The 425,183-nt window shown below is 46.4% G+C and overlaps 4 protein-coding genes, 2 long non-coding RNA genes, 1 other non-coding gene and 1 pseudogene across 17 annotated transcripts; 3 read left to right on the forward strand and 5 right to left on the reverse strand.

Moving 5' to 3' along the window:
* The first annotated feature begins 8,008 nt into the window (after window positions 1-8,008).
* On the forward strand, window positions 8,009-97,149 carry Slc22a3 (solute carrier family 22 member 3). The gene is made up of 11 exons (NM_019230.1): window positions 8,009-8,813; window positions 53,638-53,741; window positions 58,681-58,835; window positions 59,954-60,122; window positions 60,932-61,049; window positions 83,247-83,344; window positions 83,466-83,680; window positions 89,614-89,722; window positions 91,002-91,114; window positions 92,828-92,927; window positions 95,645-97,149. Exons 1-11 carry the CDS (start codon window positions 8,400-8,402, stop codon window positions 95,703-95,705), a joined length of 1,656 nt encoding a protein of 551 aa, NP_062103.1. The 5' UTR covers window positions 8,009-8,399; the 3' UTR covers window positions 95,706-97,149.
* Window positions 97,150-97,717: 568 nt separating this feature from the next.
* Plg (plasminogen) lies at window positions 97,718-140,197 on the reverse strand. The gene is made up of 19 exons (NM_053491.2): window positions 140,112-140,197; window positions 136,081-136,216; window positions 133,834-133,940; window positions 129,613-129,727; window positions 127,914-128,053; window positions 126,346-126,466; window positions 124,094-124,212; window positions 121,516-121,678; window positions 120,592-120,734; window positions 119,013-119,172; window positions 114,490-114,674; window positions 113,594-113,742; window positions 112,454-112,547; window positions 108,702-108,825; window positions 107,141-107,218; window positions 106,402-106,542; window positions 103,657-103,763; window positions 98,296-98,441; window positions 97,718-98,120 (listed from the first exon to the last, which is right to left on the reverse strand). The coding sequence occupies exons 1-19, from the start codon at window positions 140,158-140,160 to the stop codon at window positions 97,959-97,961; spliced, it is 2,439 nt and encodes an 812-aa protein (NP_445943.1). The 5' UTR covers window positions 140,161-140,197; the 3' UTR covers window positions 97,718-97,958.
* Dut-ps (deoxyuridine triphosphatase pseudogene) lies at window positions 141,302-142,162 on the reverse strand (annotated as a pseudogene).
* On the reverse strand, window positions 167,300-202,649 carry LOC120099124 (uncharacterized). Of its 2 annotated transcripts, none has more exons than XR_005497992.2 (2): window positions 173,362-202,649; window positions 167,300-167,730 (listed from the first exon to the last, which is right to left on the reverse strand). It is a non-coding gene; the product is annotated as an uncharacterized LOC120099124 (long non-coding RNA). The 2 variants fall into 2 exon arrangements; XR_010059149.1 differs by having other exon boundaries at window positions 167,300-172,908.
* Window positions 202,650-202,660: 11 nt separating this feature from the next.
* On the forward strand, window positions 202,661-291,908 carry Map3k4 (mitogen activated protein kinase kinase kinase 4). Of its 7 annotated transcripts, none has more exons than NM_001401453.2 (27): window positions 204,391-204,674; window positions 241,187-241,377; window positions 248,518-249,875; window positions 257,232-257,474; window positions 259,841-259,987; window positions 261,391-261,548; window positions 264,005-264,121; window positions 265,279-265,378; window positions 265,462-265,545; window positions 266,850-267,116; window positions 268,224-268,373; window positions 269,970-270,131; window positions 270,583-270,716; window positions 271,704-271,782; window positions 272,461-272,527; window positions 274,780-274,876; window positions 275,571-275,732; window positions 278,466-278,566; window positions 279,094-279,174; window positions 280,418-280,609; window positions 281,576-281,646; window positions 282,673-282,789; window positions 283,485-283,644; window positions 285,504-285,626; window positions 286,014-286,120; window positions 289,988-290,167; window positions 291,400-291,908. In NM_001401453.2, exons 1-27 carry the CDS (start codon window positions 204,544-204,546, stop codon window positions 291,418-291,420), a joined length of 4,800 nt encoding a protein of 1,599 aa, NP_001388382.1. In that variant the 5' UTR covers window positions 204,391-204,543; the 3' UTR covers window positions 291,421-291,908. The 7 variants fall into 7 exon arrangements, with proteins under 7 accessions (XP_063144502.1, XP_038966502.1, NP_001388382.1 ...); XM_039110561.2 differs by lacking the exon at window positions 204,391-204,674 and adding an exon at window positions 206,343-214,968; XM_039110574.2 differs by lacking the exon at window positions 257,232-257,474 and having other exon boundaries at window positions 204,347-204,674.
* On the reverse strand, window positions 222,189-222,323 carry LOC120100432 (small nucleolar RNA SNORA17). Its single transcript, XR_005500188.1, has one exon. It is a non-coding gene; the product is annotated as a small nucleolar RNA SNORA17 (small nucleolar RNA).
* Window positions 291,909-299,871: 7,963 nt separating the features above from the next.
* On the reverse strand, window positions 299,872-406,339 carry Agpat4 (1-acylglycerol-3-phosphate O-acyltransferase 4). Of its 4 annotated transcripts, none has more exons than XM_006227857.5 (9): window positions 406,191-406,339; window positions 372,957-373,214; window positions 320,708-320,877; window positions 309,842-310,003; window positions 309,431-309,584; window positions 306,377-306,479; window positions 304,362-304,437; window positions 302,792-302,990; window positions 299,872-300,475 (listed from the first exon to the last, which is right to left on the reverse strand). In XM_006227857.5, exons 2-9 carry the CDS (start codon window positions 373,132-373,134, stop codon window positions 300,381-300,383), a joined length of 1,137 nt encoding a protein of 378 aa, XP_006227919.1. In that variant the 5' UTR covers window positions 373,135-373,214; window positions 406,191-406,339; the 3' UTR covers window positions 299,872-300,380. The 4 variants fall into 4 exon arrangements, with proteins under 4 accessions (XP_006227919.1, NP_596897.1, XP_006227918.1 ...); NM_133406.2 differs by lacking the exon at window positions 406,191-406,339 and adding an exon at window positions 405,636-405,762; XM_006227856.5 differs by lacking the exon at window positions 406,191-406,339 and adding an exon at window positions 377,929-379,508.
* LOC108349099 (uncharacterized) lies at window positions 353,314-364,373 on the forward strand. Its single transcript, XR_001835612.3, has 2 exons — window positions 353,314-353,847; window positions 363,806-364,373. It is a non-coding gene; the product is annotated as an uncharacterized LOC108349099 (long non-coding RNA).
* Window positions 406,340-425,183: the final 18,844 nt, after the last annotated feature.

The raw sequence follows: 425,183 nt of genomic DNA on the forward strand, positions 1-425,183 counted from the left end.
GTGCTGGTAGGTAGGGGTTCATTCCTAACATCCCACGTCATCTTTAGCTCTTCCCAGGCAAATATCGGACTTTGAAAGCCATTGCATTGCATGGTTTTCAAGTGTTAGAAACACTCCAAATCTTTACTTTTGCAACATGAAGCTTCCATTATTTTTCCACAAAAAAAAAAAATTACTGTTTTTACTGACAGTGTTCTTGTGACTGAAGACTGAGTCAGTTTTCTTTATAGTCAACACAGAATAATTTTAGCAAACCATTTTAAAGAGATTCCTACAGTGTATTATACTTTTAACTGAAAGAATGAACTGGAAGTGAAAGGTTCTAACAGTTAGCGTGAGCTGAGGGATTTGTAATTCTGTGTGAGCCTAGGTCCACATCCCACTGCTGCTACCAAGTCAAGCAAAGCCATTTAAGCTGCAAGCAAGTCTCTGGTCCTTCATTGGTTGGCTGTAAAATAAGGATGAGAGATTGATGTGGCTTTTAAATCTCCTTTTAGTTCTGAAAATGAAAAATTCTTGATGGTTTAATGACAAAATTATTATATATTGAAAGCATAAAATGTTTTTATTTAACAATGAAATAAACAAAAAGGGGGCTGGAGATGTGTCTCAGCAGTTAAGATCTCTTACTGCTAGATTGGAAGAGTGGAGCCATATTGTATGGCTTACAGACACCTGTAACTCCAACTCCAAGAGATACAGTGCCCCCTTCTGGTCTTCTTGGGCAACACACACACACACACACACACACACACACACACACACACACACACACACACACCACCTGAATTGAATAAAATAAAATAAACTTTAAAAAAAGATGGGACACAAGCGAAGGTTTATATTTATATTTTATAAAACTTCTTCATAGAAGACGTAATGGAAAAACATTCCACGGGAGTAGCAGTGATGAGAACTCCCACAGGTACTAAGGATGGGGAGGAGGGTATCCTGGTCTGAATTCCCGGAGCTAACTACATAGAGTGGCCTCCGGTCAGTAACTCTCTCCTTCCCAGGAGGTACCTGCTAGTGTGGCTCTGAGGATGAAAAGTGACACACTGTATAAAGCACAGAGCAACACCCCTGGCAAGGGGCCTCATGCCGTGAGTGTGAAGAGGCAAGGTAATGCTGAACTCTGACCTGGAATGTTCTCTGGGAACCCAGGCACAAAAGCTTAGTCCTCATCCTTGTACCATTAGAGGGTCAGAAACCTTCAAGAAGAGCCTAGTAGGAGGTCTTAGGTAGTTGGAGGAGAGAGAAGCAACATACGACGTCCCTTCCTTTCTCTTTGGAGTATAGACCATGAGGTGACAGCATCTCCAGCTACGTGGCCCCGCATGATGTGCTGTTTCTCCACTGGTCCACAGCAACCTGATCAAACAACAGTGAAGGAAGAAAACTGTCAACCTGTGACTCCCACCTCTCTTTAAGTTCATTGTCTCAGGCTTTTGGTCACAGTTGCAGAAATCAAACTTCTACAAATTTGGGAGGGAAATGAAGTAAAAGCATGGAAGCTAAAATTGAATCAGCTGCCTTTACCAAAGTGTGAAATCTCCTGATTTCAGCGAATACCTGAGGAGGAGAGCATAATTCAGTATTGTTTGCTTTTGATGGTTGGTGGGGACGGCAGAGTAATAATAATCACAAAGGTGTTCTGCTGTATATACAGATTGTTAGCCAATGTTAGCCAGCGGCTGTCAGGGGGAAGGTGTTCCATTGTATATAGAGATTGGTAGCCGACGACTGTCAGGGGAATAAGATAGGACCAGAGTCACCATAGCTCTCAATCTGTGACATTCCACCTCTCCATAACCATGAGGTCCCAGTCAGTCAAGCCTCTTAGATCTCTGCCACAGAGGTGGCTTCCTCAAAGAATGTCAATCTGCAGCACAAAGGTGAACCACGGGGTCCTCAAACCTGTCTTTCGAAGAAAAAGGAGCCCGTCCCACATGACTCCATCTCACTGTAGATTTGAGGAAAGAATTCTGACTGTGCATTCTAGAGATGGTCTATCTGAGACACCCTAATCTGAAACCAAGACAGTGGTATGTTCCCGCCCCACTCCTTACAGCTTACAGCTCCTGAGAGATGAACATCTTCTCCCCTGGCTTTCTTCTCTGGCTAGTGCTCACAAAGGTAGCCTCTACTTGCTACAGTCAGGACTGTTGAATATAAAATCTGCCAGCATTCTCTGGCCTGCAATAGTAAACAAATCACAATAAATTCAAGGAAGTTGCACTAAAAGTGACCTGAGCTACCATACTGTCTACATTGTATTTGTATGTAAAGAAAAAGGCACTTTGAATCCATGGTATATTACAAACAGGAAATAGTCTTACATTGGTTACTTCACGTTATACTGTGACCAAACAACCAGTCAGTTAGCAATTTAAGGGAGGAAGGAGATACAGGCCATTGTGGTAGGAAAGGCATGCTTGCCAGAGAGGGAGACCTACTGGCCACATTGTATCTATGATCAAGAAACAGAGAGAGGAGAGAACAGGAAGTGGGTCTCAGCCATAAAACCTCAGAGCCTACCCCCAGTCAGAGCAGCTGAGGACCAAGAGTTCAGGAAGACTAGTGGCTCCTGGGCTGGGGCCATGGGCTTAGCATAGGCTTAGCATGGGCAGACACCCTGCAGCTAAGGTTGGAAGATGGAAGGCTGGGCACTCCCAGAAAAAAAGCTAGTTTCTTCCAAGTGTGACTCGAGCCCTTATATGGTATCATTCACACAGTGGTCCACCGAGCCTGGAAGAGAGATTCCATATTGTACTTTGTGATTATTTTCAACACAAATTAGCACATAGGCTTTTAAACTATTATAAACTCACTCTCTATTGCCGGTGGTGGACAAAATCCTAATTGAGGAACATTTTTCCCCATTAATATCACCATCTCCCATTTGAGGGCATTTACCGCTTTGTGGGCTTTACACAGGGAAGGTAGGGCGTCACTCTGCAGCCTTCCTCTAATTGCTCGATGTTCTTGCTGGAAGCCACTAGGTGCCAACCATCTCAGTCTGCTTGGCTGCTGGAATGGAGCACCACCAATGGGGACCCTGAAGGACAGGGATGGGTTTTTCCCATGATTCTATAGCTGGAAGTCCAAGTGGTAACAGCTTGGCTGGGGCAGTCCCTTCTCTCACTCTGTTCCTTTAAAGGGACACAAATCCTTTAAAGGAGGACACTTCATTCATCATTGGACCCCATCCCCATAATTTCACCTAATTATCTACCAAAAGGTCAGTTTTTAAATACTATTCCAGTGGAAGCTCAGGCTTCAAGAGATGAACTTGGTGGGCACATTTATGTGGAAAGTGTCAACACTGGCCCAAAGCAGAGTTAGACCAAGAAAGTGTAGGTTGGGAGCTCATGAAGGCAATAGGAGAACAAGAGGACCAGGGCCAGAAGGTGTGTCTCCTGCACAGAGGAGAAGCCAAGGAACAGGAGTCACATGAAGGGCACATGCAGAGCTGGTCCCAGAAAGGCTAGTTTAGAGAAAGCCTTCATTTTGAAAAAAAGTTAAAGTGTCAGTAGTACTCTACTCGAAGCACAAACTTTCTTCTAGGGGCTAATGGAGATCAATCGATAAGGGAAAGATGATAATGGCTGCTGGTCAATTAAGTTGGGATTTGGGTCCATAAGTTGGGATTTGTCCATCTGTCCGGACAGTCACAGCAGCGCAGGGGGAGTTCTTGCTACCTTAACACGTGACCAAACTGCCGATAGAGAGGTTATTTACTCTCTGATGCCAGATGTGGTGAAATGCCTCTGGGACATTCTTAGCCACTCCTTGAAAACAGGGGTCCTTTTGATCTCTCGCCTGGGGACTTGCTGGTACCAGTTCACCTGCCTGGTTTACATCGATGCTTTTTTTTTTCTTTTTTTGGTTGTGAGCCTAGCCTTTAACGGCTGAGCCATCTCTCCAACCCAATCATCGCATTTTTTAATAGAAAGGTTGAATTTTAACATTTATCATAGTTTCCCAAAACAAACAAATGTATATGTGTATGTGTGTGCTGCATGTGTGTAATGTGTGTGTGTGTGTGAGAGAGAGAGAGCATACGTGTGTGCTTTACTTTGTCCAACAGAATAAATGATATGTATGTATGTATGTATGTATGTATGTATGTATGTATGTATGTATGAAATATATATATTCTTCATCTATCCACTGATACATATTTTCTTCATTCATCTATGGTTGGAAATCATGGTTGATTCCATAGCTTGCTTCTTAGAAATGGTGTCACGGGAAACATGGGAGTGAAAGTGTCTTCATGATATGATTTTATTTCTGTTGTAGATTTGTGGTGGTGGGGTGACCAGGATTTCTGTTTCCAGTTGTTTTTGGAAACTCCAGTGAGCATTAGTTGGTCACAATGCCTAGGTCAGTAATATGCCCCACAATATCCTCTGATGATGGGAGAAGTATTCACTTTCTGCAGAGACCACATTAGCCACTAAACCATGTGGCCATGAGGAACACAGCTTGTCATCTTTTCCTTTAATGAATGTGAGTTTAAGAATGCATGTGTGGCTGTGCCACATTGGATGGGACAGGTACGAGCAGTGGGCGGTGGGTTTATTGTTGTTGTTGAGACAGGTGTCTTACTGTATAGCCCTGACTGGTCAGAACTCATCATGTAGACCAGCCTAGCCTTAAACTTGTGGCTGTTTTCCTGCCCGTGCCTCTCAGGTGCTAGGATTACAGATGTGCTGCAGCACACCCGACTGTTTTCAGTGTTTGAAGGTAAAGAGATCGAGGGCTGGCAGTGTGGCAGAACTCTTGTCTGACACAACTGAGGCCCAGGCTTCCATTCCAGTACTGTAATATATATGTATAGTACATACACACACACACACACAAATATACATCATATATACATATAGAATATATTGTATATATGTATACATATACATGTGTGTATATGTGTATACATGTGCACATATGTGAGTATGTGTGTGTGAGAGAGAAAGAGAGAGAGATTTGTTTTCTCTCTAACTCCCTTCGAAGCAGAGGGAAAAATAAACTGCACGTATGACTTTCAATAAAAGTTCCAGTCAACAGTCAAATATGTGTGGAATTCATCAAAATGTAAAACGCATCTGGAAGACAAGAGCCCCAGCAATGGCTAAGTTCATTCTTAAGAGGGACAAGATAAGTAGGGGAGGAGAGGTGGGATTCACTCTCCAAGATACTAAGACTGTGAGAGAGAGGCGTTGATGAACAATGGCAGTAGCTTGGGACAGACAGCTGCAGGACAGGTTAAAGGACACAGGTCTTCCTGCCCAGCTGAGAGTCTCAGACAGACAGAAACAGAGCTGTAAATCCAGGCAAAGTTACCCAATGCATCCTGGTAGCTGCTTGACCATAAGATGTAAGTAAAATTAGAACCTCTCATACTCTATCCAGAATTAACTCCAGGGATGTTAAAATTCAATGTGAAAAATACAATCCAATAAAGCTATGTAAAGGGCAAGGGCATAGCTCAGTGCAGACTACCATTTGCAAGGCAGGATATATGTATGTGTGTATGTATATGTGTGAATGTATGTGTGTGAATGTATGTGTGTGTATATGTGTATGTGTGTATATGTGTATGTGTATATGTATGTGATATGTATATGTGTATGTATGTGTATATGTGTATGTATATGTATATGTGTATATATGTATATGTATATGTGTATTTGTATGTGTGTATGTATATGTATTTATATATGTGTGTATGTGTCTGTCTGTATGTATGTGTGTATATGTGTTGTGTATATGTACGTGATATGTATATGTGTATTGTATTGATATGTATACGTGTATGTGTGTATGTGTATTGTGTGTATATGTATGTATGTATATGTGAATGTGTATATATATGTGATATGTATATGTGCATTGATATGTATATGTGTATGTGTGTATGTATATATGTTTGTATATGTGTGTGTATATGTATGCATGTGTATATATATATGTGTATGTGAGTGTGTATATGTATGTGTGTATGTGAGTGAGCATGTATATATATGTAAGTATGTATGTGTTTGTGTATGTATGTGTGTATGTGTGTGTGTATGTGAATACAGGAAAACATTTAACATCTTAGTAAAACATGGGTAGGCACCAAAAGCAGCAGCTATGAAAAATGTACACTTTATCCCATCCAAATTGAGATTTCTCACAGGGAGAGAAATCATACATTAATCCACAGACTAAGAAGAGAACACTGGAGTTATCATACAAGTTTATCAATGAGCAAAACACAAAAATATACTAACAATGTCTTCCAAACCCAGCAAGTCCCAAGAAGCAGAGAGAATGAAAGCAGGGGACAGAAAGAGAAGTAGGTGAGGACTTTGAAGAGCACTGAGCAATGTGGGCTTGCTTTGGAGATCAAGGCGAGCCACTGCAGTGGAACATCCAAGCTGCCTCACGGAAAGTCATCCAGCACGATGGGCTGCCCAGAGGGCAGAGGACCCCGTGCCTAGAGGGCACTGAGGGTTGATTGAAGTAAGAAAAGAGGAAGGCGGGGCACACTTAGAAGTCGTGGAGCACAACAAGCAGCCCACTCTTACCACACAAACTTGCTAAGCACCTACTGTGCACTGCCTTTGTATAGGAGTGAAGGCCCAGAGTGCAGGTTTCTCCCTACATGAAACTTTACGATGTAGGGGGGGGGCACAGTTGAGGTGACCAAGTGAGCAAGTAAACCTGTAAGGGATTAGCTGGTGTGAGGGCTTTGAAGACAAGACAGAAAGGGGAGCTGGGGATGTGCTTGTGTAGGGAAAGGGGTTGGGTGTCACCAAACCTCACAGGTTAAGGGAGTTAAAGGGAGAGTACTGGAATGTTACTGAGATTCTGAGTCTGGGCAGGGAGGATGTGCTTGTACCAAAAGCCAGCTCAGGAGAGGGGAGACCTAGTCTGGGGGTTCAGCAGGCAATTACAAATGGGACCAGAGGAGCATGTGAGAAGATATGCAAATATAGAACACAGTGAGTGAGGTAGGTGGTTTGTGCATTTGTATGTGTGTGGGTGCGTGCATGAATGTGTGTGTGCGTGTGTGTGTGTGAGAGACAGAGACAGAGACAGAGACAGAGAGAGACAGAGAGACAGAGACAGACAGAGAGAGGGGGAAAGGGAGGGAGAGGGGAGGGGAAGGAGAGGGGGAAGAGGGAGGAGGGAGGGAGAGAGATGACCATTTTTGCTGTATGATTTTGGCAATTCTTGGGCCCGCCTGTGGTTGTCACTTGCTCAGTAGCAAAGAGCAGTTGTGGTAATGATTATTGAATGAAACCCTGAGTACTTTTCTGGTACTTTCCTCCTGCTAATCCATTTAGTCTTCATGGGGACCCTATGATGTAGGTATGTTAAAAGGTGGGAAAACAGGGAGTGGCGGGTTAAATTTCTCGGCATCCAGAGTAGTAAGGACAAAAAGAGAAGTTGGAGCAAGGCAGCCTGGCTCTAGCTGTGGGGACGGGGACTAAATCTGTGCTCTTTGGATCTCTCGAGAAAGTTAGCTAAGGGTGGCTGAGGGCACGAGCTGGGGACCAGGAGAAGAGCTGGGTGCAGAGATTGGAATACGTGGGTAGAGCACAGTATCACAGGTCGCTCTGCAGTCTGACAGCTGATTGGTAACCGGCTATGCCAGGCGATAGGAACCACACATGATATGCATCCTACAGGCTCTGTAGATTTTTGAGGGGCAAGGAAGACACTGTGATGATGGATTCAAACCAACTAAGCACCACTGTTCCCAGAGACTTGGGATGCGAGTGTACACAAAGGTCTTTGACTTGATGTGCTCCCTTCTCCTCTTGAACTTTGGGACTAAGCAAATCTTTTAGCCCTGTAGGCTATCTGTGGGCTGTCCCTCTGTCCCATTGTAATAGTCTGTTTCTACTACATTGCCACCATCCCACCCAGAGCTCTAGGAATGTGATGACGCAGGTTCAGGTGCGGGTGCAGGTATGAAATTCTGTTCCCGGAGGTAATGACTGTCACTTTTGGGAGCACAGCGGCTTGGACCCCTGCAGCCTAAGAGCACTGGAGGCTATTCCTGCAATCAGCAGAGTCCTGAGTCTGGCGAGTCTGGGTGATCCTAGAACTCAGTGAACTCCAACTTGGAGTGACCCTTTAGGGCAGGCTATAAGTCTGGGTCCTTGGTGCACGGTGACACTGCTGTGAAACCACCCCAATCCGCTCTCCGGGTTTACGCCGGTCCCGGGCGCATACGGGCAGGAGGCCGGGAGCTTGGAGCAGGAGGAGCAGCCCGGGGCGGGCTGCCAGGGCGAGCAAGCGAGCGAGGCGGGGGCGGCGGGTGCAGAACTGCGGGCGGCGGCGCCCGCGGGTCACTCTCAGGCCGGGCAGCAGCGACAGGGCGCAGGGTGGTGGGGCGCACCATGCCCACGTTCGACCAGGCGCTGAGGAAGGCGGGCGAGTTCGGGCGCTTCCAGCGGCGCGTGTTCCTGCTGCTGTGCCTGACGGGTGTCACCTTCGCCTTCCTCTTCGTTGGTGTGGTCTTCCTGGGCAGCCAGCCCGACTACTATTGGTGTCGCGGGCCCCGCGCCACCGCGCTGGCCGAGCGCTGCGCCTGGAGCCCTGAGGAGGAGTGGAACCTCACCACGCCGGAGCTTCACGTCCCAGCTGAGCGCCGTGGCCAAGGCCACTGTCACCGCTACCTGCTGGAAGACACCAATACCAGCTCAGAGCTCAGCTGCGACCCACTCGCTGCCTTCCCCAACCGCTCCGCTCCTCTGGTGCCCTGCAGCGGCGACTGGCGCTATGTGGAGACCCACTCCACCATCGTCAGCCAGGTAAGCCTGATTCTGTGCACCATCTTCGTCACACAGCAAGTGTAAGAAGGTGGCCTCCAGACTAGGTTCCTGGAGTCTTCATGACTTGGAGACCCCACCACCTTTGGCGATCTGCTAGGTTCTAACCCAGGCTTGCAAGTGCTGCCTTGCAGATCGTGGGAAAAGCCTTTATTTATATCCCTGTCCTAAAGAGCAGGCTAAGAGATGATCTGGCTTTAGGTAAAAAAAGGAAAACTTTCCTAGAAGCCAACTTGGAGAAGCTTCATATGCACCTGCCTCCACGGTTGTCACTGAGATATGTTGGCACAGTGATTGGAGATTATGGCTGGGGAGTTCTCTGCCTTCGGGCGGGCGGGGTTGGACGATGTTGGCACGCCTGGGTTGGCTTTTCTCCAGGGGGCACAGGAGAGGGGGGATCGATCAACTTTGAGTTCTTGAAGATAGTGCAACTTCTTTCCAGTGTCCAAATGATTATCTGACAGGCAGGGGACAAAGGTCAAGGCTCTCCCAGGCAATAATTTTGGTAAAACTGCTTTGGGTACAAAGAGCAGCAATTTAAGAGAAGTCAGGACAGCTGGAACATTGGACAAGAGTTTATTTTTTTTCTCCTGATAGTAAACTATAGGAAGGCAGCAGGAGGAGGCATCTCCATTTATTGTGGTAGCTGCTGGAGTCTGGGAAGGAGGAGGCAATCTCCATACTCTTGGGGGGGGGTGGTCTCTCACTCAGACCCTAGCCGATTCTGCACCTCCCCCACTGTGAGCTGTAAGGCTGTTTGTCGCTTTCACTTTTTAAGTCACTTCAGAAACTGCTTCAGAGGCACCTGGTCACAGAGGAATCGTTTGGCTGAGTTTTACCTACAGTCAAAGCCCTATTTAATCTTTGCAAGACAATTGCGTGTACTCAGGTAAATGGGGAAGGAAACACGCTTGTCTCTTAGTTCTTGTCCAAAACACTTGTTTAGATAACAAGCGAAGTGCGTTGTCAGGAGGCAGAAATGTCTCCCATGTAGGGACTCACCTCCATGAAGCTGTTCTTTCTCGTAAGACCGTATATGGGCGTGGTAACCTACTCAGTGAAGTTCCAAAGACCTTGCCTCAAAAAGTAAGACACACATATGTAGGAACACATCAGAATACACATGCACCCTCCTCCAATGTACATGCACGCATACTTGGGTGCATGCACATACTATATTAAAAAATGAACATTAAAAGAAAACCTCCAAACACAAAATGTATACCCACTCTAGAAAGGTTGGCATGACTGAAGGTGATCCTTGGGTATCCAAGAAGAGGCTCATAGACATCTGTGAGCAAATACTCTAGCAGGTGCTTCGGGAGGAGGCTGGAGTTCTGGGACTGATAGGACACTGTCAGAGTGGCAACCTTCCTCAAACCTGGTACAGAATGAGGGGAAGTCAAAAGATGGTCCTGACAGGGTCTCTAGGGAGCTATGTGGTTCTGTCTGTCATTTAACTTTCTCATCCCATGCATGCCAGTTTCATCACTAGCAGGTGACGGCTCAGTGTGCCCAGAATGGTGACCAGACTTCTTCAGGGGGCAAACTGAAGTGTTGTTTAGGATGCCTTCCCTAAAGATGCTGATGAGGGTTTGAAACTTCCTGGAAAGATTTCCCTTTCCAACACCAAATGATTTTAGTTCATGTGTTGCTCTCAAGAGGAAGTTCTCCATGTGTTCTGGAAGCCACGCCCACCACCCAAAGTAACTCAGAATCTCACAGAAGCCTCATAGAATTCGGAGTGCTTTCCTTGACTTTGAAATTGAACAAAGTCAGTGTTGTTATTTTAAATACTATCAAAGTAATGAAACAAAACCTGTAGTTCCCGCTTCAACTACTGTTATATACGGAGTGTATTGATATACAGAGAGTACACGTTGGGAGAAGCTGGAGGCAGAAGTGGACAGGCTGCTTACAATACTTGGTCCTTAAACCAAAGCAGGAGTTAGGGGGATAAGATGTCTTAGCTTTACAGCAGGAAGAGCTGAGGCTGGTGATGTAAGGGATCCCGCTAGGTTCCCATCCTGTCATGGAGGTTGCCATGGGTCAACCTTAGTTCTGTGTCACTTTCGAGGTCCTCTAGTCAACGGACCCTTTGTTTCGTTTGGTGGCATCCGAAACCCAACCAGCCAGGCTGGCTGCTGGGGAAATGGACTTCATTTGGTGCGGTGGGTCCTTATCCTGATGTGAACATGGAATGCGGGTCACTTGGAACTTATCCACCCTTGGGACACCTTCATAACAACTGGAAGGAATTCCAAGGAGCTGACTGGCAATTGTTCCAAGCCACCTCACCTACGCTAGGGGATTTCCTACCTATGCTGAACACCATCAATGCAGCCTTTTCTGCCCGGGTTTCAACCTCATCTGTTTATTAGACATTGGACAGAATCAAACCTGACGGAATGCAGACATTGAGTCAGAGCCCTTACCCCGGGATGCTTCCCCTTTAAGATTGATGGAGGGATTTTTGGAAGGAATGAAAGACCATCTCTCTACTTCAGGGTGCTTCCACACTCAAAACAACTGCTTCTCCTTCACTCTTCTTCTAAAATAAAAGGAAGGTCAGTTTGAGGGATGTGGGCTGCTTCATCCTCAGGCTTCCTCCTCTTCCTCCAAGTGCCTGTTGTGATTCTTGTACAATTGTCTTAGAATGTAGACCAACTAGGTAGGGCAATCCCCCATAGTGCCAGCCTAATGCTGCTCCCTCTAAGGGTCCGCTAAGCATGCTATTGGGCTTTTGTATGTGCTGGAGAAGGGAGTTAGCCAAGCCAGGATTCCAGCTAGGCGGTGTCTCTAATTTGCAATGAGCACTTTAGAAATAAGTACTGGGGCTGGAGAGGAAACCCAGTGGTTCGGAGCACTGGATGCTCTTCCAGCTCAGGTTCAAGTCCCGGTACCGCATGGCTGCTATAACAATCTGTAAACCCAGTACCAGGCGATCCAAATCCCTCTTCTCATCTCCATGGGTACCAGGCATGCGTGTGATATACAAGGAGGCAAAAATAGACATTTAAATTTTCTAGAAAGAACATCTTATGGTATTGTTTGAGTGTGTAATGTCGTTAGCACCTTCCCTCTTTCTTGCAGAATTAACTTGATCACTGGAGTATGCAACTTGGTCATCTGCTGCATTATTTCTGTAAATATTCAATTAAGTATCGTCTCTCCTCCACTGTATCACTGTCTCCTCTTTACTGGGAGTTGGTGTGTTTTCCCCAGTGTAAGCGGAATGCTCAGCTCAGTTTTTCTAGCCTTTTTAAAATTATTATGGTATAACTATTTAAAGCTATGAATTTGCTTCACGAACTCCCTTGGCTGCACTTCAACGAGTTTTTTTTTTTAATGTATAGTTTCAAAAGTAGTGCCTAGATTTAATCTGCGAGCAAACACAGATGTGTGTTGTTGTCTGAGCTCTATCTCTCTATATGCAGAACGAAGGGTGACTTACAAAATGTGGTGTGCCTCACCGAATCCAAGCAGCAATAAAAAGTTAACTTTTTCATGTCTAGTTCATATCTGGGGAGCAGAGTCAATGCTGTGTGTGCCAACAGAGCCATTGTGACGAGAGTTCTAGTCAACTTTCCCTGACCGTGTCACACAGGAGAGGAGTAAGAATTCTAGGGGTTTTAAGGAATGAAATTTTATCAAGAAGACTTTTCCTTACTTGCATTTAAAAAAATGATGAGGCTTAGCCAGGTGTTTAAGTGCACACCTTTAATACCAGCTACTTGGATTCTGAACCCAAGTGTTTAAGTCAAAACAGCAAAACTCCATCTTAAAACATAAAATTACATCAAAGTGTCCATAGCCCTAAAATGCCCCACTGGAAGATAGGCATCTTTTTAAAGCATGAGTATTCATTCTGTATGTATGTGTATCAGTTCTCTCTTTCCAATATATGGGTCCTAGTCCTGGACCTCAGGCTAGGCAGCAAGTACTTAAACTCTGAACCACCTCACTGGCCTTGAAGGAATATTTAGTTAAGCTATTCATTTAATTAAATTAATTATTAATTAATTAAGCTATGTAATGTCCCAGCACAAAAAACACAAGGATAAGTAATTATTATGAAGTCATAAAGATGGTCCAGCTTGCTGGGCGTGGTAGCACAGGGCTGTAACCTTTGCATTCAGGGAGGCTGAGGCAGAAGGATCAGGAGTTCAAGCCACTTCATGTTACATAGATAGATAGATAGATAGATAGATAGATAGATAGATAGATAGATAGATAGGCGGACGGGCAGACAGACAGAATTTAAAAATAAACATTAGTGTCTCTTCTTTTTCCACATTCTTACCTCTAGTATCCAAATTCTAACTCCAGTGGCCTAGAAAGCAGGTTGGTAACTTACATCTATGCACAAAAGCTCCTAAGTAGACGCTAGATTCTTAGTGATTCATGAACTGTCCCAGAGTGCAGGCCCTAGGAGCTGTAATTCTACAACTCAGGAGTGGATGAAGGAAATTATTAATTGGAGTCTAGCCTGAATATGCTATAACTCTCTGCCTCAAAGCAACCAAGGAAAGAAAGAAAGAAAGAAAGAAAGAAAGAAAGAAAGAAAGAAAGAAAGAAAGAAAGGAAGGAAGGAAGGAAGAAAGAAAGGAAGAAGGAAGGAAGGAAGGAAGGAAGGGAAGGGAAGAGAAGAGGAGGGGATGAGAGGGGAGGGGATGAGAGGGGAAGAGATGAGAGGGGAGAGGAGGGGAGGGGAGGGGATGAGAGGGGAGAGGATGAGAGGGGAGAGGAGGGGAGGGGAGGGAAGGATCCTGGAGACACATGCCTTTAGGTACAATATCTTCAGAGCCTCTGATGTTGCTGCAGCTAACAGAGGAACATCTGGATGCCGTGTTTAAACATAAGGCACTTTTCCCACACTGGTTCATCACACAGAAGCTGCTTGAGAGTTGTAGAAGAAGGAACTACAAATTCTGTTATCTTTCAACCTATACATTCCCCACACATGAGAATACGGGCTGTCCTTGGTCCAAGATGACGAGACTGCCCAAGACAATGAAGGAAAGAGCGATTAAAACATCAGGACAGTGCCTCTGTGGCGTTGGCCCGAGCTCCCATCAGCCCTCTCTGCTGTGGGCAAGAATTCCACCTCTGTCATTCTTAACTCTACACCTTCCTTCTGGGTGGTGACCTGTGGCCTTTCCTCTGCTCCTCTTCATCTTCCTGCACAGTCTCCGATAAACGCTCGCTCTCCTCTGCAGCCGGTGACCTGCCCTTGGTCCTTCAGAGGACTCCAGGCCTCTACTGCCTCTGGAGAGACCACTCCTGGCGGCTGTTCTCATCTCTAGATGAGCCTTTTGCTTTTCCTCATCCAGACTCCCTGCCCCAACCACCACATCTGCCCTGTAACATTAACATGAGATGTGTATGTTAATTATTATTCTTAGTGATTTAAATTCTCATTGTTATTCCATCTTTGACCCATATTTTATTCTTAGAGGCTTATTATTAACCTAATTTAAGCCGACTTTTTAAAATCTGCGTTCTTTTTCATTGTGGTATGGTCAGAGAATGCGATTTGTAGGTTTGTGTGATACTGATTTTTTTTTTTTGGACTTTTATTAACCTTACTCTGTAGACCTGCCAGAAGTCAAGTGTCATAAATGTTTTCATGCTTGGGAAGAATGTTTGGGTCTCTAGCTATAGGTGGAGTAGGGTTTTACAGACATTCAAACTGAAGCTAGCTAGTTCTTCTGTTAAAATATCCCATATTTGAGTTAACCTTTTGTATAGTGATGATCAGAAATTACAAAGACTTGTTATTTTGCAGGGTCTTTTAGTTTCTAGACTTAAGATTTTTTATACGAGATATAATTGTACGTGTGCATGTAACTGTAGAGTTTTAAAATTCCTCATAATGAATCAAAGCATCAACGCTTTCAGTATTAAGACCTGATCTAAGGTCTAGGGTATATTCTGTCTTAATATTATCTGCTATTGATACAGCAATTCCAGTTTTCCTTTGATTAATATTTTCTTATAATTAATTTTTTGTCACCTTGAATTTAAAATTCCCTGTGTCCCAATGGTTTTGTGGAACTCATAAAATGCACACAAGAAAATTTTGCTTTTGTTGAATGGCTTTACTGTCCATGTATTAGTCAGCTTTCTGTTTCTGTCACAAAATACCAGAGTCAAGCAACTTATAAAGTAGAAAAGCATATTTTGGCCCATGGTTTCGGAGGATTCAGCCCTATGAAGTTCTGCCCTCATCATAGCAGAAGTCTGTGCATGTCGCCACCTTGTGGTGGTCTGGAAGCAGTGTGGACAGGTATCCTAATGTTGCCTTCAAGGGTACTCTCTTGTACAAAGCTCCCCCTCATTAAGTTTCCAGTGTGGCCCGGTAGAATCCTGGGTTGTCAGGGTAGCATCCATGGCCCAAGCCTTAGTACCCCTAGAGTTATGTGACACCTGATTTCTTTAAATGTGTTGAGATAGTGGGTGGATTTGGGCTCGCTAGACCTCCCCAACCCTCTTAATGTTGATCTTTATGTGTTTTCCCTTCTGTAAAATAAAATTAGTTAGACTTGTTTTACCCACTTGGTTTTGTTCCTTCTTTTGTTTGTTAGGAATTTGGCTCCTTTATTACAACTTTTCTAGAGCGTAACTGTAAAGCAGGGGACCCTCCTTAAAAATAGATCGTTTGTGTGTATGTATGTGTACCCGAGTGAGTGTATATGTGTCACTTGCATGCTTCAGAGTATACTTGTAGCTAGTAAATGTGTGTGGGTTTTGCTTAGATTTAAATCTTTATTCCACCATTAGTCTTGAAAGTCAGCTTTGCCAGTGAGTGGGCTCCTGTTATCAGTTGTCCTTCCTCCGTCCTTCTGCAACTGAAGTCCTAGGCCAGAGGGTCACCTTGATGGGTTCCAATCTGTCAGGTCCAGCCACTTGTGATGAAGAAAGCAAACGCAAACAGGATAGTATAATGACACACGTGGGTGGCGATGCCACAGTGGGACCTGTGACTCTGCATGATAACCACAGAAGTTAATAAGAAGGAAGAAAACTTAATGGTGAAATAACCAGAAAAGAGTTTAACTGATATGAAAAGGTGGGGAAGATAAAGCGTATTTCAGCTCATTATCAGTGTCCTGGCATGCGCTGTCAGTTTAAGCAGGAAGAGTCTGGGCGGGGCTGAGAAGGCTGCAGACGAGCAGCCTCCACCAGAATCTCGTTGCCCGTGTCTCACGTCTGGTCCTTGGAGAGGCCTTACTGTTTGAAGATCCAGACCAGTTCCTACAAGGTGCTGCTCCTGCTTGGGGGTGACCTCATCAAGGGGTGATCTGCGAGGCCTCTACGGCCCAAGGCGACTACAGTGCAGGACGGGTCACCTTTTCAGGCTTCTAGAACAGGATGTTATAAATGCTGATATTAAAATACCTTAGTCTTGCCTTCATGCCATCAACCTTGAAGAGTCCAGATAGGTCCTGAACATTCTCGTGTTTGTAAACTCACACACCCTGAGGGCTTAAGATGGCTGTGCAGACTTAGACAGGTGAGCAGACCAATGCAGAAGAACTGGATACCAAGAATGTGGTCAGGAGCACAGTCATCCATCCGGCTTTCGAGTACCTTGAGGGTCCAGAGGATGACTCAGTGTTTCTTAGAAGAGGCCATTGCTTAATCCTCGCTCTCCTGTGAAGAGTGTGGACCTGTCACACAGCTTCCATTTGCTCTGGGGAAAGAAGTCTGTTTTCACTCCGGCTGTCCTGGTGTGGGCAATCCTATGTTCTCCCAGGGAGAGTTCTCTAAAACCCAGCAGGCATGCATCAAGGGCTCAATAAATGATTCTCGAGTGAACGGGTGCATTTTCTCTGCATTCAGCCCTTAAAGCACTTCTAAGTGGTGCCCCACCATTTCCTCTTCTGCGTGGCCTTTCATCCTCTAGCCTCTCCCATTGAGACATGTCCTACTTAGACATAGTTGGACTTGCTTTATCTTTCCTCCACGACGTCCTCTCATATCATCCATTTCTATATCTATAGGCATAGTTTGGGTTCCACTATCCATTCAACAGAGTCAAAAATTGTACTTAACCCATCCATTGAACTTTTTTATTTTAATGAGATTTTTTTTAATCCATAATGTCTGTACTATTTCAGAGCATGGCTGATCGTTCACAGGTGGTCCTTCTTGCTTTCTATTTTACCAATCTTTTTAACTCATTTTCATTTACTTCATTTCAAATAAAACTGCTCTTATTTCATTCGTGGTCACTACCTGATGCCATTTTTGTTCTAACTCTTGTTTGTAGCTCATTGTGCGTTTGATGATTGTTCTCTGTCCTCTCTGTGGGAGCTTGGTTCCTTCCAGGCAGGATTTCCCCTCACCTCTTTGGAAGCTTGGAGAAAGCAGGCTCCTGGAACTTGGCCTCCCTTCTAGACTGTCTGGCTAGCCACACTGGCTAGACAGTCTGGAGAATGGCAGAGGCTGTTATCTGTTGTTATTGAGAAGTATGAACTTTCTCTCTACTTCCTGAAACACTTCAGCATACGTCCGTCATAGTAACTATTCCTTTCAGCCAATGGCAAATGTGCTTTAGTAGTTTATTTTTTTTTAATGGAGTAAAATTGGGACCCTAACAAGTGGGGCCACCCCATGAAGTGTCTGCTCTGAAGGATAGGTAGGAAGACCAAACAGACGCACCATCCAGCCTTACTCGTGGGACCCAGAACAACCAAGAAAGTGTCTGCAACAGGGGCTCCATTGTGGGACTTGTCCTTCCTGCTTCCTCTGACAGCCGGCATTCTGGATTATCCACAGTGGTGCCCTGTGATTATTTACATTCAGTGCACGCCAGGCTCCAGGCCAGGCTGGAGATACAAAGATGAGTGTCCTCCCTCCCAGGCCTGGCAGAGAAACCGTACTGAGAAAACAGTGGCATAAGTGGAGTGGATCGGTGCTTCTTCCTCATGGGTCCCAGGTGACCCAGGGCAGAACACATGTTGACCTTGATCTCAGCCTCGGATGACAAGGAAGTGTCCAAGATGGGAACGACAGTGAATGGGGCGTTTGGTTTTTCACCTTCCCTTTAGCTTGTCATCCTTTGCTCTGGCTTGAGAGCCCCTGAGCAGGGCTAGCCATGCATTCCTAGGTCCCACCCATAGAGTTTGGAATCCAAAGATGGGGCTGGGCTTAGAACTCTTCCTTTCTTTCAAGCGTCCTAGGCCTGTGCAGGTGGTCCATGGACCTCCCAAGGAGACATGCTCAGTGTTTCTTAATGAGGATCGCGATGAGACCCACGTGACTGGAAGATAAATCAGCAATAGATTCCCTGCAGACTTTGGGGCAGACGTCCTGTCCAGTAATCTCCTGGCAGAAGTGCTGGGTCTTATCTGATGAAATACATTTGTTTATCCTGTAAAATCATTGTATTCCCCAGAGATGCACAACCCACTGGAAGACTCTTTGACTTGACCTTTGGGGTGAGGCATAGCTGACCCACACCCTGAGAATCTTGAGAAAACTTAGAGGGATTTTTTTTTTTTTTTGGACAAGGGCACTGCCACATGCATTATCAGTCAGGTGCGGCCTCTTCACGATCTATGGCTGTCTATGCCATTCTTGTTGTTGTGTCAAATGCCAAAGCCAAGAATGGTTTGCTCTGGGTCACAGTCTGGGGGTTGCCGGTTTAGTTCCACAGATCACCGTGGTACAGTACTTACAGAGGCAGGAGCGGGAGGCAGCTCGTCCCATCACATGTGCAGTCAGGAAGCAGGGAGCGATGGACACTGGTACCCACCTCATCACCTTATTATTCACCCTAGGCCCCTAGCTCAGAGAAGGGTGCTACCTACATTCAGGGCGGGTCGGAATTAATTCAATCTCGAAGATTCCTTACAGACATGCCCAAGGGTTTGTCTCCCGGCTGATTCTAGATCTTGCTAAATTGACGGTAGTAAGCATCACCACGGGTTAAAGAGTTTTGTACCTACATCTTAGTAGACTGGAAAAGGCAGATATATCTTTGAGGATCAGATGCCTCTGGGCCTGAATCCCAGCTCTTCTCTCTACCTACTTTAGCAGTAAGTCCAGCGACTACCCAACTCGTCTTCTTGCCTTTGGAGTGGCTATGTTAAAATTTCCATGTGAAACTTTCCTTAAAGGCCCATGTGTCTGAGTGTCCGACACCCAGCTGGCAGACCATTTGGGGAGATTGTGGAACCTTTGGGGTGTGGGGCTTAGCTGATAGAAGTAGATCATTAGGGGGAAGTCCTTGAAGAATAGACCTGCTGTCGATAATATCTGCTGCCCACTGTAGCCTGAATTCTCTGCTTGCTGTCCTATACCACAGTGTGAGGGGCTCCAACTGCCACATTAACCCTCTCTGACTTAATGAACTAAAGCTTGTGAGTCAGTGAACCAAAATAAATGCTTCCTTCCTTGTGTGGCTTCTGTCTGCTCCTTGGTTACAATGACATAAAAGTAACTAACTAGTGACCAACTGAAAGTAACTAGCCCTTCCTTAGTGTTTGTCTGATGTGAGCAGGCAGGGTGGCTACCATTGTATCTGGACACTGATCCAGTTGCTCCCAAAAGTTGCTTCACCTGACCTTGTAAGCTTGTTTGAGCTAAGCAGAACCTAAGGGAAAGGAACAGATGGGTAATAAGCTGGAATTGTAGTTTGTGGACTCCTGGTCTGACATCATACATCACTAATAAGCTCTTCCTTAAAGAATAGAAGTCCACCAATTTCTTAAGCAGTAATTTGCATCTGAAGCTCAGAATACCAGGACTTTCCTTCTGGGATATGTAGCTGAATCACATCCTCTAAGTCTCTTTGTGGCTTGTAGGGCAACGTGACCAAGTATTGGTCAGTGATGTTGGAGAGATCTCAAATGAGCCAAACAAACCTTTCCCTGTGCGCTTGCATCCGACCTGTCTTTCTTCTGGTACTTGGTATCGGTGAACCTTGAAGCCTTAAAGGCTGAGGGACCACTTAGATGGAAAAGAACCTCTGAGTATGCAGGAATGGCAGCCCCTCCCCCAACTCTCTCTGCCCCGCCAATAAACCTGAATGGGAATATGAGACTATGGATGAGTTAAACTTTAAGTAATTTTTTTCAAGGCAGGGAAGGTCTCGTGTATATCTGGCTGGCTACAAACTCTATGCTGCCTTGGCTGACCTTAGAATTCTGATACCTCTGCCCCCACCAACTCCCCCCTCCCAGCCCTCACCACCCACTCAGTTCTGATATTCTAAGAGCACATCAGCACATCTAGTTCATGTGCTGTCAGGGATTGAACCCAGGGCTCTACACATGCTAAACAAATACTCTGCCATCTGAACTGCATTCCCAGACACAACAGACACATGCTCAGATATAAACCATTGTCAGTTATAGCTCTTCTTGTGAGCCAGTTCTGGCTATGGCATTTTGGTCCATTTCTTTTCAGAGGGATGCTCGTACAGTTTTAGGCTCTAGAACAACAGCAGGGAAGTTGGCTCTTGTCCTCCCTTGTCTGGCGTACAGGACCCTGGGTGATCCCGCTCACGCACTACCTCTGGGGCTCCTCTCCTTTTGGGGTTGTTAGTGACTCTGGACACACGAGGCACACTGACCCTCATAAAGTTCCTTGCATGTGTCTTTTCCATTTCTCAAAATGCCTCTCTTCTTTCTTCCCGGTTCATTCCAGGTTTTACCTTAGCATGCACTCTAGAGTTGCTTTGCATGGAAAGCGTGGACCCTCACCTCCAGCCTGGGACTAGGGTTGGGTTTCATTCTCTGCCCCATATTCCCCACTGTGTGTTGATGGGATGAGCCTTCCTCATCAAAAAAGGAACAGGCATTCTGAACCCTGTGTTCTACACAGCACCTAATAAATATTTGTGAGGTAACTCATGAGTGAAATAAAAAGAGACCGAATGGCAAATTCAACCCTTGTTATAACTATAGCCAAGCTAACCCCAAAACCTAGTGTCGCAGATTGACGGAAGCCATTTTGTCCTGACACAGATCCCTTGCGTGTCTCTCTGCACCTTGGAACTGTGAGGTGTGGCTGCTCATCAGGTGGTCGAGACTACGCACAAAGTCTGCATCAGGAGGCTCAGGTCCTCACTTGACTGCCTGCATGTGGACTCCTTCGTCTGTGGGAGCTTCATTTGAGGGATGTGACCTGGCACATGAAAGGAACAGGGAGAAAGGAACTGTTGGCTTCCCGGGCCCATCATTCTTATGTGCTGACGTCCATTGTGCAGAAAAGACTTTTCTCAGCTGTCTTGGCCGTCCTCGGCGGGCCTGTGTCGTCAGCAGAGCCTGCTGCAGGGGAAGCTGGGCACAGGAGCAGGGCAGGGCAGAAGCAAGGGCCACGTAGGAGCTGGTGTTTACAATGCCAAGGCACAGCTAGACCCTCTGTCCTCTAAGGAAGGCAAAAACACACTACCCAGCCTTCACAGCAAAGGGGACATTTCTAATGCTCTCTCTACCCATCCCACTCCCCTAAAGAACAGCCAACAAAGGAGTCGATTTCTGTTGTGTGAGGGGAAGCAAACTCCTTGGTGGTTTTGGTATAGTGCTTTTAGAGAGATAAATGATGGGTAGAGGGAGCAGGTGGCTGCTTTATCTGAAGGAGGGATCTGAAAGACTTCTAAGGGGCTATCGCCTCTTGTTTTCCTTCTGTGTCTATAATAAAAACAAAAACCGCTTTGGGGCTGGTTTCTCTGTGTTAATGGAGAGCTACAGTGAGAACAGAGTTTAGGTGCTTCTAAGAAAGGAGGTAGATATAATTTTTAAAAAACCTTAAGCTGTACATAGATTTTTGTTGGTGGATGGGAAGTGTCTGACACAGCCTTCAAAATCAAGACTGATTTAGCATTTCACTCTTCAAAACTGAGCTCAGGGAGGGAAAATGAAAGTCAGGAACATGGGAACTATTATGGGAGAGCTTCTAAGATCTCTGATGCCAATCTGACTAAGGAGGTAGATGCTGTGGTGGGAAGGCTACACATTCCCACAGGTTACCTGTGTGTGGGTGCTAGCTTCTCTCTATTCCCTTGAGGTAACTGGTCATTTGAAAGTTGGCCTGAGGCTCCACTCATTCCTCTGAGAGCTGAGTCAGTTTTCAGGTTCCTGAGGTATTTAATCCCCAGCCCTGATCTCAGGGATACCAGATCTATGTGCAATTGGGAAGATGTCTTAGGATGTTGCTAACCTAAGCCATGGAGGTGCTGAGTTTCTGAAATCAATGTTGGCTTTGCCCTTTCCTCCTGGTGGGTTTGCTGGGCCACTCATGGTATTGACAGGAGATTTGGCATCTCTGCTAGGCATCTATGCCCTCATAGATAGCAAAGGGAGAACCTGGCACAGGCCATGTACTCAGTGGAAAATGCTATGTGTAGGCAGAACAGGCTCAGGCCCCCGCTTCACAAACATAGATGTTTGTTCTTCTATCAAGCCCAGTCCTCAGGGGTGAGGCTCCAGGATACACACACATAAAGCTCTGAGTTGGATCTCCAGCACTAAATAAACTGGGTGAGGGAATACATGCCTGTAATCCAAGAACATTGGAGGTAGACATAGGGCATCACAAGTTCAAGGCTACATAGGGGATTCAAGGCCAGCCTTCAATAGAAGATCCTGCCTTAGAAACCAAGCAAGGACAGAAACTCCAAGTAAGCAAATAAACAACCCAGTTCTGGGAAGTAGATGATTGCCATAGTTGAGTGGAGATAACTGAGTGACAGGCAAGGTGACAATGGTGGAGACAGGGCAGTTGAGACTGTATTGTGAAGAACTGTATCAGAACCTCAGAAGTCAATCCACACCCACAGGCTTTCACTGTGGGAGTGATCTTCATTCATGGAGGCACACCTTTGCATGTGTCTGAGACACACGTTTCCAGAGTCACTTAGATCACAATGGATCAGCCCCGTCATAGCTTCATATGATGGCAGCATTAGGAGGTAGGGGTAAGCTGGAAGACAGAGATCACCACAGGTGTGCGCTTGGGATCCATGTCCTGCCCTGCTTCCTTCCTCTGTCTGTCTCTCTACTTTCTGTCTACCACAAAGTAGTTTCTTTAGCACTGGCTCCCACTGCCATATTGATCCATCCAACCCTATGGTGCTAAGTGACCATGGACTGAACGCTCTCCGACTGTAAGCCAAATATGTAATTCTTTCTGTTGAATTAGTCTGCTTGGTATTTAGTTCACAGCAGTGCAAAAACAACCAATCAATATTTAACTTGCATTTCCCTTCCCTGGTATAACACTCAGTATCTTAGTAGTATTTTGGTAATTGTTTAGGGGTAACTGTGACATTTTGGTAGGTTTGGTTTGCTAATTTTTATTTATGAGTAAGAAAAATCTATAAGCATGGGATACTATGTTTTCCTGTTGCTCAGAGATAGTTTGGGATGAAATTTGGGAACATGGACTAATGTTCAACACCCCCCCTTCTAGGCATGTTTGCTGTCCCTGCGTAGGTAGATAGCATGTGGGAATCATCTTCCTTTCCTACCCAGAAGACTGCAGAGTTCTAGAGCAAATCTCTTGCTAACCCCTGCTGCTTTGGCAGCTCTGTATTGAGCCGAAACTCTCCCATTTTCACATGGCTTCTTCACATATGTAGAAAGAACAGGGTTTGCACATAGACCTCATTGAATCACTGTAGCATGGGGTAGGCTTGTCCTCCACCGCTTCAATGGATTCTTAAGAGAGTGTTTCTTATGTTTCCCCTTGAGATGTGGAGACAGACTGGGTGACATGGTGGCTTACTAGGAAGTGTACGGTGGTACCTAGAAACCAACATACAGAGGAAGGCACGGGACTCAGATGGGATTTTGAGGTTCCCTCCTAGAAGACAGAATAGAACACGCAGGATATCACAAATGCTCAGACAGACTGGGCTCAGTTCCTTTGGTTTCTGGAATCATGGACCTGGTCACACACTGAAGGAGCTGAAGGTGCTGTGGGACCCTTCTGAGAGAAGCCTGGACCACCATTGTCAGGGCCTCACTTCCTGAGTATCTTACAAACCATTGTGAGGTGTCTGATACCCTCGTCCAGTACAGGCCGCATCCTCTGCTCCACCGTGTCCCATGTATCAGATGCCTTTCCCAGTCAGTGCTCAGCCCAGTGTACGCACAGGATGGCTCTGATTTCATGATGTTTCTGCCAACTGGAAGCGATGGGCAGCCAACTGCTCAAGATGAAAGGCGATGTGTGCGTCTCCAGCTCCACAGGGAGATGCACGGGTAAGTCGATACCTGTGAGTCACAAACAGAGGGGATCAGGTGCCAGGACTCCTGTCTGAAAACTGATTGTAGCACATGGCAGGAGAAGGAAAAGTTAAAAAAAATCACTATTTTTTTAAAGTGATGCCTCACAGATGCTATCGAGAAACAAGTTTCTCGTCATTGCTAAGGTGAGTTTTCAAATTATAGACTCATAGGGAAGTCATGTGGCTTGTCCAAAGTATTAAATACTTACAATAGAAAAGTAGATTGAAAGTAATTTTAATTAATTCTGCATCGACTTTTAAAAGTAATTTAAAACCTATATGTGTGGGTATGCACAGGTGCTTACAGAGGCCCTAGGAGGGTGTAGGACCCCCAGAATTTAGAGTTTACAGGGGATTTTGAGCTGCCCAGCATCCATGCTGAGCCTCTAACTCTGATCCTCTGGAAGAGCATCCAACCTTGGCATCAACTTTTTAAAAGTTAATTAAGGAAATAAATTTCAGTTCTAGAGCATAAGAATGTGTATCAAAACCCTTTCCTACTGAGACATCTGTCTATGTGTCTTAGTTAACAGTGACCTACTTATCTCGTGACCAGTTGATCACGTGACCAGTTAATCAGATGCCTCTTTTTGTTAGTGTGTCTATAGGATCAATAGGACCCACTATCTAGTATATATGTTGATGGGGTTTATCTAGAAGAATCTAAAATTTTAAACCTAACCTATAATATGATATGATATATGATATGATATGATATGATGTGATATAATATATAACTGTCTTTGAATAGTTGAAGTGAGTAATAATTATTTGCTGGTACAAACTTTTACAAATAAATGATAGACTTTTACAGGAGGGCAGATACAATGTAGCTCATCACTGAGGCAGCAAAGAGGCTAAGAGCTTAGGCTTACTGGTTGTGGGAACCCAAGAGCGGACCTTTCTTGGGGGTTTCGTGAGCCCCAGTTTGTACCAACTGGACATCGCTTTGTATGGAGTCCATTGATGGAGGTTGGTATAAATAACTCATGCAAAATGCTTGCTGGTTAGATGGCACAGCGAAGTGCTCGGTAAGGTGACAATTGTCCCTGCTGGTGACAGGGTGAAGAAAGGAGCTGGGACAGGCAGCTGTAGTATGGAGATGGGCACAGACGGCAGCCCCTGGCTTGAGAGGACATTTGCTAATCACGGTGCCAAGCTCCCAGTGTAGGAACCTGGCACCACCTACTCTGGAGCTGTCACACTGGAGCGTAGCAAATGCCTAAAGAATGACCCAGGGATGGAGCTAGGGAGACAGCTAAGCGTGTAAAGAGTGCTTGTCACCCAAGCATAAGGACCTGAATTTGAATCCCCAGGACCCTAGGCATAGCTAGATATGTGCATAACCTGAGCACCCTGGGGAGCACATACATGATACATACATGTATTTGTTACATGTGCTCACACATACAAAAGAAAGATCCAGGATTGAGAGAGCCTCAGCTGGCAGTCCCTCCTCTCCAGATGGCTATAATGGCTGAATGAAGAGTGCATGGGACGTGATTGTGGCAGACACCGCCCCATGTCCACCCTTCCCTCACACAAACTCACTCCCCTTTTTTGCTCTCTGTCACTTAAGGTGGCTCCCAGCTCCTTGCTGCACCTAATCTGCTCTGGGGCTGCCGAATCCAGACTTGTCCAGAGCCCCAAGTGATGCTCTGACTGGAGAGTGAATAGAGGGGAAAAGCCAGGGACGTCAGGAGAGGGACGATGCTGTAGTCACAGTTCAGCGGGGCTTGAAGAGTGGGCTGTGGGCTGTGGGCTGTGTGGGAAGCCTGTAAGGGAATGTGACAAAATGAACATTGGCTTTCTTTCTTTATTTCTTTCTTTCTTTCTTTCTTTCTTTCTTTCTTTCTTTCTTTCTTTCTTTCTTTTTCTCTTCTCTTTTTTTCCGGAGCTGGGGACTGAACCCAGGGCCTTGTGCTTGCTAGGCAAGCACTCTACCACTGAGCTAAATCCCCAACCCGAACATTGGCTTTCTGCTTGACAGCCACCATGGCTGGAGATAAGCAGAGGACTCCCTGTACTGATAGGCACTAAGCATTGTGAGGGCAAGCCTGTGCTACTCACCGTAGTTGTGTATGCTATCCACATTTGATTCCCCACTGCCCCAGCACCTCACAAACTCGACTCTTAATCCTCTCCAAAGAAGCCAGTGCTGACTGGGCCCAAGAGGGGCCTGAGCCAGGGCTTAGATCTCTGTGCTGGTCTAGCTCTAGCTCACCCTTAGGCCTCACTTACTGCTCCTGCCCAGTTAGAAGAACCAGTTCACTGATAGCTAGAATTGGGAAATGGGGGAGGGGCGGTGCAGATCCTCACCCAGCGGCTTTCACAGTGGTGAGTCTCAGGAGAGGAGCCCAGCAGCATCGGAATGGCAGTAACAAACACCCATCTTTCAGAGCCCGAGAGTTATCAGCCCATGATGAGTGGACTGGTGTCTGTGTTTGCATGTGTCCTCTGACGTTAAGTTGAGGTCAGTTCCAGGTCTCCCTTGCCACTGCTTGAGCCATATCCTGAGTAAGAAACTAAGCAGGAGAAAGGTCTGAGTAAATCCATGGGAAGGGAAAGGCCATAGAGGACACAGGCCTGAGCCAAGCCCTCCGACCTCACAGCTGCCTACCACTTCAGTGTTCCTGAAGAGGTTTGATCTCCACAGGAGACGAGTCCATCGGCTGACTCCTAAAATAATTAATCTTTCCGGATCCTTTCTTCTTCTGTCTGCTTGGTCATCCCTTTTTCTACACTTCGGCCACCATGCTCAGAAAAGGCCCCAAACCTTGTGAAATTGTCCTGCACATCTGATCCAGGAAGTCATCCCTCAATCTTCCTGAACTCTCCTCTCCATCTCTGTAGCCGCTTCTGTAAATCAGGTCCTCACTGGAGCACCAGCTACTGCCCTACGTGCCACCGGCACTGTCTGTTTTCCAGGGTTAGAAAGGCCAGAGTAAAGAGTAGTAGCTGTATGTGTGTGCGTGTGCGTGTGTGTGTGTGTGTGTGTGTGTGTGTGTGTGTGTGTGTGTGTGTATGTATGTATGAATGTATGTATGTGTTCGAGATCACATGACAACCAAGGGAGCTAAGTCCACTAAGGGATTTGCACCAAAGCTCAGTCTGGTGCCCACTTTGGCAATTCTGTGGCCTAAATTGGCTTTGCCTTCTCCATGGTGTGGCCAATGCATGTCATAGCTCATTGGGTGATTTGGAACCTTTGCCCTTCCCCCAAAGGATATGATGATGACACACCATAATGCTCATTATCTATACACAATGGTACCTCGACGTTTCCAGAGTTCACTGGGTTCAGTTCCAGGTAGGCTTTGAACTTCTTCTTCTGTGTCATTAGCTGAGCCTTCGTCACTGAAGTGAGGCCTGAGCTGAGCAGCACGCTGGGAGCTGGTGCATTCAGAGACCCAGAAGGAGGGTTACAGCCCAGCAGTTGATTGGAGAATGGAGCCAGCACATGCACCGAAGCCCTCTGGTCCAATGCAGAGTACAAGGCATCTTTGGACAATTGCTCAGTACCAAGCCACAGCCTGGCATCATTTTCTCTGGGGCTGTGAGGACCCAAGAGGGTTAATGTCCCCAGTGGCTCAAGGGCAACACATCATACCTCACTGCCCACCCTGCCTGCTCCCAGGTTCTGTGCCCACTTTGGAATGAGGATATAATTTTGACAGGAAGCTTTTTCCACTGGATAATATCCCCACAAGTGCCCTTTTCATAAATCTGTTGGGCACAGGCACACCAATATACCAGTATAGCTCACACCTTATTATTCCAGTTTGGTGAATAGGAAAAGCTTGTATCATATTTTGCTTGCAGTAACGATCAAAATATCCCTTTGTGCATGCAATTCTCAGGCATGGTAATGCATGAATGTAATTCTGTTAGTTAGAAAGTCACGGGCAGGTGAATCACCAGTTTGAGACTAAAGCCCTGGGTTTGATCCCTGGCATAAAAACAAATACCACCACCACCACCACCACCACCACCACCACCACCACCACCACCATCACCAAAACATTCCTACTGTAATGGTGGGCATTGATTGTGAACATTGAGATTTAGGATAGGACTGAGCTGAATTTGCTAAACTTTAACTTTTGGAAGTAGCTTAATAGGAGCAGGAGAGATGGCTCAGAGATTAAGATCACTGTCTGTTTTTCCGAGGACTTCGGTTTGATACCTGGAGCATGGTAACTCAAAATCATCTGGTGACTCCATTCCAAGGGATCTGAGGCCCTCCTTTAGTCTCTGTGGGCAACCAGGCAGACATGTGCTGCATAGCACCTGTCTACACGGAACTGAAACACACGTAATAAATGAAAAACACCCACAAACAGGCAAGCAAATAAAAGTAGCTTAATAGCCAATAGAGATTAAAACATACTATAACATATAACTCCACTTAACCTTGCAGTTGATTTCATGCTTAGAAGTTGCTTTTTAAAATCAGTTTGGGGATTTATCTTATCTTGTGTGTGTAAATGTTTTGCTTGCATGTGTATGTGTGCACCATGTGTGTGACCAGTGCCAGCAGAGGTCAGAAGAGGCCATGGAATCCCCTGCAACTGGAGTTAGGGGTGATTATGAGCCATGATGTGTGCCAGAAACGTCTTTCTTAATTATTAGAAAACATAAAAGCCATAAGTGTAATGTTAGACTATACTAAGTCTTAGGGGCAGAGACTGCATTGTTCAATAGAAAAGAAACTCTCCGAAAAGGTATCTTTCTACATGAAGGTTTGAACTGGAAGAAAACCCCCACAGTGTAATTAGTGGAGTTACCCTAGCAGGTCATATCACAGTGCAACAGGGGCAGCAATTAAATCCAGCCTGCACGGTTTGACAAGTCATGATCTCAAGAAATAAAACACTTAGAAAAGCAGCGATAAGGGTGAAGCCCAGCCTCATGCAGAAGGGCGGATGCTGACCTCTGCCCTAGATTCTGTGCTTAAGCATACCGTGTGCATTTGAACAGTGACATTTTATTGCATGTGAAGATGATCTGGCAGGAATGGCAATAACGTTGTCAAACAAAGCTAAGCAAGGTTAATCCCTGGCCCTTCCGAACTGCATTAAAAAGGAGTGACCTTTGGTTGCTCACGTTGCTAGGTCTCCTAGGAGAGTAGTAAAAATGTTTCTTATACTTTTGAGTGTTTGTAACTGTAGTGGGTTTTTCTTTTCTTCTTGTGTAATCAGTTTCCCATCTCATTTAATAGCATGTTATAGAGACATTTCTCCTTAGGAAGTTTTATGGCCATTTTACCCATGATAGCCACAGAATCTGTCAGTGTCAAAACATTACGCAGGCTAGTAACTATTTGAAAATGTTAAGTAGCTGTCTTTAGACTGTCTTTTCCATTCACTCTGATTCTCTGTAACATCTTTGCTTAAGAAATTAAGTCACTATAAAAGCTCTGACCTTCCAGTTGGAGTCAGATTTGAATATTGTCCCAAGCAACACTTTCCTTGCCAGTCACAAGAATGGCCATCCCCTTGAGTTAATTCTAATATTGAATATGTGGTTAACACGTTTCATCTATTCACTTGGTTCTAAAGAAATGTAGCCTTTCACCTTATCATCATTGCCTTGATGACAGACCATAGGGTAGACAGTGAGCTGGGTCATGTGTCCCTATTTATCATCAGTTTTAAGAAGAAGAGGAGGAAGAAGGGAAAGAGGAGGAGGAGGAGGAGGCAGCTAGGCATGATGGGTCAAACTTGTACTCCCTGCCTTCAGGAGGTTGAGGTAGGAGGATCAGGAGCTGAAAGCCAGCTTGGGATATGGGAGTTCTTATCTCATAACCCACAACAACCAAGGGGAAAAGGAGGGAAGAAACAAGTATAAAATTTGAATATTTATCTGGGAGAATAAAGGTCTACGAAAAAGTAAGTCACTCTGAACGGCGGTAGATAAGAAGTTAAGAGAGTAAGCATAGGGTCAGAACAAGAGCAGCAAAAGAGCTAATGAGAAGAAATGACTATGGAAACTGGCCCCAGCCCAGAGACACATCATACAACTATGAGGACCCCATGATCCAAAGGGGGAAAGCCTGCACTGTGTGGTAGACAGTGGTAAAGCAAACCCCATCGATAATCAGATACAGATATAAAGAATCTCTCTCACACTTTGTTCAAAGATGGACTTGAGGACTTAAGAGCCACATGGAAGTCACTGAAGGAAATAGAGGCAGGCATGACAAAGTCAAGGGAGGAGTTTTTAATTAATTAATTAATTTAGTGTATATGTACACACATGTGTTCAGAGTGTGAGTGGGTTCTGGAGATTGACATGGTGCCTTCTATGGAACCTGGAGCTGCCCTGGTCAGCAAGACTTGCTGGCCAATGGGCTGTAGAGTTCCTCTTGCCCTTGTCTCCCAGCTCTGGGATTACAGCTCATCATCACACGTTTTATGTGTGTAGCGGGGTTGAATGCAGTTCCTGATGCTTGCTTGGCGAGAACTTGATCAATGGAGCTATTTCCTTAGCCTCAAGGAAAAGGTTTTAAAAACGAGACTCTAAAAAGTGGAAATTATAATTCAAAAGTCAATTATCTAGATATTGAAAGATTAGATTCTAATTTTTTAATGACAGTGAAGAACATGGCTGATGATAGACTAGCGTTAGGTAGAAACAGACCCTGACATCCGTACCATTGTATGCCGTACACATCCAGCACTTTAGGGACTATGCTACCCAGGATGGCACACACTTCATGAGTGCCCTGTGATGGCTCAGGCTGAAATATCCATTTTGTAAGGGAAGGAATGATATATTTTGCCTTTGGAAGCCCTGGGGTTGGTGTAGGAGAACTGGAAAAAATACCTACAAGGTCTGAACTTGTATGTGCTTACAGATGATTCTAGAATATAAAAGGAACTTCTGTAAACTTACAAGAAAGCCTTGAGAGTGGGCATAGGAAGAGAGATGGCAACAGAGTGTCTTTCTCGTAAGGTCCCTCTGCATGCTGATATACTGTAGTTGATAATGACACCGTGTACCCTGAGCCTATGATAAACTTAGTGCCCAGTGTCCTGAAGCTGCAAATGTCCTGATCCTCCATAGCCCACTCCTTGACCATCCCAGGAGCTGTGTGGTGGGTGCATCCCACTGCTTCAGGACAGCACAGATCCCAGACAGGTGAGATTATCTGGGCGCCGCTTGCCCAGACCCTGACATGGCTTTGTATGTCAGCAGGTGTCACTCAGGATAGCTGTTAAGTCTGGACTTTTAGTAGCTGTGTTACCTGAATTTTTTTGGGTAACACAGGATTTTGTTTTTAAAGGAGTGTGTGTGTGTGTGTGTGTGTGTGTGTGTGTGTGTGTGTGTGTGAATGTGTGTGTCTGTGAGTTTGTGCATCTCTGTGTATGTTTGTGTGTGTGTGTGTGTCTGTGTGAGTATAGTTATATGTGTGTGAGTTTGTGTGTCTTGGTGTATGTGTTTGTGTGTCTGTGTGTGCCTGTGTGTGTATCTGTCTATCTGTGTGTGTATGTGTACCTCTGTGTGTGTATCTGTCTGTTGTCTCTCTGTGTGTATCTGTGTATATATATACATCTCTGTGTGTGTATCTGTGTTGTGTCTTTGTGTGTGTGTGATTTTTATCACATATGAATTTTCAGGCACTGATTTGTCTTTAAAGGTCACAATGGCAATGGATGGTACTCAAAACCTTTGTCAGACCAGATTCTCAAAGTCCTCTAGGTGGGCAAATCTGCACAGCACCCTGGGACAAGATTGCTGGCTCGGCATGTCTTCCCTCCCTTCCCTGTTTACTTGCTCTTTCCACCATCCTCTCAGTCCTGTGGACCCAGAAAGCAGGATCTTGGGCAGGGGTGACCTGTGAGATCACTTACTAGGTCATGGAAACCAGGAGGGATTGAAAAGTGAGAGCTAAGGAAAGGGAGTCCTTCCTCTGCCTGTCCTGGCAGCTGCTACTCAGGGCAGCGGATTGACAGAGCTCTGGGGAACTCCCAAAGGTTTTTCTCTCCTAGCGATCCAAAGTTCTCCTCAGGCATTAGCTTCCTCATGCTGGCAAATGGCCTAAACACAGGTGCCTAGGGCAAGACACAGCAGCAGCAGTGTGGGAAGCAGAGGTACTCAGTGGGCAAAAGGCCTACAACTACTGGGTGACAGAGGTAATAGGATTTCCTACAGGGCTGGGTTTGCAGGTAAGGGAGGCAGCCAGAATCCTTGCCTGTTCCCTCCAGGATAGATTGTACACATATCTGTCCCAAGTCTGACTGGGCCTATATTCCCAAGCCTTGCCTTCCCACCTCCAAAGTCCTCTCTGCCACAGGTTCCCTTTCACCATCTTTAATCCGCATCAGTGGGCAGCTTCACAAACTTCCCACTAGCTCTATGCCCCAGCCTCCTCCAGAACTGGATGCCTTGAATGGCCCTTTTTGAAGAGGCTTCCCATGGGATGCTGTGCCCAGCCTCTGGACCCCAGTTTCTTCCATTGCCTCCAGCTGAGAATCTCCTAAGGTGACAGGCCAGCTACCCTGATTTTTGCAGAACTGAGGGAATTTCCTGACAAAGATCCATTAAAGTAAACTAGGAAAGTCCCTGGCAATTGAAGAACAATTGGTAACCGCATAGACCCCACAAAGAGGAAAGAAAGATCCACAAGATATAAAATAATGAAACACATTCATGCAGACAGCATGGGTGCTGCCTAATAGAGAAGAAGATTCAAATATTATAGGCAGCCATTGGATGCATTCACTACAGAGATAATATAAACTTTATAAAATACCGGTTCGGAAACACTGATGGCATCACATCAAGTTAAAAAAAAAAAGAGGCTGGGGTGTAAATTTGTGCATGTCACGTGACATCAAACATGTTTTACCTGTGTGGTAGATTGAGGAGAAGAGGACACTGTCTGCCCGCAAGGAGGCCTTGAGGGGGACACTTATTAGTCCTGTAGCTTGTAGCTTCAGACCAAATTGATAGCCTTTTACCAAGCACAGAGCTAGAGAAGGCATGAAGCAGACACGTGGCCATGAAAAGCACCTTGCTGAACATGGATAGCAGAATGCATTTCAGTAACTGCAGCTATGCTCGACCTGTGGAGTTTCTGAGCAGTGAGTTGAAGATGTCTTCCCTGAAGCATACAGAGGTCCCTCCGTTCCTTGCAGAGGCTCTGCACAAGAGGCCTTGGGACCTTTGACTCAGAGCACATCAATGACCAATGACCTCTGCAGCCCTTACAATATGCTCTCAAGAAGGAGAGGGTTATCTACAGGGGCAGCCAGGTGGGGCTTGTGGTTGTCAGATTAACTAAAGGCATCTGGGTAAACCCAATGGTTCAATCCTTTACAAAAGAAAGGGATATACACATCCCCTGCCTCCTACCATACGATACTCTTTGTCACCTGATGACAAAAGGCCATTGCAAGATATGGGCCCTTGATTCACTAGAACTGTAAGCAAAATAGTCCTAATCATCTCCCTACTCTTCCTCCCTCTTACCCTCCCTCCCAACTGAGCCATCTCTCCAGCCACGAGAACTCATTTCATCATAAAATTGTCTAGACTTTAGATAATTATTGTAGTAATGAAAGACAGGTTAACACACGGCTAAAATCATTTCCCTCAAAATTGAAAAGGAACTTGTGTCATTTAGCAGAAATTAGTATTTTAATATGACCTATAGTTTTTAATAACTATGTATAGTTATTTATAGTTTTTAAATGCCCTGATCACATTGTGTTTTCTTTCATTTAGTGTATTTTCATTTAGTGATGACTGGAGATGGAATACAGAGCCTCACCCATGCTGGACAAGTGATGAATACCCCAGGTTTATATAGAGTTATTATCGGTGGATTTTTTTTTTTTTAGCTGTGTCCTTGTCAGGGTTTCTATTCCTGAACAACAGCAACAACAACAGCAAAACCATGACCAAGAAGTAAATTGGGGAGGAAAGGGTTGATTCAGTTTACACTTCCACATTGCTGTTCATCACCAAAGGAAGTCAGGACTGGAACTCAAGCAGGGCAGGAAGCAGGAGCTGACGCAGAGGCCATGGAGGGTGCTGCTTACTGGCTTGCTTCCCCTGGCTTGCTCAGCTTGCTTTCCTATAGAATCCAGGACTACCAGCCCAGGGACAGCACCACCCACAAAGGACCTTCCCACCCTTGATCACTAATTGAGAAGATGCTTTATAGCTGGATCTCCTTGGAGGCGTTTTCTCGAGGGAGGCTCCTTTCTCTGTGATAACTCCAGCTTGTGTCAAGGTGACACACTAAACCAGCCAGTACAATTGTGGAATAAGATTTATTTACTTATTTGTTTGTTTATTTATTTATTTGATATTAATAGATGTTTATCTGATTTTTGAGTCAGTCATTAACTTTTTAGCTGGGTGAGACAGTATTTGGGGTTTTCTTGAGTACTATGAACTGTCACAAAAACGTAATGGTGACTTATGTTCTAAGTGCTTAAAATGTAAATTACCTTTAGCATCAGAATAGCTAAAGGCATGGCAGGGTTAGGAGTATAGCTCAGTTGATAAAGCACAAGCACAAGGACCTGAGTTTGAATCCTTATCACCCACATGAAAAAGCAGATGTGGTAGCGTCGTATTCCTGTATTCACAGCACCAGGAAGGCTGAGACAGGAGGATCCCTGGATGTAGCCAGTCAGTGAGTTCAGGTATGAACATTCCTGCTTCAAAAGAATAAGATAGAGAACGACTGAGAAGGACACTGTACATGGGCTTCTACCTCTACACACCCCCCACATGAGCAAGTATACACACACACACACACACACACACACACACACACAGAAACACACAGACACACACACAGACACACACATACACACACACAGACACACACAGACACACACAGACACACACACATGCACATACACACACATACACACACATACACACATACACACACACATACACACACACACACTCACACATATACACACACATACACACAGACACACACACATACATACACACAGACACACACACATACATACACACAGACACACACACATACATACACACAGACACACATACACACACATGCACATACACACACATACAAACATATACACACACATACACACAGACACACACACACAGACACAGACACACACACTCACACATATACACACACATACACACAGACACACACAGACATACATACACACAGACACACACAGACACACACACTCACACACACAGACACACACAGACATACATACACACAGACACACACAGACACACACACTCACACACACAGACACACACAGACATACATACACACAGACACACACACAGACACACACACTCACACACACAGACACACACACAGACACACACACAGACACACATACAGACACACACAGACACACACACATACACACACAGACACAAACACACACACACACACACACACACAGAGCTAATGGCGAGGAAAGAACATAATTAGGTTTCCGTTTTCCAAAGCATGGAAATGTGACTGGGAGCAGTTTGTATGGCCTCCATAAGACATACAACGTGAGAACTGGTTCCTCCCCCCCCACACAGTGGTCTCTTCTCAGACCATCTGCCTTGACTGCAGGATCACCTCGAGGCTTCCCTAAGAGGTTGTGTGGACTCATCAGGTCTGGGTAGGGTCTGAGGATCTCCAGATCTGGCATCCACCTTCCAGAGGGCTCTGACTGACACTTGTACCACTAGCCTAGATATGGGATTGCTTCTGACAACCAGTTTTCATAGCAACAATGACTAGCTGGCTATTCTTACACTGGAGTGGCTATCTGTAGTAGCATCTCTCTCCTTCTACTCCAGATGTGTACTTTTGGGGCTTCTTGGGTAAGCACTATGGACCTTATATGGGGTACTGGTTTCTTCTCCCTGTATGTGGAGTCTTAATGTAGTTGAAGTCTTCTCTCATTAACAGAAGGCCCTCTGTCTACCAAGCCAAGTTTCTGCTCAGTGTTCTGAGCTGTATTCCCAGAGGCCTTCTAGTCACCCCAGAGGCCATCCTTGGCCAGTACCTGTCCCTTAGGCTGGCACCTGACTTCAGTCCTGATCTTCCCTTTTGGGAGGAAGATTTATGAGACCATTTTGGAGGAAGACCACCCCCCGCTTCCAAGAGACACTAAACTTGCCACCTTTACCATGGGGGTGACCTTCCTTCTGTCCTCTGTGTTCTCTCACAGTCCAGTCAACCTTCCATACACCTGCCTCAACCCTGTGTGGCCTCCTCCAGAGCATCAGCGCATGCCCAGGGCTCCAATAAGCCTCACTGTTCTTCATGTCCCTCCTTATTCTTGGTCTTCCAAGAGAAAGGAGTAGAAGCCAAGCTCAGGGAATACTGCAGCTCACCCAGGCTGTGCGTCCCACCAACCTCTTTCACCTTTGCTCATCCTGCGCTTCCCGATATACTTCCCTTCCCAGACAGTCTAACAAACACATCCACACAGACAGGTATCCCTGGTCCAGCTTCAGCTGACTGGTGCCCAGGAAGGCTTTCACGAACCACCCAGAATCTAGAGATCACCTACAAAGAAGGCCCTGTTTAGTAGGATGCGGAAAGAACTTTTGGTAACTATTATGCAAATACAGATGTCCTCTGGGCTTTCTGTGTTGATGATTTCACTTTTCCTGTTGCTTGCGATCTTTCCAATAACCCTCCATCTATATTTGACCAAACCCAACCCAGATAATATGAGTAAATTATCCCGAAATGTCTGTGCTTACTGTAACCTTCTACACCCGGCCAAAATCTATTAGCATTTCTGTTTTTTAATTTTATTTATTTATTATATATAAGTACGCCGTAGCTGTCTTCAGACACACCAGAAGAGGGCATCAGATCTCATTACAGATACTTGTGAGCCACCATGTGGTTGCTGGGATTTGAACTCGGGACCTCTGGAAAAGCAGTCAGTGCTCTTAACCACTGAGCCATCTCTCCAGCCTCTATTAGCATTTCTAAAACTTATATAAGTAGCACTGTGGCAGGATGCTAAGATATTCTAGATGACTATACAATTTTATCTCATTTATAAGTCATATGAAAAGTGTCAGCTTTTCCACTCTGTGGGCAAACATGTTATGATGGTGTTGCACGGCTTCCTGAGGAAACATGAAAGAATATATCTTCTCAAAGAGGCCACCAAAAATAGAAAAAAAAAAGAGAAACAGTTCTACCCAATTCTTTCTTGATGAACCAATGAGTTCATCAGATTTATTCACAGAAATGTGGGTGACCCAAATGTAGTTGCATTATTGAACCCAGCCCAGGATGGTCAGGAGCTCATGAAAGCTGAGTCCCTGGATCTTAAATGCTGTTTCCAAAAGGCTGTCCTGACCTGTGCCTCCCAGCAGGGTTCAGCTTTCTCTCCTCTGTGCTTGAAACACAGCCCATGATTCTCTTGCAGCATTTAAACACACCTGCCTCTATACCCATTGCATATACCACATCCCTAATTCTTAGGCAGAGCTGAGGCCAGTCTAGACCCCTTCTACATGTACAGTAAAGTGTCTTCCTTCATGGGGGTAATTTATGAACCTTTTTAATGAATTAATGAATGGATAGATGGATGAATAATAAATGAACCATTGTGGGTTGATGTCTATATGCAGGTGAGGGCAGGCACAAGATAAGGCAAGACCTGTGATTGGGCAGTGAAAAAGAAAGGCGGGCTGAGAATTTTAGAAATGGGACAGACAGTACGGATGAAGAGAGAGAAGAGCCAAGATGGAGGAGGACGACACAGATAGGTGTGGCCTTAAATAGCCTATAAAATATGGTACCTATAAATATCTTATAAGGGATGGATAACTACAGGACAATTTGTCTTATCTAGGTGGGCGGTTTATATCAATATCAATTGGCTCTGAGTTTGCTGTGTGGACGTTTTGTGGGGCGAGAAGTTACTGATATAAATCTGCTTGATAAATTACAAGCCTCAAGAGTTGTAATTTTTGTCAGGTTAGTGGGAATTGTGACTACAACCACAAGGGGCAGATGGCCACATGGGGCTGGTGTGGTAGTGACCGGCGGTGGGAACTTGGCAAGATGGACAGTCGCTGCTGGGGCTAGCCATGGAGGCAGTAAGCGCTGGGGCCAGAGAATAGCCAGCAGTAGCGTGGCTTGATGCCTTGTTTTTAGTATTCCTCACAACAAACCATCTTTTTGTCCAATAGGGCAGGAGTTCAGTGATAGCCACCGCACAGGGCATCCTGCGTCCTTACTCATCTGAGCACGTCAGTGCGCGCAGTGTAGACTTCTAATTGCTGAGTCTTGCTGTCTGGGTTAGTATGAGTTGGGAGCAAAAGCTCTGACAGCACAGGGCAGCATGAAGTCCGTGCCCAATTCATGGTGTTTAATCACTCATTTATGTTGTGATACTAAGATTTACCCCAGGGCACTGAGGAGGCTAAACAGGGCTTTCCTTCCTGTTTGTTTCAGAAACTCCAAAGCATCACAGTGAAAACAATTTGTATGCGAAATGCTTTAAGAGACAAATATTTTCCATCTAGAACCTTGTGTAACTGTTGGTCACAGGTCCCATGTGACTCCAGGGTCTGTGACAAGTGGTGGGAAATCTGCATACTACATTAACTTTCCCTAGGACTTGGCAGAACAAGTGTGTCGGAAAAGACGAAGTCTCTCTCAACATGCTCACACCTGAACAAGAACATGGTGGTATATCCTACAGAAAGGGAAAGACTCTGCTAAGGGGTGTGGGGTCCTATAGATAATGTCTTTCCACATTAGGGACTATTCGGAGTTTGCGATTTGGACCGCTTGAATTTAAGCAAGACTGCTTGCAAAGCTATGACCTCTGCATATCATTCACTCAATGACTCCATTGTCTCTGGCTACCCTGGATTGTCCTTGAAGCGGTCAGTCTCCAAGCCTGCCCAGTGCTGCGCTGAGATGAAATGTTTTCCTGATCGCATGCAATTCATTCGAAATGTTATAAAAACAATTCTGTTGTCAGTCCTGCTTTCGCTATCAGCCGCAAAGCAGAAAACCACCGTGAGAACAATAAACAAAGTCAAATGAAGGAGGAGGAGGAGGAGGAGGAGGAGGAGGAGGAGGAGGAGGAGAAAGAGGAAGAGGAGAAAGAGGAGGAGGAGGAGGAAGAGGAGGAGAAAGAGGAGGAGGAGGAGGAGGAGGAGGAGAAAGAGGAGGAGGAGGAGGAGAAAGAGGAGGAGGAGGAGGAGGAGGAGGAGGAGGAGGAGGAGCTGGAGCTATATACACAATATGCTACAAACACTGGAGCATGGCCCAGAGGTTGTCTGTTTGAGTCAGGGGACAGATTTTATTCCTGTGGTCATTTGTTGCGTGACTCTAATTACAGGAAAGAGGCTTTCCTTTCCTCTCCAACTCTTTTCAACTGTGTGTTTTGTTTCTAATAGCAATCATCTCGGTCACATAGGGACCATTATGTTTGTGTCTGACGATCCCTCGTGTTTCCATTAACAGAAGTTACCAGGTCACAGGATTAATCTCCGTTCTTTAATTTGACATTCTAGAACATGTCTCAAAGTAAAAACTAAGGTAGCTTTTTAACATTCTTCTCAAATCCAATTGTTCTGTGAAGTTTTAAAAAAGCAAAAACACCCGTTAAACCAGGGAGAGATCAAAGATTTTGACTCTGAAGGCTAGTATCCATATTCTGGAACAGTCAGATTCTTCTAGGACACAGGTAATGGTGTCACCAGCTTGGCTCCTTGTGTCCTAATGGCGTGTTCTTGATAGGAAATGTGGTGCTCTTTCCTGGCTTCTGACACAATTACGTCTCCCACACAGAGAAAAGGCTGTGGATAGTTTTGGAAGACAGAAAGTGAAATCCAGTAGCTTCGCTGGCTCTCATGCTCCAGTCTGCGGTTCCTGTGGGCTGTGGCTGGAGAGGTCCTTGGTCCTTCGTGGCGGCAGACTTCTGAGCTCACGAGTCTGAATGCTGAAGACGCATCTCCAGCACTCAAAGCAAACCGTATCTATCACGCCCTCATCCAGAGGCAGGGGACAGGCAGAGAGAAAAGAGCAGAGCTTTAAGAGTAAACAGAATTGCTTTGTTGTAATTACTGCCTGTAAATCATCACAAAGCTAGACTGAGGCAGCCACGAGACACATGCGTAAATTAGACAAGACTTTAACATGCGTTTGCTTTTTAAGTACTTTTCCTCTGCCTGTTTCATTCTCTCTTGATACTCAACTGGCAGCCGCAACCTTGTGTATGTGAGCGTGTGCACGCACACGTGCATGTGTGTGTTTGTGTGTGTGTTTCTATGTATATGTGTATATGTGTGTGAGTGTGTGTATGTGATTGTGTGTGTGTGTGTGTGGATGTGGATGGGTGAATGTGTGTGAGTGCGTGTGTATGTAAATGTGAGTGTGTATGTGAGTGTGTATATGTATGTATGTGTTTGTGTGTGAGTGTGTGGATGTGTATGTGTGTGCGTATGTGCATGTGTGAATGTGCATGTGTGTGTGCCCCTGTGTATATGTGTGTTTGTGCGTGAATGTATGTGTGTGTTTATGTGTGGGTGTGGTGTGTATGTGGATACGTGAATGTGTGTGTTTATGTAAATGTGAATGTGTGTGTGTGTGTGTGTGTGTGTGTGTGTGTGTGTGTGTGTAGGCCAGAAGTCAACCTCAGGAGCTGCCTACCTTGTTTTTTGAGACAGTGTCACTCAATGGCCTGGTCACTCAAGTTAAGCAGGGAGCCCCATGTAGCCCTGGGATCTGCCTTCCCCTGTAGCCCTGGGATCATAAGTGTTTTGAGCAATGCGTAGCTCTTTGTGTGGGTCCTGGGGATCCAACTTCAGGCCTCACACTTGCAAGGCAAGGTCTTTACCGATCAAGCTGTCTCCCCAGCCAGCTTTGTTCCTTTTGTTTATTGTTTGTGTTGTTGTTGTTGCTGCTGCTGTTGTTGTTTCTATCATGTATGTTGTTCTATCATGTAGCCCTGGCTGACCTAGAACTTTCTATTGAATCCAAGCTGACCTGGAATTTACAGGTGATCCCTTTAGTGTCTGTCTTCTAAGTGCTGGGATTACAGGTGTGTGCCATGATAACCCGATTCTGGAGTTCTAGCATGTTCAGGGTATATCAGAACTCGTGTGTGTTTAAGGAGATTTACAGCAGATAAAGTATCTCGAGTGATGTTTTCAAGGTGCTGAACACAAGTAGTAGAGTGAAAGTTGGGTGCTAGATGTCTGTCTTCCTGATGGGCTAACTTGGTTCCTTCCTTTGTGCTTCTTTGAATTGTTAGGATCTTCACAAGTGGTTAAAGGTGTTTGCCAAAGCCTGACAAACTGAGTTCAACTCCCAGGGCCCACATGGTGGGAGGAGAGGAACAACGCCTGCAATCTGTGCTCTGATTCCCACATGCATGCTGTGGCATGTGCACGCCCAGACACATGTACACACACGTGCACAAAATAAATAAACGTAATAAAAAACTAGCAGCTAGTAAAAGTATAACAAAAATGCATAGAACAGACACATGATACACATTGATATGCACACATATACAAAAACCTTCTATGTGCACATGTTCATTCAGTGATGGGACTGAGTGGCCTCTATGGAGAAGTAAGACATTTATGAGTGGAAATATTGAGAATATTAAAGCAGTCTGAAAATGGTTGTGATTTTTCCACTTATCACACACAAAGTTTAGTGCAAGGTTTTGAAAAAATATTTACCTTTAGTTATGTCTCTGCATGGCCATGTGCACTATGTTCAGGTTCCTGCAGAGACCAGAGGCTCCCCTGGAGCTGGGGTTAAAGGATGCTGAGGACTGCCCAGGTCCTCTGCAGTGCACAAAGCCATCCCTCAAGCTGCTAATGCTAAGGTTTTTTTTTTTTTAACTAAACAAAGCTAACACAATATTTATCTGGAAAACTGCATAATTAAGAACAAACAGTGGTAAGGAAAATATTGATCTTTCTGACAAATGATCTCTCCTGTCAGGTTTGAAAGCCACTTTTAAAGTTAAAATGATTTAATCTGATGGTGCAGAAAGGTAATATTGAGAACGCTGTGATAAAACAAACAAACAAACCTCAGAGAAGTGATGGACAGAGCACAAGAGCAAGACCGGCAGAGTCAGTTGACTGGGACTCATGGGGACTTGCAGAGATCAGGAAGCCTGGAGTCTGACCTAGGTCCTCTGCATGTAGGCTACAGTTGAATAGCTTGGGGCTCTTGTGGAAATCCTAACAGCAGGAGTGGGGCCTGCCCTAGACTCTTTTGCCTTCTTGTGGGACCCTTTTCTTCCTACTGGGTTGCCTTGTCCAGCCTTGGTGAGATGGAATGTGCCTGGTCCTATTGTAGCTTGTATCCCTGGGGGGCCTAATCTTTTCTGAGGGGAAGCAAAAGAGGGGGAGTCTGGGGGAGAGGGGAGGTGGAAAGGTGAGGAGGGGAGACAGTAGAGAGGGGAGAGAGGGGACCCTGATGTTGGAAGGTAATATATGAGAGCAGAATACAAAAGAAAAATTCTCAATAAAAATGTAATTTTACCCCCCCCCCCAAATCACAGACATGTTCTGAGAAGTAAAATCTTCTGTCAGTCACAAGTAAAATGATAGAATTGAGACTTTTCTGGAAAAGACAGGATGTGTGGTCAAAATTAAGTGTTTCGTACCAGAGCTAAGCAATGTCAGCATCTGCAAAGGCTGGGACTGGAGACAGGGCCTCTACCCCAGGGACTGTGTGTTTCCGAGGCCTTGAGCGATGGTTTGAGAAACAACGGAAAACTGGTGTTGCAGACAGAGAAGTTGGGACTCGGAAAGGGAAGAGTGATGTGATCATACCACATCGCTGAGGCAGCGAATAGTGTTGGGCCGCAAGCTTGGAGGCTGTGTCAGGGCATTCTGGGAAGGGCCTTGCACTGACTGCAAGGGTTAGGGTCATCATGAATCTTCTGTAGTGATTCCTCTGAAGCGAGAGCCAGCTTAGATCACAGCAGATGTCTCCGATTTCTATCATAACCTCAAGAAACTCACCGGTTCATCGAGGTAGACTTGGATAGAATCATTTCTTTGGCCCGTCATCAGCACCTTATCTGATTATCAAACATTTATCTGTACAAATACAGGCCCTGTAACAATCGCTCCTCTTTAAGAACCAGGTGAGAGCTATTGCTTTACACGGATTCTAATGCATACAGCGCCCATGGGTCCCCTCTCTCAATATTGATATAGTAGATTTTAAGCATATCAGGAGACCTAGGTGCCTTGGCTTTGAGCTTTGCATACTATGGAAATACAGTAGAACTAGCAGACAGCTCTTCTCCAGTATTCAAGGTGATCTTGGCCTTTGAGACTGAGAATATTATTAAAAGCATGAGTGAGTATTGTGTATGATTTTAAGTGAATACTGTGTTAAAGCGAAGTTTAGAATATATTTCTCAAACCCTAAGGTTTGGGTTATCCTACACCGTCTTGAGAGTTCACACATAAACCTATTGGGATACCAACATGGTTGGGCGTCAAAAAATGCTTTAATGTAATTCATTCACTTATTGTCCTCAGATATACTTTGCAACTGTGAAGAATAGTAGGTCCTTTTTTTTTTTTTTTTTTTTGGTTCTTTTTTTCGGAGCTGGGGACCGAACCCAGGGCCTTGCGCTTCCTAGGCAAGCGCTCTACCACTGAGCTAAATCCCCAACCCCCAGTAGGTCCTTATTAGTCGTAATTTGTCCACCAATCTGGGACGGTGAAGCCAAACCCTACCTAGCATAATGTATTGGCCTTGGAGGCAAAGAGAGTTCTAGAACACTACTCTTACCTCCGTAGTTCCAGCATCGTCCCGGTGACAATAACATTTCATTCAATTGTGTTTCCGATCAATTCTGTGAACTCAAGAAAAGTTGAAATTCTCAAAGTATGCACTCATAATTCAAGCATTATTCCCCTTTTCTTTAAAACACAGAACACTCATTTTTAAATAAATCTGTCATCTAAAAGTATTTTTCATGTGATCTTAAAGTATAGAACAGAGTAATATTATCGTGTAGGTAATATTTTACAAAAACCAAAGTATGCACTTCCACCCACATTGATTTGTCTTAGATAAAAAAGGAAGTCTTTATTCAGATGGACACAGAGTGTGCTCCCCTAGCACATGGACATCACGGGATCAGTAAGCAGGTTTGAGCTAGAGGTACTAGAACAGAACCATAAACTGGTTGGCCAACAGGAAATTAGTTGGTAGACCAACAGGAGGTTAGCTTGTAGACCAACAGGAAATTAGTTGACAGACCAACAGGAAGTTAGCTGATAGACTAACAGGAAATTAGCTGATAGACAACAGGAAATTAGCTGATAGACAACAGGAAATTAACCTAGGGTTTGACATTGAAGGGAGACTGGACAAGGAGTGAAGGAATTCTTATGTTCAGTTCCCCAGTAAGGGGTGCTCAGGTCCTACACATTGGGTGGCAGCAGGGCAGTGTCTCCCTGGCTCTGCTCACACATGATCTGCTTTCTGGTGAAACCTCTAAGAGGTGCTGGCCCATGGACAGAGGATCCATTTCCTGATGTGCTTCAGGATTTTCTTCATTGGGGTCTTTTATCTGGAAATTGGGAAAGAGAGGACGCTATAAATCCATGACTCTAAGACGCTTAGGTATTAGAAGCCAGCCCCCTTTTCTCTTAATTGAAAGAATTTAGTTTCTTCTTTTTATTGGTGTATGTTGGGGGGTCTGAGGAGCCCGCCGAGACCCTCAGGCTGGCTCAGCACATGCCCTCATCCACTGAGCCATCTCTCGGGCCCTGCCAGTCAGTATTTATGTCTCTGGATGTTGTATTAATTACTTTTGGCTGTGGCAAATCCTGACAGAAACACAACATGGGAGGAAGGACTTACCTTGGCTCAGGGTTTGAGAAGGAAGAGTCTGTAAAGGGCGGGAAGGCGTGGTCAGGAGAAGAGTGTGACATAGCCGGTCAGTCCCACAATAGGCATGTGCAGTCAGGAGGCGGGGAGATGCATGCTGGTGCTCAGCTGGACTTCTCCATTACTCCTTTTTACTCAGTTTGAGACCCCAGCCCATGAGAGGGCGCTGCCCACACTCAGGGTGGACTTGCCATCCTCAGTTAATATCCTTAGTAAATACCTTCGCAGACCTGTCTGGGGGATGTCTCCCAGGTGATTCTTGATGCAGTCGAGCTAACAATTACCACTGTCAAATTAACTGTCCTTGTCACGTTTCCAGAAGCGTATAGCAGTGTTTCTCGGCTCATTAAACCAGGTCCCTGCAAATTCGCACTGCCCACTGTGCTCTGCATCCTGCCTGCTGACACAGGCCCAGGGGTCTCCAGGCCAGTGCCTGCGTGGACACAGTCCACCCTTTCAATGCAGCAGTAGATCAAGTCCTCGAGATCGTCGAATTTCGTAGTGGTGTGTTTTGTTTTCTGCCTTCTGGGCCTAGCTCTTCAGCCCCCTTACCCCATTTTTTTGTTTTTTTTTTTGTTTGTTTGTTTTTTAATAAGACCCACCCTTTCCCCCTTTAGAGGTGAACCCTGAGGAATTTTGAGAAAGGAAAATGAAAAGAGAAGAATTTATGAGAGCAAGAGGGCGTGGCGCTGAAGGATGTTTGTGGCTCTGTTCTCAGTCTGTCCTTCCAGCTAATACTCTCCTCCAGCTCTTCTTTAAGTGTGATTATCTTCAAACCTGGTTCTTATTCTAATAAAATGTATGTGTGTGTAAGAGCGTGCCCACATGTATCTATTTATACACATGCACGTGTAGGTCAGAGGACAACCTTATCTGTCATTCCTCTCATGTCTTCCAGCTTTTGTTTGAGACAGTCTCTCACTGACCTTCATCAACTATGGAGTCTTGCTGGGCAGAGGGCTGCAGAGACGGTCCTGTCTCTGCCTCCATCTCGGCATCCCTGGGATTAGAGCCTACACTGCCATGCCCAGCTTTTTGCCTGGGCCCTGGAGACCCTAACTGAGGTCCTTGCACTTTCCAGTGCTCTGCTGGGACTTTGCCTCTGTCCTCTAATGAAGCCTTGTGCTGTCCCACAGCTCCCAAGCCTGACAACAGATGAAGACACAGAGTGTTCTAGCACACGGAGGTGGGATGGGGTGAGGGGAAGAGCAGAGAGGTGGGAAGGTGGGTATACTTCCTGTAGGGAATCGCAGACCCTGAGGACCCTGCTGTGCGGCCATGTAAACCCAAGACCCCTGCTCTTCCAGAATACAGAGGTCCAGGAGGTGGCAGGCACTTTACAAAGCGTTCTGTCCTGGAAGCTTTGAAGCATCCCATGGAAAGGAGTCTGTGGATGACTCAGAGCAGCTCATCCAGAACTGCGCTGCCCACTGTATCTTGACCCCCATCTTAACAGTCCATGACGCTGAGGAACGTTTCAAGCTTCCCTCTGAGCACCCAGGCAGCTGAACCCTGCTCAGAATGCAGAGTCTCCATGAGCCAGTCAGGGGTGGGTGCCTTTCCTTCACCAGACACTGGATTCTTCACCAGCCCCTACTGCAGGACAGGCTGGGCCAATTTTCCTCCCAATCCCTTAGCCCTCACTACTGGAAGAAAAGGCTGTTTCCCAGGGAAAATAATAGAAAAGACAGGCCAAGGTTTGGATTGTCCTAATAATTTACAATAAACTAGGTCACTAAAAGTCCACACGCGGGGTGTCTATAGGACTATGATATCTATGGCTACAGTGGCCTTGATGTGTGAAGATGTTCAGGACACAGTGTTAGCAGATAGGAGAGGTCACGCTGTGTCTGCAGGAGTGCAGGGCCATGCTGTGTCTGCAGGAGTGCAGGGCCATGCTGTGTCTGCAGGTGTTCATGTCCATTCCTGTAAGAATACTCCATGTTCCCTGTCTGCAGCCCTCACAAAAGGCTTCCTTCCAAGTCTCTCTCCTGGCTCTGTGGGTTTCTGCAGGCCATGGCTTTTCTTGGCTGGTAGACATATCTATTGCCATTATTGTTTATCAGCACAACCGTGCCTAGATTAGGGCCTAGTGTTGCTTCATTATAATGAAATTACATCTGCAGATGATTCTGAGATTCCAGCTGATATGAGAGTTGGGGGCAGACACTGTCAATGCAGTAGTCGGTAGCCTCTGCACATCTGTTACACACGGGGTTAGATTCTGATTTAGCTGGTCTGTAGTGGGGCTCATGCATTTTTCTGTTAAGCCAAGTAATCACAGGGCACACTTAGTGACAAAATCCACTTAGTGAAACCATCAATTCTGTCATTTATTATCAGCATCACGTTCACTGATTACAGTGTCATTAGCATCCTTTATTGAAGGCTTCTCACATCTCAGGCATTGGATTAAGTCCATCTCATCTCCTCAGCACATTATAGGGTACAAAGGTTTAACAAAACTCACCAGAGGATGCAGAGCTGGAAGAGAGGACAGAGACAAGTCCTGCAGAGCATCAGACCCCAGAACATCACCTCTCTTCCCTGAGCCCCAGTAGGAACTGAGAGTCCTTCACCTTTCATCCTTAAAGCCTGCTATTTAGAGAAATTATAAACACGTCAAGATGAGTAACGCATGTCTTCACTGCCAAGAAATAAAACAGAGGGATGACTAATATGTCCTCCATGATGGGAGGGCACAGGTTAGCTTGCCAGGGGGTATGCAAGTTGTCAAATTGGGCTAATAATTAGATTTCTCCCAGTGTCACAAGCTCAGGCCAAAAGCCACACATTCGAGACATCTCTACATATCATTTCATTTTGTTAATAATGCCTTGACTATGCCTGGGATAAGCTGTGGAGGAGGGATCAGGGACCAGCAGGTTCTATAAACCTCTGTCCCTCGGGGAGCCTCTCTGCACTGAGTTTTGTCACTGGACGCTGGGCCATCACCACAGGCCCTTCTAGCTGCAAGTGAGGTGATTACACTTTGGGTTCAGCACCGGACCCTCCAGCCCTGACTGCACAAACCCTCCCTGATGATTCCCACCTCGCTGCCTGCACTTCTTCTACCCCAAGTGGCCTTCATCATCATTTATTTTAATCCAATTCCAGCTTGGGGTAAGCCTGACTCCTGTGCCCACCAGTCACTCCTCTGAATCTCTCCCATTCAGTTCCTCCATTTGGGTCTCAGTTGGTGTATTTTTGCTTCCCATAAGTTGACCTTGGCTTTCCAATGCGTAACAAGCTGCTCACAAAGACAGAAAGTAGACCGGAACATTCACAGTGTTCCTCCCCAGCCTCAGCTGCTTAATGCATTAAGGCAAGGTTGCCAACTTCAAGTTAGCTAGAAATACCTGTGACTCATTTTTATACCTGCAGCTTGTCATACTGGTTCATATCTTATATAAGGAAGCATTTCCTTGCTATTATTAAATGATGATCTCCACATAGTTCCACCAGATCTTATTAAAGATGTATTTATTATGGCTATAAGAGTTGGAGTTTCAACCCAAAGTGTTTTCTTCATTAGTATATCTTCATCAATGCATGGCTCTGTTTTGGTGCCTCTCTGTTGATTTAGAACTTGTCTGTGCAAATCGATGTGTGATTGCTTTGGACTGTGCCAGTCATAGCAGGGGCATACTACACCCAACAATGACGCTGAGACTGCCATTGGTGTTGGCAACAATGAAGAGTTTAGTGGCTCCTGCCTTTGGGCCCAGTGCTGATTAGGAGTGGTTCCATTTATAACGTGTTTGTTGTTGTTACTAGAACAGAATTCCTGAAACTTGGTGCTTATGAAGAAAAGAGGTTTATTCAGCTTACAGACTTAGAGGTTGAAACTCCCAGATCAGGTGATTCCATCTGATTGGCTTCTGCTAAGCACCTCAGGATGGACAGCACCACAAAGGCATGCAGGAGGACCCATTGGCAAGAGAGGGAGTCAGAGATCACCTCATTTCCTTTTATAGCAACCCACTCTGGACGGAACTGTGGTTAATGTCTCCCCTAGATATTCCCCCTCCCCCTGATTATACAACCATCTCCCAGAAGACACTGCTCTTAATGGTTTCACCACCACACTGGAGACCAGTCGCCAAAGGAGCCAGGTCTAAAGGCTAACACTGCTCAGTTGAGAAGGAGGCACTTAGTGTGGCTTGACTTTGGAGATCTCCCCCTCCCCCTTCCAAATGCAGCTGACCAATGGGCTATCTCTCATGACTTATGACTGAAGTCCTTTGACTATCCTGTCTCTAGCATGAGACTTGGGTCAAGATAGCTAAGTTAGACCTTCGTGGGAAGTTCAGCTGGTGATCAGAGGCCCATCCCCCATGGTTTGGGGAGCAAGCAAGGCCTTCTAAATATTTGTGTTATTTATAACCTTAGATTTGACATTCGTGTACCAGAAAACTTCCGTTGTTTTCACTTTTAGAAAACTTGGAGATTTGCAACTTTCACATATATCAATATCTTATCCAGGCGTTGAACCATTAAACTCAAAGCAACATAATATCTCTTTGGATTTTAACAGCTGGGAAGTTCAAAGAAAAAGGCCTTAGTTGGAAATCCTTCAGATACTTAATTTCCCTACAGTGGCCCATGCTTTCTGCAGAACGAGGTGTACATGGTCCTTCCAGCCTTCCAAGAGAGCTGCCTGAAACTTTTTATCAGACTGACTTTCTGCCCATGCCAAGGAAAGCTACTGTCAGTATAAAGTGGCTTTGAAGATTAATAAGTAACAGACAGCCACACATAGATTTATGAGGGGTAAGAATATTTAAATGTTTCTGATATATACACTTCGGAAAATCAAATTGAATATGGCTCACTTGCTTTGCATAGGTTGTCTGAAGAGACAGATGTACACATTTGTTGTCTCTGATGACAATGTCAGTAAATTTGGTGATCTGAGTTATGATCAGTGTCGGGTTTAGGTCTCCTGAGGAGACCTAACTGTCAAATGAACCTGGTACTTTATTGGGGGGAGCTTAGACTATGCAGCCCCCAGGTGCTACTATCTGCTGCCCTTTCTTTAAACACAGTAAATGTAGCTCAGCCATCTATTACAACAGCATGTAGGGAATGCAGAGAAGATTCAGAGGCTTGGAGTGGCCACCTCAGGATGCTGAAATGTGCTACTCACCATGAGCAAGCTGTCACACAGAGCACATGAGTCTCAAGTGCTCCCCATACAAGAAACTACTGACACTTAACAAAAGAAATCAGCCTTGTGGGAGGTTACTTTTAAATGTGCCTCATTAGGAAAGACTGTATCCTGACCACAGGCACCCGAGAGTGACCAGTCCTCAAGTAGGGGAGGATGAGGAGGGAGAGCCATCACAGGTGTGATGGGCGTCCTGTAGGGAGGCACCCTTCAGTTCCCAGGATTAGGAGAGTTCACTGATTGCCGGCAGCTCTGTATGTTCTTGAAGACACAGAGAGAGCTTCAACCCTCAGGTTTGGCCCTAGTGTGTTACAATGTATAAAACAGAGTAGGATCCGCTGTTGAGATGGCTCAGCAGGCAGAGATGCTCGCCCTGCAAGCCCAACAGCCTGAGTTTGAGCCCTGGAACCCCTATCAAGATCAAAGGAGAGAACTGACTCCATGACATTGTCCTCTGACCTTCACCTGGCACGTATGTGCCCCCAGCATGAGTGCACATACCCCCACCTGCACACTAGTATGTTTTTAAAATATAAGAATGAAAGAAGTTCATAGGAAGGAAGGCTAAAACGAATTGCCCTTCAGGAGATAGATAATCACAGTGAGTCCTGGGGGAATTTAGAGAGTGTTATTAGTCAGGGTTCTCTAGAGGAACAGAATTGATAGAAAAAAAATATAGAAAGAGAGAGAGAGAGACAGACAGACAGACAGACAGACAGACACAGATACAAACACACATATCATATAAATTCAATTTCCCATATATACATATATCCAATGTTTATATGGGATATATAATATTTATTATATATATATTATTATTCCTACAATGATTTATTAGAGAGGCTTACATGCTGTGGTCCAACTACTCCAACAATAGCTGTCTCCTGATAGGAAAGTCCAAGAATCCAGTAGTTATTCAGTCCGTGAGGCTGGATGTCTCAGCTGCTCTTACATTTGAATTGGGACCCCAAAGAGGCGGGCTCTCATGCCAGTGAAGAATGAACTTGACAGTGAGAATGAGGACAAGCAGGCACGGAGCAAGCGCTTCCTCCTTGCGTGTTCTTTATAGAGTCTGCCACCAGAAGGCGTGGCCCAGATTTAAGGCGATCTTCCTACCTGAAAAGATCCATATGTAGGGTTAAGTCTTCCCACTCAGTCAAGAAGGATTCTGCACAGGTGCACCTAGCTGCTTGGGTTTTAGTTAATGCCAGATGTAGTCAGTTGTGACAGCCAAGAACAGCCATCACAGAGAGCGAGCGCCACCTCACAGTACCATGCCGATGTCTTGCACAGACAACCTTCAGATGCCCAGCACAAAGGGAGTTTCTGACTCTTGCCAGTTTTCAGAGGAGAAAGGGAAGAGGTTCCATGTGAAATAGCCTGTGTGGCCTCTGGCAGGGAAGAAGGCTGTAGACAAGAGGATAAATTTACAATGGAGGGTTCTCTCAGGCTGGGTTAATCATGGGGGAGCTGTAAACAAGAGGGAAGAAACTGGAAAGCCACGATGCAGGAGGCTTCCTTGTTAAATGTCCAGGAATGGAAGGGTTGGGGCATGATTTCTGGGCAAGAGAGGGGCAATTACAGGGTCTCTGTGCTCGCTTCGGCAGCACATATACTACAGGGTCTCTGATCCAACAGACACAGAAGTACATCCGTGCATTTGTTCAATACACGTGTTGTTGACACTTATTTTGTACCTTTGCAAGCCAGCATTGTCCCAGCCATAAAAATAGAAGCCAGGCTAGATGTGTTAGGCTGGGCTAGACCTAACTAAATGATTCTATTGAACTAATTTGGAAGGACCAGAAAAAGGTAGGCAGTGCGGTCTTGGTAATGAGCCCCTGCCCAGCTGATGACCAACTTTGACATCCCATCAGTATACTACATGTGGGCACCCCAAAGACGTGAGCTCTGATGCCAGGGAAGGAAGGGACTTGCTGGTGGCAGTGGGGGCAAGCAGGCAGAGGCAGAGCTTTCTTCCATGTGCTTTACATAAGGTGCCACAGAGGGAGTGGCCCGGGTTTAAGGCAGATCATCCCACCTCAATCAGTGGGGTCAGAGATCCCTTGCCCACCTGTGGATATGCCAGGGCTGTAAACACTGAATGGCACCTCCAGCCACCTGCCACCAGCCTCCAGCCACCAGACACCAACCTCCAGACACCAGCCACCAGTCACCAGTCACCAGTCACCAGCCACCAGTCACCAGTCACCAGCCACCAGCCTCTAGACACCAGACTCCAGCCATCAGCCACCAGACTCCAGCCATCAGCCACCAGCATCCAGCCACCAGTCACTAGCCTCCAGCCTCCAGCCTCCAGCCTCCAGACACCAGACTCCAGACTCCAGACACCAGCCTCCAGCCTCCAGCCTCCACTATCACAGCCGCAATGGGAACAGAAGTTGTGTCAAGACCAGAACGGAGCCCTTCTTTCTGATCTCACCTTAGCTCCCTACACCCAAGCAGCTCCACACTGGCAAAAGGGCCCGAGAGAGGCAGAATCTATCATTGGTCCCTGGCATGCAGAAAGCACGGAAAAGCAGGCGTTATCCAGCCTGGACGGCCTTCAGAGTATTTCAGAAAATGTGACTAGGCATCTATTTTTAATTAATCCTCTATAAATACAGGATATAAAAATGCTTTCTGACTGCCGTTCTTATGGAGGAGTAAGGAAGAGAACCAGTTTTATAATCGAGGAAATATGTGGATTTAAAGACAATTTGGGGGGTATTTAAATTCATACAGCGTAAGGGAAGCCACCACACCTTGTTAAGAAGGCGGCTCCTGTCAGGGGCCATGTGCCTGTCCCTACCCACCCTGCCCAACTCAGCTATGTAAAGCTCAGCCATGAGAAGCAAACCCTACTGTGTGGGCTTTTATATCTGACATTGCTTGTCTCTTCTCTAAAGCAAAACGTTGGCTTTTCTGGTAACAATCTGTTTGCTTTCCAGGCTTCTTTGTGCATTTCTCTAGATGTCTTTGTTACAGCTCTAACGCCAGTGGGCAATTATTCCAGATAACCGCACATATGCTTACAGAATTAGAACCATGCCTTTGAGAACTTGAATTAATGATAAACATCCTCTTACGGGTCAGGGCCAGATTGTCCCAGAAAGCTTTTAAAAATTGAATGCCGATTTCTGTATAGCTCACTGCAAGTGGAAGTGTAAAGCTCATTCTGCTCGATGATTGGCAGGTGGTTGTCGCAGCACTAACATGCCACACTCACACATCATAGATTATTCTGACAGCGTTATTTGTAGAATGCCAGTATTCATAGTATACTAGGAATTCGATCCCCTGCAGGCACTTAAAATGACCACGGAAATACGTCCAGATCAATGTATATAAACATGCATGTGACCCATCTTCTAGTTTTGTGTGAGGCATGTGTAAACTAAGCTCTTGGAAAGGTTGTTGGTATATTAGAGAGCCCATGCTTTGAAGACGAGCCTCCCCGGGTATCTTCATGTGCGTTTCTTTGTTTCCCCAGTTTGACCTTGTCTGCGGCAACGCCTGGATGTTGGACCTCACCCAAGCCATCTTGAACCTTGGCTTCCTGGCTGGGGCTTTTACCTTGGGCTATGCAGCGGACAGGTAGGTATGGGTAAGCTAACCAATTACTTTATTATACCATGGTGCCTAGGTATGGGTAGAGAAACGCTTTCTATCAACTACGGATGTAGATCGCTCCTGAGAGACACAGCCAGAATACAGCAAATACAGAGGCGAATGCCAGCAGCAAACCACTGAACTGAGAATAGGCCCCCGTTGAAGGAATCAGAGAAAGAACTGGAAGAGCTTGAAGGGGCTCGAGACCCCAAAAGTACAACAATGTCAAGCAACCAGAGCTTCCAGGGACTAAGCCACTACCTAAAGACTATACATGGACTGACCCTGGACTCTGACCCCATAGGTAGCAATGAATATCCTAGTAAGAGCACCAGTGGAAGGGGAAGCCCTGGGTCCTGCTAAGACTGAACCCCCAGTGAACTAGACTATGGGGGGAGGGCGGCAATGGGGGGAGGGTTAGAAGGGGAACACCCATAAGGAAAGGGAGGGGGGAGGGGGATGTTTGCCCGGAAACCAGGAAAGGGAATAACACTTGAAATGTATATAAGAAATACTCAAGTTAATAAAAAAAAAAAAGAAAAAAGAAACAAAAAAAAAGAAAATAATCACCAAATAAGAAAAAAAAAAAAAGCCTGAGAAACGCCTGTGACATCATCATGCACAGGCTAAAGAAACAATTAAGATTCATCACAGGACTGTAGAGAAAGAGCCCTAGGGTGTACTAAAAAGCAAAGAAAAAAACATAAAACACCAGCAGACAAACCCACGGCTTGAACAGGTACAGCACACATCAGAACCAGACATGAGCATGGAAAGGGTGTCTAAACTGTTAAACCAGAAAAATGTAGAACCATGGTCAACATGGTAAGTGGTTAACCGGTAAAATGCAGTGGGAAGAAATAAATGGTATGAACACAGATGGAAATTCTAAGAATTGAAAAGAAATAGCAAATACCAAACACTATGTGTTTTAGTTAGGGTTTTACTACTGTGAGCAGACACCATGACTAAGGCAACTCTTATAAGGACAACATTTAATAGGGGCTGCCTTACAGATTCAGTGGTTCAGTCCATTATCATCCAAGGTGGGCGCATGCAAGGCCCAGGCAGGCATGGTGCAGGAGGAGCTGAGAGTTCTACATCTTCATCTGAAGGCCGCTAGGGGAAGACTGGTTTCCAGGCAACTAGGACAAGGGTCTGAAAGCCCATGCTCACAGTGATACACCTACTCCACAAAGGCCTTACCTACACCAACAGGGCCACAACTCCTTATAGTGCCACTCCCCGGGCCAAGCACATACAAACCATCACACTGTGAAAGGAAGACCCATTAATGGGTTTATTAGAAGATCAGAAAAGGGGTGGGGGAGATGGCTCAGTGGGTAAGTGCTTGCTGTCCAAGGACAAGGACTTGATTTGGATCCTCAACACACATATAAAAACTGAGCAGGGCAGTACATACCTGTAACTCTAGTGCTAAAAGGTGGGACAGAGAGGAAAGGCTTAATGACCTCTGCTACTGGCTAGCTTAGATGACTTGTCAGATTCTAGCTTCAGTGAGGTTTTCAATGAGGTAGCTCAAGTTAGCTTGACTTCTATTTAGTCAAGAATGACTTTGAATGTCTGGTTGTCCTAAGCTTACCAACTAAGTGCCAGGATGTAGACACATACCACCGTTGTAGGGTTTCATGCATTCCAGACAAGAATTGTTATTACCTGAGCTATACCCAGCCCAAGACTCAACAGAACAAGCAATTTTTAGAATGGAGCAAAAGACCCAACAATACGTTGTCTACAAGAAACTCACTTTATGTATAGAGATGAACACAGTGACAGGTAAATGAATGGACAAACGTCTACCATGCTAATAACCAAAGTAGAACTCATTATGTTAATACCAGGCAGGGCAAACCTCACAAGGAATACGCAGAGTTAATTATAATCATTCAACAACACACAACAATCTTTAACAACAGAGTATCAAAATGCAGGATGCAAAAATTGATGGAGCCATAGGAGAAAGAGATGAGTTCCTCATTGTGGAGACTCTAATACTTTGTATCTAAAAATGTATCCAATCCACAGATTATTACAACCAAGATGTAACTGAATTCAACAGCACTGATCAACTGGATATATAATAGCAAAACACAGTTTGTTCTCAAATACAAACAGACCTTAATAAAGCTAATATTCTGGGCTATAAAATAATTTTAGTGAAATTGGAGGAATAGAAAGTCATACCACAGTTGGTTTTTGTCTTCAAGGAATTAAACCATAAATCTGTGACAGGAAACTGGAAACCCCCAAAACACTTAAAAATTAAGCATTATACATCTGCTAACACAAAGAAGAGATCTCAAGAGAAATGTAAAGTATTTTAAACCCACTGCAGATAAAAATACAATGTACCAGGCTTTATGGGTGCATAAAAACAATGCAAAGGGGGACTTATAACATTAATATGTTTACTAGAACATAAGATTTCTCTAAAACTCAGCATTTAAGTTTTCATGCTAAGTAACAACAACAAAGATGACCAAATTAAATCCAAAGTAAACAGAAGAAAATTAATAATACAAATCAGAACAAAAAATCAAATTGAAAACAGTGAGTCAATAGAGAACATTAGTAGAGTCAAGAGTTGGATCTTTAGAAAGCCTTAGTAACCTTTTAGCTAAGCCAACTAAGAGACAAAAATAGGACTCAAATGAATGATGCCTTTAAAAAATGGCTTCACATCCCATAGACTTTAAAAGGATAATAAAGGAACAATAGAAATGACCTTATCTTCCCAGATTTAACAGCCAAGACCAAGTGGGCCTGCTCCTAGAAAGACATAACCCACCCGAACTCACATAAGAAATAGATCATTTTAATAGGTCTATGTCTATTAAATAAATAGAGTCAATAATTCACCTTCCCAGACAGGAAGTGCCAGGTTGAGATTTGGGGCAGGTAAATTGTACCACAGAGACAATAAGTTACACCAAGTTGCTTCTATTTCTTTCAGATGATAAAGATTAAAGCACATCCTCAGGTTGGGGATTTAGCTCAGTGGTAAGAGTGTTTGCCTAGCAAGCGCAAGGCCCTGGGTTCGGTCCCCAGCTCCAAAAAAGAAAAAAAGAAAAGAAAAGAAAAAAGAAAAAAAAAAGCACATCCTCACTTATTTTTGTGAAGACAGCCTTACCTTACTGCCAGTGAACATACTAGGAGAAAAATAAAACATTAGCTTTCAAAAACACAGATGCAAAAACACGGGGTAAAGGTTGGAGAAATGGCTCAGTGGTTAACAGCACTGGCTGCTCTTCCAGAGGACCCAGGTTCAATTCCCAGTATACTTGGGGTAGCTCACGATCATCTGTAACTCCAGTTCTAGGGGGGGGCATCTGATGCCCTATTCTGACCTCTGCAGGCACTGCACATATTTAGTGCAGAGATACATTGATACAAAACACTCCGGCATGTAACAATTTTAAAACCAAATGAATACAGGGTAATATATGAACAAGCATGTAGAACCACAGAAACAGTTGTTCATTGCTGGTAGGACACATAATGGCACAGAAGTGGGGAAGTCAGTTTGTCAGTTTCTTGCAAAACTAAATGTACAAGACTAGCAATTACAGTTTTGGTATTTACCCAACAAAGCTAAAATGTACAGCCACACATAAACTCTTGTGTGGACCTTACAGCAGATTTATGGATAGAATTACTAGCATCTGGAGAGGAGCATGTTTTGCAGTAGGTGAATGGACTTAGGAACCATGATATGTTCAGACAGTGAGATATTCTTCTTTACTAAAAAGCTCAAGTTAGGAACCCTGAAAAGATATCCAGGAAACTTAAGCCCATATAGCCAGGTTCAGGAAACCAATCTGAATAAACGACAAGTTGTAAGATCCCATCTTTAGAACATTCTAGAAAGTTGCCAAGTAGGGAGACAGTGGGAAACCCTAGTGTGAACTGTAGACTTGGGTGATGACATCTGCAATGATGTCACCTTATTAATTATTACAGGGTAGGATAAGCTGCACGTGTGTGAAAGGGGAGGTTGTCCACGGGAACACTATATGTTTCTGTTTAAAGTCTGCTCAAACCTAAAACTACCTTAAAAACTAAAGTTGACTTTTAAAAACATATTGGTAAACTAAGGCTGCTTCTGTCTCTGCCCTTGATGCAAAAATACAGAAGTGAGGATGCTGTTTCGGATATTTGTAGGGAAAATGACAGAGAATGAAAGCTCTCACGGGTCACTGACAATGAGCACCCAAAAGCCATTCATCTGTCACTACAGGAAATCTATTTGTGCCAGACTGGGAAACCGACCACAGTACCCTGAGCTTTGTTTGAGCTATTTAACTATTTGTTTGAGTTCTCTAACTCATGGAAAAAAAATCAATACCAACACACATTGACTAGGAACCTTACAAAGAGTTTTCACGTTAGAACTTTATTTATTCTTTGCCACCTGAACTAGAAAAGAGGGGGTAAGTGGGGGAACAAACAGAATCGGAGTCTTAGAGAGCTCAGGAGTTTGTGCAAGGTCATGACTGGCAGCTGGATGGGACAGGGTTGTAATGGAGGCTTCTGGAATGCTCCAGGGCTGCTTCATCCTGTCTCCTCCCCCTCCCCAAGACTCCACCCACAAAGATGGCAGCAAGGTCAGGAGCAGGTCAGCAGGGAACCTGTATTACAGAGCAGCATTGCAGAGGTGGTCACCACCGGAGAACCTTCAGTCTTAAAGCCATGCGGGGTGTTAATTTTATCACATCACTCTGGAGACAAGTTCCATTATCTCTGGTTTCATAGGTAATATTATCAATATTGTTTACTGCAGTGGTGAGTTACACGGGACATGTTTTTCTTTGAACATTTAACGTCTTCTTGCACTCCGTCTATCTCCACTGCGTTGACGATGGTGTTGAAGGTTCTCTTTCTTCTCTCTTTCTCTCTCCTCAAGATACGGCAGGCTCATCGTTTACTTAATATCCTGTTTCGGCGTTGGCATCACGGGAGTTGTGGTGGCGTTTGCACCGAATTTTTCTGTGTTTGTGATCTTCCGCTTCCTGCAAGGGGTGTTTGGAAAGGGGGCCTGGATGACTTGCTTTGTGATTGGTAAGACTTGTCCCGTGACAGCCACTCATCTGTGGGAAAATTAGCATGCTGGGGGAGGGGTCTGGCTCAGCCTTCCCCAACGCTAAATCTTGGACACCTCCTAGCAGTATCCCACGAGTCAGACAAGGGTTTAGGGTGGAATTCTGGTTGCGTCAGAGACTGGGATCCTGCTTTAAATTAGGATACGGGATACTAAACAGTGTCCCTTGCTTATGTTCCTTTGGTCCAGGCCGTTCCCTTTTGTCTCTAATTGGAGTCCAAACCAGCCACCTACTTCAAGTGGTGGAGGATTCATGGCCAAGAAAATGAGGGAGGTCATCTGATATCACTGTCCCCGATGTTCGGACTTCCAATCTTTCCCACGACTACTGTATGGGACCCTAGCAAGTGTGCTTTAGATACCCAAAGCTCTCTGTATGGTGGGAAAAGGAGAGAAGGTACAAGGAAGGACTGAGAGCCTGGCTGGAACAGAGGGATTACTCAAGTGTGTGGCATTTTTAACATGAACCAAGTCTATGGGGATGTTTGAAATCATGATGTTAGGGCAGTTGCAAGGCAGTGAGTGTGTCTCAGGGTACTGAGGACAACAACAACAAAACAGTTAGTAGGAATGAGCAGAGGAGGTCAGGATTCCAGCAACAAAATTTCCCAGGTGGATTTTAGAGATCTGTCACATCCACGAAGCGTCAAACAATGAGATTCATACTCTATAAACCATCTCAGGATGGAAATCATTGGCCCATGGTAACTGTTCCAGAGAGACTACAATGTACAAATCCTTAGAGCTTCCGTGATGACTAGCTAGCTTGCCATGTTTATCTTGATACTTACAATGACCCTTACAGCAGTATGCTGAGGTGTCCTGAAACCAGCATAGGTTTATGGCATTTTTCATTTGTACCCAGAGGGTGCTGGCTTGGGTCCCTGAGGATCAGAGCAAAGGAAAGTGAGTGTAAGGAACTGGGAAAGCTAGCTCCAGCACTTCTGCACAGGTGGAAGCCTCCATGTCCTCACGTTCTAGAACATTCCAGTGATGCCAATAGACTTTTAACGGGTGTCAAGTCTGTTTGCTTTGATGCTGAGAACTTCCCTAATCTCCTGTGTCTGTTTCCTTCTAGTGACAGAAATAGTTGGTTCGAAACAGAGGAGGATTGTGGGAATAGTGATCCAGATGTTCTTCACCCTCGGAATCATCATTCTGCCCGGAATTGCCTACTTCACCCCCAGCTGGCAGGGCATCCAGCTAGCCATATCGCTGCCTAGCTTTCTCTTCCTCCTTTATTACTGGTAATGGGATTTGGGTCACTGCCGTATTTATCCTATTGCACATGAATGTAGAATCCAAAGCAGCCCACGTGCGAGAGAAAGCAACAGAGGGGATTTCCTCAATCTCCAGAAGGCCCATGGCTTAGAGCATTTCTAGAGAAATTTGACAACCTAGAGAGATGATTGGCTGCTTTACTGACGGTTGTCACTACAAACAGTAAAATGCCCCAATACTGAATTCCAGGTTAGGTGATCGTGTTATGATTTGTCCCTTTACAATGCTTTCATCAGAACTATGAGGTAGCAAACTCGGCATTCAACATGCAGAGTAAAAGCAAAAAGATCCACTAAGCAAATCGACACTCTTTGATGAATGAGACGTTAAGAGTGTCAGAGAATTAAATTATCAAGATGTTCCAGATATATGCATTTTGCTCTTACGGGGGTTTGGATATAATTTATTCTCTTCACTGAATTTTAATGTATGGTCAAGCCAAGCTCTATAAATACGGTAAAGACTTTGCCTTTTCCTAAATACTGACTAGTCCCCAATCCATTTCATATTTGTAATCAGAGATGTAGGACTGTAGGGTTCCCTGCTCTTGCAAAACCTATGTGCCATAGAGAATTTTTTATAGCCAAGTTACCGGTTTTGCCATTTCCTCATAAATTTGAAAAAAAACTTAATTTCCAAGAGCCTGTTTTCAATTCTGAGACCTATCCTAACTTGTAAGCTCATTGTTGCAAGATCTTTTTTGGCCGGGGAAAAACCACCCAAGCTTCCAGGATTCCAGTTTTCTAACCTAATTCAAGAATCATCTCCCTCACAGGGTGGTCCCTGAGTCTCCCCGCTGGCTGATCACCCGGAAGCAGGGAGAGAAAGCCTTGCAGATCCTGAGGCGTGTGGCTAAGTGCAATGGGAAACACCTCTCGTCAAATTACTCAGAGGTAACGTCATTCATCGCTGGTAGGAAACTGTTTAGTTGGGTGAATTAATTCTTTATGACTTCCATGTTTCATGCTCCTTCTTAAAATTATACATATATATATGTATATTTATACATGTATAAATATATGTATACATACATATATTTTAAACACCCGACTAAAACATTTTTAGTTGAGGTTAATTGATCATTTCAGGCCACATTTTAATACTCTCACTGAGGTACTTGAACTATCATTCTTTACTGTAGATGTTTCTCGACATCAGGGTCTTTCCAATGAATCAGACTCTGCTGCTGCTGTTACTCTTCTGTTTCTTTCTTCCTCCCCGCCATCTGGGGTATTTGGGATCGAATCTTACACATGCCAGGCAAGCTCTCTGCCACTGAGCCACCTGCGTAGCCTGAAGACTTGTCTTTAAAAGTAGCCTTAGAAATGCCATTTATTCATGTAAGATCTTAAGTGATAATTTTTTAGTTTTCAGACTTAACATTTTCTTTCGTCCCTTTGTCCCTCCCTTTCTTTCTTCCTTTCTCCCCTTCCCCACTACCCACCCTACCTTAATATCTCTCTCTCTCTCTCTCTCTCTCTCTCTCTCTCTCTCTCTCCCTCTTCTTTCCCCTACAAAAGTCTTTGGATGCCTCTGCCCAGCCCCGTCCACCCCCACCCCTAACTCCCTCACCTCTAAACTCCAGCACTAAACAGAGAAAGCAAGCAGATCACTGTCTGCCCTTTGGAAGGTGTGAGAAATGACTGAAGACACAGCACATATTTAAAATAACCTCTTGATAGTAAACATGTAAAGCAAAGACCAAGCGAGCGCAGTGTAACGAGGGGTCATCACTAAAGGAACAGTAGAGAACAGTTTTTAGAAGGCGTGAATCTCAGCGTGAACCTTAAGCCTGTTAACATTGTTGTCGATACTGCGTTGCTCTTGTTTTGATAGGAACATTCTGATATTCTTTTTTTTTTAAAAAAAATCTGCTAAGAAAAATGGAATTGGTTGGTTCATCATCCTCCCTAGAGTGTCCAGGAGCTTGGAAGGCATTCCCAGATCTCTGACTCCTCCCTCTCAGAGGAGGTGAGAAGCCGTAACTGCTGTGCCTATGAATGCTTGAAAAGACCTGCTCTCAGTGCTGCACACTGGCTAAGAACGAGTCTTCAGGTCTACTCATCTGAAATGTTAACCAAAGGGACAGCATGGCCTTTTGGAACCACCAATATGTCTTCACTTTTGTTATTCTTTGGAGGGAACATTTGAGATGGGAATTCCTTATAGGGAAGAAGTAGTCCATCCACCACTCTCCCAATCTCCTTTTATCTCACCATAGGTCCTCACAGTTGGATCAAGGTGGTGATTGTGTATGTTTAAGGTTTTGCGTGTGACTGTGTGTCTGCATGTGTCTACACAGATGCACATGCATGTGGACGAATGTGTGTGCATGTTGATGTCAGATGTTTTTCCTGTGGCACCTGAATACTCTTCTTTTTGAGACAAAGTCTCTTACTGGCCTGGAAGTTTCCAAAGAGGTTGTGCTGGCTGTCCAGAAAACCCCCAGGGATCCACTCGCTTCTGCCTCTCCAAAGCTAGAATTACAGGCCCAACTTTTTCTACCTGGGTCCTGGGGATGAAACTCAGTTCCAAATACTTGGGAAGCAAAGCTAGAACTTGACTGACTGAGCCATCTCTCTAACCCCCAGTCTCAATGGTCGAGTAAATATTTTTCCATCCCCTTAATCAGGAGGCTGAAGACACTCCACACACAGTCCCAGGCGTGTACGCTCTAGATCAAGGTTTGTGAGAGTGTAGAAACCACAGCTGCCGGTGGCTAACGAATGCTACCGCCATCTAAGGGTGAGCAGAGGTGCTGCTCCACATGCAGTGCTCTCAGAGGCTCACAGTAAACATGGTGCTAGCACGGAAAACTCAGCATCCAGCATGACTGTGTTTGTAAAGGATCCTGAGCTTGGATCCGGCGGCCTCTGAGTCATCACAGCTAAATAGGCAAGAGTTTTCCATCCAAAGCCAGACCTGACTCGCTAAGGAGTTGATTGGCCAGCATCTTGCTACCAAAGCTGCATCTATTGCTTCTATGTTTCCGTCTAATGATGGTTTTCTTTACTGATTGTTTTCTTTAAAACTTTGTTTAAAAAACAAACAAACAAACAAAGGTTTATATGTCTAGATGTTTTGCCTATATATGTCTGTGCATCATCTGCATGCAGTGCCCACAGAGGCCAGAAGAGGGCATCAGATCCTCTGGGACTGGAGTTACAGGTGATTGTGAGGCGATACCTGGGTACTGGGGATTGGACCTGAGTCCTTTGGAAGAGCAAACTTCCAAACTTCTTATCTTCGAAGCCATCTCTCCATCCCCTAAGCGTAAAAAAATTAGCATAAAAATTTAAAACATACTAAGATAGGAAAAACAAGTGAATGATTCTGTCCACGTTTTCACAGAGACCCCCTAGTTGCTGGCTTGTCATTAAACTTGACGTCTCTCTCCTCTACCTTCTCCAATCCCCTGGATGGCTATCCTGGCTCTCAGGGTACTGCATCTTATGACGTTTCTCTCTGATGTAGAAGCATAAACACATTGACTCAACTCTGGGATCACAGTGCTGTCCTCAGGACATTGCTGAATGAACACTGAGAAAGAGGCTCACGTGACTCTCAGACTCAGTGCAAATAATCATAGCTATGACCCAGCTTCTGGGGATGATAGTTATGGGGAGAGCACGTGGGGAGAGGGGTAGGATCCAAAATAGAACCTCAGGACTGTCACTCTAAGAATCAATGATTAAACCTACTGTGGTGCTTACTGGGCACCAACTGGACACCCTGGAGGGCACACCCATGAGGGATTGAGTGTCTAGATTAAGGTTAGCCTCTGGGAATGTCTGTAGGGGGTTGTCTTGATGGGGAAAAACTATCTTAACTGTGGGCAGGACTACGCCCTGTGTGGGCATCCCTGACTGTAGAAAATGAGAAGAGTAAGTTGAGTGCTTGCATGCAAGAACTCATTGCTGTCTGCTCTGTCTGTGGGCATAGTGGGACCAGTTCTTCTGAGTTCTTTGAGCTGCCTTGACTTCCCTGTCATGATAGGCTGCAACCTGGAACTGTGGGTTAGGTTAACCCTTTCTTCCCAGAAACTGCTTTTTGCCCCAGGGTATTTCATCTAACAATGGGGAAGAAACTAAGGTATCAGCCAGCAAGGTGGCGTTTCCCATTCCCCGATTGCCTTACAATGGCTCATAGCTCTGTGCTCGTGACATTCATGTATTGTGATGGTTGATGTGCCTCTTTTTCTCTTCGGCTGCTTTTCCTTAAAGCTCTAGGAATGAAGAGCCTTAAGCAGCTTTTTTTTTTAGTTATGTCTGACATGTGGCTAGTCCATGGGCTGCCTGTGGCCAAAGGAGAACTATGAATAAATACCTCTAACACACGAATTGTGAACTCACTTAAATATTATGAGCTACGCGTGTGGTTTTTCTTTTGTAACCCAGTTGCCCTATTCTCTGAAGATGACAACCTCTATTGATTCCATTTCTAAGAACCCACCAACACGATCCTCCCCTGCCTTTGTATTTCCTTCAAGCTCAGTAGTCAGAGCTAGAGTTTAATTGAGTTCAGGTTTGATATTTTTGGCAAACCTACTTCTGAGGTGGCCCAGCACATTTCCAGCGGAGATGCCTCCTGCCTGCTCCTCTCTTTGGGGATGTCGCTGGGACTGACAGCCATTGCCTGGGTGGATGAGCTCATCAGGAGTTACAAATAACTTAATTCCATTTCACCCTTCTTGCTACATCTATTCTTGGGGTATTTATATAGGTACTCAGGTTTCTTACCAACTTTCGGTTGCCCTCGCATAGGGTTGTCTAGGAAGGGAGGCTGCGAGTTTAACTCTTCCTTTACCCAAAAGTGAATTGGTCCCCTACATGTGTTCAATGAGCTGCATTCTTTAGTCTCCTTGTCAATCAGTTCTCCGATGTCCAGGAAGCTTAATCGTGTGCAAAATGCAGCTCACGATAACCCAGAAGTAACGAGCAGCAGCCCAGATGTTTCACTTGAATGCCAAGATGGAGGCAGGACCACAGTCAGTCATAGTTTGTGTTCCGTACTAAGGTGCCCCGTCGCTCACTCAGCTACCAGCCACTCAAATTAGTATTGATGGTGCCCATGCTAGCACCGCCTTGAAACCATGTTTACACAGTTCTCTCACACGTCACTGGTCGCCTGCATTTCACACTCAGCATATAAACTCAAGGACACTCAGAGGCAGGACAGGGTTGGACGATGCTTTCCTATCTGCAATCCCCATTCCTTTAAGTTATCATTTGGTAAGCTGCCTTGTACTTAGAGCCCTGTCTGTTTCCTGCCTCGTCCTCAGGGTGCCGCCACAGGGAGCAAAGAAAGGTTAGAACTGGTAGGAAAGAGTCTGGCTGGATTCAGAGTGGCCAGAGGCACTTTAGCAGCTCTGTTCTCTTTGAAACCGCCTTGGCCGCCTGCCAAGTCCAGCCAATCCCTCTGTTGACAGCAGGGTTCCTGCAAACCTTGCTTAGGGCTCCCCATGCACGCTCTAGATTACAGAAGATAACCTAAGTTCAGTACAAACAGAAGTCGCCCAGTCCCAAGACATTAGCCAATGCAGAAAAGAAATGGAAGAAAATGGCCACTTGGGATTCAATCCAACCCCCTTAGGCGAGGGGATATGTGATGTTCAGAGGGGATATGCAATGTGGGCAGGCTGTTCAGAGTATCTTTTCAGGTGTCTGGAAGTATTTCCTTGTTTGTTGTTTAATTTTTCATTGGTATGTATTTGCTGTACACAGTGACAGGTTTCGTAATGATGCTTCTGTCCACGTGTATCATGTAGCTTGACTACATTCACACGCACATAACTGCCTTCCGTTACATCTCAAATGAATGCCACTCAACTCTGAGCTCATAATTGATATCAAAGGCCCCAAGAGGGAAGGTTCAAACCTTCCCATGTCAGTTACTACACAGACTTCTAGCTCTTGAGCCCCGTGCTCGCTCTTGTGTGCTAGTGAACTCCTTCATGGATGTTAGTGTTTCTGTGGGAAAGGACCTTTCAGTTTGAGAAAGCCAGGGCAGTCCCTCTCTGCGGTAGTGTGGACGTGTCTCTCAAAGGGAGGTCTGTGTCCTCAGAACCTTGGCTCTTTACAAAGGAGAGCTGGGTAGTGATTCTCACTTCCGTAGAACCCATCGGGGCTCTGTGGTATTTTTCTGTGCTCTTGGTATGAAGGTTCGTTTTACTTTTAATTTTGTGTACATGTGGAGAGAGGAACATGCATGTGGTGCCTGCGGAGATCAGAGGTGTCCGAGATTCCTCCAGAGAAGGAGTTATGGGTGGTTTGTGAGCTGGGAACCAAACTCGAGTCCTCTGGGAAAATGGAGTGTCCTCTGAACCACGCATCCAGCCACACTGCCTTTTTTTAAAAAAAACACTGATGTGTTCAGTTGTTGGCTCCAAATGGAGATACAAATATTCTCGTGTGAAATGCTGGAGAGTCACCAGGCCAGTCCTGTTTCAGCTCAGGGATGAACTTACAAAGCAGTGAAGGTATTGGAAAGAAACTCCTGGAAACCCACCCAGAGCTAGTCCCTCCACAGAGCTAATAGCACTGGTTCCACACAGAACGCCCTCATCCCTACAATGCTTCCTGACATCGACAGCTATAGCGTGCATACTTATCACCCTCAGGTATTCCTAGGTTCGTGAAAAGTACTAAGGAAGTTGACAGCACACACAACATAAAACAGACTTTCAGCCATGGATTCGCTTAACGTGCTTCAAACGTTACGGAATGGTCTGGGTCCTGTGAGTACTTTGCATTGACGTGAATCTCTTTAGTTCCCACACCATTTAATGTTTTTAAAGTAGGACAGCCATACAGCATACTGTAGGAAAGTTGGCGTGTTTTAGCATGATGAAATAACCATGCAGACACAGACGGCTCAACTGAGATGTCAAGAGTAAGTCAGGCTCCCTGTGCTTCTTTCCCGAGCTTGACAAATAATAACCTCACGTGGAGGGCGGGGAGTCTGCCCAACAGCTTCTAGACATTGGACTAGGGAGGACAGCATCCTGGGGCACTCAGTGAATGGGAGATGCATGGCCTGCATTGAAGGAGTTAGGGAAGGCTTACAGAGACATAGGCACAGTGTTGTGAGCTGCAGTCAAGTAGCATGGGCCCTCTCTACAACTCAAACTCATTTTCCATTTGGAAGTAACTGGATCCTGTAGCCAGACTTGAACTACTTTGTGTGTTCTTCTTCCTTCCATCCTTCTCCACTCATTTTCTTCTACCCTTTCAACCCCCATAATACTAGATAGGAGAACAAAAAGAATAGAGGAGAAAGGGGGCAACCATTTATCACCAGACTTCCTGTTTGTCACCAGACTTCCTGCTGCTGATCAGGGGCATCAAATTCCTTTTAGCAAGCTTGACTTTCACCATCAGGATATCTAATTTCTTCTTCTCACGTCTTTGCACATGACTACTTAACAAACTAACCAACAGCCAACAACAGCCTACTAACTGCAACGGCAATCAACAACTCTCGCTAGCATTTACATCCCCTCTGGAAAGTCCCCAGAAGTACGCATATCACACAATCGCAGAAACTATCTGCAGCTGGCAAAATCGCACCCCTGCTAGAGCATGAGGCAAATCATAGTCAGCTGCTGTGGACAGTCTGAATCACACCTGGGACTAAAACAAAACATACTCCCACAATATTTCTGTGTTTTTCAAAGAAAACAATTTCTCACAACAAGATCTCGTCTCTGCCAACTTTTAACAGAGCCCAAGGCAGGTAGTAAGCCCATAAGGAGGGTAAAGGTGACCACCAGTCCCCACTCTCCTAGGATTTGGCTATTCTTGGATCTGGATGGATCTTGGATCTAAGGTCTCAGGCAGCTATAGGAGTGTCATCCACACTCCTACAATATGTGGAAGTTTGTATATGTGTATGAATATGGAGGTCAGAAGTTCACCTTGGGTATCGTGCCTTAGGTGCTGGACCACCTTGTTTTATTTTGTTTCATTTTTCAAACAGAATCCCTCATTGGCCTAGAGTTTGCTAGTTAGACTGGTGGCCACCGAACCCCATGGATTCAGTTGTTTCTTTCTGATAGGCAATGGGGATACAATGGGGATACAAGGGTGCGCCTCCATGACTGGCTTTTTTCTAAGGGTACTGGGGGTATAACTCAGATCCTTATGCTTGTTGGTTAGCACTTTACTCGAGCTACCTTTCCTATAATCTGTCCTTTTTGGAGATAACTATTATTGACTACTATCTTAGTAATAGTAGTATTGCTATGAAGAGAAACCATGACCAAAGCAACTCTTATAAGGACAACATTTAATTGGGGATGGCTTACAGGTTCAAAGGTTCAGTCCATTATCATCAAAGCAGAAAAATGGCAGCATCCAGGCAGGCATGATGCAGGAGGTGCTGAGAGTTCAACATCTTCATCTGAAGGCCACTAGAAGACTGGCTTCCAGGCAGTCAGGACAGGGCCTTAAAGCCCAGACCCACAATAACACACTTCTTCCAATAAGACCACACCCACTCCAACAAGGCCACACGCCCTAATAGTGCCACTCCCTGGGTCAAGCATATTCAAACTACCACAATTAGGGGCTCACTTACAGTTTCATAGGGTTAGTCCATTGACATCAAGGCAGGAAACAAGCAGGCCTAGCCCTGGAGCAATAGCTGAGAGCTTTATATCCTGATCCACAGGAAAGGGGAAGAAGGCAACTGGGTTTTTGAAACCTCCAAGCTTACTGACAATGTATGAACCTATGGGGGCCATTTTCACTGAAACCACCACAAATGCTCACTCTCTAGAGGAGTTCTGGCTGTAGACAGCAGTTTTCACCCAGAAGAACTAGGGAATGAAGTTTTTCTTCTCACTTCCTCTGCTCTGTCTAGTGAAGCTCACTGGCAGGCAAGTGGATTGAGTTCTAAGCTTTACCTTGAAACAGTACACTTGGTGGGCGGTCATTCATTAGTTATGTAATCTGGGAGTAAGGGGTCACCCTTTGTTCCTCCTCAATGGCTGACCTTGGCTTTGTCCTTCAGGAGCAGGATCCCTTTTACTCCCAACATCTTTGTGTCTGGGTCTCTGCCTAATGGGATAGAAGGAGGTTTGTTTGCCTTTCTTTTTTTCTGTTTTCAAGCACTCTAATCCTGTCTTTGATTCTTTATACTCATACTGTGAGAGAGAAAGACGGTTGGCTTTTTCAAGTGTCTTGTTCCTGTGCCATTTGGTCAGCCTTTGTGTTTTCTGCAAAATCACTTTCTGCAATCCAAATCATTGTGCTTCCTACTGTGAGGGAATGAGAGTAGGTGCCTCTCTGTGAATACATTGCCCAACGGAGGTGAGAGATGAACACAGTCTCCACAGCAATGTGCTGCCCTGTCCCTGGCAGGTGGTCCGTGGCATTCATAATCCCAGGCTCCGGTTACCATGACAGCACTGCTCGCTCCCTCTCTAACCCATCAGGACGAGTGCCTTTCTTCATGAACTCTTTCTAAGATGTGTGTCCTGGGAGCAGGTGAAACCTACTGTGCTCCAGAGAGCTAGAGGGGACACTGATCCATGAGGGTAGTTCCCACCATGCAGACACAGCAGTGGGGAATTATACTACAAGGAGCAAACACAGCCAAATCTAACCTCTCAAAGTCCCACCAGGAAGATAGCAAAGGAGGAGTGGAGTGCTGAATTTTCACTCTTCTCAGAGAATACTTAAGCTCAAGATTCCTGTGATAAATAACTGAATTATTTGCATAGCAGCATGTGGGCACTAATCATGATCCTTCCTGCCCATGACAACAGGACCTCGTTTAATACTTGGCTTGGAATTAGAAACAAGTAATATGGACCACACTGTGTTCTTCATTTGGATTCAGTGTTTGTGGAAGGAGAAAGATATACTTTAACACATGCGTAGGAAAGGAGACTGAGCCTTCCTTTTCCTCATGATAAGCTTGCCTTGTTTCAAGGGTCTGAATAAAGAAAATCTTAGAAGAGATCTCTAAATCCTTTCTCAAAAGAAAGACTTAAGAACTCTTAGGAAAAGTGGCCAGAACCAAAGGCTTTTATCCTATTAAAGACAAGGTTCACGCAACAGCAAATCTTTGTCACCCTCTGCAGGGACAGCCATGGAAAGTAGGTTAAGAGGGACACCTGGGTGAGTGGTTGAAGTGTTTTTCTTCACTTGTCTCCTGTCTCCTAGACGAGTCATGTGGCTACTCTGTCCCAGTGGTCTGGACCCTGGATGTTCTACATGGGTCCGCAAGCCGTTTGCATCCATGCCTTGTCTGTACAATGAACAGATGTCTAGCATAAATGTCTATTTCTTCAGGTGAAGGTAAATGCTATTATAGTAAATAATTGCTAGGGAGCTGGCTGTAATTAGAGCATTTGTATCCTTACATAATCTCAGTAACCAGAAATTAGAGCCTAGATCCTACCAACCTTTAAATGTTTTGACATTAAATCCTCATATTCAGATAGGATTAAAATCGCTGTCTTGGACGCACACACAGGGCACTTGCTATCACATATAGGACATGGATAGGCACATACAGGGCCTGGAATCACACACAGAGCACATGTAAGCACACACAGAACATCTGGAAGTACTCACAGGGCACTTGTGATCACATTTAGGACATGGGAAGGCACCTGGAGGCATATACTTGATTGTGTGTGCTTATGGGATGGGTAGTGGCCTGACTATTTTTATCACGTAAACCGAAGTAGAGATTAAGCATGTACTCATGTGTTTCCAGGAGCATATATAAGTCAAGACTTAGCCATGTCTCTGGGACCTGACACAGACAGCGCACTAGAAGCCAGTTTACATATTCACTGTGCAGGTCAGAGCAAGCTGCTCAGATGTCAGTTGACCGAGCTATAGAACTACCTCAGGCAGGACCGCTTCCGGTCTCCTGTCTTATCATTTGCTATACTCCATGGTCTAAGGATTCCTAACCTCTCAAGTTCAACAAACTGAGTAGTAACTGTAGAGGCAATCCTTTTCACATTAAAAGCTGAATCATAGCGAATACAGTCTGATGGCACACACCCGAATGCCCCATGAGTGTAGCTTCCAGGAGGTTGTCTCAGAGACGTATATTGAGACATACACTGTAATCTGAGCATCCATGTATTCAGAGAGTTACAAGGCTCTGAATTGGACGCACTCATTTCTAAAATAACCTGCATAACATTTGCTCTCAGAACTGTCTCCCCACAAACATCCAGCGTCCTTGTATTTTCTCTCGTCCAGTATTAGGCCTTCATTCATTATTCATTTTTATTCTGTCTCATCAGTAATTACTCTCTTTTGTTCTTTAACGATTTAGTTGATTGCTTCTGTATTGCGAATGTGTGTTACGCACGGGAGGAAGGGTAAGCGCCCACCTGTGCACGTGGAGGCCAGATAAAGGGCATCAATGCTGTCCTCCATCTCTGCCCACTTGCTCCTTTGAGAAGGGATCTCCTTGAGCCTGGGCTTGGATAGTATTAGTTAGGCTGAAACTCAGCCAGCTCGGTTGTTGTCCTGTCCTACTCCCTTTGGAATAAGGCATGAGCAAGAAGCCCAACCTGTTACATGGGTCCTGCAGTCTGGTCTCATGACTGAACAGCAAGCTCTCCTAACCACTGAGCCATCTCGCCTGTCTCTTGATAACCGCTCTTCATTCCACTATGCTTTCTTTCCTCGTATAGCTATGTTTAAAACAACCAAATGTAAGCTTTTCTTTTGGTTTGTGGACAACGTGAATCCTGGCATGCTTTAGTTTTGAGTGTTTTGTGAATAATCAGAGGCTTTTGAGGGGTTGGGGGGGGATGGCTCAGTCAGTAACGTACCTGCTGTGAGGACTAGAGGACCTGAGTTCAGATCCCAGCACCTATGTGGAATTCAGGCACGGTTTCACATATCTGTAACTCCAGCATTGGGGGTCAGGAGACAGGCACCCCAACTGTTGGATAGGAGGAGATTAGTGCCAACCAAGGGCTGAGAACATGGTAGCAGTAGTAGGCAGGGAATGTAGGGTCTCCTGTCTGTAAAAGCTGCAGGAGGGGGGGAGGGGGGAGCCCTGGCCCTTCTTGTGAGATCACTCTGGGGTTTCCTGGGCAACCAGTCTTGTCAGTCAGTGGTCTATAGATTTAGTGAGAGATTCTGTCTCATAAAATAAGGTGGAGAACAATTTTGAAAGACACCTGCTATCAAACTCTGGCCTCCACTTGCATGCATATGTACACACACACACACACACACACACACACACACACACACGGAAGCGATTCTAATTGAATTCCAGGCTGGTACAATTATTAATTATGAAAACTAACTATGTATTTGTTGGGCTGCTAGTAAATCAAATCACAGCTCAGAAAGTCAGGAACAGGCACAGTATGACATCGACGCACATTACCGTGGTGCCGACCATGGTGCGAATCCTCGCAAAACGGTTGACACACTTCACTTTTAACACAGTTCCGATCTGGAATCCCAAGGATGGTGTCCCCCACCTGCTCAAGGCTCGCACACAAAAGCATTGCTTCTTTCCTTAGAAACGGTTCTCCTGTAAGCAACAAGGAACAGGCCGGCAAACAAAGCTACCGTGTTCAGAGTACTCTGAAAACTGAGAGCCAGAAAGAGGAGCAGCTGGCCAGTCTCGGACCCCATCAAAGGACTAGGACATCCATGTGGAGCATGTAAACTGTTCTCCACGCTCCTCCATCATACTAGAATGTCTTGGGTAATTTCTCCACACTCCCAAATGGAAGACTGAAAACGGAGGTGGCCTGAGCAGACCTCTAGGGGTCCCTGTGAGGGTATCTGGTGACGTATTCTCAGGCTCAGGGCGGAGTTAGTTGTTTTTTCTCTGCACTGGTATTATCATCTGAGTCTGCGCTGAGGGTGAAGAACGGGTCCTCCAAACCGTCCCGTAACTGAGCCAATCTGAGGACCAGTTGATACGCAGACACGCTGTTGTACCTTGCTCATTTCTGAGTCGAACATAATTTATAAACTAGGATCTGCCACCCATTCCAATTCTCAATGAGAGTCAGCGGGGGCACTGACGGGCTGCAGGAGTTCTCAGGGAATGGTGCCTGTCTTAGCTTTATCCTGTTGCAGTGAAAAAAATGGCAGCAACTTAAGGGAGCAGGGTTTGACTCCCAAGTCCAGACTGCAGTCCACCACTGCAGAGAAGTCCCAGCAACACGAGAGAAGTGGTCACTTCACACCCACAGTCAAGAGCAGAGAATAATGAATTGACTCATGGATGCTCGTACCTGACACATGGGGGCTCAGGTCATGGTCTCCCTTTCAAACAGTCCATGACTGAGGAGCCCCCACCAAGACTCTCAATGAGCCAGAAAGGCCAGGTTATATCTGTAATGAACACTATCACAAATTCCAGGGTTTAATCCACCCAGGCTTAATCCCTGCCTGTGCCCTGGAGGTGCACAGAGGAGAATGAATGGAGGGCATCATTTCCTGTAGTCCTGAAAGCCACTGCCTGGAGCACCAAGGAAAAGATTAGTTGTAGAGAGTCCTGTAACAGCAGTTTTTTGTCACAACCCAAGCAGATCTGCAGAACTGGCCCCACCTTGCCAGATGGGACAAAACTGCGCATTGTAATGGGGTGGAGAAGAAGAAGGGACTCAAAAATATTCAGCAAACGATACTGGTGATGATTAGCCAGGGCCTATCATAGCAAACAGAAAAGAAAGGGGAAAAAAACCCAAACAAACTAACAAAAACCTACTGAGAATATAGGAAGATTCCATTAAGTAACAATGACCGGAAGATAAACTCCTCTATCATTATGGCCAAGAATATACAAATATTGTGGCGATAACTTAAAAAAAACCGTGGCAGAGCACAAACCCAATTTTAATGTTCCCACAGAGGCAAATATGAAGACCTTTTCCTAGGTGGAGCAGCCCCAGATTCCCCAGCACACCTAGGAGAGAGGGGAGGACTGTGCATTAAGAAATGAGACTCACTTGAACAAGAAATTCAAGGGAACCAGCAGGGACCCAGCTCAGATCCAGGCTTGAGGGGACGTGGCACCTCGGCTGTTGGATAGGAGGAGATTAGTGCCAACCAAGGGCTGAGAACGTGGTAACAGTAGGAGGTAGGGAATGTAGGGTCCCCTGTCTGTACGAGCTGCAGGAGGGGGGAAGGCGGGGAGTCCTGCTCCTTCTTGTGAGGAGATTGCTGACCCTGATACCTCCCCTGCCACTCTTAGTGAACGCCATCCTGGTGCCATTGCCCTGAGTGCTGTGTGAGCAGTGTCTCATCCTGTCCTGCTGCTCTCCCAGCACAAGTGTGAGAGAACCCTGGTGGTGGTGTGGATGCCCTCAGCTACTGAGCCAGTAATTCAACAAGTTTGCTTTTCAAGGTATCAAAGGCCGCATTGTTAGGACAATGACTCCTGTAGAATCAGGGGACTAAGAACCAGTGACAATAGAAATTCCGATGGGGTGGGTGTGGGGTATTGAGATTTATATGTAGTACATGGTGCCTTTTCTTGCTCTCCCCAAACCAAACAGCACACCCTTGTCTAGCATCTTACCCGATTTGCTTCTTCAGAACTGAAGTCTGCAAGTAGCCGGGCAGGTTATCGTCCTTGGAGACGCTGGGCATTATTGAACTTTGACATTGAGAACTTTACTGTTTCTAGGGTGGTTGTGGGCACCTATGGGAGCCCTTGGTAAGTTCTTTAGTCTAAGTCAGTTCCCTTAACATCAACCTCTGTGTTTCCCATACATTCTATTTATTGTGGATGTTAGAGTTTAAGAAGCAAGTACTTTCTCCTGTTCCTGGAAGAATTTTCTCATATTCATATGCCCCGGCAAAGAACACAAATAAAAATGTTCCCAGCTTTGTTTCTAAGAAATAGAGAAATATATCCACGTGTGACTCACAGTTGCAGCTGTGGGCTTTCGTGAGGCTGAGGCTGAGGCTGCATCCCCCGTCCTTCGGAGGGCTCAGATGGGAGGCACTATGGTATTTCTATTGTGCAGGAGGCCAAGTTACATAGGTGGAGACTGGGACTCCTTTAGGGCTGAAAAGCTTCCAGAGTCCATGCTCACCATGGAGGGCCTAGGTTAGATCCCCAGGTCTAGAGTGTCAGTCCCTTCTATCCAGTACCACAGCCCCTGGCTTCATATGCATCGGGTCGGGGGATTCAAATTGTCCATCCTGAGATGTACCAATGGAGAAAACCACACAATGGATCCACAAGATGTGTTCCAAAACAGTATACACATGCCTCGAAAATAACTTCATATGGAGGACATGTGGGAATGATAACATTGGAAGAGATTAGAGTCAATAAAGCATATCAGTGTGATTAATTCCACCTGTTTTTTTCCACCACCACCCCTGCTCCTTTTTTAATTTATTTTTTAAAGGAGGCATCATCAGATCCCAGTTTAGATGATTGTGAGCCATCACATGGTTGCTGGGAATTGCTGGGAATTGCTGGGAATTGAACTCAGGACCTCAAGAGCAGCCAGTACTCTTAACCACTGAGCCATCTCTCTAGCCCTAAATCCACCTTATTTTTATTATTCGTGACACAAACACTAGGCAGTGCCAACTTACCTGTGTGACTCACACTTTATTTTGGCTGAGCAGCCCTAGTCCTGGGGACCAGGATTCATTTTTAATTTTTATAAGCACTGTTCATTCAAAAACATCTTGTCACAGATTTTTCTTTGTTATGTCTGATTTTTAAAAAAAAAACCTGTAAGCATCATTAAAGAGATAGAAGTAATTTTTAACTTTTTATTGATTCTTTGTGAATTTTATATTCTGCACCCCAATCTCATTCATCCCCCCATCCCTCCATATCCACCCTTTTGTCCTCCCCCAAAAGAAAATGGAAAAGTAAAAATAAAAATAGACAAATAAGTAAACGTTTCTCCACGAAAGCTGCCATGTGTCACAGTGTGTCACACAGTATACCCTTTGGCCAAACATCTTTACTTACAAATGTTCGTTGGGGTGAGTCATTGGTCTGGTCCGAAGCCTCTGGGTCCACTATCAATACTGGATCCTCACTAGGACTCCTCTCAGATGTCCTGTTGTTGCCATGGAGATCCTGCAGCTTTGGTTCCACAGGACCAGCGCCTTCATGTGCTTCAGCCCTCTCTTACTCCTCCAAACCCCTTCTCAAATCCATGGCTTCCTAATCTTGAAGTATTATTGTTTTATTACACACACACACACACACACACACACACACACACACACACACACACACACACACTTTATAAATACAATCTGTTCATTTAGTGTTGTTCGAGTGTATATGATCAGTTAGGTTGGGTTCTTGTGGCTGGGGCACACTTACTCTCTTCTCTCGGCCGTGTGTAACTCTTCTACTTCTGGTAGGAATTTGTGAGGTTCCTCCATCCAGGTTGGCATATCAACTGTTGTCATTGTTCGGGTCCTGTACAGGTGGCCATGCTGTTGAGATTTCATGGGTGTGGCTTCCCGGACACTCATTGAAGGCACTGTCTTTGGCAGGATTTCTGAGCCCCTGGCTCCTACAGCCTTCCCTCCCTTTCCCTCATGACATTTCCTGAGCCTTCGGAATAGGACTACAGAGATAGCTCTTTATGTACATAGTAAATGGTTTACTTGCTCCTGCTTTCTAGTTTAAGTGTCTCCAGGTACTGCAGGGAACTTGGCACCTCTGCCGTCAGTGTGTATCGTGTAGCTTGGAGCAATGCTGTCTTCAGTGGAGAGGAGTTGGTGTTCTCCCTGCCCAGGAGTTAGCTCAAGCTCTTTCATGTCAGATACCAGAACCTCTGGTGCTTCTGGGGCAGGCCTTTGTCTGAGTAATGAGGCCACCCATTAAGCAAGTATGCCAGTCCCTCCGTACCCACACAACCCCACCAGTCACTGGCCACCCTTCCAGCCCTCCAAGCCCTCCTTTGGGATCTTGTCTGTAAGACTTGGGAGTTTAGCTTTGAGGTTGTTCCTGGCTGCTCAAAAAGGTAAGCCTCGAGTCTTCAGGTGAACTTTGCTTCACACTGACTTAGAGAATAGAAGCTTCTGGAAGGTAGAGGCTGTAGTCAACTTATGATGACTTCATCATTAAATATGTCATGGTGGTGAAAGGCTCATGGCCATCCCAATGGATAGGAAATCACCTACTAAGATCTACCAAGTGGATTTACAAGGTGCAGCCACCAGCCCTGTGTTCTCCTCTGATCCAGAGGCAGATCCTACATTTAAGAGGTGTTCTTCCCTCCTGCACCTGGGATACTCAACCCTTCAACCCAGAGCTCTGGGACGAGCTAAGGCTCAGGAGTCAGCAGATGAGCTGGGACTGTCCACTGGGTCAGTTTCTTCTGCTAGTTCCCCAAGGAACCTGAGATAAGGATTCAGACCCAAGGCCTAGGGCAGGGTGTACTTAGTGAGCCCCCCCAGGTATGACGGGCTGCTAATACACTCCTTATACTAAGTCTCTTGGACCCGCTAGCTTGTGTATACATTTTAAAACAGTTGAACCTACTTCATTTCAGCCTGGGATGAAACACTGAAATGAAATAGTGACAAAGTGATATAAAAATACAGTTGTTAGATTCAAAATCCTGCATAGAAATGTGAACTTTAAAAACGAATGGTGACAGTTCACATTGGAAAGGGCTTCATGTCATTTTGAAGCATCTCTGTTTGTGTGACATCAGTAGCTGTAAGGGGTGAATGAATGATCCCTTACAAGTAAATGCCTCTTAAATGTTTATATATATATACATATATATACACACATATATATATATACACATATACATATATTCCAATCCCCATATACATTTATACATATACATATGTAGAATGTATGTATGTGTGTGTGTCATATATACAGCCTAACACTAACAGCACCCAGCATCGAATGTTTAGATGTGCACCTGTCTACATGTTATAGCATCTAACTGTATCTTCAAAATAATAATGTGTTAGTATCCTTGTGCTGCTGAAGAGACATCCAAAGTCTCCTAATGGTTCAATAGCACATTGAGTGAGAATATATCCACATTGAGCAAAATACCACATCTCTAGCATGACCCTGCGGGGTGTTCACCTGAAAGTCACTCTCCATTTGGGAGGCTCTTAGCACCACTTTTTATAGCATAGTTATTTATAAAGCCTTTCCCTTTCTTGGCAATTTAAGATAAAAATTCACCCTGAAGAAATTTATCAGAAAGGTACCAGGAAGACAGACTTGTAAAGGCAACATAGCTCATCAGAGAGAACCCTTAACATAGCCTGCCTGCCTGTGGGTGGCCAATAAGGCCCTGATAGAATGGTAGGATGGAGAGATGGTTAGAGTAAGTAGCACTTTGGTTTGGTGGGAGGTGAGGAGTCCCACACTCATAGCTGAACCTTGGAGGATGCCTTTTTTGAAGAGAGCATTGCTAGGCACCAGGCCTCTAAAAAGACAGGCAACTCCCTAAATCAGTCTGTCCCACTTGGACCTTGTAGAAATATGACAAAGTAGAGAGGCAAGCAGGGCACAGAAGAAGGGACCGCTCCAGATTCTGTCTATCATAGTTCTAAAGAAAGAAACGCTGTCCCAACAGAGAGCAAATGAAGGCTACCCTCACCCAGAGTAGAGAGAATTTGAGAAAATCGTGAAGGAACTTCCAAATCATGGCCATGTAAATTGTTATATGATTGTAGACAGATCAGCACTCACAGAGGACTCCATTTTTAATTACTGGTTTTTACTATATAGAGGCTACAATTTTTTTAAGTGTGTTTTTTTCAAACAAGTAACATCTGGAATAGCATTTCAGATCTTTTGTTTCTGACGCAGACTAGGCAAAAGTCTAATAACCCTTGGCAATAGAAAAGAAACACAGCTAGAGCTGTGTTTGTGAGAAGTTACATAAAGGGACAGTAGCCACAGCCACCATGTGCATGAGCTAGCAGGACTCAACTCGATGCACTCCATCTAAGACAGGGCTCTCCGTCTCTCGAGGTCTTTGGACACCCAGAAAGTGGGTCATCTTTCAGAAGACCTGCGTCACTGGGGAGACGAAGCTAGTAAGTCGAAGACCAGCTGGGTTCGTTCTGCACTGTAACAAAATACTTACCTGCTTGGCAGTTCTATTAATCTTTCCAGTCGCTGTGCAGGGAAGGATCGTGGTGCTGTGGTCCTGACTGCTTTTCCCTGTTCCCAGGACTTCACATTCTTCTGTCAGATGCTTATAGAGCTGCATATTAAACTTGCACTTTGGAAACACAAGGTTGAGTCACGATCTCAAGAATTTTGACATCGAATCAAGGATGTTTACAATGAGCTGTAGTTGGAGCGAACTGGAACGTTGAGGCAATTATTTTTAACAATAAAATTATTTCACCTAAAATAGTGATCGAAACAAGGGAATTTTATGGACTGGAGTTCGGGCATCAAGTAACAGAAACCCAAGTTAAATGCACTTGGACAATAGGGACACTCGTTGGCTCACGTGTCTGTAGTTCTAGGTCCAGCAGTGTTCAGAGGTGTCCTAGTCAGGGTCTAAGCAAGTCATCAAAGCTGCTTGCCCCTCTCTTCCCACGACCAGCCATCTGCATTCTCAGCCTGGTTCCCTGTGGATATAAGTGTCTGCTAAAATCTATTTGTGTCTATTACTTTGTTTTTAACTTTTTGAGGTGAGAGAGAGAGAAGTTTCCTTTGGGTATCTCTGAATTAAGAGAAGTGGAAGACGTTTTTCTGGAATGTTTTGATGGTTGGTCCAAACTGAGCCACAGGCTCATTCTCTCATTGGCTCGGGTTGGGACATATGCCCATTTCTAATTTGCTCAAATTAAGACTCAGGTTTCTTATTGGCCCAGGTTGGGTAATATGCCCATTTCTCATTGGTTCAATTGGGATACATGCCCAGTCAGAGGATAGAGTTACCTTGAGAAGATCATGCCCCCCCTGTAACTAGAAGCAGACACAGGTCCACTGAGAACATGGTTTGATGGCTGAGAGAGTGTGTGTGTGTGTGTGTGTGTGTGTGTGTGTGTGTGTGTATGTGTGTGTTAATGTGCGTGCACATGCACGCGCATGTGCATGCATGAGCATCTATGTGCACACAGAGAAAGGGGTCTGTTGTGAGATAGGCAAGTACCGTGGTATTTAATTTAAATTTATCAATTCTAAATATTATCTCTTGTTACAAGATTAATATGTTTTTAAATTTTTATTCTTGTGTATGTATGTGAATGTGTGGGCACATTTTCTGGAAGCCAAAAATTAACCCTGGATGTCATCCTTCAGGACTCATTCACCACCACCACCACCACCACCATTACCATCCTACCCACCTTTTTTTTCTTTTTTGAGACAGGGTCTTTTGTTGACCTGGAGCTCAAGCATAGGCCTCCCAACACTAGAATCACAAGCATCCAGCGCCATATCCAGCTTTTTTATGTGGGTTCTGGGGAATGAAGTCCAGAATCTTGTGCTCACCATGAGTCACCAAATGAGCTATCTGCCCAGACCTAGCTGTTTTTAAGAGGATGTTTAAGTAGTAATAGGAGGAGGAGGAAGAGGAGGAGGAGGAGGAGGAGGAGGAAGAAGAAGAGGAGGAGGAGGGGGAGGAGGAGGAGGAGGAGGAGACAAAAAATTCACTCTAGTGCCACTAACTCATAAGAACTATGAATAAGATGATCAATCTCTTTCGACTGAAGAGATAAAAGTATTCTACATACTGCAGACTACAGCAGTTAAAATGCAGAGTTGGGACTTCCATCTCCAGATTCATGTACTTGCTGTCTAGGTATCCTCCTGGGGTCAGATTCTCAGTTTCTTCTTTAATGACAGTTAAATTGGTCTGTGCGAGTTCTACCAACATCAACCCTACAACTCCCGGGTCATCAAATGACAGCTCACAAGCCACACACCCAGCTTGCTCTGTCTCCATAAGTAAAGGTTTATTAAATCTATGTGTGTCTTCTCCGTGCCACTTCTACACCACAGTGGCAGAGTCAGTAGTTTTGAGAGAGAATTGGAAGCTTGCAAATCCCAAAGTACCCACTATGTGACCCTTTGCTAAGGGACATTGGCTGATCCCTCCCATCTTTCACCATCTGATGTCATCATTCTTTGCTCACATGCTGTCAAGAAGAAACAGACATCTACATAGCTGAAGACATCCAGGGGACAGATGCCCCATTGTTACCAGTTAGAGACAATTACAGATCTATGATGCGTGGATCTCTTGCTAATGTTGAGCCTGGGCAAAAAAAAGATGTAGTGGACAGGAATCATAGCTGTGGATAGCATACTAGAAGGCTGGAGAAGAAATAAAAAGGGCTCGTGCATATTGCCTTTGAAAGGCCTGTCTCCAGTGTGCAGATGTGGAGACGGTGAGGTAAGAGTAGAAGCGTTGAGCAGGGTGAAACCTGACTGGTGGGAAGTCTGACCTGAAAGAAATATTGACTCCTGCTACTTAATCCTTGTGGTCCTGAACTTGGTTTTTGTTCATTTCTTTGTTTTTTCATTTATCAACTTGAATTCATAAAAATACTTTGATGATAACTAAATGAAATACTCCATGTGCTTAGTCCAGAATTTAACATATATACATATATATATACATATATATATACATATATATATATGTCCCTTCCTGCATATTGGTCATTTTAATGTGGATAATGTTCCTAGCTTTCAGGAATCGGCTGGCTGATGTTGGGTTTCTTGGTCTCTTATTCAAAGAATTAGAAATAGGGGCTCTCATAGATTTGCAAAAGAAGCAAGGTAATTTTATTTGCAGCAAAGAGACAAAGAGTATAGATGAAAGAGCTATGACCATCAAGATAGACAACAGGAGTTAAGATATTCAGGGCTCTGGCCATTGCTTGGCACTCTTTTGATGGGGTTCATAAAAAGGAGGAGTTGGTTTTTATGGGTGTAGCTTGGGTGGTTCTCTATTTTGACTGGTAGGATAGATTATGTAATCATTTCTCTACTGCACATGTCCTTCCCCATAATTCATCTGGTCAATCATTTCCATGTCTGATTAGGCATGGGCATAAGATGTTGAACAGAAGATTCTCTATAAAAGGTTACTAGAAGACACTGCAATGTGCCCCAAACTGGTTCAGGACAGATCGACCCATCTGTTCTTCATACCTGAATATATTGTAAATACATTTCAATAGAAACTGTCTAAATTTCACCAATAACATGGATGGAGAACCTTCCACCATTGTTCAGAGATGGAGACACAGGCGGGAGGCTGAGAGATACTAAGGTTACTAGGTCAAAATATATGTACACGCACGGTGTATGGTGTGGAGGAACAGGGCTGCATTATTGCAGGAGCCAAGCATACATGAACCAAAACCAAATGGGAGACTACATGCTAAACTGTCTCCTTTGCTTGCCTGCCTCAGACAATGTATAGGAACCCCTTGGGAACCATTGTGTCAGTGAACCATTGAAAAAAACACATTGTTGTCATCTGTTCCTGCTATCTTCTACGTGATTCCCTGGCCTCACTTTGAAGCCGTAAGGATGAGAATAGATCATCAGTGCCTGTTCTGGTTCCATTTCTGTTGCTGCGACAAAACGCCCCAACCACTTAGACAGAAGGGTTTCCATCTGGCTCACCATTCTAACTTACAATCCATCAATCTGGGGAAGCCAGGACAGGATCCCAAATAGCTGGTCACATGATATCCACAGTCAAGAGCAGATAGAATAGATGTGTCCTTGTTTTGCCCTTGGCTTCCTTTCTGTGTCCTTAGATCAAGTTGACAGCTGGCCCAAACAGCAGAACACCTTTAAGTTTAGAAAGTTTTTCTTTTTAGAGGAAAGGAGTTGTATTGGCGAGGGTGCTGACTGGAGAGATACACAGTGATATAAAGGAAATATGATCTGAGGCAGCTTAGCTCATCCCTGAGTTTTTCCTCAGATGTTTACCCGAGTTAACCGCATCTTTGCGGGTCTGATGTATTAAAAATGCTGGAAGACAAACTCCTGCCCAGGTCAGAAGATGGGACTGCGAAGGGCCCAGAAGTTCAGGAAGATCTTTCTAATTTCGTACAGTTAGTAAGTTTACACTGTGCCTGTGTGTCCTGCATATCATGCAACTGAAGTCTGTCTTTCTTGTCTAGATCACAGTTACAGATGAAGAGGTCAGTAACCCATCCTGTTTAGACCTTGTGAGGACTCCCCAAATGAGGAAGTGCACACTCATTCTCATGTTTGCTTGGTAAGTTGACTCGGGCTGGAGCTCAAAGCTGGCGTCAAGTGCGTGCTTGTCTTTCCCTTTTGTGCACAGGGCTTCCCTGCCCCCTCTTACTTGGCTTCCCTGGTATCCTGATGCCCTGCAGGTTCACAAGTGCCGTGGTGTATCAAGGACTTGTCATGCGCCTGGGACTCATCGGAGGCAACCTCTACATGGACTTCTTTATCTCGGGGCTCGTGGAGCTGCCCGGAGCTCTCTTGATCCTTCTGACCATTGAGCGCCTTGGACGACGCCTTCCCTTTGCCGCAAGCAATATAGTGGCAGGGGTGTCGTGTCTGGTCACTGCCTTTTTACCAGAAGGTAATCTTCCTTCACACTTAGTTGACAGTTCCCAAAGAACTTGACAAAAAATGTAAATGCATATAAATGGTGGAGGGGGTAGGGAGTCACTTGTCTTTATGAGCTGTGCGGGCTTTCCTTCAAAAGCCTGCCCCCATGCATGCTGGGTAATGCCCTGCTATTTTCTATCTCATGAATAGGTCTTTATGTTGATGCCTTTCTTCACTGAAACGTTCAGTTTGTTTATTGGTGGAAAGGCGATTATGCCGGATCTGGTGCATAGGGATGCGATGAGGCTGACATTGTTTAACATATTTCCCAAGCATCTGCCATCTTGCAAATGCCAAGCTGCGCCAAGCTTGGGCAGGGGCAGAAGGAAGCTCTGACTCTTGGCTTCATATTGTTCACAGCCTATTAAGAGACACGGACATTTAAATAATGTCGCAACAATAATGTGGTAAATTAATAGACTCAGGAAAGGTGGGCGGATGGGGTAGGGGGAGACGTGCTGTGGAGGCCCAAGGGAGGAGTCAGAGTTCTTCACTGAGAGCCATTTCTTTCTACCCATTATTTTCCCCAAATGATGGGAAGTTTTATGAGTTTAGGAACTAAGGCTTCTGTGTTATCGCTAGAATCTGTGTGAGGAAGGGATGGGAAAGACTATTCCTCTCTGAGATGCTGCAGAAGTCAATATTCTGGAGCTTGAAGGGCTGGTGAGTGGAGTTGAGGAGGAGGAATGGCTAGAGACTCCAGATGCTCAGCGAACAGCACAGGCAACCTCTGCGGCAGAACACAGCTGGAGTTACAAAGAGGAAGCCACTTAAACTCCCCCAGCACGGTGTGGACTAGGGCAGAGGAGTCGTTTTCTGTGTTCTGGGTGGGCAGTGGAGGTTGTGTAGGAAGCCAGGTTCTCTCCAGTCCCCATGCCTACAAAGGAAGCAGTCTGTCTTTGAGAAAAGCAAGGATCGGGAAAACCACTGCTCATGTTGGAAGACATCAGAGCAGACACTCAAGGCCGACGCCATTTATCAGACAACGGTTTATGAATTCCCACGGTAGCACACAGAAATAGCAGATAGCAGATACTTGAATAAGACTGCAGATATGCCAGGCTTCAGAACAGGAAATGAAGTCGATGTGCAAATCCGTCCCCCTTGTGATGGCTGATGAAAAGCAGAAACTCAGGTTTCTCTCATTTTCCTCAAGGGCATCCAATCCTCAGGGCTGCAACAATTTGCCCGCACCAGCTGGGTGGTTGGATGGTACTCACTTCCCCTCCTGACTGGAGGCTGCACCTTGTAGTGTAGGGCGGCTCCTCCCACAGCCTCTGAGCTAGGAGTCTTCTAGCACCTCTCTGTTCCCCTCATCACTTCTTGGTGTCTCTCCAGTCTCTCTGCCTCTATCTTCACGCGACGCTCTCCCTCTTGGTCTCTATCCCCAAATAGGTTCAGATTCCAAGTAAATGTGAATTTGAAGGGACACAAATAGCCCACTACATAGTTAGCGTAGCTTAAAAGCTATCAAAGCTGGGGCTGGAGAGATGGCTCAGTAGTTAACAGCACCAGGCTGCTCCTGCAGGATCCTCAGTTCCCAGCACCCACATCTGGTGGCTCCCAGTCACCTGTAACTCCAGCTCCAAGGTATCTAATGCCCACTTCTGATCTACACACACACACACACACACACACACACACACACACACAGAGAGAGAGAGAGAGAGACAGAGAGACAGAGAGACAGAGAGACAGAGAGACAGAGAGACAGAGAGACAGAGAGACAGAGAGACAGAAACAGAGACAGAGAGAGTTTTTTAATGAGAAATAAAAATAGAGTTATGGAAGGTGGAAAATAGGCAGTCATCAGTGTGTATCTATTTAATATTGATTAATTACTTGCTGGCCACTAAACAATTCAAAGGATTAGAGAGGAACAATAGAAACATAATTGCTTCCCTCAGACTTATGTAGTTATAATTAAAAGTTGAAAGCTTAAGAATGTTGTGGAGTGGGGCTGGGGATTTAGCTCAGTGGTAGAGCGCTTACCTAGGAAGCGCAAGGCCCTGGGTTCGGTCCCCAGCTCCGAAAAAAAAGAACCAAAAAAAAAAAAAAAAAAAAGAATGTTGTGGAGTGGGCTGGAGAGATGGCTCAGTGGTTAAGAGCACTGGCTGCTCTTCCAGACATCATGAGTTCAATTCCCAGCAACCATATGGTGGCTCACAACCATCTGTAATGTAGGATCCGATGCCCTCTTCTGGTGTGTCTGAAGACGGTGACAGTGTACTCATTTTAAAAAAAGAATGCTATAGACTTCTGTGCTTCAGAATTCTCCCTCTCACCCTCCCTCCATCCCTCCCTTCCTCTCTCTCATTCTGTGTGTGTATTTATGTGTGTGCAGGTGCACATGTTAGTATGGGTAGTCAAACGCAGACCAGAGGTTGGCATGGCCTGTTTCTTAGGACAGGGTCTCTCACTTAGCCTGCAGTGTGCTAAGGAATCTAGGCTGCTTAGCCATGAACCCCAAGGCCCCCCATCTCCACTTCCCCAGGGCTGGGGTTTCCATACCCACCACCACACTTGGCTCCTTTGTGTGGGTTCTAGGGGTCAAGCCCCGGTCTTTGTGCCTTTCTACTCAGAGGTCTGTTATGATTGGATGGGCCAGAATAAGTTTCAAATTCCAAAACTGAATTCTCTATATGAATAAAGGCCCCTCCCTTGAGCAACCATGTCTTCCAATTTAAAAAGCTCTTGGCCTTGACTGCATGGACAGCCTGTGAAGTTAACCTTAGGAAAGTCTTGCCTCTCAGCTGGGCTTGATGTCACCCTCGGTCCCTAGCTAAAATGCTGTTGAGACTTTTGGAAAGGGTCAGCTCTGAAAATCACTTCTCTGGAAACCTTCCTTTTTATGGTCTGAGGATGAATTCACAAAAAGAAAAGATCTTCTCAACTGCTTCTTCTTTTATGGTTCATGGTCTAAAAAGCAAACTTCTGAACTAGAGCTTGGAAAGAAAGCACTTTCTCTATGCACGCCCGTCTGCAGTTGTGTCCGCTTGGCGCAGCTACAGACCTAGCAATAGGGCAAGTCTTCCTTCCAGACAAGATTATTCTTTACTTTTATTTCTAAGTGAAAAATCCGCACTCTAATTTACATATCCTTATTAGGACTTCTCTCTAAACTTTATTTCGGAGCAGATGGTGCATCCAAGAGAAAGTGAAAGTTGCATATTTTTAAAATCCTGCATCTTTTCTCTAAAAGCTGAGATTTTTAAGACTCTAGCTGTCTGAGCAAGACCCCATTTATGGAGGAAGATCATTTCCCTGTGTTCTTTTACATGAGTCTAGAAAACGGCTTTAATGTAGTGGTCATTTTTCATCTATGTGAGCACATGTGGAAAGAGAGGGAGGAAAGAGACAATGAGGAGAGGAGGGAAGAGGGAGGGAGAGGGAGGAGGTATTGTGTGTGTTTTGTAGCCCAGGCTAGCCTCAAACATGCTATAGAGCTGAGTGTGACCTTATCTTTTCAATCCTCCTGCCTTCACCTCCTGAGGGCTGGGATATCAGATGCACCCCACTATGCTCAGTTTGTATGTTTGGGATAGAACCCAGGGCTTTGTCCACTGGGCAAGTGCTTTACTAGCTGAACTGCATCCACTGTCCTTGATATAGCTAGTTTTTAAATTTGGTTTGATCGAAAAAAACAAAAGCAGTGTCTGTTATCAGGCGATCATGGTTCTCTTGTCCATACATAACTACACGTAAATTACATCTGCTAATGAACTATCTTCAAGTTAATATAGCTTAATACCTTTGGGGCTTCTCCCCCACCCCTTCTCTCAAAAGCTCTGCCCAGTGGGAAAGAGCTGAACTGAAAGTCTTTAAGGTTAGCAGCGTGTATGTAGGGCAAACCATTTCTCCTACCAGGGTGTCAAACTGATAAAGCTTCCTTTGTCACTGAATTGCCTAGTTATTTTTGAGTTAACCGTATACGTTTAATGATGGTGGTAGTAGTGATGTGTGTAGAAAGACCATGTATGTGGTTTAATTTGGTTTCTTAGTTTTAATTTTTTCCCCCATTGAACCATTTAAGCCTCAGTTGTAAACCTAAAAAGACACTGAACTTATTGATGGGGCTCTCAATACCAACCCTGCTATGGTAAAAACTAACTCTGCCTGATGCACATACCCTGGAGAGTGGTTTCCATGGAGGCAGACGGCCTCCTCAGTGGCTCATCAGCTGTGACCCAGGGCACCTGGCTGAACCCCCGTTTTCCATCTCCAGCAGCACCTGCTCACTGACAGACAAGAGTGGAATGCATTTCCTAGTCCCCTCCTGGCTCTCATGAAAAAGCAAGGCCTAAATAAAACACATGTTTACAGCTGCTGCAAGCCAGAGCAGGTGGCAGCCCAGCACATGAGCTCAGCTCTGACCTACATCACTCCTTGATTTAACCACTGCTGGGGCAGCTGCGGGTGTCCCATTCTCCAATACATCAAGAGCTCTGGGAAGTCCTTGGCCAGCTTGTCACTAAATCTTAATTAACTGGAGCTTCCCAGAAATGATCTGGGCTCTTTTGAAACCTCTCTCTCTGCTTGTCTTTCTGACAGTTGCTTGTAGTTTATTTTTTAACTTGTTGAATATTCTCTGGAGTGAGCACACATTAATGAGCTTCCTATTTTTTTCTTTCATCATCCTCATTCATGGCTACTTTTCTACCAAAAGAATCATGCCTTGTGTGGTGGTGTGTTCCTAGAATCCAGCACCCAGGAGGATAACAAAGGGTTGAGAGTTCAAGACCAACTTGGACTTGACCTTGTCTCAAAAACCAAGGGCTGCTATATAAGTCAATGGTGAGCACTTACTTGCCTTGTATAAGGTTCAACCCTCAGCCCAACAAGAAGATATAATGCCTAATTATAACTTCAAGAAGGTGCAATGTTTGCCTAGGAGACAAGAGAATTATCTAGTGCTGTGTAAAGTTCTGCATTCAGAGATGCTGGTACCTTTAACTGTGCATTGACTAGCAGATACACTGTGTTCAGTCCCTTGACTTCCTACAGGTCTTCTAGGATAGGATGAAGTATTGCATAACTCTTTGTTGAGACAGAGTATCTCTTTGTAGCCTTGGTTATTCTGAAACTTGCTCTGTCCAACTCACAGAATACTGCCTGCCTCTGCTTCCTAAGTATTGGACTTAAAGGTGTGAGCCGCCACGCCCGGCTAATTGCCCAGTTTTTAAGATGTTCAGAGGCCTGGAGTTTTAGAATTAAAATGATGAATTCTATCTGCCCTTAAGACCAAAGAAAGAAAATGTTTCCTGGAGAGTATTTGCCATGACGCATTATTACTGGAGAGTTGGGGGGCTTTCTTGATCAAGCGAGAGCAGTTGGTCCTAAAGCAGTCGATTGTTTTAAAGTGAGCCAGTGTGTGTGTCCAAATCTGGCTCTATCTTGATAACTTCCTGGAGGAGGTAGTGTGGCCCCCACTGTGGGGAGAACACAGAACTGAGGTCTCTTTCCAAACACCCCACTTCTCAAAGCCTTGCTTCTCACAGGAAACCACCTTAGCTGAGAAGAACAGCTTTCTGGACCCGTGCAGAATAAAGATGGACATCTGACCACAGCCTTGGTTTTCAAGGGGACAGAGATCCTTCTGTCCCCCGGTGGGCCTGGGCTCTATAGGAAAGCACTTCCTGGGACGTTATTTGGTGTAGCAATTGCTCAGCAACCAGGTCTTCAGTTGTATTTTTACAGCCTTTCCCCACTCAGAAAAGCACCCGCCTTTCACTAAACGTTTGCTTTTGAGTGGACATTAGTGTAATCTGTCTATCGTCTTAACATTTGTGCTTAAATTACCAAAGAGTTAAATTGGAGGAACCCAATGAATATTTTTCATTGTTTTGTAAAACATTGATGAGATCATACCCCCTGACTCTTCCCTTCCAAACATTCTATTCACAGGGATACCGTGGCTGAGGACCACAGTCGCTACCTTGGGAAGACTAGGAATAACCATGGCCTTTGAAATTGTTTATTTGGTAAATTCAGAGTTGTACCCAACGACATTACGGTAATTCTGACATATATTGCCATTTCTTCTAAGTAACCATAGCCAAATGTTTCCAAGCTGGATGACATAGTAAACTGGGCTCAGTTCAGCCCCTAAAGACAGCTTTAAGCTGTAGCTTCTGCCCGTTACCTGCTGCATTTGGTGACAAAAGTCTTGTGACATTATCTGACACAGCCAGAGCTGTGATTTTTGTGAAAAGATGCTAATTGGGAATAGAAAGCCTAAAACCCTCTCCCTCTCCCTCTCCCTCTCCCTCTCCCTCTCCCTCTCCCTCTCCCTCTCCCTCTCCCTCTCCCTCTCCCTCTCCCTCTCCCTCTCCCTCTCCCTCTCCCTTTCCCTCTCCCTCTCCCTCTCTCCCCCCGACATAGTGGCATATCTTGCTTTTTAAGCAGCTGCTTATGTAAGGAGTGTTTGTGGGTTCCTGCACATTGGCTTTCTTGACTAATACAATATTCCTAGGAGTGTACCTTGCAGTGTACCTGTTGCATGTAACTTTTACTACCTCTCCTTAAGCTCCGGGCAGACCATGCTACCGGTCCCTCCCAGGTTTCCTCTGATCAGAGGATGAAAAACACACACACACACACACACACACACACACACACACACACACACACACACCCCTTATTTTCAACCTGCCTTATTGGCTCAATTGCTGGGCACTTCTAATCTCTCACAGCTAGTGTGCCCTTCCCAATACTCTTAGCTACACACCTCTTAATCCACCCTCAGCTATAGTTGCTCAGTTATCTTTAGTCCCAGCTCAACACCCTAAATCTGCCTGAGATCTCACATGGCTGGTTACCTTCTCTCTCTCTGAAGTATGGTGAAATCTCCCTTCCTCCCCTGCATCTCGTAGCCTGCCTCCAGGGACCCAGAAGTCCTGCCTCTTTTCTTTGACCCAACAATTGGCCCCTGGCATCTTTATTGATCGATCATAAACCAATTGTGGAACAGGAACTTAGCATCAGAACCACCCTCTGCAGATACCAAAGTAGCCTGTGAGTGTCATGGACTGGCAGGGCTATCAAGCTTCTGATGGAGAAACATCTTTTCACCAACACTGGGAGCTCCCTCATGAATCGAACATTGAAACAGTGCAGAATGAAAATGGTTTGCTTGCAGCATGAGGCAGTACTAACTTTCAAAGCTAAAAAAAAAAAAATGGTAGAAATAGAAAATATTGACACAACTTCTGTAACTTAGGATGTCAGAATGCTTTTACTTTTCTGAATTTGTTTTTAAAATCTTTATCTAAAACTGTTGTTTTAATCTGAAGGAACTTTGGGGTTTCACTCTGCTCAGGCCTGTGTGACTTTGGGGGGATCATAGCCCCATTTCTGCTCTTTCGACTAGCAGCCATATGGCTAGAACTGCCTCTGATCATCTTTGGTAAGAATTCATTTGTACGGGAGGGGGTGTCCACGTGTGGGTGAGCAGGTGAACTGTGAATGTGGGTGCATGGCCACGTGTGTGTACATGGTTGCAGGGGCCACAGAGCAATCTCAGGCTTGTCTCTCAGGAGCTCTCTACCTTGTTTATCAGACAAGGTTTCTTCTTGGAACATGGGACTCACTGATTAGCCCAGGCTAGCTGGCCAGTGAGTCTCGGAGATCTACCCATCTCTGGTTCACCACACTGGATTTACAAGTTCATGCTCAGCTTTTTTGCTTGGATTCTGCAGCTAGACATCAGGTCCCATGCTTGAGGGGTAGATTCGTGGCTGCCTCGTTTTAGGTGCTAGCCTCGGGTCATCAGGCAGAACCTGTAATGGTCACCGGATTTGATACCCATGACATCTGTTCCTTCCTCCTATGACTGTGTCAGTTGTAAAGAGCCAGTCAGATCATCCAACATGCTAGATGGCATTTACGTCACTTTACATTAGCAGGTGGGATAAGCAGTGTTCATGTCAGCCCCCCCTTGTTAGGTTCTAAGTTAAAATCAAACACGGAAATCCTTCTAAGGTATTGGAATTTCCAGGGACCAAATTTTTGAAACTCTGCTGTCTTACATTTAAAGGTGGGCCTAAAAACTAATTATATTTCTTAAAATATTCACTATATAAATTTGCTTTTGATATGACAAATGGTGTGTTTAAAAAGAATAGATGACGAAAGATTACTTCTACACATACCCTGATCATCTCTGTCCCTCATGTATCCTGTGTGGAAATGGTGTAGAACAGAGGCTCTCTGCCCATCTTTTTCTAGTACGTTATGTATTGGAGTTAGGTTAGGTGGCTTGAAATGTGTACACAGGAGCATTGGCACCAGGGTGTGAGCAATGTTAGCCTTTGTTTTCAGGAGCCAGGGGTTAGCATTTACCTGCACATGTGCTAGTCTGTGGCGATGGAGAAGAAATAGTAGCCAATGTTCTTTTCGGAAGTTTGAATGTAAAGAAAGGCAAGGAGAGGAGATTATCACGGGGTGATGTGGGGCCAGAGGCTCACAGAAGAAGAGGGTAAATGTATTCAATGCTTCTGAGGACAAACCGAAGGTGCCTGGGATGTTGATTAAACACTTTCATGGAGAATCCCCAAAGACAGGCATAGACAAGGCCTTACCCTGAGGCAGAGAGTGATCCAAAGTGTAATGTGTCAGGAAGGTCATAGGAAGTGAATACAGCTGAGTTCCAGGGCTGGAAAACAGAGGCAGAGGGGCTCCTATCCACGATCTGTCTTCCCAGTGGAAGAGGTCTGGAGTGGCTGGCACTTGCCAGGTGCTCTGTAAGCCCAGTCTTATAGCACTGGCAGCCTCGCAGCCAACCCGGTGGCACCTATAAAATTGTATCGCCTAGTGATGTCATCGCTGTCTTAGTTATCTGCATCCACGTCATGGTGGTTATGCAACAATGATATCACCACATTGCTCAGCATGTGTCCCTGTCACTATGTGACACCTGACTGACCCTCAGTATGCAAGAGCACAGGGACCGAGAGCTGTGCAGAACTGAGGAAGATGGAGAACGGGCAATGAGCAGGGCAATCTGGTTATGCTGAGCCACCTTGGAATGAGGTTGTTGTCGGCAGGTTAGGTCATAAAGTGAGCATCAAGGCGGGAAGGGTGTGTACCTGGGTAGTCATGCCTTTCCCTCTCCCCACAGGGATCCTGGCATCTGTCTGTGGTGGCCTTGTGATGCTTTTGCCTGAAACTAAGGGCATCGCCTTGCCGGAGACGGTGGAAGATGTGGAAAAGCTTGGCAGGTACTGCGCAAGATTCAACGCTCCCTACATGTTAAGGCACGGGGCATTGATTACCCATGGGGGAAATGACGTTGAGTCTTCAGTTTGTACCTTAAAACAGTCAAAAGATTAATCCGGTTAATGTAAAAAGAACTTAGAGCTATAAAAAGCATGTGGGCTATTTTTAAATTGTGACTGAGGAGCATTTCCTAGTAAGGTGCTAAAACCCAGAAGTGATTTAAACCAGGGGCTGAGGGTGAGACATGAAAAGCTCTGACAGGCATCAGAAAGACGGCAGTGCGTCAGGACACGAACTACCCTCCAAAATGAAGAGAGGCGGCCCTGTCTCGCGGGATGACACAGGCTCCTCAGGGTTTGTTAGGAAGAGAAGCAAAAGCACAGGGTCACAGTATCAGCTCAGAAGAATCCAACAGTAATCGGTCTCTGTAGCTACACAGGGACGTATATGATAGACGAAAGAGCTGGGTTACCGACAAATAGCAAGAGTAAGATAGGTAACGATGCACCGAAATTTGATGAGGAGATAAGACAGTGGGTGAACAGTTACTAGATAAATACGGAGGTTAGAAATAAAGATAAGAAAGACACAATGGATCGATACATGATAAATAAGAAGTTGATGGGTGGATAGTCAGACAGACAACAGGAGAGAGAGAGAGAGAGGTCAAGTTTTGGAGGGAATAGCTATATTGTTTTCTATTGCGTACTGATTAATTTCCAACCAATACATAAATTTGAAGAGTTATGGCAGCAAAAAAATTTTATGTACACTTTTTTTTACCATTTCCTCCAAAATCTCTCTCAATAGAAAGAAGAGTGTAGTATGATTTTTAAAAATGATCAAATAATCGAATAATCAGTAATCCCCCACCCCCCAGTGAAGAAGGTTGTGGGAGGGAAGGGCATGGATGGGAAGGCCAACCTCTTTCTGTCTATGTAATTCTGTAGTGTTTGTTAGGTCTCAATTAGATGACATGGTTTGAAGTTATTTGCATAATTAAAAATAATTTAGTGCTATATTCGAGTAAAATTTCTTGAAGGCAAATAACTAAACTTAGCGAGGCAGAAATTAAGGGTAGGCATCTAACTTTTAAAAGTTATCAAGCATGGATTTTTAAAAGGATGAATGGTGGTCATCTCAAGGGTTTTATTGTCTTTGCTCATATAGAATTTGATATTTTAAAATATCTATGTGCTTCATTGCTTTAACATATGCTCTCTCATTTAATACTCAAAATGATTTTGTGAAGTAGAAATGTTTTTATCCCCACTGGAAAATCAGAAGGGCCTTACAACATAGCTGTATATAGCTGCTGGGCTATGTGTGCCTCACTTAGGCCAAGGTTATGGGTCAACAGTAAGAAAGAACTCTGTGCTCTGCATTCTTCCCTGCGAGGTATCCTGCACTCTGTGCTCTGCATTCTTCCCTGTGAGACATCCTACTTATATCTGCCTATTTAATGCCAGACAAAGCACTTGTTCCTGATTTTAAACCACCAGAGGTCAGGCTTTCTAACCAGGGAGCTTTGGAGAATTGTAAGAGAAGATCATTTGAGTTCAGGACCCTTCCACCAGCTCCTTCATACTAACATTAGGTTAAAGTACAAAAGAAAGAGTGAGATTTTTAGGGGCTAGCAGGATCTGAAAGGTTTGTGAGAAAACCTTTGAATTGTATATAGAGAGCATGTTGCATTATATACGTATATGTGTGTGTGTGTGTGTGTGTGTGTGTGTATGTATGTATGTATTTGTATATTTGTTGGTATATATTTTTGATTATATGTATCAACAAAAAAAATTTAACCGGGCACAAATTCTCACTTTTTCATGCTCATAAATTTCATAACAGAAACTAGAGTTAATTAATTATATCTAGTCCCCATTTTGGAAAACAATATTGTGGGGCTGGAGAGATGGATTAGCAGTTAAGAGCACTTGTTGCTCTTGCAGAGGTCCTGGGTCTAGGAGGACCAGAGGTTCCTGGCATCCCTATGATAACACTCCAGTGAGCTCCAGTTCCACCATATCCAATCTCCTCTTCTGGCTTCCTCAAGCTCCAGGAATCTGTGTACGCTTATACACATGGAGGCAGAACACCCATACACATAAAATAAATCTAAACTCTTTGTACAAAGAAAAGCCCATTAGAATTTATGGCTCTACAAATTAAGCACGCATAGCCCATAGTTGTATGCTATGAACTAAGACCAGGTTATTAAATCCTGCGAGCACACTTCCTTCTGGAACTGCTCAAGATCCACAGTCTTTCCACATCAACAGCTCAGCAAACCATGTCACTTAGTAGGAACTTTTAAGGAACTTGTGTAAACCTTAATTGGAGAGTGAGAATAGACTTGTTTCTTATTTTTGCAGTGGGAAAGTTAGGAGGCTGCATGGGTGTGTTTTATAGACAAGAAAAATACTGGGAAGGTTTCTTCTAGTGGTCCTTAACCTTCCTGATGCTGCAGCCTTTAATACAGTGCCTCATGATGTAGTGACCGCCCAACCATAAAATTATTTTGTTGCTACTTCACAACTGTAATTTGGCTACCGTTATGAATCAAGATTTAAATGCCTGATATGCAGACGCTCTTAGGCGATCCCTGTGAAGGGGGTCAGTCAACATCCCCAAAGGGGTCATGAGGCATAGGTTGAGATCTTAAGTCATGGCATGATCTTTCACAAGACCTTTCCCTGTTTGCCTTTTGTCTCATCAGTTCACAGTTGCACCAGTGTGGCAGAAAAAAGAAAACCCAGGTTTCTACTTCTAATGTCTGAGGCCCCTGAGTCTGCCTGGAAGACCACAGAAGCTGAGCTTGGAATATGCCTTGCAGTGTGCTTCACCTCCTCTAGGTGGCGCCGTTCCAAGGAACCGTAAAGATTCCAGAGTATTTTATATGGAATAAGATAAAGATTTATCATGCTACCCAAGCTTCTGGGAACACATAACCTTTGACCTCTTTAGCAAAGATCCAGTAGGTACACAGATTCTGCCTAGGTTCTCTTTCATTGGGACCAATGTCTCTGACCCACTGGGGAGGAGATATGAGAAGGTCCCAACCAGTTCTCCAGTTCTCAGGACAGTCCCATCCAGGAAGCAGGATGAACATATCAAGGCCTGGCAGTGAACGGAAGTGTACTCAGCTGATCTGATCAAGACTGAGCAGTGAGGAGTGTTCTGAAGAGTCTGAGAACTGCTATTTCTGATTCGCTTAAGCTCCGAATACATGCCTTCAGAGAGCCGACATGCCTGGTGCCCCTCCCCTTCTGTCCCCAAAGCCACTGAGGTTCCAGGCCCCAGGTTAGGCACAGTTCCCTAAATGCAACACATCCAAGGACCCAGCTACATTATTGTGAAATCACACTGCAGTCCCCACACCCCAATATTTTGTCTCCTCCTTCAGTGGACCGCTATAATCACAGATTCTTAATTGAGGAAGAAAAAAAAAACATGGATTTTGATTTCCCGGGCCTTAGAATTTGAAAAATAAAGGGGTAATTATGTCATATTTGTGAATTCCGTTTCAGTGGTGCCTGTGGCTGAGAGTCCAAAGAATAGACTTTCTTCATGCCATCTGGGCACTTCCGACTTATCTTGGGAGAAAAACAAAACACCAAAAACAAATACAAATACAGTTGTTGTCACTTCATGATAAAAGTCAATTGTATTCATACTTTAAAGGATTGGCGACCCATTTATAAGGGATGTAGGAGATACTAATGAGGGACTGAATTTTTTTTTTATTAGATCAAGACTCCTCAAGCAAAGACTCAAATGTAAACACGGTATTCTACGTGGTGTGCAGTTCTTGATAAATTTTCGGACTCAGTGTGTATGTTAGACTGAAAGTTTCTTAAACTTCAAACTCAGTGTGGACAGGCAAAAGTAGCCTCAAAGGGAAACCTTACCGATGTGGAAGAAAGAAATGCATATGTGGAGAACATAAGACATGTGTGCCACCCCAGAGAAGATGTGCGTGTGACTGTAAAACATCGTTTCACCCTGACGCATGTGAGAACCGAATGTGAGTGTTCAGACTCTTGACAGCCTTTTGGGTATTCATTGCCACACCCACTGTGCGTGCCCGGCATCTGTGGCCTGGTTCCCTGTGTGTTTCATGGCTGTAGCGCGGCTCTTGTCCACTCTGCTGCCTTTGGATTGCATTTCAAGTTGGAAGTTCTGTTTCATAACAATAAACAATTTTTAAACTGTTTTTAAAAATATCTATCCTTTCTCCTCCCTCTGAACATGTGCCACAGTCAAACACTATCCCACACAACACGTGTGCGTCGCTTACGGTCTCCAAACTGGGGAATAACATCATTCCGTGGTGGCTGGTTGTTCCTTTACAGGCTCCTGGCCCTCTCTGTCTGGCACTGGGATGTGACCCACGATAACGTTCAGACTCTCGGCTGCTCTCATATTAAGTTTCCATCACCTAGCCTATGCCACGGACTCAGCTAGCAAGTCAGCGTCACATCCCTGAATCTGGGCTAAAGCCCAGTTGTCAGTACCAGAATAGAACCCAGTCCCCTGTCTCCTCATACATGAGGCAGCTTTCAGTATTCTCAGTGTCAGAAAGGGAGACATTGAAGATGTGTGTCAGACTGTTGTTAGCTGACGAGGTCAATATACAAGTGACTCGCCGAGACCTTCGGTTCTCTTGGTGCAGCTGGCCCTTGGGAAAACAAACTGAACCCCTTCAGTTGGTTGCTTTTACACTGTTAGGGTGAACAGAGCATATGAAAATATTGACGACTTCCCTTCCCCCCAAAAACCAACTCAAATCAAAGTAAGTATCGAGTTTATTTTCAACAAAGGTCACAGAAGTGATGGTCTATTGTCACAAAATCCAGAAGTCCAGGGACAGGAAAATTTTACCCACAATAATACAAAAAGAGGGAGGAGCTGAGGGGTGACAGGAAGTAGTGGTCCAGTGTAGTGTCTTTGGTTTGATTGCTGTCAGGTTTTTTTTCAAGCGCCCTAATCCCCTCCCCATATTTAGTAGTTTTGTTCTGCCTCCCACCCAATTAGTCATTCCTCATCTCCCTTTCAATCCAATTAACGTACCGGGAAACACGAACATAGACACCAGGCTTATTGGGGCGAGCACAGCCAAGACCCCAAGAAGTGACTCCTTGTAAAATATACTTGTCCTTCTCGAAGCAAACCAGAGGTCCTCCACTGTCGCCCTAGATGAAGGAGGGAAGAATCCACATGAGAAGTGAGCTACACCGGTGGGATGTTATGGGATGCCATCTTTGTGTTGGATTCCTCCCCGGGCCATGGGTCGTCAAATCCTCTCGGACTGAAAGTCCAAGGGGCAGAGATGGATCAACCCAAGACCATCTGGGTCTCTTCTCTTACCTGGCAACTGTCGATGCCACCAGCCAGATGCCCGGCACAGAGCTCGGTGGATTTGACTCTGTTGTTTAGATACTCAGCGCGGTTGCACACCTTGTTCTCGATCACGGGCAGCTGGGCCTCCTTGAGACGGCCGGCACCTGGAGTCCCTGTGATGACCGGTAGAGATGTGGTTTAAAATCCTAAATGGATCCACAGGAAAGTTCCAGAACAACAGAGCAGTGGGTATAGAGCTCTTGTCTGTGTGGTTTCGTGGCACAGGGCAGCAGTGTTAACACCTTTTGAGCCCTTAAAGTTGTGAGCATTACACACGATGTTAAAGAGGGTTCCTAAGACCTGCCGCAGCATTCTGGCTTCTTCACGGCATTTGCGGCTTTGATATTTGTCCACATGCTATTTCCAGTTTAAAACAGAAGGCGAATACATTTAAAGAGAGGGGGCTTTAAAACCTCTATTGCTACTATTGTAATGTGTTCTTTTTCAGGCTTTCTATGTGATATTTACCACCTATATTCTATTGCTCCACTTCGAATCCCTCCCCTACCTGCTCATTATAGATGCACAAAGAGGCATGGCAGGGGATGGGCAGAGAACAACCTCAGGTCTTATTCATTCCTCAGGCACTGCCCACCTTCCTTTTGAGACCAGGGCTCTCTCCGGCCTAGAACACACCGCATAGGCTAGGCTGGCTGCCCATCAAGCCCCTAGGGACCAGCCCGCCTCCACCTCCCCAACACTGGGATTACAATGGGGCTACCATGTCTAGATCCTTTTATTTTACATGGGTTCTGGGGTCAGATAGACACATCTGAGACTTCTCTGTGTTTTCACGGAAAAGACCATTTTCTATTTGGCAGGCCCCAGCGTGTGTGTGTGTGTGTGTGTGTGTGTGTGTGTGTGTGTGTGTGTGTGTTTGTGTGTAGGGCAGAGGTCAATCTCGGACCTCATTCCTTGGGATAGACAGGGTCTCTCCCTGGCCTCAGGGGGGCTATTCTGGATAGCCATTGAGTTCCAGAGATCCACAGGCTTCCACCTCCCTAGAACCAGTATTACAAATATACACCACAGGTCTGTGTTTATGGTTCTGGGGATCCAAACCAAGTCTTCATGCTTATAGGGCAAGCCCTTCACCAATAGAGCCATTTCCCCAGCCCCTAGGACATTTTAATAATGCTACAATCTCCCTGACAACCTAATGAACAATGGTTGCTTAGTGATCATGGGATTTTTTTTTTCTCTTGCCATGAGGGAACTGGTTTGGAAATACAACGGTCGCTCCACATTGTCAATGGGCCTCAGGCATTTTAGACAGTCCATTTTTGTGTTGTGTATATTAATGGCCTCCCCAAAGCTGTAAAAATTAACTATCTTTTACTAATCAAGGAACAGCTGGTGACATAGTATAATTTCATTTAGTTCATCTAATTAATTCATTTAATTCTTGCACCAGTTCTAGGAAGTAGCTACTTCTACGATTCCTCAAAGGCCATTAAGGAAACCAAGGCTTAGTGTGGACATGGTGCTGACCTTGAACTTGAAGCTGTGTGTTCAGTGCCCACTTTACCATGGCCCCTTGGCCCTTCCCTGCTCACAGAGGCTCCACACCTCTCTCCCTGCCGTTTGTTTTCATCCCATGATATCTCCTTAAGTCTAAGTTCTCAGAAACAACATACACACATTTATACTCAGAATATTTTCGAGACAGATGTGATGATAAAACACACCAGAAAACATCAGTCCGTGACGCACCTTCATGAGTGTCCACATCGCACTATTTATAAAATATTGTGACTTTTTAAATAAATTATCTAATGTAATAGGTGTAAATTAAATTGTTCTGACTCGTTTTCTAATCTATATTCCTTCGGCAATGAGGGAAAGGGAACATTCATTCCCTTACTTGATTTATGAGTTGTATTTCTTCTTTAATATTAAAAAAAAAGCCTGCTTTTGTGTGCCAGACTGAGGCAGAACACTTGCAGATAGGCCAGAGGAAGGGCTGTTGACCAGATGGATCCACCCAGGACCTAGCAATGTTGCCGAGAACCCAGCTTACCGGTCTGCAAGCACGGCTTTTTCCATAGTCTTGTAGCATGCGATTGCTTTGCTAGCACAGAGCAGCCAAGAAATAATGAACAGTGCCTTCCCCCAGACACTTGGACTAGACTTGTCTTAGGCTCAGAAAATGTGTAATCCGTCTGGTGATTACAGGAAATACAAGAGACAAGTCTTAAGGTCATGGGATCAGATGAGACGGCGGGAATTGCTCGAACTAAGTCCAGGAGAGGAGGCAACATGTCTCTGAAAATACTCGGCTGAAATTGAATCTATTCCCAGGTCGCCGCTCTTGTTCACTTTCTGAGCCCCGAGGAAACCACCTCTGGGTGGATCACAGGACGTTTATGTGGTCTATGAAGATATGCTGCCATCTGGTGGCCAAAGGAGAGAAGACAGCTCTAGAGGCCTGAGGGCCACGTGTAAGTGGCCTAGGGGCAAAAGCCCTGCTGTGAGGGGGCCACCAGGCTAAGTCTAGCAGTAGCCAGGCCCCCTGAAAATCCAGAAAGACAGCAAAGAGCCAACCTGGAAGAGTCCTCAGTCTCAACACGAGCTCACCATTGGAATTTGAAAACCTGAGAAAGCCTGGGGCACAAAGTGAAGAGAGAGAGAGAATTTTATCTAGGAAGCTAAGAACACTGATTGACTAGACGTCATTATTAACATCTAGGAATGGTGAGGTGGGAATGTTGTTGATGGGGATGGGGATGACTGTGATGATGGAGATGTTGATGATGTCAGTGATGGAGACAAGTCTAGTCACAGTGTCTGGAGAAGGGACCGTCAGTTATTTCTTGGGATGTTCTGTACTAGCCAAGCAAAGGCATGCTACAAAACCCTGGAGAAAGATGGGCTCGCCATCCAGAAAGCTGGGTTTCTTTTGGATTATGGTTTTGGTATAGTCTAGCATGTCTGCAGTGTGCAACTATAGCAGAAGGGTGTTTACTCATGTCTTCATGGATCGGGAAACAGAGATGGGGGTTCTGGTGCTCTTTACCCTTTTATTTAATCTGGGCTTCTAGGTGTGGGTGGTTCTTCCCTCCTCAGTTCACCCTCCATGATATGTCCAGGGCTATGTCTGCTAGGTAAGTCTAGTCCAGCTGACAATGAAGACCAATCACAAAGTTGATTTTTGGGGTGGGGTGGAGGGGTAGAAACCTTCCTCTCTACGCTCCAAGGGCCGCTGAGGGATCAGCTCCTGCTCTTTAGGTGCATGCATGGGCCTTGCCCCCAGTTGCAGAGCAGACCATGATCTGAGCCAGACATGACTGATTCAGAAGTGGCTCATGACCAGAGTCTGAGCTTTCCAAGCAAGGCAGGTTATTGTTCCCACTGTGGGGAAAGTGACAGCCTTTATTCCCACGGACAGAGCCAAAATTAACACAGCATCTGCAGCCTCCAGGAAGGCAATCCTCGTGTGACCTGAATGACACCCACATGGTGGCTGGACAGAGTCTGAGGCCCCGGGCCAGCACTAGAGGGGACTGACTTTCTAGATCACTAGAAATCTCTCTTGGTCTGCTTAATTCAGTTGGAACTGTATTTTCTGTCACTTGTAGAAGAGTCACATGGAAACAACCGTGCTCCGTGTTTGAGAATGGCATCTATGATGTACGGGACACAAGTGACAAGTCATTCTATCATTGCCTCTCCCACCACAGCCCTAAGGCAGGCTAGGAGACCATTAGCCAGACCTGCCTAACTATCACAGCTGGTGAGCGGGGGAGGGGAACCTGGGTTCCTCCCCAGGTCTCTGCAGTTAGCAGCAGGCATGCTGTTCCCGCTGTGCCACCCCCTGTGTCTGAGCATCAGGAAACTCATCTGCCCAAAGGAACAATATCTAACTCCTACAAGTCTGTAGCACGCAGATTTTTTTTTCTTAAGTACAAAACACTTAAGAACAACCTAGCATTTCCACAGGGGAAACATCAAGGTTCTGAAGCTCCCCTTCTAGGACTCCATGCTACAGAATCGGAAGTGGGGAAAGGGAGACAGGAAATCTGGGAAATGGGAGAAGCCAGGATTGGAAATGATCTACACTCTGTGTGTGTGTGTGTGTGTGTGTGTGTGTGTGTGTGTGTGTGTCTGTGTCTGTGTATGTGCATGTGTGTGTGCATGTGTGTATACACGTGTGTGTGTCTGTTTGTGTGCATGTGTGTATGTGTGTTGTGCATGTGTGTCTGTGTGTGTGCGTGTGTGTCTGTGTGTGTGCGTGTGTGTGTGTATGTGTGTGTGTGTCTGTGTGTGCGTGTGTGCATGTGTGTATGTGTGTGTGTGTGTCTGTGTGTGTGCATGTGTGTCTGTGTGTGTCTGTGTGTGTGCATGTGTGTCTGTGTGTGTCTGTGTGTGTGCATGTGTGTCTGTGTGTGTGCATGTGTGTATGTGTGTGTGCGTGTTTGTCTGTGTATGTGTCTGTGAGTGTGTCTGTGTGTGTGTCTGTGTATGTGTCTGTGTGTGTGTCTGTGTGTGTGTCTGTGTATGTGTCTGTGTGTGTGTATGTGTGTGTATGTGTGTGTATGTGTGTATGCATGTGTATATGTGTTTGTGTGTGTGTCTGTGTGTGTGCATGTGTGTGCATGTGTGTATGTGTGTGTATGTGTGTGTGTATGTGTGTATGTGTATGTCTGTGTGTGTCTCTGTGTGTGTCTGTGTATAGGTATGTGTGTCTCTCAAAGAAGACAGAGCCAGCCAGCACGGTACTCAACCCTTCTGAGAGGGAGGCCATCCTTGTAAGGCATTCTTACTGTGCCCACAACTGAGAGGTTGAACTTGCTGGATTTCATTATTATCAGGCATATGCAGAGAGAGAAGCAGGAGTTGCCGGAGTAGTACAGATTGCGATAGTGGAGCCTGCATGGAGCGCTCTGCCTACCCCTTGCCTCATCAGCTGTACCAGGGCACCTGGGGCCTTTCTCTCCCCTCTTGGTTATCAGCTTGTCCCACACTAATGGCCTCTCACGCATATTAATCATATGAGTACTTGGAAAGACTGGTTTAGCTATAGTTGTGATTCTGTTACCACCATTTTTGAGAACTTAAAATAGTAAAGTCACATGAAAAGTCCAGGCTACTCTGTGGGTTGTGGGAAGCCCTCTCCCCGGGGGAGAAGACATTCCTATTGCAATAGTAGGTCAGAGGAGTCTAAGGGATGTGTGTGTGCATCTCCTGGCAACCAATTATGTAGATATAGTAAGTGCCCAGACAAATCTAGAAAGGGGCTGGGCCACATTCACATGCAGGACTTGCTACAACTCACTCCAAATGGTTCCTTTTGCCATAACGCCTGTAGTCAAAGCCGGTTTGTCTCACCTTTCGTTTCTCCCCAGCCGGTGATGTAACACAGTGTCCGGTCGGCAACCACATAATTTGGAGATGGCAGACAAGCTGGGATGACATTATCTGTGATGGTGGCTGGGCTGAAAGGAGCACAGCAAATGTTACATCAACTACTCTGTGGGAGACCCCCACCCTTCACTGAAGATCACCCACAGCCAAGGTACCCACCTCAGCATCCCAACAATTCCCTGGGCCAATATCTCTTTATTTTATTGATGCAGAACAGTATAGAAAACCCTTCATTCTCACAGTGCCCTACAGTGTCCTAGGAGCTAAAGAATCCCCTATGGGAGGGGATGTATGTCTTCGTGTGTGTGCCCATGCAGGAACCAAATGCACACTTGTGCATATGCACAAAGAGGCCACGGGTCAATATCAGGTGTCTTCCTCAGTTGTTCATCTCCTCAGTTTTGGAGACAGAGTCTGTCCCAGAACCTGGACTTCATTGAGTCAGTGAGACTGTCAGTAATCTCTAGGAGTCCTCCTGTCTCTCGCTCCCCAGCCCTGGCCACAGTGTTGGGGTTACCCTCATGCCCAGCTTTTGACATAATGCTGGGTATTTGAACTTGGGTCCCCATGCCTGTGTGGCAAGCGCTTTACCAACTGAGCCCTGTCCTGTGCTTTAGGATTTACTATTAAGTGTAAGAGGGTGCCATTCTGTGGGTGGACCATCCTGAAGCTATCCAGCGACACTACGATCAAAAGATATTTGGCCAGGACTATTTATTCCACCATTCTGGGTCCCAGATCTTCTCATCTGAAAAATGCTAAAATGGTTACAAGAATTCAGGCAAAGGTGTACACCAAGAGAGAGTGTGATTTGGAAGTGAATTCTTCACACGAGTGAACCAGCCCTGTTTTCAAAGAACTTGCACCTGCAAAGAGTTCCATGGATTCACATGCATTCTAACTTTGATTTTTCAAACCCAAAGTCTTAGTGCATTCAGGAGATTTTAAAAAAAGAACAGAAAAAAAAGACTGGAAATGAGAAATGCCCTGTTTTCATTGAGAATCCACTCTTTCCAGCTTTGCAGCAGACACCTTTTCCCAGAATGACCAAAACAGACCCAGCTTCTCACAGGGGTGTCATGCACAGGTTCCTTTATGGGACACCAAGACCTTTGGTCCTCGATCTTTGGGGTATGGAAATAATATGGTAAAAGCCAAGATATGTTAGGCTGTCAGAGAACAGCCTATTTGCTGAATGACTTGTTCAAGCCATTAGATCACTCTAATGAATCTAAGGGAACACACATGGACGGGAAGTCTTGTGTTTGCTCATTTGCTGGGACGCAAGGGAAGGTTCTGGGAACATGAGGGAGATGAACTGATTTACTGAGTAACTCCCCTCCCTCCTCCCTCCCTCCCTCCCTCCCTCCCTTCCAGCACATCAGAATGTCCCAAGACATCACCTCTCCATTTACAGCCCAGTAACATGGCCCAGTGTTTGAGACCAGCAGCCTGCACTGGCTGGACCAGCCTTTGTCTCTGCCAGAATCATCTCCCTGTCATCTGGAAGCCATCAGGCACAGCTGATGTGCTCCAAGTGCCTTTTGCCTGTCCCAAATGTCTAGTTCTCAAAATAGCTGACCATTTGTGTGCTGTGTCCATGGGAAGGGACCTGTTTCCAAACATTCCTAACTCTATGGAACAAACCTAATTACCCAGTGCCTGGCTTTAAAAACTACACTTCAGCAGGGAAAATGCAGACAAAGACCAGTGAGGGAACTTGTGTTTGTGAATTGTTTCTTGTTTCTTTCTGTTCTCTCCTACCTTGGTTTGTTGTTTGGTTGGCTGGTTTTTGCTTCTCTCTCTCTCTCTCTCTCTCTCTCTCTCTCTCTCTCTCTCTCTCTCTCTCTCTCTCTCTCTCTCTTAAATGTATGTGTGTGTCCAGAGCTGAAATTACAGGTAGTTGTGAACCACTTGATAGAGATTCTGGGAACCAAACTCAGGTTCTCTGAAAAAGCAGCAAGCTCTTAACTGCTGATCTCTCTCTAGTCCCCGCCTCTCCCCTGTATTTGTGGGATTTTACTCTTATTGTTTTGGTTTGGGGCTTTGGTTTTTTGAGCTAATGTCTCTCCCTGTAGCCCTGGCTTTACTGGAACTCACTGTGTAAACCAGGCTAGCCTCAAACTCAGAGAGTTCCACCTGCTTCTGTCTCCCAAGAGCTGGGATCAAGGCATGTGCAACCATGCCAGGCATATGTCTGTAGCTTTTAAAAGTGCTTTGAAGTAATCAAATAATCTCATTTGATTCTTTCATTATATTAGGAGGAGCTTTGTCAGCCTGGAGTAACTAATGGAGTAGCTTTGTCAGCATGGAGTATCTGATGGAGTAGCTTTGTCAGCCTGAAGTAACTGATGGAGTAGCTTTGTTAGCCTGGAGTAACTGATGGAGGAGCTTTGTTAGCCTGGAGTAATTATCAGTGAATTCATATTATTAGCTGGTGGGGGAGACATGGAGGTGACTCTGTACTTTATATTTTAATTCTTTTTCTATATAAGGAAACTGAATCTGGCTTCCTTTTTAAGGAATGTGCCTGGGGTATGCAGAACTGGGCTGAATCCTGGTTTTCTGATGAGATTTATCCCCATTGTTTCCTAAACTCCCATGCTTTGCATACTAGACAGCTCTGCCCCATAGTTGTGGCCCATAAGACCCTGCCATGAAGCTGCTCTCTTTACTCAGCTTGGGATCCAAACCCAGGGGCACCCGTACCGGCTTAGCTTCAGCAGGGCAATGTCAGCGTCGTTGGGTTCCAAGACCAGTTTGGTTACTGCTATTTGCTGAACATCTGACCCAAGGATTCGTTCTTCGTGTGCTCCCAGGATAACCTTGTAGAATTCAGGTCTCGAAGATCTAGAAAGGATGGTGACATTAGGAGTCAAACATAGTCCAGACCCTTCCCTGGTGCCTTCCTGTGCTGTGCACATCACAAGGACTTCCAACACATGTAGCCATCAGGATCTTCAGCAAGACACAAATTCCTAGATTTGTCTGACCCTGGAATGTTCTTGACCTTGAGAGGATCAATGCCTGCCATTGAGCAGACCTGTTTCCCCAGACCTGCACCCCACTCTGTGTCCTCAGATTTTCTCTAGAACTATTTCCCTCTTGCCTAGTTGTCCCAGTGGCTCTTCTGGGTCCCCGATGTTACTACCATGGAAGGCAGGCAGGGAGGTAGTAGGGGAGGAAGAGGGAGGAGAGGAGGGAGGGAAAGAGAAGGATGGGAGGAGGAAAGGAAGAGGAGGGAGAAGGAAGGAGGGAAGGAAGGAAGGAGGAAGAAGGGGAAGGGGGAGGGGAGGAAAAGGGGGAAACAGGAAGAGGGAGGGGAGGACAAGGGAGGGGAAGAAGAGGGAGGGGAGGAAGAGGGAGAAGAGGGGCATGAAGGGGAGGAGAGGAAGAGAGAGGTCGGTCTTTAGAAGGAGATGTCATGCCAGTTACCCATGGAACGTACTTCTCCAAGCAGTGAGCGGCAGTCAGCACCCACTCTGGGGATATTAAAGTACCGCCACAGAAGTGCTGTCCAGAAAATCTGGGGGACAGAAAACAAGAATTTACATTTAGTACAGCTGCTTTGTCCCAATCAGTTGCACAGAAAATCAGAAAGAAGTGTCCATTAGCTCTTTGCTTTGTTGTTTCTATTCCCAGCAGAAAGGACTGCCAGCCCATGTGCAGGACGGTAGAGACACAGTGCCATCTATCCACACCCTTCTTAAGATATCTTGGAGAGCCTTGGATGCCTCCTGCACCACAGAGCAGAGGTGGAGACTCCAGCACGAAGTCCTGTATCTGCACTGTGTCCTATTAACCCTGGACCCCAACACAAACCACCAGTCCAAACCTGCCCTTGAGGCTGCCTTGAATTCCTTATTGGCTAGGGCTTTGCAAACGGTCTCCACCAATCATCCTTTACGGAGGCCAAATGTGACCCCAAGAGCAGTAGTGCAGGCTAATGAGGTCACCAACTCCCAACCAGGGTGCAATGGCTAGAATACAAATGCAAATAACTTCCTATGTAGGGTCGGTCCGGAAAAAGAAAGGGGAAAAACAAAACAGCCAGAAAATAAACCGCCGTTCAATCTCAGAAGGAAAAAAAATCTATTTGGCAGGTAAAGATCATACAGCAAGGAGTTAAGTACTTAAACCAAGAAAGAAAGAAAAACAAAACAAAACAATTCTGTGGCTGGAGATACGGCTCAGAGGTTAAGAACACTGACAGCTCTTCCAGAGGATCCAGGTTTGGTTCCCAGCAACCACATGGTGGCTCACAACCATATAGATCCGGTTCCAAGGGATCTGGTCTCCAAGGGCACCAGGCACACACATGGTGCACATTTGTACACTCGGGCAAGCACTCATATAAGTAAAATAAATAAATCTTAAAAACAAACTCCGAAACAGAGACAGTTCAGCCAGTCAAGCGCACAACTGTTAGTGGCCCTCTGGCGAGCTCACAGAGGGCACGGTGAACAGCAACGGAGTGTGCACGGTGCTGTGGAAGTGAGCCGAGCAAGCTGACAAGCCCACGAGGAGCCTGCTCCCTACGGGTATTTCATAAGTCAGGCCCAGGAAACGTGAATTAAGGATTGCAGATGTGCTCTGCCACATGGGGCCCTGCTTCTGCAGGTTCAGATGCATCTCTTAAACTAGGGCAGTCACAAGCTGGCTTGTCCGTGTGTTTATGAACACACAAGCAGCCTCTGTGTTAAATTCAAGGGGTTTCCATGTTTTCTGGGGATGTCATCATTTTACACAGTTTGTTACATTTACAGAATTTAATGACAACAGCCCAGATCCCCTTTGTTCTATTTTGTTTTGTTTTCCTTAAGTACCATTTTTGGTCATTTTCAAAGTAGAGACCCTAAGAAGATATCTTATGCAACTTCACGTAGCTGCATTAGTTCCTTACATTAGAGAACAGGAAGGTAGGTAGTGAGGCTCAGCGGTGTTGACTTAGCATAAAGAGTCTGTGAAGCTCACACAGAAAGGTGGGAAATGTTTCTGCAACTCCTTACCTTGTTCTAAGGCTGATTTGCCAGGGCCAGGAGTGAGGGTTGGCCACACAGCCACCCACCACCCTCCCAGGGCATTTCTTCGGCTCCACCTGAGGCTTCCCACATTCAAAGGACGATAATGATGCTGTGAAGGGGATATGGGAGGAGGTCACACTTCAGCAGATGCACTGGCTCTGTCATATGGCCCTGATCAATTCATGGCCAATGGCCAGGAGCTGAGTTTGTCACGTTTCCAAGGTCATAGGCAACCTTTGGAACAGTTCCTCTGGGTTTCAAAAGTAGCAGCAGACAGCACAGAACCCTATCTCCAGAAGGGGCCATATACTCTAATCATTTAATTATACCAGTGTAGCTCAGAATTAAAATAAGAGCTTCTCTTGGTGGACTTCGATGGACAAATGTGGTTATTTGTAACGGTTGCCTAGCCTTGATATAATCTACTTAGAACGCCACGCTGCGCTTGTCAACACCATCTGTGTGGCACGGCCAGCCTGCAGCCCACAAGAATCTCAGGACAGCTATAAACATGGCCCAACACATCTGTAGATGACAGCACCATGTTGCAATGTCAAAATTTCCTGAACTGTGGAAGGTCTCCTGAAGTCCATAGCTCTTATCCCCTTGGAAGACAGTATGGTATTTTTTTTTCTTGTGAGTCTGTGCAGGTTGTGTGTCTGTCTGTGTTTATCTGTCTATGTAGACATCAAGTGCAACCGTCCGGTTTTACCTTCTCTCTGCTGGTTTCAGCCTAGACCTGACCCTCCTTTCCCTGCCCTCCTCTGCCCTGCCCTGCCCTGCCCTGCCCTGCATACACCCCAAATACTATAACCAACTATAACTAACAATCAACCCACTTGCCCCACCTGCCTCCTCTCCATTTACCTCCAGTATGCATTCCCTCACATCAGCTAGCCTGTCACCGTACTGGAGAGCAGGGTCTGCATCCCATCTTTGGTAATTCCCTCTAACAGAGATGCAGGGGATATTCAAAAATGCTCCATTGGGGCCTGAAGGCCCAAAGTCTTCAGAAAGGTAACCGTAAGCATTGCTCATGGCATCCCTAGAAGAAACTCCTTCCCTCTTAGTCAACCAGAGAGTGCACACTCTGAGGTAGCTGGAACCCGAATTTTCCACTGTCTATTTGCCATGGCCTGTTCTGAGAAAGCATGCAAGGAAGGCTTTCCAAAGAGAGATGTGTGTTGTGGTGGGACAGTCCTCTCTAAAGCTCAGCTCAGTGCCTATTGCTTCATGCATGTGCATGTGCTAGTTAGTGTTGGTCATCTTGACAGAAAGTACATTCACCCGGGAAGAGGGAACCTGAGCGAGGAGTTGCCTCCACCAATAAGCCTTTAGCCAAGTCTGGTGGGGGTCAGGGGATGCATTGTCTTGGTCAGTGACTGATGTAATACAGCTCAGCCCACTGTAGGTGGTGCCATTCCCTAGGCTGGTGGTCTTGAGTGGCATAAGAAGGCAGGATGAGTCTGTTGTCAGGAGCAAGCTGGTAAAAGCATTCCTCCATGATCTCTGCTGGCCTTCAGGTTCTACCCTTGAGTGGCTGCCTGGCTTCCCTCAGTGACCAACTGTGATATGAAAAGTAGGCCAAACAACCTGTTTTCTTCTCCTGGTTGCTCTGGGTCATGGCATTTTACCATGGCAACAGAGAAACTAACTAGACCATCATTTGGTACCATTGAGCAGGCTATCGCTATGACAGACTTGCCTGCGTTGTTCTGGGGAGGGCTGTTGAAGGATTTTGGAGATCTGTGTGGGAAAAAAAATCATCAGGTGCACAGGACTTTATGAGTTATTCTGTGGGAGCTTTGGAGACAAGAATGTTGAGAAGAGGGTTGGGGATTTAGCTCAGTGGTAGAGCGCTTGCCTAGCAAGCACAAGGCCCTGGGTTCGGTCCCCAACTCCGAAAAAAGGAAAAAAAAAAAAAAAGAATGTTGAAGGCCTGGCTTGTGACATTTCAGATGGGAGTTTGAGGGTCTCTTCAATGACACTACTGGCCCTATTTTATTTATGGGATGTTTTGAATTAGGAATCTGTGAGGTGGAACATTTGCTTTGCTGGGATAATTGATGCTGAAAAATTAGCTGTAATTAACAAGAGACCAGCATCACTTGGTGGAATCTTCTGGAAACTCATTTCCTTAGGGTCAGCATACAGGAACTGTAGTCCATTTGGGGTGGGAGTGGGGCAAAGATGCACACGACAGTGGCAATGGAACTTGGCAAATTGTGTTTAAGCATCTCCCGTGTGGTATTGCTTTTGAAGGTATGGAGGACAGCTGAGGCTTGGCCTCACGGGATACGGCCGTTGGATGCCAAGGCTTGACTCCCTGAGAAAAGTCAGACCCTCTGGTACCCACAGCTGCTGCAGAAGTCAGAGCCCTCTGAAGCCAGGACATGGAGCCCCAGGCATGAAAGCGAGGGCAAGCACCATTTAGGGGCAGCCTGTGCAGGGCAGGTAAAGACAATGGGGTGGGAGAGGGGCAAGGGATAGAAACTGAGTGTAGAGATTGAAAGGGAGACACTGAGACCCTAATGTCTCAGTGGCCAGATCCAAGTAGAGAGGCTACCAAGACAATTTCTTCCCAATATAAAAAAATGCTCCCTAGAGAAAAAGGTCACTCTCCCCTTCTCTAACGCTGGCAGCCTCCGTGTTAACCTACTGTAAAATGGGCCTGTAGAAGTCTGCCTATTACCTTTCCTTCTCCTCCCACCCCAAGAGCCCAAGAGCCACCTAACCTGCTCCTAACCACTGTCCCCCAAATACTGGGAACACAGCCCTTAAGAGCTTTGCAAGCTAAGCCCCTCCCTCCAGTCCCTGGCATCCCAAGTTTTGACTGCAACGTTGGTGAGCACAGAGCAGAAGCAGCCTCACTTTGCAGACACAGCCGTTGACTTGCCATCCCAATACCAAAAACCAATGTCAACCTTCCTTTCCCAGATCCAAGCCCCTTCCTCCCAAAAAAAGAGTCTCAAATCCCCCACGAAGGAGCCTGACATGTTATCTCTAAGTTAGGTGACTAGTGAATAGGAAATCTGGAGGTGGGAGGGGCGGTGGCCAGCAGAAATATGTGAATTAGTGGATGTGAGCACTTGGTCCCCAGGTAGGATAGCTTCTTGGGTAGGCCATGGAACCATTTTGAGATGTGGAGTCCTGCTAAAGGAAGTACATCGCAAGGGCAAGGCTTTGAGAGTTTATAACCTCTTCCCACTTACAGGTCTCTCTCTGTTTCTCTGGGTGCAAATCTCTTGATGGGATCCCTCAGTGTAACTGTTCTAGCTGTTACACTTCAGTCTCTGCCATTGTGGATGGATACCTAGCTCGTGCTTCCTCGAGCTGCTTTGACCACCGCATTTTAATGCAGCAGCCACATGTGGCTAATACACATCCTATCCCTGTGGCTCTGAACTTATTTGACAGGCATCTCAAGCCAGCTGTGGAACCAGTTCAAGGGGAGCCTCCAGGAGACGATTAGTTCCCTTCTACACTTTGAGGCATTGGTGTTTAGTTGGTATGAGGCAAGGACATTAACAGGCCAGGCTCAAGATGCCGGTATGAAAGAGGGCTCAGGGTGAGAGGCAGCCATTTTCTCCTCAGAGGCTCAAAGCCTTTCTGTGGTGGGTGGTTGTTTTGTGTTAGTCCTTGTGAAGAAGTCGCTCCATCTATTGGAAAGTAGTTTTCTTACAAAAAAAATGAAAGAGGAGAAAAAGAAGGGGGATTGGAAAGAGGGAGAAACTCACCACAAAGGGGAATGTTACAATAGTCGTAAAGTTTTCTGGGGTTCATTGTATAGCACCAGGGCCCATTGACATCCCCATCCGGGTTTCGGCAGTACTGAAAAGAGACAGGCATTTGAGAGGAGGCTCCCCAGGATGGAGGGGGGACCAGATTTAGAGAGATAGACCTTCATATGGGATGGAAGGCAGCGTCCCTTTGTTTTCTGACCTCATGTTCTTGGTTTTGTTTTGGTTTGTTTGCTTTTTGGCAAGTTGGTTTAAGGTGCTTATAAGGCCTCCACTGCAGGATGCCAGTGAGCCTCTGTCTCTGCCCAAAGTAAATTCCAACCAGAAAGCCACTCTCTGGGCCAGATGTGGGAGAGCCAGCCATCAGGGACAGTGGACATTACTGGCTGTCATATCATTGGTTGGCTTCAGTAATCCTGGTCCCCAAGAGGCCTTGTTGTTGATTTAAAATGTTTGCACCCTCCATGGGTCAAGACAGAAGGGCAGCGTTTTCTCCAATGCTGGGATATAATAAACGTGGTCTCTGCTCCATGGTCCCTGATTGAAGAGCATCAAACACAGCTCCTAAATCCTGTGGCATCCTGAGGGACAAGAGCGTCTGTGTTCTAACTAAGTGACCAAGAGAGCGTCTAGAGGAGCTCAGGGTGCGGGGTGGAGGGTGTTCAGCAGAACCAACTGTGAGCAAAGAGAATGTCATCTCTATCCTCTGACCCCGGCAGAGGGCCTAATGGTTGCACTGCACCAAAGGCCAAAAGTGTGGACAACCTCGTCAACATAGCAAAGCTTCCAATTAAAACAGAAGATTCCAAGAGATTCCTGGGAGTATTGGAGAGTGCCCAGGGAGGGCAGGACTCTCCTCCTCTCTCCACTCTCCTCCCCATGCAGGGTCTACCACGTCTCTTCACAACAGTGAGCCCCGATGTCTGTTCCCAGACAGCTTCAGAATTGTCAGCTGTAGGACACCCAGCTGTGGCCTCGGCTTTCCCCCTCCCCACCCCAACCTACTTCAGTTTTCCCCTCCCTTCCTTCTCCCTCAACACCAAAGATCAGTCCTGGTGGGTTGCTGTAACCCAAGACTAAATCTGTTCAAACGGTTGGTCAGGAAAACATAACAGACCTTGAACCAGAGGGGCTTACATTCTTTTCCAGACCTGCCCGTGGGTTTGTCTGTGGGGTGAAGATTCTGTGACTGTGGGGCTCCTGGGCAGCCCATTCCTGGCAGGGGGTTCCAGCTGCAGTGACGGCCGTTTTGCCCCGATATTCTTTGCCATTCCCATACATGCAGTCTGTAGGAAGGGAAGAGGAAGGTTACGTGCCCCCAGGCAGTCGAAGCACGATGAAGCGTAGTTGCATCAACGTTCGCTTGCTCCAATATGGTGGTTCTCAACCTTGCTAATGCTGCCAACCTTTAATACAGTTCTTCATGGTGCGGCGACCCCCAACCCTGGTTCTTTCCATTGCTACCTCATACCTGTAATTTTGCTACTGCTATGAGTCATAATGTAAATATCTATACGCCTGATGACTGATGTAGGACTCCTGTTGAAAGGGTCGTTTGATCCGCCCCCAAAGGGGTCTCAACCCACAGGTTGAGAACTACTGCTCTATTACGTGACTATTGGGCTGCTCTCTAGTGGCAGGCCCAGTGACTCAGCCCTCCGACACTGGGGTGCTGGCAGTGAGCAAGGATTGCTGCCTGGTTCTGGAAGTTGCCAGTGATGTTCACAGGCTTGGAAGTGATCCCAACTTTGGTAGGCTGTTTTGGAAGGGAAACTCAGACTGGGACATAGGAAAAGCCCAGCTTCAGAACAGTGTAAATAGTTACAACACTCGAAGGGATTACAGGGCGCCTTGGGAAACTGTTTCCCCACCTTCTGTCAACCACCTCTCTGCTTCCCCAAGGTAGAGCTAGGGCTCATTCTGCGCAGCAGGCCCTCAGCCCACAAGGGTACCCCATGCAGTGTGGGAGCTTCTACATCAGTAACACTTCCTCCTCTGGGTCCAGTGTCCACAGCTGCCCACTCGCTCCTTACCTGTCTCAGAGGTGCCTGGCGCACTGGGAACTTGGGGGACTATGGCTGATTCCGCAACACCCCCTCCTGTCTCCGAGCACCGCTTCAGGTTGCAGTATTCCCACCTGACGCTCGGGTCAGTGGTGAAGCACCAAGGGCCCCTCTGGTCATTATCTGGGTTCCTGCAGTAGTTCATCTCCAAGCCACTGTAAATCCCAAAGCAGTGTGGTCAGCAGGGGTGGGAGAATTCAGCTCCCTCTCAAGTTTGTTTCCAACAAAAGCGTTAGCAAAATTCTTTTGAAACATCCCACTGAGGATATTAACAGTCACAAATGGTCCTCTTAACCAAAACTGAGACAATGGAATATAATATATTGACAATGTATTATATTATTATAATGTATACATACTATATATAACACATATATGATATTGTAACTATATATATGTATATATATATGTTGTATAAATTTAAAAGCAAGCATCATAATATTCTCCTTTAACACCCTGACAAATACTTCTTCCCAAAGTAGTTAAAAGAAATTGGGAGAGATAGGGAAGATGATAAAGTCTTTTGTGGGGGTCAAAAAATCATATTGAGTGAGGGCACTGGGGAACACTGGAGAATTCAACCCTCCTTCAACTCTACTCAAGAACATTGTCTCGAGCTCCCAGAACCCTCACCCCTGCTGTCAACTTAGTTAGAGTCGTGATCTATATCTCTGTGGGAGCTAGAACCCAATGCCGTTTGGAGACACTGAAGACAAGTGACTTTGTCTCAAGCCTGTGCCCACAGCTACAAAAGACCAATCAATGGGATCCTAAGGCACTAGATACGCTAGTGGATACCTGCTTTCTTTCAGTTGAAATACGCTGTACTTCTGGTTGTGGGTGTGAATCAGAAATGTCTCCCACAGGCTCATGTAGTAAACACTTGGTCGCCAGTGCTGTATGAGGAGGTTCTGGTAACTACAGCAGGCAGAGCCTAGCTAGAAGGAGGAGGTCCCTGGGCCAGTCCTTAATACAATATTATACATAATACATCATCATCTGTGACCACTTCCTGTCACTTGCTCAGTCTGCTGTTATGTGTATAGCTTCCTCTGCCTCATGCTCCAGCCACTGTGATGTTCTGCACAGGTGCATGAAGTGATAGATGGCACTCTCTATCTGGAACGATAAGCCAAGAATAAGATTTTCCTTAATTGTGCCTGTCTGGTACTTTGGTCACAGTGGTACCAGAGTAACTAGTATGCCCCATGAGAAGAACAGATCTGAATCTAGGTCGATACGTCTGATAAACATGCTTGTGTCATAGAGCATTTTCATTAACCCAGAAGTCCCGTCTCCACCACCTCCTCCTCCTCCCAGAGGCCAACATCACAGTCTATTCTGTCCCAAGTAGTTTAGCATCTCTTCTCAATAAGAGGATTCCCACAGAATGTGCACTTTTACATAGTCTTTCCTTGATATAAAATTTTCGAGCTCCTTTCCGTGCATGATTGGATCAAAGAGTATTAATTCACACTTTTCTGTTGATGACCATTAGTGTTATTCAGCTTTGGGATATCATAAGTGAGTGAGTATTCTTCATAATAGCCTTCATAAATAAGCAAATCTATGAATAGTTTTCTTGAAGAAGAAAAAAGAAAACTATGTACCAAGGTGTCGTGGCTTTCCCCCCCTAACTCCAGCACTTAGGAGCAGAAGCAGGTGGGTGTTCTGTGAGTTCCAGGCCAGGTCTGGGCCAGCCAAGGCTACATCACTAGGCTAGGTTAGATGACGACTTTGTCGAGTCAGCTCTCTCCTTCCCTCTTGACACCGGCTCAGGGGAGCCGACTCGGGTTGCAGTGTCTGGATAGGAAGTGCCTTTGCCCACTGAGCCATCTCATCAGGCCCCCCCCGTGCATATTCTTAAAGATTTCTTTGAGGAATAGTGATTCTATCTCGTGAGGTAAATATTTGGGGAGTAGAATTGCAATTTATAGGGTAAACGCATGTCTGCTTAGCCTTATGAGAAGCCATAGGCTGACTTCCAGAACGGTCGCGGTGTTTACCTTTAAGTAAGTACGTGTGCTGATCCCACATCAATTACTTTAGCCACCTTCTTTATTTTAGTTTATTTTGTTTTTATTTGTACTAGTGTTTGCCTGAAGGTCAGTGTGTTATATTTATGCAGTGCCTATAGAGACCAGAAGAGGGATGGTTCCCCTGGGACTGCAGTCACAGCCAAGTGTGAGCTGACGAGTAGGTATTGGGATTTGAACTTGGGACCACTGAAAAAGCGACCAGTGCTCTTAAGCACTGAGATATCTCTCCAGCCCCAATCTATCCCTTAAATACCTTGGACTTGCAGTAAGTGCATAGGACAGCTCAGGTATTTCAATGGTTTTATGTTTTAATTAATGTGTTACTTTGTGTGTGTGTATAAATGAATTACTCTGTGTTTGTGTACCTGCATGTGTATGTGTGTGTGTCTGTGTGTGTCTGTGTGTGTGTGTCTGTGTGTGTCTGTGTGTGTCTCTGTGTGTGTGTGTGTGTATCTGTGTATGTCTGTGTGTGTGTGTGTGTGTGTGTGTGTGCGCGCGCGCGTGTGTGCAGGTAAATATGTTGTGATGTATGGTAGTCAGTTCTCCCTTCTCACGGGTCTGCTTCAGCAAAAAACCATCCTCTCATAAGACAGTTTCAGAACATTACATGATACAACTGAGTCTCCAAAGAACCCAAAACTTTCCACTCCACACATCTTTCTCCACTCCCTGATCACCCCTTACTCCTGTCTTTTTACAGGTAGCCATGTCTACGCTGTGCCTGATGGGTTTTCCTGTAGTTATTATCCCTAGTTCTTTGATGGCCTATGATGCTAAACTTTCTCAGTGTTTCTCAGGCTATTGGCCATCTGTGTGTCTTTCCCTGAGAAATACCTATTTGTGTCTATTGCCATTTTTTACAATATGGGCAGGGGGCACTTATATATCTGTACTTGAAGCACCTATGAACTGAGAATAATTTTTCTCCCAGTCTCCAGTCTCCAGTATCTGTTTTCTCAACGGTGATACTTGTCAAGTTTCCGTTTTTTAAAAACATAAATTATCATTCTATAAAATATTTTGCTTAAAAGATTTCCCTTTCCCCGGGTTATGAAAACACTTTCCTCTTTTCTCCCCTCAGAAGTTTCACATGTCAGCTTTAGTTAAAGCTTCTACGCTGAGGTATGACAGTTAGTTATGGCATATCTATTTTGATATAAAACATAAGTCAGGAATGCCCACTCTGAGTTTGCTGGGTTTGGGGTTTGGGTTTGCGGGGTTGGAGGTGTTATACACAGTATCTGCTATTCCTTTACTGTTCCGGAAAAAGATGGCCTTTGAGCTCTGAGCTGCTCTGCTGTCTGCACTGGGAACACGGGGCTTATTTCTGCACCGTTCTCACTTCCTTTCTGTCCGTGCCCCTTCCTGCTGACACAGGACACTCAATGATCTTCATTGCTGTCTGTGGGCCTCACCAAGTAGTTTGTGGTTTTTATAGTATGGCTGGCGATGTTTATAATTTTATGGTTCAGTTGCGTGTAGCTAGTCTAGAAGATATACAATGACTGGTCCGCTGACCTCATGTGTACCTCCTGCTCTTTGAACATGTCAGTTCACTCAGTCATTATGGCTGTCTATGTCCACTGGTCATGTGCCTGTGAACCAGGATGCCTGTACTTCATTTCAGAACGTGAGCCCCTCCCTTCTGTCTTTTGTTCATTTCCTCCTTCTCTTCTTCCCTTTTTCCTTCTGTCCCTCCCTTTATTCCTTCTTTTTTTTTCTTTTCTTTTTTTCGGAGCTGGGGACCGAACCCAGGGCCTTGTGCTTGCTAGGCAAGCGCTCTACCACTGAGCTAAATCCCCAACCCCCTTTATTCTTTCTTACTTTCCTCTCTCCCTCATAGCCTCCCTCCTCTCCTTTCCCTTCCTTCCTTCGCTCCTTCTTCCCCTTCTCCCTCCTTAATTAACTCTCTTGCTTCCTTCCATTGTCTTACTGCAATGGTTCCCAACACTCTTACTCTCTGACAACCCATATCCCTTGAGAGCACTGGGCTTCTGTCTAATAAGGCTTCCCAGGTGAGGTTACTAAAAGGAATGGAAATGCAGATTCCATTAGAAATATTAGCCTGTGAACCAAACACAAAACTCCACTCCAGTGGTTTGCAGTGGAAGGACCCAGCCCAATGCTGATAGCCAGCCTCATCTTTAACACGGAGGAGTTATGGTACTAGTTCTAAGCTTTATGGTGACTTGTTCTCACAAGGATTTCACCAATGGGACCTTACCACCTCCACAGGTTTCCCCTTGCTTCTACAAAATTTCTCAGGAAAGGGAGCCAATTAAGGGCTTCTCTTCTTTTAGGCCCATTTCTCAAAAGCCAAGTCCCTGTCATATTCTGCCCCATGTGGTAAGTAATCTCAGAGAAACTTAGTCCAGACATATTAGCCTAAAGCATGGGGCATGTGAAAACCTAAGCTAGCTATTGATCCTCTCATGGTTAAAATCAAAGACATACGCATCTGGGAAGTTCGCTGGGGTCTTCGAGTGACTATGTGGAGTCATAGATACCCAGGACTGGCACTTCTTCCCTGTGTTGGTAGTGGACGATGTGCCCCGATAGCTCTTTCCATTGCCCTGGTAGCACTCCTGGACCACAGGTGTTTGCTCCGGAAGAACTGAAATCAAAGCAGAAGAAATCGAGACAAATAAGATCCGGAGCAGGCAGGCCTGATCACTATTTACGACACATGCAGTAAACACTCTATGGGAAATCCCAGTGTGTGTGTGTGTGTGTGTGTGTGTGTGTGTGTGTGTGTGTACGCAAGTATGTGTGTATATGCTCTCACACAACAAGTATACCATTTACAGTGTTGTACAACAAAAACCTCGGAAGATGAAAGATGAATAAAAGAGGCCAGAGTGTTGTACACAATGGCGTTTCCAGTTATCAAGTTATTTTTATGAATCACTACCTGATGTTCATGAGAACAAGAGGCCAGGATGTTCCACAGTGAGGAGACCAGGCAGGATGGGACCAGACCTGACCCTCTTGCATACTTCCTTAGACTCTCTTTGGTCATAGGATACCAAAGCCTTGAGCTTCTGGGGATGGGGCAGAGGGGGACCTGCCTCTAGGACACAAGAAAAGACCATTGGTTCTCGAAGATGACCTCAGTGGGACACTAGCAGGTTGGGATGGTAGAATAGTCTTGTTAGTTGTGAATGGATCCTCTGGTGAAGACACTAATATGTATGGATGAAGGGAGGACTTCGGCAGAGGCAGGAACGTCTAAAACAAGAACAAAATAGAAACTCGGGGAGCAAAACACACAGCATCAGAGATGAAGAATTCCTGCAAGGGATTGATCAGCAGACGACACAGTTAAGTGAGCAGTCAGTGAGCTCCAAAGTACTTGGGTAAGGAAACGCTGGATGGCGGCAATGAGACTGTGGACAGAACACTACCTCAATAGTGGACTTCAAGCCAACCACGCACAATTCTATTAATGCAAATATCTCAGTTAGAAAACTAATAAGATACATCACACGAGCATTAATGTATGTAGGCAGAGCTGCAAAGTCTCTGTTCACATCAGTAAAGAGAAACCTCAGAGTTTCAGGGACAGAAGGAATGTTTTCAGAAACAGTGGCATAACCAGGAGACATCCCCTCAAGAAGATAAGGATGTCTTCAATGCGTACGCACCTACCAATAGAGCTTCACAATACAGAAGGCAAACAGAAGCAAAGGGAACATAGACTAATCTGCAATTGAAGCTGGACACGTGAGCAACTACAGTAGGAATACAGAACCCTAATAGTATTTGTTCCAGTTGACTTTTATAAGAAACTTCCTAAGTACAACAGAAGTCAAGACTTCAAAAGCTTGGGACTTGCTCACAGAGACTGTATCCTGAGGCACAGGGCAAACAACAGGCGAAAAATACTATAAAGGAAATCATACAAGCCTCACTCTGACCCACAGCCAGATTGGGCGAAGCAAAGGTGCCACACCCTGACACACTGTGAAGAAACCGCTAGAGAACGAACTTGATTGGAGCCTCTGCTCAGTGGGCTCTCGAGACCCACTCTCACCTGAGGAATCTGACTGGTCTGGTGATACCGAGGACCCGCAGGACGGAATCTCACAGTACTCCCACCTCAGCTGGCTGTCAGTGGTATAGCACCAGGGAGCAGTTTCTCCATCTGGGTTCCGGCAGTAGTTCTCTTCCAGATTTCTAGAAAGGACGTATGAGTTTTACTCTTCAAAGACTTTCAGTAAGCAAGGTGCACATGTTAGAGGGAGCACTGTTCATGTCTAATATGCTAGAATCGTGCTTGCTGAATGATTGACAGGTACCAGGAGGAAGCTTAAATTGGGCTTAGATATCACATGGCATGGCAAGTAATCCAGCATAGAGGAAGCAATGGCTAAAATGTATTCCTTGAGCTGGAGAGATGGCTCAGCAGTTAAGAGCACTGGCTGCTCTTCCAAAGGTCCCGAGTTCAACTCCCAGCAACCACATGGTGGCTCACAACCATCTGTAATGGGATCTGATGTCCTCTTTTGGCATGAGGGGTACATGCAGCACTTATATGCATAAATTAAATAAACAAATCATACACACACACACACACACACACACACACACACACACACACACACATACATATTCCTTGACTCCCTGTGATGGAATAAAATAAGTCTTTAGTTCTGGGTCAGGCACTGTGTTGTATGCTGGAGCAAAGAGGATTTTTCCCCACTCTGTCCTCCAAGTCTCAAACTTACTAAGTCTAGAGTAGAGCCCTAGAGTTTCCGTCTCTAGTATCACTGATGGTATTGGTGGGGCATACTTTGAGAAAGATTGTAACAGGTAAAACACTGTCGAATGTCTCTTTCCTTGCATGTGATCTAACCAGTCTTCATTCTTGATTTTTTTTATATCACAACCAAGATGAAGTCAATGGGCTCCACAGCCCACGGCAACAGGGGTAAGGAAGGAGACGGGAAGGACATACTTGCAGGGGAAGTTTTCTGGCGTCCTGTTGTGCCTATGAGGTGTTTGCTCACTCCAGCGCTGACAGGTTTTCCCAGACGCAGTGACAGACACGGTCCCTCGGTAATTTTCACCTCTCCCCTTCAGACATTGGTAGGTTGGGCCCGGTGGGGGTGGGGGTGTTGCTTGAATAGAGGAAAGAATTGATTGTGAATGGTTTTCCATTATGAATGCATCGACAGATGTTTTGGAAGGGTGAAGGCAGGGTCTCTCTGTTATGCCCTCTCCTACTCCTCTTGGGATTTTATACCTGGGGACAGCCTAGTACTTTCAGTTTGGTAGTCTATATATCTACACAGCCATTTCAATCAGGAATGTCTCTAAAGATGGACCCTGGGGCCAGATGCTTCTGTCTCTAGTGTTTTGTGTTACTTCATCAAGCATGTCAAAAATCAGCCTAAGTTCTCCCCCACCTCAAATCTTTACATACACCTTTGACCCAGGCCCTTTTGAGAAAAATACGTAATTCACTAGGTAAACACAACTGACCACCACCCATCTCCCATAGAGGCACAAGGCTGAGAAAGAGACCATGGGAAAAGATGAATGTCTTGGATACATATGCACCTACCAACAGAGCTTCAAAATACAGAAGGCAAACAGTTAAACCCTAAGGGGAATAGATTAATCTACAGTTAACCAATGACTCAATAACCAATAAAATAAAAATACAGAAAAAAAACCACTAAAACCAAATATCTTTAAGAAAAAGTATGCATCTAGAAATTCAGACTTTGTTGAGGGGTTGGGGGCATGACCCATGAGGAGAAACTGGTGTTGTAATGAGGAAGACAGTCTGAGGAATCTCTGCTTTTCAATGATGGCAGAGCAAAGAAGGGAGACTGTCCCTGTATGTCTTTTTCTAGCATTTACTTGCTCATGGCCTGTCTACCCTTTGAGACTTTTCCATTCCAATTGCCAAGAAGAAGCAGTGTGAAGTTTTTCCCATGTGTCACTTCTATGAGCTCTACTTCTCTTGAGCATCCCCAAGTCAGACAGCTGAAACAGCTGGGTGCCTGCTGACATCTGTTAACAGCTCAACAATTAGGGAAAAAACTCTGTTAATGAAGTTCATGAGACAGCCATGCTGTCAGGCTCCTTCAGCTCAGAGAAGATTGAAATAGCAGAGCTACAGTCCAGAAATCTGCATTTGAGCAGGCTTATGAAGAAGGATGTGACCCAACTAACTCTATGTGGTCCTTTTGTTTCTGTTTTTGTTTTTTTGTTTTTTCTTTTCTTTTTTTAGGAGCTGGGGACCGAACCCAGGGCCTTGTGCTTGCTAGGCAAGCGCTCTACCACTGAGCTAAATCCCCAACCCCGGTCCTTTTGTTTCTAGTTTGACTCTGACCCTTCCTAGCTCATGTGTTTCTGCAGTCACCTTGGATTTGAGAAATGACTGGAGGGATGGATAAACAGCTTTGTGTATGTGCATGTGTGCACATGTTCATGTGCCAGGGGACTACCCCAACTGTCACTACCTAGACATTTTTATTTTTTCTTTTTGAGACAGGGTCTTTTACTTGGAAGTGACCAAGTAGGCTAGCTGGGCAGCAAGACCTGGGTAGAGATCCAATTGCTTCCACCTATCTTGGCCCGCTTCCACCTCCCCACTGACACCACCATGCTCAGTTGAGTTTTGTTTGTTTCTTTCTTTCTTTTTTGATGTTGGTTCAGAAGGTTGAACTCAGAGCATTAGGCTTGTGGGGCAAGCACTTAGCCTACTGAACCATCTCTTTGGCCTCTGGATTTTGACAAAAGGGTTCACTCAAACACTGGGCCTTCAAGACAGATCATCCCCAAGTTAAGGCAGTTACCCATGATGGAGAGGCTACATTACGGGTGAACAGTCAGCTTCTGGGAACCAGACTGCTCCCCTTAAGTGGTAGTGGCATCATGATGATGAAGATGATGATGATGAAGATGAAGATGATGAAGATGAAGATGATGATGACGATGATGACAATAATGACAACCACAATAGCTTCCCCAGCAGAAGCAGAGCTGACATAATACAACAGCCTACTGATAACCAAGGCCTCCTACTCCATCAGCTATATGAATCCCAAGCCCTTCTTTTGTTTCCCCCTTTCTAGAAAGTCCAGAGCTCCTGTCCACACCTGAAAGATGAACTTGGCATCACTGAGCCCCTTCGTGAGGCCACAGTGATTACATCATTCTCTGCTTGCCTGTCTATCTGCCAATTACACCATCTCTCTGCCTTTCACCATTCCTGCATCTTTAATGGACAGACAGGACATGGGTGCGGGGGTCCAGTCTGTTAGGGCTCCTGGAGCTATGGCTTTCCTTTGAAGTGATAATATTCACAAAAGGTAGAAATCTCTGGGCAGGGAGCAATAAATAAATAGATAGCCTTACCAGTTACCTAAATAGCTAATAAGTTGGATGAAAGGGGTCAAGAACATCCTACAGGCCTGTAGAATGACTCTTTAGGACCTCTACTCAGCTACCAACAACATTCCAAAGGAAGGCAGGTGGGGGTGGGGTAGCTCCCAGAGTATCGGGTATGAAGATAAACTTACTGCAGCGGGGGATGTCACAGTATTCCCAGCGTTTGTTGGGGTCTGTGGTGAAGCACCAGGGCCGCGGCTCCCCGTCAGGGTTGCGACAGTAATTCATCTTCAAGTTCTTGCTTGGAAATCTGGGCAGACAAGAAGGATTTTTTTTTACCCTTGTTCTCTTTCATTTTATCATTTGCTGTGATAACATACCAATAATTTAAGAATTAAAAAAATCATATAATTCATCATGTACTTCTTTTTACTTTTCTAATTTTTTATTGTTCTCTTGTTTATTACATCTCGACTGGTTTCTCCTTCTTCCCCTCCTCCAGTCTTTCCCTCTCACCTCCCTTCTCCCCCAGATTTACTTCCCACCCTTTGCCTTCCCTCGGAAAAGAGTAGGCTTCCCAGGGACACTAAAAAGCTTCTGCAAAGCAAAAGACACTGTCAATAGGACAAAATGGCAGCCCAGTGGATGGGGAAAGATTTTCACCAACTCTACATCTGACAGAGATAGATCTACACTAACGAGCTTGAGAAACTAGACATCAACAAACTAAACAATCCAATTAGAAAAGTGAGGTGCAGATCTAAACAGAGTTCTCAACAGAGGACTCTTAAATGGTCAAGAAATACTTAAAGAAATGTTCAACATCCTTAGCTATCAGGGAAATGCAAATCAAAACGACTGAGATTCCACCTTATGGCTATCGGAATGGCTGAGATCAAAAACGCAAGTGACAGCTTATGCTGTTGAAGATGGATTTTTTTAATAGCAATAAACATTCATGCAGATTCATGAGAATCTTTGAGAATGAGCAACCGCTTAGCACCTGCCATTAGAGTTAGTCTTCTGCTGGTAACCCAGGAAGAAAGATAGGCTTGGTCTTCCAAGGACTACATTTCTAGAGGTTTCCATGTGCAAGACATATAGAAGAAGATGAGAAACTAACCATCCAGAATATTGAAGCAAGCAAACTTCAGTTATCCAGCTGCAAATAATAGCAATCTTCAAAGAACAAAGTGCTCACTGTCTTCAGACAGTCATGTGGTAGAGGCAGGAAATTGATGCCTGGTCCTACTGGTCTACCAGGCTCCCGGCCCATTACCAGGAAGCTTAGAGAATCCAAGATTGGGAACTATGTTCCTTCAAGGACCTGGCCAGGGAGTCCTACTTGGCAAGGACCCAGGGGTTTAACTGGGAGATTGTCTCTGTGCCCAGTTCCTTTCTGAGACTGGGCGTTTAGAACAAAGAGAAAAGCTAGCAATGGTCTAATTGCCCCTCTTCTGATTTCTACAGTTGGCTTGACCTAGTCATACTTTAAGGACACTATTGTGCTTGCCTTTGAAAGGCAATGGCAGGAGCCATGTTTTAAGTTCTTTGGAATGGAAAGATGCAAAACTCAGCGATGTCACCATTCACAGGGACAGCTGTGGCTTAGCCACACTACTGAGAGTCTTAGTAGCCTTGTTATGACACCAGGGTCATCACAGAAAAAGTAAGAGCATGACATCTGTGGGGAGATGTTTTCCTGTGAAAAAATACGACCTTGAACCCTCACAAGTGCTTGCTCTGAAAACCATCACTGCCTTCTGCAACAGGGAGCCCCTGGTCCTGTTCTTAAACTCACAGTCACCTTTGAGAACATGGTAAGAGCTGTGAATGGCACAGTATAAATATACATCAAATATCGGGGATCTGTAAGACGCTTGATACCTATAGATCACAGTTAGAATGTCTAGACTATACTGGTATAAAAAGAAAGGAATGGGGGTTGGGGATTTAGCTCAGTGGTAGAGCACTTGCCTAGGAAGCTCAAGGCCCTGGGTTTGGTCCCCAGCTCCGAAAAAAAGAACCAAAAAAAAAAGAAAGAAAGAAAGAAAGAAAGAAAGAAAGAAAGAAAGAAAGAAAGAAAGAAAGAAAGAAAGAAAGAAAGGAGGGAAGGAAGGAAGGAAGGAAGGAAGGAAGGAAGGAAGGAAGGGAGTCAAGCCAAGTGTGTTTCTCAGTTTTATCAGAAATACAAATTGGCTGTGAATTTTGTTATAACTCGAATTCTATTTGAGAAAGGCTTGGATGCTGCCTTTCTAGCAAGTACCCATGATACCTCTGGATCATGGGATAAGTAACAAGAATATATACTTTATAAGCAGCCTAGTGGGAAAGATGCCCTCCTTGAAAATCAAAACTACCCAGCCTTCAATTCCTCAGATGTTTCATGCCTTCAAGAGGCGTGCATATCTAAAAAGCCTCAGGCTTGGCTGCAGGACCTTACTTGGCAGGGATGTATCCGTGAGCATGTGGGCTCTGAGAATCCCAGGACTGGCAGTCGAGTCCAGACATGGTCTTGGAGATTTTGCCCTCGTACTTTTCTCCACTGCAGTACATGCATTCCTCTGTGCAGCGTGAGAAGAGAAGGGGGAGAGAGAGAGAAACTGACATGAAGCACAGTGAAACAGAGACTGGAGTCCCTCTAGAGAGGTCTCCAGTGTTTCCTGTCACCCATCAAACCTGACTCCCGGTAACCACTTGGCAGTAAAGACTTGAAATGTTCTGAGGCAGTTAGGGCCCTTTTTCTAAGAAATTTATTTGAACTTTTTGAGTCTGTGCCACCTTAACTATCTATGATGGTCAGAAACTCCGTAATACACAGCCTCGAACTGGGAGGCACCCATGGGGAAGGCTCATGTTCTCAGAAGCCTGTATGCCCTCTGTTTTAATTTTTGCATAGTGGACAGCATCATTTCTAGAATGATCTTTTAAAATTCGATGAACTTATTCTGATCACTTGATGACTGACAGATATATGAGAACCACCGGGATCTTTCTGCTGGTTTTTTGTTTGGTTGGTTGGTTTTTGGTTTTTGGTTTTGTTTTTGTCCCCGGTGACATTGCAGTCATTGGAGGATCCCACTCAACCTCAAGCAGCCAAACTTCTGTTTGCCTATTGTTGAGAAACATGACTGACCGGGGGCATGTATGGGGGCAGGGAGGTGCTATATTTGTTTTTCTTCTTTTTTCTTTTTTCTTTTTTCTTTTTTTTTTTTTTTTGCTCTCTAATTTATTTCAAAACTAAGACTTTGACTTGGAATCATCAAAGTCCCATGCTGAAGAGAAATAACACACAACTGGAATTTTTATGATATCGTTTAAAAAGAAAAAAACAGCCGTGAGGTGGATATAAGTAGCATGTATTCATGGGACGTAAAAACCAAATAACCTGTGACTGTCCATATCCAAACAGGAGCTCCTCTGTCCACACAGGGAAAGTGAGGAGAAAAGGAATCGACCCCTGAAACCTGCCCACGTTACCTCATAAACACCACTTGGCTCTTGCTCTAACCAACGTAACTAGAAATTCGAAATGGAGATGTTTTCCCAGGCTGATGATTCAGTGCTGTTTTAGCACTGACCTTCAGGGTTCTTTGGGAAGCTGATGGGCCCATCAGAAGAAGGCAATGCCGACACACCAACTGGTGTGCTGCTTAACCTCACACTCAACGGAACCGCCCACGTGAAATCATTCCTCCTGTGTGCTTGAACTCCACTGGTTCCCTGATTTTAATTTAGCTATTTAATGGCAACCATCTTTGGAGTTCTACACTGTGTGGGGTTTTAGCCAAAGAAATCTGCATCCAAGTCTTGGATCTGGATATACATGTGCTCGTGTTGAAATAACATTTTGCTAAAGATAGTTCATGTCAGAACTGGGACTCCTTCACGAGGGGCAAGCCCATTACTCGGTGCTGTAGTGGACAATATGAATTGATGTCCCTGGGAAATGGCTGTAGCGCATATGCCGGTGACAAGCAGACAGGAGGGGCTTTCTAGAGCCACCCCTACCTTCGCATTCGGGGATGTTGCAGTACTCATATCTCTGGTCCGGGTCTGTTGTGTAGCACCAGGGCCCTTGTTCATCATTGTCTGGGTTCCTACAGTAGTTCTCCTCTAGTCCCTCGCTGGGGTGTGTGCTGGGGGAGTATCTGCAAGACGGAAAAGAAATGTGGTGAGCACGTCATGCAGAACGGCGCACTAGCGAAGTAGGAGATGCTGTGCCTCATACTGAGGGCTTGGTTCTGTCATTGAACGTGTTTCAGCTGCTGGTTGTCACTCCTTTATCTATGGATGGGAAGGCTCGTGTCACACAGCTCACTCTGCCGTCATTACTCTTGGGGCAGCTAAGTCTTGGGTCTAACCAAAGAATGTATACTGAGCAGGCAGGAGAACGCCAGCACCTCGGAGGCCAGTGGTCCTCCCCACACATCCACAGCACCGATCGCTCTTCTGTCTGTGTGACCTCCGCCCCTAGCCTTCTGCTGAAACCTTCTACATTCTGTCACTTGCTCTTAATGAAAAGAAAACCTGTTACTGATGGGAGAGCCTTGTGTAGTGAAACAGGAGAAAAGCAGATGGAGGCTAACAGCCAGCAGCGGGTGAAGGCTCTGAAGTCTATTGTGTAATCGCAGAGACTGGCCGAGTTTTCTTTGAAACGCAGCCTACGTGATCAAGGTTGGGGAAAGCGGAGCTCATCTTCTGCTCTGGAAATGAGCTACTGCAAAGATAGCTAGATAAAACATGCAAGAACTTGCAGTTTGAAAAGGCAAGCTTAATTTCTGGCTCCTCCATGTCCCGGTTTGGGGGGCCGTCTACCAGATTAGAAGCTTAGCTAGTTCATGAAAGAGTGTGGCCCCTGGAGTCATCATAGAGAACCCAACTTAATGCTATGGTGGGGGACACACACAGAATGACCCTACAATAACACACAAGCTGCAAAGTTCCTATTTGTTTTTCATGGTTTATATCCTCATCGGGTCACAGTGGTGAGGTGGAGGGCACGCTGTGCAGGCTCCAACCTGGCATTCAACCGAGACACACCCATCTCTAAACGAGCATCATTTTCTGATACTTGGTCTCTGTTACAGTTGTGTGACTGTCAACATGCCGTGAACTAGACTCACCTAAGAAAAGAATCTCAGTGAAAAAATCTCTTGATGCCTGTGTGCAGCCCTGTGAGGGTATTATCTCATTACATTAATATATGTGGGAAGATCCGGCCCACAGTGGGCATCACCATTCCCTATGTAGGAGATCCTGGAGTGTGTAAGTACAGAGGAGCTGAGCACCAATAAGCATGCATGCACTTGTTCCCTGTCACTCGCAGGGTCAAGCTATTGCTGCTGTAACTTTTCCATAATAACAGACTGTAATTTGTCATTAATTGTCATCTAAAGTAAATTCCCTTTCTCCCTGAGTTACTTTTTTGCCACAATATTTTTATCACAGGAACAGAATGAAAACTAGGACAACCTAAAATTCAGTGGTTCTTTTGACATGCCTCCTACTATGTTTTAAGACTTCTCAGATATTATATAATGAGATTAATAGAAACCAACCATTTTTTCCCTTCTGCATTGTGAATATTCAGCTGCCCAGAATCCACACCAAAAGGGTCTCTGCTCACACTACCAGGCAGTGGAATTTGGAAACAGCGGAACTGTTCTGAATACACTCATGAACACCAACATGAAATAGCAGCGCTTACTTGGGTACGTGGGGGGACGTGTCACTCCACTTTTGACAGGTAACACCAGTCTTTGTCTTGGACATGGTTCCTCTGTAGCCCTTGCCGATGCCAGTCTTACACTCTGACAGATACACTGAAAGAGATCCACACAGGGGTTCAAAGTCCAGCAAACAACTTTCAGAAGGTGTGCCCGGCACAGTTCCAACACAGGGAAGACATCTACCCAAGCCTGTCTTCTTGTTCTCTGAAAGGCAGGCCCTAGGAAGGACAGCTGCAAATGCTGTTTGACATTGACCCTGTGATAGTTTTGACTGTTGCCGTGACGCACCTAGAATCTTCTGGGAAGGATGCTGATAAAGGAATTGTCTAGATCAGCTTGGCCTGTGGGAGGATTTCTTAATTGAGTTAAATGAAGTGGAAAGACAGCACCATTTCATGGGCTTGTCCCGAACTCTCTGAGGGTGAAGTGAGCTGGCTGAGCATAGGTAGCAGGCAAGTAAGGTTGTGCATGTTTTATCTCCGCTCTTGACTGAGAATGTGATTGGCTAGCTGCTCTAGTTCCTTCCTTGACCTCCTCTCAGAGATGGACTCGACCTAGAATTCAATGTGAGCCAATCCTTTGGCTGCCCTAAGTCGATTCCAGTCAGAGCATTTTTAATACAGCACTGAATGAAACTAGAACAGATGTGTTTATTCAGAAGTTCTTTCCTCAGGTCCTCTGTGCCTAATCCATGCCACGGCTGGACCACAGGAGAGCACAAAATAGGCACAGGCCCACTTTCCCGGAGCATAAATCTTAATGGAGTCAGGACAGTGACAAAAGGAATTGAAAGAAACAGTTTGTAAGGGGATGACAGTACAACATCACGTGTCAGAGGCATGTGGTGAGACAGAGACAGACAGAGAAGGGAGATGTTCAGACAGAGAGGAGAGAAGTCTATGCAGAGGCCCACAAGAGTCCATCCAGTCCAGGTGTTTCATTTCTTATACAGCTCTCAATATACAAGGTATATTGAAATGAGGGTGACCACAGTGTCTACAATAAATATTCCCTCTACTTACCAAATCTCTAGCTGTCCAAGGCACTCCATTCTGTCTTAGAAACACACTTGAATGCCCACTGTGGTTTACAAGCGACAGGTCACCCCTAAGTGGGAGGCCCCCCAGTGTACACTCGCTTCTGTCCTCACCGAGTAATAGAAAAAGATCCCAGGCATCATCTATCTGTATTATCTAATTATTAAGTTAGACATGAATGTGGAACCAGCAGTGCTCATCGTTCTTAGTTCTTAGATTGAGTTGAGTATCTTTTGGTTCATTGGTCCATGACAGGGTTTCACTGTGCAGCATTGGGTAGCTTAGGACTGTCTATATAGACCAAACAGACCCTGAACTCATAGAAATCCACCTGCTTTTGCCTCCTGAGTGCTGAGATTAAATGTGTGTGCTACCATGATCAGCCAGTTGGAGATGTTTTTATGTGTATTTGTGTCATATAGTGTGTTGTGTATATATATTGTATGTTACTTGTTGTTACGGGGGATGTGTATCTGTGAGTGCACCTGGAAGCCAGAGGTTAACAACAGGTGTCTTGATCACTCTCTCCCACGGTCTCTGAGTGAGCCTGAAGCTGATTGATTTGGCTAGACTGGTTGGCCAATGAGCTTTGGGTATTTTCCAGTCTTTGCTCCCAGCTGGCACCAGGGTCACAGACACACAGCACTGTCGACATTTTATGCAGGTTCTGGAGATCTGAACTCAGATCCCTAGGCTTCAGCTTCAGGCACTTTATAGACTGAGCCATCCCCTAATCCCCAAGCTGAATACCTTTAAGAGATGAATTATTTTTAAATTGCTCTCAGATCCAATGCAGACAACATACTCATATAACTGACTACATGAGTTTGGGGGTTGGGGGAAGGTGAGTCATAAAGATTGAAAGACATTGCAGAATCACTGGGCTACCAAGACTGTCAAGATGAAGAGACTGATGTTGGAAATGACACATTGGAGCCCAGTGCAGAGAGGCCCCAGTGTGGTCCCAAATCCCAAGCAAAAGGTCTCTGCTTGGGTTGGCGATTTAGCTCAGTGGTAGAGCGCTTGCCTAGGAAGCGCAAGGCCCTGGGTTCGGTCCCCAGCTCAAAAAAAAAAAAAAAGGTCTCTGCTCTACATCACCAGCCAGCTTGGGTTTTCAATAAAAGCACACGATAGTGTTTCCCATGTATTTGTGCTGTCAAGATTCCCCACTAAGGCCTAGTTTTTAGTTCTTCAACCCCTAGGAAGTACTCCTAACAAGCACCAGCAAACCAACAGCTTCACAACATCATAAACAAAAGGCCCACTACAGCTTCCTTGGGACACATTATGCCAGGAGTGGTATCCATAACACACAGCAAAGGTAGAAACTTGTAGCACACTGAGAAAGGGGGAGCCAAGGTCAAGGAAAACTTCTAAAAAAACAGTGCTCTGTCACAGCAGGGTGGCTATACCTTACAACTGTGTACTGTGTTTTTTAAAGAGCTAGAAGAGTACATTTTAAGTTTCCCAGCACACAGAAATTATGTATGTTTGAGGAGATGTGCTTATAACCACTCTGATTAGAACACATACACATACATGCACACACATGGCTTGAATTATTACACTGTACCCTATAAATATACAAAACTATGTAATTAAAAAAAAAGAAAAAAACTATGTAATGGATTTTTTTTCTAGACAAGTTATTGCCTTATATCTCAGGCTGGCCTCAAATATTCCATTCTTCTGCCTCAGCTTCAGAAGTATTAAGATTACTGGCCAGATTTTATCTAATTATACCAGAATGGTTTTAAGCTAGGAAGGTCCATTTCTTAGCAGCCACATGTACAGCTACACCCAGGGTTCCAGTAACTGCAGAGGCCAACCAAGATGGCGGCTAGGTTCTAAGAGTGGCAGTGGAGATAGTGCCACACAGGGAGCATAATGTCACCTGATACTGGCAGGTCCTAGCAAAATCCCTGGCTGATAAATTAGCGGCCAGTCCAGAGTCACAGTAGATAAATTGGGACCAAACACTGACCGACTTTTGACTTTTCTCCTCTCTTGTTTGTTTGTACCCAGCATTGGTGTATATAACCTTTTGATCCACTGAAAACAAGCAAAACCAGCCTTCAAACTTCAGACTTCAGCCTTGCAACTCAGCTCTCATGTTGCTCCTGGTTAACGATTTACAGGTGTCATATTTAAATGTTAGCAATTCGTCAAAGGAATCCCACCCCATTCCCTTCTCTATAAAAACCTGGGCAATGGTAGGCTGGCCTGGCTATCCTGCCCTTCCTGCTGTGTAAGAGCTAAAGGCTTCACTTGAAAGTTAAATTTACTTGACACGTGAATCTCAAGACTTGAAGACACAGGGAGGCAAGGGAGGAGACAGCAGGGACACCTCTCATTTGAGTCTAAGAAGGGGGATGTATTGGGGGGGGGATAATCCCAACCTAAAGGAAGAGGTTAACCATTGTGGTTTTGTGTGAGACATTATCAAGAGTACAAGGAGTCAGATATTTCTCATACTAGTACTTCAGCACTCCGATACAAAATGTTTAGAGAGACAAATTGGGTCTATTAATAGTCTTATTGCACTGCCCAACCAGTCACAGAGTATTAAAGAGGCTTTTAGGTGTCCATAAACAGTCATACACACTTAATAATACTTGGGGCCTTCTAAAAGACACTCCTTTGACATCCAGGCCACCTCAGGCCTTAAATGATGGGTTTTCTGGCCTGTTATGAAGGAAGCTGGAAAAGGAATCACAACTTTTATTTATGCAGCTTCAAAATTTAAAGTGAGGAAAATATAGCCCTTGAACAAGAAAGAAGTGGGAAATTAACCAGAGGTAAGATGTTTTGTCCTTATCCAAAGGTTACTGAGGATTGAAAATATCATTGACTATTATGCCTGGGGTTAGTTCCAAAGTGGGAGCCCAGGAGCATGGTCACCCTATAAAGTAGATGCCAGCATCGTAGGGAGCATTTAGACTCCTTTTCTCCCCTTCCAAGCAAGACCAAGTCCTCCTCTTTCTCAGGCCACAGATAGAAATAATTGTGTAAATCTCATTCCTGTGAGGAAACAGGCTCATGCTGACACTGGCCAAATAGCCAATCCCGACCTAATCAGAACTCAGGGTCTCTGTGGTAATCTCTGGTCTTATGAATCAGGGATATAAAAGAGGAAAGAGGGAGGGGACGGGGCTCACGGACCTCTCTTTTCGAATAAGATGACATCTCTCATCCGGATGATGGAGGAAGTCTTGCTGTTCTCGGCCATGATCACGCACTGCTGCTCTTTGCTGTGGTACTGGAATGACCTGCAGGAGAGAGGGAAGACGCTAATGAGTGCGCCTCTTGCTGGATCCTGGAGCTCAGAATGTCTGCCTCTAATCAACTCTGTCACAGTGTGTGTGTGATACAGTCCTAAAGATAAGCAAGCGTATCATCAAGGCAGTCACACTCATGTCCTAAACTTCCACACTCTCCCTTTCAGCCATTGTGATGTTTCTGTGCTCCTTCTTCCTTATCTTTCCTCTGTGTGTCCTCCCTTCTTTTCTTCTTCTTTCCCTCCTTCCCTCCCTCCCTCTTTCATTTAGAGACAGAGTACCTATTGGGCCTGATACTCTCTTATAGCCCAGGACGGCCTCAAATTCTCAATCCTCCTGCCTCGGCCTCCAAAATACTGGAATTACAGGAGATGCCACCGTGTCTGACTGCTTCTTTTCCAAGTGATAGGCATTCGTTTTGTGCCAGGGAGAAGCGACTCTGTGTTGAGCTCTCTCTGAGATGCTCTGTGTACGAGACTTCCAGACGTCTGTCATTTCCCAGACTGGTCCTTGCCTTGGTGTTCCTCCCTGCCCCTCTCACCTCTCCCTTGGTGTGTTTACAGCCAAGTTCAGAGTACTTACTACCTGCTCTCCACTGTAACTGTGCTAAGAGGTGCTGTGGTGGCCTTCGGGAGCTGATGGAGCTTAGGACTAAGTTCCTGAAAGGGTGGCTCAGGTCTGGGCAGTGAGAACTCATTCCTGCCCTGCTGGGCTGTTTACTGCCTGCTTTATAAACAGAACATGGCCGTTCCTGCCCTCTGTGTGGCACCTGTCTGTTCTTCCTTCTATTTTCCTGCTTTGTTCCAACTCGCTAAAGCCCGAGCTGCCTGGCCTTAGACTTCAGCTTCTAGAACCACCTATATGACAAACTTCTTTCTTTTATAAATTGCCAAGTTTTGGGAATTCTGGTATAGCCACAGAAAACAGCCTAAACTTCCAACCTCTCTTCCCCTACATGACCCTACATTGGAGGCTTGGCTCCGCATTCTGTGCCAATGGCAGCCGTCTTTCAGGCCAGATCTCCTGCCTGAAGTCCTGTGATCCTATCACAGCTCTGGCCCTCTCTCCCCTCCTGGAGCGCCTCTCCATGTTCCTGAAGCCTTGTAAAACTCCCTCTCCCTAGCTCACGGGGATCACCTGCCTCCACTCCCTGGTGACACTTTCTCAACTCCTCCCAGTGCGTGCGCTGGGCAGTGCCTCGCAGTAGCCGTCTTATTCTTTTACATGATTATTGCTTCCTTTGACTATTGACGTAAATACAGAAGGACAGATGCCAGACTGTGTAGGTGTGAGTCTCTGCTCCTCATGTCTGTTTTCTTCATGTGGTCTGTAGTAAATAGTTAATGCTGGTGCCTGCAACTGTAGCTCACAATAGGAAATGCTAATGCTCCTGTGTCACCCTGGGCTCTGTGTGTGTGTGTGTGTGTGTGTGTGTGTGTGTGTGTGTGTGTGTAGGCCAGATGTAAGCCTCAGGTGTCCTCCTCAGTCTCTCTCCATTGTGTTTTTTAGTGCAGGGTCTCTCACTGGACCCTGAGCTCTCCCATTGGCTAGATTGGTAGCCAATGAGCTGCAGGGATCTGCTTGTTTCTGCCTCCACTGTGCTAAGACAATAATCACTTCATGTTGCTCCCACAGCTGTGCTGAGAATCAAACCCAGGTCCTTGTGTTTGCAATGTAAGCATTTTACAAACTGGGCCATCTTTCTGGCCCCTTTTCAGAGATTTTATTTTAAGGGAACACTAATAAACCTTAATAAGGCCTTGTTATATGGTCCTCAGATATCATAAGCAAACTCCAGCCCTATAAACTACCTTTACCTCAAATTTTTTTAATTTCCATTTTAATTTAACTTTTATTTTTAAAGTTAGTATTGCTGTGTGTGTGTGAAAGTACAGGCACATATATACCACCACAGGTATGTGGAAGTCAGAAGACAACTTTGTGGTTCTCTTTCCATTTTATGTGGACTCTAAAGATAGAACCTCTTAGGGTTATAGAGACAAAGACTTTTCATCACAGCTCCACCTCTCCGGCCCTCCCTTTCCCAGTTAATAAACTGAAAGATAAAGAATCTATTCTTTAGAGCCTCAGGCGACCAGAGTTCTGCTTGAGACCGTGATGCCAATGATACCTGCAGATGAAGTCTGTTTCCCCTTCACATTTGGCCAAACAGTCTGCTATGCTTCCTGCCGCTAGCTGCTTCTTGGTGAGGCTATGCAGTGAAGCCCCCTGTGTGCTTACATAGCCATCCAGTGAGTCCCCTTGTCCTGAAAGAAAAGTGAAAACTGAGTCAATTGGCTGACAACATTGTTCATTATCATGGCTGTGGTGTGCATGCATGTATGTGCATGTGTGTGTGTATGTATGTGTGTATGTCTGTATGTGTGTGTATATGTGTGTGTATGTGTGTGTATGTGTGTATATGTGTGTGTATGTGTGTATGTGTATCTGTGTGCATGTGTGTATGAATGAGTATATGTGTGTATGTGTGTGTATGTATGTGTGTATGTGTGTGTATGTGTATCTGTGTGCATGTGTGTATGAATGAGTATATGTGTGTGTATGTGTGTGTATGTGTGTGTATGTGTGTATGTGTGTGTATGTATGTGTGCATGTGTGTATGTGTGTGTGCATGTGTGTGCGTGTGTATGTGTATGTATGTGTGCGTGTGTGTGTATGTCTATATGTGTGTGTATATGTGTATATGTGTGTATGTGTGTATGTGTATCTGTGTGCATGTGTGTATGAATGAGTATATGTGTGTATGTGTGTGTATGTATGTGTGTATGTGTGTGTATGTGTATCTGTGTGCATGTGTGTATGAATGAGTATATGTGTGTGTATGTGTGTGTATGTGTGTGTATGTGTGTATGTGTGTGTATGTATGTGTGCATGTGTGTATGTGTGTGTGCATGTGTGTGCGTGTGTATGTGTATGTATGTGTGCGTGTGTGTGTATGTCTATATGTGTGTGTATATGTGTATATGTGTGTATGTGTGTATGTGTATCTGTGTGCATGTGTGTATGAATGAGTATATGTGTGTGTATGTATATGTGTATATGTGTGTATGTGTGTGTGCATGCGTGTGTATGTGTATGTGTGTACATGTACAAGCACATTCATGCATATATCTCATGGCTTTTTAATTTATTTGTTTTTTTTAATCAACCAAATAACACTAGCTGTTACTTTTGTGGCTGAATGCATTGTGGTAGAAGAAGAAGGAGAAGGGGGGAGGGGAGGGTAGGGGGACCTAGAGGTCCTGAGTTCAAATCCCAGCAACCACATGGTGGCTCACAACCATCTGTAATGGGATCCCATGCCTTCCTCTGGTGTGTCTGAAGACAGCTACATTGTACTTATATATAATAAATAAAATAAATCTTTTAAGGAGGAAGAGGAGGAGGAGGCAGAGAAGGAAGAAGAAGAAGAAGAAGAAGAAGAAGAAGAAGAAGAAGAAGAAGAAGAAGAAGAAGAAGAAGAAGAAGAAGAAGAAGAAGAAGAAGAAGAAGAAATCCTTATTCAGATCATCAGTTCCAGTAGGTTATAATAGATTGAAAGCACAGTTAGACTGGAAGATTGGTAACGGAGGCCCATGTAACCACCTCTCAGAACTCTACCAAACTTTAAAGAGTAAATTATACCACTCAGTGTTGTTTGCCCCGTGATAAGCCAGTGAGGCCCCAGCAATGAAATTTGATTTTCATTTGATCTTCAGGAGAGAGAGTGGCATGAGGAGGCTGTTGATCAACTGCCAGTGATGTATGCTTTTCAATGACATATGACTTTTATTCTTGATGATGAAAGTATCTGGCATTTCAGAGGAAGTCATTAAAAAGTAGAGCCTGATACAGATACTGGCTTCACTGTTGTTGTTGTAGTTGTTGTTGTTGTTGTTGTTGTAGTTGTTGTTGTTGTTGTTGTTGTGGCAAAGTCTTTCTAAGGAGCCCTACTTGGCCTAGCACTCAAGCCATCCTCCTGCTTCAGCCTCCCAAGTACAGAATTACACAGGTGTGCTACCATGCATGGCCTGCCTCTGATTTTTGTGAGATGCATTCTAAGACAAAGTCCCTTGCTTTCTCCCTTGTCCCCATAGAAGTGGTCACAGCTGCCGGGTGTCCCCTGGGCTAAGGAGCTACAATGCTGGCTTAAGCTCAGATGACTCTGCTCTGAGCCTGAGTCCCCACTACTACATTTTTGTGTGCGTGTAAATGCTCACGATTTCCATAGAGGTTAGGGGACAAAGAGGTTAACGAACACAGCAAAGTCTTCATGGAATTAGGCAACATAGCAACCTTGACCTCTGGAGGGAAAGCAAAGCCAGATCCAGCAAGTTAACAAATGACCAGGATCGGAAGCAGGGAAACTTGAGAAGACAGTTGGTAAATACAGACTCCTCTTTGAAAGTCTACCCTCTCTGGTGACTTCAGCCTTCCTCAGTGCTCCAAACTGGAAGGCTGGGTAGGAAGTGGAAAGTCGGCCAATGCCTTTTCTGTCATCAGAGTTGATGTGGGTGTAAGAGATTATGGAGAAATGGAACATTTTAGGCTTGTGTTCTATTCAATTCAAACTCTCACTTTGAGAAGACTCAAGTTTTGGGAATCTGTAGAGCTGTATGTGATTTGGAAGACTCACGGCCACTCTGCACCGTGTGTCTACACAGAGTTGGGTTAGCGCTGCAGAGAGTTCTTGGGAGTGGCCGAGGAAGGTTTCAGATGACGATGGAGAGGAGAGCCCTCTGTCTGGATCTCCAGCTTTGGTCATGTTTAATGGTACACAGCCACCCAAGGAGGGGCTGCCATTCCCAATAAAATTTCCCCAAGGATGATTGACTCTTCTCTTTTGTATTTGAAAATTTTCTCCAAGTCTTTATCTCTTCTATTTACCTCCAGGGCTCTTGTAGAAATAAGGTTTACTATAGTATATTGATAAGGAGACTTGAAACAAATCCTTTAGTAGAAAAATTATTTCTATTTCTCTGTTAGAGATGAAATATAGATGTGTATAATCATCAAAGCAAAGACACTTTTTCCATCACTGTGGTGTGTGTGTGTGTGTGTGTGTGTGTGTGTGTGTGTGTGTGTGGTGTGTGTATATATGTGGGTGTGTGCACTTGAGTGTGTAAAATTAAATCTCTGCTGAGCTTGAGGGATGATACTTTTTGTCCTAACACTTGGGAAGCAGATGTAGTCCTCTGAGAATTAAAGGCTAGCCTGGTCTACATAGCAAGTTTTAGACTAGCCAGGACTACATAATATGACTTTGTCTTTTAAAAAAATTAGTAGTTTGTACACAGCTGTGGAAGAAGCTTTCTTACCCTCTCGCTGGCTATCTCTATGCAATAGGAAAATGAAAGTCAAGCCATTTCTGCAGATAATGACAGTAAGTGCTTTGACAAAGACCTTATGACACCCCCCCCCGCATTGGCAGAGACACACGTTAGTCCTGCTGCAGGGGAGTTGCTTCTAACATTTCGGTGTGACCCCTAAGCTTGTAGTGTCCCAGTGCTAATTTCTATGGGCCGAAGTAGGACACACACACACACACACACACACACACACACACACACACACACACACAATGTGTCTAGCACCCTTGACCTCTGAAGAATAGGTATTTGTTTAATTACTGCATACATATGTCACTTTGAAATTGACCCGTGAGACTCATGGAAGCCTCAGACCCATGCAAACCCTTCCTTCAACCAAGCAGAAAATCCCAATGGGAACAAGATGGATCAACAAAAGCTTCTAGTGAGTCACACTGAAAATGAGGCAAAGAGGTAGGCCATCTAACCCCAGTAACTACCGCCACCAGGAACTGAACCCAGGGTTTCAATTATGCTGGCCAACTGCTCTACCATTGAGCCACATCCCCCTCTAACTAGAGTCCTTAGTCATACCCTGCTGCAGTGCCAAAATCCCCCATCAATTAGGTTTGCAAAGCCACTGGTGGCTTGTCCTACCTGTTCATCCGTACCCAAACACTATTCACAGGGAAACTGAGTTTATGTCAAACTCCTCAGTCTGAGACTTTGAACTGAAAGTCCCGTAAACTGATAGCTCATTTAAATGAACTGCCCACGAAGACACAGCAGATCTATTTTTAATAGATGGCTAGAATTTTAAAAAGCTGAAGGAAAACCGTGCATCAGGTCTTACCTGGTTTCAGAAACAAGAGAAACAGAAGGATTATTTCCTTATGGTCCATGTTGGGACTGGCCAACAGCACCTGGACAACTGTGTCCCAGTCCCAGGTGTTGACTTAAAGGGGAGCAAAGGCATCCGCAAGCAAGGTAGTCTGATGAGGTTAATCATTGTCTGGGCCCCCTGCCACCATACACAGAAGGAGCAAACATTACCTCGAACAGGGAGCTTACAAAATGTTTGAGCAGAGCCTGCAGTAGATGCTGGAAGTGATGGCAGTGGCCCTCCCCACTGGGCCCTCCTTCCTCCTCCCTCCTCCCTTTCCCCTAGGCCACCATGTTCCCAGTCTCCTCTCATTTCTTTCTCTCTTCTTCCACTTGCTGAGTGACTCCCATATGCCAGATACTGCCAAGTGGTCCACACTCAGCCTCGTTTGTCCTTCCTGGCAATTGGTTGTACACTGTTCTCATTTTCAGAAGAGGGGCCCGGGGTACCACGTGATGGCTCAGTGTATGTATTGCGTAATGCGTACGAGCTTGTTTTTCATTCTCTATGTCGCGAGTAGCAGTTGGTCTCGGTTTGGTTTGGCTTTGGTGATCCCTCAGCTCCATTCCAGCCTTGGTGTTGACTAAGCAGTTTGATTAAGTCGTATCATTTTTACAATGCTGTCATATGTGGGTTGCTTTCAAACTTAGGCACGACATAGCCTCTGTCCTGGTGTGTTTTAGTCCTTGACCGGCCTGTATAGTGAGACTCGGCATTGCCAGACTAGAGCCACACCATGGAGAGGCACTGCTAGCCTGCTGTGCAGTGTTGAAATCAGTTTGAGGGCTGGAGAGAGAACTCAGTGGTTAGAAGCACTTACTGCTGCTCCAGAGAACCTGAGTTCAGGTCCCAGCACCCACATCAGACAGCCCACAGCCACTTGTAACTCAAGCTCCAGGGGATCTAATGTCCTCTTCCAGCCTTTGAGGACACACACACATGTATTTATGTATGTGTGCATATATAGGTATATACATATGTATGTGTATATGTATGTGTATACATGTACATGTATATGCATATACCTATAAATGCATATCTGTATGTTATATGCATGTACATACATATATATGTATTTTACATATGTATGTATATATATATGTATAAATTATCTTCCACTTCCCAGTCTTTTCTTTTTTTTTTTCTTTTTTCTTTTTTGCTAAAGACTTCGGACTTTATTGGATAAAAAAAAATTACAAATAATATAGCAATTAGAGCAAAATCAGTTCTTATAGGACTATAATTTAAATACAACACCAAATTTAAAAAAATATCTAATAACCAAGTCTGCATGTCAATGCCATTCTCACGATACAGATTTACAGGCAACCATCAACTAGAGAACAGAGCAGTTCCACCGTGATAGGTATCCTTTCCTACATCCTAGAACACAAAATGCTTCTGAAATTAAAGCTCGTTTACAGTGTTCAAACAGCAAAGTACTTCAAGCAAAGTTTTAATTCTTTCCCGTGGAGCCGAAGCCTCCTGAGCCTCTCTCAGTGTTATCCAGTGTTTGCACCTCCTCTAAGTCTGGATAAAGAATCCGCTCCCAAATGAGCTGCGCGATCCGGTCACCTTTTTTCACCTCGAACTTCTCTTTTCCAAAATTGAACAGCACGACGCCGACATTTCCTCTATAATCTTCGTCTATGACACCGGCTCCTACATCTATGAAGTGCTTTACAGCCAAGCCAGAACGTGGAGCCACTCTTCCGTAGCACCCAGAAGGAACAGCTATCTGAATGTCTGTCTTCACAAGGGCTTTCTCCATGGATGGAATTGTATAATCATAGGCATAGGCCCTGACTCCATGCTAGGCACACATCTAACCTGCTAACGTTTCTCTTGAGGAGGGTGAACCAGCGCACGCTCCGGGTCCGGTCCGCGCGCTCCAGGTCCGGACTCCTCTGCTTCCGCCGCAGCTTAGGCTTTGCGCGGACGAGAGCGTAAGCGAGCGGAGCAGAGAAGGTTGGAGTCGGCTGCGCAGCAGCGCGCACAAGAGCGGCATGGCGCTGGAGGCCCCGCAGGCCTTGAGGCCGCTGCCCCCCAGTCTTTTCTTAATATCCTTTCCAGTGTGTATATTTCCTCTATATGAACTCACAGTATCATGGTAACACCCTCATGCTTGGCACAAAGCAAAAGTGGATAGATTCAGTTGCAAGAATATCTTTTCGTTTATTTTTGTTGCTTTGAGATAGTCTCCTACTATAGCCTGAGCTAGCCTGGAGCTCACAGTGATCCTCCTGTCTCTGCTGCCTGAGTGCTAAGACCATAGGTGCGTGTCACTCTCTTCCAGCCATCTCAACTTTAATGGTAGAGTCTGGATGTTTTCCCGGCTGGAGGCCAAAATGCTTTAAAACCTCCTGTGTTATATTTGAAAATATTTAGAATTAGACTCCGCTCCATTGGTGTGGCGTAGGGACAAAGCAACTCTGTTCTTTCCTGGTTACGAACTCCTTCCCATGACAACTAGTTACAGGATTAGGTGCCAGGATATCTCAGGTAGAACCTTGTATAGAATCCCATGAGAATAAGGCCCATGCAGGAAAACCTCGAAGACAAACCAGGAAAGTGAGAGGCAGGCAGTAGATCATGGTGCTGGGCACCGCTCCTCCTTGAGGAAGCCAGGAGTGTGTTAGACTCAGGAAGCTGATAAATGTATGAGGCTGAGTCAACTTCGAGATCCACAAGGCCCTCCCTCAGTTCTAAATGAGCAGAGAAATGGCGTGAGATTTTTCTCCTTGGTGGAGCCACCTGCTCCTGGGACGAGAGCATTAGGGGAGATCCTGTGATGAAAGCAACCTTTGTTAATTCCTTGGTCCTCCCAGCTAAGATTCAGTTGGAATTGGTTTCTTTGGCCTGCGATGTATGCCCTGTGAGAGTGAACAGACATGCCGCTGGAGGTATATTTCACACAGCAGACAGATGGGGAGCACCTGAGTGTGAACTTGCCCTGAACCCGCTGGCCCAGTTTAATAAATTAGCAATCCAGAAAGTCAACAACAAGCAGCTTTTTTTTTCTTCCGAAAGAATTGGGGAAAATAAAACCAGATTCCACAAATACATAATGGCTTTGGTATGCCAGCATATGTTGCCTTCTACTTAAAGACTTCTTCTAGCCTTCCTCCTTGACCAGTCACCATAAGAATGTTATCAGTACAACAATGGCAAGCAACCAGAGCTTCCAGGGACTAAGCCACTACCTAAAGACTATACATGGACTGACCCTGGACTCTGACCTCATAGGTAGCAATGAATATCCTAGTAAGAGCACCAGTGGAAGGGGAAGCCCTGGATCCTGCTAAGACTGAACCCCCAGTGAACTAGACTGTTGGGGGGAGGGCGGCAATGGGGGGAGGGTGGGGAGGGGAACACCCATAAGGAAGGGGAGGGGGGAGGGGGATGTTTGCCCAGAAACCGGGAAAGGGAATAACACTCGAAATGTATATAAGAAACACTCAAGTTAATAATAAAAAGAAAAGAAAAAAAATGTTATCAGAACTCTATGCCCACAAAAATGTTTTGTCTGTTTTTTATTGTTAATTTTTATTGTTTTTTATTGGCTTTTGTTGTTTTGAGTGACTTCAAAGGTTTGAAACATCCCCCACAGGCTCATGAGTTTAAACACTAATCCCCACTTGGTGGCGCTGTCTTGGGAGGTTGTAGAACCTTTTGGCTTGTGCCTGTGGGTTGCCATGTTCCTCAAAGGCCACCAGTCGTAAGCAAGCTGTCTGGTGTTTCTGCTGCCGCAGACAGGGGCCTATTCAGCAGAAGGCTGTTCAGTTGAAACAGATCCTTCTTCCAAGTTGCTTTTGTCTGTGATTTTGCCCAGTGATAAGAAAAAATAGTTAACGTAGGAGGAGTCAGTATGTGGCTGCTGTGTGCGACTGTGACTGTCCTCCAGGCCAAGCAGCAGACACCTTGCAGAATTCAGCTGATTAACCCAGCAGGGATTTGTCAAATGTTACACCCCTCGTGGACAGTTATGAGACCCTCACTGTATGCAACTCTGTCTTAAAACCACATGGTCTTTGGGAAGGACTAGAGGGCATAGAACAGGGAAGGATGGCCTCTTTCTCTGTGACTATGGGAAAACCATCATCTTGTGGGTAAAGAGTTTCTGACCTCTTGGAGGAGGAACACACACACTCCTACGACCCCTCCCCTATGTTCTATAAGGAAGCCCAATAAATTCATTCGTTCCCCCAGAATGAACTTTAGTCGAATCATGCTTCCCAGGAAGAGAAAGAGCAGGAGGAGGAGTCATTGTTTATGTCTCTCCCTGGGAAGAAATTTTGGCAACAGTGCACCCCCAACAAAATTCTAGTATTAAGATTCTGCTCTGTTACTTTGTAAATCAGATTACCTCCTAAAGGCCTTGTGTATCATTCTCTACCTGGGACAGCGGGAGCAGAGCACTTTGGCTCTGCTGTGGTGACACAGGGCTCTGCCTGAAAGCCTAAGAGGGAAAGACCGTGGCTGGAGAATGTGTTGCTCAGCTCTGAACGAGGGTAAAGGCCTGGAGACTTCCACATAGTGAGTCCTATGTCAGTCTTCTGAATCCTGGGTGTTGGAAGAGATAATCTTAACTAAGAAAATGTCTCCATAAGATTGGCCCTTACGCAAACCTATGGGGCATTTTCTTGATGGATGATTGATGTAGGTGATTCCCTCTCACTAGGAGGTGGTGCCAGTCCTGGGTGGGTGGTCTTACAGTATAAAAAGAAAGCAGGCTGAGCAAGCCAGGGGAAGCATTCTTCCAATACTTCTGCTTCACTCCCTGCCCTGACTTCCCTCGGTGACCCGGAAATATAAGGCAAAAAAAAAAAAAAATGAACCCTTTCCTCCCCCAAGTTACTTTCCATTACGGCTTTCGTCACAGCAATAGAAACTGGGGAGATGGGGTTCCAGTCTCACCTGACGCTGAAGCTGTAGCCAGGTAACCTGTGTCTGAGTTTTACACCTTCCTGGGATTTCACACTGGTTCTACCCTCCTCCTGCTCCAGGCTCTGCCAAGTGAGAGTTTTCTTTCCAGGACATTCTCTCCCATGAGTCGTCTGAGGAGACCCAGTAAGACCTGTCATTTCAAAATAAACCACCAGGGCTCCCCGGGGAGATGGGAAGGTGGTAAAGCACTTACTACCCAAGTGCAAAGACCTGCATTTGGAACTGGGACCCACAGTTTCTGTAGAAAGCCAGACACAGTCGCTTCTAAGAAGAGATGGGAGGTCAAGACAGAATCCCCAGAAACTCAGTGAGCCAGCCAGTCTGATGCATTCAACAGCAATCAAGAGAAGTCTCCTCAGAAGAGGATGGACCCAAGGTTGTGCTTTCTACTTGTGCAGTATCGAGAGAGAGAGAGAGAGAGAGAGAGAGAGAGAGAGAGAGAGAGAGAGAGAGAGGAGAATAAAGCAAATGCCCACTAATTTAGTAAGGACTCACACCGCATCCCTTTCAAGGTTCTTCCCAGTTTGCCCCACCCTTGGTGGCAACTTCCTGCTTTTACCAGGTTGGTCTTTCATGGCAAATGCCTTAGGTACCTGTTCTAATTATCTGGCGGCAGCTGGTGGCAGCTGTGTGTCAGCCTTTGTTCCCCAGCCCCCAGGACCCTGTAATGACAAAGAATCTTATCAGCCCTCACCTCCTGGAAAGAGATTACAGGCTGCCCAGTTAGCACAGTGGTTAAAATATAATCTATGAGGGGACACTTTCTAAATCAGCCCATAGGACTCCTTTGCCATCCGGTGAGGTAGCATTTCCTTAGCCAGGTTATTCTTGAAGTCCACTCATCTCTGTAAAAGAACCTAGCCTTCCCTGCTCACTGCCCCCAATAGACTTGTTGTGTGTTTAAGCGTAACCCTGACAGGGGAGAAGAAAGCCAGCGTAGAAGCCTCAGAGCTGGGGTTGAGCCAGGAAGCGGGCACTTCTGGCTGCCAGGACCAGATTCACCATGGAGAGAGCAGATGCAAGCCATCTCTCTCTCTCATTGCTCCTCAAACTCACTAAGACAAAAAGGAATCTTATGTCACAGTATATGGGGGTTCACAGACAAGAAAGGACACAAAGGAAAGCTGATCCCATGCTAAGCCTGGTGCCTAGCTTGTGCGTGATGTCACAGCTTCCTGGCTGTATTATGAATATAGCATGAAATATTCTTCTCTGGGATGTGGGATGACAGGTACTGGTATAAAATCTAATGTGCTCACAATTAATTCAAAGCAAAATGTGTGTGCATTTGGATCTGTGTGTGAATGCTTTAGGGGCACCTGGGGGTGATAGATGTTTGTACCAAATTTAAGAAAATTTGGTGATTACAAAGCTGTTGGGGGAAGGGCATGAGAGCTACAGAATCTCTCACTCAGCTGATTGCTGTGGGCTCGGGATGAGGAAAAGGGGCCCCCTGCTACCTCTCCATTCCCCTGACTAAGGGACAGAGGACCCTTAAGGACTGCTCTTTGTGACCCGAGCAGCAGCATCTACTCCTAAACTCAGAATTGGGTGCCTGGGCAGATTTTAGGCTGTTTCCACCTCCTGGGTCATTCAGGCACCCAAGTGTCCCCACACTTAGCCAGGACATGGTGAAATCCACTTCCACATTGCCACTGGATCTTGGGTTACAACTCTTCCTCCTCTCACCCCAGCCCTGCCTGCCCCATGTTCTGCAGTCCACACCAGTGTCTGAGTGTGAAGGTCAGGGGCTACCAGGAGCCCATGACAACAAACGTCACCTCAAGAACTTCTCCCTTCAGTGTGCGTTTCTTCAATGGACACAGTATTCCGCAGGGTACTGAGTGTGGAGGGTGTCAGGGGTGTACCAGACACGACTCCAGCCCTGGGGGGTGTTTCTCTGAGAAAAGAGATCCACATGGAGGATAAGAATACACCAGGAGGCTGAGAGAGGAGGAGAGGCATGTGCCAAGCATATGGAATGTGGGTGCCCTGTCCTAGGCAATGAAGGAATTCAGGTTGGTGTAAGGGCTGGTCCCACTACCAGACTGCCTGTGCCATGTCAAAGAGGTCACACTGGAACAAAAACAAAATGCAGCAGTTGCATCCAAGGCCTTCAAAATCCAAGGCTAGCCTTTCTGCCAGATAGGATGATGTCGTGGGTATTCAAAATATTCAAAGCCTTTTAGCTTTTTTAGTGGCAGCCACTCTGTCACTTTCACGGGGGTGGGGGTCGACTCCATGGGACATAAACAGCTCACTGAGTCCAGCTAAATGATTATCAACTCCGTCTCCCTTTGGCTGCCCCTCAAAACTTTCTACACCTCTCCAAAGATCACCCAATACAAAGGCAGGGATAAAAAGAAACATTGTAACGAATTGGAGCTAAAACTTGTCACAATTTTATATACTTACAAAAGTAGTTTATCAAATAAACACTCTGGGAGCCGGGAAGGGTTCAGTTGAAGTCACCTATTGCCATGAAATGGATCACCCAAAACACAGTTTTAACAGCAGCTTTCAACCTTTGGGTGATGAGCCCTTTCGGGGAGAGGGGATGTCACATATCCTGCATATTAGATATTTGCATTGCAATTCAGAACAGTAGCAAAGTTGTAGTTATGATGTTACAAGAAAATACTTTTGTGGTTGGGAGTCACTACAACATGAAGAACTCCATTAAAGGTTGGCAGTGTTAGCATGGTTGAGAACCCCTAGCTTAGAATAGGATTGGCTCTTTTATTAATCTCTCTCAGTCACGGCATACAGACTCCACCCGACAGTTCTGTTATTTGAGGTCTCCTGTGGTTTGGGGTCAGATGATGGTTACATAGTTTCCTTGCTCATCTGACCTATGTTGACCCCCGCTATCGCTGGGGCTTCAACAGGGGACTGTCCCGGAGGGCAGACCTGGTTGAACACAGTGGGCCACAAAGGTAAAGGCAGAGCAGAAAGATATAAAAGTGGGAGAGGGACTTGGTGGGGGGGGGGGGACTCAGGGGCATAGGGGGAGGGTAAGAGAGGGACAAGTGTGACCAGGATGTACTACACACATTTGGGAAAGAATAAGTTAGTTTTCTTAATACCCCCCTTTAAATGCCTCCTTTCCCCCCACCTGTTACTGCTCAAATTTTTGGAATTCTGGGCCTTACTGGCTTCAAGCACTTTGAAGGTCAAGCCATAAAACTAGGACTCTTACTCCCAACAGAGGAGCCGGGGGTATAAAAGTTCTTCAAGACCACAGTCATTAATAGGTAAAATGACTTAGATATGGATTTTATTAGTGGCTAACTTAGGCATCTCGTTATCCTGAAGATAGCTGGAATAGCCTGGTGTGGTGGAGCATGCCTTTAATCCCAGCACTCAGGAGGCAGAGGAAGACACATATCTGTAAGTTCAAAGCCAGCATGGTCTATATAATGAGCTCCCCGCTAACTAAAGTGTCACCTGTCTCAAAAATAAATTGTGTGTGTGTGTGTGTGTGTGTGTGTGTGTGTGTGTGTGTGTGTGAGAGAGAGAGCTACTAGGTGTGGCAGACTTGTTGGCTCTCTGCCAGCAGAAACCATACTGAAGGCTGCATTCTGCAAACCTGCTCTCCACGTTGCTCACACCAGCTGTGCTATTTGATGCTTTATTCACCAGGGGTTTCGCATTACTGTTATTTCCTGCCAGTTTGGAGATCAAGGCACGGAAACTCACCCATAACCATGCCAGCGGAACCCAGCAGAGCCACGTTCTGACCCCCAAACCCAGGTTTCAAGGGATTCCCTTTAATCATCACATGGCCCTACTGTGCGGAAGCAGTGATAACACTGACCCTTGTGCTGTATGTGACTTGGTTTAATCGTCATCCTGAAACTATGAGGGAAGCACTAACCTTATGATTCACAAGTGCCGACTACTGGAAGAGATGAGGCTCTAATAGAGTCAGTAACTTGTCCCAGGTCGCACAGCCAGCGAAACCAGCTAGAGCAGGGATTATTAGCATCAACGTCATGCATGCCCTTCACTCCCGTGCCTTGCTGCTGCAGACCACGCCAGCCACGATGCTACCACAGCCATCTGCGGCGGGACTCGGACAAGCACTTATCAAGTACCTACACTGTTCTGTTCACAAAGCCCTTGGAAACCCAAAGAGGCAAACCCAAGCAAAGAATAAATTCAAGCCCGCATCCACGTCCTGCTATACTCACTAGCGACCACCAGGTGGCGCGTGGCCTACTCTAGACTGCAGATGACCGAACTTGCCTGGGCGTGTGCTTTTGGATGTTTTGCTCTCAGCTTCCACAGGTTTTTTGTTTGTTTGTTTGTTTGTTTTTGGTTTGGTTTGATTTGGTTTGAGGTTGTGGTTGTTGCTGGTGCTGCTGCTGCTGCTGCTGCTGGTGCTGTTGTTGTAGCTCCAATGGGAGCTAAATTGTAGGAGGAGCCATTACTGCAGACTATTTCCATCCTATGTCCCCAAATCTATACAGGGCAGGTAGGTGCGCCTGTTAAAGTGAATGAAGCGCTCCTCTTTGGGTTCTTTCATTAGCTATCCAGCATGCCTTCAGGAATGTCCATTTCACAGGCAAAGTCAACAAACAGGCAGCCGGTCACCTCACCCAACATCTCTTGGTGGGCCTCCCTCTGAGGAGACATGTTCCTTTTGCAAAGCGGGAAGAAGTTTAGGCCACATGACGTGGAAAGGTTGCCTCGCCCAAGGGCTTGGCTTTGCAGCACATCATCCCGAAACCACGTCCTCTGAGGGATCCCAGTGCCTGGAGGTAATGACGCACTCTGAGTTAAATCCAACCCAGAGAGGTGCTGGCGGAGCTGGAAAAACCTATTTCTACATCAAAGAACGTTTTCTCCTTCCTTTCAGGTCATTGACAAACTTGATCCTCAGTCACCCATGGTTTGGACATGTTACACTTTCTGGAAACAGCCGAGAGATTTTTTTAAACAAAAGCATATAACCACAGTGGCCAATAGAGGGCGACAATCACACATTTTTTTTCCTGCAGCCCACCGCTGGAAACTCCAAGTTACAAATCGGCTGCCTTTGCCTACAAAGTTCATAAAGTTGTCAAAATGGACGGAACTAGAAAATATCATCCTGAGTAAGGTAACCTAGACCCAAAAGGATATACATGGTATGCTCTCGCTGATAACTGGATATTAGCCCAGAAGCTCAGATACAACTCACAGACCATATGAAGCTTAACAAGAAGGAAGGCCAAAGTGTGGATGCTTCAACCCTACTTAGAAGGGGGAACAAAATTATCATGGCAGGTAGAGGGAGGGAGGGAGGGAGGGACTTGGGAGAAAGAAAGGATGGGGAGGGAAAAGGGGAGGGCAGGACCAGGTATGGGAAGAGACAGGAGAGAAGTCCACAGGGCCAGGAAAAGGAATAGAAATAAAGTAGCAGTCGGCAGTGGGGAACTTGGGGAACCACTAGAAAGTCCCAGATACCAGGGATTCGAGAGGCTCTCAGGACCCGATGGGGATGACATTAGCCGAAATACCCAACAGCAGGGAGATAAACCTAGAGAGACCACCTCTGGTAATTAGGCCTGGCTCTCAATGAAGGGATGGGGCCACCCACCCATCTAAAGTTTTTTAACCCAGAATTTTCCCTGTCTAAGGGAAATGCAGGGACAAAAATGGAGCAGAGGCTGAAGGAAAGGCTTTCCAGAGACTGCCCCACCATGAGACTCATCCCATCTGCAGACACCAAGGGGGACACTATTGCTGATGCCAAGCAGTGCCTGCAGACAGGAGCCTGGCATGGCTGTCCTCTGAGAGGCTCTGCCAGCACCTGACCAATACAAATGCAGATACTCACAGCCAACTATTGGACTGAACCTGGGGACCCCAATGGAAGAGTTAGGGAGGGACTGAAGGAGTTGAAGGGGATTGCAACTCAATAGGGAAGAACAATGATATCAACCAACCAGACCCCCTAGAGCTCCCAAGGACTAAACCACCAACCAAAGATACACATGGGCTGGTCCATGGCTCTAGCTGCATATGTAGCAGAGGATGGCCTCATCTGGCATCAGTGGGAAGGGAGGCACTTGGTCCTGTGGAGGCTTGATGCCCCAGAGAAGGGGGATGCTAGAGGGGTGAGGCAAGGGTGGATGGGTAGGCGGGGGAGCACCCTCTTAGAGGCAAAGGGGCAGGGGGATAGGTTGGGGGAGTTCTGAAGGGGGGACCAGGAAGGAGGATCACATTTGAAATGTAAACAAATAAAAGGATTAATAATTTTTTAAAAAAAAGAATTTACTATTAAAAAAATCAGTTACATTAGCCGTGCCTCAATGATTTCACACAGCAGATAGGTCTGTGTCCTTCTAAAACTGCAAAACCTGAGTTAAAACCGGCTGAGAGACCAGTCCAAAGGCCGAGGATGAGAGCTGGTGCAAGCACATGACCAGTTCTTCTGGTATTTATGCTTCTGCTGGTGAGGGGGAAGCTGCCGCTGCTGCCGTCTGCATTCCTGCAGTATCTGTGCTTTTCAGACAGGTGGCCCTTCCTCCTTCCTTTTCCTCCCTCCCACAGTTCTCCTGGGGCAGCCAGTGTCCCCATCCTTCAGGGCAAAGAGGAGCAGGACAGTCACCCACTGGCTTGGGTGTTGTCTTCCCCGGGTGCTGAGTGAGCTCATCCGACAGAAGCCCGGAGCTGGACACCGGCAGATGGACTGCCTAGAGTCTGCCAGAAATGACAGTCAGTCTGTTGATGAGAAAGCCTGGAAGTCCAAATCCTTGAAAGAATGACAAGGCTGGGAGAATGTTTGGAGAAGAACTTCATGTTTGAGTCCTTCAGGACTAGGTCTGGTACTGAGATAAAAGCTGTGGAAGAGTTAGAGAAAGGACTGAAGGATCTGAAGGGGTTTGCAACCCCATAGAAAGAACAATATCAACCAACCAGATCTCCTAGAGCTCCCAGGGACTAAACTACCAACCAAAGAGAGTCCCATGACTCCAGCTGCATTTGTAGCAGAGGACGGCATTGTCTGGCATCAATAGGAGAAGAAGCCCTTGGTTCTGTGAAGGCTCTTTTCCCCAGTGTATGGGGAATGCCAGGGTGTTGAGGTGGTAGTGAGGGGGTGGGAGGGAGAGCATCTTCATAGAAGCTCGTGGGGTGGGGGGGATGGGAGAGGGAGGAACTGGGAAAGGGGATAACATTTGAAATGTAAATACATAAACTATACAATAAAAGGAGAGAGGAAGGGAGAGAGAGAGAGAGGAGAGAGAGAGAGAGAGAGAGAGAGAGAGAGAGGCAGGCTCAAAACAAGGACACAAGGAAGCCCGTATAATAGGCTATGTTGCCTCAGCACACTCTGTCTTCAAGGTAAGCTTCCTCTTGCAGCTTCTGCTTCAGGCTGTGGATACGTTCTTAGAAAGCTTCCCAAATCAATTTGTGTTGTGGAGTCTGACATCAAAGGCTATAGACACTGTTCTACCTAACTTTAACTGTCATCTTGACAGAGTATCACTGGAGAAGGGAGTCTCAGTTGAGAGATTGATTGCCCAAACGGGTCTGTCAGTGGGGGATCGCCTTGACTATTAACTGATATGGAGGGCCCAGCCCACTGTGCGTAGCACCATTCTTTGGACAAATGGTCCCATAAGCAAACCACCAATCAACATCTTCCAAAACTTGCACTGTGTTTTCTTGGCTATGAGTTTCCCTGGTTAGAGGTAATAGTAAAGAAGGCTGTCTTCCAGCTCCTGCTTGAATCCTCGTCCCAACTTCCTACAGTGATGAACTATGACCCAGAAGTGTACTGACCCGGAAGTAAAGAAGCCAAATGAAACCCTTCCTCCCCTAAGTCGCTTTCGATCCAAGTGTTTTATTACAGCAACAGAACAAAACCAAAACAGAAAGCTAGCTGTAACCTGGACCGTTGGTCAGCTCTGTCTGAAGCAGGTTATTTAGAACCATGGGTGAGAGGAGAATTCTCTCAGAGGAAAAGCATTTTCGTGAATGAGTGCCTAATGCAGAGCCCTAGCAAACATTTGGAGGTAGAGGTAGTGACCTTAGGGTTTTGAGTCATAGATTTTATTTGCTTCTTCAACAGTGTGGCCAGCCAGCTGGTTACTTAAGCAGGGGAAGGACCTCCATATTTATGGCGGCCCTAGATCTTTTTCTATTTAAAGAAACAGAAAAGGAAAACTTCGCTGCTAAGATTAGTTTCACGCTTTCCCTCCACTATTCTTTAAGCTTCAGTAATTAATAAAAGTATGGCAAACATTAGTTGATATATATATTAATATTAGGATGACTATATTATGTATTAGAATGACTACTACAGATGGATAGCAGAGCTTAGCATATACATCCTCTCACATGGTTGCCCATTTTTCTTACCTGTAGCAAGAACAGTCAGAATGCACTCATTTAGCAAGAATCCCCTCTGATCCGTTAATGGACTGTCATTCTAGTGCAGCACATTAGCCCTCCCACCTGCCCAAGATGCCTTTTTAACTAAAGACCTGTGAAATAGCCGGCAAAGATAAAAAAACCGTGAAATCTGGTCCAGCAACAAGTTTCTCTTATCAGTAGATATTCAGGTCTACCGTTGAGAGAATTTCGTCCCTGAGGGAAAGGGACTAGACAGTATCTATCCTCTTCCAACCCTTCCCCGACATTTCAGAGTTCTCAATGACAAAGCGAACTTTGTTTCCTCAAAGGTGTTCTAGGGAACCAATGAGTTGAATGGGCTTTCTCATGGTGCATGGATGAAGGAGTCACTGACAAGAACGTGGGGGACTCTGGCAGCCATACTGGAAAGTGCATACCCGTCAAGGATAATGGCTTCCACACAGCTGTCCAGATGTCCCTTTCCCCTGGCCTTCCCAACCCGAATACGTTAGACCTTCCCCCAACTCCCAAAGACCCTGAGGCCACATGCAATTAGTGTGGAATTGCATAAAACTGGTTGGGAAGGGCAGCTGGATATTCAGGTAAAAGTCCCATAACCCTTCCCATCCCCTCCTTCAGTGATGTCGGCAAGCCCAGCTGAGATGATATTTCACAAACAGGAGCAGTTAAATTCCTAAAGATGGTGGTGGTTTGGCTTGGAGGACAATCCATACAGCATCTGCTAAGCACGGACACGTGGGAAGGCCTGATGGGAAGTGCCCTTTGGTCCAGATCTCTGGTGTACTGTCATTGTCTGTCTTACTAGCGGAGAGCAAGCATATATCCTCTGGTGAAATTCACTGCAGCCACTACGGTCCACTCAGACAGCGATCACCAGCTGCAGCCACTACAGTCCTTCCGGTCAGGCCTCTTACCACTTCCCCCTTCCAGATGGCAGCTCTTCATGATCTGCTGTGAGCTCCCAGGACCTAAATCTTACCTCAGAACAAGCAGGACCCAGAGCTTCAGGTCTTCCCCTGTCATTCATCAGTGAAGGTGAAAATGCAAGACTCTAGAGAAAGGTTCTGTACTCTGGATTTGGTCCAGGGGACCAAGGAGATCACTTGGCCAGAGCACCCTGTTGCTATTAGGTACACAGATTTGTTCATTTTCTGTTACTCGTTCAGCTTTCCTGGTTAAAAACCACCCTGACATCAGCTTCCCACCCTCACCTACAAGACAAACCACAGAGTCTATTAACTACATTCATTTAAGGGATGCCAATCATATGGGGGATATAAAGCAACTTATCAGCGCTCACCCAACCTAAGATTCCATGTAGCCCAGATCCCTCAAACTCGCTGTTCTTTTGTCTTGACCCTTCTGAGTGGGATTTCTGGCACACACAACCACGGCTGGTTTGGCTAAGTGGCTTTAACCAATCTCTCTCTGACTCAGTTGTTACGGAGCGTGATGGTTTAATTTTTAGGTATCTGGGAGTTTTTCTGATTTTTCTTACTGCTGTTGATTTCTAACTCCATTCCCTGGTCATTAGAAAAGATGCTGGAGGGGTTGGGGATTTAGCTCAGTGGTAGAGCGCTTGCCTAGGAAGCGCAAGGCCCTGGGTTCGGTCCCCAGCTCCGAAAAAAAAAAAAGAAAGAAAAAGAAAAGATGCTGGGAATGGTCCTGAACTCCTCAGACTTGTGAAGAGTTGTTTTGTAAGCTACCGTGTTGTTCTGTCCTGGGGAAAGTGCCCTGGGCATTTGAGAATCAGGCAAGTCCTTTGGTGTCAGGTGAAATATTCATTCAATACGTGCCAATGGGGCAGTTGGCTGTACTACTTCCTTACTGAGCTCCTGTCTAGGTCAGTGGTTCTCAACCTGTGGGTTACAAAAACCCCTTTGGGGGAGTCAAATGACCCTTTCTCAGGGGTCACATATCAGATATCCCACACATCAAATGTTTACATTATGATTCATAGCAGTAATAAAATTACAGTTATGAAGTAGCTATAGTTTTACAGTTGGGGTCACCACATGAAGAACTGTATTAAAGCCATGCATCATTAGGAGGGTTGAGCCCCACTGTTCCAGGTGATGTAACTGTGGGGGGGGGTGAGTTAGTTTTCTCCTGTGGTTGTTTTATTACCTGCTCCTCCCTTCAGACCTGTTCGTATTTGTGTTCTGTATTTAGGGGTCTTAGTGTTTGGTGCATGTAAGTTACTGTTTGTTGTATCTCTGGTAACTCACACTTTGATTATAGGATGACCTCTGTCAGTTTCTTCTTTGTTATATATACACATGCACACAAAAATTTTATATAATTTATAGATAGAAACATGTTAACTCAGTAAGATGTGCACACACACACACACACACACACACACACACACACACACGCACGCACGCATTTTGACATTTTGTCTCATAAAATTCTGACATTACTTTTACATAACCACAACAGCATTTCAATGTGCTTTTTAAAAGTTAAAAATAAATCGGGGCCGAGGCTGGAGAGACAGCTCAGCAGTTAAGAGAACTTACTGCTCCTAAAGAGAATCTGGGTTCCCTTCCTGGCACCCACATGGCAGCTCACAACTGTCCACAGAATTCCAACTTCAGGGCATCCATTGCCTTTTAATGGAATCTGTGGATACCAGACATGAACATGGGGCACATAAGTGAATGCAGGCTAAATGTTATACAGGTAAAAATAAGTAAACATTAAATACAACTGCAACAGCAGTAATAGCAGCAGCAAAAACAACAACGATAGTAATAATTTGGGGCCAAACACACGGCTGAGTGGTTAAGAGCATTTACTTGTCTTCCAGGGGACACACATTTCCTTCCCAGCACTCACATTAGGGCTCACACGTACCTGTTGTTACTCCAGCCCAGATGATCAGATACTCTCTTCTAGCCTTTGCAGGTACCTGACCACACACAGGTACACACCACATACGATTTAAAAATAAAACAAATTTGATAATCATGTCGTCTCCTGGCTACATGTTGACATCCGTGACTGTAACATCACGTAGGATGCCTGCTGTACTTGTTGCTACGGTTTTTTCCTCATTGTTATTTGCATTTTATTTTCCCCGTCATCACAGATTTTTATCTGCTAGCTTTCTCCTCAGCAGTGTGCTGCAAACTTTCCCACTCCGATCTGCTTTTTAACAATGCTCTAAAAAAAAAAAAAGCTCTACCCCTCCCAGTCACCAAACTCAAGCTCTACCCTCTCAAAGTCACCAGTGTAAAGGCTAGAGAGAAGCAAGCCTAGGGGTAGGCCACCCAAGGAGAATGAGGTCATGTGACTGCTACAGCTTCACTACTCTCTCCAATTTTTCTGTAAGAGGCCAGCAGGAGCGTCTGTCTGTCATGCCTCAGTGGCAAGTCAGCTTGCAGTATTCCTTCTGACTCCACAACTCGAAAGGAAACAGCAGGCGCCACCAACTGCACGGCTGCCAGACACCATGCGTTTTCACACAAGCTGTCTAACGCCCACAGTATTCACTGAACACAGAGTGGCTACCATGGCTTCAGAGAAAGGCAGAAAGAAGCAGAGAGAGCTGAAGGGGACCATTGCTGTTGCCCCACCTAGGGCGGGGTTAGACTCCTCTAACCCAAAGTCATCACGAAATAGCATGGACTTGCTCACCTCACCTCACCTCGCCGTCTTCACTTAGGAGCACAGCAGAGAGAACTATTTGCCCCCCTGACCCAGTGTCTAAGTGGGGTGTGTGTCCCATCGATACGGTCCAGTGTGTGAGAAGATGTGGTGTGTTGTCATCATCCTGGGAAATGATCATGATTCAAAAGACGGTTTCTACTGAATGAGTATCAATTTCACATCACCAGAAAACTGCAAAACTGAAAGACTGCTTGTGGTCGGGGAGTGCGTAATGCCATATTTCCCCTGCTTCTTACATCACAGCCTGCCCCGACTATCTCCTAAGCAAGAGTACTCTGCAGATCATTCAATGGCCAAGCCTAGCCTTCATTTTGTGATCATTTTTTTTTTCGGAGCTGGGGACTGAACCCAGGGCCTTGTGCTTGCTAAGCCATCGCTCTACCACTGAGCCAAATCCCCAAGCATTTTGTGATCATTAACAAACTGGATGATCGACACTTAGGGAGAGTCTGTCCTGTCATCTACAGGGCCTCCAACCTCAGCCCCTGAACTCAAGTAGCCTTATCTGAGAATAATGAAGCCCTGGGCTGGAGAGATGGCTCAACGATGCTGGCTTCACAAGCAAGAGAACGAGAGTTCAGCCCCCAGAGCCTGTGTAAATGGCAGGTAAGGCATGGTGAATCACTTCCAACTCCAGTCTCAGAAGCCAGAGACAGGAGATCCCTGGAGCAAACTGGCTAGCCAAACTGGCCGACACAGGAAGCTCTGGGTCTAAGCGAGAGACCTTGTGTGATGGTTTGTACATGTTTGGCCCAGGGAGTGGCACTATTAGGAGGTATGGCCCTGTTGGAGTTGGTGTGTCACTGTAGGCTTTAATACCCTAGTCCTAGCTGCCTGGAAGTGAGTCTTCTTCTAGCAGCCTTCAGATGAAGGTGCAGAACTCTCAGCTTTGCCTGCACCATGCCTGCCTGGATGCAGCCATGCTCCTGCCTTGGTGATAATGGACTGAACCTCTGAACCTGTAAGCCAGTCCCAATTAAATGTTGTCTTTATAAGAGTTGCCTTGGTCATGGTGTCTGTTCACAGCAGTAAGACCCTAAGATACCTTGATCGAATACCAAGGTGGAGACCAGTCGAGGAAGATTCCTGTCATTACCCTTGAGCCTCCACACATGCATTGTTTACATGCACATGTGCTCCCACCCATATGCAACACAGTCACACACATACACAGATACATGCTATATAAATATATATATATATATATATATATATATATATATATATATTCCATGGCACTGTCTGAAGGCAGTAACCGGAGGGGGCAGTCACGTTTTCCCTGGGACACCGCCCACTGAGGGTGGCTCTGTTCATTGATCCAATTGCATAAGGAATGAATTGGTTGTGTTGAAATGAATGAGTATGTGAGCCTCCAACCTTTTCAAAGAACATTAATTAACCTTGAGAACTACTTAGCCTTTAAATTTTTTACATTAAGAGCCCAAAATGGTTAAAAGGCACGTTAGTTAATTTTTCATCACTGTGACAAAATAGGTGAGAAAAAAAAAACTGGATGGATTTCTTCTGACCCGAGGTTCAGAGGGTGGAGTCTGTAGCTGGCTGGCTCCACTGAGCTCAACTTGAGGGGAAGGAAGGAAAGGCAGCATAGTGGAGAGGCTAGATCAGAGGTGTTCATCTCAGGGAAGTTGGGGGGAAAGAGAGAGAGAGAAGAGAGAGAGAGGCAGGTAGACAGAGAGACAGAGACAGAGACAGACTGACTCAGCAGTCAAGAAGCAGAGAGACGGCGGTGATGAAGAGGCTGGACCGTGTGTACCTTTTAGGGGGGCATCCCTAGTGACCTACATCTTTCAGGCAGACTTCTCTTCTGGTTTCTACAGCCTCCTAATAGTCCGTTCAATTATGGAGCTGCCAATGGGCTAATCTATTGATTAGGTGGCACCAAGACGACTTCATGGCATCTCTGAACATGTCCTTGTGTAGTCAAGTCTTAACTGTGTGAGCCTTTTGGGAGACCCTATAGCCGAGGCATAGAACAAAGATTAACATGAAAAGCAACACAAGACTGATGTGCTTTCATTTATTCACACAACATACGCATAGTATCCCAGGGTCTGGGATGCGATTTCAACGGTGACCATCGGAAAGGAATGTGAGTGGGGAGCACCAATGAGGACCGCTGTACATCCATGCAATAAAATCCACAGTTCAGAAATACAGGTGTAGACCGGACATAAGCAGCATGGAGCCCTTGGGAGCAGGATTATTGGGAGACTTTGGAAGTTGCTTGCAGATTGAAGTCTGAAGGAAGACTGAGCTAGAGATGAGCAATGGGGGCATGGGGATAGAATAATCTTCTCTGTAGACTGGACAGAACCAGCAAAGACCCAGAGCTCGGTCACGGTTGTGTGAAAGGAAGGTAAGCACACAGATTGCCTGTAAGGCAACCATTGTCCAAAGTAACGAGGGGAAGCATAAGCATAAGCATAAGCAGACCAATACCCCATCATGCAGGTCTTTATGAAAAACCAGGGAACGGAGTACTAGATTTGCATGTGAGCTGGTAGGCTGTTTGCGTATGGGCAAGCTCCTGCACGCGGGCAAAAGGCTGTTGAAATGAGCAGGGTGAGCAGAGCATGAAGTATTGTCATCACTACCTTGGAAGGAGGTGGCTTGGGGCTACTAGGGTGGAATGGAGCTAGGGAGGGAGTAGGCAAGGTGTGGGGAGAGGTGCACTCCGATTGTATAAAGGGTGGTGATGCCTAAGAGTACAGGAAAGGCAACAGGTGGGGCACGGAAATCGAGTGCGGGGACATCGAAGAAGATGCAGGTAGATGCACCTTGATGATGTAATCCAAATCGAAGTGTCATAGTTAGGGTTTCTATTTCTGTGATGAAACGCCATAACCAAAAGCCAGCTGGGGAGGAGAAGGCTTATTTCATCTTACAGGTATGATGGTAGTACACAGTCCAGAAAAGTCAGGGAAGAAACACAAGGCAGGAACTGATGCGGAGGCCATGGAGGAGTGCTGCTCTCTGGTTTGCTCCTGATGGCTTGCCCATTCAGCTTTCTTATACAACTCAGGATCACCTCACCTGTAGGCCAGGGCGTTTTCTCAGTCGGAGTCCCTCTTCCCAAATGGCTCTAGCTGGTATCAAGTTGACCTGAACTAGCTAGCCCAAGAAGCACAGGAGACATTGGACGCAAGTTTCTGGAAGCCACAAGAGTGGGTAAGTGTGTCCATGTTTATAGGGACATTTTTGTGAGGTATTATTAAAGGAAGATAGAGTTGGGGGAGAGAGGACATTAATATAGTATGATGTCACAGGACATAAGTATAGTGTGAAGTCACAGGATGTTAGTATAGTATGATGTCACAGGACAAATGATAAACAGGCTCTCTTGCCCTCCATGGTAAACAAATGTCTGGCCACACAAATGTCAACACTCAGGCCTGCAGAAAGAAACAGAAAAGAGCATATGTCAGCAGCTTGACAGCACACCTAAAAGCTCTAGAGCAAAAAGAAGCAAATACACCCAGGAGGAGTAGAAGGCAGGAAATAATCAAACTCAGAGCTGAAATCAACCAAGTAGAAACAAAAAGGACCATAGAAAGAATCAACAGAACCAAAAGTTGGTTCTTTGAGAAAATCAACAAGATAGATAAACCCTTAGCCAGACTAACGAGAGGACCCAGAGAGTGTGTCCAAATTAACAAAATCAGAAATGAAAAGGGAGACATAACTACAGATTCAGAGGAAATTCAAAAAATCATCAGATCTTACTATAAAAGCCTATATTCAACAAAACTTGAAAATCTACAGGAAATGGACAATTTCCTAGACAAATATCAGGTACCGAAGTTAAATCAGGAACAGATAAACCAGTTAAACAACCCCATAACTCCTAAGGAAATAGAAGCAGTCATTAAAGGTCTCCCAACCAAAAAGAGCCCAGGTCCAGACGGGTTTAGTGCAGAATTCTATCAAACCTTCATAGAAGACCTCATACCAATATTATCCAAACTATTCCACAAAATTGAAACAGATGGATCACTCCCGAATTCCTTCTATGAAGCCACAATTACTCTTATACCTAAACCACACAAAGACCCAACAAAGAAAGAGAACTTCAGACCAATTTCCCTTATGAATATCGACGCAAAAATACTCAATAAAATTCTGGCAAACCGAATCCAAGAGCACATCAAAACAATCATCCACCATGATCAAGTAGGCTTCATCCCAGGCATGCAGGGATGGTTTAATATACGGAAAACCATCAACGTGATCCATTATATAAACAAACTGAAAGAACAAAACCACATGATCATTTCATTAGATGCTGAGAAAGCATTTGACAAAATTCAACGCCCCTTCATGATAAAAGTCCTGGAAAGAATAGGAATTCAAGGCCCATACCTAAACATAGTAAAAGCCATATACAGCAAACCAGTTGCTAACATTAAACTAAATGGAGAGAAACTTGAAGCAATCCCACTAAAATCAGGGACTAGACAAGGCTGCCCACTCTCTCCCTACTTATTCAATATAGTTCTTGAAGTTCTAGCCAGAGCAATCAGACAACAAAAGGAGGTCAAGGGGATACAGATCGGAAAAGAAGAAGTCAAAATATCACTATTTGCAGATGATATGATAGTTTATTTAAGTGATCCCAAAAGTTCCACCAGAGAACTACTAAAGCTGATAAACAACTTCAGCAAAGTGGCTGGGTATAAAATTAACTCAAATAAATCAGTAGCCTTCCTCTACACAAAAGAGAAACAAGCCAAGAAAGAAATTAGGGAAACGACACCCCCTTCATAATAGACCCAAATAATATAAAGTACCTCGGTGTGACTTTAACCAAGCAAGTAAAAGATCTGTACAATAAGAACTTCAAGACACTGAAGAAAGAAACTGAAGAAGACCTCAGAAGATGGAAAGATCTCCCATGCTCATGGATTGGCAGGATTAATATAGTAAAAATGGCCATTTTACCAAAAGCGATCTACAGATTCAATGCAATCCCCATCAAAATACCAATCCAATTCTTCAAAGAGTTAGACAGAACAATTTGCAAATTCATCTGGAATAACAAAAAACCCAGGATAGCTAAAGCTATCCTCAACAATAAAAGGACTTCAGGGGGAATCACTATCCCTGAACTCAAGCAGTATTACAGAGCAATAGTGATAAAAACTGCATGGTATTGGTACAGAGACAGACAGATAGACCAATGGAATAGAATTGAAGACCCAGAAATGAACCCACACACCTATGGTCACTTGATTTTTGACAAAGGAGCCAAAACCATCCAATGGAAAAAAGATAGCATTTTCAGCAAATGGTGCTGGTTCAACTGGAGGTCAACATGTAGAAGAATGCAGATTGATCCATGCTTATCACCCTGTACAAAGCTTAAGTCCAAGTGGATCAAGGACCTCCACATCAAACCTGATACACTCAAACTAATAGAAGAAAAACTAGGGAAGCATCTGGAACACATGGGCACTGGAAAAAATTTCCTGAACAAAACACCAATGGCTTATGCTCTAAGATCAAGAATCGACAAATGGGGTCTCATAAAACTGCAAAGCTTCTGTAAGGCAAAGGACACCGTGGTTAGGACAAATCGGCAACCAACAGATTGGGAAAAGATCTTTACCAATCCTACAACAGATAGAGGCCTTATATCCAAAATATACAAAGAACTCAAGAAGTTAGACCGCAGGGAGACAAATAACCCTATTAAAAAATGGGGTTCAGAGCTAAACAAAGAATTCACAGCTGAGGAATGCCGAATGGCTGAGAAACACCTAAAGAAATGTTCAACATCTTTAGTCATAAGGGAAATGCAAATCAAAACAACCCTGAGATTTCACCTCACACCAGTGAGAATGGCTAAGATCAAAAACTCAGGTGACAGCAGATGCTGGCGAGGATGTGGAGAAAGAGGAACACTCCTCCATTGTTGGTGGGATTGCAGACTGGTACAACCATTCTGGAAATCAGTCTGGAGGTTCCTCAGAAAATTGGACATTGAACTGCCTGAGGATCCAGCTATACCTCTCTTGGGCATATACCCAAAAGATGCCCCAACATATAAAAAAGACACGTGCTCCACTATGTTCATCGCAGCCTTATTTATAATAGCCAGAAGCTGGAAAGAACCCAGATGCCCTTCAACAGAGGAATGGATACAGAAAATGTGGTACATCTACACAATGGAATATTACTCAGCTATCAAAAACAACGGCTTTATGAAATTCGTAGGCAAATGGTTGGAACTGGAAAATATCATCCTGAGTGAGCTAACCCAAACACAGAAAGACATACATGGTATGCACTCACTGATAAGTGGCTATTAGCCCAAATGCTTGAATTACCCTAGATGCCTAGAACAAATGAAACTCAAGACGGATGATCAAAATGTGAATGCTTCACTCCTTCTCTAAAAGGGGAACAAGAATACCCTTGGCAGGGAAGAGAGAGGCAAAGATTAAAACAGAGACTGGGGGCTGGGGATTTAGCTCAGTGGTAGAGCGCTTGCCTAAGAAGCGCAAGGCCCTGGGTTCGGTCCCCAGCTCCGAAAAAAAAGAACCAAAAAAAAAGAAACAACAACAACAACAAAAAAAACAAAACAAAACAAACAAAAAAAAAAAAAACAGAGACTGAAGGAAGTCCCATTCAGAGCCTGCCCCACATGTGGCCCATACATATACAGCCACCCAATTAGACAAGATTGATGAAGCAAAGAAGTGCAGACCGACAGGAGCGGGATGTAGATCTCTCCTGAGAGACACAGCCAGAATACAGCAAATACAGAGGCGAATGCCAGCAGAAAACCACTGAACTGAGAATAGGACCCCCCGTTGAAGGAATCAGAGAAAGAACTGGAAGAGCTTGAAGGGGCTCGAGACCCCATATGTACAACGCCAAGCAACCAGAGCTTCCAGGGACTAAGCCACTACCTAAAGACTATGCATGGACTGACCCTGGACTCTGACCTCATAGGTAGCAATGAATATCCTAGTAAGAGCACCAGTGGAAGGGGAAGCCCTGGGTCCTGCTAAGACTGAACCCCCAGTGAACTAGACTGTTGGGGGGAGGGCGGCAATGGGGGGGTGGTTGGGAGGGGAACACCCATAAGGAAGGGGAGGGGGGAGGGGGATGTTTGCCCGGAAACCAAAGAATTATTATTACGTATTAAATAAATAAAAAAAAAAAGAAAAAAAAAGAATCAAGGAACACACACAAAAAAAAACAAAAAAACAAAAAAACAAATGTCAACACTCAGAAAATTCACTCTTTTGGGTGGGGTGGGGGGGATAAAAATTATGCCAAGTGGTTTCTTGCCGTGCTACATTACATCTAGCAACTGTGGGTAGAAAAATGTATAATTAGCCTTGGCCTAGGAACTTAAAATCCTTTAACAAAGCAAATCACTGAAATAATTACATTGGTGACCAAATCCCTGTGTTCACCGTGGAAACTAAAAGTACTAATGGCCTTGTAGAAAGAACTTCCACCGTGCAAGTCTGATTATTGTAGAGAGCCCACACAACAGCCGGCAGTGGTGGCGTGAGATCCCTTCACCTGGAAAGATTGAGAAGGCAAAGAGGAAGAGGAGGGGGAGGGAGGAGGGGGAAGGGAAGGGGGAAGGAAGGGGGAAGGGAAGGATGGGAGAGGGGAGAGGAAGGAGGAGGGGGAAGGGGAGGAGGGGGAGGGGAAGGGGGAGAGAAGCTCAGTCTAGGAGTCCAGGCTGTGGCTGATTATGAAAGGGAACCCATCCCAGATGCCATGGATGAGAGGACACAGAAAAAACAAACAAACAAACAAACAAACAAACAAACAAACAAACAGGAAGCCCGGGAATTCTGGAGGGGCTTCCCAGTCAGCTATAAGCCAGGCCGGCTGAGGACAGGAGAGTGATGGAAAGTCCCATGGAAAGCAAGGGCCCCTCCCTCTCCCAGCATGCCTAGTCTTCCAGACAGTGCAAGGGATCCGTTTCCCAGGCAGCAGAGTGGTAGTTTCATCTGTGAAAAAAAAAAAAAAAAAAAGAATCTAAAGACAGATGGTATTGCCGCAGGAGAAGAGGGAGCTTCTCAGAGAACCCCAGGGGCACCTTAGGTGAGCAGAGGGCAAGCCTAGGAGGTACTTTCCACCTAGGCAGCACGGTACTCTATAGTGGCTGTCAGGCAAGTCACATGACCGGAAGGAAGCTGGTGATTAGGGCTGAGGCCTAAGCTGTGCCTCAAATAGGTTAACAAGGATTCAAAGCACTCATTTTCTTAGAAATGCTGTGGAAAGTGTCTTCCCTAAACTGAACCAGCTCTGCAGCTTTAGAAGCGACTCTTGAACTGAAACAAACCAACTACACGATGGTACTAAACATGATGGTTAGGTGGGGATCCTCCCTACTTACCTCAGCTTACTTGCTTGATTAGTTTTTCTGTGGTGAAAGACGGCGTTTCTAGTCAGCTGTCTTATTATGAATAGTAGCCATCTGCTCTGACCCTGACCTCTAGATCGTCAGCCGTTCTAAATCCATTCTCGACACAGACACCGCCATTTCTCCAAACTTCCCCCTCCATCTTTTAGTTCTATCTGATGTATCTCTTCAGCGACATTTAAATTTTTTTAATTTAATTTTTTTAAGACTGAAGAGATAAAGGGGCTGAGAATGTGGGTTCACTGGTAGAGAGTTTGCCTAGCAAGCATGAGGCACCAGATGATATGCCTAGCACCACAAAGGGCAGTGCGGTGTAGCCTGTAGTCTCAGCATCAGGAAGTAGAGGCCCGAGAATCGGAAGTGCTAAATCAACCTTGGTTCTACAGTATCCTGGAGCCCAGCAGAGCTACAACAATCTCCTGATGGGAGAAGAAAAGGCTGAAGCCTCGGGTCAGCCGGGGAGGAACAGAGATGGTACTCGTCTCCTGGAGAAGGTTTACAACTTGTCGAATGACTTTGCAGGGGAGACTCGGAGCGGAGACAGTACACAGGGCAGGGGACCCCACCTTGGCTGGACTCTTTGCATCTGCATAAAATGTCTCTTTTTCCCAGTGTTATCACACTAAATAAATCCCCTCTTTCTGCTTTCCACTACAAAAGAGGAAAGGAGAGAGAGAGAGAGAGAGAGAGAGAGAGAGAGAGAGAGAGAGAGAGAGAGAGAGAGAGAGAGAAAGGTTGGTTGGTTTAACAAACTATGGTTTTTTGTATTTCCTAGAAAGTTACCCCCTTTATTTTAAAATGACTTACAAGCAGTTTCCTTTCTCCTCCTCTCTGACTGCTCCTCCTGTCTCTCATGCTTCCGTACTGGCCTGTGGAACTGTTCCTTGCTCTGAATCTTTATTCTGGTGTTACTTGTCTTCCCTGAGCTGTTTTTCACCATGGCGTGCCAGGAGTCGTTCTGTAGAGATTTTCCTTGGAGGCCACAAACACACAGAATAGGTTCCTGTGTCTTTGTAGCCTTATTTAATGCCCCTGTTTTGACATATTTTCCTTCTGTCTCTCCCCCCTCCCCTTTTACATTAAAGGGTGACTTTCAATAATGACTAAGGAGAGACTCTGAAGCACAGCTGGCAGCAGGCTGTTCGGCCTTCTGCCTTTCAGAGAAAACTGAGGGCAGCTACTTCTCTGGAGATGCCCTGAAGATGCCATGAGAACTGTCTGTGTAGTTTTGATGAGAAGTGAGTTGAGGCTCCCCGCCATAAACTGTCTGCAGCTGACTACTTTGCACTCGGGACCCACGTAACTGTCACCTTGTTTTGAATAGAATTATCTGCAGTCTTATAAATGCATTTGCACGGCTGTGAGAGCAATATCAGCTTTCTCGCAAATGCATTTCCCAAAGCAAAAGAATATTATTTGACTAGGCTATGTTCAAACTATGGCGTCTTATAAGCAAACCAGGCTATGAATATTGCCCAAGTACCCATGTCCAGAAGGAAGGTGAAAAATATGTATCCATGTATTACGTATGTATCTATGTATTATGACATACATTGAAATTTTTTATTTTTAATCCATATTTTAGTGCATCCTCTGCATCCTCTGGTCAGAAAAAAAGGGGAGGAGCAGGATTCAATGTCATATGTTGAAACTATCCGAGTTTTCCTTGCCTTACTGATTCTTCAGAATCTAGACCCTTGAGTGCCAGAATTTCCCCAGTTTTCACCTTATGAATCCAACTCTGATTGACTAATAATTATAGGATATATAAATATAGTTTCTATTTACTTGCTTACTAGGGTGGGATATATATACATACATATATACATATATAAACACATATACACATACATATACACATATACATATATACAACATATATACATATATTCATATATCCAGACACAGTTGGTTTTCTTCCAGCATCTTCTGGACAATCGAATTCTCATTAGGTGGGATCTTAGTTCAGGAACACGCCAAAGCTGGGGAGACTTATCTATGGCTGCTGCTGTCGCTTCCTTTTGCAAGACGTACAAGGAGAGTGGCTTAGTCACTTGTCTAGTTCCTGCAACAAAATACTCCACAAAAGCAGCTTAAGGGATGAAGGCTTTCCTGTGGCTCACTGTTCAAGGGTGCAGACAGGGTGGGGAGGACACGGCAGCAGGAGCTTGAGGGAGCTGACCTCATCTGTACAGACAGAAAGGATGGAGTCAGGAGTTCAGGAATGTGGGAATGCATCTGGTTGACTTGCTTCCTTCAATTCCATCCCAGGCTCAAACCAAGGAATGGTGCCACCCATGTGTAGGGTCTTCCCATCTCAGCCAATCTACTCTGGAAACTTCCTCCCTGACCAGCCAAGAGATATGTGTCCACCACAGTCCTAGATCCTGCAAGTTGATAATCAATTTAAGCCATCACAGAGTCTAGATTTACATGGCCATTAAATGTATAGTGGCGTAGCCACAAACCCTCTGTGGATAATTTTTTTTTGTCTCTTAGCTACTTTTGTATTTTGTTTAGTTCCATAATTCAAAGTAACTGACAAACCCATTGGAGCTAAAAAGAGCACCTTCTATGCCTCTTTATGCACTCGCTTCACACAGAGACACCTTAGGTTTGCCTGGGTTCATTTCCCCTAAAGAGAAGACTGTGCCTCCACAAAGTAAAACATTATCTAGGCAGAAACTAAACGAGGCACAGCCTCGGCATCTCATTAAATTAAACTTGCCCGTGGTGAGCAGTCCTGAAAAGAAACACATTCCTCATATCATTCTTTTAATCTTTCCTTTTGATCGTCTGAGGCAGGGCAGAACCTCATGTGGTTCAGGCTGGCTCCTAACTCATTCAGTAACTGAAGACAACCTTCGACTTTTGATTTTCTTGCCCCTGTGTGTGGAGAGCCAGGATTACAGACTTGTGCCAACATGCCTGCTTTTTGTGGTGCTGGGTGTGGAACCCAGAGCTTCATGCATGCTAGGCCAGCACTTTACTAACTGAGCCGCATCCCCTACCCTGTTTGTTTGTATTTGTGCAGTATAATGTGACATTTCAAATCAATGGCTAAAGAACAGATTGTGATAACTGGTCACACAGACATCCACCATTTCTTTGTGTTGGGAGTTTTGGAAGCCTTCTCTGTTAGGTATATGATAATGGTCTATTAATTGTTTCAGCCATCATTAGTCTAGTGCATTTTACAAAACATCTTTAAAGATTTATTTGTTTATTTATTTATTTCATGTGTGTGAGTACACTGTCGCTGTCTTCAGACACACCAGAAGAGGGCATCAGATCCCATTACAGATGGTTGTGAGCCACCATGTGGTTGCTGGGAATTGAACTCAGGTCAGTACTCTTAACTGCTGAGCCATCTCTCCAGCCCCTACAAAACATCTTTAAATGCTTCTGTTCCAAATATAAAAGGTTCTATCCATTTTTCTAGATATTTTATATGCTTTCTGGAAGTTTAGCCTTTATGAATCAAATTCCCTGTATATACAATTTTCCCTATATATACAATTTTCCGGTAGGTCTCTTCAGGTTCTGACGGTGTCTCAGACGCAGCGGTCCTGCTGCTCCTGGGCCCTCCTCTACGGGAACCCAGAGGCCTTATTATATACAATTTTCTAGAAAACATTTAGACAAACATTTAAATTTTAATGTTTTTATAAAAGAACTCTGCCAGGGGTAGCAGGATGGCTCAGCAGATAAAGCTGCTTGCTGCCCATCCTGATGACCTGAGTTGTTTCATCCCCAAAGTGACCCTTTCATCTCCACATGTAAAACACTGTAGAACATGAACACACACACACACACACACACACACACACACACACACCTACTACTGATGATGACAAAATTTAAATACTACAAAGAATTTCACCAAAGGCCTCCTTTTGAATCTTCTGAACTAGTTAGTATTTCCCTGCAGTGTGGATGTTACACAGGGGCACCTATGGGTGTGTGCGCACACACAGACTCAGTGTTAGGGACAGAAAGTTGTTCACCAAACACCTATTTTTAGATATGTTCTACCCTGAACTATACAGTTTCTTTCTTTTTTTTTTTTTTTAAGTTAACAGCAATATTTCATCTTAAGATGTTTCTAAAACTGTTCTGGAGACTTCTTGGGAAGACTCCAGCTGGAGCCTCTCTTCTCTCAAGGTTACAGAGGTACAAAGAGTTGATTCACTTTGCCACACAGAGGATTTGCTGAAGGGAGAGTGGGGGAAGCTACTTCTGCTTAGCCTTTCTCTGACACTGCAGTGACAATTTATCACAATGTGACAAGATGTACTTTTCAAAGTCAGGGCTGGGAAGAAACGTTGGCTTAGTTTGGGGCAACTCCTGTGGAAGCATCAAGTGTATTATAACACGGTATCTTACCCCATACCCACACCTAGGTTATAAATAAACACAACTGAAATATGCAAATGTTCCCGATGGGCGCGGGGCTAAGCTTAAAGTACATGAGCTATTAAGGGAAGTGACACACGTGATGCTTTCTGTCACAGGATTTCTTTCTTCCTTCAAAATGTATTTACAAATTAGAAGACTTTATGAACTCCAGAGCAAACTCTACAGTTTGCAAATTCAGGTTGTAAGATCCCCCGAGGTTAGATGAGGCGGCCTGTTCCCATGTGTAAACTCTGGATTATCTGTGGCAATTGGCTATCTGTAGCAATCATTCTCAGAGGTTGCTGGCTTCTATCCAGGCTTTCTTTTCTCCCAAAGATCTCTTTCAGTTGTGTTTGCAGAATAGGGTCTACTTCTAAAGCTAGGAGAAGCTGCTTGGGAGAGAGGAACAGTGCATGTCCCTGGTAATTCTTTGGATGATGACATAACCAGGTAGTGTCTCACTCACGGAACCAGCCCAGGTCCCGGTCTCCTCCCAGTTTGTTTACCTCAGACTATTCTAGAAACGAGTTTAAGGATGACTCAAGATCAGGGCTGTGCTGTTTGCCTAGCTCTTAAAATAATTCAGCAGTGTGCATGCTGATTTTCATATTCCTTTGGTAATGAGGCATTGAGAGCCATTATATTTTGAAAATGCAGACAACTTTGGCTATCATTACATATCAGTCACACAAAGCACTTTCAGGGGGCCGAATAATTTTCTTTTGGGAAACTGAAACCCCACAGTTTACTTATCCATATACCAATCTCACTTCCAGTTGTTGGTATGAAAATTATTACATTTTACCGTATTACTAGTCTTCTTTCATGAAACAAGTTCGTGCTGATAGCCCTATAGGTGAGAACGTGCTAGGATTTCAGAGATGAGGGAATCTTCATCTTCTAGAGGCCCAAAAATTGAGAGAGGAGCAATGAGCTGGAGAAAAATTAACTAAGTTACTGCAATATGAAAATACTCTGACACTCCCAGAGGTTTCCTGAGGACACAGTGTGGGGAGCATGGAACTCTGTCTTTGGAGGGCAGGAGCATGAGGGGAAAGATGCCAAGAGTGAATGAAAGGGTTAACAGAAGCATACAGTCAAACAAAGGACAGGTGTAGATGATGTCATATGTTGAAACTATCTGAGGTTCCCCGACCTTTCAGAATCTAGACACTTTAGTGTCAGAATTTCCCCAGTTTTCGCCTTATGAGTCCAACACTGATTGGCTGATAATTATAGGATACATAAATACAGTTTGTATTTACTTACTAGAGTGGGATATAATTGGATAAATCCAGGCAATGCAGTTGACTTTCTGGATGACCAGGGGCATTTTAATTTCCTGAAGGAGGGTAGGCTAGGAGGAGTTGGAGGAAAAAAGTGGTAGGCTGTGCTTGACCCTTATCAGACTCATTGGGTCAATGTATGAGCAGCCCCGAGGGACACCTGGGGAGTTGGGGCAGTGGCCTCTACAGAGGGCAGAGCTGGAGAGATCCTGGTGGTGAGCCAGGAAAGGGCAGTGAGGTAGCTGAGAAGTGATTTCACTACAGCTGTGTTACTAGGTGATATGACATCACATGAGGACACATGACAGACCCGGATGAGCTACCGTAGTTGTGAATGGGAACATAAAGAGTGAAGAATGGGTAGTGGCAGGGAGGGGCTTGCAAATGCAAGCAGGGCCAACTTTAGAGCTATGTCAGAGCGGTGGTTTACATCAGAATGTCTCCCACAGACTCATATATTTGAATACTTGGTCCCCAGTGGATGAAACTGTTTGGGAAGAATTAGGAGGTGTGGTCTTCCTGGTGGAGGTGTGTCATTGCGGGTGGACTTCAGGGTTCCAAAGGCCCATGCTATTTCCAATTCTCACCCCCCTCTCTCCGCCTCATGCCTGTAGATAAGGATGTGAACTCTCACTATTGCTCCAACACTGATGGTTTGAGGGAGAATGCTCCACATAAGCTTCCATAATGTGTGTGTGTGTGTGTATGTGTGTATCTTTTGATTTTTCTTCACCTACTTTTTTTTTTTTTTTTTTTTTTTTTGGAGCTGGGGACTGAAACCAAGGCCTTGTGCTCACTAGGCAAGCGCTCTACCACTGAGCTAAATCCCCAACCCTTCTTTTGATTTTTCAAGTCAGGGCTTCTCTGTGTAACCCTGGCTGTCCTGGAACTCACTCTGTAGAGTAGGCTGGCCTTGGACCCAGAGATCTGCCTGCCTCTGCCTCCTGAGTGCTGGGACTAAAGGAAGGAGCCACCATGCCTGGGCAGCCCGTGTTTTCATGTTTAGTCTCCAGTTGATGAACTTTTTGGAAGGATTTGGAATTGTGGCCCCGCTGGAGTCGGCAGGTCCTTATAGAAGACATGTTACTGCGTGTGGACCCCGAAGTCTCAAAAGACCACAATAGGCCCAGTGGTACTAAGTGCCTGCCTAATACCAAACTCTCCACCATGGTGACCAGGGACTCACTGTAAAACCGCATAAGCTCTTTCTTGTATGGGTTGAAGAACAAAAGAGGAGGAGGATAAAATTGCTCGTAATGATAAGGTTTTTGTTATAGATAGAAGGGAGAATGAGGGTGGAGGCAGAGTCATCTAGAAGAGTCTAGAGTAGACATGACTAGCAGACTGAGCTGGGCCATCTCAGGAGAGGGGAGAGCCAGGAGGCCAGGAAAGCAAAAGAGCAAAGGGGGGAAAAGGGCAAGTAAACCACAATCTGTAGGAATCAGAGAAGCTGGGAGGAGGGAAAGCCCAGCGCTGTCCCTGAGGGAATGTGACAGTGAAGGCTGTCTCTGTAACAGCCACCAGAAGTTCAGATTCCCATCAGTGGTCATACTGAGCATTGCAGAGCACTAACCCATTTCTTAACTGCCCGTCTTCCTTACCAGGTGGTCGGCTGTAGAGGTCAGGGATAGTGTTTACAGTCTCCATGGTTACCTCCCAGATCAGCAGCCTGCCTGGCACACTGTGGGCATCCACAGATATAAAGGAAAAGCGTGAGCTCAGTTTTCAGATCGTAAGTCAAGAGTCGCCCATAGGTTTTCAATGTGGTTGTGTGTGTGCGTGTGTGTGTGTGTGTGTGTGTGTGTGTGCGTGCGTGCTCATATGTGCCTGTGCCCACGTGCGTGCAAGTTGACAACTGAAGTTACATAGGAGACTAGAGCTCTACATGACAATGAGTCTGAGTTCTACCCCCAGCGCGCTGCCCTTGCCAGAGTTATGATCTTGAGCAAGGGCCTTACCATTCTTGAATTGTGAACACTGTTAGGGCTTCGGACAGCTCTAACTGCTGAGGTCCGGCTCTGTCCTAATGTTTTATGTGAGGGCACGGTGTTTTACAGGACACATCATAAAGAGACAAACAGTAATACGTTGCCACCATTATTGACAACTTCACGAAAACAAAACATCCCAATACCTGCATACCCCTGCTGCGAAGCCTCTTGGTCACCGCTTGGTGGTGGGCGGACTCATTACATCGAAGAGAATCCCGGGTATTTGCTGTGCATGTTCTGTGCAGATCACCCCGTCCTGCTGCACTCTTAACGGTTCTACAGCGGGAAAGATAAGAAGTAGGCCCTGCCTACTATCCCCTGCCATCCCCTGACTCCACCCCCACCCAGCAGCTCAGTGTGCACTGCCAACTCTCTTTTGCCACTGACGCTTGTCTGTCCCTAAGAAGCCCTGCACTGACTCAGCTCCTAAATGTTTTCTCCTTCTGCAAAACATCGTCATACCCCAGAGAAAAAGAATGTGAGCTCCGTCACACGTTTGTCTAAAAGAATGTCGAAGGCAAATCCTTTGCTCTCTCGGGACACTCGGCACACAGTAGTCCCTTTTCTCTCGGAGGCCTGAGCTTCACTTTGACTTATTGTTCCCCCACGGTTTCATCTATTGTGACACTCTAGGGCCGTTGCACTCTCCACGGCTCAACTAGAGAAGAAAGTATGCGTTGTTGTCTCTGGGCGTGAAACAAGCTTGAGAAACTCTTGTTTTACAGAGTCGGATTGCAACCCTGGCTGCAATTATGCGTCTCCGTTGCTGATGCAGGTGTGCTCCGGACAATTAGGGTCAGGGCAGGGAAAAGGAGCAAGCAATGGGAGCTGCCGCTGTAAGGTGGGCAGGCTGGCCGTGAGGAGCATGGCTCCCTCTCATGATGACAGCAGTAGAGTGCATATATACCCGGCTCATGATCCGGGCTGTCCTGGTGACCTAAGACATCTAAGACAATACTTAAGCAAACAGACGCACAGTGTTTATGTCCTGTGTCCTACTGGAAGACCTTTGTCCCACCCTGCTTGGGCTTCTACTGAATGCAATGGCTCAGAGGACCAGCACTTGGGCACGAGGCATCTTCTTGTATGCACTCAGCAGAGCTCTGTGCTTCATATCTTTGATGGGTTGGGTGTTTGAGTTTGTTTGTTTGTTTGTTTGTCTTTTGTTTTTGCTTGCTTTTATGTCTGAGCCTTTCTGATGTCCCACAAGACAGGTAAGACACCGGCAACAATTCCCAGTCCCAGGCTCCAGGCCATCTGCTTTGACCACAAGTATCTTGAACTCCAGGTGAGCATTCTTTTTGCTGTCTGGAGCCATTGTTATTTGTGTAACAGTATTGGAGGTCAGAGGGTGTGTCTGGTTCTGGGTAATGCCTGAGTCCTTATGGGACATATGTTATTGGTTCAGGGGAACACCGCCAGTAAATATACTGTAAGTCGGGTCACAGGAAGATGAAGCAGAGTGGGGGCCTTGAATATGGCAGGGCCACTCTTAGACACAGGGAATTCAGATAAAGCCTTGCTGACTCTGTGACATGTAACAAGGGACTGAAGGAAGTCTTGCAGATGCCTGGTGTGTTGCAACAGGCATAGCAAAGGCCCTGAAGCAGGACTGGGTCTGGCTATTTGAAACCTGATAAGGAGGCTCCTGTGAATGCAGGAAGTAGGTGAGAGTGTAGACAGGTGGTTAGAGAGCACTGAGGGACACCTCTCTCCCAGCTTTCTGGGTGACCAGAAAATGAATTTACTGAAGGAGGGGAAGGCTAGGGGATGGACAGGAGAAATGACAGGTTGTGTCTGACCTTTATCAGACTCATTGAGTCAAGGTATGAGGTCAGAGGGACACCTGGGAAGTTGAGGCAGTAGCCTCTTGCAGAGATCCCGCTGGAGAGATCCTGCTGGCTGGTTCCAGGGCTAGGGCAGTGAGGTAGCTGGGAAGCAATTTTTCTACAGCTGCGTTACTAGGCGAAGGTTTCTTCTTGGTTCTTGTCTTCTACAGGGTAAACTGGGTAAGCTGAGACTCAACAAAGGGAGAGAGTAGGGTGGACCGACTGGCGATAAAAACACACTGGGCTCTGGGTTGCCAGTTTTCAAGATGTTTTATGGATATTTATGAAGCAATAGCATATTCATGAGACAATGTGGCCCTTGGTTTCCTTTCCAAATCATAGCAGATCCAATCTCCCTTTTAGAATGCTTCTTCCCGGGGTTGGGGATTTAGCTCAGTGGTAGAGCGCTTGCCTAGCAAGCACAAGGCCCTGGGTTCAGTCCCCAGCTCCGAAAAAAAGAAAAAAAAAATAGAATGCTTCTTCCCATGATTCTCTTGAATAGCCTACAAGGAAGGGGTGGACGGGGACTCAAAACAAATTATTATAATAAGGCTGAGGTCTTTTGAGGATGCAGGCCCTTCAACATTAAGGATTAGTTGTGGCTCAGAAAGTACCAGCTACCTTAGTTTCTAATACAGCAGCAACTACTGGACCACAGCATAGAGGGCATTTAATCTTGAGGGGCCATCAGGACATCTGGAGACCCAGCCACCAAGACACAGATGATATTTTCCTCCATCCCCTCAGGCAAGACTCCTTGCCTACCCAACTTTAAGTATATCTCATGGCTAGGAGTGGAAGATTGTGATCAAAGATCACTTTAGAGTTTGAGACGTTGGTGTTGACTATCTCTAAGTTTGGGACTGAAATGTCTTGGAGGAATGATGCCCACAGTGAAGCAAAGGAGGCAGCTGGAGGGGTGTGGTTTTAATGACTCTCTGGTGCAGGATGTGGACCTGGGAGCACAGTGGGTGACATGTGAGACTTAGTAGGCATCACAGAGGTATTATCTTGGGCATGTAGGAGGCATGTGCTCAGAATACAGCAGTGGGTAAAGACTGTTAAACTCACAGAAACCAGTGAAGCCATCTCAAAAGTGGGCCAAACAGGGGAGCAACTGAGGGCAGAGAGCTGTAACAGTCCAATACTCGTCAGCTATGGCAAGGAGCTACTGAAGTGGCCTATGGAGGGTGACTGTGATGGGGTAAGTCAGAGAGGGTATAAATGGTTTGAATGAGATGTGCCTTGCAGTCTTGGATGTTTGGTCCCCAGTTGATGGTGCTGTTAGAGGTGTAGGAAGCATAGGAGGCGTGGCCTTGTTAGAGGAAGTGTATCACTGGGAGTGAGTGCTCTTGGTGCTGTATACAAGTTTAGCGATTGTGATTTTTTTTTCCTGGTTATGACATGACTAGAGAAATTTAAAACAAGGTAGGCATGGTTAATCCCAACTCTGGCAAGAGTCAAGACTGAGGCAGGAGGATTACTGCAGGTTTAAGGGTACCCTAGGCTACAGAGTTCTAGGACAGCCTGGGCTATAGAATGAGACCCTGTCTCAAACAAACAAAAATATACCCCCCCAAAAAAAACAGATGATGCCTTATTACTTATTAATACTTAAAGTGGTTTGTGGTTGAAATAGAGATATAGAAAATATTTATTTTGGTTTTTATATCTTTCTTCATTCTCTACTTTCTAATCAACTAGCAGGAGTCTAGTTAATCAGTAGCCCATCAGCTGCCAAATAGCTTGTGTGTCCATAGCTTCCACTGAGGGACTGTGATTCTAAGCAGCACAAGACACCATGTCCCAGAGGCATAACCACAGAGTGGTTATTAACCTACTATGACTGCCTCACATAGCTGTCATCTACTTGGGACATTCAGTTACAGTCACTCTCTGTCCATCAGCTTTCTGCTGCAGTGTGCGTCAGTGTACTACTCTAGTGTGGGAAAAAGAGACACCCTAGGAAAACATCACCACCGAAAGAGTGGTTTTGATGCAGAAAGATGAAGAAAAGGGGGACTTCATAGAGCCCTCTTCTCCACCTCCTCCAAGCATTTTAAAAAACCCAAAAGACTGGGGTTGGGGATTTAGCTCAGTGGTAGAGCACTTGCCTAGCAAGCGCAAGGCCCTGGGTTTGGTCCCCAGCTCCGAAAAAAAGAAAAGAAAGAAAACAAATAAACAAACAAAACCAAAAGACTTTGCTTCCTTGCCACCCGTCCCCATAGAGGCAGATGGCTGACAGGTGCCCTAGGAGTGTCCACAGAGCCAGACTTCTTGGGCTCACTTAGTAAGAAAATTAGTCTTGTTGACTCTTAAGAATGTCTAGAGAGAAATAATGTCAACTTCCGTAATACTCCGTTGTTCATGCCTTGCCGATGGGCGTGCTGGGTTAGAAACGCTGCCTGTGAGGGGTCTGCTGGTGAAGACACTTGCTGCTGAGCCAGATGACCTGAATTCTATCCTTGGGATCCACTGTGACATGTGTAGTTCCTCCCAAATGAATAAATAAAGTGAAAAAAAAAAAGTGGGGTAGCCCGTTTTAGGTATAGTAAAGCCTCTGTAGCCACCCAATCAGGTGGTTTGTTATGAAATCCTCTAGCCACTCCATCCAATCATGTGATCTGTTACATGCTGCAGTCCTCAGGTTACACTTGTGGGTCTCAGGCAGTGGAAACTGTTAAGGCAGCTAAGTAGCTGCTAGCTGGGCCTCCTACTAGTTGGGTAGCACAGTGCAGCAGCGTGGTGGGTAGGAAGAAGACGAAAGCTTTGCCTTCAGGGTTAGAACCCTAGGCGCTGATGAAATGAAAAATGCAAACGGCTTTAGTAGGCGGATCCGAAGCTACTTTGCCCTTTAACCTGGTAATTTTTAAATAAGCACATACCCACCCATCTCTTGAATACCCACCCATGACTTGAATACCAGTCCTGTCTTTCAAAGGCATCGGAGTGCCACAAAGCCTCCCAGATCCCACTCAAGTGTGTTTCGTGTTGAGCTGGAGCTCATTAGGTGTGGGGCACCTCAGCTCACTCCTCTTCAAAGCCATACAGTTCTGCATGCTGCCCCGGGGCTATTTTCAAACAGTATTTCCAAAGTGCTTTTCTTTTCTTTCTTCCTTTTTTTTTTCTCCATTCCTAGTAATGTGAGTAGGCCTAGCAATTAACTAATTTCCAGCCAAGTCTGAAATATCAAAGGTTAGTCTCCAGAGATGACAGCTAGACGAAGAATGGGCGCTCTTATCCGAAAATTCAGCTGTGTTGATTCTGTAACCCAAGGCTGGAAAACGGCCAGCGGATTTATTAACCTTTTCGGTCTTCTCTAAGATTCTTCTCATGTCTAGGATGCTGCTTATGCCCAAGAATTCAGGCGTCTGCTGTGCCCAGGGGGTGGAGTGTGTGTGTGTTGGGAGGGGGGATGGGGCGATGGGGTTGCTGGGAGTAGAGTTTGTTGCCACAGGCAAGGGCTTGGGCTCCACAGAGTGCAAGGTTAAGGGTGTTTGTTCGTTCGATTGTCTTTTGAGACAGGGCTTCTCTGTGTACCTATGGCTGTCCTGCAACTCTGTAGACTAGGCTGACCTTGATCTCAGTGATCTACCTTCCTCTGCCTCCCGAGGGCTGGGATTAAAGGCATGCATCACGATAGCTGACTAAAGTTAAGTTTTTTAACTGAAGTCTAGGTGTCTGTTGCACTTGGCATCTCTGTTGAGTTCAAGGCCACCCAAAAGTCCACAGAAAAGGGAGGGCGTCCCATCAGGTCTCTGCAGAATGCAGAATGCTGTAGCTTGCTTTACCCCTCTTTCTCTCCAGTAGCTTGCCTTCACTTTAACCTTGCCCTCCGCCGACTTTTCTGATCTTTCAGGTGGAGTTTTGTTGTTGCTTTGAGCCAGAGTCCTATGTGTCTCAGGCTAGCCTCAGACTCACTGGCAAGGACCTTGAACTTCTGATCCTCCTGCTTCCCCTCCCAGGTTCAAGGTGCCCAGTACCATGCCTACTTTGGGTAGTACTGGAGATAAGCCCGGGGCTTCCTGCATGCAGAGAAAGCACTCCACAACCGACCTCCAACCAGTGTAGTTTTGTTTTGTTTTTCTTTTTCTTTTCTTCCCTAAACCCTTAATACAGTCCGGGAGATCTGCTCTGGGCCTAAGGTTGAGGTCTGCAGAGTTGTGTCCCTCCCTCGAGTCTGCTCTCATTAATGAGGAACACTGCAGAAAATGCCAACCCATGCATGCTGTTTATGGTGCAAATTAACCAGCTTGAATATACATCAAGAAAAGCAGCATATATTGGTTCTAGGACAAAAGTTGGAGTTTATTCAGAACTAGGTAGTCAGAAACAGAATTTTGTAATGACTGTGGCTCCCATCCTGGGTAGCATCGATCAACACAAGACTGGAATGAGGTACAACACAGAAGCCTGGAAATCCTGAACAAATGACTTACCACACCCTCTCTGCCTAGCAGGTGTGTAATGGCTTGTATATGCTCGGCCCAGGGAGTGGCACTATTAGAAGGCGTGGTCCTGTTGAAGTAGGCGTGGCACTGTGGGTGTGAGATTTAAGACCCTCATCCCTTCCACTAGCAAACTTTAGATGAAGGTATAGAACTCTCAGGTTCCCCCCACAACCCCCCGCATTATACCTGCCTGGATGCTGCCATGTTCCCATCTTGAGGGTGACGGACTGAACCTCTGAACCTGTAACCCAGCTCCAATAAAATGTTGTCCTATATAAGAGTTGCCTTGGTCATGGTGTCTGTTCATAGTAGTAAAACTAAGCCAGGGTGGTCCCTTCGTGTATTCATTTCTCTTTCAGGATTGATTACGATAAAGATCACATTCATGTCGTTATAAGTAAAATTTTATAAGTTGAAAACCTTCCATAAAAGTCAGCTATCAAATGTTTGAAATATCTGAAATATTGGTGTAATCAAACCCCACTTTGGAAATTGCAAAGTGCCTGCGCCCTCCTTTGAGAGCTAGTGTACAGCCATCAGCTACACGTGGGTGCAGATTCAAGACACCACAGGAAGTAGGACAGGTGGGGCTTACCTGTTGTCCTAGCACTGGGGGATGGAGTCACAGAGAATTGGGAGTTACCTCCTCCTTTGTTCAAGGTCAACCTGGGGTAGCTGCAGCTGCCTTCTAGGAGGCGGTGCATACATCTCCACTCTTTTCAAGGAGCTCCTATCCGAAGAGTGTGGGTGGCTTTACAGTGGGTCAGCCTGACAAGCTGTGCAGGCAGATGGCAAGTTTACTGCCCTTTATAAGAGACGATGAGGCCCTTTCATCTCTTGTTCTTTTCCCTCAGACCTACAATCTCACTACTACAATGACCACTACTCTTTAAAGCTTATCAAAAACAGGGAAGGTCAGAGGAACCGAGGCAGACAAGAAGGTCCTGAGGAACCATGGCAACTAAATGTAGCCTGAATCTGGGAGGGGATCCTGGAACAGAACAAAAGAAGGTTAGGAATCTGAGGGAAGTTAGGGCTTCAGTTTCTAGTGAGGCTTCACTGTTGGCTGACTAACTGACAATACTGAGACAGTCTCAGGGAAGGGGAGGCTGACTGTGAGGTAGATGGGCACTCTTTCCATTAGTTTTACAACAGTTCCAAATCTAGGCTAAGATAATTTTTGCACAGATAGTGTTTGCAATAGACCATTCTCATGGCCCAATATGACTTCCTCCAGCACCCAGCATGCTTTTCAGCAGCTAGCAGACGTCCACTGCCGCTGTGCTCTGACTCAGAACCAGTGACTGTCTTCTAGACCTTTTATGAGACAAAGACTTACCTGATAGCCTCTTCTAAGTTGCTACATACCTGGAAGCAAATATGATTTCACAAGAGTCAGATGAAGAAGATTCCAGCCCCATGGCTGTGGAGGAAGTCATTTATTTAACCTTGACCACTTGCTGAGACACTGACCTTTTTGTGTTATAGTCTCCACGTAGCTTCCTAATATAGGAGTCAAAGAGAATTTGAGACACCAGTCCAAAGACTGTAGCCTCTACCACACAGTTGTGCGTACCCGTGTCAGAGTTAGAATCAGAGGGTGATGTTAGGATGGAAACAGTGTGTGCGAGCAGGAGAGACCTGTGAGCTGTGCTATAATTGATGTACAGCAGGTGTCTCAGAGGACATTCTCTTGAATGTTGCTCACATAGAAGCCCTCAGCCTTGCTTTTACACAAAAACATAGCACTTGTTTCCAAGAATAGTTTTAAGAATTTCATTCCCTCCAACTTCTTGTATGCAACCCACTTCCTCTCAAACGTATAGTTTCTTTCTCTGTTATTGTAACACAAATCTATACACATGTAAACTTGTAACAGTTTGCCTGCTGAATGTATGTCGTGTTGCTTGTATGCATGTGTTTTAAGGGCAGACTGTTGGGAATTGGATGAGATTGGACACGTTCAAGGTGGACGGTCATACGCATAGTGTTCATTTCATATTGGATAATCAATTATGGGGCTCATCCCAGGGGAAGACTAACTGTCCCATTCTCATGTGTCACTAATTGCCTAAAACTCTTCACCTATGCTTGGGCCTTGTGAGATTCTTTTCCCATCCATGCTTGCATATTGACTGTTGTTTGTTGCAGGATACTTGATCACACCGTGAACCCTGACATTGTGTTGTTTACTGGGGGAAAAAAACTCTTTCTAGTTGCGGTGCGGCTCACCCTGAGCACACACACCTTTAATCCCTCTGGCTGGAATACAGACACGCCCCTAGTACACATTTTTAATCCCAAAGGAAGAAGGTGAAGTTAGTTCGCAGAAAGAAACAGCCATGTTTGGAAGTGATGTCTAATTGAGTGGCAGACAAAGTGATGAATCAGAGGAAGATTTAACAGAATAGGTTTGTCCAACTTTCCCGAGAACAGAGGGGAAAGGGAAGTGACTTAAGAGAGAGCAGTGCAGAGGAGGCAGTTTTACCAGGAGAGCTACACAGAGACAGGTTACAGAGAGAGAACAAGGTAGACACAGGTGAAGACAGAATGAAGAACAGATTGCCAAAGTTAATATGAGGCCAAGCAGAGCAATTCAGAAGCCAAGAGAGGCCAGATATAATCAACCAGCAAGGAAAGAAGTGTTGAGCCAGGACAGCTGAACTGACCAGCCAGCCTCAGTTCAGAAAGAGCTAGAGAGGGTGAGCTTATTAAGCAGTAATTCTCAGAGGCTGAAAACATTCTAGGCCTAGATAAGATTGTATAGAGGCTAGAAGCTTCCAGAACTAGGTCCAGGTTAGCAGACTGATTCTTACTAAGCCTCCAAGACCACAATTATATCAGGTGAATAAAAGATACTATTACAGTTGTTGTCATTGCTCAGGTCTTATCTACGCAGTCATATTGTTTGAGATTTCGTAGGCATAGCTTCCCTGTCTACACAGTATTCTTTGTATGAAACACAACAGTCATAAGACTGCACAAACTGTACGCACTTGATCAGTTTCACAAAAATAACAGTACTTACTATTGCTCATCAAAACCCAAGACCCCAGAACTCGCCCCCCCCCCCGCCCCAGCCCAGGGTTAGTGCCACCCAAAAGAAATGCCTGATCTCAATTCCTCCGAAGTCCTCCCATAGCTGAATTTCACCTGCATCTGGAGGTTTAAACCATGGGGTGATGTGCCTTGGTTGTGGAGGCTGCAACACTTGACATGCTGGCTTAACATTTGCAGGAAGGAGCCTCTTTGTGCATGTCGTTCTATATGCTACGTCTTCCCTGAGGTGCAGTCCACACACAGAACAGCATCCACACCAGGAGTCACCCGTTCCTCTACCATGGTCATTCGGCTTGTGCTCAGGTGTGGTTCTTCTGCATAGTAATGCTATCAACTCTTGTGCATGCTCTCTCCCTCCCTCTCTCTCTCCCTATCTCTGTCTGTCTGTGTCTCTGTGTCTGTCTGTTTCTCTGTGTCTCTGTCTCCCCACCCACCCAACCTCCATCTTGATGAAGTCAGTCAGATTAGCTTTCGTGATTTTAGCCAAGAACTCTGCCTGAAACCCAAGTTGTTAGCACCTGTAACATCTCCGGTTTGCAGACCGGAAACAGCTGAAGCCACAGGTGACTCGAATAGCGCAGGCAGAGCCCCAGGAAGACAGGAAGATGTGCTGCCAGGATGACAGCTCTGTTCTTGGACCTAGCCTCTGACACTGACATTTGTTTTAAAGTTGCCTCTGTATGTGCAGTTTCCTTCTTAATTGCGCAAAGGTTATTTGGCTGAGGGCAATGCGTTTCTGCCTCAATCAGATAATGTTAGTTTTAAGGGGATGAAGAAATGATCAGCAATTATTTCTCTTCCCATCTCTCTCAAGATGGAGGAATTAGGCCTATTGCAGTGAGCACCAGCAGGCAGACACCAGACTTCCTATTACATCTGGCACTCACTCTTCTGGGCCTATTTTCTTTACAATAAAAAAACTAATTATGACTTTTAATTTATATTTGCTAGTGGAATATATCCATTGTACCCTAGTCTGGGTTTAATGAAAACAATTTCTTTCAAGTATATAATGTACTTTGACTACATTCGCCCCCACACGCTCTCTCTGTATCTCTCCTCTCTAGTTTGATGTACCTATCTAAAATCTACGCTTCACAAGTGAGTGAAACCTGGTGTCTGTCTGTCTGAGGGTGGCTTATTTCCCTTAACGTGATAACCTCTCATTCTCGTTTTCCACCAAAATGACAGTTTCATTCTTTTGCGAGACTGAATAAAACCATCATGGTGTATACATGCAACACTTTCTCCATCCGTTCGGGTGTGCGTGGACACTGGGCTGGACACATTTTGCTAATGTGACTTAAATATCATGATAATGTAAACTTCTGTGAGTACTTCTGAAACAAAGTGCAGTTGGGTCACCACGTCTGGTTCCTTAAGCTCAGCGCAAAAGGCATTATGGACAAGAGTTACGGTAACAAGCTGGTTCAGTTGGCTGCTGGATTAACTTGTATTTGTGCTAAAAGAACCATTTCTATGGTAAGCTAATATGAACGACTTGAAGAGCTTGGTCCTTTTCCAAGAAGCAAGTACGCACAGTGTTATAATCCAGTGACTTATAGTTAATGATTTTATAACACTTCCAAATGCATCCTTCGCCCTTTATTCATGCATGTTACTCGGGGCAAAGTGCAGCCATAGCCAGAGGTATGCAGGGAACTAAATCTATGCTCTCACTTCGTAGCAGGTAGAGTGATGTCAATATTTATCCTTCTGGTTTCTCATGTTTTATAGTTGTAAAGTGCATACAGTGGACTCAAGTGCACATGGATTCAGAACTTGAGTCTACCATTCATTGGCTATGTGACTTTGGGCTATACTCCCATATTAGAAATACCCCCAAACCTTAGGGTGTATAAATAACACCAGGGCAATGGCACTTGGCAGAAATTTGGAAGACTTCGGTAAAGCTGTACATATAAAATGCTTACACAGTAGTGCTTGGTGCAATATATCTAAAGTGTAAAAATTTTTTTCCTGCTGAATTTATCTTATTTCTTTTCTCAGTTACGGACATGACATCTGGTTTCTAGATGTTTCTTTGTTGGTTCTGCATTGTTTGATTTCTGTCCTTGTGTAGCATGAGACAGGCCTTCAAGTATCAGGAATAGTAAGGTTTTAGGAATAATTTCCCGCTCGGCCTCTCCTTTGGATGGGTAGACATGTGTGGTACATTGTTCCTCGCCTTACCCAGCCCTCAAGTCATGCCCCATTGGTCAGAGTTGTGCATTTTCCCCACACAAAACAGATCCAAAGTCTGACTAGGGACATGGGTGCTAAAAGGACAGTTGGGCCAAGTCGGTGACCTCTGTTGGGAATGGGGATTAGTAATTGCTTGGGTGGCAGCTCAGTAGGTCAAGGCCACTCAATTTGGCTGTGGGGTAGGGGCTGGTGATCTGCCTTCTAGCTCAGGTTGTATTTCCATGTCTTGGGTCCTGCGAGGAGCCCCACTTTCCCTGCATTTTAGGAGCAATACTCTTTTGGACTTGTGTAGAAAAGCATCATTACCAAGCACACAGAAACACATGCTTCTCTGGGAAAACGGATTCTCCTGCCCAAATCTCTTGAACATGGCCATTTCCCAGAGGAATGAACACAACTGCATAGCAAATATGATGTCACATAAAAGTTAGGCTTCAAACTGTGTTATGTTAGATCTCATCTTGGCATGGAGAATAGAGAGTCAGTGGACCAACAACACTCCGCTGAGTTTAGATGGATGATCCTGTGTGAATTATTTCTCTCTCTTCCTGCCTGTTTCTCCCTGTGGCCATCGGATCATTACCAGCCTGTGACAAAAGATGTCATACAAATAAAAATGTAATGATCACACAGGGCAACATTTTCATTTGCTATTGGAGTCAGCCAAGCTCAGGCACTGGAGAGAATATGGATATGACAGCACCAAACAAAACGAGACTGCCATTTGCTTGCACATATGTTAGTAGCATATTGAGCACGCCAAACTTAGGACGGCTTGCATTTGTAGGCCCCTGGCACACATTAGAGCTATCACCTGTGAACTCTCTTTCGTGAACTGTAGAAGGCACTGGGACAACTCAGCTTATTACACTGAGGCTCAGTTTGTACTGAGGCAGTGGGGTTCTCTTTTCAGGGCATTTTGCCTTTTGCAAAACAGATGGGAACAAACACAGGCAATATAGAGACATATGGTCCATTTGAGGATGAATGATCTCAATGGGAGTGAATGTCGGCCCATTTGTCTGCACACACAGAGTTCTAACTGCTCAACTCTATTTTTCCTAATTGATGTGATCAGATATGTTTATTACAAATCATCTGTCTATCACCTGCCACATACAGTCACTCGAGTAAGCTTTTCCTTCCTTTCTCTCTTCCACAGTGAGCTCCCAAAGCTCCGAAATTCTGTCTTTCCCACCCAGCCCTCCCGAGCATTGAGGCAGTGTCCAGCTCACAAAGAGAGCTTAGAGTATAGTGAGGCGATTCATAACATTGTAACATGTTAATCTCCAAAGGGGATTTTTCTCTTTCAAAGTTGATTGAAATACAGTGTGCAGGGTTGTGATCCGGCTTAGCAGCTGCATTCACACCACGGCTCTGATGTTATTATCTATACCTTGATTAAGCAACATGACCTCTGAGCTCAGCCCTGACCTGAACAGTGGGAGTGACATCACTGAATTGCAGGTGTGCTCCAAGGTTGACCAGATGGAGAGGGTGGGAAGCTCCTGGGACAAAGTGGTACCCAGGGACTTCACAGGTTTTAGAAGGTAAGAGTGAGGGCTGTGGAATCTGACCTGGCCTCTAGCCTAAGGTCTGGTCTTTCTGTGAGATACATAGAAGTCACACCAAACTGTGCCTGGTACAAAGTGAGTGATGGACAGCTTGCTATTGTCAACAGAAGGCTATTATTGTTGGAATTATCATTCAAAGGACATAGCCAACCAAGATGTTTTAAATCCACTTAGCAGGGGATGGGGTGGGGGCAAGAAAATTTAAAGAAACTCAGGATGAGAAATTTTCTGTAATTTGGGTTTCCTGGCAACCGTGGCAATAGAAATAGCTGCAATGTTTCACATAATTATCAATTTCAGTCATAATTAGTCAACTGGAACTGGGCTGTCCAATATGGGAACCAGAAGCCATATGTGGCTATTGCACATTTGAAATGGCATGGACCAGACCCAAAACATGCTGAGTAAGCAAAATATGCTGGTTTTTGTAAAGATAGTATAAAAATCAAAATGCCATTAATAACTGTATATTGATTACACATTGAATTTATGTATTTTTGGTCATTTTGACTAACCAAAAGACCGATAAAATTAATTTCACCTATCTATTTTTATCTATTTAGTATGGTTCTGTTTTAGGATTTTATTGCTATGAAGGGACACCATGACCAAGACAACTCTTATAAAGTAAAACTTTTAGCTGGGACTGGCTTACAGTTTCAGAGGTTTAGTCAGTCCATCCTCATCATAGCAGGAAGCATGGCAGTGTGCAGTCAGCCATGGTGCTGGAGAAGGAGCTGAGGGTTCTATATCTTGACCTGAAGGTAGCCAGGAGGAGGCTCTCATCTGCAATGGGCATAGCTGGAGCACTAGAAGCCCTCAAAGCCAGCCTACTCAGTGACACACTTCTTCTAACATGACCACACCTACTCGAACAAGTCCACAGCTCCTAATAGTGCCACTCCCTGTGGGTCAAGCATTCAAACCCAGGAGTCTATGAGGGGCAAATCTATTCACCATAGGTTCCTAAAAAACAAAATTTTATTCTAGAAAAATATTCTTTAATTATTATTTTATGGTGGGTGTGGTGGCATGTGCCTTTAATGTTAGAACTTGGGAGGCAGGGGCAAGTTTATCTCTATGAGTTTAAGGACAGCCTGTTCTACACAGTGAGTTCCAGGACAGCAAATATTACAAAGGGAGAGTCCGTTTCACACACCCCCGATTTATTTATTTACTTATTATTTATTTATTGTGTGTGTGTGTGTGTGTGAGAGAGAGAGAGAGAGAGAGAGAGAGAGAGAGAGAGAGAGAGAGAGAAGAGAGGAAGGGGGAGGAGGAGAAGAGGGAGGAGAAGAGGGAGGAGAGGGGGAGGGGAAGGGGAGGGAAGAGGAGGGGGGGGGAGAGGGAACATGGATGATTGTGTACCACTGCCTATATGTGGAGTTCAGAGGACAGTTTTCAGAGGTTAACTCTGTTCTTCCACCTTGCTGACTGAGGTCTGACTTATGTCTTTCCTGCTGTAGTATATAAGCTGGAGGGTCTGGGCGTTTCCAGCTGATTCTCCTGTCTCCAACTCCCATCTTTCTGTAAGAGATTTCTGTAAGATTATAGATGCATGCAGCTTCTTATTCTTTAAAAATTTATTTACTTATTATATATGAGTACACTGTATCCGTCCTCAGACACACCAGAAGAAGGTATCAGATCTCATTACAGATGGTTGTGAGCCACCATGTGGTTGCTGGGAATTGAACTCAGGACCTCTAGAAGAGCAGTCAGTGCTCTTAACCGCTGAGCCATCTCCCCAGCCCCTTATTTAATTTTTTAAATATGGGTTCAGGTGTCAGAACTCAAGACAAGCACTTTCACCCACTGTGCCAGTTTACTGGTTCTAACATTTTTAAATGTCCATGTGGGGGCTGGAGAGGCAAGCACACACAGAATAGTACTGGCTGTTCTTCCAAAGGACCTGAGTTCTGCTCTCTGCACCTACATGATAGCTCACGACCGTCTGTAACTCTGGAGTTCCAATGCCTCTTCTGGACTTCTAGAACACGTCGTATGCTCGCATACATTCAGGCAAGACAGTCGTCCACATAAAGTAAATCGATCCAGAATTCTATTCTTAATGTCCCAGTAGCTCACACTGAGGTGGGGGAGGGGAAGAAGCCTTCTTCGAGACGGTTTTTGGTGTTCAGGTTAACTTTATTTGGGGGTAACAAGAGCTATATAGACCATGGAGAGTGAGTGGGGTTTGTAGGTGAGTGTACATCATTGGCTGGGGTTGAGGTGCTAGAAACGCTTCGTTTGCATGAAGAGGAATTTCATGTGCTCTCTGGGCATGTCCTTCTAAGGAAAGAGGAAGTTAAACTTGTAATTTGGCTATCAGGCTACGTGAGTACCTCAAGGGAGGGGTGGAGGTGGAGGTCTCAAGGATATGTGTACCATGCAGGTCCAGAGCCAGGAGGAGCAATTCTTACTTCTGCCAGTCTGAAGATGAGATTTTCAGGGTTCAGACATGTCTCAACCTCACTCTTACTCCAGGCCAGCTCCCTGGGCTGCATGGCTCACTTTGCCCCACACATGTGATCATTATTGTATAACGCTGTGAAAAGCTTTTAAAAGATTAAATGGATTTATATTATTTATGTTTTTGTATCCTTACACACGACATATTCATAATTACACAATAACAGAAATGGTTAGCTGGTATAAATAATAGAACTGTATTGACACAGAATAGCATGCTAATGTAATTATCAGGTGTTATATATGAATTTATTATTCTATATGTTTACAAGAGCAGCATCGGATGACCAATATCTTCACCCAAATCTCCGGGGCAGTTTGATAAGTATCTGGGTAAGAGAGACGTAATAATAACAGTAATTGCCACCACTTCTTGGACGCTTGCTGGAGTCACCAATATAACCACCAACCTTTGGATGCCGCCTGGTGTACCAGGGATAATACTGACTTCCTTACATGTATTGTGCCTTTTATGATTGTTTATACATTGAACCAGAAACTCCGACTAGTGATGCTAAGATATAGAAAGATCTGTCTTCTCCTCTCTGCATCTTTGGTGGCACTTTGCAACTTCTAGCGAGGGGCCAGCAGACAAGACGGAAGACCTAGGACATGTTAGAATGCGTCTGCCTCCTCACTGCCTCGACGCTCAGCTGCCTTTGCTTCTCTTCGGTGTTGACAGTGCCCATGCATTTAAAATGAAAAGTCTGTGCCCACTGTCTTCTGTCACCACAGAAGGCTGACTGTGATTACAGTCATAGGCAGGGCACAGCGTGAGTGCTGGAGAGAGCTGTGCGCTAGGGTCGTCTCTCCTGGCTTTCTTGTGATGCTTCTAGAACAACTCAAACCATAGCTTTTCCTGTGGCTAAAATTACCTTGAAATGCTCAAGAACTTTGCGGAAACACATTACATCTTATTTTAAATTTATTTTTTATAAGTATATATATATATTAAGTAATATATATATATATTAAAGACACTGTAGCTGTCTTCAGACACACCAGGAGAGGGCATCAGATCTCATTACAGATGGTTATGAGCCACCATATGGTTGCTGGGATTTGAACTCAGGACCTCCGGAAGAGCAGTCAGTGCTCTTAACCACTGAGCCATCTCTCCAGCCCAACACATTACATCTTATCTTGGACCTGATGATATATATTTTTTAAAGGTTATAAATAATAAAAGTTTTTTTTATAAGCTATAAATTTGCAAAATGGAGTAAGGAAAGCTGGTCCTCTTATGTGACCCTCTACCTCCAACTGAGGCCAAGAGAAAAAAACATGGAATTAGGGAAAATATTTAACACTTAGCTATGAGTTAAAAAAAAAGAAAGAGAGGGGAGGAGGAGAAAGAAAGAGAGAAAGAAAGAAAGAAAGAAAGAAAGAAAGAAAGAAAGAAAGAGAAACTGACCATGTATCCTGTTTAAACGTATTACTGGAGGGGTCAAGAACACCCTGACTTGATTTTAGGGTTTGAGAGCAGAGAGTATAGGAAAGTGTAATAAGTTATTGAGGGATGATGTTACGGTTTGAATCTGAAGCGTCACCTCAGGCTCATGCCTCTGACTGGTGGCACTATGTCGGCAGGATGTTGGAATCTTTAGGAGGTGAGGTCTGAGTGCTGGAAGTAGGTTATTGGTAGCTGGCCTTAGATAGTTATGACTTAGATAAGTGTGTCTACACCACAGACTCCTGTTGTCACACAGGCTTCCATATCTTCCTTGATATGATAGATTATGCTATCTGAAATCCTGAACCAAAATTAACTCGAGTTATTTCTTGTAGGTATCTCTCTTACAGTGATATAAAGGTAACCAATCCAAAGTGGAGGGAGTTAATAGGGATTTAAGTGTATGCATGCTACTGCCTAGGACACCAGAACACAGTGGGCTTCAATTTCCACCAAGACTGGGCAGAATGGATGCTCTTAATATCCTGCTTGTCCCCTACCCCAAAAGGCTTGTTCTCTGCAGGGAGTCACCATCTCTGCAAGTCATCCACTAGGCTATACCTACAGAAACCTGGGCTAGTCTGAGGTTGCTCCAGTCAAGGGAAACTGAGCCCCTAGGGATGAAGTTTGAATAGCAGTAAAACGTTAAACATGGCTCCGTTCCTGCCAGTAGTGGTCTGTGTGGAGCACTTAAATACCAGATTTCTAGGATTCAAGACATCCCTTCCAAGTCTTACTCAACTCAAAACATGTACAAAGCCAGGCCTGGTTGCACACACTTTTAAAGGCAGCCCTTGGGAGGCTGAGGCAGGAGGATTGCTATGAGTGCGACGGAAGCTTGGATCATAAAGTGAATTCTTGGCAAGCTATAGTGTGAGAAACCATCTCAAAATAACGAACTCCACTAAACCACGCAAGAGCAAGGGAGGTGGAGTTGCTCTTCTTTCCGTCCATTTAGTAAAAAAAAGTGCTAGTGGACCAGAGACTTACTCTTGGCTGCACAGACAGGCCCAGGACCACAAAAGAAATGCTTCCAGTAGAACTAAGGCATTCCCCAGGCAACAGGGCGCCCTGTGGGACTCAATCTAAGAAAGGAAACCTGCAGAGATAAGAGTTTTGGAAGTTAAGCCTTTTGATTGCCTCAGTTGTCTTCTCATTAAAAGAAGGCTGTCTCAGATTTCCAAAGAACCACTCTTCTGTAGTTAACGGGGGCATAAAAATACAGTACGCTTTTAGTAAATTCAGGAGACCCAGGGGACACGGGACTCTCCAGGGTGAAAGATCTCTGGTTTTGTCGGCAAGAATCTGCAGCTTGAAAGATGCCATGTTGATTCAATGAGACAAAACTCAGATACCTCAGTAAAAATCACCAATGCTCAGAACCTAAAGCCTGGGAGAGCGGCCCTGATGCAGCAGTTTCTGAGAGCTGTGTAGGTGAAGCCTGGGAGAGCGGCCCTGATGCAGCAGTTTCTAATGGCTGTGTATGTGAAGACACGGGACAATTTAAGGACCTGCTTCCACCAGCCCTTAAAGGACGCTGCCCACACCTACATGATTGTGACTCCTTTTAATTCGTAAATGTGGAAATGGCTCCTCTTAGGGCTTTGACTTTTAAGAGAATACTTATGTAGAATTATGGAAAGGGTATCGATAATGTCAGAGCAGGCTTGCTTGGGTCGGCCTCCTTTTGGAATGCTAACTAAGATTTCAACATAGTTCCCGCCTTCTGTCTGAACTCCTGGAGGGCTAAACAGGAACTGACTCTATGGTTCGCAGCAAGCGCAAATCTCATGGTCTAAGCCCAGGGCACTATTGAGGGCTGCTGTGTCTTCCCACGTGCTACTCGTGCTACTCGTGCGCAAGAATGCAAAGAAAGTGGGATTGCTTACTTATCCCCTTCAAAAACAAAACAACTGAAAAACAAAAACCACCACCACCCACCACCAACCCTGCAGCCAGGCTGAAGGGACCAATAAAACACCGACAGAAGCATTGTGTCATTAATGAAGTAATGAACTGGATTCCTGGGGTATGAAACCTGGCATTTCGAAACAAAAAGGTTAGCTGCCTGGAGAAGCTGAGGACCCCAGAGAGCAGGGGACTGGAGCTGGATCCTATGGATGCAGAGTCTGGCCAAGCACATTTCAGAGGCCACTGACTGAGGCTATCACTATGTGTGCCTGCTTATCCCAGCTCTGACCTTTCCCTCCATGACCAGTGCACAGCCATGCATGCAGCAAGTGAACGACAGACATCTGGAAAGTGAGGTTGTGAAATGTCCAGAAATAAGGAGGGGAGGAACACTAGTCACAGTCGTTAGCATTCTCGAACACGCAGTTTTTAAATTCACTGCTGGCATCATCTAGATACCCCTGCACGCATGTTTAAGGTGAAGCAAGAAAATCCTAATTGCTCCCTGTCTTAAGCTCCTATGTTGACAATGGGTTTGTGTTGTGGGTACTAGGATTCAACCCAGGACCTTTCTTTCTTACACCCAGCATGTTTTTATTTCTATCTGTCTGTCTGTCTATCTATCTATCTATCTATTTATTTATCATCTATCTATCATCTATCTATCTATCTATCTATCTATCTATCTATCTATCTATCTATCTATCTATCTATCTACCCAATAACCAATCCTATTTTAAAGCACCTAAAAGGCACTCCATAAAGGGAGAGGGCTGCTTTGCCTGCTGCTTTCAAGAGGGATTGGCTATTATTATTACTAGGAGATGAGGTCATTGATATGAAGGCCTGATAGTGATGGGCAGCTGACCCTGGTCCCGGGCTTTGCACAGGAAGGGATTTAGCTTTGTGAACATGTGCACCAGGACATGGCAGAATGGGTGACTGGGCTCCCCATGGGACTCAGACTAAGGAAGGAAACATGGGCAAAGGGGATACCGTATTAGAAAGCAGGGACTGTCTTCCTTCCCACAGATGTGTCATGTCTAGTTTCGTAGATTAACAGCAGCTATTGACTTCATGCTAGAAGCACCTAGGTTTCTTGTTTTCCAAGAGGAAAAGGGAACAAACCCAGAACCCGAGCGGAGGAATCTGCTAAGCCTCCCACACAGCTGTGCTCGTGTGGCCCAGGCATCCAGCCAGCTCATAAACAACGGATGACCTGCTCTGATAGACTCGCAGGCTTGGCAGGCAGCAGGGGACCCGGGGAAGTTTTGTCTGAAACACTGATAATACCAGACACCCTTGGCTCACGTGATCCTGAGCACCCAGAGGGAATGTGGGGATGGGTGGGATGAGATTGTTAAGGGAGAATAAAACTTCGCCTCTAAGCCTGAGATCTTAGTGTTTTCAGTGGGCAAGGGGTTGGGACTCCTGGGCTCAGCCTTGGTGGACATCCTCTCTCTAGAGAACCCTGTCTCTCTGGAATCACCCAAATCTGCCCTCTTGCTGTGGCAGTTTGCATTATACTGAACATCTACAATTAGGACACAGAGTCTAACTTGGGGGCCGTTAGGGATCAAAGTGCAGACAGGCCTTGGAGAGTCTTTAGTGCCTAATCTTCTTTCACCCGGTCACTCAGAACATTTGAGTTGCCCATCCTCTTTCTTAATGACATCTTTGAGATCTCAGGTTAATGAACTCTTTTTGTCTTGCACAAATGTCACCTGCAGCCAGCCTCCCCAAGCATCTTTCCCTCTCTTTTACTTTGGAACAGTTGTGGTAGTCCCCTGGCTGCTGTGATGTATTAAGCCCATCTTACTGCACCAGGTCCAGAATTAGACACTGTGAGTGAGGACACAGAGAAAGGCTAACATGACACTACTCTCTGCTTTGCACATGGACACGGATGTTTCTAGTGTAAGCACGCGCACATTGTTGTCTAGAATTTACATAGCGGGCTTCAACCTGACGTTGGTAGATAATTATTTGCTTTTGTAGAAAATGTATTGCGGGCATTTACTAAGTATGTCTACATTCACGATATGCTTAGGAAATTGTTACACAATACTTAGAATGAATAAATGCAACAGAAGGAATAGATCTGTTCCACAGAAGCCCCAGTCAGACCCAGGTTTACTGATTCCTGATGGGACCTGATAAGCTGTGTCTCCATAGAGACTTCCAAGACTTGTGCTCAGGGCTAGACTCTTAACTTTATAAAGTCCAGAGGGATTCATCTCTCCTGTCTCTTGCTCTCCTTATCCTAAGTCTCTTCCAGTGCTGGATTCTCTGAGAGCTCATGTAATGGGTGAACTGGTATGCCAGTGTGGCTGAGGAGTAGTACCCAGATACATGGTCAAGTGTTATTTAGGACACTTATGAAAGAAGTGAGATTGACATTAGAATTGGAGGGTTTGGTATAAAGCAAATTGCTGTCTTTCATTGAGTTTATGGGGAGTTCTGGGGGGGGGGTATTATCCTGGTATAAGAAACTCAGACCAAGAAACAGACCCCCACCCCACCCTACCCCTGAGGACTAAGGGAGTCTCTGGACAGTCTGCCTTCTGCCTGGAGCTGTAGCATCAAGTCTTCCCTGGTCTCTAGCCTGCCAGCCCACTTGGAAGATTGCCAGCCTCTCTGTGATCCCATAAACCCATTCCATCAAGTTCATCTCTTTCTGTATGTCTCCATACACGTGACTGGCTGTTTCTCTGAGATCTATGACTTAGTATCTCCTGTAATAACTGAACTCAGCTCCTTAATGCAAAGAACCCAAGAACCCCTGTGCCATGTAGTAACTGTCTTTCAGTATGCAGATAAGATGGGAGGTCACCAGTCCAAGGAGCCCCCGACAATCCAGGTTCCTAGTCTGCAGCTCCTGAAACTATGCTCCTCCCACCCCCATCATGTGAGTCCTGGAACCTGCACTTACAGAACACTGGGCTATTTTTACTATATGACCCTAACTCATCTCAAACTACTAAATTGCTTTGGTTTTGAGTATTGTAAAAAGCCCCCTCGCCAAATAAATAAAAACCAACCCTCTGGCTAGGAGTTTGCAGTTTAAGTAAAAATTTCTGTTTTGGAACAGTAGTACCACAGTGACCCACTGTCCTGGGTTGCACAGTATTACCCTCAAACACAAGACTTTCCTGGAACCTCAGAATGTGACCATATTTAGAAGTAGGGTTGTTGCAGATAGATGTAATTAGCTTAGATGATATCATTCTGGAAGAGGGTGGACTCTTAATCCAGTCTGACTGGTGTCCTTTGATGAAGAGGAAAAGGGACACAGGGACAGACACAGAGGAAAGGTGACCATGCAGAAGCAGGGACAGAGCTTGGCATTATGAAGTTGGAATGCTAAGGAGCGGTTATCAGAATGCAGGGGACAGAGGGGGGTAGACTCATGATGTGCTCAGAATCCCCAAGAAGGAAGTCACCCTTCTCATATCTTGATTTGATCCTTCTGGCCTTCAGAAGTATGAAAGAATGAGTGTCTATTGCCTTAAGCCACCCCAAATTGTGGCGCTTTGCCTAGACTGTCTACCCATGGTAAGCAGGTCAATGGTTGGGCACAATAAACACAGCTGTCTTCAGGCACGGGACAATTGACAATGCAAGTCCTTAAAGCAGGCAGAGGGATAGGGCAGCAGTCGAGTAAACTACTACCACTATGGAAAACTAACCATGGAAAAGTCTGTACTCACAGACCAGGGAGGAATTTGCATCAGGGCTGGCACTTAGCCATCTAGACATTGGAACTGCCAACCTCAACCTGCACAATGTTGCTTACTTCAGGCCCTGAGCGCACAATCAAGGTATACTCACGGACGGTGGCTCCTAGGCTGACTTTCTCTCTGAAGGCTCAGATCTTTAACAGCAATTCTCAACCCTGGCTGGATATGGGATTGCCTGAGGAGTGCTTGCAAGTTATGGCTGGAGACTATGTGTCAGACCAGCTAGATGGAGATACAGAGGGAGGGAGAGGGGCAAGCATCCCCTTTTCTTTAACCCTTTGCCTAGGATTCTGAAGATCCCGAAGGAGGTATTGTTCGATCCTTCGCTTACTTGATGGACCGCTTGTTGGCCTCTTTTAATGATCTCTGTGCCAACCCAATGTGAATAGGGTTTTGTAGTGAGGCGTAGGCTCCTTTGTGATGACCTCTGAACTGTGTTATCAGTGCATTTGCACATGCATCCTCCCAGACAAGAGGGTATTCTGTTTCTTGTGACATTGTTGGTCTGGTATACTCCCCATTTCTAGGGATGTTTTTCCTAGAGGGCCACTTACAGCTTCCTGCTGCTCGTACCCCATTTCTCAGGGCAGTTGGTGTGAGCCCCAGGGTTCTCCAATAGAAGCCACAGACCAAGGGAGCAGCCAAAAACAGCAGAGTAGATCGTCTCAGTTTTGGAAGTGAGGCCGGAGAAACTAAGGCCCCGGAGGAGCCAGCTGTCCTAAAGGTTCTGTAGGACACACCTTCTTAGTCGCTTTCTTAGCTTCTAGTGTTTGCCACTGAATCTCGTGGGTGCTGCATTTCAGTCTGTGTCTCGAGGCCATGTTGTCTTCCTCCTGTCCTTTGTATCTTTCTGCATCTCAAGTCTCTCCTAATAAGAATGCCGCTTTTCAAGTTCACTACCGAGGAGTACAGCAAAGATGGAGAAGAAGTATAAGGAAGCATTAAAATGAGCCACACTGTGGCCCTTTCAAAGCAACAGAATAACCGAAACACCATCATCACCACCACCAACAACAAAATGAGGCCAATTAGGTTAAACGAGGGGCCCACCCAATCCAGTATGACCTTATCCTAATGTAGTTACATCGCCAGAGGTCAGGTTTCCAAGTGAGGTTCCCATTCACAGCTACCAGGGTTACAGCTTTATTATGTCTCAAATGTCCGTGTATCCTCCAAAATCCATGTGACATATTAAGAGATAAGCAGTAAATTCTGAGGCCAGAGCCTTCATAAATGATGCTAGTGATCTTATAAAGGGGCTGAGAGAGGGGTGGGGGCTATAGCTCAATTGGTAAAGTGCTTTGCCTAATGCGAATGAAGCCTGAGGTGCCAACCCAGCACCATATGAACCCGGCATGGTTTCAGATGTCTGCCATCCCAGCATTTGAAAAGTGGAGGCAGGAAGGTTGTAAGTTCAAGGATAACCTTGATCCACTAGAGTTTGTCTAGGAGCCAAGTGAGGGTAGCATAGAGGGTAGCCACCCTTATCTCCCTTCCTTCTTTCCTGCCATGCAAGGGTGCAGTGTGACTTTCCTACAGAGGAAGCGATGTTTGCAATGTCATCGCGGAAACAAACACGAGACCCTTTACTATCACTGAACCTGTCGGAACCTTCATCTTAGACCTCTTGGCCTCCATAAGAGGGACAGTGTAAATTGACACTATTTACAAACAATCCTATTTCAGAGCGGCCCCTATAGACCGAGACGGCCTTCAACATCTCTCGTAGAGGGACGTATTCATGGATACCAGGACGACCCCATCACTGATAGTTAATCACTAATGTCAACTCAAATGGATTTGGAATCACTAGGACGTGATCTCTGAACGTGTCTGCAAGAGAGTTTTCGGGAAGACCCACCCTGAATGTGGCCAGCACTGTTCCAAAGTCTGACGACACAGACTGAAGGAAACGAAGAAAGTGGGAACACTTCCTTCCGACTATTGATGGGAAAGGGTGACCAACTGCCTTATGCCAGCTCTGACTTTCCTGTCAGGATGGACCGTACGTACCCTTTCAAACTGTACGCAGGCAGAGTAAGCCCTTCCTTCCTGCTACTGCTAAGCCTTTTTGTCATAAGGGTTTTACCTGGTTGTGGGATATGCTTAGTTTGCCTAGCTATCTTCAACTAATACATCCACATTTTCTTCTGATTCTCTGTTAAAGGCAGAGGCCTGTAGTCTATCCCAGGAGGGTTCTGCATCCTTGCTTTGCAAGTCCTCCTGCATCATCTGTATCACCCATGTCACCCAGGAGCATGCTAGACATGCAGACTCTGGTTCCACCCAAGCCAATTAAACCATCTCAAGTTAATGATCTCAAATCCTTTCTGTTTAATTAGAACTACTCCAGCCAGCTGAGGTGTCAAGTGAACCATGTTTAGAAAATCTTCCGACAGAATTATTCCTAGACGGGAATAGTTCAAGTCTGAAGGGAGGCTGGGACGCTGGCGATGGGGAGTCTTCCGAGTGGGGCCCACTCAAACAGTGTTTGGAAGGACACTAGTGGCTTAAAGGGTGGAAGCAAGGGGCAGATGGTACTGACAAGAGCATGAACCTCCTTGTTTAGTCGTCTGTTGTTCTCTATGTCTGGCTTCTATACACACAGACTCTACTGAGTGTACGAGATCTGAGAGCAACAGGGCACTGTGACCTGAAGTTTCTCTGCCTTCTAAACCCCTGACCTGAGTGAGCCTCATTGAGAAGCAGGATGGGCTCTTAGTGTCTGGGTGGCATGTGTTGAAGATTCGTAGCTCACAAGGAGTGGGCCCCCTTACAGTGTTCAGGTTTTAAGGCAGTTTTCCACCATGGCAAGATCTGGAAGGGAAAGCTCATGGCTTGCTGGCTTGCCTCATCCTGTCCTTTCAGAAGAAAGTGAAGCGCTGCATTGTGCACGGTGGTTCGCTGCTTGATCGACCCTCTTCCTGCAGTGTTCTCCTTCTGTAAGAATGACGCCACTTCCTTCATCCTCATTATGTATGACGTATGCATGTATACCTGCAGGAGCTTACATGCACCATATACACATAGGAGCCTGGGAAGGCCAGAAGAGAGCTTTGGATCATGTGGCAGCAGAGTGATAGGTAGTCATCAACTGCCATGTGGGTGAACCCAGGTCCACTGTAAGAGTAGCAAGGGTCTTCATGCCCTTAATCACTAAGCCATGTCTCCAGTCCCCTAACCTTTGTTTTCTAAAGTGTACAACTTTTAATCCTGTGTTTAATGAGGTTATAAACTCAGTTTATACTTTGGACAAAGACTAATGTCTCACACAAAGGGTAGTTTGTATTCTGGGTGGAGAAATTACAAGAATAAACAAATCTCTTCTCAGATAACAACAAACCACAAAAATAACAAAAAAAAAAAAAAAACAAAACCCAAACAAACAAAAACAGAAGAGCTTTTATCCAACTTCCCACTATTCCGAAGTATGACTCTTAGTGTTATAAGGACTATTTAAAAAGTCAAGTAAGGAAAAAATTTCCTGAACAAAACACCAATGGCTTATGCTCTAAGATCAAGAATCGACAAATGGGATCTCATAAAACTGCAAAGCTTCTGTAAGGCAAAGGACACTGTGGTTAGGACAAAACAGCAACCAACAGATTGGGAAAAGATCTTTACCAATCCTACAACAGATAGAGGCCTTATATCCAAAATATACCAAGAACTCAAGAAGTTAGACCACAGGGAGACAAATAACCCTATTAAAAAATGGTGTTCAGAGCTAAACAAAGAATTCACAGCTGAGGAATGCCGAATGGCTGAGAAACACCTAAAGAAATGTTCAACATCTTTAGTCATAAGGGAAATGCAAATCAAAACAACCCTGAGATTTCACCTCACACCAGTGAGAAAGACTAAGATCAAAAACTCAGATGACAGCAGATGCTGGCGAGGATGTGGAGAAAGAGGAACACTCCTCCATTGTTGGTGGGATTGCAGACTGGTACAACCATTCTGGAAATCAGTCTGGATGTTCCTTAGAAAATTGGACATTGAACTGCCTGAGGATCCAGCTATACCTCTCTTGGGCATATACCCACAAGATGCCCCAACATATAAAAAAGACACGTGCTCCACTATGTTCATCACAGCCTTATTTATAATAGCCAGAAGCTGGAAAGAACCCAGATGCCCTTCAACAGAGGAATGGATACAGAAAATGTGGTACATCTACACAATCGAATATTACTCAGCTATCAAAAACAATGACTTTATGAAACTCGTAGGCAAATGGTTGGAACTGGAAAATATCATCCTAAGTGAGGTAACCCAATCACAGAAAAACACACATGGTATGCACTCATTGATAAGTGGCTATTAGCCCAAATGCTTGAATTACCCTAGATGCCTAGAACAAATGAAACTCAAGACGGATGATCAAAATGTGAATGCTTCACTCCTTCTTTAAAAGGGGAATAAGAATACCCATGGCAGGGAATAGAGAGGCAAAGATTAAAACAGACACAGAAGGAGCACCCATTCAGAGCCTGCCCCACATGTGGCCCACACATATACAGCCATCCAATTAGACAAGATAGATGAAGCAAAGAAGTGCAGGCAGACAGGAGCCGGATGTTTATCTCTCCTGAGAGACACAGCCAGAATACAGCAAATACAGAGGCGAATGCCAGCAGAAAACCACTGAACTGAGAATAGGACCCTCGTTGAAGGAATCAGAGAAAGAACTGGAAGAGCTTGAAGGGGCTCGAGACCCCATATGTACAACAATGCCAAGCAACCAGAGCTTCCGGGACTAAGCCACTACCTAAAGACTATACATGGACTGACCCTGGGCTCTGACCTCATAGGTAGCAATGAATATTCTAGTAAGAGCACCAGTGGAAGGGGAAGCCCTTGGTCCTGCTAAGACTGAACCCCCAGTGAACTAGACTGTTGGGGGGAGGGCGGCAATGGGGGGGGGGAGGATGGGGAGGGGAACACCCATAAAGAAGGGGAGGGGGAGGGATTAGGGGGATGTTTGCCCGGAAACCGGGAAAGGGAATAACACTTGAAATGTATATAAGAAATACTCAAGTTAATAAAAAAAAAAAGTCAAGTAAATATATTCTACATGCACCCAGATTTTGAGTGTTTTAGTAGTAGGTAGATATAAATCAATCTCTCTCTCTCTCTCTCTCTCTCTCTCTCTCTCTCTCTCTCTCTCTCATCTTCTTTTCTCTGAGGACCAAAGTGAATGTGAACCAGCATTCCCTACAAGGAGCAGAGTGGAAGTCTGTGTTCTTCTTGCCTCTGCAGAGTAGCAGAGCCGTAAGGAGCCACTGGGAATGGAGAGAGGGTCACGGCTGCTAAGGTCTCTGAAAGGTCACACAGGAAGCTGGTTGGCAGAGTTCACAAATACCATCAGGAAGGGAGAAAGTTATTTTAAGTAAAATGCATCACCTGCTAACAATGATGTTAAAAACATACAGCTTTGAAGTCCGCTCCTTTGAAACAGTAAATCTTTACACAGTTTGACACAAAGGTCTTTATGAATAACTTTGAAAACTTTTAGCGACTATACAACTGTAGATAGGAGTCTAAGGTGCTACCATAATATCCCCTCTCCCATTTCTGTCTTTTGTGTGCATTTGTATTTAGTATATCCATGGAGATATAACAGTTTAAGAGTTCATAAGCATGATGACATGTGGCCACAGCTTTGTTAACTGTTTTTTGGAAAGCAGAAATATTTAGACATTTAGTATGCAACTGGTTTGTGCGTGCATCACAATTGGGCTTGAATTTACTGGTTAAAAAGAGTATGAGTGCTATGTTCCATAGCCTAAATTAGATCCTTAATAGAACTTTAACTTTTGTTTTTTTGATTTATTTGTATATGTATATGTGTCTGTCTATATGTACATGTGAGGGTAGGTGGTGCCTGACAGACTCTGGATTACTTGGAGCTAGAGTCCCAGGTATTTGTGAGCAGTCTAACATGGGTGCCAGGATCAGAACTCAGGTCCTCTGCAAGAATAGTTTGCACTCTCAACCCCCAAGCCATCATCTCCTCAGCCCTGAATTTTAACTTTTGAAATTAAAAAAAAAAAGGCTAAGAGAATTTAATCTTGAAGACATAGACGATTCTCATAGACTCTGACGACACTCTTTTTAAGACCATCCCCCAAACAGCAATTTTAATCTATAAGTGAAAATCTAAATAACAATAGGAGTTTACTAGTGTAACAACAATATGCAAGCCTGTGAATGCTGGAGGAGCCTGATGAAAGCAAGGGCTGATTCCCAAAATCTATCTTTATCTGTCTGTCTATGTGTCTATCTATGTATCTATCCATGTATTTATCTACATATGTATGTATTATCTATCTATCTATGCAATTTTTATTATTTTTCTAGGATACTCACAAAAGAAAAATTCAAAGAAACAACCATATGACACTTTTACACATTTTAGACAAAGGACACTAACTTTGTGAAAAAGTGACAGGAGCAGTGGATATCTGCGAGCGTATTAAATTCTAGGGGGTGTTACTAAGAGAGACATGATGGCAGTTTCGGGGGCTACAGCAAGATAAAGGTCAGTTTGGGGTTTGCTTTTTTTCAGGTGTACACAGTCTACAGTTACCAGAATGCAGAGATCAAGAGCATCCTCCAGCACTGCTGTGAGGTAGGCCTTTCCCCCAAAGAACCTTGACATTGTGATGCATGCAGGAAGGTGGGCCAATGGCTGCTTCTGAAGCCATTTCAGAGTGAAGTGAGCAAGGTGACGCGATTTGGCATGTTCTGAGGTGGCTTGACTTCAACGTCTTCATAACAGTATTTGCTAGGCTCCTACCATGTGTCTGTCAGCCCTGGGCTCCAGACACTTGGTAACTGGGTGAAACATAGGTCCAAAAATAGTTTCTGCTCTGATGGAGCCCACACTCTAGAGGTAAGAAATGCCCTGAGTGAGGAGAGTAGGCTGTGAGCTTTGCCCTGAAACCCTGGGAACCCTGGAGGCACAGGCACAAGAGAGAGAGAGAGTGCTGCTGAGAAAGGCCACCAGAGAATCAGCTAGTCTGCCTGTGCATGCCAAGGCAAAAAAAAAAAAAAAAAAAAAAAAAAAAAAGAAAGAAAAAGCAAAGCCCTGCACACAAATGGAATTAGTATCAAATAATCTAGGTTTCTATGCACATCACGGGGAATGATGAGATGATGTAATACTCCGTACCTAGTAGAAAACGAAGAAAAAGAAGTCATGGCTCCTCCTGAGGCTGATTTACGTTCAGTGCTTTATGAGTGGGAGGCACAAGTGTGCCCCTTCGCGCATTTCCTGACAGTAGTCAGAGGTTTTCTTATCAACTTTCTCCGTATACCGTGAAGGAGGGCTTAGGTCAGCAAAGTGTAGTGGGAGATGGAATAGAATTACATTGCACTCTGCACAGCTCTCAGTGAAAATGAATGGGCCGTTTCAAAATTATGTAGCTTTTATTAGGATAGACTGAGTTCATTTCCTCTGAATGCTTGTTTTTGCTTTGTCTCTCTCCCTTTATTAGGTGTCCTGCTCACTGATGCTTCCGTCGTGTCTCCGAAGTCCTAATGGAATATGTACACTGAATACTTGTTGATTGGCCAAATGTTGTTGAATTAATGAAAGTGATGTCAACTCAGAAATCCAGCACTGGCAGACCATATACATAATGTAGTCTATTGTAACAATGGCAAGAGACACTTAACTACAGACATTTCTGTAACACAGCTGACTTCACAGAGTATCTTTTTTATCTTGCTTAGCTCTTAAATCTTACCTTAAAAACTTCTCTTTCGGTCAGTTAAAAAAACACATTTGTTCAAAACGTATATCTCTACATAGCAAAGGTAAAATAATGATTAAGAAAATCATAACATTCAAATGAGTGGAAACATAAATATTTGATTCTGAATGGTATTTTTGTACTGAATCTGGATTTCAGACGGCACGTTTGCAACTCTAAGGCTGTGAAGCTGCACAAGCTAAGGATGAATGAAAGGTGCTCCGCTATTTCAATTCTTTTAATAACTTCGAGTCTTTACAACTTCTTTAGCCGTTTCTTTCTCCTTCAGTGTGGGAACTGTACAGTTTCTGAAAAAGCACTTTCTAACCTTGAGATCCTTGGAGAGAATGGCGTCCTCTGCTGCCTCACTGGTGTGTCACTCTGATGGTCTGAGTCTGCAGAAGGCCCACACTTCCATGTCAGAGCTGTGGGCGTCTGGGTGACATCATCCTTATTCTGAAAGGCAGAATCCAGTGGTGCAGAGACCTTGGGCTCAAGTTTATGAACATCCCTGCTCGCCCAGACAACCCTATCTCTTCAAGTGTCTCCAGTACCCTTAGCCTCAGGACTTTCCGAGGCCACCCGGGCCACCCAGCGACACCTGATTTACTAAGGACCAGTGCGCTCCTCCCTCCCGCCTCGCCCCGCCCAGGCGGACTCGGCCGCCCGCCCAGGCGTGTCCCTCGCTGCCCGCCGTAGCCCGGCGCTCGGCCGGCCGCCGTTCCCAAGATGGCTGCTGCGCGCACGGCTCCTGCGGCGGGCTAGAGGCGGAGGCGGAGTCGAGTCACTCCCTCACCCCGCGGCTCCAGGTCTTCCCGCACCAGGCTGCAGCTGACGACCCGCCGCGGTCATGCGGAGCTTGGTGCACGGATGAGAGACGCCATCGCCGAGCCGGTGCCCCCTCCCGCCCTCGCCGTCAACCCTGCAGCCGCCATGGAGGAGCCGCGGCCAGCACCGCCGCCACAACCCGAGCCGGAGTCGGAGTGCTGCCCAGCGGCGAGGTGAGTGCACGGCTGCAGCCGCCGCTCGGAGGGAGCAGGGTGGCGCGTGAAGGGGGCGTGGGGTCCTCGGCTGCGCGCCAGGTGGGCGCGGAGCATCGGGACCTCCGGTGGCGGGAGGGGCGCGGTGCAGCGCGGAGCCCGGTGCTCTGCTTCCGCGCGACCCCTACCCGGGCTCGGAGGCCAAGCTCCTGAGCGACCCCGGCCCTTGCAGTAGTGCTCCCGGGGGCCCTGTTGCAGACGGCCCCTGCTTATCCCGGACGCCGCTGTTGCTGCCGCTGTTGCCCACTGCCGCGGCTGCCGCTCAGGCTTGGATCTGTGATCCGATGGAAGGAAGGTGGACTGTCTTTCTCCTTCCAGGAAAAGACAGGCGTCGTGCCTCTTGTCTCCGTGCTCCTTCGCCCCTTTGCAGCGCGCCTCCCAGCTCTCTGTCCCCAGGGCGAAGCTTCGTGTAATTGCAGACAAGGTTCCTAGCCTGAGAACCCTTTTACCGTCCTCTAGCAACAGCCTGATGCAGTGTTGCGCACTGAAAAGCCAAGGGTTAATGTGTGAAACTTTGCTACCGCAGGAAGCTCCAAGATGGAACTTTGGTACCCAAAGTATCTGTTGCATTCTGTTCCATAGAAGCTCTCTTAACTACTAAGAGCCTTTAAGTTTTAATTGGGAGGGTAAACTCACTGTGTCCTGATTTTGTGTTTAAATGCCAGTCCTTTGCATCCCAAGAGAAGTTTTGGCTGCCCCCTGTCCCCTATAGCGAAAACGCTCCGACAACTCCTGGCGTAAAGTCTTGCCCTATAATCCCAGGAAGAAGGCAGTTAAATAGTTTAGCGTTTTCCTGCTTGAAGAAATAGCAAAACTATCATCGTGGTGAGACCTGAACACGGGAGCAATTCACATCCTTTCACACCACTACTGGATTGCCTGAGAGGAATTTTATATTTTCAAAGCTGTGAAAGCTACTGCTTTATGTTTCTTAATTTCAAGATAGTTCTGTGACATCCTAAGGGACATTTTCTTTAATAAAATGTATAAGTAGTACAGGGCGCGATTAGAAGTTTTATCAGAAGGTTCATAATTTTCTTAATGTATTGAGTTGTTGAGCAATTTTTACTCCTTTAATCGTTATTTTAGAAATAAAAAATGTGAGCCCTTACTTAATGCTTAAAATGTTTTATCACTTAGCTATTCCTTTTGTTGATTCATTGAATCTTTACAACAGTCTTATGAGTTAATTCTGCCATTCATCTCCTTTATGGAAGAGGAAACTGAGGCAAAAGGTAAACAGCATATATAAAGATTAACAGCTCGTAATAAACAAAAGTCTGGCTGCCTCGTTTGTGCCTTAATTATCATGAGGAAGAGGGATGATTTCATACCCACAGACTCGACATTATAATTCTATGTAACAGTTCTCTGGGGAGAAAGTGGACCTGAGCGTTGTTAGGCAGAGGGATAAAAATCTGCTATAAAAACGCTGCTTTTCTATTGATAAAACAGCCTTGCTTTCCAGCCAGGATCCTGTCTCTTTGTTATAATAAAAATAGGTCAGGATAATGGGCTTCATCCAACTTTAAGTGAACAGCAGTGTACGGAACAAGAAGATCTTTGAAGTATTTTTCTTAGCAACATTGCAGTTAATTTTACAATAGCAAATCTGTAGAGCAGATTTTTTTTTTTTTTTTTTTTTTTTGGTGAAGCGGATGCTTTGCCTCTTTGCTGCAGTAATGGGCACTGCCTCCTCTTCAGTAGGCAGGGGTGACCTCTGGCACGGTTACTGCACATCTGTGGTAAGCGATGTTGCAGGGGAGCTCCACTTGTTTACACTTGGTCCACATTCTTACCGATTCACGATTCACGAGAGGCTCGCCGCACACATTCCGGACCTGCTCACTGCCTCCTCCTTACACATTGGCGACCACTAATGTGCTACCTGGCTTCACCAGGTTAACTGGCTTTCTGGCAGACCAGAATGGAGCTGTTGACACTGTTGTTCATCTGCTGTGCGTGTGTGTCATTGATCACGAAGGCTCTATTAGCGCACAGGTCTTTTGTAGGAGTCAGGCCTGTACATGTTGGCCCCGAAAGCTGTATGGCAGTTGCACCAGTGGCAGATGCCAGCACCCAGTGCTTCGCTCCTGACAGTGAGTTATGCAATGGTGGAAGAACAGAAAACAGGTTGCCAGCTGACGGGGCTCTGTCATAGCTTAGGCTCATATTGTCCACCTTGGGTACTTCCGATCCCTAGTTTTGGCAGAGAACTGGTGAAGATGGTTACAGTCGTTCTTAGTGGTTAAACTTTTGAATGAACATTTTTATTTCCTTTTCAAGAGTCTGGGTCACTTTTGAGGGGATCCTGATGTTGCTTAGGAGCACTGTTAGAATGGATTTGAAGCGACTTAACCCTTGTGGGTTTTCTTTTTAAGATTTGTGCATATAACAAACACCAATAAATTTGACACTAAGTCTGATACAGTGTTCCCGCCTATTGCAACCTTTGCTGTAAAATAGGTTAAATATGGTCTCATTGTTCTCTTCCACTGACCTTCTAAGTACAGTGTCAATAAACCTCATTATACCCTTTTCCAATCAGCGGCTTTATTATTAACTGTGTAGTGTGGCTTTCCTAAGTTCATTTGTGAAAATGGGTTTTACTTCTTTAAAAGCATTCGAGTATCACTTCTGGGCAGTCTAATCTCTCAGCTCTCCCAAATCCCCACCTTGACTGAATCTCCACCTTGAGCTCATTTGTTTCTGTCTTGACTCAGGCTGTCACCTATTGCTAATCTCGGGAAGCTCCAGACTGTTTTGTGTCTGATGCGCCTTTACCTGATCCACTTTAACAGTGGGTGCTTTTGCAGGGGCAGCTTTAGACAGAGGAGCAGGCAACAAGCAGCAGTGCCCCCAGCAATAGCAGAAACCATGTTCTGGCATAGATGTGACTCGACTCTCCCTGGTTCCTTTAATTGTCACTTTGTGAGGTCGCTTTATTTCCTTCCTCTGTATCCTCTTGATACCTTGAAAATCTTGTTCTGAAACGCTCCTAGAAGATGGGGGCACATAGATCTTACGTACTTGAGGGATAGATTGCCTTAACAGCTTCCTGCTGGCTGGTTCCTCATTCCTTGAGGATTATCTGTTCATAGCCGGCTCCTGTCTCCATCCTCCCATTAGACCAGGTGGCATGTATTCTGTCTGAGGACTTAATGTTGTTTACAAGTCAGCAGGCTATTGGAAATAGTTTTATTAGGGGAAAATGGAAGCAATATCAGGAAAGGAGTTTGACTCAGTTCTTGGTCTTTCTAGGCTAGTACTGCATTGGCAATGAGAGAGCTCTGCTTCTTGGGCACAGCGGCCCTGTGTAACTCTCACCTGTAGAAAACACTCTCTCTATATCTGTCTATATCTATCTATCTATCTATCTATCTATCTATCTATCTATCTATCTATCTATCTATCTGGCTGGCAGGCAGGCTTCCTTCAAAGGACCCCATAATTAAGGCCAGCAGACTGAGGAGGTAGACTTTCCCATCTTGGGCACAGCCATTGCTTCTGCTATGAGAGACAAGGGTCTTCTTTCTTGGCTTTACAGCGCCACTTTGCCCAGCCCTCATCACAGATTCCCCACCATTGGGTTACATAGTTTGATTTTAATCTTTAGTCTTGCTTTAATTAGATTATGGCAGCCCTTGTTTTTTCTCCTTTAATTTGGGGTGTAGTATGTCCTTACATGTAATTGTTAGGAAACCCTCAGTGGTAGGATAGGTATTTTTCCTCTCTGTAATTCAATTCCCCTGTCTCCCACAAAGAGTCCTTTGGAGTAGTCTTCTGACAAGGCGTGGTAAGGATGTCAGTACCTGGGTGCCTTCTTAGGTGCCTTTTGCATATTCTGTTCATAAAGAATCCTGATGATATGTGGTTTTTCTGGATTTAAGTGCACGTTTTAAAAGTTAATTAGAATTCTGTAGCTATTAAAAACCATGTTGTTAAAGAGCGTGCAGTGACATGGGAAGTACGCACACTGCACATCTTTTTGGTGGGGCTTGACTATTCCCCAAACACCTCTACTGTCTGCTGTGCCCTCTGTTGAGCTCAGTGTTGGAAGTGGATTACCCATAGGGTTTGTAAAGGAGTTCCCAGTCTGCCTCTCTGCCTCTCTGCCTCCCTGCCTCCCTGCCTCCCTGCCTCCCTGCCTCCCTGCCTCCCTGCCTCCCTGCCTCCCTGCCTCCCTGCCTCCCTGCCTCCCTGCCTCCCTGCCTCCCTGCCTCCCTGCCTCCCTGCCTCCCTGCCTCCCTGCCTCCCTGCCTCCCTGCCTCCCTGCCTCCTTTTGGAAGCACCTCTGTCTGCAACTGCCGGAGCCCATCTGCACTAACCTCTTCATATAGCGCTCTCTGCCTGCAGGAATGGACCCCATTCCAGATGGTGGCCTTGGGTTTTTTTTTTTTTTTTTTTTAAAGGCTTGTCACATCAGATTTAGGGGAAAGGAAACTCTCATTTTGATAATTGAAATGCATTACTTGAAGTCAAGCTGAGAGCTAACTCCCAAAAGCTGAGGCCAGCCAGCCACAGAGAGGTCGTTTGGTCCCAGATGGTGATGAGAACTCCAGAGAAGCATGGAGGCTGCTAGAGTATTTGGGAGTTAGTTCCCTTTCTGCCTAGTTGACCTTCCCCCTTTGGTTTGACCTGTAGCTAATAAATTCTCTATTTGATCTCATTCTCTCTCTCTCCTCCTCCCCCCCCTCCTTTCTTTAATTTTTTTCTTTTTAATATGGTATATGTGTTCATATGGTCTATGCATTGTGAATGCATGTACCTGTGGAGGTCAGAGGTCAGTGCTGAATGTCTTCTGTTGTCCTCCACCGTAGGTTTTGGGATAAAGTCTCTCATAGAACCTGAAATTCACCATTTGGGCTAGATTGGCTGGCCAGTGATCTCCCTGTACCTTCCTGTCTTCCCCACCCCAGACCCCAGCTCTGGAGTCACAGATGTCCATCATGCCTGGCCTTTATGTGGGTACTGGAGATCTGAAGTCAACTCCTTATGCTCGCTCAACAGGCACTTCACTCACTGAACCATCTCCTCAGCCCCCAGATAGTCTCCAAACTGTAAATTTGGTTAGGTATCTTAAAACCCTAACACATAGCATAATCATGTTTTTAAAAACCACACACAGAGAGAAAGCATTGGAAACATAACACTTTTTCTCTAAAGCTTTTCATAATGAGAATGCTATAACTATTTTTAAATAGTACATAATTACAGGACCTAAATCTGGGTGCACGCATGCGCGCATGCTCATATGTAGGTGCATGTAGTATGTGCATGTGTGTGTAGGGGCATGTGCCCATGCATGCTTATACAAAGACTAGAGGAGAATAGCAGACACCCACCACCCCCTCTTTCTTTTTCAGACAGTCTCTTACTGAATCTACAGTTGAGCATTTGGCCCCTTGGACCTCCACCCACATGCTGGGGTTGGAGGAGTGTGCAGCCATTCCTGTCTTTCACATGGTGCTTGGGGTCTGATCTCAGCCCCTCTTAGCATCACAGCAAACACTCTTGGTCACTGGTCATCACTCTAGCCCTGAACTCTTTAAAAAGATATTGTTACTTGTATGTTCGTATGTGTGTATGTGTGTATGTGTGTGTGTATGTATGTGTCTGAGAGTGTCTGCTGCTTGTGTGCAGTTTTCTGTGGGGACCAAGAGGAGGTGATGGAGCTCGATGGTCCTGGGGTTAGAATTGGTTCCTAGGCACCTATGTGCAGCCCTCGGATTCCTAACTACTACACTTACTAAAGTCTCCTTATTTTGAATTGTTGCTAAGCATCTAAATGTATGAGTTTCCACGTACCATATGAAGCGAATATTGTTACCAAATCTTAAATAAACTTAAATTTTATTTTATTAATTTTTAGTGTGTGTGAGTTACCTGGGGTGATTAAAACAAGCTGGATTTCTTTAGCCATTTAGTTCATCTTATATTTGAGAGTACTTCAGCAGAGACAAAGGAAATGTCTGGTGTTCTGATGGTCTTTCATATTTACAGAGAGCTTATCTAAAGCCCATAACTGCCTTCCCAACACATGCGCCTTCTGAACAAGCTCCGTCTGTCTTCAGTGGCATATTTGAGATGGCCTCCTTTGAGAGGGACATCACCCTGCTGACAGTGGGTGTGGTTGGTGCATTCTCAGATCTGTGCAGACCACAGCCTCCCATAGTAGAGTGTTTGCTTCTCTGCGCGTGCTTGCTGACAGCCAAGGGAAGGCTGGCTTTCCACTTGCAAGCACATTTGCTCTTCCTGTCCTGCAGACCTCAGTGGATGTGTTAATCTCCTTGATCTCAAAGAAGGCACATGTTGATAAAGCTGCAGTGAGTGCTATTAGGAATATATTAGGCATTCCGTCAAAGTGTTTCATAAATGGATTTCGTGTCAGCGCTATTTAAAAAGGACTAAGCCAGCCGTAGAGAAATGTGAGCCTGCGCTGTGGGGCTGAGCAGGCTGCTGCTTTAGGGAGTTCTTTGCCTGTGGACTGTTTGAAGATGCTGGACTCAGATTTTTGGCATAGGGCAGCCCTAGAACTGGCTTAGAGAAATTAGTAGGAATTGTTAACAACTGTAGGCTTTTGATGGGGGAAATTTTGAAGAAAAAGAAAACCCTTTAATACATTTATTTAAAGTCTGAATTCTATTTTTTGTTTGTTTGTTTAATGGATTGTGTTCTCAGTAGCCCAGAATGGCTTCAAACTTCCTGTGTAGCCTAGGATGGGCTCTGTGACTCTGTTCTGCCTCTCTCTGGGGTGTTGGGATTGCAGTGTGAGCCACCACGTCTTGTTTATACAGTCTGGGGATTGAACGTAGGGCTCCATGCATGTATTTCACAATCACTGTGTTTCTCATGTTCTTTGATGGCACTCACCCCTCCCATTGTTCTTTGCACAGACTCTTCCTACCGATCTTCCGCCTTCTGTGTGATTACCCTGATTAAAATATACTTGATTTTCTTACAGAAATTTTGAGATAATTTGTTTTACATATATTTAGTTTTTGCTGCAATAAGAACTAAGCATTTGGGGTTGGGGATTTAGCTCAGTGGTAGAGCCCTTGCCTAGCAAGCGCAAGGCCCTGGGTTCAGTCCCCAGCTCTGAAGGAAAAAAAAAAAAAGAACTAAGCATTTACTAATAGGAGCCTCAGGGATGGTTGGTATGCATTTCATCCAACTTCCAGCCATGGAGAGTTTAGAGTAGGAGGAACTTGGAAAGATGCGTGCTGTGACTCTCAGTGCGGAGATAGAACCATGTCCAGAGACTGCAGTGCATCAGGTTACAACTTAGCACCAGGTCCACAGATTCTTGTTTTCTCTCCAGTTATCATCCTGAGCCCATGGCAGCCTGGGCCCTTACAGCATGCTCTGTTCTAGATCAGTTAGGTCTTCCGGGATCAACTAGAAAAAAAGATTCTTTTCAGGAAAAAAAAAATGCAAGAAAAAAAAAAAAAAAGGAAGGACAAGAAATGTCCTCCCAAGTCACTGTACACAACTTTCTCTCTATTAAAATGTAGGGCCTAGGATAGAGAGGTGCCAGAGCACAAAGGTTTTCCACCATCGGTTAATCATACCTAGGCCGTCTTTGAGAACGAGCAAGCAGCTCAGGAAGCACAGTGCAAATGTGACCTACAGCAACACAGCTCAGGGAAGTTCCAGTGCCCTGTGTAGTATACACACATTTATGGTACATTTGATTCTGTAACATATAATCTATACTAATTATTATGTTGTATTAAACGTTCATTTTTACCAACTAAATTGGTTCTGGAACTCACCAGTGGATTGTGGCTTTGATTTTGAAGTACATGGTTGTGCTAAAAACACAAAGGATGCTGTTGTACTTTTTATTTTACACTGTCCTTCGAGGCTGAGTCAGGAGAACAAGGGACAGTACTTATCTACCGAATGACTGTCATGATTTGCAAGCAAAATGTCTTCACCAGGCACATGAGTTTGAACATTTGGTCCTAATGCTGGTGGTTTGGGGGAGGTTGTAGAACCTTTTTGGCATTAGGCTCTCCTTGAACCCATAGGGCTTAGGGTACAGACTTGAAGGTTTTAAGTTAACTGAACTTCCAGGTAGAGCTTTCAGCATCATGGTCAGACAAGATGTTAGTAAGCTGTGCCCCAAGCCGCTCTTACTACAGATGGACTTCCCCACCTTGATGGACCATGTTCCCTGAACCATGAGTCAAAACATGAGTCTCTTCCCTTGTATTGCTTCTTAGGTATTTGCCACAGTGACAAGAAAAGCAGTGGCAGAAATTGTACTCAGAAGTAAGGCCATGATTTGTAGGCCATTGCTATGACTGTGTGGTCTGTAGACCATTGCTATGACCATGTGATCTATAAGGCCACTACTGTGACTGTGTTAGCTCTAAGGCTGTTCCTAGGACCATGTGGTCTCTAAGGCTGTTACTCTGACCATAGTCTGTGGGCCATTACTGTGAGTGTGGTCTGTAAGTCATTACAATCAATGCTGTCTGCTTTGTGGGAGGAATGTGGAAAAGTTTGGAGTTGCAGGCAAGAAAGCCCTAGAATGTCGTGAGGGGAGCTTAATAAGATATTCTTCATGGAGTTTGGGAGACCAGAATATCAGTGTGTGTAGATAGTAAAAATAGGCGAGGAGGTTTCAGTGGAGGACAGGAATCTCTTGGGGCCTGGGCTAGTGGCCATTCATGTTACATTCTGGGGAGAATTTGGCTGTTTTCTGCACTGGAGACTCTAGTGTGTCAAAGATGTCAGGAACATGGGGCTCCTGTGGGAGAGAATTAGAACGAGCTGATTCCAGAGATAGTGAGCGGATTTCCTCCGTGGAAATGAGTTGAGCAGAGCATGCCCTTGAGGGCGCTGTGCTGTGACTGCTCACCGCTTTGGGTCAGGTTTCTAGTGAGTTTACAGAACAGAGCAGAGACATGTGACGACTGTGAACTTTGGCAAGTAAGAGTTTGAGTTTAAAGTGCTGTTGGTGAAGCAGTAATGACTTCGGAAGCAATTACTGTAGTGGAGAGAAAGTGCACTCCAAGTGTGACCAAAGAACGATGGTGCTGTGCTCCATCCCGATCATCCCTACAGGTGTGCTTTCCTAGCTTCAGCTGCACAGGGACTGAGGCCACTGCAGCCATGTGGAGCTAACCTCTGTCTGCGGGTGTATCTTGGAGTACTCATCCACAGAGTACTGATTTTGTGTGTATGGATCAACAAACATAAGAGTTATGGGGTCGTGGAGGCTTACGTGGAGGTCTCAGGCTGAGCTAGGCTATGTGTGGCAGTGTTGGAGTCCCTGTGTGAAGCTCCTCGATAGATTATGTGTGCAGCTAACTGTGCAGGTGACATCTAAGTTAAGGATGTCAGGAACGTGGGGGTTCTGTGGAGGAAAACTGAGGGCACCAAGTAGGGCTAGCCAAAGGGAGAGTGGCTATATGTGCTGTAGCAGGCACCAAGGCAATACAGCCCTTTCGGCCTCTGAGCACTGTTAGCAGGAGCCCCAGGTTGTGGACTTGGAGCTTCAGGCTTTCCACTTGCCCTGCTGGATCCCAGCCTTGCTTTGGCCAGCCTTTCCCTGCTGCCCTCCCAGTCCTCTCACGGAGGGAGTTTTCCCTCCATGTTCCTGTATGTTGGGAATATGTTAATCTGTTTTGATTTTACAGGGGTTAGCGATATAACATTTCCTCAGCTCTCAGACGACACTGGCCTTTTGAGCAGTGTAGGAACCGTGAGGTTGTGAGGCTTCTTGACGAATGGACTGGACTTGTTTGCATCACGGGTGACCGTGTGTCTGTGGGGCCTATGGAGGGATGCTATGGCTTCAGTAGGAAGTGTTTTCCACAGCTTACCTGCGTGAGCAGGTGATCCCCTCAGCTGCTGTGGGGGCACTGTTAGGGGAGGTTGTGAAAGCTTTGTGGCCTGGGGCCTAGCTGGCAGGGGTAGGCTAAGGTGCTGGGCTGGGCTTGCAGCTCTAGGCTGTCTCCACTTGTGTCTGGAACCTTCGAATCCTGTCCAGTAAGATTTGAGCAAGCCCCTCCCTCAAGCCTCTGTTGCTACCATTGGCTGTGAGGAGTGGGACTCTCCGCCCGCCGCGCGCTGGACGGACTATATTACTTGTACTGGGAGTCAAGCTTAGCTCCCTTTAAGCCGCTTGGTTGAGAAGAGCTATGATGGGAAGCAATTTGGAGGAAAATAGCAAGATCCTTATGCGTCGTGGTCACTCAGACCAGACTGCGTCTGTCCTGTGGAAAGCGACCCAGTGGAGCAGGTGGGTCTCGTGCTGTGGTTTAAAATTTAGGGTTTATTTAAGAGAGTAACATTGGGTCAGGTATCTGAACGGATGCCCTAGTTGATTAATTCACGTTTCTCTAAAACACTGACCTGTGTCTTAACGTTTTCAAATAGCGTAATCCCTAAAGATGAGAATTGGAATTTATTTTTCTTTGATGTGTGAGAGGGGAAGGGAGGGAGGGGGAGAAAGGAAGAAAAATGGGGAGAGAAAAAGGGATCATGAGAGCACATGTAGGCTTAGGACAGAGCTGTCTTGCTTTCTTCCTCTGTCAAGCATTTCTTATGTCAGGGTCCCCCTGCCTCTCTCTGCTGCCTTGGATTGGGGTTCCTCTGTTCGTGAATTGAGCCCTCTGGTTTTCTGTGCTAGTGTGTTACTGGCTGCACTTGCATGTGCTGCTCTCCCTGCTTCTTGTTGTCTGCTGTAAATAAACTCGAAACTGCTTGAGGGTCAGGACAGGAAGTTTTGTTGCTTCCTTGTCTCCTCTAGTGGCTGGGTGCAGACAGTACCACTGATACCTCCTGGCTGAGGGAGCAGTGCTGCCGGTACAGGGGAGGAGATTTCCTTCCTAGAGGGCAATGACTCTTACCTTTTGATTCCTCACTATGATTTGGAGAAAGCGATTCAAGAACAGAGACAGCGATGGCTTCTGCTTCATAGACTATTGATGACTTCTCCACTGAGTGCCCAGTTATTACCATTATTGTATTTCTATTCTGTTTCTTGTGGCGTAAGGTAGAAGGAAGTGGGAAAACCCACTGAAATTGTCTTTGAGAGCCGTCACATACTTCTTAGAACTAGAGTTTTTCCCATCTGCAGAAGCCACAGACATGAGAAGGTGGATTTTTGAGACCCAGCTTTTCCACACCCTTTTTAGCTCCAGCTGTTACTTCTTGTGCATGCCCCCCTGCCCTGCCTGAGGTTGGGATAAGTGCTTGGCCTGTCCTAGGTCATGTGGCCAGATGCTCTGGTGTGACTACTGATGAAATATCTTGTTGCAGTGAGGGGAGACAGCCAGCTTTTCCTTTGGGAGTTCTTAGTTATTCGTTTAACTGGACATTTGTGTGTGTGTGTGTGTGTGTGTGTGTATGTGTGTGTGTAGCTTAGATTAATGTGCTTTTCAGTTTTTAAATGTTATACATACACTATATTTAAGAGTAATTTTTCTCTTCAATTTGATGTACTTCCTTTCCAGAAAGTACATGAGGTCTGCTCACTAAATTAAAGTAACCTAACCAGTTAGAAAGGCAGCACAAGTCCATTTTAAAATAAACACAAGTTCATCTTAGAAAAATAACAAAAGCATGAAGACTCAGCTGCACTGATCCAGGCCCCTAAGTACTTATGCTTGGCATTGAGAGTCTGCTCCCTTTGTGTAGTGTAGAGCTCACCATATAAAATTCCTTGTGATGTAACAATGGTGGGTGTGTCCATCTTGTTTATATAATGTAACCAGTTGATTACTTTATAGCCTATTTATATTTTAAATGGTAAAACACTACATTTCAATGACTTGATACAAATATGAATGTGCATTTTTTTACTATTCCATTTTTTTAGGATAGATTTCCTCTAGTTCCTAAAATAGAATTGTAAAGCTCTTGAAACATGTTGCTACATTTTTAAAAATAGTACCTTTGTTTTCACTCATTCTGGTGTTAAAGACTATGCACTGGACACTTTAAGAACAGGATCAGTCTGCTAAGTTTTTAGGAGTTGTATAGACAGTTTTTAGTGACTGTAAATAAAATACCAGAGACAGACCAACCCAAATTTCTGTAAGCTGAAAGTTCAAATATGGTGGCACAGGCTCCAGGCACAGCCCCTCCTGGCTCCATCACTTTATGGCAGAGAGCAAGGGCTGGGAGCTGGAACTTGTGTGAGCAAGAGGTCCCGTAGCCAAACAGGAAGCCCGAGTGAAACTGGAGCTCTGAGAACCACCTTAATCCCCGTGGAGGGAGCACCTGCAGTTGACTTTGGGACTTCCCACTGGGCCTTACTGCTTAGAGGTCCCAGCATGTTATAATAACTAACACTCTGGGGACAAGCCTCGAACACATGAACCTGTGGGGACAGATGAGGGAAGGTCTTTATTCAGCTCAGACAACCCCCGGTCATCCTTTTTGTTGTTGCTCTTTATTAATTCTTGTTCTACCTGATTTCAGTCAGTAGTCTTGTGGACCCATCTGGGAGTTCCAGAAATCCAGACTAAGCCTACTGGTATTTTCTCAGAGTTGTCCAAACATGCATTCAGAAACCTGTGCCCAAAAGTACCTGGCATAACCCTTCCTGCAGGCTCTGAGATAGCCCCAAATAGCCTGCCCTTGTGGAAGACAAGCACTCTGGCCTGTGGCTGGTTGCAAGTGCTGCCAGGAAGCAGCAGAGGAAAACAGAAGCCAGCCTGTAGCTGCAGAAACTTAAGTGGTTCATACCTTGCAGATAACCTCAAGTGTACAAGGCCAAGTGGGGATTGCTTGTCAGAACAGGGTAGTTATTACAGATGTTTGGTTGTTCCTACCACATGCTAACAGGATACAAGTCAATCCAGAAAGCTCAGCAGACAGTGTTCATGACATTTGACGACTCAGTGTTCAAGGAAGCACAGCAGTTGCATCCAGTTTACACAGTAGACACATGCTCTTCAGGAAGCAGAAATGTTAGCTGCAATGTAAGACAGTCTAAGCGCATATTAGATTACACTAAGAACATGTCAAAAATACCAAATAAAGACTATGTCCCAGCCACTATGAGCATAATACAAACCCCAGAGATCAGTTATATGAGTCCTTACAAACAACTGGCTTAACGGATGCTTTATTCAAATGAACAAGTGAATGCCAAGTGAATATTCAAAAATATATCCGAAATATAACTAATAATATCAAGCAAAGTAGTGCCAGGGCACCAATAAGTCCAAGTATGTTACAGCTCGTAAGTGGTTGACAGTTCACTCACTAGATTCTTCTGCAGCCAGCAGTTTCTGAAATATTTATATTTGACCCGTACAGATTTAAACTGGGGCAGGCGTGTGTGTGTGTGTGTGTGTGTGTGTGTGTGTGTGTGTGTCTGTCTGTCTGTCTGTCTGTCTGTCTGTCTGTCTGTGTGACCACATGTGTTCAGGGTTCAGATAGGCCAGAAGATGGTGTAGGACCTTCTGGAGTTGGAGTTATAGATGGTTGTGGTCTATCTACATATAGGTGCTAGAAATTCAGCTCTGGTCCTTTACAAGAGCAGTGAGCTCTCTTAACTGTCGAGGCCTCTCTCTGGCCCCTGAAGTGGTCTCCCTGATCTTTTTTTTTTTTTTGGTTCTTTTTTTTTCCGGAGCTGGGGACCGAACCCAGGGCCTTGCGCTTCCTAGGTAAGCGCTCTACCACTGAGCTAAATCCCCAGCCCCGGTCTCCCTGATCTTTTTTTTCAGAGCTGGGGACCGAACCCAGGGCCTTGCGCTTCCTAGGTAAGCGCTCTACCACTGAGCTAAATCCCCAGCCGGTCTCCCTGATCTTAAGTGACTGTCTACACCTTTACAGAAACTCTGTACAGAAAATCCTCACATGTTGAGTCATTGCTTTGGCCACAAACAGTGATTAGACTTCACTTCTGTCTTCTGTTCACACAGTGTTTAAAATCGAGGTTTGGGGATCATTTCTTCAACTGCCAGACCTGTCATTTTGAAGATGCATTACACTTTTATGTATCATTAAAATTTATTAATCATTAAACTGTAACAGTTCTACTTAAATACATTGGTTGTAGGATCTAGGGAAATACCAGAAATTGCAATATTGAAAAATGTGTTAGAAATCAGTGAAGTATAGCTTTAAGTCTTGCCTTTAGCTAAAGTTTTAGTGAGATTTGTGTGTGGCATGGCAAGGCCATTGGCTTGCCTTCACACGGTTCTGATAACGTCACAGAGTGGGACGTGGGTCAGGGAGGGACAAGGGCTTTTACGGTGTGGATTCGGTTCAGCCTTTACCTGCTGGGAGAATGGATGGCAGCCAAAGCACTGTGCCTGCGCTTTCTCTTTTCTCTTCAGGAAGCAGTTTGTGATGTTTTAACTGACTGGTTAGTTAGTCTGAGGCAGGGCTCTTGCTCTGTGTTTAGGCGAGCCTGGGACCCATTGCCTTCCTGCCTCACCCACCAGGTGCTGGGATTCCAGGCACAGTTTGTGTCTTCGTAAGTCCTGTAGGGCGTTCTACCTGTTTCTGGTTCTTTCGCTATTATAAATGTTGTTAAATGTGTCTTTTCCAGATCAGTCTTGATATGTATTCCAGTTGTTTTATTAGAGTAAAATCCTGGGGTGTCTGATCTGTCTAAGCATAGGATTTTTCCATTGAGGTTTAAGGTCTCTCTGTGTTGCCGAATGCTCAGAATATTTGTGCACACCCAGAGTTCATTCTTGTGCTACAATGACGGTTTCGGGTGTTATCAGGCTCTGGAGATGGGTCAAGGCACTCACCACAGCCTGATAATCTGAGAATGATTCCCAGAACCCATGTAAAGGTAGGAGAAGAGAACTGTACTCTACAAAGTGGTCCTATTCACACGTGTGTCACGGTGTTCCCACCCAACCCCAAATTAAGGCTAGAGAGATGGATCTATACTCAAGAATACCAGCCGCTCTTGAAGAGTAGCCGCAAGTAACCCAGGTTGGGTTATCCACAGCTGCCTGTAACTCCCGCTCCTGAAAATCTGACGCCCTCCTTTGGCCTTTCTGGATACTGCATTCACTTTGCATAAACCCACACCCAGACACATACATGTTATTTAAAATAAAATATAAAAATAATAAAATAAGTTAACACATCCCTTTTATCAATATCTTGTGTTAATCCGCCATTTTATTTCTTCCTGTTATGTTTTGAAGACATCTGCGTGTCTTTCCTCACTGAACTTCCTGTGGGAAGTGGCTGTCGTGGCAGGCGCTCTCTGCACCCCTGTGGCTCTTTCTACTTCATGAAATTAAATGCTGGAGCTGTTTGTGGATGCTTTGGGTGCTCCCAAGGCAGTCCTGCGGCATTTCAGTTTATTATGACCTGTCTAGAACCTTTTTTTAAAAAGTAGAAGAGAGGGGGGTTGGGGATTTAGCTCAGTTGGTAGAGCGCTTGCCTAGGAAGTGCAAGGCGCAAGGCCCTGGGTTCGGTCCCCAGCTCCGAAAAAAAGAACCAAAAAAAAAAAAAAAAAAAGTAGAAGAGAGAGTATGAGGGGGAGGAAGGGCATCTGCAGAGAGGAGGGTGGGAGTGAGGATAATAGGAGCAAAAAAGACAAAGTATTGCATGTTTTTTCTCATGGGTGGAAAAATATACATACGTACATACATACATACATGCGCGCGCGTGCGCACACGTACACACACACACACACACACACACGTGTCCACTTTTTAACCTTTTTATTTTTTGTAAATTTTACATCATGTACTCCAATCCCACTCATCTCCCTCTCCCCTCTTACCCACACTCCACCCTTGCAATCTTTCCCCCAACTGAGAAAAAAAAAAAAAACTCATCGTGGAAGCTGTAGTGTGTCACAGTGTGTCCCACAGTCTACCCCTTTGTCCACACTTCTTTGCTTGCAAATGTTCGTTGCAATGATCTTTGGTCTGGTACAAGGCCTTGAGTTTCTGCTACTCTGTCAATACCGGAACCTCTCTGGGTATTCTCTTGGCTATCCTGTTGTTGCTGTCTGTCATGGGCGTCCTGCAGCTTTGGATCTGTAGGACCAACCCTTCATGCACTCCAGCAGTCCAGAGATGGGGTAGATGTTGAGGTGGGCCAATTCAGAGCCCTGGGTCTGAGCCTGAGAGGTGTCTGAGCTGGTCCACTCACCACTCTCCACTCTCACGCCCATGAGGCCAGCTCACCAGCAGCCTCCACAACCAGAGCCAACTCTACCTGCTGCCCAGGCGCGGTGCAGGGCCTGCTCTTCCGCGTGCTGCTGCAGCAGTTAAGGGACATGGCCAGTTTTCTCACTCTCATGAGCCTGGGGCCAGCTCTTCTGCCCACTTCTGGTGGCAAAGGTAAAAGGGAGGGTAGGGGGATCTCTGCCACTGCATAGCAGACAAGTGACAGTGTCTGCTCTCCAGCTCTGATGACCTCGGGGCCTCCTGCTGCTCTAGATGGCAAGGGGTGATGGTTGGGGAGGGCATCTCTCTCCCTTACCCACACTGCTGCATGGTCGACAAGTTGTGGGGCCAGCTCTCCAGTGCTCACACTCACCCCTCAGTGTTGGCTCACACACACCCCTGTCACCTAAGTCAGCTCTATTGTGCTGCCCAGGGAGGTGTAGGGCTTCCTCTCTAAGAGTTTGCAGCTGCTGAGGGCCAGGGCTATCTCTTTTGCTCTCATGACCCCAGGGCCAGGTCTCTTGACTGCTGCAGGTGGTGAGGGGCGAGGAGAGAGGAGGGTATCTCTCCATCATCCTGAATCACCGGCAACTCCCACAATGTGCAGGGCCTGCTCTCCTGATTACTGCAGGGGCCCCTCTCACACTCTCATGCCTCCAGGGCCAGCTCTCCCCAAGAAATGCCCAGGTGAGGGGTGGGACCAGTTCTGCACAGCCCTCAGACATTGTGTCTCCAGGAAGCAGCCCAGATCAGGGACATCTGCTTGGCCTTTGGTGATAACAGACACCTGCTGCTGCAGGGCCTTGGGCACATACGTAGCCTCTTGGTGGTAACACAGGCCAGGATCCCACCATGGTCCCTGGCTACTCTCAGCAGGCTGTTCCTCGTTACCCTCAAGCCTCGAGTTTTGCGTCTCATCACTGTGCCCACATCCTTCTGTTCTCTTTCTCTTCACTTCTCCACCACTTACATGTTCCTCTTAGTGGTGCCCAGGGTCTCTGAGTGTCTGGGACCTGCCCAGGAGTGGCCCCAGGAGTGCTCTGCCCATTATGGCACTGGCCGGGGGTCATCTTGGGCATGGCCTGCCTCCTCCCGACACCCCAGGCCTGTGCAGCACCAGATTGGTAGACATCTCAGGCTAGCTCCCTATCCAGGCCCTCTGGCAGGTGGTCGTCTCAGCCGAGATCCTGCATGGGCTCACCATCCCAGGCAGGCTCTTCTAGGCTCCCACTTGCTCCCCATCCCAGGAGCCCATCTGGGCCTGTGCGTTGCTGGGCTGGTGATTATCTCAGGCTAGCTCCCTGTCTAGACCCCTGGCGCCATCCTGATTGTCATCTTAGTCTCTCCTTTTCTAGGGAATGTTCCACCACTAGTCACTCAGATGTTCATAGGTCAGAACATTGAGCCTAGGTAGACGTAGCCTCTCTCTCCTCTGCCACCTACTGACGCACGCATGACACAGCAGCCACACCTGCAGTGCCTCTGAGGCAGCAGCAGCACGTACTCTACATGTTCTCTACATGCTCTGTTTCTACATGACATGGGACAGGAGGAGTTGTGTGTGGAGCTGGAGAGTGGTGTGGAGGCAGATGTAAGCAAGAGACAATGATAGAGGAATGGAAATGTCATAATAAAACAATTAAAAACAAGGGAACTTATAAAAATAGCTTGAAAAGAATTCTGTATGGTATATAATAGTATTTGAGGGAAAATATCCAACTTTAGCCTTTGATTCGAGTGTGCCTCAGTTATGTGGTCTTCACTGCACCGCAAGGCTACCCCTGACACCCTGACATGAAGACTTGGTGCTTTTGCTTTGACACTTCACTGGTGTGAGAATCTGGATTTGCTTGTAGTGAGAGCCACAGAAAGACACTAGAGTGAAGGCTTGTCTTTAGGGTTTCTAGTGACTCCCAAATCAAGTCAAGGAGGAAGGAAAGAGGGTGGCTGGGTGTAGTGGGAGATGCTCGCCTGCTCACATGAAGCCTTTAAGATGTGCGTGGCTTGTGTTTTGTGCTGTTACTTCCCTTCATAACCACGGTGCCCATGGCCTCTTTGTGTGGCCGGTTTTACTGATTTTTGGCACGCTGCCTTTTACTTTCTCAACATACTCATGTTTTCTGAGAATGAAATGTAAATGAACGAGTGGAGCTAATTGAAGACGGAGGTACACTTTCCTTTTGGGCTCCTCATGCAAGGCTTCTGTTTCTGTTTGCCCAGTGGAGTTAACACACCTTAGATACTGGGTTAGTCTCCTGGGCGTGGTACCTGAATGAGAGTTTAATGCAGAGCCTGTCATTAGGTCCCTGTTTCCTCTTGTCCTCATACAAATAGAACTGCCTTCTTTTCAGGAGCAGCTCACATGCTAGTGGCTTTTAAAGTAATTTTTCAGAATTGGAATCATAGGTGATTAAAATGGGCCAGCAGAGTCCTTCCCTGTTCCCTGGGATTTGCCAGACTTCCTGCTGTTACTTACTGTTTTCTCAAAAGGCAGGTGAGGCACCCTTCCTATGTTGGAGTGCAGATGACTCGTATATCTTCCGAGGTATGTGTTGGAAGTCTCTATCCCCGAAAGCCTTCCGTCCCTAGGACATCAGTACTCTAACTGGCTTCTTGGAGGTTGACCAGAGTACTAGAGGGCTGCAGATCTTGCCCTCACCTGTTTGTTAAAGCAGCTTTGTTGTGTTCCATTTCACATGCTATATAATCTGCTGGTCCAGTGAGTCCACATCAGACTTTGGTGAGCATAGAGCTTATGACCATCACCATGTGAAGAAACCTGTACCCTTCAGCTGCAGACCTACCTGTCTAGTCTCCATCCCTCCCAGTCTGTCTCAGTCTGCATGGATTTACTGGTTCCAGACGTATTACATACATTCAACCATATGAGATCTGAACTGGCTCCTTTCCCTGGTGTGACGTTCTAAAGTTTATACCTAACACAGTGTTCTCTTCTCCACTCTTCTGTGTGGCTGAGAAATGTTCCACCTAATCATGGACTGCACTGTATCTGCTCAGCGAGGTGCTGGGGCATTTCAGCATTTTATCTCTTAGGAGTAGTTGCTGCTGTGGCCGTGCGTGTACTAGTTTTGCATGGATAGGCCTTGATTTTTCTAGTATCTATCCACCTAGGAGTAGAGTTGCTATTACTTGATCAGCATGGCCACACAGTTTGGGGTTCTCACCAGCAGTATAAAGGGCTCTGTTTACTGCCTCTGTGTCAACACTTACCTGGGTGTAGACTGCTCTCTGGGTCTTGATTAGCATTTCTTGTATTTCATTGTGCCTTTTGGACAGGTCTCTGATCAGATCTAGGACTTGCAAATGTTTCCTCCTGCATTGTGAGCCTCGTTAGCTTCTCATTTATAATTGCACAGAAATTTTGCATTTTGATGACGACAGTTCATCAGTTTCTTGGCCTTTGTTTCCTTGGCAAAGGTTTTTGTACCAGTAAGATAGAGCTGCTACATCTAGGCTCTTACTGAGGCACTAGTGTTTGCTGCCAAAATGTCTTAGCTCTTACTCTTCCTTGGTCCATTTCAAGTTCACTTTCTTTGCCTCGAGTTCCAGTTCATCCCTTTTCCTATGTCTTGCTGTCCATACATGTGCTGTCTGTCAAGTACTCTTTTTTCCCAGACTGTGTTGGTCATTGAAACTGAAACTAGGTGGCCATTGGAATGGGGGTTCATCCAGATCTCAATTCTGTCCCATCGATGATACATCTGGCTTTACTGTCTAGCCATCTCTTTGTAGCATAACATAGAGCTGGTAAATCACAAAGCTTTTGGTAAGCTGTGAAAGTAGGGATGGGAGCCTTTGCTCTCGTCGCTGTCCAGGAGTACACCAGAAACCTCTTTCCTGGATACATCAGAAACCTTTTTCCTGGATACACCAGAAACCTTTTTCCTGGATATACCAGAAACCTCTTTCCTGAATACCTGTGTCAGGCATGGAGGCAGCCCCAGGCAGCAGGGTGGAGAAGGCAGATAGAACTGTGGAGCTGAGGCAGTTGGAGGTTGAGGAAGAGTACTTGGGAGGAAGGAAGAATACAAAAAAAGGGCTGCAGGCTCCTGGTCAGACCTCTGGGCTCTGCAGCCACAGACACACGTGTCTAAGGCACACACTGCTTGAGATAAGGCAGAGCCAGTCACCGAAGTGCTGCTGTTTGAGGAAGGTCCCCAGAGACAGACAGTAGCGCCTGACACTTGAGGCCAGCGTGGTTATGAAGAATCTTTTGTGCTGGTCTTAGGGTACTGAGTACAGACTTGGAGTTCCTAGCTTAGCAGCAGGGTCAGGCTATGCCTAGAGAAAGGCTTCTCTGCTATTAACCTTAAGCAGACTTGAAAGGAAGCATGAAGGTTGCAGGGAGTTGGAACTATTTTACAGCAGTCTACCCTTTACCCCAGATCCTAAAGCATAACAACAAAATCCAAATAACAACATTAACTTTATGACATCGATATCCAATAAAAAATGACCAGTTATAGTACATGGCTGTGCTCCCAGCATTGAGGAGGGTGAGGCAGGAGGCTCATCTTGGGCTACATAATAAGACCTTCCAAAACAAAACAAAACAGAAGAGAAACATAAAAACTAGTCATTCCAGTAAGCAGGGAAATAGGACTCACAGCTATGGTCAATCTTCACTCCGTGGTGACAGTCCCAGAAGTGTAAGCAGTAATGACAGCAGCCAGGAGTGATGCTACATAGATGGTCACCTTTAAATACCTACGACACACAAGATTCTTGTGGAGTGGCCTGAGATGACAGCTTTGCCATCTGTAGTGACAGCCAGAGTGGGTTCTCAGCAAGGTGGACACTGGTCTGTGAACTTGGGAGCACAGCGGCAGGAAGTGTGGTGTGGCGCAGAGCGCAGCCAGGAGGCACCGAGCACCAGGCTCAGGTGGCATGAGCAGCTGAGTTCCAGACATGGATGGTGTGGTCACACTGTGCAGGAGAGACTAAAGGCTTCACAGGCAGGCTGTTCATACATAGGCTTCACACACAGGCTTCATGCACAGGCTGTTCACATGCAGGCTTCATGCACAGGCTTCATGCGGCATAGAGCCCCACGGCACAAGCCTGTTGCCATGAAGTCACTGTGTACTCTGTTCAGCGGTCGTCAGTCCTGTGAGTGACGTCAGTGGCTTTCTCCTCCATGCCCCTGTTCACAGTAGCTCTCCTCCTGTGTCTGTATCCCCGGAGCTCTGACAGAACCAGCTTCCTTTGATCCTTTGCCAAATCAGTTTTTCTTAGGTTTCCTTAAGATCTTCCTTCCAAAGCCTTTGTCTTTGTTGTTCAGTCACAACCTTGAAGGATTGTGTTTATCCTTAAGCTAATGGTTACTAAGTTCAGTGCTAGCGTCCTTAATTTGTGTTTTTCCTGGTATGTGGGGAGTAGTGAGTATCCTATCTCAGGCAGTGTCATAAAATATTGGAAATTATCTGATTTAGGAAATGCCTTAACTTTTACCTGATTTTTCAAGTATGAAATGTATGCGTGTGTATGCACGTGTGTCGTAGCAAGCATCAGGTGAGCATCAGGTTTGAGTTTGTTTTGCATCCGGTGCCTGTATCCTGGTGTCTTGTATTTGTCAGGATGAGACACTTGGAGCAGAGAATCTGTTACAGAAAATCTGTTACAGTGTCAGTGCCTCTTAACCTTTTGGGGGCCACAGACTGAGAACGTGATGAGAACTGTGGAGAAGAGACAGAGAATGCACAGGCCTGGTGAGGTGCGCTCTGGGTTTTAGGAGCTTTCAAGCACCATGGGCGAGCTAGGGAGCTGTGCGCGTTTCATGAGCTACCTTCATGTGTACATGTTAGTCGCATATTGAAAACCCTTTCAGAAGCTGCCTATGGCTTTTACGCCTGGAATACACAGGGCCTCAAAGTTTACATTGCCAGTGTATTCAGTTGCGCTTAGGGGTTTTGTTCTCCTGTGTGAGAAAACAACATAGTTAAAGACAAAAAGTCATGCGTTTTTATCTTGAAGCCTGGAGCCTCTGCTTAAACTTTGCTCAGCTCGTGTGGCCTTTATTTGTAAAAAAGTGTTCCCAAGAGGCAGACTTTACACGTGTATCTCCGTTTCTTCTGTGCTGGGTGATGGTGACTTCTTAGGGGCCAGCTTACTGTGCTTAAGTCTTTCACAGTTCCCTAGGGGTCATTCTCTCAAGTAGAATTTGGGCTGGCTTTAAGGGCCACCATTCATACATAATGACTTCTGACCATAGAGGTCCCATGAGGGTATAATGGAGCCGCAGACCTCCTTCTGCGTGGTGTGTGACCCACCACTGGCATGCCGCTCTCGTGTTTAGGATGCACTTTTGTACTGGCAGCTGTTAGAAAGTGTAGCACATAAATTAGACACAGTATATACAGTCAAATCACATTACTGGTTGGTGTGTACATGTGTACATGTGTGTACATGTGTACATGTGTGTTAGCACTGTACTTGTTGGAACAGTGTGCTGTTGCACCAAGGTTGCCGTCTCCCCCACCTGTGTGCTGAGTTCTGACTTGCATGCTCTGTAACATTTGCACAGTGACAGAGTCACCTAGTGATGGACCTGCTGGAATGTACCCCAGTGCTGAAGAAACATGTGACTAGAGATGGGAAGCCTCATGTGGGAGGAAAAAAATCACAATAGTCTTAGACAAGTGTGTATCAGTTTGCCTATCTATCTGCTAGAGTGGTAGGTAGGCTGAGGCCATCAGATTGGCTCACAAACTTCTGTCTCTGTGCATGTCCTTGGGTGCCCTGATTTTCTCTGTCCATCTTACTGTAGTGTCCCAGCCACCTTGCTTCCTCAAAGGAGGAGCATACTTCCTTCTGCTCAGGTCCTCTCCACGTGCTCTCCTTTGTCTCAGCACTTCCCAGCCACTTAGCCACTTCTGGTCAGAGCTTTGATGTTTCCATTGAAATATCCTTTGGAGAACCTTTTGTTTTCTGCCGGGTTCTCTGGGTCTCCTCTGGCTGTCTGTTCCCTATGATCTGCCTTGGTTGCATAAGCCTCGACTACATTCTACAATCTTGTGGGGGTGTAGTTGTATGCTAGTGGGTGGATTTCTGTGGTTGTTTTGTATTTTGGTTTTGGAGGCAGGGTCTCATTATGTAGCTTTGGCCAGTCTAGGACTTGATATATAGACCAGGCAGGTGGTGAACTGACGGAGATCCACCCCCTTCTTTCTCCCAGATTGCTAAGATTGAAGGCATGTGCATGCTTCTCTGTAGCTTTGTCTTGAAGTCAGAGACAGGAACAGCAGCTCGTGAGTTGGTGCTGTGTCTTCCCAACTCTGCTCTGTCGAGTCAGGTCAGTGTTGAACTCACAGAGTCCAGTATTGCCCCAAGGAGCTGACTTGTAATTAGACACCATGCACATACTATGGGTGTGCCACAGTCAGTGTGTACTTTTAACTACAGACAAGTTGGAGTAAAGCCCAGGTAACAAAACAGAAATGACTAACAGAAAATAACATCTTAAAAAATTTTAACAGCCATCTTGTCTCATACAAAATCCTACTTCAATAGAAAATTTATTGTTAATTTGGACTTTGGAGAGCTTATCTTCCCATTTCTCTCGTGCTAGTTTTGTCTCTTAGGTGTAAACACACGAGCTTGCAGGGACCGAGCGCTAACACTGTGTCCCCTTACGGGTGCTGTGCATTTGTGTGGAGTTCTTGGTGGGAAGGGTAAGGTCTCTTTGGGGGGAAAAAGGTTAGAAGTCAGCCTTTGATTTCGCTTTTAGAAATAAGTAGGCCAGGCAGACTCTCAGTTCTCCTCTCACTTAAATTATAGTCAGGCTAGGTCTCCTCAGTCGCTGCCTTATCACTATTGGTGCACAAATTAGGGTGGCAGAAGCGTTACTAGAGGTATGAAGCCTAACGCTGGCCTGGCACTTAGCTCTGTGAGCTGTGGCCAGAGTCCATCCTTCTCTCCCATCCCTGTGGTGACCCTCTAGTCAGTGGCCCTCAAACCATAGTCTGTCTGTAGTGGAAGTGACTTTGCATGTTGGCCATAGGGAGAACAGAAACATCCTAGTGAGTTAGGCATAGGGTAGCCATGGGAGAGGCCGTGGCATTTGGATTGGACCGGGACTCCAGTTCTGGTTTAGATACTTAAAATTAAGCAGCTAGGCTACGTCATCAACCCATCCCTACGACCTAAGAATTCTTCTGAGACTTCCAGGGTCCTCGGAATGACCCAGTGAGGAGCTTCAGCTAGGGGCTTGATGGATGCCTGTCAGAAAACATTTCTGATGTGAGCACATCATGTCTGATCACTGTGGATTGGCTGTCTGGGCAAAGGGTCTTTAAAGTGGTCCTGGAGATTCTGCTAAAGATTAAATTCAGTTATGTGTGGCATTTGGCAGACTGCCTGGCAGATGGCCAGTGCTCACTGTTTAATGACAGCAATTACACTGTCCTAATAAAAATCCTTCTTTATGTGTAACCAATTACAGAGATGATTAAAAACACAGATATAAAGTCTTTTTATTGGTCTTAACCATTGCCTTAATTCTGGGTCTTCCTGTGTCTACCATGTGAATGTAACCATGTTTCTCAGTCTCCATCCTGTTACTACCACCTGTATAATTGTTATTGTACCCTTATCCTTATTTACTATTAGTTACTCTTTAAAGATCTTTTTCCTAAGAGAATTACCTTTGCTTATAAAGGGAATGGAAGTTTTTTGTGACTGGAAGTAGAGAGCTGTAATAGTAAGCAGCCCAGACACTTTGTAACTAGCTCCCTGGTGGCCTTGGTATCACTAAGGGCTGTGCACTGGTCTCTAAGATCGCCTCAGAGCTGCTGAGGAATCCAGGTTGCCTCTGCACTTAGCGCCTGGAGGAGGTGTTACCCTGGGAGGGTGGGAGAGTAGAGCTTGGCATTTAGGTAGGAATCCAACACCCCCTCCGTGATGGTCACCCAGCTCTTTGCAGAGCATTGGCCCATGGACCAGGAGCTCTGGTAAATGCTGTAATACACATTTCCAGTCAGAACTCAAACGTCCTCATTATAATTCCTATTGGGACACACCAAAATCTGCCTTTTAACAGTACAATTGGGATTCTGGTGCATAGCTCAATTTGTGATTCATTTCAGAACATTTCCTTGCCTGTTTAGACATTTTTGTACAACTGTAATTATCAGTCAGTTTGAACTTAGATGTCTTTCTAATTTTGTAATTAATTGTTCTTTTTGAGAAAGGGATTCCCTGTAAAGTCTTATAAAGTCCTGCTAGCCTTGAACTTGGAGTATGTCTGCTATACCCGGCGGCTCTCCATTGGAGGAAAGGATTTTGCCCTTTCCACCAGGGACCAGTTGTAAATAGTTTTGTGGTTCGGGCTGCCACTTTGTCCACTTCCTCTTCTCCATGTTGGTATTTTGTCTGATTTGAACGTGCACAAGTTCAAGGGTCTCAGTGTTGCTCCAGACCCTTTGAGTTCTTCTCTGCACCAGTCCTGTTGTGTCTAGAGGATAGTTTCCTTGGAGTCATCTGCTACCTCTTAAGGTCTCTGTCTTCTTTCTCTTCCTCATAGATCCTTGACTCCTGAGGGGGAAGGGTTTGGTGAAGACATCCCATTTAGGGCCAGTCCTCCGAGTCTCGCATTCTTTACAAACTGTCCAGTTGTGGGTCCTTGTGCTAATTTCCACCTACTGCAAGAAGAGGCTCCTCTGATAAAGGCTGAGCGAGGGGCTAGCAATATCATTTTATTGCTGTGCTCCTTTAGCATGCTAACTGTAGTAAGATTTCTTCTGTGGCCCATCGTCATCCAGGGTCAGGTTCATGGCCGCTCCAGCAGTGGCCGACAAGTGTTCCATCTTGTGAAGTGGTCTTACAGCCAACCAGAGAGAGGTCTGTTACTCTGCCTGCTGCTGCTGTACCAGCACATTTGCAGGCAGGTCACTCTTGGAGTTTGCAGACTGTGAGGGTTTGAGGCTGGGTGGTAGTGATGATTTGATGATTACTTTTGTCCTCTGGTAGCACCGTGAGTGCTAGCTAAGAGGGGTGAACATTCTAGTTGAACAATAGCTAAATTTTTCTGTCTGATGACTAAGTAAGTGGTGTCTTCAGCAATCAAGGCCTTACCACAGGTTGTGGAGCATTAACTGGTAACCTTGGCAATAGCCTATGATTTTTTGGGGGGGAGGGGGTGTAGGGTGCTGGGGGGTGTTGTTTTTGGGATCCCTTTGGCTGGTCACACAAGAAGTTGTAACTCATTCCTGGTGCTGGAGGTTTTACTTGGTGGCGTGTGATATCTAGTTCAGGCTTTGTCTCCTCATTTTATGGTAATTCTGTCTTAGTTCCACACATACACATGTGTGCATGCATATATATATATATATACACACACACACATATATATATATAGTATGTACATATATATGTACACACATGTATATATACACACATGTGCATACACACATATAATTTCAGAAAGCTTCTTTAGTAATAGGTTTCTATAATGGCATTTCAAAGGCCTTTAGTGTTAGTGGTCCCTCCCGATGTTCCCTCCTTTATCCTGCTTTCCAATCCCCTCCCCTGCAAACTGATATTTACAAATGGATGAAAAATTCTTTAAGAAACGAAAAAAGAAAGGACCATCCTCTCCAGTTTCTCCTTTAGCAGGGACCTGTTTTGCTCTTATGTCACACAGGGCAGGCAAATGACAGGTAGAGGAGAGGACTTCACACAGGTGAACTACTGTGGTTGCTAGCGAACCAGGTGCCACTTAATTTTGAAGGACACGCTACACAGCTTTGAATGGGCCTTTGCCGAACCCCAGATGTTTCTGAACTCACCCAGTTGTACCTCACTCAGGCTCCATTTCAGCTCATATTGTGTACCACAGCCAAACTCTTTAGTCCCACGGTCTTTGAAGCTGTCTTGTTTTCTTTCTACACAGTTTTCATTTAAAGACTACAAATCCCTTGGACTGAGTTCAAGACATACTTTACTGGCTCTAGTGTAAAGTGAATGGCACTTAACAGGGTTTTATATGAGAAGAAGACTTGGTTTATGTGGCTGTCAGACGTTAGTATAAGAAAGACACCTCACATTTGTAGGTTTTTAAGCACAATAAAGCATACGTTTCAGGACGACTCCCGTGGGCCTGTCTACTCTCCAATCCCAAATGCTCGGTGTCCATGGAAACACTTGCACCAGTCAGACGGCCGCATTAGCTCATCTCACGTGCGCTGCTGCAGAGCGGCCTGGGATGCTTGTGGTTGCTTAACTGAAGTGAGGCAAGCGCTATTGAACTTAGCACTAGTACTTTTCCTAGATTTTTTTGTGTACACATGTTTTAAAGACAAGAAACCTGCTTGATAACTTTCGTCTGTTAAGTATCACTTCCAAGCAAAGGCTCCTAAAATGAGTTGTTTCTCTTTGGCTGCTTTAAGTTCAGTAATGACTTCCAGAGATTGGTTTATGATACACATAATTAATTATGCTTAATAAAACAGTTTTCTTCATAGTTCTTCCCCTAGTGTAGTTCTTGAAGTTTGTTGGATCTGTTTGAAAATTTCAGCTCTCATTTGTTTGTGGATTTTCCTGTGCTTTAGACTCGCAGATTGCTGAGCCTCTAGCCCTCCATCCATCACTCTCTTCAGCTCGGAGGGTTTCTATTGCTGTGTATAAAGTCTGTTCTCCTTTCATCTACCTGTCTAGTCTCCCCTGTCTAGTCTGTCCTGTCTAGTCTCCCCTGTCTAGTCTCCCCTCTCTAGTCTGCCCTGTCTAGTCTCCCCTGTCTAGTCTGCCCTGTCTAGTCTGTCCTGTCTAGTCTCCCCTGTCTAGTCTCCCCTGTCTAGTCTCCCCTGTCTAGTCTCCCCTGTCTAGTCTGCCCTGTCTAGTCTCCCCTGTCTAGTCTGCCCTGTCTAGTCTCCCCTGTCTAGTCTGCCCTGTCTAGTATGCCCTGTCTAGTATGCCCTGTCTAGTCTGTCCTGTCTAGTCTCCCCTGTCTAGTCTCCCCTGTCTAGTCTGCCCTGTCTAGTCTCTCCTGTCTAGTCTGCCCTGTCTAGTCTGTCCTGTCTAGTCTCCCCTGTCTAGTCTCCCCTGTCTAGTCTCCCCTGTCTAGTCTGCCCTGTCTAGTCTCCCCTGTCTAGTCTCCCCTCTCTAGTCTGCCCTGTCTAGTCTCCCCTGTCTAGTCTGCCCTGTCTAGTCTGTCCTGTCTAGTCTCCCCTGTCTAGTCTCCCCTGTCTAGTCTCCCCTGTCTAGTCTCCCCTGTCTAGTCTGCCCTGTCTAGTCTCCCCTGTCTAGTCTGCCCTGTCTAGTCTCCCCTGTCTAGTCTGCCCTGTCTAGTATGCCCTGTCTAGTATGCCCTGTCTAGTCTGTCCTGTCTAGTCTCCCCTGTCTAGTCTCCCCTGTCTAGTCTGCCCTGTCTAGTCTCTCCTGTCTAGTCTGCCCTGTCTAGTCTGTCCTGTCTAGTCTCCCCTGTCTAGTCTCCCCTGTCTAGTCTCCCCTGTCTAGTCTCCCCTGTCTAGTCTGCCCTGTCTAGTCTCCCCTGTCTAGTCTCCCCTGTCTAGTCTGCCCTGTCTAGTCTCTCCTGTCTAGTCTGCCCTGTCTAGTCTGTCCTGTCTAGTCTCCCCTGTCTAGTCTGCCCTGTCTAGTCTCCCCTGTCTAGTCTGCCCTGTCTAGTCTGTCCTGTCTAGTCTCCTCTGTCTAGTCTCCTCTGTCTAGTCTCCCCTGTCTAGTCTCCCCTGTCTAGTCTCCCCTGTCTAGTCTGCCCTGTCTAGTCTCCCCCGTCTAGTCTGCCCTGTCTAGTCTGCCCTGTCTAGTCTCCCCTGTCTAGTCTGCCCTGTCTAGTCTCCCCTGTCTAGTCTCCCCTGTCTAGTCTGCCCTGTCTAGTCTCCCCTGTCTAGTCTGCCCTGTCTAGTCTGCCCTGTCTAGTCTGCTGTGTCTAGTCTCCCCTGTCTAGTCTTCACTGTCTAGTCTCCTATATCTAGTCTCCCCTGTCTAGTCTTTACTGTCTAGTCTCCTATATCTAGTCTCCCCTGTCTAGTCTTCACTGTCTAGTCTCCTATATCTAGTCTCCCCTGTCTAGTCTCCCCTGTCTAGTCTGCCCTGTCTAGTCTCCCCTGTCTAGTCTGCCCTGTCTAGTCTCCCCTGTCTAGTCTACCCTGTCTAGTCTGCCCTGTCTAGTCTCCCCTGTCTAGTCTGCCCTGTCTAGTCTCCCCTGTCTAGTCTGCCCTGTCTAGTCTGTCCTGTCTAGTTTCCCATGTCTAGTCTGCCCTGTCTAGTTAGCCATATCTGGTCTGTTATTTCCAAAGTGTTGTGGGCTCAGGTTTAGTCTCATCTTTGCTCTGTGTCATTCACTTCTGGTCTGTCCTCGGTTTTTTCCTTTGTGTCATTGTCCATTTTATGAACTTTGATAGGGTGGCAGAAGCCATGGATTTTATTTATTGTGTTAGACTTTTCTACTCCTTTAAATGTTTGACGATGTTCCGACATGTAGTTAGTTGCAGAGTTACCTGGATGGAGTGCAAACTGACACCATTTCTGATCAGAGTGAGCACTGTCTCCACCAAGTTAAGTAAATTTTAAGAAAATACAGTGGTGTGGCTTCACCACATTGGCGTACGGGCTCCAGCCTTGTGTTAATTTTGCGTGTGAGCAGCGGCAAGCAGTCACTCGTACCACAGAAGGCGTGCTCTGAAGAGGTTTTGTTTCTTATTTCACTACATTTTTCTCTTCACCCTGTCATTCCTACTGTCTGGATTTGATACATTATTTTTTTTTTTTTTCGGAGCTGGGGACCGAACCCAGGGCCTTGCGCTTCCTAGGCAAGCGCTCTACCACTGAGCTAAATCCCCAACCCCGATTTGATACATTATTAATTGATCATAATGTTTGTGCTGCGATTCTCTGGTGACATTCATCCCAGTGTGTGGAAAAAAGCATTGTGGAAAAGCGCTTGGTGACATTGTTGAAGTAACAGCGGTAAAAAGCAGTCTTAGAGCTCAGTGAATGTGTATCAGCAGGTAACCAGGTAGAGACAGCCCGGGAATGCTGTCACACATGAGGAGGGGTTTAAGAGCTGTTGAGATGGCTTCTGGCCCTGGACCCTGCTGTGGAGTGCTCTTGTAGTGTGCAGATGTCCACCTAGAACTCATGTCTCACCACACAGTGAGTGAGTGCAGTGAAGCCTGAGGCCTGCAGTCCTCATGTAGTGACGCTCAGTATCACCTGACACATTAGTGTTCATCCTCATAGAGCATTATCTTTATTTTATAAAGACACAGGAGTGAGGTTTTAAATAGTCCAGCATTTAAATGTAAGTTCATCCATAGGTCCACAAACTATTCTAGAACTATTTAAAAATATCTTTATTACTTCTTCAGGAGAACATACTTATTTTCTCCCCTATCTCCCACATCCAACTCCCCATTTTATTCTCACCCAACTTTGTGGGTCGTTTCTTAAAACCCGCCAAGTACCATTAGTGCTGCCTGTACATTTTTAGGTGTGGGTCTGTCGGAGTCTGTTAGACCTACCAGGGTCGCATCCTTACCACCAGATTTCAGTTACCAAAAGCTCCTCAGCTGGGGTGGGACTTCATGCCCACCTCATGTCTCCCTTCTGGGATTTTCTCTGGTCCAGGTCTTGCCACAGCTGCTGTGAGTATGTATGTAGGACTGTCCTGTTAGTCCAGAAAACACTGTTTTAGTCACCTAGCACAGCACCTCTGGCCCTTCCTTTCTCTCTGCTCCCTCTTGCAGTAAGATCCTGAGCCATGGGAAGAGGAAGGTGTATACAGATGTCCCACTTAGGGTCCAGCACTCCATAGTCACTTAGGCTGTGCACCTCGGCCAGCCGTGGGTCTCAGCGTTAATCACAATCTCCTGCAAAAAGGAGCCTCTCTGTAAGATCACGAACAGGTGGGCAAAGAGAAATCATAGGAGTTGGTTTACTATGTCCTGTTAGCAGAAGAACCGTAATAGACTCTTGCTAGGGCTTATGGTATGTCTAGCCTCCGGCATTGGCCTCAGTAACTGAACCAGGAATGTCTTCCATCCGGTGGGGCAGGCCTTAAATTCACCAGGAAGTGGTGGGTCGCTCCTTGCCATTTGTATCAGGATTGTACCAGTGGGCATATCTTGCCAGATTGAATATGATGATTGCTTTTCTCCAGTAGCATGGGTCCAGTACTGTGAGGACCTAGCCCGTAGGGATGAAGCTTCTAGGTCAGTTCCAGCTGGACAAGAGTCTGTGTTCTATGACTCAGATGTGTGATGACCTCAGCCATAGGGTCTTACCATCAAGCTTGGAAAGGGAACCAAGGGTAGTGTCAACCATCTGTAATGTTGGGGGAGGGTGGTCTGTGGGACCTCACTGGCCAACAGCCCCAGTAGAAGAAACCCATTTCTGACATTGAGTTCCTCAATACAGAGTGATTTCACTCAAGTTCTTCCCCACCCCCCCCTCCTTCCCCCCTCGGAACTGAGGACCGAACCCAGGGCCTTGTGCTTGCTAGTCAAGCGCTCTACCACTGAGCTAAATCCCCAACCCCACTCAAGTTCTCTTTATGTTATAAACACATGCTTATATTTTAGGAAGCTTCTGGAGTAATAGTTTCCGTTTGACTGTTCAGAAGGTCTTTGGTGTTAATTATCCCTCCTGGTATCCCTGCTCTGCCCTGCCCTCCCCCACCCACCCACTTACCCCCTCTGTTGTCCCCTTCCTCCTCATGTCACTGTGGTCCGTCTCCCTTCTTTGATCGCATCCCCTCTCTGTGGTTGCTTACTAGTTCCTGAGCTCTGTGGGTATTTCAGTTGACACACACTTAAATACTCAAAGCTAACCTCCAGGAGTGGGAGAAAACATGTTTTCTTTATGGTCTGGATTACCTCACTCAGTGATGTTTTTGTAGTTGGGGTTTAACCCAGAACCCCGTGCATACTAGGCAGTCTCTGGACCATCAAGCTGCAGTGCCATCTCAGAACCATTGCTATTGACACCGAAATGGGGAAAGCAATAAATCACCTTGGGATGTGTAGCCATGACCTTTAGCCATTCGAATCAGCTTACAGTGAATACAGAAGTAGACATAAAAACTTTCAAGTTAATAAGTTGTGCTACTTGTTATATTACTTTATGAGACTTAGGTGATAAATATAGTTAGCCTTAAAAACATTTCTAAATTACATTGTAGTTCAGGGCGTTATTATGTATACAGGTTTGGGAGTATGTAGGTATCTTCATGAAAGACCTAGAGTGGTCTGGTAAAAGTACAGTGGCTTAAAAATCTGTTTTAATTTGCTGATGGAATTTATTTTTTTTATCATTTAAAAAGTTTTTATTAGGACTGGAGAGATGGTTCAGTGGTTAAGAGCACTGACTGCTCTTCCAGAGGTCCTGAGTTCAATTCCCAGCAACCACATGGTGGCTCACAACCATCTGTAATGGGATCTGATGCCCTCTTCTGGTATGTCTGAAGACAGCTACATTGCACTTATATATAATAAATAAATCTTTTTAAAAGAGTTTTTATTAATTACTCACAATGGGCTTTATGATATTTTCATACACATAATCTATTTGGGTCACATTAACATCCCCTTCCCTCTTTTTTTCTAGTCTCTCCTTTGCTTGCGTGTGTGTGTCCTAATGGGTTTCATTAGGATTACTTATGGGATCGTGGGCACCTTACCAATGGCTGCACCACTGAAGAAAATATCTCTTTCTGCTCTGACTACCATCAGTTATACAAAGCCTGAGGGAATGACGGGCCTCGTGAGCCCTCCCCCTTCTGTGACAGCTCGTGTATGTGCACTAATGCTGATGTCTCAGGGTCAGTCACGTGATCTAGTCTCACAAGTCAACCCAGAGATTCGAATATTGGACATAAGGCTCCTTCAGCTAACATGAGACTGGGCTCACTCTGTAGCACAGACTCGGCTTCTGCCTCAACCTCCAACATGTGAGCAGTACAGGTATGCACCCCCACATCTGTGTCAGTGGCTAGTTTTCACTGAGCACTTACTGTGTACCAACTGCATTGTCTGCTACGTTAAACCTTCCTTCTGAGTGCTTATGGTTTATTTCCTTCCAAGTTAGATATAAAAATGTCATGAAACACTGATTTGGTTAGTTTAACAAAAACCATGCAAGGAACACAGACCCAAGAAATGCTCACCAGTGAGGGCCCTGCTGTGCCTGTCCACACCACAGACACCATATTTCTCTCATCATAGGCACTCTGCTCTTGCAGGAATGTGACTAGGGATTTCTGTCTATTACAAATGATGTGACTGACATCTGCTACACGTGTGTAGTGTATGTGACTGGGATTTAAGTTGCTCGTGTGTAGTAGGCTTTGCATGTCTTTAGTGTCCATAGACAACGACGAACCAGCCTCGAGCTGCACTGTGCATGGTCTTAATGTTCAGTGGGTTACAGGGGTCCTTCCTCCTCATCTTCACATGATGATACATGTTGACTTTCAGCAATGTGGTGGTCATTATTTTTTGTTGTTGTTAGTACTAAAGCTGGGCACCACATCGTGAGCCTTAGACTTTGTTTCTGTAGTGCGGGAGCCGACGCTGAGCTATCTCCCTCAGCCCAGTATTTTCTCTAAAGTGCTTGCACAGGCATTTGACCAGTGTCTACGTATGTTGTTCTTGTGTCTGGCAGTGGTTGTAGGTTCGTGCATGGGCTTTGTTGTTAATGTGCGACTTTGATTTTCTCCCTCATGTCTGGTGGTTGGTCTGTAGCGGCTGTCTGGGACTTGGGTTTTGTTGTTTGTGTGTGGCGTTTCCTGCTCTGGCTCAGTTTTTCACTCTCATGCCTTAGCTGAAAGTCTGTATCTTAAAGTAAAGCCGTCTTCAGTTGATGATGACTGCTTATCTTAAGCTGTTCTACTGTGAGACAGCGGGGGTTTTCTCCAGGTTCCGTTTAAAAGCCTTCCGTTTTCACGTTCAACACTCAGATCTTAATACCTCCTGGGTCAGTTCTCATAGGGCAGCGTTCAGTTCCATTTTCCTTCTTCCTCCAAGAGCTACCATTTGTTCCAGTTAGGTGTATTCTTTAGCCCACTGAATTCTCGCCGTAGCTGAGGTTACTGTTTTACCCCTTGTTTCTTGAGTTTCTTGGTTAGTATGATCAGGAGTCATTTCCTAGAATCCTCTCCAGTGAGTTTGGGTGAGCGTGCACTACATTCTCCTCTCTTTCAGCTCTGTGCTTATCCATCTCCACTGCATTTACTGTGCACTTCAGCACAGGGGAGGCAGCCAGAGCAGCACGGGGGGAGCACAGATGGAAAACTGACAGGAATCCACAGAAATGACAGAATAAAAGTTGTACATGCTGCAGTTGGGAGAACATCCTTCAGTGCAGAAAAGCCCAGAAAGGGCTTTTCCAAAACAGTGCTGTTTGAGAATCTGGAGAAGGCCATGGCCCCAGCAAGTCCCAGGCGAGGCATACTGTGTTGTTGAGTGTTGTGTGGTACAGCAAGAACATAGTAAACCTTTCCTGTTGCAGCCATGCTGGCAGCCAGAGGCAGATGGATAATACCTTGACCCCAAGGGCCCTGGGAGGAGAGGACCTGTCCACAGCCCGGGTATTCCATCCTTGGAGGTAGTAAAAGGAAAAGAAGACGTGTCACAAGTCACTGCAGGGCAGCATCCAAGCGGGCCACTCGCTGATAGAATTAAAAAATAAATTTCATTGCTGGAAATGTGTGCAGTTATTTTTAATTATTTTATTTTATGTGTAGGTGTTGTCTCCATGTATGTATGTGCACCATGTGAGTGCCCGGTGTCTAGGAAGGTCAGAAGAACTCAACAGGTCCCCTGGAACTAGAGCTAGGGATGGCTGTACGCCACCATGTGGTTCTGGGAACTGAACCGCAGTTCTCTGCTCAAATAAGTACTCTTAACTGCTGAATATCTCTTTAGCCCACCAATCCCTTTGATTTGAGACAGGGTCTTTATATGTGAAACTCAGGCTGGCCTTGAACCCAGAAATCTGCCTGTCTCTCTCTGCATCCCAGAGCTGGGATTCAAGATGTTAACCACCACGCCTGGCAAACCTGTGTAATTCTGTAGAACTTCTGGGGCATGTATGTGCAGCTACTGGCACATGAGGGTGTTTGTAGAGACCAGAGTCAACATGGTATCTTCCTTGTTGGTTTTTACTGTAGATAGACCTGGGGCTCACCATTTCTGGAAGACTGCCTGGCCAGTGATTCCCCCTGTAAGTCCCCTGCTGCTTTCATGCTGGGACTGCAGGAGTATGCACCAAGCCAGACTTTTTACTCAGGTGCTGGGGCTCTGAACTCAGGTCCTCATGCAACAAGCACTTTACCTACTGATCCTCTCCTCAACCCCATATTCTTATTTTTCAGAAGATAGCTTCTGTTCTGATTTTTCTAGTTTAATAATGACAATTTCACACATCTTGAGTACCCTCCCCCATTTCTTCGTGATTCTGGATTAGCGTTGGTTTTATATTGTGACATAAGTAAGAATCTGTACCACATACAGTTTTGGGTTCCATAAAGCTTAGTTTATAAACTATCCTAATGAGGTGGGCTGTGGTGATCTACACATAGGAAAGCTTTAGTGGTTGTAACTCCCGTTTTTTTTACTTCGGATTAGATTTGCTCTCACGTTATGGGACTGAAGTTTATTTGCAGGAGAGGAACTTCGTAAAGGATTGATAATTTGAGAATTGGCTGGCTAGAGCATGATGGCAGTGTCTTCAGAAAACAAGCCACAGAAGCATTGCATCTTTCAGGGGCGAGAAGCTTACAGCTTTAAAAAAAACTATATCTTTATTCTTTGAGAATTCATACAAACTTTTTGACATGTTAAAACATGTATAACACAATTTGCTGTCATAACTCTCCTTAGGTGGCTCAGTGTGGGGGGGGGGGGTTAGGTGGATATGCGGTATTTTTCTGGACGCCACACTGTGCCAGCACTGTGTGGGCCATGGGAAATGCTGTCTGCTGCTGGTCGGCCTGTGCCCTTCAGGAAGAGCTGGGTTAGGCCCTGGAATCCTGGGCAGGCAGGACTGTGTTTGCCCCCTCATTAATATGCTTGCCAAAGCTGGTGCACAGGCCTGTTTTTAGCTCTGTCTGATTTGTAACTTCTAGTCTTTTGCTGTTTCCTCTCTGAATTTGTAGTTTTTAGTTTGAAGCTCACATTTGAAAAGAGCTCCAGAGGCATCAGACACAGCACGCACGCAGGATCTGCCTCACTGCCCCTGACAGCTCACAGTTCAATGTGGCCACAAGCCCTGTCACCACTTCTTGAAGGAAGGATCACATGCTGAGGAGACAGGCAGAAGAAAGCTGTGAATGTAGTTCCTGTGTTACCAACCAGCGCTCTCTGTGTTTCTTATCTTTCGTAGGCAGGAGCACATGTTAGGAGAGTCAGCTCGAAAGAGTCTGGAATCTGATCCAGAGGACTTCTCTGATGAAACGAATACAGAGAATCTTTACGGCACCTCACCCCCAAGCACACCTCGACAGATGAAACGCCTGTCAGCCAAGCACCAGAGGAACAGTGCGGGGAGGCCAGCCAGCCGAGCAAACTTGAAAGGTGAGCCTGTCACTTAAAAGGGAAGGGCGTGGCAGATGTGGAGCATCCCCTTTATCTGACTTTAGTGACGGACAAGCCCTTGGCAGCATTAGCGACCCCTCTGTTTTAAACTGCATCTCAGTGCTGGCATTAGGGTTGTTATTTTGACTTAACACCACAAGCTATGCTGCTGGTAGGTGATTATCAAGTGCAGGAGGCTTTGTCCTGAATTGTGCTTGAAGTCTTTTGAGGCTATGGTAGAGGCTACAAGCCCAAGGTGGCTAGATGGGTGGCCTGCAATTACGCTTTTTATCTCTCGCCGAGCTTTCTGCGTTCTTTTCTCCAGCAGTGGTATATTGGGCATCTGGGAGGAGACAGCCAGGCCGTGGTTTCCTGAATTCGGGAACCAGCTGAAGGCTCAGTCTTCTGCCAGTGACTCAGTGTGTAGGCCTGCTTGCTAAGCAGCTGCCAGATGGGAGGGGACCTAAATGGTACCCCAAACCCAGGAGCCATGAAGGGAACCTAGAAGGTACTCATAGCTGAGAGCCATGGAGGGAACATAGATGGTTCCCAGATCTGGGATCCAAGGAAACAGCCTTTCCTTTCCTCTTTGTGTCTCATCTCAGAGCCCAGCTATGTCCCATCCGTCTCTTGATGCAGACAGCATGGCTCTTCATGCTTCTTTCTTCTTCCCAGCTCTTCCTAACTCTCTTTCCTAAGGTGGGCGAATGGCTCATTGCACCTTGACATGGCATAACCCTCCAGTCACAAATCTTGGGGTTTAGAGTTTTCTGCTAAATCCAGGAAGAACAGAACAGGAAAATTGTCTCTTTTCCTTCTCAGCTGCTTTGAATTATTTTATTTCATAAAACTGTAAAGTTTCAGGGATGGGAAGGGTCTCCGTCGTCTACATGTCTTCTGTTTTCAAACGAAGCTGCTAATCCTCTTGGGCCTTTGGATTCCCAGCTGTCTGATGCTGGCCCGGGAACGTGGGGATCCTGAGTCATTTCTCCTCCTTACTGCAGAGGACTGCATATGGGCTGAGAAGCTTAGAAACACAAACAGAAAAGCCATCGAGACTACAGAAAACCGAGCTCCTTGAGCGCATAGCCTGCTGTGTCTGCTCGTGAGCCTTACCCTGTGTTTACTGATGACAACTGTCTTCTGTGCTTACTGTTTTATGAGCTGCTTGTGCCTCAGCGTGACTTACGCTCTGCCTTCTGTCTGCAGTGCCGTCTGCAGTTTGCCTCTTCATAGTGCCTGAGCTCTGGGTTTCTGTGTCAGACGTTCTTGTGGGTGTGTTAGAAAGCAGCTCTGCTCCGCACATGCCAAGAACAGATGTAGCGAGGGACCCATCTGAGCGAGTGCACCATCCTCCTACTGTGGCATTTGCAGTGTGATGGCACGGTAACCCCTCAGACTTCATTCGCCCTCAGAACTTAGCTGTGCCGTGTGCTGCACGAGCATCTACCAGGTGCCGGCTGGCATAGTCTCCAGTCTGGCTGATGGGCATTCTGGGTGTGCAACCACGGGGTGTCATTCTTTATCTTACAGTGTGGCGAGGGTTATGTGATAACTGTCATTATTATTGCTTCAAACTAAAAAAAAAAAAAATTCCCCTGAATACTTATTTCCCTTTTGTCTTAAATCTTAAGGTAAAATTAAATTCTTACATCGACTATATCTTCTTTTTAATTGGCTGTTTGTGGTAGCACGTTGCCTGCATCCTCCGTCCTTCCTACCCATGTCTCCTCAGTATTGCTGCTGCGTTTGTTGATGCTGTTTAGTCTCCTTTCTCCCTGATTCATCTTTTCTTCTTTCCCCACTCCTGCTCTGCCCTTGTTTCTCCTTCAGTCTTTCCACTGAGTCAGAATTTGAGTGACTGCACAGGCATGTCCTGTTTTAGAGGGTGAATAAGACACAGTCCTGTCTTCTGCAGGGCGTCTACGACTCAGGCAGCGCACGAGTGTGGGCTGGTGTGGTCGGGCGCATGGAGGTCACCAAGGGTACACACAGGACGGGTATTGAGAAGCCCTGGTGGAAGACTTCTGGAACAAGTGACATTTGTGCTGTGACTTAAAGGCTGAGTCAGGGACACCACGATTTCAGACTAGTGTATGATTCATAGTAATCTCTTGGTCCCTCTGTATTTTGAAGAGCTTCTTAGAATTGATCAGATTGGTCAGATTTATTTTCAGAGCTTCCCAAGGAGCTGTGAACTGGTGCCTTGCTCCTGCCTTACAGTGGGTCTGTGAGTCACACCGTTAACTTTAGGCTGCAGTCAAAGTTGGACTCAGCTTTTGGACAGAGAAGTCGCTAATGAGGTCCCATTATTCTGCTTACCTATTGCCCTTTATAAACCACCCTGAAACCCTGCATGACAGCATAGCTACTCATCGCTCACGATCCAGTCACTCACATATGCAGGCAGAGTGGAAGGTCATCTGCCGATGAGTCTGGACCCTTAGCTGGAGCAGTTTCAGTAGCTGGAAATATGGCTTAGTTTGGCTAGGGCACTGACTCTGAGCCCTTAGCCCCTCTCCACGTGGTACCTGCCATGCGTCAGGTGTCCCAGGTGGCTCCTTTGCGTTTGTCTGAATTTGAGCTGAGATGGCGAGACCAGCTGAGGTTCAGCAGGCACTGCTTTCTCTCTAAGTGGTCATTTGCATGACCTGGATTGGTGCAGAGTGCCCTGGTCCCTGAGTAGCTGAGCCTCCCACAAGGCACCTAGCTTCTATCAGAGCATGAGTTTTGAGAGTCTCCTGTGTAAGCTCTTGAGACTCTGCCATAGAAGTCCTACAGCACCCTTCTGTGTGCCTTCACTAGACAGTGCCATCCACATGTACTATGGGAGGGACTACGCAGGGCACTGGCACCCAGAAGTTTCTCTAGCCTTAGGAGGCTAGCCCTGCATGCCTTGCTGTAATGCACTGGGGGAACTGGCAAGCCATCGTGCTGTCTTTTGTTTTCTCTGGACTCTTTTCCTCATAAGTGCCAGAAACATGGAGGGATGTGTAAAGCCCCAAGTCACTGAGAGCAGAGTTCACGTGGGGCTGCATCACCACTCAGACTGGTCCTCTGTTTTCGGCAGTGGAAGCCCTTGTTATGGATGTGAATTTTGAAGTGTTATCTCAAGCTTAGAGTGAGGCAGCTTATGCTAGGTTTGTCCTGAAGATCTGTAGTGCTCTCTGGTACACATGAGGGATTAGAAGTTTGGCTCTTATTGAAATTATTTGGTGGAAGTGCTGAGTTCTACCATTTTCCCACCAGTAACTAACTGTTGGAATGGTAAACTCAAACAGGAGACGCCGGAGGTGAAACACTGGCCCCAAGATGAGCTGTGCGTCCTAGTGGGCTCAGCGCTCTAAAGCCATACTGTACTGTCACAGGGCTTGCAAACTCGAAGTATGGGGGAAGACTGCTGTTGCTACTGCACAGTAGGGAGACTGCCATTCTGCAGCAGCCATTTGAACTCAGGCTTTTTTAGGACAACTGTAACCTTTCCTAATGGGCTTTTCCCCCTATTTTCAAATAAGCACTCACGATGTGAGAAGCATCTCTCTGTGTCTTTGCACACATGTGGAGTTATTTTTGGAGACCAGCTACTCAGTGGTGAATCTGCTGTATTGGGAAGTGTGTATATTTAAGTTGGCAGATAGTGTCCTGCCATTCCTCGGGAGGAATATTCCTGCTTTTACTCTCAGCAGTCTGTACACACCTTGCTTGCTTGTGTTGTCTGTATTATTAGTGTTTTATGTTTCTGTTAGCTTGCTTTGGCTGCTTAAATTTGCTTGTTTATAATAGAATAATAGAAGGGGGATTGACTATTGCAGTTAAATACATAAAGGTGTGTGAAATTTATTAGAAAAAGGAGGTGAATATCGATACCATGTGTAGATGCAATATGTATCTAAACACACATGTGTTTGCATACCACCAGCTTGAAGCACAGCATTTAAGGAAATGCAGCTTTGAGCAAAATGCGAGGAATAGACGAGAGGCCAACTCACCTAAGCTGTTCCTTGTGTCATTGTCATAGTGACTGACGCCATAAAGAATGGGTGAACATTTCATTACTAATTGTGAACATCTGTAATTCCATCAGAGTCTCAGATGCAGCCATTACCCAGAAGAGATTGAGAAGCGCTGGCCTGGGCTGGGGACACGGTCAGTGGTTAGGAGTGCTTGCTGCTCTTGCAGAAGACAAGAGTTCAGTTCCCAGCACCCGCATCAGACAGCCTCATAGCTGCAGTTCACAGCAGTTCTAGAGATCTCATATCTTCTCTGGAGTCTTCAGGCTCCTGCACACATGTGGCATACACATGCATAACATATAAGTAAAAGAATAATGAATCTTTTTAAAGGCTAATTAACAGCCCAGGATTTGTCACATGCCAACAAGATTCTCTTTTCAATATGGCTCACCCTGAGATGTGTCATACTGCATGCCTGAAGGTGTCAGATGGGTATCGAGCTCAAATTCATTGCAGCAGCTACAGTCTCTGTTCTTGAACAAAGCATTCCCAACTTCAGCCATAGATGTGTTTTGAAACATTGACTTATAAAGTCCGTAGCAAGGGTGCTTGTGTGACTCGGACTGTCATTGCCTAATCTGTTTGAAATTCCTATTTAGCTTAAACTCTAAAATGAGTTCGTTCTCCCTTCTGTTATGTTATAAAGGAAACAAATTTAAGGATGAATTTTTGACAGTCAAAAAGTTTGACCATCTTTTTCTTAAACCAACCCTAAAAGGAAACATTTGGCTGATCATTGTTTGGACCCTATTAAAACTTTAACTGCTGAAGCATGATCAAGATTCACCACTGCCCAGAGTGCGGCTGCTCATTTATTTATATATTCATTTGAGGTGGAGTCTCGTGCAGCCCTGGCTGGATTGGAACTCACTAAGTAGACCAAGCTGGCCTTGAACTCACAGAACTCTGCCTACCTCTGCCTCCTGGGTGCTAGAATTAAAGATGTGCATCACCCTGTCAGCTCTGAAATACTCCTTTCCAGAGCTGCTCTCTGTGTTGGATTTCTTGTTGATTTCAGAGGATTTAGTATCAACAGAAAACAGAGCAAACAACCTGTTGGTTAGCAGTGGGCTCTGGGTGGATTAAAAGGTTATCAGTGATGTCAGTGGGGAAAGACAGACAAACTAGCCAGCCAGTGCTTGGGTGGCTTCTGTATCAAAGCCCTGGTGTTCCCTAGGTCTCCTGTAGTTGTGAGGTTCCTGGCCTTACTGGGCACTTTAAAGCTTTCTGGCCTCACTGGGCACCGGGCACACATGTGCACAGGCCTGCGGGAAGAACACCCATACGCACAATAAGTAGATAATGGAGTAGTTTATGCTAATCGTAGTAACCTTTGTAGGCAGATTACCAGCAAGATGGCTCAACCCTACCACCCACCAGCCTAAAGAGAGGCCTTTGAGTGACTCTCCCTGGATATTAATCTCATTTATTAAGTTATTAAGTTAATTATTAATCTCATTTATTAACTCCAAGGCTGTTACATGATTCAGAATGTAAGGCATTTTGAGCAGTGTCTTGTATAGACCTGAGCTTTGTGGGACCTACGTGGTGGAAGGAAAGAACCTACCCCTAAGTTTCCCTCAGACTTCGGCACATAGTCTGTGGCACACAGACTTCAGCACACTGACTTCAGCACACACAGACTTCAGCACACAGACTTCAGCACACACAGACTTCAGCACACACAGACTTCAGCACACAGACGTATGCTCTCGTATTATAGAGTATAAAAGTACCATCTTTTACCCTTACGTGTGACGAAACCTATCAGTGGACTGTGTATTAGTGAATGCGTACCTCTGCCCTCAGTGCCACTGTTGATTGATTACCTAACCTGATTCCAGAGATATCCAAACGGATTCTTTGTCCTAGACTCTGAAACAAGGTGTAGGATTGGGATGCGTCACAGGTCAGCGATGAGCTTGAGATGGCCGTAGGAAGGAAGAATTGAAGGCAGGCCAGGGAGAGTCAGTTTCAAGATTGGACCTTTGGAAACACTAATATTCACAGTGAGGTGAGCTATAAAGGAGGGCTTTCACGGCATGGGCCCAGGAGGCTGCTGTGTTCAGGGGGTCCTGGGATGGCGGTGAGGCCTGACTGGCTAGTGCTGTTAAAATGTAAACAAAAAGTCAGAAGCATGACATCAGATCAGTGGAACCTTCACACTGGCCTGAAGGAAGTGTGCGAGGCTTCCTGTTGGCATTGATTTTAAAGGACTCCTGTGCTGCTAGGGCAGGGCAGTGAGTCACAATGAATTGATTGGCCTGTGTGTCTTCAGTTCTGTTCACCTTCCGTTTCAAATGCCAATGCTCATTCATTTGTGACGGAGGAAGAGACGAAATCTGGTTTTGCTCATCACTGCTCTGCTTCGTATGGAGCAACCTTGAGGGGCCTTAAGCACTCCTGAAGGTTTGCATGTATGCAGTATACATGGGTGTTGTCATGTGTGTGGGCACATTTGTAGTTTAGATGTGTGTTCATGCATGTGTCAGTGCATGTGGAGGGCAGAGGTCAACCCCGAGTTCTTCCTTCATCATTCTACAGTTTCTTTACTGCAGCAAGGTCTCTCGATAAACCTGAAGCTCATGAATCGAGGGTCTCAGAGATCCCACCCCCAGCCCGCCCCACCAGGCAGCACTGGCTTACAGGCAGCTGTCATGACTTAGACGTGGATGTTAGAGATCCACTCAACGTGAGTAGCGTTTGATTGTCACGCCATCGCATCCTATCAGGAAGAATCGAGACTGGAAATGAGTTGCTTCTAATTGAACATATTTCGTTAAGACAAGGCAGGGATTGGCTGTTCTCTTGAACTCAGTCACTCTCAAACTTCTCAAGTCATTTCCCGTTCTTCAAGTTGAAGGGGCTCAGTACATTTTGTAGTGTTGAATTTGACAGTCCTTTCAGTGACTGTGAGTATAAAAGAACACAAGTGTAATACAGCAAGAAAAGTGAATACAATCATTAAAACTTTACAAGGTGTTCTGATTATTGTCCAGTTAGTCTTACGGCATGTCTCTTTCTCACAGTGATAGCCTGAGTGTAAATGTGTGAGCATTTGGCTTAAAACAGTTACTAGCTTCATATTTTAGAGCTTTATACTGTTCTGTTGTTTTCTTTTTAATAGAAAAAATGAACACACCGAGTCAGTCTCCACATAAAGACTTGGGGAAGGGAGTGGAGGCCGTGGAGGAGTACAGCTACAAGCAGGGGAAGAAGACGCGAGCGACTCTGAGGACAACAGAGCGAGACCATAAGAAAAATGCACAGTGCTCGTTCATGTTGGACTCAGTGGCCGGGTCTTTGCCAAAAAAATCTATTCCAGATGTGGATCTCAATAAGCCTTACCTCAGCCTCGGCTGTAGCAACGCCAAGCTGCCAGTCTCTATGCCCATGCCTATAGCCAGAACTGCGCGGCAGACTTCCCGGACGGACTGCCCAGCGGATCGGTTAAAGTTCTTTGAAACACTGCGCCTTTTGCTAAAGCTTACCTCAGTCTCGAAGAAGAAGGACAGGGAACAGAGGGGACAGGAAAACACGGCTGCTTTCTGGTTCAACCGGTCAAATGAACTGATCTGGTTAGAGCTCCAGGCCTGGCACGCAGGCCGCACCATCAATGACCAGGACCTCTTTTTATACACAGCCCGCCAAGCCATCCCAGATATTATCAATGAAATCCTCACATTCAAAGTTAATTATGGAAGCGCTGCCTTCTCTAGAAATGGAGCTGGTTTCAACGGTACCTCGCTAGAAGGTCAGTGCAGAACCCTTCATGGGACGAACAGTCTAGGCTGTTCAACCTACCACGAGCACCTCCAGCGCCAGAGGGTCTCATTTGAGCAGGTGAAACGGATAATGGAGCTGCTAGAGTACATGGAAGCACTTTATCCGTCCTTGCAGGCTCTGCAGAAGGACTACGAGAGATACGCCGCAAAGGACTTTGAGGACAGAGTGCAGGCACTCTGCCTGTGGCTAAACATCACGAAAGATTTAAATCAGAAGTTGAGGATTATGGGCACTGTTCTGGGCATCAAGAACTTATCAGACATTGGCTGGCCAGTGTTTGAAATCCCTTCCCCTCGGCCATCCAAAGGCTACGAGCCTGAGGAGGAGGGCGAGGACACAGAGGGAGAGCTGAGGGAGCTGGAGAGTGGGACGGAGGAGAGTGATGAGGAGCGAAGTCCCAATCCGAGGGTGCCAGAGCTCAGGCTGTCTGCCGACACCATCTTGGACAGTCACTCCCAGGGCTGCGCGTCCAGGAAACTTGAGAGGCTCGAGTCCGAGGAGGACTCTGTAGGCTGGGGGATAGCAGACTGTGGTCCCGAAGCCAGTAGGCATTGTTTGACTTCTATCTATAGACCGTTCGTGGACAAAGCACTGAAGCAAATGGGGCTGAGGAAGTTAATTTTACGACTTCATAAGCTAATGAATGGCTCCTTGCAAAGGGCTCGTGTAGCTCTGGTAAAGGATGACCGTCCTGTGGAGGTAGGTTTGTGGGGGATGTCCCGTAGTATCACATCTCTAATCCCTCCTGTGTGTTATTGACCGAATGGACTTTAATATTCTTAGCATTTCAAGGCATAAGTGGCAGCTAGGAGTTGCGTATGTAATTGCTGTCATGAAAGTGTTATGGTAAGGGGGTCTGTGAATAGCTCATCACATTTGGTGAATGAAGCACAAGGTGGCGGGTGTGTGGAGGGAAGACGCAACCATATAAATACCAGTTGGGAAAGGATGAACCAGGGCAAAGTGGTGGGGCGTGTCCTGGGTGACCACAAGCTGCAGGTGAGTCAGTAATAACACCAGTGCCGTACACAGGTATTTGAAACAGATATGGCGCCTAGAGTCAAAGCCATCCATCCATCCATCCATCCACTCACCCACCCAGTCAGTCGTCCTAGTCCTGAGGGACCTTGTGCATGGTAAGCAGGAGCTCCATCACTGAACTGGCTCTCTAGCTCTTTGGATTCTTTGACAAAGCTCTGTCTTGGCTAGGATATGGCTGACTGCTAAAGTGCTAGCCACGCATGTGCAAGGCCCTGGGTTCACTCATGATCTCTAGCTCGGCAAGACATCACAAAGGAAACACAACAGGACTGGAGACAGTTAACCATGCCCTGAGCAGCAAGCCCAGTTTTGGTTACTGGACCTTAAAAGATGCAAATCGTAGAGACATGTAAAACCTACTGTAGTCATGGCTGACATGTTTGGTGCAGACAGAAGAACTTGGTTGTCAGTAAATGGATCTTTTACTGTGCAAGACTTTTTAAGAGGAGCGTGTCCATTAGACAAAGTGTGTTGTAATTTGATTTTGACATTATGATGCTTCAGAAATTCAGAATACCGCTCAGGGTGGTAGAGTGAGACGGGGGCCTCTTGCAGGTGCCGACCTCAGAGTCTAAACTGCAGTGTGAGTAGGTGTTCCCTTCCGAGTTTCCATGTTCCCATGACTGACAGCAAAAGTTCTCAGTCCTGTGAGATTCCAAATTCCTGCGTTAGTTGGTGATTTTGACTTTAGTAGCCAACATATGTCTATACCTAATCATTGTAATTTTTTAAGCTTCAGTTTATTGTCTAACATGGCCTCCTTTGGAGTCAGAAATGGCACAAGGTGTTTCCATAAGGTGGAAGACACCTGAAGAGAGAGTCCAGGTTTTTCAGACTTCAAGTCTGCATTCTCAGGCAGACGATGAGCCTCAGAGGACACCAGGTACTCAGCAAAGGACAAATGGAGGCTTCTTTCCTTCTCACACACGGGTCACTGTAATAAGATTTCATTGTGTAGATTTGTCAGGGAGAACTGTAGATGTAGAATAAAGCTTGTCACAGATGTCACATGGTGAGGTCTGTGCTTGAGGAATTTATCTACAGGGGCTGGATTCCATCAGGACACTCGTGGGAAGGCAGGGTGGCTTTCACTATTTATTGGTTTCGTTTTTGTAAAGTGTTTTGAGGTGATATGATTAGCAAAGGCTGCTAATGAGAACTCCCTTCAGACAGCTTTCCAAAAGTAGAATTAGTTTTTCGTTTGGCCTCCTACAGTTCAACCTAGAGCCCTGCCGCAGAGACCAGCTCCACTGGCAGGCGGGGAGGCCTGAAGTTATGGTTAGCTTGGCGTGAAAGGAAGAGTTTGTCTTTAGTGTCTTTAGTCCACTTCAGACCACAGCGTCTGCAAGTGGAGCGATGCATGCATGTGTGTTCATGCTGGCCATGCATGTTGGACACTTCAGACTGTAGCTTTTTCTACCTCTTCCCTCTTATATTATACTGTCCTGGCTTCAGGGGAGATCCTGCTGGCATTCTGGGCTCAAATACATTCTGTGTGATACATGGTGTGCAATGCATGTATGAGCTTGTATGTATATGTGTGAACGTTTGTGTGTGCACACATGCACATTCTCATCCTGGGTTTCTTGTGTCTTAGTCATATTACTAAGTATCTCAGGGAAAGAGCCACAATTGTTTTTAAGATCGCTCAGACAATTTTATTAGAGTTTCAAAGGAAAACTTCAAGGCTGAGGAGCTGCAAGGCTCAGCAGCTGCCTGGAGGAGGAAGATGGGAAAAAGAGAAGGTCACCCCTGGGGTCAAGCTGGCATGGAGGGCAGCCTCGTGGTAGGGAGAGAAGCTTCAGACGAGAGAGGCCAGAGTGTGAGGAGAGCAGGCTGAGAAGAGAGGGCAAGAGGAATGGAGAGGTTGCTCTCTGCTGAGCAGCCAGAAGCTGGCGGCCTCGGGCTGCATGCTGCAGCTGTGCGAGCAGCTGCCCAGAGTTTGGTTTTAAGGTCCACTAGCCAGGCCCCGTTTTTTGAGTGACTGACCTCACCACTGACTCAGTCTTTTTGATCCCAGTCTTCTGTCTGGGAGATGCATGTAACAGTGCATTCCTGTCTACCCACAGAGTTAATGAAGCCTCACCAGATACTCATATATACAATAAAATCTATGTGCGTCAAATACAAACCCCTTTTATCCTTAGGATTATTGTTACCTTATTTTCCCCCATCAAAGCCAAGTGTAAGTCAGTGTGGGCTTTTGTTTATCTTTAAAATATGTTGTTTTATCTTTAATCTCTTCCTAATAATGGTATATTTGGAGGCATTCGAGGCTTGGGAGTAAAATGTTCTGAGCTCAGCCCCTCAAACAGGACACAAGCCTGTGTGCTCCTGCCTCACTGCTGGAAGCCTGTAGATGGTCTCGTGCAGCAGACGTGCAGCAGACGGGGCCGCGGGCATGGCTGCGATGCATTCTGCCTTTATGGCTTCTGGCTGATCTCATTGAAGGGCGTCACAGAAAAGAAATAACATTTATTTGTGATGTTTGGTTTTTTTCCCTATGTTTGACTTCACATCTATTCCTTATGATTAAATTACTTCTGAGCAGTGTTTGTCGATTTTTAGTAGCCCTTTGGAGGCATGTTTTATAAAATACTTTTCTCCTAAAGTCTTATTATATTTATTGTTTAAACAATTTGCAAACTAGAAATAGTCTGCTGTGTTTATTTTAGTAACATGAGCAACGTCCATGTTAGTGGCCTGTTTGAATTCAGTGATTGTTACTCCCTAGGGCTACAGACTGCTCTCCCCAGGACACACCCAGACCTCATAGGCTCACTGTAGTTTGAGGATAGGTTACCCGTCAGGGTTCACGTGGAAGATGTTCGTCTGCGGTCTGAAAGGGTGTCCTGTGAGAGACTCTCAGGTTGTCACATATGTAAGTCCATGAGGTAGACTCATAATGCCCACAGGATTTCCCTTAATGTAATTTAATGTAAGTTTAATATAAGAAAGAAGAAGTGAATGAAGTTGCAGACTTCCACCCTGTGCACCAAGAGCCGACCTGAGGTCTTTGTTGCTTTCTCGTTTATTTCTTGTTTTTTCTGGTTCCCTTCTCCTCTGTGTAGAGCCGACTTGGACCACAGGGCCCTCTGATATCTCTCACCTTGCCATGATCTATATTCCCACGGCCGAGTGTGCCTAATTACCATTTCCAAACAGCAGGCCAGGCCCCCTGAGCTTGCACAGTGCTCAGTCTCCAGTGCCTGCCCTTTTGTAGATGCTGCCTGTGAGCACAGTGCCTCTGGCCTTCCCACCAGGGGCTGAGCATGGCTGCTGTGTTACTGCTTCCAGGCTACCATGTGGCTATGGTCTGTGTGCACACAGGTCTATAATTGCCTGTCCACCACCCTTTACTGGAGCAGTGCCCTTGCTGTGGTGCCGAGGTGTTTCCACCTCTTTACTCATGCTTTAGCTTTCTTTCCCCCTGCTGAAAGCCTCTCTAGTGTATGCTCCTTTACCTGTGAGCTAAACCTGGAGCCACCACACAGAGTTTAAGCATCTCCCTTTGCACATGCCCTTGCCTCGTTAGCACACGTTCCCAGCGCTCCTCAGCAAGGCTTACGTGCACTTCAGTGTAGTATAGAAGATGCTCACACTCCTTGACTGCCTCTGCCACACTATCTCAAATACCGAGGAAGTGCCTGGCTGCTGTCTTATTGCTTTCTACATTAGAAACTATGTCATTGCGTTTGATGGCTGTTTGTCTTTGACGGTTAAACACTATGCCAGTCTTTCCTGTAACACAGGAAACCCTGAAGAGGCTGTTTAGTGTGGACACGGCCTCAGAGACTAGGCTGCCGCTGAGTCTCACTAGGTGCCAGACAACGTCACTGCTTCAGTCAGGCCCTGAGGAAACAGGCTTAGGGAGGAGGTAACCTCTGAGTAGCAGTGTTGTGGAGTGTTGGAGGAGCCTGAGCTACCAGACTTAAAAATAGACCAGTGGTTTCCAGGCCAGGCAACACACCAGCATTACCCAGAGGGCTTTAAAAATATACATGCCTCTGCCCATCCTGGAGAGCAGATCTTCCAGTGTGGGATGCAGGACCGATGGCTAGCACGGTGCAGGTCTGTGCCAGCCACCGAAGCTCCGAGGAAGGCGCGGTAGTCTCCCTGCTGCCATGAAGTATGGCACGCATTACCGTGAAGCTGCCGGGGCTAAGTTGTTTGTTCCAGTCATTGCCTGTCTGATTTCATAAGTAAAGTTACAAGAACTTTGCTTTAATGACAGCCTTGGAAGCACATGCTTGCTCATTTGCCTAGAGGGTTTCTGTTTTAAAACAGATTTATGTGGGGGAAGCTATGCCACATGGTTTTGACAGCTGTGAGCCAGCTGAATCAGACCTGACAGTAAGATTGGAGTTGGAAGTCACAGGGAGCACTGGATCCCGTGGTGACAGCATAGCAGCAGCACTGTTGGGAATGGAGCCAGCAGCAGCCACTGACTTGAACAGTGCCCGTGCCTGAGGAGAAGGAGGGTCAAATAATTTGGTCAGGGGCGCACACACTGCGTGTACCAGAACCAGGACATGAACCCAGAAGTCTGGCTAAGCTATGCCTGCTCTTGGCAGCGCTGTGCTGCCTCCTAGAGTTAACATTTTGTCCCCCATGTTTTTAATGAGAATGCACCTATACATGTGCTTGTGTAATACGACTTTTTAACTTAGCAGTTAATGTTTTAGATGGGAGGAGTTCCTCTGAAACTCTGCGCTGGGGGTTTCTCTTGGAATACCAGGCCTCATCCCTACTCAGGAGCCGCTGGCTGAAGCTGACCAGCCCCTCCCACATCCGCCTATGTCTGCTGTCTACTTGGCTTCATAGAAATTTCAGTTTGGGATGGCATCCGCAAGTAGCACATAACAAGTCTGAGAACCAGAGACTTTCTGATAACACAGTTCAGGGGAGTCATGTGTTCCCTGGTGCTGTCGGGGGAGCCGGAGAATCCAGGTGTTCACCATTAGCTTACCGCTCAAAAGTTGGCTCAGCGTCCTGTGATACAAATGCCACCTGGGTATTGGCTGATCCTGATTAACTGGAGGTCAAGGGTCTTTTCCTCAGAACTGGTGGTTTACCAGGGAACTCAGTGTGTAGTGGTGGATGCAACTGAGTAGCCAAACATGCATTTGCAAGATGTGTGGATTGGAGAAACGTGCTCCCCAAGGCAGCCACAGAAAACCCCTAGAGGTGAGCATTCTGGCCTTCTCCTGAGGAGAGTGAGTCATTTGTCAGGAGTCGGCCTGTGCAGAATCAGCAGGATGACCACAGTCAGAGCAGCGTAGTCTTCATAGTTGGTGTGGTCAGTGTCTGTGTGGATATTGGGCTCTGGGGCTAGGTAAGAGGAATGGTCCTCACAGGTACAGTGCTGAGTGTCAACTAGAAGTATCCGGCTGGGGGTAAGACAAGCCTGAGACAAAGCTCTGTGGGGTGAGATGTCAGGGTCAGGAGATGCTGTTGAAAACTGGTATGTGTTGGAGGAGCTAGGATGCATGGAATGTAGAAGCACTCGGGAGGTAGATCCCGCAGAAATCAGTTATGGCAAGGTGGCTGCGGACACACAGTATCTTGAGCTCTTGGAGGTTGCGGCTGTGAACCTCTGACATAGATCTGCCTTAAGCTGCCTTTGCCTGCATTTGCTCCAAAGCAACAGGATGGGACAGAGCAAATGGTTTCTAAGTACCCTTTTCTGAGGTTTGCTATTCTTAATCTGTATAAGGTGGACAGTGAGTGGAAGAGGGGGAGGGGGAGAGAGAAAAAATGTGTGTGTGTGTGTGTGTGTGTGTGTGTGTGTGTGTGTGTAGGCAAACATGTCGTACCTAAGCTCCAATCCCCTGTCCAAGTCTCGTTTTTAAAATAAAGAAACAGCCTGAGGACTACTAGATGCTTCCAGAACCACATAGCTAATTAAATGACCCGAAGCCAGGCTTTCTGACTTTTGAGCATTGACTTTTCCCCCGTCATTGAGCTATATATTTCTATGACAACAATCAAAATGAACTCAAGGGATAGTGTGCATGGCATGCTATAGGGTGAAATAAGTCCTTAGAAAGGTATCACAGGCTGAGTCTTGGGAATTAGGCTGAGTTAGGAAAAGTAAAGGAGCAAGCAGCCTACGCCAGGGTCAGCACGTGGAGTCATGTGAGGGCCAGAGCAGTCTGTGTCAGAGCAATGCAGAGAGATGAGGACACTCAGGAGGGTGGGAGCTAGGCCAAGGTGGCCCTGAAAGGGTCAGGGAGTCTGCCTGTAGCAAACATCGATTCCCCGTAGGTGCTGGCTAAGGCTACAGTTTAGATATCAGACTGTGAGTCCTCTGAATGTGTAAAAGATGTGGAGAACAGTAAAGAGTCCCCTATGTAACCAAAGGTGACCAAAGATGCCACAGACACAGAACAAGCTACAGTTGGAGATGCAGAAAGTTGAGGCTTTCAAACTTTGATGATCTCACTTAGAAAAAGGTCAAGGTTTTTAATGCTGCTGCTGCTGGTGGTGGTGGTGATAGTGGTGTCAGAGGCTTAAGAATGAGGGGAGAAAGCTCCAGACCTCCTGCTTTCTGGGGAAAAGTGTAACAGTTTGAGTGGGGACACAGCTGAAGGAGGAGTGGGTAAGGACACTGTGGGCCTCCTGGACAGCATGAGGTGACATGTGACTGAGGGCAGCTGGGGGTGGGGAGGAGCTGGCTTCTGCAACACCAGGAAGTGTGACTCCACATGGATGCAAGGTTGGCTGAACTCTGACTTTTATTCTCACACAGACAGCTATTTAGGAGTTTTGTAATCTTTTTTCTTGTAATTTCAGCAACTCATTGATTTCTCAGTCCAGATGTAATTGTAGGTAGCACTGTGTGTAACGAGTCACTGGGGCTGGGGCTCTGTGTATGTGTTGAATTGTTGGCCGTCCTTTTTATTTGGAATGAGAATTGTGTAGATATGTCAGCAGGTTGTAGCAAAACTTATAAGCACAGCTTCAGGCCACGTCCCCTGCACAGCTTTAATGTGTCCTGAACTTTTGCCGCAGTTCTCTGACTTTCCAGGTCCCATGTGGGGCTCGGATTATGTGCAGTTGTCGGGGACGCCTCCTTCCTCGGAGCAGAAGTGCAGTGCTGTGTCCTGGGAAGAGCTGAGGGCCATGGACCTGCCCTCCTTTGAGCCCGCCTTCCTGGTGCTCTGCCGGGTCCTGCTGAACGTGATCCATGAGTGCCTGAAGCTGCGGCTGGAACAGAGGCCGGCCGGGGAGCCTTCCCTCTTGAGTATCAAGCAGGTTTGTGTCTAACACTGCTTACACAAGCAGTCGTGGCCACATTGCTACGGCCTTCCTTTTCAGGATTTCCTCCCTCAGTAATTGTAAACAGTGAAAAGAACACGTCTTAGTGTTTGTTTTTACTACCCTCTTGGGGGCAATCTAAAGTGTTCTTCACCTGTAGTCCCCAAAGATACGCGTGTGTTTCAGCTTCTTTACCACTCACTTCTTCCCGAGAGGTATGAAAACAGACTTACCACATGACTCTGTCAGCTCTGTCTGTGAATCTTAATGACTGACAACAAAATTCCTTTTTTAAAAAGTTACTTATTCTTGGTGATACTAGAGATCCAATCTTGTACATGCTGGGTGGCGGGTGACAATGTCATGGAGTCCATCCTTGAAGACAGCTTAAGTCTTTATTGTGTTGGAGGTGGGTGTAGGTAGGGAAATGTCTTAGAGTATGCTAGGAGAACGCTTTGGACTTTGTGCTTGCTTAAGCAGCCATGCAGATTGAATAGTAGGGTCCACTGATCCTTCTGAGCCATGAGTGTCAGGCGGGGCCTTCATTGTATGGGGCTGTGCTTCAGAGCAGCCTGGGGGGCGGGGGGACTGGGAGTGGTTTCCATGAGCAGGGAAAGCCAGGGAGCGTCTTTCAGGCTCTGCGAATCACAGGTCAGTGCAGTTGAAGAGACACAGGTGAGTCAGGTCACACAGCAGGTCCAGATAGAACACGTGTTTGCTTGTTTGGTCAAGTGTAGACCGATGAGGTCATTTGGAAGTAGGCTTCTTGTCACTTGTCACTTGCCACTCCAGTTGACACTGCACCAGGCAGAGCTGTTTGCACGTTAGCCTCACTGCCTGCACACGGCTCAGGTTTGTCATTGTCTTTCTGGTCCGCCTGGCCATAGCTCTGTCTTTCTGGTCCACCTGGCCATAGCTCTGTCTTGTTCTCTGGGTTGCAGCAGGTAGCTGAGCCTTGCTCGTCAAATACCTGTCTCAGTTCCTCATGAGATACAACCCTGTGAGACAGGGTGGAGTTGGCTTCACCATGGGGCCCTTGTACAGCTAAATAGCAATTAATGTTAGAGCACGTCGAACAGTGACAACGGAACTAGGATTGTTGTAGTATTTCAGAGAAAAAAGAGAACAGACGTTTTCTGTTACAAAAATTCAAGGATCGGGAGTAAATACCTAGATGGCATTTAATATGAAAAAGTAGATGCAGACACTTTTAGAAGATCTGGCTTGTAGCTATAGTTCTTATTCCATGAGTAATTATTTGAGAAACATTTAAGGGCTTTTATCTACAGAAGCAGTCTTATTCCTTGTTTTATACATATCGAAAGCATAGACAGTGACAGGAGTTAATCCCCTGTTCTCCTGGCGCTCAGTAGATGAGCACAAAGCATGTATGCTTCCGTCCTGTTGTCCTCCCTGCACACATGCACTTCCTGTACACACAAACAAGATTGTGTGTTGGGGTTTGTTTGTACTGTGTGTGTTCATGCATGCACATGTAATTCTCTAAAGACTCTAGCAAAGCAAGACTTTAAATGGCCACCGTGCTCTGCAGGGGTCAGCGTATGCACACACGCTGTGGGGGAGTATAGGTGCCTCCCTGACTAGTTCCTGGCTGCACGTGTGGTAGCAAGCAGTAAGCCTGAGAGGCACGGCCTTTGTGTCCTAGCCACCGCCCTGGAACTGCACTGTGCCTGTGGCCTCTGAAACCAAGTGCATCTGTGGGTCTGCCTGCCTCAGTCCCTGGCCTGTGGTTGGAGAGCACTGTCTCCCAGCTCTGATTGTGGGAGGGGCTCCTGGGGCTGCCTCATCTAGGCTTTTGTCCTCCACACATCACCTGCTACACTGGAATATTGCCGTTTTGCCATCCTTCTCTGTCTTCCTTGAGACACCTGACTTCACCAGATTAAGTTTAGAGTTGGCTTGGTTTGCAGCTTTTGGTAGTAGATGAAGCACATCAAGCAGTAGGTAACTATGTTACATTACTCAGAAGCCACCATTTCCTCTATATGTTATTTAAACTTTGGGTCTGGTTAAAATTCCCATTTCATGATATATTTTTGCTCTTCTGCCTCTTGTCTTAAACTACACCTTGGTAAAAGTGGTCTTATTAAAAGAAATTCATTTCAGTATGAGTGGACTTGGTAGGATGTATCTGGTGGAGCAGTGGTTGCTCTGTGATGTATCTCTGTGTTACAGATGGCTGACCTATTGCCCACAACAGGCTTCTGGAGTCAGAAACCATTTCAGGTTCCTCAGAGGCAGGGTCCCTCTGGGGCTTCTGGGGCTAATTTGTGAGGACTGGCAGCCTGCGTGGCCAGGGCATATGGGTGACAGCTGTGTCGATGGCATGTGCTCTTTTGCAGCTTGTGCGAGAGTGTAAAGAGGTGCTGAAGGGCGGGCTCCTGATGAAGCAGTATTACCAGTTCATGCTGCAGGAGGTCCTGGACGGCTTGGAGAAGACCGACTGCAACATGGATGCTTTCGAGGATGACCTGCAGAAGATGCTGATGGTAGGGGGTGGGCAGAAGATGCTGATGGTAGGAGGGTGGGCAGAAGATGCTGATGGTAGGAGGGTGGGCAGAAGATGCTGATAGTAGGAGGGTGGGCAGAAGATGCTGATGGTAGGGGGTGGGCAGAAGATGCTGATGGTAGGGGGTGGGCAGAAGATGCTGATGGTAGGGGGTGGGCAGAAGATGCTGATGGTAGGGGGTGGGCAGAAGATGCTGATGGTAGGAGGGTGGGCAGAAGATGCTGATAGTAGGAGGGGTGGGCAGAAGATGCTGATGGTAGGAGGGTGGGCAGAAGATGATGATGGTAGGAGGGTGGGCAGAAGATGCTGATAGTAGGGGGTGGGCAGAAGATGCTGATGGTAGGAGGGTGGGCAGGAGATGCTGATGGTAGGAGGGTGGGCAGAAGATGCTGATAGTAGGAGGGTGGGCAGAAGATGCTGATAGTAGGAGGGTGGGCAGAAGATGCTGATGGTAGGGGGTGGGCAGAAGATGCTGATGGTAGGGGGTGGGCAGAAGATGCTGATGGTAGGGGGTGGGCAGAAGATGCTGATGGTAGGAGGGTGGGCAGAAGATGCTGATAGTAGGAGGGTGGGCAGAAGATGCTGATGGGGAGGGGTGGGCAGAAGATGCTGATAGTAGGAGGGTGGGCAGAAGATGCTGATGGTAGGAGGGTGGGCAGAAGATGCTGATGGTAGGAGGGTGGGCAGAAGATGCTGATGGGGAGGGGTGGGCAGAAGATGCTAATGGTAGGAGGGTGGGCAGAAGATGCTGATGGGGAGGGGTGGGCAGAAGATGGGCAGAAGATGCTGATGGTAGGGTGTGGCCTTTCTGGGTCTGCATGCTGTTAACCATCACACACCCCTAACTGACAGAGAAGTCAAGGTGGGAATTGAAGAATAATAAAGCTGTTGTAGCACTTGTAGTGGAGATCGTCTCAACCTTAGATCATCTGGATATTCTGCCCCTATTTCATAATAAGTCTAGAAAAATTCATGTCACAAATCTGGGCGTCAGGAAGGGTTGGTGGGATATGTGCTGATAACCCACTCCAGCTAAAATAAGCAACCAAACAAAATAAGACATTAGTGTCCCAGAGGAGCCATGTCTCTTTTCATGATGAAAGTTTTTATGTGCTTTTTTATTTTTTGACATTAGTATGCTTTCCTATATTTTGCGATGATTTCAGTTACTCCACAGGAATGTGTTGTTGTGGAAAATTCACACAGTTGAAGAGCCCTCACTTAGATGTCAGCGGGCTCTGGTGCAGTCCTGTTTCCCAGCATGCCATGCTTTTCCACGATCACTGCTCTGTCTCACCCTTCTGGTTTATATCACGTGTCAACAGGTCAAGTTACACATCGCTGGAGTCTCTGAAACATATCATTTTATATTTTTGTTTTTAGGTGTATTTTGACTACATGAGAAGCTGGATCCAAATGCTACAGCAGTTACCTCAGGCTTCCCATAGCTTAAAAAACCTGCTAGAAGAAGAATGGAATTTCACCAAAGAAATAACCCATTACATCCGGGGAGGAGAAGCACAGGCTGGAAAGCTTTTCTGGTAGGAACCTTGTGCTTGAATACCCTCCTTCTCTCTTGTGCACATACATCTGAGTGTCAGTTAGTGTCTGTGTGAGCGGAGGTTCTCACCTGGGTGGGTTTGCCCTCTAAGGGGCATCCACAGTGTGTGGAGACATTCTTTATCACAGTGGAGGGGAGGGTGCTCATAGCTCCCAGGCAGTAGAGGGCAGAGGGCTGGGGCTCCATTGCAGGCACACTCCAAATGTGAGGCTTGAGCCGGGATACCTTGTGAGTCAGGAGACTTGGGTCCTGTGAGGGTGGGATGGACTGATGTATTTGAACTTGGTGGGGATGCCCAGAACTACATCTTTACATTTCATTGAGAGTGGTTTGGGAATGTCATGTGTCTCTTTACAAACCTCTTACATACTCCAAAGGAGTAAGCATGGAACTCGGGACACTTGAGGAAGGAGCAGTCCCTGTCTGCTTACTCTGGGGAAATGAGCTTCCTGTTGGATTAGGCCTGCTGTAGATGCTGGCAGGTTCTCCGAGTTCTGACCCTGATATAGGGTGAGGCCTGTAGACCCGCTGTCCCATGCTGCTGTGGCAGCAGTGGTGAGCCTCCTCTTTCTCCTCCTTTTACTACTTTTCCCTTTCTGTCACTCATGTGCACCGGCCCGGCTGTGCGTCCCTCCTGGGAGGTGTGCATCGGCCCGGCTGTGTATGACTAATTGCGCTTGGACTCTGGCAGTCTGTCCTCTCTCGGTGTCAGAGTCTCTTGTCTACTGTTCTGGCGTCTCGGAAGCCTGTCCACTTCCCTACAGAGATCTCAGCTCCTAGGTTGTATCTTCATCTTAGTGGGCCGTGGGCCGTGGGCTCGCTGACTTCCCAGTCCTTCAGGCTGTGGCTCAGCTGATGTCCCTTGTGTTTTCTGGCTCTGGCTTTAGAGGCTCCCCTAGTGTCCGCCTCATCCTGTTGTTCAGGTGCACTGTGATCTTGCTTCCGTCAGTTGCCGCTTGTGTCTTCATCTCTACTTGTCCTTCAAAGTCCCAAAAGCGATCTCTGGACTTTGCCTCATCCCCCTTGTTCTGATAACAGCGGCCAAGGCTTTACCACTGCCCTCCCTGGACTGCCCCCCGGCCTAGTTCTGTGTTCTTCCCATCCACTGTGTTGGTTCAGTCAGGGCAGAACCACTCCAACTCGTCTGTGGTCATGGCTACTCCTAAGCTTTGCTGTGAGCCCTCAGCCCCCAGGATGAATCACACACTCAGCACCAACTGCACACTGCTCGTGTCAACCAGTCTGTCAGGCCGTCTCCTGTGCACTCGGCAGCTCCAGGCATTGGGGCCGCATGCAGCCAGCCGCCTCGTCCAGCGTGCCCTCACCTCCTGGGCTCCACACCGTGCAGCCCAGCAGCTCGAGGGCTGCACACATGGCGCCTGCTGCCCCACATGAAACCCGTGACCCAGTTACTTTCACGACTCCTTCCCCCACTTCCCGCACACCTTTGTTCACAAGTGTCACCTTCCTGTTGCATTTAGAAGCTCCCACTCACAAGTACTGAAAATCGTTCTTGTTTTTTCCATCCAGAAGGTGAAGGTGAGGGCTTTGTCCACTCTGTTCACCGTTGCTTCTGTGAACAGGAGCCGGGCTTTTAAATAAATGCATCCGAGGTGTTATATGATATTCTGAAAATCCTTCTCTGATGAAGTCGCCTTCCCAATCAGATATTTTAAAGCCTGCCTGCTCTGATGGCCATGGGATTAAACTAACTTACATTAAATCCAGGCCCTCCAGGGCACAGCCCTGCCTCTGCTTCTGGTCTCTTGCCAGGTGTTGCAGCCCGACAAATGTCTCTGCATTTCCCTTTCAAGACAAGGTTTCTCACCTTCATCAAATTCCTTGTCCTTCCTAGACTCCCCTCCCCTCCCCTTCAGATAATCCTGCTGACATCCAGCCTTGTTTGGGGATGTGGGGGGGAAGCTTTCTCTCCAGGAGAGGCTTCACTGCCCTGTTTCTTTCCCATCAGATGACAGGCACGTTCTCATCCACTCGCTCAGCGGGTCATCATCGGGGTCAGTAGTGATAGTGAAGGGTTGTCACCATGATTCACCCGCTGTGCATGCTTGGGTGTTGGTTAACACTAGTGTGTAAGGGTCTGTTCGTTCAGGAAGGTCAGGTGTAAGAGCTAACCGGGAGGTTGGGAACAGCTCTGCTTCAGTGTCTGTTGCTTTCCCACCACAGCATTTGGTTCGTTGGAGGCATCTTATGCCATCTTGAGCATTTAAGCAATAGCATGTGTCATCAGTGTGGCTCCGACACACAATTTACTACCATGGTTTATACTCAGTGCTGTGTTTCAGAACAAAGGTGGGCTGGGCTACTGTCTAGCGTTCTGTGTTTTCTCCTCAGTCGTATGCTAAGAGAAAGCTCCCATTGGTCTGTAACTGTTGTGGCAACAGCTGATTCTCCTTCTGCTTCACCATTTGTCCCCAGTGACATTGCAGGGATGCTGCTGAAATCCACGGGGAGCTTTCTGGACTCTGGCCTACAGGAGAGCTGTGCTGAACTGTGGATCAGCGCCGACGACAACGGTGCTGCCGACGAGCTAAGGTTGGCGTCACAACGGCCTTCTGCCATTTCTTACCTCTGGATTCCAGACAGTGACGGATGGGGATTGGCAGTGGTCCTCTGGTTATGGCTTTATGTGAGAACTCCTGTTCAGGCAAACAGGCTTTCACACGATAGAAACTGGGTATTAGCTAAATGTGGCTGTGACAACACTGTGCTTGTGTTTCCTGGCCTATCTTTAAGTGCTATGTTTTCTTTACATCCCTGTAGCAGCCCATGTGCCTTTTAATGCCATTTGTCACGTTTCTGCTGTTACACTTGGTGCATTTCTTCTGCTGAACATTAGGGTAAATATAGGCGCCGTGGCTCATCTGAACATTAGGGTAAATATGGGAGCCATGGCTCATCTGAACATTAGGGTCAATATAGGCGCCATGGCTCATCTGAACATTAGGGTCAATATGGGCGCCATGGCTCATCTGCCGAGTGCTCTCCAGTGTCGTGCTGGCTCGTGATACTGAACCACTGACACTCACTCCCTCCTTCCCTCTTTTCCTCCCTCCCTCTGTCTCTCTTTCTCTCTGTGTGTGTCTCTGTCTCTGTCTGTCTGTCTGTCTGTCTGTCTGTCTGTCTGTCTGTCTGTCTGTCTGACTCTGTGAAGGGGGGGGGGTGGACCCTGTAGCTTTAAGTTGTAATTGAAAAGTCACCATGAAAATTGAAGAATGGAAGCTCTTTGGATACTCCACTTGCCTGCCAGAGGTGGATCTCAAAGTTCTCTAGCCCTGCTCCCTGGTGTCCTACCCTGAGATCAGCTGTGGTGGTAGCACTGTGTCACACAAGTCAGCATGAGCCTCAGGATAGTATTGGGGGTGGGGGTAGTTGTAGTCACCAAACGATTTAAATTTCTTTCCAGTCATTATGAGCTCTTAAACTCCCTAAGAGTATGTCATCATAATATCTAGAAAATTAAATATACTGTTACTTGAGGGATGTTTGATGTCCCTTACGTACACTGAAAGTACTCAGGTCTTACTATAACAATAGTCTGAGGATCAGGTGTCTGAGCATTTGGCCACTTCTCAGTAACTTCGTGTCCCACTGATGAAGTCCTAAGGGTGTTGTTTATGCTATGCTTTGAAATTTACTACATGTTTGTTACGAGTGCCCCAGTGTGGCTAACTGAACTTCACCCCTGGCAGGAGGTCTGTCATCGAGATCAGCCGAGCACTCAAGGAGCTCTTCCATGAGGCCCGGGAAAGAGCCTCCAAGGCCCTGGGCTTTGCTAAAATGCTGAGGAAGGTGAGTCTGCGTCTGAGCACTGCCACCCTTCTCCCCGGTTGTCTTAAAGCCGATCCTCAGACGTTTCTGTTCTGTCATCCTAGGACCTAGAAATAGCAGCAGAGTTTGTTCTGTCTGCGTCTGCCCGAGAGCTCCTAGACGTTCTGAGAGCAAAGCAGTATGTTAAGGTGAGTCCCCTGGTGTTCGAGGCGTCCTTCGCCTCTGCTGCAGTCTAAAGAGGCTACTTGTGCATAACATTCAGAGTTAACATTCCGGGCTGAGGAGCTCCACACTGATCACAGGTTCACAGAAGAACACTCCGCATACAATTGCTGACAAAGAATCGACCTCGGTGTATCGTGTTACGAACTGAGTCATGTATTTTCAGTATATAATGCATATTTACAACAGTGACTATAACAGTGACTGTGGATGCTATTGCTGTCTTTTGGTTTGAGCGCCTGCACTCAGGTCCTCTGCAGTTCATGGTGTAACTCTGTGGCAACAGTCATCCCGGTCACCATCATAGTTACTTCTTGGGCCTTTCTCTGTCTTCTTTAAGATGCTCAAGATTTATTACTTTGGGACCTGCAAATGACATCATTGGCGTTCATATGCCAAACCCAGGTGTCTTAGGGTTTCTCTTACTGTGATGAAACACCATAACTAAAGCAACTTGGGGAGGAAAGCGTTTACTTCCTTTACACTCCCACATCACTGTTCATCACTGAAGGAAGCCAGGGCAGGAACTCACACAGGGCAGGAACCTGGAGGCAGGAGCTGATGCATGGAGAAGTGCTGCGCACTGGCTTTCTCCCCATGGCTTGCTCAGCTTGCTTTTGTAGAGAACCCAGAAGCACCAGCCCAGGGATGGCATCACAATGGGCTGGTCCCTCCCTCATCAATCACTAATCACTAAAATGCCCTCCAGGCTTGCTTACAGCCTGATCTTATGGAGGTGTCTTCTCAGTTGAGGTCCCTCCTCTCAGTGACTCTGGCCTATGTCACATTGAGATCAAACTGTTTAGCACACTGGGGATGTGTGACATGGGTGGCTGCTGTGCAGCCTGCACCTCTGTCATGCCATCATAGTCCATGTTAGAGTGACCCCGCCTCCTAGAACAGTAGCATTAACAGGTTGTCCCAGGCACACACACCCCCATGAAGAACTGGCTGCTGCATGTGGGACAGTAAAGCAGTGCCCTGTGCCTAAAGAACCTTCAATGCCCTGGGCTCCTCCCAGCCCCTCTCCCTCCTTCAGCCTCACTCAGCTGAGCCGCTTACACTTCAGCGTGTTGTTGGAACTAATGCTCCTCCCTCACACTATCCTCTCCCTGAACCCCCTAGGCTGGCCCTGAATTCACTGTGTAGCCCAGGCTGGCCTCCAACTCATCATGCCTTCTGAGTGCTAGGAATACAGGCATGCACCTGTGCCCTGGCTGCTTTCCATCACACATGTCCTAGTTCAAGAATGGGTTGTTTTCCTTTCCAGGTACAGATTCCTGGGCTAGAGAATTTGCACGTGTTTGTCCCCGACAGCCTCGCTGAGGAGAAGAAAATTATTTTGCAGCTACTCAATGCTGCCACAGGAAAGGACTGCTCAAAGGATCCGGACGACGTCTTTGTGGATGCCTTCCTGCTCCTGACCAAGCATGGGGACCGAGCCCGTGACTCAGAAGATGGCTGGAGCACATGGGAAGCACGAGCTATCAAAATTGTGCCTCAGGTGGAGACCGTGGACACCCTGAGAAGCATGCAGGTGGGTAGGCCTCCCCTCCATCAGCTGTGATGGTCAGAACACTTGTAGGAAACACCGGGACAGCTTACAAATGTCACCTTCACTGCTCTGAAGTGTATGGTTCACTACATGCCTTCTTAGCACGGTTGTACTGAAGTGTCCCAGCAGGTTTGTTAAGTGTGTCAGCGTATACTGGGATGTTTGAAATGACCTGCACATTTGATTTACACCATTTTGTGGTCAGCCGGTTGGATCTTAAAGTTGTCATTTTATTGATGAGTCACTAATTCTAGATAGCACAGTCCAGAGTGCCCCTGAAGAGCGGAAACGATGTGGCTTAAGTGTCACAGTGCAGGGAAGGACTCCTGATGGGGCCTGGTCAGGTTTTGAGATCACTGAGTACTGCTTCCGGAGGCTCCTCACATGTGTGTCCCGCTTAGGGGCAGTGAAAGCAGGTGTTCACACACATCTGGAGCTCTGCTGGGCCAGCCACCGCCGCCGCCTCCTCCTCCTCGTACTCCTCCTCCACGTGTGCCTTCTCTTGCGCTCTCAGTCAGACCTGCCCACTCGCTTGTTTAAGTCAGGAGTGTGGCAGCGGATGTAAACGTGTCCTCCCACCTCCCTAGCTCATCACCAGCTTGGCAGCCAGACGTGCTCCACAAATGACCTGTCTGGTGTCCCCGGGCCTGCCACAGCTCAGACACCATCACCTTTCCTGCACAGCTGTGCTGCCAGCTTGGGCTTTTCCTCCTTCCCTCCCCAGTCCTGCAGTTAGGACTTGTTTGTGTGAAAGTGAGCACGGCACAGGCAGGCCTCTCCCGAATACTGAGGTAACTCAGTCTCCTAGTGAATCATGCCAGGGCGCTCACCTCGTCTCGACTTTCCCATCTTTGTGGGCTGTTCCAGCACACGGTCCATGTGTGCCCACGTCCTTTCCAAGTGGAGAGTGGGCTTCTTCCTCTCTTTGCTGAAGAGCCAGCTTGCTCGCTGCTCTGGTCTGCAGCTGTGCCAGCTGGCAGTCCGGGCAGGGTGCTAACTGCTGCGTGGTAGACTTGAGGGTGGTGCTGTTTGGGGGCGGGAAAGGCGTCACTGGTCTGTTTTATGCCTTATGTTTGGTTTTTCTTCCAGGTGGACAACCTTCTGCTGGTTGTCATGGAGTCTGCTCACCTCGTACTTCAGAGAAAGGCCTTCCAGCAGTCCATTGAGGGGCTGATGACTGTACACCATGAGCAGACATCCAGCCAGCCAGTCATTGCCAAAGCTTTACAGCAGCTAAAGGTACTGACCACACCATCCTTGCTCTGGATGGAAGGCTGTGGAAATGTCACCTGGTGAGGTGATGTCATTAGAGGGATGTGATGCCCCATTCTGCCTACTGTACATTTGTGCACACGTGTACACGAGACATTCCCTTTGGTGTTTCCTGGAACTGGAGAACTGGGAAGGTTGGAAATGAGCTGATCCATGACTGTGTGGGTCTCTCGGATGACTGTTTACCAGAGTTGAGGTTGCTACAGGTGCTCTTTATACATGGTCAAAAGCGTTTATCCTCCTGTTCAGAATGTGGTTCAGCCAAGTTAGCTAAAACAGAAAGGAGCAGTGTGGGCAGGCACGAGGGCTTCCCTCCCAGTCCGTGGCAGCCGCGGCTTTGCATCTTTCTGTTCTTTTCTGCTTTTAAGCACCGTGTTGGGTGCTGCTCTCTTGGATCTGCTTTTATCTGCTCTTCCAGCAGCCGTCAGTCAAGCCTTCATAGTTACAGAGCTGCGGCTTCTTACAGACTCCCGGGAAGTACGGTCATTCAGTGAACTCGTGGCTTTCTTCTGTCAGTCCTGTTTATTTTACTTATTGATGAATCCAAGGGACTACTGCCCTTCAGTTCAAGCCAGGGTACTCTGGAGCATATAAGCTGCTGTATGGTGTTGATTCCACTTGAGTTTGAAGGATCCTGGCTTGAGCACAGAGCGCCTTACTGAGAGGTCAGCACCTCCTAGTAGCCTCTGGGAATTGTATTGTGTAGCTCAGGAGAGTTTCAGAACAGGAAGAGTGAGGACTAACAAAAGAAGCACTCGGGCATTGGTGTCCATGGATCAAGGTTACGAGTCTGCTGACCAAGTATCTCAGTCTGGTTTGATGCATATGTCAGAAAGAGGGAAATAGTATAGAACCCAAAGCTGGCAAAATAAGGTCAGCTCAGACTGGTTTGTTGAGGAATACCTAATTTTATTTAGTGAGCCTTGGGAGTTTAGAACATTTTTGAAGAATACTTTGTGATACACTCCCAGTGTACAAGGGTGTAAGAGATGGGTGTGAAGGGATAAGTGTGGGGAGAGGGTGTGTGAGATGGGTGTGAAGAGGTGAGTGTGGAGCTAGCATGATGCCATTATAGAAGCACTTAAATTAAGACATGATCCTCAGCCTTTACTCTGTTGACATTGGGGACTGATTCTTTGTTGTATGAGGAGGTGGGGTGTCTTCTGTTACATGGGGTGGTGGTGGAGTGTCTCTTGCTGTATGGGGTGGTGGGGTGCCTCCTGTTGTTTGGGGTTGCTTGTAAGGGGATGCCTCTTGTATTGGGGGATATTTGGCAGCATCCTTGGCCTCCACCCAGCAGGTGGCGGTAGACCTGATGTTCTCCTCCATTGCTCTCTGGTGGTTAATGTTCAAAGGTGCCAGTGACAATCAACACTGTTCAGAGAAGGGACTTGGTTTAAGTGCAGCGGGCACTTCCTGAGGGTTGTTCCCACCTGGGTTTGTAAGGTGTTACAGGCCACCTCACACAGAGAACGGTGGAAATGGGGATTTTCTGCCACATTTTGACAAAGTGTCTCTGTGCCTTCTCTCTTGGGCTAATGATCATGGTCTGGGACTCTTCAGAACGATGCGCTCGAGCTGTGCAACAGAATAAGCGATGCCATCGACCGCGTGGACCACATGTTCACGCTGGAGTTGGATGCCGAGGTCGAGGAGTCCGAGTCGGCCACGCTGCAGCAGTACTACCGAGAGGCCATGATTCAGGGCTACAACTTCGGGTTTGAGGTAGGACCCGTGTGAGGGAGCGGTACACAGCCCACACATGGCTTTGTGGGTTACAAGAGCAGTATGGAGTCTAGACGACTTACTAGAAAGCCTTATTTTAACTGTAACCACCACATAGTTGGGAATGTCACGTTATACTGCTGTAGGGTTTTAAAGTTCAGATAGTTGCCCGGATTTTATTTTCTACTCACAGCTATCTATCTACTGTGTTTTAAGACTCTGAGCCGTTTAGTGTCATAAAAGTACATTCTTAATTTTAAAATGAATATACTTGTGTACCAAGCTATATTTTGTGACTGTATTCTGTAATACTGTGAGTTACTCAAAGTATACATACTAATTAGATTTTACAGTTCAATTTTAGACATTTTAGTCAGATACAGTGGATTACTGTGTGTAGGTATTGTAGAATGGTTTTGTTAATTTTGATATGCATGAAATCTTCTTACAGTATCATAAAGAAGTTGTTCGTTTGATGTCTGGAGAATTCAGACAGAAGATAGGAGACAAATATATAAGCTTTGCCCAGAAGTGGATGAATTATGTGCTGACCAAATGTGAGAGCGGCAGAGGCACAAGACCCAGGTAACAGCAAGCAGCTAGCACTCTGGTCCTTCCGGGAGCACATGGGGCTGCTTGGGTCTTGTTTCTGGGCGCCCAGTTTCAGTCAGTAATTTTCAAATGGATGCATGTATACGTGACACGTGTAACTAACCTTAGAGGGAAAACAATCTGCAATGTGTCCAAAAGGACCCGTGTGTGTGTGTGTGTGTGTGTGTGTGTGTGTGTGTGTGTGTGTGTTTGTTTGTGTGTCTGTCTGTGTCAGGATGTGTGTGTGTCTCTGTGTGCACGTGTCTGTGTGTGGAAATTGTCCCCTTCTGTAAGCCCTGCGGCTGTTCCTGTAGCATGAAGTTGTTACCAAAGTGTATGAGTGAAGACTGGCCGGGCATTCTGTCATCCAGATGAGCAGACACAAGGCACTTGGAAGTCACTTTTCGCATCAGAACACTGCAGAATCACTGCGTGTTAAGTGGAAAACTGGAGCCTGGTTTGACAAACTCACAGAGGATGCGTGTGCCCCACTAAATTCTCTTCCCTCATGCTCCTTTTTGGTGTTGGAAGTGACTTTAAAAAAAAGAGGTCACCGTAGGCTCGTTATGCTCAGGTCTTGATAGAACCAAGCGTTTTTATTACATGTAATCTCCATGTTGCATGGAGACACTTGCGTCTTTGCGTATGAGCGTCATTGGCTGATGGAGACTAGTCTCCTAAGTTGCTTTTATTTATGAAAATAGAGTTTATATTAATTAGATGGCATGTAACTTCTGTCCAATGTATGCTTGTATCTTTTGTCTCTTTAATAGTATAGTAAATTGGGGTTGGGGATTTAGCTCAGTGGTAGAGCGCTTGTCTAGCAACCGCAAGGCCCTGGGTTCGGTCCCCAGCTCCGAAAAAAAGAAAAAAAAATAGTATAGTAAATTTCCAGTTACTTTTATGCTAATATTAGTGTTGTGTATCTCCTGCAGTGTTTCCCCAGCTATTATGTGATTGTTGAATATTTTCATATTACAGATGGGCCACCCAAGGTTTTGATTTCCTACAAGCCATTGAACCTGCCTTTATTTCAGCTTTACCAGAAGATGACTTCTTGGTATGACATACTATAAATATTTTTTCAGTTAGAGAACCACCAAGTTGGTCACTCTCTCTCCTGGATAGTGTAATATTAATGGAGTCCTGGTTCCTCAGTGCACTTAGCCTGTAGGGATGATGACCCATTAAACACAAAGTTGTGCCACGGCTTTCAGTGTTCTCTTATCGTAGCCTCGTGCAGCTGACTGTGCGGTGTTTCCTCGGCCCTTACATTTCTGAAACAGAGACTTGTGTCTCTATTTCATAACCTGCCAGCCCAGGCTGCCCTGTAGGAGCTAACAGAGAACAAGATGGTCTCCCCTCAGTGTCCACCATCAATCACTGCCATTGGCTGCCACCATTGTCAGCAGTGGCTCCAGTTGGTGGTGTTGCACAGATATAAATTCCCTCCTGTTGCCTTCTGGTCATGAAGATGCATCTTTGCTTATAGACGTCACTATTTTATGGGAATAGTCTGCCTCGATGCTTTTATTTACGAAAATAGAATTTATAATACATTATTAAGTGATATTTAACTTGTATCTAGTTTATGCTTGTATCTTTTATCTTTTAAATTAAATAAAATTGTTTACTTAATGTCAAATGTTGCTTTCAAATAGACCAAGGCTAATGTGCTGAGTATGTAATTAAGGATTTACTTTCTTTTCTTATCTTCCCTTTTTTCTTTGGTTTGTAGAGTTTGCAAGCCCTGATGAATGAGTGCATTGGGCACGTCATAGGAAAGCCACACAGCCCTGTCACAGGTGTGTACCTTGTGAGACCAGCACTTGCTGGGTCTGATGAGCCAGTTGTCTTGGGATTGATGTCATTTATAACAGCACAAGATAGATTTAAGAGTATTCAGGTGACAGAGCTGAGGTTTGTGCAGGGAATTCCGTGGTCATTATTCTACACCCTACAGGAAGAAATGGTTTCTGCTTTCCTAGTGTTAACGCCCGCTCTCCTTGTTAAAATCTTTGTGTACGGAGCAAATGGGGAAGGTTCCCCTGGTTCCCTCTTGTCTCATTAAGGAGAGGTTCTCTTTGCCCCCCACCCTTGTCTCATGAAGGAGGGGTTTCCCTGGTCCTCTCTGTCTCATGAAGGGGGAGGCATTCCCCTGGTCCTCTTTGTCTCATGAAGGAGGGGTTTTTCCCTGGTCTTCCCTTGTCTCATGAAGGGGGGGTTTCCTCTGGTCCTCTCTGTCTCATGAAGGGGGAGGGGTTCCCCTGGTCCTCTTTGTCTCATGAAGGAGGGGTTTCCCCTGCTCTTCTCTTGTCTCATGAATGGGGAGGGGTTCCCCTGGTCCTCCCTTTTCTCATGAAGTGGATGTTTTTTCCCCATGCGTCTCCCACTTCTCTGCTCACTTGAGAAAATATTGACTTGGTTTCAGTTTTTAAAAAAACGAAGTTCTTAGCTGGGCAGTAGGGGTGCAAGCCTTTAACACAGCACTTGGAAGGCAGAGGCAGGCAGACCTCTAAGTTTGAAGCCACCCTGGTCTACAGAGTGAGTTCCAGGACAGCTGGGCTACACAGAGAAACCCTATCTAGAAGCCCTCCCCCGCCAAAAAAAAAGTTTGGTGTTTTTTGTTTTTTGGGTTTTTTTTTTCTTTTTGCCAAGACAAATAGTATTTTTTTTTTTTTTTTTTTGGTTCTTTTTTTCGGAGCTGGGGACCGAACCCAGGGCCTTGTGCTTCCTAGGTAAGCGCTCTACCACTGAGCTAAATCCCCAGCCCCTAGTATTTTATTTTTAAACAGTTTTGCAGTGTATGCTGAATCCTTAAAAAAAGATATTTATTCAGAAAGATGGTGTCATTCTTGATACTGTCTGCAAGTTGAACAAAGTCACAGTTATGCCATACTCACTCCAAGATTTGCATAAAATAGTTCAGAAATGGTAAATTTGCTGAACATCAGCTATGTTGGTTAAAAATTACTCTCCTGGCATAGAAATATTTAATATAAAGGTGGGCCTTGTTTTAGAATGTAAAATTCCTTCAGTTATCCATACCCTTTCTTCCCAAGGCTGTCATGAAAGTGACACTTACTGCTGTAAAACCACTCAAGTTTGTTCTGGAGAGGAGCGCTTCACAGGGCACTGCTTTCCTCAGACTTCACCCTGGGGAAGCAGCGAGAGAGTTTGATCTGATTTCTCAGAACACTTTCCACATGTCATGCTACTGAGAGGAACCCTGACATAAGGTTTCCATTTATGTTGAAATGTGTGTAGACGAAAACTGCTAACACATCAAGAGATGACATCATAGCATAGGAACGTAGGAACCAGGTCAACCTCTGCCCCGCCCAGCTGGAGAGGGGTGGAATCATGTCCATTTTGTAGCAGGAATCACTTTGAGTGTCACTAAGTTTGGAACTGGGGCGTAGTGTACAGCTGGACTCGTTTTTAGCGTGTTGGGCCTCGTCTTCAGTCCCGTCACCATGAAGTTTGTCGATGATACATCTGATTTCGAATATCATACAATTTCTAGGTTTTCGATCTATCTTAAACTGTATTGTATCTACGTCAGTCCTGTATTGTCCTGTTTAAAGGGAGAGGAGAAGGAATCCGCTCTAGGGAGAAGCCAGGGAGAAACCAGTCTGTCCATCGCTGAGCCCTAGCGTCAGGGAGTGGGGCATGGTAGCATGTGTTGAGGCGTAGAGATCTCCACCCCAGAACCTGCACAAGCAGAATCTTCTTCACGTGTAGAAGGCAACCGCCCAACACGCCAGCGGGTCACCAGGTCCAGGTGGATGCCGGTCGTTAGTTCAGCTGCTGTTATGCACTGTTCACACCGGGGTTCACAGAAGCATGGTTTTGGTGCAGGAAAGTTTGAATGTGTAACATAACTTTACTAACTTTTACGAAGGTGACATACGTGGTAGCACTTACGTATTTTTTCACCCAGTGAGTGAACTTGTCTTGGTCACTGTTGAAGTCCATCGCCATTCACACAAAGACCTGGCGTGGCAGTTTTCTGTTGCCCACTCTAACGAGTTTGCTTTGTTGCCATTTCCGGCAGCTATCCATCGGAACAGCCCCCGCCCTGTGAAGGTGCCCCGATGCCACAGTGACCCTCCTAACCCTCACCTCATCATCCCAACTCCAGAGGGATTCAGGTATCTGGTGCTCCTGCGTCACGGACTCACCTCTGCCCCTGCATGCTTCTGCTCTGCAGTCACTGGGTGCTTGCTTGGGAGTGCGGTGTTTATCCTTCTGATGGCCACATGCTGCCCAAAGCTCTTCTCTGTTATCTCGAGGACACCGCACAGGGCCTCAGCTGCAAAGACAGACCTGCCTCTTTAAGATAACTTAGCCTCCAGCTTCTTCATAACCCCAGCTACTGAGTGCTTTCTGGCTTTGGAGTCCTTCTTTCTTTTTCTTTCTTGAAAAACAACCTTAGGAAAACAACATAGAGTGTAGTGAATAGGTAACGGCAGCTCTGTGTGTCTCTTTAAGAGTGGAGAAAGTTGAAGTGACCAGTGCACAGTAGACGTCCGTGAGTGTGTATAGTTGTGAGTAAGTCGACAGTCCAGAAACACACCCATGTTCACACTGATGTTCTAGAATTGGGTTTCTGCGGCTGTGGTAGTGAGCATCCTCTCCCCACTTCAGTGCTTTTGGCAGACTGATCTCCTGTGGTAGGGCTTTCTAGGTCAGGACCTTTGACACTAGTTTTCCATACACACACTGATCCGAACTCTCAAGTAGTGATGTGCATTTTATATTTCTTTTTTTCATTTCCTACCCATGTATTACATGCCAGCACCCTCCTTTCTTACTTGTGTCCTGAAGCCTTTCTTCTTGCCTTAGCACCCGGAGCGTGCCTTCCGACACTCGGAACCATGGCAACTCTGTTGCTGCTGCTGCTGTTGCTGCTGCCGCCGCCGCCGCCACCACTGCTGCTGGCCGCCCTGGCCCAGGTGGTGGTGACTCTGCGCCGGCCAAACCTGTCAACACTGCCCCTGATACCAGGTAGTCCCACTGCACTAGCAGCGTCTCCCACCCCATTGTCCCCCCATGCCTTTCCACAGGGTAGGGCTGTAGCAGCGGTCTTCGGGGGCCCCTGTGGGTTGTCAAAGCCTCCAGACCATGCAGCAAGCAGCAGAAGCAGAGTAGTTTCTGAGGGCAATGTTTCTTCCTTGGAGCCACCATGAGCTAAGATGACCCCTGCACCACCAGTCTTTGCCTTACTGCATCTGAGGAAAGATCCTGGGGTGCACAGGGCACTCGGGACTGGGCCAACAGCCTCTCCCAGGTCAGAGCAAAGCAGTTCTTTCTTAATCTCAGCCAGCATCCGAGCAGAAGGGTCACCGCCAATGATCTTGTACAGTAAGGAAGAGCAGTTGTGGAGAAGCGTCCAGAAGGAGTGGTATCTGAGAGACTTGGCCAAATATAGTGCCTTGGTGGAAGCAGTATGGAATCAGGGCAGACTGTGGCCTTGCAGCTCCGATGACTGAGATGATGTCACTGACACCAGTCCTTAACACCAGTCTAAGATTTCTGCAAACAGTTCTAGTATTGCTTCTCATTAAAATGATTAATATTCCCAATTTTTAGTCACATATATCCATAACCTTAAAATTAAAAATGTTTCATAGCTTAATCCATTAACACCAAGATAAAACAAATATTAAAGCTCCCATGTCCCGCTTGTTTTTAGTATTGGAGAATTTCATAGCGTATATCTTCACATTTCTTCCATCTCGCCATGGGGAGATTGTTATTAGCACTTGTGCAGAATCAAGGGAGGCTGTGGAGGATGCTGGCTGCCTCGGTGGCCAGCTTCCCAGCTGCTGCATCCGTATCACATGCGATGCCCCATCGCTGGCCTGGAGACACCTGCCTATGTAAGGCTGAGGAACTGGTGCAGGACACATACATGCGTGGGCAGTCTTTCCATCCAACTTCTGCACCACCATATGCTGTCCATCAATGGCTTCTGATCATCTCTATCTGGCCGTGTGGAGGTCTCACCTTAATTCAGATCCACTTTACCTCCAGTGGCTTTAGCAGCAGCATAGTTTTGAGGTTTCTTTTCTTTTTTTTTTTTTTAAATTTTATTTTTAAGATTTTTATTTTATTGTATGAGTACACTGTAGCTGCCTTCAGACACACCAGAAGAGGGCATCAGATCTCATTACAGATGGTTGTGAGCCACCATGTGGTTGCTGGGATTTGAACTCAGGACCTCAGGAAGAGCAGTCGGTGCTCTTAACCACTGAGCCATCTCTCCAGCCCTCATTGTAACTCTTAAGCTGTAGGAGTTTTGAGGTTTCTTATTTTTATTTTTTTTTTAATACAAAGGAACAGATTTTGCTTTTGAGACAGTGTGTTTGTGACCACTGATAGAAATCGCAAAGTGCCACAGGTGTGTGGGAGTCCAAGACTTAGGAGAGGCCTGCCAGCCGGTGCATTCCTGCAGCATACATACCTGAGAGTCCATCATAGTGCAGTACGGGCCTGGAAAGGGAGCCCTGTGCTGTGACAGTGGTGTCAGCCCACAGCATGCCTCCTGCCCACAGTGTTCAGTGATGGTTTCATTTTCGTTCATTGACCTTGGAAATAACTATTCTGGGCTGAAATTTTATCGCTAGCACTTACTTGAAAACATTATTTTTTCAGTGCTAGGCATGCAGGAACTATGTGTAAGTTTTCAACACTGCTACAAGCTGGGTGTTATTCCACAGAAACTGGCAACCTTTATAATTCCCCACGGATCCTTACATCTCATTCACAAATACACCACTTCTTCAAGAGTCTCTGAAAGTCACAAAACTGACTTATGTAACTTCAGGAAAGCAAGAAGGTAGAGACAGCGAGTAACACCTGTAACCTCCCAGATATGGCCCTGCTGCTTAGGAGTGGACTGTGTGTCCCTCAAGTGCCATAAGAGCTGTTCCAAGCAGCCACAGGCAGCAGAGGCAGTGCCGGCATCAGGTGTACACAGACTAGCCCAGGCTGAGCGCCATAGCAGAAGTAACCACACTGCCCCGGGCCCACTCACAGGGCCTGCTCACAGGCACCACACTGATACACAGCAGCATCTTAAACAGCAAACCTGGTTTCATATGGTCTCTGGGTACATGCACTGTAATCTAACACTTCTGTTTAATCACAGCTTTACCCCTGTGAGCTCGTTCTTGCTCTCACTGAGCACTTCACTGTACTGAGGAAGAGCAAACTAACTTCTGTCTCTAACATGCTGGGTCTCTTGCCCTCTAGTTGCTTGGCTACTGCTTGAGAAACTGTTAGGCATTCCTTTCTTACCGCTAGACATTTACAATCTTTTGAACCATGCAATGATTTTGGCACTCTTGTTATAATTAAATATTCAAGTATAACTTGTTGGCAACCTGTTGTGTAATTTGTTTAACAAATTCTTACCTGTGCTAGGCTTAGACCGTAGTGCTTTTCATGTACCCCCATAAATAAACGGGCTTTATTCTTGTTCTGTTGTTAATGTAGAATGAATAGATTTGGGGGTACCCAGGAGAGACCCCATGTCAATGGTAGCCCTGTTTACTTGGGTGATAGATTTTGGGGGGCTTGCCCATGTGTCCTCTGCCCATTAGATGCCCGTTGCAAAAGCCCCCTGGTAGTACTGCCCTGTTGAGGATCGCCATTCTAGAACCTCACAGACCTTTCATTTCATGCTGCATTCACTTGATAGCTCAGTTGGGTTTGTTTTGTTAATGTTTGAAACAGGGGTTCCAGCGTCCCTGAAAATGACCGCTTGGCCTCCATAGCTGCAGAACTGCAGTTCAGGTCTCTGAGTCGGCACTCGAGCCCCACGGAAGAGCGAGACGGTGAGAGTCACGCTGACGCCATGCATTGTCCACAGCATTCCTAGTCATCTTAGTCACTAGCTCTATGTCCTTGAGTACACAAGCATGTGGGGAGCCTCCAGGCTTTCAGAACCCTACCCACCTTGGCTGTTCAATGTAGCTTTGTATATTCTAAATCTTCTTGTGTTTTACAAAAATATCACTCTTGATATTTTAATTGCTGTGTACTTTTACTCACTTTAGAAATACAGAACTGTTATTGTGATTGTTGTAGTATGGTGACAGTTCCCTAAAACTGCCTCTCAAATAGGGTTCCCCGGAATGCTATTCTTGTACAGTTTTGGTACAGTTCTGTTGTCTGTTACTTACAGAAGGTTCAACTCTCATAACAGTCTCTTCATTAGGTACCATTTTCTAGAAATGAATAGAGACATGAGACTCACCAGAGTCAGCACTAAGAGCAGATTGACAACAATGTTGCCATTCACCCCCTCAGCAGGGTGTAGTTCTTCATAAGCCTTAATTTGTATGAAAACCACTTCCTGCAGAGCCAGCATATCCTCGGAGCGACTCAAGTGGATCAACACGGAGAAGCTGGGAACTTCGAACACTCATCAGCCAGACCAAAGGTATGACGGAGGACTCACACATGACAGTGTTCAGGCTCCGAATCATTAGGTCTCATACGTTAGCTCCTGTGACCTCATGGGTAACTCTGACATCGTGGGTACCCATCATGGCCTTTCTGGACATCTTCTGTTTCACGAAATATATCACAAGGGCCTTTCGGTGTGCTCTTCCTTTAGTAGTTGGCATAATCCCTCGACATTGTCAGTACTTGTGAATGTAAGCATTCTTCTTCTTGCTAAGAAATGGAGGACAAACTTTGGCTGCTGGGAGGTGGTGACTAATAAGTTACTGTGAGATGGTCCTGTCAGCGGAATGGGGTTGTGGGGGTGGGATTAGAGTTCCAGCACAGGTGGATGCATTAGGTTAATATGGGGCTCCAGAGCTGGTTTGCAGCCAGAAGCAGCTTTGGTATGATGGTTGGCCAGCCCTGTGTAGATCTATTGTATGGAGGGAGAGACTTCCAGAAACTGGGAACCAGTCTCTCTGTTAGTTCACCTATAACTGTGGTTACCCTGGACACAGTGGTGGCCCTGAGTCTGCCCTGCTTTTGAAAAAAAAAAAAATACCTGGTGGTTAGGTAAAATTGTAAACCACCAGGACTATCTATGTCCCTCTCAGAAAAGCTGTGATTCCCAGTTGCATATTAAAGTCCTTGTCTTGTGGAGAAAGACTCATTAGCTTATAATTAAGATATCTTTTCACAGATATTTTAACACTGGGACCCACAGTCTCTGCCACGAAAAACTTGTCCAGGCAAATCTGGTGTATCTTGTATTTAGGTTTAAAAAAAAAAAAACAACCAAACAACAAAAACCCACTAGATTTCCAGGATTAAAAAAAAATGATTGTGATAGATTAAATAGATGAGCTAATTAAAACATAAAACTTTGGGAATGTCAGCTTTTGAAATAACCTTACAGCCATCCAGATCTTCAAAGATTGTGAAGCCTCCTTGACAAAGCTGAGGCTCTCAGGTAGCTACCCCATGGGTTCTATGTAACACATATGGCTGGCGAATGTGAGTGCGACTGGCCTTAGTGTATATCCGAAGAGTATGTATGTCACATGCACGGCATGCATATGAAGTCACACATACATAACATGAAACTCTGTGCACTGGCTAAGGAGAAGGAAATTATGTCACGTGAGGAACATGAATAGAGTAGAGATCACTTGTTGCTGTTTCTCCTTAAAACCAACTTCCCCACATCCTGGGACTGATGATTTCACGTCTCTGTGCAGACTCGGCCTCTAAGCAGGGGCCCATAGAGGCCATCCAGAAGTCAGTCCGACTGTTTGAAGAGAGGAGGTATCGAGAGATGAGGAGGAAGAATATCATCGGTCAAGTGTGCGATACCCCTAAGTCCTATGATAACATCATGCATGTTGGACTGAGGAAGGTGACGTTTAAGTGGCAAAGAGGAAACAAAATCGGTGAGGACGCCGAGAGGTCATTGCTCTAGAAGTGACAGTCTTCCTAGTGTTTGTCATGTGATTCTTTTTGATGTTCCATTTCTAAAATGTGTTTACACATTTACAATACACAATGAAAATTGAGAAAAGACTTTTAGATAGTTTAATGCATTGATTCGTTTTACTCAATAATTCCAGGAGTTTCCATTTGGGGACTGCTGAACTTCAGCCCTCTTCATCTGTGTTCTTTTGTCCCTGGGAGAATATTATTTGAGAGGAGACTAGATATAAATCAGGACAGGAGAGTCCCTAAATGTTCTGTAATTAATTGGTTTCTAAGTGGTCACTTTTAACACAGTAACTAGGGGTAGAGCATGGTATCCAGACTCTTCACACTTGAATACGTTTATCTGTCAAGCATTAAGTTTGTGAGGCAAGTGTAGTTGTGAGAACTTTGTGAACCCTAGGAAGCTGGAGACTCCTAATGCTATCTTAGTCAGTCAGATACCATATAAGACATCTTCACTGTAGCTCTTGATCGCCTACAGTCTTACGTCCCTTGGTTTAGTGTCTCAGAAGCAGTGCTGAAAGGTTCCCCTCACATTTGAGGTCCTGTAGCAGTGTGGCCAGAGTCCAGACATGCTCTTGACCACTTCATTCCACTCCAGTCCCAGCCCAGACACCTTGAGGGGAACAAGGGCTGAGAAATGCTCTGGGACAGCACACTGCTTGCTTATCTTCCTAGCTCATTGGGCTTTCCTAAAGCACATTTCTCTGTCACTGGGACATTTACAGATCAGACTGTGCATTGGTACAATGGCTCAAAACTCTGGGAATCAGGGAACACTAAGAGCTCCTTCGGTCTTAAGTAGCCAGCTAGAAGGGACATAATGGTAGCTCTATGAACGTTTCCAGAGTTAGAGTTACTGTGAGCTGCAGTGACAGCTGTCTGTACTGACTGGAAGAGCCCATTTGTGTTGTTCACAGGAGAAGGGCAGTATGGAAAAGTGTACACCTGCATCAGCGTCGACACAGGGGAGCTGATGGCCATGAAGGAGGTGAGCCGTGGTTCTCTGGGCCTCTGTGTAGATAAGTCTGGGTGATTTAGGTTCAGGAAAATCACTATGTTTGTGGTCCTGTGCATACAGCTGGCCTGAGTCCTGTGTTTGAGCATTTGACAGTTGGCAGCTGCAGCTGATACCTTAGTGAAGGTTGAGGACTCTATAAAGGCTTCAGGCGAGCAGGACCAGGTGATTCCAGTGCAAAGCAGGTGGACAGGCCTATGGAGGTAGCTGGGGAAAGGGAGGAAGGCCTAGGGAGTGGAGCCACCATTTGTACCCTGTGGGCATGTTTAAAGAGATGGTAGGGAGATTAAGAAGTGAGGATGGGCAAAAGCAGGGGACACTGAGAAATGGCCACTGGAGGCCTCCAGGTGTGAGGGGACTGAGGGTGACGGGTATGGGGGGATGTTGGTGACCATGCCACTGGGGTCCTCCCAGTCATGTGGGGACTGAGGGTGATGGGGGCAGGGGGTGTTGGTGACCTTGCCAAGCTGTTAAGTGGTTTTAACTTTTACCAAATATATCACCCCCCCCCCTTTGTTTTAACTTTTACAAATTTGAACTGACAAAATATAAAATTTTGATTGACAATATAACTATATATTATGGCTTATAAATTGTGTTGGGTATGTAGACACTGTGACATGATTGAATCAAGCATATTCACCACCTCACATTTTGATAACTGGAGATTTTCTCTTTAGGCTGTGAGTGCCCTGTGACTGCCCGCAGTCACAGTTTTAAGTTCAGATTGATCTGGAGGTCGTTATGCTGAGTGACACAGGAAGGCAGGCACACAAGCTACACAGTCACTGACCTGTAGAGTCCAGTAGCAACCATGTTGAGAGCAGAGTCACTCAGAACCCTCCATGTTGGCCTCTAACTGTAAGACCAATTGTAAGAGGAAATGAAGTCAAGGAAAGCCATAGACATGCTCCAGTCCTAGGGCTTATGAACTAACTGTCAGGGGACAGCTTCACGACACAGGCAGTATCTGTAGTCATCATAATTGTCATTTTCCAGATTCGATTTCAGCCTAACGACCATAAGACTATCAAGGAAACTGCAGACGAGTTGAAAATATTTGAAGGCATCAAGCACCCCAACCTGGTCCGGTACTTTGGTGTGGAGCTTCACAGGGTAAGCAGTTCTCACTGCACTGAGCAGTCAGCGGGGCACTGAGCAGCCCTGCCCCGCATCCCAGGCTTTCCCACCGCAGAGCACAGTAACCGCCTTCTCTCTAAAACAGGCGGTTTTTCCTGAGATTAAGTCTCAGGCTGTAGTAGTGGTCCAGTGTCCCAAGTGCTGCCGGCCACCCTGGCAGGCAGACTTCACGTGCCCATCCTGCCTCTTGCCACTCTGAGATGCTCGTTCTTCTGTCTGATGGTGGTCGGCCTGCGTGGACTAGGGAGAAAGCCAAAACCATCAGTGCTTGAGCGATGGACAGAGAGTGAGCAGCTCACAGTGCTGCTGAGGAGCCAGAGCCGACAGGGCTCGAACGCCATTGTTCTCACTGATGGATTTGTGATTGACAGGGATGCTTCAGTACTTGATAACACCTGCAGGCTCGGCTTTCACTTCCTGTTGAAGGGTGCATGGCCAGTAGTCTCAGAATGGATACAAGTTACACTGATTCTCAGATCTTGCCAAATGAGCCAGACAGGAGGCAGGCAGCCCCTCTGAGGAGAGTCAGGCACAGCTGTACCACTCCCTCAGCACTCAGGGTAGAATCCACACAACCAGCCAGAGGAAGAGGGATTCCTCTGAGTGGGCCCTGGGGGTTGCCGTGCTCGTGGAAGGACAGTCAAAGTGTAGGTGTTGTGTTGCTTTCCCAGGAAGAGATGTACATCTTCATGGAGTACTGTGATGAAGGCACACTAGAGGAGGTGTCAAGGCTGGGCCTTCAGGAGCACGTCATCCGGTTGTATTCCAAGCAGATCACTGTCGCCATCAACGTCCTCCATGAGCATGGCATCGTTCACCGAGACATCAAAGGTATACTTACCCACTTGGCTTCTCAGGCAGTCTCCTGCTGTCCAGTCCATATCGGGTTCAGCCATGGGTGCTTCCATGCCACCTGTTGCTTCTCCAGGTGCATGTGCCTTCACACCTGTTGCTTCTCCAGGTGCATATGCCTTTACACTTGTTGCTTCTCCAGGTGCATATGCCTTTACACCTGTTGCTTTTCCAGTTGCATTTGCCTTCATACCTGTTGCTTCTCCAGGTGCATGTGACTTCACACCTGTTGCTTCTCTAGGTGCATGTGACTTCACACCTGTTGCTTCTCCAGGTGCATGTGACTTCACACCTGTTGCTTCTCTAGGTGCATGTGCCTTCACACCTGTTGCTTCTCCAGGTGGATGTGCCTTCGATTTAAGCACTTCTAAAGTGGGTCCTGTGCCATGAAATGACAACCCAGGTGTGTCTGTGCATGAGTAGAAAGTCCTCGCTGTCACCCGTGCAGCCCACTTTAGCAAAGTCAGTTTCCTGGAAATGAAGTACTGTTCTGCAGCCTGCTTTGGTGTAGCTTACTCTGTGCTAACTAGACACTCGTTACAAAACTCCCTTTCCTAAGCTGTGTCAAGGTCTCTGTGCACTCCTCTCCGGATGTGTGTTTTAAGTACATGAACTGAGTATGAATCCAAAATGCCTGTGAGACAGACCATGCAGCTGAGTCTTTGGAGGTAAAGTGTGTGAAGGTCATGCTTTTCCGTCCCAAGAGAGTAGTTATGTTTACCCCAGAACAGATCAGTGTCTGAGCCACACCTCAACCCTGACCTTTTTGAGGAGTTTGGAAGATAAAGCAGAGTGCTTTCATCTCTGGGTGGCCAAGAGTGCTGTCCTGTCCTGTACTCTGAGGTTAGCCTAGACACCCAAGAGTGATCTGCCTCCTGACCAAGGTTAGACCCAGTTCTGGGCAGTTACACTGGAAGCTGCGTGGGCCTGGGTCTGAAAATCCTTGATGCTCTGATGGGTGCCTCAGCCTGTGTCACCTTGATGGCTGCCTCACCTGTCTGCCACGTGGCTCGCTGGGTCAGTCTGCCGTTCATGTTTAGTTGTCCTGCTTCATACCTCACACTCAGTCTGTATTTCCCCATGGCAGGTTCTCTGAGCCCTCACGTCAGTTAGCTCACTGGTGTCCTCATCAAATGCTTTGTCGTTAGGAATGGCCAGATGGCCATTCCAGATACCGTGCAGTTGTTGTAGAGACCAACTCTGGGAGGCTCTGCTAGTAAGGATGGACTGTCAGGAAGAAGTTCATGAGAAACCAGTGTGAACACTCTTCCTTTTTAAGATGTATTGTGTGACTTAATGTCAGCATGCTCTCTTGTTTATCCTAGCATAGGCTGCCCTGAGAGACGAGTAGTCCCCCACAGGTCCCCTTAGGAGTGTGATAGGTGTGTGTGCTGATCGTAGGAACCCTGGAATGGAAAATATACAGCACTGTTTTCGGTTATAGTTAAAGTGAGTTCAGAGGTGACCTCTGTGTGCCACTCTGAAGTCCCCAGTGTGTGCAGGTTCTCTAACAAGGACACACAGAGAACCTGCCCTTAGCAAATGGGCACAGTGCTCAGGCACCGCCACACACGTCTGCATTCTCTATAAACCTTTCTGCACATATGTCTGAGTTTGATGAACTGTGTGTGTCTCCCAGTTCAGAGTGTTTGTTCGGAAGCCTGTGTTGCTTTGCATTAGTTTGTAGTTATGGTCCATACGTTGTCCCGTGGTTGCGTATGGAAGTGGAGTTCCACAAAACTTTATTTAGATTGAATGAAGTCTTTGGGGTTTGGGTTACCATGTGAACGTCTTGAGATACCCACATTGTGTCTCAGCAGCTGCTTATTTCTGTTTAGGTGCCAATATCTTCCTTACATCGTCTGGACTAATCAAACTGGGAGATTTTGGATGCTCAGTGAAACTTAAAAACAATGCTCAGACCATGCCTGGCGAGGTGAACAGCACCCTAGGGACAGCAGGTAAGGGCTAGTCCAGCTGGCTCTGAGCTCTGACTTGAGGAAGGCCCCTTGCCCTCTCGGAAGGAGCTTAGCATTGGTGGGATTGAAACTGCTGTTAAATCACCAGTTACATGGCATCTACTTGTTGGGTTCTTGAGTGTTAGGTTAAATTCCCTGTTTCCATTGAGAATACAATTTACTGGAAATTTTCACACTCAAGAGTTGCTTTTTAAAATGAAATCCTGTCCCTAAAATATCCCTCAAGTTGACTTGAAAGTGAAAGCTTTCAACATTTGCCGCCTGTACTTGGGTGAAGGCCATTGCCGAGGGTTATTAACATAGTGCTTGGTGCTGTTGATACGTGGTTCTGTGTTGGTAACCCTTGCTATTCCATATCCGACTGTAAAGCTTACATGGCCCCTGAAGTTATTACCCGAGCTAAAGGAGAAGGCCACGGACGTGCGGCAGACATCTGGAGTCTGGGGTGCGTCGTCATAGAGATGGTGACTGGCAAGGTAAGCTCCCTGTGCACCAGAAGGAAGACTCCATACAGGTCACCCACAGAACTGAGGCTTTATCGTAAGTGCTGTGGACACCTTCCTACTTGAGCTCATGACCAGAGAGTCAATGGATCCCATGAAAAGGCTCAGAAAGGTGTTGCATGTAATAACCAATCCATACTGTTGCTAGCTAGGCACCAGCCGGTGGTCTCAGACTGCTCCTAGCCCTGTACATAGCCCGAGATCCAGACCCAATGATTCCTCTTGCCAAGGCCTCTCCCACCAACGCTGGCTCTGCCTCTCCAGAGCTCCGAGGTAGTGTCTTGGTCCCGTGGGCAGCTGTGGGTATGCTCTCGCCAGCCCACGCTCCACTCACTACCTTTCCCCTGGAGCTCAGTCCTGTCCCAATCTTCCCATCCCAAAGCCTGGCTGAATTCCCCCTAGGCTAAGTTCTGTCCCTCTATCCCACCCGAGTCACCAGAGAATGGAAAACACCAGACAATCTTAGTTTAGAATCAGCAGATAACACAGTCGCTGGGCGCAGAATCTATCATCCTAAATTCATCAACTGTTCTATGTTAGAAATCTGCCACCAGATCTAACTGTCCCCAGCCTACATCCTGTCTGCTTTGCTCCCGCCTCTCCATCCAAAATCAAGTGCCTTCCTCCTGCATTCCCTCTTCCTCTTTTGGACCCGAAAGGCCCGCCTCCTCCTCCTCGAACAGTAATTGACTTCTTATCATCTTTATTATTCAGTTAATTAGGGAAGAATTCCACTACAGAAAGGTTCGGAGAAATAACAAACTGAGAAGCACCTGTCCATAGGGTACACATAGGGCCCCAGAGAGCTCCTAGGAGTGAATTTGTGTTTCAGCTTTGAGGTTAAGCAGAGAAACACAAACCTGCTTGTGTCAACAAATGGAGAAAAGACAGTCTATTTGACTGATGCCAATGTGTGGACGATCTTTATCCCACACTCTGGACACCTCCAAATGGATCAGATTCCTTTATCAAAGACTGTAAATTCTGAAACTGGGCAAGGTTTGACAAAGTTGAGGGCTATTTAGGACTTCCTGGTTAGGACTCCAGTTGTTCCGGAAATAAGGCTGGCAGCTAACAGGTGGGGCCTTGTGAGATCAAAGTGCTCTGTGCAGGTTATGGGGAGATGGCCAGTTGGAAAGGTGCCTCTTATGAAAGCATCAGATTCCTAGCATGCATGTTTAAAAAAATGCTGATAACAGAAGTATGTGTCTGCAAAGGCAAAGGCAGGAGGATGTGTAAAGCTCAGAGACAACCTGTATAGTCACATTGATGGCTCTAGGTTCATGGGAGACCCTGACAGGAAATGAATGTAAAGCAATGAGGGCTGACACATATGGCCTCTGATTGCCATGCACATTTAGCATATGTCTGTGAACTCAAACACACACACACACACACACACACACACACATGTGAACATGTATGTACACTCGATAGCCTCAGTACTACAAAGAAATAGTTAACCAAGTTAAGAGGTAGCACGTAGAATTGGACAACAGTCTTCCAGCTGCACATCTGACAGGATTAATATGAGAATATGCAAAGAACTCCTAAACAGCAAACAGACTAACCACAAAAGAGGCAAGGAGCAGAACAGAGTTCTCAGAAGGAGAAATATTTTAATGAGGGCTCAACATCCTTAGCCAACAAGGAAGTGCAAGTTAAAGCTATTCCGAGGCTCCTTCCGGCCAGTCAGAATGGCTGTGAAGAAAACCAAAGGTAGTGCATATGAATGAAGGTGTAAAGATGAGCCGTGTTCACTGTTGCGGGACCATGAACCTGCAGAGCCACCGTGGAGATCTGTGTGGCAGCTTCACAGGACGTTAGATCATCATATGACTCAGCTATGCTGTTCCGAGAACACGCTGAAAGGACCACATGTCCCACTAGAGACTAGGCCACCGTTGCTGCTTTATTCACGGCATCAACAAGTGGAATCGGCCGAAAGGACCACTCAGATACATGGGATAATGGAAACATAAACTATTACTCAGCCACACACAAAAGTGAAAGCATGCAGTCTGCAGGAAACTGAATGGACCTGGAGAATACGAGAAATACCACACGTTCTTTCTCATATGCAAATCCCAGCTCCTTAATTTTAATATACACGTATTTATGTGGGAGTGGCTGGAGGTAGAAAGCTAGACAGGATTCCAGGAGAGGAAGCTATCTATTTGAGGCTTTAAGAGTGAGGAGGGAGGAGAGTAAGCACATGCAATAGGAAAGCAGAAAAGAGAAGCCGGAGTTGCATAGGGAGATGGGGGAGAGGAAGAGGTGCCAGGCGTGTGCAGGTGCAAAAGGAAAGATGAAGTCCAAAGCTGTCATTGCACGAAACCTGCACATGAATGCCTAAACTTGAAGCAGTCAGGAGCCCTTCAGTAGATACAAGGATCAGCAAGCCACACCTCCCTGGAGGTCAGCTGGATGGGTTAACAGGACTAACAAACTGTGTGTTACTGTGAGTAGCAGACAAGGGATGCTACTCACTGGTGTGAAGAAACGGGCCTCACATCCTCAGAAAGATAGGATAAGAGAAGAGAGGTACTCGACATTCCCCACACCCACCAGGCTTACCACAAGAGTCCCTTACAAACCGCCGGAGGCAGAACTGTAGGGACACACCTCTGTTACCATGGCACTTGGGAGGCTGAGGTGCCTGGGCTACATGGCAAGGCCCTATTTCAGAATGAACAAAAGATAGTGGTTGCAGGGGTAGGAGGGAAAGGACTAAACAGTGAAAGAGATACTTGGGATGACAAGATTCTTCCTTATGTATCAGTAACTTTCTTACTGTGGTACCAAATGCCTTCAAAATACAGCTTAAGAGAGAAAGCGGTCATTTTGGCTCACGGTTTAAAGTCCATCCTGACTTTAAGGCATGGCAGGAGAGCAAGAACGTGAGGCAGCCAGTGACATCATACCAACAGTTACAAAGGAGAGGGGACAGGAAGTGGATCCCAGCTATAAAACCTCCAGACCTACCTAGTAGGTCTTGCCACACCTCCTAAAGAGTCCACAACCGTCCAGAACAGCGCCACCTGCTGGGGTCATATGTTCAGACACTTTGCCCATGGGGGACAGTTCACATCCAAAGAGCTGCAGATGATGGATTCCCATCACACCTGTGTCTACACCCACAGAATGTACGAGACAGAGAGTGAACCCTGATGGCATGTTTCATTAGCAGCAGAGCAGACAGTGATTCACCAATTGTAATTAATTATGGCTAACAGGAGAAAGTGGGGGACAAGACGTGTGAGGGTGCATGGAGACCCACTGCCCTCCAGTCAAGCTTTCTGTTACTGTAAACTGCACTAAAAAGGCAGACCTGATTATTAAAAAGAAACAGATGGCCATCCTCATCTTCTCCAGAACGGTACATTTAAAAGGGAAATGAATTTTTCCTTAGCACATGAATAACATTTATAAGATTTATGATATTCACTCTAAGAGAGGTATGAGAAAACAGTCATGCTTCAGACAAAAATTCACAGTGGGAGCTCACTCTGGAGAACTGCTTTCCATAGGATGAAACTTAAACATATGTCCCTAGACCACAGAAACCTTGCTTCTGGTGACAGTCCTGCTGACTGTGATTGCACAGTGTGTGCTACATTCAACAGTAGTTACACAGGGGTGTGTGTGTGCGCGTGCGCTGACTGAAGCTCTGACACTGTATGTATGCACTTCAAGACTGATGTGTTTCCTGTTTCTTCCTCCCGGCACGTGTTTCTTCCCCTGACAGGTGTCTTCTCAAGATACCTACAGAGGGATTGGACATTTGTCGCTGTGACCGTGTAATGCTGTAGCTTGTTTTATTTTTTCCCGTCTCTGCAGCGGCCTTGGCATGAGTTTGAACACAACTTTCAGATTATGTACAAGGTGGGAATGGGACACAAGCCACCAATCCCCGAAAGGTTAAGCCCTGAAGGAAAGGACTTTCTCTCGCACTGCCTGGAAAGTGACCCGAAGATAAGGTGGACAGCCAGCCAGCTCCTTGACCACGCTTTTGTCAAGGTTTGTGTAATTGCTGCAGTCGTCCTCGTCAGAGTTAAACACTTAAGCTTGACTTTGCATCAGGCACCAGACGTTAGTGTAAAATAGTTATATCTAAAAGGACAGGAACTGGATGTCTTCACGTATCAGAGATTTGCTTTCAGTTAGTAAAGACTCACTAAGACCTCTCTACATGATCTGTTGACAGGAGATGAGCCTAGTTCTTGCCCTCGAGAATGTGTGGTCATCTTGGACCTGTCACTGTGTCTTGAGCAGTGGTGACGCATGTGTGATGGGAGGCGGGGCTGAGGATCTAGGGCCCTATGGAGGCCCGAGGCAGTGCTTTCTCTATGAGAGGGTGTGACCAGGCAGAGAGGCAGACAAGGTGTCAGGCATGAGGGGCTGCTGCGGGCAGAGTCATTGTGGTACTTTGTGAGCCAAGGTCTGAGGGAGCACAAGAAAGCGGATGTGGTAGAAGGTAAGACTGGGGAAGATGTAGGAGCAGCAGAGGGTCTCGGTTAACAAACAGCATGGCTGGTGGCCCTGCCGAGATAGCGGGCTGACAGTGGCCTCCGGCCGTGCTGAGGGGTTGGAACGACCCTGGCTGAGGAGCAGGTTGGGGGTGTCTGGGGTGGCCCCACCTCCTGGCTCCTTGAGTCATCTGAAGGTCGCATCCACCACAGCAGAACCAAACGGCAGCAGGTTGAGACTGAGCATCGGTGGTCTCATTGGCAAGACCATTTAAAGATTTGTTCAGGATTTTAGGTGGGTGTCTTGTTGCTCAGGGCCGACAGTCAGATTGCCACAGTACAGCAGGCTGTAGTAGTGAGTGGGCACACAAGTGCAGCTGGGGCAGTGTTGCAGTGTTGGGAGGGGGATGAGAACACACAGATCATAGCTAAGGACCCTGCACGGGAGTCCCTGATACAGGGTGGGTGGGCGGAACCTGGGCTGGTGTGTAGGCTGGGTACAAGAGCTACTGGGGACAGGTGATGAAGGAACAGTGCTTCTTAGCTCTGAAGTAGATGAAATATATTGCCCTGAAGGAACTGTCCTATGTTCTGCCCAGCCTTCCCTGAGAGCAGACATGGAGTAGGTCTGTTTTCTAAGTCGTCCCTCACATGTCAGGGGCTGGTGCCAGGGGGGCACTAGGCCTTGCCTGTGGGCCAGAAGCCAAGCAGGCAAGACACACAGGCAGACACAGGACCGTGCTTGCACCAGCAGGGGCTCAGCGCTCTCTTGCTTCCTCGCAGGTTTGCACAGATGAAGAGTGAAGCTCTAGTCCGTGGCCTAGCAGTGTGTGGACAGAATCCCGTGGTCACTACTGTATGTAATATTTACATAAAGACTGCAGTGCAGGCGGCCTCTTAACCTTCCAAGACTGAAGACTACACGGTGACAAGCCTCACTCCTGCTGCTCCTGGTGTCTGCAATAGCACAGGACCCCCGAGTGACAGTGTTGACAAGGTTAAAGAAGCTGCATGTTAAGTGCCATTACTACTGTACACGGACCACCGCCTCTGTCTCCTCCGTTCCCCGTGTGACATCAGCATAGTGTTCTTGAGCTTCTGGGTTCAGAAGAAAATGTAGTGTTAATCAGGTGTCCAGGACCTTGTTTCCGCCTCCTGTTTGTTGGCTCTGACTGTGGCTCCGACTGTGGAGCCTCCTTGTTGGCAAGCTGCAGGTTTGTTATGCAAAGGTTCATAAGTGAAACTGAAGAAAAGGTTCTTTTTCAATAAATGGTTTATTTTAGGAAAGCTAAGTCAGCGTCTGTTACTGGCTCGGGGCTTAAGAGCAGGGCAGCATGCGGAGGTCTGCTGATCCCCTCCCTGCCTTGATTCTGCTCAGTAGAAACAGCACAGCCAAGCCTGCCCCAGTGGGACCCCGAGCCGGGTGTGTCCAACCTGCCGCCTGTGGGCCATGTGCATCACAGGATAGCTATGAGTGTGGCCCAAGGCATTTTCGGATGACAGCATATCCCAATGTTTAAGATTGGGCATACCTGATATAAGGTGGCCATGCTTGGCTCTTACTGTGCACAACAAGGTTGGGGCTCTGGTTGCTGGTGGGTATATGGGAGGGGAACAGTGCCATGCGATCTCTTGATAGGCGACCATCTTCTCAGAGCATAACCTGACTAAGCCGGTAGGACCCTGAAATAGCCGGCTGTTGTCAGTGATGGCGTTTGTCTTGGTTGTTGTTTAGTGCTCTTATTCCCTTATTCCCTAAGTCTCTTGGATCATGCACTTGCTCCTGGCACGTAGCAGCAGACCCTGGCCGGGTCATTGTCAAGGATTTTTGGTCTCTTCTGCCAAAAGAACACCGATTTGGATTCAGAGATGTTAGGACTTCATTTAAGATGCCCTTTTACAGCCTTTTAAGTTACTCTACATCACGTAAAGGGATTCACACTGTCCTTTTATCAGAGCTGTAGAGCTGTTACACAATGTAGTTCTAGAACCTTCCTACTGCCCGCAGTAGAATTTGTCCCACCTGTCTTGGTGCAGCCTGGGGTTTGCTCACTATGGGCGTTTAGAGAAGTTAGAAGTTAGAAGTTTCTGAGGCTGTCATGATGGAGCACAAGCCAGCACATCTTTATTTCCACTGTACGCAAGCGCCACGTGCTCTGTCCGACCCTGGCCTTGTTGGTGCGCACCAGGCTGCCCCCTGGTGGCCTATTTGCTTTGAACACAGGCATCTGCGTGGCTGTTTTTGTGCCTGTTAGGAGTTGGGTGTGCTGAGCTGTGTTTTCAGAAACTTTTGAGTTTTTTCCGAAGTGACTGCCATACCGTGTTCTTCCACTGTGAGGCGCCCGGGTCTCCCTGTCCTGCTGGTCTCCCTGTCCTGCTGTCGCACTTTGACAGTAGGCTTGCAGACAGTAGGAAGCAGACTTCGTTGTACTTCCAATCCCTGTCTGTCTCGTCACTGCGCCTGATGGCCATTTGGATATGTCTCGCCCGCTTGCCTCTGGATAGGTAGATGGGTGGGTGGGTGGATGGGTGGATGGATGGGTGGGTGGATGGATGGATGGATGGGTGGGTGGGTGGGTGGATATCCATATATTACTTGTGTACGCACGCACGCACACACACACACACACACACACACACACACACACTGTGCATCAGTGCATACACATGTTGTAACATATACGTCAAGAGAGGATAAGTTGCTGGAGTCAATTGATTCTTCTTCCACGGTATGTGTCCGGGGCATTGCACTCTGGTCCTAAGGTTTGGTTGCGGTTCTGTTAGCTGCCAAGCCATCTGGCTGGCCCCACTGCTCTCCTCCTTTTGAGGGAAAGCCTATTTGAATATTTTGCCAATTTTAAAACTAGGTTATTTGTCATCTTACTGAGTTGCAAGAGTTTTTTGGGTTATTTTTTGTTTTGTTTTTAAACAAACTCTTGAGTAAACCTCGTCACCTAATCTGTAGTGTGAAGATGTCTTTCCCCAGTTTCTGGTTTATCTGTTATTTTATTTACTTTGTCACGTCTATGAGAACCAAAAAAGCTTTTTTTTTTTTTTTAAGAAGTCCATTCCCCGGTTGGGGATTTAGCTCAGCGGTAGAGCGCTTGCCTAGCAAGCACAAGGTCCTGGGTTCGGTCCCCAGCTCCAAAAAAAAAAAAAAAAAAAAAAGAAGTCCATTCGCCATCCTGTTCTCGGTTGCCTGTGCTTGTGGTGGTGTGGCTAAGAAACCAGGGCTGACCCAGCAGCTCATTTTAGCTCTTAGTGGGCCTCTCACTCTTGCATTTTTGTTAAAATAGTATTCAAGGGTCCAGATATTGTTCTCTGCTGAAGAGACTTCTTTGCCCTCTATGGGTCTCTTCAGGAGTGGGAATAACATCTTAATTTACACTCAGCCGTTCACTGCACACAGACACAGATACAGTGAATGTTTTTGTTCCAATCTTGTATCCCATGGCCTTGCTGGATTCATTTAAAAGTTGTAGTAGCTGCTTTTGTAGACTCCGTCCATAGAGGGAGACATGTGGCCCAGGAACAAGGGCAGTTTCCCTCCTTCTAGGATAAAACCTGATTGGCAGTTGCATGAGTCCCCTTTGTACACCACTGTGTTCAGTTAGGACACTTGGAGGACTTTTCCCTCCAGACGCGCAGAGGGTTTTCATTTCTGGGCTCCCTGTTAGGGCCTAGTAGCTTCCTACAGTGGACATCATCTACAGTGGACTGGACATCTCTGCAGCCTCCGTTTCCTCACGACGGCCCAGGTCAGTGTTCTCCATCTTTGGGGCCTGGGTAGAACTCCCTCAGAGAGCCCTCGAGGCTGAGCTTCTGTGGAGGGTGCTTTGGAACTCGTTCTGGACTTGCTTCAGGTCTCTTTCGACTTTTATTTTAATGGATCTTCGGGTCTCCACTCAGGCTCACCAAGTTGTCTGCTTTCCTGGCAGACGGTTCTCTGCCCATCACACTCCTGCTGTCTGGACGGCTGCTGTCTGCTCACACTCCTGAGTTTAAACATCTGTTTTCTCTTTTTCTTTATTAGATAAAGGTCTGTCCATCTTGTCAACTTCTGGTTTCATTAATATTTTCTTTCATTTTTCTGATTTCCATTCCTACTTCTGAAACGATCTTTATGGCTGCTTTCCTTCTATATGCTTGGGGTTTAATTTGCCTGTCTTTCAGAAAATTATCAGGGTAGAAGATGCTGATGACAAAAGGCTGATTAAAGATAATCTACCGGCCTAACTCCTTCGGTTAGTAATTAACTTACAAATCTAGCCTATGGCTATAGGTAACTTCTCAGCAAGAAAATAAGCCTTGACACAATCGCCCAGGCTGTTAGATGCCACCACACTGCCCAGAGCCTGCCTGGAAGGTGCCGCCTGCAGAGGTAGAGGGTTTGATGGTTGCGTATGGATCACGTGGTCTTGGTGGCTGCTACTCAGCTCTGCAGTGTGGTGAGCGGACCACTGTGGAGCAGCAGGCAGTGCAAGTGGTGACTGTGGACATGCAGGGTAGCGTAACGAGACAGCAAGTGTGTGAGGGTTAGAGGACATCGTAGGAACGTGGACTCCTGTCTCCAGGTGGCCGTGCCTTTACCTGCTGTTTTCTGGACGCTTCATTAATCTTATTTCCACTCAGCCTATCGTGCCCAGTAAGGAATGAGGGGCTTGTTATGGGCAGTGCAGGCCCCTGTCCTGGCGCCCTGTACGACATGAAAATCGGACTTCCTGGTCTGATAATGCGCTGGCACTGCTGGGTCCCCACACCGTGTCATCCTTGTATGACCTCCCAGAATGCAGTGACAAAATGATCTGTAAGGCCTGCTCTTCCTCCTCTTCACCCCCTCCCCTCCCCCACCGGGGTCACTTCCCCCTTAAAGCTCATCCCCGCAGTAAGTCTTAGTCACCTCAGCCAGGAGACAGCAACCTTTACTCACTCACAGCACTTCTCTGACCAGAGCACCTGGTCCTGGGAGTTCCAGTCTCCCGTCCTTCCTGAGCCCTTGGCTTCTCTCCAGCCGAGTGCTCAGCCGGCTTGGCTTTCTTTGTATTTGCCCTGAGAGCCTAACTAAGCCGCTGGATTGTGTCCTTAGCTTTCCTGTGAGGCCTTGGGAACAACGGCCCCTCAAACACCACTGGGGACTGGCACGTGCCCTAGGGTGTTTGATAAATGCCTGGCTAAAATCAGCTTGGTTTATTTTGGAAGTCTAAGGGCCCTCACTGTGTCCACTCCCGTCACCTCCTAAATGTTGAGCACAGCATAGACGCCAGAAATTTCAAAACCACCTACCGTGGCTTGTGGGGTGTGACTGTCTTAAAGCTCTAACACGTGTAAGCCATGCTGGGTGAAAACCTTTCCTCACGCAGCTCTAGACGCTGCTGGACATTGGAAAGGTGAAAGCGGCAGCAAGTGCATGCCTTAGTCAGTGCACAGCATCAATGCTAACCAGGGCCAGGCAGTAGCAAGTCTCCACTGCTCTGCTGCACAGCAGCTCGGCCTTGTACGAGAGCTCACTTGTCTCAGCCTAACCCTGCTGAAGGCACAGACACACCCTGTGATGCTCAGAGGACGGGCGCTCTGTGGTCACGTTTCTAAGCTTGTGCTGTGTTGTTTTTTGGTTTTGTTTGTAGTCAGTATTCAGAGGAGCACCTGACGAAGCCATGGGCCCAGGAGGCTCTACCAGCCTCAGGTGATCTCCTAAAAAGACTCACACTACTTAGGGGGCATTTTATATGCTGTGTTCTTGACCAAAACAATAGTTCTGAACAGTCAGATATCACGAAACAGGTCTTTTGCAGGTTGGTATCCGGTGCCTTGAGTAATGTTGGGTGTCTGGGGCCCAGCAATAATCCAGTCACTCCCTCAGGCCTTTGGCTCCTCTTGTCATGTCGGGTGCAGGGTAGATCAAAGCACGGTTCGGCTTTCGGTGAAATTTTAAGTCAAGAAGCACTTGAGCCAGAGTCCATGTACGCACGGCTCTGGGGATGCGATTAGGTGGGGCTGGCGTGGTTATGCAGTGCATATGAGGTGTTGGTCAGCAGGCAGGCCTGGGGTTCTGTGCTGATGGAGCCCCTTGCCTTCCTGACTTGTCTGTGGACAGAGGGACCTAGCTAAACCCTTCTGCCCCAGCTTGCACTCCGAGGGTCAGCTTCGTTCATTCTAATAAAAGAAGAAACAGTCTCCAAGGAAGTCTGGGAAAACATTTTCAGAAAGTTGCCCAATTATGGGGAAACAATTTCTGATATCTTCAAACACTCGATGTTTATGTATGTGAGGAAGAATCCCAACAACAAACATGTAAGCAACTGTCCGAGGCTTGGAAGAGGCGAAGACAAGTCCGAGAGACCGTGGTTGTCACTGCTGACCATCCCTTTTGAACACAGCGGGTCTGCAGGGACAGCAAATCATACAGACCTGGAAAGGGGCAGCAGGCTCACGGCGGTGTAGACACTGGAACCTCTGCATCCAGACGGTTACTAAAACTGCCACGTGAGTTGGTCCTGAGGCCTTGACTGGCAGTCCCTGTGACACGGCTCAGCCCCCTGAAGTGTCAGAGGGAGACAAGCGCCATGTTTGCATCTGCCCTACTTCACTCTCCAGGCTTCAAACCACTTACGACATTAAACTTGGGGAGTGCTTTCCGCAGTGCCCCGGGAGAACAGGTGGCCATAAGGCAGCCTTAGCTGTATGCCGTCCATCTTTCCCCTTTCAAACTCCAACTCCCATACACGTCCCGACAGCACTCTGCACTCCTCCAGACTGTCCTGGTCCTGCCGGGGGCTTGCTGAGCCCAGGGGCCACCATTTTTCGCTTAACTTTCATACTGACAGGTGTCCGTAACATACACAGTGCTTTGGGGCACCTGGACCGAAGAACCCAGTGGCCAGCTCTGTCCATTGCTGTCATCTGTATGGACAAGCTCAGAAACCAGTGTTGAGCCCACTCTGTCCTGCTCTTCCTGGCACTGGCCACACCACTCTTAGCTGCCTACAACCAGTTACCACAATGTGATCAATCTTTCAGACCGACCCCCCGCCACCCACTGAGCATAAAGAAAGATGCAGATGTTCTAACGTTTTGAACATCCTGTTACTTTTCCAAGGTTTTGCACACTTTAGAAATTAAGGCGTTAAGATGTATTCCAGGTCTCTGTTAGCACATAGAAAAACAATTGATTTTCTGAAAACCTAGTGGAGGTTTTCAGTGAGCCTCCGTTCTGTAGCCATCATGCCAAGATCTTTTCAAAGGATCCTGTGAATCCCTGACTCTGAATTAAGGAAACGGGCTAGGGAGAGAGTCAGGTCAGGCCAGCCAGCTGAGGCACGCTGCTGGGGTTCCCCTCAAACTCCTGTTCCCTTTTGTGTTCTAAGGCCATTCAGATACCACTCCCCATTCAGTTTACCTAAAATGTCTCTGCCCTGCCACCAAAGACAGGTCAAAACCAAAGAGACTAAGCCTTGTACCACGGTCTGGTTCTTGCCAAGTACTTTGAGAAGTCACAGCTTAGAAGCCGCCTGCCATTCCTCCACCCGATTTGTTCTGTGATCCTACCTTCCCAAGGTTAGCCTCTTCCCACTCTCACAGCAACCCAGGGGGTGGGTGAGTGTCATTCCTATTTTACAATTGAGCAGATGGCCCCCTGGAGGTCAGGAGGCTGGATGGCCTGGATTGAATATTTACTTGGCCAAGCCACAGAATTCAGTGAAGGCAAGCTCAGGTCCCAGATAAAGTGGCCTTAGGATCCAAGGGAGGCCTACAGGGCCTCTACAACACAGGGTCCCCTGAAGAGTAGCGTCCAGTTTTCTCTGTGTGATTTCTGGCCCGCATGGCAGGGCAGATGTGCCCGGCTTAGCACCTTGTGGGAACTCAGCCTCCCCTGCACTGTCTACTCTGGTACACAAAAAACCCAGAATGTGGTGTTCTGATTTCTGCAAGCCCAGATTTATTTGTGTTTATAATACGTTGTCCCTTAAACAGAGGGCTCTAGAACCCGGGTCACCCCTTGGCTCTTCAAGGTCAGAGTCACACTTGACTGTGTGGCTGCCATTTGATGACTCGGTGCACAGACATTTAAGTCTGCAGTGACACTGGACAGGATGTGCCTTTGTGGGCCCCATGGGCAGCTTTTCTAGTGGGGGTGTGTGGTTGTACCAGGTGGTGCATAGCTGCACACAGGGAGGAGGGCATCAGTCCAAGCACTGCCAGCTTCTCCGTCTTATAACGAATACCTTTCAGGTACCGTCTTAAAACGCTAACCTTTTTCTTCTTGTTTTGTTTGTATCCAGCCTCTGCTGACTGCCCTCAGTCTGCAAATGTCTGCCATGGGCCATTCTCCAAAGACTGCAGAGGAGAGCAGCCACCCTTTCATGTTCTAACAGGAGCTCAGTGTGGGGGAGAGCAGAGCCCCCCAGATGGGCTCATTTGTGTTTTTAAGTAGCACCCGGCTCCTTAGTGGGTACCACAGGACAGCTGAAAAGGGGCGTGGTTCCATTTTGTAAAATGCTCCTGACCTTGCTTTAAGAGCTTCCCCACTCCTGTGACAGTTTCTGAGGTTGTCATAACATTCCGTTTCAAAGCTTAAGACCTTCAAGACTAGTGGATGCCGCCTCATCAGACTGTCCTCTCTGCCTCGTTGGAAGCAAGCTCTCAGCTGGCCTCCCAGCACCCTCGTCCTGGCTCTTGCTCAGAGGGGCTCCGACGCCCACGTCTCTGCATTGGCATCCTGTGCTGGTTCATGCTGCCTGTCAAGTTGACAGGATGCAGAGTCACCTAGGAGGCGAGTCTCCGGTTGTGCCTGTACAGGTAATCCAAGGGATTCTAGATTAAACTAATAGAGTGATGGATAGGGGCGGACCTATCATAGCTTCACTATTCTGTGTGCTGGGGCTCCGAACTGAGCGAAAGAGAGGTAAGCACCAGCATCCGTCTCTTCTCTCTGACCGACAGGATTCTTCCCGTTCCTACTGCCATGACCCCCCACCATGATGGACTGTACCCTTGAACTGTGAACCAAAACAAACCCTTCCTGACATTGACAAGTGACTAAGACACACACACACACACACACACACACACACACACACACACACACACACGCGCGCGCGCGCACCCTCAAGTGACCTGTCAGTGTGTGCACCTCACTCAAGCTCTCAGCAGCCCCCACTGGGAGCAAAGCTGGTGAGAAGCTGCCATATGCAATACCCAAAGCCAGGGAAGAGTGGGGGTGGGGGGTAGCAGATTTGTGTAAATACTTGCCACAGATGACCCAGACAAACACTTTAATTCTTTTTCTTATTTGGAGGCATAATTTAGTTGTCTTACCCAAACACTTCACTCCGTCTCCAGCGATCGATGGTTAGAGAAGACGCAGCACCACGGGATGACAGGGACACACACCTTCTCTTCCACCCCAGCCCTGCCCTTCCCTGCAGCCTCACAGACCCTACTGTCACAGGGTCACAAGTGCACACGCAACCACACACTCATTCTCCTCACCCCCATCTCTCTCACACACACATACACACAAACACGTGTGCAACTGAAAAGAAACGTAACCAAACCCAGTAATTCACACGGGGATGGGGGAGGGGAAAGGTATAAAACCATCTTCCTTTCCCATCCAGCGCCAAGGCAAACTCCATGACTGGAGGGGCTGTGGTTTCTGTTTGTCCCAGCAAGGCCCTCCAGTCTCCATCACTGAACCCTGCTATAAAGGCTAAGCAGAGGCCAACTGTCCCCCACGGTTCCCTTTGGAGGTGACATTTTCCACATCAGTCAGTTTGTTTCCGTTTGTTGTCGATGTTGCCATAGGCAGAGCCCTTGTCGATTTCTGTCACACCAATCATCCATCGAACTCCCATGGAGGCTGCAGAGAACAGGGAAAAGCAGTTAGAATCCTAACACACCCCAGGAGCGCTTTGCCAACAGGAGCGACTAGGAGGCCATTGGGGGCAAAATGCAAGTACGTCTGATGGACCATTTGACCCCAGCTTTGGGCATTACTATGTAACTGAAATGACATTAAAAAGGGAAACGAGCGGCTCTGTGGGGATGCCTTAGGGCGGTTCAACCTCGCACAGTGGAGGGAAACAGAATTGGGCAAGCAGCACACACCTGTCTACAGAGTTCCCAGAATTCTCTGCTTTCAGTGCCATTTTCCAAGGCAAAAATGGCTCTTTGGAGATTGTGGGGCAGTGGTTTGGGGGGGGGGTGCTCTGTTAGGATGCAGGCACTGTACACCCACACAACTCCATATTGGTTGGGTTAACCATGGAGAGCAAAATCATTGTCCCCTAGAGCCCCTTGCTTTCTGAAGCTGCAGCCGTCAGAGAATGTGCTGGACCATTCTGGGAACTTATGAGCCACCAGGATGCTTGCTTGGAAACTGCCCTGTAGGCAGTACCTTTGGAGGTGGGGTTGTTGAGCTCCTTGTGTACCAGGCCCCTCCTAGTCACTGAACACACAGCCTACAGACACTGTTTATGGGTGCAGCAGGGGAGCGAACCGACGCAGCCCCCAAACTATGGTGTACGTGTCACAAAGCTATAAGCATCATGTTCTCCCTAGGCTGCTACGCAAGACCACACAGCAGACAAGAGCACGGAGGCCATCCTGAGCACGTGAGGAGGTGTCTGGTGGGACACCTATGGAGAAGCCAAGATGTAAGCCCTGTCCCATTTCCAGCATTGGGTGGAGTGTCTCGTCAGCAGAAGGAAATGGTAAGAGATGTGGACTCTGGTCCAAAGGCCTCAGGAAGTGGAGGAATGCTGGAACGGAGCAGCCGAGGGGAAATGCAGGACTGGGGGCAGGGTGCAGACACGTCAGCAAGGACACAGGGAAAACCTCTAAATGACCACAGCACCCCAGGCTGAGAGCTAGGCCACTGGGTACTTCACACCTAGGAGAGTCCTTTCCTCATTCCTCTTCTTCTTTAAGGAATGTAGCTTTCTGCCCCAGAGGACATGGTCCTCCTTTGCTGACCTGCCAGCCATTAAAAGCAGAGATGGAATTTCTCCCTTGCCTACAAGCCCTGGGGCACCCAGCAGTCCTAGCCAGCCTCCTTCCCAGGATCCAGTTCAGAACCTAATGGTCCTGATGCCGACAGACTGGCTCATGTGCTAGATGTGTCAAGGTGCTTACAAAGTATCAACTTGAAAAGAAAAGAATGGTTCAGAAGAGGCACCTGGAGGGGTGGTTCTCAACCTGTGTGTGGGTGGTGACCCCTTTGAGGTCAAACGATCCTTTCAGAGCGGCCAATTAAGACCATTGGAAAACCACAGATATTTACACTGCAATTCATTTAACAGTACAAAACTACAATTACAAAGTAGCAAGGAAAATAATTTTATGGTTGGGGGCCACTACAACATGAGGAACTGTATTAAAGGCCGCAGCGTTAGGAAGGTTGAGAACCACTAACCTAGTGGGTTGTGCCTTGATTCTTAAGACTGCAGTAGTTACTAAGAGAGATGCTGTTAGCACCAGGCTCCAAATGGGAGTCTGTCCTAAGCCTTCAACGTCCGATGTCCGCCCCTTTTACTGCCCAGAGACCACAGTTCTTTGTTTCACAGAAATAGCCTATTCTTCAGGACACCCACACCTGTCTCCTGGCCATTTTTTCTCAGTCACTGAAAAGCTGAAGCTGCCCATGCCCCTCCCTCCCATAAGCCTCAGAATCAGGCCTGACTTTCAGGTGCCAGGGAAATGTTACACCCAGGTGACAGAGGCTTGGTGAATAACCCTTTGTGGAGAATGAAGAAGGCACTTTCTAAACCTCTTCACACCATGCCTAGTCCCCTGATTAGAGTGGAGGAGTCACCTAGGGAGGGTCCCTTGTCTGCTTCCAAGGCAAAGAGCCAACCACTAGGTCCCTCAAGACCTATGTCATGCTTCCCTCTGGAGAAGGGAGGGAGCCAGCAGGGCTGTCTGCAGGGTTGCATCAGGTAGGACTTCAGTCCTGAGAGGAGTTTCATCTGTCAGGGGGGAGGTGGGGAGGGGACTCCAGCTCCATGTCGTACCACACTGGCTGTGCAGTTCCACCAGGCACACCTCCAGACCCCAGACAGCACTGTGAGGCTGGCCCTCGTGAGTACCACTCAGCCTGCAAGGAGCACGTCCTGACATACATCTGGTGCCTGCCAAACAAGCTGGCTTTGCTTTGAGCCCCTGGCTCCGCACTCACCCATGCAGAAGATGAGGACCAAGCTGGCCAGCGTCACCGAGGAACCGCTGCTGACCATGCTAACAAGGAACTGGAAGAAAGGATAGAGCAGCAGCGACGCCCAGAACAACCAGTTGACCAGAGACCAGGGCCGCCGTGGGGGAACCCAGGGAGTCTCTGGGAAGACCCCTGTCCTGTAGTATTCCTCCTGAAAGGCATCCTGGGGGTCAGAAAAGAGAGCCTCAGACACCGAGCTGGCTTCCAGGTGGTACCTTACAGAAAGTAGTTTGTGGGCAGCTACTGGGGTTTGTCAGGGCTACCTGGCGTCCCCTTCCTCCAGTGTCACATGGAGAGACAGCTGCCACTTTCCTTCCTGTGTACAGGAGAGAGGAGCTCAAACTTGGGGCTGGCTATCCTCAGCCATGCACACCATATCCAGGCACTGAGGAAGCATGGCAGGACAGTGGGGTAGGTTGAAGGGAATGTGGACAAAAGGTCATTGAGCTTCGCCCACACACTGCCAAGGACACCCTGTCAATCTGGCCTCTCAACATGCAGGTTCCCATCAGCCATCTGCAGTCTTCAGAGACTGGATGACAAGGACTAGGGGGTCTGCAAGGTGCTGCTCACAGGAGGTGCCAGCCCTTACTTGGGATGACCTCTATAAGGTCAAGTTGGGGCAATGATAATTAGGTTCTCTTCGCACCCTGCTCACATCTTTGGGAGGGAGGAGCCTGTGTAAACCAAGGCTGTGTCCAGAGGAAGACCAAGCAGACAGAACTGGAGAGCTGGAAGGGGAAGGGGAACCCTTCAGGACCAAATTCTTATTCGGGTCACACTTTGAAGTGACATTTTGCTCAGGAGCAGTCAGGACCGCATCTGTTACTGAAGTGAGCACTCCCATGGAAAAATGTGCCTGGGCGACAGGCACGGAGAAAAACCACTGATGTACAGTATACTGGTAAACTGTCATATGCTGTTTGAGCTTGGCGGGGGGTGGGGTGAGCGGACTCTGGCAACAAGGAGGCTCTCTCTCCCTTGTCTCATTGAGCTTGTTTATTTCAACCGTCCTCCATAACTGCGCTGGGGATGGCTGGCCCCTGACTCTGCGAGCGGAAGGAAAATAAAATAGCAAGCAGCTCAGAGAAATAAAAACGTGGACACCCTTGAGAACATCTGGAAGGTGGACCACTTCCAGCAGAAACCCCTACTGTTTACACCAGGGAGTAAAAATGCCTCAATAGGTGGACAGGAAGAGGGAGCCAGAAACTCAGCCATGGAACAGAGAGCTCCACTGAGGACTCCAGCATGGCTGTCACTCAGGTGATTCCTCGATTGAGGACGCTTGCTGCAGGGTTTCTCCTCCTTTTGATTACTGCATACTAAGAAGCTCGCTCACTGGAAACCTGTCGGTTCGGCTGTCGTTTATTCTTTGGACCATTCAGAACAGCCATTACCTCCTGTTGGTCCACTACACGCACGTGATGGGTTTACTTTCTGAGAGACCACCTAACAATGTATTTCGATATGTTCTTCCAGTACCACCCGTGAGAACGGCATCTTGAGCCCTACACACGGCAGGTACACCCACCTTCTCCTGGTAGAGCTTGTGTAGCCAGGCTGAGCACTTGTCCTCATCCTCAGGGATGTCTTCCATGGGGATCCTCCTGCAAAAGCAAAGAGCAGCTAGCCGAGAGACCCACGGTGAGCCCCGGGCCACATTCCTGAGGGAGAATCAAGGGTCAAGCCAATGACTGAGAGACGCTCTCAGGAGTGGGGATCTGCCTTTCTCCTTCTTTCACCTCCCCAAACCCAACACTGTTTCCTCCCAAGAGGACAGTGCTGCCCCGTGATGCAGTCCAATAGGTGCAGAATCTATACATACGGGACAACACACTAGAACTTCCTTCAACCAAGGAGCAACAGTAATGGCGGACCATCTCACATATAGTTCCTTTGCCCTTGACTGGGGCACAGCCACATTGAGGCAGATGCTGGAAGCTGAGGCCCCAAATGAGCTCATTTCCTGGGTGGCTGTCAGACTGGGGTTGGCAAAGGTGGGAGGCTTATCCATTAGCAAAGAGTCCACCTTGAACAGGGAGAAGTAATTTTCGGGGTTCCCTCTCCACATGTTCTCGGGCTACTGGCTCTTCAAAGATGACATTTTGAGGACCTCTGCTCTGGTCCATGGACAAGTGTGTTTGTCACAATTTTTCCCAGGACATTTCACACCCCAATGTGCCAAGAAATATATGAATAAGGACGCTGAAGCTTCTCTGAAAATGCCCTTTGACCTTTTTGGTTTCCATGAAACTGACACTTCTTTCTTCGCTCTTTGTGATCTCTGGTTGCAAGTAAGATCATTGAATATGTCGGGGGTTGGGGGGGGGGTGGAGGGAGTTAGCAAGGCCTTGAAGTGTGTCTTCACTTGGATAGCTGAAGCTTAGGCATTTCTACTCTTTTTAAACATGCGCTGGACAATAGCACCCTAGACGTGTTATTACTTTATATGGCGTTGTAACATATATTGAAGAATGTCCCAGTCATGTTAAGTGGATTCCTACACACGAACAGGTGTGTTGGGTAGCATAAGGACTCTTCCACGGTGGCCATGAGCACATGTTGGCTTTAGTAGGTGAACTTGAAAGGATCAGTCAGCTGTATACTCTACTGCGATTCCCACAGATACCCCAGAGAACTGCAGTTACTAAAAAACAAATCCCCACCCCCAACCCTTGTAGAGGTCAAACGGTCTTGCACCCTACCAGAATCCAGCTGAGTGGAGCTCTTGAACTCCAGGTGTCGAAGGACCCACTCGATCTCTGGTGCTTCCTCATTTCGTGGAAAGCTGGAAGCATTTCCAGGAAGTTAACACAAACTGTCAGTCCACAAACATGTTTGTATCTTTAAACATTTTGAGTGGTGTGGCAGTGCTTGGCCATTGGGTTTTCATCATGGTGTGCTGGGATTTGTTACCGGAAGGGGTCCAGGGAGCTCTGCTTGTATGTGGATGTTTCAGGGGCTCTTGGATGGCCTTCAAAATGACTACGGCATAGGGGGCCAGTGCCACCTGACCCAACTCAGACTGGGTTTTAGTGCAAATGGCCTGCGGCTTCCTGTCTGCTTCACCTTCCCCTTGTCATTCCACTAGTCTTGGTGACATTCTGGAGATCAAGAGTTAGGCACATTATGTAAGCCAATAAGCAGGCCGAAATAAAAAATGATGATGAAGATGATGAAAAGAAAGAAAAAATTGGTTTCTCTTTGCAAAGAGCAGATCCATCTTCGTAGGAAATGTGTCCATCAAGAATGGCTGACAGTGAGTCTTGGGCTCCTGTCTGTCCACCCAGAGGTCTGTGAGAGGTGCAAGCCGAACCGAGCCAGTTAACAGATCCATAGGAACTGGGAGGGAAGGCCTCCTCCCCGGGGTGTGCAGTAGATGTGCCTCTTGAGTTCGTAACATAGATAAAAGACTGGAGAGAAGTTCGATGGGAAGCAGACTTCGCGAGAGATGCTAAGCAGACGTTTCTGGAAGTTGGACTCCTTGCAATTTGGCACTTAGAAACAAGCCCCCCCTTTTCTAGGAGGGAAGCAGGGCCAACTCACCTAACGTAGCAGTCAGCGTGATATTTCTTTCCATTTAAGACTCCCAGCAGTGTTGGGTTTTCATTGTTTCTGAAATTGAGTGTACAGTCATATACGGCTGGGACTATAAGACAAGACAGACAAGGCAGTATAGAGCAGGTGAGGCCGGTTCCGCTTGGTAGTCACACACACTGGACGACATGCTCACACCGTAACCTGTCTACCAATGACACGCACGATAGAGACCTCTTCCTTGGGTTTTTCTAGACTGCTCACCTGCTCTACATTGAACATGTGTAATCAGAAAGTCAACTGTAAGCAAGTCCTGGGAACAGAGTAACCCCCGTGGTCATGTGGGCTTTAAAACCGTGATGACTGTCAGATCTATACTGATAAGGACGTTAATCTTTCTAGTCGGCAGGTCCTGTTGTAGTTGCAAATACCAATATTTGAACAAATACGGGTAGAAGATGATCTAGGCTCATTCAAGGATGTGTCTGTGACAGAACAGCCATCATTTATAAATTTATCAAATGCCGTTTTCTCTTTTATAAAAGACTTTCTAACTATGTGGATGCATGTCTATGTGGGTGCACATGAGGCCAGAATAGAGCATCGCACCCCCTGTTGCTGGATTTACAGGCAGTTGTGGGCCACCAGATAATAGTGGTGCGAACAGAATTCCAGTCTTCTCCAAGTGCAGTAAGCTATCGGCTAAGCCATCTCTGCAGCCCCAGTGTAACCCTTCTTATGAGCATTTTGTGCCCTCCCAAAATGAAGCAGCCACAAAGCCAGGGTGTTACATCTAAATCATGGAAGGAAAAGGTAGTGCAGTCGAGTTAATGGTTCTATTCAATGGTAACTCCTTGGGGTAACCTACCCTCACGCCCTCCACAAGGCCATAAGGCAACAGTAAGCAGGGTGTAATCCTGCTACTGTACTGATTGGTTCAGAGTGAGTAAACTATGAGACTTCACCCTCTATGCTAATGTGTAGTGTAACCCTGATGCTGATTGGTTCAGAGTCAGTAAACTGTGGAACCTTGCCTACTATGCTAATTTGTGATGTAACCCTGCTGCTGATTGGTTGAGTGAGTAAGCTGTGACCCTCTCCCACTATGCTAATATGTGGTGTAACCCTGATGCTGATTGGCTTAGAGTAAACTGAGACCTCTCCCTCTATGCTAATGTGTGTTGTAATTCTACTGCTGATTGGTTTAAAGTAAACTATGAGACCTCGCCCCCTATGCTAATGTGTGTTGTAATTCTACTGCTGATTGGTTTAAAGTAAACTATGAGACCTCGCCCCCTATGCTAATGTATATTGTAATTCTACTGCTGATTGGTTTAAAGTAAACTATGAGACCTCGCCCCCTATGCTAATGTGTGTTGTAATTCTACTGCTGATTGGTTTAAAGTAAACTATGAGACCTCGCCCCCTATGCTAATGTGTTATAGTCCCGCTGCTGATTGGTTCAGAGTAAGCTGTGGAACCTCTCTCACTATGCCTTTTGTATCAGGAAGGAGGAATGGCTTTTAATGAATATGGAGCTAGGGGCTGGAGCTGGGGGAGGAACAGAACAAGGAGGCTAACAGCTACCCGGTCCAGATAAGGTGACTGGGGTCTGGTCCAGTCAGGATAAATAACTCTGCCTCCAGCAAAAGGGCTAACAGACTTCTACTAATACAGATGTCTCCGTGTCTTTATTATGAAAGGTCAAGTGAGAGCCCCGTAAAAAAACAGCAACAGTAACTATATGCACATTCCAAGTTATCTCCTCGGCATAGTCCACATTCCATCCAATCTTACTGCGGGAGCCCTGGGACCCGGCTCAGGCTCCAAAAATGCTTATTGGGTCAAAGAATGGGTGACTTAACGACAGAGAAGCGAGTGGATAGAATGTGTACACAGCCGCCTTTTCCCAGCAGTGGGCAGTTTGCTTAGCTGCATCACGCAGTCTTCCAAACCTAGATCTTCTGGAGAGTGGGCTTATGATGCCATCATCACACAGGGCTGAAGAGACAGGTGCCAGTCACACGTGCAGGCAGAGCCCACTGCACTAACACTGATCTTGACCGTAGCTGGGCAGCTTTACACGTCTACAGTTAGTGTTAGTAAAAGTAGTGGGGGAAATCACAGAAATTGTATACCGTCCCTGGATCACTTGGAATATGAAGAACAAGGATTCAAATGTGATAAAATCGCCATCCATTTCTTTCCTTAATGCCTAACCCCACTACAGGTCTGTAGGTCCACTATCTTTCCCTATGGGAGAGGGTCCTCATGCTGGCTTGCAGAAGTGTCTAGAGGCATTGTCCTTAAAGACCCAACCACTTTCCCTGTTATTGGTGGGCATTGATGCCTAAGGTGGGCAACTGTCCCAGAAGATATTTAACCTGTTGATATCCTTGGCGCCCTGGATAAATCCCCCCTCACAAGAGATAAAGACAAGGCTATAGAAGCTAGCAGCATGGAGCCAGAAGCCACACCTGACCTGCCTCTGGCAATACAGCAGGGCCTGCTTGGCCCACTTTTTCCTTCAGGACAAAGCGTTCTCTTGGCAGGTCTAGGACATGAAGTTCTAGGAAGGCCTGCCTGGCTCTGTGGTGCCTCACACTTGAAGCAGTGTCAAGTCCTATCCAGCTCAGGTAAGACGTCAAGCCTCCTTTGGAGCTGAAGGGCCAGGGAGTAGGGATGTGAGAGAAAGGGGTTACATAGGAAAACAAATATGTTTTTAACTGAAGAGGAAGGGTAAAAAGAAAACGGGGGAAGTCGCTGCCTTCTGTTGGTAGCTACACTGGCTTGAGGCTCCAGACTCATGGGTCTGTACAGATCAGATCATCTGCAGGTGGTTATCAGCAATAAATAAGCAAGAGAGGGCCTCAAAGATTGCAGCTCCATGACCAGGCGATCTTCTGTCCTCCAAGGATCCTGCACTTTCTGCACGCACAGCGCAGTGCTGCCACTGACCAGCAGAGGGGAGTATTTACTGGGATTTAGAAATATGAAGTGCCCTGCCTCTCGTCCCAGGTTCCACCTAGCTTCAAAGATCCCCCATTTAGCCAGCATCCTTACCAACATCTCGCAAGCACTTCACAGTGATAGCAAAGCCCTTGGTGCGTGGCAGCAGGTGATGCTTGAGGCTGGGCAGCCCCTTGGCTTGGGCTACCTGCATGCTGATTTGGTGTTTCTTCTCTGTGAACCGTGTGCCCTCACAGTGGATCAGAAACTGAAAAGCAAAGGATGCTGGTCACACAGGGGGATTCCACGGTCACGCAACCCCAAGCTCAACTGGAGGCCACAGTCCCAAAGATGTTCATAGTCACACTTGACTCCAGGTCAGTCCCCATAGTGTCCTCGTGCCCCACAAATCCCTCAGGTCTCATGTAATTCCAGGTCACACTCAGTCCGAAGTGACTCCTATGTGTGGTAGCCACACATGATGCCACAGGAGCCAGACAGCACACTGCTCCTTTGCCTACATACCAGATACTTCTCTGGGTAGTCCCGGAGGTGCAGCAGGCTCTTGGCAACCGTCTGCCGATCTTGCTCCCACTTGCGTGTGCAGAAGATCATTTCCACAAAGTACCACATCCAGCCAATGATGGGGACATAAGCCAGTTCTTTCTTGGCCAGGACTTTGGAGTTCTGAAATAGAGGAAGAACCTTAGGGTGTCTGTGAAGGAGACATAGCTGTTGGAGCTCTCATGGGGAAGGAATGGCCAGTCATACCAAAGGCTTGGAGCCCTTCCTTTTTCCCACTGCACTGACCTGAGGAAAGGTCATGCCCACCACTGGGTGGACCGCTGCATGACAAGGGTCTGTGAACACGCACAGAGGTGTGAGGATACCCTCACGGACCACGGCCCTCCAGATTATCGACACCTGTGTGTTTGCCAAGCCCATCCTGAGGTTCTGTCCGGCAGGTCTGTATAATGCCGTGCCACAGACCAGCACATCAGCAAAGCCACCGAGTTCATACAGGCAAGGCCAGCAAGGCTCACGGCACTGGCAGGCTAGCGAGTGGAGGCCAGCAGAGTTTGAGCAGTTCCATGGGAAGCAGGGGAAGCTGGGAAGTCAACTTGGCTCAAATGGATAGATTCCCTATTCATCTCTGCCACTCACTTCTGAGGCTGGAAGCAGCCAATCTCCTCAGGTTGGGGTAGCTGCGGTTGGTCCCCAGCAACTCCTGTGACCGCACTGTGTGGGCACCAGGGGTGGGGTGGGGAACTTAGAATCTAATGGGGCAAGAAGTCAGGGGGATGCAAAATGACTCTTACCTTGCTGGGTTTGTTTTCTCTCTCTCTCTCTCTCTCTCTCTCTCTCTCTCTCTCTCTCTCTCTCTTTCTCTCTCTCTCTCTCTCTCTCTCTCTCTCTCTGTGTGTGTGTGTATGTGTGTGTGCATGCACACATGCATGCGAGTGGGGGTTGCACATTCATGTGTGTGAATGCTGACACCTACCATGGTACAAGTGGAGGCCAGAGGACAATCAGTCCTTGTCTTCTGCACTGTTTGAGGCAGCGCCTCCTTGTTGTTTGTTTGGCTGCATAAGCCAGGTTAGCTGGCCCACGAGTATCTGGGGATTCTCCTGTCTCCACCGCTCACCTCCCCGTAGGAGCAGTGGAATTGCAGACACTCACTCACACTATGTGTCTTGAGCTGTACGGAAGTTGGGGGGATTCAAACTCAGGTCCCCATACTTGCATGGCAAGCCCTTTACCCACTCAGCGCCTTGACCACTGCCACCATTCGGATTTTTACCCTCCACTTTGTAATCGACTGAGACGATCTCTGACTCTTGAGATGGATGCCCACCCACACTGACTGTGTAGACACTTGAAGGCAGCTGTCTATCCAGGTCCTGAGCCTTCGCTGCCTGGAGGGGAAGAGCAGAGGTTTCACACCGCCCCTCCCTTCTCTCCCCTTTTGCTGTCTTCCACTTGGTGTCTTGTGGCTAAGACCATACTGTCATCATATCTACCGTGCTTGGGACCCTGAGGTAGACTTCTGAGGAGGCCTCACCTACATCTACACCCAGCATGGGGCAAACTGCCAGACTCACTCTGGAGATGATCTTGCTCTTGTGCCTCTCGCCCTGGAAACCAAGCAGTCTTTGGGCTCATAGTCCTCCCGGGAGCCTACTGTCCTGTGTCCACACTAGATTTCAGACTCCGGGTGACAGGGAGGGACATTCCTGCTGGTCCTCAGTTTCTTTGGTTTCTGTCACCTTCCTACTTAAAGCTTTGACGATGAGAGCAAACCGATCCAAACACAAAGCCTCCACTGGCAAATTAAGCTCTTTTTTTCTGGAACTTAAAACTTGTTTTTTTTTTTAAGGTTCTATGTACCGGATCTTGCAAAAATTACATTTGGCGGGCTCAGGAATTACAGGATGACCCACACTGCCACCCACAGAGATGTTACTGACTCTAGCATTGCGGCGACTGGGTGGGTGGTCAGTCTCATCCAGCCAATCACGGCTGCAATCCTGGGTGCACTTCCTGCTTATGGTTCTCCAATGAGACACAAGTGGGTGTTAGTACTTGGCCTTTGGTAGGTGGTGGAGAAGGCTGCCCTGGTGGGTTGTGGGGAATCTAGGGCTTCAACTAGCGGTGACTCAAGAGGCTGTATTCCCATCACTTACATCACCAAGAGTCACTTCAATGTCCCACAGTAAAAGCCTTCATTGACTACAGTGTATTCTATACATCTGACAATATTTAATAAATAGTATGGGTAAGGCTGCAAAACAGTGCACGGGCCACTCTGATGCCCGCTGGTGTCCATGCAGGTTAATTGGAGTGAGGGTAAGCATTCCCCTGAATGTAGGAGCAATGCAGCTGCCATCATGGGCTGAATAGTAGTCGTAGAGACGATGCGGTCCACAGAGCTGAAAATGCTCATTCTCTGGATGGCCAACTACAGATCAAATTAGTCAAGCCTGAATTTACAGCCATTAATAGTCACTCCACATAAAATTCTCACATCACACTAAATCAGAGATGGAGGAAGGGGCTATGCTAAGAGACTTTACAAGTTAACTCATTCATGACTGACATCCTGGAAAGTATTATGGCAATAAGATGTAAATATGTCTAGGAAAACCTAGAATTAATATGGGTAACCCACACCCACCAGGTGCTGAAGTGTCTACCGCGGCCAGTGTCTAGATCGTACATACATCCTACAATTGGAAAGTTCTGGAAATACTTTTGGAGGTGAAAAAAGGGGTTTGGGGATGTGAATGCTAAGGGTGTATGGGGGCACGGGAGTTGAGAAGGTCATTAAAATGGGTGCCTCACCCAGCTAGGAAGGACCTCACCCATCTCTTAGGGACTAGAGCCAGTCTCCGAACCAGAATTTAGCACCTCCAAGTAAGACAGTGCAGCGTGTGACCAGATGGCCAACACAGAGCTGCTTTAAATAGCACAGGGCTCAGAGCGTCTTAACCCTCAAATTTGGTGGCTTTTAATTCACTTCACTACCAGACTGCAAATGAGACCCCTTCTGGGTCCAAGTAGAAAATGCAAACCAGTGTCCAGCTAGCAGGTTAGGACCTGGTGGTGGTGGTGGCGGCGGCTTCCTGTCCTCTAACTCCAAAGCCCTGCTCAGGTCTGAGGTCACTCAGAGGTGGCCCTGCTCAAGGCTGTGTTTGCATTGATGCCTCACTAGATCAAACATAAAACCACTCCTGAAGGCTCATCAGTGAGTCCCTGAGGGTCTAGCCTTAGTTGGCTATTGCCACTAAATATGTAAGAATTAAAGCTGGCAAGATGTCTGGCTCAATGAGAAAAGAACGCTATGCTTTACCCTCTGACACCCCCCACACACACACACATGCGTGTACACACTAAGTCATTTGTGTGCATGTGCACACACATACACACACACATATGTGCAATAAATGCAATTAAAATTTTTTTAACTACTAGAGTTTAGTGTTGACACTGGTCAGGAACTTCTCTTCGTCTTGTTCTTCAAGTTTCTAATCAAAAGTTTTTCATTTTAAAAAGTAAATATATTAGGCCATTTCAGTGAAACCTTTGAAATAGGTGAGGTGTAGGAGAAGGAAGCAGGGCCAGTCCTCAACATTCTAGCATTCCCCTGCATACAAACTAGAGACAAGGAGCCAAGAACGAAGTCTGATGGGGGCCGGCCTGCCCTGGGGTTGGGCTAGCCTGATCACATCAGAGAGCAAGCAAGGCAACTGACAGTTCAGCCTCCATTTAACTTGTAGAAACATGAACCCCAAACTGACCAGTCCACACAAGCACCGCCTTTAGTCCAGGCATGGTTCCAATGCTGGGGACACAGAGGTGGGCGGGACTCTCTGTAACAGAGTCTAGAGGCAAACAGGAGTAGCACACTGGAGATTTGATTAGTGCCTTCCCCCAGGACAGACTATGCAGCTGCCCTCCTGGGACACACGGCGAAACTTTGGGAAGATGGAGATGAGACCAGAGCTCAGATGATGGAGTGGGTGTGGCAGTGGGCATCAAAGGGTTGAGAGACTCTACGAAGTCATCGGACATCTTTCTTACCGGGCTGGCCCTGCTCTGGCTTTCCAGGGCCTCACTTGCAGGCAGAAGCTATGGAGTTTCCTACCAGGAAGTCCTAAGGGTTTCTCTAAATGAAATAAAGCCTGGTCATGATTAGTCACAGCCACGGGGGAGACGCACAGACCAAACTCTCTAAGCACTCTCTAAGAATGTCTGTCTCTCTCTCTCTCTCTCTCTCTCTCTCTCTCTCTCTCTCTCTCTCTCTCTCCCTCCCTCCCTCCCTCCCTCCCTCTCTCTCTCTCTCTCTCTCTCTCTCTCTCTCTCTCTCTCTCTCTCTCTCTCTCTCTCTCGCTGGAAATACCCATGCATCATTTTATCAAAACCCAGCCTGCTATACCAGGTCCTTCAGCACTGAATTATTCCCCCAACCCTCCCCCACTTCCCTCCCTGTGGCAAGCCCTAGACTCTTCTAGATTTGACAAAGTGTAGTGGGGAGGCAGAGGAGGGGTGTTTCGTGGCCAAGAAGTATGCTGAGACCAGCAAGGGTATTTCCCACAGACTCTTCTAGGAGGAGCTGTGGTGCAGCAGAACGAAACAGATAAAAGGAGTTCCTGCCCTTACCACCCTTATTGCCCTCACCCCACCCCACCACTCCCTTACTGCTCTGAAAGGCTGGCCTGGATACTTCTAGAACCACCTAAGGCCAGAGTATCTGGGAAGATAAGCAGGAAGCATTCCGGAGAGAGAGTGGGGGTGGGGTGAGGGCTAAACAGGGGCAGACACACCCACAGGACGCCTTACAGGCAGGAGACAATGGGACACTCTGCTCTGACAGGTGGCCAACTGAAAGATTCCGGGGCAGGTGTGCAGGCCCTGGGCAGGAACAGATGGGTGTGTGTGAGGGTAGTGAGTGGGGAGCAGATGTCACTGGCTAGGGTGGTTTACAGAAGGGAGAGGGGCTGTCCATCTGTCGGGCAGCCTTGAGGCTAAGTTAACTGGCTTGCCTGGGGAGTTAGTACCATAAAAGAAGAGGCCCTGCAATGTCTAGCTTGGGACTGCACTGTGGGGCTGGCTCCTCCTGTGTGCGTCCCCCCCCCCGGGGGGGGGACTTTTCTCTCCCCAGGATTCTCTTGGTCACCTGCTAGGTTCTTTATCTGTGTAACACCAGGTCATCCTGACACCACTCTCCACCCCGCCCGATTCAGTAAGTGTCCACTCTCTACCCCGCCTGGGTTAGTAAATGAACCATCAGGGCCTTAAGTGCCACATCTGTCCACTCCAGCTGTCGCAACAGGGCCTGCCAAAGTCTGGAGATAGGGTGCCAATTAATCTTGGCTGAGATGTTGCAAGAAATGAATCAGTAGGGCCCATTTTCAACAGGAGGTGTGTGCTCAGAGCACTTCAGAATCAGAGATGAGCGGGAGGTGTTAGGCCTGCTTGGGATTCCGACCCCAGACCTACAACAGAGGTGCATATTTTACATACCAAAGTAGACCTGGCCTCTGGGTTCTCCCAGCATCCCTCAGTCCCCTACCTGGCATACCAGCCCTCTACCCTGAACTTTCCAACCCAGGAACTGGGCTTCTCCTCCCCCAGAAGCTCTTCCCTATATAATGCAGACATTTTGCTCTCCCCCTCTCTCCCTCTCTGTGTGAAAGTGCTATTTCTTTCTCTCTGTTCCCCCTCCCCTCTGTCTCCCTTTCCCATGGTGACTTCCCTAGCCTAGTTCCTTGGGAACTGTGAACTCATCCAACAAACCTGCCTTATAAATACTCTATCTGACTTGAGCTGGTTCATTTCACCAGCAGAGAATAGCTCATCAGGACCCTCCCCCGTGACTGGTACCCAGTATTGGAGCTTGAGAGCTAGGGAGTTGAGGGCCATCTGCTTCATGACTAAGCCCACCACCAAAAAACCCACCAATCTCATAGCCCAGGATAATAATCATTTATTTTGATTTTTTTTGAGAGACGACAGAGAGACAGAGAGACAGAGAGACAGAGAACAAAGTTAAGTAGGTAGAAAGGTAGGGTCAAAATATATTACCTGAGAGAGAAATTTTAAAACCTTGTAAAGAAATAACCCATTTCTTTGGCCTGTTCTTTGCACAGAGAAATGCAACAAATTCTAACCCTTTCCCCGGCCATGCTTCCTTCCATCACCTGAGGGATATTTACCAAGAGGAGGAAGAGAAGATCTCAAACAAAATGCCACAGTATGGTGGGTGGGCGGCCTCAAAGATGGTCGTATGACCTAGAGGTTTCCCTGGGTGTGGGCTGTGCTTTGAGTTCACCTCTCACAAATGGGATCTGATAGAAGGTCCCCTCACACAGTGCTGTGGCTCTGCCCGGGGTGCGAGCTCCCACTCTCTTTGGCATTGCATACACTCAGGGAGAGAAGGGGCTTCTGTGTCCAGGGAAACCCTCCCAACAGGCCTGTGTGTCGGGGATTGAGGCGCAGACAATAAGCCTGTCACTAGGCTTGGAGGGTAGCCAGAACATGCCAACGTTTCAGATGAGACCATCCCTCTGGCAACCACATGACCACAGTCCTGGAGCTCTCTGCTAGAAGCCCAGCTGATTGGTGCCTGCCTCCCCCAAGAAAGGGACAGTCAACAGTCTGCGAGCCCCTGCTGCTGTGTCCTGCTCACTTTGGAGACCGCATGCCACTAAAGATGACTAAGACACAGAGCTCCATTAAGGACCTGAGGCAGAATCTCCCAGCTAGCCTTGGTTAGCCTGCACGCTGCAGCCTGGGTGGCAGAGGAGCTCGGACAGCAGCCACGGGGTGACATGTCATTGATGGAGTTCTAGACCCCGCACTAGCCTGAGACTCTGCAATTTGACTTTGGCACACTCGTGCTTCACTGAGGCAAAAAGACAAGCAAATAGTTTTTGGACCACTGTGTCCCATGGTAACACTCCCTAGCCATCCCTAGGTCACAGTTGGCCCCAATAGGAAAGAATCAGCCTATGTCTAAGAGACCTCATGCATGGCCTTTGACTTCTGCCCCCATCCAGGAGTGATGGCTCAGGTCTGCTCCTCCTGCTTCACCTTCTCCACTTCCTCCTCCTCTCCTCCTCCCCTTCCTCTCCTCCTTTCCTTTCCCTGACTTCCCTCTTCTCCTTCTTTCCCTCCTCTCCTTCTTCCCCTGTTCTCCCTCCTTGGATTCTGGGCCAAGTGCAAGTTTCTCTGAACTTCAGTGTCCTATGGCCCCATTCCCAACCTCATGACTGCTCCTAGTAAGGTGTGCTACATTTAGCCATGAAGCTGGTTCTGCTAGCAGTCGGCCTGTGAATTCAGACCCTGCTTCTTCCAAGGGGTTTGGTTTCTGGACCCTGGGAGAAGGGACTGAGTTGCATATTTTACATATCAAAGCACACCTGGCCTCTGGGTTCTCCCAGCATCCCTCAGTCCCTACCTGGAATACCCTGCCCGAAAACTGTGAACTTTCCAACCTAAGGGCTGGGCTACTCTACCCCAAAGGCTCTTCCCTGTATAATCCAGACATTTTGGTCTCCTCCTCCTTCTCCTCCTCCTCCTCTTCTTCCTCCTCCTTCTCCTCCTCCTCCTCCTCTTCCTTCTTCCCTCTTCTTCTCCCTCTCCCTTCCCCTCCCTCTCCCTCTCCCTCCCCCTCCTCTCTCTCCCTCTCCCTCCCTCTCTCTCTCTCTCTCTCTCTCTCTCTCTCTCTCTCTCTCTCTCTCTCTCTCTCATGATTTCCCTGGCCTAGATCCTTGGGGCCAGTGAGCTCTCCAAAGAGCAGCTTCCCAATAAACCTGCATTTAATATAATCTAATCTGGCTTGAATTGGCTCACTCCACCAGCAGAGAAATAACCTATCACAAGGAAAGAGGGGAAGCTTTGGAATCAGACATGCCAGTTGCTTTCTCGTAAACTGAACAGCCACTGGGGCTCGAATAAACCGGTGTTTACTCGGAAGTGTGGATAATTGAGTGTCTTAGTGAGTATTCTATTGTGGTAAAGAGGCACCATGAGCATGGCAACTCTTACCAAGGGAAACATTTAAATGAGGCTGGCTTATATTCAGAGCTTTAGGCCATTATTGTCAGGGCACGAGAACCGCAGCACATGAGCAGACATGGTGCTGGATAGTAGCTGACAGTTCTACACCCTGATCAGAAGCAGAAAGAGTGGTGACACTTGGCCTGGCTGGAGCATTTGAAAACCCACCCCCAGTGACACACTTCCTCCAAGAAGGCCATGCCCACCCAACAAGGCCACACCCCCTAATGCCACAGCATTCAAATCTATTAGCCTATGGGGGCCATTCTTTTTTTTTTTTTTTCTTTTTTCTTTTTTTCTGGAGCTGGGGACGGAACCCAGGGCCTTGTGCTTGCTAGGCAAGCGCTCTACCACTGAGCTAAATCCCCAACCCCTCTATGGGGGCCATTCTTATTCAAACCTTCACAGGGTGTAAGGAAGTGAGCTGTGGGGCTCAGGGTCAGACGGTTCCCCTGGGTGGAGCAGGAAGCTATAGGGCCTCAGAGTGTCCTACCACGGGGATAGGAAAAGACAACACATTCAGAACAGAAAAGCCACCAAAGCCACCTCTCTCCAGGAGATCGCTGACTGCCTCCAAGCCCCCAAGATGGCAGGGACTTGGTAGCTTTCTACCTCCCCCATGGCTTCACCCAGAGGCAATGTGGTCTGCAGATGTTAAAGAGAACATTGCAGAGCCACGTACAAAGTGTAATATACTCTATACGGTAGATCATGGCTATGATTGCTCTGTTTAGTTAATATTTACCTCTCGCTATTCTGTATCCTTATGTGCAAGCTAGACTCAGAAGACACACAGCACAGGTAAGATCTGATTTTAGCCACGAGTCAGACATCCTTGGGATGCATTCGAATGTGTCCCCCATGGACAAAGGGGGAAACCTCTGTACTAGAAATTTCATTTTTGTTCTGAAAACATAAATGAACACAAATGCAAATGTAGTCACACACACACACACACACACACACACACACACACACACACATACAGACACTGAGAAAAGAAATGAAGAAACAAAAGAGCTCTTGTTACCAGAAAGCTCTTCACCTGATTGGAAGAAGCAGAGCCATGAGTTCTCTAGAACCTTCCCATACCCTGTGGTCACAGCTTTGTATTCTAAACATAAAGGTCTTGTGTGCACACGCCACCAAAACCAAGGGTGCCATGATTAGCCTGCCTTTCTGTGGGCCATCATTCCAAATGCCAAACGTCACCTCCAAGTCCTCAGGAGAACTTCTGGGACCTTTTCCATCCTGGAGCCAAAATGTATTAGTTCTCATGACAATATCTGCAGGCTTTTGGTGACCCATTAACGTGGTACAGGCTCAAGCCAACACACCGCAATGTGTTAAAGGTGGCAGAAGACAACTGGAGAGACCCGTTACAGAGGCAAGGAAGTCAAACTACTCTGAGGGAAACAGATTTCAGGAGCAATTCCAAGTTCTGCTATTGAAGCTTCCTGCTCAGAGACTCGCATCCTGAAGCCTTTGCTGAACTCAACATCGGGTGAATTGTGCCTGCAGGCTAAGCAATTAAGGGTTGGAACTGGAGCCAAACTACACAAGTTCCAGTCCAAATCCAATTACAGTTGGATGAACAGACTATGAAACTCTCTCTAACTGCGGTCCCCTCCACCACCACCACCCCAACCCCGGAAAGGTGTGTATCCACTCACAAATGCTTCTGTAAGGATTAAACAAACAACTAACTGTAAAACTCTCGCATAGGATGTTAGTCCTGATTCTAAGCAAGGGCTAGAAGTGTCACGGTGGTTAATATTGTCAACTTGACTGACACTGTGACCGCCACTCTCCACCTTTTCGTGCAGGCTTTAAAACGGTCCCTCAGGCTATGAAGATCCCCATCCGTTAACTTGTTTTCCTTGCTACTGCAGAACTGCAGCTTTGCTGCTGTGAGTGGGAAGGTAAGTAGCTGTGTTTTCCAGTGGTCTTAAGCGACCCCTTTAAAAGGGTCATTCGGCCCTCAAAGGGGTTGTGACCCGGAAGTCAAGAACTGCTGCTCTAGCTTTACCTATAAGTCACACTTCCAGGCACACCTGTGGGACATTGCCTAGGTTAGGTTAACTGAGTTGGAATGACCCAGCTTTCCTGTGGGTAGTTCCGTTCCATGGCCCAGGGCCCTGGAATGAATCGAAGCATTAAAAAAAAAAAAAAAAAAAAAAGATGATAATACAAGCTAGGCAAAAGTATTCATTTCTCCACTTCTTGACTGCAGAGGAAATGGGGCTGTCCGACTGCCTGATGCTGTTGCGGACAACCTTCCTCACCAGGGAGGACTGTCCCTTACACTGGCAACTTTACCTCCTGAAGTTGCTCTTATCTGGTATTTTGTCACAGCAAGAAAAAAAAAACAAAAAACAAAACAAAACAAAACAAAAAAAACCCAATACAAACAGCTTTTGAGAACATTGCATACTTTGAAAAAAATTAAAATTAAATAAATAAAACCACTTTGCCAATGCCAGGCAAGGTAGCCCATGCCTCTAATCCCAACTCTCTTGGAAAATGAGGTGGGAAGACAGACCCTAGACCAGCCTGGGCTCCATAGCAAGATCCTATCTCAACCTCCGCCCCCTAAATAAAAGCAACAACAGTAAACCGTGTTCATTCTAGAAGTTCTGAGAGACGGAGAACAGACAGCAAGCTGCATGGCAGACTGGCCGGGAAGGGTGGGGTGTTGTGTGCAGAGCGAAGGCTCACCCCACTTACCCCCGGGGAGGATGGGGTGTTGTGTGGAGGGCGAAGGCTCACCCCACTTACCCCCAGGAAGGATGGGGTGTTGTGTGGAGGGTGAAGGCACATCCCACTTACCCCCAGGATCCCTAGGCGCTCAGCCAGGCTCCAGCCACAGAGAAAGTCAATCTCAAACTTGTGATTGAGAACCACGATGGCGTTTTCCTTCCCGTAGTGGGGGGAGGCCTTCGGGTCGGTGTAGATGGTACACTCCGTACCTGACCACCACTCCAGAAGCATCACCAACTCTGTAACAAACCACAAGGACACACACACACAAAGTTTACTTCACTGTCCTGGAGTCCTGCGTCTGCTTTCCTTGGGCCATGCTGCAAGACGAAGCCTCCTCTAAGGCTAAAGAGGCAGAACTTTCAGCCCAGACCCCGATGTGGAAAGGGTCTCAGAGCAGAAGGGTTATAAATGAGTCAGATCCCACACCAGTCTGCAGGGAAAGGGAGGATGCTTCTAGGTGGCCAGTTCTTGACAGCTCTTGATTAAGTAACTTGGGAGAAATAAAATCAGAGTCTAGATTCACCCACATCTGTGTCCTTGTGCTGACTGCATGAGTTGATGGATGCTCTAGGAAATGTCTGGCGGACACTAAACTCCATCCAAGAACTAACTCCTCCTCCACTGATGACACACCCGAGGGCACCAGGAATGACCAGCAACCACGGTGGAGGGAAACACAAGTTTGTCCCTTTCAGTGACAAGGGTAACTCCGAGGTGTCAATCACTCTGGAGGCTGTCACCAATTGTTACCATAGCCTTTGGAGAGGCCTGTGAACATTAAGGCTTGTTTGTAGGTGGCGATCAGTCTGAGTGTATTCTTGGGTTGTGCCTTCATCCTCGGTGGCCAGGTTTCTGTGACTGATAGACTCAGGAAAAGACTGTGTGGTGGAAACTCCAGATGTGGGGTTGAACGTGAATATCAACACAGCCCCCTGAAGTGAACTGTTAGAATAGGTGTTGGCAGGCAGGCGTGTGCTGTGAGAGTCCTCTATGAGATGCTACTGTTGTTTATAGTGTTTAGTGGGGTACATATTCTGTAGAGGGCTCCCACATCCCACCATATCCCACGTGCACACACACCAAGACAATTGGGTCTAACCTTGGTTGCCCTGGAGACCCTCTTTTCTTCCAGGATGGAGGCTGAATATGGAGCACTAGAAGGCCTCATAGTCAGTCTAGTTTCTAAGGAGTGGCACTGTGGGCTTTCTATAAGCTAAACCCCTGGTTCTGTTGTGTCTTTGTCTTTGGGGTGCAGCCACCTCAAGGAGTTTTTGGAAATTGCTGGTGGTCAAGACCATTCATGTTCCCTTCTAGGACGGCCACCCGGGAGGATGACCCTGCTGACCTCCCTGCTATACCTGTTATCATGGTCAAAGGCATGCCCCTGTGCCCTGAGGTTGAGTCACAGAGGTTGGGGACCTGCTGACCTCAAGTCGACTAAGCAGAACAGGTAGAAAGAAGACTAAACAGACAAGCTGTCCTATGGAGAAACATCTACTGTCACCTCAGGTCACCCCCATGGACTGATTCTGCTGAAATGACCCAGACATTTCTCCCCTGCCCAATATGGAAATCTGGCATTGCACACGACACCAATAACTACCAAGTCCCCTTGACGGCTGATAGTCTCACTGGGGCTTTGTCCAAAGCCTGACTCTACTACAACTGGAGGCATGGGAATCATCTGACACATCCCCTTGGGCTTGTGGGTGAGATGGGGCCCTACATGTGGGTTAGGCTTGTGGCTCCTTCATAGCCAGTTAGTCCGTTCTGGAAACAGGAGTCAGGCATGGGACAATGTCAGGTGGGTCATACACAGGTGAGAGGCCACCCTAAGTTACCTTCATATTCTCAGGGCTGGATCTTCCAAGACCCTCTGACTAGGCACTCAGTGTGAGCCTCCTATTGTCCTTTCCAATAAATCTCATTTGAGGTGACTACGGACAACAGTATCCTGATGCTTCCGGCACTTAGAAACTGCCTTACTGGAAAATGTCATCTCATTGGGCAACTCAAAGCAAGAGAAAAGCCTGGCATCTGAGCCTTCATTCTGTGTCTGTCTGTCTGGCCTTAAACTGTTGGGACAGACCTGCTTAACTCTGGAGGTAGGCCTGCCCGTCACTGAAGGAGTATCTGTCCTAACAATGGCACCTTAGCTACCTCATCCCTTTCAAGGATGAAGGCAGAGATATGACTGACATTTCGCAGTCCACATTCACCATATCCTACCCAGCACCCTCCTCTCAAGGTGCCCGGAAGTCTCTAGCCAGTGTCCAACCCTGTAGCCACCTTAGATTCCAGGGACATGGAGTCTCACAGATGACTCCATGACCCCACGCAGGGGTCACTCCAGGGGAGTGAGACTGTCCCTTCAAGCAATGAGACCTCTCAGGGTCCACACCTTGCAGAACCAGGCTGAGATGCCGAGGGCAAGGCTACCGTCTGGTCCAGGTGGCCCAGTTGTGCAGACCTCAGGCTCCTGCCCCAGTTCCTCCTAATCAATCCCAGAGCTCACAAGTGAGGAAGACAAGACTTTCCCACCATTTCAACTTTACTTCAGGTTGCTTTCTCCGAGACAAGACTGAACTGAGATGTCTGGACTCCTGGAGTCTTGCCTGGAGACCAGGGCTTTGGTTACTGTATCCTGAAAGAACTCTTCCACTGTCCATGAAGGAACCTGAGTTCCATCTTTGCCTTCGTCCCTCCTCCCAGGTTAATGTCCTTTCCTGTCCAACACAGGATCCTGTGGCCTGAATCACCCATCCCAGCCCTGCCTCAGGGCAGTCATTCACTGTGCCATCAAACCCCTGTGGATGACATGACCCGCACAGCAGCCTGGCTGTTATTATCAAGAGCCTCAAACACAGGCTTCAGAGGGAGTCCAAGCATCCGAACACACATCTGTCCCGGTTAGCTGCCTGTAACTGTGTGTCCATTCTAAGCAGCTCTCCCAGCACGCTGGGAAACAAGGCACAGACCTTGTTTTGCAGCTCTTACTTTTATCCAGAGGCCATGTTTCTCTTCCATTTAGAATAAACCAACAGAGAAAGGTCAGCGCTTGTGAAATCAGAGGATAAGGAAGGTGTGCCCGGGGGAAGGCGAGGGAGGCGTTCTGGGTCTCTTTGCAATAGGCAGTAATTCTCAAAGCCGCTGTCTCATGTTCTCATGTTTCAGTTTGCCCAACGCTGCCCACGTCAGTTTTCCCCAGGCTGTTCCCGGGAACGGTGCAGTGACAGCTGCCCCTACTCAGAGCAGCTGCACCTGGTGTCCAGCCCTGGCCATGGTTCCCTGCTGCTAAAGTATTCTTCAAATTCCTGGATCAGTCCTTGGGCACTTGATACCAGGAAGGAGCGTGTTTACAGGAAATGACATCACTGGGGGAAAAAAGAGTTCAAAACTACTGCCTTCGAAGAGTAATTGAAGGTTGAAACTTTTATACTCTGCCCACAAATTTGGTTTTGTTCTGTTTGCTTTTGTGCTGTTCAGCCTAGAGGAATTATGGGTAGGGGAAAGAGGAAGGAGGGAAGGGAGGCACATGTGACATCCTAGAAGCCATTTTATAAAGGATGATTCATTCTTGTAAATGATTCACAGAGAGAGGACACAATCGCTCACAACCCCATAACGAAGAGGCCAGCATACTGAGACTGAACCCAGGTAGAGCCCCCAGAGCCCAGTGTGAGTCGCCGAGATCCTGGACATCTAAAAGCCATGAATGTATAGAGGAGGAGACAAGAGGAAGCAGTACCGGGAAGACCAACCAGGAAGGGCCACACCTTGACCTTGGACAAACTTGTGCTCAGCTTATCTACCACATAAAGACGAAACTACATAACCCAAAGGCTTGTTAATCCGTTAAAGTCCTCAAGGCCTTGAGCATCTGCCTGCCACACCGAGGCTCTCTCTGTGGTACTATTTCTGGTGATCACAATGAACACAGAGTAAATAAGCCACAGGGAAGAACCTGGGCCCGGTGTCCATTTCTAGGCAGTTATGTTTAGGGTTAGCATTCTACAGGCCTGACTGGCTGATCAAAACTTCAGTGATTGTAGGAGAGTTGGAATGTTGCAGGTACAGAGCCCATTTATATTGGCTCCATAACATCTTAGATAACCATTTACTACCGTCCTCTCAGTGTGTGACTATCAATTAAAATCCTTTGGGGAATATAAAATCAGATCCCTGGCCTCCACCAACTCAAAGGCTAACCATGTTACAGCATCGGAAGCCTATGGTAGAGGCCTCTCCCCTTCACTGCCCTCCTGTTTCCTTTGATGCATTGGAAAGCATCTTGATCTACAGGGCTTTCTTTGTTTATTACTGAAGTTTCACAAAATGGTTGGAGAGAAGATGGCTCAGTGGTTAAGAACACTGCCTGAGGACCTGGATTCAGTTCCCAGCACCCACATGGCAGCTCACAACCATTTATATAACTCCAGTTCTTGGGGATCTGATACCCTCCTCTGGACTCTGCAGGCACCAGATACTCACATAATACACACTCATGCATACAGGCAAAACAGCACCCCACACACGCACGCGCACACACACACACACACACACACGCACGCACACACACACACTCACACATGCACACACACTCACACACGCACACGCACATAAATATATTCTATTTTAAATGTTTTTTAATAAAACCATTACCATATTGGAGCATGGTTATAGAGTAACCTAAGTCTGTGTTCTCAGACTAGAGTCACTAATTTTTGGCTTCAGAATATTATAAATATATATTTTTTCCCCTCAGGCTTCCTCTCAAACACAACCTTCTTTTTAATCCTCAGGCATCTTGCCTCAGCTTCACCTGATGGTCCAGGCACTGAGTGGGAAATATGGCTACTCCAGAGATCCCGGGATGGGGCTGGGAATGTCAGACAACACTCTGTTGGGTGACACAGAAATGTAATCATGAGGGGAAAAAAATTACGTATTGCCGAATTAACTAAAAATATTAGAAAATATAATAACTGGGAGTCCCAGTGAACACAGCCGCTCAATGCCAGGAGAACCCAGTATCCCCAAGGCCCAAGAGTCAAATGAGGGGATCCTGTGAGAGGGGTTCAGGCTTGGCTGAGAAGACGGAAGTGAGGAATGGAAACATGGAGATAGATATGGTACCTGGGGCACGGAAGATGGAAGGGAGCCCCACAACAGTCCTCTGGAGTTGTCTGTGGGCTTCAAAATGCAAGTTTGAGAGACGTATGGTTTTACAGAGTGCAGTGGGTCTCAACCCGTCCTGACACCTTTACTATGGTGACCCCCAACCATAAAATTGTTTAGTTGCTACTTCATAACTGTGATTTTGCTACTGTCATGAATTGTAATATAAATATCTGATATGCAGGGTATCTGATATTTGACCCCCATGAAAGGGTTGTTCGCACCCTGCCCCCTAAGGGGTCATGACCTACAGGTTGAAAACCACTGACAGAGCCTGCAGGTGACATCCCGGATATCTTAGATGGGAAATCCCAGCCTGGTGCTTGCAGTACCAAGACATACAGAGGCACCTTGCTTGCCCTGTCCCCGTCTTGGGGCTCACCCAAGACAGCCTTTCTGGGAAAGCACAGTGGAGCCTCGGTCAGAGCCTTCTTATTTACTCGGTTCCACAAACTGAATCTGTGTTTTGATTGGAGGGCTGGGCGGGGCTCGGAGCCAGCGTGGAATGTGTGAACAGGCCTTGGTGATGGTTTGACTCTGAGTACAGCAGCTACTGTTCGGTTCTTCTAGACTATGGGGAGCTGCCGTGGGGAGGAGGGAAGATACACGGACACACCTTCTGTCTCTAGTACTAGGTGACGGGGTCATAGTCCCGCCCCAGGATCTTTCCAGATGACCTTTTGTATGTTGGAGGCTTTTGAGGATGATAAGTTGAATGTCTAGCCTAATAGCATCAGTTAAAAGTTTTAAAAGAGCCCTATACATATCTAATTACATGTACTTACTGCGTCATGAATGGCACCCACTCGCCTATGTAATTGTGTGCTTATTAAAATTAGCTGACCCAAATGATTACAAGGCCGGTCTCTCTTGAGTCTGGCCTGTGTGTGTGTCTATAGACGTACGTAGTTCTCGCTGTGGGCGAGTCTTTGAGCAATGACCTCTGTGCCTGACAGAGCGAGGGTTTAGATCTCAGAATGAGGCAAGGTCAGCATGTCAAAGGCTTAAAGGGTATGCATAAAAGTGAGGCAAGGCCTGGCGCTTCATGCTGTCAGGGGACACAGGGAAGAAAGGTGTGGGAGCATCCAGACCCTGACATTCGGGCTTCTGAGAAGGTCCCTTCCCAGGAAGGGGTAGAGACTGCTGACCTCAGTACTTCTACATCTCTGACTACCCACTGAGATAGATACCACCCACCCGTCTATCTGATACCCAAGCCAGCTACTGGGTAACTAACTGACCAATGGGAAGCTAGACTTCATGTCAGTCAATATACTGAGGAAGGCATGTGATTTAAAAGTCAATTACTCATGTCAGGAATTTTCCAGTCAGTGCTTTCAGCCTATGGCTGATGGAGGAAGCTGGATGTGAAAGAGGTGAGGCTGCAGATGCTGGAGCCCTGCTGTGCTAGACGGGGAGGGCTGGGGGATTTAGTCCTTGGATTGCTGGATCCCACATCAGATGCACACTGCTCACCCAGAGCCCAAACGGTCTTGTCAGAGTGCTTGTCTCTACCAAGGACTTACATCTAACTTCTGGTCTGTAGGGACATCAGCAGAGGGAGGAAAGAACTTGAAGTGTAGTCTTGATCCTGACCACAAGTCCATGACAAGAAAAACACTAAATGGTGGGGGAAAAAAATCCCTAAATTAAGAGACACTTCAAAGACACCAAAAACTGAATGTGGTGCGTGGTCCCTACTCCAGCCTGACTTGTGTGCGGCTCTTACTCACAACCTGATGTGAACGCTCTATTTTTCAAAGGCAAACAATTGGAATAATCAATTGCTGGATATTAACAAAATAACAATTACTGGTGTGCTATGGAGTACAAAGTCACACGGAGAGGCCTGGGGGTGACCTTACATCCAGATGTCTTTAATCTGTTTTGTTTTGGGTTTTTTTTTTTAAATATTTTATTTATTTATTATATATATGAGTACACTGTAGCTGTCTTCAGACACACCAGAAGAGGGCATCAGATCTCATTACAGATGGTTGTGAGCCACCATGTGGTTGCTGGGATTTGAACTCAGGACCTCGGGAAGAGCAGTCGGTGCCCTTAACCACTGAGCCATCTCTCCAGCCCGGGTTTTTTTTTTTAACCTTATCTTTTGCTGCCCAATGAGCACTTACAATCCACCTGTTTCTGTCCCACAGCACCATGGTTATGGGTGTGCGATGCCATATCATGGGTGCTGGGATCCAAATTCAGTTCTCATCTTGTACAGGAGTAAGTACCTTACTCATTAAGCCACCTCCCTAGCCAGGGGTTATATTTTACAATTTTTTTTTTTTTTAGTTAACTTTTATTTATATAAGTACACTGTAGCTATCTTCAGACACACCAGAAGACGGCACCAGTTCGCATGGTGGTTGTGAGCCACCATGTGGTTGCTGGGAATTGAACTCAGGACGTCTGGAAGAGCAGCCAGTGCTCTTAACCACTGAGCCATCTCTCAAGCCCACAAGGTTTGTGTGTGTGTGTGTGTGTGTGTGTGTGTGTGTGTGTGTGTGTGTGTGTGTGTGTTTAAGTCTTTCAGACAAGGTCTCACTACATAGTCCTGGCTGGCCAGTTACTCAGTATGTAAGTGAGGCTGTGAAATGGGCCTAAGACTCACAGAGATCTCCTTGCCTCTGCCACCTGATGTCGGGATTAGAGGCCTGCACCACCAGTCTGGTAAGTGGTTCTTTTTCTTTAGAAAAGCCTAACTCGTCATTTGGACGGTTAGTTCATGGTGGTAGTGCCTGTGAATCACTTCACAAATGTCCATTAACTGACTAGCAATTCTGTAATGGCTGCTGGGATTACATATGCATTAAATCCACTTCCTTGAGAGTAGCAGGAAGGAGAATCAAGAACAAACACTCTGAAATGAGGAACAAGACCCCTCGAAGACCTCCACCCTCCTCACTACAGAAGAAGGCGAAAATGTAATTTACATTCCAATGCTCTTACATTTGAAGCCTTTAAATGGCCTAGGCGCTCTAAGAAGCAAGTCTGGGCTTCTGTGTCCTGCTGTCTGATAGCATTCATCTCCAGGGCTGCGGCTGGGTACAAATGCCAGCACCGGGTGTGGGACAAGGCACAGGTGCCTGCTGCTGCCTGCCAGAGGCCCCATCGCTTTCTGGCTTTACTTAGGATCATTTTCTGTCAGGCTCCTGAGCTGTCTTGCAGAGAAAAGGCAGCCGACCTTCCAACTTTCAGTCTGGATCTCAGAACCAAAGCCGCTGACACACAAGTTAACTAAAACTTTATCAACAGGTGCCTGCCACAGAAGCAAGAACCACAGTGGTGACTCCATCACCGGCCTCATCCCCACGCTGCGGCATTTACAAGGATTCATAAAGGGGGAGGGGGAAAGAATGTGGAGCTTCCCACCCACTCCTTCCCCAAGAACATTCCAGGGGACCCTCATGGGGCTCCGTGGATGAGGTTGCTTTCCAATTTCCCCTTTAACGGACAATCCGAGGTAGGCCGAAGCCACATGGCTTCATTCAGCTCCCACTCAGTGATCTGCAAGGACCCAGGTTCAAACCACTCTGCTGAGAACTCCGTCTAACCCTCTCCTCTTCACCTGCCCCAGGGCCCATGGACCTTAAATCAGGGCTCAAATACCCTCTGGCAGCTACTGCAGGCTACAGTCCTGAAGAGCCCGCCACATCCCAGACGTCCTTGCCTGTGCTGTCTCGTTAGCGACCGGAGGTGCATGTGCCTTGATGCTCTTGGAGCTGCTGGAATTCTGGGTACTTGAGTTAAATGGGGTTCTGAGTTCTCTGGGCAGGATGCCAAGACCTCTACAATCCCTTGGGAAGGCTGGAAAAGTTTTCTGACATCACAGTCAAGTTCTGAGGTATCCATCCTATTCCAGCTCTCCACACGCACCAGGGTAATGACATGATGAACCCTGTCGAGCATCAGGCCACCGGGGCACATGTTCTGCCACCGGGTATGTCCAGCCTGCAGGCCACGGGGCACATGCAGCCAAGGGCAGTTATGAATGAGCCCAGGACAAAATCAACTTATTTAAAACATTGAGGGGTTTTTTTTTCTCCCACTTTTTTGGCTTGCATGACTTTTGAGTGTGAGCTCTGTAAATGACAAGATTACATCATATCATAATATTGGACATCCTATCAAGAAGGCCATTGTCCTGTTTCCTCTAGAGAAGTGGCATGTTTCTGAAGCCATGGTTTGCACCAGACAGACGCATACTTCCAACACTGTTTATACACCACAGTCTGAATGGAGCCCGTTCACCAAGGACTCCTGTGTTGGAGATTTAGTCCTCCAACTGAGGCAGTGATAACCTTTAAGATGCGATCTTATGGGAGGTGACAAGGCTGGCCCCTTTCACTCATGCCATAGCTTCCTATGTGGCCACAGGATCTTTCTCTGTCAATCATAACATACTCTTAAAATGCCATCATCAAGGGGTCCCCACCAGCATCAAACTGATACCAATACTGTGACCTTGAAGGGCAACTATGACCTTGATGTGTGCTCAATAAACCTTTTCTTCTTTATGAGTTTCTAACTTTGGGTATTAAATTATAGCAGTAGAATAAATGGGCTAATAGGAGGAATAAGATGTTCTTATCAAAGTTGAAAAAGGAACAGCATGGGATGGACACACAGACACACTACATGCATACACATACATACACACACTCCACATACACAAACACACACATACATACAAACACACACCACACACACATGCACACATTCACACCTCACATATACCACACACAGACACACACAAACACATACAACACACACATACACAAACCTACACATACCACACATAGGCACACACACCACACATACACATACGCCACGCATAGACACACACAGACATACACACACCAAACATACACACCATACATAGATAAACATATCACACATATACACACAGACACACATCACACACAGACACATACACACACCCCATATACACAAACATACACCACACACAGACACACACAAACACACACACATTACACATATAAACACACACACACACACACACACACACACACACACACACACACATGGTTCCCTGATAAGGTTCAGATACCAACTTAATGAATAGGTGGACTCATTTGTAGATCGCATGGATGGACAGGCACACAGGTTACTGGAATGCTCAGCCCTGCGCACTATTAGGGAGGGAGGTCTAAGCAAGTGGTCCATTGGCAGAGACCTGCCTCTGCCTCTCTTTAGCCTGGGCTCTGGAGTGACAAGTGAAGCTAGGCATTTCCTAAACCCTTGGCTAAGACTCCAAGCTTGCCCCCCTCAGCCTCCATAATGCGGCTGGAGTTTAACTGAGATTTAGCCACCAGGACAAATGCATGCTGATCAGCCTAAGTGAGGACTCCATGCATCTCAGTATTTCTGCTGAGAGATGACACTGTTCTCCCAGCTTTAGACCTCAGCTCTTTCATAAGATTGCTCAGTAGGAGTTAATTAAAGGAGGGTTAAATGGCAGTCAAAGGCTAAGCCAGCACAAGGAGCCCTGTTGATGGTCTTTGCCTAACCTTCATGAAGCCCTGGACTTAGTCCCCAGAACGCCATAAAACCAGGTAGGGGGAGGCAGGAGGATTAGAAACTCACAGTCATCCTTGACTGCATAGGGCCTCCTTGAGGCCCTATGTCCAAAAACATGAAATGAATCTTAGTCTTAAAAACCTAGGAAACTCCATCCCGTTCTTTCTTGCGTTGTCCTACAAGCAACCACGGGATGCATTTCTGCTCCAGCTAACTTTTGGCAAACCCTTGAGTCTCCTGCTCATCTATCCATGACTCTAGCAGTCTGTGTGCGGCTAATCATCCCAGCCTTACGCATCCTTCCTCACTGTCTCTCCATGACTATAGTCTCTCTGTCTCCAGTGTCGCAGTGTTCCCATCCTGCAGCTGCTTGGATCCTGTCACGAGTCTCCTCTGGCCGGGTACATTACGAACTCCTTAGCCACTGTGTGTCCTCAGCAAAGCCCATTCCTGGGAGCACACAGAATTCTTTGGCCTTGAAAACCAACAACCTGGCTGTGGCTAAATCACTAAGAAAGGAAGTTACCAAGGTCCAGTGTCAAGAGTCAACTAAGGAGCCGCACATGGTGCACACTTACAATCCCAGAATCTGGGAGATGGAGACAGGAAAGGAGTTCAAGGGTATCGCTGGCTATGTAGAAAGTTCGAGGTAAGCCTAAACAATAAGGCCGGGCATGATAGTGTACACTTGTAATGCCAGCGTTCAGGCAGGTGAATAGCCAGTTTGAAGGCAGCCTAGGGTAAAGACCAAGATTTTCTATCAGACAAAACAAATCAACAGCAACAAAACTAAAAATGATTCAGTCCTAAAGCCTTTAAAAATTATTCTAAAAAACATCAGAAATGACCAGTTTTGCTGAGTAGACAGATCACATTTGTAATCCCAGTACTTCGAAGGCTGAGGCAGGAGGGTTGCCACGAGTTTGTGCTCAGCCTGGGCTATAGAGTGAGACTCTGTCTCAAATCAACAACAGAAATAAGTTACTAATCTTTCGATTAAAAAAATTATGTGTATACATGTTTTGTCTGTCTGTATGTATAGATACCATGTGTGTGCCTGATGCCTGTGGAAGCCAGAAGAGGGCGCCAAAACTCCTGGAATGAGAGTTACAGAGGCTTGTGAGCCACCATGTGTGTGCTGGGAATCAAACCCAGGTCCTCGGGCGGAGGGGAGGGAGGACCAAAACAGTAAGGGCTCTTAATCTCTGAGCCATCTCTCTCACTCCACTAAGTATCATTTAAGGAACATTTAAACTAAATTTTAAATCTACATGAGAAGTAACTGCTTTAAATTTTCATTAGTTTTTCTATGTTCTTCACACTGGAATAGAACAAGGTTTCTTCTCAAAATACAAACTCATTACTCCCCGAGAAACAAGTCTGTTTCCAGCTTTATCTGAATTTTGAAAGGAATAAAAAAGATGGTAAAATGTATACACCTTCCAAACTCGTTAAGAGAGAAATGTGAAGAGAGTGTGTCCTCTTTATATAGCTCTGAAATTACATTATAAACAGTTTTTTAAAAGAACATTTCTTCATGAGAGAGATCTTTCCTTAGGCTAGGGCATTGGGATATCTGTCTCTTTTGGAACAGATGACCTTTAATAGAGCGACCTGATTATGGAGGAAGGACCAGTGAAATGGCCAAGCAGGTGTTTGTCACCAAGCCTGACGCGTGAATTCCATCCCTGGGACTCACATGATAGAAGGAAAAGAACTGACTTCCACAAACTGTCCTTTGACCTTCACACACGCAGGACACGAACACATCCAAATGCATATGCAAAGAGACACAAAGAAACATGACTAAATAAAATACACATGCAAATAAATGATAAAAATTATAGCTATGGAGAAAAAGGTATAAATTTGTCCTCCTGACAGACTGGGACCAGTGACGTCTCTGTATACTTCTGAAGTCCTCCCTTCACACAGTTCTGGGACCTCCCACACATAGTTCTGAGGTCCTCTGCCCATACACTCTGAGGTCCTCCCCTCATATAGCTTTGGGGTCCTCCCTTCATGTAGTTCTGAGGTCCTTCCCACACGCCCCACATCTCTGGGTTCCTCCACACAGCTCTGGGGTCCTCTCCTAATACCAGTTGTTACCAGTGTAACCTTCTACTCCGGTAAAAGTAACCTACTGAGGTGTATGGGTAAAATACAAGGTATACAACTGAAATTTAATTTCCAATAAACTGCACATTATCCGCTCACATAAACGTGGCCGTATAGCATCAAATGGAAGACATATTTGTCATAAATTATGAGCCATGCACCACTGGAGGCAAATACAAAAACACTTTTCATTGTTTGCCTGAAATTCAAATGCGGCTGGTGCCCTGAATTTCTATTTGTTAAGTCTGGCAATCTGAGCCCTTATCAGCCCAGCAGTAGCCATGGCAACAAGCCCTGATGCAACTCAGGGATACAGCTTGGGAGGATGGGGAAAGTAACCTCTCAGGAGCGAACAGCTTCCAAGAGGGCATCAGGGCTTTCATGGGCCACTGGTTCCTGGCCAGATGGTAGCAACATCTCAGATCACATAGAGGCTTTTCCACAGTTCTGGGAAGTACCCTGACTGTCCTGAGCTGCTACATCACCTGCCCACGAGGGCCCAGGCCTCTTCCTCTGCTGGCCTCATGGGAAGGCAGAATACATGTTTCTCAGAACGCAAGTCTCAGAAGTAAATTTGTACTTAAGTTACACCCCAGCTTTTCAGGGGCCCCTGTGTTTAGTCTGAGCATGCCAGTGACGTCATGAGTACCTGTCTAAACCCTCGCTGCCTGGCAAACAGGCAGTCATGATGGAAAACCAGGAGTCATGATGTCATCGCATCTGGCCTTCGGTGAGGGGAAGAATCGAAGTGTTGAATATAAGGCTGTGGGGGCTCACACATACACGGTCAGTACAGCAATGACACTGGAGCAGGGTCATACAGCTCAGGGTGACAACCAGGAGGACCCAGGCAAAGGCACTGATGGGATGAAAACACAGGAAGGAGCAAGGAGTCAGGGGAGCAGAGCAAGGCTTCTAGCTCACACACTGTAGACAGTAGAGAAAGCTTAGAACGCTTTGCACAGAAACTCATTTCTTCAGCTGCACAGAAACCTATCAGGGCTCACGTTCCTCTACTAGATGAAGGAACAGGCTCACGGTATAAGTGGCTCGTCACAGGCCACAGAAAGCAGAGCCTGCTACAGTCTGTGCCCTTCTCAGAGGCTCACAGCAAGGGCGGTGCATCCTCCTTCCGCACTCTGCCTGATTCTGTGCCTTCAACAAGCCGCTTTCCTTGCTTCGACTTTCTCCCACCCATTGCCCGGGCTCTGAGTCATCTCAGGAACAGGTCTAAGAACACTTATACCTCCTTGCCTCATGGAGACCCTCCATATTCCCTAAGGACTTTACCACAGTGCCTAATCTCTAACTTCTCTTGCCTCTCCACATTGCTACAGTTAAAACAATTTAATCATGATATAAACACTGCTTCAGAAGCCGCTCTGAATGCCACCTTAGGCCCACCAGGTCAACACCCCCCACCCCAGCCACTTTAATTGGGATCAAGAAAAAGGATCCAACATCTTAGAGGCTCCCTGAAGCTCTGGAGGTAGGAGAAACTGAATCAGACCAGAGGCAAGACACACATTCTTTCTTCCCTTTACCTGTCACAGCCCTGGAGACATCGATTGAATAATTAGGTTTAAAACGCAATCAAGATTAAGTTACGACTATGTGACTTTTGCAGACAGCCTCTTAAACTGTCAGTGACAAAGATTTTGTCAGCTGTGGGAAGAGTGAGCAGGAAGACCGCCCCCACCACCACATCAGTTACTATGTAACTGTAGGAGAGCGCTCCTGCTCCCGAGGCTGCAGAATGAAGCCACAAGTTGGGTCTCCATTGCCTGGATGGACTCTAGTCAAGGGAACACTTTTACAGATGATCATGTTCTTTATTTTCTTTCCCTCCCTCCCTCCCTCCCTCCCTCCCTCCCTCCCTCCCTCCCTCCCTGCCTCCCTCCCTCCCTCTCCTCCTTCCATAGCAGGCTCTGAACTCCCTACATAGCTGAGGATTACCTACAACTTCTGGTGCTAGTGTATTTAAGTGTATGTTATACGTATAAATATGTGCTATAAACATGTATAAGTATGAACCACTAAGTCTAGATTACATGGTACTGGAGATTGAACCCAGGGCCTTGTACATGCTATGCAGACACTTTACCAACTGAGCCGCACTCCAGAAACTGTTATTTTTTTCAGTGGTTCCTTTAACAACTGATTCACCTCTCTCTCCTGATTAGGGTCAGGGCGACCGCGCTGGGAGGTACACTGATAGGCTTAGATGTATCAGGTCCAAGTTGCACATCCTCATCCCCCCTTACACATCAATGGTGGGTGCCTCATCTGTCACTCTTTGATAAGAGGTCTGCCGTCTTCCTGTGTAACTTTGCTGTTCTGTGACTTCAGGACAGTGTGCCTCAGTGTGACCACCGTCTCTCCACAGGTGTCACTGAGTCTCTGGAACATTTGGATTCACTTACTTATCAGTTCTATCCAGTTCTTAGTCCTCCTTGCCACTTTTTCCCCAGCTATTAGACAACTCCGCCTTTCCTTCATTGGCTTTCTGATGTTTTCTCATCGCTGTGTTTCTATCAGATTCTGCACATCTTTGATTCAGCTCTAGTCTGCTAAGGCTGGTTTCACACGTGTGTGTGTGCGTGTGTGTGTGTGTGTGTGTGTGTGTGTGTGCATGCACACACACGATGACAGTAAACCTACGCATGGAGCTTTCTTGATTTGTTTTTTGCTTTATTTCTACATTTGGCTCATTAAAACAAAATAAAACAGAATTAAAAAAAAAAAAAAAGCAAAACCTTCCTGATTGACAAAGAAGGTATTAGTGCTTGAACAAGCATGATGACGTTTGGATCCTCCAAACCATGGTTTTTTTGTTTTTGTTTTTGTTTTTAAAGTCGACCACAGTGGTGTGCATCTGAAACCCCAGCACTTCCATAAAGATGGGAGACAGAAACAAGGGAATTATCTAGAAGCTCACAGGTCACCCAGCCTGTACACAAAGCATAGCAGGAAGATGGGCGACCTCGCTTTAACAGGCAGAAGGAGAGAACTAATTCCCAGAAGTTTCAGAGCACTGAAAAAATAACGGTGTGTGCATACATGCATGTGAGTGTGCGCGCGCATTCGCGCATGCGCACGCGCGCGCGCGCGCACACACACACACACCTACTTTATATGTGGTTATAGCTACTCAGGGTCTTGCTTTGTATCCCACTTGACGTCTGGCAGGCTCTAGTTCCCGTATCTGGTGGATGGCACTGGAGAGCCAGATGCCCACACTGCCACAGAGTGGATCCTCAAACACGTTTACAGTGCAGTGCGCCACATCTCCAATTCCAAGTGCCCTGGATTTTACCTGAGTGTGCTTATTGCCTTGACAGCTCTGATTCTTGGGAAAAGAATTTGAAATATACATTCCCCGAGAGATATAGATGAAGGGCCAAGTACTCTAAGGTGTTGCACATAGGAAATGTGATTCTGGCCCACCTTAAGGTGTAAAAGGACTTGCTGGCACTGTCCACAGCTGTCCCAGATGGCTGCCACAGCCAAGTGGACTGTCAGACACTTAAAGTGTGGGCAGTCCAAACAAATAAGATACAAAAATAGGGTCTGCAGGGAAGGGTCAGCACTGGCTGCTCTTCCAGGTGACCCGTGTTTGGTTCTCAGCACCACATGATGGCTTATTACCTTCTATAACTCCAGTTCAAGGAGATCTGAAGTCTTGTTCTAATGTCCACAGGCACCAGGCACATGTGCGGCACAAATACATACACACAATAAATAAGTCTAATAAAAAGATACTGATATAAAGTTCACAGAGACCCTCCGTGAGCTGCTGCTGGTCCCCTTTGTCAGTCTGGTTACCAGGTGTACCTGACGTTTCCCCACTTCCTTGCCGCGTGCGTGTGTGTGTGTGTGTGTGTGTGTGTGTGTGTGTGTGTGTGTACATGCATGATAGCCTTGCATGTTCACATACACTCTTCCTCCACAAAAACAGTTACTTGAGGGAAAAGACTTGCTTTATACACTTCTATCACAGGACTTAGACATTTATGGCATGAATGGATGCCACACCTCCTTACATCAATGTATGTGACCCTTTAAGACCCCAGCCTCTTCTTTACCATTGCTTCTAGTGGCAGGACCTTTCTCCAGTAAACCCCAGCATCCTGGACTCTTTCCCAGACTGACTGGCCTCCCAGTGAGGATGAAATGGACATTCTGAACTTGGTGTTGTGATCCAACTGCCCCAGGATCTTCCCCCCTTGACTTACAAGGACTGCCCTGATAGTGCCTGTGGCTATCTTCCTAGCCTGGGGTCTGGTCACCAGGGTGCTTGGCTTTTACACAAAACTCTGACCTCTCAGGCTCTATCAGCAGCAAAGGGACTATTCTTTTTACTTTCATATGATATCTGATAGATTATATCATGTTAATATGATAATATTATATTTTATAATATATTTATATATTAAATCATGTGTGTTATTTATATTCTATTATAATTTATAACATAATTAATGGCATTATTATTACTAATATGCTGTAACTTAGTTTAACCCTATCAGAAGCTTTTAGGGTAAGGCGGTGGCTTTCACCTTCAGGACCAGTGCAGCCCTCCCCTGCAGAACAGATGGAGGCGTTCTGAGAGAGCCAGCACGCAGGGCAACCGGACAGGAATGCACGCTAGGCTCCAAACACCTAAGCAAACATCCATGGGGTTGAGCTATGTGCTGAATTTAGGTCATTCAAACCATCTGGAAACACAGCGAACCTGTGACTAGAAGAAGTGACATTCTGCACGGCAGAAGGGCCTCCGGAAGAGCTGAGAGGATTTCCTGAAGTAGACTTGACGGGACCCTTGACTAGGTATGTTTGTGATGTGTGCAGTGAAACCAGACACAAAACTAACTCATCGAGTGCCCTGTGAGAGGAGAGCAGCCTGAGGGTGTGGACTGTACATGCTGAGAGGTGGGGGGAGGGAGGAGAGCGGGGAAAGTGTGTTGGCTGCCTCAGTTGCCCTGAGGAGGAGAAAATCCCAGCATGGACCCATGTAGGAAAGCTTCTTCTCTCAAATCCCAAACCACACATGCCTAGAAACCTCAGAATAAAAAAAAAAAAAAAAAAAAAGGAATGTGCGTTTTCCCCCTTTCCAGGCCCTGCTCCCAGAATGATGACTCTGAGACTATTTATTATTAAATGCCTAGGCCATAGCTTTCGCTCATTCCCTGACTAGCTCATAACTAACCCCATTCAATCTATTCTGTGTCTTCCACATGTTTAGTTACGTTTCCTTCAGCATCTCTCCCAGTGTCTCCCCCAGAGTCTTTCCCAGCTCATCTCTTTCACATGCTATTTCCCAGAATCCTCTCTTCCTGCCAGCGTCCCACCTCCCATTCCCTGCCTCAGCCCATTGGCCATCGGCTTTATTGACAGGTGATGCTTATAAGAGATTCTCTCTCCGTCAGACAGGAAGGAGGACCCACAAGCACTATGTGCCGCCTGGACTGTCTGGCCTTTGGATGGCGGGTCTAACCTTCAGCCTCGAGGAGTCAAGCAACAGTCTGCCACCAGGGCTTCTCTCTTCCCTGAGTATCATGATGCTGCTGGCACTCACCTCTCTCTTTGGCATGATCACCTGGCAGCTTCTCCTCATAAAGCTGTACGGCTGACAGCTGCTAGCATTTGGCATTCAAGAACCTTCGAAGGGTTAGAATTTGAGAACTAACGTGACTTAATAGGCCTTGATACCACAGTCGCAAAACTGAAAGGTGGCTCTGACACCTTCCTTGAATAGTTTGCAAAGCCTGTTTTTAAAAGAGTTGGGGAAGGGGGGGGGGGTGGACCACCCAGGAAGACAAGCAATGCTGAGTGTTACTTATGTCCCTGCTTGAAGAGCAACACTGGGGATAATAATGCAAAGTTGGGTGTGGTGCCAACTTCCTGTATCCCCAACACAAATTGTGGAGGCAGGAGAATTGTGAGTTTGAAGCTAGCCTGGGCTACGTGGTAAGTTCCAGGACAACCAGTCCATCAGTTAAAATTTCTAATAAAGATGAGCGAGATTGTTTGAGAGCTGGGGGAGTCATAGAGTGTCACAGAAATGAGAGAAGAGACCAAAAAGGGAGCAGCGGGGAATGGCACAGAGAAGTGAGGTCACAGACAAAATGGGGATTTGGGTGGGCAGTTAAGCCAAAGGGTTGGAGGGGGGAGAGGCGGTAAGCAACCTAGGGTTCCAATGAGATCAGAAGCAACATGGGGTGAAAGCTAGAATTAATTAAAGGTCATGTTCGGTTCACCGTGTGAGCCCCCAGAAGCACAAGAAGCCAGCCTGGAGAATTCACAGCTCCCCCAAGTCTCGGGGAGTAAACACTCGCACCTGTTCATAGGGAGTTGTCGCTCTAGGAGCCTCATGAGGTGCCTGGACTGCCCCAGACACTGTCTCCATGTTCTTAGAACCCAGAGTCTGAGGAAGAGACGGGATTGGAGGGTGGGGGCAGTGATCATGGGGAAAGGAGATCACCAAGTGGGCTGTAAGCATCGCATCCCTAAGGAGTCATCCAGAGCAGCCGTTCTCAACCTGTGGGTCACAACCCCTTCAGGAGTAGCATTTCTGATATTTACATTACAATTCAGAAGAGCAGGAAAAATTACAGTTATGAAGTAACAAATAATTTTATGGTTGGGGGGTCACCACAACATGAGGAGCTGTATTAAAGGGTCGCAGCGCTAGGAAGGTTGAGAACCACTAGCCTAGAATAGGTGTCTATATAAGAGACAGAGGAGGCTGCTCCCCTCAACACAGCCAAGAAGCAGAGGAATCAGAAAGACAAGGGTGGGAGAGAAAATATTTCCCCCATTGACCGGCTTTCTCGAGGCACCATCTCTCAATAAAGCCAGAGTGCAAATCTACCAAGGGGTAACTTCTTGATTAAGTAAGACACCCCTCGCCAGGCAAACAACCCCCAGTACTGGAGCCTGCAGGGGACATTTCTCAATCAAAACATAGCATGGTTGTCTTGATTGGTATTTTAAAATATTTTTCTTAACTCTTCTATTTAAAAATAAAGGAACTGGAATAGGCTTTTCTATCAGAGTTTTGTGTTTCTTGTTCTCAGTTTGAAAGGTGAAATAGAAAAACCACGTGTATATCGTTTCCTAAATATAAGAAAACACTAAGCCTCGTAGCTTCTTGTTGTAATCTGCAAGTGGCTTCTGTCTGGGTAATAGCTCTCAGCCAAAAGCTGTCCTGTCCTTTGCCTCATGATATCCTCTCTCTGGGGACACTGTGGCAATGTCTGGAGATATTTTAGGCTGTCACACTTGGGGGAGGTGTTGCTCACACCAGCAGTTGGGGTTAGGGATACAGCTAAGCATCTTACAATGCTCTACCAAGGTTACCCAGCATCAAGTATCAGTCCTGCTACCTGTTTTATGGCTGCTGACCGTCACAAGGATGCGACACGTGGCAACCCTCCTCCTACTAGGGTTCAGTTAGCTGCACAATTACTCTTTACTTGTACACTTTCCTCACGATCTTCTATTTGTGATACCTCCATCGAGTTACTTAACCTCATGCTGCCTCAGTTTCCCCATCTGTCCTGGGAGATGCCTTCTGTTTTGTGGCCTCTTCCCCTCCCCCAGACCCCCTTTTCTTTAGCCAAGTGTGTAGATATTCAGCCGGGAACTGACCCTGGTTGTTCTTTTTCGAATGGATACCAGAGCATCGCTCGAAGGGAAAAACAACTTAGTTCTATTATCCGGAATTCCATATCTGAATTCTCTCTGGAAAACGCATGACGTAACATACATCAGAATTGCTGCGAATACAGTCTCCTCCTCTGACACCCTAAAAGCAATCCCTGCCTCGGTGTTCATGTGGCAAGATGATCTCCATGAATTCCAAGCATTTGCCACCGGCCTGTTAGAAAACCTCCGCATGAAACAGAGGTTTCAACCTAACAACCCAGGGCTTTCAAAGGATTCCAGTTTGCTAATTAGAGAGAAATGACTGGCCTCTCGTCTTTCCTATGTAAATGACACAATGCAACATTGTAGCTAGCTTCCAGGGACTTGGAAGAGCTGTTGCACAACACAGCAAGCATGCACAGGCAAGCACCTGCCCTTACCTCGCCGGCATCTCTCTAAGCCACACCCTCCTCTCCTGGGTATGAACAAAGCTCTTTCTCTGGCCAAAGCAGGGGCCAATGTGGCTAACAGTCAGGGTAAAAACCACAAGTGGGCACCTCGACATGGCTTACCAGCAGAGTCGTCTACTTGGCCAGGCTATAGTACCCAATGATTTAATCAAAATCATGTGGGTGCTGCTACAAAAAGGTCTATTTGTGGCAATATACTCACATGCACACTAATAAACGCACATTGATCCTTTTAAAAGCCTGGCTGAGAGGTAGGGAATGAGGACCACATCCAACATCCCAGCTAGAGAAATTGTCCGAGTCACATCCCTACCCCCTCACTTTCCCTACCCCATCCCACCAGAGCGCTAACTCTTTATGTAAACTTTATATATAAATTTTATATTATGTATTTATAATATATAATTTTACATATAGACTCCTTATATAGACTTTATATTCTTTGGACTCCTGGAACAATGTTAGCTTATGCTTTAAAAGTCTCCCTTCAACACCACCAGAGCCACAGGAGGACGGAGAAAGGGGGACAGAAAAAGATGCTGAAGTGGATTTCTAGAGAAGCAACCTTGGCATGGGGATGAGGGGATCTATCTAATAAGGATGGACGGAGAGAAGCAAGGGCAGGAGGGAGTGGGAAAACGTAAGAAAGTCCACTCCAGTCCTTCAGTAAGGACCCTAGCAGGCAAGCAGAGCCATGTGCTTCTCTGATGGGAAGCCTAGGAGACGAGCAGACAGTGATGATGCTGACGTATTTATCACTAGCACTGAATGCATTCAATGAGCATTATTAATATTTTAAATTTAAGCTCTATGTGCCAAACAACCCTACAGAAAGGGGTTTACAAGCCAGAAAATAATGGAGCAGGCTGTCTAGACTTGGAGTTTTATCTTAAACAACATACCGTTTTATCTCCAGATGTAAGTTTTATCTCCAGATATCTGTGTTAAGGTCCTAATTATCGTCGAGAAGTTTGGCCCAGTATCTAACTGATCTGGCCTAGACCCAGGAGAAAGCGTGTGGATGGTGTAGACCACAGGTATGGGTCCTTCACTTGTTCCAGGTAATATCCAAGTACAGACTCCATGTTTAGAGCCAATGAGGACCTAGGCGTTCCTGAAGGAATCTAGTCCACTTGGCACATGGCCATCGGGTGGCTCTAGCTTCTCAGAAGGTCATTTTTTTCTGGCATTTTTGGTGCTAAGGATTGAACCCATGTTGTATGTATACTAGGCAAGTGCTCTACCACTGTGCTGTACCACAGATCCTACACATTCTGATTGTCCAAACTCACAAACACAGAACAACTTACCCTGCCACAGAACAGGTTATGAAAGGCACCAAAACAACACATTTGTGCCCGGGATGCTGGTGGCTACACTACCAATAGGGATGAGCCCAGACAGAGCTGAGAGACTTGTCTATTAGCTGCTGCAGGAAACTCTGAGCTTCCGGCCACCCAGCCGGCAGCTAGGGCAGCTAAAGAAGGCATCATGACTGAGCAGTGTGGCCAGGGAATTTCGTCCCATTGATCAGCTCTGGCTCCCCTACAGTATTGATGGTTCAGGCCCTTTCTGGAAAAAATGTGCTAGGGCAGGGTGGGACTGAGGCTAGTCCAACAGACTTAATTCTGCACCTAATCAGATAAGGCGAAGGTTAAGAAGTCATTGATGACAAATGACAATTTTCCCTGAGACTGGATTAATGAACATTTTGGTCCCCAGGGAGATGTTAAAGTATCTGAAGGAGAGGAAATTATAGAAGCCGACTTTTTTTTTAAGCCTTATTTTTATTCAAAGAGCACTTCAGGTTAAAAATAGAATACAGAGGGAAGAAACTCATTTATAAAAACCAGGAGAAATGTTGGGTTTTCTGCCTCTTTTATTAATCCCTTTTGGCTTCTTAATTCTCCTAGCAAGAGCTTCCTGGAGGTTACCTGGAACTGTGACCTGGGGGTGGGGGGACTTTTCAAACTGGGACAGGCCCTGTAGGCATGTACTGTGCTAGTGTGGAAAGCCTTAGGGTCCTCTGCTTGGACATCAAGCACTTGACCTGTTGAGCCATGCCCATAGCGCCCCCTCCCTCATGATGGTCTACTTTAAGGATAGGCCATACAAGGTAACAGTCCTCTGTCCTCTGGGCTCAGATACACACTTTCAGAGCCTCAGACAACCAGATTAAGAAGTCCACCTTCTCGATGATGCTTCACAGAGAAATCACTCTTTTAAGAGCCCAGATGAGGGCCCAACAGTCAGGCAGCATCAGTTGCCAGATGTGAACAAAGAGATCCCTTGATTCCTGGTCCCCAACTATAGACTCCTCCAGTGAAAACCAGGCATCTTAGAACAGACTCCAGCTGTGTCCAGTGGGCCCTGCTCTGATTCTAGGCTCATAGAATCCAAGGGCAGAATGAACACTTGTTCTCAGCTGCTCAGGTGCAGGGGTCATTTGTTACGCAGCAGTTGGTAACTGATACACATTCTCCATCATCTATTCATGGCCTTGCCTGCCTCAAACCCCTACACACATTTTAGACTATTAGATAATGAATCTTCAGGACATTCTGTGCTTTATTCAGTGTGCCAAAGCCCATGATTAGCATGGGGATTTGCATGTGATATACGCTCACCATGTTTACTGAATGAATAGTGAGTGCATAAGAGTTGGTGGGATCTAGCTGGGTGAGTTCTCATTGGCTAAAGCTCTTGAGGTCTACTGTTTGAAGCCCTGTCGTGGAGTTAGCTACTAACCACTGCACTACCCACTTCCCCACCCTCTGAAGAGCTGCTCTGTTTCACCCTGACCCTCTTGAGACCTCCATTCACAAGGAAAACATTTACCAAGGACTCCTACTGAAGCACAAGTGCTCACAGAACATTAACATAAACCAATAGTCACAGTGATTATAAAAGTGGTTGGGACCCGAAGCCAGAGCCACTTACGGTTAATGCTGACTCTAGGTTGTTACCACAGCAGCCTCTTGAGTGGACCTGACCTTCCCCAGTCTAAACATAGTCAGAAACGTGTTTGCAAATCCTAACTCACATTCAGACAAATGAAATACATTAGATCTTCGGGCTACTACACATTAGGAGATTGTGTGTCCCTTCTTCTCTTCGGCTTCTCTGTCTGTTTAAGTGCCGTGTATCCATCAAACATGTCTGACTAAGAATTCATGAGTCAACTTTCAAAACACCTTCCATGGCGAGCTTTCATAATGCTTCTCTACTGGTTCAGTGACTTGTTACTTTGTTGGCTTTAACGCTATTCCAGTTAGTATTCACACCACTCACGGTAAAACCAGCTCCTGCTTTGGAGGTAAATAAATAATTCAGTTCCTACTTAACCCCACCCGCATTCGGAGTCTGACATCTGTCCTTCAGCTGGAGACAATTATCCGAACATCTCATTATCTCATGATTAAGTTTAACCCCCTGAAATTTTTACAAATGCTAATTAAATCTGAAAAGGGAAAACAAAGTGTCAATCAAGACCGCTCTGCAGTTGTCTGTCATCCAGAGCAGGATAGAACTTAAATGCCCCGGTGCCAAGTGTGGAGGACGCACACTCAGAGAAGAGGAGAGAGGCAGGAAGTGTGGCCATGGTCCACACATGCGCAGTGGCCATGGTCCACACATGCACAGTGGCCGTTACTGACGGTCAGCTGGACAGGATGTAGAAACGCCTTGAGGACGAACCTCTGGGCATACCTCTGAGGCAGTTTCCGGGTTAGGTTCACTGGGGTGGAAAGACCCAGCCTTGATGTGGACAGCACCATTGCATGGGTCCGGACTTCTTTACTAAATAACAAAGAGGGAGTGAGCTGAGCACCAGTGTCCGTCCCTCTCTTATTCCTGACCGTGAACACAAGGTGACGAGCTGCCTCCAGTTCCTCCTGCGGCTGCGCCTTCATGACGCACTGCTCCCTTGAACTGAGAGCCAACATAGACCTTTCCTTCCTTAAGCTACATCTGTCAGGCAGTAAGAGGAAAAGTAGATAACGCAACAAGGCTTGGAGAAAGCAGAGCTTGGGCGGTTCCCATCCCCTTTGACCCACCGCTTACTTCAGAATCACGTCTAGGTCAGCCATTAGGGGTAATTCCAGTTGTGACTTAAAAAAGTTAGCAAGGTGCCATAAATAAAGCTATGAACAAGTTGGTGGCACCATTGGGTAACCAGCCTTCAAACCACACACAAATGGGGCCTCAAGGTCACCCCTGGTGGCAAAATAGAGAGAGTAGGCCACCCCTCTGTGTCCCTCCTTATGGGAAACTTGAGAGGCATAGCAATGCTGGCTTGGCTAGAAGCACAGGATTCAGAACCCAGCGGGCAAACCCGTGCCTTCCACCTTTGCACCTCTGCTCCAGTTCCTCCTGGTCACCCCATGGCAGGTGCTGGGATGTGTGTCCTGCTGAGCATGGGCCCTGTGCCATGCTTGACAGAGAGGTTGGCAGTGGAAGCCAGCATGCTTAGGACATTCTCTCCCCACATCAGACCTGAGCAGTATGGCAGCTCAGCCGTACTGGGAGCCAAGGCAATCATTACCTGCATCATGGTTGTCACAAATGACCCAGCAAAAAGAATTTAAGCAAGGAAGGGTTGCTTTTGGCTCATGGTTGCTTCCAGGCTTATCCCCCACGACAGTGGGGAACTCCTGGCACCAGAACCATTGCATCTGTAGTCAGGAAGCAGAGAGAGGTGGTTATTTATGCTTGGCTTGAGTTCTCCTTTCTATTCAGTCCAGGACCCTAGCCCACATTTAGTGTGGGTCTTCTTATCATGTTTAATATCTCATCAAGCCAATCCCTTATAGGCATGCTCAGACGCTAACCCAATCCAGGCAACCCCACAGGTGTGCCCGCCAGACCCCTTTTCTTCTGGGTTCTATCAAGCTGACTGACAGCCAATATCACACATCACACCCAGGGGGAATGACACCTCCTGGGCTACACAGAAACATCAAGCCCAGCTTCAGGTACAGTTTCAAATGTGGTACTTGCCTCTTCCCAGAACAGACCAGCTATTGGAAGAAGAACAGCCAGACAAATACCTAGTTGCAGGGGTACAGAGGCAACTGAGTGGGGTGCCTTGGACACCCTGAATGGATTTGCTCCAAAAGCATTGACAAGCAAATCATGGCTTCAAGAAGCATCAGAACTTTAACGGGAAAAGATAAGGGAGGGAAAAAGACAGCTTGGAGTAACCTACCAACAGATCATGATATCAACACATCAACTCAGAGGGAAATTAATTTCAGGATACGGATGAAAGGGAAAAGGCAGTCTGTAAGAGTTGAAGAGGATGACAGGCTACCAAGATGACTCAGCAGAGAAGGGAGCATGCCACTAAGTCCAGCAGTCTGAGTTCCAGCCTTAGCACTCAAGGTAGAAAGAGAAGTGACTCCAAGGTGCACATCCTGTATACACTGAGTATACACACACATACATACCACACACACATACACACACATACACAGTCCTACACAGAGATACACATGCTTACATATACATGTACACAGACACACTCACACACACACACACACTCATGCTCACACAGACGGGCACACACACATATATGCTTACCCACAGACATACTCACACACATACAGACACACACACACACGATCACACACACAAACACACATAGACACACATATACTCACACATACATACACAGACCTACAGAGATACACATGCTCACATATACATATACACATATGCACACACACCCATGCTCACATAGATACAAATACACACACATATGCTCACCCACAGACACACTCACACACATACACATACACACACACACGCTCACACACAGACACACAGACACACACACATGCTCACCCACACACACACACACGCTCTCACACACTCACACATGCTCACACACACAGACACACATATACTCACACATACATACACAGACCTACAGAGATACACATGCTCACATATACATATACACATACACACACACTCGTGCATGCTCACATAGACACACACACATACTCATCCACAGACACACTCACACACATACACACACACACTCACACACAGAGAGATACGCAAACCTATACAGAGATACACATGCTCACATATACATACACACACACACATACATGCTTGCACACACAGACACACACAGACACAAAGACATACACAGACCTACAGAGATACACATGCTCGCATATACACATACACACACACACACTCAATGCTCACATAGACACACACACACACACACAAATACTCGCCCACAGACACATTCATGCACATACACACACACTCAATGCTCACATAGACACACACACACAAATACTCGCCCACAGACACACTCATGCACATACACACACATGCTCACACACACAGACATAACACACTCATACACATAAACACACACATACTTATGCACACATACACAGATACATTCATGTACACATACACACATAGACACACACGAACACACATTCACACATGCATAGACAAACACAGACACACACATGTTCACACAGTCACAGACATTAACGCTCACACAAACACACACACATGCATATACACGCTTACTCTCTCTTTCTCAATATAATAAACATTTTAAATAAAAAGTTGAAAATTGCACTAATAATCCCAGCCTAGGTGCTAACATAAACTCACTCACTCCTTCATTGTCAGTCACTTCTTGTTAAATATGACACTCAAGAGCTGGTGGGCTACATACACAGTCACTATCAATATTTACAGGCTTTAACAGTAAGTCACACGACTACCCTAGTCCTAGGTCCAATAGGAATTCACTTAAAGCAACACTGCACAAAAAAAATGTTTCCAGTGAGTTCCTTAAAAAAAAAAAAAAAAAAAGCATCGTTTAGCACTTCGGTTTTTCAGGGTCTAATTATCAGTCCGGATACAGATGTTCTTTATGATGCAGAACAGTAAAATTGAGAAAAATAAATGGAAACGTCAATGAATTTAAAAGGAAGCCAAACAAGTGATACTTTTAAAGAATCCTTAAATAGATAACACTTTCCCAAATATTTACATAAGGCACAATAAAATGTAATTTGTTTCATTCACTCATTCACAATTTTTAACCATTGAAGCAGAAGACAGGATGAAATGTGTGAGCAGCCAACAGGAAGGAAAGATGCTGTCAGCCCTACCACTGGGCAATCTGAGTACAGGATGGGCCCACCCTTGAGGGAATCCCCAGACCATCACATGGCCTCCTGGGAACAGGGGGGAAATGACTCACAGCCAAGAGAGCATGGAAATGTGATCCAAATAGGGAAAGCTGGGCTTCCACCCAGTGTGAGAGAGAGATGCTACCCCGGTCTTGGATGAGACACATTCTTTGAGAAAGTAGAACTTGGCCGTGTGGAAGGAGCTCCCTCCTTCCAGAACCCTGTAAGGAAGCACTGAATAGGCAGAACCCCAGAGATTCATCCATCACGGGTGGGGGCTCACACTTGTAGTACCAACAATCTTGAAGTATTGCTTCCCCCAAAAAAGAGGATTAGAAACCCAAGTCCACCCCTAAGGTCAGCTTCCTCCTCTGCAGGATTATGTCACTCTCTCTGACAGCTTGTGATGCATGTGGACCACAGAGTTTGGTACCACTTGATGAAGAGTAGAGATCGCAGCCCTAAGAAAGGTTTCACCAATGCAACTATAAACTTGTTCACAGTTCTACCGAAGTGGGGAGCTGAGGCTCTTGGTTTCCCCTCATTAACCTGCATTTGCACCACAGCTGGGACAGGGGGAGGGTGGTGCGATCAGGGCTAGAAAGGGTTAAATCAAGGCAGGGCAGACCACATCCAGGGAGCTTGGTGCTACTTAAATTAGAGAAAGTCCTTGCCTGAGCTTAATGAGCTATGAGTCCCTCAGCCTATAAGGCAGTGGCTCTCAACCTATGGTTGCTTAAAGACCTCTTTGGGGGTCACATATCAGATATCCTGCATATCAGGTATTTACATTGTAATTCATAAGAGTAGCAACATTACAATCATAAAGTAGCAAATAGCTTTATGGTTGTAGGTCACCACAGCATGAGGATCTGTATTGCATTAGGGAGGTTGAGAACCACTGAGCCATAGGAAGATCAAAGGCCACATCTTGGGACTTTCCAAGAGGTATACAAGTCCCAAGTACATCCTCGTTTGTCTACCCTCTGCAAGGAGAGAGTGTGGCTTGAGCAGATCCTGAACAAATGTTTTGTGAATGAATGAATGAATGAATGAATGAATGAATGAATTAAATCAAGATGCATATATAGATGGTGGGTCAGAGATGCAGAATCAGGCAGGAGGCAGAAGCCTGTGTAAGCCAAGAACTGATGGAGACTCATCTAATTAACCAAGTCCCAGCTCTCATATGGTTCTTTGGAGTAGAAACCAAACTTAACCCAGCTGGTCTGGGCCCTTCAGGTCGTTAGTCACATCGGCCTGCAGTAAGCAGAATTCAGAAGTCTCTTCCTTGGTCTCATGTGCCTCCCGAGGCATCACTTGGGAGCGAGGCACCTGAACATGTCTGACTAGAAACACCTCAGAGAATATGGAAGACTTAGTTCATTATCAGGCCACCGAGCAATATGCTGTACCGAACTCAGTTGTCAGAAGCACCTCCCCTTCCTCTTCCCCTCCCCTTCCTCTTCCCTTTCTCCTTCCTCTTCCCCTCCCCTATCCACCCAATTATCAGCCAATTCCAGCCCCTGCTGGATGGGACGCAAAATAAAGGCAACAGAGCTCCTAGTTTCCAACACTGAGACAAGTCTCCATCCAGCTTGATACTATGTTTCCTGTCTGCTCCTGTGATGCTTAAATACTGATTGAAATCCTCCAAAGGGACTAGCTAACCACTTCTCATTTCTGCAAGCTGGAGTACAGTTCTAGTGCTCATTACACAATGACTCTTCCCAATTTAGCAAGAGACACTAATTATTCTATTTAACTGGTGACTGATGACCCCACTCCCACATACGACTTCTTGCCAAGTTTCTAATGCTGATTAGTTTGCAAACAGCTTCTGCCCTTCTGTACGCTGGAAAGTTTGCCAAACCTGAGAGGGCAATTTAGACTGGACCTCAAGCTCCCCGAACTCTCAGCCCATTCCATCTCTGCTACCTCCAGTCCTGAATTGGCTCTGCTCCTGTTCACCCCAGTGAGTGGAGAACATCCGTGGCTTGGTGTGGTCTCGCTCTGTCATCACACCTAACAGTCTGGTTGCTCAGTGGGAGTGCTGCCAGAGTCTGCCTCTCTGATTCCTTAGGATAAGCTAAGATTGTGTTTTGTTTTGTTTTGTTTTGGAGCTGGGGACCGAACCCAGGGCCTTGCGCTTGCTAGGCAAGCGCTCTACCACTGAGCTAAATCCCCAACCCCTAAGATTGTGTTTTAAATTTGCAGACATTCCAGGCTGGGATACTGAGATTTTTTTTTGACAGCTAAGGGTCTGCTTGCTTGGACCACTGACACGATAGCCTCTCCTAGTACTCAAAAAGAAACCAGGCCTGAGGTGGTGGGGTGCACGCCTAGAACCCCAGAATTTGGGAGTGTGAGATAGGAGGATGGCTTGTTCGAGTCCATCAGACTATACATTAAAAGCCTAGCTCCAGAAATCAAAGCAAAACAAAACCCAGGACTAGTTTGGGAGCTCAGATCCAAAAGTCCCAGCATAGTCCCCTGCCGCAATCATTTTTCCTTTGTAGGTAGAGATGTCTACCCAAGCACTGCCTATCCAGCTACCAGCTACACTTAGTGAACAGGATCTCAGCAGCCCTGTTCACAAGCCACGCTTTTCCACATCCTCCCCACTGGAAGGGCCGCTCGCTGTTCTCTGCCCCAGAGCTGGAAGCTGTTTGGGCTCAGACACTCTCGCTCGCCTCTTTCCACTGTTCTGCAGCCAGTTGACAGGGATTAAAGAAAACAAATAAAAATGGCCATTCAAGGAGAGCCAAACTCCAGAGGCTGCCAAGAGCTCCCTCCCTCCCGACTTGACAAGGCGGCTCCTTCATAGCCTAACAAAGGAGGTTGTGACATGTTTAGACACAAATACAAGTTGGCGATGTCTCTTTCAGTGTTGTGAATTCGGTGTGGGGTTGTGGGTTGGGTGGGGATGAATGAGCAGATGACTGAGGAAAAGGACGGATGCTCTTGGGGAAGAATCCCTAGGATCTTAGCGGCAAGCTCCTGCTCCATTCCTGCTGTAGCCCTGACGCCTCCGATTCCTACCCTGCATGTCATCGGCCTGTACACACACACACACACACACACACACACACACACACACACACACACACACTACCATCCTTCCCTCTTGCTCCTTATGCTTCAGGTGTGAAGGCGCATGTCCTGACTATCTAGTATAGTCTTTCTTCCTATACAAGACTTTGCTTCACCTCTCCTGACCTGGTCCGAATGATGCGCTTGTTCCTCAGACTTGTCCCCGTGCTCCCTTACACTATAGTAGTCACAAGACAGAAATGGCCTCAGTCATCTCTGGGCCCAGCACTTAAAGATGATGCCTGTACATGACAACAGTGGTGTTCACTCAATGTCCCCTGAAAGGACGGCAAAGTCCATTGTTTGAGCAGGTCTGGCGTCACGTGAAGATTCAGAACAGAGCCGTTCAAAGCCAATTGCCCTTTGTAAATGCCTTTTCCTTCATTCTGAGATTCACCTCTGCTTATGATAACCTGGTAAAAGGCACAGTAGTCCATGCCACTGATCATGGTCTGTTCTAGTTGGAGACACGGGTGCTGCCATACTTGACCTGTGCGGCATTAGGGATCAAAGCCAGGATTTGGGGCATATTAGGTAAGTATTCTGCCAACAGAACCAGTCCCAACCCTAGTCATGTTTCCCCACGGGAAGTCCTACTACTCCTGTCTCTGATATGGAGGAACCAGCAGTGTGGCTATAGGGGTCCTTCCTGTGTGTCCCAGTAGATTTCATGGCCACAGCTAGAGGAGACCTCACTGCACAGCATTGAGTTCGTCAAATTGCGATCACGTGAAAGTTATGGAATGCAATAAAACAATCCTGGTTCGCCCATCCTCCAACAGCTAAGTAAAAGTGCACCTTCAGGGTTAGAGTTCGTAGTCTGTGCAGTATAGGGGCGCTCCGTGCACTGAGGAGCACTTGGTGTAGTATAGGGGTGCTCACCAGGTCCCTGGAGTAGGAGGTAGCCTTTGCCCATTCACTCAACCACACAGGAGAGGGGCCGGTGTCTGGAGAGAGCGGTAGCTGCCAACTCTGGATCTCACCCCTAATCTAACCCACTGCCCTGGAGCGGGCCGTCTTCAGGGGCAGATGAGCATCAGTAGAGGTGAACAGGAAAGAACGGGGAAATACTTCATCCTCCGTTGGTTTGCGTAGGAGTAACTGGGTTTCAGAAGACTCAGAGGCTGTGGTCTAACACGTCAGAGAGAGATCTCAGAAGATAAGGAAGCAGGTCCCTTAGTGAAACTGTTACACACCCGTGGAGGAGCATGTTACTCACGGCGGAAGGAACTACCCTTGGTGGGAATTGCTGCTTACTTCTCAAACCTTCCTCTCATTCCAAGAAAAGAACCCCAGTCTGACACACCCTTATCCTTTCATGTAAATTATGTGAAAGTGGTTTCCCTCCTTACAAGCCCCCCCCCCCCCGTTGATTCTCCACACAGCAGCCTGCAGGATGAGGAGCCCAGTACAGTGACCTTCGAGTGTAATACCCAGCCACACTAAACTAGAAACAGAAACCCCATTTTTATTAATCGCTGTTGAATTTGTATGGCTCTCTTCCTTGTGCCAGTCAGAGCTAGCTGCTGGCTGATGCAACACATGAAGGTCATCTTTATAAAGCACAGTGCGACTGGCCGTTCACTCTGAACATTCACACCCAAGCATCATTCGGGAATTCTTCCAAAAACACCTTCTGGAGAATTAACAGCGGCAGAATCTCATGACAAAAAGGAACAGGAGACAAAGGTAAAGAGCCGGAGTGCCCATGTTACCAGAGTATCGGTCGTCCTTGGTCTAAGACCACCCACCAAGGCCAGAGGATGAGTGTGAGCTTGGTCCCACCGTGGACATTGGTTCAGTTCTAGGGATCCGAACCTGGAACCAAGCCAAAGGGAGCAACCTTTCCTGGTTTGACTGGGTATCGCCCACTCACAGACAAGAGGACTCTATATGCAAAGTGAGAGCAAGATGAGTAAGGAGGACAGCCCGAAGTCCCTCTGGGGCAAACGCAACACAAATGGAGAAAGAGGTATGTTGAACTAAACCGCCTTGCCCATCCCCCTGGACCAATGGGTAGCATAGGTTAAGTAGTCACGGCCTCCCAGCTTCTTTCCCACAGTTTGCAGAACGTCTGGTCAGTTCAAAGCACAACTGCTCTTGCCCAAAGTTTTAGCCTTGTGACTGATTTGCTGCATCCACCCCTCTGCACATCCGCTCTAGCGCAAGCAAAGCATCTTTCTCCTTTGCTCTCTCCTACCCTAACCCTTTTCTCTCTACACATCTGAACTAAGCCTGACTCTTCTGTTACATACGAAGGGTTTAATCTCATAAGACTGCTCTCAAGGAGTCAAGGGGATCCTTTTGACAGAGCAGATACAACCTTCTATCCTGTAAGAATACCTACCTAGGCTGATGTGTATGGCTTGAAGGCACAGGAAAGATGTTGAAGAGACCCCTCGCGTTCATGCCAGGCCTAATGGAACTGAACACACAGGGGCTTTGCTTCATCCTGGGAGGACCCTATCAGGAAACCTCTGAATTCATCTTTTGGGGAGCCTTCTCCAGGTGCCTTCTGAGGTGTGGAGAATGCTGACAGGGAGTACTTCTCCCACAGAATGTCCTTCAACACAGGAACATAGCTTTGATAAGCCATCTGCCCGGGGCTCTCCAGCATCTGCCTCTTCCCACACTCCTCCACCGTCCCACACCCCAACACTCCCACACCACCCCAAATCCTCTGTACACGTGTCTAGTTGTCAGAGCTCCCAGAAAAGCACGTATGTTCCCTGCCAGCTGACAGTGTGCTTGTCTGACTGAGATACCGTGAGACCACCTTCACCTCCCTTTCTGGTTTTGGAACATGTTGAAGTGTATTTTCCAGTTTCACAATGATAAATAAAAACAAAACAAAACCCGAGCCCCAGGTAAATTGACGGAGTCACAAGGTTTTAGAACAGGGCCACTTAACTCCATACTAAGAACCCCTTCTCCTGGGGCCCACAGCTGGTCTCCCCCTAAACAGCTGCACACAGCCTCCAAAGGGAGCTTCAACGCCAGGCACCCTTGGTCAGCTCAGTGCTTCCCACACCACCCACTCTTCCCATACTGGGGGTGCAGAGTGCTATACTGCACATTTTAAGTAAGCGGATGACTCGAATTCCTAGGAGCTGAGAGAGGTTAGGGATTCTCTTCCCCAGTAATCCCCTACTTCCTGGAAACCGGGCATCAGGCCAGGAGGGAGAAGACCTCCTCGGACTATTGGAAATGCCTCTTATCCCCTCAGGACCTAAGATAAGGCGAACTGGAGCAAAACAGGAAAATGTGTTTTGCTGTGAGGGTCAGGGCTGGATGAGAATTCTACACGTACTCCAAGTTAAGTCCCTTCACTTCCATCTCTGGCATATGAAAACAAAATGCCACGGGCTAACCACAATGCTCTCCAAGTAGTTCTCATCCTTTAAAAAGAACTAAATATGTATCACGAGCGTATGTAAATTTTATAACTGTAAAGTTTACATAATTTATAAAATATATTAAACGACTTTCTCCTACCCGGAAGATTGAAATGACACAGGAAATGTCAACAGATACCCTAGGGTTTCTTTTCTGGCAACCTCAGCCTCCCTAGACCACACCCAGGGCGCCAAACTCACACTCCAAGCCTGAACTGAAAAGCTGTAACCCAAGCCACAGTGGAGCTCAACACTGCCCAAAAAAAAAGAAGGAGCCCAAGGACAGCCTATCCCTTTGTAAACCATAGCAACAGCCAAGGCAACTTGCTCAAGCACCTGCTCACACCGCTCAGTATGTCAGCTGCCCTCCCAAGTTAGCGGACGCAATTGTACACTTTATAGTGTAAATTTCCCTCCTTAGAGTGTAAAGTCATTTATTTTACCAAAAGTTAGGGAAATACACATGCACACACATGTACACACACTACACACACACGTACCACCACTACACATGTCCACATATATACACACAGGTATACACACACACACGTGCATGCGTACATGTACATACACTTGTGTACATACACACACATACCATATGCCCATCACATACTTACCAGACACACATACATACATACCAGACACAGACACACACCAAGCATGCATGGGGGAGGGGGAGGGGCAAATAGATTGTTATTCAAAAATAAACAGGCTAGTATAATTATATTATTCTTTTTAAGGACTCAAATACCCCAGTAACTATTGTTATGTAAAGAGAAGACCTGGTTAGATGGGCAGAGGAGCAAGCGTCTGTAATCCCAATGATGGGAGCGTCAGGTGGAAGGGGCGGGAGCTAAAGGATCCCAGGGTTGGCTACATAGCCAACCAGCAAGCTTCAGGCTCTGGGAGATGCCACCGCAAAAAGGAAAGACACCCCATGTCAACTTGTGTCGTCCACGTGAACATGCACACACATGAACGCATAAAAAAATAACTTAAAAATCCAAAATCCTTTCCCCTCCCCAACTCCTCTGTCACTTGAGATTCAGAATACGAAATTCAGGAATATCTGGGACAACATCGCATGCAGCCCAGATGAGGACTTCATCTCCCAGTACTTTTTACAAAACCACAAAAATCGAGAAAAGATTTGCTTCATCGGTCATTAAGCCTGCACACCAGGGGGCAAAGCCCCACCCATCCCCACCTCACGTGATTCATCCAGGGAAGCCGGTCACCTGTGAGAGCTGTCTCCAGGTCTGGAGGGCAGTTTGGGGGTGTTAAGCGAATCAGACCTGAGGGCTTAGAGAAGCGTGTTTGAAGGGGAGGAATAGAATAAAGTTCCTGTTGGCACTACACTGGAGACTGGCTGAATGAGACAGCTCAGTTCCTTACCTCCAACAGAGCCGCCACCTTCCTGCAACCCATCCCTGGCGGGACCAGAATGGGGCTGGGGCTCTACACACAACCCATTTCAATCCTTCGAGTCCCTGACTCTAAAGGAGGGAGTTAGACTCCTTGGCTGGGCCCAAGAAGAAAAACACAAGACATTTAATTGTAATCCTGTACAATCAGAAAGATAAGCCAGGAGATGGGCCATCAACAGACGAGGCGGGTGGGCAAGATAACCAGACAAAAAGCAACTTGAAAAGCACCTCTTAGCATCCCGGGGCTGCCCTGCAGGGAGCCATGGGCTGAGGGACTAACAATAAAAGTTACTGCCTCCCAGCTGGAGGCAGAAGTTTAAGATCAGAGGGCCTGGGATAAACCTGTCACCTGTCCCCACCCAGGCTTCTGCTGGCCTCAGAAGTGGCGTTGCTCATCATGACACTGTCCGTGTCCCTCACACCATCTTCTCTATGTACACCAGCCACGTGGGATCAGGGCCCACCCCATCTTCAGCACCTGCAAAGCTGATGAGATTCACAGGCAATCGCCCTCTGCCTGGCCCATAATACCAACCAAGCCACACTGGTGGCCTCTTCCTCTGCCCATGTCCTTCCTGCTGTCTACCCTCTACTCAGGCTCCATTAGGGAAGATGTGAAACATCCCATCACCCCTACCCCAGGACCCTAGCCTGCTGCCCGCCTTGGAACATGCAGTTGACCAGTCGAGCGATGGATCCATCTTCCTGCATCTCCTAGGCTGCCCTTTTCTGTGCCCTTCACTGGACTGTTTCCCGCTTAGCTTTTGTTTGTCGTTTAGATTTTTTTCCAGCTTACAAAAACATATATTTGTAAAAAAGATTCGTACAATTTATAGGTGATTTTTAAAACATTACCTCTCGTTATAACTTCTAAAATAGCACTTTCACAGGATTACCTCTGGAATACACCTCTGAAATTGGTGGTACATGACGCCCACAGTTTTGCATTGTGCTACCTTTACCTCACGGTGTCAACAGCTGACAGCCACTGCCAGGTACCAAGGCATACAATCCTGCTCTCCTGCAGGCCTCCTGCCCTCCTGCAGGCCTCCTGCCCTCCTGCAGGCCTCCTGCCCTCCTGCAGGCCTCCGGGACTGCTCCTTAGGACCCCAATCATTCCCACTGCAGCCTCAGGGCACAGAGAGGCTGCCACGGATCCGTGACACATGTCCTGAATCCATGCACTAAAACACAACCCCCATATTCCTATATTAAAGGTATTTAGTGGCAGAGCATTTGAGGAATGACTAGTTGAGGACACAAAGGAGGACAAGGGTCCCGTGTGGCTTTGAAAGATACAGCTGAGAAAGCGTCTTCTGAATCACCAACACCATGTCCTTAAACTTCCTACCTCCGGGACTGTGGAGATACATAAACTTCTTTTCTTTATAAATACTCCAGCCTGCAGCATTCAGACACAGCAACAGAAGATGGATTTAGACAAAGCTATGACAGGGTGACCATGACAACGTTGATAATTCTGTCCCCTTTGCAAGCTCTGCTGCTCAACTACAGTGGGTTCGCCCTTTCTTGTCTTAATAACACACACACACACACACACACACACACACACACACACACGCACACACCATATTTTAATACCTGACTCTTGAAGTACAGCTTCAGGGGCACTGTATAGAAACTTATCCTACACAGTGGGACTGGGCTGTCTCTTGTTCTGCATCATTCTGTGTGTACCTATAATCCAACTGTGCCTCAGTTTACCATGGTTTGGGTCTAAATGTCCCCATGAGATTGGAGTCTCAGCATAGCCAATATTCCACCCCTGCCTCCAGGTCTGTTTAGTAAATGCCCTCCAGCTGTGCCTTCCCAAATAAACTCCACCTGGCTGTCAAACCCTTTTTGAGGGATTGGGGCGTATAGCTCAGTTAGTGGTCAGCCAGGCATGAAGCCCTGGATTCCAGCCCCACCGATAACTAAATTGGTTACTGAGGCTCGTGCCTGTAATCCCAGCGTTTGGGAGACGGAACCAAGAGGAACAGAACAGAAAAGCTACCTTTGACTGGGATACAGGAAACCCTGTCTAAAAACAACTAAACCAAACAGTACAGAAAAACCGAAACACCTGCCAAGCAGGGCAAGCACCTTGTCACCACCTGGGGCCCAAGACAAGCAAGGGGCAGACTTGCTTGAGATGGTGCAGGCCAGTGTCTGCTTTAAGAACAGGCTCTTTGAAAAGCCCCAGGAAGCATGGTATTTGCATATCTCAAAAAGTAAATGAAAACTGTTTGGAAACCTCAGACCTTTTACTTGCTAGGTGGCTGTAAAGCCACTCCAGCTCCGTGTCTCCAGAACTGATCCTATTGAAAGCCAGCTAGCTGTGCAGCTAAACCAGCAATGGATATGCAGGCTCAGAGCCAATGCTAGCCAACACCTGAAAGCCATAGCAAACATAATGACCTGAACAGCAACTAACCAGCCCCCTACCGCCCCTCTTTTTCTACAGCCCTGTGGAGCGTGATCTCACAAGTTCCACTTCAAGGGCACGGCCAGTAATGTACTCAGCCACATGTGCCTGGCTCATCTGTAATCCGGCTTCTCACGACCACCTGTCCCTTAGGAGAGGCATGCCTGCATTAGTCTGGGTTCTCTAGAGCAGCAGAACTAACAATGAATATACATGTGTAAAAAGGGAATGTATCCGAGTGGTTTACAGGCTGTAGTCCAGTGCGTCCAACAGCTGTAGTCTCCTGACAGTAAATCCAAGAATCCAATAGTTGTTCAATCTATAAGGCTAGATTGGATGTCTCAGCTGGCCTTCAGTGCACGCTAGAATTCCTGAAGAAGTAGGCTCTATACCAGCGAAGCGAAGAATGGACTTGCCAGGGCAGGCAAGCAAAGGGGGAAAAGCCCACCGCTTCTGTGAACTTATATAGGCTTCCATGAGAGGCGTGGCCCAGATTTAGGGCGGGTCTTCCCACCTCAAGTGATATTAAGGCAGGCCTCACGTGATCCAATTAACTAAAAATCCCTCCCAGGTGTGCCCAGAAGCTTGCGTTTTGTTAGTTCGGTCTAGATGTCATCAAGGTGGCAACCAAGAATAACCATCACAGTACCTATCAGACAACTTGTCTCTGAGCCAGCCTACGATCCGGCAAACTGGGGTGGGTAGGGTACCCCAGAGGTACCTGGCAAGTATTCTTCAAAAACAGGTGTGAGTCTTTGGTAAAGTCTGGGTCCTTGATGATGGGATTCCTGGGACGCAAGAGTGCCAGCCTTCCATAGCTGTGACTGCCCACCCACTGACCGTCTGTCACCCGGTGACAGATATCCCTTAGGTGGGACAGAGCAGGATGGTGCCTTTAGCCATCTGGCCTCAGAGGCACTGCCAGGGAAAACACTCCCTGGTACAAGGGTGCCTTGTCCTAGGGTCTCAACCCCTTAGCGGGAGCATCAAACAACTGAAAACACAGATATTTACACGACAATTCATTTTAGTAGCAAAATCACAGTATGAAGTGGCAATGAAAATACTTTTATGGTTGGTGGTCAGCACAGCATGTGGAAGTGTATTTAAGGGTCACAGCGTTAGGGAGGCTGAGAAACATTGTCCTAGGGCCAAGTGTGAGTACACATAACACAGTCCACATTTCCAGGTGGCCTCGACCCATCAGAGGCAGCACCACCTAGGGAAAGGGGTTAGCCTTGAAGCCCTAAACGAATCTTGATTGGGATTAGCCACACAGTGTGGTCCCTAGCCAGGCTGCGACACAGGGAACGGAGTGCTGGGGTGCATCAGCGGATGTGGTTCTTCCCCAGCTTTGGCTCTTGGATTCTAGACAGCCTCTTCCTTTCTCTAGTTCCCCATAGGCCTCTCCAGAGCCCCCTTATCACAGGAGGACTGCCCTCTCTGGGATCCAGATGAACCTACCTTGGCAGCAAGTCTGTGTCTGGTCCTCCCCTCCCATCTCATGTGCTCCCCCCTTCCCTGCACACTGGCCAGAGCTGCTCGCATGGGGCGGCCTTGCTTCCAGATAGGTTGATGTCCAGATGAACTCCACACAGCACTGGCTCATGAGCCTCCTTTCGGCAACACTAGCTTAGCAAGGGATGGGGGTGGACCTGGCCTCGCAGGGCTACAGTTTTCTGGTGTCACCCCGCCTGGCTCTGTTGACAAGCTGAAGGAAGCAACAGCCTTCAGCTGACTCCCACTTCCGCTTGGGAGGGGGCTGAGGAACTGTGTGAGTTTTGTAAGTGCTAGCCATGCCCAGAACCCACACATTGGCCACATCGATGACGCACAGGACTTTCACCTACAGCGTCAGGCTGTCTCTACCTCAATGGCTCTGGAACACAGACCATGAGCCTATCGTCTGCCCTTCCTCACAAGGCTTCCCTAGATGAAGCAGAAAGTGAAAATCCTTGCTTAAAAAATTGGTTTTTGTTTGGCAACTTACTACATTTAACACAATGCATTAGTCAGCAAGGAAGAGGAATTACAGACCCAGGTCTACTCCAATAGACCCTCAGCAGCCACACCCAGACGTACCTTCCAACATGGCGGACATGAGGGGCTACTGATCTCAGGGTGGGGAAGGGCTTACACTGTTATGCTGGTGGCAGGTTGGGGGGGGGGGGACACAGAACGGCTACAAACAGCAGCTACCACAGCTGACCAGGGGTATAGAAACTGGGCTCCTCTTGTCATGGGGTCTGAAGAATTGCCCACGGACGCCTCAGTCTGATGACCCAAGGAACGGTACTCAGAGGAAGGAACAGGTGACTAGTCCTCCACCTAGCCCAAAGATGGGGTTGCTCTCAAACCTGTGCTTGGGGCTCTGACTAGACGGAAATTCTACTTCCCTCAGGAGGACAAGAACTGACTCTTGGTTCCTACGGTCATGCATTCTGCACCCCCTATCCCACACACACACATACATAAAAACCAGCCCAGTGTCTTTAGACACTTTCCCTGATACACAGCCCTTTCTGAGGCTGTGATGGACAAGACTCCAAGCCCTGACTGCCTCTTTCAGACAGGACAAGGAAGCTTCTCGAAGGCCAGCTGCACCTCCCTGGGGCACGCCTTAAGTGTTTATCACTTGAGGCAAGAGAAATGGCCTCTCTCCAGGAGAGCCCGTACAAAGGCCTTTAAGCTTGCTTCAGTACCCATGCTCAACCACTGCCAGTTGGCCAACTACACACACAAGGCCAAGCGATCTTCACAGGGGAACTTGGGTTGGGGTACAGAAAGGGGCTATAAATAACTTCCTGTGACCATAACCAGCAATCACAGTGAATCACACATTTTATCAGAAACATGGGCCTTTTGGTTGGGCCTTATCATCTTTACATCAAACAGACTGAGTTTTTACGGTTGCCCAAGTAACAAGCCACAGTGGGAAGAGAAAGGAAACATTTGCCACACCTCCTTGAGCCCCTGGTGCTTGTAGCAAATTATCTAAAATTTCGTCTTAAGATTTACTTATTTCTTCTTGAGGCAAGAATATCCTAGGCTGATTCCAAGCCAGCTTTGTAGTTGAAGATGACCTCAAATTCAGGTATCACCACACCCAACTTACAGGCTCTAACCCCAGGGTCTCCTGCACACCGGGCAAGAACTCTACCCACTGAGCTACATTTCTAACCCAGCCTGAAACAATTTAGGAAGCATCTGTCCACAGGACCTCATTCTGCATCTTCAGTCAGAAGCTGTAGGCTTATCAACTGGACTGAGGGTTTCTGTGGCTGGTCAGTGGTTGGCCTATAAGCAGCAGGGCAGAATATTTCACTTGGAGATTATAGAAATGACTCAGTGGTTCAGAGCATGCACCGCTCTTGCAGAGGACCTGGATTGTTTCTAGCACTTGTATCAGACAGCTCACAAACACCCAGTTCCTGGGGACTCCAACACCTCTGGCCTCCATGGGGCACGTGATCTCATGTGCACAAACTAACATTCGGACATACACACATACACACACATCTTTATTTTTTAATTAAATTATTTATTATTAAATATTATTAAATTGCATAATAACTATTTAATTAAATTTAAAAGTACTTTATTTGGCATCCTAGCACCAAGAGTTGTCTCTCTCCTCCCTCCATTTGTCTCTTCTCTTTGTCCATGGGAGGGATTCTGTGGGGCTATGTAAGGCTAACAGCCGGGTAAAACCAGAAACAGCAGAGCTCACGGACCCTCCAGGGCAGACCCAGGCTTCCGGAACCCATGTACAGGGACAGGGAACTTGGCCACCAGGCCCCAGCGCTGGGTCAGGGCTGAGGTCAGAAACATTTTCATTTTGTTTTACTTCTCCAGTCTTTCCTAAAATAGTAGCTCCATTACAGCCTTCCACGCCACCTTTTTTGCTCCTGACATTAATAGACTACTAAGTTTTCTGGTTCTGTTGTTGTAGCTTAAAGTCTACAGTGTCAGGAAGGAAAAAAAATGACAGCAAGATGTCAGAGTAGCCTTCCCCTAGAGACTGCTGTGCACAGAGTAATCCAACCTCTACCCCCACTTCTTTCAACGTCTTCCCTTTTTGACCTTAAAGGAGCTTGCTCAGTGGGCTCCGTCCTCTGCCAGCACACAGGGCGGGTCTGACATAACATCCTTTTCTATCTACATAGTGAGGCAATCAAGGAAGAGAAAGACAAAACATCCCCCTACCAACCAGCCCCAACCCAAAGTCAATTATTCTCCAGTCATCATCCATGAGCTCTGGCCACCAGATCTACACTCTCTGCTCCCTGTGTCCTGCTGTTGAGGACACGTCCATTCTGTGCATTGTCTGTCACTGATGTCATTTCAGTCTTCGGTATGCGAGCTTCCTCAGAGTTGCATGCTGCCCTGCACCACCACCACCGCCACCGCCACCACCACCTCCACCATCACCATCACCACCGCCGCCACCACCACCTCCACCACCACCACCTCCACCACCATCACCACCACCACCTCCACCACCATCACCACCACCTCCACAACCATCACCACCACCACCACCACCACCACCACCACCACCACCCCCCCAGTGACAACGAGCTCAAATATTTAACAGGAAAACAGAAGAGGACCAAACGTTGTAAGTGAAGTAAGCAGGGTGCAACCCGGGGAAACAAAGCATCTGGCTTTCTCTTACAGGATCAGCTGCAAGTGATGGATGCAGTAAGTTTTCTGCTTGGTGTGACTCCTGTGCCAGAAGAAACCATTGAACCCCAAGATCAGGTTTTAACCTTAACTTGGAGAGAATACAGCAAGGTGGGCCAAACCAGCATGGCACAGCCCTTTGCTGATCAAGCTGCAGGCCCACAGGCCCAGGAGAGTGTGTGTTCCTCATGGCTGGGTAACGACAGCCTTTCAGTCAGAGACAGATAGGAAAACAAGAAGGATTAAAAACTGGCTCTTCTCTCTAAGATACTCCAGACATGGGGTGCTGTGGAGATGGCGGTTGGAGGGTGTTGGTGTTCTGTCTAAACTCCACTCCCACAGTTACCTGGCAACAGCCAGGTATGCTCCGCCCCACAGTTGCCTGGCAACAGCCAGGTTTGCCTGACACTGATATAAGGGGCTGCTTGGCCCTTCCTCCCTCTCTTGCTCTTTGCTCTCTTCTCTCCCCATTCTCCTCCCCCTTCCCTCCACCTGCTCATGGCTGGCCTTTATTCTTTTCCTCTTGTACTCTTCTTCTCTCATTAAACCTTTCCATGTGGAACCACGCTGGCTTGGTGTGGTCTGTTTGGATGTGGGCTGAGATTTAGACCCCAACAGAGGGTCGGCACAATTCCTAGTCAGATGCATCAGATGGAACCCATGAGCCAAGCCCAGCATGGCTCACACACCCTGTCTACCACATCCTCTCCCTCTCTCTCTCTAGGAACCATGCTGACTCCTCATCAGAGCTCATCCCTTCTCCACTCACACGGTTACAGAAATGACTCGACACTGCTTGACCTTAGGAGCCAAGCAGTCCTTGCTCCCGGGAGAAATGGGGACCGAGCGTGTGGGACATACCAAGACACCAAGTCCTCTGTATCATCTGCTTACCCTTCCTTTCACTCGCCCGTGAAATGCCACTTGTATCAAACAGTTAATTATGGGTTTTCACTTGGAATTTGTTCTGAATATTTCAATTTATTTATGACGATGACATTAAAAATTCACCGTCATTTTTAAACTGTTACTCATTGTAAATTCCACCAGAAACAAGTAGGTGAAAACCTCCCCCAAATATCTCCGTGGGTGATCTTGCTCAAGCCTGAACCTCATTTCTGACTTACCTCTAAATGAGAACCTGGCTCTTAGCTGTCTGTTTGAACTCTGGTTAGGGCTTATGACAGTGCAAACAGATATGATCTCGGGTCGCAAACGGATAGATTTTGGAATAGCCTGAAGAATAGGCAAGTCCTCTAAATGGGATTTAAAAAAAAAAAAAAGCACAACCAGCATTGCTTTGCTAACCCTAATTTGATGTATCCAGCTCTCCCACTGCTGCAGTGTGGAAAAGTATTTAAAGCAAACAAACAATGTAACATTCACCTCAGTCAGCTGTCTTCCCCCCTTAGTCATGGCAAGCCTCTCTTCCCACAGCCATGATTCCACCTTCTGCTTTCTATGCCCGGCCATGACAAATATTTCCTTTCCCTATAATACCACGGTGGATGCCCAATTACTAGAGCCACATTAGAATAAAGCAGGTGACTCAGGAAGGCACATTCTATGGCTCTGGGCTTAATGGGTGTTTGGTGACTGTAAGCCATAGACAATGGATCAAAGACTTCTAGTTGTATGATTTGGGGAGCATTCTTCACACAGAGAAAGGGCCTCTGATACAAACATCAAACATTAGAAATGGTGCCAGACCCACTTGTGAACTCCGAGTCGGTAAAGGGAATTGTCAGTAAGACAGTTGCCGCAGCTCTCTTTCCTCATAAGAACTTTTGAATTTACAAAATAAGGCACATAAAGGATGATGGGATTGCGAGATGGTTGACAAGAAGAGCTGGAAGTGTTTCTCTCTACAACAGATGGAAGGAAACAAGGAATGAACAGCTGTTCTCATTGATGTGTTTCAGGCAGACCACCAGAGTCCTGTGGAGATATAGAGGAGCACAGAACAGGGGCACACAATTGCCTTATAAGGGGACTAAGACTCATAACTCAACCTTTCTTTTTTAAAGATTTATTTATTTTATGTATATGAGTACACCATCACTATCATCAGACACACCAGAAGAGGGCACTAGATGCCATTACAGATGGTTGTGAGCCACCATGTGGTTGCTGGGGATTGAACTCAGGACCTCTGGAAGAGCAGTCGGTGCTCTTAACACTGAGCCATCTCTCCAGCCCTCAACCTTTCTTTTATATATCCAAGAGATTGTCCCTAAAGCAAGAGGGACTTCGCTCAGTAAGCAAACAGCCTCAAGACATAGGCACTGAGAAGACTGGCTCCTGGAAGGTCATGTAGCCTGTGTAGGCCACGCCCCTGCAAGGAGCTGTGGGACATCTATGCTGTGGTATGGCTCTACAGGACAGCCAGCCACATACCATGCCTGACCCAGATTCATGCTACAAGATGCCCAGTAGGGGTCCTGTGAAACAACCAGACAGCTGTCTTCCACTCTTCTTCTCATCTTGGCCCTTAAACCAGCCAGGTGGCCCTGCTCCACTCCCACACCACAGGAAGCAGCCTGCTACCCTTCCCAGTCGCTCATCCACAGGGTCTCCTGGGAAGTAGACAGGTGGCTGTGTCTACCCACACTTTCCCCACAGGAAGCAACAGCAATGCCTCCTGAGCAGCTCTGCCCACAGGGACATCTGGGGAGCCGGCAGGTGGTCCTGCTCTCCAGCTTTGAACCCTTCGAATGGCTAGTCAGCCTGCCAGGAGCTGGTTCTACCTCCATGTATTCCGGGAAGGAAACGAGGCTGTGCTGTGCGTCATTCCATTGCCTGGAAGTTATGTAGCCTTCTTTGAGCCTCTTGTCTCACCTAGACACCAGGGAGCAGATAAGAAGCCCTCCCCAGGCAAGCTGTCAATCCCGTTTCCCCACAGCCCTACCCCCACTGAAATGTTCTGCAAAGACACCTTTGTGGCTCAGACAGAGACAGGAAACCATCCTGGCCATCATTATAGCCCTCACACATTAAAAGGTACACAACCCCCAACTCTGAGGGCTACACACCACCTACATGTACTTACTGACCCCAAAGCCAAGCATCACTATAGCCAAGGCAGTCAGCAAACCTGGTCCACTTAAATGCTGCATCCCAGAGAAGTCCCACAAAGCCCTGTAGTCTAGGTTCTGGGTCACTCACCAATACTGCCAACATGTATCACAGCTGATGAAGCTACACAAGCAACTACTGTGCCAACCTCGGAACAAGGCCAACCTAGCCTACTTGAGCTACATCCAAACCATAGCTGCAAGAGAGTCTTTCTAGTGTGAAAGCCATCGTACAAAGCTGGCAGAGGTAACTGGTCTACCAGGCATGCAAATGTCAATGGAGAGACATAAGAAAAAGAAACTCGATAAGAGAGACTACGATGCCTCACAAGAAACATGTCAATTCTTCTTCCAGGACATCAGGAAGAAAAGGTGATGGCTTGTCTAAAAAAGAATTCAAAAGAAGAGTTATGAAGAAGCCCAGTGAGCTACAGGAAAACACAGACAAGGCATGGAATAAGAACCACAGCTTGTGATCTGGCTGGGTGATGAATCCTGCAGGGATGGGGAGCTTCAAAACTCTGCAGCTGAAGACTTCAGTCAGTGAACTAAAGAGCAAGCAAGCAAGCGAGCGAGCGAAGCAAACGGACAAACCAGCGGACAGCCAGAACAGCTAATGAATCAGTTCATCTAAACAGATCTTCTGGTGTAACCCAGTTAGCCAAAGAGGTCATGAGGAACCATTGTAATATCAGAAGGCAAATATGTATTTTATGAAAGGTGCTGTAGGCAGAACAGAGAGGAGGCAGGGGGCAGCCAGTATATACAGTAAGATAGTAAATTTTATTGTATTGGAGCTAAATTTGAAATAGATGTGGGAATCCAGCTATAGGAGGCTCAAAGCACTTATGGTGTTCTCCAAGGAATATTACAGGCAACTATCATGCATGCAAGCAAAGAGAGACAACCTTCAAAAATAAACGGAAGAGTCACATGTGAGGGAACTCCCGACAGGATGACAGCAGACTTCTCAGTGACATCATCTAGCCCAGAAGAAAATCACTTTCCCCATTCCTAAAAGAAACAAACAAATGACAACCAAGGATAGTACACTTGGGCTGGAGAGATGGCTCAGTGGGTAAAAGCAGTTACTATTCTGGATTTGGAAAATTTTAAATTGCTTGAAAAAAAGTAAAAATAGAAATAGAAAACACTAAACCCTTCTGAGATAGATCAAAGGCTGAACTAAGAGCATGTGTATCAAAAACAGAGAAAAACTCCAGATAAAGAGGCCAATGGTGCAAACCAAGGAGCCAGAAAGAAAAAAAAAAAAAAAACAAGAACGGAACAAACCTAAAGCTAGCAGAAGCAGCAAAGATTAGAGAGGAAACAAACAAAATAAAGAGAATACGAAAGGTGGATGAAACAAAGCCCGGTCTGCTTTTTGTTTTACAAAACAGAATGTTTAGCTACACTAATGGAGCAAATCAGAGAAGAGCAAAATAATAATTAAAATCAGGAAAGAAAAAACCCAATGCCATAGACCAAAATGTTAGTAGGGGCTGATAGGAAGATGCCAAGGACTTGGATGACCAGGAAGAAATGCTGGTACCATAACCTACCAAGAGTGACCATAAGAACACAGCAAATCTGAAAAAACACAATGAATTTCAAGAGAGTACCAATGACACAGTCTCCTGAGGAAGGAAAGCTTCCAAATGATTCACTGTGGAATTTTGTCAGACCTTTAAAGAACCAACACTGTTTTCTTCCCCTCGAGTTACAACAAATAAACAAACAAAAAAGAAAGAAATAGAAGGAACCCTTCCTAACTTATTCATGGCCAAAGTGACTGTAATAGCAAAACCAGACGACGACATTGAAACTACTAGAAAGAGAGAAGAAGAAATCACAGACCAATATCATCTATGAAAATTCTGAATAGAATAATAGCCAACAATAACAAAAAAGTCAATATAAGATCCAAAAGATTATATACCATGATTTACCTCAGAAATACAAGGATAGTTTAGCGTATACAAATCTATAAATGTAATGTATCACATCAATAAAATGAAGGTCAAGAAAACTTATGGTCACCTCAAATAGGCACAAAAAAAAGCACTGGATACAATCCAATACCACTTCATGATCAAACTGTCTCCACCCCAATTATATATAGAAGGAATGTGCTTTATCGAAACAAATAACCCACAGCCAACAACTTACTTAATGCTGAAGTTCTTTCCCCTAGGACAAGAACAGGTAAACAGTCTATATACTCTAACTTAACACTGGAAATCCTACCTGGGGCAGCAAGAAAAGGAAGGAATTAAAGAGCTATAAAGGAGGAGCTAATTTTCCCTGTTCACTCATGACATGATTTATTTATTTATTTATTTATTTATTTATTTATTTATTTATTTTTATTAACTTGAGTATTTCTTATTTACATTTCAAGTGTTATTCCCTTTCCCGGTTTACGGGCCAACATCCCCCTAACCCCTCCCCCTCCCCTTCTTTATGGGTGTTCCCCTCCCCATCCTCCCCCCATTGCTGCTCTCCCCCCAACAATCACGTTCACTGGGGGTTCAGTCTTAGCAGGACCCAGGGCTTCTCCTTACACTGGTGATCTTACTAGGATATTCATTGCTACCTATGAGGTCAGAGTCCAGGGTCAGTCCATGTATAGCATGACATGATTTTTATTGTTCGTTTTTTTGGTTTTTTGTTTTTTTGTTTTTTGTTTTTTTTTCCGGAGCTGAGGACCAAACCCAGGGCCTTGCGCTTGCTAGGCAAGCGCTCTACCACTGAGCTAAATCCCCAACCCCAATATGATTTTTAGAAACAGAGAAAAACCAATGGTTCCACCAAAACCTAGCAAAACAAAACACGCTATTGGACTGATAAAGAAATTCAATACTGATATAAGATACAAAAATCAACACACACAAATCAGCGGCATTTTACATCAACAGTCAAATAGCCGTGAGGAAAGCAGGAGGCAATATCATTCAAAAGAGCCCCAAAATCGTAAAATACTGAAGAACAAACTTAACCAAGGAATTATGTGATCTCTTCAATAAAACAATATGAAACACGGATAAAAAAAAATTGAAGGGGGCAGAGCCGAGGGCACACTTCAGTGGCACAGTCCAGAAGCCTTCATTCAATACCACCAAAAAGGAAAAAAAGCTAAAGAGGGGAAGGAACACACAGACACATACACAGACACACAGACACCAAAGACACAGACACACACACACTTACTTTGTGTGCATACACATAGAAAATGTCTATACTACCCAACAGAATCTACAGATTCAATAGACCCTAACAGAGCCATTCTTCTCAGAAATAGAAAACAAACAAAAAACTCAGTTAAAATTTGAATGGAACCACATAAGACTCTTGGTTGGCAAAGCAATTGTGAGTGAAGGGACAGAGCCTGGAGTAGAACACCTGACTTTAAACATTCCACAAAGCCACTGAAACCAAAGCGTCAAGATACAGGCAAAAGACAGACCTGTTAGCCAATGGGAACAGAATAGAGAGCCAGGAAATGAAAACGTATTTACAGTCAGGGACCCACAACCAAGGCATACATCAGAGAAAACAGTCTCCTAGATGCGTGGCATTTGGAAAACTGGGTGTGCAGATGCAGGAGAATGAAACCAGGATATGTCTCTCCCTGTGAGAAATCAACTTGGACTGGAGGCTTAAATGTGAGATCAGAAACTATAAAACTGTTAGAAGAAAGCAGAGAAGAAAGGTTTTGTGACATGGGACTCCAGGCAAGGAACACACACATCAAAAGCAGGATTTGGAAATGGCCTTGTATCAAGATTAAAAGCTTCTATATGTGGGTGTACTCGGAGAGGTGGAGTAACAGCCAGTGCCTGATAACACGGTAAGAATAGCAGGAGAATATTAATTATGTGCTGTGTGATTGCATGTGTGTAGATAGGATCTGAAATGTTCCCAGCCCAAAGGAGGAACCCAAGTGTGAAATGATGCAGGTGCCTGCCAGTCTGCTTTGTATATGTTTATCAAGATCCTGCATAGACCTTACAAATAAACACGATTATTGTGTCAATTAAAAATACATGGGACTGGATAAATGGCTCAGCTGTCAAGAAAGTATATTCCAGCTCTTACAAGGACTGGGTTCAGTTCCCAGCACCCATGTCAGAAGGCTCACAACCACCTGTAACTCCACTTCAGGGGAATCCGATGGCCTCTTCTGTCCTCCATGAGCATCTATACCCACATGGGTACCCACAGTCTCTCTCTCTCTCTCTCTCTCTCTCTCTCTCTCTCTCTCTCTCTCTCTCTCTCTCTCACACACACACACACACACACAGACACACACACACACACACACAGACACACACACACACTGAAAAGTAATAAAAATAAAGTTTACAAGTTAAGAATATAAGGCTGGGCATGATAACACGTGGCTGGAATCCCAAGAGACAGGAAAGGAGGAATACAAAGTTCAAAGCTGGTTTGAACTATATGGTGACACCCTGTCTTGCAAACAGAAACAAAACGAAACAAAAATCTGTGGAGGCCTTGCTGTTTTTTTTTTTTTGTTTTTTTGTTTTTTTTTGGTTCTTTTTTTTCGGAGCTGGGGACCGAACCCAGGGCCTTGCGCTTCCTAGGTAAGCGCTCTACCACTGAGCTAAATCCCCAGCCCCGAGGCCTTGCTGTTTTAAGAAGCACTTTTAGGTTTAACTTCAATGCTTTGTTTCAGAAAGATAATATATTTGTCTTGGTCATAGTCTAAGGGCACAGAGAGATTTTCACTGCTTAGTTTGAATGAAAAAGGCTCTGCTTTGAATATATTTTCAGCCCCGTGCGTAAATGATAACGAGGCAGTATTTTCTAGTTTAGGGGATAATCACAAGCTTCATCTTTATCTTTAACTCACCACTAGATGTTGCAACAACACACCGATGCCTCGCTTTCAACTGGAGCAGCTCTGACTAAATGAGTTAGGTTTCAGACAGCTTAGCAACAGAGCACGCACACACACACACACACGCACACACACACACACACACACACACACACACACACACACAGGGGTGAAGCAGGTTTGATGATTGTGTGAGCATTGGCTGGAATACTGTACTCCAATGTTGTGATAGGGCTAATCTTGGCTGTCAGCTTGAATTAATCTGGAATTAACTAAAAACCCAAGCAGCTGGACACACCTGTAAGAGATTTGTCATTATTTGTGTATGTATGTTGATGGATATATATGTGTGAATACGCATGTGTGTGTATGTATATATGTGTGTATGTATGTGTATATGTGTAGATATGCTTGTATGTATAGATGTGTGTATGTATAGGTGTGTATGTATACACACACACACACTCATTTACATATATACATTCACTCTATCAGTTCTGTTCCTCTAGGAACCCTGACAAACACAGCTACCATGCAGGGAATGAGCACAGGGTGCTTGGGCATAGACGCAAGTCCACGCCTTTTCCCCTACATCACCCTGTAGGGAATTTAGGATCCCACTGCTTTGTCTCTTAGAACTGCACATATGTCTATGATGATTAAAAAAAAAAAAGACAAGGGGGAAAATACAAGGAAGAGAGCAATATAGTATGTTGCCGTTTAGTTTTCTAAGATGCATATATGTACTTGACTCCTAGCCCTGCAAACCAAACCAAACCAAAACTGCATGTGAACTGCATGTATCTCCCTACAGACACAGAGAGGACATGCTGTCCCGCATGTGAATTATACGTCTCGAGAACACTGAGCTCGGGTACACACCAGCCAGATTCAGGATAACTAAGCAAGAGTGGACTGTTCACTTCTGAGAAGGAAATCGAGAAAAGCAGCTATATAGAAGGCATATTTACTGTCCCCGGTCCGTCCTTCATGGCTGCTCAGCCTTGTGCTACTGGCATTTCTCGCTGGCAGGATAATTTTGTTTTTGTAGAGTGGGGACATTTCAGATCTAAAGCAAAAAGAGCGAGAGACAGCAGCAGCCCAGTCCAGCCCAGCCCAGCATGCGGGCCTAGCAAATGCCTGTAAGGAGCCAGGGACTGAGCCTCCCGTCTGGGTTGAAAGCAAGCATGAGGGGAATGGATCTTACGGCTGGAGACGCAGTAGCAGAGTCTGGCGTTTATCTTTCGGAACAGCTGCTTGTTGATGGGCCAGATGACCAGCGTGCACAGCTGGATGGCGTTGACAATGAGCCCGGAGGCGATGAACACGTAGCAGAAGACCAGGTGACACAGAAACTGGGACTTCAGCAGCCCGATGAGGTCCATGATGCGGGGATTCTCAAGAGACAAGTACGTATGGCGGAATAGTTCCAGAAGGGAGAAAGATCCGGGGCTCAGGAAACCGTCTGAAACACACAAATGGTAAACATGAGCAAGGGTATGATGTGTGTTATATATATAGAGGGAATGTGCCTACACGGAGAATATATACGCTGGAAGTTAAAAGGTGACTAAACTTCATTTGTAGCCATGGACCGTACTGAATAACCACAGAGGACATGGCATAAATTACCAGACTCACAGTGAGTGGCCACAGACACACAGACACACAGACACACAGACACACAGACACACACACAGACACACACACACACAAAAACACACACGCCTATATGTATATATGTGTATATACACATGTGTATATATGTATGATAAAAGCATATCTGCATATACATAATGTATATGGTGGTTTGAATATGCTTGACCTATGGTAAGTGGGACTTCCCGTAGGAGGTGTGGCCTTGTGAGAGGAAGTGTGTCACTGTAGGCGGGCTTTGAGGTCTTGGTAGTGCTCAAGTTCTGCCCAGTAGGAAGAGAGCCTCCTCTTAGCTGTCTTAGGAAGAGGGTCTCTTCCTGGCAGCTTTTGGATTAAGATAATAGACCTCTCAGCTCCTTCTCCAGTACCATATCTGCCTGGATGCTGTCATGTCTGCCGCCATGATGATAATGTAGTGAACCTCTGAAACTGTATAAGCCAGCCCCAATTAAACAGTGTCCTTTGTAAAAGTTGCCTTGGTCATGGTGTCTGTTCACGGAATGGAACGCTAAAACATATGTATGTATGTATGTATGTATGTATGTATGTATGTATGTATGTGTATATATGCAATACATATTCATGTATCTATGACATATATGTATATACATTTTAAATATATATTTGTGGAAGGACTTGATGAAGGGATTCAATGGCTGGTCTGCGAGGTATCAATGAGCCAGAGTACGAAGGCCAGAAAACTACTTTAGAACCGAGATATGTGCACCTACCCCATAACAGCTGTTAAGTCAGAAACCCAGCCCACACAGAGGCCAGACTCATGGTGCCATCAGTCTCTCTCTACATCTGGGACAAAGAAGGAAATGACCTCACAGTTCAGCAGAGGGCCTCGGAAGGAAAGGTGAGGCCAGCTAGCTTCTCCTGGGAGCCAAGATGACTGAAGACCACCAAGGAAAGCCTCGGGCTAAAGGACAAACCTTCTCTCAGTTGGCAGAGGTTAGAACTGTTATAATTTATTATAATGACTGGTCTGTACAGGTTCCCATCCTGTCCTCAGCTCCCGGGAATCCCACAGCTTGAGGCTTTTATTTTTAGACAGAGTCTCATGCACCCCAGGCTGGCTTCAATTTTTGTGTAGCCAAGAATGAGGACTCTGAGCTTTGATCCACCTGCTTCCACCTCCTGAATGAGGTTATGGGTATATGCCACTACACCAGACTTAGGCAGTTCTGGGGATCGAACCCAGGGCTTCAGGCGTGCTAGGCAAGTACTCTACCTGTTGAACCATTTTTCAGAGCAAGGAATGGGGCAGTTCCCAGACTGGGTGACTTAAATAAGATCATAGCAGTCAAGAGTTGATTTTCCATTCACCCTCTCTCCCCTGTACCTGTCAGGGCTGCGCCTAGGCTTGGGGGATGGGGAGGCTCACCCAGGCTCAGAACATTTTTTCTGCAAAGCAGCTCACAAGTTTCCCAGAGGGCAAAAGAAGTTCAGTCACAAAGAGCACTCAGGGTTGGGAGATAAAGCTGGGACTCGATCCTGAGATACCTGGGGGGCCTTTAAGATGGTTTTGACAGTCAGGCAGCAGTGGTACACGCCTGCACTCGGGAGGCGAGGCAGGTGGATTTCTGTGAATTTGAGGCCAGCCTGGTCTAGAGCCCTAGAACTGGGCATCCAGGGCTACACTGAGAAAAACTGTCTCAAAAAAAACTAAAACAACAACAATCAAAAACAAACAAACACAACAACAAAAGGCGTGTTCCTGACAAGGAGGAAGGGCAGAGAAGGCCCGCTAATGCTCCCTAGGGATTCCGTGGAGGTGCCTGCAATCCTGTGTACTCCCCGTACCTTGCTGGAAATAGAGAAGTGTACAGGGAGAGCTAGTCCGATCTCTTAGCAGTCAACCTGACATAGCAGACCTATCCATCCTCTGTGTCACAGGAGCTGGAGTCTGGCCGTTTGGGTTGTGATGTGTAATTGGCACACCTTGGCCCCTCCCACACTTTGCTCCCAGACATTTCTAGCTTGTGAAAACTCGCTCCATGGTTTCAACACACCCAGTCTCTCTTTCTCTATGTAACTATAGCACAGAACTGGCAGTTTGCTCCCCTTAAACTTGACTTTAGTAGCTACATATACAGGTCTACAGCCTGGTAACACTAACAGTTAGGAATTTAGTCACTGTCCCTGCACCAGCCACAAATAGCTTCAAAACACTCTGGACACAAGTTTAGTCCTCCCTTGGGTTCCAGAGGTCTAACATTTGTAAACATTTGACAACTCTTTTGCCTTGCACACTGGACACTCAGGAAAGGAAGTCGGCTGGTAAGTGATGGGTGGGAATTAGATGCTGCCTTCCTTAATGTGTCAGAGTGTGAGAAAGAGAAATGAGTTTTCTTTTCCCACTGTTCCAAGGACTATTACTTCTCTGCTGACACACTAGCCAGTGTCTACTATGGTGTTGTGATGTTCGGGGTTGTCATACATGTAGACAGAGGTTCAGAGAGGTCTTAACTTCTTTTGGTTTGGTTGTTAATAATCATGGTGTCCATATAGACTTAGGGGTTTCCTTGGTAGCTTAGATTTAAAGCTATGATCCGCCTTGCCTACTCCATTTTAATCAAAATTCTAAGGAAGATCTTTATTTTTTCCTCTATGGAACTTAAGCTGAATTCCATGGTCTGGACAAGGTTTGTCCACTAAAAACATGGACTTCAGTGTGTTAATGTTCAAGTGGTGGGGTATCGTGGAAGGTAGCAAGGCCATGGGGGATCTGCTCTTGGAAGAGATTAATGCGGATCTCATGGAATAGGTTAGTTCTCTGGAGAGTTCCCACTCTCTGGCTTCCTGATTTGCTGGTGAACTTTGACTCTCACATGTGCCTGTCATCATGAGGTTTCCTGCCACAAGGCCTGCACCAAAGCCAAGGAGAAGTAAGCAGCATAGTCTGGAACCTGATAATTAAGTAAAACCTCTTTTGTTGACACATAAACCAGCTTCTAGTATTGGGTTATAGACATGGAAAATGAGCTAATACAGAGTTTATCAAACATATATAAAACAAAAGCAAAAAAAAAAGTCAGGGAGTCGCCTGCAGATGAGAAGTGAACTGGGTTTGTTAAATCAGTCACTAACTTTTAGTCTTAGGGTTCATGGGGGGAGGATGCTAAATCATAAACCATTTAGAGAGGTGGGAAAAGATAGTATGAATGTTAATTCCAGATAGTAGCTGGGGGGACCAGCCATTCTGAATTAAGAAGAACTTTCTCTTCTAGTGTGGCAATTAGCCAACGTTGCATCAAGCTGAGATAAGATGATATAAATGCCTGAACGGAGATGAGAATAGCTAGGAAGAAAACATCCTAAGATTCTTTGCTTGTTTTTCTTTCAGCCTGGAAGCCCTTATAGTGTTGCGTGGACAGTCATCCCATCAAAGCCACTTTGATGGTGTATTATCATATGAGGCAAAGGCATGACAAAACCGTATGCTATTTCTGGGAATATCCAAACCTTCAGAGATGAACTTAGCTATTGCTAAGTTCTAACTTTGTAAGTGAAGAAAAATGTTCCCTGACCCCCTTCTCCCTCTCTCTCCCCTTCCCACTCTCCCTCTCTCCACACGTTCCTGGCCAGATGGCCTTCTCTCTCTCTCTCTCTCTCTCTCTCTCTCTCTCTCTCTCTCTCTCTTTCTAGGTCTCTATCTCTGTCTCTGTCTCTCTTTCTCTCTAGGTCTCTCTCTGTCTCTCTGTCTCTGTCTCTCTCTCTTTCTCTCTAGGTCTCTCTCTGTCTCTCTGTCTCTGTCTCTCTCTCTTTCTCTCTAGGTCTCTCTCTGTCTCTCTGTTTCTGTCTCTGTCTCTCTCTTTCTCTCTAGGTCTCTCTCTGTCTCTCTCTGTCTCTCTCTCTCTCTTTCTCTCTTTCCTTCCCAACTTCCCTTCCCATGCCTTAAATAAACTCCATTCCATATTATATCCATCCTATGGCTGGAACCTCAGGCCGAAGGAGTACCTCAGCATGGGCCCATAGAGGCACCCCCCTCCCCTTCACCATACAGTACCTCTATCAAACATATCCTTAGCTCGCTCTTTCTTTCTTTCTTTCTTTCTTTTTCTTTTTTATAAAACACAACAACAGTGGCTTCACCTCCTCAGCCCATCAGTTTCCCCAAATGTGATTCAGCATGAGGCAGTTGTGAGAAGAGAGTTGAGAGATGACAGGTAGATGATAGATAGATGATAGATATGTGATAAATAGACATGGCAGATATATAGATAGATTTATAATAGATAAATAATTTATAAATCAAGGATTGGTAGATACAGATTGATGATAGGTGATAGATGATAAACGAATAGATATATAGATGATAGGTAACAGAGATAGATAGATGATAGATAGATAGATGACAGATAGATAGATGACAGATAGATAGATGACAGATAGATAGATGACAGATAGATAGATGACAGATAGATAGAAGACAGATAGATAGATAGATAGATAGATAGATAGATAGATAGATAGATAGATAGACAGACAGATCAACAGATAGAGATAGAACTCACCTCTGCCTCTATGGTTCATCACAGCCATCCATCCATTAAGGGTGGCTTGACGGGTGGAAGAGTCATGGCTTAGACCTGTATTTTGCTGGTTTTGTCTGCCAAGAGAATGAGACCTGTCTCGTGGAAATGGAACTTGGTTGAACCCTGTCCCAGCTCTTAGAGGTTGATGTGGCCAGTGGCAAGGGTGTAGGGTGAAGGGGAGAGGTCTGCCTGTCTATGAGGGAAGGAAAGCATGCTGCTCACTGAAAAGAAAGAAGGAGGGGGGGTCATCCAGCAATCAGTAACATGGAAAATGCTGAAATGGGAAGGAGCTGGGGCCATTGAGAACTCAAGTCCCACAGTGTGCTTCGGACACTGTGGCACAATGGTGAGCATTCAGGGCACCATAGACCAATATCTGAGCCTGGAAGCTCAGACAGAAGCCCAGGCTCAGTCACTCCTCTCTGTAAAATCAGAATGGAACCGTCTGACCCCGGCACTTGTGAGGGCTGAAGGTAATAACGCAGCTGAGATACACGAGGCCTACAAGAAGGAGGGTCTCTCACTCCCAAGCACATACGCAAACAAGGAGGGAGCGCCTGAGAGACAGAGGTATGGTGTTTCTGAGGAAGCTGTGGGCTGTGGATGGACTGTCTTCCTCCTTCGTGTTTCTTTAGATGCTAGCAGCTCCTCAGTGTGACTCGAAGCAAGGCCTGGCACCCATCCCCCACACTTTCAATCTCATCTGTGCTTCCTGGTAGGAATTTGGGATGGGACAAGATGCACCTCAGAAACTGAAATGACCGGGCTGGTGAGATAGCACTTTCTGTTCCCACAGAAGACCTGGTTCAATTCCAAGCACACGTACTGTGACTCACAAGCATCTGTAACTCCCATGCTAGGGGTTCTGATGCTGTGTTCTGGCATCTGTGGGCGCTGTGTGCGCATGGTGTACACACACACACACACACACAATTACACACACACACAAGTACACACACACACACACACATACTTACACACACACACACACATACATACAGGCAAAACACCCAGGCACATGAAATAAAAGTAAATAAAATTTTATAAAACTCACATGACTTCATCTCTCTCATGAGCTAATAATTTACATAAAGCACAAGGCAACAGAAAGCACCAAACTCGTGGAATCCTCAGGAAACATATCTAACATGAAGCTTCCAGGCACTGAGCTACACGCATGCATACATACACACCTGTGTACGTACACATGCACACAGACTTTATACTCTTGACAAGGGTTATGGATGTTAAAGAAGACAGTTTCATTTGCTGAGGGCCTACACTGATGGAGAAACAGGGACATTCCACCCAGGAGAGTCTGAACTGAACTAGTCTCTAAACGGAGACACAGCCTAAACCAATAGGAGACCTATGTACTGTGCCTCACCCGGGGATCTGTAGCTATAAAGAAAGAATGAGGACAGCCACACTCAGGATGAGAGGCTGAGTCTAAAATGGGATTAGGAGATAAGTTTTACTTTTAAATCATCTATCTATCTATCTATCTATCATCTATCTATCTATCTATCTATCTATCTATCTATCTATCTATCTATCATCTATCTACCCATCCATTCATCCATCCATCTCAGCACATGAGGGGCAGAAGCAGGTGGATCTGTGAATTCAGGGCAAGCCTGGTCTACAGAGCAAGTTCCGGGACAGCAAGAGTTACACAGAGAAACACTGTGTTGAAAACAAAAAACAAAACAAAAATTGCTGAATTTTCCATGCCAACTTAGCACCAGCTAAGAACCTGGAGCCTCCAACTGCAGCGCAGGGTACAAAACACACAAAGAGAGAGCACAGAAGCTGAAGGCTACATTCCAAACAAAGCTTGCTTGTTTTTAAACTATAATGCCCCATTCTGAAGGAACTGAGGCACAGTGGAACTTCCACGGAGTACAAACCTACTCATCTTCTTTGCAAGTAAGTGCAGGACAAGGTCCTAAACATCTTCCTGCCACTCGATTGATCGATAAGACCAACCACCAGTGATCCAGCTCAAGGAGAAGATTAACTTTCTTATAGCAGGTATCTAGGAAAAGGATCCATTTTCACTATACTAAATGACAAGGGTACAGAGTTATACATAATTATAATCCTGAAATCACATAGAGAAAGAACACTGAAAACCTAGCCAGAATGTTAACAGCAGATATCTTTATAGAGATACACAATGCACCCCATATACCTGTATTCACATACTACATGAGTGTACACATCAAACACATGTGCACGAACATACCTCACATTCCACACATGTGCACATGCTCATCCCTCGAACACACACATGCACACCATACTCTCACATGTCAGCCTGCCTGGAGGCTGGGCCAAGGTCACCACCTCAGGAAGAAAGGGGCAAAGGTAAGGTAATTTCCAAACCCTCTCCCAGCACTGACCTGCAGAGGCGGTCCTCAAGGAGACCCAGGTGACTGGATAAAGAAAGCAGGTGTGGCTTCAGGAGCTGGGAATGACAGTAGCAGCTAAAGAGGGGACAGTTGACAAATCCAGTTTCTAGGCTAGCATCTATGGACAGCCAGGGTCAATGGGGAGGGGACTGGTGTTGGCCTGGGAGAAATGAGTGAGGTTGTTTTGGGGCATAGAACATTCTGATCACTGGGTACACTTCAGGTGGATGAATTTAGCCATTCTTCACAAAGATGGCAAGAAATGTGTGCAACCCCCAAGCAAGCCACATAGTACAGAGTCCTGACAAACAGGCTAAGTTTAGGTTTGAGAGTCTCTGCAGTGATGCTGGCCTAAGTCCCAAAACAAAACCAGAGAGAAAGTGTTCTAGAGTGAATTTAACCATCCGCAGGACCATCTTGAACAAAAAGTATTCCTCAATTAAAATATCATCATTGTCTAATGGTTTGGCAGCTGCTTATATAAAATTAGCTTATTTTAAAATTTCATAGAGCAGGGCTCTGTCCAAGTTCTCTGTAATGGTACGCGATGTCCGCTTAAGCGTGCCAAGCCCTGGAGCCCATAAATCACTCTGGACTTCATTATGTCCTCTAATGAACAGCCCGTCATCCTTCTCCAGAATCTAATTACGGGGCAGTGAAAATCTAAGACACAGAAAATATACGTCTGTATTTATATTTCATAGTTCTGAGCAGCTCACAGGAGAAAAGCAAATATGCAGAGCTTTATATCCAAGGAAACGAAAACTAAGAAAAACAGATGAATAACGGGAGAAAAAAATAAAGACAGAAACGTTGCCTTTCTTTTTATTCTGGGGACATGGTGGGAGCAGGATGGGGAGGGAGGAAGAAGGAAGGACGGAGAGGGATGGGGAAAGAGAGGGAGAGAGAGGGAGGGGGAGGGGAGGGGGGAAGGAGAGGGAAGGAGGAAGATGGGGAGGAGGGAAAGGGGGATTGGGAGAGAGAAAATATGAATATGCATGTGGAGGTCAGAGGATGAGTTTGTGAGATGATTCTCCATCCTTTATATGGGTTCTGAGGATAGTCAAGTTGGTCAGGTTTGTATGACAATGACCGCCATCTGCTAACTACCCCTTAGACTGACTCTCTCTCTCTCTCTCTCTCTCTCTCTCTCTCTCTCTCTCTCTCTCTCTCTCTCTCCAGGGTCACACTACATCCACGGACTCACTAAGTAATGCCTGACTGGCTTCAAGCATAGAGTATCTTTATGTCTCAGCCTCCCTGTGCAGGGATTATAGCCGCACAGCAGGTAAAGGAATCACGGGTACACATTCTCTGGCCGATTTCTCATGGTGAATCATGACAGCTCTAAATAGGCTTGGATAGGAGCTGGTGGCGTCAGATGAATCACACTCTGTCACTGTCACACAGACCCACCAGGGGAGGGGCATCCTTTGACTGCATATGAACAGATTTCCATAGACTAGCTAAAGTGTGAAGGTAAAATGAGGGGTAGAATGAGATGTGCCACCAGGTTTAGAATAGGCCTCGTGCTTTTAATCACTGCAAAACTCCCTCCCTGTAAGTCAAGAGGCCCCAGATGGGTAACCATCACAGGACCACACCCACCATGAACGTCTTCAGCGTCACAGATTTCCACCCCATCGACCCAGATTTCCATCTTGTGTCTAAGGATGGGGTGATGGTGAGTTTTTGAGCTACCACCCTTGCCACTCAGTCCCAGAGCACCCCTGATATGCCATCCTTGCAGGTAGGATGTTCATGGTCTTCAATCACAACTCTCCCCACTTCACCGAGGGCTTGAGGGCGCTGACCACATTGTTTACACCCAGCCGAGGGAAGCCAGTTGGTTGGTCTCTTCACCAACAGCTATTTTAAAGGATGCCCAACAAAAAGTATAAAATTTACAGTGTCTGGGATCTATGAAGGCCAGACATCCATGTCAGGTGTCTCCTTCTGAATGCCTCTGCCTTATTTTCCCAGAGTCTTGCACTGAGCCAGAAGCCCCTGCTAGGCTAGACTAGGCTAGGCCAGTGAGACCCTGCACTCTCCCTTCTCTGCCCCTGGAGCTAAGGTTATGGACATGCTACCAAGTTCACCTTTTGACACGGGTGCTGAACTCAGATTCTTTACCCACTGGGCCAACTCCCAGGTTCGGGCAGTGTGTATCATGAAAGATTGGAGAACAAAATTAATAAGTTCCCATAGCATAAAACGAAAACCTGAAATTTAGAAGGGAAAACTCACCTTCTTTTTTTTTTTTTTTTTTTGGTTCTTTTTTTCGGAGCTGGGGACCGAACCCAGGGCCTTGCGCTTCCTAGGTAAGCGCTCTACCACTGAGCTAAATCCCCAGCCCCGAAAATTCACCTTCTAAATGAATGGACGTTTCCCCGTTTCTGCCTTGCAAGAGATGATTACGGTTAGTGAAGGAAACATTTCAGATACTGGAGGGGAACAGCACAAAATGTTGAACTTGAACTGAACGTGGGCATGGTGTTCGTCATGACAGCCACCACGTGGTAGTGACCTTAGTTGGTAGGTCATAAGCCTGTGATGGTGGGAACAGGAAGGAGGCTGAGGAACGTGAAAGGTAGTCACACCCTCCACTGGGGTCATCAAAGTGGGGAGGTGGCCCGACCACCCCATCTCAGGGTCTAGAGAGGTAGGCATGAAGATGGTATCACCAACTGGTACTGAAAACGAAGCACTTGATTCACCTCACCAATGACCTTCAAGTCCACCCCTGCTATCACTGAAATGCCATGGCCAGGACCAGCAGCCTTGCTGGAGGTCACTGCTATCCTTCCCACATGGTCCTCCATACAGCCGCAGATGGGTACATTCCTGGAGTGTCCCATCTGCTAATGGTGTCACTGTCCTCAGCAGTGACAGACAGGGCCCAGGGCAATCAGGCAGGACACACCCTAGCCTCACCCTTTCAGTAGGTGGCCTTCCTCTCTTTCCTCACCTCTACCTCCCTACAGCTTCCCGAATGGCTTAACTATAGGATAAGCATCTTCTGAAAATCTAAACATAAAATTCACTGAATTCCCGGCATGTCTCCTGGAAACTGCTTTGTGCACAGCATCATTAAAAGTATTGTATAAGATTACCTTCCAGCGATGTGTGCGAAGAGCAGGAGACACACATGAATTTCGAGTTTAGATTTGAGTCTAATATCTGAGACAACCCATCATGTTTACGCAAATATCCCCCAAAACTAAAAACAAAATATAAATTCAAAACTCTTGCCGTCTCAACCATTTCAGCCACAGGATTCTCAATTCGGATCTTTTTCTTGCTAATTTTTCCTCTTATGCCTCTGACCATCAATTTGAAACTTTACTGGTAATTTTCGTGGATTTATTTTATCATCTAGTAATTTTTTTTCATGATTCTATTGTATGTGTGTGGGTGTTTTGCCTCCACGTCTGTCTGTATATCACATAATGCTGATATCCAAAGAAGCCAGAAGAGGGCATCAGAAGGCCTGGAACTGGAATTACAGACAGTCACGTGGGTGCTGGGAATCGAACCTGGGTCTTCTGCAAGAGCAGCCAGTGCTCTTAAATGCTGAGCCATGTCTCTAGCCCATTTTTTATAACTATGGAGAAAGGATTAACCATAATCCTTTTGGTTCTCTGTAATTTTTAAAATAAGACTCTAAGGCCAAAGAGACGTGCCCTGCTGCTTTGTGATGGACAGGAAGATTGGACACTTAGGGAGACAACCTCAGCCACCAGAGGTGGCCAAACCAGTCCCCCCGTATCTTATAAAGTTGGTGGGATTGCATGTTGCCTCCTTCTGTCCTGGTCCCACCCATTCAGTCTGTCTAGGCCAAATACTCAGTTAGGACTACCGTGTCACACAGGATAAAATATCTGTGGCCGCATGGCCTGGCTGAAAACCAACAGAGATGGTAAAACCATATATACATGGGCCCAACTTCTGCCCTGTGAAGATGCTCTCAGACCTGAAGTGAGAGGAACCACAGCTCAGAGGCCGATAACAAAGTCACAAAGGTGGGAGACACTGTACAAACCAGTCGGCTTTGCAAAAATGCACCAGAAAGCATTAAGACGAGACTTATTTTGAGTTGCCATGTGCTACCTGGGAGCCTGGGAATGGGCTCTGTGTAGGGATAAATAAGTGTGGAGAAGAAGCCTAGAGTCAGGGCATGTGAATTTGACACTTAGCCATCTGTACCAAATCTTAGCTTCCTCACCTGGGTCAGCAGAAAGCACTGACCTCCCTATTCCCCTCAGCGTATTCCAGGCTGGGCTCTATGGGCAAACTGCAGATCCCCTGTCATAAGTCCTAGTGTCATGGCTCAGAAAATGAGGTATGAGGCCTGCTCCCTCGTGTTTGGGTTTGTAGAAATGAGCATACATTTGTACTGGGGTGACAGAAAACCAGACAAAGAGTCTGAGGAAAGGTCTGTGATGGTTCCACGGTGACATGGGAGCTTGTCTTCAGTGGGTGACCCCAGGGATGCTCTGTCCAGAAAGGGTAGTTCGGAGGGAATGGGCATTTTATTTCCTTTCTGCATCTCAGACACCAGTAACTCTTCTCTCTCCTTGTCCCTGTTTGTGAGGTGCCCTTGACTCCTAAATTCTTGGAGAGACTGCCGGTCCCAATCTTTATTTTCTGGTAAAGACAGTGGGGTCAGTGGGAAATCAATATAACTACCTTCAAAAAAAATTTTTTTTGCTTTGATTTTCATACAGGGATGTCAAGTGAACCCAGGCCATTTCCCTGAGTGGACTCAATCATAATGGACCTGGAGAGTCTCCCTAGATCACAAATGCACTTAGGTGCTTCTCTGACATGAATCATTTATGAGAGACAGAAATGCTGGCTGTGAGTGCCCGAAATAAGTTGACTTACAGTACCCTTGTTTCTAGACAGCTCTGAAACACAGCCACAAGCACATCAAAGCACTCAGATCGGAAAAACGCTTTGGGGTCACTGCGGAGTGGCTGTTCCTCGAAAAGCTTCGTTAATACCAATAACGATGACGAAGCTTGAAGCTGGACCTTCAGTCCTTGCCCTTTCTCCAGTCCAACAGTTCAGGAGTCGTACAGGTACTTCATGAGGTAGTGATGATGTAGGAGTCTCTAAGAGGAGCCCAGGATGGGTTTCTTAAGATACACATTCATTCATTCACTCACTCATTCATTGATAATGTCTATTCATTCACAGGAGGTTGTCTGTCTTTGGAGTTTCATTCATTAAGTCCAACAGTTCATTGATAGAGATGTATGAAACATCCTGACGAAACACATTGTTTTGTCTGTTACCTTCAAAAGAAATAAATCGGTAAAACCGAATCAAACAAAAGTCATCGCTCTGGGCCCCAAAGATGGGGCAGCCAGTAAAGCGGCGGGCCACCAAGCCAGACAACCTGCGCTGACTCTGGGGACCCACGTGGTAGACAGAGAGGAGCACTTCCGCGCATGGTCCTCTGACCTCTATATATGCCATATGGCGTTCCTCTATGTAATGTGCGCACACACTAAATGTCATTTAAAATTTTTTAAGTTGATCTGAGTGGTTTCTTTATACACATATTACATTAGACTTTTGGTTCTAACGGGGCCCTTCTTGGGGTTTGCAGAGGCAAGATGTGGCATCCAGCAAACTAAAATGCTTACAGGTCGTATGTCCAGTCTGGACAGACTCCCACACCTTCCACCTCTGACAGAACACACAGATCCCCAATAAATGTTGATTAGATCCCAATTTCTAGATGATTTAATATAATTCAATTTCCCCTCGGACCACTCTGAATTTCCAAAGAACCTAAAAGCAACAGCAGTGATAGATGAAGCCTCAGTTCTCTTGCTACTGTGGCGAGGACCCGGCAGAGGCCGTCTCACAGTGCCTGCTTCCAAAGGCCAGCAGACAAACCCACAGGATTGTCCTCTGCTCCAGCACACCTTGCAGGCGACTTAAAGTGTCTCTTTATGGCAGTGCAAAGGTACCAAGCCATACATCAAACACACGCAACTGTGGCTCACAGGAACGCACATGAGCTACTTAGACCCCAGCAGGGAGGTGCACTCACATACTAGATGGGGGAAGGAACTCACAGCAGACAGACTCACCCTTTAAAACAGAGGTTTCCATTAAAATACAAATAGATCTGGTAAAAGCAAAGGATGCTGTACTATTTGTGGGAGTCATTTACCAACTCCTGTAGTCATGAATGGTTTGAAATTATCCCCATTATTATAGTCAGCCACACGCACTAGGGAACTTGCAAAGCTTTAAGATACAGAACCAAAAATCTACCTGGAGGGTGCGAACCACATTTGGGCTTTGTTTCTTCTGGTTTTTTGTTTGTTTGTTTGTTTGTTTGAAGTGCGTCCTAGAAGACTTTGTTTTGTTCCTCACTAGATAATCCATTGCAGGGGAGACTTTGTTTTTAAAACATGGTTACAGTTTCGTGTTAAAGTACTGTTTAAGTAATTGAACTGTTCTTTTTTTAGCCATAATATTTATTATGTATCAGTCACACTAAGCTAGCTGAATTACTACTTCGCTGTTTTGTCATTGTGTATTTAAGCTTTTCTCCTCCTTTCCTTTCTTTTACCTGATAGGCTAGGATAACTTGGAACTCACGATGAGGCCCAGGCTAGCCCTGAACTCTGGGATACACTTCTTTACCCAGCTTTGTTTCCGGGTTTTTTGGTTTTGTTTTTCAAGAATAAAAAATGAAGTAGTCAACATTGTGGACATAAAAGTTTTCTTTCCCCTGATTTCTGGGCTATGTCTTTAGGGCCTGCAGGTTTGAAAAACAATCCTTCGAAAGTGTCCAGTGAACACTGTCCAAATACTTTTTATGCTAATGTAACTGTTCTCCTGATTACTGGCAACAATCATTTACTTCTTCAACAATGCCTTATTTCTTCATACCTTAAAACTTGTATCTTGTGTTTCAATTACTTTTTGTTCTGTTCTTGGAGACAATGTCTCCAAAGGTAACCTAGACTGGCCTTGAACTCACGCTCATTAATCTCTTCCCTCCGCAACAAAGAGGGGGAGGCAGAGGCAGAGGCAGAGGCAGAGGCAGAGGCAGAGGCAGAGGCAGAGGCAGAGGCAGAGGCAGAGGCAGAGGCAGAGGCAGAGGCAGAGGCAGAGGCAGAGGCAGAGGCAGAGGCAGAGGCAGAGGCAGAAGCAGGATGGTATTTTTGAATTCAAGGCCAGCCTGGTCTACATAGTAAATTCCAAGAAGGCCAAAACTGCAGAAAGAGACCCTGTCTCAAATATCAAAGGCCAAGCTCTTTGTATGTTACAGGCCTATGACATTCAAAGTGAACTTTTTTCAGTTTGTTAGTTTTTATTTGGAGCTCTAGAAAGGCTTAACTTATTGCTAAGTAAAAGGATGGCTGTCGTTGTTGTTATTGTTGTTGTTTAGTTTTAGTGACTGAGGTGCACACTTTACCTACTTCACCAAAGCAGACTGGGCCTCCAGGTTCTCCCAGAATCCCTCAGCAATCCTGCCCCCAACCCTGAACTTTCCAGCCCAGGGGCTGGACTGCCTTTCCCCAGAGGCCCTTTCCCTAGATAATCCAGACATTTTAGTCTCTATTCTCTTGTTCTCTCCTCTCTCAGCTAGCATAGCCCTTTCTCCCCCCACCCCCACCTTTCCCCAAAACTGAATTCCCTGGCTTTGGTCCTTGGGGCCAGTGAAGTTCCCCACCTGAGAGCAGCTTCCCAATAAACCTGCCTTTACTATAATCTAATCTGGTTTAAATTGGCCCATCGTTTTTTCACCGTGTTTAAGCATAAAAAGCTCTTCTTTCTACCCTGATTTCTCAGCCTGCAGAAAACGAGGAAATAGTCACTTTTCTAACCTACCTTTAACCCTGTTTTCTGTTTTTAAGTCTCACATACCCAGTTCTGAGTTTTAAGGTTTATTTTCCTTTTCCATTGGGGAGGAGGGGATGTGTGTGTGTGTGGGGGGGGGGGGATTCCTGTGAGATCTGATGTTACTGTCGGTCATTACCATTGCTGCTTCTCCGCCTTATTCAGTGAAACCCAGAACTTTTTCCAGACTGGCTCTGGGGATCCCCAGTCTCCTTCTGAGTTCCACTTGTGTTACCACACATGTACCACAATTGCATGGTTTCTGAGGATGCAAAGTGAGGTCCTCATACTCACACACGAAATGATTTAACCACTGAGCCATCTCCACAGCCTGTTCTAGTATTTTAACAATAAAATATTCTTTAGAAGGATTTCAGTAAATTTAATCTCTTCCTGTGTTGGTGAATACTTCCCTTTTTTCCCACTGCCATGAGCAAGGCAGTAATGAATGTTGGGGCTGGAATCACCACGTCACCCTGATGTGCACTGCTCCAACTTGGCTACGCCTTAACCATTTCCTCTTAAAAAGCCACACTCCCAGGGATCATGCATGCTCATTCATTTCCTTCTTGCTTTTCTGTGTTTCCCAATCAATTTTCCAAGATTACCTGTCATTTAGCTAATATATTTAAAATTTTAAAGTTCAAAGACTTACAGTGAATTTAAAAATATTTACTATATTCGTGTGTGTATACATGTGTGCACACCACATGCATGCACATGCACCATATCCATACAGTCCCTGCAGGAATAAGAAGACAGCACTGGGTCCTCTGGAACTGATGTCACAGACAGTTGTGAGCTCCCATGTGGGTGCTGAGAACCAAATCCAGGTCCTCTGCAAGAGAAGCCAGTGATATATATATATATATATATATATATATATATATATATATATATGCCTCAACCCCTCGCTATCATTTTTAATATTCATGGCAAGTTTATAGCCATCACTTGATGATCGCCTTGTGATTTGTTATTCTGTGTTTACTCAGATGTACATTGTGCAGGTAAAGAACGAAGGCCCAGAGTTCTCTGACTTGATTTCTTCAGCCACTCACTCCATGCTGTCTGTCCCTAAACCTCTCAGACCCTCGCTTCCCCTTTCATCCTTCCTCCTGACCTGACTCACAAAACCACTGGGAAGACAGACTAAGAAAACCGGTGGAAATGCCTCGGATGGTTAAAGTTATATATGTCTGCACCCACATGCAATCTGTTCAACTAACATTTATGCAGTACCTACTGTGTGCTTGACAGCCCTCTCCCACTCATATTAGCATAACTGAGGGTCAGAGCATAGAGGGGAAAGGCATCTTCCAGAACCTCGGGGCACTGTTTCATTTGCCCTGTCTCAGTGGTATGATTTAGCAAATCCTGAGGTTTACTGAGCAGACTTAGAACTTCCTCTCCTAAGCCTTGGCCCTGAGCCCTATGCTAATCAGAATTTCATTAAAGATCATTGCCCAATGGCCAGAATGAAAGCAGCACTGAGCTCAGTGCTGAAAGCGAGCCTGTTCTGGCTACAGCTCCCGCTCTTCTCGGAACTCCATTTCTAAGAAAGCAAATTCTGGCGGCTTGGAGACTCAAGAAACACAGGTGACCGGCCTCCCAAACTTCTCAAGTGGTAGAGCATACCACAGGCCATGTTTGCTCTCTGGAGGGCAGTGCTAACATGGCTGACATCACATGTGATTCATAGATGTTCCAGGGCTCCAATGGAAAAAGATGGCTCAGAGCCACATAGGCATGAGGACCTGAGTTCACAGCCCCCAGCACCCACATAAGAAGCAGATACAGTGGTGTGCACTACAATCCCAGTGCTAGGGAGGAGAACAGAGTTGCCGGCCTGGTGTAATGAACATACCCCAGGGTCACTGAGAGACCCTGCCTCAAGAAATTAAGGCTGAGAAGTAAGCACAGAGATGGCTGGTGTCAACCTTTGGATATCACACACACATGCACACACGTGTATATACATACACACACCCACTGCTCTTATAGAAGACAAGCCGTAAGCATAAGTGGCGTAGGTCCACATGCAGATGTGGTTAAACAAAGCAAATGAATGAAGCCTCACGCAGAAAGACCTGAGGGAATTCCTGTTACCAGGAAGAAGGCATCCATCCTTAGCCGTGACAAAGCAAGAGCCCTGGTGGATGTCAACACTGTCGAAGCATCTGTGGGTGGTAAAAATGGACCTTCCTATACTCATACAACCTCTGTGAGACTGGAGCAGAAACAAACGTTGATCCAACATCACCCTGACCCCGAGCACAGCCAGCAGACGGGAAAGGCTGTGGTACCATCACTGTGATTCTGCAGACAATCTACCAAAGAGGGAGCCAAGCAGAGGCCTGTGTGCCAAGCGGCAACTGCCTCCATTGAGAAAAACCAGGCTTGGCATGAAGTCTCAAAGGAAAACTTGGCTAGGTCACAGGGCAGTTTCCCTTCAGGGAAGACCACTCTGAGCGCCGGAGATTAAATTCTCTGCTGTCGTCCATGATAAAAACAGTGCTCCCCAATGGATGCAATGGGTGACTGTATTCTCCAGACTCACCAGGGTGCAACTCACAAGACACTTCATGACTCAAATATGTAAGGGAAAAGACAGGGGGGTAGCTGCCTTCTGATGGCCAAGAGATGGTGGCACACAGGAGACACTGAGAAAGCGTCTCCCTCCTCAGAGAGGTAAATAATGGAGAAGAAATGGCTTATTTCTTTACTCATCACACTGGTTTGGAACTAAATTGCTCCCCTCCCCCACAGAAGTAAAAAACCGATGTCCCCTTTTCTAGTTTTATGTCTGGGAGATTTCCAACTTCCCCAGAAGTCTATCTATAGCATCAAACACAAAGCGTGCTGTTGAATATTTGAGGACGGTGACATGTGTATAATGTCAGCACCCAGGAGGGAAAGGCAGGAGGAGCATCTTTAGCTACATAAAAAAGTTCAAGGGTTGGGGATTTAGCTCAGTGGTAGAGCACTTGCCTAGCAAGTGCAAGGCCCTGGGTTCGGTCCCCAGCTCCGAAAAAAAAAAAAAAAAAGTTCAAGACTGTCTGGAGAGATGGCACAGCAGTTAAGAGAACTGACTGTTCTTCCAAAGGTCCTGAGTTCAATTCCCGGCAACCCCATGGTGGCTCACAACCATCTATAAATAAAGTAAATAAATCTTTAGAAAAAAAAAAGTTCAAGACCAGCCTGGACTAATAGTAGTACTGGCTGGTTTTGGATGTCAACTTGCTACAAACTATAGCCATCAGAGAGGACGAAGCCTCCCTTGAGGAAATGCCTCCATGAGATCCAGCTCTAAGGCATTTTTTCAATTAATGATCAAGGTGGGAGGGCCCAGCCCATTGTGGGTGGTGCCATCCCTGGGCTGGTAGTCCTGGGATCTATAAGAAAGCTGAGCAAGCCAGGGGAAGCAATCCAGTCAGCAGCACCCCTCCATGGCCTCTGCATCAGCTCCTGCCTCCAAGTTCCTGCCCTGTGTGAGTTCCAGTCCTGACTTCCTTTGGTGATGAACAGCAATGTGGAAGTGTGAGCTGAATTAAATTCTTTGCTCCCCAACTTGCTTCTTGGTCATGATGTTTTGTGCAGGAATTACAAACCCTGACTAAGACATGGACTATATGAGACCCCAATTCACAAGCCAATTAGGTACAACAGAAAAATTGTTAAAGCTCCTTGAAACTGATGACCCCTGCAGTGTCTCTGTAGAGGAAGTTGCTCCAACCGCCCCTCTCAGCCCTTAGTAAAGAAGCGCTTGTCTTCTACAAAGAATGCTGAGGTGGAAGTGAAGGGGCAAAATGAGTGGGACTTCTGTCATAGTTAGGGTTCCATCGCTGTGAAGAGACACCATGACCAAGGCAACTCTTATAAAGGACAATGTTTAATTGGGGTTGGGTCACCAATGGGTCAGTCCATTATCATCATAGCTGGAAGCCTGGCAGCCGAACAGGCAGTCATGGCGCTGTAGAAGCTGAGAGTTCTACATCTTGATCCAAAGCCAGCCAGGAGACTCACTCTGCTCAGACTTTGAGACCTCAAAGCTCACCCCCACAGTGACACACACACCCCTTCTAACGAGGTCGCACCTATCCAACAAGGACACACTTCCTCAATAGTGTCACTTCCTGTGGGACAACCACCCCAACCGTGAGTCTAAGCGTGGCCGAACCTAGTCAAACAACCACACCTTACTTCTGATAGAATTCTGGATAAGAGATAAGGGCAGTAAAATCACAATTAAGCAAACACTAAACCAGCTCTGGATATAAAACTATCTACTGAACAAGTGACTGAGGTGTGAAATACCCGCACTGTGGTACTGCTCACCACAGCCAAAGAACCAAGTACTGTGCCACGTGAAATATGGTAGACCCCAAAGAGGCCCTGGTGCATGAGCCGAGCCAGAACCAGAATAGGATAGAGTTGGCCACTGGCATGCAATAGCTCATAAAAAGCAAGCCCAGAGCTAGAACCTTGGACCCAGAGATCCGAGGAGGGTTCAACTGATGGGGTACAAAGGGTTTAGGGAGCAACCGAAAGTTCTGAGCTGGGTTTTGGTGATGGCTTCTTGGTAAGTTCATGATGATTCATCCAAACTCAATAAACTGTGCATTTCAAATGGCTGTATTTTATGGTGGAAAAAAAAATCTTATCTCAGAGTCATAAAGACTCTTAAATGAGGGCCAGTGACATTAGAGTACTGGTGCTTTGACCTGGAAATCATGGTCCCTTTGTGGGATGAACGGCTCTTTCACAGGGGTCGCCTAAGACCAAGAAAAGACAGAGATTTATATTATGATTCGTAACAGTAGCAAAATTAGTTACAAAGTAGTGATGAACAGAATGTTATGGCTGTGGGTCACCACAACATGAGGAACTGAGTTAAAGGGTTCCAGCTTTAGGAAGGTTGAGAGACGCTGACAGAGAGGGAAAAGGAACGCTTTAGGCCTAACAATCTGAGTACGATCCCCAGAACCCACATGGTGGAAGGAGAGAATCAATGCTCATAAATTGTTCTCTGACTGCATGTGTGCCATGGTGTGTACACATACACACACACACGCGCACACACGCACACACACACACATGCACGCACGCACGCACGCACGCACGCACGCACGCAGTAAAATAAAACAAATGTAAAAACAACTCAAATGAACCAGTGCTAGGAAGGAAGAAAACGTCTTAAATGATTGAAATCTCAACATCAAGAGGAAATCTTTGAGGATGAGAAGTTCAACTAATTTTCTTCACGTAGATGTAAAGGGACCAGAAAGAATAGGAACAATGGGAGAGAAAACAGGCCCAGACAACCTCGTCTCATCATCTGGTTCTTAGAGGAGGCAAACAGAAGCCTAGCTCTCGATGCTCCTGGCCTCCCAAGCTCCGATTTTTCACCGCACACACAGGATGTTAGGAGGTGACACAGTCTGTCAATTGCTGGTACAGTAACAACACCCTTCCTTTGGTGTCATCTCAAAAGACTCACCAATGACAGCCCTGATGGCATAAAGGAGTTCAACTCATAGGGATTTAGTTCTAGTGTGCACAGTGCTGGTCCAGAAGGGTCTAGCACTCCCTAACTACAGTTCTGGCCTTTACACTCCAGATTTTTTGAAATTGGGTATTTTCTTTTCTGTTTCCGGCCTTGCCAGCTTCCCTAAGATACCCCGAAGACTAAGAACACAGTGGCTCCAGATGAAGCTCTTAGGTCCTCCTGCTCTTTAAACAGTGATCTGTCTTTGTGGGAACACTGGGGGGAAAAGTCAAGAAGGCAGGAGTTCCCCTTCACCCTGGCCCATCCTTTCTTGTCTGAAAACAAATTTCCTGCAGATGAAACCGTGTTATCACAGTTAGCACAGTGTTATCAGCCATCGGCACGGTGAAACTGGGTGTCTCGAGATTTGATGCAGAGAGTCATCCTTTCTATACTGAGATGACACCATACGAGCTGGCTGTCCCCAGTGGCAGCCACATACTGCATCTAACCCCTATACTAGAATAAAGGTGCCACTCATGACTCTCCCAATATATGAGACCACAAATTCTCAAAGACAGACGATGATGGTTCAAGATGGAAACATTTATTTATTTCATGCAAGTAAACTGTAGCTGTCTTCAGACACAGAAGAAGAGGGCATCGGATCCCATTGCAGATGGCTGTGAGCCACCATGTTGTTGCTGGGATTTGAACTCAGGACCTCTGGAAGAGCAGTCAGTGCTCTTAACCACTGAGCCATCTCTCCAGCCCTGGAAACTTAACTTGATTCTGTTCCTTAAAATATGCCCTGGCTGCAGGAGTAGGTTCAAGGTTAGCCTGGGTTACAGGGTGAGCTCTTGTCTCTAAAACTAGCCACACCACAATTACCTCCCAGGTGTCCAGCTGCCTTGGGATCATAAGCTAGGAAGGCTGCCCAGAATTCTGGGAGGCCCGTGGGCACCCTCCACAAACTGGCACAAGGGAGACCTAGTGAACTCTAGAGTCAGTGCAGAACAGGCTGGGAGGATTTGAGGCCTGCCCAAGTAAGAAGGTAGGGCTCCTTTTCAAGGACTATAAGGAACTTCAGGACGAGGGAATATAGTGTGTTTCCCAACAGGCTGGATCTATGGAACAACTGTCGAGTCTATGAACTTGCCCCAACCTTAACTGACCCATTATTCCTGCAATCTGACCAATCAGGATGACATCTGTAACTATCATAAAGTCCCCCTGCACCGTGTGAAAGAAACTTTCAAGTCGGGAACTTGTTCAAACGAACATGTGTGACCTCTGCCCCAGGACTACCCAGAGCTGACAGTAAATATTCAGAACTAGTGGTGGTTGGTCCCTTCCGCCCGCCCACTCGGTGTTCTAGAGGGCGGCAGGGCTGCAGCTCCCAAGTGCTATGACCACAACAGAGTGCAGGCACTACGCTCACCACACTTACCTACCTGAGGAGGCAGCTTTCCCAACAAACCCAGGTCCAGAAGGCGGATGCTCCCCCTTCCAGCAAACCAGCCAGCACTGCAGTGTGGAGAGGCTGTGTTTTCTAAACTTCCACAATATTACGATACCTCTGTCAGGTAATGTATATTGATCATAGAAACACATTTCTAGACTACTGGAACTTTCCATCCTAATAACAACACTCCAGGAAACAAGCAACCAACCAAACCAGAGGAAGAGGGGTGTTCCTGTGATGAGACTGCTCTGGTTTCTTTTTCCCCCTTTTCTCTTTACTTATGAGTGGACCTTGGCTGTTTCTGCGTTCTTATGACATGAAGCCCTAAGATCACAGTACCCACAGGTGCTGCAGTGTGAAGCACTGACCTTGACGCCGAGGCAGGATCCTAAGAGCCAAGAGGCAGTTTGTCATCACAACATGAGCAATCTCTATCCATGGTGACAGGATTACTGGCGCCCAGAAAGAACAGGGTGTGTCCTAGAATAGCCCAGAAGGACTCCATCCTAGCAGAAGTGGGGAAGATCCCAAAAGGTAGGAGGACGGAGACAAAGGCGAGAAAGGACAAACCTCCACTAAATGTTTCATTGGCAGAAGAGAGACCAGGAATGAAAAGCAGCCACGGCAAGTGTTGGGGTGACTGTCTTGTGCAACCACACACAGCCTCTTCTAGGACTCAGACTCGCCATCTGGATACAGGCGACACAGAGACAGGAATGAAAAGCAAACATCCATCTCTCCCCAGAGTCACCAAGGGACCATCCAACCTGGTTTTCTCCTCAAAAATTTCCAGATATATTCCTCTAGCCGGGGGGCTCATTACTAAGTACTGAGGGCCTTGGCTAGCCTTGTTTTAATTTGTTGTTGTTGCCTTTTCTCCAGGATTTATTTATCTGGGAGGTGGGGCATGCATGCTCCAGCACACCTGAGGATGTCAGAGGTAAGCCCGGAGAATGTGGTTCTCGCCTTCATCTGTATGGAACACACGTCACTGGGCTTAGCAGCAGGGCTTAACTGAGCCTTACTTGCTGGGTCACACCACAGGCCAGCTTTTGGCTGTACTAATCAGGATCTCACGGAGCTCAGAAAGCTGTATATACTTGGAGATGGCCTTGAACTTTTGATTCTCCTGTTTCTTCCTCCAGAAAATACAGCCACACCTGGCTGCTTTCACCTTTCCACTGGGGCCTATAGAGAGTGGTCCAAGTTAGTACTGAGCACCACAGAGGGCCCCACAGACCGGAGCCTTAGTTACAAAGTTTCCATTGACCCTGGACTCCTTGCTGACCATGCAGGAAACAAAGGCAGCACTCACAGGGACATCAGATGAGCCGGCCCCTTGTGCCAGTGGCAGAATGCGCCAGGGGGCAGTTCCCAATCCCAGTGTTCAAGGTCTCATGGCCAGTGAGTTGAAGGCTATTCACGGGGTCAAATCCACACTGCATGCCCTGGCTCTGCTTCCCTCTGCACAGCGCTGTGCCTCACAGTCCCTAAAAGGCTCCGTGTGTATGCAGATGCTGCCCCAAGAGTGGCCAAATTAAAAAGCAGGCGTGATCCCTGGTTCTCACTAATGGAGTGTCTGGGTCACATGACTGGCACTGTTGACTGGCAGGTGGAAGCTTAACAATGAGTACCGTTAGAGAAACATCAGCTGGACTAGAAGCTGGCTCGGCACCCCAGGACACAGCTGGATCTGACCTTACAGAATACACAGCTGAGGAAGGGAAGGAAGCAAGGTGGGACTTGTTGAGGACCGGGGACCAACCAGTCCAGCCATTGAAGAGGAGAGAAGGAAGGGAGAATGGGGTGAGGGAGCTCAATGGAGCAAAAACTAGAACTAATAAACAAACAACTGGGCATGCTCAGAACCCGCCAGTCTTCTCTCCCAAGGTCACTAAAATGTTAACCTGTTAGCCCTCTACAGTCAGAGGCCAAATTGGGATTTAATTGACATCTCGAAATATTCATTATATGCTTCAGTCTATGTGATTTTTTTTAAATCTTTCCCATGAGTCAGTGGGATGAGATGGAAATCAAAAGTTTGCCATTTTGCATCTAAGAGAAGTCTAGATTCCCAGGCTGTGCAATGTAAGCGTGTGCCATCATTTTACAATGCCGTGCACAGCCAAGCTGGGCTGCTTGAGTATTCTTAGCACTGAGACTTCAGCTCATTAACCAAAGGGCATCAGCTTCACGTCAGGCCAGAGGAAATAATACAGAATCTTCACAGGCACCCGAGAAAGCATAAGTTGACACACGCGCTTATGCAAAATGCTCACCATCTAGTGAGCGTTGACTGAAGGACACTGCTTAGTCAAGTGACGACGTGACAGTACAGAGCAGTATGTGACACGTGGCAGTTGGAAAGAACAGCACAGAAAGCCTTCCCTTTGCTCCAGAGTGTCAAAGAGGCCCTCAGGACAACCAGTCACCAACTCCTGGATTCTCTGACCTGCTCCCTCCCTTCCCCCACAGGCCTGGTGAGGCCTCAATGAAGTGTCCACTTCCCACTGGGCCAGCCTTGTGCTTCTTCCTAGACCACAGCACCTCTCAAGGCTTACCTGTTGACCAGACCCCTCTGCCACCCACCCACATTCCTTTCCTGTATGGTGTCTAAACGTCTATGATGGTTAGTGTTAACTGTCAATGTGACAGAATCTAGTTACCTCAGAGATGGGAGTGCCTGTGGGAGATTATCTCCACTGCCTTAGTTGTGTTAGAAAGACCTGTTCACTGTGCTTGGGGACACTTTCTGGCTAGGACAGTAGACTGTAGGGATGCAGAAGAGGAGGTGGAACATCAGTGGGCATTCTAAGCTCTCTTCTCCCTGGCTGGGAAGAGTACTGAGTGACAGTGTGCGCTCTTTGCTTTCTACAGACTGCAGACGTATGGAGGCCATTTCCCTCAGGCTCCTGTGGCCTTGACTCCCTGTATTGGTGGGACTGTGAGGTAATATAAACCCTTTCTCCTTTAAATTGCCTTTAGCAGAGTACTTTACCACAGTGACAGACAAACAAGAGAGACTGGTTACCTTGGCTCAGGAAAAGCAAGTACACTAGGTGGTCTCTAGGAAGCATTCCCAGACAGCACACTGGGTGGGGGTGGACAGGCAGGTCTCATTGCTGGTCCCCCACAGGGCTGTCCTCATGCTCCTCACCTCACAGTGAGAAAGCGATCTACATAGGCTACTGCCTTTCTCCAGGACAATGACATTCATTCCTTCATGAACTCCTGTGGTAGGCAAAGGGCAGCCTGAGTCCAAGGATTTAACCAGAAATGTTATGAGGATGGAATCATAAGCGATGGCGGAATAAAAGACTTGCCCTACTCACACAAATCTTCAAGGCTGGAATGACAGATGAGGAGATGAGGAGACAGGAACCTTGTGTCTACCAGAGCTAGCCTACAAAGCTCCAAGTCTCCCAGTCGTTGGAAGTTGAGGCTTCGGGGCTACAAGGTTCGCAGGCAGTCAGGGAGGCCCTTGTGTGGGCAGCACAGGGTCAGAGCCAGAGGGAAAGAAAGGCTTGCAGTTGAAGTGGGCAGTGGAGCGGGAGCTGGCAGCTGACTGGTACATTCACGGAGGCATAAGACCAACGCTGCAGAAGAGAGCAGAGGCAGGGTTGCAAACTGTCTCCCCCAGTTCTCTGACATCCGTCTATTTCACCGGAGGGAGGCGGTTCCTGACTCCAGCAGGGCTGGGCTCTACCTGAACAGTGGGAGGTGCTTGGCAGAGCCTTGTCTGACCACCCAGGCCACAGCTGCTCCTCTAGCAGTCCAGGGAGACTGACACCTAACGCTACTGCAAGCGGGTGGCCAGGATGGAAGGTGTTAACCGTTTCAATATGGGCTTGTTGACTATGCATCCGCTTTCCGTGTAGCCCGTTATTATTTTTCAATTCTTAAGCTAAGTATCTAGGAATTTAAGTTTGTTTGGGGGAAAAAAATCTATGTGGGCTGGGCTTAGGCAAATGATCCCTAAACAATTGTTTCCTTTGAGCCAGGGAGCAAGCCAATGAATTTCTGCATATAGAAGTCCTGGGTAGACATTCTCTTACACAGAAAGCAGCTCTCAGCTTTGGAGGAGATGTTATCCCTTAAGGATGTATCTGGCAATTTCTGGAACATTCTAGGTTGTTATGACCACAGTGGGAGAACTTACTCCTGGCATCTAGTGACCAAGGCCAAGGATGCTATTATCAGCCTACCCTGCACGCAACAGCCCTGCAAATAGGAGTTACTTGGCTCCAGACACCAACAGATGATTCCTTTAAGGAACACTCTGTGGGAGGGCCTGACTAGGAGGCACACAGATAGGGGAAATCTGACAGCCTTGAGACCATCTTTTCTACAGCCAAGAACACCTAATCCACACTGGCTGCCATGTTCTGTGGTTCCCTTGAGAAGTCCACACTGTCCATAAGGACCCAGCACAGTAATTAAGGTGGGGGCGTGAAGAAGTAACTATTTTGTGTCATAACCGTGAGTCCACAATTCTTTTGAGAAGAACGGCTAGAGACGGTCAGGGAAAGAGAGAGATGGAATCAGGGCTACTGAGAGAGAGAGAGAGAGAGAGAGAGAGCCGTGATGGCTTATAGTGACTGTCAACGTGACAGCACCTAGAATTATCTCGGTGACAATCTGTGACAGAGTTTGCAGGTAGGGCTAACAGAGATGTGAAGAAATTATTTGCAGGTGCATAAGGCTCTGGTCTAGACAATAAGGAAAAAGTGAAGTCAGCACCAAGCTTCATTCCTCTCTCCCTCCCTCTCCTCCCTCCCCCCCTCTGCTTATCTTTCTGCTTTATGAATGCGAATGCATGCATCACTGCAAGATGCAGCCCATACCTGCTCTCGTGCGCTCCTTTAAACTGTGATCCAAAATAAACCTTTCCACCCTTAATTTGCATTAAGTTGGCCATTTTACCTCAACACCAAGGAAACACTAATCCATACACTGCCTATCTCTTCTTCTAAGTCCCACCACCTACCCTTCCTCACGGCGGGAGAGGAGAGAAGGAAGGAGCTAGCCCGACTTAACAACCAACTGGGACCCAGGACAAAGGTCCTGACAGCTGCATCGATTGTGTGTGTTGAGCTGCTGCGTCCTGGGCAGAAGATGTGCTTGGTTCTTTAAAATTTCATCAGTCTTGGTTAACCTCCTGCCCGTGGGGAATTGACTGCTCACACGGGGCTCAGGGAGATGGGAAGCAAACCAGATTTCACTCCTGGGTCAATTCATTTCTCCCATCCTCATTTCAAAGTCTGACTGAGATAAAGTCCGGCAGCACCTTCATGGCTCACAATCTGCCTTTGAAACTGGAAAGCCAGGCTCCATCCAGGCACAGCCTGCAGGACTAGGGCAGGGGTCCTTAACTAGATGGAAGTGACTCGGTGAGGCTGGCTCATGGAGTAAACCGAGGTCTTGAAAGCATCACTTTGGCTCTTACCTAGCATATTGCCAGGTCTTTTCAGCTATGGTTTCATCACAGGCTCCTTTTCCCTTCCCCCACCCTCTCCCAGATAATTACAAGGACACACGTTCTAGAATCGAGAGTTGCTTGTCTCACACGCGCAGTTTCTCAACTCCTAAAACTCTGTCCCGAAGTACTTCTGCCGACTTAAAAATAAGTTATGAAAGGCATGCGAGGGAAGATCCATGGGAGGTTTGTCTGTTTTAAAAATAAGCATTCTTTTTTCCTTTGGCAGGGATGCATTTCAGTTGGTTGAGGGTTTCCTAGAAGCACAAAGCGAGGGTGGGGAGAGCCCATCTCTACCACTGCCTGAAAAGGGCATCATTGAAGGAGGGGGTGACACACGCCTTTAATCTCAGCTCTGGGAGGCAGAGGCAGAGGGATCTCCATAAGTTCCAAGTCAGTCAAGGCTACATGGAGAAACCCTATCTCAAACAAACAAACAAACAAACAAACAAACAAACAAAAAATTCTTCTAGGCCAGAGGCTCTCAACCTGTGGGTCGCAACTCCTTTGGCAAACCAGTCTCCAAAAATAGTCACATTACATTTCATAACAGTAGCAAAATTATGGTTATGAAGTAGAGTCAAAAGGTAATTTTATGGTTGGGGATCATGACAATATGGAAAGTGTGTTACAGGATCAGAGGTCGAGAACCACTGCTCCAGGCTATACTTGGGGCTGGGGGAGAAAAGTCACCATACCAGAATAAGATATATCATCTGTTACTCAGAGGCAAGGCTCTGGAAAGGAAGAATTCGAGTTCAAACCTCAACACAGTAGTTACCATCCCAGATGAGTCCCTTAGTTTACTAATCTTTATTGTACAATGGACAGTCGTGATAGTTTTTACACATAAATTTGTTAAGGTCACAACTCAAATTGGCACGTGTAAAGTTTGAACAACCAACAGACATATAGGAAGCCCTTGGCAACGGTGGGCCTCTGCTGCGTAAGGGTCCCATAGGGTGACCAGTCTTATCAGTGTGTCTGCGTCACCAGGCATTTCCCAAGCCTGAGGGAGGAAATCACTTCCTGCAAGACTTTCAGTGCCAGCTTAAAAGCACCATGAAGGCCAAAGATATTCCTTCACTTTCAGACCCAGAGCGGAAACGCTCAGGACACGGCGACAGTGTCTAACCCAAGCAGAGCGACAGCAGATTAGTTTGAGGCCAATCTCATCGGAGATTAAAATAACAGAAGACTCAATAACTATTTCCCCCCAAGTTCAGACAGACAGAGGGTGTTCTTCCTGGTGAACTTTGTCACACTGCCATGTCACTTCTAGGCTGAAGATGGAGACAAGAGAGTAAGATCAGTCAACTGAGAAAACGTTCTGACTCCTGGAGATACACAGGTAGGGCAGAGGTTACTGGATGCTCCGTGGTCCTGAGGTGAGCTGCTGTTGCTACAGACTGTCTGAGGTCTGTGAGAGATCTGGACTCTTGTTTCTACTGACACCACATGTGTTAGCCTCGTGTAATAGGAAGAAAGCTCCAAAGAACACGAGAAATTAGGTAAACCAATAGACATAGACTTTAGAAGCAAGTAGGCCTTACAAAACAAAACAAAACAAAACAAAACCTCCTGCATCTGCTGCGAAGAGCCTCAGTCCCCACAAAGAGTGGGGCTAGGCATTCACTCTGCATAGTCTCTTCCCCTATGGATTCAGCACTCGGAATCCCATCCTCCTGTCCTATTATTATCAGATGTTTCCCAGACTTATGCTCAACCAATATAGAAAAACACAAGAAAACTTGAAGCGGGATGAGAGTCAACAGCTAACCGCTCCTCCGCCCCCTGCCCAGTGCCATCTATATTAAAAAATTGTTTGTCGAAATGACATTCACGGCCATTAGCTAATGAATGTTTCTACCATTATCTCCAGGACTCAGGGAGCTTTCCGTGGTCCCTGCTAGCTCGAGATACTTCAGCAGCACATATCCATAGCACGTAGTGTTACAACAAGGGCTTGATGCTGTTCGATGAAGGAAGGAAGGAAGGAAGGAAGGAAGGAAGGAAGGAAGGAAGGAAGGGAGAGAGAGCCGCCAGACAATGAGGACTGGTGGAAGTATGGACATTAATAGGCCTTAGGGTCTAGAAAAACACTAGCAGAAGAGAAAAAATATGAGCAAATTGGCAAGAAATCTTTCTGATGTAAGAGTGCTTTCTGGGGGCAAAAAAGCAGGTTCAACATAAACCATTCTGATAAGGCGTTTTCTTTTGCCATTAGGAGTAAAAAAACAGATTGGATAGTCTTTGAAATCTCTTAACACCCGCCGGCAAGGTGGTTTAAATCTAACTGCTTAACTGGGTTGTGTCTGACACACAGTAGACACACAATAACTACAAGTCACAAGGAGAGGGAGGCTCCCCGAAGCAGAAGCCCTCTTTCCCACAGCTCTGACAGAATGCTTGCCTTCCCTGGAACTCACTGGAAACCAAATTTCAGAGTCTAAGACTAGCTTTCCAATGCTAACCTGAACTCATCCAAGTTCTCCTGATGGTAGAGTATTACTAAGCCAGGCTTAACCTGTATTTCATTGGTAAATCAAGAGCCACTCAGAAATGGGTATGTCTCTTTCCCTCAGCACCAGACCTCCCTTCAGAACACAGCAGGTGCTACACTACACAAAGTATCACCTTAACCAACTCCTCTTCTGAGCACCCATGACTTAAGGCAATGGCTGGAATGATGAAAATGACACCCCCCCTTCCCAGCCCTCCCAAACTTCCAAGACAGCCAAGGTCATAGCCTGGCTTTCTGGGAGTCGCCTTGGAGTACTTTGTTGCCACACAGCTCCAGCTGTCTCCTACAGGTTAAACAAGTTACTCTTTATCTGGATATCAGAGAGCTGTCTGTTCTGTTTGGTAAGTTGCTACTTTGGCTTTGCAATGGGTTTGGGTCTTGGGTCTGGAAACTCGTGAGTGACAGGCTGAGACTAGCATACTCCTCATGTGCTTTGGAAGGTCCGACTGTAAGTCCATTGTCCTGTCCGGCAGCACGCTAACTTGTGCTTAGCAAAATGAAAGTTGAATCATTATTCTGAGTATAGTTTTTATGTTCTGTACCCTACACCTAATTCTCCTGTCCGTTTTTCTCCAGTTAGACTTGTTTGTTTTGAGGGTTTCTAGGGAGGGATGTTAGGCAAGTTTTACCACCAAGCAACAGCCCCAGTCTTCTAATTTTGTACACTCTTCTTTAGCTCCCATTTGCAGAGAACTTTTGTATCTGAAATGCTTAAGACCTCTGGAACTGTGGTCAGTTTTTAAGACAGAGAGATGACATCGGGGAGATAAGGAACATTCTAGAAACTACCAGTCCTTCCCGCTTCTACATAGCCGAGGGGCTTAGCGTTCCAAGCTATGGTTTGGGCTTTAATAGCCTGAAAGTAACCTGAGGCCTTTGAAAGTCTTACTACAGATAATCTCAGTAATACAGGACTCTATCGGTACCATTAAAGAAATAATTCTGATATTAGGCATGCACATTACCAGAAGAGGGCCATTACCAGGCTTTCTTCAGAGGTACTGAATAAAAGCAGCGCCTAAAACCACATCTGCTAATGGGCCTGCCTGGACGCCTTCTAAGCGGTGTACTGTTTGTCTAGCTTTATCCACCTCTGCTTATCACTGGGTAGGTGATAATTTCCTCTCACATCTTAGGGTTTTTTTTTTTTTTTCTGAAGGTTTGTTTGTTTTTTTCCTCCCTATGTGGACCAAGAGGATATCATACCTTTAACTTGGGACTCTAATTTTTTTTTCTTCTTAAACAGGAGCCTTACCCACCCACCCCCATACACACAGTCACGCATGCTCAGGAGCTGGCCACCCTTATACACAGAGACACACATGCACATGTCCACATGCCGTTTCCCTCCTCTTGAGATAACTTTTCCCCCTAGCTGAGGATGCTGACTGATAACTTCAGATGAGCAGATCCTTGCCAGGTTTGGAAAGACTAGAGGGTAAACACTGGGTAATCCAGGTGAGAGCGCGGAAGAACAATACCCTAGAGACCCTGCTGGGTAGTTAGCATTTCTTCCGATAACTTAACTTTGATTTGTTGCTAAATGAAGTTCAGACTAGAGCCAAGACTCATCTTATACATGTTTAGACTTGTGGGCGAGCCTTAGCAGCGGATAACATATTTACCAGTGTGAATTATCGGGAACTTTCTAAAACTTTATTGCAAAGCCTCATCTTCCTATAAAGAGTTAACCTCTCCTTCCCCTCTTAGCTTGTTTAATACCATGTCTTAAGAAATGTTTAAGTTTCTAAAAACTACCCTTAATACTGGAGAGCTTCATAAACATCAAAGAACTCCCTTTTAAAAAAATCCCGACATCTGATGGAGAACCCAGAAGCTTAAATTTAAGTAAATAAAGCGGTGATTACAAATGCCTGTTTCCTTGACAACTCCCCTCCCCCAGCCCTTCTGTGATAGGGAAAAACCAAAATGAAAACGAGAGGAGGGGGTATCTACAGAGTCACGCTGCGTTCCAGCGAGGCCCAGCCAGGCCAAGCCCAGGAAGGAAATACAAATAAATCAATTTAGATCGGGACTGTATTTTGTGGAGTATATTTTTGTGGTTGTCCTAGAAACACCAGAGACAGAAGAACGTGTTGCACGAACACAAAAGAGAATCCGTATATGTAACAGGCGCATTCTCTACACCTTCACGGTAACCAAGAAAATGCTTCCACCCTGGGAGGGGTGCTCTCAGAGCCCCCAAAAGCTCCTCACGATCTGGCACAAAGCAGTGGTCGCGAAGCCCCAGTGCTCCTCCCCCCCCCCGCCACCTCCCCCATCATTTTCCCCAACCCCACCAGCATCCCATCCAGCTCCGAGCCCTTCCCTTCCAAAGTACGAGGAAAACCAGCCGAGCAGAGGGACCCCTGCCAGAGAAGGGCATCCGATCATCGCATGCCCCACCCCAGGAGAAGGTGCCTGGAAATGGTACCAGCACCACCTACCTCGCTCCGGGCAGCTCTTTGCATTGGTGCTCACTAGCCAGAACTGCGAGGCAGGAACCTAGGGTTCAGAAACTGCCTCTACTTTAGAGAAGCTGTAAGTCAGCCAACACTGGAAAGAAAAAGCGAGACTCCACCCAAAGGGGTGGACCCTTCGGGAAGGGAAAAAAAAAGGTGGTCCTCGGCTGACGTCTCTCCCCACCCATGTCACTTCCTTTTAAAGCTACGACTTAGAGGCTACTGGGAGGGAAGCTCGGACCGGTGTAACATGAGTCACCCTCTTCCAATGAGTGTAAGGAAGTGTCCGGCTTGGCCTCCTGTTGGAGTCGCATGGATAACAAAGCCATCTCAGTGGCCGGCCGGTACTCGCCCAGCTCAAGAGCCCTGTTGCGTCCCCGTGCATTTGGCCTGAGAAACCTCGGCCTCCTACCCTGAAAATCGCCCCTCCCGCGCTGCCCCCCGCCACGCGCCATTTCATTCAGAGAAAGAAAAAAAAAAAAAAAAAAAAAAAAAAACAGGATAAAAGCTGAAGCCAGAGCACTCTAACGCCTTGCTCACCTCTCCTGGCCACCACTCCACCAGCCCGGAAGCCCAGCGCTCCCGAGACTGAGACCGGCAGACCTGGGATGCCTGGAGCTCCTGTGTATAGATGCTCTCCCTCCAAAGCTAGGTGCCAGCCGGTTGCCAGAGCTGGCTACCGCTGCGAGTGCGCACAAGCAGGCAACACGCACGTGCACATGGCATTCACACTCCGGTTAAATTAGCTAGGGTCTGAGCAGACCTTCTTAACCGAATAGAGTCACGAAACTTTAAGGAGGGTGATTGTTGGAAGTACGCCAAGGCCAGGTCTGTGACATTCCTGGGAAGGTGGCTTCAATCGCTGGGTGCCTTAAAGTGCCCTTCAAATACACGTTGTTCAAGACACCGTCCGCAGATGTTTACGTATTTACAAAAAAGAATGCCCCGGTGGTCACTGTACTCTCTCCATGCGTAAGCAGTACTGGTGAATTTCTCAGGGCTGCAGAAACGCGGCAAACAGCTTTCTATGCAGACAGGAGCCAAGAGGGAGAGTCACTCAAGAAGCAGGAAACAGGGTTCGGACTTTGACATCCTGAAGATCATCGGGAATGCGAGAAGAACAAAACCGAGTGGGGTGGGGGTGGGGGTGGGGGGTGATGGGCATAAGGAAGAATCCAAAACAAAAGTCCATTTGTAGGGAGTAAAAATTAACTTGATCTGTTAGTAAGGGCTATAAAAGTTGTTAGTAGGGGTTGGGGATTTAGCTCAGTGGTAGAGCGCTTGCCTAGCAAACGCAAGGCCCTGGGTTCGGTCCCCAGCTCTGAAGAAAAGAAAAAGGAAAAAAAAAGTTGTTAGTAAAAAGTTTCTTGGGGCTGGGGATTCAGCTCAGTGGTAGAGCGCTTGCCTAGGAAGCGCAAGGCCCTGGGTTAGGTCCCCAGCTCCGGAAAAAAAGAAGCAAAAAAAAAAAGTTTCTTATAAGTACTGGAGAGATGAGGGGGCTCAGCGGTTAAGAGTGCTTACTGCTCTTGGAAAACCACAGGGTTCAGTTTCGGGCATGCGCATCAGGCATAGGCACACACAAATACATAAATAACATAAATTACTCTAAGTTTTTGTTTTCGGCATCCGATGTAACATATAAGAGTTCTATGTAAACTCCGACTTCTAGAACGTTGTGGGGAATTGTGAGTCCAATGCCAGCTCTGACCATATAGTAGTCCCAACACCCCCTCTCCCCAATATAATTCTCTTTTATAACTTTTCAAGTTATTATATATAAGTACACTGTAGCTGTCTTCAGATACACCAGAAGAGGGCATCAGATCTCTTTACAGGTGGTTGTGAGCCACCATGTGGTTGCTGGGAATTGAACTCATGACCTCTGGAAGAGCAGTCGGGTGCTCTTAACCGCTGAGCCATAACTTTTCAAGTTATATTTTGTGATTCTATTGTTGGTGGGAATCAATGAGTTTTTCAAAAATACTTTCCAGATAGTTAATTTTTTTCATAGTTGCATTTTGGATGGAAATTTAATTTTAGAACTGGAGAATTGTTGCTGGACGCCTGGCACACGTCTTTAGTCCAAGCACTCAAGAGGCAGAGACTGGTGGATGGATCTCTGAGTTTCAGACCAGCCTGATCTACAGAGCTAGATCCAGGAAAGCCAGAATTATTTAGAAAAGCCATCTCAAAAAACAAATAATAATAATTAATAATAATATCATCTAAGACTTACATAAATTTACATTATACTGATTACAGTACAGTGAATGATTTTGGTGAAAACAACAGGAAATTAAAAGTTTGACAATTGCAACTCCTGTCCCAAGCTCAATATTTAATGTTTTTATTTCATTACTATGGTTCAGTTCCAACCCTTACTATTGCTAAGGCCTTGTGGCCTTGTCTGTTAGCCAATGTTGCTAAGAACTCATGGTCTTAGGATGGCACATCCGAGGGAAGGGAAGGAAAACACCATTTCTGACTATTAAAGTGGAATCACAGTGTCAGTGGATTGAATCCTAGGCATTTTATTTAGAGTCCCAATTAGAATCTACCTTCTGGGCCTGTATTCACAGAGGATTATAAACATTTCTGTCACAATCTAAGAGTCCAGCAAATATCCCTTGGGAATCCATGCCACAAAACCAAATGAGACAGTGTTCAGTCTTGGAAGGGAAAGAGATATAAACAATTATGATGCAGATGGACACAATGTCTCAAGTGTGTAGGGGCTCCACAGCGGTCAAAGAAAGGGGAAGGGGAAGAGGGTGGGGTTGTCAGCAAAGTCTCTTACTTCATTTCAAACTCTATGGGGAAGGGCCCTGTCTCCATCATTATGACAGAAAGAATTATTGCATTATTGCGAAGAAAACAGTTCGGGCTGAGAATCTCTAACCTAGGAATCCAAAACTTTCCAAAATCCAGAACCACTAGAGCTTGTGGGACCTCTACTTCTTGTATGAGGCCCCAGTCAATGTGTAGACATGCTAATTATTCAATGGCTCCTTTATAATGTATATATAAAGTTAAAAAAAATTTTTTTTTAAATTTTATGCTTCGGACCTGGAGAGATACCTCATCTGTCAAGAACACTAATTGTTCTTCCAGATGACCTGGGTTGATTCTCAGCATCCACAACTGCTTACAGTATCAGAGGTTCAGGCCACCAGCATTATGGTGGGAAGTACCACGGGTTGTAGTTCACAACTGTCCACCTCTAGTCTCTGAGGGCACCCGGCACATATATGCATGTAGGCAAAACACCCCCCCACACACACACACACAAATTGTAAAGAAGTAAACCCTTCTTTTTTAAGTAGCTTTTGCTTGGGTATTTTTTTTTAAAAAGTGTGTGTGTGTGTGTGTGTATATGCATGTATATGCATGCATCTGTGTAAATACATGCCCGTGACAGCAGAAGATCTCCTGGAGTAGGAGGAGTTTGAGTTGCCTGGCGTAGGTGCTGGAATTGAACTAGGTCCTCTGCAGGAATAGTGAGTACTTCTGACCACTAAGTGTGTCTGTCTTAGTCGGTGTTCTATTGCTATGAAGAGACCATGACCAAGAGAAAGCATCTAATTGGGGCTGGCTTACAGTTTCAGAGGTTTAGTCCATGATCATCATGGTGGGGAGCATGGTGACTTTGAAGGAGAGATGCTGGAGCAGTAGTTCAGAACCACATCTGGATCTATAGGTAGGAGAGGGCACTGAGCCTGGCTTGGGTTTTTGAAACCTCAAAGTCCACTCCACTTGATAAACTTCCTCCAATAAGGCCACACCTACTCCAACAAGGCCACGCCTCCCTGATCTTCTCAAGTAGTGCCATTCCCTAATGACTAAGCACTCAACTATGAGAGGCATTCTTATTTAAAACACTACACCCAGTGTCCAGCCCCTTGTCAGGGTATTCTGTCATAGCAACAGGAACATTTTTTAACCTTATCTAGAAAACCACTCCCAAACCTGCCCAGAGGCTGTCTGTCCCCTCTGATTCTAGTTCCATCAAGTAGACAATCAGACTTTCATACCTTCTCTATAACAATTATACAAATATAAACTATACTCTGTGTAGTATGTAGTTTAGTAAATATCACCCCAAATTCATGTCTAGCCAGAACCCCAAAATATGACCTTATTCAGAAACAGGTTCTCTGTCCATGTGATCAGCCACAATGAGGCTGAAAGTGGAGCTTAAAGGAATAGCACTTGTTCAGAGGCACAAAGTGTGGGGTCTATCATTTATACCCTGGGGAAGAGAGAGAGAGAGAGAGAGAGAGAGAGAGAGAGAGAGAGAGAGAGAGAGAGACCTAGTCCTAGGAATTAGGATGAACCCTAAAGTCAATGAGTTTATAAGAATAGGAAAAAACCTAACACACACACACACACACACACACACACAAAGACAGAGGCAGACTGGATTGTTGACGGCAACAGTCCTGCTAACACCACCACCAAAAGCTGGGGAGACACCAGGACAGACCGTTCTTTGGGGCTTCCAAGGGGACCAGCCCTGTTGACTCCTCAGGTCCAGTCTTCTGGACACAGAGAGCACATACTGTTCATGTTTTAAGACACATGGTATGTGGCCATTCGTCATGGGAGCCCAGGGAAACCAAAGTAACACAGGCAAAAGCCACTGCACAGCTCAAGACAACCTCTCCCCGGGGGGGAAATGGCGATCTTCATTTGCTGTTTTATATTCATTGCCTCGTGTGCACTTCCTGCAAACATACACGCATGACTTTGATCAGAAAAAAAAAAAAGCATGGAAAAAAGAACAATCCCGAGACGGGATAAACCGCTCTTGCAGAGGACCAGAGGTCATTCCCACTACTCATATTAGGATACTCACAGCCATGGCCTGTAGTTTCAGTTCCAGAGGCTAAGACACCCTCTTCTGGACTCTGCAGGCACCTGCACTCGCACAGGCACAGATAAAAACACACATAATTTAAATATTAAAATGAATCTTTAAAAAAATGGTCTAATGAAGTTAGGACAGAAGCTAAGGCTTAACTGATCACAGAGCGTATATCCCAGAGGAAAGTGTGTTCCTAGCCTCTTGTGCAGGGAGAGGCCTGTGTGTCAGAAACACTTTACTGAACCAGGCTTTGGTATTTAAAATGACTTACAATGATGACTGCCACTCGTGAGAATGAGAACTTACATCCCACGTATTTAGCTGCTACATTGGGTGCTTGAATTCCGGGCAGCTTCAGATTACCGATTACTTCAGATCACTTATTGTTTATCGGAAGTGTCAGCTCTATGTGGCCCATTTTTTGTTTCCCTTTGCTTGCTGTTGGGAACATTGATATGGATATCCATATAGATAGATTCATAAATATTTCACATATATTCACATATATACTTATAAACAAGGAATTCCCCTTGTCATAAAACATGAAGATCTCACAGATTTGCAGTTGTAATATTCTCACTGTAGATACATTTAGAAACTGTGGCTGCCTAGAGGGAGCAAAGGAAAATTGTAAATTAATCAGGTTAATTTGATATTTGGAATGTATAATCTTGTATTAATAACTGTAAGTTCCAATCAACTCTATTTAAATTGTGTATATATATATATATATATATATATATATACACACACACACACATATATATATTAAACTCAGGACCTTCTTTATACTAGGTAAATGCTCTATCATTTCTCACCCCTGGCTTGCCTGCTTGCCTGTACTATCCATCTGTCTGTCTGTCTGTCCATCCATCTATCTATCTTCCATCTATCTATCTAATTTAATATGTTTACTAACAGAAGACTAAAGCTAATTTTCTGCAACAAACATTTATTGTCATGAATCAACATGTTGCATTGACAGCCTTTGAGCTTGGATCACCATGGCTGACCTCCCTAGAATGTGATCATGTTACCTGGAAGCTTGTTAGAAATGCAGAGTACAAGGCCCCAGCCCAGCCCAGTGAAGAAGAAATTAGATTCAAAGAGCATCTTTGGGAGCTGGAGAGATGGGTTTGGTGGATCAGAATGTATAAGTCTCTTGAGAATCTGAATTTAGTTCCTCATAGCATGCCACCCACTCACCTCACAGCTTTGGCAGACAGCAACTGTGGAAGAAAGAACGTTGCCATCTCTGGGTGACACGAGACCCCACCCCCACTCCCCAATCCTTACAGTAAGGCCTACCTCAAACCTTGCTTTGTTACCTACAGTAAAGGAAACTGAGTCCTTCCTAAATCTTCTGACACCTTGCCTTGCTTGTTTACGTAACTATGGCGGTGCTGGGACCTAGTGGGACAGTGTTCAGGAAGCCTCAATGGTACTGTGGGATCACAAACAAACGACAGTCCTTTCTAGTTCCCATCCCAATCATTCATTCGCCTGCAGATTTGTCCCTCTGGCTGACACAGCAATTCAGTGTCCCAAGCTGTTTATTCAGGTACCTGATGTTTTCTTGTAGACAGTCTAAAGGCCTTCACTTGAGCAAGTTCCAAACAGGGTCTTTGAGCCCTTTGGACTACTGAACTAGAGACCTGTCCCTGGGATATCGGCTTTTTGCTTTGCTTTGTTTTTGTTGGGGGCACTGACAAAAACAGTGAGCTTCTATCCTTCTCCACGGGGCCAGGCCTCTGTCATTCTGAGGAGACTGCAGAATCCCTCAGCATTTCAGTTCCTCATAGAACTCAGACTCCTCCCACCCACATACAAGGCCCTTTATGATCTGGCCACATCTCTCTAGCTGTTTTTCTCTCATACTCTTCGGTGGTTTCCCTCTCCCCTAGCCTTCGCTAGTGGGCTATCCTCTTCTAGCCCTAGCTTAGCCTCTCTGCCCAGAGACAGAATTTCCTTAAGCTGATCGCTGTTAATGCATGTGTTATGGTGAAATCTACCTGACTGTTTTACATGTTCACTCCATGTAGCCTGTGAAAGCATAAAACTCTATTTTATTCCCAGTTTTCATACATTATAAACACCCACACCTGATCGTCAATGCCACCGCTCTAAGACATGTAGCCCAGGCTAGCCTCATACGAGTTACACAGATGAAGCTGGCCTAGAATTTATGATCCTCTTGTCTCTGCCTCTTTAGTGCTGGGTTTATAGGCATCTACTACTGTACCTTTAAGAAAGGTTTAACTTTCTATAAAGCCATCTTCCCCTTGTTTGCCATTGCATCCATTCCCAGTGTCACAGCCATACTTTATTTAGCTGTCTTCAGAGTAGGTTCAGAAATTTTAAATCACAGTCAGGCATGGTAGCTCATGCTGGTAATTCCAGCACTCTGGAAGCCAAGGCAGGAAGCTGTGACTTCAGGGCTAGCCTGGGCTACACGGTGAGAGTCCATCTTTAAAAAGGCAACTGTCTTAGTCAGGGTTTCTATGCCTACACAAACATCATGACCAAGAAACAAGTTGGGGAGGAAAGGGTTTATTCAGCTTACACCTCCACATTGCTGTTCGTCACCCAAAGGAAGTCAGGACTGGAACTCAAGCGGGTCAGGAAGCAGGAGCTGATGCAGAGGCCATGGAGGGGTGTTACTTACTGGCTTGCTTCCCTTGGCTTGCTCAACTTGCTCTCTTATAGAATCTAGAACTACCAGTCCAGGGACAGCATCACCCGCAATGGGCTGGGTCCTCCCCCCTTGACCACTAGTTGAGAAAATGCCTCACAGTTGGGTCTCATGGAGGCATTTCCTCAAGCGAGGCTCCTTTCTCCGTGATAACTCGAGCTTGTGTCAAGTTGACACACAAAACCAGCCAGTCCAGCAACTGATTTGTATTTTTCGCTTGGCACACTCTAAACAGATTATCTTGTGTGAGCCAGGATTGCCTTCTCTATGCTTCTGAGTGTTTGTTCTGGTGTTCTTCTTGGGGTGCTGTGTGCTCCTTGTCTTCCCAGGCTCTTTACGTTGTTCTATCAGATGTCTTTCTATTTCCTAAGCAAGGAACCTGAAAGTGACTTGTGTGTGTGTGTGTGTGTGTGTGTGTGTGTGTGTGTGTGTGTGTAAGAGAGAGAGAGAGAGAGAGAGAGAGAGAGAGAGAACACTGTCGCTGTCTTCAGACACACCAGAAGAGGGCATCGGATTCCATTACAGATGGTTGTGAGCCACCATGTGGTTGCTGGGATTTGAACTCAGGACCTCTGGAAGAGCAGTCGGTGCTCTTAACCACTGAGCCATCTCTCCAGCCCCTCGCTTCAACTTTATATAGCCAATAAATATCAGAAGCAGAAGGTCAAGCCTCAAGGTGTATTTAACTCAGAGAGCCACATGTACATGTGTGTGCATGCATTTGTGTGTGTTATGTGGTGTGTGTGTGTGTGTGTGTGTGTGTGTGTGTGGTTCTAGTTTGTGGTATTGGGAATTGAACCTGTGCCAGGAAAGAACTCTACCACTCAGTGACATTCCAGCCAAATTTTTATGACTTTTCCTGAAGGGCGCCTTACAAACAAATGTCTGTTCTCACCAAACAGGGCACCACAACACACCAAAAGTCAAAAATCAACATTCTACCCGAGTCCGGCTTGGCAGATTTATGCACTTACAAATGGGAACATAGTCAAGGCGTTGCTCATGGGGGAGCCCGAAGCATGAGTGATGGTTCTTGAAAGCCGCATTGAAAGCACTGAGCTATATTTCCTGATATATTTTCCTTCCCTCCCTCCTCTCTCCCTCTCTCCTTCCTTCCCTCTCTTTCCTTCAGTCTTTCATCCTTTCGTCTGTTCCTCCCTTTCTTCCTCCCTCTCTCCTTTTTTCCCCCTTCCTTCTTTCATGATGCTGGGGATGAAAACACGGGGCCACAAGCATGCTGGGTAAATGCTCTACCACTGAGGTACACCATAGCCCCATTTTCTACTCACATTCTTGCTTAGAGAGAGGGAGAGATTAAGACTATCACCACCGCCATCGTTGTGTGTGATACAGAATGAATCTTCTGTCTAACATCTACAACCTAAACGTGCTTCAACCTGTCAGAACGAATCGCTCCTTCTCACCCCTTTTCCCTTAGGTGCTCACGGGACCCGGGGCCTTGCACATGCTAGAGAATTGCTCTACTGCTGAAAGTGTGGGCCTTTAGAGAAAAACAGCTCTTAGGACCCTCCTGGCTGTGGAGACTCGCTTGTACAGTCCCCGCGCCTCTCTGACCCACCTCCAAGGCTTAGGAATAGAGGACAAAAGGAAATGGCAGACTTCTCACCCCCACCCCCACCCCCACCCTGCCTCATTCCGGACTCCTAGAGAGCCAGTGTAGAGAGCAGAGGCATGCCTGCAGGTTGAAGCTTCAGGTCAAGGGTGTAGCCAACTGTCTTCCACAGACCTGAGAGCGCAGAGCAATGGGAAGACCTGAGAGCGCAGAGCAACGGAAGAGCCGAAGCAGCTGAGCAGGAATGTTCTAGAGAAGAAAGCAAATGGGTAATGGTGCGTGATTCAACCAAAATGGAAAAGAAGCAAACACACGCCTCAAAAAAGCAAGACGGGCCAGGGAGATCTCTCACTGAGGACGGGGGCGGAGGGAAAGCGCCTACTCCCGCAAGATGTCCTCTGATTTCCACACATGCACGTACAAAACCAAAAGTGAATGTGGCACCATTGTCTCCATGGACATGGACTGCTTGCCTTCTCTGCCCTCGCTCCCTTGGCTGAGCTGGCGAAGACCCAGCAAGCCATTTCCTGGATTCTTCCCTACCCTTGGGGTGCTTCCTATGTTTCCAGTCCGCTGCCTGATACATTTGCAAATCCTCCTGAGATTGAGGGCGATGCTGAACTGCCCTTGGACAGTGGAGCACTGTCCTTTGGCTCCATCATCCGGTTAGGACTCTGACGGTGGACACCTGGGTGTCTCCACGTTCTACGAGGCCCAGAGCTATATAGCATTTGGCTTAGAGGTGTGTGTCCTTTTGTGCTGACTCGCTAGGCTGCAGGTTCTTACCAGGTAGCCCTCTGGTGGCTCTACACTGAGCGGCCTAGCCAAGATGGCGACTGGGAATCTCCTAAGGACTTTATCCAGGCAATTTTTGCTAAAACGTAGAGAAATGTAGTCATTTATTTCTCAGAGAAACCCGTTAGTGGGTTTCTTAACAACATGGGATGGTCTAAATTATGAAGTAAACTTTTTCCAATTCGATTATTTAGTTTGACCTAGTGAGGAAAAAAAAATCAGCTGAGAGTTTTGCCCTCCCCTTTCTCTGTCCCCTCCCTCCATACCACTCTCCCACTTCCTTTCTTCCCTCCCCCACCCTCCAACACCCACAACCTACCCCTCCCAGTTGTTTGACATCTTTCTCTGGTCTTTCACTTTTTTAATAGAATATTCTCCAGGCAATCATATCCTGAGAAGAGAAAAGAAGGGACTGCCACAGTCTTAGAGTCACTAGCCAACGAGGAATGTAAGAATAAAAAAAGACAGAACAAAGACTCCCGGCGAATCCACAGCAGTTTATGAAATCAGGAAATGGTCTTAGCAAGGCCAGCATACTAAGAAGCTCTGTGCTCCTCCTGAGAGATCTTCCAAAGATGCTGAGGCTGCTCCTGCTGTCCTCCATGGCCGTCTCAGGACACACTGTCCCCACCAAGATGGGGTTTTCTTCCCTTCTGAGATTCAGGGTGACTGCGTGGCCAGCCCTTAGCACAGATGGTCGAACAAATGTCATTGTGTAACTCTGAGAGCGGACTCTGGAAAGGCCTGGCAGCCATCCTGGGCCTTCAGAAGTTCTTGGGTCTCCACTGAATATTCGTACGCAAGAGCGACCCTGTGGAGGGGTTTCAGGGATAGTCTCCATGGAGTCCAGCCTGTGTATCAGACCAGCCCAGGGGTACAGCATGTGACCAAAGAAGCTATCGGAATGTTCCAGGCCTGGCTATGGGAGTCAGTCCATCTGTTTAAATTCTCAGAGGAGGCTCTAGAAACCTAGAACAGAGATAATCTCTCTCTCTCTCTCTCTCTCTCTCTCTCTCTCTCTCTCTCTCTCTCTCAACTTTACTGCACATCTGATCTCTATGAACTTCAAACCCCTAAATTTAGAATAGATTATCATATAGTCTTGAACGAGAAAAATGTGTACTAATAAGCAGTCAGGAAAATGAAATAAAATGTAAAAATGTTTACCATAGCATTGAAACCTCTGGGGCAAAGGACGAATCCAGTGAAAGGGGTGTCTGTTTGCTAAGAAGAAAACAGTGAAATACCACTAAGGGAAATTAATCAAGGCGTGCGTACGTGGGGAAATACAACAGAATAACACACATTTGATTTTTTATATAAAGATGTGAAGCTTCACGAAACTGGTCTATGGTTTGCAAGCATTACATTTTTTAAAAATTGCTAAATACGCAGGCTGAGTCTAACGCTGGTGTAGGAGTGGAAGGGACCAAGCACAAACAGGAGCGAGGCAAGCATTTCATCTGCCTCAGGCTCCGTAGATGGCTGTGTGCTGCAGAGCTGAGGTGGCGCTGGCATTTAGCAGGCTGAGGAAGGACTGTCATGAGTTTGAGACAAACATAGATTGCAGAATGAGGCTGGCTTAAGCTACAGGTCTGGACTAATTCCATAATAATCATGATTACATAATATGCAACACTATATTAAATAGTAGTAAATCATGCCGTATTTGATACATAGTACACGTGTTATATCTTATATTAGATATATCATTACTATCATACAGAATGAAAAATCCAAATCAAGTACTTACAGGGACTTGATGTATCATACAAATGGCACTATCACCAAGGTTCTCAACCTTCCTGATGCTGTGACCTTTTTTTTTTTTTTTTTTTTGGTTCTTTTTTTTTTTTTTTTTTTTTTTGGAGCTGGGGATCGAACCCAGGGCCTTGCACTTCCTAGGCAAGCGCTCTACCACTGAGCTAAATCCCCAGCCCCCAGTTCTGATTTCTAAAAGCTACCATCAATAGTCCCAAGGCAGACTGTAGCGTCTAGGAACAGACTTGTCACGTGTGGTACTAATGTATCTCTACACTAATGTGTGGCTCTTATCCAGAGAAGGCCAACTCCATAAATGACGGGAGGCTCCTGGGAAGGCATGTTACAGGAGGAAATACCTAACTTACAAACATTCAAGATGGTCTACTTCAACGGGAACACACCCAGGATGGTGGCTCGACAATGGGTGAAGCATACTGCCGTAGCCGAGACGACAGAGCAGTCAGTGGACAGAGATGCTGCACACAAGGACGAAGAGGCCAGGTGTGATCACAGCTCATGCCTTTAGTCCAAGTACTCAGAAGTCTGAGGCCGGCGCTGCCTCTGACTTGGAGAGCAGCCTGGTCTACATGGTGAGTTCCAGGACAGCCAGGGCTACATAACATATAGAGTCTCTGTCAAAAAAAAAAAAAAAAAAAGGAAAAAACAAGAGACAGACAGACACACAGACACACAGAGAGACAGAGATGAAGTATGCTAATCAATTTGGAGAGTCGTGGAATATGTTTTTTTTTTAAAGTTTTATTTACTTTATGTGTACACTGTCGCTGTCCTCAGACACACCAGAAGAGGGCATCAGATCTCATTACAGATGGTTGTGAGCCACCATGTGGTTGCTGGGAATTGAACTCAGAACCTCTGGAAAAGCAGTCAGTGCTCTTAACCACTGAGCCATCTCCCCAGCCCCAGAATATGTTTTAATAACAGTGAAGACACACGGGGTCTGTGGTTCAGCATTTGCCTCATCTACCCAGAAGCCAAGGCCTAGGAGAATAAAAGCGTGCACGGTAATCACAGAACAGGGTGGGCTGAGATAGCGAACAGCAGGACGCTCATGCAGCACAGCAGAAGAAAAAAGCAGATACCTGGTGATGATGTGTCTATGCTATACCGCCCAACCATGGGGACAAATGGAACTCGGCTATATGTAATGATGGGAAAGAATGTCACATGTGTAACTTTTCAAGCCCAAAAGAAAAGGAACCAATTCCAGCTGGGTGTGGTAGAGCATGGCTTTAGTCCCAGCAGTCGGTAGGCAGAGGCAGGTGGATCTCTGTAAGTCTGAGGTCAGCCTGGTCTACATAGTTAGGACAGCCAGGGCTATGCAGACAGACTCTGACCTAAGAAAAAATATTTACCTACTCTAAGGCTCCACTGATTAGCTCATAGCTAGGGTGAGGACATGGGCAAGGGTCCTTTGGACGTACAGGAAAGGACAGATGGGAGGGAACAAAGCTTACTCTGGAGGTGTCGCAACATTCTGCTTCTCATTTCAAGTGATTTTTTTTTCCCTCACTAGGTCAAACTAAATAATCAATTTGGAAAAAGTTTACTTCATAACTTAGACCATCCCATGTTGTTAAGAAACCCACTAAGGGATTTCTCTGAGAAATAAATGACTACATTGGATGTATTCCCTTTGGGGAAACAAACTGATCTATGCACCCTTAAGATCTGTGCCTTTGGTTGGGGATTTAGCTCAGTGGTAGAGCACTTGCCTAGCAAGCACAAGGCCCTGGGTTCGGTCCTCAGCTCCGGAAAAAAGAAAAAAAAAAAAAAAGGATCTGTGCCTTTTCCATTTTTTTTTTTAAGGAGAAAAAAATCATAAAGGGGGGAGGGGTAATGGGCTGCACCTCAGAGAGCTTGTTTAGCGTGTATGAGGCTCTAGGATTGATCCAGAATACTCAGTGACAGACAAACAGCTAAAGAGAAACCGACATAGCCCAACGTCTCCATCTGCTATTCAAAGGAAGACTCTCCCCCTCTCCTCCAACACAAGGGACTTCAGTCTCTTAAAGCCCAACACTCATTTGAAAGCAAATTTCTATTTGTTCAGGGCACACTAGAACAGCATTGATTTTAGCTTTGACTTATGCAGAGGGCTTTGGAAAGTGTATTTTAGGAAGCGTGGCTGGCTCTGATTGGCATACGTCATAAAGCATCTACTGAGAGAGGCTCTTTGTGGTTATCCTGTGGCTTTCTTTTACCCCACGGACATTTGCTTTGACTCCTTTCTGTAATATGAGGACACATTCCATAGCTTAGTATTTTTAATTACTATTATTTTCTGCAGTGCTGGCAAGCTTCTAATAAATAGTGACCTATTAAAAGATGGGTTGGATGGATATTGCCAAGAGCTGACCACAGGTTAGGAACCAAAGGACTGGCTGACACTGGACTTGTAGCATGGAAAAACTACGCAAAACAACAACATAACTAAGTCTTAAGGGTTTTGTCAGCATAAATGGAGAACACTCCCTGCAGCGATCTGGGATGTGTTGACTCGTTTCTTATGTCAACTTGACACAAGCTATAGTCGTTTCAGAGGAGGGAGACTCAGTTGAGGGAATGCCTCCATGAGATCCCGCTGTAAGGCATTTTCTTAATTAGCGATCCGTGAGGGAGGGCCCACTCTACTGTTAGTGGGGTCTCCCTGGGCTGGTGGTCCTGGGTTCTATAAGAAAGCAGGCTGAGGAAGCCACAAGGGGAAAAAGCCAATGAGCAGCACTCCTCTGTGGCTTCAGTGTCAGCCCCTGCCTCCAGGTTCCTGCCTAGTTTGTGTTCCTGTCTTGGCTTCCCTCAGTGGACTGGGCTTTGAATCTGTAAACCATTTTCTAAGCCAAATAAACCCTTTCTCCCCCAAGTTGCTTTGGTGATGGTTTTGTTTCATTACAGCAAGAGGAAGCCAAGATAAGAGAACTGTGAAAAGTGATACTGAGAATTGTCAGGTTCAAAGGAAATGCTGTCTCCCCAAATTCTGGCAGTTAGACAAAAAACAAAACAAAACAAAACAAAACAAAACAAAACAAAAACCAACCAACCAACCAAACAAACAAACAAACAACAAACAAAACCCAGCATTCAGAAACTTGTGAAGCCAGTTTCCCTCTACCAAAAGAAGCCATTTCCCTTATCAGAGGCAGAAGGAACAGGTAGCTAGCAGTAGAGCTATTAACATACCAAAGTGCTCCCTCAGTATCAAGAGGACCCAGCCCTTCTCACCTCCTCCCCTCCCCTAAACTTCTGCAGCTCATGGGCGACCCACCCCCACACTACTAAATTTCTTTATGTCCCTGATATTTTGGCTGTGATCTCTCTTTTGCTCGCACCCTCTTGGTCCTCCTTTCTTGGTGCCCCCCACTTGTCTTCCCTGCCCATCTCCATCTCTCAGTGCTCTGCTCCTGATTCTGCCATGGGCAGGTCTAGTCAGTCTGTTGGCCATATTCAATCTATTTCACTCTCTCTCCAATCTCCAGCTCCCTCTCTCTTATTCTCGGTAAGAACCTTCCCTTTAACCACACCACAGAGTGGTTGTGTCTTCAGTCAATACTCCTGTGATGCCTTGAGATTAAGCACCCATTAATTATCTGACTGATGGCAGGGCCTGAGCAGGAGGAGTCTGAGGTGCAGGAGAGATCGAGGCTGGAGATAAGCATCTTGGTGGAGTCAGCATAACTCTGGCGGCTGCAACCTTTGGGGTTGACAGGTGATGTGCAGCACACCTAGTTAGGTTTCGGTCCAATAAGCAAGGAACAATTGTCAGCTGCAATCTGTTTGATGCAATATTTACTTCTCAGTGAGGCACACATTTACTTGGTTGACAGGTAAATGTTTGGGGCCGAGTGATAATTGAGACGTGCTTCCACTATAAAACGAGTCATGTAACTGAAATTTAAATTTAATTTAGAGTTGTGTCCTTTTATTCAGTAAATGTGGCCATTGGGGGTGAGAGAGAGAGGGCTAAGACTAAAATTTGAGTCCTACTGCAATAAGAGTTTCAGATAGAAGGCTGGAGAGATGGCTCGGTGGTTAAGGTCTTCCAGAGGACCTGGGTTCAGTTCCTTGAACCCAAACGGTGGCTCACAAACATCTGTTACTCCAGGACCAGGGCATCCGGTGCCCTCTTCTAGCCTCCATGGGTACTGCATGCCATGGCGCACAGACACAGATGCAGACAAAACGCCATACATTTTAAAATGAAAATTTAGATGCTTAAAAAGGGTTTAGGAAGGAGACAAGGAATAAATGAAGAAGATTGAAAAGTGAACGAGACCAAGAGGGAGGAAACTCTCTGTGTGCAGTGGCCTGGAACAGCTTAGGGGAAAAGGTCATCAGGGAGGATGGCGTGATTCTCAGGTCTCCCGTGGGTTAAGCCTTCAGTTAACTCCTGCCTGGCAATGCAACAGCCACTGGTGACTTATGGCACGTGCTTCCTAGACTTTTTGGCAAAGCCATGACTCTTTCTTTTTGGTCTGTTCATTGATGCTCTATTGAGAGAAGTGAAGAGGGGTATCCAAGAGGGTTCAGTAAATAAAGGCACTTGCTCCACAGCGGATGAGTTCGATCCCTATGCCCCACATGGTAGAAAGAGAGAAGTAGCTTCTGTAAGTGTCATCTGCCTATGACCCTCTGCCCCTGTGCACTGTGGCATGCCCACAGAACCATTCATTTACACATGTGAATGAATAAATAAATAAATAAAGTTTTTTAAAGTGTTCATTTTGTGGTCTGTACCTGCCTTCACTCTCCTTAAAGCTGTCCCCAGCGAATCCAAACAATAGAGTTTTCTTTATGTTCACTGCTAACCTTTGCCAGGAAATAGCAACAATCTGAGTACAGCAATCCAGCCACAAAGATAAGGCCCACCATGCACCGGGAAGATAGGAGCTGACCTACAAAAAAGGGGATGAAGGGGACTGTCATCCTGATCTTCATGGAGGCACACTGAGACTTACTTCTGTCCCATGGAGAGCAGGAAGGCAAGACCTGCTGGGGGCCACGCTGGGTAAAAGCAGTGCACTCTTGGAATTGTCCTGCAGCAATGCGCACTGAGACCTTTCCACAGCCTGGATTTCAAGTGTATTTGTTTTTTCTGGAAAAGGGGAACCATTGGCTCCCGTTGAATCCTGTACATCTTTTTAATGTAACTGTAAGCATTAAGTTCCTTAACTGAAGGGGAGACAGCATTGCACGTTCACGGGAAAGGTACAGTATTACGGCTCAAAGTGTTTCATTCTTGGGTTTAAAAAGATAAGAGGCATTCCATAGGTAGCTTCGCCTTCAACTGTTGAAAACAATGGGGTGCATGTCTGTGTGTGGGGGAGGTGATTGTCACACAGTGTTACTGCAGCCTAGATTAAAATGTTTTGTCACATTGAGAACAAACTAAGTTTGTACCTCAGAACCTTCCCATTCACACCTCATTACACAGAGCTCATCATCATGGTTCACTTAAATCAGGTCATGGCTAGAAGCCTCCCACAGGCTCCTGTACTCATGACAAGCTCAAAGTCGGTAGCAGTATTCTTCGTGACTTTAAAGAGTGACATTCACTCTCACAACATTGTGACTCAGCCTACACAGTCGTGCATCTTACTCATTCCGTTCTTCCATGTTACCTCCCTGAAAACTTCAGTGGTGTGGCTTGAATACTGATTTATGGGATCTCTACAAGTGACTTATGCCATGATTATATTTATTTACGATGTAATTCAATCAATGGGAATAATTGGTCAACCATGACATAATTCAATTATCAGGGATAACTGGTCGACCATGCCACTGGTTCTTTTAAAGGAAAGATAGTCTTCCATTGCATTAAAATAAGTGGAAATTATGTTTATAAATTATTTGTGAGAATGTAATCAGTGCAGTCTGATACAGAAGCTTTAATACTCTTTGAATACACGCCATTTGAATTTCATCATCTTCTCAGAGGTAAAGTAGCAAGGCTGAATTTTACTGTCCTACAAACCCAGCTTTCTCATTTCCATCAAGGCAGTAGTTCTCACACTTTAAACACACTAGAACCACCTGTGGGACTTGTCAGACCACAGAGCTCAGAGCTCCACCCACCAGAGCTTATGAATCAGTGTGTGGGAAGAATCTGAGAATTTATCTCTCTGGAAGGTTCCCATGTAAGGGACTTGGAGGGAGACTATATTAGAACATGCTTCTGTCGTGTGTGTGTGTTTGTGTGTGTGTGTGTGTGTGTGCACACGTGCGCACGCAAGCACTTGTACAATGTGTGTATGAACATGTGCACATGCACATATATTCATATAGATTCATCGGTATGTGTGTGCATGAAAATGGAAACCAGAAGACAATATTGGGTGCCATCTTTAGGAACATCGTCCACCACATTCGAGACTGTTTCGCATTGGACTGGGATTCACCAATTATGCTAGATTGGCTGGCCAGAAAGCCCTAGAGAGCCTTCTCTCTCCAGTTCCCCAGCACTAGATTCCTAAGCACATGCCCAGAATTTTACATGGGTTCTAGGGATCCTCATATTTGCATGACATTTCACCGAAAGAGCCAATTCTCCAGGCCCAGAGCATAATTATAGATGCTCCCTAACCCCCCCAGAACAGCAAGGAAGCCATGTGGAGCACTGGACATATATAAGTAACTGTCAGCGTCCACCTAGGTCCCAGGGTCCCATTCAGTCTCCCAAGACCTGCAGAGAATCTCATTGCATTTCCAGCCACTGACATGTCCTACGTATCTACTCTACACAGAAGCACTAATTCTCTTTTCCCTGTCTTTAAGGCAAAAGTTTTAAATTTGCTTACATTGTGAAGGTTCTGCTTACCATTCCTGGATAATCTGAATTAGAGGAATGGACTTTGTTAACATCATTCATATACCTGACTACAGTCATTTGAACTTGATCTAATGTTGCTTTTGCATTTATCTTATGTCACGATGACAAGAACACCTTGGGAACGGCTTCCCTCTGTCCTCTGCCAACCAGTTCTGAGAAGATCCTACCCTACATTATTCACAGCTGCTTGTGTCCTGACCCATGAGACACTGTCCCTCTATCCTAAGCAACAGATTCTCTTGAACACCAAGGCGGATATTTCAGGGCTTTGTGAACCCTCGTGGAATAGTGAGGGAATTCTACTGGCTTCCCAAGTCCTTCTTTGTATCCCCAAAAACGCACACCTGACTAAGTCCTGGCGGTTAGGAGCACCCCAAGATTCCCTACAGGAATTGGATACTCATTTCCTCTAATAAGGGTATATTTACCTTCTGGGTGGTTCTGTTGCCTATGTCAAGGTATGAGAGATGGCCGAGGCAGTAAGTCCCCCGTGTCTCACTGTCTATTCTGACTGGGTGTTTGGGGGAGTCATGCTATTATGCACTTGCTAAACTCTTATGGTATGAGCCTAGGCTTTGAAAACACCAAACCTCTCTCAATTGACTTGGTTTACTCTGAAAATCTAAAGATAAGCAAACATTATTCATTATAAATTCAAGGTTGAAATCAGCTAAAACATACCAGGAGATGAGCAAGTGGACAAGATGTGGAATTTTCGTAGTTGGTTGTGCATCATTATGACAAAGTACCTGGCAGAAGCAACTGAAGGGAGGACTCATTTTGGCTCAGGGTTTTAGAGCAACGCTCTAGTGGTTTGAATGAAAATGGCCCTCACAGGCCCATATGCTGGTGGAACTGTTTGGGAAGGATTAGGAGGTGTGGCCTTGTTAGAGGAGGTGTGTCTTGGGGGTGGGCTTTGAGGTTTGAAAAGCCTATACTACTCCTAGTTAGTTCTCTTTACATTGTGATTGAGTTTCAAGAACTAAACAAAAGCTACT

Source organism: Rattus norvegicus, chromosome 1, assembly GCF_036323735.1.
Source record: "Rattus norvegicus strain BN/NHsdMcwi chromosome 1, GRCr8, whole genome shotgun sequence".
In the NCBI taxonomy this organism is placed as follows: domain Eukaryota; kingdom Metazoa; phylum Chordata; class Mammalia; order Rodentia; family Muridae; genus Rattus; species Rattus norvegicus.

Bases quoted from the DNA above. Each gene is read 5' to 3' on its own strand.
- Plg (NM_053491.2), bottom strand. From the start codon at position 140,160: ATGGACCATAAGGAAATAATCCTTCTGTTTCTCTTGTTTCTGAAACCA. The intron at 126,467-127,913 runs GTAGGGGTGGCT...CACGCTGCACAG, and splicing joins CAACATCCCCGAATGCGAAG to AGGAATGCATGTACTGCAGT. The intron at 112,548-113,593 runs GTAAGCCCCTCT...GTCTCTTTTCAG, and splicing joins GGGCAGGTCTGGAAAAGAAT to TACTGCCGAAACCCGGATGG.
- Map3k4 (NM_001401453.2), top strand. From the start codon at position 204,544: ATGAGAGACGCCATCGCCGAGCCGGTGCCCCCTCCCGCCCTCGCCGTC. The intron at 265,379-265,461 runs GTGAGTCTGCGT...CTGTCATCCTAG, and splicing joins TTGCTAAAATGCTGAGGAAG to GACCTAGAAATAGCAGCAGA. The intron at 271,783-272,460 runs GTATGACATACT...TTTGGTTTGTAG, and splicing joins TACCAGAAGATGACTTCTTG to AGTTTGCAAGCCCTGATGAA.
- Slc22a3 (NM_019230.1), top strand. From the start codon at position 8,400: ATGCCCACGTTCGACCAGGCGCTGAGGAAGGCGGGCGAGTTCGGGCGC. The intron at 53,742-58,680 runs GTAGGTATGGGT...TCTCTCCTCAAG, and splicing joins TTGGGCTATGCAGCGGACAG to ATACGGCAGGCTCATCGTTT. The intron at 89,723-91,001 runs GTAATTCTGACA...TTTAATCTGAAG, and splicing joins TTGTACCCAACGACATTACG to GAACTTTGGGGTTTCACTCT.
- Agpat4 (XM_006227856.5), bottom strand. From the start codon at position 377,956: ATGGCTGTGATGAACCATAGAGGCAGAG. The intron at 320,878-372,956 runs GTAAGATCCATT...GGTTTGTTACAG, and splicing joins CTGCTACTGCGTCTCCAGCC to AGTTGGTGATGCTTCTGGAG. The intron at 306,480-309,430 runs GTAAGGATGCTG...CTTGTCTTATAG, and splicing joins GAAGTGCTTGCGAGATGTTG to TCCCAGCCGTATATGACTGT.